This window comes from Paramisgurnus dabryanus, chromosome 1 (genome assembly GCF_030506205.2).
Source record: "Paramisgurnus dabryanus chromosome 1, PD_genome_1.1, whole genome shotgun sequence".
NCBI classification, from domain to species: domain Eukaryota; kingdom Metazoa; phylum Chordata; class Actinopteri; order Cypriniformes; family Cobitidae; genus Paramisgurnus; species Paramisgurnus dabryanus.
In genome coordinates this window covers 18,920,384-19,363,155 of record NC_133337.1, presented here as the reverse complement: position 1 = coordinate 19,363,155, position 442,772 = coordinate 18,920,384, and the positions used below count along the sequence as shown (strand labels likewise).

At 38.3% G+C, this 442,772-nt stretch overlaps 13 protein-coding genes and 1 long non-coding RNA gene across 28 annotated transcripts; 9 read left to right on the top strand and 5 right to left on the bottom strand.

Moving 5' to 3' along the window:
- Window positions 1-834: 834 nt before the first annotated feature.
- On the top strand, window positions 835-21,699 carry aebp2 (AE binding protein 2). 3 transcript variants are annotated; one of them, XM_065273468.1, is made up of 8 exons: window positions 835-1,356; window positions 5,543-5,753; window positions 8,245-8,352; window positions 9,148-9,385; window positions 9,509-9,633; window positions 18,686-18,753; window positions 20,010-20,123; window positions 20,817-21,699. In XM_065273468.1, exons 1-8 carry the CDS (start codon window positions 971-973, stop codon window positions 20,827-20,829), a joined length of 1,263 nt encoding a protein of 420 aa, XP_065129540.1. In that variant the 5' UTR covers window positions 835-970; the 3' UTR covers window positions 20,830-21,699. The 3 variants fall into 3 exon arrangements, with proteins under 3 accessions (XP_065129540.1, XP_065129542.1, XP_065129541.1); XM_065273469.2 differs by having other exon boundaries at window positions 837-1,356; window positions 9,148-9,334; XM_065273470.2 differs by lacking the exon at window positions 20,817-21,699 and having other exon boundaries at window positions 836-1,356; window positions 9,148-9,334; window positions 20,010-20,127.
- A 53,614-nt stretch (window positions 21,700-75,313) lies between these two features.
- On the top strand, window positions 75,314-152,184 carry pde3a (phosphodiesterase 3A, cGMP-inhibited). 2 transcript variants are annotated; one of them, XM_065273353.2, is made up of 16 exons: window positions 75,314-77,220; window positions 112,590-112,640; window positions 127,326-127,589; window positions 134,009-134,166; window positions 136,014-136,126; window positions 136,210-136,441; window positions 139,156-139,229; window positions 139,437-139,579; window positions 140,099-140,236; window positions 140,792-140,903; window positions 141,067-141,180; window positions 141,272-141,471; window positions 141,787-141,990; window positions 142,073-142,234; window positions 145,133-145,388; window positions 145,482-152,184. In XM_065273353.2, the coding sequence occupies exons 1-16, from the start codon at window positions 76,417-76,419 to the stop codon at window positions 145,886-145,888; spliced, it is 3,432 nt and encodes a 1,143-aa protein (XP_065129425.1). In that variant the 5' UTR covers window positions 75,314-76,416; the 3' UTR covers window positions 145,889-152,184. The 2 variants fall into 2 exon arrangements, with proteins under 2 accessions (XP_065129425.1, XP_065129424.1); XM_065273352.2 differs by having other exon boundaries at window positions 75,315-77,220; window positions 136,207-136,441.
- Window positions 152,185-160,940: 8,756 nt separating this feature from the next.
- Window positions 160,941-204,643, top strand: slco1c1 (solute carrier organic anion transporter family, member 1C1). 3 transcript variants are annotated; one of them, XM_065264299.2, is made up of 16 exons: window positions 160,941-161,266; window positions 162,916-162,967; window positions 163,085-163,239; window positions 166,638-166,779; window positions 172,344-172,476; window positions 173,136-173,248; window positions 173,352-173,498; window positions 173,585-173,683; window positions 193,064-193,309; window positions 193,722-193,886; window positions 194,318-194,513; window positions 196,682-196,847; window positions 198,489-198,658; window positions 200,903-200,967; window positions 201,078-201,195; window positions 202,374-204,643. In XM_065264299.2, the coding sequence occupies exons 3-16, from the start codon at window positions 163,153-163,155 to the stop codon at window positions 202,606-202,608; spliced, it is 2,082 nt and encodes a 693-aa protein (XP_065120371.2). In that variant the 5' UTR covers window positions 160,941-161,266; window positions 162,916-162,967; window positions 163,085-163,152; the 3' UTR covers window positions 202,609-204,643. The 3 variants fall into 3 exon arrangements, with proteins under 3 accessions (XP_065120371.2, XP_065120370.2, XP_065129420.1); XM_065264298.2 differs by lacking the exon at window positions 162,916-162,967; XM_065273348.2 differs by lacking the exon at window positions 166,638-166,779.
- Window positions 176,257-189,657, bottom strand: LOC135758723 (uncharacterized). Its single transcript, XR_010536570.2, has 4 exons — window positions 189,346-189,657; window positions 188,192-188,327; window positions 186,660-186,753; window positions 176,257-177,870 (listed from the first exon to the last, which is right to left on the bottom strand). It is a non-coding gene; the product is annotated as an uncharacterized lncRNA (long non-coding RNA).
- Window positions 204,644-210,645: 6,002 nt separating the features above from the next.
- On the bottom strand, window positions 210,646-214,262 carry bcap29 (B cell receptor associated protein 29). 2 transcript variants are annotated; one of them, XM_065264150.2, is made up of 8 exons: window positions 214,165-214,262; window positions 213,480-213,581; window positions 213,298-213,398; window positions 213,041-213,188; window positions 212,816-212,951; window positions 212,580-212,694; window positions 212,390-212,490; window positions 210,646-212,309 (listed from the first exon to the last, which is right to left on the bottom strand). In XM_065264150.2, exons 2-8 carry the CDS (start codon window positions 213,569-213,571, stop codon window positions 212,274-212,276), a joined length of 729 nt encoding a protein of 242 aa, XP_065120222.2. In that variant the 5' UTR covers window positions 213,572-213,581; window positions 214,165-214,262; the 3' UTR covers window positions 210,646-212,273. The 2 variants fall into 2 exon arrangements, with proteins under 2 accessions (XP_065120222.2, XP_065120224.2); XM_065264152.2 differs by having other exon boundaries at window positions 213,480-213,597; window positions 214,165-214,252.
- A 1,273-nt stretch (window positions 214,263-215,535) lies between these two features.
- On the bottom strand, window positions 215,536-218,684 carry dus4l (dihydrouridine synthase 4-like (S. cerevisiae)). Its single transcript, XM_065264149.2, has 6 exons — window positions 218,330-218,684; window positions 218,129-218,250; window positions 217,673-217,790; window positions 217,054-217,176; window positions 215,925-216,151; window positions 215,536-215,847 (listed from the first exon to the last, which is right to left on the bottom strand). The coding sequence occupies exons 1-6, from the start codon at window positions 218,407-218,409 to the stop codon at window positions 215,597-215,599; spliced, it is 921 nt and encodes a 306-aa protein (XP_065120221.2). The 5' UTR covers window positions 218,410-218,684; the 3' UTR covers window positions 215,536-215,596.
- A 245-nt stretch (window positions 218,685-218,929) lies between these two features.
- On the top strand, window positions 218,930-297,521 carry cog5 (component of oligomeric golgi complex 5). The gene is made up of 22 exons (XM_065273373.2): window positions 218,930-218,991; window positions 219,209-219,348; window positions 220,193-220,250; window positions 221,349-221,403; window positions 223,366-223,435; window positions 227,037-227,157; window positions 247,048-247,178; window positions 265,848-266,007; window positions 266,111-266,223; window positions 267,012-267,089; window positions 274,185-274,266; window positions 276,065-276,266; window positions 280,882-281,043; window positions 281,242-281,341; window positions 284,206-284,316; window positions 286,290-286,352; window positions 289,949-290,052; window positions 291,015-291,252; window positions 291,467-291,543; window positions 293,794-293,920; window positions 294,441-294,520; window positions 294,974-297,521. The coding sequence occupies exons 1-22, from the start codon at window positions 218,946-218,948 to the stop codon at window positions 295,083-295,085; spliced, it is 2,430 nt and encodes an 809-aa protein (XP_065129445.1). The 5' UTR covers window positions 218,930-218,945; the 3' UTR covers window positions 295,086-297,521.
- On the bottom strand, window positions 229,209-237,847 carry gpr22a (G protein-coupled receptor 22a). The gene is made up of 3 exons (XM_065264365.2): window positions 237,570-237,847; window positions 235,667-236,633; window positions 229,209-235,417 (listed from the first exon to the last, which is right to left on the bottom strand). The coding sequence occupies exon 3, from the start codon at window positions 235,411-235,413 to the stop codon at window positions 234,121-234,123; it is 1,293 nt and encodes a 430-aa protein (XP_065120437.1). The 5' UTR covers window positions 235,414-235,417; window positions 235,667-236,633; window positions 237,570-237,847; the 3' UTR covers window positions 229,209-234,120.
- A 1,577-nt stretch (window positions 297,522-299,098) lies between the features above and the next one.
- Window positions 299,099-305,542, top strand: e2f7 (E2F transcription factor 7). The gene is made up of 13 exons (XM_065273382.2): window positions 299,099-299,266; window positions 300,084-300,176; window positions 300,278-300,562; window positions 300,824-300,974; window positions 301,059-301,280; window positions 302,449-302,607; window positions 302,720-302,860; window positions 302,944-303,114; window positions 303,194-303,260; window positions 303,360-303,612; window positions 303,694-303,841; window positions 303,926-304,239; window positions 304,333-305,542. Exons 2-13 carry the CDS (start codon window positions 300,084-300,086, stop codon window positions 304,471-304,473), a joined length of 2,145 nt encoding a protein of 714 aa, XP_065129454.1. The 5' UTR covers window positions 299,099-299,266; the 3' UTR covers window positions 304,474-305,542.
- Window positions 305,543-307,299: 1,757 nt separating this feature from the next.
- csrp2 (cysteine and glycine-rich protein 2) lies at window positions 307,300-315,265 on the top strand. The gene is made up of 6 exons (XM_065264105.2): window positions 307,300-307,385; window positions 308,419-308,540; window positions 311,597-311,765; window positions 312,666-312,795; window positions 314,426-314,519; window positions 315,032-315,265. The coding sequence occupies exons 2-6, from the start codon at window positions 308,429-308,431 to the stop codon at window positions 315,106-315,108; spliced, it is 582 nt and encodes a 193-aa protein (XP_065120177.2). The 5' UTR covers window positions 307,300-307,385; window positions 308,419-308,428; the 3' UTR covers window positions 315,109-315,265.
- A 975-nt stretch (window positions 315,266-316,240) lies between these two features.
- zdhhc17 (zDHHC palmitoyltransferase 17) lies at window positions 316,241-337,371 on the bottom strand. Its single transcript, XM_065264104.2, has 17 exons — window positions 337,285-337,371; window positions 328,221-328,324; window positions 327,542-327,664; window positions 327,169-327,246; window positions 326,856-327,000; window positions 326,438-326,502; window positions 326,192-326,354; window positions 325,728-325,853; window positions 324,338-324,480; window positions 324,150-324,250; window positions 322,669-322,793; window positions 321,327-321,389; window positions 321,135-321,228; window positions 319,492-319,575; window positions 319,017-319,174; window positions 318,818-318,912; window positions 316,241-318,728 (listed from the first exon to the last, which is right to left on the bottom strand). Exons 1-17 carry the CDS (start codon window positions 337,345-337,347, stop codon window positions 318,590-318,592), a joined length of 1,869 nt encoding a protein of 622 aa, XP_065120176.1. The 5' UTR covers window positions 337,348-337,371; the 3' UTR covers window positions 316,241-318,589.
- A 1,245-nt stretch (window positions 337,372-338,616) lies between these two features.
- On the top strand, window positions 338,617-401,208 carry osbpl8 (oxysterol binding protein-like 8). Of its 7 annotated transcripts, XM_065273316.1 has the most exons (25): window positions 338,617-338,685; window positions 338,812-338,943; window positions 360,495-360,583; window positions 374,504-374,540; window positions 376,519-376,659; window positions 390,376-390,446; window positions 391,105-391,185; window positions 391,279-391,380; window positions 391,549-391,752; window positions 392,097-392,181; window positions 392,828-392,987; window positions 393,176-393,401; window positions 394,643-394,827; window positions 394,911-394,992; window positions 395,079-395,177; window positions 395,258-395,354; window positions 395,446-395,544; window positions 396,945-397,042; window positions 397,145-397,234; window positions 397,379-397,515; window positions 397,909-398,094; window positions 398,336-398,492; window positions 398,943-399,045; window positions 399,263-399,368; window positions 399,444-401,208. In XM_065273316.1, exons 3-25 carry the CDS (start codon window positions 360,539-360,541, stop codon window positions 399,574-399,576), a joined length of 2,724 nt encoding a protein of 907 aa, XP_065129388.1. In that variant the 5' UTR covers window positions 338,617-338,685; window positions 338,812-338,943; window positions 360,495-360,538; the 3' UTR covers window positions 399,577-401,208. The 7 variants fall into 7 exon arrangements, with proteins under 7 accessions (XP_065129388.1, XP_065129393.1, XP_065129389.1 ...); XM_065273321.1 differs by having other exon boundaries at window positions 338,643-338,943; window positions 374,514-374,540; XM_065273317.1 differs by having other exon boundaries at window positions 338,643-338,943; window positions 398,336-398,423.
- Window positions 401,209-409,238: 8,030 nt separating this feature from the next.
- On the top strand, window positions 409,239-431,966 carry nap1l1 (nucleosome assembly protein 1-like 1). 3 transcript variants are annotated; one of them, XM_065273467.2, is made up of 16 exons: window positions 409,239-409,359; window positions 411,514-411,551; window positions 412,362-412,447; window positions 422,620-422,722; window positions 422,922-423,063; window positions 423,787-423,879; window positions 424,678-424,806; window positions 425,065-425,136; window positions 425,222-425,361; window positions 425,703-425,848; window positions 426,033-426,052; window positions 426,238-426,360; window positions 426,448-426,480; window positions 426,561-426,611; window positions 426,970-427,001; window positions 430,540-431,966. In XM_065273467.2, the coding sequence occupies exons 2-15, from the start codon at window positions 411,535-411,537 to the stop codon at window positions 426,973-426,975; spliced, it is 1,161 nt and encodes a 386-aa protein (XP_065129539.1). In that variant the 5' UTR covers window positions 409,239-409,359; window positions 411,514-411,534; the 3' UTR covers window positions 426,976-427,001; window positions 430,540-431,966. The 3 variants fall into 3 exon arrangements, with proteins under 3 accessions (XP_065129539.1, XP_065129537.1, XP_065129536.1); XM_065273465.2 differs by lacking the exon at window positions 426,970-427,001 and having other exon boundaries at window positions 423,787-423,867; XM_065273464.2 differs by lacking the exon at window positions 426,970-427,001.
- A 2,083-nt stretch (window positions 431,967-434,049) lies between these two features.
- phlda1 (pleckstrin homology-like domain, family A, member 1) lies at window positions 434,050-436,212 on the top strand. The gene has a single exon (XM_065273385.2). The coding sequence runs from the start codon at window positions 434,202-434,204 to the stop codon at window positions 434,679-434,681; it is 480 nt and encodes a 159-aa protein (XP_065129457.1). The 5' UTR covers window positions 434,050-434,201; the 3' UTR covers window positions 434,682-436,212.
- The last annotated feature ends 6,560 nt before the right edge of the window (window positions 436,213-442,772 follow it).

Genomic DNA, 442,772 nt, shown 5'->3' with positions numbered 1-442,772 from the left:
GACCGAGGGCATCCATTATACCAGAAGCTGCCTAACAAACAAGTAAACAATGGCTGAGATTTAATTGGTTCCAATAAAAAAAATCCTCATTTCAAAATATTTTGCATTTCACCCCATATAGTATAAAGTGGGGTGCGTGGAGCACCATCTGCTGGTTTGATGCAGTACTGCAGTGTGTAATGTATCATATTTATGCTGCCCTCTGGTGGTGATGGTGTGTACAACGTGAATGAGTTCTCACTAATGATAAAAAATCCCTTTTTATGTTTAAATTTCATTTCAATATTCTAATATTGTGTTATGGTTTAGTCAAAGAATATAAATTAACATTATAAACGATAAACGTTTCCGTGTGTAAGATCCTATCAACGGGAATATGATGCCATCTGGTGGTGCTTTTTGCAAAGGTCATTTTAAAGAGCAGGATGGTTCATCTGACTCACTTTTATGAGTTTTTTTGTGGTAATGTTGGTAATTATTGTAGCTTTGTAAATTTCCCCACCCCAGATGCACGAGAAAAAAACTTTTTTCAACTTTTAGCCTAAAAATCAGGCCGATTCATGGAAAATGTGCATCAGTAAAACATGCTTTGATCAAACCACATGCATGAAACCCTCAGTTTTAACGTGAGTGACGCAGTTTATTCAAATAATATATATATATGCCTTACATGTTATATTATGCTTGCTATGGTAATTAATACCAAAAGTAATGTATTTCTTATTAAAGCAAAAAAAGTAAACTTTTAAAACGCTGTTTGTGTTTTCTAACGTTGTATATGCATTAATTGTTGCAAGCACGTGGAGGCATTCATAATAAGCGCTGACGTCACGCTCGCTCCTCCCCGCGCGTCCCCGATCAACCTCCAGCAGTTCCACCGCTTACCGTCCGTTCGGCCGAAGTGTCCCCGTTTCCAGCCGCTCATCGCCTGTTAAACTCGCTCAGACCACGCGCACGGGAGCCGAACCCGATGGCCTCGACGACTTCTGATGGCTCCGAGCGAGAGTCGCCGAACCCGAGCGAACAAAACGGCGACGGGAGCGAATCGGGCCTGCGCGGCGCCGACGATCAGGAACCGGCCGTTAAGATGGACGCGATCGGCGAAGAACAAAGCCCGGATGGAGCCACGAGGGGAGACGATGGCGACACGGAAGCAGAGAAGGAGCAGGAAAAGAGTCCCGGGAGCGCGGAAGAGACCGCGGAGCCGCTGAAGACGGAACAAAGGGAGGAGGAGAGCGCGTGCTCCCCCGCGGACAAGAGCGCAAACGGCGGCGGCGCGTTGAAGCGACGCGCGAGTCTGGAGCTGAGCTCGTCCTCCGATGGAGAGCCGCTCAGCCGCATGGACTCTGAGGACAGGTGCGTAAAGACTCCCGAGTTTAATAACATCACATCCATAAACTCAATGAGATAAACACACATACAGTCTTAAGAGTGCAGAATGTAACTCGTTATTAAACTGCACATCCGCACTGTGCGCGTCCTGTTTCACCCTCCCTCTATTTAATTGCTCTTTATTTTACCCAATTGTTATTCTGTGCTTTAATTCATAAACATGACAAGTATTTTAATATTTACTCGTGATGCTTTGTAACAGAAAGCTTACAGATGCTACAGTACTAAGTCTAATAGCTTATACATGCAGGACATCCACACTTACACTCGTGTGCTTTCTACTGCCCCCCCCCCATTTGATTTAGATTTCTTTGTTTTTGTTACAAACAATATATTGTGACAAACATCAGCTTTAAAGATGTTACAGTGTTGAATTTATTCTTTATTATACTTTTTTTTGTCTTTTTTTATTGCTGTTCCTGATTTGAGCTATTGCAGTATGCCTGAGCATACAAAGATTTTGTTGCTGGTTTAAAGCCCGGGATAAACTGCAAGATTTTTGCCATCCTATAACCATCATTATCACATTGTGCGACATGAACCTCATTCACGCAGCACTTTGGTCGCAGAAAATACCCGCAACATTGGCAAAAAGGCTTCTGTGTGAACGCAAACATGTCCCGTAAATGTTTTGGGATCGCTCCCGGAAAGAGGACCTTGTAACATTCCCAGAAAGCATTCTGTGTGAACACGACGCAGAGACAATGCCATAAGGGGCGTGTCGTAGTGAGGATGCCCATGTCATCGAAACATGAAGTTATGGTTCAGCTTTTTAAAATGAGGGGTTACATGCATATTAACATTCACAATGAGAAATGTCTACAAACTGGACTGAAGAAGAGATCATGGAGCCAATTGACAAATATCCACTTAAAAGCTGAGATCATCAGCTTACTAGAACAGCGCGTCACACGCTCCTTTATAGTGTTATCATAAACAAAAATGCACGAGTGGTTTATGAAAATAGAAATAACAGATAACAAGCAAACCTCAAAAATCGCTCCAAAATACGCATTCCAGCAGGTTTTATCGTAGTTTTTGCCAACTCCATTGACTTGTATTAGTTGTGCTGTGAGGTACGGTATTACTCCGCGCCGGGAACTTTGTTTCTATTCTTGCAATTGGCAATGGCGGATTAGCACCACCACCTGGGCTGGAGTGTCTATTATTCAAGCTCTAAGCGGAAGAATATACGTGTGTGAGACGTTTGAAAAAATAGGTCCACAAGTTAACAACGAATGCTGAAACAGCTGTTGGAAAGCATCTTTTGCAGCGATTTTTGTGTGAGCATATCAGTGAACACCCCTGACCACTCGGTGAGTTTCACGTCTTTGTAAACGAAAGTTTAATGCATTTTAGGAAGGATTGTTCCAGTGCACCATTAAACCCATTGTAGAGGTGTGAGGTGAAACACAAACACGCGAAAATTCTCAGGGCAGCCGCAAATGTCGAAATTTCAGTCAAAACCGTTCTATTTCACCATAAACAATCTGAAAACAGGGCTTTAAGTGTAAAATACAGAACTTGTCCTTTAACGCAATGTCATCAGCATGCGCTACTGTTAAACTAATACCGGTGCACAGGTCGTAGCAGCAAACACACTGTGCGTTGATCATGCTGAATTTCTGACACTATCGTGGATGTGAGGAGACTTTTAACTAGTATTAATACAATGTTTCTGGATCAAATCAGATACCCTGCTTTTAAGAGCCACGATCACAGAAATCGTCACGATTGTTTGATGATGCCAATCTTTCGTCTGGGACTATAGTTTCTACAGTATGGAAACAAGACAGACCAATAGAGAATAGGAATGATGTCAAACATGATATCAGTTATGATTCTAGTAACAGAACCATACACACACAGAACAGATAGTGTATGCCAAACTAGTGGTCGACGGATATGGGTTTTAATGGCTGATGGTGGTAACATTGAGAAAGCAATGCGGCCGATATGAGACAGATATAACACGTAGTTATAGTAAATCAAAAGAACATTTGGTAAAACTAAAACATTTGTTATTCATAATATTTATAAATATATAATTTTTAAGCACTTTTACAAAATTTCCAAGATTGCATCTGAAACCTCACAAAACTATTTGAATAAGACTCAAACTGCAGGCTGAGACAACATAACGTCACATTAAAAACCAATCTGAATTAATTTTTTTCACTAGGAACAGCAAATTTAACCAACTGAGATTTATTGGCTAATGCTGATGATAAAAAAATCTAATATTGGCCGATATATCGCACATATTAATATTAGCACACATCAACAGTGCAAGGCAAAACACATTAGTGTATCTCTCTATTACACACTTGAATATGATGAAGCTAAACTGGATGGCTGACACTCAAAGAATAACACTGGTCATAATAATGGCTTGTTTGGCAGAACATCTTGTGTTTGTTATCCATTATATCTTCCACAACATTATTTCAATGATATCAGGTTTAATGATAAGTGATATCGCTGGTAAAGTTTAGAGTGGTTGTGATGTACACAGCAGTTACTCGTCCTTATTCCCTTTAATAACTTGAAATGCATTTTATTTCCTGACCTTACAGTATATATCGGATGAATTGCTTTCAGTTTTGTCATCTAATATGCCGAGACAAAGGTGTGGGTGTGGTGCAGTCATAATGCTGTAGTGTTTCTATTAAAGTATCATTGTGATAATGTGACTTATTAGTCTGAGAACCAGGATTGGTCATGGTCCCGCTGTGTTTGCGAACAGATGGCTTGACTCACACCAAATGTGAAATCTCTATAGACGAAATGGAGTGAACACCGTGTATCAGGTCCGCCCAGGGGTGTAGAGACGACTTCTGCCATGCCAAAGACGGAGACTGCGTTTGTGTTGAACACTTCACAGTGGATGGGAATTTGTGCTTGTTGTTGCTTTGAGGAGCTTTCGGTGGGATAGAGCTGTTAAAATGGGAGGAGAGTCTCCCCGAACACTGCAGGAGGGTTTGAATGTAACACATTTGAGGGGCGAGTGACCCTTACCAGATCTGCTAAGATAAGATGGAGGAGGCTCACAGGGGAAAATGAGTTTGTAGTTTTCATTGCTTTTGGAGGCTTGTTGTTAATGTAAATAAATGCTTTTATTTCATAGTTTGCTAGTGCTTGAAGATTTCCTGTTATTGCAGCTCATTAAACAGTAAATGTGTGACTACTGTTTCACACAATGCATTGGGTGACCCACATGTGTGTTAAGATTGTGATCTCTATACCGTCTGTCAGATAATTGCTGGGATATGAGCAGCACAAATAAACCTGTCTAAGTTATATATGTCTAACATATCAGAAATAAAAAATAAAAAAACTAAGCAGGGATTTTAATTAGTGGTATTTAGCGTCAGTATTATTGGTGTGTCTTTAGGTTAAACATACTTGAAATAATAGATTTAACTCGATATCAGAACCCTGACAGCATAAATGTGAGTTTACACCGTTACTTACAATTTCTCTTGACCTGTAAAGGTTTTTTACACTTTGTAAGTCAGTCAGTGTGCAAGTGAGTGTGTTTGTGTGATTACCCAGAATCCTTTGCTCTGGCACATCCAGGGATTTTGTGTCCGTTGTGGGCAGTCAAGTCTGAAAAGACCCAACAGATGGAACCTCCCTAAACTCCCTCCTCTCCCCTCAGGGGCCATTCAGTCACATTGAATTGAGTTCATGGTGTTTTACTGCGGTATTCTCTCCTATACTACACAGCTGGAGCTCTTAAACTTGTGTTTGTAGCAGTGGCCTCAGTTACTCTTCTTCACGTCATGGACTCATGGTTGTTAATGTGGAATGTAATAAAAAAAGCAATGAATTAAATGGTTGTTTTGAAATTGACAGTTTGCTTTTATAAATGCATTTTATTCCGAGGAAAATAAAATAATCACTAAAACAACACTGATATTATCGCAAACAACATATCTTGCACACCCCTAGCCATTACAATATCATATTTTGGGAAAAAGATTTAAAAATCATGTTGTCCATTCTACTATTGTCAAAAATAATAACCAAATCGAACACCAAATCGATGTAATCACTCATATGTACAGCTTTAAGTGTATAATGCTAGGAGTAAACCACATGTTTGGACTGAACCGCTGGTATTAAAGCAACCATGTGTGTGTTTCAGTATCAGCAGTACTTTAATGGACATGGAGAGCATCGCGTCCAGTGGACGTTCCACTCCAGCGATGATGAACGGTCACGCCGGGGCGTCTTCCTCCTCAGTGAAGGGATCGTCTTACCCCTGCTGCTGGGATCAGTGTCACATGCTGTTCAACACCAGTCCGGACCTGGCAGAACACATCCGCGGAGTACACGTAGATGGCCAGCGTGGAGGGGTCAGTATATTTGTTGGGATATTATAAATAATGGCACATAAGTCATTTTTGCTAGAGAATGACTGCAAATAAGCACAGATGTTAAGTAAAACTTTCTGTTTGATAAACGTATACAGTGTTTCCCACAGATCTGAAATTTACTTGTGGTGGTAGCTGGTGAAAAGGGCAATCATTATTATCCACCGACAAAAAATGGTCTACTATACATGTAACAAAGAACTAATAATGTGTGACACAACACAATACTTTGATTTATAAAACATTCATATTAATTTCACATTATAGTTCATTAATCTAACCACCCCAAACTTTTTTTGCCATAAACAAAGCTGACACTGTTTGTCAAAGCACCACGAAAAAACTTGATGTTTTTGCACTGATATATGAAGCAATTTGATGACCCCTTTTATCAAACTCAATTATATACAATACTATGTATACTATAGCCTATATAGACAGTGCAGGTCTATAGATTATAAATGTGACTGATGTTATAATGGTAATAACTTCTATAGATAGGCACTTTTACTGCTTTCTATTTCTCTTTTGCCGATTAAAAAAAGCTTAATCCACTAATTATTTCAGATTTAAAAGTCTACTTGCTGTGCTGTCCCGATGACAGACTTTACATTACAGCTTTGCGTTTTTTATATCCTGAGTCAGCTAGAACTTTGCTCATTCAATATTAGCACTGCTTTTTGCTACAATCTCTGTGCAAACTGTTTAGATTTTAGTAAAGATATTGTCTATTAATAGTAAGATTATTAAAAAATGGGATAAAGAAAATGAAGCGGCGCGTGGTCGTGACAAGAGCCAGTTGCTATCGCCATAGAAACCGGAGGCACGCTGAAACAGCACTCGAGCTTTAGCGCGGTAGCGCTCATGGCCGTTCTCCGATCGACTCGGGTTTTACACACAATATTAATCATACTTGGGACCCGAAGTAATGAACTAGGACCGACCCGGACCCATCTGACCATTTAAAATATAAACCCGGAACCGTACGGGTCCCGCGTCCTCAGTGAAGAAAGACCTCTAATGGTAAAACTCTGCTCAAGTTCAGAAACATGAAAGGATACAATGTGACACTGAGGTTGCTTCGCGTCGCGCCCAATTCATTGAGAAACAGAGAGCACGTGAACGGACACTCAACCGGAGAGACACAACGTGCTTGCACGCAAAATGAAGCCAACTTATGCTATAAACACATATGCACATAAGCATATGCGACCATTTTGGTCGCAGTGTGTTCCCTCCCTGGCTGCTCCGTATGTGCTGCTGCAGTTGATCCAGTTTGCCGCGCTGGATGATGAGTTGATGACGCGTGCATCATCTTCACGGTCACCCGACCCCCACCTCTCTCTCGCGCTCTCTCTCTCGCGCTCTCTCTCTCTCTCTCTCTCTCTCTCTCTCCAAAACACGGGTCATCCAGTCGAGTTCAGAAATACGTAAATTCGTAAAGTGATTTTTTTTACTTGGGCGGGTCGCAATTTACCTGGGCGCAGCGCCCAAGTAGAGCCTATGTATGGGAAACACTGGTATATATACTAAATGTAATGATACTACACCTGTGTGCATGTTTTTCATACCTCCATTAAAATTTCCTTAAGGGGCACTTTCTTTGAAAATAAGCTCATTTTCCAGCTCCCCTAGAGTTAAACATTTTAATTTAACAATATTGGAATCCATTCAGCAGATCTCTGGGTCTGGCGGTACCACTACCAAAGAGTTTTGATATTTTTCCTATTTAAAAATTGACACTTCTGTAGTTACATTGTGTATTAAGACCGACAGAAAATTAAAAGTTGTGATTTTCTAGGCAGATATGGCAGGAACTATACTCTCATTCTGGTGTAATAATTAAGGACTTTGCTGCCGTAACATGGCTACCACAATAGTTCCTTAGTTACTTTCAATAGCAGGGGACTCTTTTCGGTCACTGCGTAATATCACTGCGCCTTCTTCAGCCATGTTACGGCAGCAAAGTCCTTGATTATTACACCAGAATGAAAGTATAGTTCCTAGCCATATCGACCTAGAAAACCACAACTTTTAATTTTCTGTCTGTCTTAGTACACAATGTAACTATAATAGAGTCAAGTTTTAAATAGAAAAAAATATTGAATCTCTTTGGTTATTTTTTAGTGCGATGCTAATGGTCTAATCAGATTCAATGGATTATGCTCAGCTATGCTAAAAGTGGTACTGCCAGACCCCGAGATCGGCTGAATGGTTCCAAAACTGTAAAAATCAAATGTTTAACTCTAGGGGAGCTGGAAAATGAGCATATTTTCAAAAAAAGTGGAGTGTCCTTTTAACAGTTGGTAAAGTTGTGGCAAACAGAGCAGAACAGAAATGAAATCGGATGTCTAGCATCATTTTTGTGCAGGTGTCACTTGAGAGTTTATCTGATGCAGTCATGTTCAGACATGCAAGTCTTCAGATGTTGTGTTGGTGTATGGTGTTTAATTCTTACGTCTCTCTCCTGTAGGTGTTTGTGTGTCTTTGGAAAGGCTGTAAGGTGTATAACACACCATCCACCAGTCAGAGCTGGCTACAGAGACACATGCTGTCGCACAGCGGAGACAAGCCATTCAAGGTCAGGCTGCTTTTTCACACATGCACACAGTTTACCTGGTCAAGAAGAAAATAAAATAGTTATCTCACATTACAATAATGAGACTTAAGTAGGGATGCACCGATAAGATTTTTTTGGGCCGATACCGATTTAAACAGACAACTTCTGGCCGATGCCGATACCGATATTAAACACTCGTATACAATACTATACAGCTGGTCTATAAGCTAGTTTATTTCTGCATCAAATTATTTTTTCTGAACATGGATTGGATCTAATTTACATTCAACTGACCAACATAATAAGAGAGGTACAAATTAAGCTTAAATTAATAAAACAAATATAATAAGACAGCATGACAACCTTCAAAGGTGGTTTTTGCTATTCAGCATTTATTTTATTAACAACATGAACTCATTTTTTTTTTTTACATATAATAGATTTCTTTATGCAGTTAATTAAAAAACAATCGGTATCGGCCTTTCTCGTGCTATTGCCGATATGCCGATGGTTTCAAATTCATCAAAAATCGGCCGATAAATATCGGCGGCCGATACATCGGTGCATCACTAGACTTAAATGTCATGGTGATGATGGAAAATGTGCTTAAAATGTATTTTTGTGAGATGAGATATGACCTGATTTTATTTTTCAGCTGCAAACTATAGGATTTTGGTTTATGACCAAATCGCCTGTGTAATCGCTACACAGTGATAACACACAGGACTCGTAATTATATCTCCGTGTTGCTACAAATCAATAGGAGCTGTGTTACTTACCGTAATTACTCTCTAACACAAGTCTGTTTCTGTACAGTGTGTGGTAGGCGGCTGCAATGCCACCTTCGCATCACAGGGGGGGCTGGCGCGTCACGTCCCGACCCACTTCAGCTCCCAGAATTCCTCCAAACTCTCCAGTCACGGCAAAGTAAAGGAAGAGTCGCCTTCCAAAGCGGGCATCAACAAACGAAGGAAACTCAAGTACAAACGCAGACGCTCATTGCGTACGTATCAGAGGACTCAATCTGACAGTTTCGGCTGTTCTGTGGTCAGAGGTTAACATGTTTACAATGTTTTTTTATTCAAGTCCATTTTTACAGAAAGTCTATGTGGAGCGTTCACATAAGTCTGTCAAATTTCAAGCTGCTCTTTGAATCCGCCTGTTTCTGTCCCCTCAGCGCGGCCTCACGACTTCTTTGACGCTCAGACCATGGATGCCATTCGTCATCGTGCCATCTGCCTCAATCTGGCAACCCACATTGAGAGTCAGGGCAAGGGACACAGTGTTGTGTTTCACAGTACGGTGAGTGATTTGCAGTTCACTTCCAGCACAACAGAGGGCAGTGTACGCATAGTACCATTTTAATATTGGTATGATATCAAGCAGTATGCATACTGTATGCTAAATATCTGTTTGGGTATAATATCCAAACATGGTATACATTTACGCATTTGGTAGATATTTTCATACAGAGTGACTTGCACTGCATTTAAGATGTACATTTATCAGTATATGTGTCTGTGTTCTGGGATCAAACCCACAACCTTTGGGCAGTTAACGCAATGCTCCCATCTGAGCTACAGAAACACCAATAAAGTATAAGTAAGGGCTATGCGATACTGGATGCGATACTTGCGAAGTAATGCGATATGATATAGCTTAAAGTTTGTCAAAATAATTTACATTATAGTACAATATATCTAACAACTACAGATGCACAGATTGACCATCCAGAGACTGGAATTGGTCGATTTTACCCATGATGTCAATCTCACGACATTCCGATCTGGAGCAATAACATCACAGCCACACGCACACTTGCAGTGAAGCAGCTCCAGTTATCCAACATCTGCATTCATTTAACCTAAAGTTAACATTAAGTTCACTCACCTGTGAGCACTCTTTCTCAAACAACGACATAACCCGCTGCTAAACCACAATACAATGCATAGTTGGAGAAATTAACTAGTGGGAGGTGGAGTACTAATTGGTTCATCGGTTTATTGTCAGATTATTGCTGTAAATAACGTACATTGCATCTAACGACTGCCTTTGTTGTTGTGTTTTAAGTCTTTATTGTTTAATTTCACAATATTTTAAATTTCAAGTTTCTTTCTACATCACTCATCCCAGGGAATCCCCAGGGTCTTAAAGTTCATAGCAAACACATGCAAAGTTTTCAATAAAGCGCTTTAATTCTGTTTACAAAGTAAAAGACATGAAATGGACTTTGTTAGGGCTGGACGATTTAACCTAAAAACAAAACCTCGCTTAATTTAACATTTGACATTAATTACGATTAATGATCGATTATTATTATTATTTTTTTGCCTCATAGTTCACTGTAGGGATGCTCATATCAGTTAATTTTCCCGACCGACAACCGTAGCTTCTAAACCGAACGTTAACCGTTAACTTATAAGATTTTAATATGAAATTGTCATTGAGTAAAAATACAGTTGACGGTTGTCTGTGAACTAGTAAAAACAAAACATTTAATTTGAACGTGCAAACAGCAGCGACAGATCAACAACAGAACCAGGATTCATACATTATCAGATATTCACGCAACATTACCTTATTAAAAAGCACACGATCGGTCCAGAGGATTAATATCCAAAGGGCAGATTGTCTCTGTTCTATCTACCACAGTGGTCATTTCTAAAGCAGGACGCTTTTCAGAAAGTTTTGCTTTTGCGTCGTCTTTCTCCGTTTGTGCAAAAAGAGAGATGTTTATGGTTAGGGTCAGAGGCCATCAGCGAACATCTGTCAGGATTTGCGCGAGACGGACCGCGTCATCTTGCACGGACACGCGCGCGTCTCCGTTCAGCTTCCAAACACGCATCTAAATGATTTCTAATACAAATGATTACTTTATCAGACCGTCAGGGCAGCAATCATTTGTGTCATTTACAGGACATTCACAAATTAAAGATAGAAAAGTGGCGAAATGTCTGTCGGCTCATGACGACACGCACCATATTAAAATTTTTTTTTATTTTAACTGATAATGTTAATCGTTCATAAATTCTTACCTTCGGTTAACGGTTAAACGGTCAATGTGAACATCCCTAGTTCACTGACAAGGTTTGTTCTGTAAATATGCTCAGATATTAAAGGCGGGATATATTTTTCTATTGAAAGGGCAGTTGTTATCTTTGTGATTTTAAAAGAGTTGAGGGAAGAATAAAGTATTAGTTGTTATAGTTATTTATTGAACATTTTGACCCGCGCAGGCGCATCTTCTCATGGTTCTGAGTGAGTTTTGTCATGGGTACCCACACATGTGCAAGTACTTCGTTTTTCTTTGGCACTAGATGATCCTGCTGCTCAGTTAACACAGTGTTTGAGTTTCTTCTCCATGTATCTGTGCTACTGACTGTTCGTGCAGAGCCACGTAACCTCACACGTGGGAGTATGTTTTAAAGGGAAAATATTAACAGGATTAAAAACGGAAATGACATGATAAAACGGGGTCGGTTAGAGTTTCTGAATTTTGGTTTCGATTACTTTTCAATTAATCATCCAGCCCTAGACTTTGTATGTATTTAGAATGACAGCACTGCATGTTGCTTGTTTATTTTGTTCAAAAGCATGATCAATCTAAGTCTTCACATCATACTAACTATGAACTATGCTTCTAACAACAGCTGTCCAACTGATATTTGGACATCTAACATAATGACTTAGTGAGCCTGACTGAGTTTGAGAGCACTTTATTTTGAGATTTGTTCAAATGAGAAAAGATCATGTAATTTAATGCAGTGTGGTTGAAAGGGCAATGTTTAATAATTTATTTTATTATTTTTATTACATTTTTATTTATTTAAGAAAAGTGGATTTTGGTTTGTAGCCTATATGCTGTCAATTATAACTGGAAGGCAGCTCACACCTACAAAAAAAATCAGAATCAGCCAAGAAAATTGCAATCTGTGCATCTCTACTAAAAAAAAAAAAAAAAAATGTATAATTGGCATACATTTTTTGGGGATAAAGCTAGAGCTGCAACTATCGACTATTTTTTCAACCGATTAATTATCGATTATTTTTTCCGATTAATCGAATAGTCTAAGGATTTATAAATGTAAGATCTGCCATTAATGCCAACATTTATTTAAACATTTTCTCAAACAAATACACAAACAAAAGTTTTCAACATGGAAAAATAAAGTGCCAGTCTAACATTAACAGTGCAAAAGGGGCATTATTCTCCTTAAAAAATAAAATGGGCATATATTAGGGATGCACGATTAATTTAAAAATAACCGAAACTGACATTCAGAAACGTTAACCGACCTTATTTTATCATGTCGGTTATTTTTTGTTTTTTAATCCTGTTAATACTTTCCCTTTAAAACATAGTACCGCGTGTGAGGTTACGTGGCTCCGCCCTGTTCAGTCAGTAGCATAGAGACACATGGAGGAGAACTCCAACACTGTGCAGTGTTTCCTCTAGGATTTTTGTTCAGCTGTGGCGGCAGGGGGCGCCCATGAGGATTATAAATGTAAAAAAAAATTTAATGTAGAATATAGGCTACAGTAAACTAACATGTATTTTTTTATAATTTTCACGCTGTCATTTACTTTTCCTTATATTTATAGCATATTGCTTTTCTATGTTTGATCTAAACTGTATTTTCTTAAAAAAACGTTACATAGCTACGTACGTAGTTCGGATATTTCATTGTAGTTTTAATGTAGTGTGCATTGCAAGTTCGTCCTCGTGTTTAGCGTACAGAGCTGTTACAAAGTCATGCAGTCCTGTTTGATCATCCGCATCACTGTGATTGACAGAACAACCGACCAGTTAACCGACATCAGCAGCAATTTTATTTCACACCCGTACCATTTGACATAAAGACTGTGACCCCGAGCCGGTCACACCGCAAATCGCGCAGTTAAATATAAACCTTTACCGGTCTTCAGACAGATCTTAAACACAAATAAGCATGGGACATTTAAAAACGAGTCGAATTTTGGTCTTGGATGTTAGACCCGCATTTTACTCTTGTCTATTGAGTCCCGACCTGCATCTACAACACAAATGACACGCAAATAGCCTATTACACCCGTTAGATCAAATATTATGCGGTTCACCCGCGGGTACCCCGACCCTGCTGTTCCGTCTGATAACAGATAAAACAGTCTCACCGTCTGCCTCAAGTTTCTATTACCAACGTTCTTCTCTTCCACGGGAATAATGTAAGTTTCCTTACAAACAGATTCGACTATTAATGTCTTGCAGTCGCATATAAGTAGTATTCAGTATTTAGCCTTTTGTTTTTGGACAAATATCTTATCATTTAATGTGAAACTTTGTGAGTTTCGATCTAAAGCAGAAGATTGACTGACAGCTGAGCGGTCAGCAGCGCGCTGCGCTTATAGCCTATACTGAATAACTAATGGCCCGATAAGTTAATAATATGAGTACAGTGATTCCAAATGAATGTACAAAAAACTCTTAATATGTTAAATCAAAAGTTTAATAATGTCTTTTCTCGCAGCCCTGCGCTGTGTTGGTGTAGATATGCGCCGGTGAACATCATATGCGTGATGACCTTGCAGCTTAAATTACCCTAAATTTATAGTCATAAAGATAAAAGTAAAACAACATTCGAAACTTCAAATGATGTATTTTTATTTGTGTAAACTCACAATAAGGAGAAAACCTTGTGCTTATTTATAATCATTAAAAACATGACGTGCTTTCTGCTGGTTTGGTTTTAGAGCGAGTCACAAATAAAGAATAGAAACTCAAATACTTTATTATTCGTTTTGTCAATTTAATAATTATTTAAGTGCAACATATTTCGTATAGGCTTATTTATTTTATTATTATTTCTCAAAACAGAAACGTAGCTTAATAATCCTCTGTTGATTTAAATCTATTTGTGCATGAAACTAAACCCATGGAGGAAATTATGATATTTTAGGAGATTTATTTATAAATGAGTGAACAACGCAAATCCAGAAAGGAATTTATTTCTAGACAGCCAGTCTCGCAGAGCGGACATTTCGGTAGCTTTTTTGCGAGCTGCCGCTGTGGGTTTTGTCTAGAAGGGATACAGCAAATGCCGAAAAGTTAAGGATTAGATTTGGAGGTAGGATTATTAGGATGAAAACAGCGGTTCTGGCTAAATTAGATACAAATACATCCTACAATCGTGTGAAATTTTGTGTTTAGAGTTGGGTTTGGTTAAAGGATTAGGATAAAGCAGTGCTCATCCAACGAGATTTCGTTTGCTGTATCCCTTCTATCCACAACCGCAGGCGTGGCGGGGATGTTTTAGGAGTGGCGGGCCGCCACGGTTGAATGTATATAGCGGAAACACTGCTGTGTTAACTGAGCAAATCATCTAGTGCTAAAGAAATACGAAGTAGTCGCGCTTGTGCGGGCCCCCGTGATAAAACTACGGAATGCACGATTGGGTTTTTACAGCAAATTTGCATTGCGCGTAAAAGAGTTGTCACCTTGTGCCCAGTTGAATCTACCGATGAGTCTACACAGCCCGGGTAAAGTCAACACATACCTCAGAACCGCGAGAAGACACGGGCAAGCAGGTTTAATTAGACATGGCAGAGATGAGAGAACGGGAGAACTTATAGTCTACATTAACACCACAAACATTATAGATGATAGAAAAGGTATTGTATAGCAGTGCACAGTTAAGGAAAACATGTGTACAATGTGTATTACCATGCCACTAATCTCATTATCTGGGTATAACTTTTTGTATATGTATGTATCTTATGGCTAGAATTAGTCAAGTGGGTTGTATGAATCTTTGGTTTATAAGTTTCTATTCTGAAATTTTCATCAATTGTGCATAATAACATGTGCAGCAACTGCATATGGTTATGTCTATTTAGTATTTTTCAGTAATGTAGTTATTTTGGGCGAAAGTGTGAATAATTGCATTGCAGGCTGATTTAAGGTGTGCCCTAAATTTTCTGCTTGTGCTCCTAAAATTTTCAGTCAGGGGTACAGTACTCCTAATAACAAAAAAGTTAGTCTGGAACTCTGAATTACTAGACTTAAAAGTTATTTATTCTCTACTTTTTTTTTTAGGAAACTAAAATGTGACTGTTTTTATTTCAAGCAATGTGTGCTTTGATTTCAGTTGAAGTCAAAATGTTTAATAAATAACCTTAACTAATACTTTCCTCTTCACTTAATTCTTTTAAAATCACAAAGATAACAACAAATGCCATTTCAATAGAAAAATATAGCCCACCTTTAATATCTGAGCATATTTAAAATACAAACCTTGCCAGTGAACTATGAGGCAAAAAATAATAATAGTCGCTTATTAATCGTAACCGGTGTCAAATGTTAAATTAACCGAGGTTTTGATTTTAGGTCAAATCGTTCAGCCCTAGCATATATTAATAATTTAAATGAAATGAGTAAAATAAAAATAAATCAAACTGATAACTTATTAATATAAAAACATGTTAACTCTTTATCATTCCAGCCCTAGTACTAATCATAAACTAATGAAGTCATAACTATAAGCTCAACACATGAATTCATTGTTTAATACATGAACTAACAACTAAATAACATGTTGTACTTAATGATGACTCTTCATTAGTTTATGATTAGTACATGCATTAACTCAGCATTAGTTCAGGCTGAAGTAAATAAAAATAAAAATATTTAAATAAATACAAATAAATTATGATTCATGAACCCTTATTATAAAATGTAACCATAATATTATTTCTGCTAATATTATTAGTACAGCAGTCTCATTTAGCATTAACTTTAACACTGAACTTTTCTAAAGTTTAGTTAGTATGATCTTCTAATATTTTATAAACAGCGTTTACGCTGCTGTTACTTTAAATAAATGCATGCCAGGAATACCTAACGAGACGAGCTTCTGTAATATCTGCGCACATATTCGCAAAAAAATAAGCTATGAGAACTCCGCACAGCCAGCTGGCTATAGTGTACGCGGGCACAGGCCAATCAGCTCTCAGTGTGACAGTAACTTATTATTTCATAACTTCTTAATATGAAAACATGTCCTGCTCTTTATTTACTGTTACTGCCCGGACGCGATGCTATGTCGCTTCAGTCGGGCGTCTCGCAGCTCGTATTAAACAAAGATGTAAACACAGCTGTACTAAGCACAATAAATGGCCTGCATTCTATTGTAAGGTAAAAACTGTCTGTATTAGTTCAAATACTTACGTCTCATCATTTTGAGGTCGGAGAGTCACAGGATGTTTTCTCTTGAGATGTTTATGCACAGATGTTGTGCTGCTGTGGTAACGTTATGCCATTTCAGTTTTACAGAGTGTGCAGAGCACCATTTTATTAGGGGTGCACGATTCAGAAAATTTCACGATTCGATCGGATTCCGATTCTTAGGCTCAAGATTCGATTCAAAATCGATTTTCGATTCAAAAACGATTCTTGATTTTAAAAAACGATTCACAGTATGTAAATGTAGTTTACTTCTTCCTATGTGACTGATTATAGGAGATATACAATTTTAAAGAAAAGAAACACAACAAATTAAATGTAGTTTGATATTACTTTATGTCTTTATGCAAAAATAAAAACTGATATGAAGCAATTAGATGACCCCTTTTATCAAACTCTATTAAATACAAATAATATAATATGAATGATAGACAGTGCAGGTCTATAGATTATAAATGTGACTGGTGTTATAATGGTTATTATGTCTATTAGATAGAGCAGAAGCAAGGAAAGTGCCTCTCTATTTCTCTCTTGCCAATTAAAAAAAAGCTAAATCCACTCATTATTTCAGATTCAAAAGTCTACTTGCTGTCCCAGTGATAGGGGACTTTACATTACAGCTTTGCGTTTTGTAAATCTTGAGTCCGCTTGAGCTTTGCTCGTTCAGTGCAATAGATTTTGGAAAAGATATGGTTTATTAATAATGTTAGAAAAGAGCCCGTTTTTATCGCCATAAAAAACGCAGGCACGCTGAAACTGCACGAGAGCTTTAGCACGGTAGCGCTCACGGTCATTCTCCGATCGACTCGGGTTTTACTCGCTAATCAGACTCGGGACCCGAAGTAATTTAACTTTGACTGACCCGGACCTGGCTGACCATTTCAAATACAAACCCGGAACCATACGGTCCGCGGGTGCTCCGTGAAGTCCTCTTATGGTAAAACTCTGCTCAAGTTCAGAAACATGAAGGATACAATGTGACACGAGCTTGTTCGCGTCACATCCCAATTCATTGCGATCAGAGAGCTCGTGAACGGACACCGAGCTCATCATGTCGCACACAAAATGTCATTATTAAAGAGTGTCATCATCACAGAAAAACAAAAAAGACTAAATTTGACGCCAGAAATACTTGGGCACTTGTTAATATAACTAAGCACAGCACCCAAGTAAAGTCAATGTGTGGGAAACACTGTGACGAGTGTGCAGGCGTCAGAGTGAATACGACGCGGCGTCATCTATGGGAATACTGAGATAAACTCATTTCAGGACAATAGTAAAACGGCATTACAAAAAAAATGTATGAATCGATTTTTGGAATTCTATGAATCGATTCAGAATCAGCAAAGCTTGAATCGCGATTCAAATGTGAATCGATTTTTTTGCACACCCCTACATTTTATTTAGTTTCTGCTTTAAGTATTTCCATACTTTTGATCGTGTTTTGGCCATTTGGTATAATGCCTGATTGTAAATCACCCAGAGCTGAAGCCGGCATCGTTTCAAAATGTAAACAGTGCGACGCATCGACGCATTTCCGGCAAATCAATGTAATTACGCAATTACGTAATCGACTAGGTCGACGCGTCGTTCCAGACCTAGATAAAGCATCACTCTCTCGGTCTCGACAGTCTTTCTGCTAGTTGCATCAACCTACGTGTCTTTGAAGTATTAAAATCATAATGCAATCATTTTGATATGTCTTGCAGTGATAGTATGCAACAAAGCACACTGTGCTGCATACTATCAATGACTATGTATTTATTTTTAGCAAAACGTCTATGGTTTCTTTCTGTTGTTAGCTGTGAAATCCTCATGTAGACGTTTCCTTGAAATGACCTGCTTTCATGGGCAGTGAGCGTTTTTTATCTGCCTGCGGTGACGTCAGGCTCCCTTCGGCTCATACGGTCCAGTCATCTGCACTTGTTAGCCGAGTCGGTGCTGTTGTTCCCCTGCGTCTTTAATAAAAGTGTTTAATGAGCTCTCTGCCATGACCAAAGTATCACAAATAACATCCAATTTCAAAAATACACATCAGTTTCTCTACACAAGTCTTTGTAGATTAAAAATTATAGTGAAAAAGTATCAGACGCATTAATGAGTGATCTCATGCATTTCTTGTTTTGTGTGACGGAGCAGGTGATCGCCAGGCGAAAGGAGGATTCTGGGAAGGTGAAGGTGCTTCTTCATTGGATGCCGGAGGACATGTGAGTAGATGAAAGGCACTCGGCTCAGATCCCTGCAACAAATGTCAGCCGTATATGTGATTTAGAGACCACCAGAGACCAGACACACACACCTGACATCTGGCTTATCTTACAGATTCACAGTTCGGAGTTCATTCAAGTCACATTAATTGCCACATTGACTGATTTGTAGTTGACTACAGTATTTATGAGATGTTTAGCGTTTCGTCCTCCACTGTTTTTTTTTTTTTTTTTTGCCAGCATACTGCTCTGTATGTTCTGGATACTGCCTGCTAGTATGCGAGATGGTGCTCTGTGTTTATACCGAACATTTTGGTACATGTAGTCCTGAGTTATCTTGGGTGTCTTGTGTGCACTGAAAACTTTGAAGATGTCTTTTAGAAATGGATTAGACTCACCTGAGTGTGGATGTTCAGATCAGTCTGCACTGCTGGGTTCTCGTTGGTAAACATCCATATTAGTGTCAGATGTGATGAAGAGGCCTGCTGCCTGCGTGTTTTCACCCACCAGCTCTCTTTCATGTGCCTTGATGTTTGTCCAGCGCTATTCCTTTCCCAGATATCCACACTTTCTCAGCATTTCCATTGCAATGATGGTACGACCTTTGAACATGTCACAGTTAATGCTTCTCAGATTGCATTCCCGCTGGATTCATGCCATCATCGTTTGACCATGTTAGCTCTGTAGAGGAACCGCTGTGAAATGTAAACGCTGTTTGCTTTGCCACGGATTTAAATTACGTTTGCCTCAACTCTCATTTGTAGTAAAACGTTATGTCGTTTTGTTAATTTTTTTTATTTTTTTTTAAACTGTGTTGTGAGGTTTGATACACAAGCTCCACACAAGATTACAAGCGTTCGCTGATGCACTGAGCGGCTATTCTGAGGCAGGCATCAATCTGTGCCCGGGAAATGTTTGTCAGCTCAGCGATAACACTGCTGAAGTTGCTTTCCCAGGAGACCACATTTAAAATGGATTTCTGGGTCACCGCAACAAGCCAGATCCAAACATGTCTCCTCCGTGGAATAACGTCAGAGGAAAAAGCAAACCTTCACATTTTTAATCATCTGGTTGTGGAATGTGTGTTGGGGGAGTTGGGAGGAGATGAAGAGCAAGTTTGTCTGTGTGGGAATGTTTACTGTATAAAAATATACTCGTTCGCACAGCATACATACTACCATACTACAGTTTTTTTTTAAAAAATAAATAGGTTAGTGTGTTATTCTTCAAATGGCTTTCTTTGTGATTTTGCACAGACTTCCAGACGCTTGGGTTAGCGAGGGTGATCGTCAACAGCTAAAGACCAAAGTGGTCCATCTTTCTCAGCTTCCTCAGGACACGGCAGAACTGTTGGACCCCAACATCTACAGGTGATGCTTCGACCCGTTCTGTTAGCGACACAAATTTTATCCATAGCATAAGGAATAAAGGAGCCATCTATCTGAACTCGACGACGGCATGGGTTTTGAAGTTCTCAGTAGGAATGGCAGGTTTTTGATTTTGTCTGGGCTACTGAAGACTTAATATGAATTTTTCCAGCAGATGGAGCCAGTGTCGCTGCGTCTAACACCAGTGTTTCCAATCTACCAAATGTACAATGTGCCTGGGAGAATGTGGGAGGGTAATCGCAAACCTTTGATCCGACAGGAGCTGTTATTAAATCAAATCTGACGATACCATCCGCCTGAGTCAGCAGTACTCTTAACTGACCTTTTTTTTCTTTTTTCTTACACTGTCACTTGTTATGGTCGCTATTAATCGATCATGAAACCGCATGATTTGTTTATAAACATCTATGTATCCAAGCTGTTCGTTTTTGACTTGGGAAAGTCAAAAAAGAATGTTTTGTGGGTGGTTATTGACAGCATGGGAACCTACATGCGGCACTTTAAATAACAGGAGCGTGGACAGATGCCCGGGGTCCTCAGGGGTCTAGTGTGTTTCGAAGCATCATTGTGCGTTTAGTATGAAAATCCAGTTGGGGCTGGCGTCGTTCCCTCTGCGTGCATTTCTGTGTGTTTGTGTATGTGTGCCGTACTAAAGCAGGATCTGCTTGTTTTCAGGATGTATTTCTAGAGGACTGGGTGGGAGGGGACACTTCTGACGTATCCAAACCCGAAGTGGACGCGTCCATCTTTTGAGAGAGACTTTTTGCCCCCCCTTCACTTTTTAATGCTCAAAGTCTGCCAAAGCATGCAGTGAAATTTTAATGTGTTTACATCCCTTGAAGAGGAGAAGAGGCACAAAATTGTGAAGTGTGTCGGTGCTGGACTTTTAACGATCTAGGAAGACAAATGTTTTGTGTGCTGCAATTAAATCCATTTAATTTCACTCCTTGCATCCTAAACTGTACTGACAAGCTCTTATAAGTCCCGATCATCTTCATTTTTGTCAGTAAGTGCCCATGTAAATATTCCAGGAGATTTGTAATATATTTTTGTACTGCAAAATTTTACTGTTCTCTGTAGATAGATGTAATATGCCAAGTTGACAGATGATGTAATTGTACAGAATGTGATAGTTGAATAGTTTTAAATAATGTAAATGCTTCCATAGATTTTGTCTTATGTTTTTAGAATTTGAGTGTTTTTCTTTATTGTTTTTTCGTTTGACGGTTAAAATTGAGTGATTTGTTTTGTTCTCCGCACATGCTGCTGATTCCTTCACTGATGATGATGATGATGGTGGTGGTGGAAAGCTGTGGTTTACTGTGTGCGCTGTTGTGTGATATCTCTGTTAAAGCTATACAAATGCCAAGGAGTATATAGACATCTTAATGTTATGGTGCTAAAGCTAACACTAGCGTTTAGGCTAATGCACATAGGAATATTCATAGATCAATACTGATGGTGCTGTTTAGTTCATATAATATGAATAATAATAATTATACCCTGTTCCCCATAGATTATACTTCTGTCTTTGTAGTAAAGCTGAAAATTCAGAAAACGCTTTGTTTGTTTGTTTTGATTCAGTCTAAGAATAGCACTGGAGTTATGTTTAGCCGACTCCGAGTGGATTTGTACCTAACTTTGGTTCCAGCCCATATACATCTTTAGTTTCTTACACAGGGCTCTTGTTTATCAGGTTAGAGGAGGGCTATGGGCTTTTTATTGGGGCAGATTTGCGAGCATTGACATTGGGGGCGTCTGTTAAGGCCCTTAGCTCATTATAAGATGAGTACGGCTGCTGCTTTAGGAAATTGCCGTGGACACCTGACCACTACACGCGAGTGTATATATCTGATCATTTCAAAACAATTCTGCTCACACTGAGTTATGAGCATTTAATTTACATTGATTTTATCTATACCGTCTATTACAAAATGTTGGTTCTGGGTTCATTCTGATGTACATGCAGCATCAACAGCGACTAATGAGAAGACAAATTTTTGATTTAAATATTGGTAAAATTTGTAATGCACCTTAAGGTTTGTGTTTTAATTTCCAAATGTGTTTTATTGTCTTGCCATACCATTGAGTTACAAGCAAAGTCTTAATTACAACTAATATACTACAGCTGCTGTCTGCCATACAAGAATGAGATTATTTGTTTTAAAGAACCTACCGGTATGTAACTCATGAAATACACTCTAAAAACAAATGGTGCTAAATGGCACTAAAAGTGGTTCACTGGCTCGTAATCATAGAGGAGCCATTTTAATTGCCCTATAGCACCTATGTAAAACCATATTGTGCTATATAAAACCATGTCTGGTGCTATATCACCCCCGGTTGGTTCTTCATAGGTGCTTTATAGGTGCTATATGGCACTAAAAATGGTTCCCCTAGTATATCGCGCTTTTAGTTCTATTTAGCACAATTTTTTAGAGTGTATGCTTCCAGGTTTTTCTTTAAGGGTGCCCTTCTACACACACCCAATCTATAATCTACAAAAATATCAAGAGTTATACACTGTGTCCCAATTTGCATACACTCAAAAAAATTGTTTGTTCAATCAACATAATTGAATTAAGGAAAACTTTTCCACGAAATTAGATTAGGCTTGTACAACAAGAATACAATAAGTTAATTTAAACAAATAATCTTTTGTTGCATCAACTTAATAAATATATTTATATTGGTCATAAAAATGTCTTAGTTAAGGAAAACTATTCCACGCAATTATTTCTGGTCTGTTCAACAAAAACAAAACAAGTTAATTCAAGCAAAAAAGTCTAGTTAAACCAATTGTCAGTTTCTATATAATTCTAATTAGCATAAGCACACGTTAGCATGCTAATGACACATTGGATGAACATGTGAAAAGAGACTGATCTTCAAACAGTCATTAACACAGTTAGTGCTTTTTAAAATAAGTACGTATGTCACATCCACAACTTAACCACAAGCGCCACTCTTCTGTACGATGGTAACCAAACAATTCGTAAAAATTTAACACAAAATCTTCTAAATCAATAAGATAAACCCACTATAAAGTGTTTCTCTTTACCTAAAAATGCATAAAATAACACTTTATTTAAAAAATTACTCTCCAAAGGCAGTCGCATGCAAAGCATGCTGGGAAATACAGATTCACGGCCCAGTAAGTAATAGCAACAAAAATCATTAATGTGGTCCCAATATAAAATTATTGAGTTCATGTAATTTTTTTTTATTTAAGCAGATTGAACATTATAAAAATAGGTTGAGACAAAAAATAAAAAAAGTGTTGTATTAACTTGTTTCATTTAAGTCCTAACTTAACCGTTGTGTGAAAGTGCTTTATAAGTAAATAAAATAAAAAAAATTAGACAAGGTGCAAAAATATTTTTTTTGAGTGTACTTGTCCTAAACTTTTTTATAGTCTATGGCAGTGCCTCCCAATCCTGGTCCTTAACCACCCCCTCCCAAAAAGTTGTAACTTATCAGCCTTCTTCCAAACTGGTAAACATGTCTCCTTAACAAGCTGATGAGTTAAATCAGGTGTGTCAAATAAGGAGATATCTTAAACTTTTTGGGAGGGGGTGCTCGAGGAACAGAATTGGGAAGCACTGGTCTATGGGGATGGGAATACCATTTGGTAAAACCATGATTCATTTTCATAAGGGACAGTTTCCGGTGAAAATTTGAAGTGCACTATTATCTGTGCAGTAATATCAGCACACTAATGACTTATATTACCCACAATTCATTGTGAGAGAGAGGTTTTAGTGATGATATGCTGAATAAATTAAACTGGTAAACACTACATAAATAGTGAATGAGAAAAGTTAGTATGTATTGCATGCTCTTTTGTTACACAATCAATAGTATTTTCCCATTATAAAAACAGTACCTACTTTTAGTGCATAAGTAACAGTTCCCTGCTGAAAATAACAGCAAGACCAGCATATGTTGTGTTTTCGTGCTGGTTTGCTGGTAACCACCAGCAAAAGCCACAATCGTTACTGAAACAAGGTTTTGTTTACTGGGAATGTGAGAGGTGAGTCACTTTTCCCACATAATAACTTTATGCTTGAATGTTTACTCTAGTAAGCTGTAGTAAAAGTGCTGCAGTGTTTTAAAAACTTACCAAAGTAAATATTAAAGTTTTTATTACAGTTTATCAATTCACTAAATAAATACTACAGTATGATATAGACTAATTACTATAAAATGCTACATTGTACTATGATTTACTGCACTTCATTATAGTAAATACTAATAAGTGTACTACAGTGTTTTGTTGTGGGTTTGATTGAAAGATTAATTTATTTCAGTCACCCTAAATGAGTTTGCTGATGTTAAGTAAAAAAACAGCCCTCAGAGACAGTTATTGTTTACATTTTTCTTTCAGAAATTAACCAGAATGTTATTTTTTTATCAGATTGCACACGCAGATTCACAGTTTAGCATAATATTGCTGCATTCAGATGCCCATCTTCCAAGCCCTGAAACATCAAGACTCTTTTGTTTTCATGCCGTTATGCCATTACCACTGTAATTCTATCCAGGCCTTTGAAGAGAATGTAAGTATGTGACCTAAATCTCTTTGTACCACAACCGAGACCATATTTCACTCGAGCTCTTGATTCTTCAGTGCAGTTATGGGTCCATTGCCATCCTTTCCATCAGCTGGGCTGCACCGACGACCTGCCCGCACATTTCACATGACTGATGTAGTTATGTGGGTTGTGGCTAGAAGGGATACAGCTACGGCCATTATCTCGTGAAATCTCGCCGTATGAGTTCTGTTTTCATTGTACTGTGACCCTCAAGCCTAACCCAAAACCCAACATTTGATGGGATTTTGGCCTTAGCTGTATCCTATCTAGCCAGAACCACTGTTTTTCATCCTTAACCTAACCCTAAAGCCAACATCTCGTGGGATTTAGCCGTAACTGTATCCCCTCTAGTCAGAACCGGTTATGTGGGCCTTATTTAAACTCTTAGGAAGGATAAAAAGAGAAATATCCTATATCTGATGGATACTGAAAGGAGAACTTTGGATAAGACACTTCTCGATGTAAAAATGATAAAGCTTTGGTAACATTTTGTTTCAAACCCTATTGTGCACGCTTGATATCTAAGGAGGCATCCCAACTGAATAAGATGTTTAGGCTGGTTTGCATTGCCCTTGGGCATTATAGGATTGCCTTTTTGGTAAAAGACACAAGTAATACTGTCTTATTGGTTAAAGGAAGTGTTTTAGATGGCAGAATAATTGTTTTGGTTACAGGAGAGCCCCTAGTATGCCATTATAGTGTTGCCTAGGTATGGTCTAGGTGTGTCTGTCTTATGGAGCATGCACGCTGATAATTTTTTTTATGAGGCGTTCCTAATTGTTGTTGTTGAAGGTTTTTCAACTTTGTTGCATCACAGGACACGCCGATCTCCAACTATCACTGTCGCCGGAAATTGCCAGCGCTCTATTCAAAGGAATGGGATCATGTTGTTTTGGCGCTGGGTGTTGCTTGTAATGTAAACGGGGCAAACCATTTGTAGCAAGTGAGATGGTATAGCTATGTGGATAAAACTCTGGTGTTTACTGGCAGGACATTTTTTGACATACAGAAAACATTGAGAAAACAAATGTTCATAACTGATAGGGTCATAGATACCAAAAACAATGCCAAGAATATAGCACAACTAACCGTGTTATCATAGATTCATAAGAGTTACATAATAGAATAGAATAGGTTTATAGTTACAGTGGTGTGAAAAGTGTTGGCCCCTTCCTGATTTTTTCCCCATGTTTTTCACACTTTAATGTTTCAGATCATCAAACAAATTTAAATATTAAACAAAGATAACACAAGTAAACACACCATGCAGTTTTTAAATTAAGGTTTTTATTATTAACTTTTTCGCCACCAGCATTTTTCATGATTTTAACAAAAGTTTAATGCCTTCCAGAAAATTTTCCTTTTTAAATATATAAACATACAATATATGAAATAAAAGAACAGACCCCCTGCTTTCAAACAAAAAAATTTGTTTCATCCTACCTTCATGTGTTTTGTTTTTATCGCCTCTCAAATAAGTGTAGGTTTCATCAAAAACACCAAATTTTGAGCAAAAAGCTGAGATAATTCCATTTTTGGGAAAGACTTTTGATAGAGATCAGATGCAGAGCGATCTTTAAAACATACACGGACATACAGCTGTTTGCCCTAGGGCAATACTTCTGGGTTTTATAAGTTGCGGAAGAGTGGTGGATAATAGCGGTATTGCAGATTGACAAGATAACTCGTCAATGGCGGGGAAGGAGTAAGGGAAAACTAAATCCAAGCCCACATGGGCCTGTGTGAAAAGTGTTTGGCCCTGCACGACACTGCACGATTATTGGCTGTCCCAGACGAAAGATTGCCATCGTGAAACAATCATCGCGATTTCTGTGATCGTGGCTCTTCATCGGTGGTCCTATGTCATACAATGAGAGAGGTTCAAATACGGCCGTTTTCCCGGTCTTGCGTCCAAAGACAGCCTCACTAGTTTTTTGACAGTGTCTGAAATTGGGCATGATCACCGCACAGTGTGTTTGCTGCTACGACCTGCGCGCCGTTTTTTGTTTACCACCAGCGCATGCTGGTGAAGTTGGTCAACGTGTGAGGCTGCCACCGAAGCTTCCGTGTCATCATCGTACAGTCTACATGCCTCTCGTACCCAAGTTTAAACGATACATGTCGCACAGTGTGATAAGGTAATGATCTTATAGGAGGGCAAAAATCGTGCAGTGTATTCTGGGCTTAAGAAAGAGACTGGGCAAAAATTGCCTGCATGGCAAAGTTCCAAAACGAAAACTGCTTCTCAGTTTTGCCAATCTTTATGATCCCCAAGACTTGGGGAAAGTACTCTTTGGACTGACAAGACAAAAGTTGAACATTTTGGAAGGTGTGTGTCCCATTATGTTTGGTGTAACACAGCATTTCAGAAAAAGAACTTCATACCAACAGTAAAATATGGTGGTGGTAGTGTAATGGTCTGGGGCTGGTTTGCTGCTTCAAGACCTGGAAGACTTGCTGTGATAAATGCAAACACGAATTATGCAGCCTACCAAAAAATCCTGAAGGACAATGTCCAGCCTTCTGTTCGTGAGCTCAAACTAAAAGCTAACTTGGGTTCTGCAGCAAGACAATGATTCAAAACACACCAACAAGTCCACCTCTGAATGGCTGAAGAAAAACACTTTGGAGTGGCCTAGTCAAAGTCCTGACCTCAATCCTGTTGAGATGCTGTGGAATGACCTTAAAAAGGTGGTTCATGCTCGAAAACCCTCCAATGTGGCTGAATTACAACATTTCCGCAAAGATGAGTGGACCAAAATTCCTCCACAGTGCAGTAACAGACTCATTGCAAGTTATCGCAAACGCTTGATTGCAGTTGTTGCTGCTAAGGGTGACTCAACCAGTTTTTAGGTTTGGGGGGCTAGCACTTTTTCACACAGGGCCATGTGTGTTTGGATTTTGATAATGAAGGTTTTGATTTAAAAACTGCATCTTGTGTTAACTCCTTGATTAATATTTAAATTTAAAAAAGTGTGACCAACATGCAAAAAAATTAGGAAGGGGCCAACAGTTTTTCACACGAATGTAACTATAAACCTATCTATTCTATTATGCTACTCTTATGAATCTAGGGCCCATGCATTTTATAATATTATTTTATTTGAATGACATATTTGTTACTTTGGTATTGATTTTAGTGTAATTTGTTAAGAACTTATAGCTTTGTAGATCGTAGTTGCATATCATCATTTTGAAATAATCCTTTAAAGGACATTAAAGCACTCAGTTAATTTACTTTCATGTTGTGATGTTTTATTCGATTATGAATTAGATGATTGAATGCATGGACGCAGCTCTCGTCTGCTGCTATTTTAAGCACCTGACTCACTTAGCTTCTTTGCCAGATGCACGACATCCCGACGGTTTGTTTTATTGTCTGACAATGATAATGCTGCATTAGATTTGCTTTGCTTTTTCTCCTAGCTTCACCTGAAAGAGTCGCCACTAGGATTTATAAAGATCTCTGTGCCAGTCAGATGGAGAATTGGAGATACAGGCCTGCATCTCATGAAGTGGATTGAATTTGATTGTTCAACACTGCAGTGAATTGTGGATTTGGATGCGTTTCTAATCTGTGTGTGAGAAAGTGTGTTTGGCCTGTTTACTGATGTGGGCCGTTCCAAGAACGCCATGTAAGACGCTGACTGATTTATGAAACAAGCACGACTTGTTTTGCTCCGTTTCACCATCAGCTGCTGTACATTTTTCAAGTTCACATAAACAAACCTGTCTTCCATCTCTGTATGTGGGGTAAAAAACAAACAAAGCCATGTATGTCGCCCCCACCCAGGTCAGGAAGCTATTTTTTTTATTCCTGGCAGCGCTTGCTTGCGAACAAGAATTATGATCCATTGAGGCAGAATGGAACGTTGATAACAATTCTGTGACTGTTAAAGTTGATACAAGGCCCTGTAGGATTGAATCAAATTTTTTAAAAGGGGGGCATGTGCGTCATTGTACAACAGATCGCTAAAAAACCCCATGGCTGACCGGGCAAATTATAGCCATCTTCCCCTAATTAGAACAAGAGCAAACGGACTCTCAGGAGGACCACTACGCCTCTAATGACATCACACTTTTCCCACAAATCCCAGAGGCAACTCTGTACTCAGACTATTGAGCTGCAAAAATTTAGGTTTGTGTGTATATAGAGCACCGGCAACCAACCATAAGCAGGTAAAAGATAACAAAGATTAGATTGCAGTTGTTTTGGTGGAGGATGACTCAGTTTTGACCAGTAGGATAATCATTAGATATCAGTCTCTTTTCTCTTCAAACTGATCTTGAGTAATAGTTTTAGTTCCCTGTATGTGTGAGATTATAAGCATATTTGATAATAGATAATTGCTTTCCTGTAACATCTGGTAAAAGTAACTTGAAACAGTTTTTTCCTAAAGATACAGTAAGCTAACTGAAGGTCCACCTTTCACGGCGTCTTTAAACCTAAAAGGTTAATTTAGCTGCTAGCTAATGCTCAGCACTTCTAGGACTTCTGAACATAATAATTTAAAACAAAGAATACTTATCAGTATTAGTTGTGCTGGTCAAACTTTTTTAAGACCAAAAAACTTTCAGGTTTAACACAGATGCTACATATAAAATCATTATAACCCCTCAGCAGCTGCTTCAGTTGTTTCATCAATTACTGTTTTTTAATTCAGTGTTTCTCTATGACTTCATCACAACACCTTCCAGCTGGAAGCTTAGTGTCTGAAACAGAAATCCTGTTCTGTTTTTAATGAAGAGGAGCCCCTATGTCATCCAGTTGTGAAAAATGTACTTTATCATTATAATTCAATTTATTTAAAGGTGTTTTTTTTTACTTACCGCAAGTAGTCCTCCAAATATTAGGGCCGTTAACATTATAACGATAACTATAAAAAATATAGTTTTAAAAAATTGTTTATATTAAAGAGAATAGCAGAGTTCACACCATAACTATAACGATAAAGTTGCAATGAACGATATAGTTGGGATCACTTTCTGAGTCATTTTTTCTAACTGATGAACGATAAACCATTGACAGCCAATCAAATCTATTTGAACTTCAAGTACATTTGAATGACAGTAATTGTAAACATCGAACGCGTTGGGTGCGTGCGCAGCATGGGGTCAGAAAAATGGCGCGGCTAATAAAAACGAATCATACAATACAGGCTTTCTAATTTAATCTAACACGGCTGATAAATGAAGACTTACCTGAAATGAAGTGAGCACTACAAACACAAGCCTATTTGATCTTTGCATTGTCCCAGTCTGCACGTTTTATTGCTTGCAACCACACACGTCGCCTATTTTTTTCTAATGGATGAGATTCTGCAGGAATCTTGAAAAACTTAACTGCAGAGCTGGTGCAATTTTCACAGCCCACGACGCAACAAGTAGGTGACAATACTCTTTGGATTCAACCGAACAATACGCAACTCAACTTGATATAATAGCTGTTTCTCAATATGCGTTCTTCAGCGATCTTGCGTCCTTGTGTCCTCGTTCTACGTCATCATTAACCGGGGAAGTTCAATTCCAATTCTCAAGAACACAACACAAGTACAGATGACGCATGAAAATACACGGATGTGTTCTTTATATCGAGTGTAGACTTGCGCGCTGAAATCTGGGGAGGACAGGTGACCAACAGAAAGATCGCAGTCGCACACAAGTGCGTTTTGTGTTCTCGCGACCTTCTGAGTTCGTTCTTCCAAGGTCGCCTGGCAAGACCAGTCTTCACGAGAATACAAGTCTGTTCTTTGCGTTCTTGGAATTGAGAAACAGACTTTTCTGACCCCGACATGCGTAGTGCGAACCGCGAATTTTCTTATGACGTGAACCGGGAAGGAGGGAAGCTGAGGTCCATTACATAAATTACCTCAGGTATCCAGCGCTGATGCAGTTGTTGTGAAATTGACTACGTAATGCTTTTTATTCTACTTCATTTACTACCCCAAAAGGTAAGATATTAGATTACAAAAACTAGATTATTTGTTTAGAGTTACGCGAAACGCAGTGTGTTGTGGACATCTGCTGGTTACGCTGTGTAAATGCAACAAAACATCATATTTACACATTCAATGACCTGTAAACAATTGCAAAAGTTTTTAATACAGGAAATATGCAAAATGCCATTGAAGAAAACTGATTTGCGCGAGTACCGCGTACGTGAGCGAATATAGTTATCGTCCGGTGGCGTGCACGCTAATATTTATCGTTAAAGTTAACGTTATAATTATCGTTATAATTTGAACGTTCCCTTGCACTGACCCCTAACCCTACCCAATACATATTTTTGCAATCATTAGACTCATAAATTTTTCAAACATTTTCGTCATTTTTATTGAAAAAAAAATGTCTTTTAAATGTTATATGTAATAGGAAAAGGTAGAAGAGCGAGAACCAATCCGAAAGTATTACTACATAAAAATGTAACATTAAACTACATGTTAGAACAGTGGTCTCCAACATGGTGCCCGCACAAAGTCTGTGAGTTGCCCTCCAAAGCACATTCTACTAATAGCCTTAATTTGAATATTTATTTATTACATACATTAGCTTGGCTTCTTATATGTAAGAAGTTAACAAGTTAAAACATATCAACAAATAAAAAAAATTAACAAGTTCAAACAAAAGCGTGTACACTAAAAGTACACTATATCAAAAAAGTAGCCCTCCAGTTTTATCAGTGGTGGTAGCCAGGCCTTGACAATAACTTTTTTGCTCACCAGCCAAAGTGGCTAGTTGTTTTCCAAAGTTACTAGCCACTCAGCACTTTTACTGGCCACAATTTTGTTGTTGATAAAACCCGCATTGTTGTCCAAAGTAACCTACATGAATAAATGAACCCCTCCGCTTGTTTCCCTTGACTTCGGGCAAAACTGGTACGTGTGCATTGATTCAGGTATGAATTCCTCTCCGCTCTTGCCCATAAAGTGTGCACACACTTTAAATCTCTTCAATCACTTCCATGCAATTGTTTTATCTTTCCCAAAGTGTGCATGTATGCGCTCAGACTGCGTCCAGTGCATTCCCAAATCTGCCAAAGTGGTTTGTGGAATTTGCTGTTTTACCCGCCACAGCAGAAATCTACCCACATTTGGTGGGTTGGCGGGTGTTAATGTCAAGCCCTGGTGGTAGCCCTTGCTCACAAAAAGGTTGGAGACCCCTGTTTTAGATAATATATTAAAGTATACTCTATACTGGCATATCAGATGATTCTCACATTTTGTGTGCCGCATTTGCTTAGTAAGATTTGTGCAGGCCATATGTAGCTGTTTAACAGCAAAAAAGACAGACTGTTGGATAAGCTGGGGGATGATAGAAGTAATTATGTGCATAAACTATATGTGTGCAATGTATATCTCATTGAGACTTTCACATTATAGATATGGCATCATGTGCAGTTTGTTCTTTTTGGTTTTAAACCAGGATTTTGATTGACGTTTCTCTCCAACTATTTTCCTTGTGGTGCTCTAATTGCTACTTGAGCATCAATCTGCAACACAAACCGCATCCAGCAGAGAGCAAATGTTTTGCACGTCTGAAATCAGGTCAGAGGATCCTCCGAAGATTCAGACTTCAGTGTGCGATAGAGAATTCAGTGTGTTTTACTCCGCAGCGCTCTGTGTGGTCTGTGATCTCTCTGTTTATCGCGCTCTTACTTATTTCTATCATTGCCATCCATGCTGTTACATATTAAAGCCCGTTGTGTAAGACTTCACACTCAGAGGTGACTACAGATTGATAGATTACCACGGTTGCCCGTGAATCGGTGCTTCTCACGTCAAGTGTTTCTCACATGGTCTTATTTGTTAGAGGGAATTTTTACAGATAAGCACAAACCGAGCCTCATGACTCTAGGAAACAAAGCGTTGCCAATAATTAGACCTGTAGTCACGTCAGTGGCTTGTGGGAAGGAGATTGCATTTGCCAGATAACATAAATATGACTGACTGTTGTGATTGGCATGCTTTAAGATGTATGATGGTCTCTGTGCTGTCAAAATCACTAACTGAATGATTTCAGTGGCTTACAAATGCATCATTCTATGAAAGGAATGCCTTTTCCTTTTTCAAAAAAAAGTTTAGATTTTAAACACTGTTGATATTTTATGATCGACCTCTAATGACTAACAAATCATAAGATAAAGTGATGCATTTTATTGTCCTTGAAGAGTTCACGAGAGGATGAAGTCATGATGTTTTGTATTTTTAGAATAGCCTATTACTTTAAAAAGTGAAAAATATGATTTTTACTGCATACAAGGGACACAAATGGTACCCCATTTTGCAGAATGACCCAAATACTGTAAAGTCTTCATATCATATCGTCTTTTCCTGCTAATCAAAGACTTAATGTTAGACAATGAGGTCTTAAGTGACCTTCATTCATCTGTTTAAATCACATTTCTCCAGAGAGCCGGCTCATCCCAGAAGGAAAAGTTTAACTCTGAGTTATTTACAGCTTAATTATAACTCCACTGTCACAGAAAAGACACATTTTTATAAGCCCAGAGTAATTCATCATGGTTGACATTGTCAAATTGAATCTTTTACATACAATGCTGTATGTAGTTAGCTTGGAAATAGGACAGCGTGTAGGGTCAGGGGTGAAGGTTCAGCTCACGCTAGCTGCCGCTCATTCAGAGCAAATGCTGCGTATGATAATGCGCTTCTGACAAAGACTCGTGCGCCATACGTGATGCTTGCCAATTAATTCACGGTGTTGCGGCATGGTGAATCATCAAGATCTGCTGCTGTTGTTGTACCCGACTTATTGTGTAAGGCTATTACAAAGCATGTCAGCTTTAAACTAATTAATTTCTATCTAGCTATGGTTATATATTCAATTCAATTCAATTTTATTTATATAGCGCTTTTCACAATTGTTAATTGTTGCAAAGCAGCTTTACATGAGTACTTTACATTGTTTGACCTCATTGCAATGATTTCAGATCACCGCAATGATTGCGCTTCTCTTTAAAAAAACATGGGGGAGCTGCAGCGCCTGTATAAACGAGACTGTATCAGATGGCTTTCCTTAACTGACAGTGTAACACGATACAATGCAAAGCCATTCAATATAGTTGGAAAAAACGCATTTAAAGAAATTATGCAAAACTTTATGCAGTATAAACTGCCAGGTAAAACATACATTTCCAAAATGTGTGAAAATTATTTTATAAACAAACAAAAAAATTATGAGAATTAAATGTCAAAGCAAAAAACAGACAATTGTCATAATCTTCAAAGCCCTATACAGGCTCGTCACAATCTACCTGACAATTAACCGTCAGCCAAATTTCATAATCGTGACAGCCATAGTCTCCCGCATATTCATAGCACCTCCCTGATGCCCGCAAATGATGTTAAATATAATTGAAATCAATTATTTGAGAACGCTCGAGTTAGAGAGGTCACTTGCAAATTAATTTTTACAAGGATTAAGTCTGAAGAGACTGACATATAGTGAGGGATATGACAAACTGAGAAAGTGAAAGAGAGAGAGCGAGCGTATCCTGGTCTCTCTTTCTGATAACTAGAACAGTCAGTTTTCGCTGGGCAGGCTTGCAATCGACCTCTTTCTCCCTCTTCAGTTCAGCATAAACTTCTCTCGGTAATACTTTATTTAGAGGTTTGTTCATAAGACTGACATGTCACCTTCGTAGTCATGACATGACACGTGTCATGAACATAAAGGAGATTTTATGCAAGTTTAAGTGTCATTTGTTTAATTATGTCATTTTTATTGCAAAGAGGACATTGTTTGAGATATCGTTATGATAATTTGAGATTAACCAATAATATAACTTGTCATGTCAACATGACCAGTGATACAAATTGAATTTGTCATTTAAATGTCATTAAGTATGAATATTCTTAATTTAATAATGAATATTCTTAATGTAATAATGTTTTTTTAATAAAGTTTTCTCAAGGTGTTACAGAAATAAAATAAATCATCAAATAATAATAATAATAATAATAATTAAAATGCATTTAGAGACTGAATTACCCAAAATTAAATGAAAACAGTACAATAATTGATTAAGCCATGCAGCATTGGGTCCATATTGCTGCAAAAACGAACCCTGAAATCAGTCAGAAATTTCAGAAAGGAAGAACAAGCTCTGTTAGTTTTTTATGTATTGTTCACATACATAAAAGTATAATTAAGTATAATCTTTTGATGTGTCTGTTGCATTTTGTTACGGTATTTAAAATTATTTGACATTGTATTAACACTTAATTATATTTTAATGATAAGTTCAATTTGTAACACTGTAGTTGAGGTCAAGAAAAATATTCATGATGGTGTTATCAAACTATTTGACAGAATATAAACACTTAATGACATTTAAATGACAGTTTAATGTTATGCTAACTTGTAGATTATACAGTATGTACAAGTGTACCGCTGCTTAAAGGGACACCCCACTTTTTTTTGGAAATGTGCTCATTTTCCAGCTCCCCTAGATTATGTAGTGCCCGAAAATAGTCCCCTGTTATTGAAAGATACTAAGGGGACTATTTTCAGGCACTGTGTAATATCATTGAGCCTCCTGCACCCATGTTACGGCAACAAAGTCCTTGATTATTACACCAGAATGAGAGTATAGTTCATAGCCATATCGGCCTAGAAAATTGCTTAAAAACTTTTAGTTTTCTGCCGGTCTTAGTACACGATGACTACAGAAGAGTCAAGTCTTAAATGGGAAAAAAATCGAAACTCTTCGGTTATTTTTGAGCGTGATGCTAATGGTCTAATCAGATTCAATGGGCTGTGCTAAAAGTGGTAACAGTAAGAATCAAATGTTTAACCTTAGGGGAGCAGGAAAATAAACTTATTTTCAAAAAAGTGTCCCTGAGTGTTTTTAGGTGTGAAATTTGTTTTATGGCTGACCAGCTGTTAAAAAGAACTACTGAAGTCACAATATAACATAACATTAAATAATGTTTAAATTATTATAGTTGAGTTTATTTGGTGGGGGGGTCAGTGAGCTACTTCCCTAAGATGAGTTTTTGAATGGTGTGATGTCTACAATGGTTTTTTTAGGAACTTTTGACCAAAAGGTTCTTGTGACCAAAATCATTCTTCTATTCTATTGCTGCAAAGATCCCCCTTTTTTAAGGAGTGTATGTCACAGTTTACCCCAAAATCAAAAGGGAAGAACTATATGAATTACGTGAAAAGGTAAACCTATTTTACAGCGATTTAGAGTTTTGGTATATCAAGAAATACATATAATAATACATATTAAACCTATTAAATAATCAAAACAAGGATCACATTACAGTATTAAGAATGAGAGGTCATTTAAAAAAATAACAAAATAAAAAATGGCTTGATAGGTTCACTTGATTTAAGTTTCTATTAAATAATAATGATTCATTTTTCTCCCTTTTGATTCTGTGCTGAAATGTGACCTGGAAATGTTTTTTTTTACCAGCACAGGTGTTGGATTAACCCAGTAAATTCAGCATGTGGGAGTATTACTCAGTTTTTTGTTGTTGAAGATTCAGTGTACTTTAATTCAAGTCATTTCATAAAAATATTTGTCTTGAAGTCTGTTGATGATTAACAGATAGCACAGTATTGATCTTCTTGCTTTGCCTGTGGTCTTGAGCACACTGTTTTCTCATCACAGAGGAAGTGATGTACGTAAGAGAGGTGGGTCCACATGTGGAAGCCATTTCCTTGTTCCTGTGGCCGCTTTACAGAGCCCAACGGGCTTTAAGACTTTTTAGCCAAAACTAAAGCTCCCACCACAGTCTCAACAGTAAAAAAAATCATACTTATTATTCAACTGGGATGGGTCATGATTGTACTGTAGGCTAATATATATATTTTTAAATGCATACAGTATGCTTTATTTGTTAGATTTAACTTTTACATTCATCAACTTTTTTAAAGCAACATGAACTTAGTCAACTATATGCTCAGACAAGCCCACATTTCTGTTATATAGTTAGTCAAACCTCATCCAAATTCATTCGTACCTGCTGACTGTTTCCCACAAACCGTTTCTGATGTTCTCCCAGGTCTCATCTAAATCCAATGGCTGGTGTGTGGAAGTGTTTATTCTAACAAAGTCTTTGGCAGCGATGGACATTAACACACGCGGCCTATTAATCATCTGATAACCCTGTAAGCTGTCCAGCTGTGTCTTTCTCATCCAACGATTCTTGTTCCTTGGCTCTTTATGCTCTCCCCTTTAAAACATCTTAAATTGATTCGCAGCTGTCTTAGGGACGCAGTGAGAAACTTTTGAGACATAATGTTTAGGTTTTGCGAGACAGACAGACGTGTAATGAAGCATTCCTTCGAGTAGAAACGCTGGAATTTGTGTCTGACAACAAGTCAAATAACTGTATGAGAATGCTGGCCGCGTTTCTTTTCCTGTCAGTTTGTTTTCGTGTCTCTACGAAATGTTTTCGGCCCCTTCACGACTATGTTAACACAACTGTCCAGGACTACTGTCAAATGTATACATTTTTGCGCTAGGATGGAAAGATTTAAACGCACCCACGTATAAATATTAAATTCTAGTTTCGCAACAAAGCTCGCAGACATTAGTGTTGAGACAGCGGCTCACTTTTATCGCTGTTTGAAAGTGTCTGTCAGCCGTTGGTGTTAAGTCATAAATAATGAACGCTCTGCGTTTCTTCTCCATGACAATTTTCCCATTTTTCAGAGCAGCCCATGGCGGGATTTGGAAGGGTTAGCAATGGGGTCGTGTTTATGGGAACCTCTACAATATCTGGAGAATTATGGCTAAATAAGGTCTCATCAAACTGTATGTTTTGTAACAACTTGTCACTTGAAAGCTTCAACACTTAAAGGTGCCCGTTCATCTTTACTTTGTTTTAAACCATTTCTATAAACCACCTCGTGCTTCTGGCAGTTTTTCTAATCCGGTATGACTTAGCATGCATTTCAGCATGAGCTGCGAGTCAAACTGGGTCAGCTCTCCAGACTCATTTGCTACATGCTGGCTAAATTGCTGCAAAGGTAAAAAGGGTTGAGAAAAGGAAAGGCAGAACTGCTGGCTACGATGTAACCCAACAAAAACATCAAACAACAGTGGTAATCTGTTCCAAAGCAGGTTCTGGAAACACATGGGGAACGTGGCTTAGCTCCATTTAGTCCAAACAAGAAACAGGTTTTTATAGGATTTGGGTTGAAATTTAAAGCGTTTTCAGTGCCCTTGCGAACCCAGAAATGCCAAGCAAATAGTCCTGGTTGGATGAGAATATTGGATTGTGCATATTTCAAGTGCCATGGATGAGATTCATGTGCGTAAAGGTGAAAACAACAAGTCAGTCAATCTTGCTCCCTTGCATATGGTGGATGGGAACTGTTTTGTTCTTGGCATCCCAAACATTTTTGGGTTATTGGAAAAGGTGGCTGCCTCTCACAGGTATTTGGTTAAAGCAAGGAGGCTTGTACAGTAAAGTTAAGGCCAATCCATACTGTTGTATGGGCAGACGACTGTCTAAATTCCTTCTCTCTTACTCGGGTTCCTTAGCAAATTACTTCTGGTGATTATGAAAACATAAAAGGATGTTTCTGTTTGTTTTGCCATTTAATTGTTTATCTGACTAAGCATTACTTGCCAAGCATTACACTGTAATAAGTGAAGGTTGGATTAACTTAAAATATTACTTCAATGGATAACATTGTTAGAAATAGAAGTTAGAAAGTTGACGAAACTTAGGGTTAGGGTCATTGTTGTGGGTATCGCATTACAAGTAACACGCATTACGTAATAATATTACTTTTCTGAAGTAACGAGTAAAGTAACGCATTACTTTATAAATGTACACATTAATATTTGAGTTACTTTTTTAAAAAAGTAATGCGAGTTACTTTTCAGTTTAATTAATTCAACAAAAAAAAAATGTACTAAATTAAACTGAACATAGTAACTTAGAATTACGCATTCTGTGCGCATGAGTGGGAACAGTTTGAGTCAGAAACGGGGATGGCAGGCCAGAGCTTGACATTTTTGCGATTATAAAAAACACCTGCAAGGCCTGAAAGAGATCAAGCCTCAGCCAAGTAAGAAAAAGTAACGCAAAAGTAACTTAAAAGTAACGTAAGCATTACTTTCCATGAAAAGTAACTAAGTAACGCAATTAGTTACTTTTTTTGGGAAGTAACTAAATATTGTAATGAATTACTTTTAAAAGTAACTTTCTCCAACACTGGTTAGGGTTAACTTTCACTTTTGACAGTGTTCTTATTGGTTTAGGGTTAGGGTGCTTGAAGATCATTGAACAAATCTTGCTTTTAACCCATCCTAAATGTGACTTTGTACCACAAAATCAGTCATAAGTAGCACAGGCATATTTGTAGCAATAGTCAACAATACATTGTATGGTAGGGTGACCAGGGGCCTCATTTATAAAGCATCCGTATGCACAGATTTGATCTTAGACCCTGCGTACGCTCAAATCCACTCCAACGCTCAGATTTATAAAACTCGTCTTTGACGTGGAAAAGTACTTACCTCCACGTCAGGTTCCGACTTGACGTACGCACGTTTCCTTGTGGCAATATTGCAGTATTGCAGGTAGGCATATTCGAAACTTTTACAGCGTCAGCATCATCTGTATTAGAGCTTATTGGGCCCAAAAAAACGTAACCGAAGCCCCCTGCACATTGTGTCCGAGCCCGGCCCGACTGACTAGAAATTAACTGTAATTATAAGCCCGAGCCCAATTTAAGCCCGACAATGTTTTAATAGTGCGCCATGACGTTCTCAACTACAATTCAGAGTTGTTTGAACTACAGAAATCTGTTCAGAATTATCTTTATGAACTAATGCAACAAGGACGAAGCATGTAAACTGCGCTGTTGGTTTATTCAGAATAGAAACATAATAAAAACATGCAACAATGTTGCACACAGAAAATGAACAAGAAGGAAAGGCATACTAGTCCAAAATAATTAAACAAGGTTTTAGAATATATTTTAAACAAAATATGTTGGCCTATTTTGATATTTTAAAATGTATGGCAATTCCGATGCAAAAATGTGTCCATAGGTTCAGGAAACGATTTTCTAGTTCGTCATCTTTTCAAAACATATAAAACTAATATAGCTAAATTGTTTCGTGGTGTTTAACGCATATGTAAATGTTACAAAATGTGCTTATTAAATAAAAAGTAAAAAGCGAATTCAATGATTAAAAGGACGTGAAAGGAACTACATTTTAAAGCCTCGATGTATCCTACAATAAGGGACATGCGACATTTAAGAGTAATGGGTATTTAAAAAATTCATATAAATTATTCCCACACATCGATTTTAATGTTAAACATCTGTAAATCCAAATGAATTAATATGGAATATATTCAGACAGTTTATGATACGATCTTTGAATTTTAAAGTCGAAAAATCTCTTATTTTTACACCGTCGTGCAGGAGGCATGGCAAACTGAAACAAAACTTTTAAGACACAAATATTACGTTTACGTGTAAAAAATATATTTAAATGGGTAACACTTTACAGTAGCCTAAGGTTTATTAGTTAACTACATTAGTTACCATTAACTAATAATGAACTGCGCTTATACAGAATCTATTAATCTTTGTTAATGTTAATTTTAACAATTACTAATACTTTATTAAAATCTTGTTATCGTTAGTTAATGCAATGTGAATTCGAATTCAATCGTTTTAACATGGACAAACAATTAAACCTTTATTTCTATTAACTAACATTAACAAAGATGAATAAATGTAAGAAATGTATTGCTCATTGTTCATGTTAGTTAATACATGACATTATGTAAACTAATTAACCTTTTTGTACAGTTAAATACAGTAAAACACGTGAATTGAAAGGTCCACTAATAATCGCCTTAACTCGAGTGATATCAATAAAGTTTCCATGTTAGAATTTAGAAATATTAAAAACTTAAGCAATCAACAACAAAGATGTTTTTTTGACCACTGCCATTGTAGCAGTCAGAGAATTTGGCCTTTGATAATTTAATATTTATATGCTAATGAATTAAATTAGGGGCGTTTACAAGGCGGAGTTCTAAGAGCATTCGGCTGCGCACAATTTCAAGATCATTTGTGATTTATAAACTGCACATCTGCAAAAGAGGCTTACGCACGTTTTTTTGTGCATACGCTCCTTTTCTCTGAATCACACGTACGATCATTTCAGAAATTGCCTTTGATGAAATGTAGGATAGTTTCTACGTCGCACTTTTATAAATGAGGCCCCAGATGTCCCTGTTTTCTGGGGATAGTCCCATTTTTTTGGTATTCTGTTCTCCACAAACTCGATAACAACAAAAAGATGAAAGAATTCTGAAAGGCGTTGTCCCCTTTTTTTTAATTCTCAGTCAGTAACAAATAAGATTTTAATGATATTTTGACCATTGAACTAGGAAATTTTCCCGCTTTTCATTTAAAAAATCTGGTCACCTTATTGGTCAACATGTTTTGCCAAAATGATTAGTATATTAAGTAATGTCCCATGGAGATATTTTGTAAATTTCCTACCATAAATATATAATTAGTAATAGGTGTTGCAAAGGACTTGATTTGGACAATTTTAATAGAAATTTTCCCAACATTTAGATTTTTTGCACACTCAGATTCCTGATTTTCAAAAAGTTGTATCTCGGTCAAATATTGCCCAATCTTAACAAACCTACATCAATGGAAAGCTTATTCAGCTTTCAGATGAAGTATGTATTTACCTTTATGAATGTTTTTTTGGCCCAGGGGTCACACATATACTATCTATTTGCAATGACGTAGAGACCCTAGCCACATTAAGAGACCAGAATATCATACAAACTGGGCAGTGGGATCTCTTCCAGAAAGCAATTTTCCAGAGCATGATGCCAGTGTGCTTAAAAACTCATAAACACTTGCAAACACCATGACAACTGTCCACAATACACTTCAATACACCATTGCATCCCATTAGGGTTGGTTGGGACACCATTTTGGATAGATACTGTACATACATTATTCATTTTGGGTGGGGAAACTGAAGTGCATTAGCAGACATCAATAACATTGTGAATTAATTACTTAAACTTCTTTGTTGGGTGAGGAGCAGAAAAGAAAGTGTACTTTTTTTCACAAATATTCGTACTATACCCCTAAATCATATTCAAAACCAGTGAGAGCACTGAACCGCCTGTCAGGTTCCTTCATTTATTCAGACTGTGGTGTTTTTGCGTGTCCTCAGCAGAAAGCTTCTGAAGGTTTCTTTATTGATTTATTAATGCTGTAACCATGGGGGCTTGAGAGATGATTGGACCCAGTTATCAAAAAAGCGGTTATTCGTGCACGCTTCGGTCTGAGAAACATTACGGCTGGAATGTGTGAAGTAAGTGTTCGGATGCTGGCAGGTTGCCGGTCAGAATCTGCAGTGACCACAGATTGATGATATTAATGCGCTCGTCAGATATATACATTTAAATGCGTGTCACTTAAAGTATAGTCTTCACTGCTTACTTTCAGCAGCCCAAAACACAGGCGGTGCAAGGTCAGAGGCGAAACTTTGACACCAGAAGGTGTCTGGTTTTCACGAAAATGGGAAACATATGCAAGCGGCACTGGTTTAAATGTCCATTCCTGCTGTAACTCCTTCCCTGAAGCACTGCTGGGGTGAAGACTAAAACTCAGGCATTACTCAATAATCTGCTTTAAGACATTTCATAATGAACATCTCCAGGTCGCACAACATTGTCCTGATGTTCACATGACTCCTAAACCTATCCTGATTGGTCAGACCAGAGTCGTATTCTATCCAGCCCCTATTTCTTTTTATGTATGTGAGCTTTGAAAACCTATGAAACATTGACTTGCATTAATATTATCTCGTGTGTATGGGCCGACTGGTTTGTTTTGGTAGTTTGTTGTTCAGTTATAGTTTTCTCTATTTTTCTGTTGTTTTTGTCTCATGTCCCCCCAGCAGGCCTGTCATCCACAAGGCCCTGCACTGTGTCTAACATCAAACCTCACGGGTATTCCCAATCCTCTGATCAAATTTGAGAAAATGCCAAATCCATCCACACTGTTGCCCTTTTCCTTCCCCACAGACTTTGACCTTATGACATCACTGTTATTTACATGGATTATAAAAGGATAGTTCTGTTTCTGGATGCTGATTGGTTAAAATAGCGTTGCTTAAAATATATCCAAACTCTTTTAAACTTCTTGTTTACCAGGCTGTTGTGTACATCCCTTCACAACACACAAAGAAGATCTTAATGTTTACATATTCAGGATGGCACTTGATGAAATTTCCTAAATAATGTTTTAATTGACAATGTTTGCCTTTAATGGTTTGGTTAAAGGACATCAATTTTCTATGCCAATATTTGGAGAATAGCACATCTTTTTGGCCTTTACAAAGGTTGGATTGTAAATAGTTGCACTGTTTTAAGGGTTTATATATTTAACACATTTGTCTCATTCCAGACCCAAACAGTTTAAAGCTCATGAAGCCTCTTTGCAGACTGCATGCATCACAGCTGTTCATCGTTTTCCCATGATGTTTTTAAAATGGAAGCACATGTGGCCAATCAGTGACGTGTGATCTAACTGTGGCCTGCTCTGATGTCACAACCCCAGATTGTGTTTGTCTCAGGGCCATGTGATGGACAACAGGCCTCTGCCCTCAGCTGCGGCCATGTCTGTGTATGCAAGTGTATCTGTGTGCTTTCGGTGCCGGCGTGACACAGATGAGGTACAAATATAGCCAAGCTCTTTTGATAATGAATAGACGTACGTGAGCGTTTTTGTCCCGGGAGAACAGACGCTCCCCTGAGGCGGACCTCGCATTATGAAACACATCATCCTCTTGTAGTTTGAAAGTCTGTTTGCCGAGGCCACATCAAAAACTCGCCCGAGTTCAATGTCCAAGTCGTGACATAAAATTCCTTTTATTTTTTGCACTTTAAACATTCTCAACTTCGTGACGCATTTCAGAATACCACAGAGCAGAACCCACCCCCTTAAATTTAAATATCAGTGACAGCGCATTGCATGCGCCGAACGCGTGTTTACTAATGCTGTAAAAAGTAAAACTTGGATCTACTTAAACAAATTATTTAAATTGGTAACACTTAAAAAATCTGCAAAAAAGTCCTCCGATGATGTAATATGACGATTTTTGCATCATCGGAGGACTTTTTTGCAGAACCAAAATGCAGATATCTCTCCTCTCAGGGGGAAATGATGGAGGGAAACATGGTCATTCAGTAATACTGCCGGGTTTCTACAGATACAAAGCTGAATGCTAAATCGGTGAAGTATCCCTTTAAATGCCAAAAGAAAGTAGTATTTTATTGAAAATAACTAGCACATATACTAAAACATGTACTGTTTTGAAATAATTATCCAGAATGCTTGTTTTTTTAAATAAAAAATCTTTCAAGATTTACATCTTATGTGCATCCTATTTTTCTTTAGTTTTCGACATTAATCAAACTGGCCAATAAAATGTCTTGGTCACAACTAATTATGCATTGTAATTTATGCAAGTGTTTTTTTACTTCAAACAAACAATCCACTCACTTGTAACTTTAATAAAACACTGCAATAAATATTGTTTTGTACAGAATAACTTTGTTTTAATAAAATCTAAACATGTTATATTTTGCAACTGCTTAGCTTGTGGCCCATCGGGTTAAAGCAGGCCAAAACTCCAGCTGTAATACAGTGAAACTAAAACTAGCTGTTCTGTCAATCCAATAAAACAGCATTTAATAATCTATCACAAACATGCCTCTCGATACAAACAGTAAAGCACCCCGCTCTGCTCCCATCTATGGCCATGTGTGCCCTCCCAAACGTCAACCAGTGAATTCTTTGAATTATTAATGTCAACAGGAAAGAGCAAGTGACGACAATGGAGAAGGGTGAACCTGTAATTTACTCAACCTCCATCTTTCCAGCAAGAACACAGTTTACGAGCGTGCATGTGCACGGATGTTAAACGCAGAGACCGCAGATGAACTTTGACAAAAGTTTTCTCGCTGTCGGACCGTAACTTCATCCTCTAAACTCATGTGTTTGGTATCTGAGAAATAGGCTGGTGTGGGTTTTGTGCATGAGCTCCTTTTCATTTGTACACACACTCTCTCTCTCTCTCTCTCTCTCTCTCTCTCTCTCTCGCTCTGTCCGAGCGAGGTTATGGTTTTAAGCTCTTGGGTCCTATGGAAAGGTGTTGGGTAGATGTGAAGCAGGCAGTAGTGAAAACAAAAGCAGACTTTGCACTCAGCTAAGCTCAGTTCAGTGCTAACCTGATGACTCCCATATGTTTAATAAAGCTGAACTCTAGAGTTTCCCTCTCTTTATACACACACACACACTTTCCCCACTGCTTCCCTTCAGATGTCGTAAATAACAGGCATCACTTACCAGTCCATGAATGCTGCTTTCATTTAAAATACATTTTCTTCAATTAATGGAGTATTATAATCTGTGCACATATCTCCCTGCAGATTGGTTTGTTTTGCATGCAACAACCCAATAAATTATTTCTCTTTAAAGTTCAACTGGTTTCTTCATTTCAAAAGCTGCTGGACTGTACTTCTGCATATGTTTTATCTCTCTCACATGTTTCTCAGGAAGCTGAGATGGGATGGTCAGAAATGTCCAAAGACAGATTTTAATAGTTTGAAGATTTGCCAGAGATTTGGTATGTTATTATTATTATTATTATTATTTCAAAGTATCGTAAATGTATACAGTAAGTATTATTGGTGAATCTCTTTGAATATAAGATTTTATTTTTATTGTCATCGGCATGCCTGCACAATTTAAGTTTATTTTCTTTCCCATTATTTTCATTCGATTCTCATAACTGTAATGCAGTCATGCAATGACGATAAAATTATTCCAATTTATTATAAAAATTATTTGATTGTTTTAAAAACATATTTAAAGGCTTGGATTGCTTCAATACCAGTGCTGTATTCTTCCCCAAATATAAAGAATATTTAGCATTATGCCAGATTAGTCTTTGGAGTGATGATGTTTTATTTTAAAAAATGAACACATTTTACTAAATAAATATCACATTCCCGCATTGTATAGTACCCATTAAACCACTTTGGTTTCTTACAGCCCTTTGTGTTTTTGTTTGCTCGTAACAAGTGGAGAGTCCGGTTACCACTAGCTTGTAAAAAAGCTCCAGTGTAGATGTTTATCAGATTGTTTCCACTGGATTATCCAGAAATTATTTGCAGTAGGCCGTGGCTTTCCTGCTTATTAAAGTCTAATTGCCTTCATTTTGCTTGTGCTCGATTTCTGCTTGTGTCTGGCTTGCGTTGCTTTTAAAATTATTTTATTGTCTTCATTGTGTTCACAAATTTGACTCTGTGGGCCAGGCGCCTCGTGGACCCTCGTGCCAAATCAAGTTTGGTTTTGTGTATGTAATAGAAAGCCTGCAGATCGCTACACTATCTCAAACTTACAAAATCTCTCTGTATAGCAGGAGTGTAGAAACTGCAAGAGAATGCTTCCCACTGCACTATAACCCTCTGTCCTGGCTGCTGTCCTATTGTCCTGTGCTCACTGTACCCTGAACTTGGCCGTCCGATTTTCCCAGTTACTCTTACCAAATATGTGATTTTTATTTGATATATACATGTGCTTTACACTGTTGGACTTGGAGAAACGTTTGGAGGATTGGCAGCTAGAGTTAAATTACCCAAACCACATTCACACACGCACACATGCTTCCATGCTGAACCCCATCCATTAATACAGAAGAGAGTCCAAAAAACCCTTTTCACAAAGGCACTTTTGTGTTGGTTGACTGTAAAGGGTTTATTTACCCAACTGGAGGCAGAACACCTGCCGGTTTAAGACGACCACACAGACTAACAACAGTGAATCCACATTAAACTTTCGGTTATTGTTGGGTAGCTCTAATAATAAAAAGCAGAAATGTTCTGGCATATTCAAATTTCAACAAAGGTGAAGCCTCTAAGTTAACATCCTAATGATCAAACAGTGAGTCATAAAGAAAGCCAGAGGCGTCATGCCCATTCAAACTAAGGGGGCACGTGCCCCCTTGGTTTTTTGAGCCAATGGATTTTGCATCCAAACTCAAAATCAAATAAGCGTCCATTAATCTGTTATTTGACCTTTAATCTATTTAATATGCACACTATTATACATTCTGTGCTGCATACATGTCACTTTTCGGAGATTTTCGCCGTTTTGATAGTGTTTTGATCATGTTACATTACTTTTATTGTGGCGGCAGCTGGCGCTGCAGTCAACGCAGTCGCAGACGTCATCAGCGTCTGGGCGCGCTCACGAGCTCTCTCCTGTTGCTGGCTTGCTGCTGCATTTTGCTATCTGAGGAATTAAAACGTGTTAGAAACGCCCACAACATTTCCAAACCCCAGTACGGTAATGTGCAGTTAACCTCCTCTGTGTAGAAAATGTATGGTTTTAAATGTGACCGTCTCAACGTTATATTAGTAGAGATTCATCTTCTTGGCACAACGCCAAAGGTCGCCAGAGTTCACGCGGGCGCGGAATCGCACATGCTCACATATGAGGTAAAATTTAATGCAAAAATCCGTTCCTCTTATAATTTTATCTAAACATATTTTTTTAATCATTATTGAACATTAAAATCAATCACGTGGCTATAGCTTATGTCATTTTCGTTGTTTATACTTTATGGATTTAAAATTATATTAATTTTATATGATAATGCAGTTGTTGTGCAAAATGCATTAATGACACAATTAAACAAGCCATTAAGACTTAAATAAATAAAACATGCCGTTTCAGATCTAAATATGATGCAAATGTGTCATTATTCCGATTGAATAGTATTTGATATTAAAGTTAGTCATCACTTTTATTTTGAAGGTTTTTGCATGAAAGCAAAATTAGATTGTTAGAAATGTAAGTGCCATGGAAAAGACTGAAAGCTCTATAATATTTCGTTTGATGTCTATGTATGCACAAATTTCTGTGAGCTGTTGACACTGTGCCCCCTTAAAAAAAATTGGTGCATGACGCCCCTGAAGAAAGCTTACAAATTATGCTGGATATTGCTTTTTCATTTTATGCAATGCGTTCTGGTTGTTTACGGCACACGTACTGCAGATATATTAAGAGTAATAGAGTCATACTCGGTGTTAATGGTTGCTGATTTCTTTCCAGCTGTTACTTTCTAAATATTCCGTAGCTCTGCAACCACCCACCATCTTTTTCTTCCTCCAGCCTATTTGAAATAATGACCGAGAGAATTGCACTGTAAAAAAACACAGGCTTCGCTCCCAGAAGCAAAATTGCTGGGTCAAAATAGTTGAGTCGGCAGAGCAGGAAGAAGGGAGCTGAAAATATGATTGGTTAAAATAAAACTCTGCCCTGTCAAAAAAATCTTTTATTGCGATAACTGATGATTTAGCCTCCAGAAAGGGAGATGACAGCGAGTGAATTATTGTAAATATTCCTTAATCCGGTGGCTGTGCACCTGGGTAAACCCTTTTGTGTGATCTCAGCACGTGCACCGCCATCGTCCATCCGCTGTTTTTCATACCGTTCCATTCTGTGCCGATCCGATAGAATGTACTGTATTACCCAAGTCTTTTTTAAGGAAGTCTTGTCACTGCTCCGCCATATTTGCAACGCCTCCAGGTCTTGCTGAAGAAAGACTTGTCAGATTCTGTGCATGCAAAAAAGTCACTCCCCTGAGAATTTAATTCTTTAACAGTTGACGATTGGCTTTTTTACTGGAAGGCAGGACTAGAACGTCCGTACTGACCGTTGCGATCTCCCCCATTCATATCAGTGCCAGTGACCCATGTTGTTATTATTAGGTATCTTTGATAATACAAACGTATCAGTCATGTCCTTATTAATGCAAAGGTTTACCGATGGTACGCCATGTAAATAGCAAGCACATTATGGAAGATGATCATTTATTTATTTATTTTTTTTGTAGGACTATGTTTTACCTGATCTGGATTTACTTTGCACCAAAAAATTTTTTTACCAGCTATAGACAGAAACTTGTAGCCAGGCAACAGCCAAGTGACCGTTCCTGAGTGGCACGATTTAGTTAGACAATAGAATATGTCGAACGTCACATGACGAAAGCGAAACCCTGGGTTAATCACTTCCACTTACCAGCTTGTTATTGTTATTCGTAGTATTATTATTTGCTTTTTTATTTTAATGTTTGAATGTTTGTGAAAAGACAATGTTTTTTTGTCAAAAGCTATAAAGTATCAAAAAAGTAAGTGGTATGTGTGAATTATAGCCGCAACTAGTGGTCAGATTGGAGATGCAACCACTGATCTATATAAATTAGGGTTATGGTAATTAATCAGGCAACTGCGTGTTTTCTCAATGACTGAAGTTGAATGAATTACGGTGAAATGCCGCCACATCCAAAAGCCAGATGGCGCTTTCGTGCAGAAACTCTATTTGTGGCACAGAAGAAGTATCATTACAAACACTATTCCGGGAAATATCTAGAGGCATATTTATATCGCTGTTCTTTAGATTGTTTCAGGTATTTTCATGATAATAGAGAATATTTTAAATGATTGTGATTTTAGATTGATAAGGACTTCCTACTGATCAAGGAGGTGTAGTACATGCAAGCTGTGCATGAAACACTGAATCGGAGCCTTAGGATTCAGAATCGAGTTTTGGCAGGTATTTTTAATGGGAACGCGATGCATTGAAGCACATCCCTAATATAAATGACTGGATTGCGCTTGACGTCACAATTTGTTAAGCCACCGCACCGCCATATTGGTATGCCCAAGCATTCTATTAAATCAATGGAAGTTATCAGATTTTAATGATAAAACATTACTTAATTAGTCTTCGTTTTAATATCTGACGTCTTCCTGTACATTATTACAACGCAAACGTCCTAGCCATGCACATTGTTATTTACTGAACGTTGTACATTTTGCTTTTTAATCAGTTATTATACATTCATCTTCATTACAGTAACAGATCAGTATATGGTTTTGTAATTATGTTATCTTTACAAGTTACCTAAACTTATTCAGAGAAATAACGCTGACCGTGCAGCTTAATGTCAAAAAACGTTATTTACGTCGGAGCCGATGGTGTAGTGGACGGTGCTCCGACACATGGTGCAGACGCACTTCTGGCGACCCGAGTTCGAATCCCGGCTCGAGGTCCTTTGCCAATCCCATACCCCTCTCTTCACCCTATACTTTCCTGTCGTCTCCTTAATTACTATCCAATAAAGGCAAAAATGGCCCAAAAAATATCTTTAAAAAAAAAAAAAAAAACGTTATTTACAGTATACCCGTGTCATTAACAAAATGCATCAGACACACTCACCTTAACTTTTTTTTAATAAATCCCTTATCCTGCCCGATTAAAACGTTAACATTGTAAGTAACACCAGAAGTAACAATTAGTTTACGTACACATATACTAAAAATGAGTCTTGTGTTACTGATACTGGATTGCGTATAGAACGCTTAAACCGGGTGAATTTACATCAAGATTTTGAATGGAAGTCAATGACGCCCACTGCTGGTTGTACATACCAAGATGGCCGCTCGAACTCTGTGCTGGCTTCACCTCACACTGTTACATATAGCGTTCTATGCGCAGTCCAGTCATTTATATAGATCAGTTGTTGCAACCAACAGCTCACCCCTGAATTTCAAAATGAGGCCAACATGGGGAAAACTCGCTCTGTAAAACAGTTTGTCCATTGAGGGCTACTGTTGAATCATGATGGTGAGTTCTATGTAGGGGTCCCACGTGGAATGGAGATAAAAACGGCTCATTCTAAGCTAATAAAAACAATACAGTTTATTATGTGATCACTGATAATATTGATATGTACTTTATATTGCATTTCTGTCAAGAGATCCTATTAAAAGTTACACAATGCACCTTTAAGTTTTAGATGTTAACAAGCATATCCAATCGTCCAATTATTTATTCTCATCTTTGGTAGCTCCTGAAGCTTTGTGTATGAAAACAGCACCAAGCCAGCATAGAGAATACAAAACCGGAAGTGATGTCCTATGGTTAACAGGAACACGGAAGTAAGTTGCGCATATATGTCCTGTTGTTCTGTACCAAATCAGGCTCAAGTGAAACGTAACTTTAACCGTTCCTTACATTCTTAAATTAGATTAGCCAGTTGATTAAAAAAGCCCTAGGGTATATATGGGATATCAAACTTTCAAATGTGCTTTATCTTGCAATATGGTAACATAACTTTGAACATCAGAAAAAGCCTTCATCCATCTTGACAGAATTTTGTCCGACTGTAGATAGAGGCAGATTTTATATTTCTGTTTTTCGTTCCTACAGTAGTTTGGTACTGTAATGGGGTCCAGTAAGCAATGGCTATACTGCTTAACCCATATTGTACGTTATATACCAGATATGGATAAAGTTACGGATAAATATGTACAACTGTACGCATTTACAAAGCCCTTTGCTATTTCTAGGGGGCATTGCCTTTCCTTAATCTTTTTTTAGACTTCTGTCTAAGTGTATAACAAATTGTCTTTCTATTCTCAGATAAACGTGACCTCCTCTCTTCCTCATTAAATATTTCTCCATGAATTTATGCCTTCTGAGCTCTTTCAGTTCGTGCTCTTATTGCTTTCATGCTCGGCCAGAGAAGCTACAAGCGTAGAATTGACCTGTGATAGCAGATGCATATATTTATGTGAAAGTTAAAGATACACAATAACAAATTCCAACACAGAGCTGCGCCCACGGCAATCACCGCTAAGGAGAAAAACACAGAAATGTCCAAGACCAACTTTTATAAAATGGAAAATAAATTACCATAAAAATAAACTGCACATTGTAAACCAGTCGTATTTTAATGGAAAGATTATTAATCAACCATTCGTGGGATTATCAATCAGCCATCATTTGACAGAAGTGGATAAAGTTCCAGGAACTGTGATACGATTAGCGGTACTAGTTAAACTCTAACCCGCCCGCCAGTTCCTTGTGTTATTTACATTTTTATATTTTGCAGAAACCATAAATTATATACAGTACAGGTCAAGTCTCGTGTAATATTCAAGGGCATGTGTCTTTTCAATGATAAAATAAATAAAAAAATGGATGTAGCCAATGAGTTTCTGCCCCAGTTTCTGATTGAACTTAACTGAGGCAATCATTTTTTTAACAGGGCTAAAATCACATCATGTCTTGTGAAGCAGCACAGATGAAGAGAACGGCCACACGGTAAGACCGTTCGATATCTCTCAAATAAAACACTGAAAAACCAAAACTAAGTCCAAGATTTCTTATCTGACGTCATGTAAGGTTACGTAACTCCTCGTGAATCATTTTATTTCATGGAGCTGAGGGCGACCTTGCTAATGTTTCACAAAATCATCTCTTAAAAGAGGACAAATGAATCTAGTCTCTGAGACCTTCGTCGCTGTCATAAACTTTGTGTCAAGGTTGACCTGACTCTCTGAGCCTGAGGGAACCATTGGTCTCTTTGAACATTACATTACATTGTTAATGAAAATGGGAAAGAGATTAGATTCTCAGACTTCAAAGTGTTCATAAATGTACCGGTCCTAAAATCACCCTTCCTCCAAGTTTTTTTGGACACTTTTTTGACCAAAATAAATGAATCCTAACCAATCATGCTGTTGATTTCAATGAGTTTTGATGGCGTGTATCAAACCTGTAGCCCAGTTTTTATTTATGCTTTTTTATTTAACAATTTTTTTTATTTATGTACCTTTTTTGCTCAGTGTGAAGTCACTATTTCTTTTGATAACAAGTAGGAACAAATGTAATACTATATATTGGAGAACTACTGTATGTGAGGGGCACAGCAGAAGTCGTGGCCGGTTGCTTTAAATGCATCCGATGTGTGAACTCACTTACTCGGGTAACTTTTATATGATGCATGGGTAAATTGGGGAACCTTGTTATGGTGTTTCCCATTGTCTTTGAAGTTTGACAGGCGTGTTCACTTCTGTTATGCGTGTCATTGTATGCAGAGAGCTTTGTGAAGTTTCCCCATTAAAGGGTTCGAAACCACATGATGGGGTGAGTAAAAATGAAAATGACAATTTCACTTCTATGAAGCGCAGTGTTTTCATTATTGATGTCTTAGTCATACCTTTCTTCAGGAAGAATATCTGAATGCCCCTCGGTGGCAATTGCTATTTGCATTATCCCCACCCCTTCAGATGGTCTGTTATTAGTAGTTTATTTCAGAGAGTAGATCAGACTCAGAGAGTGGACCTTTCAGACACTTATATACTCGCAAATCTGTCAAGTCCATCTCCCTGATGTGTCGGATCACAGGAGCAGATGTTGAAACACCTGGAATATTTCTTAATTAGCTGTAATACTTAAACATGTATGATGGAGATATGTTTGCTGTTAATTTATAAAAGTGTATGTCCGTAAAATTTTTACACAAGCAAATTCTTTATTTTCACTTTTGATCCCAAACCATTTTTGTTATCATCAGGTGGAGATTTTCTTGGTGTGTAAAGACTACTGTGACCCCCCCCCCCTTCCTTTTCAGGCTGAGTTTGATTTACATCTGCACATGGCGTAACATTACAGTTAGTTTGCTCCCCAAGGACACAATTGTACACTTCATCACCACGTCTGGCAGGAGCACAGAGAATAACCCTGTTTGAACTGTGTGTTTACTACATTTAGCACAATCAGTCCTGGCTAATTCACCTCCCTGCCTGCGTCACTGCAAACCCTTTAATGGTCTACAGCTCTGCTATCTGTATGTGTGTGTGTGTGCAGGAGATCCAGACATGGTGTCGTCTTTATATGTTCTTTCTAGCTCCCCTTCATACTTCTCTTTTGCATCATTTCCCTGTCATCTTTTTCCTCTCATGAAGAGAAGTCTAAGAAACCTACTTCAAAGAAATTAAATTGCGTAAGTAAAACAAAAAGATATGAAGAGCTCAGATTCAAAAGCCGCTAAATGCCACCTCTGTCAAAAATGAGATGATGATATTGACCGAATGCTTTCAGCAACTATTATACATCTATCAAATGCTTTCACTTCAAATCTGCTTAATCCCGACCTCAAGCCATTCAGAAATCCAGCTTTGTTGGCAGAATCCACAAAACTTCACATCCAAGTCTTCTATGTGCAGGAATGAAGAATTTGATGGGATGCCTACGTTGTATTTCAATTGTCGAGCTGCAAGAGTTTTCTTACCCGGTTAAACAAAGTTTACAAAATATATTATGGGATATTTATTTAATGCTTTTATATATATCCAGAAAGGACTGTAAAGAGTGACTGGATATTTTTTAGAAGTGGAGATTTTTGCATGCAAATAGAGGGTTTTGCCGTGAAAGTCAAATTTGTGTAATACCAGTGAAATGACAAAAGTGTGAAAACAAGGCATTTCAATTACTGGCTGTTAACCTAATTTCAGCTATTGAGGTGAAAGTTTTGAACCTAAACAAAAGAGCCTGATAAAAAATGCTCATTTACAAGAAATCATGTCAGACTTACTTAGTCGACACTCAACTTTTTTGAAAATATGCTCATTTTTCAGCTCCCCTAGAGTTTTGGAATCCATTCAGCCGGTCCTTTGGGTCTGGCGGTACCACTTTTAGCATAGCTTAGCATAATCCATTGAATTTGATTAGACCATTTAGCATCGTGTTGAAAAATAACAAATGAGTTTTGAATTTTCCTATTTAAACATGACTCTTCTTTAGTTTAATCGTGTACTAAGACCAACGGAAAATTTAAAAGTTGCAATTTTCTAGGCCGATATGGCTATAAACTATATTCTCATTCTGGCGTAATAATCAAGGACTTTGCTGCTGTAACATGGCTGCAGGAGGCGCAATGATATCACGTAGTGATATTGTGCAGCGTCTAAAAAAAAATAGTCTACTTGGTAACTTTCAATAGCAGAGGACTACTTTCGGGCAGAAAGTAGTCCTCTGCTATTGAAAGTTACCAAGTAGACTATTTTTTTTTAGACGCTGCATAATATCACTACGCCTGATGGGCCATGTTATGGCAGCAAGTCCTTGATTATTACGCCAGAATGAGATTATAGTTCCTAGCCATATTGGCCTAGAAAATTGCAATTGTTTATTTTCCATCTGTCTTGAATGTAACACAATGTAACTACAGAAGAGTCAAGTTTTAAATAAGAAAAATATCGAAACTCTTTGGTTATTTTTGAGGGTGATAATAATGGTCTTATCAGATTCAATGGATTATGCTAAGCTGTGCTAAAAGTGGTAATGCCAGACCCGGAGATAGGCTGAATGGATTCCAAAATGGTAAAAATCAAATGTTTAACTCGAGGGGAGCTGGAAAATGAGCATATTTTCAAAAAAATTGTGTCCCTTTAAAGGAGCTTTGCATCTGAATTCTTCAAATAGTTGGCATAAATTCTCTAAGAAACATACACAAGTCACATTTCACAGCAAAATTATAAAAATTGTTATATAATAATAATATAATTAATATAATTAATAATCTGCATAATTGTTTTATGCAGAATATTATTTCTTTTGATTTTGAGGATGACATGTGACCTGGATATGGTTTAAAATGAACGTGCTATAGTCAAATCGTTCAAATGCAATGGTGTCATCACAGTACGGATGTGTTTTGGAGAACAGGGTGCAGCTGGGGACAAAAATTTAGCAGCGGGGGCGGTTCAGTAAACGAGGGGGCAACATGGGGACAGGGCTGTCACTAACTGTAACATCAACCTTATAGTTGAGTCACTACGAGCATGCTCCCTTTCAATACACATGAGCATCAAATGAAAGCGTTTAGTGCTGACTGTCTGGTCCGGCAGTAGAACAACCCCCTTGAGAAACGGTGACCTAACGAGAGGTGCTGTGGGAGCGTTTCACTTCTGCTCAGATACGTACCCTCGTATCTGTGCCTTCATGTCCATCTGGCTGGCATGTAGATTTAGGGTTTCTGAAAGTTGCAAGGTCCAAGGATGTTCCTGTTTTTGATTTTTTTATGACCCTATCGTAAACATCCGTCAGTGATATGATGACTTTTGGCTGAGGGATTTGGCCTTCTGAATGATCGTATCTCCATACGTGAGCTTTTGTCTGGACTACCGAAAATTTACAGCGACAGCAAAAGTCAGCTGCGAGACGGTCAGACAGTAAAGCTCGTTTGTGTAGATCTAAGTATAAATCGGAAACATAGACTATAGAGCTCAGCGGCCCGAACACAGAGATTTAATGGTAGATGCTTTTATCGAAGTGAAGTCAACCCATGACCTTTATGTTGCTAGTACGATGCTTAACCAGTTCAGCTACAAGAACAATTGGTTAGCTATCAGATATTTTTATAGAGTTTATTTTGAAATAACACAAAATAACAATAGAATAATAAAGTGTATTTATTCCCATTAGTTTTATTCTGTATAATGTTATATACAGTATATTATATAAAATATATTTATTTAATCTCTATTAATTGTATTTTAAATGTTTTTTTTACTTTCTACTCATTTTAATAAATGTTGCAGATATTAAAATGATTTTTATTTGTATAACATAAACATCACTTTTGAACATTTGTCTCACGTTTTTTGGACCAAAATATGCATAAAAATTGGGCTATTGCAACTGTAAAATTTTCTCATACTAGAACATAATAGCACATTGTTGATAAGCCAGACGGGAAAGATTGATGAGCGCAAGTGTTTATTAACACACTTCACACATTTATTTACCTGATCACCATTCAGATTTGGATCGTAGCTGCAGTTATTGTTCCCAGAATGAATAGTCACATTAATTGTCCCTATCAATCAGGTTAGGGTCCATTCATCAGTCAGCACCATACTGAACAGATTAAAGCGTGCCAGCGGCCTCCGATTTATTATTTCATTAATTAGCCACTAAATCATCAGCCTATCGTGTGGTTGTCAGAAGTGTTTAAGTTGAACAGATCTCTTCAGAGTGGTGGCAGGCGAATACTCGTCACTGATCGTCTTGTGATGGCATTGGGCCAGTGGAGGCACAAAGTCTCCAAGCAGTAAATTATAGCAGGCCGAAATGGCGTCGATGACATAAGTTAAGGGCTGTTGATTTCAGAGTGGACCAACACTACTGATGGCTTTTATGAGGCTGTGTTATAGTATCACATGTCCTAGGCTTGCTCGTGGGAACTCTAGCACGCTTACGGCCGGGGCAAAAGCTTTATTGCTGTCATTTATGTGAAGTGTATTGTTTGATTGATAAGCTCGCTCACAACTTCCTCCTTCGAGTGTTCTTTATTGCATTCTGCTCTTCAGACCCAGAACATATTTTAACACAGTTATTGTAGATTTTGGGGGTTAAGTATGTTGCTCAAGGGCACAGTGGTGATTGTTATAACTTATCTAAGTTTAGGTCACCAAAGTCACGCCTGCAGTGTTGCATTCTGAGTTATTAACTGCCGGGCTATTGCCAGTCTATACTATATATACATTTTATATATCTGTGCTGAATTGGGCGAAGAAACCTTATGTAGAAACTGCTGAGCAAATCCAGGGTTATGAATGGGACATTTGCAGTCAAAACTTGAAATATAAATTCTTAGAGAATGCATTTATTACCAATATATTGAACCATGTGTTTATATCTTTCTAAACCCCTGATAATATGATTTAGACCTAAAAAAAATCTGTCTATTTAAAAGTTTTCTATTTTAGATGAGAGAAACATGCACTTTTTAATATTTATTTTTAAAAAAGTATTTGCATTTATTAGGAAGAAAAGCATTATGGACTTGACATTTCTGTGATACACAGTAAAAAAAATGCAGCGTGAAGTTAAAACAACTTGGTTATGCAGGTCAATTCAACGTACTTTAAGTTTTGACTTGTGATAAGTTGACATAACTTATAAAAACAAGTTGAAGTTGTTTCAATTAATTTGTTAAGTTAAAGTAAAGGGCTCATTATAGTTGCGCATACATCCAATGGCGTAGCCGCGATGGCGTAGGCTATGCATCAATTTTAATAAATACTTTTGTGTCGCTGTCCTCGTTGACGTGCAAACACACATGCAGACGGCTGGTAGGCAGTATCCACGTGTGTAAATACATTAGCTGTACAACCACCAATGAAGCAGCAGCTTGGCCAATGAATCCCATAAACAAAGCAGAAACTTGTTGTGTATGATTTGAGAAGAGCAGTGATGGGGGTAAATAGACAGAAACTTTTGTTGCAGTTTCAGTGAAATCACTCCTCAACTTGGCCCATCTTTTTCTCACAATCACAAACGCATTTTTTTTTTACTTGACTGGAGGGGTTTTAGTGGACCAATCACAGTGCTTGCAGTCTGTGTGGATTGGTTATGCTTTAAAAATTTTGGCAAGATGCGTGTCAGGCTACGCACAGGCTACGGATAGCCTATGGCATAGATACGGCATAGATCTTATGCACGATTATAACTTAAAAATATATGTTGATTTGATATATATTTTTTACAGTGTATGCACGTAAAATTTGCACTTACTTAACTTTGGAAAATAATATAAAAAATGCTCTAAAAACAAGGGCTGTCACAATGATTAAATATTCATCTCATTGCGATTGTTTGACCTCATGATTGCATATCTTTCTAAAAAACACAAGGGGGAATTTGCAGCGCCTGTATAAATGAGACCATATCTAATGGCGCTCCTTGACTGATAGTGTAGCGCGATACATCGCAAAGCCATTTAATACAATAGAAAAACAGCCTTTAAAGAAATGCTGCAAAACGTTGATAAGCAGAATAAACTCCAAATTTCCAATTTCCAAAACAGCAATTACAAATGTAGGGATTTTTTTCAGTTTTGGAAAGATATATTCATTAAATAACTACTTTTAAATATGTGTTATGTGTATGAATATTTACTGCCAGGTAAACCTTGCAATATTTTATTTAAATAATCACAACAGTGTGTAAAATTTATTTCATGAACAAACAAAAAACTTTAACAGAGACTTTGCATAGGTTTTTAAACCACTAAAATGCGAGATATTAGTATGGGTAAAAACTGTAGTTTTCATAATAAGGTTGACATGGAATTCCCCTGCTATTTAAAAAAAAAAACTGAAAAAACATTGTTTTTTAATAAAACACTTCGTTGTCAAAGTTTATTTTGTATTTTTATATAAATAGACAGTTGCATGTGTCATTATATCATTAACAAATTATTTTACGAAAATTAAGCTCAAATGGAGTTTTTTTTCTATTGGCGATATGACTCAACAACCAATACTAGACTAAGATGAATGTATTTGTTTATCTTTATGTCTTTATTTATAAGCTTGCTTCATGGTGGTATAGTTGGTTTATGAAAATACTTTTTTGTGATCTCTTTGTAGTTGAACGGTTGTGTGTGACATCCAGTTAATAAATAGCTGGAATAAATGCCGTTTGACGTCTAAGCTGTGCAGAATCTGCAGATGTTATTGCGGTCTTGTAAAGACTTGTAAAGTTGAGCAATTCAGATGTAAAGGTGGGACAAATGTGAGGGACAAAACCAATAGCTCATAAACAGTGTTTACTAGTGGAGAGTTCACATAAATCTTAGAACAAACTTTGATCAGATGTCAAGATTTTGGGTAACAGGCATTCCTGTCCATAACATAAATGATGCAGAATAAGTTTGGACCCAAGTTTAAATTTAGGGATAAGGATTTAAACTGTCTGAATAATAGTATTAAATTGAGATGTTTTTTAATATTAATATTAAGTTAATTTGCATTTATTTTGCCCACAGAGCTAATAGCTCCAGTACAGACTTATCCATACCGTACGTTTGTTGATTGTAAATGTCTTCGAGTGATGGCTGAATTTTTTCGCTTTTTTTCCCTGAGGATTGCACATTTCTGAAGTGACCGTCTATGTAAAATGTATCCGGGCAGCATGCTAATGTATGCTGGCAAGTTGCAAACACCGACCGGTGGAACAACATGAACTGTCCTGGCCAATATTGGCAAGGAAAAACATATATGTTATCAAAGTGACACAGAGTCAAGATCAAAGCAAGATCAGAGCTGTGTATGTTCAGAGTAATTCCAGAGTGAAGGTCTCAGAACATCAAAAGCTCTTCTATGCTTTTCATAAAGATTGATAAAACAGAAGATGTTCTGGGGAGAAAGTTATCAAATTTATGATTATGGAGTCAGTAATGTGACATATTTGTGTGTGTGCACGTATCTGTTATTGTATTTAAAAATACACAGAGTTAAATACAGATCCTCTGTGATAAGCGTGAGGAAAAACATTAAACAGGAAATGACATCATCACAGTTAAAGACAGTGCTTTCCTTCCTATGGCCTGAGATATGCTACATTAGGCTACACTGTCAAAAATAAAGGTACAAAGCTGTCACTGGGGCAGTTCCCTTTAAACATGGTCTTAATATAAAACCATTTAGGTACAAATATGTATCTTTGAACTGCCAATATGTACATTTGAAGTACTAATATGCACTCTTTAGGTACAAAGGTGTACCTTTTTGAAAGGGTATTGTCCCAGAAACAACGTTTGTACCTTTATTTCTAGGAGAAGTAGTATAGAAGATGGATGAATTTTATTGTGTATAGAAAACATTTTATGAAGTCTTTATTTTTGCTCTCTGATTATTTGTCATGATGCTACAGTATGCTATGCAGTAAGGACAGGTCACGTTTACATGATAAATCACATCAACATTTTAGGGATAAAATGACATTTGAGGTCCTTAATAAAACTGACAGTAGGCGGAGTTTATCCATCCTAAAGGGCTTTTCCGTAAAGCTTTACTGTGGTTTAATTTTGCGTAAAGCCTGTCTGACCTCATTGTGTGTTGCCAATAAAACTGCACGTTTAAACTGTGGGATTTATGTGCTGTTTTATATGTTTGTGCAGCAGTAAACTATCTAAGCCCACAGCTAGATTTAAGATAAAGCAAATACAAATCGAGTTGAGCGAGTGTACATTTTATCATAAAAGCAAAGCCAATGCATCAGCAGCCCTGACCTTATGTGGCTAATCCATTGAGACACAGAAGAGATTAGCATGGACGCTAATCAGAGTCTCAGATTCACAATAGCATCTACGAAACTGAATGTACTTACTGTTAAGTGATAGCAGTAGCTTTTCTTGCCGCACAAACCCCAGAGGGAGAATTGCGTTACATATGCAGAGCCTGGTTATTTTTTCATAACGGTGCATCCGTAATGAGCCAACGAGACCAGTTTAGCATCTTTGCTAAGTTATTTCTCCGTAATGCACTACAGGTTCACGGTCAATGACATCATGTGCCCTGGACACGTACTTATTGGTAGATTTTCTCTTGTGGTTGACGATAACCACCGGTGTCAATAGTCTGAAGGTCATTAACTTCACCACATCACTTTCAAAGACAGGCTTCCTGCCAAATACACAGCCTTGTCCTTCTTAGTCAGATCTCCTACATGTTATGTGTGCACAATCCTCATTATATCCGCTTACAGTAATCAAAATAAAAACCGAGGTGACTCACGGATACATTTTAAGATGGTAAATACATTTAAAATGTTTGCAAAAGTTCCTTTCGGTGTGCATGTGTTAAGACGAGAACGAGACTATACTGTAGGTGAACTGGTTATTATTTACGATGAATAGAAAAGTTCTCCTCGGTTCTGGCTTTGGGTTGTAGCTCATGTCGAAAGGTTGAAATGAAGTCTTTTGGGTTCGTCACATAAAAACAAAGCAAACATACGGTGGGTGAGCCGACAGCCCAACCAAAACAGTCTGGATTAGGTTCTGTTCTCACAACCCTGCCCAGATACACAATTTGTGCTCTCCTATGGGCTGACGCTGTGTGAACACTCGGATATCATGATCACATATGTATCCCCAGAGTAGTTTCTCTTTCCCACAATCCATCACACCTGGCAATGACTTCTTGATTTTTCCTTTAGTTTATTTTGAAAAGCCTTTTATCATGAGATTCCTGAGGGGTCAGTAGCCCCACACTTATCAGGGTGCTGACGCAAAAGCCAACGCTGCTGGAGGAAGGATTGTAGGGCTGTTTGGGTGGAGAAAGAGGAATAACACATTTCAGCTGAATTTCCTGGTCTTGCAGATTAGATTGGGGGAAGAGATTGGGATGTCTGGGTTCGAGCGAGTGAGAGAGCGCTTGGCCGACACTCAGGGTCCAAGTGAGCCAAGTGCTGCAAGAAAGATTTGCGACAGGAAATGAGTGCGATCATAGGAAGTCATTTAGCTTTTCCAGAACTTTAGTGCAGACCATTACGGTGGCTCGGTCTAAAGCTTTGACTTAATAGTCTCTTTACTAAAAAGTACGTTTGTAGTGGATAAACCAGATTCTACATGTGAATATTCCTTATTATTTTTAATATAGCCTAAGGTTTAGTTTGTTGTGATATTCTAGGTTAATACTCTTGTCCAAATGATACAGTCTCTCCTTCAATGCAAATCTATCTGATTTTTCCAAATTTTTGTCATAATTCTATCTAGAAACGTAACCGCTCTTCTTTAAAGGGCACCAATTTTCCAATTCACGATTTAAATTTTTCTTCGGTGTGTAAGGGGCTGTTTACACTTTGTGAGATTGATCGGATCACAAATGGACGAAAGAAACACATCCTGTTTACACCTGGTATTTAAATCCGTCTCTTTTGTCCACTTTTGACCACTTCTGCCCTGTGTACTGAGGGGGTGGTCTGTGGGTAGTCTGGGCGAGTCTCTCTGCTGTCATTGAAACGCTAGTGGGAGTAATGACGGGTTTATATGGACGCAAACTAATATTATGTCAGAGTCCGCTGCTTGTGTTGTTAGTAAACATGCTGCACAGTGTTTTGTACATGTTTTCTCTGATATTTTAGCGCAATTGATGAAATAAATTTCCCGTCCAGGATTTTGTGTTCGTCTTCCGGAAGTCGTATTTGTCGACCGCATACGTCATAGAGAATTATTATTATTATTATTATTACAGAAAAGCAACAATTACATTTTAAGGTAAGAATGAAACTACGATTGTATATCTTATGTTTTTAACTGAATGGCGTATGCCGTCAACAAATACGACTTCCTGAAGACACACCGAAATTCTGGACGGGATGCGTCCGGGAAGAATGGCACGTATGGTCACCCTAACTTTCACCCGCTTCCAAAATGAAACTACGCGGAGATTAGCTGCTTCAGTTTTATCAATGAAAGACTAAAAAACAGCGCTGTTCACCATGTTTTTGCACCAGAAGTAAGAAAAATCGCCGGAGAGAAGGCGATTCATGTGTGGCTGTTCGAACACATTCAACCACATGTGCGTTTACACTACAAAAGCAATCCGATCGAAAGTGTTTTTGACCACCTCTGAATGTGTTCGAACGTGGACGAGCTCAAAACGTTTTAAACACCATTTACACCTGGCATTAACGTTGTCCACTTGTGATCCGATCGACGAAAACGCATGTTAATGCCACGTGTAAACAGCCTCTCAGTGTGTATTAGTACATGTTAATGATATGCAAAAGGTAAAAACTCCAAAGTAAACAAAGACACAAGTTATTGTCTCCAACGTAAATCTCTTTTCTTGGACTACAACAAACACGGATTGTAGGCAACAGTTTACTTCCTGGGATTAGTGATGTAGAGAAGACCGACATTATCATAATTCCTCAGCTTCGGACTCAGCCTGTAAGTGAACTCCTTTTAGCAACCGAATCTTTCAAACATGGTAAGGAGCGTCACATTTCCGGCTGATGTCAGAAGTATTCAGGCCAATCACAACGTACAGATTAGAAAAGCCAATCATAGCTTTTCAAATCAGTCTGTTCCAGGAAGAGAGCTACAAAAATGTATGGTATGTGGAAAATAATGTGTTTTTTCAACCATAAACCATGCAAACACATTGTATTATACCAAATACACAAAAAACTTTGTTTTTAAGCAATGAAATATAGCTGCACTTTAAGCCTTATGATTTAAAGTGGGATTCATATAATCCCAGTAAGGGATGAGTTACACAGTGAAGTTTAATTCTTCATGATACTGTTTTAGAAACTTCAGATTGTGCTTTTGAAGCAGTGTTGTATACTTTATCTTTGTTTATGTTGTAACTGAAGACTGGCAGATAACTGCTTAAAAAGATAATCAAAAGACAACATATAAGGTCATTTGTTATTAATCATAAAAGTGTTTATGACTTTCATTACTGTGCTTCGGCAGGTATTAATGTATTGATTTATGATTTCATCCCTGTCGTGAGGAAGTGTAATCTAGTGATAGAATGGGAGTGTGTGAACACAAACAAGTTTTAGCGTTCCGAGTTTCCCGGAATTCTACCACGATCCACAGGATGTGATGCAAATGTCTAAATAATTTTTCATGGAAGAGCAGCAGGTTGTGGTCAGAATATTTGTGGGGATGGAACCTGAAGTGTTTTCCGTGTGTGTTTTATTGAGTCTTAAACTATGAGTAAAACTTGGATCGGTCTAGAATAGTACACTGCATTTTGAAAGTGTCCCATATAAATTGACACACACACACACAGAGCGCAAGAAGAAGAAAACTTGGAAGAGGTTTTCACGTTTTATTTTTCAACTCCTTTCCCGATTCTCTCTCAGAACAGGTGGCCAAATCCACTTCCTTATTAATGCAAGAGAAAAGAGCAGGAAACGGGACATTTTCCACTCCAGCAAGACACAAACAAGTTCTGTCTCTTCTGGAAACAATTAGGAAGAGCACAGTTGTGCAGCCAAGCATACGATAAAAGAAAAGTAGACGAAATCCACCTTACTCCCTCTCCTGAGAGCGTTAACACGTCCGATCACAGCAGATCTGCTGGACAATAACATCTTCACTCAGGGCAGTGATGCCCTTTAGACTTTATTGTTTACGTGGACACATAATCATTGCAATTAGACTCATGTCAGACTTACTTTTACTCATTGAGCAGTAAAATAGTCAAATTTACTTTGAATGAATGGCATATTGTATGTAGACACAGGAATATCTTAGATGTTGTGGGTGGGCTTTAAGGCTTAGTAAACAACAACGCCTCTAGCGAAATGACTCGGAACAAATTAGCAATTACATAGCAATGCAATAGCAGCCACCAATAAAAATTAGCATTATGGTTGAGAGTTTTGCATGGTAATTGCCATCAATATTGTCCATTTTAAATGTTTCCTGATATGTTCTGTTGACAAAGATGTATGCTGCTTTTGTATCCTCCTCCTCTTGTCTAAAGAAAGACACTTATGGCTCCATAACTAGATATTCAACAAAGGTACCAAGATTGTTTTTTTAAGATGCTTTCGTCATTAGCATGCATTAAAATAGAATAATTATGCTTCTTTGAGTGAGGACAGGCATGAGAGTTACTTGGAAGTGTACTGTCTCTTTGTGGGAGTTATTTTAGGACCCAGGCAAATTTTATCCTACGGTAATTGTGTTACCGGTATTGTCTTCTGAAGAAAGACTGAGAACAGTAAGTGGGTTTGAAAATCTGGGGTATTAAAATGTGCTCTCGGCATAGCATTTCCATCCATCAGCCGGTAGGACACACACAATCAGTTTTAGCAAGAAACTCGGTAACCTAATTACAGTGAGTGAGATCATGATGTCCCTATGAAAACCTAGCGCTCATTAACCGATGAAAGTCATATTTCAGTATTACGGTGGCATCGCACAACCTCCGAATTATTCAGATGAATTTCTCTGTAGGCTTTCTTGTGTTTGGAAAAACTGTGCTTATATGCGAGTACACGTGCTTCTGTTTCTCTGCATGATCATCAAAGACGGTCGCTTTCGTGTTTTGGAGGATGATGAAAGCTGTCCGGCTGTTCCCATATGCTAATGTAAAGTATGAATGGGCAAAGTATCAGATTACTTTTAGCATCTCAGCCACCAATAAAATATGTTAAAAGGAAATTGATTTATTATTAACATCTGGTCTTTTCTGTGACGACTAAATCTTCAGAAGTGATTTCATTTCAGGTGGTCTCACACAGTGACCAAACATCATTTAAAAATAAATAGTGTCAGACCGTAATTGCTTTCTGGATCTGAAGGTTTCAGGGATGTATATTTTAATGTTACCCGGAATGTAGAATGACTGTAAAACCTCTAACATGGCAAGAATTTGGTGTCTGCAGCAATAAAGTGAAAAAAACAATTACACACTATGGTGCAGAATAGTGGTAAAATGTGCATTAATCCAACTGGTTTTAAAAATACACTTTATTTACTTTATGCAAAATATATGTTGTTTGTTTTAATGGTCTTGTGCGATGTTAGAAACAGCCGACACAAAACGAATGATTCCAGACAAACGGGAGGCTGAGCGTTCCTGACTCATGAATCTCTCGAGGTGTGTCATCATCACCCAAGCTTGGGGCCGAGCCGTTATTCAACCGAGCTGAGATATGAATGTGAGCGACGCTAAGGGAAAGATTAACGATGCTTGGATTGTGCTATGTTTTGATTTCATGTCACCCATTTTTTTAGACAAAATGAATCTTTCCCACAATTGCCTCATGCTGTAGATACAGTAGCTAACGTTACATATCATCTTCCCACTCTCAGAAGTAGGCGCGACCTCTCCACACGGCTCTGCGTGCCGTCCCTGATTGGACGATGATAGACTGATGCTCATAAAAAGAGGAAGGGACTTGGGACTGTGACGGCATTCCTGGTGTTTATGAAAACATGTCTGCGAGGCGGGGAAGAGGCTGAAAGTACGCAGTCATCTCTCGGGCCCCGGGCCCCACACCTCCCCCAAGGGCTCGGCTATGTGAAAGCGAACTTTTGTGCTCCCGGTCTCTGTTCCCACTACTGAGGTGGACTTCAGCTGTTTTTCCTGGCAGCCCTTGAACAAACACACACCAATTACGTCGCCAGCTAGCCCCCAGTGTCAAATGCATGACAAATAGTTTCATTTGGCATTATTAGGGAAAGTAAAGGGAGTTAATGAGCATTCGGCTCAGATAGAAGAGGGGGAGTGTTTAGAGAAGTACGCAGGTAAATTGAGTTATAGGGTGAGGCTGATGTGGCTGTAGAGCAAACAAGCTGTTCACGGGTTTATTTGTTAAATCTGCTTTTGCGCCTGCCACTGAGCAAATCAGACTGTGTTTCTAGACTTCTTTATTTATAACAGGGTCAAACTTCTATGTTAAACCAAATGTTTTCTGTTTAACGGACGTAATGTCCAAAATGCTTTCTTGTGCATAACTTGACACATTGACCTTGTTCAAATTATGTAGTGTTTTGGCCATGTTTTTATATGATTGTTATGATAGATTAGCTGAATCTTAATTCAGAGGCTGGATCCTTTGCAAGACTCGGACTTGGATTTCCTAGTTGCGTCACCATCTATTCCCACCTACAGATTATGTTGCCAGTGACAGCAGCCGTCCGTATACAGCAGAGACGACTTTTAAAAGATGGAGCCATAAATTTTGCTGTCATAAAATGGTACACGTTGTTGCAGACTGTATTATCAAATTAACTAACTAACTATAAATATACTGAAATAAAAGCAACATACACAGTAATGCATCACTAATATTAACGCAGTACATCATATATAATAGTAAAACAATGACAGTGACTATTTATCTGCAGAATCTATCCTTCTAGCTTACTAAGGATTTGAATGTTTATTTATTTGAAGCAGTCTTTTAAACAAGGCACTTTTCAAAAAAGCCAGCAGCTGGCGGGTTTTGGCCGCGAGTTTTGGCTGTCGGCGTCTGCCTGGCGTTTTTCAACCGCGTTCAAAAGCTTTGGCGTGGACTTCCCCTTAATCTTTGAAGATATAGATATACAGCCTTTGTATATTTTTTGTATTTGGGGTCACATTTTATAAAGAAATGGTGCTAAATAGCACAAATTGGTTTACTGGCTCATAATCATAGAGGAACCACTTTACGTGCACCAATATAGCACCTATATAGAACCATAAATGTTGTTATAATTATTATAGTAGGTTTGATTGTGTTTATGGGGTACACTGTGACGTGTTTATGCTTCATTTAAAAAAAAAACATTATTTTTATATATTTTACCTTAATTCTGCACTGCTGTTTTCATCCCCATAAAAACAGACTGTTTAGTTCCTGGATCTAAGAAGCACTTCCCTCAGAAATACTTATTATGCTCAGATTGGTTAGCTGTCCCGGTGTGTTGTGATTGGCGGTTTAAAAAAAAAACTTTTCTGTGTGTTCCCAGGGGCAGGGTTTATGTACATTTTGGGAATAGTGATGATGTCACTATGCAAGGAAGAGGCTCAGTTGTAGGCAATCCAGCTGTATTTTTTTAAAAGCCATTTTTGTTAAAGCAATTATCTCCTGTTGCATTAAACTTTGAGCGTTGCAGTTGTTTGTTTATGCACAAACAGCAACATTACACATTTAACTGTAGTTAAAAATATTGTATAAAAATCAACTTATGTTTAATGGTGTGTTAATACCAGACACAAATAAAGCATTAAGTGCGAGTGATTTACATGTTTAGTCAATGCAAAGACGCAATATACTGAATTTGCGCAAATGACGCAATTCGCCCAAATGGTGCGGCACGAATTGAGCATTTCGGACATTTGATGCATTGACAAATCAGAACTTTGGCGCATATTCACACCACGTTGACCAATCAGGAACTTGCTCTAGTAGTGACATAATTAGCGAGCTGAGGCAGAAATATGAAACAACAATGGAGGACAAAATCATTGACACTGTATGTGGACTCACGAAGCTGTACGATACATCTTCGTTATTTTATAGAAACAGGAAAAAAGGATCTTGCTTGGAAGAAAGTGATTGAGGAGGTCGGACAATAAGTTGTAAAAAAACTTAATATACAAAATTTATATACATATTAAGACTACAAGCTAGCTAAAGCCGGCAAATTGAGCGTATTCATGTCTGAACTTCATGCGCGAATGACACAAGTTAACTCAAAATGTTCAAGCAGCCAAGTTACTACACACGAATGGTGCGATTTATTCACTTTATTTGCATCTGGTGTGAACACATTAAAGCAAATATCTCCCGTTGCACTGAACTTTGAGCGTTGCAACTTCGCAGATGTTGTTTATGCACAAATGGCAACATTACAAACTAACTGTAGTTAAAAGGGCACCTATTATGGCCTTTTAACAAGATGTAAAATAATCTCAGGTGTGCCTAGAATATGTCTGTGAAGTTTCCTCTCAAAATACATCACAGCTCATTTATTACAGCATGTCCAAAATCCCCCTATTTGGGTGAGAGCAAAAGTGCGCTGTTTTAATATTTGTACCTTTAAATGCAAATGAGCTACAGCTCCTCACTCCCTTACCAAAAGAGACAGTGAGCACTTTCAGTTAAAATAGATCTAATTAATACAGTCTGAGACAATAGTGTCTAGTGGACAGAGTCAACCCAGTCTCACCCCATGGCGTCAATATTTGACGACACTTGAACATGCGTCAATATGTTGACGCGGAGGGTATACCTTTCGCGTAATTTTTTGACGAACTGGGGACTTCAATACTATTAAGTCCGTTGCATTCTCTTTCCTATTTTCTTACCATTTTCGCGTCGGTTTAGGGTTAGATTTCCATAATGACATCCCTACCCAAACCTAACTCTAACCCCAACGCCAGGTGACAACTGTTTAATTTCGCGTACCTAACTCTAACCCCAACGCCAGGTGACAACTGTTTAATTTTGCGTACACTGTTTAATTTTGCGTAATCTAACCCTAAACCGACGCGAAAATGGTAAGAAAATAGGAAAGAGAATGCAACGGAAGTAATAGTATTGAAGTCCCCAGTTCGTCAAAAAATGACGCGAAAGGTATACCCTTCGCGTCAACATATTGACGCATGGTCAAGTGTCGTCAAATATTGACGCCATGGGGTGAGACTGTGTTAACAGAGTACAACTCGCTGAGGGTGGAAACTATGGTAATGCAGGACTGTTAGTGGGCGGGGCTTTATCAGTGTGACCTCACATTGATAAGAGAATCAAAATGAGACTGCTTTGGTTTAATCTGGATTATTAAACAAGGAGCGGGTGGATTTTTTTCATCGTATGCCGGTTGTGTTCACACACTGCCAACACGCATTATGTCTAAACACCTTGTAAAAGTGAATTTTGCATAATAGGTGCCTTTTAAAGCATTACATTCTGGGGATCATATTGTAGGTCTATGCACATTAAAGATGCTTACGACTCAAACTAAAGCCAGGCATCGTGTTTGTATCTGTCAAGTTGGGAGTTTGTTTATGAGTTGTTAAACTGATTAAAGAACAGTCCAGAATTCCATGTTAATTGAAGAGCTTTCACTCGCCTGCTTCCAACAACAGAGCCACTACACATTCCTGTCATCTGCTCTATCATCAACATCAAAGTCTTTCCATGCAGATTATTAGCATGCGTTCTGAATCAACCAGCTTAAAGCACAAAAATATGATGCCTTTGTCCAGCAGATTCAGGAGGGCTTACTAAAGGAATTAGGGAGGCCATTTCAATTGTTTTCCAATAGTCCCGAACATATTTATCTCTAATATTTGTCCTCAGTTATATTTTCGTGCTAAAGTTAATCCAGAACAAACCGTGTGCAATTCATTGCTGAGGTTTTGTCTCCTATTTAGCAGCTGGTGTCCATGTGGGCTTTTGAATCTTGAGTTCAAAGGTCACTGTGACCCTGACAGAAGGAGCGCACTGATGGGTGACCAGGCTTGTAGTTCATAACTGCTCCACTGCTTTCTTTCAGAGCGCACACACCGGTCACTAACCAGTAATCAGTAATGAGGACCTATTTCAAACTGAACTGCTTATTGACCCTCCATTAGACATTGTTGTGATTATGAATCATGTTAATTAAAGTGAAGTAAAAGCGGAGCTCTTGTATCTTTAGATGACAGAAGTTTTTTGCTCAAATGATTCTGTGCTGTAATTCTACAACCAACTGTTCTTTTCAGAAATGAGAATATTTGGACCCCCATTGAGTCTTTCAAGAAACCTAAGGGCATGTTTTTGGGTCAAATGAGAGCTTGTGTGCCACAACACATGGCAAGTCCTGGTCTATATGCAACCACTAAACTAAACAGACTGTTTGGTTCATAGTGAAAGAGCTCCTGCAGTATTTGTGCTTTATCAAGGACCGCAAAATATTTTGGAAAGATAAAATATTGGTTACTATTACTGAAGTAAACTGGCTGTGCATGTTTCAGGTAAAAAGGGAAAGTTTGTGCTACAATTGTGTTAAAGGTATCACATTTTGAAAAATGCTAACGGTAGCCGCCTAGCAATGAAATCACGACCCCACCCTCCAGTCAAATCGCCATCCAAAGTCACGCCTCTTCCAAAACAGATGAACACGCACAGATCAGACGGTCACATCTCATGTCTCATTCACCAGTGAGAAAACTTTGCAGTACAAAGTGAATAACATTTCCAAAATAACCAACATAAACAACTGGTTTACATCGGAATTAGTTAAAGCACACTTTTGGTTGTGTAGACGTAGTAACTATATTGTTACGCTAATCCGTAAACTAACACAATAAGCAACACAATGTTTCATCAAAGTAGAATATCTGAATCCATCTCAACACAAACATATCGCGTACCTACCTTACCAAAATAAACAGTGCAACGACCCTTTCAGACCCTTTGCCTCCTGCAGCTGTTTTCATCTAGTGGTAAAGCAGTAAAGTTACTGAAGTTAATTTTGTTTTTGCTCATTGCTGATCCAGGCAGTTTTTGCTGTTGTTGTTATAAAAGATGTCTTTCGTTTTGTGGCTCCTGTGCAGGTTGTCAATTCAGCAGAAAAGGTTGCCATTCTCGCTGTTTACAGACAGGAGGTGAGCGCACGTGAACGCGCAATGACGTATGGTGTCTGCGTGGACTCGCTGCGTGGTGGCCATTCAAATTACGCTTACGAATGAGGGACAAAAAAGGCAACGTCCGTTTGGACCGAGATCTATAATTGGTTGAACATTTTCTGGTCCTACACCGTTCACAGATGACATCAATTTCTACAAATACATTTAAACAACTTAACATAGTGATTGCTATCAGGATGTGAGGAGTCTTTTAACCAGCATAACTAAAAATGTTCCAGGATCAAATCTGTTACCCTACCTTTAATAGTAAATGAATGTATTATGCACCACTATTGTAATTGCTTTGGCTAGATTGTTCTTGTCTTTTTTGCCCCCCCCCCCCCCCAAAAAAAATGGCATTATCCATTGGGAATCTGATGGATTGTGACAAATGCATGCCAGAATCAAAGGTGTGTAGCTAAATAGTAGGATAGATTTGTGACTTTATCCAAAAAGAAAATCATAAGGTTGAGGAAAGTATTACTTATATTTTGATAAACAAGTAAACAGACATACTTGGAGCATTTTTGGAATTTGGTGCACAGTTAAAGGGATAGTTCGGCCAAAAACGATATTAAACCCATGATTTACTCACCCCCAAGCTGCGATGGACATATGCAACTCGGACAGCTTGGGGGTGAGTAAATCATGGGTTTAATATAGTTTTTGGCCGAACTATCCCTTTAAATCATGCACATGAACTAGCATTTAGAAAGTAAATAGGGTCAGTTTTGAATTCATGTTAGCTTTAAAAGAAAAACACCACAGTTTTTCAATATTTTACTATGTTCTTACCTCAACTTAGACAAATTAATACATATCTTTTTTCAATGCGTGCACTTAATCTTTGCACAGTACTTCATAAATGTGTTAGCATTTAGCCTAGCCCCATTCATTCCTTAGGATCCAAACAGGGATGAATTAAGAAGCCACCAAACACTTCCATGTTTTCCCTATTTAAAGACTGTTACATGAGTAGTTAAACGAGTAAGTATGTTGGCACAAAATAAAAGGAGTGATGATGTTACTGCGCCAGAGGTTGAAGTGCTGCAAACTAAGTGCTCTTCCGCCATACAATATAGTTCTTATTTTCCCTTAATAGGGAAAACATGGAAGTGTTTGGTGGTTTCTAAGTTCATCCCTGTTTGGATCCTAAGGAATGAATGGGGCTAGGCTAAATGCTAACACATACACGAAGCGCCGTGCAAAGATGAAGTGCACGCATTGATAAAAGACTGTATGTATTAATTCATCTAAGTTGAGGTAAGAACATAGTAAAATATTAATAACGGTGGTGTTTTCCTTTAAGGGTCGAGTCATTTGGTGAAGCATCGAGCAGCAAGTCATTTAATTAAGCACTTTTAGGCGCTCTACTGACCATGTTCAGAAATGATCATGGTATGGAAGGCTGAGACTATAAATTGGTTTGTAGTTCATTGACAGCTCTTCTCTTTAAGGGAGGCCCATAATTTCTGGCCCTCCGTTGGACTTCCCTTTTTCAACTGAATATTAAACCAAGCATATGACACATGGATATAACCCCAGGTAACACTTTTCTATCTTGTGTATATTTTAAATGACTCATGTAAATGACAGACCGTATAAACCATTGGAGTCAGTTTGCGTGGGGACAACATCCCAGAATTCCTCAGCCCATCCCTGCGTTCCAGGAGGGCGGCTCTGCATACAGAAAATACTCTATTCAGCTTGTAGCCACATGAGTGTTCCTTGAGAACAGCATGGCACAAGAATGGTGGAGGTGAAATTATGCTTTTATACTTTTCATCTTGTGGCAAGCTGGGGTTTATACTTGCACTAATGTACAGGGAGGGAAAATTAAATCTTTTTCTAAGCTTAACCCTCCATCACTTCACCTGTAATGCATTTTGCACTCACACATTCGGTTCCCCCACATTCACATGCAAGGTTATATTTTACTTTATATGATGACAGGCATTAGAAAGTCTGACTACTTCTCACAAGGCAGTCGACATCTTTCAGGCAGGCAACGGAAATAGTTTTAAATGTTTTGAGAGTTACAAACAGATTTAAGTGTAAACACGGTGACGTCGGGTCAATGGCTGCATACAATTATTCAATTATAACTTTGACTTGCATGTTTTCTGTGTCTCTCTGATGGAACTGAATGTACAAGAGCGTAAGACCGCTGACGCAGTCATTCTAAAAATAGTCGTTGCATTTTTTATTTAAGCATTTGAAAATCAATCTGGATTTATTGTGAAGGTGAGCAGAAAACATATAGGGGCAGTTTTCCGGACAGGGCTTATCCTAGTCCCAGACTAAAATGCATGTTTGAGCTGCTTTAATTTAAAAACACCTTGTCCTGTTTAATTTTAACATATTTTGTTGACATTGTTTTGTCTTAAGATGCACACCTGTAATGTTTTTTGTAAGCTACAGTATGTTTGTAAAAACTTCTTAAACAACCTAATATTAATAAGGCCTGGTCTTGGATTAACCCAAAACCCAGTCTAGGAAACTGCCCCTTAGACCTTTAGAGGGACTTTTAAAATATTTGGCCAGAATGGAGCCTCAAGGACTTGTGAATAGCACCGTTTAAAGGGGACTCCAGCACATCTCATATTTGCACATACAACAAACATTATGTGTGTTGTATGCAGATTAAACTTTTTTTTTATCATCTTCGCGCCTTGCTTTTCTTTTCTGCGGTCATTCTTGACTGTAAGAAGTTAGAATCGATTGTCATATACAGTATATAAACTCCATAATGCCATAATACTTTTATTTGACTGTCCTCTATGCATTTTCAGGTCTGACATCATTAACCTATGATGACCTATCAATAATATAGGATTAAGACCTTTATTTTCACTGGGGTGTTTTCTCCATTTTGGTTTATGTTTTTACGCCTGCTCCATCATCCACAGAAATGGCTTGATATGTTTCTTCTTTCCCTACAAATTTATCCTTGTCTTTATTTTAGTATTTTGATGCCATGACGCAAGGATGTAATATTAGTTGGCCCTCGACTGACCCATGAACTGAGACCGGAAGACAAAGTTGCCTCTGCAGCTTTCCAAACAAGCACTCCCACATTCCCTGTAACCGTTCTACTCAGGGGGAGGACTGGACAGAAAGACAGGCATCGTAAGATGTTGACGCACAGACGGACATCCATCAGACTGTTAAACTGCTATGCCAACAGAATAAAAGGTCATTTGTTTCTGCGGTTTTCTCCTTTCTGTCGTACCTGTCAGTTTGGCCCATGTTGCCGTGTTTCTTATGAATTGCCAGATAGTGGATGTCAACATGGGGTATTGGTGTTTGATCTTTCTTACATAACCACAGGGAATCACAATTTTCCAGTAAATATTCCTGTAGCTCCTGTTTTCTTATAGCTCCCATGGTATAATACTGCATTAGCATAGCAAAAGTCATGGGTTCAAGCTCAGTCAACACATGCTGATAAAATGTGTAGCTTGAATGCACTGTATGATACAAGTGTCTCACAAATGAATACATTTAATAGAAAATTATATTATTGCAAAATGTTACAATTAGATCATCTCATTTGGATGAAAATGTAATGAATAACAGAAAACTATAAAGTGACTTTTACTGTCTGTATAGGTTTTGTTGGACTTTCCTCATGTATAAACTTATTTATTATGACTTTAACAATTATGATAAAATGTTTATATATATGCTATCCAGGAGAGGGAACAAAAGTCTAATTAATTTGCTAAAATATTACATATTTTAGATTACATAATATTACAGATCTAATAAAATATTTCCCTATAAAAATAACATAAATAGCGAGTTTTAGTATTAATGATTTTCACAATATAAAAAAAAAATATTCAGCAATAGCCCAAAAAAGTAAGAATGTGGTCAACTTTGTTGTAAAAAAAATACATAATAATAATAATAATAAATGGTAGCCTTAAGTTGAATGTTGTAAAATATAAATTAACTGACTTTATTTAATCAAACATACTGTATGAAATATTTTTAAATAATACTGACTTTACATCAGTCCAAGCCAATTCTTAAAGACATTTTCCATTTTAAAATGCACATTAAAAATAACGGTTTTTATATTTAGAATATATAAAGAGGAAAATGCGTTTCGTTGAAACCCTGCAAGCTGTATTACAGATGCGGTTGAGGGAACCCAATACGAGAAAGGGTGTCGATGACGTAGATAGGTGAGTTGTAAAAATAAAATATTAATGAAACCGCATGAACTCGCTGACATCATCATCAGTGCCTCAGGCTGTGAATGAGGCTCCGGGTCGGACATCAGTTATTCAATAAGTCATCTGATCAATGCATTGAATCCGGACTGTTTTTATGGAGCGCAGCTGTACAGTATATGTCTGTGTTGCGTTACGCACCGCCTCAAGAGCAACGGGACAGCGGCCAATAAGATCCAGCGAGTGAAACTCGGGCAAATATTCCAACAGTGAGAGTTTCCACGCGTAAAAATGACCCAAGCGCCAATGCTGTTCGGAGAATGAGGAGAATCCATGAGTCCAAAAGCGCAAGAGACCCGGAGAGTAACTACGACAGAAAGAGAGGCTGAAGGGAGGGAGAAAAGATCTATGATGATGATGATGACCTAGAAACATCAGGAGCTACTCCTCTGGTTCTTGGGATGATGGGGAATTTACGCATCAGTGTTTGTTAATGCTAAAAGAAAGGAAACCATTGATTGTCCGCAAAAGTTTACTTTTGTTTTTACGCAAGGATGATAATAAGACAGTCGGACGCGCGCTCCGCTTCTCCAAAGTCACACCTATGAGAAGGAATAGCGCTTTTACGCATTCATGTGCGTGTGCGCGCGTATGTGTGTGACCGATGGCAGAGAAATCCGAGCGCAACGGCTACGTGCGCGCGTGTGTCACTCCAGTGGATCAAGACTCGTGTCCCTCGTGGCTGACTTTCATTTGGAGCGCGTGGAGCTGTAGGAGTCTCTCTTCCGCCTTGTGCGTCGGCTCGGTGTCCGTGTTCCTCGCTCTGCTCGCGCAGTCCGCGGACTGGGATGCGGAGCGCGCGCACGCACACCCGGGATCTCCTGCGCTTTATTTGGTGACGCTCTTGGAGCTCGCGTGGCAACTGCTCTCTCCGATCTTCACGCTGGTCTGTGCCTTCTTCTGGGTGGGAGTGTATCTTCTCCGCGGCGGGGTGCTCGTACGCACGGCCGTTCTCTTGCTCACCGTGTGCCATCTGGGAGAAGCGGCGGCGCATTCGCTCTTGGATGCGCGTCAGCTATACTCGTTTACGGCTACCGCGCTGGTGCTGCTCGCCTGCCTGGCCGGCGGGGCGCTCATGGTGGTGCGGCTGGGTCAGGGCATCTCCGTCCTCGTCTTCATCAGCATCATCAGGACCCTGTCGCTCCTCTCGCTGCAGAAGGTGCGCGCCAGCTGGAGACCCTACCTGGCGTACTTGCTCGGGGTGCTGGGGGTCCTGTTGGCGAGGTATGCGGACAGACTGCTGCCGGACCAGGGCGCATCGCACCGGGAGGGATCGAGGGGGGATATTCCCGTATTTAAGAGGCGCAGGAGGTCCAGTTCTGTAGTTTCATCGGACATGGATCAGCACGGACAGTCCAGGGGAAAATCCCACAGGAGGACATCTCTCCCCTGCCTACAGAGAGAGCAGGTACAGTTCAGACGCGCATGATGAGAAGTACAGAATGACTCGCGATCACAAAAACAACAGCTAACAAAAAGTGTCAGTAGCCTATTACATTATCCAGCACACTTCTAATTAAACTTAATCCACTTTGCATGATTAATATGTGAAGCTAAATTAATATGATTTTTAATAACAAGAGATGTCAGAGTGCAATTGCCACTGCACTCATATAATAATATTCACAATAACAAACAATACATAATAATATGCCAATTTAAATGTAGTTTCCTTTTGCATCAAAGTTCTGAACACTTAAGAAGTAATAATTCAGCAGCAATAATTTTTCAGCTCTGATTAAATCTTTTATTTAATAGACATTAAGTTATATACTGACATTATGCAGTCGTTTTAGCATACATACTAAAAAGTGCATCTGTTGACATCAAATATGAATCATAAAGAGAAATCTGTTTATCTTTTGGCTGTGCATAGTGTGCTTGCCAATAGATAGCTTGTACATAGATTATTGCAATGGTGTCACTCAAGTATATGCATACTTGTTTGTGTCATAATTTCAGTAAAACTGTACAGGAAAAGCATATGACTTAAGGTGGTAAAGATTGACCTCTTGTCCATAATAGATTTTTATTTCCAGTTAGCTGTTGTGACAGGTCCTGGACTTTGTCCGGACGGCGTGTTGCTTGATGTATGCAAAAAAATATTCATATTGATGATGCACAGGTTTGCGGTGGGGGATTTTGTGTTCAGCACAACTGCTTGGATCACAGTATTGTGTTTATGTGTAAAAATGTTTACACCTAATATGTGGTGTGATGGAAACATGTATTTGTGCTTGTGTTTGTTCACATTTATTTATGTATTGTGACGTACAGAGACAGGTACTGTAAGGTGTGGTTTGCAAAATTTAGCTGATTCATGAGATGGTTTTGGCCAAATATAAAGCAGTCTTATCTGATCAAAAAACATATCAATCATGTTTTGGCCTGCTTCACCTCAGCTCGGTAGATTTTTTGTTTTTGTGAAAGCATTAAATCAACTTTACAGTATTTTTGCACTTCGTATTATTATTAAAGAAGTTTGTTTTAATAACAAAAGTCTACAACACTCTAGCAATGTTTCGACACAAATTACACCATATATTTTGCAGTATTTAAAAAAATATATAAATATATTTTAAAGTCAAAATAAATTGTTAAAACAAATTTGTTTATTTTTAATGAGGAAATTATTGCTTGCTGTATGACAAATCAGACTTGAATGTTAAGGTTTTAGCACATTTTGATTTTGTGTATTTACACACAAAGAAATAAAGTTTTTTATGTAAGTGAAATATGACATATTTCTCCCTCATTTAACAGGGTGTGTTTTGTATGAGTATATATATATATTTTATTATATATCATTTTAAAGATTATTTAGTTGAGTTTTGCTGTGTTTTCTGGAAATCCCATATTTTTGGATTTGGGTCTTTCTGCTCTTTTTTCCTGCCTGCATTTAGTTTACGCCCTCTAGTGACTGCATTATTAATGTATTCGTGGCTTTGTTATTTGGTACGAGACCCTTGAAGGAGATACAGAATTAGTTTTGAATCAATATGTTGTCGGTCTAACACTTTTGGCATGTTTGCTTTTACTGTTAAATGGAAAGGAACATGCACCCCCGACTGTGTTTTCCATGATCTGTCTCTTGCATACAGACATGCGTATGAACATACACCTGGTGCACATGTGTGATGTCTGGAATGACATTAGTTCCTATAGCGGTTTATGGGTAGTTGTTTTATCTGTGTGGCCTGACTGTGTAAGCATACCGAAGCGTGACCTCTGCACTCTTTACGGCCTCCCTCGTCTTCTTCAACAATAACCTGTGTGTGCCTCAATGGATGAAACAGACATCAGGCTCTCTGCATACATCAAGACACCAGTCAGAGATAACAATAAAAAACTCCAAAACTGTAATTTTCATGTGGTGCATGGCACAAGAGATCCATAAAGATCCAATAATGTGAATGTTTTAGTTTTAAGCTATTTTTGTTGCACAGCTGTAAGGCGAACAGGAAGTGATGTCACTATAGATGTTATCTGTTACCCACTGCAGAGTACATGCCCTGGGCATTTTCAGTGATAAAATCATTACTTTTATGAACATCGCTGTGTGCTATGAGTTACGTAAGATGTTTCAAATGTACCTTCAGCCTGAGAATGTGTTATAAAAGCCTTGCTGGCTTTCTCTTCATGTATTGTGGCTTTCCTAAAGACTTGGATACCCCTATGTAAGGTTAGAATTTTATTAATGTGTCTCCATGTAAAATTACTGTTCCTGATACAGTTGAAAGGAGACGTTACTTGGCTCAAGGTCGGCTTTAGAGGAAGGTAAACCCATAATGACTTGCAAATCTTTTTTTTTTTTTGGAGATATTGTGTCCCATATTGGAGGGCATTGTGAGCACAGGCTATGGGTGATACATTTAACCATAGCTCATTGCATTTATTTGGATTTAAGAAGCGGCCTTCAGAGAAATAGGTTCATGGAAAGCCTTGTTTAATGGCATGAGAAGCAGTTTCAAGTCAAACACCTCACTGCGTGGAGAATCTTTAGCAGGTCATTGAATTGTGACTGGGCCAAGGCCTGTCTAGAAGAGCTGTTCGGTGAAAGCCAGAGCCTTTGGGCAGAGCAGGGAAATTTAAAGTGTTTAGATATTTCCTTAAAGGGTGAAGTTTGTTAAAATACCTGCTCAGGTTTAATATGCAGAGACAACTACAAGTAACAGCACTTAATGCAAAATAAATATTTGATTTGCACAGAACAGACTTCACTCTTACAGTTTTATTAGGGTCAACAACTAGTTTTTTTACCACATGATGAAGTCCCTTAGGTTAGAATGAGAAAAACTGTCAGTTTTAGTGTGATAAGAAAGTGTATAATATATTAAATATATAAAGTGGAAGTGTAAATATTTGATAAAATAGAGATAGATTCCAAGAATGTGTTTCTGTGCCATGGCTTTTTTAAGCTTCACTTTCCTAGCCCGTTGAAGATATGAGGTTAGTAGGTGGGACTTTTCTGTCTGCAAGGGTTGATAATAAACCTCTTAAAGCGAATCTCAGCACAGTGATATATAAAAAAAAAAAAGGAAATGGTTTCCTGACTAAACGTAGTCCTTTACCCGCGATTCGGCCCCGACCTGCAGTAGCCGCGCACTTTCCACTCTGAAAGATTTTTAATGTGCACCAGAGCACTCGACACGCTAAGGATTGTTTTCCTTCCTGCTGCTCACATCTTCGGCTTCTTCGCTCCCTCTCGCTCTAATTGGTCTCGTCTGCGTCGCCACTGCGGCACACAGAGAGATCTTTGACGTCGGTCGGTGCCAGCGTGCTGTATTTTGCTTGTAAGAGGCCTCGCGTCCAGCCGGACCGTGCCAGGCCTGGAATGTGTAGCCTCAGCTGTCTTGCCGGAGTGGGCGACTGCCAAAAACCTCATCCATTTTAAAAATGCTAGCAGTTTGACTCTTTCAAAACAACCTCGGAGGAACAAGAGCGAGCCTGCTTACAGGGCGCTCGGCTTTAGTCTATCCGAACCAGGTGTGCAGCTGGCGCAAACAGATGGAACGAAATAACAAAATGACATTAACTGCTCTACATATGTCAATCCAGAAGAACCGCAGCCCGGGCTACCAAGAAAACTGGAGTTGCTGAGGTTGTTTAAAGGTTTTGGGAAATGTCCTGTTTCTTTTCAGAGTTGCCTCCAGTTTCAGTATGTTTAGAAATGAAGGAATTTAGTATCTATCTATCCATCCAGAAAATAAAATTATTTATTGGGTTACAAACACCACACCAGGCTTCTTTACAAAAATAAAAACCTAAGCAGTTTTTAACCTCATCCAAAATCAAAATTTTCTCTTAAAAGTATTTGCATTATTATACTGCATGTACCAACATATAGTAACTTCAAAATGCACATAAAATAGCCTAGAACACTGGGTTACTTTTTTATACTCTATGCCACTATCTTCAAGTTTTTTCGCAAGAAGATGATACAAGTTTGTTAACATTTAAACACAAAAGGCAATGTGTGCTGTTTCAGTCTCAGTCGGGTAGCATCGGGTGATGTCAACAACACCCTGGTGATGACGGCGCAATAAGTGACTCTTCATGTTAGATGTATTGCCTTGAGCATACGGCAATCGCGCTGTCCGAATTGTACAGTTTTGTCCACGTTTTCTTGAGCATTGCTGCTGAATTAGACTTAAATTAAGCTGGCGGTGCCTCTATTAGCGGCTTTTCTCCTTCGCTTGCCATGCTAAACGGTCCCCAACACACACCAACACGTGAGGAGGAACTGTGAGGTTGGAAACAGATTTGCATACTATGAGTTGATTGGACAGGTACTCTCACGTAAACACACACAAAGCGTATTCAGAACCATACATTAGCGGTTTTATGCATGTTTTTTCACCCTACTGTATTAGAAATGCGTGGTCGAATCAAACACGGTGCACCGCGGTGCAGGTGCGTGCCAAACAGTGGGAGCATAATGGGATGGTTTGATTCTTTACCAAGAAACCGTTGCACCTCTACTAATTACCTACCGACAGTATACCCTCATTCACACAACAGTTTGGTCCCAGAAAATACCTGTAAAATGCAAACCTGTCCCGTCAATGTTCTAGGATTGCTCATGGAAAGAGGACTAAGTAACATTCCCGGAAGCCCTCTTTGTGAACAAGATGCAGAAACAATGCCGTAAGGGGCGTGTCGTAGTGAGGACGCGCACACGTGTCATCGCAACAATGAAGTTATGGTTCAGCTCTTTAAAATGAGGGATTTACATGCACATTAACAATCACGATGAGAAATGTCTGCAAACTGGAATGAACCAGAGATGATGTAGCTCATATAAACGTCTTATCATAAACAAAAATGCACGCAAGTGGTTTCTGTAGAGAGAAATAACAAATAATAAGCAAACTCAGATGCTGTGGAGAAAAAACTACCAAGTGCAGGACTTTAAACACATCAAGTGTTTTTATGGGATCCTTACAGTATGTGTGTGAACGCATGCACAGATTCCAGAAAATCATTGGCAGTGTGAATGAACCAAAAATTCCGGACAAATCCCGGATGCATTTTCCGTAATGTCTGTGTAAAAAAGGGCTTATCAGAAACATATCGGGACTGCAGTGGTTTGGTGTGTTTGCCACATGTTTTTCTCAAGCTCTCCAGCCGATGGAAGGCCACTGCTGAGATGGCGCTTGTTATTTTAACCTGGGCTGGCCGAGACCCAGCACACCTCTCTAGAGGAACCCCCTCACCCCCACTGCCTGCATATCTGAGCACCCGGCTCACACAAGGCCTGTCTTGTTAACTCGCTCAATGGCGTGTTTTACTTTCAAAATATGGATGGCAGATGGAGAGGAGATGAGGGGAAGGTTCAGAGTCATCGTCAAACATGACGTCTGTACATCTGTCTGTTTGTTTCTCACTCGTTCTTGGGACGCTTAACGTGTTTGCTCTTTTGAAATATATTTTTTTCTAAGTTGCTCTGGACAGTTTAAAGAACATTTGCTCCCAGAAGATCCACACAAGTTATCAAGTGTGTAAATTTAGCCTTTTGGATTAATAAATTTGGTCTTATACGAAAAAAAATCAGATTTGTAAAATCCTTTATGATGTAGAGACTACAGTAAAATCCTGTATCACAAAAAATTTGCAGATACTTTTTTTCCACATTTTGTTAATTTAACATATCTTGAATGGTTTATTGAACCATTGTAACTCATTTTGTCTAGTCATTATTCATAAATAAGGTCATTGTTTGTATTGCTACTGTAAAAAGTTATTTGATGTCAACAATATGGTGTTTAATGTTTAGCATACAGTATTGCTACTGTAAAAAGTTATTTGATGTCAACAATATGGTGTTTAATGTTTAGCATACAGTAGAGTGGCATCCTTAAATCAGTTTTTATGACAAGAATTAGACAAGAATTACCTGTCCGTGTTTGTTGGCTTTTAGGACGTTAATCTTATCAAAATCTGAATAATGCCTATACAGGTCCCATAATGTCATTGTTGATCTGATCATCTTGTTTGTTTGTTTTACTTTATTATTCAGCTTTTGCTAAAAAAAAATGGTCTAGAGTCCAGTGTGTTCAAGATGATTCGTCGTAGCGCATTGTAGCCTACCGTAACTTTTCTCTTTGTTCGATGTGTGTGAAGGACACACATCAGGGCGGGAACATGCTGTAGCCTGCATCCCTGTTATCACTTCACATTAAAAAACTCCACACATAACGTCAGGGAAACGCAAAGCATTTTGTGAAGTTCAGATAACAGCCGGCGCTGCGTTTACCACCAGCGCTTCCCAGAGAAAACAATGAAACAGCAGCTGGGAGGTTTTAACAGCAGCCAGAAAACACACAAAGTTGCTTAGCTGACGTTTTCTGAAGTTTACACCTTAGCTGCCAACGCACAGCTCTCAATCTTGATGGCTCCGTCTGCGTTCATTTCTCCTATCAGATAATTGCGTTCGCAGTCGGGACCGTGACACAGCTGGAAGTGTTTTCAGCCGTTCGTTAGCCGACAAGCTCGGGTTAAGCGTATAACTTGGCTAATTACGTGAAGCCACGCATTGAACGTTTTACCGCGCTGCTGTGGCAGAGCTCACGTGAGAAATTTACCTCAGGAGCTGATGGGTACTGTGAGAGCCGACATCTAATGCCCACTGGGTGCTTCATTAGTTGTGATCACAAGCTTACTGACCATTGACTAAATCGACCACGGTGAGGTCTTTGTGCAGCAGTTTCGAAGAAGATACTGTAGCTTTTTATGATACAAACTACACTTAAAGTATTAGGCTACAGTGAAGTTATTCTGCTGAATAAGAAAGTTAGCTACTTCACATGCTACTAACAAGATAGATAATTACCAAGAAATTTGAGAAGTTAGATGTGGCCTTTAGCCTCTCCTGGCGGAAGCAGCATTATTGCTCCTTATTACACGGTTCTCTGGAATGCTTGATTCTGATTGGTCAGTTGAGACATTTGCAGGTTCGTTCTTTTCAAATAATAACCGCTCCAAAGTAATAACGCATAGCCGGTCCTACTTGTATGATTAAAATCGCTCCGCGCCAATAAAGAATACTGTTTGGCGCCATCTTGTGACAAACACTGGACAACCACAACATTTTGACATTAATTTTAACATGTACGGAAAAAAACAAAACATTTAAACAGTGGATAGAAGAACGAACAACGATAAGACACAGAGAGCTTACTGAGACTGAACTTGACAAAATAGAGCATGATAGCTACGAAGCCAACACACAAAAAAATACAGAATGGGCATTAAAACTTCTCAAAGACTGGCTAAAACAGAAAAAATGGAGACAGACAAGTATGAAGCAGAGGATCTTATTAGGTATTACGATCATTTTATGCATCTGTGCAAAGTTTCGCGGAAGGATAAACATTTTAATTTAAAACAAATATGCCAATAAAATGTTTCAAATTCATATTCTGCTTCGCGTCGGGTCCTGATCACACTGTCGGGGCTAATCTCCCGATAACTACCGGCTGCCTTTACATTATCCCGCTTATTACACGGCTACTTGCCACATAAGAAAAAAAACTGGACATGAATATGAATTTGAAACATTTTATTGGCATATTTGTTTTAAATTAAAATGTTTATCCTTCCGCGAAACTTTGCACAGATGCATAAAATGATCGTAATACCATATTAAGATCCTCTGCTTCATACTTGTCTACATTATTCCTTACATATATGAGCTTTTTAAAATTGTGCAGCCTGCAAAACATATAAACATACATATGTAAAATATAATAACATATAATACAATTTCAGTTTCCACTCTTTAATTTTTTTTGGGAGGGGGGTAAATTTATATGCACAGTGAGGAGAGTCACTAGCTGCGTTTCCATTACAGATTTGTGCAAAACAATATTTGATAAATGTCAATTAAAAACATTTGTGAGATGACAGAATTTCTACCTACCCATGATGTGCAACTAAATTATAGTTTTTAATTTTGCGATAAGTCACGTCGACTGATGTCACCAAAATTGGCCTATCATTTTTAATCGAAGGAGACATACAGTAGGAGTGTTATTCAAACATTAATACCAATAAAATCCCCTTATATTTAGAAACGGCAACGTATGAGCTGTATCTTGGAGGTAATAGTACATTATTTTAAATCTTAAGAGATGTAGCAAGGAAAGCCTCTTATACTTGTGGGCAGACACGTATTGAGGTGTTTCTGGGAGGTTTTAGTACATACCGCGTCATTTTCAATAATGATTATGTGACTTACGTACATCAGGTGACCTGAAAATTTGAATAAACTGTTTATAATGTTTTTTTTTTTTTTGCGAAATACACCTTTTCTAAATAGCGTGAAAAACCAACTCATGTATGAGTAAACATTTGTTTTCCAATATCCATTGGCCATATTTTTAATAATTTATGGCTCAGATGATTGTTTTAAAAATCTCCCCATGAGCATTTATAAACTTTTTGTTTAAGCACACAGATTTTACCTTAAGGGATGCAAAACTGATTCAATTAAGATGTTTGGTGTGAAATTGGTTTTTGGGATTTTTCATTAGGGGTATAAATCGTACAGTTTATTACGATGCTATACAATAGCGATTTTCTTATGATGGCAACAGTCAAAAGTCTTTCAGTATTTTGTGGCAAAATATGCAATAGTGACAATCACTGAGGTAGTGTTAGACATTTTTTATTAAATTGAAAATGACATTAATATAAAAAAATAAAGCTTGTTAAACTTTTGCTTGTTGAAGCATTTGATCATCAGATCTAACAGTCAAACAAGCAGTGGAGGCCTGTGACCTCTTTTTTTTTGAGGGTGCACAATGCGAAGTTCATCACAACATGTATGTAGCCCATTGTGTGTGTGGTTCGTAATTTCAAAATATGTGTTCAGCATGTGGAGTGAACCTATGTGCATCACGTGTCTTGTCAAAATAAGTGCCTGCTGCAGACACGTCTAAAGAGTTTATGATAAAAGAGACGCTCGCGTTTGCCAGATAATCACAATTTCATGTGTTATCAGAGTTTACTGTTAAAGGAGTGTCCTGCATGTATTTTGTGAATGTGAGCGTCTCTTTTATCATAAACGGTTTTGATGCGTGTGCAACAAACACATATTTTGAAAACACGAGCAACACACGACACTCCGAACACATATTTTGAATTTGCGCCCTTTGGAAGAGCGGTCTTCCTTTGAGAGATTTTAAAAAATCAACTAATCCAGTGGTTCTCAAACTTTTTCTGCGTGCGGCCCCCCTTGTGTACGGCGCATTCCTTCGCGGCCCCCTAAAGAAAATTTATGACAAAAACTGTTCTAAAACTCAACTTTTAATTAAACAAAACATATTAAATGATACAAAGTAGTGCTTTTGGTTAGTAGCCTTATTTTTTTTAGGTTTAATTGCACAGAATTCATGATAAATTAATTTATTTTATAAAATTTCATAAAACTTTTGCTTTTAAACCCTAGGGACATGTCCGTTGTCAGCACTGAAACCACGGCCACTAATGGGAAAGCTGCCACCTCTTTCTTTACGTAAATACAGCTAAAATCTGAATGGATGCAAAACACGAATCCAATTCAGATTACACTGACCAGCTGCCCAAGAGTTTACCTTGTCTTTCTCTGTCCCAACAGAATTGTAATATGCATTTACGTGACAAAGTTAGTTAGTGTTATGGGTGGCACCATGCTTGGTGACTCCAGTGTGTCATCGAGCCATGATTTGAGGCCCGCCCAAAAATCAGAAATGGTAAAAAACTGTATAAACATCTAACTCCACAATTCAGTACTACATAGTTCACAGTCTTTGTAATGTGTTTCTGTGGTACATTTCTAACCCTTTATAGTGTATTTAGAAACAATTCTCTGAAATGCCTTTACACAGACTTCTCAAATTTACAGCACTCTCAGTTTATAGGCTATTAGTGTGTGTGTGTGCACAGATAGTTGTTATTTGCAGAAGCCCATGGAGTGTTTATGTGTTTGTTTATATCGAAGTCATGCTGATGTAACAATTTTATCAGAGGGAATTAAGAGTAAAAGAGATTTTAATGCTTTGCATCCTGTTTTCTCGCTGTGATAGACTAAAGAACAAATAGCAAGAGAAAGAGACAGATCGTTTGCCCTGGACTACAGCAGATCATGTATTGGCTTTGTTTTCCTGAGGCCAAACATCTGTACAGGACCTGAAAGAAACACACTTCCTTCAGCAAAACTTATTTTTTTCAAAAGTTGCTTGACTAGAAAAATAGAAAAAAGTACTTTGGTGGTGACATGGAACAGTGATGGTTATATAATATATACTGTATAGCATATATATTATATATAGTATAAATATAAGAGAAAATGGGTGAGTGGCATTCTGTTAGCTTATAAGACAGCTGCCACATCAACCATGTGATAGTGACCTCAGCTGGCATCCTGGTCTTATTGTTACATAATGGGACGCTGTGGTTGGGAGGGAGAAAGCGGACTGATGGGACAGAGTCAGATCTGTGAGACTGACTTAATCCTAAATCTCAATCATATAGGCAGTACAGACTGGAGCTGTATATTACAAGCATCTGAAAAGCCCCATGCTAACCCTGTTTTAATCATCTGCTTTTTCATGCGGGTCTGATGCAATCTGATATCTCTCTCAGAGCATTGTATCAGAAAGCATTTTACAAACATATCATCCATTTAGGTCATATTTAAAAACAAATGATGCAAAGCTTGCGAGAGCAATGTTTGTGTAATGTAGCAATCTCTTGTCTTTGGTAATGACATTCACTGTGTGTTTTTATTTTCAGATGTCCATGTATACAATAGTTTCCACCAAAATATTGTGATTACTTCAGTTATTGTTACTACATCTGTAGTAGCTTAGTTTTTGCCAAAACTATTATCAAAAGTGCATTCAGTAATTTTTTGTTTATGTTGAGTTGGCCAGTGTCAATATGTCAGCCCCCATGAGGCGATTCACTTCATGTAAAGTAAAACGCCTTTTATCTGGCTACTGATAGAACTGGAGACTTGGTGTTAAACATATTTTTAAGGGATATGCCATTTTAAAAATTACATTTAAATCTATTTTATAGTTTAATAACTGTGGTTATAGTGTCATTGGGGGAAAATATGGGTACTAATAGATACCAATAGATACCAAAAGATACCAAGAGCCAAATTTAAGTGCAAACCATCTTTTAAAAACTACTGTCAGGATTTACTACGTAGTGAACAGGTGTGGACACTGGACACATATATTTTTATTAATGACCTTATTGCGTATGCATTTGTAGAAGTTGCTCTTTCAGGTGCAAAATTTATGGGAGGAGAGTATTTAAATGAATCACAAAACACGATTGTGAAAAGCGCTATATAAATACAGTACAATTGAATCGAAATTGAATAGTCAGTTTAATGGTATTTCCGTCAATATTTAACACCCCAAAAGTCCCCATAAAATGAAAATGAAACTTTTTCCTTTACATACCAATACTTTATGCTTAAAGGATTACTCAATAAAAAAAAATCCAGATAATTTACTCACCCCTATGTCATTCTTTGTTCAGTCAAGAAGAAATACATTTTTTTTTAAGAAAAACATTCCATGATCCAACTTTATTGGACCCCAACAGTTTACAGTTTAAATACAGATAAAATTTGCATTTTCAACGCAGATTCAATAAACAATCCCAAACGAGGCATAAGTGTCTTATCTAGAAAAACGATTGTCATTTTTGGCAATAAAAGTAAAAATAAGCACTTTTAAACCACAACTTCTCATCTTGCACCAGCCGTGTGACACTCCAGCTGCGTTGAAACTGCAAATTTAAACTGCATTAAACTGTGAACTGTTGAGGTCCAATAAAGTGGAGTAATCCTATAAGAATAAATATAAACTGGTATGATCCAAAACACTCTCATACAGAAAATATAAGCATTCAAAACCCTACAGTTTGGAACACGCGCTAAAAATCATCCTACACTTCAACTTCATGTAATTTCCTGTGCTCTTTAGATGCTAAAGTGTCCCGCCCTCTACTAGCTGTGTCCCAATTCGAAGGCTGGATCCTTTGAGGGATGTGTCCTCGAAAGCAAGTACTTGTTCTTTCGAGATAGCACCCTTGGAAGTGCGCGAAGATAACTGAAATGAGACGATCTAGTACGAGGATCCATAAATTGCATCACCTGCTGTGTGACTTTCTGGGATTGGTGATGGACAGCTAGACAAGACCGACATTATCATAATTTCTTCTTGTGCGCGAATCTTTCATACATAATAGGAGCATCACAATTTCAGGCCAATCACAACGTACAGATTAGCTGGCCAATCAGGGACACAGAGCTTTTTAAATCTATGCGTTTCAGGAAGAAAGTGAAATGTACAAAAATGTACGATATGTGGAAAATAATGTGTTTTTTTACCAAAAACCAGGTGAACACATTGTATTATACCAAATACACAAAATAATGATGTTTTTTAGCAGGGAAATAGTTGCTCTTTAAAATATCCAGCCGTTATATTCAGCCGTTACAATAAATCTCTGGAGAGCCTCTGCTGTGAAGGATCCACTCATTCTATCCTTAACAGCATGGAAATATAAGGCCGCATTTTGAGGCTTTATATTGGGAAGCCTTCAAATTGGGACAGCCTTACTAGCCTGCTGTGACACAATCGGTCTTATAATACGTCCTTCGAGGTTCGCAACCTTTGAATTTGGACACTGCTTACTTTTTGTTACAGTACGTCTTGCATTGGTCAGATTTTTGCACCTGTGTTTTTAACATGAAGAAATTTTTACTTCCATCCGCGCTTTTTTGAATCATGCACTTTGGCCTCGTTTATTAAATCTGGCCCCAAGTTGTTTGTACTCATTGGCACACAAATTTGCTCTCAAGCTCCATTCATAATAATTGAAGTGTATCTGTAGCTATCTTGTGTTTTTGGCTAATAGTGAACTATTTCCAGGAGGAAGATTGTACTTGTGTGTTTTTAACAAGAACAAAGCAATATTTTTGACATCTGTATTACTGTAAGCTTTGCACATTCTCTCTACTTCGCCAGTCTATTCGTTGTCTGTCGGGGGGATAAACCCGTCTTTCCCTCCACCCCTCACCCGTGCAACAACACATCTGACATTTCAAACAAACCAGGCAGTTCGTGTGGCTGATGGCTTTGTCAAATAAACAGAGCAGATCCTGCTCGAGCTGGTTCAAGGCTTGAGTTGGAAACGCTCTCTCAGGTTTTGGGCTGTTGATCAACAGATGTGTCCAGGTGTTACTGCTTTCCAGTCGCCACTAATGGCTGTCACAGGACTCTGTGCACGCGTGTCACGTCACGGGGACTAATGGTCTCTCTCTCTCTCTTAGTAAAACAGTGCGGATGAAAAGGGCAGTTGTACTTTATTTTACTTTGCTAATTACTGTAAATACTGTCATAAGCTGTGTTCAAACTGGCATAGTTGAATACTACTTTTCCTCTGCTATGCACTTGTCCTGCTGCTATGCATTTTCTGTATAGATCGAATACCCAGATGACCTACTTACATTTGCCGACATGTGCAGTATGTGACCGGAGCATGCTGCATAGACTGCTAACAAAACAAATGATTATAAATTAATAATAATTCATTCACATAATTATTATTAATAATGCATACAAAAAGGTCTTTAAAATTCCTTTTGTGAATTGTTCAGTTATTCTACTCTCTGGTCTGAAATTCGGATATCATTAGATACGGCATACTGTTTCACATTCAGTTTATTGAAAATCAAAGGCAGACTGCAGTGCTTACTGTACGGCACTCGGCTATTTACCAAACCCGGTAAAAAGTACACTTCCTTCTTTCCTTCTTTCTGTCTCTTTCTATTTTAATGTTTGTTTTCCAGGAGTGTAATCTCTAACAGGGTAACTGTGTATAAACTGTGTATCGGAAAATGGATTTCTGAGGAAGTGCTCATCAGTGTCACCGATGAGAGAATGCAGTAAGCGTGTAAGGCTGGTCAGGCTATTAAAGCAATGGAAACACATGCACCTTGGAGAGCCGCAGTGCTTCTGTTTGGCAGGGTTGGGATCATATCATTAGCTGAGCTCTCAGGGGTACACAAGGGCCTGTGTTAATGTCAGAATGAGCCGGTGGGCATGATATCTCCATTCACTCTCAGGACTGTCCATTCAGCATTACATACACATACAATACTTTCTCCCCGGCACTCCATACTCACAAGTCTTCTCTTATTGGATTAAGTTGTTGTCGTAAAGGAGGGCATTGGATGTGAATTTTACTTGGAAACAGTGATGTTTACAGTTTATTCTAGGAAATGCATGTTATTGTTTTTACACCAGTTTCTCTTTAACTTTATTTTTAGAAGCAGCTTTTTTACAATATTTAGTAATGGCACTTAAAAGTATCAGTGCTTAACCTGCACATTACATACAAACTTTTTTACCTTATTTTTGGCACTATGACTTATTAATACATTTTCATGATGATGTTGATTAATATTTGCATAGTAATTTTCAGTTGTTTTTAGGGCTGGGCAAAAAAATAGATTTTTCGATTAATCGTTTTTTTTACGTGGTCGATTCAGAATCGATTCTCAAATAGCAGAATCAATTTTTTTCCCCCCTGCAAACATTGAACGTAAGATTAACGTTAATCAAATAACTAGTCTTCTTCACTAGATGTCACCCTCTTTTTTGCCTTGCGCGATGTTACCAAGGAGCCTGTCATTCTTTCATTCAGTGCTTAAAATGGCGGTTTCAGCTGCTTCATCGACGTTGATGCCACCTTCACATAAAAAGTAAGAGGTTTGGAACCATTTTAGATTTCGCAAGCAAGACGACAACGTTAGTGTTGTGGCTTTTAATTTCTTTTTATTAATCACCCACTTGTAAACTGCTGTTCACTGCTATTTTTTACTAATATAGTATTTGTATTAAATCTATATTCATTGAGTTGAATCGAGAATCGAGTATAAAAACCGACCCGAGAATCGGAATCGAAATTGAATCGAGAATCGAAATCGAATCGATTTGATAGCTTGTGAATCGAAATTGAATCGATCTGGAACATCTGAATCGATACCCAGCCCTAGTTGTTTTGTATATGTTTCTTGTTACAAAAATAAGGACTGTCAATATACTAATCGGAAATAATTGCACAAAAAAATAAAAGTTTGTTTTTGCACAATATATGTGTGTGCACTGTGTGATTTTTTTTTTGCATATATAAATACAAACACATGCATGTATGTACTCAAGAAACATTTATAACATGTGTAATTACACACAATAGACACACAAATATATTATGCAAACACAAACTTTAATTTTGCATGCAATTAATCGCGATTAATCTTTTGACAGCACTAAAAAAATACCAGAGTGTGTGATGCAACATTTCATTTACGGAGAACCAAAGACTAAAACAGCCACAGTGTCCCTCCATTTTGCATTTTCAACAGGATTTTTGAGAAATTGTCTTTTAATCCTTTTGTTTTAGCTTGTGTAAATTAGCAAGTGTTATTTGCGTCAATGAACGATCTTATGGGAGTCATTACTGTAAAAATGCAAATTCTTGAATGTATTTATTTATCCGTTCATTTCTATCAGAGAAAACAAAACTCATATTAAGATAAATGTCCTTGTCTGTTCTGGATTTTTTCCCCCTGAATTTAATCAGTGTCTGATTCATGAGAATTTATACAATTGTCTTGGCTTGTTACTTCTGCTCGAAGTGCGGCCAAAAATGTGACCCCTCATGATAAATCAGCGTTACATGCTCATTTGTATTCTTCCTCAGAAGCACATGGAAAGTACAGATGTGTGTACACTGTCAGAATGATGACAACAAGAGCGCCGGTCTCTCAGAACAAACCTCACGTGGGTCGGCCGCTCTGCAGTTACGTAGGTTGTTTTTCCTCATGAGACCTGCATAGAAACTGCAATCAAACAGGGAAATACGCTCCTCATAGGCGCTCTTGGACTTGGCCCGTAACGACACAGAACCTCCATTAACCTCCTTCGGGTCCGTTCCACCCGCGGTCTGTGGTTCTGCTTGCCTTTGGCCCTGGAAACTTGCCTGCTTGCTAGCATCTGTAGGATTTAGCCTGGTTTGACCAGGGATTGGCTCATTTCTCACTTCTGTTGTTGCGATGGCAGAGCCGTGGTCCGCCGGGGCCAAGGAAGTTCTGCTCTAAATACACGCTAGCGCTAAAAACATATTGTAATGTAAGTTGAACTTTGTCACGTCGATGGTCGTGGTAACCCCCAGAGCTGATGTGGTCGGAGGCTGGCCACCCTGACCAAATAAAAACATCGACGTTAACCCCTGGGACACAAAATGACACGAAAACTAGTATTTAATGCAATAAGATCCGTCCAGTCAAACATCTAGGTAACGTTGAGTCGTTCTGTGCTCAGGCCGTTTTCATTGAGGGGAAAAGTTGAGCAGTTCACAGCTGGATCTCATCATCACTTCGCCTCCTGGGCTTGCGTCATAGCTCACCAGCTTCAGCAAACTTTAAGTGAGTGAGATAGTCCTTGGAAATCTTCTGGCACTAAGTTTAAAGACCACATGAAATAAGCTGAGAATCGGAAACAAGAAATTTGGAGCCAGACATACAGTACAGTTTTGACAAGTCTCCTTTCCTAATAACCTGTAGCTTTTAGTTTCTTAGTTTCTGAGCCTTTTCACGCAAAGATTCCAGAAAATACAATGATCATGTGTCTCAAGATTTTTAGATTTTCTTGATTTTGTGTGTGTGTGTTCACACAATTCCCCGTAAAGACAGTCAACACGTTGTGACGTTATGTAATTGTAATCGTGCAAAGAAATATTTTTCACAGCATCTTAAATTTGTTTATCATCTGCGATTTCTCTCTCTCACTTGTGCTGTTTTTTTATTCGATTATAAAGTAACGCATCACGTACTGTTCCATTATGCTGGTGAACGATCTCTGCTTCAGCATGGATAGTGAGGAGCTCCCTGATCTCTGCTTCATTCCAGTTTGAATGAACTTTTTTTCATGAACGTTGATCTGCATTTAAAACCCCCAGGAACCGGGCCTTTAAAAAAAATCAAATACATTGTTTTCTATGAGTATATACACACCGGTGCCGACAGGTGGCGCCTGTCCGTTGCGGCCATCTCCGACTCAGGAAGTTGCTCAGATCCCTGCCGCGCCACAGAGCGCCACTCACATAGATTAACATTAAATAACATCATATTTGTCCCAAATCAGTAACGATTAACTTTGGCTGCTATGTATATTTTGCATTTTGAAGTATACGCTATATGACTAAGCTTGCGCTATTTAATAATAATAATAAACTTTATTTTATATAGCGCCTTTAAAGTTGCATATCAACGCGATGTATTGCCATGTATAAACGCGCTTTACAGAATCATAAAATACATTATAATGGACACATACATCAAATTTAAGAACATTTAAAAGAAGATGCATACAAAGAGAATAAAATCACTTATATGCTAACCTAAAAAAATAAGTTTTAAGTGAGGATTTAAAAATACTTCGGCCTGTCGAATCTCAATGGGAAGAGTATTCCAGAGCCTGGGAGCAAACTAAGAAAATGCCCGGTCACCCATAGAACGTAAGCGCGTTTAATGTGTATGATACCTCCGAGTTGTCCTAGATGCGACTCAACACGGCGCTGAGCTGCGCGTCCGGTGTGCAACCCCCTTTACACTCTGAAACAACCCAGCAGTTGGGTAATTTTTAACCCAGCAGTGTGTTCTGTTCAGTACTGACCCAACCCTGGGTTAAATCAACCCACCACTTTTTAGGGTCTTTAGTCGAATTTCAGTCAAATTATTACAGTGATTTTGGTCATTTTTGCCCCCCCAATGTATGCAATGTTAATCTGTGATGTTTATTTACAGTGTATTCGATATGTTTACTTAGGCTCTGAGACATTTCCCTTCGTTTGCGCCCTTCATTTACACACAAACAGAGAATTCGCCTCTGAAACCAATTCTTTCTAAAAACTCCGGCCAGAGGGGAGATTTTGAAAATCTTCGTTTTCACATTTGTATTTAAACTGAGACAAACGGGTGTTTGACGTAGAGCGCCAGAGCTCGCATCTACGTCAAAAGCGCGAACTTGTTCAAAAGAGGAAGAGGAAGTGATTCGTTGCTGATGTTGCTATTTTCGGGATTCTGATTGGCTTACGTGGGCTTGAGCTTCTTGTTACACCACCACCTACAGTTTTGGCATGCTCTTGATGGCATATATACACGGGTATGTGTAAATGAACACTTTACTTAAAACTGAGATGTGTGCACAATGTTATTTTTGAAACCGGAGAGGTTGAAATGTCTGTTTATGAAAATAGCCGTCCATGTGTAAACATAGCCTTAGAGTTAAAAGTACTTACCATGGTAAATGAGAAGAGTCAAACAGTGCATATGCTTTTGTTCAATTTCACAAAAATCTCAATTATATGACATTGATGTCCCTCAGGTGTAGTAGTTTAGATCAGTAAGATGCACTAGAGTCATCTTAACTAATCTATAACACACTACACCAATGGAGCTTAGCCTCATGTCAATCACGGGGCAGACGCTGCTGGGTGCTGCGTTCACGAGTGATGACTGACGCCGGCGATGTGATTCAGTCTGACATTAATGGAGGCAAAAACCATGTGTGTAATTTAACAGCAGTGTGCCGTGAGTGCGGGGTAAAACGCTCCAATTAACAAATTGACTAAAAGAAAAAGAGAGAAAAAGAATGGATAGAGAACAGGAAAGAGAGAGAGAGAGAGATCAGATGTACAAAAGGAGCACATTCACAAGGCCACAGGAATGCTCACTCATCACAGCCTGTGCAAAACCACACTATTTCGGTTTCGGCCAGAGATTGGATACTTTAAAGCAATAGTTCATCCAAAAATGACATTTTTGTCCTCATTTACTAATCCTTATGTCACTCTAAGATTATACAACTTTATTTTCTCGAGGAATTTAAAAAAAAAGTCCTGTTTTTTTCCAAAATGAAATTGAACAAAGACTGTAAGCTCTAAATGACGAAAAACAAAAGGTATCTGTATAAATTGTACATTGAATTTAAAAGACACCTTTGTGTTAGAAGTCCTGCTTTTCGATTTAAAATGAGATTTGACCACAGTGACGTCATGTGTATTTATCTTGTAAGTAAACATTGAGTTCCAACCTGATGCTCTATTGGTCATATATTATGTGTGTGATTTTTAGTAAATAACGAGTAAAAATGTGATATAATCTATGCGTAATGGGCCTTACAATGAGGATTAAAGTACATGGGTCTATGCTTATGTCATTTCAACAGTCCTCCAGTTCACATTAATTTTCATTATGTGTTGAAAACTTCAGCTTTTCTCTTTTTATGGAAGAGAGTAAATCTTTCTGGATGAGATGTTTATGTGAACTATCGGTGAATTAGTGAGTCACGCTGCTCTGATAACTCAGCTCTGCTTCTCATCTCATCCAAAAGTTCTTGAGATCTAAAGGGAGGAGAAAGTGATTGAAGCATCCACCCTGTCCCAGTTTCCCCAATTATCTCTTGTCTCATGGCAGATATGAGCCATAAAAGCGCTGCATCTTTCTTATGCACTTAACGGTTCCGACTGTTTGAGGTCTTTGGTGTAGAAAGGAAATCGTGCGCTGGTGTTAGGACGGAGGAGAACAGTGTGCCTCGGGCGTTAAACTGACTCTCGTACAAGAGGGACTCCTGCTTCGGGAAAAGCGCTGTAATTAGGGGGGGAAATGAACAGTATTTAGAGTAAGATTTTAAATTAAATAAGACGTTGAGTTTGGGAATGGACTGTGAACTGTCAGAAAAAAGCTGTCACTGGATCTTCAAGAAGGTCCTATAATGTACCGTTTAGGTGCATATATGTATACATTTGGTACCAATGTTTACCTCTGAGATACTACTATGAGCTCTTTAGGTGCAAATGTGTACTTTTTGAAAAGGTACTACCCCAGTGCTAGGGATATTTCGCTGCCTAAATTTTTTAAGTCACCATGAAACGGAAGTAGTGATTGTCTTATTTTTTTCCCCTCTTGGTGATTTATATCAGTGTATGGTTTGTGAAACGATAAAAGGTAGGGCTGGATTTGAATTTGTCCATGAAGAGTTGATTGGATCGTTTGAAGTTGGGTCGTGTTGCTAATGCCTAATGGCTAGCACCTTTTCCCAGTCCCCGCCCACTTGCCAAGATTGTAAGTAAAGATGGAATGTTTTCGAAAAGGGGAGGAGATTTAGCAATTTTTTTAAAGATTATTAGGGCACCTGAATTAAAAAAAAATAATGTAGCTTTTTGAGAAGTCATTTGTAAAAATCCCACAATATTCCTAAAAAAAATAGTTTTTCATTTCAATTTCATTTTGACAAAGTACAATTAAATAGGCTTCACAAGTCATTTCAACCGATTATTTTAAATTATGACCAGTGGCGAGTTGCTGTAGAAATTGTTTAACTTATTTTAGTGGGTCAGAGTGTAAAGTAAAAACTAGTATGCACTGATATATCAGCCTATATTTGACATAAAAGTTATTTTTCCAACTATCGGACATTGGCCAAGTGGTTGACAGAGACATTTTGTACACTGCACTTTTAAATCGCAAAACTTAGTATCTATCATTACCGATAGAATTAATTCTAAGTAATCAAATATTGGCACAAAAATGTATTTTTGGTGCATCACTAGTAAAAGCTTTTAAGAATTTTAAATGTAAAATAAAATAACTTGAACAGCCAGTTTGATGGCACTAAAAATTTATATCAGCAAAAATATTTTTGATAACAAATGGATCAGCATTAAACATACCTCAGAATCTGGCTGAAAGCTATTTTCTAATCATGTGAGGTAAAGGATTCTCATGTCAACCTTTAAATATATTATTGAGATTAAAATGTTTAATAAAAAAATAAAGTAATTGAAATCAAACCAAAATAATAATCTTTTTTGAAAATGCATGATTTTTAATATATAAAGACTGTAACAAAAAGTTACAGTTATATATATATATATATATATATATATATATATATATATATATATATATATATATATATATATATATATATATATATATATATATATATATATATATATATATATATATATATATATATAGGTCAAAGTAAAAAATATACATAAAAGGTAAAAATAGGGGTAAATATTTTACCCGCATTATATTTACAGTTTTAAAATCTGGCCATTAAAAAGGAGTAGTTTAAAAAAAACCTGCAGTACAGTGTTGTCTCTCAGATTGCTGCCAGCCATTGCTGCTTTTAGACAAATCACTACCTCAAACCCCTCTGTTCTTCGTCATGGTTATGGCTGACTGGCAATAGAAAACTAGAAGTACCTTCACAAGCTCCATGCACACAAAGCTACTGTTGTTTCAATGTCCCATTACACCCTGCTTCAATAAAGCTGACGCAAGCAATACTCTTTTGCTGTTCTTACCTCATTAGCATGTATTTGGGATTAGTGTTTTATGAAGGTTATGTTGGGAAGGGCATACTGCCTACTGGGTACAGTAGTATGCGTATGGATAGTTGACATTTCCATGATTTTTTTTTAATAAACGTCATTACCATTCATTCATCATTTTCATTACCATTTACCATTTTTCTGCACAGACAAGTCGATTTTCTGAAAGTCTCTTAATAAATATATGAGCTCATAAGAGCTGAATACATACTGTTTATCATCGCAAAATAATTTATTTTCTGTACACAGAAAATATATATGCAGTAAACAGTATGGCGTTATTCAGCTGAGAACATAAGTGTCCATAAGTTGTTTAAACATAGCTAAACGTCATTAGGCAGTTTACAGTATTCAGCATCTCACTGACACCAAATGGACTTTGCCCGTTGAATACTCTGGATGGAGTCAGCTCCATCATGCATGGCACCAGTAAGAACCACGCTTTCTCTGATTCATTAAACATCAGATTCAAGCTCCTTAGCCTTTTATCCAGGCTTCAGAGAAAGCCGTCTGCTGTAAATACAACCCTTAGCCGATAATGAAGCCTGTGTCCTGACCGCTGAGCGATTCTTGGAGAGTTTGTGTCATTTCACTCATTTTATAAGTCAGATTGTGTCGTTCTTGCTTTCATTTATGTTGTCTGTAATAATCGGATCATTTGAAGCAAAGTTAATTATTGATTTTCTAAGAAGAATTTAATTCCAGGGTTCAGAATCTTAATAAATGCATAGCCGTCAGGTGTATTATTTAAGTTTTAAAGAACTTTCAGTTGAGTTACAAATCTTTTAATATTCCATAATTAACGGAACACGCTCAGATTTTGGGAATTTAGCTTATTCACCGTATTCTGCGTCAGACAGGGTTACACCACGCACGGAGATGAGAAAGGTATGTATGGACATATCTAACTCTGGGGGATACGGTGAATAAGCTAAATTCGCAAAATCTGGGCGTGTTCCTTTAATAGATAAACTAAACCTGTAATATACACTAACTAAATAAATCTCTAAATCCAAGTCAGATTTATTTGTGTAGTGATGTGTACATAAAATAAAATAGCAGATAAAACACAGTCAAGAGGAAGGTAAACCTTTAGAGGAACTGGATTCCCCCAATTTTGACTCCATTGATCAAATATAGTCAAATATATTTAAATATACTCGACCAGGATTATAAAGGCATTGTGCCCATTATAGATCATGTTCCATACAGAGAACAGGAAGTTTATGTGAGTATATATGTGTGTGTGTGTGTGTGTGTGTGTGTGTGTGTGTGTGTGTTGTATGCCTCTCTCTCGGGTTTCTGGTTGCTTTTATTACTCTGATTTGGGACACCAGACACGTCCTCATTAGTATTATGAATGTAATCAGTAGTGTAGCTGTGTGTTAGGTTAATGCAGTCCCTCTATAGACTGAGCCATTAGAGCCAGCTAACCCAATCACAGCCTGGCCAGAGCCCCCACGCTGCCCTGCGTTGATGTCACCCGTGCTAAAGTGAGTGGAAAAACAGCACATCACCTTATTGGCACAGCTCAACATGGCCTCAAAGGACAGGAGAGACATCAGATTTCTACCTTGATCTAACGCAACTTTCATTTGTGCATCATTATGGGCTATTTCGGTCCTGTCTGTGCGTCCCGTGAGAGAGATGCGTAACTTCAGCGAGCGATGCCGAATTTCTTTTAGTTTGAAGCGCCGTTTAGATGCTATTTTAAAAATGTCTTTGATTGTTGCTCAGTCATATTGTAATCAGTTAAATCAGGGTAAAGCGAGGTAAACTTTAGACTTGCTAGAGGTAAAACAATGCAGACTTTGCTTCCCCGGAGCAACTGTTCTGAGCAAAATGGTCTTGGCTTCGAGTTGGCATTTTGGGTAGTTGTAGTCTGTGTCTTGCCTGGTTCTTATTAGTCTAATACGCAATTTGTAATAAAAAGTGCAAATTTCCCATATGGAGTAAAACAGTCTTGACTCTGGGCCCAGATTTGTGTGCTTCAGGGTGGCTTCTGGCTGTACAGTGAAAGCATGGCCCAGTTTTCTGCTTTTATTTAAGAGGGCAGATTCTAGCTTTGTTGTTAGCGAACGCCAAACACTACTATGTCTTTTTTGCTTTAAAGTAAGCAGGTATTTGTGAATGATCAAAACAATACTGTTATTGACAGAAGAATAATACTGTCATTCTAAAATCCAGTTTATTGTATAAATACATACTGGAAAATAATAATTTAGCTTCATGATTGTGTCTGTTTGATAAATATACATAATGGTCTGATTGTTTTTGCAGTACTGCTAATGTATGCATATTTTGTTATAATATCATATAGCCTACAGTATATATTTTCACCAGCATTTGCTTGTACTACTCTGTATTTATTGTAAAGCTGCTTTGCAAATATTGTAATACATTTGAATCGACCTGGGTCACAGTTCCTGACCAACAAGCTTACATTTTCTTTCTTTACCAGCTGGCTTTGCTGTTTATTTGGGGGTTTTTTTGCATAAAAAAATAAAGCAATCTTTTAATGTCCTTCCCAACAATAATCCTCACCTGTCCCTCGCTGAAGTTCTGAATGGCCGCTGGTCTGTGGGGGCTGGCGTGACGCAAGAGGTAAATCAAATCAATAAGTAATCAGGTACCGACTGTTGTGCAGATCGACAGGCGTCCTGCCCAGCAGATTTGGGCCTAATACGCATCGATGAGCATGACTGATGGGATTTGCCCCATCGATGGGTTGCGTGAGTCATCGGCCCTCCATGACACAAACTCCCATCAACTGATAACAGGTCAGGGGGATTCCTCAGATCAGAGCAGGCTGAGAGTCGGCAGGTGTGAAGATTTGTGCCGAGATGAGAGGCAGGGCTGGAAAGTTAAGTACCTTTTTTAAGCGAGAGAAAACAAATCTGAGAGGGATTAGCGAACATTCAGGATGGATTTATAGTGCTTTGGGGTGCGCGACGCAGTCAGCGCGTGCAAGATGCAGACGGTCGGTGCGTGGCAAAGTAAAGCCGTTCACGTGCTTCGTGAAATAAATAAATGGTCTAAAATTTGAATGTGTTTCTTTTTGAGCTCTGGCTGTCACTTTCTAATGCATTTTCCTGGTGCACTCGAGGGTTCTGTCTTCCGCCCTTGCAGAGCCCACTGTAATCTTATCTCATTTTGACGTAAGTGCCTCTGTATCGCACTTGACATTTAGAGCTGCAGTGAGTCGCTGTACGTCTCCTTTTTATTGAAGGGAAACAGCATGCTAGCTTCACGTGCACAGCTGCGCTCGCGACTGCCGGTGGCTGAGCCTCACGAGCAGCGGCCTGTGCCCGCTTTCCTCCTGGGAACGCAGGAGAATTCCCTTAGTGGCACTTACTCACGCCGGGCCCGGCTGACACTGCCAAGCCAAATATTTACCCTCCAGTCAAATGAATAGGTACACACACGCAACACCAGATAATGCTCAACGCATCAGAGGAGAAACGCTCTCCATGCAGGGTAGCTCGAGTGATCAGTGTATTTTCTGCGTGAACGGGGATTTTCCCGCACTAAGTTTTACCTACGGGGGGGATTTGTTGCGAAATAGTCCGTTGACAGTCTAAACAGCATTGCGCCTCGTGAAACTTGGGTGATTCGAAACAGATGCTTCGATGAGCCTCGTTGCGCATATCTCATCATGCAAATGAGGACAGGACCGGGGGTCACGCGGCACTGGAGTGGAGATGTCGTGAGCCAAAAGCGTCATGCCTACCGCGTGCCTTGGCTGCTTAGGAAAACCGCGCTCTTGAGGTCACTGGCTGTTCTTCCTAGGCCATTGTGCGCCTGGCAGCCTCCTTTCCAGTGCTTTTATTCCATACAAGGGCCTGCCAGAAGCGGTGCGCGCACAGCGGGAGATCTCTGCGCACGTCACTATCCCTCGCTGCCCTAAAACATCACGGTGAGCGGCAGACAGCACTGAGAGAGAGCAAAACAGAGAGGCTTTTAATTGGCCAGGAGGAGTTTTGACCGAACGCAATGTTCTTGCTGGGCCTGTTGTTGAACAAAGAACAGATCTGTCACTTCGCTCCCCTGGCCACCTCTGCACGCGACTGAAATGTGAAGCTTACGTGTGATACTGTCTTTAGACAGAGAGCAGGTTGAAGAGACTGTGGTTGTTTGGATTAGAGAGTCATAAAGAAACACACGGCGAGAATCAAGGCGCCGACCGTCACCTTTTGAAGAGCAGGGGGGTTCGTCACTGACGTCGGATGCTGTATTTATGTGCTGCAACTCACAGCGGTGAGCATATACAATGCTGGGTGGTCCAGCGTGACCACCATCTTGAGGAGAAATCTTTATGATGAATGAATCTTTATGTGTGTGTTTGTTAGGTCCCGGACATGTGTCTTCTGTGGAACACAAAAGGAGAAATGGAAAAGATTGTTCACAATGTGACCACAGTAATAGACAAACTGACACCGTAAAAGCGGTTTATAACATTTGTGAGCCATATATGTTTGTCGGATCATATATGATAGGTTTCCACTGCTTTTATTCTCGTATGCTCTTAGGTCTATAAGTAATTGATCATTAAAAAAGTTATGACCAGTAGGAAAAAGTTAGATGACTAACTGGTAAAACTAGTCTAAGCAGTTTATGTTACCGGCCACAGCTCTCAAATCTCATTTGCATTTAAGTGATATAATCTATTAAATGATTATTAGTGAATTTTGACTTGCAGAATAAAACATGTTGTTTTGGTGTCAAGTACTTGCAGAAATCTGTTCTGGTGCATTACCCGAATTTTGCATTCTGCTCAGCGCTTGACATTTAACAATATGATGACACATGAATGAAATGAAGAAGAACAATTTACAATCTCTGTCATCCTCTATCGCCTCCTATAACTGTGGTGGTAATGATGTTGGCACATACACAATATCTTTCACACCCTCTCTTTTACTCATTCATTTGGCACTGTGTACTGTGCAAGTTCGTGTAAGCCAACAGATTTCATGTAAACACTTGTGATTAGCATATAAAAACAGACACATCTGTTTTTTTTCTCAGCATTTGAACATATCTATTAAGTCCCAAACAGGGGTTGATAACAAATTTACTTTATCTACTGTATGCAGTGACTTACCTAATAATCTGGTTGATTTTTTCAGACGCTGTTTTGGCTAGTAGGTCTGTGTATGCTAAAGTGGCTGGTGCATTAAAAGCAGGGGTGTAACAATACTGTACATTAATATGGATTGATGCAACGATCAAATGTCTGATGATATGATGCATCAATTCCACACTTAAAATATCAATATTACGTACATTTATTTTGACACTTTGCTCACACTGTTAACCTAGCTATTGTCTTTTTTTTTTTTTTTTATGTAAACATTACTAAATATTTTGAGTTTTGGACATATACTTTAAAAATCTTAGTTTGTTTAACTTTTAACCGTATAAAATTAACTAAACTAAAACATTTAAATAAATGAATTTAAAATTATCAGTGCATGTCATAAGGAATACCCATAATCCCATAATGTTTGTTGTAAGTAAATTATAATTTTGTGAAGGCACTGTTCAGGTAACAGTGTTTACTTACATGAACCCGGTTCAGCATATTTTATTGTAGTGGAGTGCAATAATTTTTTTTTACTTTATCAAAATAAAGTGACTTATAATCAGTCGTGAGTTTTGTGTTATAATACCATTTTAACACTAAAAGTTAAATAATTATAAATGAATTAAAGGGGACATTTCACAAGACTTGTTTAAGATGCCAAATAAATCTTTTGTGTCCCCAGAGTACATAGGTAAAGTTTAAGCCCAAAAATACGATATAGATAATTTATTAGCATGTTAAAATTGCCACTTTGTAGGTGAGCAAAAATGTGCAGTTTTGGGTAATTTCAATTATCTATTTTTTCACATGCTTGCAAATAATGGTTAAAAAACTAAGTTACTGGGTTGATATTTTTACATTTTCTAGGTTGATAGAAGCACTGGGGACCCAATTACTTAAACACGGAAAAAGTCAGATTTTCATGTCCCATTTAAAATAAGAAAATCTTTAAACTCGGTTAACTAAGTGGAGATGTTGAACAGAGCAATTAATTTTAAAAATTAATTCAAGTTTAATCAACTTAAAATTAAGTTTAACAAACTTGCTGAATTATATGGAAATAACTTGAAATTTTAAGTTAAATGTACTCTTGTTTTAGTTCACATTACTTAGTTTTTTAGGGCAACAACTTTCCTCCATTTTTTTAAGTAAATTTAACTTGTCCGGGTTTGCAGTGCATGTTCACCTAACGTCCATCTAGGCATTTTGGGCTGTGCATCAGATTGCAACAAAAAGAAGCATACATTTAATATCGGCAAACATGTATTACTAGCTGGGAGAATCGATATCATATCATGACGAGATGTCCGATTTACGCCCCTATTTAAAGTTAATTTATAACAGTTCATCTTAAGTCTTCAAGTCACTGATGCTATGCAAACACTCAGTGTCCATCAATCACATATGATTTCATTTGGGTGTGGAGTTAAATTCATTTTAAGTATCAGTTTGTAGAATTGCCAGTGCACTTTATTTATTATAAATCTGCTCCCATCATCCCCAATAAAGACAACTAACTTATTGTGCAAGAAACTGTAATATGGCCTCTGATGCCTTTACCTGATGGTTTTTCCGGCCTGTGAGTATATTAGAGGCTTTGAGCAGACTTAAGTCATACTAACAAACTGTGCAGAAGTAAAAACCAAAGGGTCAGCTGAAACAGTGAATGTGTGTGCAAGACTGCAGCGTGTGTCTTTTGTGAGGTTTTATGGCTGGGTGCATGTGGCGCTGTTAGCTGCGGCTGTTCCATTGCTCATGCTGTGTAACATGTAATGATATGGTGTTAACGCTGTTGTGACAGCGTGCAGTTCGGAGCAGCGAAAAAACAGAGGAGTCTCTGGGAGCAATTTGTTGCTCTTGCCGGTTTGACTGGCACAGAGAGGGTTACAGCCGGAGCCGTTGTGGTACTGAAGGATACATTTCAGCAGTCATACTTTTGGCGTCACGAAAAGTGTACGCAGCAGTCCAAACTCGCCCTGGTTTCTTGTGCGAGGCTGCACGCAAACTGCAAACGCTCTGGAATGTGTTGACTTTTTTTACAACGCAGGTTTGGCCATACAAGCTCTGTGCTAATAGCCAACCGACTGACTTGTTTCGCAACAGAGCTCGGTCAAAGAAAACTTTCTTTACAGACGCAAGCAGCTACGATCCAGGTCAACGTTTAAAGACATCCTGCTGTCTTGTTTTTGTAAGGGCTGGTATTGCTTTTCATGAACTAGGGTTTTCCTCTATGCTAAGCAGTTGGCGAGCTCCTGATGCGTATTGACACGAACAGTAAATTTCACTTTCCTCGGGAGTGACGCAAGTGTGACCGAGAGAAATTTGGCTGGGGTTGCGGTTGAGCTCAGCCGAACAGTAAATGCAGTATGTGATTTATCTTTGTCATCCAAACGCACTCCATCTGATAAACATTGTAAATAATGGTTTTAAAAGTTATCGTGAACGTCAGATGAAAATGAGATGGAAATCTGTTTGTCACCTACACATGTTGCGCTGAGCTCTTAAAACTCAGTGATTCGGGACTTTTACAGGAGCATGAAATCTGGTTCGTCTGGCCAATGCTTTTTCCTGGAAGCCTAACTTTTTTCTCCAGGGTCTTTTGGCTCTTTAACCAACACCCCTTAAACGAACCACTGGGAGCCAGTCGGAGTCAGGTCAGAGGTTGAGGTCTCAGGGGAGGACAAGCATTTCCTCTTCAGCTTCAGTTTTCATCTTTGGATCAGGATATTTGTGCAGACAGAATGCACAGAGAGGCAGGCAGGATTGACCGTAGCTGACAGGAGAAACGTTTCACAAGCACACCATCAGCACAAACTCTGAACATGTGGACATTTGTTAAACGCAATCCTCATTTAACTCATTTGTCGTGGTTTTCAACACTGATTTTGACCAATGGGAATTTAACCAATGGAAACTAATCTTAGAGATTGCTTATGGTGACATAAGTTAATGTATTGGCTAACATGAACTAACAAAGACTTCTTTAGCATTTATTAGTTTTAATTCATGTGGTAATTTTAGCATTTGCTAATATATTCATAAAATCAAAAGTTGTAATTGTTAACACGAGTTAATGCACAAAGAACTAACATGAGTGAATTTATTGGCATTAATAAATGCTGGAAAACTATATTGCTCATTGTTAGTTTATGTTAGCTAATGCATTTACTAAACTAGTTAATGCATTAGCTAATGCATTTACTGTTTAACTTTGCTGAAGCCTGTTATAATTGTTTAACTGTATATAAACGCTGTCTATTTGCATGCATTTTTAAAGCATTGGTTTCCAAACTGTGCCACCTTGCCATAAAATACATTACTTTATCAAAATCAAACCTCAGAAAAATATAGCTACCAACCAACAGCAATACATTCTTTAAATCTTTAAAATATGTTTTATTTAATTTAGATTCGTTAGAGAATGTTTTATGTTATGAATTTTCTTTGGAGGGGCTATAAGGCATGCACCCTACACAAATGTTGTATTTTAAAACGTTTGAGAAACATTGTGGTAAAGTATTCCTGCAGTTTAGTAATGTTTTGTCTCCATTTTACAGTATTGTTGCTGTGATTCTATCAGGATTTCATTTACTGCGCCACCTGCAGGCCGTACTGCGCTTAATTCATAAGAAAGAGAATTATTAAACAAATACCAGTCTTACAGAAATATGAGAAAGATATACAATGAAAAAAAAAACATATATAAAACAAATACTGTGGACTTGTACATCAGAACCTTTTTTTTTGGGGGGGGGGGGGGTGTTTTTGTGTAGATGCAATGTATCTTGTCATTTAAAATGCTGTTGTAAATGCACTTACTGTAATGCAAGACATTAAATTGTTATATAATATTATTATTCACATGTGGAGCGAGGTTTGCAATAGTTTAAGGCTTTTCTGTTCGTTTTTAACAACACAATCAATGCAAACGGATATTTAGTTTCGCAGATCTACAAATAACGACTGTATTTACATCTTCTAAACAATTCAGTGTTGTTTGCACAGTGCTTGAAAAATGGCCCACTCACATGTATTTAAATGAAGCAATTCAGCGCACATAAGTGCGTGTGGAGTATCCGGTGAACACAGCACTGGATATTAATGAATCATTGTGAAGTAAGCGAGCAGTAATGTAGTGCACGGCTGCAGCAGGCCTGCGTGATTTCTAGCTCACCCGAAGTCTCTACATTATTAAAAGCGCATTAGAGGCGTAATGGCTGAGAGATGCGTCTCGGGCGCCGCTTTTGGCTGCGACTGCCGCACCTGAGGGAGGTCACGTTACCCGCTGATGCTCTGTTGGATTTGCATGGTGAGGTGACAAAACTTTTTAAATAAAAATTAAGAATAAAATACACAGTATGTGCAACTATGCTGTGTGCAATTATAAATGTTTAAACATATTATTGCATGGCCTACACTGCATGTTTAATTCATTGAATTATCATCTACATACGTGATGGATTATTCATCACTTTTAAAAACGGAAGATCAAAGCAAGCATATTGAAATGTGTGAAGAATGCTGTGTTATATACTGCACATGTTGGCAAATGCAGCAGGTTATGGAGGTATGCAAAGGACATAAGAATATTGATGTGTAGGCTACTCTATACAGCAGATGCAATAGTAAGACTTTAATAGGAAGGAGTCGGGAAAAAGCAAAAGAGAAGCAAAAAGACCGTCGGCTGCAGCTCGTTCATGCAATATTAAAGCGATGCTGCATCATGCACCTTATTATAAGTATTGCTCATCTGTCACTTAAGCCACTGAGAGCTGCACTGTTCTGTCACGACTTGTTCTCCTACATTCTCCCCTTTCACTTAGAAAATGGAGAGCTCGCTTATTAATGGAAGATTATTGTCTGTCCTCGCTACAATGATGTCTGAATAAAGAGAAATCTCATTAGCATGGCCTGTTAGCGTCGCTCCCTTGAGAAATCCGCTCTAGGGAGGATTGCTTTTGTATCGGGGTAGATAAATATTTGTAAAGACGCTGTTAAATCCATTTTTAGGTGCCCATTTGTGCTTGAAAATATCTCTATTTTCCTTTCAAATGGAGGGCATTTACTTGCACGCCCACAGTAATGGCGCAATTGTGTGTAAATGTAGACTGATTTGATTGAGTGACATCGTGGCCGCCGTTTGCAGGAAATCCTTTGAAATACCTTGGAAAATCTTTTTATGAATAGTTTAATGATTTTAACAGTGGCGAATCTACGTCAGGCTCTGTTATTAATATACTGAAGCGGCTTAATGCCACAATGCCGTTTCGATGAAATGAACCACCGACCGGAGACCTGGCAGCTTTGCCTGTGCTCTCACAGTAAAAGCACCTGCTTTTAAGGACATTTTAGATATTTAGATACATTACACAAATGTTCTCCATTTCTAGTTTAATAGGCAGAGACAACTGTGAGAAAGCTTAAAATCTTGTGGTGTATGGCTGCTGCTGCCGTAACGTCTGTGAAAGCTTTTCTTTGCCAGCAGGTGATTCAATGATGATGGTACAGACCTGAATGACTGTCAGTGGATGCGGTTACCTAAAGCCTCGGTTAAAGACGGTGCTTGACCTCCAGCCGAAGAGCCTTTACATAACATTACGTAACCTGTGGAGGTCAATGACAGCCTGCAAAAAGTGTTATTTTGTAGAAAGAACAGTGATGATGTCAGATGCTATGCTGTACCCTACACTTCCTCTCAGAAAAAAGGTACAAAAGCTGTCACTGGGACGGTAGCTTTTCAAAAGTATTTATTTACTGTATATTAGTATGCTGTAAAAATGATATCTAATCAACAAATAATTTTTGTAACTTTAACTTAACAAATTAAGATAAACTATTTCAACTTGTTTTTCTATGTTTTGTAAACTTTAAAAGTAGGTTGAATTGATTTGCATAATGAAGTTGTTGTTGATGTTGCTAAACTTACTGCTGCATGTTTTTACAGTGTACCTTAAAGGGACATATTGGTACCTCACAGGGACATACATGTATTGTATCTGTACCCACATGGTATGTATTAGGACCTTTTTAAAGGGTACCGTCCAAGTGACAGCTTTTGTACCTATCGTGCCTTGGCTGATACATGGTTTTTATACATGGCTGATACATGGCCAACACATTTAAAATGTTTAAAAACCTATTTGAGGGAATTTCTTTAATATAGTTAATAAGGATCCCAGCATGCAGATCTGTAAAAAAGAAGGCTGCTCTAAAGATGCTAAAATTATTAATTTACTTATTATGCTTAATTTATTTCAATAAATAATCTCACTTTTATGGCTAAATGGTTCCAAAAAGAACCTTTAAATGGATAGTTTGGCCAAAAATGATATTAAACTCATGATTTACTCACCCCCAAGCTGTCCGAGTTGCATATGTCCATCGTTTTTCAGACAAACACATTTTCGGATATTTTAGAAAATGTTTTAGATCTTTCAGTTGATTAAATGTAATGTTACGGGGTCCACGACCTTCAAGTCCAAAAAAAATGCGTCCATCCTTCACAAAATAAATCCAAACGGCTCCATAAACAAAGGTCTTCTGAGGGTAATCCGCGCGGTGTTGTCGTAGAAATATCCATATTTAAAACTTTATTAACGTAAATAACTAGCACCGCCATCTTAGTCGTGTCCGCATTCAAGATGAGGGCTTACGCAGCCTACGGAGGTTTCTCTGCTGCTGCTCTGTGCCCCCGCCCTCCGAATTTGTCATACGTCACTAAGAAAAGTGCGTACACTACGCTAATACTCTCTCCTGAATACAGAGGAGTCTAAGATGGCGGCACTACCCGAAGGTAGTTATTTACGTTAATAAAGTTTTAAATATGGATATTTCTACAAAAACACTGTGCGGATTACCCTCAGAAGACCTTTGTTTATCATCCTGGAGCCGTTTGGATTTATTTTGTGAAGGATGGACGCCCTTTTTTTGGACTTGAAGGTCGTGGACCCCGTAACATTACATTTAATCAACTGAAAGATCTAAAACATTTTCTAAAATATCCGAAAATGTGTTTGTCTGAAAAACGATGGACATATGCAACTCGGACAGCTTGGGGGTGAGTAAATCATGGTTTTAATATCATTTTTGGCCGAACTATCCCTTTAAAGGGGTCATATTATGAGATTTTTTTTATGTAAAATAAGTCTTTGGTGTTCCCAGAGTGCATATGTGAAGTTTGAGCTCAAAATGCATAACAGATCATTTGTATAGCATGTTAAAATTGCTACTTTTTAGGTGCATTTAAAAATGTGTCCTTTAAAATGCAAATGAGCTGATGAAATGCAAACACTGATCGCAATGATGGTGGTTTGTTGAAATTGAAACTCAGTTGTCAATTATCTTTTTATTTCTCTTCCTCTCTGCACAAAATGGCAGTGCCATGGTTGGATAGTGTGCAGATTAATTAGACTCGATACCTATGTCACAAAACAGGTGAAATCTGAATGATCTCATTTTTCACATGCTTGCAGAGAATGGTTTATCAAAACTAAGTTACTGGGTTGATCTTTTTCACATTTTCTAGGTTGATAGAAGCACTGGGGACCCAATTATTACAATAAAAAAAAAGTCAGATTTTCATGACCCCTTTAGCAACCTTTCTATTTCACTTTAGATTATAAAAATGTATAAAAGAAATGGTTCTTCTATTGCACTGCAGTGAAGAACCTTTAAAGCACTTTATTTTTAACAGTGCAGTGAACCTTTAGGTTCTCCGATGTTAAAGGTTCTTTATGGAATACAGCATGCTTATTTTTTGTGTTCTTGTAAGACATCATATTTCTTGCTTGGGTTTGTTCACCCATTGTGCACGTATCCTTCAGTCCACGTGAACGTGAATTTTCCGTAACCGTTCCTCATAATACGAAAAACATATTCAAATTTAATATGTCATGTTCCGCCTGCGAATAATGTGATGGTTGCAACGTGTCCCGTGGGTCCGCTTGTCTTACAGTGCCATTTGGATGCACAGTTTACATGTCGTGCCAGGTCACATAGTGTACTTAGGACTTGACAGGCCTGAGGGTGGCCGGTATGGATGCAAGTACCCTGATTTACTGCCTGTATACAATAAACTCAGCCAGAATGCCATTTGTTTGGCTTCCTCTCCCTTCAAACCGAAGGAAAATATTCATCTTGTACTGTAAGTAGCTGAGTTTTATTAATAAACGTCCACTTTCCCATGCTTAAGTCTTGAGTTGACCAGAGGCCATTCCAGCGAGGTTGAAAGTGTCCAGTGTTGCTCGTGAGAGGAACTCACTTTTCTTTTTTTTTAAGGTGATATTTAATTTCAAAAGATGTGTTTCAATGCGACGACGCGGCCTGTTCCTCGCTTCCTGCTGGAACCTCCTACTGTCTGTTAATGAGAGTGCGTAAAGTTTACAGCCATTGAGATGCGGTTAAGCGGTGAGGAGCGACGAGTAAAGACTGCCTGAGTGTGAAATTGAATTATGAACGTGTGTCACTGAACAAAATAGGACGCGTGTGAGCAGGAGAAAGAAAAAGACAACCCTAGAGCTCTCTCTCTCTTTCTCTTTCTCTCTCTCTCTCTCTCTCTCTCTCTCTCTCTCTCTCTCCCCCTCTCTCCCCTTTCTGTGTATTTTTAGTGAGTGAGGTAGAGCGTACGTAGGCTCACTAGATTGTGAATGGTGAATGGATTATGTGCTGCACTCTTTAGCGAGTGTGAGTCTAAAATTTTGTGCTTTTCTCTGCAGATGCTCCCTCAACAGGAATGGGACCACAAAAGAGGCGCCCGCGGATCTCAGGTCAGTTTAAGTTTGTTTGTCTCCATGCTATGAAGCTAGTGAACCTCTGTCAACAAACTGTATGTCTGAGTCATTTGGAACCTAAACAGTTGATGCACTGTTACATTATTTCAATGACATATAAGCACGCGTAAGTACTGCATTAAAAAGTTTTTTTTTTTTCAGAAATAAGAATCTAATTTATTAAAATCACCAGTGAGATTTACTAGAATTACAAACCAAATTCTAAAGTAAAACATTCGGATGCATATCAGTAATGAGAATCAGGGGAGGAAATGTGCTTAATCGTCATGAAAATAACGGCACAGTGCCAAGCATCTTAATGGTTGTGAAACACAGGCTTAATTTTCTTTATGCAAATTTCTTTTACTTCTGGGGTAAAATGTGACTTGGACATTATTTATGATTGTTTGTTTTGTTGAAAGTTGCTCTTTGAATTAATCATTATGAGCAGAATGTAAATGTGTATGAGAGTTAATGCTCTGTATCAGACCCTGCGCTTGTAACTGGTATATAAGCTTGTTTGATCTTCTTTTAAACATCCTAGTGACATCATCACATTTGGCATGAGGAGGGTCATTCCTGTTACGCAGTTTCTCTGTAACGTTTACTGGAAAAATTAATATTATGTGTGGTAATGTAAGGATGCATGTCTATAAATGGTTATACCTGACATTCAGAAATATGCACTTTTTACCTCAGCCGTTATATTAATTTATAAACTGGTTTATTGACATAATGGCAAACAATCCATAACAAATTCTTTAATTTTTTCAAACTGGGTAGATTTTATTCTTTTAAGACGAACCACAAAACATGACATTTATGCATTTAGCAGTCACTTTTATCCAAAGTTAGCCAAATTAGTAAAGAAAAATTACTTACCAATGAATTCACCAATTCATTTATGTTTATATAATTGGGATGGTTATTTTTGAGCGTGATGCTAATGGTCTAATCAAATTCAATGGATTGTGCTAAGCTATGCTAAAAGTGGTACCACCAGACCCGGAGATCGGCTGAATGGATTCCAAAACGGTAAAAATTAAATGTTTAACTCTGGGGAGCTGGAAAATAAGAATATTTTCAAAAAAAGTGGAGTATCCCTTTAACTTTGTAATCTAAAGTCTCCTGTTTAAGTGTATATGTGCACATATATGTTCATGTGTTGATATGTTTGTTCTTTGTAGCACCAAGCGAAGACTATGTCTTATCTGATGTGTTTTTCAACTCTATGCCCTTACATTTCTACTAATGATATTTTATTCAAACCAAGCAGTTTAACCTTCACCTGTTTTTGTGGCATGAAATCTCCAATAGAAATGTATCTCCTGTGCTGGGTTAAATCGGTTCAGCCTGGCATTTAGTGATATGGGACAATAATTCCATCTTTAGTGAAATTGTCACGTGTTAACTGTTGAAGGGGATTTGTATTAAACCTAGACAGCTGACAACAACTTAAGGCTATTATATCGCTGACAGAGACGTACCATAATGCATGTTAGGGCTTACTGTACATGAGCCAGCGCCACAATGGTAAAGCGTGTGCAAGGCCAGCAAGGGCACGTCCCAAAATGCACCGGGCCTTGAGAGTGAGGCCATGAGCTGATTGCAGTAACAATGCACTTGAGAAGGAAAAGCATACATGTGCGTAATCATTGTTCTGTATGGTAGTGAGCTGTATTGAGCGCGCGTGTGTGTGTTTGTGTGTGTGTATGCAAACAGCAAAAATGCTCAAGTACGCAAAAGCAGGCGTGAGTGCTTGACTAATACAATGTAAGTGCTTCATTCCATTTTATTGTTCATACTTGTATTTTTAAGATACTGTGTCAGCTTACATTTCATTTTAATGCCCGTCTCAGCACACCTACTGTAGCATCAGCGCTGGGAATTTAAAGCATAAATTGTACTCGGGCACAGTGCAGAAAGCGACTGTGTTGTCCCTGCTAAAAAACACTAGAAACCATCCCAGAAATTTTTATGGATTAAGTTGGAAGTTTATTGGTTGCAATGGAAACTATGGGAGCCTCTGTGGGTTTCTACTGGTATGTGTTGGGTTCGGTTGGTGGGACCATTAAATTCTACTGGTATAAAAGGAATTTTTTAATGGTTTTAATAGGAAAATCGAATGGTATTTTGAATTTCTTTGATGGTTTCTATAGTTTTTTTCAGCAGGGGTGTCGAAGGTGTCTGCATTGTTGTGTTAAGCGTGTTCAGGCCAGTGAAAGTGAACAGAGGTGTAGAGAGGTGAAGTCTATAAGTCTGTGTGTGTGTGTGTGTTTGTGTATGAACCCTCTTATCAGAAGGATATCCTTCCCTGAGGATCGATGCCTCTCTTTCTGGTTAAGAGTCGTATTTAAAACAAACAAGAAGCAGAGACCTGTGTCTGTGTGTGTCGCAGCTAACACAGTTTGCTCTTTTTTCCAATTACAGAGTTGTTTAATAATTTGTCAATTAGAAGATGTTGTTTGCTTTCATCCCTGTATACGAAACGCACATTAACACTTCAAAGTTACCACAAGCTTTTAAACAACAATGCTGTGTCAAGCATTTGTTTTCCCACTATTGATTGGTGGAAAACTGCCATCTCCAGGTTCCAGTACCTGATAATGTTGTGCAGTAGTGCTGGCTAAAATTCGAACATGTGACCAACTGGATACAGATTTTAAAAATCACACTTTTGGGATGTTCTGCTGTTGCAAAAAAAGTAATACTGTTTCTCCATGCTTTATAGTAGCACATGCATCACATCATACCTGTAAAATTATCAATGCATGAATTAAAATGACTTGGCAATTCAACAATTTCTTGCACACACATACTTTTTATCTGAAATCACTGCCAAAACAAACATGAACTTGTGATAATATGTGTTCAACTTCAGATTTAAACATTAAAATGTGTTCTGATTGGCAGCGAGTCTGTCATGTGACAAGTAGGTTTGTGTTAAGTATGCACAGGTCAATTGCTCATCACCTGAAACTTGCATCGTGCCCGGTCAAGCAGTGTTAGAATAAGTGGAAAAAGTGCCAAAGCTTCTGTGTCATAAAAAAGTGTGAAGATGGGGGACGCCATTTTTGTTGAGACTAATTTAGCCCAAACAGCTATTTATTGTGTGGGCCCTGAGGTAACACTCTTTGCCCCGCTGTCACTTAGCAACAGGCTATTTTCATTATAAATGCTTCCTGTGTTGTGTGGAGCACCTATGGCCATGTTTCAAACCCAAAGCGGGTAGTTGGGCATATGGGGGTGTTTTGCTGTCTGACGTGACTGCAGGAGAGTTTGTGTGAGGTGAGATCAAACCAGATTCTCCAGTGACAAAAGTAAGTAGGCAGATGTGGGGAAACATGAGGAATAGGTGTGGCACCAGCGGGCATGGCCTGCTTTGCTCTTATCCTGTGCTCCAGGTGGGAGAAACAGTGCAAGTTGTATTATTCCTGTATCTTGTAAAGCTCAGTGGTAGAGCGTTGCATTATCAGCGCAAAATGTCATGAGTTCGAACCCAGGGAACGTACATACTGATACTTTGTACTGTTACAAACTGTTACTTTGTATAAAAGCATCTACCAAATACATAAACGTATTGTTTCAATTTTATCTGTGCATTTACAGTCAAAGGTTTGGGTTACAGTTTATTTCGATAGTCCCCTTTAGACATTCTACTAACTATACAGTAAGTAACTGTGCAATTACATGTCAACTAATTCTCATTAATGTTTAAATACATGCCAGCTTACTCTCATTAGAGTATTAGTTGATGTCTGTTGCGGGATCATCACAATAAAGGGTTAATAGAAAATTAAGCAGACGGTCTGCTAATACTGTATTGACTGATAGTTGACTATTTTATTGTGTAAATTCTTCAAATACGTATGAGTTTTATTTTAAATTATGCTTTTTTGAATGGATTAGGTTTGAGATGGGCAAAGTCTATTGTCAAAGTCTATAAACGTCCCAATATGCCCATCATATTATGATGAAAGGATAGACAATGGGTGGCTACAAAAGGTGCAAAAGTTGTCACTGGATGGTAACTGTTAAAAAGTTCTAAATATGTACCATTTCTGGTACAGATATATACCAGTAAAGCGTCATGAAACACCACTGTTTCAGCTCCGGTCGACATCGCTGTCATTGAAAAAAATGCTACTTAAATGGGTGGGGACGCTGTGAGAAGAACGGCGGGGCAACTGATATAAGCTAAGATTTACTAAGAATAGTAGTATTACAGAAATAATTAAACTGAATATAATATTTAATTTAACTCTTTCACCGCCAGCGTTTTTAAAAAAAGTTGCCAGCCAGCGCCAGCGTTTTTCATGATTTTCACCAAAGTTTAATGCCTTCCAGAAAATGTTCTTCTTTAAATATATAAACATACAATATACCAAATGAAAGAACAGACCCTCTGCTTTCAAACAAAAAAAACCGTTTCATCCTACCTTTAGTGGTTCTTTTGCAATCAGCTTTTAAATATGGGTAGGTTTTTGCAAAAACACCATATTTTGAGCAAAAAGCAAAAATAATTCCATATTTGTGACGGACTTTTCATAGAGATCCCATTCAGAGCGATCTTTAAAACAGACACGGACATGCAGCAGCTTGCCATAGGGCAATACTTCCGGTTTTAAAAAGTTGCGGAATTTAAAGGAATTGCGGAAAGACGGAAAATCTCGTCATTGGCGGGGAAGCGTTTTCTCTTAATTGACGAGATATCTCGTCAATGGCGGGGAAAGAGTTAAACAAAGGTCAAGTAAAACTCTTATAGTCGAAATAATAGCGTGTTTGAAGATAATGAAAAGTCCTCAGGACATGGTACCTCAGAACAGATCAAAGTCCACCTGCCTCCAGTAGCTTTCCCGAGCAAATTCAGTTGATGGTGAGTCTAGTCCTGAGAGCATCGCAGGGAAAATTATATTATATATTTACAGTGCGTAATGGCGTTCGTGACGCTTTAAGGTAAAGGTACCAGTATGCTTTTTTAAGAAAGCCACCGCCCCAGTGACAACTTTTGTCTCTTTTTGTACCTTTTTTCAGATGAGTGCTTAATGAAGCTTGGATTTTTTTTAACTAAACTTTTAGCTTGGATTACTTAACCTTTTAATAGTAATTATAAAGAAATTATATAGTATCACCAAAAAAAAACTGTTGACACAGGAGTGTTTTTTTTTTTTAAACAATCCTTACAAAATGCTTAAAGGTGACATAGAATGATTGAACGGAGTATTTATCCCTGTTCTGTGATGTGACATGTAGACAAAAATGTTTTTGTTTGGGTCTGTAATGCCTTAGAAGCTTCCTAAAAACCTCTCTCAGATAGCTCTATTAGGGTGGGGGATTTTAAACAAGTGGTTTTGCACCTATTTGGCTCCCCCTACTGGCTTAACTTGCAATCTCATTACTGATTGGCTGACTTTGCTGTCACTCAAAAAATGTAGCTAATTATTTTAAAGTGGAGGGACAGTTAGATGCCTGTGATGTCATAAGCATCAGTTTTTCAGATTGGGCCGTTTTCTGGCTGACATTTCTAAAAGAGGAATTTCTATGAGACTGAGATGTTTAGCATGTTTAGCACTTTTTGTATGTTTGTGAATGTGGGTAGACTACCATTATTCAACAAAGACAAGGTAAAAATGTTTTTTCATTCTCTGTCCCCTTTAAAAAGGCACTCGCTTCAGCTCCTCCTTTATCTGAATCCACTGGATGTTTATCATTGTCGTATGGTGTTTCCTGTGAATTATTTCGTGTGTTTTTTAAGATTGTGAGATTTGTGGTATGCCATGGGGCTCAGAGTTTGTGCAACTCAGTAGCTCACTTAGGAATCAGTCACTTTCCCAGCCAACTCGCTCCATGCCACACGTCGCCTTTAAGCTTGTATATTACAAAGACAAACTTTGAAAAGAGTAGGGCTGTGACGCTTAATCGTGCAAATGAGTGTTTTCTCAATGAATTAATTTTAATGAATTAAGATGAAAACCTGGCACATCCAAAAGGCAGAGGGCGTTCTCATGCAAAAAACTCCAATTGTGCCACAGAAGAAGTACCATTACAAACACTATTCCAGGAAATGTATGGCCCTGTCCCAAATGGCACACTCCGGACTTGTGGTCCTCCTCAGAGTCCACACTTTGATGACATCATGTAGTGCAGAGTTTAGGGATCGTTGATGCGAGTCCACGTGGGTGCACTGTAGTTGTATTTTGGGACAGACTCGAGCCTCACGCCGGAAATACGAAGAGAAGTTGCATACAGTGTGAACTCCTCCCTTCCATCGTCTGATTGGTCTGATTAGTCTTTTGCAAGGACTTCTGGGTTGGTAAAGTCTGCGAAGCCTGCTGCAGTGCGGGGTTCGCCGAAGACCGCATCAAGGGGGCACTGATGAGCACACTTCGAAGCGCAAAAATGACAGATGGGACACCCTACGGACTCATAGACTAAGCGAGCACGCGCAATTTAAGGCCACGAGACAGAAAGTCCACATGAAGTACGCCACTTTCGCTTTCACGTGCGCGCACAATAGTTTTTAGGTGAGCACGTGATAGTTTCACGTGAACACACGAAACTAAACTTTAAAAAAAAAAATCTGCACAAGAAACTAAACTTTATTAAATTTTTGCTCCATGTCCCCTTAGGGGCTCTGTAGAAAGTAGACCATTTCACAGTACAATCAATAAAGTCACACAGGTGTAAGGGTTTATGATGAATCTATGCGACAGCTGTCTGACGGTATATATGTCTGTGTCCGAAATCGCTCATTCATTTTCATTTGCCTCTTCCCCATAGTGGACTTAATTGTCATTCCCTATATAGGGAATAGAACGAAGAAGCGGTTTCAGACACAGCATATAAGAATATTTATATTGCCGTTCTTCAAATTGGTTCAGGTATTTTCATGATAATAAATAATATTTTGAATGATTTTGTTTAACAAGTGTTGCTTTTTAAAATGCATTTTATAAACGACTCCAACTCATTATGATTTCAGATTGACAAGCTGTGCATGAAACACAGCGATTCAGAAACGAATTTAGACAGGTCTTTTTAACGGGACACTTGATTTATCGTCACAGCCCTAGAAAAGAGAGCAGTCACCACCATCACTACCATCAGTTTGGGTCAAGAATGAAGTCGTCTTTCAAATCACCACCACATCAAACGTCAGAGAACAAGAGCTGAGCTTTACACCAGTATCCTCAAGTAACCCTCATAAAAAACAAATGAATACTGCACAATAATGAAGGAGATGATAGTCTAGTTTCTAGTACATATAAAGAAGAGGTAACTCTTGATCCTTGGTTAATGTGACAAACATAATTCATGACTCCTGTGTGTCTCGTACAAAGAGTTATAGTCTTAGAAGTCAGGAAAGGTCAAGTAAAAAGCCTTTAAAGCTCTTTCCACATACATCTATTAACATACCTGTGTTAGGACCACAGGCAGTTTATTCACACATTAAAGTCAAATTTTTAAGACACGTTATTTATTTACGTTTTGTATTGCACTGTGCTTTAAAGGGATAGTTCACCCCGAAATGAAAATTCTCTCCTCGTTTACTCACACTCATGTTTTTACAAACCTGTATACATTTCTTTATTCTGATGAACACGAAGGAAGATATTTTGGGGAATGTTTGTAACTAGTGATAGACCGATATATCGGCCGGCCGATATATCGGGCCGATATTTGCGAGTTTTACTGTATGTGTATCGGCATCGGCCGATATGTGGCTGCCGTGTTCGCCGATTTTTTCCCAGCATTATTTACAGACAGTGTGCTGGAAGCCGCAAGCGATTGCAGGTCACTAAAAACAACCAACCTTTCCATGACAACATCAAAAGATGGTTCCATAGCACCCTCACCTTTTTTTACTATTTGTTAAATATAGTTTTTTTTAAGTTCTATAAATGTTACTTTTTTAAAATTGAGACTTGTAACATTTGGCATCATCATTGTGTCATTTTTATGATGTCAATTGAGTGAGCAAAAGCAGTATCGGCTCTAAATACAAGACAATCGGCAGCCTGTATCGGTCATCGGCTAAGGCTGATTAAACAAAAATCGGGGCTCATGATTGGTTTAGTAACAAATATTCCTCAAAATATCTTCCTTCATGTTCAAAAGAACAAATACATTTATACCATTTTTTAATTTTTTGGGTTAACTATCCCTTTAGAACTGGCTAGAAATGCACAGTCAATACTGTCAGAGGGAGATGTAGATTAGTGGGAACAACATTGAACGGCAGTGTATTTGTTGTTAATCGTGCAGAAGTATTGATGTACTGCTCACCTATGAATCTTATGAGCTGGTTCGTGTTGGAGTTAGAAAATAAACTGTGCGATCACTGTACTCAAACCCTGCGTTGCTGAATAAGATTTACATATACGGCATAGACAGAATTTTGACCTATTTAATGATGACTGACAGATGAGTCATCCGGGAACAACAAAGTTGCTCTTTGCCATCTCTGGCATTTTTGCTGATTAAATAATGTGACTTGCTGTGCTTCCTAAAACCCAGAGGAGCTTCATAATGAGAAAATGAATTTGCCTATTAAGTGCCATCATGTGACGATGTAAATTGTGAGCCATTTGGCTAAGCCAAATTGGCTTTGATGTGGAAACACATGCATGCACACACATTTTCTGACCCATAGCTCGCTGTCTTTAATGATGAAGTGCATTCACATCTCATCGTGCGATGAATGCATATGCAGTAAGAATAGTGTGACTCAGCACGTATCTGTGCTACTGCACTTGTCTAGTATACAAACTGTAGTTCACGGCGATCAATGAGGTGCTATTAGACGGCTTTTCTCTCCCGGCAGTCCCGTCCATGTGTACCGCTGCCCGATCCGTGTGGACAGATCAATACCGTTTCCACCGGCAACCTCCGTTTTGTTCCCTGGATATGTTGTTGATATCACCTAAAGCCAATATACACACACACACGTACACAGACACGATGACACTAATTCAAGGACATTAGCTGTTGAGAGAGTCCATTTCAGCCAGGTAATGGGCAAATTTCGCTATCACAGGATGTCATAAAGGTTGGGCTGAAGAGCAGGATAATGTGTTTTTTTTTTTAAGGCTGGGCTCTCTGGGTTCCCTCAGAAGAGAGCTGGCATGTGTCTGAAGCTCTTGAAGCGAAAAGCCTTGAGAACTTTCCCAGAAACACCTTCCTGTTTTAGTTAGTGATAAACCGCAAACACACATGTGCTAAGGTTCGAGCCAAAGTTGATTTTGCGGCTCGTTGTTTGGACAAAACGTCTTCTTACGAAAGACTTGTTTGACAGTCGCATCGGTGACTCACGTCTCTCGAAAGCTGGCGTGGCGGACGCTGTTTTCATATCAGATCAAGGTTGTAGATGGAAGAGAAAGAAAATATAATGAAAGGAAGAAGCGGAAAGACACCCACGCAAGGAGGGATGTCTCCGTACACTTAACCTCTCTTTCCTATGTTCTATATTTAATCATTCTGTTATGATTCCTGGCAGTCCACGTGTGACTCCAGTGAAAGTTCAGGGTAGCACATGGAAAGGCATTTTCCCGTTTTCCACAGCATTCAGGAGGAGTTCTTGTCCGTAAACAGACATCCACGTGGGTGAATTTTACGAAACCTGTCATAATACATACATATAAGCAAACACAATTGGAGCAACGTTTTTTAACCAGTAGGGATGTAACGATTCAACCGTGTGTCCCATTAAAAATGCCTGTCTGAATTCGATTCTGAATCGCAAGGCTGCGATTCTTTGTTTCATGCACAGCTTGTGCGTGTACTATGGCATTTGTTCAGTAAGAAGTCCTTATCAATCTAAAATCATTATGAGTCGGAGTCGTTTATAACGTGCATTAAAAAAAGCAACACTCGTTAAACAAAATCATTTAAAATATTCTTTATTATCATGAAAATACCTGAAACAATTTGAAGAACAGTGATATAAACATTCCTGTAGACATTTCCTGGAATAGCAATCGTAATGCTACTTCTTCTGTGGCACAAAGGGAGTTTCTGCACGGGAGCGCCCCCGGTGTTCGGATGTGCCTGGATTTCACCGTAATTCAATCAAATTCATTCATTGAGAAAACGCGCATTTGCACGGTTAATCGTTACACCCCTATTAACCAGTGACTTGTAAAGACAGTTGCGCATATTTGTAATAGATTTGCTTATAATGCAGAGAAATTTTATTTACATTATGTCAGTTTTATTGATTTTAGTTATTATGTGAAAGGAAAAAATCGTTAAAGGTACAATAGGTAGGATTTTCCCCATCTAGTGGTGAAATTGTATTTTGCACGAATAGTGGTCTCTAGCGCCTCGCTTTTCCAAATGCGTGTTGCAACTAAGCTAGCCGTTATTAACTCACTGATCTCCTTGTCCGTTTCAGCTGGTTCACGTGTTCTGAATGAAAACGTGTTGTGGAAACGCAAGGGCTTTTTGTCCCTCTGTGCTATTATTGTTTTTCAATATTGCAAAACGACATGGATGCCTTCTAGGACTTACCCGTTCAATGTAAGTAAAGAGAAGAAATGCTAAGATTACAAAGAAAAGTAATTTCATTGGCAGAGGTCATTTGACACCAATGAGGACATATTTATGAAGAAAGACATTGATTTTGACTTATAAAATACCTAAAAAGCGACACATATTGTCCCTTTAACCAAATGTTCGGATGCATTACAGAGGCATTTAAATGTTCAAAAATTCCCCAAATCGCTATGTTCCTATAATAAAATGTATTTTCTTTTTTCATTCTAGTTATAATAATTTCTTTAGCTTGATTCTGGCCAATGTGACCTGCAACATTTTTGTTAGATTTACCCAAACACGTAAATCCAGCACAGGAATGCTGTGTTTTTCCACACCTGGTCACTGGCTTACCCCTCACTGTGGGTCGTAAGGTTGCGACCCGTCGTTGCAGGAGGAGAGATTACAGGTCACAAGGTCGGCATACTTTCCTCTGACATGCAGCAGTGGTTAAAAATCAAACCAACCCGTACTTGTAATTTTTGACTTGTTTCAACTCAGTGAGTGAGCAACTCATTTCTGACGGTTAAAACTAAATCCAACAGGATGCAAATATGCACATTGGTGGAAGTTTGCTATGTTTACATACAGTTCAAGTATTCTGCAGAAGCTCTCAGTTTGAGATCCCTCGGAACGTTTTTTGTCCCAAAGGAGAATCAAGTTTCAGCATATGTAGCGTAAGTTGCGCATATTCTACTTCCACGTGCGCTTGTTGTAGCTTAAGTGATTCATGGCAAGTTGACGGATGTCAACAGAGTCCCTGAATGCTTTTTCTGTCATGCTTGAATCTGAGCGTGTGTGGTTTTAGTTTGTCATTCCAGGCGAGCTTTCACTTTGCCCTGAGCACAGTGTTTAATTACCACACCTCACTTCAAGGCTGTTCAGTCAACACCGCATTAAATCACTGCGACTCTGAGATACTGTACTGTATTAGTGTTAAAGAAACCTGAGCATGGCATTCAGTTTTTAAAATGAGATTCTTAAAAAAATATTAAAAGCCTTTATTAGGTACATATGCAAGTCTTTCTGATAAATTAACACCGGCCAACTTGTGTTTAATGGCGGGGTGCATGATTTTTGAAAAACGCTTTCAAAGAGAGTCGGGCTGAGTACCAAAACACACTTGTAGCCAATCAGCAGTAAGGGGGAAGGCTACCAACCGACATCGCTGGCTGGGTTGCGTACTGTATGTGTCTATAAAAAGAAGGTCCAGATTCTATTAGGGTTTGTTAAGGTGATTTCAAATATCAACATTTGCTTTCAAAGATCATGCACCCTGCCTTTAACAAGTACCAAATGGAAAGTAAATCACACCAAGGTACTTGCTAACTTGTCATTTATTAAAAAATTGCAACGTAGGATTACATTACTTCAAGAGAAATTGCAAGATCAATAATTTGACCTTACTGATGTATCACAAGCAATTGAAATATGTTAATATTGTACAAAAGGAAAACATGGAAAAAATTTTCACTTTAATTTATAACAAATGCTTACTTAAATGCTCTTAAATTAAGATATAGTTTTTGTTTCACATAAATATTTTAGGTATCAAGTGACACAATCAGTGGCGTAGCAAGTCAGTCGCGGGCCCATATGCAAAAAAAATTACGGGCCCCCTTAAGCCAAAGCCCCCCCCCCCCAAACTTGCCCATTTGCACTGTTAACCGTGGCACGCAGGTCTGTTAACAACATATACTTTTAATAAGGTAGTCAAATATTTTTACTTTACTTTTTTACTTTAAAGGGTAGATTTTAATAAAGAAAAAATAAATGTTTTGGGTAGTTTTTGACTCGTGACTAACTTCTCCACCTTCTCTTTTCTCTTTAAGAAGAAACAAGAAATGATAGAGAAATTAGACATTATGGAGAAATAAGAAGTCACTACACATTATATGCATACAAAAATATATTTATTGCGGCCACAAATAAAAATTAAATTGAAAAAAATTTAAAAAGCTGGGGCAGGCCCAGGGCTGGGCCCCCTATTGGCCCGGGCCCATTTGCACGTGCATACCCTGCATGCCCAGACGCTACGCCACTGGACACAATGAACTGTGCAGTATAACATGAGCAGCCAACACATCTTTAATGTTTTTTATGTCATTTGCATTAGCTACAAGCTCAAAATAGCCACGTATGTTTAATAATTTATACCTTACAGATCAAACTGATGACAGCTTCCTTCCAATATTTTTGATGTAAAATTGGAGTAAAAGTAAAGGTTAGTTTTCTGTGTGATGTGTTTCTAGAGGTCTGTGTTACTGAGAACATTTGATACAGTAAGACAAGACCGAGCACTCAATACACGTGTGTTTTGTACACAAGCACAGAAAGTGCAGTACAAACCCGAGCCTTTGACGCGAACATGTTACCGTAGTAACCACTCATCCATCAGCCTCACGTGTGTGGTGCTGTCAGTAGCACTCGGATCAGATAAATAAAGGAGTTTTGTTATAAGGAAACAAAGGCGCTGCTTCTTGGTAGACCCTGGTTAGTTAGTGGTGTTGGGTTATTTAGTTTGCTTGGTTAGGTTAGTGGTGCCTTTATAACTGGCTTTGGCTTGATTTTAAAGTTTTAGTTTTAGATGATAGGTTGCTACTTTAAAGTAAAGCAAAACTGATTGTTGTCTGAGATGTAAATTGATGATTTATTCAAATCCTTAAACCAAAGCGAGAACAGGAGTGGTAATACTATAAGAAATCATACTAATGATAATCTCCCAAAAAATAAGAGACAGCACAGTATTTTAAGTGGTCTCAAACACTTAAATGCTCACTAGACCCAGTAGCTAAAAATCCTCTCACGCAGAGGGATGGCAACCGAATATTGCCAGGATCACACAGTGACATAGTGCAACTCTTTGACCGGGGGGCTTTAATGCAGATTAGTTCATATTGAGAAAATGTTTGCAAACTGGAATAAAACAGAAACCAGCAAGCTCCTCACTATCCGCACTGAAACTGAGACCATTCAGCAGCTTAATTTAAAAATATGCAATGTGCTAGTTTATAATCAAATCATAAAGTGTGGTTTCTCGAGAGAGAAATCGCAGATCATAAGCAAACTAAAAACGCTGCAGAAATATTCCACCAAGTGCACGATTACATTACATTACACCCTAATATCATGTGTCTTTATGGGATCTTTACGGGATGTTTGTAAATACACGCACAGGTTTCAGAAAATCAATGGCAGTGTGGATCAATGAACGAACCAAAATGAAATGATCCCGAGACACATTATGAATGTATTTTCCAGGATCTCTAAGTGAAAAGGGCTTAACTCTTTTTTCTTTTCAATATGGGTAGCGAGGATGGTTTTATGTGAGCATGCACCAGTCTCTGAACATACGCCCCGGCAGATGTTGCCTGTCCTGAAAATGTTCAGAGTTAATGTTCAGAGTGTCTCTCTCTCTCTCTCTCTCTCTCTCTCTCTCTCTCTCTCTCTCTCTCTCTCTCTCTCTCTCTCTCTCTCTCTCTCTCTCTCTCTCTCTCTCTCTCTCTCTCTCTCTCTCTCTCTCTCTCTCTCTCTCTCTCTCTCTCTCTCTCAAACAATGAACGACTGTGTCCCAATACAAGCAGCAATCAGGTTTAATGCAAGTCGGTTTTCTCCGTTTTCCATTAATTATTCTCTGTATGCATTATTCTGCTTTTGATGTCTCTCTATCTGTCTCTCTCATTGTGTTTATCTAAATATTGTATTGTGTCATAATGTTTCTGAAGGCTAATGTGTGTGTGTGTGTGTGTGTGTGTGTGTGTGTGTGTGTGTGTGTGTGTGTGTGTGTGTGTGTGTGTGTGTGTGTGTGTGCATGCGCGTGCGTGTATGTGTGTAAGCAGCATCAGAGATTGAAAGCGTGTGAGATGTCCTCTTTCTGTCTTTCTCCTGGTTTCTCCTTTACTTCTCGTGACCTCCTTCTCTCCAAATCTCTCTCTTTCTTTCTCTCTCTCTCCCTCTCTCCGTATCTGGTTCCCTCGTGAGTAGCAGCTCAGCGTCACTCTTTGCGTCAGTGTATAATTACGTCAGCCCTGCATCGCGTCACTGCTGAGGTGCAGATGAGCTAACGTTGCTTTTTTGTCTCCTCTCCCCACCATCTTTCTCTCTCCCTCTTATGCCAACTTTCTGTCTCTCTGCCTTTCTTTCCTGCAGTCTTCGGGCACCAGCGTGACGGTGGACATTGCGGTGATGGGCGAGGCCCACGGGCTGATCTCAGATCTGCTGGCCGACCCCTCCCTCCCCCCCAACACCTGCAGCACCCTGCGGGCTGTAAGCAACCTGCTCAGCACCCAACTCACCTTCCAACCGCTGCACCACCGGCCGCGTCTGAGCCCTCTGCTGGCCTTCAGCGATGGTCACGCCTGCTCCGACTCCGAAGAGGCGGCCGAGAGAGGAGAGAAGCTGGCCATCCCTAAGGTAAGGCCACACCCTCTCCGGTACCAGGATGATGGAAGGAGGGTTTTTTTCAGCTGTATAGATTCAGTCTTGGCTAAGTCACGGCTTAAAACTGTCCTGACCAATCCTACCTCAACGAACACCCACTTTTTCAGTGGCCTTTCAAAAATTCAATTTTAAGGGATTAAAAAAAATCTTCAGTAGTTTTAAATCAAAGCTACCAACTCTGAGAATGACCACAACATTACAATATTTGATTTGAACCACATAAGCATTGACAAAATGAGGAACTTGTTACGAGAGAGCCAGCTCGTCCCAAGAAGTGTTTTCATTGATGCAATAGTACAATATTGACTTGCAGACAAATATATAAATACTGAGATTGTAGAAAGACTCATTTTCATTATCTACTTTGGTTTTGGGGAGTAGCCGCTGCGATACTGAACCCTCCTGACATGATTTCTGTTGCCATGGCAACAGCAACTTCTCTAATTGGTGGATCTTTTCAGAATTGTAGGCAGTGTAGTTCTTTACCAACACAAAATTTGATCAACTTTATCCCACATTTTTTTCTGTTTGTGTTTTTTGTATTGCATCCTCCCATCGCTGCAGTTTTGTATATAAATGGCTTATGTTATGAACCAGTAAAGATACTAAGACAAATGAAAAGGACTCTATTGTGTTTAATGGTTTACTACTTTGGCCAGCGTTATCCATCTTTCATCACACACACGTTCCTCTCATTCACGCCAGCATGGCAGCTCACTAATGTAGCGGACAATGACGCACATTCTCACTAAAGTCTTTTAATGTTTAACCAGCACAGCAGTTAAATATGCATGCCGACACTTAAAGGGTAGGTGAGGCAAAAGTCAGTATCCGTACCAACACTATTCATACCAACACACAACCCTTTTCCCATACTGCGGTACTTGGCTAACAGCACTAAGAGATGTTTATTAAACCCATTCATTACGCACGGCCCACATGTAGGTCAAACAGCACAGGACAGCACTGATATCGAGTTCTGCTAGTCATATGGATGTCCGCTCCGGTCTGGGATTTTTTCACAGCATATATAATGTGATATTTTGGCAGTCGGATTGAAGAAAAACAGAGGGAGTCTGGTTCCGTTTTATCTGTCAGTTCCGCAGCTGTGTCAACAGCAAAAATATTGACGTGAAACGTAAGAAACGATTTTCAGTTCCAAAGACGGTGACACGATTTGTAGAGGGTCAAAACTACTGGCTTAGAAGAAGTTGTGACCTGTCTGTGTGTCCAAATTGGCAGCGGTTGGCGGTACCCTTGACAGGAAACAGGGCTTTTTTCACGTACAGTAAATCCCAAATCACTTTTCTTGTATATTTTAGCTGAAAGAAAGAAAAACACTTTCCCAAACAGTCTGAGGTGTTACATTCCAGCATACCTGCATATTGCGGCACAGGTGATTGGATTTCTATTTCTCTTGAGTGCTCATACAGCTGGTAAACAACAGACATTATTGTAGGTAAAAAAAATCGCACAACCCACTTCAGAAAGTGCTATTAAGATTAAAGGAGGATTTTGCATGTATTTTCTTATATTAGGACGTAGAGCTGAGTGCATATCTTTTTCCCAGAAGTTTAAAATGTTAATCTATTTGAGACCTAATAGAAGGAAATGATGCTGAAGTGATGGATCATTGCTCTCTCTAGAATATTCCCTGGACGTTTCGTTTTATATAACAGTTTATACAAGTGCTGGCCGATATGACTGTAAACAAAATCTAATGTTGTCAAAATCCAATTTTTCACGATACTATCTGATAGATCATAGAAATATTTGAACCACTGTACATATACACCAATTTATACCAATGCTTTATTCAGATTTGCTGAGAAATGCTCTATGGAAGGGGTTTTCAACCTTTTTGTGTGTGCAGACCACTATTTGTAATCAAGAATTTTCACGGACCACCTCATACTCATAATAAAATATGTCTACACAAAGTCCGGAATTTATCTGCACCTCTAAATAGGCTTACTAGCACTAAAACTATAGTGGCCCGTTGCATAAAACTTTAAGACTAGTCTTAAGTTAGTCATGATTTTTTTTCTTCAAGACTGATTTTAAGCATGTCACATAGAAAGGTAGATTAGTCTAATTTAAATCCAAATAATAAGACTGATTAGTCCTAACTAACTGCTAGTTAGTCAGAATCATTCTTAAGACGCAGTCTTAACATCACGGCTATGTTTATGCAACTCGCCAGAGGTCATCATATCAGTACAACAGATTCTTAAAACATATTCTTAAAAAAATATATTTTTCTTAAAAAAAAATATTATTTTATAAATTTTTTTGCCTTTACACGGACCACCTGCAGTACCCTCACGGACCACTAGTGGTCCGCGGACCACAATTTGGGAATGGCCGCTCTATGGTATGCATTATTTTTCGATAAATGCACCCCTGACCCGTCAAATGTCTTAAAATAACCAGTAATCGTGGTGTAAGTGGAATAATTGACTCCAGTTCTTTTGAATTATTGGAAAATGATGCACACCCGCAATGTAACCTTGGGTGTGCATTATTTTCAAATAATTCAATGGCCCTTTGTCAATTACTCTTTATGTAACCGAGTAGATAAAGAAACGTTTAACGTAAAAACTGAAATGGCATAAGATATAATCAATGCATGTTTGGTACTCATTGTCATGGATAACAAGATGTTACAGGCAATAACAATATAATATTATTTGTAAAAGTGTCTCATAAAGCTGAAAATAATGATTTTCTAAATTAGTCAATGTCTCTCTATTCTGTTACTGTTACGGTACATTCACACGGGAGAAAGCGATAACACTTGGCGGAAGGCTTGTCTGAAGCGTGGCCAACAGCTAATCACAGTGGGTGCAACACATGCTCTGGTCTTGCAGAAAGTTATTGGTTGACTCGCACTATTAGTATAAGGCAATATGATTGGCTTACACATGCATTGACGCTTGAAAATTTTCAACTTCTGTCGTGAGCAACAGCAGTGACGCGACGTTGACTGATCCACAATTCAGTTCGGCAATGCATGATGTCACAAATTAAAAGTAAATGAGAAGTGTTAATGCTTTCGTCCAGTGTAAATGTACCGTAAAACTCTGTTCCCAAGGTAGAGTAACAGTGTTGACAGTCATGCATGTATGCGTGTATGTGTGTGTGTGTGCGTGCGTGCGTGCGTGTGTTTGTGTGTGTGTGTGTGTGTGTGTGTGCGCGCGTGCGCGTGCGTGTGTGTGTGTGTGTGTGTGTGTGAGAGAGAGAGAGAGAGAGTTTATCTGTGTATGACTTACAGCTCTGTTACATGGCTGTCGAAAAGCCCGCCTCTCCCCTCATTCGATAGGACAATGGTAAGACGCAAATGACGTTGGGTGCTTTTTTGCTTGTGTGCTCCTTCAAAAACGCATGCTGCTGCAGGCGGCAAAAAACATAGATATGTATAAAGGCTAGATGTCTTATGGCGGAGTCTCTAACGTCATCACCTGGCGGCCATCTTACCTCAGACACTCGTAGCATTGAGTTTAAAGGTGCAGGTACTTTTAAATGACCATAACTTGCTCAATTTTCTACCGATTTTCAAACGGTTTGGTTTTTTACAAACGTTATTAATGTGGCTATAATTCTGGATGCTTTAACATGTTTCATGAATTTTTTTATTTATTTTTAGTATAAGTATGCAGTGTCATAGGTACATCTTTGACTTTTACTGTATAACAAACCAAACCGTTTGAAAATCGGTAAAAAATTAAGCAAGTTATGGTCATTTAAAAGTACCTACATCATTCGAACTCAATGCTACGAGTGAGCGAGCGCCCTGTGGTAAGATGGCCGCAAAAATGCGGACGTTCCACTCAATTGGCCAGTAGCACGGGCGAGACATCTAGCCTTTATATATATCTACAGTATGGCAAAAAATGCTCACTGCCATAAAGAAATCATTTATACTGCCAGCAACTGCCATGAACATGTGTGGTTAGGAATCTCTTGTTTACACTTTTAAAGGGGATATTTCTCAAGACTTTTTAAGATGTCAAATAAGTCTTTGCTGTCCCAGGAGTACGTATGTGAAGTTTTAGCTCATAATACCATATGGATAATTTATTATATCATGTTAAAATCGACCACTTTGTACTGTAGGTGTGAGCAAAAATGTGTGTTTTGGGTGTCCTATTAAATGCAAATGAGCTTTTCTCTGCACTAAATGGCAGTGCCGTAGTTGGATAGTACAGATTAAGGGGCTTTATTATCCCCTTCTGACATCACAGGGGAGCCAAATTTCAATGACCTATTATTTCACATGCTTGCAGAGATGTGCAGAGGGCACAATTATAGCACTTAAACGTCAGAAAAAGTCAGATTTTCATGATATGTCCCCTTTAAACCATTATTCATGTTTACGCAATATCATTAATCACATTTGTAGAGATTCAACATAGGTTTGAGTTGAACTTCCTTAGTAGCTACTGAAGCATAAAGTCAAATTATTTGTCGATTGTAGAAGTTTTTATGTACAAAAAAATGTGTACAGATATTTTTGACAGGAGTAATTCAACATATCTTCCATTCTCTGGTATTTTTACAAGTAATGATTAACCATGGATAGTTTTCATGCTGTGACCTGTAGTTGGGGGTGTAAGTCGAGTTCCCAACAGGAGGCTAATTTGGACAAAAATGCCTGCGTAAATTGCGGCTGGAAAATTTGACTCGCGCACCCTGATTTTAATGTTTATTTGGTTGGCTCTGGCTTTCAGTTGTCCATAGAGAATTTGAAATGTGTAACATGTCATTATAATGGAAGACTGTGAGGCTCTTTATGTAACACCGATGGCCTTTTTCTATGATGCTCTGAATTGGTCCTGATTAGATGAATGTAAACACTGTTAATGCTGTCTCAATAAATCTCACGAAATCTGTCAGGAACACATCCGGGTCGTATTTCACTCACAGCAAAACCCAGTTCACAAGTTTGCATTAACTTGTAATTTAAATATGGAATAAGTCATATTTGGTGTATTGGGCTCGGAATATTAGCCCAAAAACATAGTAGGCTACTCCCTCCTACTTAACTGGGTGCAGGAGGGATGCTGCAGAAGTGAGGGACGGCCATATATAGAGGCCTCTTTGATTGGTGAAATCACATGACCATGCTCCTCCGAACTGATAATAAACTTCATTTAAAATGTGTTTACCATACTGTATGTTCTTGCCAGGTTTGTAAGATACATGAACATACCAGGCTGTCCCACCAGGAACAGAAAACAGTTCTATCCCACAATACTGAACCCTGATCGGACCAGACGCGGCATACAGCCGTCTCAATGTTAAATCTCACACACACTGACGGTCAGAGAAAGAGAGACAGAGACATCGAAAGCTCTCCACAGCAGGAGAACAGACACATGTCCCGAGCACCTTTCCCAACATGAAGTCCTGTTATACTCACTCAGACGTGTTCCTCCCAACTCGACAACCGTTCTGGCTGAATTAATATCACACGCCCGTATCAGAGATGTTTTCTATGTTTGCGACTGTAGCTTGATGAAAGAGAAATTTGTGTGAGCTAAAAATAGAAGCGATCTTTGGCTTCTGACCCCAGCACTCACCCCATCTGTCTCCTGTAATGGAAAGGTGGGGGCGACTGTTTACCAGAATGCCCGGGGCATGTACTGATGATGGTGAGGGCGGTAAAAAGTTTGGGTTGGGGGGCATGCAGACATGCCCTCTGATTCGCTACATGGGTAAAAAGCATCTGAAATATTCATGTAGCCGTCAGGACAGTTTCTTCCCCTGCCTGACTTTTAGGGTAATGCAGTTTTTAAACTTTTCATGCACCGTTGTGCATTTTTTTTAAAGACTTTAAATATGCAAACATGGAGAGCTTGGCGGAAATGTGTAATTATTGTCCATTGTTATGTTCCTCTTATGGTGAGGAAGGATGTTGTATGTAAAAAGATTTATTATATTTGAGTACACAAACTGCATACTGTCAGTGTCATCTCACTTTGTTGAACCAATTACCTGAGCCACAACACTCACAAACCTCATTTTGCATTTACCCATGCCAAATTACGATTGCAGCATTTGATGTAAGCAGAGAGAGCAAGGATTTCTCCAGGGCCCATCCATCTGTTCTGTTCCCAGTTGTCTGTGGATTCGAGCTTTAGTCATCTGTCACCTTCAGATGTTTCTCTTGATACACTTTCACCACATTTTCCAAGACTTACATCATTTAAAGTCTATCACCCACTTTGTGTAACGACTGCAATGCCAAAAGCATCAATTTAGTACTCTGGTTGTCTTTGTATTACACTTTAGTTTTGATTCTGTCTGGGTCAATGTTTTGATTACTATTTGACTTCACAGTCAACACAACTTTCGTCTAAAAACTGATGTTTGTTCTCTTTAAATACCAGCGTTTGAGACGGAGTTTGCCTCCAGCGCTTTTGAGGCGGATTTCTTCCACATGGACCACCACCACCTCAGCCACAGGCCTGCCCACCCTTGAACCCGCGCCGGTCAGGCGAGACCGCAGTGCCAGTATCAAAGCGCCTCACGATGGCCCTTCCAGCAGGTCACAGTCTTTTATTCTTATTAAGATAAACTCACTCACAACAAATCATATATATATATAACCAGCACCACATTGTCATGTCAGTGGTTCTCAAACTTTTTCGGCGTGTGGTCCCCCTTGTGTACGTTGCATCCCTTCTTGGGACCCTCAAAGAAAATTATGACATAAAACATTACAAAAATTAAAATGGACTTCTCACAAGACTTTTTTAAGATTTGGTGTCTCCAGAGTACGTATGTAAAGTTTTAGCTCATAATACCATATAAATAATTTATTATAACATGTTAAAATTGCCACTATGTAGGTGTGAGCAAAAATTTGCCGTTTTGGATATGTCCTTTAAAATGCAAATGAGCTTATCTCTGCGCTAAATTGCAGTGTCGTGGTTGTATAGTGCAGATTAATGGGTGGTGTTATCCCCTTCTGACATCACAAGGGTTTTTTCACGTGCTTGCAGTGATTGGTTTACCAAAACTAAGTTAACTGGGTTGGTCTTTTTCACATTTTATAGGTTGATAGAAACAATGGGCACCCAATTATAACAAATAAATATGGAATAAAATTAAGATTTTCATGATATGTCCCCTTTAAAATTTTAATTAAACAAAACATTAAATTATACAGTGTAGTTTTGTTGGTTAGTAGCCTTGAATTTCTGAGGTTTCATTACACAGAATTGATGATAAATTAATGTATATTATACAATTTCATTAAACTGGGGCCCCCGTCACCATCCTAGGGCCCCTCGTTTAAAAATCACTTATCTAAGTCATCTAGTCTCCATATACTGGTTAATGTTAACAAATTGTCACATTTTGCCTTAGTTTGTTACTGTTGAAGACAATGTGGCACTAAATGTCATTGCATGAGGTTAGAAGTAAAAGTGGTTTTATTGGATGCATTAAATCCACTGATGGAGGTCATGTCGTTAACCTGTTAACCTCTTTAAACATTTAAACAATCATCTTATATTAATTATTATCTTCACTAAATCAATTATTAACACATCTAATACAGATACTTTAACACATTTACATAGTCTACAAATGTTTTCTGTATCCACTGAATGTGACTTACGATGTATCATTCTGAAAGTGTTTTGTCTGCTAGCACAGCTGTTTCACGTTGAGCGTTTGAACTTTCTAGGGCCTTCTGCTGTGTCTTACTCACGCTTTGCAATGTTTGATTCAAATTTTATGATGTCCATCTTTGGGCATTCTCCACCTCTATATCTCTTATTTCAGCTTGGGTTCAATGGCCCGACTAAAGTTCAGCACATTAATACTGATGTCCAGATTGCCGTCTGCTCTGTGTAGACAGAGACTTTAAAAAGGTTTTCTGGAGACACTAGAACCACGGCTGTGTTTAGGGCCTGTCGAAATAAAAGCCCGAGTGAAAAATGGATGCTTGTGCATTGAAGGAGTTGCTTGCATTTACATGTTCAAGCGTTTTTTTTTAAATGGCAGGTCTAAATGGTAAAGTTTTCCCACAGCAGGAGACCCTTCTGATGCATTCTTTATACTGTAGTTGGCATGAAAGTCTAAACATACAATCAAACCAAAAATACGGCACTTGAACTTTTTTAGCTATGGAAAGTTTATTGTGAACATTGTTCCTCCTGGGGTTAGATTAGCGATGGGATGTGGCGTGTTATGGTGAAGTTATACTGTAATGTTTCTCAATAATGAAGATCAAAATATCTTGTTTAGTGGATTACAGTATTTCTTTATGTATACGGTATGTTTACTGTTTCCTGTGATTTTTCTTTTTTGTAAAGCTCCTTTGAACCAATGCAACATTGTAATAAAACACTACATAAATAAATTTGAATTGAATCTTGTTTGCAGTTTGCTGAACAGTGATTCAGGGAACAACTCTGTAATGCTCAACATGTCCAAGAGCAGATCCATGTCTGCGTCATACACTGCCTCCAACCACATCTATAGCAAGAACCGAAGAGGTAAAGACCTGTGTGTGTGTCGAGTGTGAGTATGTATATTTTCTTTCACAGACACTTTAATTTTTACGTTTCGTCTTTAGCAGGTTTCCCTTCTTCCAACATCTCGCCTCTGGCATCACCCTGCCATTCTCCTCCAGTCCAGGGCACTCCAGTGAACAGTCCCACAACAAAGACTCCTTCAGTTGAGCTACCTGACACAGAGCTTCCACAGGGAGACGGACCGTTGACGCGGAGCCCACATGAGGCCTTAACCCACAGTCAGAGCGCTCCCGGCTCCGGTAGCACACACTGGAGTCAGACTCCACTCTGTAGCAGGTCAGAGCTTTTCATCATTTACATACAAGAAAAAGTCAATGTGAGAATTTTATTCTGACACTTCGTTTTGGGCTCATGTCTAATATGGGTCCATGTTCCCATACGGTAATACTAATACTTTACAATAAGATTGTTTAATTTAGTTAATGTATAAGCTAACATAAACTAATAATGAACAATACATATACAATAACAGCATTTACTAATGTTTTTCTTTTTTTTAAAGCACAATGAACTAACATGAAAAAGTCCTGTTGTTAACAAATATGAATTAATACTGAAAAAACTGTATTCATTGTTAGCTCCTTGTTAGTTAGTTACTAGTATTAATGTTAATAAATATAAAAGCAATGCCCATATAATTTTGTGCGCTGATTTTGAGAATGAATTGTGGTCAGATGTGTAAAACAGCCCTACTTTCCAATTGGTAGCTGAAAGCATTAGTAACACTTTAAAGTTAGGTTGTATTTGTTAACAATTAATGTACAGTATTAGCTAACATAAACGAACAATGAACAATACTTCTACAGCATTTATTAATCTTCGTTCATATTCATTTCTGCATTTAATAAAACACTTATAAAATCAAGCTTTGAAACTGTTAACATTAATTCATGTGCCATGAACCTATATTAATAATTGTATTGACATATAATATATATACATTACTGTGCAACAGTCTTAGGCCACCATGCCAGAATTACATTAGTTGTTTTTGCAATGTTATAGTGATCATATATAATTGTTTCTCAGTTTCTTCAATAAAATACAACCAGAAATACAGGAAATGTGTATATAGTAGACTCTACAAAATTTGTTGTGTTAAATAGCACTAAAAGCTCATAATCATAGGGGAACCATTTTTAGTGCTATATAGAACATAAAGCACCTATGAAGAACCATCCGGGGGTGATATAGCACCAGATATGGTTCTATATAGCACAATAGGGTTCTACAGGTGCTAAACAGGTACTACATAGGTGCTATACAGTATAGCACAAAAAATGGTTCCTCTATAATTACGAGTAAGTGAACCACTTTTATTGCTATTTAGCATGGTTTGGTATTACAGTGTATTAAAAACTGTATAAAAATGTAAACTAATGTGTCAAGTATTTAAGGTAAACTCCCCTTCCACTTGAGCAATAGCAGGAAACTGCGGGATGTCTTAAACCTAAATAAAATTAAATCCTATTTTCTAATTTTAAATTTAAATTAAATTTTAAAGTCTTTTAGTCTTTTTACTTAATTCTGCTAAAAAATGCTTAAGATGTGTTTAGTGCCAAGAGAGGTTAATTTTTAATTTAGGTTTTTAATTTTTTGCACATATTTCCTGTATTTTCTGTTTCTTAATAAAATAGATTGAAAAATAAATATGGATGGACATTAAAACTTCTAAAACAACAAGTCTGGTGGTGGTGGAAGAGTTTCGTTGCAAAACGAGATATTTAACATTTTTGTCAAAACATGTATATTATTATGTTATCATGTTATTATTTTGTTTTATGGTGTTACTTAACTTTGCTGTACTTTATCAAGTTATGAAGGTTTAAATCAAAACAAACCACCTGCAGTTGAATTGATATTAATTGGGAGCCACAACCAATAAACAAGATTTCTGAAAAATAAAAAAACGGAGTTATCTTGTTTTGCAACAAAAAACTCTTCATATGTAAAATAACTAAATAAACTTATTGTAAAGTTTTACCAAAGCATTGTGAAATTGAAATATTTATTGTACTGTAGTACAGTAGTTGCACCTACAGAATACCAGTACTGTATAATAAAATTCATAATGTATCATTTTAGTGTTACACATTTCCAATTTGCATAACAATTTTGTGTCACTCTTTAATAATTATTTTTATAAAAAAATATATAATTTGTTTTAAATTCATTGCTTGTGAAATGTGAAACAGCTGTCTCAAATACCATGTTTAACTACAGCTGGTTTAGCAATAAAATTATGTGCCAAACCTTTCATTAAATTGCCCAAAAAAGTTGTGCTTTTTGCCACTAAAAAGTCCCTTTTACATTAATTTAAAGGGTGTGACGCAGAGAAACTCTCTCACATTTTGTGACTGACGAATACAGAAATTTGCAGAGCTGCAAATCAGTCATTTTAATAGTAGAAAATGAGTTAATATTCATTTTGATCACAATTCCTCCTAAAGCTAAAACTGCAGGGTTGCTGTCTGATGTGAACAACGCTTAATGATGTTCTACAAGAGCGACTGCTGGTTCAGCCCATTACATCTGGTTACTAAACAACCACTGATTCATTAGCTGTGAAAAATTACCAGCATTGTGTTTAAATATTAACCGAACAATGTGAACGCTCGCATCTCTGTTACACTCGCTGGCTCCTCTTTTTTGGCTGTCTCTCGGTTTCACTCACCGATGTCCTGACAGTGAGAAAAAGTCATCGGTCTCTTGGCCTGTAATGAATGCTGGTCACAGAAAGACAGTTTGATTGGGTTCTGTCTGGACCTGCTAAACTAAACAACAGTGACAGTGTTCAGTCCAGAGCTCATGCAGCGGATATCATCACGGGTTTAGTCACCCGAAGAGGACACCGCTCAATTACGATGCAAAATATTAAAATATGCATTAAATGAAATGTCTAAGCAGCCGTTTCCTTAAACAGATTATAATAATAAATGTTTTTACATGTGATCGATGGATGTGAAATGTCTGGATGTTGTTTTGTGCAGCTGTGGTAGACCGTACAGTAAGCTGAGACATAGTGATGGATCAATAGATGGTGGAGAAAGACCCCAACAGTCAGGTGAAGCTTCTCTCCTCTCTCTCTCTCTCTCTCTCTCTCTCTCTTGCAATTAGCATTTAGATGCATTTCAGTTATTGAACATTTTGCTGTTGTGATCTGACATGTTACTGCTGGATTAAATTTATGAATTAATGTGAAAAGTTATACGTTCACCCATCGGTCTGATGATGAGCTGTTAAATATTAAATATAATTAAAAACCTTTCAGATGAAGCAGTGATAATATTATCAGACTATGACATCACCTATGAGACCAACCACAGTGACACCAGCAACTTTGCACAGAATGATGAAGACGAGGAAGGTCGCAGGAAACTCTTCAATGCCCCGTCCACGCTTATACCACCAGAGGTAAACAATTTTTTTTTTTATTATATTTAGGCAGTGTGACTAAAAGTAAAAGGTGAAAGACAATCAACTGCATTTGGCAGATGTTTTATCCACTTCACAGTTCAATTGGATAAACAATGGGTCTCTTTCACTAAGCCTGCCTATGTACAAATTTGTTCGTAAAATGTGCGTATGGACATTATAACTTACATATCATGATTCAACAAAAACTTTCGTACTAAAATTTATTTTAAATGTATGCAAAAACGTAAGAACAACTTAGACCACACGTACGCAATAATCATGAACAAGGAAAAAAATATATAATATATATATAACACGGATATATATTATAGGGTTCTTATGTATGTATGTTTTTTTAAAAGTAGTTTTTGTTGAATCATGATTTGTAAGTTAAAACGTCCGTACGCACATTTTACGAACAAATTTGTACGTACACATGCTTAGTGAATGAGACCCATTGAGTCTATGCATTAGCTTGAAATGTGATTGCATGATTTGAAATAATTATTGCTGCAGGATAAACCCATTCTGGCTCCGGACCCCCTTGTGATGGAGGGACTCGAACCCCTCATGAACCAAATCAACAACTGGAACTTCCCCATCTTCAGTCTGGTGGAGAAAACCGATGGCAAATGTGGCTGCATTCTAAGCCAGGTGAGACACTGACATCTAGTGGTGCTCATAAGCAAAGACACCACATTCATGTAGACCTACAGTACTGTACTGAAATATTTGTAAGGTACTGTATATGTGGTACTAACCAATCTGATAATGTCTGCATAAAGACTAGAGGCCAAAGATCTTAAATAACATGGGTTTTTTGAGATTTAGAATTTTTTTGTGTTTATTATTTTATTTCTTAAACAATGGCAAATTGATGACAATAAACATTTTAAACATTGCTTTCTTTGAAGTACACACAATGCTTAATGAACCATTCAGATTGTGCTGGTCTAACCTGAACCATCGAGATTTGTAGAGTCTATGCCAGAATGCCACTGTTATTAAAGCAAAAACATACCAAATACTACACTTATTTATATTGAAAAATGGCTACAGGAAATTATGAAAACAAGCACTTTTATTAGCAGTATAAGACTTTTTACCGATCTGTATAAAAGCATATAATAAACACATCTATTTACATTAGCATATACTCCCTTGTAGTCAAAATATTTATCAAATCTAAAACCATTTCCTCTGTTACAGGTGTCCTACCGACTGTTTGTTGATACAGGACTGTTCGAAACATTCAAGATTCCAGTGAGAGAGTTCATGAATTATTTCCACGCTTTGGAGAATGGATACAGGGACATCCCATGTGAGAAAAATATTAAATATTAGTTCATCTACACATGTAATGCTGAGAAAGACTTACTACAGTTAGATGTACTGTATGTGTGTATAGATAACATTCAACAATAAATGTTTTGTATCTCCCTCTAGTGGAAGTATACAACATCAATTCTTCTCTTTCTGTGTAGATCATAACAGGATTCACGCAACAGACGTCCTCCACGCAGTTTGGTATCTCTCTACCCAGCCTGTGCCTGGTTTACCCACCCTGACCCGCATCCAGGGATCATGCAGTGATTCGGGTGAGATTTACACTAAAGTGAATCAAAATCTTGAATTCTTTAAAATGTATGTACAGTATGTATGATAAAAAACCTTCTTGTGTGTCTTTAGACTGTGACAGCGGCCTCGCTCATGGCCACACAAACTACCTGATGTCCAAGACGTATCCTGTAGAGGAGGTGGGCTACGGCTGTTTGTCTGGACTCATCCCTGCCCTTGAACTCATGGCTCTATATGTAGCTGCGGCCATGCATGATTACGACCACCCTGGGCGGACCAATGCCTTCCTGGTGGCCACCAGCGCTCCACAGGTAGCAGACGTCACAATGTATTAAGCATTATTAGATTAAGAAATGTGTATGGTACTTGACACAGGTTCGAAATATGTGGTTTAATCACATTAAGATCAAGCACTTAAGCAAGTCACTTCGTAAGGTAAAGTAAATGAGACATTGCATGAAAGTCTTAGTTATTAGATGCATTAGATGTAATATTGCACGTAACTTGTGCATCACTGGATGCAATGTGATGTTGAATTACAGTATGCTTTTGATTATGATCACAACGTTCCTGGGTCTTGTAATAAATCTACAAGTAAAATTGAAATATTTTGTGTGTCTTTAAAGGCTGTGCTTTATAACGATCGCTCAGTGTTGGAGAACCATCACGCCGCCTCCGCCTGGAATCTCTTCATGTCACGGCCCGAGTACAATTTCTTGGTCAGCCTGGATCACATGGATTTCAAGCGTTTTCGCTTTCTGGTCATCGAGGCCATTCTCGCTACCGATCTGAAGAAGCACTTTGACTTCCTGGCTGAATTTAATGCCAAGGTAAGCACGTCTGATGATAGCTCAGTCTAAGGATAAGAACGCATTGTGAAAATGTTGAATGTGCGTTTTATTGTTTTGCCAGGTAGGAGATGACGGTTGCTCAGGTATCGATTGGACTAATGAGAACGACCGACTCCTGGTGTGTCAGATGTGCATTAAGCTAGCGGACATAAACGGACCCTTGAAAAGCAAAGAACTTCATCTGCGGTGGACGGAGGGCATTGTGAACGAGTTTTACGAGCAGGTCCGTACAAAGAAGAGCATCTGCTCTGTCATTGTATGTTTGAAGTGATGCTTTTCAAGCACATCCTCGTCTGAAACAGACAGGGGGCTTTTGCGGTGATTAAGTAAGTGAAGTGCCTGGCAACAGCGTTGAGAATTTGTAGTAATAGTGTCTATTATAGAGGTGATCCAACGGATAAGTAACCTCACACCAACTCTGTATCATTCACATTGAGTGGTTGAAGAGGATGGCATGGATACGCTGTTGCCTGGCAACCAGCTGCATCCTCCCCAAGCGCCGCCATTGGTGACACGCTAACAGCTGTAATGAGATCAGGACGGTGGCAGTCAAAACATTACCCGACTAAAAGAAGGAAAAGTTTACTGTCACTCAGACACACTGTGCAGAGAAAGTTTTTCTGGATACAAGCGTGAAATACAGTAAACTGTAAACATTTCTGGTTTTGTTGTGACTGAATGGTAATGGGGTTGCATGCTGTTCTGAATTATTTTTAAGCTTCACAATATGCCAGGTTAGTTCTCTCTCAGTAATATTTGACATGTATTTACACTATGTAAGAAAATTTTATGTAGAAAAAATATTGGGTTTTTAGTAAGTCACAATTGGAGATTATTTGGTGTTACGTATATACTATATCCGCATCACCAAAATTCAAATAGTCAATTTATCAGCCATTGAAAATGATATAGCAGTGCTCGCTGTAACCGTACACATTCGATCGATTGGCTTGTTTGGATGCCAGCGATGAGGCATAAAGCACCTCGTCTATTATTGTGAGGAACACGGAGTGAAGATGACCCAGTTGTGTCAGGACCTCGTCACCGAGCTACAAAGCATCATCTGACCACCCCTGGCCATATTCAGAGCATTTCAAAAGAGAACAGGAATTATCTGCTTCAAAGGAGCTGTTTTTTTCCCTTCCCGTTTCGTTTCGTGAATGATTCATTTCTCCAGAGTAGCACCTGACAGAACACGGCACACATACAATACTGCCCTCTGACGTCATCGCCTGCGCGGTTGCTATGGCAACATGAGACCTTGCCCGTTGTTATCCGGTTCTCATTGTTAATTTCCAGCTACCGTGAAGCATAAGTTTCCAGCGCACTATAAGGTCCGCCATCCAATTACTGATCACAACGGATTGTAATACCGTAATCTGATGTGTATAAAACCAGAACCGGTGCGGCTGGTTATTTTTCCCCCATCGTCCGCAGGAAGGTTGACCTAGTTTTACAGCGCTAGAATGTCTGTAAAGTGTGTTCCTCTCCTGAACTGGAAAAATCCAATCAAGTGTGTGACTCTGTGTCCTGAGCATTGAGTTGGCTCTTCAGCGAGATGAGTAAATACTACAGAAATATCATCGGGTTAGTTAAGTAGGGATGAGTATATAATAACCATTTAGCAGAGATACATAATTATAAAGTCTGGATTTGTCTGCAGGATTTTGCAGATCTGATCAGTGCTATCTGAAGCATTTTTTGTTTTTATTTCTTTTTGGATGAATTTTATAGATGTCATGCGATGCAGCTAGACTGAAACGTAGTAGATTAGACTCCCAAACATCCCATCATGATTCTGCTGATGTCACCTGCCATCATCTCTTTATCTATCTATGTGTGGACATGACGTTGTCAATGCATTAAGATACACTGAGCATTTTTTCATGTCTGACACTTTTTCTGATTGTTTACACAATTTATTTATTATAACTGAATAATGCTCATAAACAAGTCTTTTAAAATGATGAACACTTGCATATGATTTTTCTGAGAATATCCCATATATATATATATATATATATATATATATATATATATATATATATACATTTATAATTTGGAAATACACATTTCTTATTATAATACAATAGTTTAAATATTACATACTTTGATATTTCATATTAACTTATATATTTTTTTTAATCTTTTTAAACATTTTCTTGAATTTACAAAGCGATGTTCACATTTTTATCCTCGTCACAATTATTCCATACGTTTACCCCTTTGGCAGATATACTTCTACTTTTTATATTAGTTTTTGCCCTTATTTTATTAAACATACATAATCCTCGTTATTTATACTGACTTTCTCTTATTGTGAACAGCCTCTGGATACAATTTGGAAGTAAATTATTATATACCTTGTACATTACCTGTGCAGTATAAAAATATCCACCTAATCAATAAATTCTAAAGCCTGTAATTTAATGATATATTAATGAAATATAATGATTTGTCATTCAAAATATGTGTTGTTCTATTTAATATTGCAATTGATTTTGACATTTTCCTTTAACATTACTAATATGTGATTTCCAACATAATTTATTATCTATTATAACACCTAAAAATGTATTTTCATATGCTCTTTTAATTTCCTCTTTATTAATCCTAATTTTAGCTTCATTACAATATCTACTGTATTCATAAGCTGTTCCAGATTTTTCACTGAACAATATAGATTTGTTTTATCAGAAAACAAAACCATTTTTAATAATTTAGACACTTTACAAATATAATTTATATAGTATACAGTACAAACAATTCGGGACCTAACACAGAGCCTTGTGGAACACCACAAGTGACTTTCATTAGATCTGATATAACATAGTTTTTTTTCTACATATTGATATCTATCATCAATGTAACTTTTAAACCAGGATAAAGCTATTCCTCTCATTCAATATCTTTCAATTTTTTGCATTAATAAGCCATCCTCAATAGTGTCAAAAGCCTTTTTTAAATTTAAGAACACCCCCACTGTATATTCATTATTCTCCATTAAAGTACATTACAATCTCATGGGGTCGAGGGAGTGTAATGTAGTATTTATATCAGTAAAAATACTTTATTAGTGCTTTATATTTTATAGTGTTTTCTGTTGATTCTGGACTTTTAGGGTGATGAAGAGTCCAGCCTGGGTCTTCCCATCAGTCCCTTTATGGATCGCTCAGCACCCCAGCTGGCCAAACTTCAGGAGTCCTTCATCACACACATTGTAGGTCCCCTGTGCAGCTCTTACGACTCTGCTGCCCTCATGCCCGGGCACTGGGTCGACCCCATTCCCAAAGAGGGTGAGGATGCTGAAGAAGAGACTGATGAAGAGGATGAGGACACACCGGAGGAAGATTCCTCCACCAGCTCCGAACTGTCCGGTGAGTTCAGATTTATTCCTACTGTTGTTAAAGAACAGCTACAATACTTTTTAAGGTAAATAAATTGTTTTATGTTTACTGTGTTAATCACAGAGAAACCAGCACCCAAGAAACGACGAAAAGTTTTCTGCCAGATCACCCACCACCTGCTTGAGAACCATGAAATGTGGAAGAAGGTTATTGCTGAAGAGTCTCAATGCCAAACAGAAGAGGAGGGATCCACATGCCTCAGTAACACCCCTGAGCCAATCGATGAAGAAGAGGAGGAGCCAGGGAGCAAGGAGGAGCCAATAAATGACCAGGAGGTGGAACATGAGGAGGAGCCGGAAGAGGAGGAAAGTCCTTTACCTGAAGAGACACATGAAAATGAAGGACAGGTGGAAGAAGCAGATGCTGAGTTTGTAAAGGGAGTGAATTCAGACTCAGCAACTGTACAACATCTAATGGGAAAACAGGAGGAAACAAATGAAGAAACACAGACGAAGAACCAGAATGAATGACTCGCCATTTTAAGAACAGAACATTGTCTTAAAACTTTTATTGGCGAGCAAAACTCCTAAGAAATGGTTGCCAGCACATCACTTAGACACAACACTGTAGATGCTTGGGGAACATGTGCCTAAAGGAAACAGGGTGGGGTGGTTTGGGACTCAACAGATGAAGAGTTTTTAATAAAAGTGGAAGGATATACAGTGCGCCTCCAACAAAGTAGACATTGAAGAAGTTGCCAGGACTTTCTCTGGTGTTTTAGAGGTTTCCTATATTTTTATCAACAATGCATCGGTCAGTCATGGTTTCTACAAGTTCCTCTTTGCGATACTCTCAGCTGCACCTTAATAAAGAACCAACACCCCCCAAACTATGACAGGGGTCCCAATGACCTGCGACCACACAAGTTTTGCAGGCTTGACCGTCCTCCTCATTCTGAGGAACGTAGCATTGACTTGGAGAACAAGAAATGATCCATCATGATTCTCGTTTGCTCACGTGATAGTCTCCTAGAGGGCATTTCACACATCCGCAATGAACGTGAAGAAACGTTCGGAAACAGCATGCATTTTTGAAGACAAACCACATTCATAACACTACATTCCTTTCTATTGTCCTGCCATTCCCCTTCTTTACTTTTTAAGAGGCTCATTGTGCAACTCTTCAAGGTCACGTGCCACAACGTCCATGCTGCAAATGTCTTTGTACTTTTTCTGAAGGCATCAAATCAAAAACCCATCATTCTCTCCCCTCACCTGAACATTTTGTTTCTCCAATTGCATTCCATTCATCCACGGACTGAGATTTTCTGTTTCTCAGGATCAGACTGTTCAACTGATAACTTTAAAAGGAGGTCATTGGTTTTTACCGACTTTCTTGCAACTTTATAATCTTTTGAATCTTGGTTTGTGACAAAAAGAAAAAGGGAATCTTTGATTCTTTTTTAACTTGTAATTTCGAAAAAACATCAAAGGCCTTTTTTAACATAATAGTCCAATCATTGTTTTACAAATCAAAGTGATTTGCTATCTATATATATAACTATACACACACATCACTGTTACTTTAGTTTAATTTAAGTGTATTGCCTGACCATTTTTATGTAGTGAAGAGGCATGCAATAGTACATTATTTCATCCTTCTTGACATGTACCCATAACATCCGTTATAATGTACCTAACAAATGTTTTTGTACTATCTCTCTCTCCCCCCCTCTCTCACTCTCGCTCTCCAAGCCTCTGTTCCTACATTTACATTTAAGCTTCTTAGTAAACTGCTTCGGCAAATTTCGATGATCAAAGGCACGGGCTGGAGCGCCTGGCCTGTAGGCTTTCAGAGAGCCTCCAGCATCCAAATTCCCTGCAGTCGCATGTTCTCGGTCTGAACAAGGCAGTAGCAATGCTTCAGTAGAACTGCCGCAGTCGTGCAGATGGGGTGCAAGCTCCTCACGCCCTCAGCCCAAACGGATGAGGCGCGAACGCCGTCCCTCTCACATGGCGAACCCGAACGCCATGTGCCGCACATGAGATACGGGCACCAGTCGACACGGCTGTCCGCTCTCGCCTTTGATGTGTTGAAAGAGGCTGTTTGCTTGTGATGGTAGTTTAGTCAGAGGCTGGCGAGATGAAATACTTCTGCAGGCTTAATCACCTCGTAATCAGCCCGAGTCCGATGCCTTGGGTCTCCGTATCATCACTTTGAAGGAGAGCCAATTAAAAATGCCTAGGTAGGAGGTGACCGGTCATGTCAGCATTCATCTTTAAAAAATGTCCCCTCCAATCGCGATCCAGTCTAAGCCTTAATATTTTCAGGCATGGTGGTGCAATGTAGTTCAGCTAATTATTTAAGCAATACTGACCCTATCTGTAGATTGGTAGCGTTTTCAATGCACTTTCTCTATTTTGTTGCTGTGTAATCTCACACAGCTGAACTGTGTGTGCCAAATATAACTTTAAAACCATTCTTGAACTTCCCCCAAATGTGTAACACCGTTGTTTAGTGCGAGCCAACGAGTAACTGATCTCAGTGGTGGGAAGAGAATGCAAGAGCCAAGCTATTGTGTATGTGGTTGTGTGGAAATGCGGTATGAATGTGTTTTACCAGTATTTTACCTCTATTGCTACTACATGGCCACATTTGCAAAAGACATCAGGCCATAGATTTGTAACCCTATAGCCAGAATATAATATGCTATTTCAGAAACATTATTAACTGTTTTATAGACCACACGTCACATGAAGGAGGTTTATTAAAGTCATGCTCTTCAAAATGTAATCGAACCTGATTATTTTCTAAGTACACATTACTGAAAATACGGGGGGCGATCCATGGTATTTTAAAGAGGAAAAAAAATTGTCTTTTGCAGTCTTTTGCTGGATAATGTCATTTATGACTCTGTTTCTTATTCGCCATTCTATCTGGTTGTTAAGTCTGACGTCAGGCGCCGCTTCCGGGTCCAACCTCTCACAGAGAAAATAACAAAAAAATCACAGCTATAATACACTTGTATCATAATGAAAAACTATCAAAAAAACACCCGATTCTAATTTTTATCCCCATAACAAAATCCGAGATGACCAGACATGGATTTATGGACGTGGAGGGTTTTTATGATTCATAAATTTATTGCTGTCTTTGATTCTGGGAGCCTGAGACCGCCGTTTTACACGCGAGTTTATAATATTTTCGCTTAAATGTGTGCTATGAATAAATAGTGCTCATAAATGGCTGTTTAAATGTGATGGCTTGGAGCTGGAAACTTATTCCTTACATCATGACTTAACAACCGGATATAGACTCCCCAGCCCGATCTTGAATTAGCCCTTGTTGGTTAATTCATATACATTCATAGAAATACAGTGAATCATACAGAAACATAGTGAGTAGCAATTTTAAAATACGATTATCATAAAAAAATAATAATGAAATCCCACCCTTACATCACTGAGGCGAAAGCAAATTGAACAGAAATGTACAAACGTAGTCGTGCAAATAAAGTCAAATTACCTCGTAAACTAGGGGAGAGTGGGGCACAACCTAACACTTTTTGGTTTTGCCTCAATCATTCAAAAAGTATTTGAGTTTGATTAATTATATTTTTAAACAAGCAACACACACATCTCTGCTACAAATGAACATTTGAAGTTTGTTTCTATTACTTACCATTCTTGGATAATTACGCAAAACATGACAGAAGTGCAAACGTTACAACTTACCCCATAGGGTGGGTTAATTGTAACAGGCTAAACAGGTTAGTTGTAACACTTGCTAAAAATTAAGTTTGCAGGCAAATATTTCAATACTATTTTGTCTATATACTGTCACGACAGGGTTGTAAGGACAGGACGCAAACGCAAGGTTCAAAATAAATAACATTTAATAATAAAAACACGAAGGCAGACTTGGTGAATGCAGGAACACAGGAACATTAACACAGGAAACAGACAGGTTATCAATGACAATAATCCGGTCACAGGTGTGAAACAGACAGCAGTATAAATACACAACACTTAACAAGGAACAGGTGTGATGAGGAATCAGTCCGTGAATTGTCCAGGTGACGTAATCGGAGACACAAACAAAACATGACACGGACTAGCCGTGACATATACTTGAAGTGGATATTGTTTATATATCTGTCTATAATAGACAGCTATCCACATTGTATTCATTCACCTTTTCTAACAATAGTTCAAATATAAATGGATAAAAATGTCAAATTCTGGGATAATGAGCATCAATGTCAGATTTTAGCCATTTATTTCATTATGATTTCAATCTTTGACGTAATCTTATTCAATCAATATTAAAGTTATGAACAAAAATAAAATTGACACACAATTTTTGATAAGACAGGCAAATTTATTTTGTTGGCAGCCAGCAATCATTTGTGTGTAGTCTATTTAAAACAACAGCAAGAATTATGCTAACGTTAGCGGTTTTCATATAGTAAGTGAGAGGGGTTAGTTGTAACACAGCGTTACAATTAACCCCGCTGGGTCAGAATATTTTCAATCCCACCAAAAAAGTTGCTAAGAGCTGCAGACATATTTCAAGACGATGCTATGTTTTAGTCAACAAGACACTGATTAATAGATATTAATATCTATTACAAAGCATTGGATTTGGTATCTTACACACCCAACTTAGAAAAAAAAACATATGATGAAAAAATGTACTTACATGCCACCAAAACACTCATTCATCAATAACTCTCTGGAAAACCATTATAAATTTCCAATAATTTGCGGGAGATCGTCTTTTGGCAGCATGAAAAAAATACCGGAAAAACAAAATGCTCAACCTTGTGCAACAATGTAATCAGTCCGTGTTACAACTAACCCCGCGTTAGTTTTTGCCCCGCGCACCCCTACATATAATTGAGATTGCATTGGACTCCCCGTCCTATGAGTCATATACAAATGTTTCTATTATCCATATAATCAAATCCTACTCTATACACTCTAAAAAAACAAACGGTGCTATATAGCACCAAAACTGTTGCTTTGGATCGTAACCATAGAAGAACCATTTTTAGTGCCATATAGCACCGGTGAAGCACCTGTGTAGCACCTGTGTAGAACCATATAGGGGCCATATAGCACCACTATAGCACCACATATGGTTCTACAAAGCAGTATATGGTTCTACACAGGTGCTTCACCTGTGGTATATGGCACTAAAAATGGTTCTTCTATGATTACGAGCAAAGAACCACTTTTGGTGCTATATAGCACCGTTTGTTTTTAGAGTGGGAAAAACCTAATTTCACTATATGATCTAAAGCAGTGGTTCTCAATTCCAGTCCTCGGGCCCCCCTCCCAGAACATTTTAGATGTCTCCATAAATAAAACACCTGATTCAGTTAATATTGTGTTAATTAAGGAGCCTAATGAGTGAAATCAGTTGTTTCATATAAGGAGATATCTAAAACATTAAGGGTGGGGGGAGCCGAGGACTGGAATTGAGAACCACTGAGCTAAAGTACTTCGGGAAACAGTCTCTGAGATTACTTTTCAACTTTAGCACAACTTATGTTACTATTTAGTGATAACTATGAAGCAGTTGAGACATTCGATTACTTGTAGGGTGAAAGGTCACTGATGAGTGTAGTGTTATTGAGTTTTACTCATCACCTTCACACTTCTGTATTCAATTACTCAGAGAGACCTTCACTGTAGAATTAGCCCATGATTCTTTCTTTAATAAATTGATTAAGGCACAGGAATATTGATTTTCTGCTTTGTGTGATTATTGGATGTGTATGTGATTGTGTGTACTGTATGTTGTCATGGCAGCAGTTTCTCTATCCTCCACTGTGACTCTCATTGGTCGCTCCATACGTGCACTCTGATATTTTTCTGATCCCGTTACGATAACGTCTCAAATCAGTATGAGTGACACAAGCCTCACATTTAAATAACATTATATACTTCACACTTCACTAATTCTGTCTGTTTCTTATATATCTCATACCTAAATACATTACAGTGCGTACAGTTCATCTGAGAAACCTGAAGGGTTTTCTAGAAATGCATTATGGTGAAGTGTAAAGTACATTGTGATGTGCCCGATTCATTCATCCAAGGTTTTCATTTACTTTCACACTATAGTCTGTTTGACTTGCACGTCAGTTTCAAGGGGATGTGGGCACAAGGTTTCACCTCATCTAAGATTTGTATTATATATATTTCCTTTGTATTTTCTGTTCTTTTGTCTTCAGCTGTAGGCGTTTGATAGCTGTGTTCATCGGGGCACTCGTTTCATTCACCTTGGGAACCAAACAAGCTTTACTCCTCTCTGATAAAGAGATACCGGACTTGTACTTTTTTATATAGTTGGCACTTCACTGACGAAATAATTATTTTTCTTCTCACTTGTATCTTGCACTTAACACATGTAGCAATACATATAGAACGGGGAACTGTGTCAATCACCAGTATTCGTAAAGTGAAATATTCAGTTAAATGCTGATTGTTGTTCCATTTTGTACAAAAAAACAAACAAAACAATATTGTGTACAGTTTAAACATGAAACGAGACAGAAACAATGCCAAAAAAAAAAGGGACGGAAAAGATGAAAATGACAACTGAAGTCTTTTAGATAAACATTATTTATTTTTACTGTTTTGTAATTTAGACACTATACTGTAGCTCCTCTATTGCCAGGCTTACTGGAAGTGCCTCTTGGTATAATGTAACATACAGAAAATATATATATTGAGATTATTAGAATCTGTCACAAGATGAACATTGTGGATGTTGTAATGTGAATACAGTTTAATAATACGAGTGAATTACTGTGGTATTGAATGTGTCTGGCTTCCTTATTTATTTCTTTTTTTACCAAATCTGATCAGAACGTTTTTTTTAACTTGACAAAGGTTTGTTGAAGGTCGAAAAAGGTCAGATTCCTTTTAAATTAGACACACTGCCATAGAAGAACCTTTTTTGGTTCCTTAAAGAACCATTTAGTCAAAGGTTCTTTAAAGAATCATTTCTTTTATACGTGTTTATAATCTAAAGATCCTTTTTTTTACCTTAACGAACCTTTTGTGAAATAGAAAGGTGCTACAGGGGTTAAAGGTGCTTTAAAGAACCATTTAGACGGTTCTTCTATAGCATTGTGAAGCACATTTTTTAAGAGTGCAGAAACATGCATGAAATCTCTCATTCTGAGGGGAAAAAAATTTTTATATACACACCCTATTATTTTTAGATGCATGCCAACTTTATGTTGAACTAATGCTATGAAACATAAACACAATTTTTGTTTGTATTCAGTATGAAGTATTACAGCTGTAAGGTGTATTTGGGAGAATATAAAGAAAGGACGTTTATATAATTGGATTATGAATTGAGGGACGTGTTCCTTTAACTCATTAGCAGCAGATTTGTCTAAAACCATAGATTTCTTATACTGACAGCCATAACTATTCTGAATCAGCTTTTTAGACATAGAATGAGATTACAGTAACTGTGTTCCTGGCATTCACATGCTGAAGCTTATGTGTAATTCATACTTGGAGACCTTAAAGAACCTGGCCTTGTGTGACCTTCAAGTACCAAATATCTCCTGAGTGGTCAAAGGATATATTGTTAAATCACCCCTAAACCCAGCATTGGGTTAAACAAGGATACACGTTATTTAACCTATGCTGGATTGTCCCGTTTTGATCCAACGCTGTGTTGAAAATAACCCAGAGTTGAATAAATGCAGATTTAATGCAGGCCATGTTATAACTAATTAATAAGAGAAGTCACTGATTTACTGTAGGCTATTATAACAGGCAGGATGAACTACCCTTACACGTTAAAAATGTTGGGTTTTATTTGGGTAAATATTGGACAGGATCAACCTTTGGGTTATAAATAAACCCATGCTGAGTTTTTTTCAGCCCAAATTCTGGGTTGTTTAAACCCATGGTCGGGTAACAACCACACAGCATAACTCATTGCTTGGTTCTGTCCACACTCTAAAAAGTGCTGGGTTGTTTTAACCCATTTTTGGGTCAAGTATAGACATTTTCTGGGTTATTTTTAGGGATGTACCCTATCTAGGATTTGGATTCGGACGAATACTGGGCTTTTTGACGGGGTTCGGCCGAATCATAGATTTTTTTCCACCTAACCCTAGGCTTGCACTACTGTACGCTGGTCGATATCACGCGGCCGTTGATTACACACATCGGGTGCTGAAGTGGAAATAAGCATTTTTTTTCAGTGAGCCTTAGGGGCGATTCACATTTCGTGGATGCACCTGGAAAAAACTAGCGCATCACACCGCATCGCTTTAATTATGCATAGGCTTATGGTAATTGTCAAAATAGTTTTTCCCACTTTTTTTACATTTAAGATCAAATAAAATGAAAAATACACTGCTGTGGACGTTGTTTACTTCATTAATGTGTTTTACTGTGTTAATGGAATAAGGATGCGAGTAGGATTCGGTATTCGGATTCATATTTGGCCGAACGCAAAAAATCTGGATTCGGTGCATACTTAGTTATTTTAATATATTTATAGAGGGTTTTCACGACGCGTCATCAGAGTGGAGGTCGCCATATTGGAGGCACTCCGCATCACAACAGAGCACAGGCACTGATGTATATCCGAACGTTGTGAGGGGAAAATGGTTGATTATTGCCGTGTTTGAGGTTGTACCAACAGGACAGAGCGAGAAAAAACATTTGGAATATTAGCGTATTTCAAAAGTTATTAAAAACCAGGGAAAGGAATGCAAGAAATTATCAGAGGAGGCGCTTGTGGTTGGCAAAGCTCAGGAAAAATATTGTATTAGAAATATGATTGACGTACATAAAGTATAAAACAAGTATGCTTCTACTTGTTGTGCTTTATTTAAAGAGTATTTAATATGTACTTTTTAAAAGTATACTTTTAGTGTATGCACAAAATGTACTTAAGCACAACTGAAATTTGCGCTGCAATGGCTTAATACCACTGTGTTTAATTGCTTATAACAAGTTTCTATTGTAATAATATTTTTAATAGTAAATGGTAAAAACAATTATTGCTTTTATTGTGTGCTTTTTTATTGTAAAGCACTTTGGTAGGACACTGGCTATTTTAAATTTGCTATATAAATAAAGCTGACACTTTGGGCTCGGCGTGATGCAAGTGAAGGAAGAATCGCCGGGTCTTCACGAATCCAAGAAGAGGGAGCTAACTCGTAGGGATCTGCACCGCCTATAAATTGTAATTTCTCGAAATACAAGTCCTTCTCTATATGCCTTTGCATCTTAGATGCGTTTTCTGTTGTTTAGACATGTCTAAATTCACTTGAAGTATCCAAAGCGCACAATATTCCATTGTACTCCATTCAGTTCTTTACACCGAGTGCCTCCACAATGGCCGCGCATCCGGGTTACCGCCCAGAACGTGACGTCGGTGAAAACCCTCTATATCAAAATAACCCAGAATTTTTAGAGTGCAATATTTACCCAACCATGTGTTATAACAACCCAACATTTTTAGATTGTATTGACATGACAAGGTTTGGTTTATGTGTGATTCCTTTAACATCTCCTAAACTGGTTATAAGCTTTTCTCATCCCAACCGAAATTCTGGAAGGTGAATTGTGGATTGGTAACTGGACTGAGCGTGTGCAGAAACATCAGACACGTCCTCTAGCCCATGGAGAACATCTCAGCATTTTGACTAATGGAAGCACCTGTTTAATCCACCTCCGACTTTATAGATCAATAAAGGAGTTGGTCCTCCCGTGACAACATTCATTATTAATGAACATCACAGCTGTGGAAACAACCCCGCATGACCTCACTGTGGATCCTCTGAGGTAAAACTACATTTTTTGTGGTAAACATCATTGTTTAGTTCAGAAGGTACTGAACTTGTCTAATCCATCCTATACTGTTTGTACAACGAACATGAGTGATGTGTTCATTTGGCTTGTTAAGTATACTGTTACTATTGTAAATTATGGTTTGTTGCGATATTAACTGTGATATATTACATACTTAGATTTTCATCTGGTGGATCCTCTGTAAAAAACAACATTATGGTTTGGTGAAGAAAAAGCTGAGATTACTAAAAAAAGAGTTTTAAATAGTATGGCCGCTTAACATTTAAAGAAAGAAAACTCAAAGCTCTAGGTTTGTCCTTAAAATAGCAAACAATAGATTCAAGTTAAAAAGGTATAGAATGATTTCAAATTGATTTAAATTGCTTTTTTTGTATTTGGTTCTTGCATGTTAATTATAATACATGCAGCAAATGAGATTTTTTTTGAGTGGAATACAAAATGATCAAAATCCAATTTTTGTTATACTTTTGAATGTGCTATTTTGCAGAATAAAGAAAAACTTTCTTTAAATCGCATGTCAACAATGCAGTTTTATGTATAATTATGTGGAATTTATTTAATGATTGACAGAACCTATTCTTATATGGGAAAGTTATATTACTATTTAATACACTGGGCCGGTTTCCCGGACAGGGTTTAGATTAATCCAGGACTAGGCCATAGTTATATTGGGACATTTAAGTAGTTTTTACAAAAAACCTTACAGGTGTGAATCTTGAGACAAAACAGTAGCACTGATATATGTTAAGATATGTCAGCACAAGTTGTTTTTAAAGGGATATTTCATCTGTAGAAACGTTAATTTTTATTGAAAGTGGGTCATATTTGTAGTCGAAATGTAACAGAAATTAAGAATTTGGTGCCTATTTGACCGAGAAAAGACAGAACGTCACTTTAGGCCGCATTTGTATGGGAAACTACAACTCCCACAATGCACGGCTCTGCAAGCCACCACCACTAATCCAGAACACCGCTCGCTCAGATATGCTATTGTGTATATACATGCAACGTTAGTATAAGAAAGAAAATACAAACACTCACTTTATAATCAGACGTCTGTTTATCCCAGCAGGCTTTGGCTGTCGCTTCCAGTTTAGGATTCTAAAATATGTATCCAGGATGCTGGTGTCCATATACAAGTACGAAGCTTGGGTGGTTGGTTCACCACACAAACAAATTGTGTCATAGGAAATTATTTATTTTTGAGAGTGCTTGGCCAAACGTGTAAATAATCTTAAAGAAGAAAGTGCTGCACACAAACGCGTAAACAGCACAATACGTTTACTTCGCAGATGCACGGGCTCAGAGCTTGTGCTTGTGAGACGAAATCCGTCTATGAAACAAACACACCAAAACGCAAGTAGTAGTACCTCTCTTCCACAAACCATTCACCACACAAACGTCCATGTCCTGATCTGATGCAAAAATTTTGTACAGAAGGCACACAGCGAGAGTACAGGCACTACTAGTCCATCCAAGCTCGCGCCAGTCCGGGCTCCCTCCGCTTCTTTGTTTTGTGTACCTCCATCTGCCTCAGCTCTTCGCTGTATTGTGGCTTATAAAGGTAGCCACGAATATACAATTCCCTCAACAGCTCTTCGAAATCCCCTTCTGCCATTTCAACCTCAACACTACCTTCCGCCATTGTTATTCAAACTTTCTCCAGGGAGGAATAGCCTGTTAGCTTAGCTTCTAAAGATGGCTGACACTATCTTAACATTCTGTAAGTGAGATCCCACCCCATATGGACGTGGTGAAAAAATGCGGAACTAGCTACTAATACTGGCTGTAGTTTTAAGCCTCTGGCCAAAAAATCCTCCGAAGACACAAAATGACGATTTTGCGTCATCTGAGGATTTTTTCCAGGCTAAAAATACACTAATCTCTCATCTCCGGGCGATATGAAGGGGAGAGACACAGTAATTTAAAAATATTACTGGTTTTCTACACTGAAAAAAAATGATTCATTCAATTTACTACATTTTTTTAAGGTAAAGGGCGATTTATAGTCGTGCGTAGGTCCTACGGCGTAGCAGCTACGGCGTAGGTTCCGCGTCGGTTTTCATTTATACTTGTGCGTCGCCGTCCGCGTCGACGTGCAAACACACGCGAAACCGCTGGTTGGCAGTAATCACGCGTGTAACCACAGTAGCAGCAGAAGTCGTCAGAGAAGAAGAAGCTAAGCAAGTTAACCCACAAACGAAGAAGAAATAGCAACTTGTTGTGTATAATTTGAGAAGACCAGCAATGATGGAAGTAAATAAACAGCGACTTATGTTGCAGTTTGAGTTAAATCACTCCTCAACTTGGCTCATCTTTGTTTTCACCGTCTCAACCGGAAATACCTATGACGCAGTTTTTTTACCTGACGGGAGGGGTTCTGGTGGACCAATCACAGAGCTTGCGGTCCGCGTAGAGCCGACGTGCTGTTAGGAATTTTGTGAGGTGCGCGTCAGGCTACGCAGAGCTACGCACAGGCTACGGATAGCCTACGCCGTAGCTACGGCGTAGCACCTACGCACGACTATAAATCGCCCTTAAGTGGTTGCAATCAATTTATTTAAGCTACATTTTAGCAAAGAAAATTAGAAAGGCAAAACAAAACAAAAAAGCTTAAATAAATTGATTGCAACCACTTCCCTTAAAAAAATTGAGTAAATTAAATGAATATATTTTTTCAGTGTACTGATACTACTTGATGCTAAATGCTGGCGTATCCCTTTAACTTAACCCAGCTTAAACATTCATTTTAGTCTGGGACTTGAATAAGCCTTCTCCAGGAAACCACCCTATATGAACCAAAGTAAATAAATGAAAAATTTATGTGAACTAAAATATGTAAGGCATATAGGCAGCCGATAAATAAGCCCCGACAGTCTTGCTTTACTCTTGTATTAGGCCGCCTGTACATTATCCCACTTATTACACAGCTATTTACCTCATAAGTTAGATAAGGAACACTAAATATTGAGAAAACCCATTTACTTTGGATTTTAAGATAAGAGAAGACATGTCCTAAAAACACTATTTCGTTGAATCATTTTTATATATAAAGTTATAAATGTTATTACAAGACATATTTAAACCTGTTAATGTTTTGACTGGCCAATCAGAATTGAGCATTCCAATGTTATAAAGCTTTGCAGCCAGTTGCTTTATTTCTTTAAATTGAATCGACTTTATTACAGTGCATAAAGCCAACAAAATCTCCACTGAAAAAACATCCTGATACGAACCAGGTTCTTTTTACCAGGCCCAAGTAACCCGTCCAACACTATAGTGACCAAGTAAAAACTATCCCCAATTATATGATGATTATATATATTTAACTAAAATTTCTATCAGCGAAACTATTCTGGGTCACCTGTCTATTTAAAACAGTTTCTTTCACGTTTAAAACATTTAGGGAAAGCAGTCTCCTGTTCATTCATTTTATTATATGAGATATTCACAGATGTGATGACCTTAAATGGCCCATTCTGCTTTATATTTATGTTTTCTCATACATTAATACATCTCTCAGAAATCAAGAAAACATATCATCTAATTTAACAACCACTCTGCACAAATTTGCCTGTGCAGAAAATGTAGGTCTCCCTTGTCTGAGAGAGAGAAAGAGAGAGAGAGGGGGGAAGAAAGAATTGTGGTGATTATGTGAATAATGAGTCACAGGCCTTGGCGTTACACCCTCTCCATTGAGGTCATTAGTGTTGTAGACGATGCATAAAACAACCCCAGAGCATCAGACAGGTATCCACAGGCAGAAATGTTTTCTTATAGAACGGGAACTGCTGAAATCTGTTATCAGGAACATCTGAGGTTATGTTAAACCACTGGCAGATGTTAAGATGAATCTTTAGCACATAATGTCTATGACGTTGTATGTGGCCCTCAGATGTATACAAAACATTGTGTCTTTCTAGAAATGAAATCATTTCAAGGACTTTTTTTGTTCTGCTGATATCACACACATCTAAATGTCCCAGAATAACCCATTATGTATATGCTTCATTGACTTTTCTCTGATGCAAGAGAAGTCATTCAGCTCACTATCCATAAACACAGCTATATTTATTATTCTAAGTCCTGCACTTGTTTCGTCATAAGTTATAAAAGACTAAATTAAAATAGCCGTTTGTTCGACCGACCGCTGCATCGGGCATGCAGGAATGGATTAACAAAATCCTATTACAAATAGCTGGCCAAGAATTCTGCCATACAACCACAAACAACAAGAGATTACTAATGCCAAAAACACATTTAAAGCCAAGCGTGTACTTAAAAAATGGACTAAAGTGTGTGGCAACAACTAAAAAACAGCAGTTTGTATATCATGTCTGTATAAAGACAATTTGGAATCGAGTGCTGATGTCCATTTGTCTTATTTTAGCTCAGTTATACCCGTGACACCTATACATAAACAGATGTCAATTACACCCTGAATCAGTCACTCAAATTTCTGTTTGATAGAGAAATGAAATAGCACTGGTGCGGGGAGATGAAGATTTGTCCTGTGAAAATAAATATGAGGGGGATTTTATATGTCCATTAATGTAAGTAATAATGGCATCCAATGTAAATGAAAGTTATTTACTCTGTAAATTAGTCCATGCACTGACTGTGTTGTAACGATATGTTCTGTAAATATAGATATGCCCCAGTCTATTGGATGCTCTGGGTATTGAATTCTTCTTAACTTATCATTTTCAATTATTAGAAGTATTGGTACAATTTATTCACAATAGTATCAGTTTGGAGATATAGAGCAGTTCACACTTTATGGGTACCTTCCATGAACATTATCATAAAGAATAGACTGCGTGTAATCCACAGTCAGAAGGTTATAACAACTGTCATATTGTGGCTTGGTCATCTCCATGGAAACAAGGTAATGTGCATTGCCTTGTTTCCACCCTACCTTTATATTTGAGGACTTCATTGACAATAAAATTTTACACATATCCTATTAAAAAGATTGTCTTCTATGAAATATAGTTGTGGGTGTTAGATAAATATGATCTGTGACATTTGGTCTTGGCATTGAGTGAATTTATTTTTCATTTACTTCGTTTTGATGTACAGCTCCAGTTTTTCTTGCTGGCACAGTTTTCCCTCAGGCAAGTAACTTATCTTTATAATCAAAGGACTCCTGAATGCTGATAAGTGATAATGTATAGTTTTACTTTATTCTTGTGTTAGCCTATACAGACTAAACTATATAAACTTAACTGAAACATATTAAATGTATAATAAAAGTTCCTTTTTGTAATCTGTTAGTCCGTTTTTCATAAACATTGTCAGGTAAAATACGAACCATTAGATGTGTATATCAGTTTACATTCAACAATCATAAAAACGCAAATGTTTAGCCTATATATGAGAACATTGAAATAAATAGACTAAATTTAAACTATAAAGCAATTATGAAATACTAAGTGTTGGAAATAAACATACAAAACCACTGCTGGTGAAAACAAGGTTTAATGCGAAACTTAACTGAACCCAGTTACAACTTGCTTTGGTCTCTTTATTTATTACGGATCAGAAATGATCTGTAAAGACTTTATTAAATTGTATTTAAATAAAGAAATTATGAGCTGTTATCGTCTCGTTAAAATAAACGTTCACAAAGTGCGATCAGATGATGCGCGCGCGCATTTTCTCAGGATCTGATCAATCCATAGACGCGCTTCGCGCTCGTCACGTGTTTCAGCTCAATCAATCCAGCAGCAGAAGAACTGTTTCAGTTCTCAGCAAAGGCTCGTGGAAACCTACAGGATTGACGTCAAAAAGATCAAACTACGTGAAAACATCGAGCCGAAAGCGAAAAGACGAGTGGATACGAGTGGGAGTGTTAGAAAACACCTCGCGACCAAGTGCCTTTCCTCTTCTTCAGCAACCCGTGGGAACTTTATTTCCCATGAAAACCAGACACATCTGCTCGATACACACTCATACTGGACCGCAGGAGACACTTACATATCCATAGATTGTATAACAGCCAGGAGACGCAGACGCACAGCAGTGGATCTCTTTAAGGGTTCGGTGAGTCTATCATAATTGTTCTTCTGTCTATACCAATACAGACAGACAGGCACGAGACATTTTGACCTGATTCATCTCGCGCTTTGCTTACAAATTATGGATATGCATTGCGTGCGCGCATGACATGATTTAAAAATCTCTTTGACAGTGCGCAAAGACGCGTGTGTGCGTTGGAGGAGCGATTAAAGATCATCTCGTTAAAAGTAGGTCTGCATGAGAGCTGATATTTGTTTGTGCTGTTCACTGGAGTAGGCTAGTTGTGAGAACTGAGGCATAATCATAGCGCAAAGAACACGAGGAAAACAATAATACAAATATTATGTTAAGTGATGCATGCGCGGGGATTGTAGCACGTTTTCATGCAGCACCACATTAGTCTGTGCAATGCCGTTTATAAATGCACTTGTGTAAGGATGTCTGTGAGATGTTGTTCCGTGGATTAGTCACTCAGTCACGGGTTTTGCGTGAATTCATATGCGCTGCTGGTTAATTAGTCGCACTTGAGAACTGGTTGTCATGACCACTCATCCACATCAGTTCACAAGACCTTCATTTCTTTGATTAGCCACTGCATCAATTTTCAAAAAAGTTTTAAGGTTTTAGCCACTAGTGGTTAAATATTTGGGCATGCAAATGAAAGGTTGGAGGTTCGAACCTGATCAATGGGCTGGAGATGGGCTGATGCAGATCATTTGTTTCATTATTTGCATAAATCAAACTACAATAAGTAATTTACTTATTTAAAAAACAAAAACTTATATTGCTATTATCTATTGTCTTATGTTTTACAGTGTTGTGTAGTCACAAAATCATCTTTGTTTTAACCTTTGACTGAATGTTGTTTCCTGTTGATTGCGTTGTCTTTTAATATTTGAAAAGCCACTAAATTGTTTCATTTTTACAGATCCAGTATTAAAAATGTGAACAGGTTTAGGTATATTAGTCCAATGATCAGTCTCTACAAAGGGCTGAATAATGAATTACAGGATTATATATGTGAACAAAACGCCAGACCTCAGGTTACTCAATGGGGAAAGCCCCTAGCAAGAAATGCAATAAAAAATGGCTAAACAAATAATTAGTAAATATGGCAACTTGAATGTGGCTGTAAAGGCCACAGCAATATTTCTAAACAAGGTTGCATGCTTTTCATGTTTATGAATTCAAGGCAGCCTCTGGTATTTATAGTTCAGTTAATATTTCTTTGACTGATGTGTCTGCCCTCAGACGCTCATCAGGTTCAATCAGAATACACAATCAGTGCTTGAATTGCTAAATGAACAGTCTTTATGGGACAGTCTCATATACAATCAATAGCTGGAGTGTCTAATAAATGTTTAATACAAAGGACTTGAGGTCAAGTTCACTGCCAGAAAAATGGTCAAAAATGGTTCCAAGCTATTACTGGGGCAGAACCCCTTAAAACAGATACATATATGTATACATTTGTTACCAGTATGGGAAGTAATAGATATTCTGACCATTTATTTTTTGTTATGATGTCTATTATGACAATTATTATTTTACATATCTGAAACTTTAACCAGAGTGTTGTAAGAGATGAAAAAACGCTCTTGTTACAAATAGATGCACATTTCTCCTTGGTACCTTTACTTTTATCTTCTTCTTTTTTTTGCTTCTATTTTTAGACTTGTCACTTCAAAGAATTGCAGGAATATCATTCACCCACGATCTACCATTGTACGATTTCTCAACTTCTTTCTTTAAACCTTTTTAAAGAACCCCACATTTCTGTTAAAATCAGTCGTTGGAAGTGAAATGTGGTTCACTTATTGTGATATATTGTGTCTCTTGCAGGGGTGATACATGCCAAGATATATCACGGATACGTCACCCAAAGAAACAAAAGTTTTTTTGTTTGAAGGATGGACCTGCCAAACAAGGAGAGACCATCACCGGAAAACGGGCCGAAATCTGCGAGAGGAGGGAGACAATGTTGCTCAAGTCTAAAGGTAAAATCAACTGTGTTCAACTGGTGAGAAGGAACTTGTGTATTTGTACACCTGCAAGCCCAGTGGTTTATAGATAACATGAACTTGTTAAAATGTGACATCATTGAGCCAAAACAAGATTTAACTTCAGTTTGGAGTAAAATCTTCAGAGCCAGAGAACGTTTTAAAACGTTGTTCCTCTTGAGATGAATATAACTAATGATGTAAATATGTGCAGGTCGAGCTTACTAATGCTTACTACAGTTATGTCATGAACACTTGACTGTTGTCCCATGAGAGCAGCCACAGAAGATCCATTCAGCTATGTAAACTCCCTTTATAGACTCACTGTCATGTGCACCATTGCAAGTATTATAAACATAAACAAGCGGCTTTTGTGCACCAAACTTAACTTCCGGAAGACTAGATAACAGCAAAGTCTTTTTAGAGTATGTTATTTCCGATAACAAGCAAAATAGCTAACCAGTAAATCACCTTACTTCAAATTATAGCTGAAGCATATCAACTTTTACACTGAGCTAACGTTACTGTGTAAAAATAATGCATTCAATGTTAGATAAAAATCCTCAAATTCTTTCCTGACTGCCAAATACAAACAGCAGTGATCCATGCTCACCGTCTCCCCTCATCTTTTGGAAACTGAAACATTTTCCAAAAAGTATTTGTTTCAGAGATTTGTTAAGTCGCTAGCCATATTATTAAGTCGTATTAATTCATACGACCACATTCGTTGCCTTGACCCCTGTGACATTGGGGTTAGGTGCAGAGTTGGGGGGTTCAGTTTCGTTGTTGTTTTTTCATGAGAATCGTACGATTTTGTGCGATGAAACCATCTATATAATGAAGAGGTTCACTCAAGAACGCTGGGTCAAAAAGGCATGAACCCAACCCTTTGGTTTGTAATTTAACCTACTGTATGCTGGGTTGTTTCAACCCAAAATGCCGTTGTTGGGTTAAATATAATTGTTTTTATTATTAATTCAACCTAATTTCTGGGTTTGTCCCTTTTTGACCCAGCCCTGGGTTAAAAATAACCAAGCATTTTTTGAGTGTGTTGGTCTTGTTTAAAAACATGATTTTCATGTTTTATGAATTTTGTTCTGATTATTTACTAACTTACACTTTAGACATAATACATCAGTTTTATCATTAAATTATAGCAAACAGTAATTACAGTGGTGTGTGAAACCGCAGAAAGATAATCTTTACATAGTCACACATGATGATAGATATACAAAGGCGTAGTCACAACAGTTAGGGGATTGACAACCAGGGGTTAAATAAAGAGCAAAAGCTGAAGACATTATCAGCTGACTTGCATTTAAAATCAATCCCCAAACACTCTGGGCCTTACAATGTGATTGACACCGCATGACAGACTTAGTGGCATTAAATATCTTTCTACACGTTAAGATTCAGCTTTTATTTAAGAATATATTTGAATAAGACCGCTTAGAATAAAATTATTCAGAATAAAAGGAAAAACACAAACAAAGGGTCTTTGAGAGCATGCAGGGGTGCGGAGAATTACTCTTAGATGTGTCCTGATCATAATCTCCCAATAAATGCTAACAGGGGTGACTTCTGATTTCCAAATTCTTCGCTTTGGCCCGAGGTTTGATCTTGAATGATCTGCACGCTTGAGAAATTCAAGCTGATGAATAAAGGTATTGTATTTACACGCATAGAGACCCTCATAGCAAAGCCGATTAGAATTTCCAATGGTGTTTTAGCTGTACAGTTTGCTTTCTTTCCAATGAGATGAGAAATTAAAACTTTGGAAACATTTTAGGTCAGACATTGCCAAAAAAAGAGGCTAAACCTTTGTCAACTAATGAATAAAAACTGTCAATAAACTGTCTGGGTTATATTTCACCCAACAATCGAAAGATTGTATTTTGTTCTTTTCCTTTTCTTAAAAACAACCCTGACATTTCAATGTGAGATTTGGTGTAATTTACCTTTCTAAGGAACACCAAATACTGTATGAAATAAGAAATCAAAATAGTTGCTTTAGACGCATAATCTTCTTGAGTTTTACTTGCTATTATCAACCTGCAAAGACATCTGTTGGTCCTCTATCACAAAATAATGTAGCCATGCGTCAGTCCTGTTGACCGATGGAGCACATGCTTGGGAAATCCATAAGTGTGTGAAGCGATCCATGTGCTCCAGAAGAAATCTCTTGACTGTTGTAAAAGCTGAAAATTAGCCAAAGGCCTCTGCGTGCACGTGTTGCTGTTGGCTGCCGGTCATGTTATTTGGACCACGTGTCATATGATCCAAGTTGCGACCCAAGGAGATGAGAGACGTTCCAGTGCATTGACAGTGCTTTTATAAATTTGTCAGTGATGTTATCTAGGACATCAGAGTACCTCCCCCCAATGTTCGGTGTGAATCTGTGGCTTTATGTGTTCATTTATATAGGGTGAAGGTTTGTGTTTAAAGCAGAACAGTGATTGTCAACAATTTCATCCCGAGGATTTTAATGGTCAGAATTTGCTCTTTCATAGTTCAGGAGACATGAAGGACTTTTGAGTGGACTAAGAGGATTAATCCTGGCAAATCTAAGTAGATTCTCATTAGAAACATCTGAGACAACAGAGAATAAAGCAAAAGTCTCTCCACTTAATCTCATTGCTGTTTTTAATAAGCTACCTAGATCATATTTGTAATCTATTTGCCCACAGGTGATGGATGAATATGAATCTGAATAATGTTTCCATTTGTTTAGGTTATGTGTCTTATTCATGTGTGTCTGTAATAAAAAATATTTTTACGGTGGATTTATGTTGCCATGGGAAACCACAGAGCATCAATACAATGATGCTTTTATCAAAACTTTTATTCTGCTCCATAAAGTGATTTAGCTTTACACTGAGAAAATACACAAAGCAGAATGTTTTACAATTTTTTTCCACCTCTTATTCATATGAATGCAGAAGATGTGCATACAAGTAACCCCACAATAGTAAAGAGTGAAAAACACACTGTGAATGCTGATGTTGTGGACCAACAGAAGTCATGAAAGTCTCACCGTTTGATCATCAGAAGCAAACAGCTCATTTCTCCTGATGTTTTGCACATACGGAAGCTTAAGTCATCGTGGTTGAATGCAGCAGCGTCGCTCAAGAGCATGACATAAGCTCCCTTAATCCGCTTTTTGTACCCACAATGCAGCGCGGCTCGAGAAATGCGGCCCCCTGCCTAACCATCCCCCTACCCACCGTCTCCAACCACCTCCCTGTTTTTATCCCCTACGATTTTAAATGCATATTAATGACGAGATGCTCGCATGGCTGAAAATAGGTTAATGAGGTAGAGTGTGAGATGTGCACGCAGCATTGAAAAAAAAAACGTGAAAAGTGAATAAAACTTGTCTTTCTGTCTCATTACAGAAGTTCCTCATGGCCTTGTCTTTTGCCTATTTCGCCAAGGCATTATCCGGGAGCTATATGAAAAGCACAATAACTCAGCTGGAAAGACGCTTCGACATCCCCAGTTACTTAATAGGTGTCATTGATGGCAGCTTTGAAATAGGTAAGAACCGGATGTTAATGCGTCAACGGACCCTCTGCATCATTTCCCGACGTTTGGATCACATAACCTGCAGTTGCCGGGGTTGTTGTCCTCACACTGCTCTCCGTGCTGTGTTAACACCAGTAAAATTATACTGAGACGCACCATGCGTGCTGAAATTTACAACTCTGTGTCATCCTGCACGCAGTGCGGTGGTCCGACAGATCAAAGTTACACAACATGAACATCAGACAGGTTTCAAGCAGATGTAATGAGTTCTGCTGCGCATATTAACAAATGCAAATTTATTTAAAAGTTTTCACTTTATAATAACTCTCATGTGTGTTGTAATAGTGACTGGAGGTTTTTTTTTTTACACATTTTTTGTATACATTTAGAATTATTAATTTCACTATAGAGTAAAAACAAATATTATCTTTATATACTAATTATTGTACTGTAGACAATTTACATGTGTATATGTTTACATTATTTCATGTTACTTACAGGAAAAATTCCATGAAATTACCATCATGGTAGTGCACAAAAATTCATGGGGGTGGTTTCCCGGACAGGGATTAGACTAGTGCTTGCTTGCACTGACATATCTAAAAAATACATAAGTGCCCTTTTTTTGCCTCAAAATGCACACAAGTTATGTTTTTAGTAAGGCATGTTTGTGCAAACTCGTTATATATCCTAATAAAACTAAGGTCTTGTCTTGCCTCATGCTAATCTCTGTCTGGGAAACCACCAGGTTCAGGGTAGATTAGGTTAAAGATCATCATTGTGATCTAGTGCAGCGAAACGGAGATACACTGCCGCATCCATCAGCCTAGCAACTAGTGTTTCCATAGGAGCGTTGCCATGGAAACGGGACGAGAAGCGCAGCCTCACAGAGATCATGTGTCAGCATCACACACTCGGCTGTCTTCCGTCCCGTTATCAAAAAGTGTTAACTGGTGTCTCAAAGTGTCGAATAAAGGCTACTATGTGTTTACAAATGCTCTGTAAATGTTTCGCTTTGGTTAGATGGACCTCCGCATAAAATGAACACTGATCTGGATTTCTTAGAATCCCATCCTGTTAAATCCATGAAATATCCTCTATTATTGTAAACTATGCTGTGTGCACAAAGACCTCTCTTCATGGATGCGTGAACTATTGAACAGATGCAAAATTAGCCTCTCCGAAAGTTTCTACATGTGAGTTTAACTTTTGTTACCATGATGCGACGAGGCATTGGCATATTTATTTCTCGTATACTTGCAGACTACTGGAAACTCAGAAAATCAGAGGTTAAAGGGACACTCCTCCTCATTTTTCAGCTCCCTAGAGTTAAAAATTTGATTTTTACCTTTTTGGAATCCATTCAGCCTATTTTCGTGTCTGGCGCTACCGCTTTTAGCATATCTTAGCATAATCCATTGAATCTGATTAGGCCATTACCATCGCGCTTAAACATGACCAAAGAGTTTCGATATTTTTCCTATTTAAAACTTGACTGTTCTGTAGTTACACCGTGTACAAAGACAGATGGAAAAAAATCGCAACTTTTAGTTTGCCGTCAGTATTAGTACGTGATGTAACTACAGAAGAGTCAAGTTTTAATAAGGATTTTTTTTAACTATTTGTTTTTTTTTGTGATGCTAATGGTCTAATCAGATTCAATAGATTGTGCTAAGCTATGCTAAAAGTGATACACCCAGACCCAGAGATCAGCTGAATGGATTCCACACTCAAAAAAATATTTAGGCCTAATTCATAAGATTTATGTATTTTGATTACATGTAACATTTCCATCCATTTGGATTACATACTTCTAATCTAAAAAAAACAAATAAACTTTATATGATAGATATTTTTTAGATATATGTAAATGAAACCAGTAAAATTTATGTAATAGTTTTACTTAATCCAATGTGTTTTAAATGCATTAAAAAAATGGATTATGTATTCTTTATTAATAAACCCAATTCACTTAAAATGCATTACATTTAAGTATCTTACTAATAAACAATTTATACATTTATATGTTCCTCCTCCATTCACCCTAAATCACAATATGCTATAACAAAAAAACACAAAAAAGAAGAAGAGCCAGACCACTTGGTTTTGCATTCAATCAATTTATTTAATACTTCAAGGCATTACTCATAAGGCAGCAAAAAAGAGCAGCTAACAACTAGCATGACAGCCATGGCTTATACACCTCGTATTGTGTGCAAAAATAAATAAGTGTGTTTCAGACATTTCAGCCACAATCAACCTCATTCCACAAATAAGTGCAAACATTTTGAGCAAACAAGCTGCAGAAATACAAAAAACCCTGTAAAACCTGATGTAGACATAAATCAGTGACAACAACATTACTTTAACATTTTCAGAAATCTGTGACATGATGTAATAATAATAATTTAGAATGATTGGGTGGTAAGAAAAAAAAATGTCACATGGCTTAGTGTTTTGAGTGGCTGTGTGCCATTAACAATTTTCATGCATCTCTAATTACATGTTTGATATACATCAATTACATTTTTCAAAAAAAAATTCAACTTTTAAAATTGTTAAAGCAATATTCCAATTTAATAAAACAAAAATCCCGATAATTTTCTAACCCCATATGTTTATGTTTTTCTTTGTTCAGTCAAGAAGAAATAAAGTTTGAGTTAAAGATTCCAGGATTTTTCTCAATTTAAGACTTTATTCGACCTCATGTTTACAGTTTCAATGCAGATTTAAAAGGGCTCTAAATTATCCCAAATAAGGGTCTTATCTAGCTAAACGATTGTCATTTTCAAAAATAAAAATAAAAGAGGACTTTTAAATCACAACGTTTTGCACTAGCTGTGTGACACACTAGCATGACATAACTGAAACTACCGCTCCAGTGTTTACAAGCGAGGAGAAAGAGGAGCGTTCAGATGTTGTTGTATGCGAAATGATACTAATTAATGTCTTTGGGTCCGTTTATTATTTAAAATGGTCCACAAATGTGCGTTTCACATTTGTGATGTGTAAACATTTATTACGTAGTACACAATGTCGCACTGTGTGTCACATGGATAATGCAAGACAAGTTGTTGTGTTTTAAAAGTTTTCTTGCCAAAAATGATAATCTTTTGGATAGATAAAACCCTTATGCCTCGGTTGGGATTGTTTAGAGCCCTTTAAAGCTGCTTTGAAACTTAACTGTTGAGGTCCAATAAGGTTTATTAAATTAAGAAAAATCCTGGAATGTTTTTCTCAAAAAACATAATTTCTTCTCGACTGAACAAAAAAAGACAAGCATCTTGGATGACAGACAGTAAATTATCAGTATTTTTGTTTAATGAAAGTGCAATATTCCTTTAATGTTAAAAAGTTCACTTGTAAATGTACAAAAATGTACCCACTTTGAGGGGGATGTATCAGCGTGTCTGAAGCATCTTTCAGTGATTGCTTGGTTGTATCAAGTCCAGTTCCATTAGGATTTTTTGAAAGGTCAAAGGTGCACCTGAGGTTCTTCTGGTAGTTCAGTTTAAGTGCATAAATGAGTCCAAAAAGTAATTTCACACCCATGTGTGACACCAAGTAGGTTTTGCAAAACTTCCACTGTCTGTGCAATCCCCAACTCACCAATTTCACAATTCTGGAGAAGAACAACAAAAAAATCAGTCCCAATAGCAGTCAAAGTGAAATTTTCAAAAATGTGCAGGCAAATTGTTTTACAAACTCTGATATTTAAAATATGTAGACTGATTCAAATGTGTAAAATAATAGAACATTAGTCACAAATCCATCAAAAGACCTGAAAACAGATAATCACCTTGTTTAAACATCTAGTTATCCATAAGATATTTATATACACACACATACATATAAATAGATAGATATAAAAATAGAGTAGGTTGACATACACTTACCACATATTCTTTAATGTGTCTCTCCATGCCTTCTTTGAGGTAGATACAGATGTCTTCAACTAGAACAAGACAAAAAAACACAATATTTAATGATTTTCTTTAACAATATTTTATGTAGATAATAGTTTATAGAGACAGATAAAGATTTTGTGAGACGAAGAGTATGTTTTTTCTGTTTCAGAAATATTGTGTCCCAGCATGTGTGTACACTACCGGTGAAATGTTTGGAATGAAGTCTCTTATGCTTATCATGACTGCATTTATTGGAAAAAAAACACCTGTTTCCAATATTGACAATAAATCATCATATTAAAATGATTTCTAAATGATCATGTGACACTGCAATGATGAAAATCCAGCTTTGCATCAGAAATCAATATCTTTGTAGCATAACTTACATACCCTGTCTAGCAGGTTGTCCCACCATATAGACGATGAAATGATGCTGTATCTGTAAAATAAAGTTTTAGTTAGACACACACAATGCACTCAACAACATAGTATAATTGTAACATTCTTTTGTTAATAAAGTCACAGAGATTATATGATTATTTTATTCTGATAAGTCTCCAGTAGCCTATGACTTTATTTATTTCTTAGGTTTCAAACATTAAACCACAAAAAATAACCAATAAAAGCAACAGACACTGCAGGGTAACTTACATTCCAAGAGACCATCTGTGTAGTGAGGTGTATTTTACTCTGAAACATGCAACGCGTCACACATGTAATTAAACAACAGACAATTATATTTTAGATAATCACATCAAACTTGTTAACTTTACTCACCTACAATTTGGCGATCGTAAACTAGTGAGATGACGATCCAGTCCAATGCAAAATGGCGAAGTCCATGTGCTGTAGCGTTTGTTTTTGATTTTGGCGCCACCTCCTGACTGGAGTGTGAATAGACGTCATTTCCGCTTCTGCTAAAGTCAGTTTCCTGACACTTGTATGTAAATCAATCTCATAGAATTTATCCGGTTTGTTTCACGGCTAGATTTATTTAATTCATATTCATACATTTTAACTGATTAAATCTAATAGTTTTTAAATTGAACAGATTTATATATATTCTAATAAATCGGATTACATATATTTTAAAAATCGAGTATTTAAATAAAATCTAAATGATCCAAATACTTAAAAGTAAATATTGCCAGGAATCGTTTTTTTGAGTGCAAAACAGTAACAATCAAATGTTTAACTCTAGGGGAGCTGGAAAATGAGTCTATTTAAAAAAAAAAGAGGAGTGTCCCTTGAAAAGCTAGATTTTCCACTCATAAATAAAACATTTTAATAGTGTTCATGTGCACATCTCACATGCAATCCATTAAATTCCTCAAGTTCACAGTTCACAACAGACAAAAGCGGTCAATCATGTAGAAATCAGTTGTTTGTTGGAAACGTTGAATGAGAGTTTGTGAAGCGTATATGTGCATTCATGAGTGAATCTGAGTTTATTAAAAAGACTGGAGTCGAAGCCAAAACATCCTCCATACAATAACGTACAAATCTAAACATTGCAATCCTTTGTGGGCCTCTCAATAAACAACATAAGCTAAGATTAGCATTTAGTTTACGCTTTTTTAACAGAGCCATTGTAACCGTGTCACAGTCTTTCGCATGAAAGTACTCAATATGTTTATCTGAATGATTCCTTCCTGTCTTTGCTCTTAGGTAACTTGTTGGTGATCGCCTTTGTGAGTTACTTTGGTGCCAAACTTCACCGTCCGAAGATCATTGCCATTGGCTGCCTGCTGATGTCAATAGGAACTTTTCTAATCGCCTTGCCCCATTTCCTTATTGGACGGTAAGACGAAACATTTTCAGTAACTCTAAAAATACCCAGAGATGTTTGATGAAAAGCATACCGGCAGATCGGACAACATTGACTCATTCTGTTTTTCTGTTAATAAGCGGAGCGGTCTTCGAGGGTCACATGGATTCAGTTTGATCTTGTTAAAGTCACAAACACCATTCGTTGTGTTTGCTCTGTATACCATGTTTCAGTCTCAGATATTATCTTGATGAAGTCAAGAATTTTACACAACCTTGCTCTTTTGACTGATCCCTACAGCACCTCTTTTGTAAATCGACAAGCGTTTATAACCCTGAGAGTGTGCCAGCTTTGCGTTTACATGCACTCTAAAAATGGCTTGGTTATTTTTGACCCATAATGGGTAAATATTTAAAACCGCTGGGTTAAATTGACCCAATGCTAGGTTGTTTTAACCCAAATGCTGGGTTATTATACCCCATGGTTGCATAACAACAACCCAATATTGGGTCATTTTTGACCCAGCATGGGGTAATTTTTAACCCAGCATGTGTTCTGTCCAATATTTACCCATTATGGGTCAAAAATAACCCAGCCATTTTTAGAGTGTGCTATTCTGAATACATTTGTTCTGTTTTCATTTGATGTGGTCTTCTTGAGATTCAGTGGTTGCATTGGTTTTGTGTATGCAGATACAAGTTTGAAACATCAATTAGATCATCAGTGAACTCGAGCAGTTATCTGTCTCCATGTCCTGCCGGCGATCTGTCCACAGGTCCCAGCACCTCTTCAATACCCAACCCAGGTATCAAATGACTGACTGAGAAAATGAAAACATACTGATTTAAACATATGAGCTTTAAATCAGTATACATACTTATGAAAGAGATTCTCCACGTTCTCTCCAGGTTGCGAACACGAGTCCAGGTTATCCATGTGGATATATGTTTTTCTGGGGAATATCTTACGTGGAATTGGTGAGACCCCAGTGCAACCTCTGGGAATTTCGTACATCGATGACTACGCTCTGGAAGAAAATGCAGCTTTCTACATCGGTACATCTACATTTTTGTTTACAGTATGTATACTTTCTTGGGAGACTATACGTGACACTAATCAGTTCATCTATCGTTTGTATCAGGATGTGTCCAGACGATATCGGTCATTGGTCCGGTGTTTGGGTATCTACTGGGGTCTGTATGTGCCAAGATATATGTCGACATTGGATTTGTCAACATGGGTGAGTTAAACATGTGGTTGTATGAATGTCATGTGATGATGCCTCAAGTGGTTCAGTTAATATTTTTAGAAGAGTCATTGAGTTTGATTTCTAAAATGGGTAACGCTTTAGATTACAGCCCGGAAAGTACTGCGTAAGTACAGCGAATTTACAGCGTATGTTTCTGTAACTATAGTGTACTTATGAAGTAGGTATGTGTAATTATAAGGGAACAATTTATAATATTGGGGAATAAAGGGGTAACAACCAGGATATATGCAGTAAAGTACTGCGTAAGTACAGCGAATTTACAGCATACATTTCTGTAATTATAGTTTACTTATGAAGTACATACGTGTAATTATAAGGGATCAATTTATAATATTTTTGGAATAAAAGGGGTAACAACCAGGATATATGCAGTAAAGTACTGCGTAAGTACAGCGAATTTACTGGGTAAGTTTCTGTAATTATAGTTTACTTATGAAGTACGTACGTGTAATTATAAGGGAACAATTTATAATATTCGGGGAATAAAGGGGTAACAACCAGGATATATGCAGTAAAGTACTGCGTAAGTTCAGCGAATTTACAGCATACATTTCTGTAATTATAGTATACTTATAAAGTACATACGTGTAATTTTAAAAGAACAATTTATAATATTTGGGGAACAAAGGGGTAACAACCAGGAAAAATACAAATAATATATGCAGTATGTTATAACTAAGGGCTAATTATTTTAATATTACATGGCATTATGTAATATTACATATTATGCTAAAGACGTGGGAAATTACAAATTATTTATACAGTAAGTAACCTCTGGCTAACGATTCAAATATTAGGCCTACGTGATATGGTGTAGGCTACATGCAAAACAATTTTATGTTTGAGAGTAATTTAGCGAGAAAACACATTCACTGAATTGGCTCGATCATACTCTTTTCCACATATAGCTGGTGCGTGGTGATCACACTGGCGTCATTTGCTTTCACATGGATTCCACAAACTGCGCTGATTCAGAAGAGACCTCTGAGATGGTTGTAACGTACGCTGGGTCTTCATTCAATCATAGTCATACACCACATATATTTTTGAAATAATATAGGTATAAAATATATTTAGGCCAAGTATTTTTTTAACCACGGGGTACCATATTTTTTCATTTCATGATGCATGTGATGGAGATTACTGAACAACAAAACTTGAAATTCAGTTAATGTGTTTATGCTATTTATTAGTACGATACAATTTATTTAGAATTTTCAATAAAGGTGTAAGGGTGGATTCACTACAGTGGTTCAGTCTGTAGGAATGCCAAAATGACTGAGAAATGTTAACAGCATGATATTATAAAACTGTGTAGTTCTGGTCAATTATCACCCTTCTGCAACCTACTAACGACGGAAATAAGTGCAGTTATAATAGCAAGATATGTGGGAGAGCATTGCTAGAATATAAATATATAAATTGGAATATCTAGCGTTTAAGTATTAACACTAAATCAAAACTTAACAACAGATTTGTAAATGAAAAGGTTTAGTAACAGTACTGACTTAAAGTAACAATTGAAATGATTACACTATAAATGCATGAAAGGGTACTTAATACAAACAATTAACTGTTTCCAATGTATGTGAGATATTACCTGATAAGATAGAGAACAGAGAAAGAAAGAAAGTTTAGATGAAAGAGAATCACCATTTAGAACTGGAATCTTAATGGCCTAAACCCAAGAACTCAGGTAAAGAAGAAAAGCAGAGGGAAGCAAGCAAAAGGCAAATGCCAAAAGGCAAAAGCCCAGAGCTCATGAAAACCAAGACCTTTATTCTCTATCCCTTGACCATGTGACTAAACCTAAAATGATACATTTAAACTGACCAATCAGAAGACCACACCTTTAACCCCCACTGTATTGAATAAACAGCTGTGACAATAGTCTGCGATCACTATCAGTAAGCACAGGAATGCAGATGGTAGAGTATGGAAATGGGGATTGTGACGAAGTTATAAATTCCTATATTTTTAATATTACAAAGGTTACTTACCTTAAGAAAAAGAGTACAGGAATTTTTTGGGTCATCAAGCAAAATTAAAAATAGGCAAGGCAACTATAGTGAAAGCAAAGCAAGCAAAACTAGAACTATTTTCTGTAGTTACTGTGTAAATATACAATATTTTGTGTTGTTACAGTCTAAGTCAAACTTGTTACCCCCTTGTTTCATGTAGTTACATAGTAAATACGGCATCTGCGGGCTGTAAATTAAAGTGGCACTTGTTACCCCTTTGTTTCACGTAGTTACAGAGTAAGTACAGCATCTGCGGGCTGTAAATTAAAGTGGCACTTGTTACACCTTTGTTTCCTGTAGTTACAGAGTAAGTACAGCATCTGCGGGCTGTAAATTAAAGTGGCACTTGTTACCCCTTTGTTTCATGTAGTTACAGAGTAAGTACAGCATCTGCGGGCTGTAAATTAAAGTGGCTCTTGTTACACCTTTGTTTCCTGTAGTTACAGAGTAAGTACAGCATCTGCGGGCTGTAAATTAAAGTGGCACTTGTTACACCTTTGTTTCAGGTAGTTACAGAGTAAGTACGACAACTGCGGGCTGTAAATTAAAGTGCCACTTGTTACACCTTTGTTTCACGTAGTTACAGAGTAAGTATGACAACTGCGGGCTGTAAATTAAAGTGGCACTTGTTACACCTTTGTTTCACGTAGTTACAGAGTAAGTACGACATCTGCGGGCTGTAAATTAAAGTGGCACTTGTTACCCCCTTGTTCTGTGTAGTTATAGGGTAAATTCAATACTAGAGTACTGGTGTAGATAAACCTAATTTCAGCCAAAGTTATCAACAAAAAACTAAATTACAAATTTAAAAGCATAGTAGAAACACCTTAATTTAACCCAAAACAAGTTTATTTAAAACAAAAATATTTATCCAAACTATAACATATTAAATACTAACAATTTTAAAAGAATAACAAGAAACTGTCAAAACAACTAACGATGAATGAACAATTTAACAAAAGAACATCAATTTAATTATTTGAAAATAATTAACCCCTAAATTTGTTTTTTTATAGGCAACCGCTTGTTTCCTGCCTTCATTTTTTCAATTTTCGATTTCAGCTGGGGGCAGGATGAAAGAAATTTCAGCAAATCCTTTGCATATGACTGCAAGGTTGTCCCTGCAGTATAGATAGATTTCAGTCATGTGACCTTTTACGTCATGCCGCCATCTTGAGGACCTACCGAGTACCAGTAGGCTATTGACAAGCATTGGCTACCTTGCTACGACTTACGGATTTCTTATCTTTTACTGTCTATGATTCTTATGGATACAGTAAAAAGCTACGAAAGACAACATGTCGCATCTTGACTGTCATGAAAATAAACGCTACTTTAAAAAAATATATCTTGGTTAGGGTGTTATGCCTTCTCGATCCCTGATGCGTTCTTCCAGCCGCTGTCCGCTGCTACCGAACTACCACTATTTTACAACATAAGAAGGCGCGACACAACATGAAACTTTGCTCGAAGTATCACCTGGATCTCTACACATGAACGCGGGCATTGAGAACATTGTTTTTGTACACAGAGTTTACTAAAAAGAAAGGTTTTGTACAACTGACTTTGGCTGTTATGGTGTCCGCTCGTCATCTCTGCCAGACGTAAATAATCGATTTCCGAATGCGAATGAATGAATCTCATATAAGGCTCCTTTTTCAACTAGAAGGTCATTATTGTTTTTCACTTGCAACAAAACAACGACTTATCCGTGCATTTTTAAGGAACTATGCTTTAGGAGATATCATCTTTACTCTCCTCCCTCCTTACGTCGCAATTGGAGATCGATACATCTTGACTGGGAAGAAAGCGGCGAGCGGACGCCAAATCATCCAAAGTGAGTTGTTCAAAACCTTCTTTTTAGTTAACTCTGTGTTCACAAACAATGTTCTCAATGCTCGAGTTCACGTGTAGAGACATAGGCGATACTTCGAGCAAAATATCATGTTGTGTTGAGCCTTCTTAGTGTTGTTAAAATAGCGATTTTGATGCTCACAGCATATTGAAGGCATAGCTTCTAGTTCTTTTGCGACCACTTCAGGTCCTCAAAATGGCGGAAGACAAGTGATTGACGTCAGCTGACATCCATGTATAGGGAGGCACTGTGAAGTCTTCTCCCTCTGATGCAATTGCCACCTGTAATCACACAAGTAGAGAAATATTTATATATTTAGCAGAATGTCAAAAAAGAAAAAACTTGTTACACTAGTACAATAATAGGAAATGAATGGGAAAATATGAAAAAAAAAAATGTTTTTGTGTGTGTACAATTTACAAATCAGCCACGATATAAAAAAGTGCACAGCATGAATGAATGGGTGAAACTCTAAAGCATCAAGAGTGCAAGACAGACAGACAGACAGACACACCAACCCTATATCACGAAATTACGTGACTATTTCACGCATGGAGCAGCGTGAAAATGTCATGCTTTGCCGTGTTTGAGCAAGAGCATGTCACGCTTTTCTGTTTGTGTCACTGTCACGTATTGGTTACTCAACTTTTTTGTCCTATTTTCAAACCATTGTCGCTTTGGTTTAGGGTTAGATTTGGTGCTTGTGTTATATGTCACTTTAAGTATTTGTCACTTTAAGTATTGGTTTATAAAAAAAAAGATACAAGGCTTATTCTTTTATATTTTCTAAACTTTAACCAGATTTCACCTGTTGGGGTTAGAGTTTGTTTAGGTAAGGATGTAATTTTATGTAAATCTAACCCTAAACCGAAGCGACAATGGTTAGAAATTAGGACAAAAAAGTTGAGTAACCAATACGTGACAGTCACACAAACAGAAAGCGTGACATGCTCACCCTCTGCACGCGACCCTCTGCACGCGCTTCTCCCGGCTTCACTCTTCACAAGCACCTGCCTGCTCTTGTGCTCAGCGCGAACTCAAGTCATTTAAAAAAAAAATTACCTCATAGAATAACATTGTTTTAGCGTTTCTTTTTTCTTTCTTCAGGTAGTAACTTAAATATATGAGAAGGAAAATATATTTGAGTGATTTCCGATCGATTTGACACGTCTATGCTATTAAGAGAATATAATGTTAGAAGCTTTTGATAGGTGACTAAACAGCATTTACATTACATTTACCTAAAGCGAATTGAATGTGTGTTTGTCATTTCGTTTTACCTCAGAGTCTAACATTATTCTAGTGAAAATAAACGGCTATGGTAAGATCTGTTAACCTAAAGGGAATTAAATGTTTATTCTTTTTTAATAAATATCTGTTTTAAGTCTTCTATATTGTGTTAAAGTCACTGGTTGTTTATATATTTGATAAAATACCATGTTATCTAAATATGTGTTGAGGTATTTTATTATATTAAATTAAATTAAAAATAACCTGTGTTATAATACATTCATATAATATAACATTCAGTAATATAACATTCAATTATTCTAACGTTAGGGGAATGTTAAAATAACCTAAAAATAACAGTAGGGGAATGTTTATTTTCTTTAAGAAAACATTCCTTGCTATTAAACAAAAACCTTGGAAAATAACATTCTAGAAACCAAAAACTAATGTTAGGGGAACGTTTGGGGTACCAAATTGTTAGCTGGGGATGGGCAGAAATAGTTGGCTTACATGGAAATCCAGGATTTATCAATATTCTACATTAAACAGTGTATTTTTTATTCGGGCTACTTGAATTCATTTCGGGCTACCAAAAATGAAAGAGTGCCTGCCCGAAGGGCTATCAGGGATTAAAAAATTTTGCAAGCCCTGGTATCTCTATGGCAAACGTGCGGGGGAGGGCTGAGCCCACTCGGAACTACGGGAGCACAGAGGGGAGTGTTAGCGGATGTTAAAGAGGAAACCGATTTAATTCAAACAAATCGATGTTAAACTACACATTCGAGTTAATCGATAAAATCGATTTATCGCCCAGCCCTATCTGATTGTGTAGTTTGTTTAGTGTGTTGTGATTCGATAGCAGCATAGCTTGCCGTTAGCTAAGCAGATGACTGACGTATTCCTGTGGGCGGAGTTTAGTAAAAAAAAAATTCTACTGAGGTCATTAAAGCGGGAAGTAGAGGGCTAAAGTCCAAACCGGCCGTTCGCTGTAGGCTTTGAGGTATTCAGAGGAATTCTGTTAAAGAAAATATATCACCTGGGAGTGAACTTTGAGCTTCATCATTTTACAAGTATTATTAATGCTATTATAGCAGGGCTCGAAATTGCGACTATTTTGGTCGCATATGCGACCGAAATTTAATCTGTGCCACCTTAAAATATATTTGGGAGCATTTGTGCGACTGCCCATTTTGTTGTGTGGTGCGACTTGATTTAGATTGTGATGCTGCGTGCTGCTGTTCCAGGTTCAGTGTTCTCCAACGTTACTAACCAATCAAATTTCACCATTAAGTTCTTGCGTTTAATGAAGACCGCAGATTGGCTAAAAATAGGCGTCAGTCATTCCTTGTTGCCGTGCTACGTTGGTACGTGAAGCGCGAAAATGTGAAAGACGAACCGTCCGCGAGCGTGACGAGAACGAGCCGACTACAGCCAATGTTACTACTGTAATTAATGACGACGATCCGGATTCAAATGCGACTCCACCACCGGAAGATAAGACTTGCCGTTAAACCTTTCAGAGAAAGTGGCTTCAAGATTACGAGTGGCTCCGCTATGAGAATGGCTCGATGTAACTTAACGTTACTGTGTTTACTGTAAATCCTTTAAAACGGCGTTGGTGGCGGAATCAAAACATTTTAAGCGCCTAACCTTGCTTAAACATGGCGAAAGTGCCAAAAACACAAGTAGTGTCATGACAAATGTGTTCATTATTGATGGAGACACCGACCTGTCTGTCAAAGAGTGTTTGATTGTGTATGTGCGCATGCGCTGGTGAATGGACATCCGACATACATCCTTGTGGTCCATGTTGATGTGGAACACGACAATGTTGATGGTATGTTTTTATAGTATTTTTTAAAACATTGCCTATTTAGTAGTAATAGCATCCTGGTATTGCAGTTATCAATACCAATATATATATATTAGCCTTCTTTATTAAGGTCACTTTTGTAATGTCCCAATTAATCAGTGTTTTACGTGTTTGCTAGATTTTCTATTGTAATCTTAATCATTTTACCTGTAATTGTTAAATTATTATTGCTATACTATTTCAACAACATTTGGGTATTAATTTTGGAATCTATGCAGCAAAAAATAAAATGAAATAAAATAAATAGAAGACCAAATTTTAAATGCTGGCCATGGTGGCGTTTTATTTTTTATAAAATAAATCTATTAACATATACATTGTAGTTTTGGTGCCTTTAATTTTTGGATGGATGCGCCTAAATTTTTGCTGGTGCTCCTAACTCTTTAAAGTTGGGAGCACCAGTGCTACCAAATAAAAAAGTTAATTTTGAGCCCTGTATAGCAACATTACAAACTAACTAGGGTTTAAAAAAAGGGATATAGAAGAACGTGACCTTTAACTAAAGGTGGCATAGGTATAACAGATTTCACACTTTTAAAACCTGTGCTTTTAATATTGTCTGAACATTTGTAGATAAATAACATATATAACATATTTTGAGTTTATGCATGAGAGCGCCCTCTGGCTTTTGGATGTGGCAGCATTTGACCATAACTTATTGAGAAACGCTTAGGTTACTCACGTAACCCCGGTTTCCTGAAATAACGGGAACGAAGCATGGCGTCAATTTAGCTGACGCTATGGGGGGAAACTCCTGTTTACTCCGTGACTGAAGCCTATTGGTTAACGTCTGTACAAAGTACAGACCAATGACGTTTGAACCCGCGCGCGGGATGCACACGTCCTTATATAAGCGCGGTTCAATCGTTATTATTATTCGACTGAAGCGCGCAGCCGAATAACACTCGCTGAGTAGACGTTTGTAGCACGGCAAGAGACGCAATGCTTCGTTCCCGTTATTTCAGGGAACCGGGGTTACGTGAGTAACCTAAGCGTTCCCTTTCAATATGGTTCACTTCGCATTGCGTCAGTTTAGCTGACGCTATGGGGGAACGTAATCCCATCACGCCGTGCATACACAACGTACTGAAGTGCCTTACCGGAGAGACACTGCGTGTGGCCCTATACCCGGCATATTCACCGCTTTAAAGCAAATGTGTAAGCACCATATAAATTGTTGACGCGCACACAGTGGGGTTTTAAACGCACCGGGGGCACATAACATAGCACAAGACGGCGAGGTACCGAGCGCGCCGAGGCTGTGCGAGATAAGTAAATTCAGAGTCACGTTGGTGAGCTCGCTAAGCGCACCGTGGTGTACACATAAAACGCATGAGCGTGCATGATTGAGCCGAGAGAACCTGCGCTCGTAGGGCAGGGACGTCTAAGCTGTACAATCTGACAACGTAGACGGCGAAGACCAGCCGGCCGCATAGCAGATATCAAATATAGATACCCCTGTAGACCAAGTTCATGAAGAAGCCAAACTCGCACAGAGTGGGCTCTATATAGGACATAGCTCATAGAGGGGCGTGAGCCAGTGCGATGGTTTCAACGATACATCTAAATAACCACTGTTAGCAACAGACATACGTGTAGTGAGTGATCTGCGAAGCTCACGAACGGCCGATCGGACTATAATATGCGGCAGAACGGTTCGTAGCGTTGGATTATACAGATACCACAATAGTGTGAACCCAGGTGCGCCCTCGAGCGCATCGGGATGCATATAGGTAGTATTATAGTGCACAGATCGGTGAGCTTTCCAAGCGCGCCGTAAATGTGTATTGACTATAAATTGCACGGGCACAGGTGAACACTTGAATACATCGTGAATGCATATAGATGAATCAGAGTGTTATAATGCACAGGCCGGCAAGATTCTCGAGCGTGCCGTCATGTGTTCTGATAATAAATTGTGCGCACACGGGTGAAGTCTTCAGTGCACCGTGAATGCGTATAGATAAATCAGTGCACAGAACGCGCCGTGAATGTGTACAGATATGATTGATGAACGTAACGGTGGGCACCCAACGCTTTTCCAAGCGCATCTTATTGTATACCAAAATGTTATAGCGTGTACATGTGAGCTTCTCTAAGCACACAGTGGACGCATATAACTAAAAACCATATCGTGCATACAGGTGAGCTAATGGGCGCACCTTTAATGCAACAAACCTCAGTAGTGCGCGAAGCAGGGATGTCGAAGCTGTAAACTGACAACGTGGACGGCGGGGACCAGCCGGCCATGTCACAATTGTCAAATGAGAAACCTCTAAGACCATGCCCATGCTCTAAGACAAGTGAGCATAATTGTCACGGAGGTGATAACGTCAAAGATCCATAAATAACCTGTATTGACAGGTGCTCTAGTGAGTGATCTGTGACGCAGATGAACAGCTGATCGTCTGATGTACGTCAGACGTATCTGTCATACAGGACCTTGGACAGTTCCAGAGCGCTGTGCCTCGGGCACCGTCCGCATCTGAGAAATGACAGGCTTATGAATAAAGTGAATGGCCAGCCGTAAAAGCATGGTTCGCTGTTACCGCCGCCGTCCGCATCTGAGAGATGACAGGCTTGTGAATTAAATGAATGGTCGGTCGTAAAAGCGTGGTTCGCTGTTATCACGGCCACATAGATATAGGTAGGGCAGAGAGCCGCCGTGCCTCTGTAGTGAGGAGAAAAGTGTTCCACCCACGATTCGCGGGGGGTTTAGACTTTCAATGTCACTAGACAGAATGAATCAGACTTTGCATAAGGACGCCTCGTGAAAGGGGTCCTAGCAGCTTGCGTCAATGTGTCATAAGGCAGGTTAATATTTTGAATCTTGGTAGTTTAAGCATGAGATGCGTATCACTCTGATTGAACATAGCTTATAAAGCGATGCAATGAGTTTATAAAGGAGATGACTCGTCAGCTTGTTCAGGGGGCGAGATCTCAGTCTGGTTCGGTAAATAATGAAACCACCGTAGTTGCCCGACCGCATTATCACAATAACACGGTCGAGAGTGCTGCAGTGCTAAATCATCCCCTTAATGTACCGTATTCGCAGTACAAGGTGATTGATATGAGACAAACGGCGTTCCACGCGCCGAAGGCTGATTGCCGTCGTAAAGCGTGTTCAACCCACAGCAGATGCTGGGCTAGCTCGTAATGACAGCACTTCATGCAGCCGTGTGTAACTTAAGCATAAGCGTCCCGGCCGTCAGCTCGGGGCGGGACCTTTGCTTAGTCAAACTGAAGTGGACTTATGAACAGAATGCCACGATATTCAGCTTTCTGAGGCTCGTTAGAGGGGTACGTGTGTCCGTCCTAAACGAGATGCTGCGCGCGTCTGACTGTGCGCACGCTTTGAGCTTTGAAACTTATTGTGGCGGGTAGCAAGCTCACTTGAGGTTGATATTACCCTTAATATCTCCGAGTATTGGAGCGGAGGTGTGAGCGTCTTCGGATCCGCTAATATAAATCAGCTATATGGCCGAAAAACGTCATAAACCGCTTGGCTGTAAGCCTTTGAGTGGCCGTCCGGAGAGGGCGCGATTCAAACGCTTGGAGCCATGCAAAAGTCTGAGGCTGTCGTCTCTCTAGGAAGAGAGAATAACAGCCGTAAGACTGAGGCGGGCGAAACTGAGGCGGGCTGCGAGCGAAATTGGCAGAAAGGTGTTAGAGACACCGTACAGTCATGGGGTGTCAATACACAGTATATGGCCAAACCGGGGTTTTTCGGCTGCGAACGAATTTGGCAGAAAGGTGTTAGAGACACCGAACAGTCGTGGGGTGTCAATACACAGTATATGGGCAATCCGGGGGTTTTTCGGCAAGCGTCGATAGAATTATGGACAGCGGGCCATGTGTGCGTATTACTGATTGCTTGTCAGTAAGGCGATAAAGTGTTTAGAGACACCGTACAACCGTGGGTGTCAATACACAGTATACTAAGCACGGAAATTACTCTTTTTAGAGGAATTAAATACCGTTCGCCACTATAGTGAGGTCGCATAACCGACAGTATTACACAGTATGTTTTGATAAACAGCACACAGAAAACATTTCAGGGCAGTCCAGCCTTGGCGCGACTTAACCCTTTCTCCCAGACAGTTTCGTTCTCTGTTGATGCAGCTGTGCTGCGGAGACCAGAGCTCACCCGTTCAGGTGCACAAGCCTCAGTAGTGACGGTGACCGAACGGCTCACGGAGCAGAGCAGTATGTCTAGGTGGTTTAATGTCAGACTGAACCCATCGCAGAGAGGAAGTCTGCCGTGAGGCCCGCGGTTTTGCCGTTTATTAAAAGGGCAGAAAAACCGGGTATATAAGAATGTACTAATATTCAGCGCACTGATATAGGACGGGACTGAATAAAGGGAGGTATTCAGGCCTCAGTATATTATAAACAAATTCGTTCTGCCTCTGATTCCGTCTAAACCAGAGAGAAATGACCGGGCAGACGAACAGTGAGCTATCCGAAGTGAGACAGACTCAGGCCAGTAAAGCTCTATAATAAGTGTTTTAGCGCTCCAATAGAGGCGTGTCCGCCTTATCGAGCAGACGAATGAGATTGTGCCGCTCCAGGAGGGGAGGGGCATGAAGCTCTCTTATAATAAGTGTTCTTGGTGCTCCAATAGCGGCGAATCCGCCCTATCGAGCAGACGAATGAGATCGCGCCGCTCCAGGAGGGGAGGGGCATGAAGCTCTGTAATCGTTGAACACTAGACAGCTGCATTTAGAGGCAGTGAGCCGTAATAACGCGTGCTAACTAAGCCGTTAAGAGACCTCACCACTGTGGGGAAAGGGGCGAGGGACTCCGCGAGCGTGGAGCACGAGTGGCTGTGCTATGACAGAGAACAGGGGCAGACCGCCCGTGTATGCTTGTCGTATGCATCCAGTTCTACGGTTCCCCGCTTGTTCATCTCAACAAGAGAGGAACGGCAGAGGGGAGCAGCAACACAGACAGAATAGCCATGCGTCGTATGAACGGTATCACCCGATGCACTCGGGGGATTAATATATGTGCCAGAGATCTCGCCACTGAATCTGAGAGGAGCGAAGGGACTCTGTAAGCATGAACGGTTGCGGTGTGACAGAACACAGGGGGGTTAGTCCGTGTGTGCTTGTCTATGCATCCATCTAGTCTCATGGCTCGCCGTGTGTTCATCTCGGCGAGAGAGGAACAGCAAGGGGAGCACGAAACATGGATAAGACAACCAAAGCATAAGCGCGGTCCTGGCGTGGGAGGTGCCAGACCGGTAACGCGCTCGGAGGAAATTCATAGCAGAGAGGCTCACCGAGCCGCTGTGCTGGACGCTATTACAACAGCGCCTGCTCTTTTAGCTTATAGCTTTATATTAAAAATATTGATCTTACCGGGCGGCCGCAGGGGAGACCTCGTCAGGTATGTGTCCGCTGCACAGGGCTTGTACCACGGCAAGCAAAGGCTATCTTCGGTTCTCGGCCGGAAAGCGGCAGGGGAAGACGCTAGACCTGGACTCTGCTATCTTCGGTTCTCAGCCGGAAAACGGCAGGGGAAGATGCTAGGCCTGGACTCCGCTGCAGGGCTTTTGTCAACGGCGAGGTAAGGCTTCTTCTTTTCTTTGGAGCAGCGAGAGGTTCGCGCTGAAGGAGAAAATAATGAGCTCCTGACGATTGAACCGCGCTTATATAAGGACGTGTGCATCCCGCGCGCGGGTTCAAACGTCATTGGTCTGTACTTTGCACAGACGTTAACCAATAGGCTTCAGTCACGGAGTAAACAGGAGTTTCCCCCCCATAGCGTCAGCTAAACTGACGCAATGCGAAGTGAACCGTATTGAAAGGGAACTGGGCATAATAATTGTACAATTAATTATTACACCCCTACAGTATAGCCACTGTCCATCTGTGATGGATAAAAGTCTGCCGCACAATGGGTAACACTGAATAGACACACAACAGTACATCATCTAATCATACAAAAGAAGTAATGTAGTACCTATTATAACACAACATAGCCGTGTTTTTTAAAGGCCTTCTTCACCCCTGAACCATCCATGTACATTGTTGCCATCAATCTGTTTGTAAGAACTCTGATAAAAGAAAAAAGACAACCAATTATATACATGATAACAGTAATCGTATTTATGTGTTTGGTGAGGGGAAAGATGTGGAGCTAGGGCTGTCGTGGTGAAGGAATTTCCCTTGCAGTGATTTTGCGTGGCTCACTAGCGCGCTATGCGGTTTTAAATGTCTTTCCGTTATGAGAAAAAGATTAACAAGCTATACTATTATATAAATATATTTTTTGAAAAAACTAAAATAAATTGAAGAACAATTTCTTAACAAGAAGTTTTTTTAAGTGCAAATTTACATAGCATCGGCAAATACAAAACAAAGCAGTGTCTTAAAAATACATGTAAATTAGACCGTATTTATGCACCTGTAAATGTACAAAACGAATGCAATATAGAAGGCAATGAATATTTATTTTTGGCAATTTCAATAGTATATTAGTAGATAAATTAACTTGTATCTATTAAGTATGAAAACGAATAAATCATTGTTTTGGCTAATTTAATCTGGATAGATCATTTTTAGACTGATTTGTCATAATTTCAGATCAAGCTTAAATGCTATCTATAACAACTTAAATTATATTCCGAGTGTAACTTGGTCGAAAATATGTAGAAATATAGCCTATGCGAGAACAAATTACAGAACAAAAATGTTTAGCTCACGCGGACTGAACGAAAAGCCGTTAATTAAGCGAACTCTCTGTAAAATAGAGGACGTGCAGAAACAATCAGGTCGGCAGATGATCATCAATGTTTCTAATGTTTCAGGCAGAGACTGGTGACAAAAAACTTTAATATCTAAATGTCCAGGTAAGAGTCAAGTGTTCAGTCAGTTAATAATAAAGCAACCGGCATTAATGGCTGCAGTTTCCTCATCCACGGAGCGGACGCTGTAGATACACAAAGAAAAAAACTAAATGATTTATTTTAAGTGGTTTTAATGCTGGTAAGCAATCAGTTATATTATGGTGCTTTGTATTTGTGTTGATCAGTTAAATTAAAGTAATTTTAATCTTTATAACTGCATCTAGATGCAGACGACGCAGCTATTCTGTCATCTTAGTTTCACTTCTTTCACACATTCACTGTATGATTTAACGAAATATGAATAGTATAGTATTACATTTTGAATTGAAATTTACGAAAAACAAGTTACTCTCTTAACTCTTGACAATCTATTTGGCCTTTATTATACATGTATGATGTGAAAAACAAGAAGGGCATAGCTATATATGAATTTAATGTGAAAAGCGCGGTTGTTGCGGTTACGTGTCATTCATGCGGTTAAGCTTCTCAGCAGTGCGGAAATACAGGATTGCGGTTACCGCGACAGCCCTATGTGGAACTCGGTCCATTGTTACACCAAACAGCACATATAGGCTAACAACATACAAGGAGAGGAAAAAACCCTGGATAAGCAAATCACAGGGAGAGATTCAGAGCACCCACTCACCCTCGGGCCCCGGACAACATCACACGGTGAAAGATGCAAGAGTCACAACACTGGCACGGACAATCCGGATAGTAGTCTCTGGAGGAGCATGAAGGAACACAATGGCTGGAACAAACAGAGACTCCAAACAAACGATCTGACAAAGACAAGAGAGACAGGGTGTTAAATATCAGGTGGAATGAGCAGCAGCTTACATCTCCTAAAACTGACCTTAGACGAGTCATTTTACATTCATAAGGTTTATTTTCAGGGTTTTTCGTGGCATAAAACTAGGCGGAGGTGGTGTCATCCTGATCTTAACTTGTACACACACGTAGGCCTACCGTACCTTTAAGTGGCTTACCCAAAGTGACTTCAACTTATTATTTCTAATAAAATTTGATTAAAATGACAATTATTAAGTAAAAATGTATATAAAACATTAATAATTTTACCAAACAGGAATGTTTTTAATAAAATAAAGCTTTTTATCACCTTTAACTAACTTTTTAGCCCACAATGGCCAACTGAATTAACCAGTTTTACTAAATGATCAAAGCTCATTCACATCTTGCAATCTCTGTGGTTTATTTTAAATGATTCAATCAGGGTATATTCAGGAATCATAGAGATGAATTTACTACCTTTTTCACCACCTTCACAAGATTTTTTACTACCAACACGACATATGACTGAAAAGTTCAATAGCTTAAATGAAGCGGTTCAAATGTCATTCGTGTGCGAGAACGTCGTACTGGGGAACTCGCTGTGTACAGTTACAGTATAGCCTAACTTACCGATTCAACGATCCAACTGCACTGATAAAGCAAAACAATGATGTTGCCTACGCTACGTCATATTAATTTCGCATCCAACTTTAGTGGACAATTTTTTGAATCACTTTTATTACGAACAAAAACTGTAAAACTAACATTCCTCGCGACATTTCAAAATCGTAGACATTTAAAAAAAACAAGTTATCTGCTTAATGGATCTAACTCTGTTAAATTACCTCAGAATCCTTCACAGTAATGTTACATTAACTAACGGGTAATTTCAATTCACAAAAAGAACAAATTAATCATTGCAACGTCAAATATTTAATCAAAACACAATCTTCTAAGTTTTTAAAGTCACCAAATTATGTTTTATTTCATGAGATGTTTATTACTCACCTGATAAAAGCGCCAACTTTCTCGACCTGCTTCGACTTCCCTCCCTCACAGCTGGCCTGACGTGATGACGTGCGTTTCAACGGTCATCAACGTCATAAATCTTCCAAATATTTTTTATTTTATGTTTTTCCGTGTATACATGTATAACATTGTCATCCTAGGTTTGCATCAATTTACACACAAAAATAAATAAATAAATTGTTGAAGTCCATTCTTTAGCTGCAGAGAAACCCAAGAATGTCCAAAAGCTATGGCGCCATCTACAGGTGGTATTAGGAATAGAGAATATAAATAGGCATTGTAGGTCCTACATTTTTCATAATTAAAATAATTTTTTTTTAAACAAATATGATTTTTTTTAAGAACCCTAGCATTGCATCTATCAGTTAAAGACAAGAAAATTTAAATAATTTAAAAATATGTAGCATTTTCACTAACTAATGTAAATTTTCCATAAATTACCATGTAGTTGTAATACTTTATATGCTTACATTATAGGGTATTACAATTTCATTATCAATTACAGCAAATGTATTTTAATTTTAAAGTATATAATATCACTAAAAAAAAAAATGATAAAAAAAAAATAAGTACTTCATGTGGGGTTACAGCAAAAATGCTGCCCTTTTTTGTCAAATATAATAATTACTGTTCGCTTAATTATTTCATTAACAGTAATTCACATAAATAGTTTTTTTTTGTTTGTTATTTGTTTTACCCACAGAAGTTGCAGAAGTCCACTTTTATGCAGAATTCCAACAACATATGATTCAAAACATATGTGCCAAATGGATGCATTTTAAGGCCCCAGTTAATTATTTTATTATTTTAAATTTACATTGATATCAATTTGATGTCAATTTGACATCAACTGAACGCCTAACATGACGTTGATTTGACGTCAACTCAATGTCAAACATGTTGGCCCGTATACTTACATAATCAATTTCAGTATGGAATAAAACTCATATTTTCACAAATTAACCACCAGAAGGACTTAATGTATAATCTAACTTTGAAATGATGCTTTGCAGCATCTTGATCAAATCTTGCCTAATATTTGACGTCAAATTGACATCAAGGTTCCCGCTGGGAAGTATACTATAATTACAGAAATGTATGCTGTAAATTCGCTGAACTTACGCAGTACTTTACTGCATATATCCTGGTTGTTACCCCTTTATTTCCCAAATATTATAAATTGTTCCCTTATAAATACACGTACGTACTTCATAAGTATACTATAATTACAGAAACTTACGCTGTAAATTCACTGCACTTACGCAGTACTTTACTGCATATATCCTGGTTGTTACCCCTTTATTCCCCAAATATTATAAATTGTTCCCTTATAAATACACGTACGTACTTCATAAGTATACTATAATTACAGAAACTTGCGCTGTAAATTCACTGCATTTACGCAGTACTTTACTGCATATATCCTGGTTGTTACCCCTTTATTCCCCAAATATTATAAATTGTTCCCTTATAAATACACGTACGTACTTCATAAGTATACTATAATTACAGAAACTTGCGCTGTAAATTCACTGCACTTACGCAGTACTTTACTGCATATATCCTGGTTGTTACCCCTTTATTCCACCAATATTATAAATTGTTCCCTTATAATTACACGTACCTACTTCATAAGTACACTATAATTACAGAAACATACGCTGTAAATTCGCTGTACTTACGCAGTACTTTCCGGGCTGTAATCTAAAGCGTTACCCTATAATGAAATCCTGAAAAATAAGACGTTGTTTTAGACAAAGTGCTGATGTTTGTGCTCATGGCACAAAGTAACATGATCACTCCTGACTACTCCATCTCTCGCTCAAACTTCCGTCAATATTACTGCGCCCGAGGTCGAAGTGCTGCAAACTAAGTGCTCTTCCGCCATACAACATAGTTTTCATTTTTTATGCAGTTAAAAAATGCCACATTTTGTTTTGTGACACCATACTTACTGATGTAACTACTTTACATAGGGAAAACATGGAAGTGTTTGGTGTCTTCTAAATTCACCCGTGTTTGGATCCTAAGAAATGAATGTGGCTAGGCTAAATGCTAACACATTCACAACGCGCTGTATAAAGATTAAGTGCACTATTTGAATAAAGATATTTATGTATTCATTCATCTGAGTTGAGGTAAGAAGATAGTAAAATATTGAAAAATTTTGTTTTTTTTCCTTTAAATAAAATGATAAAAAAGGTTTTGGCTACTATTAAAAGGCTTTTGAAGAGAAATTCATTTTTTAAAGGCTTGAAATCTGGAAGAAAATTCAGTTAATTCAAAACTGTACCTTTTTTGTCGCTGGGGTGGTACCCAAGGGTACCGTTTTGTACCTTTACAGGTATATAATACAATGTTGTACCTTTTGGGGTACATTACTGTTCCTTAAGGATCGCTTGTGTACCTTCAAAGGTACAGTTAACTGTTTTGTACCCCTAAAATTGAACTGGTACAAAATTGTTCCTTAAGGTACACATTTGGTCCTTAGGGTATAACATTGTACCCCATAAGGTACAACATTTTAATGTGTTGTATATCCATAAAGGTACAAAAAAAGTACCTTTTAGCTTTAGGATACCACCCCAGTGACAGAAAAAGGAACAACTTTGTACCTTTTTTTTGACAGTGTATTTTTCTTAATTTATTTGTATCTCAAATACAAGCCAAAGGAAACAACTTTATTGTTCTAGTTTGAAAGCCATGGAGACTGTATTTGTTAGATCCAAGTGGGCTTTTGGCATTTAAACATGCTTTTTATTCAACCAGGGATGAAGGAAGATTCAGAAATGTAAAGTTAAGATTTTGCCAACAGCTGTTTTGGATGATATGTTTCATGATTCAATCCATTAAGTTGGATGTAAGGGTTAAAGGGCACATAAGCTTAAATATGTAATATCCATAAATTGCAGTCAGTATTACAGTTGTTTGCATGGTGGGAATCATTAAATCACATTGTGTGCCTTGCAGAAATGTTCGTCTGGCAAGAACTGCGTGTGTATATTAATGTAAATTGAACACAAACCCCATCTGTAGTCCAAACCCAAGACAATATAGCAAGATAACAAAAACATAAAGCAAACGTTGTACTCTGAACATCCAGCCAATATCAACTAAAGCCCAGACCTTAATACGCTGTGATCAAATGTTTGGCATTAAATGTACATAAACAAAACTTTGAAACATAAACTTCTCTTATCACACAAATAAATCAATGGAAGAAGATTATTTAAGATATTTCAACTCAAACTGATGCTTAGATGTGCTAATAAAGATACAGAGACATACTTATATAAGCATCACATTAACATAATTTGTTGATGCTGTTTGAAAAGCTTCTCAGTTTGAAGGTAACCCATATATTATGAAAGCATGAGGAAATGAGACGATCTTGTGTTTCATGATTTTCACCAATGCACATTTTTATCTGAAAAGCCACATCAAACATTTCAAGTTACCGGCACATTTTAAACACAAAATGTCTTGCGATCTGAATATATGCGCTAAGCCAAGAATGTTTCTAAGGTTGCAGAGCGAGAAAGAGAGAGAGAGAGACATCTAAGACTGTCTGTGGATCATACTGTGTGCTTATTCCCACACTATCTGCTTCATCCGTCTGCTTGGCCCAAATATTCTGAACATGTGACTCGTGTAGCATCTATTCCTGACATGTGTATGTGTTTATATCTTCTCATAGAGAGCATTAGCATCACTCCAGGAGATGCACGCTGGGTAGGCGCCTGGTGGTTGGGATATCTTATCGCAGGACTCATCACCCTCTTCTCAGCCGTGCCGTTCTGGTTCCTACCCAAATCTTTACCCATGCCAGAGAGACCGCTTCCCAAGTATTCTCCTGAGAGGACCAGCTTCATCAAAAACTCAAAACTGATGGAGCACAAGTACCAGGCAGATGAACCCACAAACTTCCTGGAAATGGCCAAAGGTAAACATGGAATCTGTTTGAAATAGTCTAAACATCCATTTTGGTCCAGGCTAATTCTGCACAGATGAAGTCATGAACCGCCATTGTTTACAAATACAACACTGAGAGTTTAGAGGTAACCTCCGCTTTCTCACCGAGTTTATCTGTGTTTTGGTACTGATGTCTAAATGATATCTTACTCATTAAAAGACGCAAAAACATCACTACGTGTGTGCGAACAGCACATTTTTGTATTTACTGGTTAATTCATTCTGGTAAATTCATGGTAATTTCCAGAGATTACTGTGTGAAAGAGGCTATTGTCTGAGTATACTGTTCAGCGGGGCAGATTAGCAACCCTTGCCTTTCTATTAACCTTTTAACGTTATGATCTGACATGATTCTGTAAACATTATGCATTTGTGTTTTTCAGACTTTCTGCCAACGCTGAGATCCCTGTTGGGGAACCCGGTTTATTTTTTATATCTGTGTGTCACTATCATCCAGTTCAACTCTTTGATCGGCATGGTGACATACAAGCCAAAATACATAGAGCAGCACTACGCACAGTCAGCATCTAAAGCGAATTTCCTCATGGGTATGTCTTCTAGCAGTTAACCGGGCTGTGACCCGTGAGTTTCAATGTTCTTATGTTTTGATTCATTACGCTTCTTATTCATATGTGGTAAATATTAGTCTTGGTTCTTATATGAAATCTTAGAGGTTTATGGACTTCGGTCGAATCTCTGCAGGACATGAATCATTATTGCATATGAAAGAGAATTAAATCCAAAAATAATAAAACCTATGGTTGGATAAAACATATGCATAAACTTAAGCTTATTGTGCATTTTGGAAACAGCAACAGCCTTTGAATATAAGACAGGAGGGAAAACAAATAACTCGTAACCTTTGAACCCCAAGGCGAGCAGCGTTTGAAGAAATGACTCATCATGGATTATCTATGTCTTAAATCTGTGACACTGGTCCCTTGATCTTGATTTTCCCAATGCAATCTGTTTTTTTCAGGAGCGATTAATATCCCAGCTGTAGCATTGGGAATGTTCTCAGGTGGAGTGATCATGAAGAAGTTCAAGCTGAGCATCATGGGAGCGGCCAAGTTTGCACTGGGAACGTCTCTCTTGGGTTATTTCCTGTCGCTTTTCTTTTTCGCTATGGGGTGTGAGAATGCCAGTGTGGCCGGAATCACCGTGTCATACAACGGGTAGGAATATTACAGCTCAGTTTTGCTGAATATGTCTATTGTGGCTCATGTAAATATGTTGCCGATAGCTTTGAACAGTTACTTTTATCCTTATTAGAGGTGCCAGTATTACAAAGTATTCTTCACAATGTTCAGCACTGTTTAAGTTTATTTGAAATGTCTAGAGATGCATGTTTCTTTGGACAAATGTGACCCGTCACGGAAACCAGTGACACAAGTCGGCAGCACAAGTTTTGAGAAAATGAGAAACAACAGGTTTTTTTTCAAAATTTGTGATTTTCGTTGCAGAATCTGTTAGTTGAAATCTTGAAGAAGCCTCTCCATGTTTGAGATAGCAGTTTTTATATATTTAAAAGCGTACATTTTGCGGTTGAAATCGGCTTGTTTTTCCGAAAATTCTAGCGTGCAGCGGGGGGCGTCATTGTCTGTGTGTACATTTACATACTGTATAAGCTTGTGTTTTCGCCTCCGCCCCCAAAGGGAACAGCCTTGCTCCTGAATAGGGATAGTTCGCCCAAAAATGAAAATAATATAATTAATGACTCACCCATATGTCGTTCTAAACTCGGAAGACCTCCGTTCATCTTCAGAACACAGTTTAAGATGTTTTAACACTAGATTTAATCCGAGAGCTTTAAGTCTCCTCCATTGAAAATCTATGTATGGTTTCCATGTCCAGAAAGGTAATAAAAACATCATCAAAGTAGTCCATGTGACATCAGTGGGTCAGTAAGAATGTGTTGAAGCATCGAAAATACATTTTGGTCCAAAAATAGTAAGAATTACGACTTTATTCTTTCTTCTCTGTCAGTTCTGTTGTGAACCACGTAAAGTCACGTGACTGTAGTGACGCGGCTGTTCCTCAGACATGTTTGCTAAGTTTTTTTTATAGCGTGCGTCTTCCCAGACTGTAAACAAAGCTCGGGCGCACAAAACAAAAGAAAAATAAAAGAAGCTGGGGGGCGGAACTCTTTATATAATTGGCTACATGTTTTGTTTATCAATATTTTCAATGAAGTCATTGGCTGATGGAGGAATGAGCAAGCTATTGGTAACATCTCTAAAGGACGTCACGTTTTCGACGGCACTGTTTGGATTATCTATTTTACTACCGCCCTATTTTAAATACAAACTTTGAAGGCGGGTTCACGTGTTTAACGGAACGTAATCTCATATACCCTTACATGTTACGATGAAAATAGTCCTCAGATTGTATATTATATTCTATTACCAGACGGTCATGTGATATCCGATGTAAACAACAGACTACATTTATATTTCACGGATTATACGCATTTGTAAATATACTGGATTCGACTTGTCATTCCCTCAAAGGTAAAAAGTCCTGTTTATTTTTGTATGTTGTCACCCGGACTTCTTTCACAAAACACTACATATGATGCTAGAACATCTCAAAACGGCTTTACAGGGGGTATGGCTTAACTAAATGAGATGTAAATGAGCCCTATTGTCTCTACCGGCAGTATATCTTTCTTTCTCTATTTTCTCGGCTTTCTCGTTTTTGAATGTGTTACATTCAAATGGCCACAACTTCTCCAAATCTTATCAGATGTCCATGTGTTACACATCGTTGGAAAGCTTAGAAACTGCACTTTCAGAATAACTCAAAATGCCCAAGATCCGACTTGTGTCACTTCTTTCCGTGACTGGTCACAAATGGGTAAAAATGCGTCTCCAACCCAAACGTCATGGGTTCCATCCCTGGGGGACATGCATGCTAATGAAAAAATGTATAGACTGAATGCTGTGTAAATCACTTCGGATGAAAGTGTTTGCTAAATGAGTGAATGTAAATGGCCCAAAAACTTTTGGTTTGGGGAAGTAAGCAGTTACCAAATAGCAGTAAATTGTAGCCGAAATTACATTTACATTCATGCATTTGGCAGACCATTTAATACAAAACCAAAACAACTTACAGTGCATACTGTAATCTATAGGCTACATTTCATCAGTATGGGTGTTCCCTGTAATAATAATAATACATTATTGTATTGTTGATAAATTATTAGCTTTGACTTGTGATTTACCTGCTAAATAATATCTTTAGAAAGTCACACACGATCAAATGCTTCACAAGATGAAAGTCAAAAATTCAATATAAAAAAAATGTGCAGTTATATTCTGCTTCTATTTGTCTATGTGTACAGGACAGACCGTCTTTACAAAGAAGATGCTTCTCTGTTTGCACGCTGTAATGCTAACTGTCAGTGTCCTGAAACACATTGGGACCCTGTGTGTGGTGAGAACGGCCTTACGTACGTCTCGCCCTGTTTGGCTGGATGCCGGGCGTCCCGCGGATCTGGAATGGACACGGTAAGCGCAGAGAACATGATTTTGAAAACAATAGTGTGTTTGTTATCCTGTGTCTTCAAAGAAATTGAGCGACAATGTGTTGTGATTCTGTTGTGCCTTGAAGTCTGGTTTTCCCAGCGCTCTTCGAAGGGTGTGCACAACCTGTTTGTCTTCGACTCAAAGGCTGTTTCCTAAGTTTGTTCCTTCCCTTTTCTGTTTTTCTGGGTGTAAGATTTGCCAAAATCTTTCTAAATACTGTGAAGTTTCAATTTATCTAACAGACTGTTTGACTCATAACTTCAGTCTCTAGACAGAGTTTTTCCTCTTTAACATCCTCTGTCTCCTGTATTCCAAGTGTTTTGCCCCCTATTTCGAAATTGTTGCCAAACAAAAGGAATTGTGTAATTTAAAACATTTGTTCGAGCAGGACCAGTGATGTGAGACAAAGAACTCATTGTGATGATCGGTTTATTCAGCACATCAGCTGTTGACAGCTAATATAGACAGAAACTTTTTTCAAGTTTAAATCTAGTGGAGTCCTAACGTTTCCAAAGAAGAGATCACATTTGTTTAATTCAAGTCTGGAAATATATAAATTTTTCAGAAAATCATATGTCATTACTAAAACATAAGGTGAACAAAAAGTAAGATTTCCATGATTACACAAGCTCTTCTGGAAAGTTCTCAGATTTTGCTGGTTTTACTCAAAGCTTTGGAATTCATGCCCAAGCAAACATGGCATATATAGCTCATACCAAGCAAGTTATGAAATTAATATAAACTTATAGTGCATAATTTAATTTGTAAACTGAACTTTTTATTTCAATGTAAAAAAGCACTTTTACCAGTGGTATTAGTCTATCAGACCCCATTGTTTTAATGGGAAATGGATTTTTTGATGATATAAGGTTAATTGAAGACCATTTTTCCCCATTGTTTAAACAAATGACTTTTCTAAATGGAAATTTTATGTAATCTCTCAATTAATATGAGGTCAAACAAACAGCATGAATAATAATTAAAATTATTTAGCATTCATAAAAATAGTTTGCATTGACCGCATAACATCACTGTCCATTTACCACAATCTGTAACTCATATATGTTAAAAATGAATGACGTCTGGTTATTTTGTTGTAACAATTATTTGTCAGTATGAAGTCTTAAAAATTTATTAAACATTTAAGTTTCCCTGTAGCTGATAATTTTATCACTTAATGTCATCTCTGAGCTTCATTATAGCATATGTACAAGTTTTTCCTGTCACAGTAATGCTTTAAAACTGCTTGAATGTAATTCAGTCATTTATACGCAGATCTATGATTATGTGAATTAGTCTCCTCCTTGACTCGCACTACCCAAACCATACATATGAATATGCAGATTAGTTCCTGCCTCCATCCTTTCATATTTGTAAATGATGCAAATTTTGGATGCTTTGTCCATTTTCACAATGCATACGTGAACTGTGCTTTTGTCAACTAACTGTTTTAGCACTGATGTTAGCAGGTTAGACATTTAAACTACTTCACATGAGTTCAGCACGTGTAAGTTCAAATGTGATTGGTTACGTTTGTGAGATGTTGCAAACCGCGGGAATGAGATGTCTTTGGAAAACTCAAATATTATGGATAATATTATGTGTCCCTGTTTGTGTGTGCAGGTGTTTCAGCAGTGCAGTTGTATAACAGTCGGGAATCAAACAGCCAGCGCCGGTCAATGTAATAACAGAGATAGCTGCCAGCGAGTCTTCCCATACTTCCTGGCCCTGTCCGTCATCACTTCCTTTATCATCTCACTGGGCGGAACGCCAGGATACATGCTGCTCATCAGGTAAATATCTCACTGTGATTGGTCAGATGGGTTTTAGGTGTTGTTTCATGTTAATTGCTTATTTTTGACTTTCATTTTACTTGAATTTTTAACATGTAAAGTCAATCAAGTCACTTCGTATTTAGTAAGATAAAGAGAGTATAAGAAACAGGCTGGTACGTCATGATTTTGTATTTCTCAGATGTAAACAGACAGCATGTACCAGCTTTGCTAATGTCAATCAATTATCCTCTCTATTCTGCATCTTAGATTTGGGGCGCGTGCCGGTCAAATACATCTTTTAACTGAATCCAGAATCAGTCGAGACGGGGTTCTGGTCACTTGTAAAGTTAAGCTATCAGGCTTTTGTGTTTAAAGTGCCAGACAGGTCCAATTTCTTAGCTTTCTAATATTGTTTAGGAGTCCCCAACAACAGGTTTAAATGCATGCAAGTATGCATTTATATTTTCTCAAAATATAAATGTAATATTAACCCGTTTCTTAGAGATCCCTAAATGATTTGTGCAAAGCCGTTCAAAGATTGAGTCTGCCTTAACCCCTGTTTTGATTGGTCAATTGACACAGTCTCCACACAGTCCAACAATAGTGCAACATGGATTGACCTAGTGCTAACGTGGCTTACTGACAAGACATTATGAGTTTAAACGTTTTACATTTAAATGGACATCAATACACATCATTCATTATGAATCCAAGGAATAAAAACACTCATGTAAGCAAGTATGTAAGCTAACCTGGCGACAGCAAAACAGCAAACAACTGCAACATACGTTGCTAGCGTGACTTACTGATAAGACATCACAGCAGTAAAGAGAATACAGAGAAAACAGAAAATACAGGAAAATGTACAAAAAATTATAATTTTTAGGACTTCTTTAGGTATTGTCTGTGTTTAGTGTGACCTCTCTGGGCACTTAACACATCTTAAGTGTTTTTGAGCAGAATGAAGTTAAAATTTTATTTAGGTTTAAGAGATCCTGCCGTTTCCTGCTATTGCTAAAATGGAACGGGAGTTTACGAGTACGAGTCGAAACAGAGTCAAAATGCTCACGAGTCCATGACAACACCAAGACCATTAAAATATGGTCTGAGACCGATTCCGAGTCTCGAGTACTACAACACTGCTTTGGTCCTTGTTAGTTGAGTTTACTCAACAATGTGTGTGCGATAAGTTGCCTTTAAAATGTTAACTTTACTCAACTTTTTTTACAGTGGACAATGGGCCTGTTAAATGCTTTATTCTGATTGGTTGAGAAATGTTCCAACCGCGAGAGTCCGCTCTGTGCTGCTCCTGTATTTCTGTAATTCAATAGATTCAGTGATGTGGAATGACTTCGGGACCTTTTTGAACTTAATTTGGCTTGTCGTGTTAATTTTGCCTATTCAGCCTCCCAGGTTGTGTATCGTGTAAATAACTGTTTATGTTACTTTAACATGTACGGACATCTATTTAGCCTGCTGTCCTTTGTGCTATTGTTTAGTTGAATAACTTGCCTTTCCAGATTAAATGTCTGTTCTTCGGCTTAGATTTTGTGAAATCATTTTCTGAATAAACGGGACGTATAGTCTAGTGCGACCTATATATGTTTTTTCCTCTTCAAAACGCATTTTGGATTGATGCAACTTATACTCCGGAGCGACTTATAGTCCAGCAAATGCAGTCATTTTTCTGTAAACTGCACACCTAACCTGTCATATGTCTTAAAATAACCACCAGAGCAATGTTTGTGGTAACCATGGTTTAAGCGAAATAATTGACTCCAGTCCTTTGAATTATTTGAAAATAATGCGCACTCGTGTTGTGCCTTATTTTTAAATAATTCAACAGCCCGTCGTCAATTATTCCTTACATATTTGCTTTTGCTCTAGAATAATTAATGTAAATTGTTGCCCCAAATAAAATGGCATGATTTAGATAGAAAATGTAAAATGTTTAGTACAAAACAGTAAAAACATTCATAACTGATTACCACTAACTTTTTATTTAATTATAATACGTAATGTTGCTTGAGGTGATAAAACAGATACTTGTTGTGAGACATAATGGGGAAATAAAATTGCTTTATGGTGGTGCCCTCTTTAGCACAATAATCTACATTTTTAACCATTTTTAATCTTCAGCAGTTATCGTAATAATATCTCAAAAACTATAAATATATCACCCAGCCCTAGCAGATGCATGTCCGGAGTGAGTCTGCTTTCATATTGCTGTATGAAGATAATAAACCTCTTTTTCCATCACAGATGCATCAAGCCCCAGCTGAAGTCTTTAGCTTTAGGTTTTCACACATTGGCAACAAGAACTCTGGGTAAGAGAAGCAGTTTAATTCTGTAGTCTCAACAGTAATGATAAAGAATGATTGAACTGATGTGAATTGTCTGTTAATTTTGTGTGTCAATGCATGTTTGTGTCTCACAGCTGGAATTCCAGCACCTATATACTTTGGAGCCCTCATAGACACCACCTGTCTGAAATGGGGTCACAAGAAATGTGGAGGTAGAGGAGCCTGTCGAATCTACAACACTACGGCCTACAGGTAACACATCAAGTGGTTTAAGAAGTTGCGTTGGGAAGATGTTTACTAACAGACGCTAAAGATGCTTAATCCCATTTTAACTCTTTCCCCGCCAGTGTCTTTAAAAAAAGTTGCAAGCCACTGCCAGCATTTTTCATGATTTTCACAAAAGTTTAATGCCTTCCAGAAAATGTTCTTCTTTACATATATTAACAAACAATATATTAAATGAAAGAACAGACCCTCTGCTTTCAAAAAAATCATCATCATCAGTTCTCTTTTTATCACCTCTCAAATATGGGTAGGTTTCTTCAAAAACACCCAATTTTGAGCAAAAAGCTGAGATAATTAAATTTTTGTGAAGGACTTTTGGTAACACTTTATTTCGATAGTCTACTTTAGACATTTTACTAACTATAAGTAACTTTGTAACTTCTTATCAACTACCAACCTTTAGAGAATTAGTAGACTGTCTGCTATATATCTACTAACACTTTATTTTGATGATATCTCAACAGACATTCAACTGACTATAAGTATCTTTGCTTGTGCATGTCAACTTATTCCACTAACCCAAACCTCTTCCCTAACCCCAACCCTTACAGTCTACTAATGACAGTCAGTTGACGTATAGTTGCAAATTATTGACAGTTAGTTGACATGTAGTCGCAAAATTAGTTATAGTTAGTAGTATGTCTAAAGTGGACTATCAAAATAAAGTGGAACCGGACTTTTGATAGAGATCAGATGCAGAGCGATCTTTAAAACATGCATGGAGTTCTTTCTCTTTCACGTGAGCCGTTACTTCCAGGGTGTATAAGTTGCGGAAGTGGATAATACCTGGTGGAGAATAGCGGTATTGTGGAAAGCCAGAAATTCTCGTCACTGGCAGGGAAGCGTTTTCTCTTAATTGACGAGTTAACTCGTCAATGGTGGGAAAAGAGTTAGTGGTGTAACAATAGCTGCACTTTTTCTTAACAATTTTTTATTGATAAAACCATTCAAATGCCTTGTTCAATGCTCCTGTATAGCTTAGTGGTAGAGAATTGCATTAGCAGCACAAAATGTCATGAGTTCAAACCCAAGCAACACATATGGATAAAACATTGTATACCTTGTGATGCACTATGGATAAAAGCGTCTGCCAAATGCAAAAATGTAATAATGAATTGTTGGCCTGTATTTCCAATCTCACACAGGATAGCATATCTGGGTCTGACGTTTGGGTTACGGACCGCTTCCTTCTTTCTCTGTGTGTTGGGTCTGGTGGTGTTGCAACGACACGTTCAGAAGCAAGAGCGCAGCACGCTCACAAACGGAGGAACAGTCGCTGTGGCCGGTGAATTGCAGGCTCTTAGGAAAGACGAAAGCAACGGATCGAACTCGGACCCCCAAACGTTAGATTACGACCCAGAACGGGAAACACGTCTGTAATGTAGCACACACATGCACTAAATGCACACGTATGCCCGTGCAGGGAGCAACAGGGTTGTCAGCCAGCGTCTGTCCGACTAGTGACTTTCATCTTTCTACCATGTAAATGTTGTGAAATCTGTTGTTTTGATATAGTAGATTTATTTCTTGAATGTACACGTTTTTCAAAAAAAAAAGAAAAGAATGTCTTTAAAACTAACTAACTTGTTTGGTTAAGATACAAAAGTATCATAACTACAGACAACATCGCTGGATTTGCTGTCGTGATGAGTACAGGCCCTGAGAATGACAGGATTATACATCAGTCGTACTTTCTCTAATGCCATACACACTGATAGATGCCTGAAGCAGTTGACCAAGACACTGTGTGCTTATTATAGCGAGGCCTTGCCGCACGAGCTGCAGGTTGACTTTGTTGGGGGAAAATCCTCAAAATGAATTCCTTTCTAAGCATAGTCGGCATCGTTCGCTCAACATTGATTGAGAAACGGCCCTTCTCCATTTCACCTGACAGTTCTTCTCTCACTTAAGGAAAATTTTGAGAAACGGTCGAGCGGTACTGTGGGTTCTGGTGTGGTGTGTGACGTCATGGATGTGTAAGTAATTGTCTTCATGATTGATGTTGTACAATATGTGTGTATATCACTGTGAGACACTGTGTGTTGTGTGTGCGATCGGGTGCATTCCTGTGCCAAAAAGTGCAAGAAAGAAAAGTCAACGTGGTCTATTCTCAGGTTGTTAATTAATTGTTCCTGAAATTTGCAAATAATTATTCTTTTATATATTTGTATAAAATCATTGTATGGTATTGGCTGGTGGAAACGTTCCTTTTTCTTTGGCACTAAAGGTCGGCTTTACTGGTAAATTTTACCAGAAACAACCAAGGAAAGGGGTTTTTTTGTGACTTGTAAAGCGAACTGAAAAAGTGGCATTTATTACTTGCTTTTACATCAGACAGTACATCATTTTATTTGTTGATGTTTTTGTATACTTACCGTAAGTAACTATATCCGGATGTGTAAAGAAATGCATTTAAGTGAAAGATTAGATACGTTCTTATAAAAATAAAATAATTTACTACAAACGCTTAGTATGTTAAGAAAAATCCACAATTCAATGGCAGCAGTATAATTTTAATTGTGACGAACGTTGTAAATACAATCATAAACAACTCGCCATTCATATTGAGGTACCCATAAAATAACCCTCACATTTTATTTTCGGGCAATGTTACAATATACAGAAAAGACAAACATTCCCCTATTTGTTTTAAGACACATTTCAAAGTAAACATTATCAACTTATTAGACAACTTATGAGTCTTAAACTAACATAAAGTTGCATAGCAATGACAATAAACAGTAAATCTGCCATCTCTTCTTAAGTGCGGCTCAGTTCAGACTATCAGAGGGTTTTTCGTGTCGTCTGATAGACAGATGAAGAAGAGGAAGAGGGTGTGGAAGAGTCTTAAATAGATCAGAATATTGAAACGCTGCAGACAGCATTGTTCTGATAAACAACAACACAGTGGGTTTTCGACTTATTCTTAACGTACAAAAATAAATCCTGCATTTCCACAGACAGATAAACATTATATCTGCCCTACATGTCGAGTCTTAATCTTTTTGTAAGTCAAATTTGAATCGCTTGTCATGTGTTTTTGTTTCTTGTCAATGACTTGGCATTTTAATGAGTGAAATATCCAGTCCTAACCGTCCACATAACACCCCAAAAACGAAGAAAAAAAAGGATCACTGTGATTTTTTTTCACGACAACCACATTAAGCAATGTTTGTTATGGGAAAAACAATGCAAAAATTCTGAATATTTCTAAACGTCATATTTTTTTGTTTTGTGTTTGTTTGGGGGTAAAATCTGATACAGGCATGTTTCTTTGACGGTGTTCATAAGATTCATACAACAATGTTGTCCTCAGGTGGAAGTTCATGGATCAATAGCACAGAGATAGAGCTACCTCAAATGATCTTACACAGAAAGAAACTGTCATGTGTTTAATAAATCTCACTGTATTGGACAGTTCTGGTGTCAGAATTTGTTTACAACAGTATTTGAACTCAGGTGTCATCCATCTACCTCTGCAGTATAACTTACTGTCGTACAGCTCAAAAGAGTCTCAATGTGATGTGTTTATCTTCAGTATTACCTATTGTTTATCTGTTTTCTCAATTAAAATGGCTCAAATGACTGATGTAGCTTGTATGTGATCTTAAATTCCTTATGCAACCAAATGGATTACATAAGAACAGTTATAAAACGGTTAGTTCCAATCCTTGATTCTGATTGGTCAATAGGTGTGCTTTATTCATGATAAAACACGGCTATGACCGCTTTACCCAGGGGACGGTTCTGTTGATCACTGCGCTCTTAGCAACCACACGTATTGGTTTGTTGTTTTTATTTGAGCTTTCATGCATTTTACACATTGGAACACATTTTTGTTCATGGTCAGGGACTATTTTTTTTCTAGCGGAAGGAATGCTTTTTATTGATTTAACTTCATGAAAGTTGGACTAATATTTTTATATTTAATTATATATAATTATATTTTTTTACTTTAATATTGTAGTAACAATGTGCCACTAACAATGCCCTTCAGCCGTTACTTATTCACGATACAGCACAGCCTCTCGTACCTTAAGAGATCTTTCTTTGGAAAGGAGATATGAATAGAAATTATATAGTTTAAATATAGTAAAAGTCCTTTACAACGCAGTATTGTACAATATTGTAAGACAAAAAAGCAGTATCGATAGGAGAATATTGACTTTGGCACTTTACTGTACAGCACTTACTGTACAGTAATGGTGAACAGTCGACTGGTCTAGTAATCTTTTTTGTCTCCGCTGTCCAACTGTTTCTAGTGGAAAAATACACATAGATGTGTATACAAGAACTGGATATTTCTATTGGTTCAAATTATTACCAAAACAACATTTCTGTGCCATACGATATTCGATTACTTAGAATGATATCAATACCTAATACCAATGAATTCAAATCAAAAGATATCAATAGTTTTGCTTTTTACTCTTTGTTTCAAACTATTATGTTGTGAAATGCATAGCATAAAAACTGCAAAACTCTTGTCCTTTCACACATACAGTCTTTACTGGTAATTTACTGGTAAATTGCAGTTAACATGTCATGTGTGAACAGAACCTTTCCGGTAAATCAGTGCTCCCAATTTACCAGTAAGACAGGTTGTAAGATTAACGGTAATTTGCCGGTAAGCGCTGTGTGTGAACGAAAAATATAGCATTACCGGCATTTAGATGACGTCAGACCGCGCTGACAGATCGGGCGGGCCAATCAGAAAGTTTTTTATACAGGTGACGCAGACTGTTTACGGACGTTTCCACACACATGTTGCTTAAAAGTCGAGCACACCTGAAGTTAACATCCACATTTCTTCACCAAAGTTGTTTAAAACAGCTTACCATCTAATTGCCAAATTGCCGACGCCCTAGCACATCATCTGTGAAGCCTAATGTGCAAACGCGCAGGTTCCGTTTGACGCCACCTAACGCAATGCTGTTTGGTCACGAGCAACTTCGCGACTGTTTGCCACAGATGTGAAAACAACACAATACGGACCGTGGATATTAAGTCATAACTCGCCGTTTACAAATACGACACGGACGAAGCTCGCCGGCCGCGCGCCACAGGTAACTTCCGCTTTCTCTCCGAGTTTACCGGTATTTTGATACTGATGTGTGAATGATGTCTTACTGGTAAAAAGACGGAACGTCACTGCATGTGTGAACAGCACATTTTTGTATTTACTGGTAAATTCATTCTGGTAAATTCATGGTAATTTACCAGAATTACTGTGTGAAAGAGGCTATTGTCACCCAACACTCTTGTCATGTGTTCCCTCCATTTGATTGCTATATAATATGCCCTGATCAACAGCTGTTGACAACTGGCTGATGTCCCATATATATATATATATATATATATATATATATATATATATATATATATATATATATATATATATATGGTTGTCATTGTATGAACAATTCAACTTTTGTTTCATTAGTCCATAAAATATTTACCCAGTAGCAGTGGGGTTTGCCAAGGTTGCAAACTTCCTCTGTGGTGTTTACCATAGTGCCTGTGCAAAGACTTACGTATGGTAGACTCATAAACAGAGATGTGTGCCAATTGTCTTCAAGCTTTTGGCTGTTACTCATGGGTTCTTCTTTACTTCATTGGTTATTCTGTGTTGCGCCTTAGGAGTCATCTTGGCTGTGCCCCCACTTCTAGAAAGGATAGCTAGCTACAGTATTACATTGTCTCCATTTATAGATAATTTGTCTAATTGTAGACTGATGGATGTCTAAACATTTAGTTGCACTAAACCACACCATGACCATTGACATCTTATTTGAAACAGAAAACATTCTGCCATAAATTCGACTCCTATTTTCTATTTTGTGCACTTTAGTTTCCATCTTTTTCTATTCTTTCGTATTTTAGTATCATTTAGTAGTGTTTTTAGTCTTCTTTCTTGTTTTGTTTTGTTTTTTTGTTAATAAATTCCATTTTATTACAACTGTGTCTTCCTTCTATGATAATAAAGACTAAGGTTCTACAAGTTAGCCAGAATCTCACAAAATCAGTTAGATAAATTAGGTGACACAATCCCTCCTATTAACATATTTTCTTATTTGTTGAATAATCTATTTAGATCATTTTTTATTGTTGAAATTAAAATTCATGGGCTGGTGCCTCGAGGTAAAGGGGGAGGGGTCATCTGACACACACACACACACATTCTGGTTTCCATGTTTTGTGGGGACATTCCATAGACGTAATGCATTTTATACCATACAAACTGTATATTCTATTCCCCTTACCTACCCCATTCCCAAATCCCAACCATCACAGAAACCTTTCTGCTACTTCACATTTTCAAGAAACATCATTCTGTTTGATTTATAAGCTTGTTTACTCATGGGGACATCAAAATGTCCCCACAAGGTCACAAAAACACTGGTATTCCTATCTTTGTGGGGACAATTGGTCCCCACAACGTGATAATTACCAGGTACACACACACACACACACACACACATATATACACTCAAGGTGAAACTCTCCTCTGTGTCCTCTGTATGACATACTATCCAATTAGTGTCCGTGTGAAAATCACTACATTAATTGATGCCTGTGTCAAAATCGCAGTTGATGGTACCCATTGACTTCCATAGTAGAAAAACAAATACTATATAGAAGCCAGTGGGTACCTTCAACTGTGTGCTTGCCATCATTTGTCAAAATAATTTATTTTGTGTTCAACAGAATAAAGACACTCATACAGGTTTAGAACAACATGAGGGTGAGTTAAAAATGACAGAAGTTTCATTTTTGGGTGAACTATCCCTTTTATAACAAAAATAGCAATGTTTACCATCTGCAGCTGTTCTGTCAGGTAAGTCAGCTCTGTCTCCATGGCTTTAGTCTCTTTTGAGTCTTCTTTCTTACCTCCTGCATTTCCATTCGCTTCTACAAGAGCCTGTGAACATTTTATCCCATTTCTAAAGACAGATCTCAATTGGTCTCTTAAGATCTAAAGGCATATCAGATTATAACTTAGATAATTCTTGAGAGCTGAATAAGCCACCACAGGTTATACAACTGTGTGAGCAGCTCATTATCTTCCATGTATTTCTTGGCAGCCTTCTTTGTATTTTCAATCTGCTGCTGCTCTCAGTCATGGTCAGCTGGTTAACAAGTTATAACTTCCCTCAAGACACTGAGAAGAAAGAATGGACATCCCATTTCACAAGACAAGAGATACAGCTACAGTAACGTTAACAGATATCCATAAACTTTAATAGAGCCCCTGCTTTCTATGTCACAAACTTGTAACCAATAATGTTAAGGTATACAAAAGCTGTTTTTCCAACACCGTTTTCATTATGTAACCATTTCATTCTGTGCCGATCCAACCGAACCTTTTTATCTTTTCCTGCTCCAATAACACTTCTTTCCCAGCTACAGCGAGAAATCTGTAGTCAGGCAATAGACAAGTGATCAATCTTGAGTGGCGACGTCACTTCCCTATAAAAAAACTTTGTGCAGAATGTGCAGGTGCAGAACAGTCATTGTTTGCTTGATGTGTCAGGGCAAACTTACTTTCTGGGCTTTTCCACTGGATGCAGTATACGTAGTACCTGATTTTTTTAGTACCACCTCGGTTGGGGTACCAAGCGACCTGAGCTGATACTAACATGTCAGAAAAAAACACTGTAGATCACTGATTGGTCTGAGAGAATCATAAATCCTGTATGATTTCTATGATTTATATAGCAGTCAATACTTATTTTCCTCACTATATATATATATATATATATATATATATATATATATATATGAGTGTCTTTATATATGTATATATATATATATATATATATATATATGTGTGTATATATATATATATATGTGTGTATATATATATATATATATATATATATATATATATATATATATATATATATATATATATATATATATATAGTGAGGAAGATAAGTATTTACTGCTATTTTGCAAGTTCTCCCACTTACAAATCATGGAGGAATCTGAAATTGTCATCGTAGGTGCATGTCCACTGTGAGAGACATAATCTAAAAAAACAATCCAGAAATCACAACTATTATACAACAACTTTTAACTATTTATTTGTATGATACCGTAGAAAAGTGATATAGCTGCAAATAAGTATTTGAACACCTGTCTATCAGTTAGAATTCTGACCCTCAAAGACCTATAAGTCTGCCTTTAAAATATCCACCTCCACTCCATTTATTATCCTAAATTAGATGCACATCTTTGAGGTTGTTAGCTGCATAAAGACAACTGCCCACCCCATACAATCAGTAAGAATCCAGCTACTAACATGGCCAAGACCAAAGAGCTGTCCAAAGACACTAGAGACAAAATTGTACACCTCCACAAGGCTGGAAAGGGGAAATTGCCAAGCAGCATGGTGAAAAAAGGTCCACTGTTGGAGCAATCATTAGAAAATGGAAGAGGCTAAACATGACTGTCAATCTCGCTCAGACTGGGGCTCCATACAAGATCTCACCTTGTGGGTTCTCAATGATCCTAAGAAAGGTTAAAAATCAGCCCAGAACTACACAGGAGGAGCTGGTCAATGACCTGAAAAGAGCTGGGACCACCGTTTCCAAGGTTACTGTTGGTAATACACTAAGACGTCATGGTAAAAATCATGCATGGCACGGAAGGTTCCCCTGCTTAAACCAGCACATGTCCAGGCCCGTCTTAAGTATGCCAGTGACCATTTGGATGATCCAGAGGAGTCATGGGAGAAAGTCATGTGGCCAGATGAGACCAAAATAGAACTTTTAAGGCACGTTTCATTTATTGTCAATTATATTAATACCCCAGGCTCAGTGTTGTTTTCTCTTTGTTGTTAATAACATCTGATGATAGATGCCATCTTCGTCACTTTCAATTATTATGAACCCCTGACCCTGAACATATTAATATATGAATTTTGTTAATACAAGTTATTAATAAATGATTGCATTTAAAAAAAAAACATTTAATTGAAATATTGAGAAATAATCCACTACAAATGCATTTATAAACAAAGTGATTTGATTCAAAAAGTTAAACTTTCATCAAGTTCATCACATTCAGTCTTTCTGTTGCAGCTCTATGGAGCTGACAGTAACTTCCGGGAACTATTGAGAGGCTTCATGATCCCCCATTGCTTCTCTTCCTAAAGGGCTTGGAGTGAATCAAACTGAGTAAACCTATCTGTGCATTAAAGGATTTTATGGCAGACCTTCCAGTCAGTCAGAATCAAGAATTCCAACAGACCATGGAATAAATCATTTTATTTGCTTATATGTTCTTATATTTACTCAGTGAATATCCTGATAAAGAAATTCATTTGTGAAATATTAGATACATTCTTATAAAATAAAATGATTTTACTTACTACAAACGCTTAGTATTTTAAGAAAGATCCACAATTCAAATGGCAGCAGTATAATTTTAATTGTGAAAACAAAGTGACAAACAATCACAGCTTAACATAAACAACTTGCCGTTCATCTGAGGCACTTAAAACAGGGAACGCTTCACACCCATAAAATAACCCTCATCACATTTCATTTTCGGTCAATGTCACAAAATACAGGAAAGACAAACATTCCCCTCTTTATTGTTTTAAGACAATTCAGAACATTTCAAAGTAAACATTATCAACTTATTAGAAATTAGCTAATGAAAGATTTTACTGTATAACTAACAAAGTTGCATAGCAATGGCAAGAGAGTCAATATAATTTTAACTTTTCATTTTTCTTCATCATTTTCCCACCTCTTCTGCTATTAAGTGCTGTTCAGTTCAGACTATCAGACTATTTTATGTTGTCTGATAGACAGATGAAGAAGAGGAAGAGGGTGTAGAAGGAGTTTTAAATAGATCAAAATATTAAAACGCTGCAGACAGCTGGTTATGGCTTATTCTTAGCATACGAAAATAAATCCTGCATTTCCTTAGACAGATAAACAACCCCACAGCACAGGTCGAATCTTTTAATCTTTCTGTAAGCCTAATCTTTGTCATACGTTTTGTGACTTATCAGTGACTTGTCAAATAAAATATCCAGCAGCACGGTGGAGGTCAGAAAAACCTGTCCACATTACACCCCAAAATGATTTTTTTTAAGACAATTGTTTCCTTTTCACTGTGGATCACTGTGATTTTTTCACAACAACCACATTAAGCAATGTTTGTTATGGGAAAAACAATGCAATAATTCTGAAGATTTTATGAAGATTTTTTTTGTTTTGGGGTGAAATCTGATACATGCATGTTTCCTTGACACACAACAATGTTGTCCTCAGGTGGAAGTTTATGGATCAATAGCACAGAGATAGAGCTACCTCAAATGATCTTAAAGTAAGAAACTATCATGTGTTTAATAAATTTTACTCAAAAGAGTCTCAATGTGATGTGTTTATCTACATTATTACCTATTGTTTTTCTGTTTTCTCAATAAAAATGACTCAACTGACTTGTATGTATGTGATCTTAGATTCCTTATGCAACCAGATGGATTATATAAGAACAGATGTGCATCAAAGATCTTTCTTTGGAAAGAAGATATGAATAAAAAATGATATAGTTTAAATATAGTAAAAGTTCTTCATGGTATAAAGCAATATCACACAGCTACAAGTGTTACTCTGACTTAAGTTTGTGTGTTGTGTTTCTAAATGGCGTTTGCTGTTCACCAAACAGATAAAAGAATCATTCACAGAAAGAAAAATGACACAAGTTATATCAATGCAGCATGCAAGCATAATTCAATAACCTAAAACCATCATGAACCCAAATTACATTCACTCTGAGCAGATGCTGTACGGTTATTTTACAAGCTTAACTCCTTATCTCAAAAGCAGTTCTGCATAACCAGACCCAAAGAAAAATATATATATTTATAAAAGCCAGGAAAATACAAGTGAGCAGGAAGTGATGTCACGAAGGATTCAGACCTGAGAACTCATAACATAACCTGTGTTGTCATTGCATGTAAATGCAGGATACGCCGTTCATCCAGCACTTTTCTGTACAGGTGAGTATTGGTGGGTCGACTGGTTTAGTTATCTTTTTTCTCTCCACTGTCCAACTGATTCTAGGGAAAAAATACATGATACATGAAATGTTTTTATCAGTGCATATTCTTACTTTGTCAAGTAATCTAAAGGGCGTTACCTGAAGTTTTTGATGTTCCAATAGCAGCCGGTCATATTCTTTGGAGACTCCTTCAGTTTGTTTTCTCATGGCATCTAATTCTGACTCTGATTTCTTCAGGGCTTTGAAGACAAACAGGTTTAACTTTTAGAGTTGTTGTATTCCAGATCGCGTGTCAATCTGATTCTAACACAATCATAGCAATGTTTACCATCTGTGCAGATCTGCAGCTGTCCTGTCAGATTATTCACCTCGGTCTCCAGGGCTTTAGTCTCTTCTGAGTCTCCTGTCTTTCCTTTTCCTTCACCTTCTGCTTCTTTAAGTGCCTGTGAACCACAACGTTTTGTCTCATCACTGAAGTTTCTCAGTTGGTCTGTCAATGTCTAAATGCATATAATTTATAACTTGAATAATTCTTGAGAGCTGAATTAACCACATGTTACAAACCTGTTTGAGCAGCTCATTATCCTCCATGTATTTCTTGGCAGCCTGGTTTACATTTTCAACCTGAGTCTGAAGGGCGGTGCTGGTGCCCTCGGCCGAAGCCAACTGGTTGATAAGAGTTGTAACACGCCTCAGGACACTGAGAAGAAGGAATAAGGAGAAAGAAATCAAATTTCACAGGGAAAATATGCATATACTCGGCATAAATTGACAATGATTGGTCCTTACAGCCACAGGAAAAGTGAGAAACCAGAGATGTAAAGATTCCTCTGTGATCGGAAGAGCTTCATGTGCACGTGATCAAAGGTGTTTGGGTGCATTTTGGCATCTTTGGTCTGGTCAGGACTAGAATATTTTCTCACCTCTCGAAGGGCATCTAGAACGCAGTCATTCACAAACATCTTAGGATATGAAAATAATACCACCAACATAAACCATTAGATGGTTCTCCAGAGTACAGCTAAAAGCTCAAACAAATCACATACCGAGAAAAAGAACAACGAGGATTATCATCATGGCGAGAAATCCTTTATTTGCGTATTGGGAAAGACAATTCCAGATGTTCCACCTGAAAATCCTCTGCCATCTGTAAACACAGAAGAATAAAGTCACTACATAGGCACACAAGACTGCTGTTACCACCAACAAACAGATGGAGACCATTTACCTTCGAGGAGAGATGAAGGGCAAACAGAAGATGATTAAAACAGCAATCTCAACATAGAGGAAAGAAGCGACAGCAGTCCACTGCAATGTCATCTTGTCTTAGCTGTGACACAAAAAAGCTTTAAAGAAACACACAAATTCACAAAAGCATAATTTCTTCAGGAATCAAGGCTGTCTCAGAGCAAATCCACTTAAGGCTTTACACTCAGACAAAGGCATTCAATGAATTCAAAGATTTCGGTGAAATGCCACCAAGGGTTCAACACTTTAACTCGAGAATAACTAACAACCAGGAAGCAACTACGTCCTAGTTTAACAGTCAAAACAAAACTTGCAACAGATATGATTAGGTATTAATAATACTAATGTGAAGTAATTTCCTGTATCAGTCAAAGTCCACGATACGTGCCATTTAACGTTATATATGCACTGCAACAGACAACTTTACAAGATTTTAATTTAACATGCAGTCGGCAAAGCTGAGGTGCAGATGTAATGTCACCTTAATATTGGTAAGCATGCATTAATGTTATTAAAGGCCGAATATTACAAATAAGATAAACAGGAAATCAGCAAAAAAAGATGTAAAAACAAACTTGCATAAATAAACAAAAACACGTGGTATGCTCATAAGTACAATGTCTGCAACATCAAATAGAAACGCAATATGGCTAAATGTCACTTACTTGTAATAAACGATCGATGCAGTTTAAGAAAACTTATTCAAATATGCGGATGAACGCAGAGCTGTGGCTGCCGTCGCACTCTGATGACGTCATTAAACCGCTCCGCAGCTAACGCTTGTCGGATTAAAATCTATCTAAAAAACAAACAAATGTTAAGTTTGTTAAAAAGTGGAGTTTATGAAATTTAACTGTAGCCTAGTAAGCCTACTGAACTTTTAAAATATTTACTTGTTTAATTATTATTGATTTACTAAATGCATTGTTTATACAGTATTGCTCTGTCGTGCAGTTTGTGATCTTTTAAATATATTATTATACATTTATAAAATAATTATTAAAAAAACAATCATTTTAGGAGGGGACTGAACCACAGATCATAGGCTGAACGCTGCCCTCCTGTTGTCATTTATGTGTATTACATGGCAACCTATTTTGCCATATATGGACAGTGCACACCTAAAACAATATAATAAAGTATTTAATATAGTAAATAATAAACAATTCATTTATTTATACTTTTTTATATTCAGTAAGAACAATATGCTATGTAATCATAATAGGCTTTATGCCCAGCTGCACTACTTCCTGAACTTCAGCCAGCTCCTTGTTTCCTGTCTGCCATTATTGGACAAACTGATAAATCCAGGTGTGCCTGACCTCAGTAGTCACAACAACAATAATCAGGCACACCTGGATTAATCAGTTTGTCCAATAATGGCAGACAGGAAACAAGGAGCTGGCTGAGGTTCAGGAAGTAGTGCAGCTGGGCATAAAGCCTATTAAATTAATTTTATAATTTATTTTTAAATAAAAAGGAGATTTGCTGGATATTTTTTGTTGCTGATAAATCAGTAATTCATAAAAAAAAAAAATCTACTGCCTCAATCAGTACAATCGACGACAATCCATATACACATAGATATTTTCTTATTGTTCATAATGTTATCATGTAAAAAAACATTGTTGTGATATTGTATATTTCCTGTCAATATCTGTCATTATAATGCTTTGCCGTATAACAAAACACAATCATTAGTGTAATCACATATATCACCACAGGAGGGCGCGCCACAGTAAAATATATTTAACAGCTGTCAGTGTCAGTGCTGTAACGAGAGCAGTATGCAAAAAAAAAGATCAATAAAAACATTTAAAAAATCAATGGTAAAATAATTTTAAACAATTGTGAAACAATTTAATACCCGTTTAAGATAAGTTGAAGATCATAAATATACCATTAGATAAAGAGTAGCCTATTGCTTTTTGTTTTAGTCACAACATCATTACTATAATTAGGTTTGTGTTAATCCACAGTTTGAAAGAGTTTATGATTATTTTACAATGTGGAAATAAATACAGGCACCCTTAAAGAAAAGCATTAAAACATCTGTGACTTTATTTCAGGTTAAAATCTATACATTGATTAAAAACATCATAAGGAGCCATAGGTATTGTGGAGGTAGTCAATGACAGCAGAAGTACTTGATAAATTATTGAACACTCTTCTCTCAGGCTGAGAGGCGATGCGCTCCAACATGTAAATCAGGTGATGATGGAAACAGATGAACGGGGTCCCGTGCTCCAACGCAATATTTATCCAGTCCCAAACACACTGAAGCGGAGTCTCATCAAACCCTGCAAACATGGCAGGATTGCCCAGCAATCCACGAGCGGCCATCACACCTGAAAGAACACAAACAGAAGCAGATCAGATAAGAGGATCACACAAGCGTCTAGATCAGACATTAACACACACGCACCATCCACGCCTGTGAGGTCACGGATGGACTCCACGTCCTGAATGTTCTTGATGTCACCGTTGGCGATGACTGGAATGGACAGACTGCTCTTGATGGTCTTTATGGCATCATAGTGAACGGGTTGGTGTCTCTCGTCAGCTGTACGACCGTGGACCGTAATCCATGATACACCTGCTGCCTCCACCTTCTGACAGAGATCCACTGTCTTCCTGAGATCTTTATGTATTCTGAAGAATACCAACAAATCAACCCTGGTCACAAATATGACACAAAGACCTCTTGTACACATAAGACTTAGGGTTTATATTATGAAATTGATGATAAGTACTATATTAAGGGCTGTCAGTATTATACAATCTGTAAGGGAAGCTTTAATGATTTTGTACAGAGGGATTAAAATTACAGAGGCATAAATGTATGCCGTGATTCAAATGTAAAGAGGAAAAGTGTTAGCAAAGACAAGGAAAAACTGAACATCAAAAAACCTGGTGGAACCTCAAGAGGAACAATCTTTAACAAAAATGTATGATCTGACTGCTTTAAAGGGGTCATATCATAAAAATCTTATTTTTCCACGTTTAAGTACTATAATTGGGTCCCCAGTGCTTGTATCAACCTAGAAAATGTGAAAAAGACCAACCCAGTAACTTAGTTTTGGTAAACCATTCCCTGCAAGCATGTGAAAAAACAGGTTGTTCCGATTTTGCCTGTTTTGTGACGTAGGTAGCAAGTCTTATTACAATAATACCACCCCTTAATCTGCAATATCCAACTACAGCACTACTTAGGCAATACTTCCGGGTTTTATAAATTGGCCACCTGCTGGATAATAGCGGAAACATGTATTGCCGGAAAAACTCGTCATTGGCAGGGAAGCGTTTTCTCTTATTTGATGAGTTTCAATTTCAACAAACCACCATCATGGTGATCAGTGTTTGCATTTCAAAGGACACACCCAAAAACAGCACATTTTTGATCACACCTATAAGGTGCCAATTTTAAGATGCTATAATAAATTATCTGTGGGGTATTTTAAACTAAAAGTTCACACCAAAGACTTATTATATGTTCTTTAAAAAAATCTCATAATATGACCCCTTTAAAATGTCTTCAACTTCTTATTTCTCACCTTATTTTAATCGATACTGAATAGTTGGGATTGTCTATTTGGTTTCGTACATGTCGCACCATATCTCTGACAAGCTCAGGTTTGTTGATCAGACACGCTCCGTAACCTTCAGATACAGCCCACCTACAACAAACACATCAACACCACTGCTATCAAAATTTTTGAAAATCTACAGATATTTCTAAGAAACAATTAAAAAAGCCAAAAATTAATCTATGAAACTAACTGTGACATAAACGCTCAATGAATTTAAAATGTATGAGGAAAAATGTCCCTATAGTAAATAATGTAACCTCTGTTCTCATTAGTTTGATGTATCCCTTTTGGAACTTTGGATAAACACTTTTTGGATATACATTCATATTTAAGCATTTAGGAGATATTCCTATCCAACAAGATCTTTTAAATTACTTGAGATTTAGTTTTTACTTGAGATTACATAAGGATTTGTCATTCATTTTGTTAGATATACAATATGTTAGGTCCTTGTAGAAGTGAAAAATAATACTGTCCCAAAACAGAAGGTAATTTCAGATGCTGCTAATATAAGCATAATTTTAAAACAGCATGTTATCTGTCATGGGGTATATTGTGTTTTCTGTGTATTAGATCACTGTACCTTTGTGGGCAGCCACAGTTGAGATCTACTCCGTCTGAGAAAGGCGACACCACGCACGCCGCGTCTGCCAGTGTTTGTGCATTCTTGGCAGCAAACTGAACAATTAAGGGTCGATCATCTGAAAACAAATTTGATCAATTCATAAGTAGGCATTATGCAAAAGCTTTTATCCAAAGCAACTTAGCACTTATTACAAGAACCTAAGAGAGTGGAGGAAGATGTGTTGATGGTTAAATTGTGGCATCCAATAACCCAATGTATGAGAAAATATTAACAGTATTAATAATTGTCTGTGAGTAATAGGTGCACATCATAAAAGTGCTTAAGAGCATTTCAATAGACTAAACTGTGTACACATCATTGCATAACGATGAATTTAAATTTTTGTATCAATCTATGCTTAATCTGCAGAAATTTTAAAGCGCTGTTGGTTAGTGTTATGATCTCTGTTCTTACTCTTGTTGGTGGTAAATTCACTGTCTCTGGCTTTCGCAGAACGCATGAAGTCCTCCGCAATGATCATGGGGGTGAAACATATATCACAGTCATATTTCCTCACCAAAGACCTAAAAGCCAACCTGCATAAAAATGACATGATGATAAGACTTCAGGACATCATTCAGTCTCTATAAAACATTGAAATGTTGTTAGACTCACTTTGAGTAGCGGACCATAGGAGCACAAACTTTCACTGTCGTTCCTCGATTAAACAAGTCCATGACATTTTCACTATGCATGATTATTTCATATTATATAACGTTAAATCTGTCAACAATTCCGAGTCAGGCATTCAAGACATGATGTTAGGATGTCTTGGAAAGGCGCGATCCAATGCTCAACATAAATCTCCCTATTGTAGCTTTAAATAAGGAATAAAGTTCATTACGAACAATACACATACTTTTCTCTTACAACATTAAATACATTTAGTTAAAATACACTAAAACACGCGTTTCGACACGTTCAAGTTTCGCATTCCGGTTTGTCAGTGGGAGTGTTTAACCTTTGAACTCTATTCCATAAGAAACGCTATAAATATTATTTCTAATTAAATTTGTAATTGTTTTGTTAATATGTACGGACAGAGTCGATTTAAAAAATATATTATTTCAAAGAAAATACAATATTCTGATAAAAAAGCATCCGCTCGCATATTTACTAGCTTGTTTACTAAGAAACGTCAGCGCAGATGTTCAATATTAATGAGCTAACCCTTTGCAATTGGCGGAGTACTGTGACGCAGGAATAGTACGTCACTGATGAAGTGGCAACGATGGAGGCGAGTCAGGAACTAGCAGCGAATTCAATCCTGCAAGATGGTAAAACATTTGTAAAACCCATATTCTCTTTCAGATGTCTTTATAAAAAACTTACGCGAGGGTTAATGGGTAGTCAGCATATAAAAATCCCGTTCAAAACCTTTAACAATCAATAATATCACAGCAACACTGGTCATGTACTGTTTATAATGTACGTGGATCAATGGATGTGATCGGCTTTTATATGTTCACTCTGTGTTGATCGTTGATCTTTCAGAGTGCTATGGTGATTTCCTGAAAGAGGATTTCGATGTGAAAACATACACAGCTCAGGCCATTCATCATGCAATCATCGCAGAGCAGTTGGCAAAGCTGGCAGAGGGCATCAGTCAGCTGGATAAAGAGCTGCACTGTCAGGTGAGTCCCAGCTGTCAAAGCAAACATCCGTGTTTCAATACAATTCTGTGTTAGGATGCTGGAATGATGTACAACATCCTTTCAAGTGTGTGATACAGTTTGGAAACTTACCTGTACATTATGGATCTTTGTAGATACTAAAGTTGGTCTTCTACAGTATTTTTGTAACTCATTAGTGCATATTTCAAGTTTACATTACATCAAGTTAAGTTCACTTTGATTGGAAAGTGAAATTGGACATTGCTATTTTATTAATGGTTTAAAGTTAAGTGTTTCTAGCTCAACTGGTGGCTCAGGGGTTTAATACCCAGGGAACACGCATGCTGACAAAATGTATAGCTTATATGCACTGTAAATTGTTTTGAATTAAAGCAGCTGTCAAATGCACATTTTAAATTGCAGGTACATTTTGGTGTCCGTTTTTATTTTTCAAATAGTTACATTTTTAATTATTTTAATACTTTTGCACTTATTGCCAAGGATCAATATGTTCCAGACTATAAATATTGAATATTTTCTGTAAAAACTGCCTTTTATATAGCTGACAATCATGATTTCCTGTAATCTAAAATAGTACACCCAGGTAAAGTAACAGTGTTGATAGAATGTAACACAACTGTAAGTCACACATATAAACACACTCTCCCTCTCTCTAACACACACACACACACACACACACACACACACACACACACACACACACACACACACACACACACACACACACACACACACGACTGTCAACACTGTTAACACTGTTACTCTACATTGGTAACAGAATTGAGATGTGTGAAGTCTCAATTTAGCAGAACCTACTAAACAAATGTGCTGTTTGTAAATGCAGGTAGTGGCCAGACATGAAGATCTACTGGCTCAGGCAACAGGAATTGAGTCTCTCGAAGGTAATTTTTTCATTCCCTACTTCACATTTGCATCATTGCAATGTTTTGTTTTTGGTTCATATGTGTAAGTAATGTGTAATTGAAGAGCTTAGATGCAATTGCAAAAGCCGTTAAATGTCACCTCCATCAAAAATAAGATAATGATATTAACCAAACGTTTTCAGCACATATTATACGTTTACATGCTTTCACTTCAAATCCATTTAATTCTAGTCTCAAGCCATTCAAAAAATGCTGCTTTGCTGACAGAATCTGTTAAAAGGCACATAAATTTTTCAGCAAAGTCCTCAAAGTACACGGAAGTGTGGATCACATTCGAATTTGGGTCCCTTGTGAGTACTTGGACCTGAATACAACTCGAATGTGGCAGATACATGCATCACAGCTCCTTCTAATGTGTGGTTTATCTGTTTTAACCGTATGAGTTTTAACTTTCATCATTTGCAATGTTTCTTGTTGCATATTTAGTGATTTTGCAACTCACTAAAACTTACATAGCAGTTGCAAACAGAACTCTTGTGTCTTGTCCAACGAAGTGTTTTTTCTTAGAAGTGGATGTTTTGCCAAAAAAGCTTGTATGCACTTAGAGGGTTATGCAGTAAAAGACAGTCTAATTTGTTAAATACCATTGAAATTACTTGAGTAACATTTAAAAAACGGTATTTCGATTACTGGCTAATAACCTTTTCATTGCCATAAAAGTGAAATTACTGAACCTAAACAATACCCTGATAAAAATGCTCATTTATAAGAAATGTGTGAGACGCTCTTAGAGGGTTTTGCGTCTAAACTCTTCAATTGCATTAATGTGGGTTACATGAAATAACAGTTTTTGCAATCTGTTTTTTTTGCAATCAAATTCTGTTCTTTATAATGGTTGTCTTGCTTCATACCTAACCCATTGCTGTATATTATATTATAGTTACTTGAGGCTTGTAAACCGCAAGCTTTAAACATTTATGATTTTAAAAGTGTATGCAATTTTACAGCTCCCCAGTAGGGGGATGCCTCGCCACATCTATTATTCTACCCCAGTGCAAGTCTTTCTCTTGTGATACATGAGTAAAAGATGTGTTTTATTTTTTTGTTTACACACAGGTGTCTTACAAATGATGCAGACTAGAATTGCAGCTCTGCAGAGTGCTGTAGACAGGTAAATAGGTCCATTAATATGGTATAGTTTTTATGAGAAAGCAGACTGGATGATTTTTTTCCCAATTGGTTTGTTCTGAACAGAAACAGTATTTTAACGTTTCCGGTTCAACCCTAAAATTGACGTTCCTGAACCGGTTAAAACAAAAAAATTAAGTTCCCAGACCGGTTAATAACGGTCCATGTCAGCTGTGGGACATGCAAATAAGTAGGCTGATCATTAGGACTTAAACTTAAATTATTAGTCTACATAATATTCCTTAAGTCTCTATCTTCATCAAACATTTAAAAAGATTATGTAACTGGCACAACTGTAATTCTGACATGCCTACATCTGTTTCAGCATTATACTTGAATTAAGACAAGGACAATTTCTGCCATTTCGTTTATTGGTAAACAACTTAAATAAAAGTTTTTGTTAGAAGAAGAATACTGTGCTTTTTCGAGATTATTTTGTTTGTATGTGTCCTGTCAAGAACAGAAAGATTGTTTGTTTGCTTTTTGAAACGCATCTCTCTGTGTATGCACTTTTGAGTGCACTTAAACACGCGCACAAACACAGATGGAGGACGAATTCCAACGGCACTTCGTAAAGAAGATGTAGCATAAACAATCGCTCCACATAAAATGAAAATTACGTTGTTTTTCATTGCTTTATTCGCAAAATGTATTTAAATGGACTACATCAAGAGTTCTGATCTTTGAAGGGCATAGGGATAATCACGTTTGATTGGAGTTGGACTGGACACATTCAACCGCATGAGTCTGTGCGTACAGAAAATGCTCACTTTAGCACATTTTTGCGATTAAATTGTTTAAAATCACTTAAGTGTACTTACCTATTTAACCTATTTAAATTTGCGCATTGATCCATGAATTGTATGTGAGCCGTACCGTGGGTCGTGATATGTATGGATCACGAATCAACTGCGATCCATTACACCACTAATTAGTATAAAAAAACAAACATCTTGAGATACTTGGTTACCTCTTATGATTGAGCATTAGAGACTTGGACTTGAGTAGGCTTCTTGCTGGTGGCAAGCTTCTCATTTCTCCGATAAGTCAACGATGACCGGAAGTAAACTTCACTGAGTTATATTGCACAGAAATCTTGTCAAAGAACAAAAAAATAACGGTATTAACCGGTTACCATTATTTTAAATAAACAATTCTGTTCCGGAACATATATTTTTTCGAAAATTTCTGGTTTCGTTTCTGTACCTTGCAAAACATCAAAAGTTTCTGGTTTTCGTTCTATGAACCGGTTAAAGCCTTGGTTAAAAGTAGTGATAGACCGGCCAGCCGATTTATCGGGCTGATATTTGCGAGTTTTATTTGTATCGGCATCGGCCAATACGTGGCTGCCGTGTTCGCCGTTTTTTCCTGCATTATTTACAGACAGAGTGCTTGAAGCCGCATGCGATTGCAGGTCATGTGACTAAAAACAACCAACCTTTCCATGACAACATCGAAAGATGGATCCATAGCACCCTCACCTGTTTTTACTATTTGTTAAATATAGTTTTTTTTAAGTTCAATAAATGTTACTTTTTTAAAATTGAGACTTGTAACATTTGGCATCATGATTGTGTAATTTTTATGATGTAAATTGAGTGACCAAAAGCAGTATCGGCTCCAAATATCGGCTCAAGAAAATCGGCAGCCTGTATCGGTCATCGGCTAAGGCTGATGAAACAAAAATCGGCATCTGCACTGAAAAATCCATATCGGTCGATCCCTAGTTAAAAGTCTGTGAAGACACAGATGTTGTCAGATCTAGCAACTAGATTCTTTCCTTGCAACCATCATTGCATTGATCTAAACACTGATTTACAGTGTAATCCGCATAGTACATTTACGGCAATGTAAGCTGCTTTGAAAAAGTCTGCAAATAACGATTAATATTAATAAATGTATAACATCTCTAATATATCCTTACACAACTGTCTTCCTTTTTCAGGATAAGGACCAAAATAGTTGACCCTTACAATAAGATTGTGGCACGGACATCCCAGCTCGCCCGCTTACAGGTATCTTTTTGAATGCTGTTATATAAATGCTTTCTGCCCTGTTTATATCTGCAGTATCCCTGGATATTTCCGCAGATAGATTGGCTTTTCTTTTACTTTTTGGTTGTTCTCTTTTACAAACCCAGGGACTTGATTTCCATGTTAATTGCATCGACATCTGAAATAAATAGAGCTTTGCCTTCATCTTTGTAGATTTACTAATGCACCCAAGATGAAAAGATAGAAACGCACACGCAAAATCATCTCGGCAGTTAAGTTTGTCAAATCGAACCGAAATAAATTAGTTCCCAGAACACTGTGAGAGTGAAATTAGTTAGTATAAAGAAACCAATCTGTTGCGGGTTTTACGTTAGGTCCCAGTCTGCCTGTATCTCTGTAAACTGCACCTGTGGGGTAACAATACCTGCATTGTGCTTCTCTGTTATTATGTGAGTGCTGCATTAGGGCCACTGAAGCAAGTAAAATGCGGCTTTTACAATGTTCACATCCTGACTCGGGTTCACGTGATGTCATCATGAGTAAAGCTTCAAGCCTGCAGAAAAAATCAATAAAAGTCAATCTGGCCCAGTGAGGACGAGCCTGTCTCTCTTACTCCGTCAGTCAGGTGAATTGTAGTGGCTGGCACGACACTTCCTGTAGATTAACAGGTTATCTGGTCCCTATTATTTCTGGCTTTGGGGAACTGTTATTACATATAAACGAAACACAGCCACGGAAAGGTCAGTGGTTTCGAAATCACCTTTGAAGTAACACCTTTCAATTAATCCCATTGTTGTCCTGGATGGCTTCATTTTTTATTAGAAACACATTTGCCTATTCACATTTGTTTATCAAACACACCATCACATAGGATGCTCTGTCAGTGGTTTGCATGCAGTGGTCGAGAATACATTTGTAGGGGTAGACGGAGGCTATTTGTCACATGTTTTTTTAACACAAGAGAAACATGAGTAATTGGACGTCGGGCTGAAAATCGTATAGTTGCTAAGAATACAGCCTCAGGCTCCCTTACTGATTATATTGTTTATATTTGTGTTTGACTATATTTGATGTTCTTTCAGAAGCCTTTAAATCATCTTATGTTCTCCGGGTCTTTCTCATATACGTCCTTGCCCTTAGCAACACATTTTAATATCTTGTTATTCCCTGTAAGAATAAGAGCAGCGCTGACGACAAGATCCCATCTGATTCCTTTTCTATGTTCATTTGGAAATGTTTCTGTCACACTATCTGACGTTGTGTCACCTTAGGAAAGAGCCATCAGTCTCACACACACAGGCACAGATGCACCAATTCACTGAAACCCTAAAAAAGACTGACCTCTCTCGAGTCCTTCATGCGGCTGTTGTCTGGCCACAGGCTTTCATTGCCACAATATACTATAACTGTAGGACAGAACACATTTCTGGGTTAAAATGACCCAAATAATGGGTTGTTTTTATCAAACTGCTGGGTTATAGTTAATCAACCATGTTGAAACAACCCAGCAGTTGCGTTAAAACAACCCATTATTTGGGTCATTTTAACCCAGAAATGTGTTATGTCTTATAGTTACCCAGCCCTGGGTTAAAAACAGCCCAATATTTTTTAGAGTGTGAAATGCCTTGAGAGTTTTCAATTTATTACTATGTTCTTACCTCAACTTAGACAAACTAATACATCCCTATCTTTTTTCAATGCGTGCACTTAATCATTGTACAGCGTGCCGTGAATGTGTTAGCATTTAGCCTAGCCCCATTCATTCCTTAGGATCCAAACAGGCATACATTTAGAAGCCATCAAACACTTCCATGTTTCCCTATTTAAAGACTGGTACATGAGTAGTTACACGAGTAAGTATGGTGGGACAAAATAAATAAAGTGGTGATTTTTGAGCAGATAAAAAATGAGAACTATATTGTATGGTGGAAGAGACATCATCACTCCCGACTACTCCCCCTTTCACTCAAACTTACTGCGCCCGAGGTCGAAGTGCTGCAAAGTAAGTGCTCTAAATTAAGTGCTCTGGCTTCTAAATTGTGAAATGATTCTGTTAAGGCATGAAAATTGTAACATAAAACAGACTACATTTACAATTGCTACTATTATTATTTCTGATATTAATATGTATTATATACTATTATAAAATGGTTAGTTCCAATCCTTGATTCTGATTGGTCAATAGCTGTGCTTTATTCACGATAAAACACGGCTATGACCGCTTCACCCAACTCCGCTTTGCATCGTGCTTAACAACGCCCTTCAGCCGTTACTTATTCACAATACAGCACAGCCTCTCGTACCTTATTGCTTACTTATACCATAGACTGTAAAAAAAGATGGACGTAGTGTCCGTGACATCACCCATGGGTTTCTGAGCATCGTTTTTGAAGCTTAAAGGTTACATAGAATGATTGAACTGGGTATTTATCCTTGTTCTGTGATGTGACATGTAGACAAAAATGTTTTTGTTTGGGTCTGTAATGCCTTAGAAGCTTCTTAAAAACCTCTCTCAGATAGCTCTATTAGGGTGGGGGATTTTAAACAAGTGGTTTTGCACCTATTTGGCTCCCTCTACTGGCTTAACTTGCAATCACATTCTGATTGGCTGACTTTGCTGCCACTCAAAAAATGTAGCCAATTATTTTAAAGTGGAGGGGCAGTTAGATGCCTGTGATGTCATAAGCATCAGTTTTTCAGATTGGGCCGTTTTCTGGCTGATATTTCTGAAAGAGGAATTTCTATGAGACTGAGATGTTTAGCATGTTTAGCACTTTTTGTATGTTCGTGAATGTGGGTAGACTACCATTATTCAACAAAGACAAAGTAAAAATGGTTTTTCATTTTCTGTCCCCTTTAAAGTAGGCAGTGTCTTCCATTGCTATCTTAGCCGTGCGTCACCGCGCATCACTCACGGATGTCCAAACATGGGTAAAGAGGCGGGACGTGGGTGAAGCTGAGGTGACTGGTTGATGAAACCACACCTGCCTAGTTCGACTTCAGTGACAGCAGTGGCTGTCCAACCGTCACTCAAGTGGCCACGCCCTTAATTATGCAGAACTTTAAGCCTTAATATAATTTAAACGGATGAGTTACAAAAATATTCACCCCCCTCACAGTTGTCATAAAGGGCAAAATTAGCTATACAGATCAAAAACACTTTTTGTACCAGGCTGTTAACATATTATTTTCTACTGTAAAGTTGGCCTTTTTAACATGGAGGTCTATGGGAATTGACTCCCTTTTGGAGCCTGCCTCTAGCGGCCAGTCAATGAATTGCAGTTTAAATCACTTCCGTATTGGCTTCATCAGAGAGATCGGAAGGTTGCCCCTCGTATTATTATACAGTGGTTTTCAAGAAAATGTGCGTAATGCATATGTTGGGTTTTGGTGTTTGAGCTAGGGTCATTGGTCAGTTTAGATTGGCCATTAGATAAAAAATGTATGCAGACCTGGCAACCCTAATACTATGGTTGAATTTGTATCTGTACTGCCTATTTTATGCTTTCTGTACTGCAGTAAAAATGCTATACAGCAGTACTGGGAATTTGAAATGTTAATGTCATAGTAATGTTAGAAAGCAACTTTTTATTTTTGACAAGCATCTTATTCTCTTTGTTAGGTGGCATGTGACTTGCTGAGAAGGATCATTCGAATCTTGTACCTGAGCAAACGATTACAGGGGCAACTGCAGGGGGGCAGTAGAGAGATCACCAAAGCTGCCCAGAGTCTCAATGAGTTGGGTGAGTGACCGATCACAAGCAGCCTCCACTTCAGCCGACTCTCCCATACTTTAAAAACATTTAATCGCAGTGAAGCACTACTCACGAGTGCTTGCACTTCACTATCTTTCAGCTCTTTGGGTTATATCCCTCACAGCCAATCAAAACTCAAGCTGGTGTTACATTTCATTCACGTACCACACTGTGGCAATGCTGCATTTTTTTAGGCACTATAAATGTTTATCTTCTATGTGAAGTGTGCATACGTGCGCTGTTAGTACATTCTTTGCACCATTTCCAGGTCAGCCTCATTCATTCATGTGGCCTTAATGTTTTTGCTGAGTTTTTAAGCAGGTGTGAGGACTGTGGGAAACTGAAATAATCTGCCCTGCTTTGGAGATATTTTAGGTCGTGTCTGACCTGAATAACAATTAATAAGTAGCCTCAGTACCAGTAGCAACCATTTTAATCTCTGATCAAATCAGCATCTTCAGTAAGTGTTGCTTCACCTTCAGAATGACTCGGGTGGTTGCTCTCTTATTTTTTAACTCCTACAACCGTCATATAGAAACGTTAATTTAAGAAATTTAATTCCAGTCTCCCTTCTATTATTAAATATCCTATTTGGCTCTAAGATTTGTCAAACGGACAAAATGTGTGGCAAGCAATGTTTGATATTGACTCTAATGGAGTTGTACTAAACATTGCCCTGTAATCTTAGAGCAATACTATAATACTGTCTGGATTTCATGAGGTTGTGGACATTAACTGAAATGCAAAACTTTTTCAGTTCTGGCATTAATGGCTGTAAGATTAGATTCATATTGACCCATACTCTGTTGACCTCAGTGATTTAAATTTGTTCAGATGTCATGTGGACAGATAAACAACACAATGCAAATTCAAGGCACTCTTTTCCACTGCATGTTTGCCTGATGATTTCCGATGCCCTGTAGGACAGATTCCAGCGAATATCAGCGAGGTGCCTTTTCCAGTTTTTATATTTGCATAAAAGTGAAGCTGAATTGATGCAGACAGACGGTAATTTTGTGAATTTGGGAAGGCGAGATGATTTCTGCATTCACCACATGCATCTTTCTATTTCTATTCATTTATCACTTCCAAATGGATTCCATTTCGGCTTGGACGCGGTCTTAAAAGCCAGCAGCCTATGTAGGCAGTAGACAGCAAGGCAGCCAGGTTTTACAGCAGGTTCTTTGTGATCTGCTATGATTCAAGAAAATGTTTCCCTTACCTATTGAATTATTTATCATGTCAAAGTGAGGGAGATTTGCTAATGGGTTGCAGACATCTCTGCATTAGCATCAACAACCAAGACAATCTTTTTTTCATGAGTGTCTCGACTTTTATGCCTTAACGCCACGTGTTGATGCATAACACAAACTGTTGGAGTTTGATGTGTGCTTGTACCTCTCAATGGCTTTCTGCCATACAGCATGGAAGCTGTCTAACAGATTTGTGAATGCCTACTGCCTTTTTTGAACTCTGCTGTCATTGCAAAACATTCAAGATTTTGTCTGTCTGTAGATTTTGACTGAATATTTTACACTACATGCAAGATTTTCAGATAAAGCAGCCCTGAAACTGTAGAAGCAATTAAATGGTACGCTGCTGTCTCTCTCTCTCTCTGTCTGTCTCTATTTAGTATACACTGTTACAGGAAACTGACATCAGTTTGGATGAAGTGCAGTTGGACAGTGATTTGAAGGAACCCGACTGTCTCTAGAACCGCTGATAGCATCAGGTTATTGGATTGTAAACAAGGCAATCAGTAAATGATAATGGACGCTTGAAGATTTAATTGGCACTTTCCTGTTTACAATGCAGCATTGCTGTATGGGGCGTTAGCTGCATCACCATTGTTTCAGTATAGAGTCGAGTCATTTTACCACCAAAGTTATAACAATGCTGTGTTTGCATACTTGGGTAAAACTGCTTTTGGGTGAAATATTGCAATTTATTGTTATAATAACATATGAATCAGTAGTTTTTGACATCCAGCTAGATATTGGAGAAAAACGTGCACAAAGATGAATTTCAACAGGCTTTAATATCCACAAAGTCAATTCTAAAACAGGAGTAACAATTAAACACAGCATAATGACATAGACCAGACAACAATAGGGAAAACGGATCGATCTTACTGTATGGAATGGAGGACATGAGGTAGATCGCAGACAGGTGTGGGTTATGATATAATAGAGACAGGTGAGAATCATGGGAAATGAGGAAATTTGATGATGGAGGGAGTAAACAGAGTAACAAACTGGGGAACAGACTGGGATTGTGACACTAGAAAAAAAAGTGCTACTGTGATATACAATTTTGGTAACACTTTATAAAAAGGTTGTAATTGATAACATATAACTTTAATTATCATGAACAAATCTTCTTCAGCATTTATTAGTCTTAATTCATGTTGATGAAAATGTTCAGCATTAATTAATACATTTAAAAAATTAAAAAATCAAAAGTTGTAACTGTTAACATTCGTTAATAATTGTTAACATTCGCACAATAAACTAACATGAAAAAAGAATAATAAATGCTCTATTGATCATTGTTAATTCATTTTACCAAATGCATTTAATAATGCTAAAGAGCACCAATGGTCTGATTCACAATTTTAAATTTCCTTTGGTGTGTGCGAGTGTGTATTAGTAGATGTTAACGATATGCAAAAGGTACAAACCCCAAAGTAAACGATGAAGCGAGTTATCGTCTCCAGCGTAAATCTCTTTTCTTGGACTAAAACAAACACATGAATTGTAGGCAACAGTTTCCTTCCTAGGATCGGTGATGTAGAAAAGACCGACAGTATCATAATTTCTCCCGCTTGGAGAAATTCACAGCCTGTGAGCTAACTCCTGTTAGCATTGCATTGTAACCAAATCTTTTAAACATGGTAAGGAGCGTCACATTTCCTGCTGACATCAGAGGTATTCAGGCCGATCACAACGTACAGATAAGCTGGCCAATCAGGGACAGTTTTGTACAAACTCTGTGCGTTTCAGGTAGACATAATCTGAAGCTACAAAAATGTACAGTATGTGGAAAATAATGTGTTGTTTAACCATAAACCACGTGAACACATTGTATTATACCAAATACACATAATAACGTTGTTTTTAAATAGATGCTCTTTATTAAATGTTTGATGAACAAAAAATATCAAACATATTGTAAAGTGTCACTAAGATTTCTTTAAAACACACTTGTAATCTTGCAGGCCATTTGTTATTTTCTTAATTCACTTCTCTGTATACACACAACATCTGCCCAGAGGAATTCTGAATTACAATGTTCCTAACACGATAGCCGCAAGGTTTATGAATCCTTCCTCTGTGATTCCACTGCTCATGCAAGCACAAAAAATGTGAGGTACCAATGGATAGACAGGTGAATGGATGGACAGTTAGAGGAGACCTGGATATGGCTTATGAGAGGATTGACTCGGATATTGGAGGGAGGTGAAGGTGTTTTGTAAGGCAGAGGGCATCCGTGTAACTGCTGTCAGCCGTAATGTGATGATTGGAGTAACATGAACGAACGGAGGATGCCGTAATTGAGGAGAGGAATTCAATGTCAGATAAATGTCAACTGAGGATTTAAGTGCACCAGGATAAGGAAGAGAAGGTGGAGAAGAGGAAATTATAGGGTTGGACCCTGTAGTGTCCTGTTTTGAAACAATCATGGAGAATATAAGGGATTTTAAGTCAGAATAGTTATCGGCCAGGTATTATTGGTGTATATCACCATTTATCATCGCATCCCTAATTGAAATAATGTTCTCTGATACCTATATAGAAGGGATGTGGCTTTATTAAGTGCAAAGATTATCCAGAAGCAGTTTTACATGTCCATTACAACCCTTGGATTTGCCTTTAGAATGAAATGGTCTATTATTACCTTATTTGAAAGGGTCATGAATAATAATGTTGGGCTTTGCTCTGATTGGCTGTTTCAAAGAGCAGCTCTTTCAGTAGCTCTGTGCGTGTAAACAGACCTTATGTTTGAGCCTGTATCAGATGAAGATACTGAATTTGAGGAATAATCAAATGTTTGGAGATTTTTAATGGATGTTTCAGAGTGGATTTTTTTTTGTTTGGACCTGCAAAACGTAACTGTAACTCACGAGTACTCCAGCCTAAATGATAGCATATAGCATTAACTAGCATATAGCGCTAACTCAGGAGTCACAACTTTGTTATAGCATTGTGACAACATTGTAATTTATTGAATGTCCTGGCAGAACATTATTTTATTTTTATTTATTTTTTGTTTGTTTGTTTTTTGGTCAATGAATTGTACTCAAAAGTCAAGAGCAGGGAGCCAGAAAGTTTGCGCCTCTTTATGCAAAATTTACAATGGCTGCTGAATTATTTACAGTATTATAATATGTATTGCTATTACCAAAGTTTATTGTAAATACCGGTATTTGTGAGACCCCTATTTCATATTAGTCGACTTGAAATTAAACCGAACATGCAGTGGTTTATGCCCTGTTTGCTGCATCACTTGACCTGCACCTGTCTGTCAAATGGAGAAGAACTGTCAATCATAGAATTTAGCTTTTTGTGGCATGTTCCTCTGGGACCGAATGAGTGACATGTGGATGTCAAGAGAAGTAGAAACCTAAGCGATAAGAGAGATGGATGAGGTTATTGGATTCAGACAGTGGAGAGGTAAGAAGTCTCAAATTAACCAGCGATTAAACACAGAGGTGATAAAATCCTGTATGTGGTCTAATACGGTGTTAATTACATGCAGTGTATATGGAGGCAGGTTGAGGGTACATTAGTCTCCTGAGGTCTGCTCAAGGTTTGAAAATCTTCTGTAAGAGGATTAAGATTGTATTTGGCATTGTGAAAAAGTCCTACAAATTGTGCTATACATATAGTTCTAGCAACATCTTTTAATACTTTTTTAACCTTATTCACTTTTTATTAAATATTAGTGTTTTAAATAATATTCACTGTGCTGTATTTGTTCCCACGCAAACTTTGTATGCTTTCATACACCCTTGACACCTGTAAGCAGAATCTTAACAATTTTGGTGACCCATTTCACTGGCACGGGCCCTATCAATCAGGTGCAAGAGAAATCTGCACAGCTTATTTACAACAAAAACAATAAAGCCTCCGTTCATAAGCAACCTTGTATCACTCGATCATTTCATCAACAGCTGTGTGATCCGTTACGTATGAGGATATTGTCGCCTTGCAGCACTTTATGGTTTGCCACATGAGTTGTTTGCATGGTGCTCTATAGACGGTTTCATCAGACTCACTCGCGTTGTCGCAGTTACGTGCCTGAACCGAAGTGTACTTCCGTTCTGTATTTGTTTATCGGCCTGGCTACTGGCTGAACTAATACCTTTTAATGTTTTGGTTTTCTAAAGACAACTGTGTAGAGAGGTTTGGCAGTCAGGCAAGATCTAAGGACGTGTAGCTAACATTACATACATTCATTTACATCTTACGTGTTCATGGTGTTTTGTGCAAATTTGTCTCTGTGTGGTTTTTACTAGAGTAGCTCATCATTGTGAAAGCCTGTGAGTTGATAAAAGATCTTATCACTTAAAAACTCTGACTTGCTCTTGTTCGGCATAATGTGCTCTCATTATAGATCAACAGAGATGGCTTTTTTGCCCGTTATCTGTAGATAAACCCTAGAAAATATTTCATAATTCACTTGCTCATTGAATCAGATGAGTTTTCAATTAAGTTTAAATACTTTCCATCAAGCTGTGTTTTGAATAAATTTGATCAACATTTACTGACCTTGGATGCTTTTTGCTTGCATCATGTGCAAGCATTAAATCATTTTTGGCAATGTTACATCTAAAATACCAAGATGAAAAGTGAGTGATTAAAACCCTTTAAATGAGAGATATCATGGAACTGAATTGCATGTTTAATTAGAAAGCTGTCATCTGTTGTTGAATTTCACCAACCATTTTACCATCTTGAATCTGAGGAAATTAACCAACCAGCTCAAAAATCAAAGCTTTTCTTTTTATTCTTTATTTTCTGTATGCAATAAATTGACTTGTCTTTGATCGGTGTGACCTACCATTGTTGCAGTGCAAGGGCTGATTTATTTTTTTGTAGCTTACCACATGGTACAGTTATCTTCCTAAAAGTCAGCCTTCATAATCAACACTACTAACTCATTGAGTCTCACAAGGTCAAGTATTTAGAGTCAACACCCTTTCATTTGCAGTCCCCAACCACTTCAGACCCCAGCTGCGTTATTGGACCACATGTACCATGCCCCTCACCCCGTTTAAAAGATATGATTATTTTGGCTAGTGCCTGTGAGTGTGATGTTGAAGGGAACCAGATCTGATTTCATTAACTCTGCCTTGTGATTTGTTGACCTGAGTAGTAATGAAGCTATCCTGTACCTTCTGTTTCAGGGTAAAGGGCAGATAGTAGATATCTACCAAATAGGTCACACTTGAATTTTAAACATTGCATTGACCTTATGTTTTTGTCAGTAAAAGGTGAGGTGACAAACTCCATGATGAACAAAGACATAACCCGTGTTCAGAGAAAGAAAGAAATGGGGCTCACAGCTGGAAATTGGCCAAGCAATATCATTAAGCAATTGTGCCTGGGTCATTTTGACCATAAAAGAGCTCTTTAGTCATTTCAAGGGTATTTAATAGAAACGAACAAAACCAGGAACATCGGTTTCTAGTTCTGTACATTTGAGGTTTATACTTTACTCCGAGATGTATGTACAATGTCCAAGACTACTTCAACAAAACACATGCAGTATTTACAACTTACCATCTACAACACCGAATCACCGTCACAATAAATGGTAATAAATTATTTATCTTCACATACTGTACAATTAATACACTTAAATTCGTTACTGCTTTGGATTAGTGGTTTCCCTTTTTAATGATTTTGTACCTGATGAGGACATTTGCCGTACGTCGGCCAAAGCAGTTCATTCCACATCCTCTGAAGAGAGGCATTTTTGCCTGACTTCGGTCTCCTCGAACGTCACCTTTTTGTTCCTTTTTGGGTCAATCCATGAGTTGTGGATGACCACATTATTAGGCATAGGGTCAGCCTCTACCACAGACACGACACGCTTCTTCATTTTGCTCTTGAGGACCTTCTGAAACTTCTGTCGAGTGAAGGCATAAAGCAGTGGGTGAAAAATTGTGGTACCGTAAGCCATGACCAGAAAGCCAAGCCTGAGGCGTGCGGTGAAGTTACTTGGCCCTGCGCTCAGGATGACCGTGTTAAGCACAGTGATGGGTGTCCAGCAAAGCAGGAAGGTGGAGATGATAAGAAGAGACATGCGGAAGACCCTCTTTTGTCGTTCGCGGCGTTCCCTGTGCCGTTTAACCGCCCGTCGGAGGGCGATGATCACCGACACGGAGGTACGCATGGCCAGCGGTGGATTGCGGCCTGCGCTGCTCTGTGAGGCGTCGGTGGACTCTGGCTGAGTGGAAGTCATGGAGATGGTCTTTTTCTTTCTAGGCTTTTTTTTAGGTGCCGCATGGAAACGAGTACCGATCCGGATGTTGAGCGCCTGCAGAATCTTATAGTAGGTCACCAGCATGACCACGGCGGTAAAGAAGAAGATTGGAATCTGTGCCAGCAGGTGATAGTAGAGGCCCAGTTCAGTGTAATATTGGTTTAAAGGTTCTTCACCCTCTGTCTGGTTCCTGTCGGTACCTGTCTGGCTAAAGAAACCCTCCTCTATGAAGGGAACCAGAAAGCTTAGGAACGATAGAGCCCAAATAGACCCAAGCATGGCAACCGCTCGGCCCATCGTGAGTACTCGATTTGCGGGCCGCACTGAGATGTCATAGCGATCTAGAGTGATGGCCAGGACGTTGGCAGCGGTGGCCACACTAGCAAAAGACACACAGGCCTCATGGAAGCAGCAGATAAGTGTATTGTTGCCTTCCTGCGGCAATAACACCACAACGATCGTCAGCGGGATGCAGCCCACACACACCAACACGTCCAACACGTGCAGGTTCATGGTTACGATGTTGCTGACGGAGCTCACCAGGTTGGACTTCATGCAATATAGTGCCAACACGGTCAGGTTACTGCTGAGACCCAACACAATCTCCAACATGAGGAAACCTGTCAAAGACACCTGGAAACTGACAGGATAAGGTGATTCCAGGTCCATATCGGAGTCAAAGGGTTCTACGTTATCTAGGACAGTGACGTTGCTCATGATGGCCTGGAATCCCAGAACAGGAGGGGTATGCATTCTCCTACACCGAACAAACAACATTGTTACTATTGATTTACCTTGAATGGTAAATGTATTGTTCATACAACAAGCTTAGATCAATGGTTTAAATGCTAAATATTTTCATAAGACGTATCTTTATGGCCTGTTACTGGAAATATGATGCTAGTTTTGCTAATTTGTAAAAAAAATAAACTGTTAAGAACGAACCTATCCAAAGATAATACATTTACATGCATATAAATTCTTTGTATTGACGAATGAAACTCACCCCTCCCTTGTATTCACCGTCTTCGTTTGGAGCTCCTTTAGCAACTGCGACCGAATCGCTGTTGTGTTGGCAGGATTTCATACGCGCCAACCATATTCCAACACCTTTTTGTCTCACTAGTGTCCTTTACCCCTTTGTGCACATTCTGTTATGTATCTACTCCGTTGTTGGTTTTGTCATTAGTTTATTTAATTTTCAAGTTTGAAATGACCTAAGAGTGAATAATTGCATAAGCTAAGACCTCAGCTCTCCTCAACCCCGGCATGGTGCAGTCCAGTAAGCAAGTATACCCCAGTTTCACCTCTCCGTAGGGTTGATTAAACACCGTCCAAGCAGCTCATAACTCATACCCTCGCATCCTCAGATTTCAGTGGGAGGTTGTGGGAGATGGAAACGCTCTCTACTCTTCCTTTTCAGAGCGTGGGAAGGGTTTGTGCATTGTAACATCCACGTGGTCCTGACATGAAAGCTGTGTTGTATTCAAGCTTGTATTTAGCCTTTTGTCCTTTGTGTTGGCCAAACTGATCTCGCAAAATCAGTCAGGGACAGCGGCACGTCCCATCCTCGCAAGTGTCCGCACTCTTCACCATGTATTCCAAGACGTGACAAACAAGCAGAAATGTATTTCCCTTAGCATGACGGGTCAAGTGCGACATTCTCTTGTCGTCAGCAGCTGCCATTGAACCCTCCTAAAGAGGACCCGTAATATTGCTTCCCCTTGTATTCCACCCGAGTAAATCGCACTCCCACCTGCTGCGGTCACAGGACAGCTCCAGGAGATCAGGCAGGTAGACCGAAGTGCACAGTAATCACAACAAGGTCACAGGTTTCCAGAGGGAAGGCGGTGGTCAGGCCGGTAGATGTTGGCCGTCTGTGCACTGCGTGGTATATTTTTACCTTCTTTTATTCGCAATGCTTGTGTGGGAACCAGAACAGGAGCTCCATTCTCAGTAGTTTCTCAACCTGCCTGTTGAAGGAGAAGTACAAGAAATTCAGAGTTGAAATAATATTCCTTGAGGAATATGTAAGCTACATAAATATTTTAAGCAGTCCTATGTCCTTTGCATTCATATGAGTTATGCTATTAAAAATAAAGGTGCTTCACGGTGCCATAGAATAATCAATTTTGTCTGAATGGTTTTTACCTTCTGAGGTTCTTCAGATTATAAAAAGGTATGAAAGAAGTAATTTTGACTAAATGGTTCTTTGAGGGCACTTGCTTTTTATTTTAATGGTCACTAATGGTTTCTGGTTGCTCAGAGAACGTGTGGCTGGCGTAATTTGTTTGTCGAAAAGCCGAAAGTCTGATAACAACTCATTAAACTAATGTTCCTTTGCTTTAATGGATTCCTACAGCGATCGTGAGTGTTGGTTTGCAGAACAGGTTTTTCTTTACTCCCACACCGCACTTGTGAACTACACGGGCTGTATAGCAGAAATAGATCTGCACTCTTTCTGTCTGTTTTCTGAGCGAAGTAACAGAATTCAGCACTAGCCAGAAGCAGTAATAGGGGCGAGGGTGCTCGCATCATTTTCCTTTTAAGAGGATAATGGATGGATTTCGATTACCTAGTTTTGCTCTTTCAACAAATATTAATCAAGTTATCCATTGATTGCTTGCCACTGGAGAAACCCGCACAAAATATAGCATCTTTTCCACTATGCATTTAAAAAAAAAACCTTTGAAACAATAATGAAGAAATTGTTCAATAATTGCAACCTTCTGTCTGCAGTGCAAATGTAACCTGCTTGCTCTAAACGTATTTGAATAATCGCGGTTGCATGCATTTCCTAAGTTTGTCAGTTTCGTTCAAATGACAGCATGCATGAAATAGCATGCGTTCTACTGAACAGATGCTGCAGTTGTCTCTGTGCCACAGAGCAGAAACCTGAAGCTTTTTACCTCGGAGTGCAGCCGTATGAGTAAGTGACCTGGAAGCCCATATATTTCCCAGTTTGAGTAGAGCCATGCCAGGACAGGTCACAGAAGACATGCTGTGTGGATGGATAAGTCCACCGGCTGTCCTCTCTCCTTTGCTTGTCAAGTGGGCAGTGAAGTCAGATATTGTAGGGTGTAGTGCCGTGCATCTTCTTTAAACACTGCTCATCTCTTCTTTCCTATTCTTTTCCTCTATCTTCTCTCACCATCCATACGCTCAGTGCTTTCAAAATGCCCTACCTACTCATCTCTCTCCTCCTCCTCTCTCTTTCTCTCTCTCTCACTCACTCTCTCTCCCTCCCACCTTCCCTCTAACACTATCGCTCGCCCTCCCCCTTCCTCCCTCTCTCCGCTGTGGTTTATAACACTCCCCTGGTTACTGATTGGTAACCCTTTCTTGTGCTTTTGCTCAAACAGAGCCATCCTCCACAGGTACATTTGATATTAGAATATTTTCAATCCTTTGGTACCTTTTAATATTTATAAAAAATATCACTAAAGCAACAGTTTGGAGACGAGGAATTATTGGAATATTGGAACACTTCATCCGTATCTTCGTAATGCAAACATGGCATATCTTGCATGAAGCATGATTTACTGTAGGTTTGGTCTTTTCTGCTGTACATGTGTGGGTGTTTAGCACACTGATGCAGGAGAGAAAGACATGGCTAATTATGGAGCATCACATTTTTCTTCAAATTCAAAAATCCATCCTTGTTAAACACATATAATGTGAAAAAGCTTGACATTAACTTGTTGCATATTAAAATGTCACCATTAATCAGTATTGGTGATTATCAAAATCAATTATGTTTCTCTAATGGTGAATCTAGAAGTATGTGTAAGCCCTTTTAGTCACAGTAGTATTTTTAATTCTAAAATATACATTTACAGTTTTCAGGGTTCCCATGGGTCCTTGAAATCCTTGGAAGTTTGTGAATCTGTGGGAAAAAATTCAACGCCCCGGGAGGTTTTTGAAAATATACATACATAGATACAGGTCATTGAAAGTGCTTGAATTAATTTTATGCTAGAAGTTTTCTGGAAAAAAAATCCATATTATTCCCTGTGCAGTGTAGGATAATATCATAAAAATTCTAGACTTTTTAATCACACGTGCTAAATTGTTCACTTTAAATGCTTATATCTTCTGTATGCGAATGTTGATTCATACCAAAATGCTTTTTTGCATAGTTGTGTTTGACACATGAAAATGTTTCTGGTTATGTATGTAACAGTTGTTCCCTGAGGAGGGAACGAGACGTTGCGTCTCCATTGCCATACTTCATGCGTCCCTGTAACGCCGTCTTTGGCAATATTTTAGATAGCGATATACTTCCTGGCTCCCGCGTCACCCTGTCTTTGTTGTTAAGCCTCACCATTGGTTGAATTTGATATACACATTCAGACGCACCAAAGGGTCACCGCAGTGACGCAGCACGAGTTCCCTCGAAAGGGAACTGTACCAATGTATCTTAAAAGGTAACACGATGTAACCTTGCTCTCACTTGAAATGTGTCCCCACATTTAGTCCTTGAACTTGAGGGTATTGGACCTGGAAAGTCCTTGAATTTGAAGTTGACTAAGATAAACGTCAGAAATAGTAAAATAGTGAAGCACTTTATTATAATTTTTTATTCCGATGCCCAATTACAATTATTTACATGCAGTCCATATTTGAAAAATGTGTTTTAAAGGGACACTCCACTTTTTTAGGAAAATATGCTTATAAATATGCTATAAATTAGCATAGCGCTAAAATAACCAAAGAGTTACGATATGTATAAAACTTGACTCTTCTGTAGTTTCATTGTGTACTAAGACCGACAGAATATGAAAAGTTGTGATTTTCAAGTCCAATATGGCGGGGAATTATACTCTCATTCTGGTGTAATAATCCTGAAAATAGTACTATTTAAAGTAACTATAGGGGACTATTTTCAGGCAGTGCGTAATATGACTACACTTGCTGCAACCATGTTTACATTTACATTTAGTGATTTAGTCCAAAGCAACTTACAAATAAGGTAAACGATAAAAGCAATTATAGCAACACAAGAACAGCAATACATAGGTGTACTGGAAATAGTCTCATCAAGTCGAACACAGTATGTTACAGCAGCAAAGTCTGTAAATGAGCATAAGTGAAATGAGCATATTTAAAAAAAAATTATCGAATACTAAGCTTGACTCATTGCTGACTTATAAGATAAGTTGAATGTGCTGGCTCAAATTTGGGTTTAAAAACGTGGATTTAATGTGACTCCTTCGTTCAAAGTGATACATTTTTAGACAGTTAAAAAAAAGAAAATTCAACTGTGAAATGGAAAAAGTCCACTTCACAATGCTGGTTGGTCTTTGAGGCACATAGACAGGTAGACTAAAATATTTATAAAGTACTGTATATAATACACAGTGCCCTACATAACTATTGGGACAATAATGTTGCTCTATCTCCTGTGGAATTGAAATGTCTTAGCATTTAATGTTGCATATGAGACCGTACAAAATATTTCTCACCTGTATTATATGTACAATTGACCAACTCAACAGAACAGCACGTTTATTTGAGACCACTGTCTGACAAGTGTTCAGTGTTATAGTGTGACCGACATCTCTGTCTTTAATACCCGCTCTCATTATGTCATTATCACTCCCGCTCTATCATTTGTCACATTGAGCGTGTTTGTGGACTGCTAGGTTGATAATGCCGCTGTGATTGTTGCTCACTGAGTGGAAGCAGAACTTCAGTGTCCCTTTGTGAATTAATGCGTGCTTAGCAACCACAGCTTTCGAGACCGGAAGGTAAGAAGCCAGGTGCCGGCTCGCAGGAAGAGCCGTGAGGGATCGAGGGAGTCGTTGTGGAAAATCTGCACCTGTGGTCTTCAGAGTAACCTCTGAGAAGTGAGCATCCCCGCTGGGTCTGAGGTGTGATGCCTCGGGGATCTGGCCTTGCAGTTTGTCACTTACGGATCCTATCGTTCTGTCTGACAGTCTCTCCATGGTTTTCATTTCTCCCGTTTAATTTGTTGCCTTACATTCTTGTCTTTTATAAGTTATGTACTTAAGCAGAGGTTCTGCTTTACATGGATTTTACCATGGTTAAGGGGTTTTGTGTATATCGCTTCACCAGAGTTCTGTGAGACACATCCTCAAGTAGCTTATTGCTTTTTAAAGACAACAGCAATATTATAAAATACACAGATGAATAATTTTCAAGACATTTTTATGTATTATTCACCAATTAAAATTTCATTACCATGAACATTTCCATCAATGTTAATGCTTCTATTGCAATTTGGTGCATGTTTTATGTGCATATATTGGCTTATTCATTGTATTTTTATGGTATTTTTTACAACACCTTCAGCTGTAGAGCCAGGGGATGTAAGACTCTCATTTCAAATCTATCTTCTCTCTGGTACTGTTGCATCTCATCCGGAGCCATGTGCCAGGTAGGACAGGCCTTGCAGGTTTATCAGAAAGCGATTTGCTATCCCTAGGCAGTTCTCCAATTACTGCCAGTACATGTGGAGATACTGTTCCTATTTTATTGTTACATGCAGCTAACCTAGTTTTGTGTGTTTGACCAGACTATAAAAAGGCTGTATCCAAACAGGAAATTTTGTCTGGCCTGTAGTGTTATGTTTAGTTGGCTATCTTCCATTCGGAGACACTGGACAGCATGGAAGTTAGAAGGAGCTGTTCTTGTTCACGTTCCCAGTGTCCCAAAGGACTCTCTTGCATGTGGACGAGAGACGGACCGAGAGCAGATGACAGAGCCAGTGGTCATAGGTTACCTCTGGCACTTTAAAGTCCCAAAAGTCCTACAGCTGTTGCACCATGCCTCTGCTTTATAACTTTTCAATCTGTGAAGAGCCTGAAGATGTGCATCTAAGTGGGAGCGGACCTGATTAACACCTCACTTCAGAATGTGTTACCATGACTGAACTGACATTGGAGGGGTTCATCTTGGCAGATTAATTGCATGTGACATTTACATGCTTTGAATATGATGCAAGCAGATTTGATTCTTGCTTTAAACAGCTTTCTCAACAGTTGGTTCAATTTAAAACAGTTCAGTCACCAATATCAAAATCATTACAAACAGTGCAAAGCTGGGGTGATGCTCGTTGTGGGAAATAAAAGTAGCCCGTATCGAGCAGATTCCAGAGGCTTTAGTTGTATAAACAGTGTCACATCCCGTCAGCCTCCGTTGGGCTAACACGTCAAACCGTGACGTGCGGTTACTCTGTTAATGTGAGTTGGGATTCCACATATAGCTGGAGATTAGCGAGGACACCCCGATGTTGAACTTTGCTCGCTGCGTATGTTGGTCCAGCTTTGCATAACTGTCCCAATGGGATTCAGACTGATTCCAGCAAAGCCTTCTAAGGTTTAACCACTTCCTGTTGTGGTCCAGAGGCCAGTGATGTTACGTGTTTCAATGGACAGGGGGAGGAAAGGCATGGGAAAAAGCCGTCTGTTATGAGAAGGGATGACCTTCAGAAAGCTCATCGCCGCCCTGTTTCTTACAATCTGCTGTGATTCAAGGACAGGATCCCTTTTTTCTGCTGCTACTGAAGCAAATCTCATTCAATTGATGCAAGTATTGTTATTGTTATAGATGCACCTGCCAAATGCATTAATGTAAATATAAAATATTTAAAGATTTGCAGCCTAGTAGAGTAACCTTAAGGCTCTTTTGTATTCTTTGGTTAACTAGTTTTCTTGCAGCTTATAAAGCCCAATGTAAGAGGTTATTCCTCCATCCAGTCTTTGATCTATGGATGTGTCTTCAGTGTATGGGCAATACATTAAGTCATTTTTTACACTGCAGTTGTATTCACTGTCTTGTCAGTTCTGACCAGCCACATTGTTTGCTTTTCTTTTACCCGTCACATATCGTGTCGGTGAAGCATGAAGGTCAAAGGAGACGTCTGATCTGGGGAATAATCTAAGTTTGCTTTGAAGCCGAAGAATGTGAATTACATGTGACATCAGATATCTTGTCATATGCTGAGTTGGTACATCTGTAAGGTCACACATTATTTGCAGTTTTCTCAGATGAGATGTTCCTGAGAGGTACAATTTCTTTAAAAAATAGTAACCATAAGACAACATTTCATGCACTTAGTGAGATTTTCCAAATATTTCAGATCTTCTAATGTTGTTTTCCCCATATTTTTTAATGATTGGTCAGTTTTGAAGATGGATGTTGCTGATGAATTCTTGAATTTAAATAATTTTTAAACTTTTTAAATATAATTCTTTTGTAAGACCCAGTTCTTCCTCGTCATTTCAGGGACGATTCTGTCTGCACCGACAGCAATTACCTTTTTCTGGGTTTCGTTTTAATCTCAAACGAATTGAGTGCCTCGCTTGGCGGGAATCGCTTTTTCAATTCTCTCGGTTTCTCTTCAGACAAACCCCATATTGAATTTGCACTAATGTTTCTTATCGCTCTCCTCTTTTTTTTTCTTCATCGTAATGGGAAAAAATGGCATTTCCAAGGTCACAGTTAGAATCGTTTTACTCTATATTGCACACAGCACCTTGTCTCTGTGGAGTGGCTGCTGTGCTTGTTTCAGATAAATGCAGGTAATACCTGTGATTGATGCCCGGCAAACTATCCTCTAGTGCCTCGACAAATAAGATGGACCCGCGAAGGTAGCTAACACACCGTCATTTAAGCGTTCCTTTTTATTTTGTAAGTTTCAAGAAGTTACTGAAAGAGCACATGTGTCTATCCACTAGGCGTGCCCTCTCATCTCTATGACCCTAGCATGATTTGCTGATGGAGAGAGGATCTGCGTCCGTGTTTGAAATAAAATGTTGTCATATGTGTTGTATACTGCCTAAACATACAGTAACATCATACAGAGATTGTGATTCATGACATCAGAATCCAAGTTTTATGACTTTTAGTTTTAATGTGAATAATGTTAGCATTAAAGGAAACTAGTGTGCTAGAAAATGTTGACCAAATTCGCATTTCTATGTAAACATTCAAAACTTACGATTTCTGTCTTTTAATACGCATCAATGATTATAACATCATTCTGCATTTCAGCTTCACATCAGAGTCAATGCTGTGATGTAAACTAAACACTATTGGCTATACAAGGGGAGGAGCCACTCATTATGCCCCGCCTTAAAGTGACACTCCACTTTTTTGAAAATATGCTCATTTTCCAGCTCCCCTACAGTTAAACATTTGATTTTTACCGTTTTGGAATCCATTCAGCCGATTTTCGGGTCTGGCGCTAGCACTTTTAGCATAGCTTAGCATAATTCATTGAATCTAATTAGACCATTTAGCATCGCGCACAAAAAATAATAAGAGTTTAAATATTTTTCCTATTTAAAACTTGTCTCTTCTGTAGTTACATTGTGTACTAAGACAGACAAAAAAATTAAAAGTTGCAATTTTCTAGGTCGATTGATAATCAGTGACTTTGCTGCCGTACCATGGCTGTGTTACAGCCATGTTACAGCAGCACAGTCCTTGATTATTACGCCAGAATGAGAGTATAGTTCCTAGCCATATCGGCCTAGAAAATCACAACTTTAAATTTTTCGTCAGTCTTAGTACACAATGTAACTACAGAAGAGTCAAGTTTTAAATAGGAAAAATATTGAAACTCTTTGGTAATTTTTGAACGTGATGCTAATGGTTTAATCAGATTCAATGGATTATGCAAAGCTATGCTAAAAGTGGTACCGCCAAACCCGGAGATTGGCTAAATGGATTCCAAAAATGGTAAAAATGACATTTTTAACTCTAGGGGAGCTGGAAAATGAGCATATTTACAAAGAAAAAATGGAGTGTCCCTTTAACTTCCTGTTTCTGTTGAAATTTTGTCAATGCATTGAGCAAAGCTGCACATCTTAAGATACTTCATTGTGTCTTTAGCACATTAAGTTATCTTACAATCTGATTTATTTCGAATCTAGTCATCTGTGAATTACAGTATTGTGGTCATCCAGTAAGACAATATAATTCTTGCCTTGGCAGAGCAAAGCAGAAAATGTTAAGAGGGTAAAAAATGGGGTTCTGGCAGGGATTGTGGATTTCACTTTGGCTTTGGGCCTACCTGTATCAACAGGAGCCAGACGAATCCTCCCCACCCCACCATGCCTGTGTAAAGGCCACCTGTTCTTAATTCTCAACCTTTGGTGTTTTTGGACCACAAACTCAAGGTCGCATCTGAGCATCTGGATGATGCTACAGTATGGAGTCATTTTCCCCATGAGATATGTGACCCCTATCTAATGAGGCATCTTTCTGATATCTTTGTTAGCATTCAGCGAATGGAGTCATGTAGTCGTCAGCTGTCGTGTGTTCCCTCAGAAGGCGCTAATGAATGCATCTATGTAGTGACATTGTTCTGCTTAGTGCAACTGTATCTGACTCATGTGCGGTCTGTTCAGAGGCCTGTTCAATATGGCATCCTGTGTTTTAGAGACTCTTTTTCAGGCACTCTCATTTACTTTTTAACCCGTATGAGGTTACCTCATAGGGATCCACAAAACTTTGTGTCTGATGTATAAAGGGGTGAAAATAGGCACAATATGTAAGCTTGTTTCTTTAAATTATCTAAAAATCACTAGCACTGTGTTATATATTTTGTTCACATGTATACCTACAATATCCAAAATGTTTACTTGTGATATACCAATCGATCTGCTCAGCACTGTGTGCAGAAGTAGTATTCCAAGTGCAAACATGCCACTTTGTTGTTGCTTACTTTGTTATATTGTAACAGTTATCAGACATCATTTTTTATTACATCATCCATAAACATATTTTGGGAGTCCTGTTGAATCAATTCCTAGTTACAGTGAAGGAAAAATTATTACAACACCCATAATTCCATGTTTTTCACAGCATCATCCAACTACGCCATTGTTGTTGTTGTTTAAGGTCCTCTACCGGTGAAAATGACATAGTGTGCCTTTATAGCATAGCTGAGAATCCTTCATCTGTATCCGACATTGTCCGATCAGCTGTGGTCCTTCTCTTTTATATAGGGTGGAAAGAAAAAGTATGTAAAACTTTTTGGAATTTCATATTTTCTGAATAAATCGGTCATAAAATGTGATCTGATCTTCATATAATGCTGGGTACACACCAAAAGATTTTTTACATCTTACAAGATTTTCAAAATGTGATAAACCACAAACATGAGGATAAAAAATCCTAGATTGAATCGTTTTGTAACTATAGTGGTGTGCTATGACGTGTCAAAGACAGCACACCACACACAAACAAATTTTAACCAGAGTCTCAACTGTGAACACAGGAAATCTCGCAAAATCTCACGAGACTTCAGAATAAGCATGGCAGACGATATGCAGGAAGAAATTTCAATGTTAGTGTTTAGAATGATTTTCAAAGAAATTTAAGGGAATAAAGAAAATGGTTTGAGTGAAGTCGTTGAGACAGCGGGAACATGGTCTGTACAAGTTCACTTTGCATCAACTTCACTTTGTGCTGCGCCAATACTGCTTCCATTTTCCATCATCTTGCTTTCTGATTGGTTATCGTTTAGCTTCACGTGATAATCACAAGAGCGTGCGCGCGTTTGTCCTCGGGGTTCCCCCCACATATCAGGAGTTCTGTTGTAAATGTTAAACATGTTTAATATTTACGATTCGCGATCGGGGCGGCTCCGATGTTCTTCCGATCAAGTTCGGATACTCTTAACACATCTCACACCAGGGGAAAATCTGATAAGATAATCTGTAGAACCATCAAGAGCATTAGTCAAAGGTATTGACAAATATAATATGCCTAAAAATAATTACACAAAAAATTATGATCTTTCATGTCTTTATTGAACACACTCATTCAACATTCAAAATGATGTTTTTTTTTTTTGTTCTCAAAATAGACATAAAAGATCAGATTTTTTTGTGTAATTATTTTTAGACACATTATGTTTGTCAATACCCTTGACTTAGACAAAGACCAGATCAAATTTTATGACACAATTATTTAGAAAACTATGAAATTCCAAAAGGTTCACATACTTTTTCTTGCCAATGTTTTCTTTTTTCAACATAGTAGTGCTATATTTAAAAAGTTTAATTACCTTAAAGCAAGTTGAAAGCTGCTAAAATTAGGATCGTCTGCTTTTCTGCTCATCACTCCAGATTTTGTTTGACATAAATGAAGTAACATTTCCACAACCTGTTGTAATGAAGGTCCAGAGCCCGCCTGCTTGGTGCCAGCAATTGTGAAGAAGACAGTTTGCTATTTTCAGTTTCTGGCGGTGTGCGGACGCCAACATGCCTGTTGCGTCTGTCTGAATTGTGCTGTTCCTGTTGCCTGTAGAAAAAACATATTTTTAAATAAATAAAGATTTCTTTGACTCCTCTGTGCTCAAAACTTAAGAGCAGACTTTGTAAAAGATGCATTTTGTCCCATCTCTTATAGATTACTTGTCCCAAGGTGTGGATCTGTCTGGTATTGATGTCATAGAGAATGACTTGCTGTTTATCAGTCGAGCGCGTTTGGAGGTGGAGAACCAAGCCAAACGGTTACTGGAACAGGGCATGGAAATTCAGGTAAGCACACACACTCATACAGCAAACACTGCAAGGATATACAGTACAGTCGACGTTTATTTTTTCGTTTAGCAGATTGAAACATACATGACCTATGGTGTTCACTGGATGAATGCAGTGCCAAAATACATTGTCTTCTTTCTCCATCTCTCTTTTCTTCATTTCTTTCTCAGCATCCTTCCTCTGTAACACACAGCAGATGGGATGCACTGTCCTTTTCTCCCATCTCTCTCTAGATATACTAAACTGTTCGCTCACATTTCAGAAATTCATCTGCTGCACAAAGCCGTCTCGGGGGCAAAAAATATTCCATATTGTAATAAATGACCGTTTGCAATGCTACGCCTTAAGTGATATTTCAGATATCATTATAGGAACGTTGGTGTCATGGCACCTTTTACGTTTGGCTCACTGCATCGCCGAATATGTTTTTCGTTTGATTGACAGTTTAATTTTTCTGCACACTTTTTGGAGCAAATCGATGTCGGGCATCAGTTGATGATGGCCGCATAGTTGAAATACAGACGGCGAGGTTAATAATTGATTGCTTCATACCGGGGATTTCTCATGGGCAATCAGGTGTCTTTGAAGCTTGAGCGTTTAGAGAGGCGAGAAGCTCTTCGCTTGAGGTCATCCCCTGTCAGGTGTGGTTAGGGGAGAGCTGTCACTGTTTGGTCAAGGTTTGGACAGCTTTTTAAAACAAACCTTCTAAATGTCTGGTTATGTTGTTTTAAAGCACACATTTTTTGAAGTGTTGATTGGTCAGCCTTCCCTAACGCTCGCATTTCTCAAGGTTACTGGCTGCAGGAGATGTAATGATATTGAACATTTTTCAATATCATAACCACTGATAGTCAGCCATGGTGTGGGTTATTTTAAATTATTTATTTTAGTTTGCAAAGGCGAGCAGCTTTATTACTGTTGTTTGTGTTTAATCAAATGAAAAAATAAATGCGGATGCAAATGATTTGTTAAGGAGAGGCTGTTGCTTTTCCGAATCATTGAACCTAAGCCATGTTTAAAGACCAAAACATCAGAGAGTGCCTATTTGCCTTAAACCACTAAGACCTCCCAGAACACCGTATCAAGCACACAGCAACACGCTAAACCCTCCAACCACCTTAGAAACTGCATAGTAACCACCCATAACCCCCAAGCATCATAGCAATGAGTTTGCACTGGCAAACTATTTTTTATACAATGCAAGAATCTAGAATCTTCTAACTTGAATGTGACGGGTGCAAATTCCCCGTCTGCCATCCCTGTTCTTGGTTTATTAGCATGTCATTATAAAAGTAAACGATGCAGGAGCCCCTGACCTCTGCCCGTGTGTTTGTTGTTCTCAATCTTATCATGGAGTTCAGTCCACTCCTCCACGGTCAGCATCAATATATTTAGAATCATGTGGGTTACATAAGGTACTGAGATTATGCGGATAGATGTCTCTCTTCATTTCATTCTTTTATTCTGAGGAAGAATGAATACATTTTAATGAGGATTGAGAAATGTTCACCCCAAATGATTGAATATCTTAATCTTTTTATCATTTAGCATCTGTGATAATCTGTTCATTACCACACATTCAATAATTTTGTCTTCCTCGGGTTGCATAAATGAGCGAAAAACGTTTATAGATCCCTTCTATGCAAAAGCATTGCAGATGTGTGCTGCTTATAATTTTTGTTGGAGCTTTAGTAAAAATTGACATAATGTTTAGTAAAAATTGACATAATGTTATTATAAAGCCTATATAGCTGTTTTTCCAGCCTTACTAATGGTTTATAAAGACCAGGGTCATTTTTTAATGTAAAAAAACCCCTCAATAGACATGACAGGTTCACATGCTGTTTATAATTGTTTTTCATATTTTGAAAATGTCTGTAAATGTCATTAAAATCATATTGAGCACTGTTCCAGCATGTTCCTGCTATGAAAGCATCAGATGTCCGATGCTCTATGTTGTCAGAAGGGCACTTGAAAAGATAAAGTGTGTTTGAAGGTCAAAATTAGACATTGGCAGATGGGTGAGGGGAAACAAAACTGTAGCCCATATCAGCACATCTATTTCAGATGGGGTAGGCGAGGAGGGAACGTCTCCTAAATTTTAATTCGCATTGTTTTATTTAAAGGCTGTTTTAATTCTCTGCTAGCTCATACATTTATATCAGCTGCTTAAGTGAGGCGGTGGTTGAATAAGAAATAATGTTATTCTTTCTATTTTTATGTTTGAGGTCAGCAGATGCTGGTTGAAGGTCATACATTGAGATGATATCAAATACACGGATCTCTCAATGTGAACTCAAAATTGACTCTTTGAAGAAGATGAACTGGATTTTGTAAATACATTTATACTAATAAGGGACTGCTGTTGTCTTCAGCCTTTGTCTGACCTAGAAATGGTGAGCACTTGTGGGACCAGTGTCCTGTTACACATGCTTTTTGGATAGTGGACAGTAATGCAGGCTTCTCGCTTACAGAAAAGAGGGCAGCATAGCATACCCTTAACAGTGTATGAATGTAAGTGCATTAAATAGCAGAATATCAAATTCATCAAGTGCCATTTATTTGAAAGACAAACATTATTTAAAATGAAGTTAATGAAATCCAGCCATCCATTCTAAGTGGCCGATAACACCAAACGCGTTTATGGTAGTTGCAAGGGCCTTTTTTAAATGATTTTGTATGGGAGTGAGCATTATGCGCGCTCTTTATGCATGCCGAACGGCTTGCGTTTTTTGCCGCCTGTCGCTGCACGCGCTTTTGAAGAAGTGGAAAAGTGCCCAATGTCTTTCGCATCTTTCCATTATCCAATCAAAATAGTGGAGAGGCGGGCCTTTCGTTGCGGTGACAGTTTACAGTTGTTTGAAACAACGGACTCCACTCTCTCCTGGGTGTTTGTGCACCTCACACACTCGATCAAGGTCAGAGCAAGCGTCCTCTTTTAAAAGTTTTTGTTAATGTGACAGTAAAATGCATAAGAGCGCTCATGCTTCAATATTTGATTGACAAGAGTGCTGACTCTGTGGCCTTGCGTTTCCAAGCATTTAAAACATGTATGGTGTGATTGGCCCCTAACTCTCCGCAGCATGTTTATCAGAGATTATCAGCTTCATCTAATTTGTGAGTGCATCAGTCAAGTCAGATCTGTTAAAGTCCTTCTGTATTCGATACTTATCACTTTAAACTCCTTTTTGAGCATCATACTGTAATAGCATATACAAAAGTTTTTCCTGTAACAGTTATTTCTTCATGCTTTAAAACAGCTTGAATGCAACCATACACCTTTGACTCATTTGCTATACACAGATCTATCAATATATGCCATTTAGCCCTAGCCGTCCACTCTTTCACACCACCTCAGACCATAGATATATATGTAACTAGATCCAACATTTGGCAGTTTTAGACATAAAACTGCTAAGTCATGAAGCAGCTGTACAGCATCCATATTTAATATTGATGACTCAAACTACTGATCAGCTTGTTGAGCTGCCTTGATCTGAATGGTTACATGTTTGTGGCATAGGAAAGTATGGTGTTTATTCAGTCTCAAAAGCAAGTGTGCAAAATAATATCTCGGCGGAAAAGCGTTCTTGCGAGCATGCAGTACCTTATCTGCGAGTGAAAATAGTCCTCACAAGAGTTCTCGGATCATAGACTGTAAAAAAGATGGATGCCGCGATGTTGCCTCCTTCCATTGTATTGAATATCGTTAATGTATCGTGGGCTTCCCCATGTTATGTAAAAACGTCAGTTTGGAGCCAAGGCATGCGCGTATAGCTGCGGTATCAAACGTCCCAATTCAACCACGGCAATATATAAAAAAATTACGACACGCCCGTTTCTATAGCATCTAATTAGTATCTAAAATAAAACTCACAAAAATTAACAATTGAACATAAATCAGTGTGATAACAACTACCTTAAAGGACCAAAAACCATCTTTTGGAAAATTCCTGGATGGGTTTTGGGTCTGATAAATGGGCCGGGTCGGTGCTCGTTTGCATTTATTAGCTCTGGAATTGCCAGAGTTATCCAAGTACGAGTGGAGCTATCAAAGGAACCATAACTGATTTAATGAGCCATTCGCAGTTTCACTGTACTGGCTGTGTGCACTTAGACCTGCATGGCTTAATCTTTGAGACAAGCATATGTTACTGGCAGGTTCAACCAGGTAGTAGCCGTAGGAGAGCCTCTTTAGTTCGGGCGATCTAGGTTCCTACGACGTGGGTCCCCCTGTGGGGGCATGGAGCCACTCTCATGTTCGCATTGGGGGCTCTCCCCTCGGGGCGGCCCGGAGGCCTTAACCAAGGAAAGGTGTGTTTCGTGGGGCCGGGTGGCCATGGCTGGGTGAGGGTGTCTCCGCCCTCGGTAAGAGCAGAGTCCCATTCGTTTGCATGGAGGGTGGGGTTTATGACTTGTACTGCAGTCAGCCAACACTGGGCAATCAAAGAGCCAGAGGCTTCACTTTTCATGACATATGAGGCACACCCGGCTCGGAAAAATGCTGTCTCATGAGCAAGATCTGGGATGAGCGCACACTCACCTCTCTTAACACTTTGGGGGTGGAACAATGACTGATGTCTTTACACCTGTGAACAGTGGTTTGATTTGATCAGTGAAAGGATGTAATGTCCACAACACTGCTATTTACTCCCATATTTAATTATTTTCACTTTAATAGTTCTCTTCTTGTTCAGCACCTGCCAGAAGGTGGGATGTGCGCACTTTAAATCTTTTATGCATATTGATTTGATCAGTGACACACAGATAATCTTTGGTTACACAATCCGTGTCCAGTTTAGGTTTTATAGGCAGCAACGGCCCATTGTTAATACATATAAGCTGAAGTCGTAAGTGTTTCACTATGCTACGTGCAGGTAGTCCATTATGAGTACATTTTGGTCATGCATACTACAGTATTCTATAATCTACAGGATAAAGTGTAGTACACTCACTGATAAACTTAATATTATGTAGTATACTTAAATATTTTCTATAGTAAGGTGTAAAAAAACACTAGACTATCTAGGAATTTTACTAAAGGTTACTGAAGTAAATACACACTGAAGTATAACATGAAGAAGACTGATATTGTTTTTAGTTCAGCGTTCAATGTCATAATCCAGTCACAGCATGGTTTTTTTATCATTTTGGGACAGCCCGGGTCATTAAAATATTAAAAAACTAAGATTGATCTCATTAGTTTCTGTTGACCACAAAGTTTTGCATTGGTGAAGCACAAGATGCACAATGCCTGATATGTAGTTTTGATTACAGCATTTTTACATTTCTATTTTTTTTTTTGCTTTAGCTCTGTGCCTGATGATAACTGTCCTCATAAACCTAGCAATCAATTTTAAATGTCTTTAAATTAGGCTTCAACTATCTGAAATGGCATTCTGGCACCACTGATTTGAAAAAGACAAAATAGTTGCCGGTTTGGGTCTGTTAATATAAATTTAACCATTTCATGTGAGCACATTTTGTGACTAGCCATCAGAAGAGATTCTTACATTTGCAAATGTGCATCTGTGTGATATTTTTATTGTGCTTTTTCACCAGTTTGAGGACACATTCATTACGAGACAAAAGGAAATGTGTAACTCATTTTATCCTCCTGTTGCCAACCTAGTTTAGATTGTGTGTGTGTGTGTGTGTGTGTGTGTGTGTGTGTGTGTGTGTGTGTGTGTGTGTGTGTGTGTGTGTGTGTGTGTGTGTGTGTGTGTGTGTGTGTGTGTGTGTTCTGAATGATCTGATCTGTCTAATATTGTGCTGGTAACGGCAGGAAGCTCTGTATTGTTATCTGGCAGATGGTTCTTGATCCTGTGAACATAGTGATCTATCAGCTCATGCGTGTCTATTAGTGTTGGTTTATATGACAGACTCCTGCTGATTCAGAGTTCAAGTTTAAATACCGTTTTGCAAAACTGTAGACATGTTTCTAGATTTGAACTGTTCATTGAAATGCTGCTTAAAGAAGTTTGTGCTTGTATCTTATCATATTTATAAATTTAAAATTTAATTTTATTCTCCATGGTGCAAGAATTTGATATGAAGACAGGGGTGTCAGGTGTGCACATCCTAGCTTGCTTTCTTGCTGTAAACTTGTGGATGAAGGGTACAGTAAACAAGTTTTTATTTGCTCTGAATGAAGATATCCTCGTGTGTTCAAAACAGTTCTGGTCACTTAAGGTTACCCCGACATCCCCTGATATTCACGGTTCATTCGTTTTTATAAACGTGTTCGAGTAACCTTTACATCAAAAGAAACGTCTTTCAATAGTCTCTCGGGCTGCTGAGGAACTCAACGCTTTTGTGTTCTTCCCAAGTCTTCTTTATAATTCCACCTTTTCATAGGCTTTGTGTCCTCTATTCCTTTACCGTCTTGCTTTTTTTCAGACGTTAGGTCTCTGTTGCTCTCTCACAGTCTATCTTGTGAAGACAGAATACAGATGAGCCGCACCTTCACTTTTAAATTAAAGGTGCTTCATAATGCCATGGAAATACCTCTTCTGTCTGAATGGTTTCATAATGAACTTTTAACATCCGAAGATCCTTTTTGTTTCCCAAAAGGTCTTTGTGGTGAATAAAAAGTATAAAACCATACTATATCTGTTTTTTTTTTTTTTATAGATACGCTAAACAATTTGACAACTTACAGGGCTGCAACTTCTAAAATATGCAGTATACAGTCGAATACACTTGATGGATTACCATTTTCCACAATGCAGTGTCATTTCGGTGATGAAAATGAAATGCTGCTATTTCAAAATAGTTTGAAGCATTTGCCATTTCATATTTGTCTGTATTTTACTTATTTATCTTATGTAAAATATGTTGAATGATCATTTTACCCACCTCCCATCGTTCTTATTTGCCCTTTTCTCTTTCTCTCTTTTTGCACTAACATTGAATAGCAAGTCAAATATATTAGTTACAAGATAGCCACTGTATAAATAAAGCAATACATTTTCATGCGTCTTCCAACTTATTTTTTTTGTGCTGTCCCAAATAATTGACAATCTTTTTATTATTGGTGTCTCTGTAAAATAACATGACTGTGTGTCTCGGACATGGGTCGGGTACACTGATCTATATAAATGACTGAATTGCGCATGACGTCACAATTGTGAAGCCACTGCACCGCCATATTGGTATGCCCAAACATTCTATTAAATCAATGGACGTTATCAGATGTTAAGATTTTTTTTTTAAATCCATTATCATGCCCGATTAAAACATAAACATTGCAAATAACACCATAAATAACAATTAATTTATGTACACATATCCTAAAAATGTATCTTGTGTGACTGATACGCTGTAATGTGGGTAAATTAAGATCATGACTTTGAATGGAAGTCAATGACTCCCTCTGCTGGTTGGGTATACCAAGATGGTCGCTTGAACTCTGCGCTGGCTTCACCTCACGCTGTTACGTTAAGCGTTTATGCGCAATCCAGTCATTTATATAGATCAGTGGTCGGATATAATATTAGCGGCATCGGGTCCTGCACTCAAAACATTTTTGTTCATTCAACATAATTGAATTAAGGAAAACTTTTCCACGAAATTAGTTTAGGCTTGTACAACAAGAATACAATAAGTTAATTTAAACAAATAATCTTTTGTTGCACCAACTTAATAAATATATTTTCATTGGTCATAAAAATATCTTGTTCAATAAACTTAATTCAGTCAAGGAAAACTTTTCCACGCAATAAATTCTGGTCTGTTCAACAAAGACAAAACAAGTTAACCAATTGTCAGTTTCTATAATACTAATTAGCATAAGCACACGTTAGCATGCTAATGACACATTGGATGAACATGTGAGAAGAAACTGATCTTCAAACAGGCATTAACACAGTTAGTGCTCTTTGAAAGAAGTACGTACGTCACATCCACAACTTAACCACAAGCACCACTCTTCTGCACGATGGTAACCAAACAATTCGTAAAAATATAACACAAACTCTTCTAAATCAACAAGATAAACAAACATTAAACACAATAAATTCTTTCGCTTTACCTAAAAATGCATAAAATAACACTTAATTTAAAAAATTACTTTCCAGAGGCAGTTGCATGCAAAGAATGCTGGGAAATACAGATTCACGGCCCAGTAAGTAATAGCAACAAAAATCATTATTGTGGTCCCAATATAAAATGATTGAGTTCATGTAATTTTTTTTATTTTAAGCAGATTGAACATTATAAAAATAGGTTGAGACAATAAAAAATTAAAATTGTGTTGTATTAACTTGTTTCATTTAAGTAAAATAGACAAGGGGCAAAATATTTTTTTTTAAAGTGTGTGTAACTGAAATTGGGGGTTTAACGCAATTCGGGTTTATAAGGAAAGCATCGGTACAGCTGATATGTCTTTTATAAATCTCATTAAACTAAAGACTCTTCGGAGATGAAGGATGTAAAACTACTCTATTGGTACTCAAGATTAACATGAGATAGGGAGAAAACGCATGTGTTATGGAAGCTTTAAAATTAATGTTTTTTGCCTAACGGACCCTAGACCCAAACTATGTTATGTGTGTACATCGAGTCCTTTTCCAATCCCTCCTCTGTTTGCCAAGAGCACTTGCGACATTGTGCGGCTGGTGGAAGGTTAATGAGCCAGACCTGTCAATCAATTTTGAATGCACATTTTCACGGTTACCACGGTGTCATCGTCAGAAAACAAAATTATAATTTTTTCTTTCTGTGGGGCTGCAGACTGCACACACACTGGAACCATTTACAGTCGGGTTGGGTCTTTTAAAATAAAAATAATATATGCACCTCGGGTTCGGGTAAAAAGTGATTTCAGTCATTTTGGGTCTGGTACATTTCTTTGGACCCGAGAAGACCTCTAATGCCGCCTTTTCACTGCACACGACATAACGACACGATTGTAAGACTTTGCCCCCTAGTGGCAGTCGTAATGAAGTTTCAGTTTAATTGTAACATGGGAGAGAAGCTCATTCCAGCGCAAAAGCCTTCATTTCCAATATTTACCATAGTGGAATAAATAAATGAAGGCAAATGAATGAAACAAAAACAGCTATGCATATATGAACAAAGAATGCCAATATTTTTTTGGGAGAGAACATATGGAGACAAGATTAAAATAACGTATGCATATTAAATTAATAATTGATTACTTAGCAGTAATCAATAGTTTTGTTTTAAGGATTGAAATGTTAAAAGAAAGTTAAACAAAAAGGATTAATAATTTTCATCTCACACACAGTTTTTGATTGGAATACACTGAAACACATCACTTCCGGTCAGAATATCACATGCGGTGTAGTCGCAGAAGTTAAAAAATTTTACGGATCCAACGCTCAAAACTGTCCCAAAATGACACATTCGCAGATGGTCGGCACCTCACACAGCCCCTTTGTGACTCTCCATAGGAATGAATGACTTCCGGTTTATCAGCCGTCATTTGTCGTGTGCAGTGGAAAGGCGGTTTTACAGAATACTGTAGTATGCATTAACAAAATGTAGTAATTAATACAGTATGGTACTATATTACAATATACTTAACACTAAAGTATACTACAAAATTATGTTCAGTTATCTACAGTTATGTACAGTTTACAGAATACTGTAGTATGCATTAACAAAATGTGATTTGCGCTCACACTATCTGTTTCACACCTGAGTTCAAGTGAACTGAGCAACCGCACCAGGGCACTGTATAGAGCGATCACACTAATCAAACAAACCAGGTTTTGGTTGTCAAACATGCTTGGACGCGGTTAGGTTTGTATAGTGTGTAGTGCGCCCTTATTTATATTGAGATGAACATTTTATTTATAGATAGACGCAGTACATTGTGGAGCAGATGTGTGGTATGAACCGACTGTCAAGCGTAATGTGTTTTTAAATACTGTATGTTGCATTGTAACTGTGTTAGTCTCTCCAGTGTACTGATTAACACTCTCATACATCGACTCTCACCCTGTACTCATCTGTGACACGTTACTCTCAAGCACCTATGTGACAAATTACTGTTACCATGGAGACCATATGCTTTTAACATCCCTGCTTACTGATGTCAAGTCTTTAGAAGTCAAGTAGAGGTGAAAAGCACAGTGTTACAGCTTTTTTGGTGCTTTGTCTGTTACCATACTGTTGTTTCAGTAGTATATCAGATGGTAATATGTAGCTAATTTTTTTACAGCAATATTGTAATACAATATTACTTTAACCATACAGATAGTTGTGCGACAGAACCTCTTTCTTTTCTAATCTCTCCCTCTCTCGATCTAAAATCAATCAGCAATTGAGGTTTTATGATTTGTCTCATACCCTAGCATTATAGGATGATCACATGATTAAAGAAGCATGTGACCTCAAGTCTCGAATAAATTGATTTCTGTTATTTCCATTTAAATGCAAGTACAAATCAAAATGTCTCGACTGGAGAGCTTCTCTCATTAGATATGCCGAGCACAGCTCACCTCTCACCTTTCTCCTCTCCATCCTCATCACTTTTCCCCCAAATTGAGTTCATCTTTGTCTGTCATTACATTGACATTTACTGAGCGTGTCTTAAAAGACTTTTAATCGGCCTTTCTCATGTTTGTTTTTGAGTTGCTGTGGAAACACGACACATAAATGAAGGTCTAAGTGATCCATCATCTTTTCACTCTTTCACACTCACAGTCTCACTTTAGTCTCACTTTCACCCTCTCAGTTGTTCAGCAATACACTCGCATGGCCACGACACTTCACTGTTTAATATGTATGAGCAAACTGACTCTCCATGTTCTCACTGTTGAGTACAGGACGTGTTTGCTGTTGTTTTTGTTGTGGCACCATAACTCGACCCAAAAAAAATCTTATTGCTCTACAACCATAAAAAACTTTGTTTTTGCATTATTCATGAACCCCATTCACACAGACCTTTGGTCCCAGAATTTGCCAGACAAGCTTCTGTATGAACGCAAATCTTCTGGGATCGTTGCCGGAAAGAGGACCTAGTAAGATACACAGAAAACCCTCTGTGTGAACAAGATGCTGAAACAATGCCGTAATGGACGTGTCGTAGTGAGGACGTGCGCGTCATCACAACAAAAGTTATGGTTCAGCTTTTTAAAATGAGAGATTTACATGCTGATCAACATTCACCACGAGAAATGTCGCAAACTAGACTGAAGCAGTTATCAGGAAATGCTAAATGAGATGCATAAACAATGCTGGGCATGCCGTAGTGAGGATGCGCATGTCATGGCAACATGAAGTTGGTTTAACTCTTTAAAATGAGGAATTTACATGCAGATCAACATTCAAGATAAGAAGTGGAAGTGGAGATCATTCAGCAGCATAAAAGAATATAGCGTCACACTCGTCAAACATAATCGTTATACATATTTTTTTAATCATAAAAAATACCTGAAAAGGTTTGAAGAACAGCAATATAAATATATCCTTAAGCCAATTTCCTGGAGCTGCGTGTCATAGCTGTGTGTGTATGGTTCTTCGTCTATAGTGCATATTGAGTTTCTGCATGAGAGCGCCCCCTGGCTTTTGGATGTACTGGCATTTCACCGTAATTCATTGAGAAGCATAGCAAGCATCATCGGCTTGCACACGGATTGTAGGCAACAGTTGACTTCCTGGGATTGGTGATGTAGACAAGGCCAACATTCTCATAATTCCTCATAATTCAAAAGCCTGTAAGTTAACTCCTGTTAGCATTGCATTGCGCACGAATCTTTCAAACATGGTAAGGAGCATCACAATTCCGGTTTATGTCAAGGGTATTCAGGCCAATTACAATGTACAGATTAGCTAGCGAATCAGGGACACAGAGCTTTTCAGATAAGCAGGTACGTTTACATGCAACCAAATAATCTGTTTGTAATCGTATTGAGAAGCCTTAATGTAAACACCTTAATCAATACAATTGAGGATGATCGGATGCAAATTTGGATCGTATTGAAGGGGTGATGTACTTTGATCTGTGATCCGATCAGCAGAAGAATAGTACGTATGTACACGCGTGAATCGTAGTATTTTCTCAGTCGGATGGAAAAATACATTGTGCACATGCGCAGAACAATTGTGCTCAAGTTCACGTCTTATATTTACATCATATTTACATATCACGTTTCATTACCTATATCTGAAAATGTCTTAAGAACAACTTTCTCCAACTCAATTTTGACTTTTATCCAAAGATAAAGCGTGAACTCGACGAGAGATACTGCCCACAGCGTAGCATTTCCAAGTCCTCTGCTTTTTATAGAGTTTAGATTTGGTCTACTGTTTAAACGGTTTCTACCAGTTGATTTTTTCTGTGGGTTAAAGATTAAATGATTTTGTTGATTAAGTCATTGGGATGCTTTTGGGCTAGTTTTGAATGTGCATTCGGATGGTTTTGATACGAGAATCTGGCATCCCTGGCTGTGTGCTTGCGCAGACGTTTGGTTCGGATTCTATAGAATGTACATGTAAACCAACATTTAAATCAGATTGCAATGTTTAGGGTGCATAAACAGTGTTGTCGTAACCTTCAAGCCTATCAAGTTCAGTCGGATTGACAAAATGTTGTGCATGTAAACATAGCCAATGAGTTTTGTTCAAAATCAATGCGTTTGAGGAAAGCAGTACAACAAAAATGTACTTTATGTGGAAAATAATGTGTTTTTTAACCATAAACCACACGAACACATTGTATTATACCAAATACACAAAATAATGTTGTTTTTAGCAATGAAATAGAATTATTTTTGCATAGACATTTGGGCAGCATTATGCTAATATTCCTACATCATGACGTGGCCATTTGGGGGCGTGTCTATTGAGCAGTTTAAGTAGGTCTGGATTAGCATAATTTTTTTAGATAAAAGAAATTGTTTGGTTTGAGACTTAAAACACTAAAGAAGAAGGGAACCATGAAATTGCATCTTTAAATGAATGGGACTTTGTGATTAAAAACAAAATTTCCAAAACACAATGATTATAGATTTTTAATTTGGCATGAAAACATAATAAGAAACACATCTAGAAACTGCATATTCAGTGACATAAAATCACCTGTCTATTGAATTGCTGTGATCTAAATCGTGTGGTGTCAATCTTTAAAATGTAGATAAAATATAGCAGGAATGATTTGAGTACAGTATGTGGGCAGCAACCTCTGGTATCATCTATTGGTTGGTTTGGCAGATATCCGAGTCTCCCATATGGTGACAAGCACACGGGCAGAAGTTAATGTTACAGGCGTGGTGACCAGGTGGTTTTATGAGAGGAAGCAATTGGCTGGAAATGACAGCGTTGTTATTCTCTGAGTCCCTGTATGATGGGAAAACTAAATGTGTTCCTCTCAAGGTGACACATTAGATATAATTGATACTGTATTTTATCAATCGTGATTTCTTTTGTAAATTGTATCAGTTTTTTTAGAACAAGATTGTCTGAATTGAATTTTACAAAGCAGGAGAGAATTTAATCAAACCCCCACACAGCATCTGTAGTGCGGTCGATCCCGTCAGAGTGATGTAACCATCACAGACCAACACAAGGGTTACGGACTGAGACGACCAGAACTGTTAGAGTTACCAAGTGTTGGTTGTCAACTAATTTTGCTTCATCACCTAGATTTGTTCAAACGATAACATAAGCTTAAAAAGTGTCTGTTTTTGTGATTAGGGATGTGAATGTTATCACTGCCATCATGGAGCAAAATGCAGACAGCATTAAGATGCATTTCACATGCTTTTGTCTCCTACGTTCCCCTGGAGAAACACGCCTTACTCTTTAGATGACAAAAATAGCATTGGCTCGTCTCAAACCGTGTACATATGATCTATAGGATTTGCCTTAAGTATTCCCCAGCCGTGCCGTGTGCCTTTAGCAGTTATTTAAGGATATTTTGGGTTACAGTGAAGCGTGTTCTTCGCTGAACTTGGCTGTTTCAGACTTGAGGTGTTATCTGATAGAAACATATTCATTCCTTTGTGAAAGACAGTTTTCCAAGAAATACCGAAAAGGACTTACCACAAGTTTATATGATCTATTGAACAGAATAAATTTCATATCTCACAGGCAGCATTCGCAAAGACAGGCTCGCAGACACTGTATAATATTTCCTTCACTTTGCAACAATAGCCTGCAACTCGCAAGTCAATCTAATCAACATGTAGTCAGGCTTTTTTTAGATGCATTCACCTTGCACCTCTTTTTTCCCTTTTTAAACTTGCCTCTTCCAAAGTTTAAGCCTAAAAGCATTAGTCCAAATATGTTTATTTCCCTCTTTGCCAGGAAGGAAAGCGATCGTTGACCACCTGTTCTAGCTAAGTGCTAATTCTGGGAACAAAAGAGTATTGCTTGCCTGGATGAGAGTACAATGAAAACACCTCATTCTCAAGGGTTGGCGGTTAGCCATCTTGGGTCAGTGGCTTGCACTGAGCAGATCAAATCCATCTCCACGGTGACTGTTAGCATCTTCCTGCTAAACCATTATCCCTCCCAACCTCAGGGTAAATAAGGGCTCGCGCAAGCAAGCCGCAAGCAATTAGCTCTGTCTCAGCTCTTTGTTTTTCTGTGCCAGTGATTCACATCTGTTCTTTGACAGCTATGCCCAACTGTTGCATAAGCGACAACCCAACGCTTCCGATGCTGGGTCACGTATACAATCATTGTAAAAAGCTTAGTGTGTGAATGCTTTGATGAAATAGGACTGCACTGCACTGCACTGTAAAACAATTAAAAGTTTAAAACTGCCAAGTTTTGCCCTACTATATATAAAAGTCCACTAAACCTTTTGCTTTAGGTTAAACCAACTATTCAAGAACAAGAGGTTGGTCCACCAATACTTATATATTTTAGTTAACTTAACATAGGGCTTATGTTGACTGAACTTAAGTTGGTAAATTAATTTACTTTGGTTTTTATATAGCAAATTAAAGGGGACATATCATGACAATCTGACTTTTTTCATGTTTAAGTGCTATAATTGGGTACCCAGTGCTTGTTTCAACCTAGAAAATGTGAAAAAGATCAACCCAGTAACTTTTTAAGTTTTGGTAAACCATTCTCTTCCGGCATGTGAAAAAAATAGTTCACTGTAGAAAATAAAAAGTTGACTTAACATAAATTTTCAAGGCAACTTGCTGCACAGCTTTTTTGAGTTTACTCAACTTTTGGATGATGTAGTTCACCTAACTCAATTTACTAATGTCAACTTAAACCAACAGGTTGAACCAACTTAAACTGATTAGGTAATAAGCAAATTTCTATGTTTACTCAACTAGTGACTAAGTTGGGTAAAGAGTAATTTAGTATATCCAAATTCAACTAATCTACATGTTTTGGACTATGGGAGTGTACACAGAAAGGTCTCATAAACAAAGTCTTTGTCTGACTTAGCCCTTGCTTAAACCAGAGACCTTTTTGCTGTGAGGAAACAATGATGCGCACTAACTCACTGTGCTGCCCTCTACACTGAACACACACTTCTCAATCATGGTAACAATGAACAAACATAATTCTTTCAAAATTACTCTAAATACAACATATAACTAACATTAACAACATAAATAAAGCCAGCAAACATTAAAGCAGTCATCTTTTTTAGTAAATATTAACCAAAGAAGTGAACATGTGCCAATGCATGCTTGGAACCATTCCGACCATTGTTTTTTTTTTTATTGCTTGTTCAGATTACTCAGTTTGGCAAGTTGGGTGAACGAATTGGACAAAAACGTATAGTCCAGTCAACAAAATAATATTTGTTAGCCGAATGATTATGCTTTTTTCATTCAGTGAAAACAAAATAATGAATTGACACCCTTCAACAAAGAAATCTTTGTTCAAGTTACTTAATTTTCTTTGTTGAATGAACATTTTAAAGTTGGATTTTTTTACAGTGTTCATCGAAATTTGGCTCTCCTAGTGATGTCAGAAGAGGATAATACCACCCCTTAATCTGCAGTACCCAACCACGGCATTGCCATTTAGTTTATAGATCAGCTCATTTGCATTTAAAAGGACAAACCCAAAACGGCACATTTTTGCTCACACCTACAAAGTGGCAATTTTAACATGCTATAATAAATTATCTATATGGTATTTTGAGCTAAAACTTCACATACGTACTCTGGGGACACCAAAGATTTATTTGACATTTTAAAAAAGTAGTTTGAAATGTCCCCTTTATTAAAATAATTAATTTTTTATTATAATTATTATAACTTATTATAATTCAACTTTTATAAAGTTTGGGGTTCTCTCCTTAAATATATGGAAACGTATACTCCCTGCATACGTGGTAGATAGCTAATTGTTGCATTTTTTTTTTAAGTCATGTTTTTGGGCTGTTTTTGCCTTTATCAGATAGATAGTACTGTATGATAGGAGAGGTCAGGAAAGTATAGGGTGGAGTGAGGGGTACGGGATCGGCAAAGGACCTCGAACCGGGATTCAAACTCGGGTCGCCGAAAGTGCGTCTGTCTGCACCATATGTCGGAGCACTGCCCACTACACCATCGGCTCCGACATTGTTGCATTTTTCGGTACTGTGTAACTGCTTCTGTAATAAGAGATTTGTTTGTTGTTTAAGCAATTGTTTTGGTTGCCGCAAGTCCCCCTTTTTTTTCTTTTCTTTTCTTGAGTGAGTTGGGGCGTGTTTGATATTTTGTAATTTGTGGAAAAAACTATAAATAAAGTGAAGGAAAACAATAATATTATATTTCAGACAATGCAATGAATTTGACTCTGTCAGTCAATATGAATAAACTTGGTTCTCCACAAAAATGCACTCGAAACTGCATTGTTGACATGCATCTTAATAATTCAAATCAAATCAATTTTATTTATATAGAGCTTTTCACAATTGGTAATTGTTTCAAAGCAGCTTTACATTAATAGATGTAGGGGAAGACACGGAATAATCTGTAGATAATATAAGAAGAAGAATACAGCGGCTAAGAATAAACCGTACAAGCGAGCGTAGTAATAATGTAATGTATACAGTAAAGTGCTAAGTTAAGCCAATGTTGGCTGACTCTCCCAGGGATGAAAAAAAACCCTAGGAGAAAAACCCTGTGGGAAAACTCCTAGAAGGACAAAAACCCTTGATAGAGATTAATATATATTTATATATAGAAACACGATAAGGATAGGAAATGGGTAAGCGGATTAAACTGGTTCAGCCGGTAGTTGTTGGTTGCGTATCGGCTGGGCATCACGTTGAAGGACAGCCAGTAGATCAGTGGTGTGATGATCTTCACAGCAGCAAGAACTGGGTCTGTTTGTGAACAGAAATGTCTTTTAAAATGGTTCATGTTTACCTAAATGGTAACTTTACAGAACACTATAATTTACAACAAAATAACATCAGTTAAGCTAAAAAGAGCTTAAAGCACTATTACTTCCTAATTTAAAACTATTTAGACACGGTATTAGTTCTTATTCTTTGATAAAACATATTTTGAGGTGCAAGGGATTATGGGTATTCCTTAGAACATTCTGAACTTACAATTTTAAATTCAGTAAACTTGAAAGATTATGTGTATGGATTTGTATGTCAAAAAGTTACATAAACTAAGCTTTTGATATATGGGTCACAAAAACTGGAATGTGATCCTGTTTTATTCCACTCAGATGAAAAAATCAAAGACTCCCAAGGGTTTTTCATGTCACAGTGACTCTGAGGTGTTACCATGCAGGTCTGTAAAAAGTGACATTTCTCTTAACATACTACACATACTACCCATTTAATTGCACAATTACAATCTGTACCTATCTTTTTGTGAGCCGTTTAGTTTTTGAAACAAGAGGAAACTGGAAGACGGTGCAGAGTAGAGTAGATCACCACCCTCAGTTTTGGCCTTTAACTTCAAGTGTGTTTGAAGAGAGAGAGAGAGAGAGAGAGAGAATGAAGTGTCCTTCCATCATTAATGTGATTAGAGCTGGAAATCTCTGATTGCCAGCAAGTACTTATCCACAACCAATGGCTTTTAAACTACGACTCCTTCCTATTAGAGTCAATCTGTGTACCATTATTCAAGCACACAGAGAGAAAAGGGTGGATTATCACTTTCTGACATCTGCCTTTTTGGTTTCCATTTTGTTTTGGGGTAACCTTTAAACGCACATCCATTCACCTTCAGTTTTACACTACGGCAGGGCCTGATCTTCTTTGATCCCGCGAGATTAGATTGAAGTTGAAGCGGGTCTTGAAGCGGTTGTAACGCTTGCCGCTTTCATCCCGGGAGATTAAATTAAAGGCAGGGCTGTCTGGTAGAAGCCGCTTTGCATGCGGCTTTGGTTTTTTGCTTATTTAAACGCCGATGTCCCATAGTCATAGCTAAGCTCAGACAGTTGAATTTGAAGAATCTGAATTTGACCTACTTCTGTAACATGCACTGTGCCGTTGACGTCAATGGACTGCTTTTGCTGTAAGCGTTCTGCACGTTCTGTGTTCTCCTCCATATTGGTCTCAGGTGTAAATGTAATGGAACCAAAGACCCAGTTGTTATGAGTTTAATAGGTCAGACATCATTCAAGTATTTATATGTGACCTTATCCAAAGAAGTTAATGCGAACAGTCTGCTATAAATGAGCTGGGTGGCATCAGAGACTATGGGAAATGGCAAAATACAGCTGACAGATTTTTATGTACATTTTTTTTATTGGTTTATCCACCAGAATCCATCTCAGGTGGGAACGGCCCTACAGGTTTTCTACAACCTCGGCAGTCTGAGAGAGACCATCAGAAATGTGGTGGATGGATACAGGGCGTCTGTGCAGGAGAATGTTATCAATGCCCTTGATATTAAAGTCCTCACTCAACCAGCCAACACCAGAGGTTTGTGCTTTAGTGTCAGTCTAAAGTGTGCTTTAGCATGAATCAATGAGTGTCCATATGTGTTTTAGCATGCATGTGTGTTGTTTGTGTTAACTGCATTTAGGTGCTCCTGGCAGAGCTGTCATGCCCACTCCCGGAAACACAGCCGCGTTTCGTGCTGCTCTCTGGACAAATTTAGAGAAGCTTATGGACCAGATATGTGCCGCTTGTGGTCAGGTAAGCAAAAGAATTAGCAAACAGAGATCATGCAACAAATAAAGCCCTTAATGTCATTGGGCAGAGCATCTACCGTTCACATAGGTGCTGTGAAGTCGTTACACATTCTGTCTGGAGTCTCATAAGAAAAATCTCATTCTCATTTTTAGTGCTTTTTTAGTGGTCACTCCACTTTTTTTGAAAATAGGCTAATTTTCCAGCCCCCATAGAGTTAAATATTAAATTTTTACCGTTTATTACATAGGGGCTGAAAATAGTCCCCTTGGTAACTTTCAATAACAGTGGACTATTTTCGGGCACTAGGTAATATCATTGCGCCTGCTACAGCCAGTATGAGAGTAAAGTTCCTAGTCATATCTGCCTAGAAAATCACAACTTTTTATTTTCTGTCGGTCTTAGTACACGATCTAACTACAGAAGAGTCAAGTTTTAAATAGGAAAAATATCAAAACTCTTTGGTTGTTTTTTTTTTTAGTTCGATGCTAATGGTCTAATCAGTTTCAATGGATTGTGCTAAGCTATGCCAAAAGTGGTACCGCCAGACCCAGAGATCAGCTGAATGGATTCCAAAACAGTAAAAGTCAAATGTTTAACTCTAGAGGAGCTGGAAAATGAGTGTCCCTTTAAGTCTTATGTGTCTGAAATATTTTTATGGTGAAAAGATCACGTTTAAATCTGGCAAATCAGACATTACTATTTGTTTTACATATACTGTATCTAATTTAACTAGAAATATTTAGCTCATAATTGAATATTTCAGCTAAGCTCTCTGTATGTTTTCTGTATAGGTGCAACACCTGCAAAAGGTTTTAACTAAAAAGAGAGACCCTGTGACCCATGTGTGCTTTATTGACGACATCATCAAGGTGAGACGAAGCAACAGATCATTACAGTTACAGTTTATTTCCGCTCTGATTGTGGAATACGTGTGTAATAGAGGTCTGCACACATCAGATTTTTCCAGAAGTTTAATTTGTTCCCAGCTCAGTGGTAAATTATTGTGTTACCAATACAAAAGTTCATTGGTTTGAACCACTGATCTATATAAATGACTGGATTGCGCATAGAACGCTTGACGTAACTGCGTGAGGTGAAGCCAGAGCAGAGTTCGAGCGGCCATCTTGGTATAACCAACCGGCAGAGAGCGTCATTGACTTCCATTCAAAATCATGATCAAAATTTACCCCCTTTACAGCGTATTGGTTACACAAGGTTAATTTTTAGGATATGTGTACGTTATTATTTGTTAATTCTGGTGTTATTTGCAATGATTATGTTTTAATCGGGCAGGATAATGGATTTATAAAAAAACGTTAAGGTGAGTGTGTCTGTTGCATTTGTTAATGACACGGGTATAAATAAAGTTTTTTTTGACATTCAGCTACACTGTGACGGTCAGCGTTATTTCTCTAAATATGTTTAGGTAACTTGTAAGTTTAGATAACATAATTACAAAACATAACGGTACAAAGCATGATTATTTATTTAGATTTCAGAATGAGCACATTTATTGTCATTAATACTAAATATGCTGCGGTCTGTCTGCTAATCTAATACTGTAATAAAGATGAATGTATATTAACTGATTAAAACGTAAAATGTACAACTTTCAGTAAATAACTATTTACATGCTTTGGACGTTTGTGTTGTAATAATGTACAGGGTAACTTCACATATAAAAACGAAGACGAGTAAAGTGATGTTTTATCATTAAAATCTGATAACGTCCATTGATTTAATAGAACGTTTGGGTATACCAACATGGCGGCGCGGTGGCTTCACAAGTGTGACGTCATGCGCAATCCAGTCATTTATATAGATCAGTGGTTTGAACCCAGGGAAATCAAATAACCTCATTCACACAGCACTTTGGTCCCAGAAAATCCCAGAGACCTAGTAATATTGCCAAACAAGAGGCAGAAACAATGCAGTAAGTGTCATCGCAACAATGACACAGAGATTTAAATGCAGATAAACATTCACGACAAGAAATGTCCGCAAACTGGACTGAAGCAGAGATCAGGGAGCTTCTCACTATTCGCGCAAAAACTGAGATCGATCATCAGCATGAAAGCGCAGCGGATCACGCACTCCTTATGATTTTATCATAAACTAAAATGCATGTGGTTTCTCTCGAGAGAAATCATGTATAATTAGCAAACACCAAACGCTGTTCAAAAAACCTACCAAGTGCAGGACTTTAAATACGTCACGTGTCTATACGGGATCTTTACGGTATGTGGGTGAATGCATGCACAGCTTCCAGAAAAATCATTGGCATTGTGAAGTAACCGGATGCATTTTTTGTGTATTTTGTGTAATCTCTGTGTAAAAAGGGCTTTACTGTATACTTTGTAATGCACTGTAAGTCACTTTTTATTACAACGTCTTTCAAATGCATAAATGTGAATGCAGTTAGGTCATGCAGTCTTTACTGCTCAAAGGAAAATGTAAAAGTCGCAGATTGGAAATAAAAAATACCAGTAGCCTTACCTAAATGGTATTTTACTGTATTACTTTAATACAGCGTTGGAACCATTCATATACAACACCTTTGTGCTCGCACTTGTAAGAATAATGGTCCCATGTGTATAGAGTTTGTCCTTGATATGTTGTGATTTGTGTGTGATTTTGTTCTTGCCTTTGGTTGGCCTGCATGTACGGCCCCTGCTGGTTCACTCGCTGGCGGCACATTAGCAGTAAATGACATTCTAATTGGTGTCTGCAGGTGGCTGCCCCTCTGTGACAAGGTTATCAAACACACACACATACAGCGTATATGCAGTGTCAAGCGTTTCATCCCGACAGTGATGAAACACTTTATCTGCACCGGGTGAGATGGTGAACATGCAGGAGTGTGTCGGGCTTGTGACATGGACATTATTTGCAAAGACACATGGGATGCGTTTCACTTCTTGGTATCTGTCGCTCTCTGTTCCTTCGAAGGTGAATTTGGCTAATTGCAGATGGTGATATTGTGCTTAATAAAAGGCCAAGCATTTTAAAGAGAACATATGCAATAATACTTGGAATTGAAGCATCGGTTAGTCCGTGACTAAGGGCCACTGAATAACCGATGGGAGTGGAAATTTCTGCGGGTGACTTACTAATGAGGCACACGTTGAAAACGCAGGCGCAACTCATTTCCATAAAAAACAATGCAATTTAAGACATGCTTTTTTGGACGTTAAATTATCACCACTTGCACACTTGAGCATGCATACTACTCGTCTAAACATTTAGCCCTACTTAATGCATACTATTTCGCAATCGGTTTTTAAAAAGCACTAGATAGCACATACTGTGCAGTATGCAGAAGCGTATAGTCATGCATATGTATGTGTGTCTGACACTGTCATGAAACCTACAATCATACTCTGTAAACATATTCGGTTGAGATGAGTTGAGTGACCTCTAATCACCTCTTGGAAATCAAGATTTTCGGTCAGAAATTGAGGTCTGCACGGGTGGTGGGGGGTGATGGGCGTTTCCATGGCAACTCCTTTTTCCACTCTTCTGCGCACCTTTTTTTTCTCTTTGTTAAAAAGCAGAAGACATAGAAGTTAGATTTGAGGATAAGGGTGGTATTGCGAAATGGGTCGCTACTCTTATGCAAAAGTCATGAAGATTTCGGTATGTAAGGATAAATCTTTTAAGCGTGACAGGGAGAATAAAGTAAATGATGATGAAATAGTGTCCCATTATAAATGTGTAAATTTAGTTCTTTTGAAACTGTAATATCAATGGAGACTTGTAGACTCTCACATCATGTCTGAGTGGATCCAGTATTGAGTTTTAAATTGACTCCATCCTGAATGATTGACAGCGTTGGGAAGTCTGTAATTTTAAGCATCTAAAAAAGCGTCACGGGATGAGAATTTCTCTTTCAAAGTCTTTTTAAAATCCCATAGTGCTGAGCTTTGGGTTTACGAATGATTGGATGTGCACAACATAGGAAAACATGGACGGGAACACTGTGCAGGAGTCAGTGCAAAGCTTAACAAAGCTGCTGTCGAGTTCCCCGGAGATCGGAGAAGGTGGGTGAGAGGCGTGTTTTTTGTTTTCTTTGCCTCCTCTTCCAAAGCTGTTATCAAACTCCCACAACCTCACACCTTTATTTGTGGTATAAAACACTCCCCACACGCACCCATCAAAAAGTGAAAGTGCCACATTTAACAGTCACACAAGTAAAACAGACCTTCCCGCTCCATTCCCAACTGCTTTCATGAAACAAACAAGCCTTTGGGCTATTTGGCACGAGTGCGTCTTTACACGTGGCCCCCTTGTGTGCTTCAGATGTCAGAGATGTGAAATGGAAATCCAGAGGAGAAAACACCTGACATTCAGGAGTATATGTAAAACTTACGTGTTTTATTTGAGCCAGAAAAGAGAAGCAGAGAGTGGGTTTATTAGAAATCATATGCATATACTCTTAAGCAGGGGTCTCTAACCTTTTGGTGAGCAAGGGCTACCACAATGGATAAAACAATCTGAAGGGCAACTTTTTTGATATAGTCTACTCAAAACCTTTTCTGTATTATTAATATGTAATAAATAAATATTCAAATTGAGGCTATTGAATGTGCTTTGGCGGCAACTCACAGACTCTGTGGGAGCAATCTGGTGCCCGCTGACACCATGTTGGAGGCTGTTTACACTTGGCATTAACATGCGTTTTCGTCGATCGGATCACAAGTGGACGACGTTAATGCCAGGTGTAAACGGTGTTCAAAACGTTTTGAACGCGTCCACTTTCGACCACTTTCAGCCACATCCGGAGGTAGTCGAAACCACTTTCGATCGGCTCGCTTTGGAGTTGCGGAACGCAAATGTGGTTGAATGTGTTCGAACAGCCACACGCGACCGCCTTCTCTCCACCCATTTATCTAATCTGAGGTATTAAACACAAGTTTTACGTCTTTTTTGACTTCTGGCGTGAACATACGGTGAACAGCGCTATTTTTAGCCTTTCATTGATAAAACTACTGCGGGTGTTCTCCGTAGTTTCGTTTTGAAAGCGTGAAAGTTGCGCGATCCTATTTCATCAATTGCGCTGAAAATTCAGAGAAAGCTCCCAACATATAAACGTACAAACACTGTGTAGCATGTTTACTTGCTAAACAAGCAGTGGACTCCGACATAATATAGTTTGCGTCCATATAAACTCATAATTACTCCCACTCGGGTTTGAATGACAGCAGAGAGACTTGCCCACCGTCTCACAGGCCGTCCCCTCACAGTATTCAGGACAGAAGCGGTCGAAAGTGGACAAAAGAGACGGATTTAAATACCAGGTGTAAACGTAATGTGTCTCTCTCGTCCACTTGTGATTCGATCGATGAAAACACATCTTAATACCAAGTGAAAACAGCCCCTTGGAGACCACTACTCTAAAAAATGCTTGGTTATTTCAATCCAAAATGCTGTTTTAACCCATTGTTTGGTCAAACATAAACATTTTCTGGGTTAATTTACCGAGATGTTACCCAAAGCTGGGTTGAAAAAAAAACGCATTTCTTACAAGTGTAACTGTGTTGATTTGAAAGGCATATTTGACTCAGAAAGGTGTGAAACAGTAAAACCATAGTAACCATAGTAAAAATAGTTGAGTAAAAATGGGAAAAAGTGGGTTACAAAATGATTTTGGGTGCCAAAAGTCAACTTGTGATTAACTTTAGACTAGAGGTTTGAGTGGAATCTGGTGGTCCGTGTGTAGCAAATCAGACTTTTGTACTAAAACGTTAACATGCTTAATGTCACATTTGTTTTTTTTAAAAACAGGTCCTAAAATTTTGTTTATTTCCAAGTTTAAAGAACACGACATATAAAAAAATCAGACTTTTAAGTGCTATAATCGGGTCGCCAGTGCATCTGTCAACCTAGAAATGTGATAAAGATCAACCCCGTAACTTAGTTTTGGTAAACCATTCTCTGCAAGCATGTAAAAAAAATTAGGTCATTGAAATTTGGCTCCCTTTGTGATGTCAGAAGGGGATCTTATTATGATAATAACGCCCCTTAGGGCACACTCTCATTGTCCAAACCAAGCCCCAGCGCTATTGTCACCCCTACCTATTCCCCCAAATGATCGCACTCACACTGTACTTTTATCGATCCGAGCCCAGGCGCGCTTTCGTCATTAAGATGAGATTGTTTTGAAAAAAGCAGGAAGTAAAACGCTCTCTTAACACTGGAACCCACCGTAATGATAAGTCTGTGTTTTTTATTCGGAGTCGTTTGGTGCGCGATTACATGTCATGATATTGCTTAGTTGATCTGTCACGTGTGCAGCTCAGACATTCACGTAAACCGCTGCGCGCATCAAAAGGTTTTTACGGAGGCAGATGAAGGTAAGTGGTCGCAGAACTGACGTCTTCACCTTTTGATTCGCGCTCAGGCGTGATTGCGCTCACACCACAGCCTTCCACGCCTGAGCCCAAGTGAACCGCGCTCCGGCCCACCTCTGCAACCCGGCCGCGGCGCGATTAACCAATCCGCTCCCGGGCGCGGTACAGAGCGATCAGACTAGTCAAACGAACCAGGCTTTGGGGGCTTTGGTTTGGATCGTGTGAGTACACACTTAATCTGCACTATCCAACCATGGCACTGCCATTTAGTGCAGAGATCAGCTCATTTGCATTTTAAAGGACACACCCAAAAGCGGCACATTTTTGCTCACACCTACAAAGTGGCAATTTTAACATGCTATAATAAATGATCTAGATGGTATTTTGTGCTAGGACTTCACATACGTACTCTGAGAACACCAAAGATTTATTTTACATCTTAAAAAAAGTCCATCTCTTTATCTCCGTGGTGTAAAAGGTGTGTGACTCATAGACGAGAGTCATTATATCACTGGAAAAAACCCTTAGGCTGATGTATGCAGAGCCTTTAGAGGGATACAGGGCAGGTGATTTGTGACACAGGCAGTGGCCGCTGTGTTTGATGGGTCCTTCAACAACACTGGTGCTTATTCATCTACCTAACAATACTGTTCATGTGATGCGATGAGGAGAAGCAGAGAGTGAAGTTTAATGTGCCGGCTCTCACCTGCCACTCTGTTATCAAAGACAGCTTTGATGCAGCTTTGGGATTGGCGTGTTACATCAGTTTCCCCAAAATAAACAAACTATATCATATAAATTCACCCTCATGTTCTTTCAATACCCTTGTGACCTTTTTATTGGGGTTATTGCATAGACTGTATAGACGTCGCCTCCCACCATTGTAATGAATTGAAGCCAAAAATGTCAGACCACGGTCGCCGCCATGTTACGTAAAAACGTCAGTTTGGAGCCAAGGCATGCGCAGAAGGAATCGTCCGTGGAGCCAGAGGCGGAGCTGCAGTATCAAACTTCCGCCCAATCGCTTGAGCGACCAATCATAACGTCACGCCCCGTTTCTATTGCATCAAATTACAAGCTTAAATTAAACTTACCACAATAATGAAGACTTGAACATATATCAGCGTGATAACAACTACTTGAAAGGACCAAAACCATCTTTCGGAAACTTTTATTGGAAGTGTAAATATTTTTTTTATTTAGAGCAGAGTCCCATTCGTTTGAATGGAGAGGGCGGGGTTTATGACTTGTACTGCAGCCAGCCACCAGGGGGCGATCAAAGAGCCAGAGGCTTCACTTTTTAAGGCTTATGAGGCACACCCGGGTTATTGTCTTTAAACATGATTGTGTCACACACAAAAAGTCACATCAACTTAATCAATGCTTTAATTACTTGGTCAAGTTTGGTTTAAATAATTTTGTCATTTCTCATTTTGTTTGCAATCAATTTTGGGATGAAATGTGACCTGGGAATGTTATTATAATGTTTAACCCAGTCTTGTGGTATGACTGCTGTTAGTCACCTTAGCTTTTTTGCCCAATGTGTTGTTCTCACTATCATGTGTCTTGTCATTGACTCCTGTCACTCATTTGTGTAATGATGTGTCTCCTCAGGATGGACAGCCTGACATCTTGCACACCTTTTGGAGTTCAGTCACTCAGACGCTCTCCGAGGAGCTTCAGAAAGCCACAGCCGGTGAGTCTCAGTCTGAGGTTTTTGTTTAAGACGATGCCCCGTCATGCATCTCAAAAGCTCATTCTGTGTGCTAGCGAGTTACACAACCTTCCCTCCTGCGCCTTTCTCCTCCGCTCTTACATTCAAACTCTATTACCCACGTAAGGCTATTCTGGATTTGCTTTTGAGAGAGATCTTTTAACCCTTTCTTCACCGACCCAGTCTGTTAGCTCTATTAGAGGTCATCCCTTGAGAAACAATTCTTTGCTCTCCAGTCCTGGATGAGGAAGAAATCACCCTGAATCATGATGGTGACCAGTGTCCATCTTAATTAAAGATCTGGAACGGCACGTCATTAATGCAGTTATTTAGATCTCGGTCCTGAAAGCAAAACTCTCTATTGATCCCTGCTTGTGTTATCACGAGCTAATAATGCTGTGTGCTTCACTCCTCGTGATCAATAGAAAGCAAACAGGACCTTCTGCATCGCTATCATTACCCGAATGCTTGCGCATCACTCCCCTCTTCTAAGCCTTTATCGGTCCTGATTTGAGAACCCTCAATCTTCGGCTGACCCTAGGGGTCTTATTTATGCACATCTGTTGAGGGACGTTTGCCAAAATATGCTCATGAAATGAGAACATTAGAGCTGTAGATGCACTTAAGATGCAAACCTTTCCTAAAGGCCATGGGGGAACGGATTTCGTTCGATTCTTATGGATGCTGTCTTGATACATCGATGCACCTCAGGCCTTCAAGGAAAGATGCATTTATAAATGATTTATCTCTCCCTCTTTGTCCTAAAATACTTGTGTGACTTCTGAGAGCTTCCGTGCCTCTTCCCAGAATTCCATGCTGAACTGTTTTCCTTTTAAAGAGCAGGGCACTGTGTCTCTGTGGAGTTGCAGGATCGCTTCGGTTGGACCCGTGGGACCCATATGAATAAAATAACTAACAGTCAAAGCAATGGTCGAGGGATAGTTTGCCCTGTTTTCATTAATGTAATTATCATAAGACCTTTGATTGACATTTTCATCCCAAGCGCAGCTCTGTTAACACGTTACCATCTGTACCTGTGTTATTCGTTCATCGTGTATGCACCTCACCTTCTTCCCAGAGGAAAGATTTTCTCACTGTCGGTGCTCGTGTTTGAACAAGGCTGTTTTCGTATTTGATGCACGGCAGTTTTATGAAATGAATAAATGTGCGGATCGCCAATCGCCAGCAGCAGTGATTGCAGTTCAGTGCAATGTTCAGCTGATGGCAAAACAAAGGTTGAAAGTGATTTTAAAAGTCTTGTGCCACCAAACTACTTCATTATACATTCATCAAATCAATCTGGGTAGGTAAGGATCTGCATAATATTTTCTAATGAGCATTTAATCACCTGTAAAGTTGAGTTATTACCATATTAATGAAGATTCATTTATATTCACTCTCTCCCATTTGAAAGGATTTGTCCTTTTTAAGCTCAATGAGGGGAAAAGATAGGATTTGACGTTGGGTTTCTATTGTCATGGCTCACATGCTCAGTGCTTAAATATACAATAGTGTGCTTTTATTAAAATCAGCCTTGCAATAAGATGATGATAATAGACATTGCTAGTGTTGTTGTTTGTTATTCATCACAGTATGCTTTTGTGAAGAATAAATGTTTTATCAAAGTGTATCTCTCTTCACCTCTCACACTACATTTTCAGACAAAATCACAAAGTTCATTCACAAATGTTAAAAGACTGTAATGTTACTATACACCCTAAAGTGAAGACATTTTTGCTGTTCATCTCTCAATCACAGTCTTCGTTTCATGTCTTTTCAGCGTCGACCTTCCTCAAGCAGGCTCTGGAGGGCGAGTATCCCAAACTCCTGAGGCTTTACAATGAGCTGTGGAAGCGTCTGCAGCAATACAGTGCAAGTATACAGGGGGTGCTAGTGAGCAGTGCTGCAGGTATGGACATGGAGCTGTCAACGTCAGAACATGATACTGAAGATCTGTTCACCCGCACTAAACCAGACTATGAGTGAGTATCATGACATGCATGCATACGATTAGAGGAACCTAGTAAATGTTGTCGTGCATATGTTCAAGTGATGTACTCCTCTCCACAAATTTTATGTTTTGGTTTATGGACCATTTTAGTCATATATTATTATATTTATTGTAGTATTTTCAGATTTACAGACAGATAAACAATGCAATCACATGACAGAAACAAACACAACTAAGCAAAAACCCACAGACACAGAGAAAAAGACTCCTTCAGTTAGATTCATGTTCGCAGTTGTTGACAGAGCCAAAACACAGGTATGGGAAGTCAAAACAGATTTTTACTCAGCAAGGAATGGATGGATAGGGGTCAAACTGAAGATGAAAATGACAATAAAATGGAAATGAAAAAAACTTTAATATTAAGTCATTGCATCATTGTTTTTGACAGGTGATTGAAAAGAGACCTCCAGGAAGCTTCAAATTTCTATTTTCTATTTTATTTGTGTAAAACATTACATTTTGATGTGACATGTTTTTGAGATATTCGCTTGGTTGCGATATTCGCTTGGTTGCATGTATTTATCTTGTTGCTTGCATTCTGATAAGGTCGAAGGTCTTGCTGATGGTTTGTTTTTAAAAGTAAACTAACCCTGAAATTAGAAACAACTTCCAACCAGTTAACGCTACATATATTAATATGTTATGTTATGTCATGCCAAAATCATTCAATATGAGACAGTGATGGAGTAAACTATTTTTCCCTCTTGCAGAGTATTCATAAACTCACAGATTGTTTTTGTGACCCATTAACCTATTCCACAAATCCCCATAATTTACTCACACCCATGTCATGCAAAATGTTGATGTCTTTCTTTGTTTAAGTCGAGAAGAAATTAAGGTTTTTAAGAAAAAAATTCCATAATGTTTTTCATTTTAATAGACTTTATTGGACCTCAACAGTTTACAGTTTAAATGCAGTTTAAACGCAACTTCAAATGTCTTTAATGATCCCAACCGAGGCATAAGGGTCTTATCTAGCAAAACAATTGTCTTTTTCAGCAAGAAAAATTAAAAATATGCACTTTCAAACCCCAACTTCTCGTCTTGCACCAGCAGTATAGCGTGCCAACGCGACCTTACTTTATACGTAAGCACGTTGATAGGTCACGCATGACGTATGCAAAACTACCACCCAAGTGTTTACATGTGTGGAGAAAGAGGACCGATCCAACGTTGTTGTATGTGGACTGATACTAATAAATGTCTTTGTGTCAATTTATTGTTAAAAAGTGTTCGTTTCACATGTGACGCATGACCTTTTGACGTGTTTGCCCATTATGTGAGGTCGCGCTGGCGTGTCACACGGCTGGTGCAAGACGAGAAGTTGTGGTTTAAAAGTACTTTTTTATTTCACACATGGGGTGAATAAATTATTAGGATTTTTTTAAAGTCTTGTCGCGTATCTATTTTGTAGAAACACATGCAATTAATCTGACTTTTAATTAATCAATTGGTTTCAGAAATAGCTCATATGAAAAGCTAAAACCCTCCCAAATGATGTTTAATGCACTGAAATTAATTCGTTTCACTGAAAAAATATTTATCAGTTAATCAAGACAAAAAGGTCAAATTTTGGCAAGACAAAAGTTTTGTCGCCTATACTGAAATTGAACAAATTTACTGCAAATACAAAAATATGTCAGCAAATGAAGTAGTGGTGCTGTGAGATCCAAAAGTAATATCTTGTATGACTTCCATGAGCTTGAAGGACTGCATCCATGCAGTCTGGCAAGGATTCATACAATGTATAGATGAAGTCATCAGGAATAGCAAAGAAAGCAGTCTTGCATGCCCCCCAGAGTTCATCAATATTCTTTGGTTTCGTTCTCCATGCTTCCTCTGTCATTCTACCCCACAAATGCTCAATGATGTTCATGTCTGGTGACTGGGCTGGCCAATCCTGGAGCATCTTAATCTTCTTCGCCTTGAGGAACTTTGATGTGGAGATTGAAATATGCGATGGAGCACCATTCTGTTGCAGAATTTGGCCTATTTAATGGTTGGGAATATAAGAGGTAGCTAAGATTTCTTGGTATTTTAGACTATTGATGTTGCCTTACACCATGCAGATTTTTCCGCCACCAAACGTCACTGTTTTCTGGCTGAATCTCGAATCCATGCGGGCTCCAGTAGGTCTCCTGCAATATTTGAGGTGACTGTGGTGTAATTCAACTGAAGATTCATCTGAAAAATCAACCTTCTGCTTTTCCAGCGTCCATCCTTTTGGCAGGCTGTGGGCCTTGGCAAATGCCACATGGTTTTTCAATTGTCTTTTGTTAACTTATGGCTTCTGGTCACTGATTCGACCATGGAGGCCATTATGAGACAGAATCCGACAAACTGTTCTGGTTGACACAGGGATTTCAGGTGACCAGGTCTCGTGGAGCTCTGCTGCAGTGGAAAATGGTCTGGCTTTGGATTTTTGAGCCAACAAACAGTCCTCTCGAGCAGTTGCCTTCCGGGGTCTGCCTGACCTGGGATGTCAAAAATGTCTACAGTCTCTTCAAATCTTTTTTTTATCCTCTGTACTTGACGCTGAGACACATTGAAGGTGTCTGCCACATCAACAGTGGATCTGGTCTTCAGCCCCTTGATAATCAAAATTTTAGTCTCAGGGTGAATCTTAGGCATGTTTGCAGAGGTCTAGTTGCAGTTGAGGTGAAGGTCTAGTGTACTGGGGAACTTTTTATACACACCTGAGACCTAATTGATCTATTATTAGTCACAGATGAAGCTCATATGACAAGGCGACAACACTTATGTCTTTGCAAAAATTGACTCAATGGACTTTACCAAGCTGTGAATATTAGAGTACTTTTTGACAGTTTCATTCTGCACTAAAACATTATTTCAAAAGCTGTTGGGATTAAAATGAGCCATTTCTCGAAAACAAATCTTGATTAGAAATATATTTTAGCAGCACTTCAGGTCAATTCGTACACAAGCGACAAGACTTTTGTCAGGGAGTGTAGTGGGCAAATTGTATTTTGCATTCAAACGAATAGTGCTCACTTGCGCCTCGCTTTTCCAAATGCGTGTTGCAACTACGGTATCTGTTATGTACTCACTGATTTCCTTGTCCGTTTGGAAGGTTAATGCTTTTTGTCCCTCTCTGCTATTATAGTTAATCAATTCATGCGGAACGACATGGAACCCTCCTTGGCCTTACCCGTTCAATGTAAATAAAGAAATGCTAAGCTTACAAAGAAAAATCTGATCATTGGCAGAGGTCATTTGACACCAATGAGGACATATTTACATGATTTTGACTAATAAAATACTTAAAATCCTACTTACAGTCCCCTTAAAGAAAGTGAAGTAATCCTTTAATAATTAGGGTCGGTGCTGGTGGCTAAAACTGTCAGTCCATTTCAGACCATAAGCCAAAGCAAATTTTGCTTTTGAGAAGAAAAGATGACCTGAAGGTCCAATCAAGCAAATGACCTTCTCACGCTTAAATTCAGCCTTTAGGAATGAGAGACAACGCCCAGAAAGACATATCGCCCCGAGATCTACACAGTTTCAATCAAAGATGACATTAGGGGTAATTTGATTGTGGTCAGATAGTAACAAACCAGATATTACATGTGTTCATTTAATAGGGTCAAACATTGTATTTCTCAGCTCTGGTTTTACATTTACATTTAGCAGACGCTTTTATCCAAATCGGCGTACAAAGATTAGAACTAGGGGTCCACTGATAAATTTCAATATACGTGGTCGATAACTATTCTGAATTATTCACAGCTATTTCATGTACTACAGCTTTTGATCAGCAACTAAGTTACAACTTTTCCCTATTCAAAACAATACCTATTGAGAAAACTAAAATTAGGGGGTTTTTTTACTGAAAAGAGAGAAGAGATAGAAATGCAGTCAATATCTATGTCAAGTATTTGTGAAACAGATTTTTTTAAATGTTGGAAGAGATGTGGCTGACCGGATTGCAATATGAAGGTCATTTCACCAGCAGGGAGAATGATGGGAATACTTTAAAACCGAATGATTATTGTAAATGCAAAAGCTAATTTCAGACACTTGAGCTGGACGTCCTACAGAGATGTGTACTCTATGTAGGCTACTGTTACCCACTGTGCGTTTCGCTCACACTTTCAATTTAGTTCTTATTTAGTAATGGTTGCGTCTGATTAAAGTGAGCGATTTAGGTCAGTGAATTATTAGACACACACAGCATGTCTTTTAAAATGAAACTCTGTACTTTTGGGAGTACATGAAGTCTGATGACAAACAATTGACAAAACGGATATGGGATCATAGTTATCTCGCGTTGATGCAATACTTTTTTACTTTATTGGGGTAACACTTTATTTTACGATGTCTTTGTTACACGTTACATATGTTGCCATCATAATAATAACGAAGTAAATTTTGCATAATTATATTCAACTAACCTTAAACCAAAGCATAACCTACAGTAAGTAAATGATTTGCATCATTATTTCTGAGTACCTAATTACACAAGGAAACAGTAAAACAGTGTAACCATTTATTCATTTACCGTATATACAGTCCGGTTAGGAATCCAATAACAGGGATATAACTTTTTTGTTTGTGTTTCCATACAGTCCAGAGAAGGATCTGAAGTGCTCACTGCAACCATACGAAGCCGCTTACCTGTCCAAGTCCCTCTCTCGTCTCTTTGACCCCATCAACCTGGTGTTTCCTCAGGGAGGGCGAAATCCACCATCCAACGATGAGCTGGACAGCATCATAAAGACCATAGCCAGGTAAAAATCTCTTATATCCTAGTGAGCTTTTTAACCACTAGTCAGCATTCATCGTAAACATTCTCATTACTCATTGGCTGTTGCAAAGGGTAGACAGGAAAAATATGTATTTATCTATATAGTGTTTTTTTACTAAAAAGATTTGGAGACGAAAAATTGCCTTAATTATCTGTGTGTGTGTTTCGTGTCGCCTGTCAGCGAGCTGAACGTTGCATCAGTGGACCCGGACCTGACGGTCGCAGTAGGCAAGAACGCAGCCAAGACGGTGCAGCTCTTCTGCGTCAAATCGGAGCAATTGGTAAGGCACACACGGCGATAATGAGGCGGGTTGAGCGCGAGGCTGTCTGCTCTCATGGCCTTCAGCCCTGTTGCGACGGTGACACACGGCCAAAGACTGAGCTCATTAAAAGAGCAGGGGACGGACGGCGGTCGTCTCCGCGAACGTCAACCCAAGCACCTGCTGAGAACTGTGACCTGAACAAGAGGAAGGAGGAACCAGATCTACCTAGTTAGAGTTGCTAGTTCATTTTGACTAAAAATAGCATCGCTACCAATCAGGAAAAGCGAGGTTTGCTTGAGATGTGGGGTGCGCTCGGTAGCTAATGAGTAGTTGGCAAAATGGTTTACTGTAAATGACATCTAACAAGCGTTTTCTGTGTTATTATTATTAAAGAGCACCTATTTCATTGCTAAAAACAATTTTATTTTGTGTATTTGGTATAATACAATGTGTTCGCGTGTTTAAAAAACATTATTTTCCATATAACGTACATTTTTGTAGCTCTAGATTTCACTCTCTTACTGAAACGCATATATTTGAAAAGCTCTGTGTGCCTGATTGACCAGCTAATCTGTACGTTGTGATTGGCCTGAATACCTCTGATGTCAGCAGGAAATGTGACGCTCCTTACCATGTTTGAAAGATTCGGTTGATAACAGGAGTTAACTTACAGCCGGCAAATCCCAAGTGGGAGGAATTATGATAATGTCGGTCTTGTCTACATCACCAATCCCAGGAAGTAAACTGTTGCCTACAATCCGTGTGTTTGTTGTAGTCCAAGAAAAGAGATTTACGTTGGAGACGATAACTCGCGTTATCGTTTACTTTGGGGTAGGAAATTTAAAAACGTGAATCGGACAATAGGTGCTCTTTAAGGTTTGAAGAGTTCAGAATGGCTCATGTGACCGTCTCATCATCAAAAGCGATTGTTCCTCCGATGATCCACCTTAAGTTACATGAAAATAACAGCGTGACAAACTGTACAACATTATACTTAATCAATAAACCGGTAGATCTGTTTCAGATTGGGTTCAAGTGCAGCACAAAGTCGATCTTGCTCTCCTAGTGTCTGCTTAATTTTTTTTCTGTTGCCATATCCAAGGCCATGTGTCCAAAAACAGCATATCCAATACAATTATCTCCGTTTATATAAAATCAAGTCTCATCCTAGATTTTACTCTAAGCGTTATTGAGTAAATAAGTGCATTTGTTTTGTTTGTATGTATGTTTAGTGCTTCGTTTCAGTTGTTCAGCCAGTGACGTTTAGTTGACTCCACGGTGGATGGATGATGGGCGGCCGGTGAAGTTGTGATTGGATTAGTACAGGGTCTGACTCTACCTGTCTTATGTCAGCGAGCGGATGAGTTACGAGGATCTGCTTTTCTTTATTCCTGCTGTACAATTGTTTTTGTGAACTCGATTCAGGGTCAAACCTTTATATCTCTGGCCTTGCTTTAGGGCATGATGATATCATTGCAACATATTGCATCTCTTAAGCTGTCACACACTCACCAATATATTGTTTGATTGTTTTTCATTAAGCTCAGCTTCATTTCTTTACACGGGTAGACCTCTACCAGTTAATAGAGAGATGTAAATGAAAGCAAACTCTATTGATCTTTCATATCTGTTCGGTTCTGATAAGATGCTGACCTCATTCCGTGATGACCTCGTTGTGTGATGACCTCATTTTGCGATGACCTCATTCTGTGTCTCAGAAGTTCTCCGCACAGTTCGTCATCCCTATTGGTGTACATCATTACGATTATTAATGCCAGCTACATTTTAATAGCATCCTAAAAATGTGTTTCTAGTAAAAGATGATGTTATATAATTAAATGTGACCTTGTCTGTAAAATCCTGGTTCTAATAATCTAATAAAAAGATTAGGCACAAGTTTAATTCAATAATTGCTTTCAGTCTTTGACGTTAAGGATTTTTTTTTCACAGAATGTTCTTCACATTATCTAGGATGAATGTGACAAAATAAAGTGACTTCAGCTGGATTTGCACAGACTGAGTCACTTATAGTATATTCAGACACATCTTGACACAAATGTTTAGCTTCGGTGCTGGGTAACCTGTAGTGAGACACGCTGCTTACATTAAAGTGTCATAAGTATGTTTTTATCCTCAGGCAGGTTTACAGCAGAAATCATTGTGGTTCTTAGCTGTATAAGCAGAATCAGATATGCACTGGAGGCTATGCTTTATTTAACCATTGGGTGTGAAGGAGCAACCCACCTCCAAGCAGATTGAGCCTCACTAGCGTTACTGCACCTCGCTCGGCATCTCCACACCTGCCACACGAAACGTTAATTAACTGTTGCTTTGCCATTTTTAGACCGTTGCCATGGCATCCCAGCTGCCACTATCATAGGTGGCTTTTCCTCGCAGACAGTGTCATTTTCATCCCCCCGTCTTTGAACAGAGGTGTGATCTCTTGGTTTTATTTTTTGGGCTCGAGGTTCCTGTTCGTAGCAGCGGTGTTTAGTGTAGGTTTGTTTACATCGGTGTTTGTCCGCGCGTGACGGCGACAGCCCTCCGCTTGTTAGTTCCTGTGGTTTGGCACCGAGCTGGGCAAATCCTTTTCGTTTTATCCTCCCCACTGCTCGCCCACCTACCTACAATGCCAGCTGCCATCTCTGTCCGAGCTCCATGGCGACGGCCGCGTCCCATCACGTCGACCGCTGTGCCACCGCCAAGCAAAGCGCTTGTGACCTCAGTCGAACGCCGGGAACTCTGGGAATATAAGCGGCAGCCTCGGTTCAAACGCCGGCTTCTTGATTATCTACTTAAGCCTTGTGTTTTGTTTCTGTGTGTTTTTTATTCTCACTCCTTATTGTCTCCTTTCCCTCATCCGTCTCTCTCTCTCTCTCAAGCTGTGTACGCAGGGTGATGCCAGTCAAGTGATCGGACCCCTGACAGAAGGCCAGAGGAGGAATATCGCCGTTGTAAACTCTCTTTTCCGCTTACAGCAAGCTGTTGCTAAAGTAAGACTGCCACTTGTTATTCTCAAACTGGGGGCCCTGAGATGGTGCCAGGGGGCACCAGTTTAATTACATTTTATGAAATACATTCATTTATCATATGTATAATTTAATATCTTTTGTTGAATTCAAATTTCAAGTTTAAGTGTTTTATTTAATAAATTGTCTTGGGGGCATGAAGGGATGCACCGTTCTCAAGCAGGAGTATGCTAAAATAGTTAGAGAACCACAGATTTAAGACATTATAACCCCTTTCACACATCGGGTTAATATTGGAAAATTGCCATAAAAGTGCCTTCTGCAAGTCGCTTTTGGCATTTGCCAAATGCATAGATGTAAATTTTTTCTATATGTACCACAAAAGCAAAGTTGGGCTGAATGTCACAGGTGCATATTTTTATATAATGAAAGGCAGAAATTACTATAAAACTACCATAAATTAGTTAATTTGACTGTATTATTTTTGGGACTTTAACTTATTCAGTGTATCCCCCAGAGTTAGATAAGTCATACATACCCTTTTCATCTCTGTATGTGCCGTAACTCTGTCTGATGCACCCACTGCTAGCATAGCTTAGTGCAAAGACTAGAAGTAAATGGCTCCAGCTAGCATACTGCTCCCAATAAGTGACAAAATAATGTCCACATTTTCCTATTCATATGTTGTGATTTGTTTAGTCACAGTGTTTACAAATAACAAGGTCATGTGATGGTTTTGCATTGCATATTACCGCACTGTTTGGTTTGGGTCAGGTCGGGTCGGCTCACCTCAATTTGGCTTGGTAAGCCTTTCCATCAAGTTTAGTAACACTTCGGAGTGAAAGGGATTATAGGTGTGTCGTTATATTTGTGCTGCCTACTACTTTGACATCATACATGATCAGTCGAAGCGCTCCGCTGAGCCTCATTTAAGTTGCATTTAAGCATAAATGCGGCCGTGTGCATCGCGAATGTGCCATCACAAACTGCAAGTCTGGAAAAATTTCCTGATTCTTAACCTTTCATTGCTAAAAGGGAGTTTGGGAACTTACAACAAAGCGCAGATGACAACAGGTTTACTCGAGACAGCGCAAGCCAGCATAGGTAAAGTTAATCTTTTACATTATAGCGATCACACTGGTAGTGATGATTCCCTCAGATCAATCAATGATCTACAGTGATTTCGCATCACGTTTTGGTATCAGCTCGGGTTACTTGGAACCCCGACCGAGGTGGTACTAAAAAAAGTATCGGGTACTATGTACTGCACCCAGTGGAAAAGCTCCCAAAAGTATGCTGACCTGACCCAAACTAAACCGTGGGGTACCATTCAATGGAAAAGCGCCATAAGACACAGCCATCTATTAACCATATACATACTGGGAACTATATTCTCAGAAGGCGAAGCTAGCTGGATGCTAGTGTGCTAGCTGGAGCCATTTACATCAGTCTTTGTGCTAAGCTAGGCCTAGCGGTGGGTGCGTCAGACAGAGTTACGGGACGCACGGAGATGAAAAGCATATGTATGCACTTATCTAACGGCGGGATAAGCTAAAGTCCCAAAAAGTTTGCGTGTTCCTTTAAATCTCTGCTGAGTCTTGTAGTGTTATAAAACGTCGAGATCAGTGTGTCTATAAACAGCCGACGTATGTCTGGGAAATCCGCAGACTCATCACAGTCTATACTGTACAATATGAGCAGCCATATTTCACGATGGCTTTTTTAGCACCCCTTGATATAGTTCCCAATCTCCCCTATTAAAAAAAAACATACCAGCCACGGCTAATGCTTTCTCTTCTCTTGCTTGTGTGATTTATAGGGTAATAAAATGAGATTGCTCTATGATTAAATATTTAAACTGGAGGTGATGAAAGTTTTACTGGTGGTGCTTGTTTCAGTGCAATCATTTATTCAAAATCCAGAAGTGTGAAGGACAGGAGTTATTGTTGTAAATGTTGGATGAGTGGGTGTTGATTTTGAGCCATTTGTGTTTTCAGGTCATTTCTGGGATGGGCTCCGTCCCGCCGGCAGCAGAACAAGCCCTCGCCGCATCTTTAGAGGTAAAACGCACTTTACCACAAACAACTATAAATGCATTAAATATTATATCACAGTGCGAGTCATTTTGTATCATGCTAACAGTATAAATCATGACGTACAGTAATTTATTACCAGTTCTTGACTTATTTGTGGATGCATTACTGCTTTGGCACGCCAATGTCTCCGGCTTCACCGTGCATCTACGTGGAAACACACTTTAAGTTTGAGCTCACAGCAGGACAGTAATGTCCTTTATATTTATAAGTGTCTGTGATGGTCAGGGTTTAACAGGGGGGGCACATGGGACGTCAAACAGATGGTTAGAGTTTTGATAGAGGTGCCGGCGAGTCGCATGCAGGTGTTTTTAGAAAGTAATTGGGTAAACATCGAGCTGCTCTGAATTCAGCTCTCACTCGTTTCAGTTAAATTGGCTATCAGATGAGTAAACTGGTCATTCTGTTTTTCTCTTTAGCTTTTAACAAAACCGGTCGGCCGCACAGAGGCGCACTCATTTTAACCCCTGGTTTTTAGGTGTAAACACAACAACTCAAGGTGAAAACACAGTCTAACATTTTACCACTCACTGTTTTTAGTGCGAAGCTGGTGTTCCCGATACACGTAGGAGATAAATCTGTCCGATGTGCACATACGGTCTTGTGGTCATATCCAGAAATATTTCATTTTCGAGTAATTTAACTCTGAAGAAGTTTTGTTTTGTTGTTGTTGTGAAACGGTGTGCATTATGGTTCAAATTATTTAATCATTTGGTCAACTGTTAATTGGTAATCTTCTAGGTGCTTGTAGGTGATATTTTGAACTAGAAAGCAAAACAAGACACAAAAACGGTTTACACCATGAGCAGTAATGGGACGTTGAGTCTGCAGACCAGGTGAAGGTTAACTTTATTGTGTGGGAGTTTAGGAGGAAGCGATGAGCAACGAGATTTGCTCTTTATCGGGCGCCTGCAGGGAGTCGGCAATGACTGGTCAGAGGAACCTGTTGCGTTTACATCGATGTCACTCACAGATGAAGAGCCAGATTAAAGGCTCGTACGCAGAGGGAGAGGGCCGAAACACATAATGGTCAGACTGATGTCCCATCAGGAAATGTCAGCCAATCACCTGGGAGAAGAGAGAGCAGATGTTAGCATCATGTGACTTGAGACTTTAAAGAAAACCTCAAGAGGGCAACTTTTTAAAACACAGATACAATAATGTTTCTACTGTAAAGTTTATAAAATTGCTAAATGTGATTTTGATAAGCCATCATTATTGTAAAATAGCCATAGACTCCATAGATAAGATGTACTTGTCAGATTAATTAATTTAGATTATTATGGAATATGTTTTTATTTATAGCTCCCGTTCTGTCTGTGATTTTGAAGCTTTGATTGTGTTTATAGTGGGCAATATAACATGTGTTCATGTTTCACACAATTGACTTATCTGTATAGCGCTGTTTTTACTGTCCTCAAAACAGGCTGATGTCTTCCTTGTTCAGAAATAGTCCCTCCTTCAGAAATACATAACAAGTTCTGATTGTGTAGTTTGTTTAGTGTGTTGTGATTCGATAGCAGCTTAGCTTAGCAGAGCCGTTTGAGCCAAAGCTGGTGACTGACGTATTCATGTGGGCGGAGTTTAGTCAACGAACTGTTTTACTGACGTCATTAAAGCAGGAAATAGAGGGCTGTAGTCCAAACTGGCCATTCGTTGTTGGCTTTTAAAGAGGAATTATTTTGAAGAAAATATATCGCCTGGCAGTGAACTTTGAGCTTTATCATTTTACAGGTATTATTTATGCTATTATAGCAACATTATACACTATCTAGGGTTTAGAAAATGGTATCAGGAAGAACGTGACCTTTAATATTTTAACTTTGACTGTATTGCTGTTGCCACTTGCGACTATATGTTATGTTCAGTCAGACCGTTATCATCGCAATATAAATCCAGACAAGACTGATCTGAATCTGAGGGTTCTTGTATCACCCTATGGGTTTTATTTATGATAACATTCAGCTTGCTGTACATTATTCCGCTTATTACATGGGTACACAGATTATGCAAAAGCAGCTAAACACCACCTCTGTCAAAAATAAGATGATATTGACAGAATGCTCTCGGCACATATTATACGTTCATGTTCATTTCAAATACGCTTAAAACTGACCTCAGGCCATTCATAAATATTGTTTTGTTGGCAGAATCTTTTCTTTAGCAGAGTCCTCTAAGTGCATAGAAGACAACTTGGATAAAGGACAGTGCGTGTATGTCGGATTTCAGTTTTTACCTGATTAAAAGAGGTTTACTGAATATATTAGCATATTGACAGAATTTTTTTGCATTTTACCTTTTCTCAGAAAAGACAATAAGAGCGACTGGAGACATTTGCCAAAAAACCTCAAGTCAACTTTTTTATTCGTCATTAAGGTCAAAATTGTTAAATAACATAAGTGACTTAAGTGACATTTGTAAAAAAATACCTTTCAGTTAATGACTGTTAACCCCTACATTCCCATTAAATTGCCATTTTTTAAAATAGGCTCATTTTCCAGCTCCCCTAGAGTTAAACATTTGATTTTTACCGTTTTGGAATCCATTCAGCTGATCACCGGGTCTGGCGGTACCACTTTTAGCATAGCTTAGCATAATCCATTGAATCTGATTAGACCATTAGCATTGCGCTCAAAAATAACCATAGAGTTTTGATATTTTTCCTATGTAAAACTTGACTCTTCTGTAGTTACATCGTGTACTAAGACCGATGGAGTTTCGATTTTCTAGGCAGATATGGCTAGGATCTATAATCTCATTCTTGTATAATAATCAAGGACTTTGCTGCCGTAACATGGCTGCAGCAGGTGCAATTATATTATGCAGCAGCCAAAAATAGTCCCCTTGGTTACTTTTAATAGCGGTAAAAATCAAATGTTTAACTCTAGGGGAACTGGAAAATGTGCCTATTTTCAAAAAAGTCCATTTAAATTGAAATGACTAAACCTTAACATAAGAGCCAGATAAAAAATGCTAATTTACAAGAAAACATGTCAGATGCATTTCAAGGGTTTTGTTCAATTGGTTTTTAATTATGCATATTTATATTACATTTATTCATAAGTATTAAACTGAACCCATAACCCGCAGTACCTAGATGGCTGTGCATTATTAGTTTTAAATGGTCAGTCAGGAAAAAATTGACCTTGGAGTGTCGCCACTGGCCATTCAGTAGAGCTGGGCGATATTGACCCAAATTCATGGCGAGTCAAACCCTCATGTGATAATCATATTTATTGAAACGGGGCATTATTAAAAAAACATTCAAATGCAGCTGAACACCATGCGAGGAAAAGCTGCTTTGAATGGTTGGAAATGTTTGGAAAGCTTGTTTTTGACCTCAGTGTACATTTCTGGCAAATCTTCTGTTGCAAGGGAGGAGGATCATATAATCAGCCCATACCGATGGCATTGTCTCATCCCGTATATCCCACTGGGAAAAAATACAAATATGAACTTGATTTACCGCCCAGCCCTAGCAATCAGAATCGAGCATTCCTTAATGTCATGCAATAACATTGGTTAATCACTGTGATGCATGCGTGTGTTTGTGTCTCTTGTAGTCGGTTCAAGCTCTGATGACTGCTGCCGTTCAGCCGCTTCTCAGCTCTGTCACCGATTCTGTTGAAGCAATACTCATCACAATGCATCAGGAGGATTTCTCCAGGTATTCACTGCTGTATGAAATGATAAACATGTTAATGTGGTAGCATGACATCACTGTTGCATGTAAAATTCAGTAATTAAATCACAGTTGTTTCATCAAGCTGAAAATGTAAGGTCAAATCAGTGTTGCATGTCATTGGGTGGGCTAGAAACCCTCTCAAAACACCTGCATAACAAGACCGTGTAATATGGAAGCTATTACAATGAAAAACAATCTGGCATTTAGTGAATAACAATATCTATATACACAGACAGGACAGCGAAGTACTACTGTTTATTCCCCTTTTGTTTTTGTATGTTTCAAACATTTTGTTTTTGACTGTCATAAATGAAACTTTTTCCCAAAAGTCTCTGTTCTGTATTCAGCGCTCTCCCTCTCTGTCAGACGGGTGGTCCGGTGAATACAGAAGAGAGGGATGTGCCAGCGTTTGATAACATTTAAACCGTCCTCGCTGCGATTCAAGCACAGCTTTCATTGTCCGGATCTCTCTTATTCCCCTCAGGACCACCGCTTGTCTGTGGGTTTCGTCGGTCTGTTTTATTTCTGCCTCTGCTGTTGGGCACTCCTGAGGGAGGACGGGGGAGAAATAAACATGGTATAGAGCTGGTTTTATTAAGAAACGCCGCTTTCACCCGATCAACAACAACCACATATACATGCAAGAATATCTCACAAAGCCAATGAAAATGTGTCATGAATTCCATCGAAATAAAAAAATGAATGAAATGGGAAATTATACTCGGGGTTAAAATAAAGAAAGAAATCTGTAGGATGATTAAAAGGTTTTGCCTGCTTTTTTTAATAGTAAAAGTTCTTAGCAAAGCCTTCAATTACTCTAACATTGTGTATATTTGCAGTTACACTAGCTGTACTGTGACACTGCTTATGTGACAAGCAAATCAATGATGTTGTTTGTATCTATGCTAACATTACAAAATTAAAATTCATGTGTCTGTGTGCAGTCCTCTCCCTGCGGGCGGTCGCCCAGACGTGCCGTGTTCTCTGTACATGCGTGAGCTGCAGGGCTTCATCACACGCGTGATGAACGATTATTTCCGCCCTCTTCAGTGTCTGGACTTCCTGTACGACAGCACAGAGGACATCGCCCAGCGCGCCATCACCCTCTTCATCCGTCACGCCTCACTCCTGCGGCCGCTCGGGGAAGGAGGCAAGATGAGGTTGGCGGCCGACTTTGCTCAGGTGAGGAAGAGGAGGGTGTTTAAAGTTTCACGCCTGTCAGTCGCCCGCATGTCACTGCAAACCTGTGTGACTTTCTTCAAGGTGTTACTTCAAGATGATCCTGACTGCATATAATGAAAGCAAATGAGGAATGGTGCTGTCTGTCTTTGTCACCTCGTGTAGTATCATACATCCAGCAGTTCTGATACGAGCGTGTTGTGTTTTGTGTGTTCAGATGGAGTTAGCCGTGGCTCCTCTTTGCAGGCGGGTGTCAGATCTGGGGAAGGCGTACCGTCTGCTACGATCTTTCAGGTGAGTTTGACCCCGAGTGACTGCGCAGGCCTCATGATGTCACAGATTTGTGTGAGGGTCTGTCACACAGACTCTTGATTTGTGTTATCTTCTGTTCTCATCCTGCTCCCGCTGAGACAAAGAGGTCGCCTGGAGCGCTCCTGCTGAAAATTGCTGTTAATTAAGGGCGAGAGAGAAAAGAAGGTTATTAATGGAGATGTCTGTCTGATTAGCTGGGGAGAACTCTGTGTTACAGTTTCTGTCCTCATAATATTCAACTTGTGTTCTGTTGCTGTTTCTCAGTGGACTTGGGAGTGATAGCTAATGAATAACAAATCCGATCTTATTTAAAATCTTTTAGCTTTGTGTCAGTTATTGGAAAGTTATATCATGTTTGTCATTTTATCCTCTGCAGTTTAATTGCATTACTCATTCAGTTGATTAGCTGTTTTCCATATTCATAAAGGTGTTTGTTTAAATATATATACTCATTACATCTTAAAAAAAGCCTTAAGAAATGTCCCCTTTAAATGAATGCTTCATTATTGGGAGAATAAAAGCCCACCCTACACGACCCCTAGCCCTACAAAATAAATACTTTTATTTTTAATAAACACTCTTTAGGCACTTTATTTCCACTTTTCTAACATTTTCTTAATTGTTATTGTAAATAAATGCCTTTTTGATGTGATGTGTGATGGGAAACAAGCAAAGTCGGCAAAAGCCGGATTCGAAGCAGGGACATCAAGTTTAAAAAAAAGTTTCTCAAGCCATAGGCTTGCTCTACTGCAGTGGTTCCCAAACTTTTGCAGCTTGTGGCCCCCCTTGTGTACGGTGCATTCCTTTGCGGCCCCCCAAAGAAAATTTGTGACAAAAAACTGTTCTAAAACTCAACATTTTAATAAAAAAAAACATTAAATTATACAAAAAAGTAGTGCTTTTGGTTAGTAGCCTTATTTTTTTTAGGTTTAATTACACAGAATTCATGATAAATTAACGTATTTCATAAAATGTCATAAAACTGGGGTCCCCCTGGCACCACCTCGCGGCCCCCCTGGGGGCCCTGGCCCCCAGTTTGAAAACCACTGCTCTACTGCATAAGCTACTGAAAACGTTGAGTTTTACATGTCTGTTTGCCAATAAAAGGAAAGCTATTTGTACCGTATGAATAAGTATAATGAAATGACTGTGTTGTATTTACAGTCCTGTGAAATTAGGGGGTACTACAGCACCCCTACTTCCCACGCACCTGTTAGAAATGCACCGATGCACTGAAATCGGTATCGGCATATAAAAACTATTTTTCCCACTATTTATCAATTGTTTAAAAACTACTAAGGTCAGGGCAAATTATATCCTGGCAATAAAAAGAGGTGGAAAATGCATCAGAACTCATACTACTCATACTGATTATTTTTTATTGGGTGACAATGACAACAAAGTTCTCTAGGATTTCACAACATAATAATTTAATATAATGAGTATAAACTAAAACTATTGGTGTCAGTATCGGTAGATGTCATTTTAAATATATATCGTATGGACACATAAAGACTGTATCAGTACATTCTGTAATTTTTAAGAATTTGAAACTCACAAAGCTAATATTACACAAGAGTATGTGTCTGTAATAAATATGAGCGATTCATTTCACATAAGTTGTATTAAAGGGGACACTTCACAAGACGTTTTTAAATATGTCAAATAAAACTTTGGCGTCCCCAGAGTACATATGTTAAGTTTTTTTTTTTAGCTCAGAATACCATATAGATATTTTATTATAACATGTTCAAATTGCCACTTTTTAGGTGTGAGCAAAAATGTGCCATTTTGGGTGTGTCCTTTAAAATGCAAATGAGCTGATCTCTGCACTAAATGGCAGTATTATTCCCTTCTGACTTCACAATAGGAGCCAAATTTTAATTACCTATTTTGTTCTCATGCTTGCAGAGAACCAAAACTAAGTTACTAAGTTGATCTTTTTCACATTTTCTAGCACTGGGGACATAATTATAGCACTTAAATATGGAAAAAGTCAGATTTTTATAATATATGCCCTTTGAATCGTCTAGACCTCTGATTTGACTGAAACAGGTCAGTTTTGTGCAGAGTGAATACATCAGAAGTTTCAGATTATCATTCAGAAACAGTGGTTGTATTATTATCATAGGCTTTCTCAAAATCATCCACCTTCCGCATCTTCCTGACTTACACCCGGATGATGATTTCTATTGAATTGAATATGGATGCGTTTTTCTTTGTCTGTTTCAGACCCCTGCTGTTCCAGACGAGCGAACACATCGCTAGCAGTCAGACGCTGGGAGATTTGATCCCATACAGCACCATATTGCATTTCCTATTCACCCGTGCACCCGCCGAACTCAAATCCCCACACCAGGTACACACACACACAGAAATGCAGAGAGATGGACACCGCTTGGTTATAGAGCTTTGTGCATTGAGGTTTTGGCTGTGTGAAAGCAAAAGGGGTTTGAAGGTCACGGTCTGTTTATTATGCCCTTGAGCGGCGCAATTCACCTCAGCTTCCCCATCCCGACTCTCTTGTGATTGACCTACTGTAAGCTGCTGGAGATAAAAGCATCCCCTAAATTAAACACTTTTCATTTCCAGTGCTCAAACAGGAAAAGATATACCAGGACATATTTATGAAATGAGTCTTCTCTGAAATAGATTTAGTGTGGATGGATTTAAAGCACTAATGTAGATTTTTATTGAAACCTATCAAGCCTGTCCAGGACAGGTCATATTTCATTTCATAATTGAATAAAAGAAACTTAAAATTACTTTTTTTTGTAATAGTCATACCTGCCCCATGTCACTGCAATGCCAAATGTTAATTCATTTTTGACCATGTTTCATTTTTGAAGTTTGTCCTAATATTTTCTCTATAAACACAGAGAGCGGAGTGGTCAATCTCACGTTATTCTCAGTGGTTGGATGACCACCCATCAGAGAAGGACCGTCTGACGCTCATCAGGTCAGATTTGACTTAAACTGTTTACTAATTTATTTGGTTTAGTTTTCTTTTTCCTCTGTGTCATCTGTGTAGCACATATATATGGAATGAAATTTCAAAAACATGGAATGCCCGGAATATAAGGAAATTATGCTTTCTGTTTTCTTTTTCTATATTTTCTAAAGACGTTCATTAACTAGATATATTGTGAGTGCTACAAATCCTTTTAAATATCCTTAGTCAGTAATTGCAAAGGACTTAAGATGCCATGAGAATGTCAAGATGATTCATTGGTCATTATGTGAGGAAAGCCTGCAGCACAGGTAGCTGCGACTGTCATTTAGTACACAGATGTAAAATAAAATTTCTCAATACAACATCAGCGCTCTCTAGAGGTGCATTACGGACAAAACAGCTACAGGTACTTTTATGTGGTGTGCCAAACCTAATGTGTGTATCTGACCTGTGTTGCAGGGGTGCACTGGAGGCGTACGTGCAGTCGGTTCGAACCCGACAGGGGAAGGAGTTTGCTCCGGTCTATCCCATCATGCTACAGCTTCTGCAGAAGGCCACCAGCGCATTATAGGACTTAACAATTATACAATACACACTCATTTTCAACAAAACAATTGTGAATTATTCCGATTATTTTCTTACAGTCATAAATTAATTTTGTTCACGGATGTGTTTTTTATGGGTTGTTTGGTTATTATCGACACTAGTATGGCTTTCATAAGGATTTCTTTCTTTATAATGTATCTATAGATTTTCTTTCTATTTTTTTCTTTAGTGCTAGACCAAAATAATCATAACATGATGTAAATGTTGATTAAAAATGTGATAATCCTTTATTTAAAGGGGACAGAGAATGAAAAAACATTTTTACCTTGTCTCTGTTGAATAATGGTAGTCTACCCGCATTCACAAACATAGAAAAAGTTCTAGACATGCTAAACATCTCAGTCTCATAGAAATTCCTCTTTTAGAAATGTCAGCCAGAAAACGGCCCAATCTGAAAAACTGATGCTTATGACATCACAGGCATCTAACTGCCCCTCCACTTTAAAATAATTGGCTACATTTTTTGAGTGGCAACAAAGTCAGCAAATCAGTAATGAGATTGCAATTTAAGCCAGTAGGGGGGGGCAAATAGGTGCAAAACCACTTGTTTAAAATCCCCCACCCTAATAGAGCTATCTGAGAGAGGTTTTTAGGAAGCTTCTAAGGCATTACAGACCCAAACAAAAACATTTTTGTCTACATGTCACATCACAGAACAAGGATACTCCGTTCAATCATTCTATGTCACCTGGCTTTAAGATGTGAGGTGTTGTTATGTTGAGCTTTTCGGTACAGATTTTGGAAATATATAATACTATATATTGGCCCTTGTAGAGAATTCCTATTATATTCTATTATATTATATTCCTATAATTTCTGGGAGGATAAATATTGATTAGTGTCTGATTAATAAGGATTTAAAAATCACTCCAAAGTAGGGATGCACCGATACCGATACTGGTATCGGGTATCGGCCTCGATACCAAATTTTTTTTAAAGTACTTGTTAAAAGTCCCCTGATAAAGGAGATCGATACCACGGTCTGAGAAATGTCTATGTTTGAGCGGCGTGTAAGGGGTTAATGCCTCTTGTGTGGTCCAAAGAGGCAGAGTTTACAACAAACTGGAAAATTAGTCCCTTGTTTTTTTTTTTGTTAAATTATATGACTAAAGCTGTTACCTGTAAATTTAAATCATGTTTTTTTAAGTACGGTATCGGTATCGGCAAGTACTGAAATGCAAGTACTCGTACTTGTACTCTTATTCAAAAAAAGTGGTATCGGTGCATCCCTACTCCAAAGGATATAATGAAGATAAGGCGGACCCCTTTACCCTAAAAAATTGTCTTGGCACTTATGGCAGTGTATGAATGTCATTTCATTACATAACAATAGCAAATTAATTGATTAATAGCAATGTCTAGCTGTCAAATGATTACAAAAATCACCAGCAAGTCTTAGCAAAAATTGATGGTTGATGTAGAAGTGGCTTTATATTCAGCTCAGGTTCTAGCTGAGGTTCCTGTTCATCTCCTTGAAACTCAAACTCGTGCTGTCTCCACCTGAACCACCAGAGACGTTCAGATGATCTTCAGAGACATGACACACTTGTTTCATCTGTCTCCAGCGAGCACAACTTTCACACTGACTTTTCCCTGAATTGGCACTGAATTCTTATATGTGTTGTGTACAAACTGCCAGTTACTGTGCTTCTCTCTCTCTTTCTCTCACAGTCTCTCTCTCTCATTTTTGCATAATTATGTAAATGTGATTCATCCATTATTACTAACTGTTCCTTGAACAATTATGCATTTGAATGAGTTTTGTTTATGCATCTAAGAGAGGCAGTTACTCTAAAAAATTTCACGCTGTCTTAGTCAGCAGGGTCTATCTGTACTTGTCTGCATAATCTGGACATACAAATAACTATAAATGAATTATTATGTATAACATGAGTCCTAAAAATGCAGATATCCCCTTGTTTTGCATACAGATATTTAAGAATATGAAGTAGATAAAAAAAAACATTGGCCCCCAAAAAAACTTTTGCCAGAAGTATTGTGTAAACAAATGAGCAGAATTTATTTGAGACTTTTTTCTTTTAACAAACTGTTGTCAAGGTCTTTATTTAAACTGATCCCTGTTTTTACCTTTAATGAAACATCATATGGTCAGTGTATGTCTGGACAGAAAAGAAAAAGGCAAAGTTAAGATACGCAAGTTAGAACATTCCTAAAGGTCCTATCATCTGGTTTCAAATCTCAATTCTCTTGAATATAAGAGGATACAGCCCTAAAATATGGCAAACATAAATGAAAACAAGAAGCTTTAAAGTATTGTTGTATTGTTACAATTACCTAATAATTGTGAACTCCTACAGTGTAAACAAAATGCAGCATTTTTGTCAAATCAAATATTTTTTTACTTTAACTTAAAAAATTAAGTTAAACCTCACTTATCCTAGTCTCAGACTAAAATGCATGTTTGACCTGCCTTAACTTAAAACCGTATTGCACTGACATTGTTTTGTCTTAAAGGGATAGTTGAACCATAAATTAAATTCTGTCATCATTTACTCACTCGCACATTGTTACAAACCTGCATACATTTCTTTGATCTGATGAACACAAAGAAAGATATTTTTAGAAATGTTTGTAACCATTCGCGGACCCCATTCACTTCCATAGTAGGAAAAAGATGACTATGGAAAGTAAATGGGGTCCATGAATGATTTGGTTAGAGACATTTCTAAAAATATCTTCCTTTGTGTTTATCAGAATAAAGAAATGTTTGCATGTTTGTAACAACATGAGAAAGAGTAAATTATGACTGAATTTGTAAAAACTACTTCGAATGGCCTAATATAACATTATGGGGTGGTTTTCTGGACAAAGATTAGCTTAAACCAGGACTAGGCCTTAGTTTAAATATAACTTGTTTTAAAGGGAATATATCATAAAATCTAGACTTTTTTCATGTTTAATTGTTATAATTGGTTTCCCAGTGCTTGTATTAACCTAGAAAATGTGAAAAAGATCAACCCAGTAACTTAGTTTTGGTAAACCATTCTCTGCAAACATGTGAAAAATGGGTAATTGAAATTTGGCTCCCCCTGTGATGTCAGAAGGGGATAACAGGGGGAAGCTTTCATAGATCATGCACCCCACGTTTAAAAAAAGACTTTACTGGTGTGTATCTTGAGACAAATCAATGGCACTAGCATATTTTAAAATCTGTCATTGCAAGTTATTTTCAGTTGAGATAGCTCCAACATTTTAGTCTGCCTTATCTGTAAAACCAAGGGATTGAGTTCAGAGAATCATGTAACGGATAAATAATTTTTATTCATAATATATTCATATATTCTATATTTTCTACATTTTAAGACCTTTCCTGTCCATGCATAATCGTTCCTAAACAAATATAAAACTGGCTTTACTTTATTCTGACTTATAAACTGATTTTTATCCCATGGCATGCATACATATTAATGTAATAACGTGGTTGCATTTAGTGGTTAAATAGTAATATAGGACAATATTTAGTCTGCCCTGCTCTGGGGTAGGTTTGTGGGTTTCGGGCATCCTGTGTGTAAATCCTTAAACCAACTTCTCATGTTACACTCCTTCCCGCGAGAAAACCCCCAGTCGCGCCAAAACCCCACCTGTGTTCCCACCTTTACCTTGCCTGCCTGAGCTTGTCAACATAAACAGCCTCGAGGCATCTGTGCCTTTTATGAGGTAAATTAATGACGTATGATTAATATTATTCATTAATTCCCCACAGAGAAACACCGGCATCTTTAAGACCTCTGACGCGCCACAGATCACAAGCAGCGCGCCCACCTACCCGCCAACAAACCCTTCAGAGGCGTGGCCAAACCATTTTCTGATTGGGTGCTGCAAACGCTCTGAGGAAGTTCCTGTACGTTCAGCCAATCACAGTCGATGTATTTGCATAACGCCGTCCTGATTGGCTGAGCGAGTGTGAGATTCGTGAGAGCGCCAGAAAACAAGCTTTAGCGGGTGATTCATATGAAACTCAGCAGTAAGGCGGCTATGAGCAGTAGAAATAAGAAGAATTTCAAGACATATCTACTTATATAAAGATAAAATGATGCTATTTTAGACAGAAACGTACACGGATCAGCACACGAAGGATTTATAAACCGATTTGAGTGTTTTTTATTCCACGAACAGGAGTTTCAGGTAAGGCTATCTCTGTCTGTATGACTCACCCTGTGATACTGTTTAATCTACTTAGTTTTTAAAATGTGTTTTAATTGAACAGATTTTTCAAACCAATATCAAGACCATCAGAAAATTATCTTAACAGAGGGTTTATATAATTTAACTAGTATTTAGTATAGCTACTACTGCTACTGTTTTCCTGCTAACCTACTACTTTGTAATATAAAATAATATTTTTGTAATTTATATACGAGATAATTTAATGGATTAACGAAAAAGTAGTTTAACGGAAGTGTTTGTTCATGTAAAAATATGAATGGTTTGGTTTCCAGGCAACTGGTCAAGATCTTTGCGCCAAAACTTTCCCACCACATCATGTCACTGTTTAAAACTTTACATTATTAGTATCGTATTACTATTTAAACTTTATATTATTATCTTCTTATCATTATATAAAACTTTAACGTTACGCTATTATCATTATCACTCTTTAAAACTTTACATTAAGTTACCCTATGACTGTTTATAACTTTACATTATTATAAACTTACCCATAACTGTTTCAAACTTTACATTATTATTAACTTACCCTATGACTTTTTAAAACTTTATATTATTATGATCATCCTATTTTATCGAATGTATTAAGATAATGTATTAGTACATTGTAACGTTAGTATTACTGATTGGACAAATAACTTTGATACGTTTGTTAATATATTCAAACGCAAAGTAATAATACATATCTATATACCTAAAGTAAAAGTTTTATATATAGTATTAGTTTATAAGTTTAAATAAAGTAAATTTGATTAATTTATGTCTCTTTTTTTAGATGGAGATAAAGTGTTTATCTTTAAAGGATTTGGTTGGTGTAAGGAAGATTATAACAGGCTCAGATGATACTGACAACATGAATGAACATAAAGTAAGATCATCTAATTGTTATTACATGAAACTATTTGACATACAATAACATAAATGCATTTACAGCCCCATCAGATGTTTAACTAACTCTGTGATTTTCAGGAGAACATTTGTATGGAGAGGAGAATAATGACGCCGTTGAAGTCTGAATCTGTGACTGCACACAGCAGGAGAGTTTCAAGCCCAGACATCACACACATAACACCCATCAAACAGTCGGACAGAGCCCACGCGGACCCCTGGACCCCCACGGCAAACCTGAAGATGCTGATCAGCGCGGCCAGCCCAGATATCCGGGACAGAGAGCTGAAGAAGACGCTCTTCAGACCCATTGAGAATGAGGAGAAGGTTACAGAAGAGGACGAGGACCTTGAAGACTCGTGTCAGGTACAGCGTTTGATAAATCGCGTGTGTCCAGTGACCTGTCGAGGACTAACATTTACAATGGTTGGAAAAGCAAACTCAGCCTTCACAAAAGTTATTATTATTTTCTATAGATCTAAAAACAGGAACAAGTTACTATGACACATTTCAGTGCCTTCCCAGCTGTGAACGTTGCATAAAAACGATATAGGATATTCATGATTAACATATCATCAAAGTTTGGTATTATCTATAGTGTCTATAATCTTTATTTATTTTTTTCAGTTTGAAATATTAGATGATTCTGAAAGGAGGCCGAGTCGCAAACAGAAGAGTCTGGGGCTTCTGTGTCAAAAGTTTCTGGCTTTGTATCCTGATTATCCAGAAACCTCTGAGCGCATCAACATCTCTCTGGATGAAGTGGCCACGTGTTTAGGTGAGAAATAAACTTCACGACTACCTGCTTAACTCTTATACGCGACATGCGATTTACACGTAATGCTGACTGTGTGTTTCGCAGGCGTGGAGAGGCGGCGTATCTATGACATTGTGAATGTGCTGGAGTCTCTGATGCTGGTGAGCCGAATGGCCAAGAATTTGTATGTTTGGCACGGGCGATCACTGCTTCCGCAGACCCTTCAGGAGCTCCAGCGAGCGGGCCGAGAGCAGGGCTATCATCTGCAAATGGACCAGAAAGACGGAAATGGCCCCCATGCCGCCCAGCAAACCCAAAACACACAAGGTACGGATTTAAACGTGTATCCTATAAGTACCAATACAAGATAATGAAGCAGTCCGAGATTACACACATTGACCGTTCACATACTGTAATTTAAAGTTTTTTTGTTAAACCCATAGTGACGGTTTCCTCGTTAACAGAACCATTAGCCTCTCGCCCCATAAAGCCATGTGCTTCATTAATAGGTCACCAGTTAATGGCATCTGAAGCGCAACACTGGTAACCAGGTCTGTGGTTGCTGGCCTTTGTGTTGATCACGGGTAATCCCATCACAACACATGACCCTTTGTGTTAATGGTGCCAAGCTCGTTATCACAGGTTCAGACATGTTTAGATCATTGATTCAATCATGTCACCTAATTACCTTCTTTGAAGAAATTACATTTCTATTTTGTGACTGGCTACCATAGTTCCTTGAGAAAGGATATTTATTTATATAATATTAGGAGCACAGCTGTAACAGGACTTCAATGGTACCCACGAATTAATAGTGATACAATTATTAAATGTCACACAACTGTCATTATGCTTAAGGCAGGGATAGTCTCTCGTCTCGCATAAACAAATAATTTAAACTCAAACTCACTTTATTTTCATTTATTTCTTTTGTTAGTAGCCGTATTAGGTTAAACGTACATTTGATGTGAGTTTATCTGCCGAGTTTGTTGACCTGATGATGATCTGATGAATGTTTGCGTCATGCTGTCCTCATCTCAATCCACTCAATCACTCGCATCTTTTCCCATGTGGCCACTGTCACTAAGCAACAGCTTCGCGTCCTAATAAAAGCTTATTACTGCCCTGCGTGGAGGACAAGAATCACTCCACAAGCCGATTTTAAGCACTCATTCTCATTTACTGCTTCCACATTTATTAATTTTCTGATGTTTATCGCCGTACCACATTTCTAATCAAACCTCAGAATGATAGCGCATCTCTTTTTTTTTTATAATCCGTCAATACAAAAACAAAACACTGGATGACCACGACACTCTTTTTCATTTTGGTCTTCATTATTTCATAGATACATGCAAAAAGTTGTAAAATTATAAATTTGTTTAGTTTTTTCTGTCTTGGCTGTCTCTCTGCTATATGCATCAACCTAAAACTTTAACTATACATACATATATATGAATCAGCATTACAAATAGTTTGTTTCCCTCTTGTACAGCTCCTTCCAGTCGGAGAAAAGATAAATCACTGCGGATCATGAGTCAGAAGTTTGTCATGTTGTTCCTGGTGTCCAAAACACGGACCGTCACGCTGGATACGGCTGCTAAGATTCTTATCGAGGAGGGTCAGGATGATTCCAGTCACAGCAAATATAAAAGTAAGACCCTTGTTATCATTCAAAAGTGGAAGTTTCTTTTTTTTACAGCATTAATGATCCTTTCATGAATTAAACTCTGCTAACAGTCTGTTCTGTTCTTTGTTTCATTTAGCTAAAGTACGGCGCTTGTATGATATCGCAAACGTCCTCACCAGCCTTAATCTGATAAAGAAACTCCACGTGCGAGAAGAAAAGAGCCGGAAACCCGTCTTTAAATGGATCGGACCTGCTGATTTCCCGAGCGACAACAGTGGTACGTCAGAAACCGCATGTCTCTTTAGTTTCATTGCTGTATTATTGTGATTTAATTGTTTCAAAACCATTTATTACCTAAAGATTCAGAGACTTTGGAAGTGTCACAAATTCAGATGACCACCACGGTCGTGGGAACAGGAGAACGACGGGAAAAGATGGCTCGTCATTCCTCTTTTCAGATCGTTCACACCCCTCCTGTCAATATGAGGCTGATAAGCTCCGCCCCCAGCACACCTCACAGAGGTGCCACAGGTAAGAGCCAATCAGAACACTGCCGTATCGTGACTTACATTTATAGTGTGAAGTTTAACACCGGTTTTATTGTTCCCAGATGAGCCGGTGGATTTCTCCAGGAAAGGTGTTAATAGTGCAGCGTGTCGACTGCAGTTCGGAGACAGGTGAGATTCACATTCTCGCATTTTATAGATGTTTCTAAGTTCTGATTCATCTACATGAAATGAACGTACCTAACACTCCTATGCTGTGTGATGTTTCAGTGGAAGTCCTGGAGCGCCCTCTGTTGTGCCCCCCCAGCCTGAGACTCCATATGCAGCCCGGTTCAACCCGCAGACATTGACGTACCTGCCTCAGACCCCCCTGCTCATGCTGTACAGCAGCCCCGTCCCCGAGCGTAACGCGCACGGTCAGAGTTCACCCGTCTCAGGAGATCAGAAAAAGAGAGAGAGGGAGGATGACAAAGATCAGGCTGCTAAAAGAAACAAATGCTGTGCGTCTTCAGAAAGTGACACGGTGTGTATTATGAGCTTATATCTATTAAATCTCAAAAGTTTGGACACATTTCACTTAATTTTTCCCTACCGTTTTAAACAGGGTGAGAGTGAGTGTCTCACAAAGTCTCCGCTCAGCTCCAGAGAAGGTTCCCCCGGGAGTGGATCCCTGAATGATGAAGCCACGGGAAAACGCAGTCATACAGATCCCCTACTTTCTTCTCAATACCTATATGTTCCAAACACAGCAGGTATTTCAAACACCTTGTCTTGATGCGTTTGGCAGACTTTTATCCAATATACTTATTCTAACTCTTTGTTTTGCTCGTCTGTAGGACTGAACGGTCTGAATTTCCTCATGCCGGCAGGTCAAACGCAGGGCGGCGTGCCGGCGGTAGCCGTGCCATATTTCCTGCTACCATCATCGCTCATAGCAGGTGCAGTGCCTGCGTCCGGTGTGGAAGGAGCTGCCAAAACCGGTTTGAGTTTTCGTGTGCCCACTGTACTGTCACCCACCCGCTTTGTAATGGCAGGCGGGGCGTTTGGTGTGCCTGAAAAGGAGAACGGCACTGAGCATCATGGGTACAAAGCACCGGGCTTCTTGCTGTCACCACAGGTGCACAGAAAACCGAGCCCTCAAACAGCACAGGTCAGTGATGAGGATGTTTTATTAAAATGTTTTCACCTTTCTGTACCTTCAAAACATCTAAATGTTTGGGTTTCTCTTCCATCACAATTTCAGACTCCATCAACACCAAAGGAAGTAGAAATGGGGTCCAAAGCTTTCTTTCAGACACCCGGATCACTAACATACCTACAAGCGACACGCAAAAGAGGCTCTGCCATAAGGAAGCTGGACATCGAACACACCTCAGCCAATTAAATTCACAGCGTCATACGTCATCATTCATGCTTCTATGGTGCTGCCAAAGAAAAACACGGCATTACACGGTAAAGACTGGCTTGAATAACTGTATTATCAGTGACGATTTCACGTTTACTGACAGTATCAGATCATTACAGGTATTAAAACTCTAACTCAGGGTTCATCTGTGCACGTCTATGAGTTGGAGGTGTTATGTGCCCTCTTTAGGCATTATTTTTATTTCCCCCATCTAAGAGTATTTTGAATATCAACCCAGCATATTGATAGTATTTCCTTTCCAGTATCATTTCTATCTGATATTGTTCATTTCAGGGGCTGTAATCAATAAACCAGCCAGTCTAGCACTACATTATTTAAAAATGTAAATCGAATTGAGGCCTGCACACATACTCTACTTGTTGTACATAAACCTGCATTAGTATTTTACACTTTAACATCCATCCGTCTGAACTGAAGCCAGCATGCCTTAGAAATCGCAGTCTTTGTGACAGAATGATACTTGACTGCGTTGACCTGATACAGTAATTATGAAGAAACCCTCTTCAGTCTTTATAAGATTTAAAGTCAAATTTGATGTACATTGAACAAAATGAATGTTACAGGAAAATGTTTTTGGGGATTTAGTAATAATAACAAATAATGGTTGTGATTGTTGACATTTTTGTTGAGTTTTGAGGTGTTACGTCTGTGGAACAAATAGGAAACGTATACAAATACTGAGACATACTTGAAATCCCAGTGAATTTGATCTATGATCACTGGATTTACTATCACAGTACTGTATCACTTGAAACAAAGTATGTTTATCTATTCAATGTTTAAGATTAGTCATAAATTATTTTTTTAAATTCGAGTTAAATGTGGATCGAATTTTACACCACAGTGTGTATTCTTTACTGTACAGAGTTATTTGACCTGAAATCAGCATTGAATATTTTTGTATATGTGTTTATTTCTGTACATGTCACTGTTGAAAGATCTTTGCTGGATGTTTAGAGATGTTTCAGCTTTTTAAGGAGGGCACTGCTGAACCTCTAAGGTGCTTTTGTGTGTCTGTGTGTGTGTGTCTGACAATGCTTTAAATGATTATTTTGTGTTGTAATACATGTGTCATGTTTAGATTTGCTAAATAAATTAAATACATTTAAAATATGTTAGTCTGTACCTGATTCAAGTCTTTGTGTTAGAAAAGATACTTACATCTGCTCTCTTGTGTAACCACTAGATGGCAGCACATGCACAGTTTGCTGCTCTATGATGTTGGTTAACCCATAATGGTGAATAAACCCCACCATCATAATGCTGAGTATGCTCGTATAAATGTTAAACCTATAACTTATAGTTTTTCTTGAATGTGCTAAACCACCTCTTGTAAGTGTATTGTTGTTTTGGACTGTTTTCAATTTAAATTAAGAATGGAGACCACCTCATCCTGAATCTTAATAGTAAATTAAAATTGTGTGTGGTCTGTATTAAAGCTTTCATTAATGATACTTAATTTAGTCCAACACAGCAAGATCCTTTATAGTTCATCATTTAAACAAAATCTTCTGGCAGCTGTTTTAATTTGCACAATAAAACTATTTAAGAATGACTTTACTTCTAACAGAGGCCAGAGGAAAGTTTGAAACATTCACGTGGTCTCTGCAATAGTAGGTGTGACAAATGGACTAAAGCTTCGTGAATAAATATACTAAGGAAGTTGAAGGAATGGAAATTTCACAGAGCCGAAATAATGGTGCAGTCCTGGAGATTCTTTATGGGTACAAGGAGCACACATCAAAAATATCCACATCTATGGAAACCTAAATACACAGATCATATGTTTAATTTCTCACACACGTGACATTCTTCATCCAGTTCATTTGACCATATAAGGAGGAGCATGAGACTTTCTTCATCTGTTTTCCATTCGGTCCGTCAGTCTTCTGCTGTTATAGATACATTCCTTCTGAAGCACGTTTGGTGTCGTTTGACTTCCAGCCGAAATCCAAACGGTGGAAGAACTGACAGCTTGTGCGCTTATTCCACATAAAAACACCAAGTAGTGGGTTTGAATGTTTAGAACAAATATGCATTTACAGAGGCCCTCAAAACTATTTAGACACATGTTTTGAATTGGTGTGTAGTAAAGTCTAGATATTTTAAGTATGGTCCATTTGGGTGGAACTGTAAGCAAGAGATGCTTTAACTGGAAGTTGATCAGCTCCCATTCAGACTCCCATACAAATGGTTTTACTTGTGAATGCTACAGGTGTGGCTGATAATAGTCTTATGTTTGCTGGGTTATTACAAGATATGTATTTTTAAATGTCTTTAATGAGTCACATATTGCCACACCTCACACGTTCAAACAACATTACACTTCACAGAGACACTAAACTAATAATGCTCAGTGAATAAGTATAGTTTTATCTGTAATTACAAACATTGTCAGATAGACACCAAATGGCAGAAAAATATTTAGCTTAGGAAATAAAATAAAATAATATAATATAATATCATAGCATTGATTATAATAATTTATGTAAATTAATTTGAATATATGTGGCATTGTGTCATGTCATAGCGGACAATATAACATACATATTCAACATAGCAACATAATAACAACGATATACATTGGGGTAGCTTGATACAAGCCTACAATAAAATACAAAAAAAAAAAATGCAAATTTTAATAGTATTTTAGTATTTAATGAATTAATAAAAAATACAATAAAAGAACCAATATACTGTTCAATTTCTTCTTCTTTTTTTAAACAAAACAAAATTTTTGGTAACGTGACAATTGTTGCGTAATGGTTCAATCGTTGCGGGTTACGCCCCTTTCCATCATATCTGCAGTGATATTCAGACACACACGCGCTCTCTCACTGCGGTACCAGTAAACAAACCTGAACACGCAGGTAAGAAGACATCTAAAATGCTGCTGCTTACAAATATAAAAGTCATGTGTCTGTCGGTTTGTAATGTATTGAGCGAAAACCCGAATAATGATTATAATTCCAAAGAGTTTTAATGTTTATGTAGCCTACTGATGTGTCGTATTGGCGTGATTCATTTAGTTATTGACGACTGTTATGCAATTCCTTTAGTGTAATGCGTTCACACGTTTTACGAGTTTGACTGACAACATGTTAAAAACATATATTTACAAACTCTTTAACAGAAACTTTATCGAAAATACTGAGTTGAATGGGCAAATGTGTATGAAAGATGTGCTTTATTATGGTCTTCCTTTGACAAAGCTTAATTTAACAGCGCAAGTCATGGTAATATCATGGTATTTTAAAAAGTTATGTCCAGTTAAGTCTAGTTTTACTGATATTATAAGTGGATATAAATATTTACTTGCATGTCCAGGTTGCATTCATTCATATATGATGCTGGTTTGAATTTAAATTTTTATCACATGCTCAGTCTGTAGCCTAATCTTTATTTATTTACATTTATATTCAGAATGACTGTGTTATCCTGGACTGATAAAATCTTTGTGCATTTAACAAACATTTTTGGTCTCTGCTGTATTAGTCTTCAAAGACGAGCCAGTGTGTGTGCGTGTTTGAATCTATTTACAGACTATTGTTACCGTTAACTATAAATATCATTTGAACAATGTGTGGGTTTAGAGGAATAATTTGGCTCCGTTTGACTCTTCATTGTCTGAGGGATCCTGGTGGTCGTGTTGTGTTTAAGTCTTTAGGCGTCTACAGGCTGTTTATTGTCTGTAGTTTATCATTATTATGCCAGACACATGCATGCAGTAGCCTGTCAAAGGGTCATTTAACTCCTGAGCATGTCAAAACAAGAAACAAAGACATTTTGTATATGAATAAAATTTTATAATTCAGGTGAATTCCCAGTTGTGTTTGACAAAAAGTTTCCAGCAGCTGTACTGTAGGATGAATGTGTTGACTGTCTCATTGTTTCTCTTCACAGTCTGTTCATAATGCCAAACTGGGGTGGAGGAAACAAATGTGGGGCTTGTCATGGGACGGTCTACCACGCTGAAGAGGTCCAATGTGATGGAAGAAGTTTCCACAAGTGCTGCTTCCTCTGTAGTAAGAGAGCACAGAAAATAGATACAACATATATATTTCCTTACACAGTATTGAGAGCATTAAGACCAGATGAATTAGCTTTGAGATGTTTTTGCGAGATCTTGAATGAGATACACTATACGCACATGCTTCTTATTAACACTTCACTACTATTTTGGCAAGAAGAATCCGTTTCACATGAGGAGAGGTTTATTTTCTGTAGCCTTGAGCTGATGTTGAGTGAAACGTCTCTTTCAATGTGTTTTCTCCTCCTGACTCTTTAATTGAATCTCGATGTTTACTGCATATTTGTGCTGCACACTGACAACTGTGGAGAGTTGTGATGCGTTCAGGTCCTTCTTGGTTGTTTATTTTTTCAGTGCAGTAAGTCGTAATTATATCTTCAAGTCACTTTTGTTGGAAACAAGATGTCTTCTTTTAATAAATTGCATGATAATACAGCGAGGATTGCTAAATAATTGAACAGCAAGCAATAGTTCGTCATTTCATCATCTAGGTTAACCATAGACCCGATAGTCCTGCTATGATTAACCCACTTCTAGCCAAAAAGTGTATGCGTCCGTACTGTGACGTCATCTGTTTTCTAATGTTTTTCCTCAAGACAGTGTGCCGTTCTGAGTTGACAGCAACTAACAGAGATGAATATAGAGCCCAGAATCACATGATCAACATTCTTACATCAAAGCCTGTGATTATAATGGAGTTTGGGGGTTTTGGCAACAGCATTCATGCTTATTAAACTTGGGCTTGTAAACAATCGTCAGTGTTTGACTGTGAATAATCCTCAAATCATGAGGCTTTTCGAGAAGAGACATGCTGTTACATTACAATGATTGCCTGGTGGAAAATAACAGATGGAGTTAGAGTCTAGTTTTAGTCAAGTCAAATGTATTTTTATAGGTTTTTTTTTACAATATTGTTTCAAAGCAGCTTTACATGGAAGATGAGGGAAAAGAACGGGGGAATATATAGTATACTAAACATAATGTATGGTATTATTGCAAATTTAATTATCTTCATAGATAGATTGTAATCTAATAAATCTCTGTAAGTATATACTTTTCCTTAGACTACCAGATATTTAGTGGATTCATTTGATAAACAAGTGTCACATTACACTAGACATACCTTTACATCTTGCATTAAAAAGTTTTATATTACAATAACGGATTACAATACAATGAGTAATACAATGAAGAGCAGTGTATGAAACATAGAGAAATTGTATCAAAATCAAAAGTGTGTCCCAGCACCACACACACCTTCAAAACTGAAACAGTGACGTCTTTAAGATTGTAGTTGGACCATTTCAATAAAAGCTATATTAACTCTTTCTTTGCCAGCGTTTAAAAAAAAAGTTGCCAGTGAGCGCCAGCGTTTTTTTTAAATCATTTTCACAAACGTTTAATGCCTTCACGAAAATGTTCTTCTTTAAATGTATAAACATTGTATATATCAAATGAAAGAACAGACCCTCTTCTTTCAAACAAAAAAGTACCTTCATTTGTTCTCTTTTTATTACCTCTCAAATAAATTTTGAGCAAAAAGCTGGGATAATTGTACTTTTATGAAGGACATTTGATATAGACCAGATTCAGAGCGATGATACACAGAGTTTGAACTGTTTGCCCTGATTGGGTTGCTTCCGGGTATTAAAAATTGGGTATGCGCGCCACCTGGTGGATAACAGCAGAATTATGGATTGCCGGAAAAACTCGTCATTGGCAGGGAAGCATTTTCTCTAAATTGACGAGTTAACTTGTTAAAGGTGGGGTGCATGATCTCTGAAAGCCAATGTTGACATTTGAAATCAGCTAAACAAACACGCCCCTACCCCAATAGAATCTGGACCTTCTTTAGATAGACCCAACCCGCACATACGGAACCCAGGCAAACGATGTCGGTAAGTATGATCCTTACTGCTGATTGGCTACAAGTGTGTTTTGGCCCCAACTCCCTTTTCCAAAGAGTTTCTTAAAAATCGTGCACCTTGCCTTTAAAGGCACACCATGGAACTTTTTGGCCATTAGGGGGTGCTAAACATGTATTTTTCAAGTCTAGTGCCCCTAGAGGCCACAAGCGCTGCAGCACTGTCGCAAAGGAAAAGAAGACAACTCTTTAGGTCACAAAGTGTGCCTTCCAGCATGTCATGTGTCATATAATATAATTTCACGGGTTTTATTTTCATCAAACGCCAAAAAAATCGCGTAGCTCACGTTTACAAGCCAGTTGTAATGGTGGTTGCTTGGTTAAAGTTTATATAAAAAAATTGCCCTAAATGGGAATCAAACCCAGATCGCCCGTGTCGTAGGTCCATGACGCTGCCATGGCACCACAATGTCACGTGATATAAGTCTCTCTCTAAACTCTCCAAGTAGCCTCCAGTTAAATTTACATAAAAAAATAGTGTTTGGGCGCCAGACAGGACTTATACAGTATATGCAAGCATTATAATATTACTTACTAGTACAAAAGCATTACGGCCAAGTCAGTATCTGTCAGAAAGCCCTCCTCCTTCTTTAGTTCACACCAGCGAGCGAATGCTGATCCAATATAATTGATCCTCATCCTTCTTTTTATTCTGTCACTCTCCCCTTTTCTCTTTCTGGTCTCCTCCGACAAAACCTTGGGTTTCTTTTTCTTAGTTGCTGCTTCGGCCATGACAAAAACATCAGGAAAATAAATGGTTGCGCTCTCACGTCCAAACTTGAGAAAGTGCGTAAAGCAGATTTTTGAATTTTTTTGTTTTGTGCTCGGGTTACTACCCGAAACCCCAAGTTTAAAAGTACGAGGAAAAGTGATACAGACCCCATCAGGCTATGATGGACATGTCATTGAACCTATTTTAAGTCGATCTACCATCACAAGGGTCTTGAAAATATATTATGAAGGTTGAAAAACTACAAAGTGTCACTTTAATGGTGGGAAAGAGCTAATGTGAGCCAACAGGGTGAAAACGTCAAGGAAACAAAACTTCACTCAGTTTTACATGGACAAGCACCACTCACATATTCTTAAGTAAATGTAAATCTAGTTTGTGTGTTATTTTTCCTCAGTGGTCTGCAGGAAAGGTTTAGACAGCACTACGCTGGCCAGCCACGAGCAGGAAATCTACTGCAAATCCTGTTATGGTAAAAAGTACGGCCCGAAAGGATACGGGTACGGCCAGGGGGCAGGAACGCTCAACATGGACCGCGGCGAGAGGCTGGGCATCAAACCGGAGGAGTGAGTGTTTATGTCTTCAACAGAGTTCAGTAATGCTCAGTGTTGGGCAAAGTTACTTTTAAAAGTAATGCATTACAATATTAAGTTACTCCCAAAAAAGTAACTAATTGTGTAACTTAGTTACTTTTCATGGAGAGTAATGCTTACGTTACTTTTTGGTTACTTTTGCATTACTTTTTCTTGGCTGAGGCTTGATCTCTTTCAGGCCTTGCAGGTGTTTTTATGACTGAAAAGTTGCATTCAAAAATTGCATATTTCATCCCAAAAATGTCGAGCTCTGGCCTGCCATCTCAGTTTCTGACCCAAACTGTTCACACACAGGCTTGTAAGCATAGAGTTCAAAACGTGACAACGTTTAGTTTAATTCAGTACATAATTTTTTTTATCAAATTTATTAAACTAAAAAAGTAACTTGCATTAGTTTTTTTGAAAAAGTAACTTAAAAAATATTAATGTGTACATTTAAAAGTAATGCGTTTCTTTACTCGTTACTTTAGAAAAGTAATATTATTATGTAATGCACAATACTTGTAATGCGTTACCCCCAACACTGGTAATGCTAAAGGTGTTGATTTGCCAGTTTACCATAAATTCGCTATATTCAAGTAAATTAAGAAATATGTTTATGTGTCATATGATGCCCAATATCTGTGCTGTAGAGTCTACGTGTAAGATTTGCAGTGGGTTTTGTAGTAACACTGCCCACTCTGCAGTGTTGGGGCTCTGTGTCAGATGATCATTGTTATGAAAGCGTGTATTATGTAAGCAGAGCTCCTGTATAGCCGAACAGACCTCAGGCGCCCTCAACTCAACAAAGACCCTCATTCAAGCCCCCGGGACATGTGTTGCTTCATTAGACTGCTGAGAAAAAGATTCTGACTCAACTCTGTTTTTACCCAGGACCCAAACTCATCGGCCCACCACCAACCCGAATCCATCGAAGTTTGCTCAAAAATTTGGAGGCGCAGAGAAGTGTGCGCGCTGTGGGGAGTCTGTGTATGCTGCAGAGAAGGTGAAGGGCGCTGGAAAGGTGAGTCAAGTATGCAAGAAATCACAGTAATCACATCAAAACATGAGGACATATTTTAAATCATAGGTAGATATTATTAAAAAATAACTTATTCAGACTACTCTATGTAAGATGTTTTTATATTAAAATAGCTCATCTACTAGCATAGAGTACTTATATTTGAACTTACATTGTCTGAGTTATCCTCGGGTTTTTGCTTTTACTGCCACACACTGATCGGCCTATGACATCACATTTACAATTACATTAATGGATTTGGCAGATGTGTTTATCCAAAGCACCTTACAGTATGTGCGTTTCCTTGGGTTTTGAACTCGTGACCTTTTGTGCTGCTCTACTAACCACTGAGCTATCCACCTTATTTTTGACATTAATGTGGGTGCCGCCATCTTTAAGCTCCTTTGTGGAAGACTTCCGGTGAGCCACTAAAGCTAATGGTAGTCGTATTGCAAGGGACACGGGTGTGCCGTTTTGACTGGCTTTTTAATGTTTATTATGAAATCCAATAGGACCGGCATCATTTGTGCAGTTAGGGGTTCTCATGATAACTGGTACAAATGCAGTAAATCTCTACAAAACATTTGTTTTAACCATAATACACGCACAAGGGCCGAATTTGTATGTGGTGCATGTGCACCCATGATCTGTATTCACACATCCATCCAGCAAACCTTTCATAGACACTGCCAATAAACAATAAATACATTAATTGTTTAAAAACAACAAATTTTAGCCTGGTTACTTTTTTCTGCTACTATATATATTATTAAAAAAATGTGATTACAGTACACATTATATATTCAACATTATCGGCTTATGTTTTAAATAGAAAAGCAAATAATTTGCAAAAATAGGAGGACATCAAAGTATTGTGAGAGCAATTTGAAAGCATTTTTTACATATGGACATAGGAGGTATTAACATTAAGCACACAAAATGCTTTGTTGTTGCTTCTATCAAGCCACACTATGGACTTACATTATAATATAATGGTTTAAAACTTTATTTCAATACATCATCTATGAACATGATTTGTGAGTCCTGTTAGATTGATTCTTATTGAAGGTAAAAACAACTCCCATCAGTCTACACTCTTTCACAGCGTCATCAAGCTGCACCATTGTTGTTGTTTAGCGACCTCTAGTGATGAAAATGACATGTTGTGCCTTTAATGAAATATTATTTAAAATTGTAAAACAGGGGGCCCACCGTGGTGCCCGCGGGCATCAGGTAGCCCGAACAAAGTTTGTGAGGTCCCCGCCAAAGCACATTCTATTAATAGTCTCAATTGTTATATTTATTTATTTATTTATATTACCTTAGTTTACGTTTATTATGTAACAGTTTAATACTAAAACATATCAACAAGTAAAATAAAAAAGTTTTGAGTAGACTATATCAAAAAGTAGCCCTCCAGATTGTTTTATCCATTGTGGTAGCCCTCGCTCACAAAAAGGTTGGAGACCCCATATGTAGAAAATTAAGAGAGCTTTATTTTGACATGAATGATCCATTGACTGCTTTTTATGAGTTTCTCATGAGGGTTTGCAGATGTTTTTAGAAATCTGATGTCAAACTGAACAAAGGTGTTATGAGCACAAGATGACCTGCAACTTTATCTCTCTTACAGCCGTGGCACAAGAACTGCTTTCGCTGTGCCAAGTGTGGGAAGAGTTTGGAGTCGACCACTCAGACAGAAAAAGATGGCGAAATCTACTGCAAAGGTGAGTCATTGTCTGATCACACATCATCTTAACATTTCTTCACCCAACACATTATACAGCTCTTTGCTAGGAATATAACATTTAGTAAAACATTACTATTTAGCTATTTAAAAAATCTGTGCAAAATACTTGACACACGGTCATTAGCCACATAAAATAATTAGACTCACTTAAGTTAACACAGTTTGAAAAGCTATCTTGAAATGGATCAGATTCTGGATGGGACATAGTTTTTGTCAGATCAGCTCTGTGAGAACAGAAAATTACATCAGAGCTAAAGACGAACAACTAGATAAACATGAAAATCTTGAAAAACCTCCTTACGACCAAAAGTTACAATTCTGTCATAACTTGTGTATCTTACGCTAAACTTTCTGACCTCTTTAAGGTCTACATAGATTTTTGTTAAAGCTGATAAGAAGCCTCATCAATCCTTTGGGTTAACTCCTCAAAACTTTAGTTCACTTATTAACTACATTTGACTAATTGCGGTTCTCTCTTCTTTCTTTTAGCGTGTTACGCAAAGAACTTTGGACCCAAAGGATGTGGATATGGTCAGGGAGCAGGGGCTCTGGTCCACGCTCAATAACAGTCATGACTTCTTTACCATTATCTAAACTTACTATTAATTTAAAAAAAACTTAAAAGGGTTATATTGGTGCAAAGAAAAGTCAATTTCATAAGCATCTACTTTTATGAATAAAATATATGTATGCAATAAAAACTGAAGAGAAGCACACAATCTATTTTACTGATATAAATGTCACTTATTTTTTAATGAGACCAATAGGAATTGACCGGATCGTAAAAAGTGATTGTTGGAAACAGAAAATGTTAGGAGGGGAAGATTGAAAAAAGTCCTAATTTGATGAATGATTATATACAGAAACATTTCCTTGGGAATAAAGTGCACTATTGGATCATGCACCACAAGATTACATTTAATCTCACATTGGCCTTAAAGAGACACTCCACTTTTTTGAAAATATGCAAATTTTCCAGCTCCCCTAGAGTGAAACATTTGATTTTTACCGTTTTGGAATCCATTCAGCCGATCTCCGGGTCTGGCGGTACCACTTTTAGCATAGCTTAGCATAATCCATTGAATGTGATTAGACCATTAGCATCACGCTAAAAAAATAACCAAAGAGTTTTGATATTTTTCCTATTTAAAACTTGACTCTTCTGTAGTTACATCGTGTACTTATCATACGTAATTATCAAGGACTTTGCTGCTGTAACATGGCTGCAGGAGGCGCAATGATATTACGCAGCGCCTGAAAATAGTCCCCTGCTATTGAAAGTAACCAAGGGGACTACTTTCGGGCATGTTACAGCAGCAAAGTCCTAGATTATTACGCCAGAATGAGAGTATAGTTCCTAGCCATATCAGCCTAGAAGCAAAGTCCTAGATTATTACGCCAGAATGAGAGTATAGTTCCTAGCCATATCAGCCTAGAAAAGCGCAACTAAAAAACTTGGTTATTTTTAGCACGATGCTAATGGTCTAATCAAATTCAATGGATTATGCTAAGCTATGCTAAAACCCAGAGATCGGCTGAATGGATTCCAAAACTGTAAAAATCAAGTTTTTTTAACTCAAGGGAGCTGGTAAATGAGCATATTTTCAAAAAAATGTTGTCCCTTTAAACTTGAGCTGTTCATGTGCATAACCCTTTGTATCGTAAAGCAGTTATATTAAAAAACTAATGCACAGGACGTTCACCTTTGAATGTTTTATTAATAAAGCCATTAAAATTGAACCATGCCCAATAAGTTTACATGTGAAGCAGAGTAAGGTGATGTCCTGATCTCAGCTGAGGCACTGGAGATGAGCATGTGCTTTTCACATGGTGGGAAAACAGCCGGCAAAACCTTAAAGGCATAGGAAACACCAGAGTGGATATCTATGTACGGTCTAAAAACAGTGTCACGCGTATCTGCTTCCTCACGAATAAAGGTTACTTTGCCTAATTAAGGTATTACAGTACGGGGCTCGTCGATCTGTCCATTAGTGATGATGCGTCGTGTCCACTTCCGATGATGTCATCGTTAGAGTTCTGCATTTCTTGTGTCTACTTTCCAGCCATTTGCTTTACAATTTGTAAATCCAGCAAAGAAACATACAAAAAAACTCTGTAGACTGAATATTAATCAATGAGAATGGAAACATTCAGATATAATACAACATCTGCAGGGCATCCACAGACCGAGGGACGCGCAACAACAGTACACACGTTTGATTTAAAACAAATAAAGAAATTAATAAAAAAAATACACTTGCAAATACTGAACATTCACTATTTACAGATGTCTCTGGGGTGGGAGGGAGGGATGGTCCTTATGGTAAGAGCCGCAGGTCCAGGCTTTACACATGCAGTGGAGACTTGCAGGGTAAAAGGTCTATACACAGCAGTGCCAGACGTCACTAAAAGCTACAGTCATAAACTTGGTTAATAGTTGGATTTTTTTGTCGCTTTCCATAAGATTATAAAAACGGGGAGCAGCTTCAACTAACACGGACAAAATAAGAACGAACAAAAGTCACCCACGGAAATAATTTTAGTCGGTTTATGTACAGATGCACATTCTTTACATGAGTTTATCCCATCAGCTGCTGCTATGACAACACCACACAGGAAGAGGAAATGCAGGAGAGGAAAAGGGGAGGAGCTTCTTCTCTCAAATCTGACGATCTTGGAGAGTCGGTAGGAAATTGAGCGCAATTCTTGATCGACAACAAAAAATCAGTGCATTGGCAAAGTTGCCACCAAAAAAAAAAAAAAAATCTTTCCTCAAGTTAATCACCTACCAGATTGAACTAATGGCTTTCAAATGTAGACACTTCCTAAAACTACACATACATAATAATAAATATATAGTTTCACATACGGGTGTGTTTTTCCATTCAATTCTGAATCTCGCATATCATCTGTAAAGAACAAGATGTGGTGCAAATTTTACCCCAAAATTAAAATATTAGTGCATAGGGACAATTGTGCCCCCCATTGCCCTTACTGAGTTTATGCTAACTTCCTCATTACAATTACACTTAAATGTAACTCTCATGAATGTAATACAGTAATTATTTAAATTGGCAAGATAATGATGCACAACGCGAAACAAACAAGATTGTGTTGTGATAATATTAATGCAAATAGGCACAAAGACTACATACAATTTTGGGGTGAAATATGAGCCAGACCGGTGTTCATGACATTCAGCTACCTAAACTAAGTACACATGCTGCAAATGTACATATATATATGCAGAAATGTAAAAATTGAAATGAAAACGTAAGTAAAACCACCACATGGTACCATAATTACTCTTTGAAAAATACTCTATAAATAGGTTAAAATAAATATGTTTATGTCACATTATTTAAAAGGGCACCTCTAGTCATGTAAACACGGGTCTATATGATTTGCGTTTTGAGTTGAGCGCGTATGAAAACATACATCATATAGAATCATGATCAGATGAACTCAAGAAAGAGGTCATCTAAAAATAAAAACTCTGTCACTCTTCATTTATAATGTTTGAAAAACAGATGAAATTTTAAAGAACGTTTACACTTTTGTAAATGACAGAATTTTTATTTTTAAGTGAACTATCTCTCTTTAACATCACCGGTATGCGCTATGCAAAATTTCAGTCTTATGACAGTCCAAGTTGAACCAGAACTTTAAAAATGTAACAGAAAAGATTCACAGGAAGAAAGAAGGTAAAAAAACATAACCGAAAAGCACTCGATGTGCAAAAAAACAAAACCGTTTCCTTTCGTCCAAGGGAGGAGAGTTACTGCCGTTTGTAGTGCTGCGTACGTCGTGTGCCTCTGATGTCATTGAACTCCTCCTCTTCCTGTTCCTCTTTCTCTCGACCCTGCGTCTCATAGTGCCGTCTATGGCAGGGGGAGTGGGGCTGGTCGCAGTGGGCAGGTGGTGATGGTGGTAACCAATAACAGCATGCGTATCCTGACGGGATGAGGTTTGGAGTCTCTCTGTGAGGGAGAAGCATTATAGGAAAATCTCTCCCCTTTTCTCTCTCCCTCACACTCCTTCATGACGCTACACCAGCTGGTATCCCGACCCGGACGTCTGGTCGTACTCTATTGTGTACTGCGAGGTCCAGTCTATCGCCACGGGCCGAAGCAAACCGCAGCACCTCAGATCAAAGAAATCGATGAGGTTCCTCATACAGCCGTGACTGCACACAAAACACGAGCAGCACGATTAAACATTCAAACTGACCACAAGCCCTGCCTAAAAATTCAATGTATTTAATGAAAGACTCACTTGAATGGGCTCTCGATGGACGTGGCGGTAACTTTAAAGTGCTTGTATCGCCTGGCATTCATTCTCTCATTTGTAGTGATACCCAGAACAGCGATCTATGAAAAAACCTCAGATTAGTCTATAGAGTATTAACATTAGCCATCATGGCAGAATTTTTTTCTTATTTATTAAAATGGGACGCAAACGTAATGTGTCTCACCTGATACAGCTGGCACATGATGAGCACAGCGACCCACATGAAGTGAAACACACTGTTGAGAAACATCCAGAACATCCACGGCGAGCAGGTGGCGATCTGGGTGATGTACATCCAAAAGCCGTCTTTAGCGTAACTCGTAGCACAATGAATCCTCCAATCTGAGAAACACAACAAACACGCACCCAAATCAACAGCAGCACTAAAACAACAACTACTGCCAGAGAAAACCCAGCTAAAGTCATTTATTATAATCTACTGTTATTCTGTGAAAATATAGCCTTTGATATCTTTAATATTGACTATTGAGTGAGGTCATGTCAAAGATTGATATCAATGAGTGATAACAAACTTTGATTGCACCAAATCTCATCATTAGATTATGAAATTTAGCTTGGATTTCACAGTCAGGGTCACAAATATAATCAAATATAAAAAAACTCAACATGAAAAGTGTTTGTATGTGTGAGTAACTCACAGGAAATACAGCCGTATATCATCCAACAGATCATACATAAGAGGAAGAATAGGTAGCCCATAAAGTAACGATGGTTTCCACTTCCTGTCCAGACAATGAAAAGAAAGAGAAATGAGTCAACAACCGGACTCAAACCAGTCCAGAGAACAAGACAAAGAAAGAAATTATATTATTTCAAAGACATTATACAAAGGCACTCTTAGACAAGACTTGGCTAGTATACAGATTGTTCAAGAGCAGGTGTGGGTTTATCTGGATGAAATCACTTTTCAATGTCTTAAGTGCCAAGCTTTTAGTTTGCTACTGGGATAAATTTCAGGGTTTCTTTGTCCTAGCCCTCATGATTTTCTCTTTACATTATTGTATAAGCTTTAAAAGCTTTTTTGTCTTAGTCTTGAAGTGAAAAGAAAGTGCCTAGTGAGTCATTTCTATGCTACATTAACATTTAGCAGTAGAGGTTGAGCGATATGTGTTTTTCAGGGCCGATGTCCAAACAGATTATTACAGATCGAGTAGACCGATTACCGATATTTTGAACCGATATGTCTTGTGTAAAAATAAAAATGAATGTCAAAATTAAGACACTTTCTCTGACAAAAACTTCCAGTGCTGTGAATTTTTTTTCAATTTTTTATTTAAAATGGTAAGGTGTACAGCTAACAAGCCAAAAAAAAAACAGAAATAAGTTTTTATAAGCTGTCGACTTCAAAAAACGAGCGTTTAAAGACACAAAAGTGGAAACAGGCAACTTTTCATAGTACTCATATTAGTAGAACTGCATCCACTAGGAGGAAACTTAGTCGGCGATCCACTATTTTCTCCTTAAAGGCTGGGTTTTACGTCTCGACAGCTTATAAAAACATATTTCTGGGTTCTTTGGCGTGTTAGCTGTACATATTGTCACACAGCAGCTTTTAGGCATTATTCTGTTTTTTGTTATAAGCCAGAAATGAAAAGGAGGCGGCCTCTCGCAATACAAAGTCAATGGAGACGGTTGGATTGTTTCCCCCCCGGTTGGCGTGTTTTTCAAATTTGCATAACTGCGCTCTGTCTCTATGGCTCTCACTAAATCCTTGGCTGCATCAAAGCCAAAAGAGCGCATTTCAAAATTATATTACTTTATCTGTAAATCGACTTTTAAAATGGGCGATGTCGATGATTGGCGAAATGCTTAATATCGACGTCGATAATCGGCCAGATCGATAATCGGTCAACCCCTATTAAGTAGACACAAAGCCACTTTCGGCAATGAGTAAAACATAATATCAAATATACTGCTCAGTATTTCTGATTTATGTATTTTCTATTAGCAAATATCAGTCTGTCATGTCGTCACCCATCTCTAGGGCTGCATGATTTCGCATAAATTACATCACAACTGTTATAATGCTAGTTTCTTTTCAAATAATTTTGGCCTCAGGCTATTCAGAAAAACTGGTTTGTTGGCAGAATCCAATAATGCTCATTTACAAAAAAAAAAAAAAACATGTCAGAGGATTTTGCATCTTCATACGTTTACTTTATTACAGGTTACGGATGCACACGTTATGATGTTGACACTAAAAGTATATACATTGTACAACCCCACCCATCTCAGTGCAGTGACGGTGCTGGAATACAACACGACTCTTTTGGTAACTCACCCACACAGTTGCCCACCCATGGGCAGTGATGATCAAACTTTGCAATGCATCGATTGCACACAGCGCAGTGTTTTGATCTGATTGGCTTTCGTATCTGTGGGAAACAAACAATTAATGTGAGATGCAAATAATAATGTAATGGGACTGTTCTGTGATACTGCGCTCAACGTGCTTCAAATGAGTCATAATTACCAAACAGGTGCTGCAGAATATGCTGAGATCCAGACTGCCTGTTTCTGCCAACTCAACTATAGTCTAAAGAGAAAACACAAGGCTTAAGATAAGGAAATAAAGGCATATCTACATAATTCATCAACAAAAACCAGCTGTTGAGTTTTCCTGTGAGGAATGTTGACCCAGTTTTGCGATGGTACAAATCAAAACAGATGCAGGCAGTATTATGAGATACTACAGTGAACATGTTTGCCTGTATAAAAAGGGCTACCACTAATTCACATTCATCATTAGCATCTCGGAGACCTTTAAACATGGCTGTCCATTCATATGCATTGTTTCCCATATATTCAATTATTTGTGGCGGCCCGTGACTCATCCATGGCGACAGTCGCTCTGCTGTGATTTTGAAGCCTGGTTTGGTGTGCAAGACCCCATTTGGCATGGCGGCCCTCACAGGATTTACTTTGTGCGGACACATCAAATATAGACTTAGCGTGCAGCTGTGCATCTAAAAATTATCGACCTGAACCCATCCAGCCTGCCGCAGGGATGCCGTACTTTTGTAGGCTAACCCGGAAGTTAGCGGGATGCTGGTCCACTTGTAAAAAAGCCTATTCATTTTTCCTATAGACTTTTGAATTATCGCAAAAAATAAAATCTGTGTTTAACAAAAGTTTGGCACTTGCACAGTTTGTCAAACAAGATAATCTTCACTTTAAAGGAACACGCCCAGATTTTGGGAATTTAGCTTATTCATCCTATCCCCCAGAGTTAGATAAGTCCATACATACTGGAAGTGAAGAGCCACAACACATAAATAGGAAAATGTTCGCGTTATTTTTTTTACTTATTGGGAGCAGTATGCTAGCTGAGGCCATTCACTTCCAGTCTTTGTGCTAAGCTAAGCTAGCGGGGGCTGCGTCAGATAGAGTTACAGCACGCACGGAGATGAGAAAGGTATGTATGGGCTTATCTAACTCTGGGGGATACGGTGAATAAGCTAAATTCCCAAAATCTGGGCGTGTTCCTTTAATAACTTTCCAAGTTCGTTTTTTATATATAAACTCATTTACAATTCGAAATTCAGAAAATTGGTATTCATCTGTGAAGATTAACTTGTTGGACAATACATGCAAGTGTCTTCAACTTTTTACGATAATTCAAGTCTATATGAAAAATTAATGGGTTTTCTGGCGAGAGAACCAGTGTCCCGCTAACTTCCAGGTTGGCCTACAAAAATACGTCATCCCTGCAGCAAACTATTAGTTACCCATTTTTCACCCCTCCCCCTGACGGCCTGTAAGTCTGTGGGAAACACTGATAGGGTCAGTTTACTGTGCTGAATTACAGATGTTACCTTCTTCTTCTGCTCCTCAGAGGCTTTGATGATGCCAGGGTCAGATTTCCAGGACTTCCCAAAGTTGTAGAAGAGACCCAGACTGTTGAGCAGGAAGGGCAGGTGGATGGTGACGAATGGCAAATGTGTGAAGAGTTAAAGAAACTTGCTTACATTCAAAATACATTTAGTGCAAAACAACGTTTCAAAAACTTTGTAAACTTTTCCGCCGCGGATAAAAACCCCGGTTTTTCCAAGATCACAGTGAATCAATCTTAGAGAAAGAGTTCTACAGTGTTTGCCATGATCAGGAAATGAAACCCAACTGTGATCATCGTTTGACTAAAATGTATCGCTGACTTTCATACAATAGTTTGTATTACATCACATTTAATGGCCTTTAGTAAATATGTGAATAAGGTATCGACATATAAACAATATCTAATACATGAAATCCATCTAGGACATTGCAAACTAAATTCAGCAGGAAAGAAATGCCTTGATCTCAAAGACAATGTTTGTGTCTATTCCTGCAGAGTCAAACTGTCATGCACGGATGTTTGCAAAGACAAAGCATCTGAAACTTGCGTCTCACACACGGCAGGATAAATGTAGGAAACTGACTTGAGGGAAATATACGTTCTTCCTGCTGAAATCCAAATGACTTCCTAAACTAAGACAGGCAGTCTTGCATTTAATAAAATACTTCTGGATTAACGTAAAAAAGCCCAAATATTTCCCACTATAATTTGTGGCAACCACAGACCTGAACTCTGTGCTTTTTCATGCAGAGACAATTAAAGGCCAAGCTATGTCTACAAAAATGTCTATAAACATGAGGAATTTGTGCGTCTTTAAGTGGGTCAGTGGTTTGGCTGGCATCAGACTTATACCACAACTGCACAACAATTATAGCGCTGCTAAAACAGGACCTAAATCCTCAGAGGAGATGCTGTACTGCTGGATGATGAAGTCGAGAGGAAACCCAGAGAAGTTTTTAAAGAGAGAGCTACACCTGAACACACTAGCCATCACTTTACAACCTTCAATAAAAGCGGATCAACACGAAACATGTGACAGCAGCCTCACCCAGAGACAGATCCAGACACGAGTCACATCTGTGTATTAAACAAGAAACAAAATACTTAAGCTTAAAATGCCACGTGTGATGTGAAGCGAGAAATATCTTATGTTTGTTTTTGTATGCTCACACAATTTCCAAAAATGTTTAAATCACTCCTGGAAAAATATAAAGTCCATATACAAAAGCCATGTCATGTTTATACCTGAATACATCTGCTTTGAAATACAGAAGTATCTATGTTACGTTAATGAGGCAAAGCCACCAGATATAAAACTGCTCACGCTGACCTCTGAACCACCTAACTTTGAGCTCTAAAGATGTAGATATTGCCATATACGGTTTGAGCCGGTGCATCTGACCCACTTTGAAACAAGAGGAGGGTGGGTAACAGAGTAAGTGAAAATCTTGAAAAGGATATCATTCCAAAACCAATAAAACCAGGTGATGTACATCCAGAACTTAGTGGCCAGATATATGCCCAGAGGAAGAGCACTATGCATGGAGTGATCAAAAAAAGCCCTACGGAGAAAAAAATGACATTTTTAGTGATGGAGGTCCACATAAAAAGTGAATAACATTGAAAATGTTACAGAGTGCGTAACTTACTTGGACAGGAACTGTACAATGAGCCACATGGCCACGTACATCACACCCTTTATGAGCCACGAGTCAATGTCCAGATCAGCGATGAATCCCACCAACCAAATCACGAGGAATGGAGTTCCCAACATCACCTTCTGTCTGAACTCCTGTGAGCGCACACACACACACACACACACACACACACACACACACGCACACACACACACACACATATATGCCATATTTAAAGGTGGGGTGCATGATTTTTGAAAAAAACAACAACCTTGGAATAGGGAGTCGGTGCAGAGTACCAAAACACACTTGTAGCCTATTAGCAATAAGGGGCGTGTCTACTAAACAACATCGTTGCCTGGGTTGCGTATGTGTGGTGCGGGTCTATCAAAAAAGGTCCAGATTCTATTGGGGAATGGGGTGTGTTTGTTTAGCTGATTTCAGGTTTCCCACACCTTAGTTAACTTCAAATTCAAGGACCTTTCAGGGACTTTCCAGGTCCAATACCCTCAAATTCAAGGACTAAATGTGGGGACACATTTCAAGTGAGAGCAAGGTTACATCGCATTACCTTTTAAGATACATTGTTACAGTTCCCTTTCGAGGGAACTAGCGCTGCGTCACTGTGGTGACACTTTTGAGACGCGTCCATTGATAAGTGCGTCTGAATGTTTATATCAAATTCAACCAATGGTCAGGCCTAACGACAAAGACAGGGTGACGCGGGAGCCAGGAATTATATCGCTATCTAAAATATTGCCAAAGACTGCATTACAGGGACGCAGGAAGTATGGCAAGGGAGACGCAGCGTCTCGTTCCCTTCTCAGGGAACAACATTTACATACGTAACCCAAGATGCTTTCATGTGTGAAACACAACTATGCAGAAATGCATTTTGGTATGAATCAACATTCGCATACAGACTATAGAAGCATTTAAAGCGAACAGTTTAAAAAGCGTAGAATTTTTTTGATATTATCCTACACTACACAGGGAATAATATGTATATAATATAATAACCTTTTTGCATAAAATAGATTCAAGCACTTTCAATGACTTGTATCTATGCATGTATATTTTCAAAAACTTCCCACGGCCTTGAATTGTTTCCCCCAGATTCACAAACTTTAAGGTTTTCAAGGACCCATGGGAACCCTGTGATTTCAGATATCAACATTGGCGTTTAGAGATCACGCACCCCGCCTTTAACTCTGGCTCAGAAATACATGACATAACCAATCTCAATTTTTTTCCCTTTCAAATGAATGATTATTGACACACACAGCTATGGATGTTTATTTTCCTCAGCAGTCAGTTCTGGCTTCTTTATAATCTCTTCAGATAGCAGATAAATTCTTGTCTCTGTTATATTTCTGCATTTAGCAGGAATGCATCCGTGTACCTTGTCCATTTTGAGTCGTTTCAGATACGACGGGCTGTCGTAACCTTTCGCCTGTCTGGCCTCCTGTAGGTGATTTATCATCCAGACGTTTTTCCTCTGTTTGGCCAAATCCAGTGGTGTCTCCCCCTGACGTGACCCAAACAGAGATTTAAATAACATAGAATATGTATATATTGCATGAATATAGCTGTATATTTATATAGACCAGTGGTTCCCCCGCCAAGTACATATATGAGTCCCCATAACCTCTACTTCGATCTTTTAGTGTAATTTTGCTGTTATGTTGAAAAGCAATTTGAGATGGCACAAGCAAAATGTAAACAATTATTTTTACAAAAGAGAATAATTTGACTACCTTTGCATTGTAATCATACGATTTAAATGTTTATTTTTTAAATCAAATTATTAGTGAACTCCATGTTGGGAACCACTGATATAAACAATAGAGTCGTCCGTGACTGTACCTTGATGTTTTGTGCATCTACATTAGCGTTTGCGTCCAGCAGCAGGCTGATGACGGTGGTGTTTCCTGCCAGTACGGCCCAATGCAGAGCTGTGTTCTTATGATATTTATCACCCAGATTCACCGACACATTAAACGTTAGCAACAGCCGCGTCGGGTCAACGCTGCAGTACAACACAAGAGATTGCATTTATCAGCTTTCATTTCCTTACTGCAAGTATTCAATCCCAAAACCACACACGCATACCTGTGTGTCCGATACGCTGCCCACATCAGAGGGGTCATTCCATTCTGATCCATCATATCCACATCCTAATGGATGAAACATTCAACGTTAAACTGTGACATCATAGACCAAGCTTCTCTACTGCCCCCTGCAGACTGAAACCTCTTAAAACATGACAAAAGCAACTAGATCAAGATAACATTCAATCATTTCATAGCTGCACTTTCCAGGGTATTCAAGCTATGTAGTTTATAAGTATTTGTGATCCCTGGGAATCAAACTCAATTGACCAGTCGAGCTACAAAGATTAGTATCGGTTTTATGAAAAAGTCTTTATAAAGACTACAATTTCCTGAAACAGCGTCATCACACCAATAACAGAATCAAATCTACAATAAAAAAGCTTTAAAAGAGATTTATTTAAGCTGTATAACTGTACCTGTCCCTTTGCAATGAGGTAGGCCACAATAGAGGTGTGTCCAAACTGAGCAGCCAGGTGCACACAGCTACAGCCCTCCCCGTCAATCAGAGACGGATCCGCCCCATATTTCATTAACTGCACCACCATGGACAGATGGCCCTGTCTGAAAACAAGAAAAAAGATGAGATCCTCACCAAAACCAATGTCCAAAACACAGACCAGGCCACTTTCTAATTTAAAAAGGACATAGAGGCAGATAAATACAGTTTGAACCATTTAATGTGACATATTGTTTTATGTAATACACCTTAACAGCCATGCAAACAATCACCTCGTAGCCCAGTGCAACGGTGTCGAGTTCAGATCTCCTCCAAGCTGATCCACGATGGCTCCTTTAGATATGTAATATCTACAAACACACAAAAGCCCACTCAGTATTCAGAAACACAATGAAACATGTTGACATCTGATCTGACCACACTTTAACTACAAAAGCACAAACAGGTCAAACAGGTGCTCAGTCTGTGCTGTCTGGTTGGGTCTCTTTGCAGCTGATGGAGTTACAGCTGTATCTAGGCGTGTTAATTGTAAGTAAACATAAATTAATGAAGGTGAATTCAGGTTGACTGGGGTCATCTAAATGTGGAAAATTGTCCTAATATAAATGAATTCACCCTACATGAGGGTGAGAGAAAGAGACGTACTTGACCAGGTCTACGCGGTTGTTGATGGCCGCCCAGTGCAGAAGCGTGACGTTTTCTTTATCCGGTTGACGCACGTCATATCCGGCCTCCACCAGCTCGCGACATCGCTCGAAAATCCCATACCTATAAAAACACACAAAGTTCAAATTACACAGTAAAATCCTGAACATCTGGGTCGTATACATTTGTGTATGGAAATGGAGGCGTCACAAAAGATAGAAGACATTGAGTTTGACGTGTTGTGTGTTTAGCATGTGAAAGCTGGTCATGGGTACACCTAAAACTGTATATTTAATGTTCTGATGACAGGTGGGTCATAAAGAGTCACAAGAAAGATGCACAATACGCTGTGTGTGGGGATGAAAATGGGCAATTAATGGCATAGCATTGTTAATGTAACGTCCCCTTAGATCAGGGATGGGCAACTTTGGTCCTGGAGGGCCGGCGTCCTGCAGAGTTTAGCTCCAACTTGCCTCAGCACCTCTGCCTAAAAGTTTCTAGTATGCCTAGTAAGACCTTAATTGGCTGCTTCAGGTGTGTTTAATTATGGTTGGAGCTTAAATCTGCAGGACACCGGCCCTCCAGGACCGAAGTTGCCCATCCCTGCCTTAGATGGTGGTGATGTTTTCTGTAGATAACCTATGCATTGTTTCTTGTTTTAAGTTTCCTGTTCACTCACTGGGTGGCTTTGACGATGTCCCAAGTGCTGTAGTCGTCCACATGACTCTTGCGGCTGACGCTCTCGCTGTAGCCATGGTTATAGTGACTCTGGGGTTTAATTTCCTGCAGGAGAGAGAGAGCGAGACAGTCAGTTTATTTCTGTAGAGATTGATGGGTGAATGGACAAGTCGAAACAAAGGCTCAGCGTGTCACTGTCTCTCCATTATGACAAACGCACACACATTTAAGAGAAACTGCTAAACTGTTTAAAGGGAAAATGGGATATTATCATAAAGGAAAACACCATCGTTTTTCAATATTTTACTATGTTCTTACCTCAACTTAGATAAATTAATACATAACCATCTTTTTTCAATGCATGCACTTAATCTTTGTACAGCCCGTTGTGAATTTGTTAGCATTTAGTCTAGCCCCATTCATTCCTTAGGATCCAAACAGAAGAAGGATGAATTTAGAAGCCACCAAACACTTCCATGTTTTCCCTATTTAAAGACTGTTACATGAGTAGTTACACGAGTAAGTATGGTGGGACAAAATAAAAGTGGCGATTTTTTAAGAGGATGAGAAAAAAATGAGAACTATATTGTATGGCGGAAGAGCACTTAGTTTGCAGCACTTTGACCTCAGTGCGCAGTCACATCATCACTCCTGACTTCGGAAGTTTAAGCAAGAGGTGTATTTGTGTAACTACTCATGTAACAGTCTTTAAATAGGGAAAACATGGAAGTGTTTGGTGGCTTCTAAATTCATCCCTGTTTGGATCCTAAGGAATGAATGGGGCTAAATGAATGCTAAATGCTAACACATTCATGACACGCTGTACAAAGATTAAGTGCATGCATTGAAAAAAGATAGGCATGTATTAATTCGAATAAGCTGAGATAAGAACATAGTGAAATATTGAATTGAAACACGATGGTGTTTTCCTTTAAAATATGAGTTTGACGTATTATGCAGACATGCTCTAGGTCCTTCCATCCAGATGGTTTATTGAACATTCGGTGTATGAGACCTTAACCAAGAGAGATGAAAAACTCTTCATGTGGTCCTGATGCTGATCATCACAGGTCGGGGAAGGGAGGAGGGGAGGGAGGATGTGTGTGGTGACTCTATTGATTGGAGAGGAGGGTCTGTGTCTATTAAATTAAAGGCTCAATGCTCAGGGGATGCCCATGTCCAGTATAATCCCTAAAAAGCCTGAACCTCCATCTGAACTTTCATAGCAACTTTTCCTGACATATTTGGAAACTCTATTTCACCAAAATGAAAACACTTGACAGAATTGGAGCACTGTCCGGGTTATCCTCGTTGTTTGCTTTTGCCACCATAAAACAAATGTAACTTTTCCCTTTCCATCACCATGACCAGTTTAGAGATGCTTCAGTGTTAAACACAATTTATGGTTCCACATAGGACCTACGGCATAGGCTATACGTACGTAGCTTATCTAAAGAAATAACAACTTGTCTGTTCTACGCGTACCACAAGCGCTGTGATTGGTCCTCTAGAACTCCTCCCATTAGATTAAAAAATTTGCTTTGCATTCCATCATATGCATTTCTGTTTGGCACGATAACAACAAAAATAGTCCAAGTTGAGGAGTGATACCTCCATCACTGCTGATGGTTCTCCGACATCAAGCTGTTCTTCTATGGCTTTGCCTTGATACCGTGTATACACCATGACATGCCTGCTGTAGACATTGTTTACTAGTTAAAGTGCACGTCGACGCGAAGTATGAATGAAAACCGATGCGTAGATCGATTCAGCATTAAGGCTCCACCGTAGGTCCTACGCATGAATTATGAGGACATAGGACCTAAATGAAAGTATAAAGGGCCCTTTACTTTTTAACACCCTGTGGAGTGGACCCAAATAGACACTGAGCAGTGTAAATTTAACACTGGGGATTTTGCTGTGGGACAAGTGGAAAAAACCCTGTACTGAGCCGCACCGGGACGTACTATGCAATGGGAACAGTAAAGTGTTTAGGTAAGAACAGCTAAATATGAAACCCTTTCACTCCATGACATTAATTATTACCTTGCTTGGTGAATACACCCAACATTTTCAGTCTCCGTGTTGATGACGACTGATCTGTCTAGACACTTATTGTCAACACACAGTTTCAGCAGGTGGCTACACGTGGAACAGAAAACTGTCATAAACATAATATGACATGGTACATTTTAGACCAGTCGTCCTTGAAATTTTTTTATATTTGCAAATGAGCAAAAAGTAATATGTTCTTCTTAATTCCTCATTAGATTAGCTTGTTTTAAAACAGATGGGGTTAAACTGAACACATATTAAACAGAATCGTAGGCAGAATGCAGTATTTAATATGAAGTATGCTGTAATAATGCCAGGATTACATTCTGAACACAGCAGGCCGGACTGAACTGCAGGAGATTCTGCAGCTCTATGGTAGCAGATGCCCACTTAGCCCAAAACACAGCAAGTCATACACACAGCATTAGTGTTAATGCAGAAATTATCTCAGCGCTTAGAGAAACTGACTGCATCTGTAGTCCCTACACAACCCACAACCCTCCAAATTCGTGTTGATGAATCTAAAAACACATTCAGAAGCGTTGCTGCATGCATAATAAATATCATTATGCAAGACTTGGTACAAGTCTGAGAATCTGGAAAATTCACAATCACAATTTTGCTCTCCATCTATCTTTACTGCAGGTCTGGACAGACCATCAACTTGCAAATCATCACTTGTGAAACGACTAAACCAAAACGTTTCTCTAAATACAAGGACAGAGACAGACTGTCATACCAGACAGCCAGGCCAGTTCATTGGCAGAGCTTTTTTCATTTTGACTAGTAAAAGACCAATATATTGCAATTGTCGAAATATATATTTTAATCAACCAATAAATCCTTCTGCTCCTAAAACGAGCTGTTCCTAATGAAATAACACTTAGATGTTCCTAAAGCCAATGCCTAACACAGACAGTAAAATGATCAATCATTATTCACTTTTTATGTGACATAAGGTTGTTCACATTATAACAATAACTTTAAAAATATAGTTTTGAAAATAATTTTATATTAAAGAGAATAGCAGAGTTCACTTCACACCACAACTATAATGATAAAGACCAATGACAGCCAATCAAATCTATTTGAATTTCAATGACAGTAGAGAAGCTCATTGCTGAGGTCCATAACATAAAATTAGGTATCCAGCACTGATGCAGTTGCTGTGAAATTGATAAACGTTTTGCTTTTTCCCTTCCACATTGACTGCAACAAAAGGTAAGATATTAGAATACACAAACTACTAGATTCACTTATTAGAATTACGCGAAATGCAGCATGTTGAGAACATCTGCTGGTTACCCGCTGTGTAAATGCAACAAGAACAGCATATTTACGTATTTAGTGAGTGACATTGCAAAAGTTTTTATTACAAGAAATATGCAATATTAGTTTAAGCATGTGATTTGCACGAGTGCCATACGTGTGAGCGAATTAGCATACATTTATTGTTCTCATCCGGTGATATTGGCACCTATATAGTTATCGCTATAGTTAACATTATAATGTGAACAGCCCTTTAGACACAACAACACTCAATACTGTGAGGTGTCAGATCCGCAGTACATCTGTCTTGGTAATATAGGTACTTCATAAATATTATATTATGCAATAATTATGCATAAATGTATATGTAATTTAAGCAGTTTTTGCTTTGTTACTCATTTACTGTAATTACATTTATATTATATGAGCCTCAGATTGGCCAACTGGCCACACTGCTTTCTCAATATCGGCATTAAAAATGTCAGTTTCTCAAAACTCATATTGGTCAACCAGTAAACTAGCATCATCAGCATTGTCCAATATATAAAAAAATGATATATTATAATCACTACTAAAGTAAAATAGGTATAATAACAGAGTGATGAGAGGCATGCAACAAGCATGTTTATTAGTAGGGTCGTTAACAAAAAAATTCTAATGGACTAGTTGACTAGTCTAAAAGATAAAATGCCCCTGAAGACAGTCCAAAAACATGTTTAACGTGTGTCTTATGAATACTGTACCATTTAGTCGACTAGTATCACACATCCCTATTTAATAGGGGTGCAAAAAAAAATCTAACTGTGAGTAAGGTGTGGGCGATCTTATATCACGGTAGAATTCATTTCATATCATGATAACAATATGTATTATCACGGTAGAGTTTTCTTTTTCTTTTAATAAGGTTTCTATGTTATTAAAATCTTTAATGCCATAATTTTCACAAAAACTTATACAAGCATAAAAAGGAAGACAAAAATAATCTTAATAAAGGTAGAAAAGTGATTTAGTCAAGAGCAGGCAAGGCTCAACACTGCACGGTGGCCGGGGCAAGCGTGAGAGACTTTCGTGCCAGTAAAAAGTATTGTCACTTGCCCGATCGGCCCAGTGCTTCACCCTCAGTCACTGAAATATATTTTCATCAATGTATATTATTTAACATCTTGGAAGCAGACATTTACTTGGGACATTTACTTGGGCCAGTTAAAATTTTGGCAGGGCAAGTGAAAACCTGAACCACTGGCCCGACCGGTCCAGTAAAAAAAATCTTTTGTGTTGAGCCCCGAGCAGTGAGAGATTTTCTCTTAATGCTGGTTGATTAACATGAGATACCAACAGGAGTAAAATAAGGTAACTTCCTCTTTAAGACCAAAGTCACTCCGGACCCAGTATCCACCTTATTTCAAACGCAGAAGTATTTCCCTTCTTTGTGTGAGACGTCCATTTCAATAGACAGCCGGTAGAAAACATGCCGTGGGAGCGCGCATAAAACATGATTTAAACATTTATGTTAAATATTTACTACACCTGCCATGTATGGACCAGCGTGAGGATGAAATTAAGAAGTGGCCTGATATATCATACATTCAATTATTTTGAGGCAAATATAAAAGCACAGAGACTTATCAGTATCTTTACAATGCGAAAGTCTGTCTAGTGTTTTTACATGAAATAGACCAAGACTTGGTGCTTTAACCTTTTCAGGTGAATGTTTAAAACGTCCCTCTGGTGTCAGGTTTTTTTAAACAACAATTTTTAATCGACTTGTTTGAGTTTTTTTGACGACACATCAAGCTTCATACTGTCCGACAGTCAGCAGCATCTTTATCAACACATTGTAGGTAATTTGAATAAACCATATAAGCATAATAAACTAATACATGTATTCAGTATTGTTTTCGTTTTATGAAAATGTTATTATTCAGTAGATAAGACATGTGCTTTTAAATCAAAAGTACGTGCAAACACATTAAGAACTGTTATAAACATTAACTAATAAGCAGTTTATGTTGTATATATTCTGTACTGTAATCGCATTTTTGTAATAATAAATAAAAATAAATAAACCATGGGTGCAAGAGCGCACATACCAGGGCTCCAGACAAACTTTTTTCACTAGGAGCACAGTGACCCCAAATGAAAATTTTAGGAGCGCAACCAGAAAATTTAGGGGCACACACTGTAAATCAACATGCTAACCAAATATTCGAATTTCTACTAATTTCCACTGTATTACTAATAAATACTTTAATGATAGATGCAGAAAGAACAATGTCCTGTTTTAAATTCAGTGTCACATCACAAAAAAAAGGTCAAATTTACTGGTTGCACATGTGCAACTGGATGTAAAATTCAGTGGCACACTCTCAAATTTTTGTGGCAAAATGCCACCAATTGGTGTCAGTCTGGAGCGCTGGTCAAAACAAATGTTTTGTAGCGATTTACTGCTTTGGAACAGCTATTATGGCAACCCCTAACTGCACAAATGATGCCGGTCTTCCTGGATTTCATAATAAACATTAAACAGCCGGTCAAAACTGCACACTCGTGTCCCTCACAATACAACTACCATTAGCTGTAGTGGCTCACCGGAAGTTTTACACAAAGGAGCTCAAAGATGGCGTACTTACGCGACTTGGCGTAAGGTGGATACTTTTACACGTGCGTCTGCTTTTTCAACAGTTTAATTTCTCTTAAGACCTAAATCGTCGTGTTTATGAAGATACTTTTTGACACATATGTGTATTTAAGGCCAATAAGGTGGTAAACATTCTCCCTACCGGGAGTATCATCACATGTTGGGCAATACTGTATCAATTCTGATATTAAACAGTGACAGGAAGTCCTGGGGTACATCACAAATTTTTGCTAAGGTTTGCATATGTTGGTGGGTTCTTAATGACAGCTTTCCTCAAATTATATTCTATTATATTCCTAAAATAGAAAAAAACACAATATAGCACATCACTTGACTTTACAGTATCACAATGTATCTAAACTTGGCAACCCTGTACCGTGGTATGTATCACAAGATACTTGCTGATACACAGTCCTTTTACAGTAATTTATTACTAATAAAAAGGAAAAAAAATGACAAGTAAATTACCTTCACATATTGTATCTAGCCAATATCAACTATTAGACTGAGCAAGCATTACTCTATAAATGTATCTATACAATGTAAGCTACAGGTCCTTGAAATTTTGCCTGGCTGCCAAACCTCTCAACCTCTCCAGTTGTGATTCGTGATTGCCGTCTCTCCTTGTCTTTAGCAAACTGAAACATTTTATTTTCCACAAAGAATTTGTTTCAGAGATTGGTTTAGCTACTAGCTAGACCAATAAATAAATATAGACCGGAAGGCCACTTTGGTTTACTAGGCGAGTAACCGCTACAACACGCTTGCGTCCGATGAAACCATCTACAGGAAATTAGGTAAGCCAGTCAGATCAACAGTTTAAAAATGTTAAACACAGAATGCTCCATGTCGGATAGAAACCCCCCAAACCATAAACACAAAGACATTTACTGGTGAAGGAAGTCACACCCACAGGCTACACAGAAACAGGAAACACAAACATGATGTCTAAAAGCAAATCTTATGCAAATACGATCTTTTCTCCAACGGATCAAGACAATGTTGGCTCCATCTTGGAAAGCACAGTGATGGTTAAAACTTTAAAACCCTTCTTTAGAGCTACAGACACATTTCGTTCACCTCTGAGTATTAATCCATGAAAAAGATGAACAGATAGTCCTGATCTCATTGGTATTGGTGTAGAGCAGATGGCTGGATCTTTACTGTGATTGTGTGACCCCCAAATCTGCTCCCACCGAGACAAAAGAGAAGAGCAGGCAACTAGATATCGTCGACTCCCTCCTAGTTAACAGTATTGATTAGGCCTAACTAAGAAAAAATGAACAGATTGTTCGACAGAGAATGGTTACCTTCTGTTGTTTTAAGAAATCAAAAGCATGCGTCTCCTCTGTTCATCTGTTCAGTTTAGAAGAAACACTGACCTATTTGTTTATAAACACTTCAATGCAGGTTTACGTCTGCTTAAATTAGACTTGCCGATCTGATTATGCATTACAATCCAAACTAGATAAATGATTTGCCTATCAGTGAGTTCATGCAAAAAACAAAGAGCCAGTCCCTTTACAATCGACATAAAGGACAGCAAGCTTATAACAGGCATTTACATAAGATAACGGCACAAAAAAAGTTCTGGAACAACAAGACTTGGGCTAAATAAAAAAAACAGGTATTATTAGTGATAGACTGATGATTTTTGGTCATTTTAAGATAAGAATAAGATCAACATCTGCTGGTAATACTCTACAAAGCCTATTACAAGGGATATTTTCGCTTGTGTCTGTTTCATACTTTATCAACAGATTTGTCAATAAAATATTTCTGTAAACAGTGCAAAATAAGTGTCCATATAACCTCAGAAATGTGCTGTTTAAGTCTTTCCCTGCTATTAAATTTACTTGAATATACGTGACCCTATCTGTGAAATTCAGGCTAAAGTCTCATAATCTAATGATGAGATGAGTAGCATCAAAGTTTCATTTCTATAATTGATTTGACTTTATTTTTAATCTCTGGCATAACTTTAGTCAATATTAAAGATTTCAAGGTTATATTTTCACATAATGTTATTTACGTATATCTGTAATATTAGAATAACCATTGCTCATTGTACAACCCACATTGAATAACTATTGATGTTACTAACCTATAATAACTATAAACGAAATTGCAATAACAACATGCTAATAATTGCATTAAGGTCACAAAATTCAATTCACAAAATATTAAAAAAATGCAGTTCAGCCAGCAGAATCTAAGCAAGTCTCGCTTTGGGCTTCATAAAACAGGCCTGTTGGATACCGGTACCTTATGTAGCCCAAATGGTCACTGTGTGTCATCCTGACCATAAGCCAAAGGTGACAGCTTTCATTCAGACTACACATGTTGGACCGCTTATACAATCAGCCAGCATGAGCATGAATAATTTATTATAGCATGATGAAAATGCTTTCTCACTACACTTAACATAAATTCTGCATTTACATGAAAAGAATGAATGAAGCAAATATTTATAACCAGATATTGAAAGAACGACCGTGTAAACACTAATTTTACTGAAGCCACCTGATTTGTTAAATGCCAGCTGGATAATGTTAAACGGAAAATCATGCATTACATACCATATCATAATGTATACAATGAATATAAAATCAGAAGATGAATCCTGCAGATGACTTATAACGGACAAATCAGATCAGACAGACTTTTTCTAGCCACATTACTGAACAACAAGCCACAATTAATCTTCATATCGGACTGTAAATGATATCAATTGTAAGTGAATGGGTGACTGTCACTTGCTTCCAAAGGCAGCACAACACACTATGAACACCTTTATAATAACTATAATTTCACGTTTGTCAACGCAACACATGTCATAAAAACATGACCCAGACCTAAAATATCTACTTATACGTGCGATTAAACGCAAAACAAGGATCCCATTAATGTATATAAAAAGCTAGCGTTAGCATCAATGCTATTACGCAGCAGTGGGGGGGATTCATCCCCTCTCCATCATTATGAGAATTTATCAGCAAAAGAAAAGCGTGTGCGAGATTTAAAATCACTTCAAAGCATCGTTCGGCTTAGTTTATGATCGTTGCTGCGATGCAGAAACGTAAAGGCTGTATTTTTCCTCTACCTCGGGATGAAGAATCGGGACGCATCCAGCTTCTTTCTCAAATTCATCCAGCGCGTCCGCCATCTTGCTGCTCGACCGCGCGGAGCATCACGGGAAAAACATCCAGGGGGAGATAAACAGGACGCGCGTGCACGAGACAGATAGCGGTGCCCGTGTGATTGTTTCATTTCGGTATGATTAGAATAACATTTAGGGGTCAGATAATAATCTAGCATGGCCATTCACTATGTAATAGTGTCAAATCATCAAAAGAGCGTTTACGGTGACAAATATTCATGCAATTCTTTAATAGCTTTTTCGTAACTTTATTAGAACGTTATTCGTTATGCTTACTACATTTTTCATGGTCTGAAATCCATCGTTCATTCATTATTATATTGTGTCCAGTCATTGTGTGACATTATTTAATACTAAAACTAAAATGTGAGTAACTTATAGAGCTGCAAGTACAAGTGCATCGGAATATAAAACATTGATTAATTGCACATATTTGTTTAAGGTATTTCAAACAATGAAAAAATCTTTCACATTTTTGTCAGCATAAATGTAAATGAACAAAATAATGTTGTAACCTTTTGCATATTACAGGACAAATTGTCTCTGTTGATGCATTACGTCATCGACCTACTTTTATTAATATACTGGTCTGGATATAGATTTGTTCTTTAGGTTTGCCTCTATTTTTATCTATGCAGTAAAGAAATCTTATGTTTTTGTGAATAAATACTTTCCTGTTCATTAGCTATGAAAACTCATACTAATGTCATTGCGCGAATACTGACCTGTCATCAATTGATTGAAGCTAAAACTTGGACAGCTAGTTACCACTAGGTGGCGACCTTGGTTTACTTATATTCTTCTAGAATCTAAACGCTAGATCTAGATGTTTTTTTTATCAAAATAAATATTAGTGTGGTATTATAAATTATTTATTCATAGCTTATTATAAATTCAAAATAAAGTAATATATTGCTAATTGTAATGCAAGATATTAAGTGGCTTTGTATATTTCACTAATAATTGTCTCTGTGTTTCTGTATATATTAAAAATTGTATTTAGCTGTTTTGCATGTGTTTTTGTGGCGATTGCTAAATTCTTTCACAACGTTGACCTTATAACCTTTTAAAGGCTCTCTTGAATACGTAACGGACTCTGACTGCCGCCTGTTCTGGAGTGTACTGATCTGAGATCTGCCTAACTTTTACACAACTGTCTCAATCAAATGGTCCCAATGGCATATTTTGTCCAAACCATCTGACCTCAGACCTGCTCTGAAAGCGCCAGACATCACTTTCGATCGCAGAGAGAAACAGTCGAGCTTGCGGCAGACATCACTTCCGATTGCCGAGAGAAACAATCGAGCAGAGGAAGGAAGGGAGACGTGCGTGCGACGGAGGGCGGTAATATCGCAATTCAGCTCTATAATATTGAAGATATTAACTGTAGAGTCCACATTTAAAGCGTTTAAGATTTAAAGCTTTCATATTCAGGTCTATGGGTTTATTAGCATTACAATACATTTTTAGTGTTAACCCTTTCGCGATGGACTGACAGGCGGATTCTCCTCGGACGACGCAATCTACATATTTACGTTTCACACCGGTTTCAAAGTTAAAGACTTTTTGGTCACCAGGAGGACTTCAAAGTGGATCATTAAGGTTTGTCTCGATGTTTCATAATGCCATGTTTCCATAACAATAACGCGTAAACCAGCACTCCGCTGGCCGTGTCCCAAAACCTTGCGAGTTGCCTATGTAGACAACATATTTAGAGATTGCCTCGTTTTTGGGCGGCAATCATTGTGCTATAGGACCTTTTTAAGCACCTAATCATAGTATCTTATGCTTAACAAAACTAAGCTGCCTACCTGCATCGCATTTTGAGCACCGTGAGGATGTGCACTTACTGTACATAATATACCATTTAAAAACCTTAGTAATACTAACACTATTTGTAGTGGAGTACAAAAAAACACACCCAAAAATGCTGTCTACATGTGCAGCTCAAAATGTTGTGAGACACAGCCTGCATGTTGCAGATACAGTTTATGTACATGTGCATGGATGGATCATTCTTCATCATTTTAGGTCAGCCATATATATTCATTTAATTCAGGGGTTCAATGCAGCGAGTGTTTGCAGTGTTTTGTAAGTGCTGATATGATGCACACTGATTACAGTTTCTGTAAAACTAGCACATTTATTACATGTGTAACAAACACATGAATACCATGTTTTTAGGACATTGCTGTGATGGTAATAATATTCTATTCTTTATAATGGAAACTTACAGTGCCATTTGAATGCATACATTACATTTATGCATTTGGCAGACCCTTTTATCCAAAGCGACACAGTGCATTACAAGCTCTGCTTTTTCTCTGTATGTGTGTTCCCTTGGATTGACCTATTGGGCTGATAACGAAATGCTCTACCAACTTAGCCACAGGAACACAATATACAAATGTACAATATGCACAATATACAAATGGTAAAAAATACTTTTATGGTATATTACAAAGGACCTAATACCATCACTGAACCATAGTAGATTCATATTAGAAACCTACGACCATATGCAGTCTGTTTCAGTATAATAAAGTAATACTCTGTCTCTGTGTTTATGCAAGTACTCTGTAACAAACCCATTCATATAAGGTGTGAGGTAAAAGCATCAGTCAGCTGTAGTAATGGGATTGGGCTATGAGTGTTACTGTTTATGTTTGTTTTTTTATTTACAAATCATTTTGTTGAATGTTATATTAACATTTATTTGGTTTATTTTTAAGTCATAAAATCAAAAGCAAAGGATACACCACGAGGCCTCGTTCATCCTTTATTGTTGTTTCAGGCTTGTAAGAATAGACGGAAACTGGTACACAACTCCACTAGCTTTTTGCAGTGACACAGATAACAGACTAATATTTTATGGAAGTATGTATGTTTGACCTTTGCATGAAGACTTATGTTACCACTTTCTCTGAAACCTGAGTGCTAACTTCCACATGACTTCCTGTCACAGTGTTAGTGTGAGATTGCGAGATGTTATGTGTAGCAGATGCTATCATTTCCTAAGATATGATGAGCGTTATTCAGCAATGACAGTATAATTAACTGATCTATAATTAATATAATACAAAGCTTGTTGAAAATATTATTATTAGATCTTGTATCTGTGACACCTTTTAAGACTTATCTAGAATGTAGAAAATGATTTCAGAGGGATGATTTGTGTAAAAGTAAAACGTTTTCATGTAGACAATGATAGGATAGTAAGTGTCTCCATTAACAGATGTTGTGCAACTAAAATGTAATTTTTTTCTCTTGCGATAGATCATTTAAAAAAAAACATGGGGACGGATGTTGTTAGGTCTCTGTACATAGATGCCACAACATTAGCGTTTATTTTTAATTGAAGGAGATGCAGAAATGTTATCCAAACATTAATGGCAAGGAAAACCCCTTATACCTGGGAGTCAGGTAACCTGTAAATGGGAAAAAAACATTTCCATTGGAGTTTTGCAATATATTCCTTTTTTGAATTGCCTTACAAAAAGTCCTCATGCAATGTATGGGAGAGTATGTGAATTTGACGTGCTTCCATGGGGCCTATTTTAATTTTTTTATTTAAAATGTTAAGAATAAAGGAATCGCAATGCTGATCACCACATTTTTTTCCAGCAGTTTCTCAGTAGATTCTTTACTTCGAAGAATAAAGTCAAGTGCATGTTTGCTACTCAAACAAAGCATTGTGAGACAGACAGTGATCGTCATTTGCCTGTCAAATAAAGTTTCCATTCCCATTTTGTTCTGTTACTAAAGCTGAAGGTGTATTTGTCAGCGCATTTTGCATAGTATTGGCACTTGAAGCACAAAGAAAGAAAAGAATACAAATGGAGTTGGCCATTGTTTGCCTTTTCTTATCTCAGTACATAATAATACAATATTTAATTTGTGTAATTTACTTGTACCATACATTTTAGAAGGCTCATCAGAACCCCTTTCTATTTTATGGCTGCTAAAACTAAAGTAAACTTAAAAAAAAAGAATGATTAATCGGTCTGTTTTGTTACTGTGTAACCTGTATTGTAAAACTGAAACTCTGTATTAACCAATCAACATCCAGAATCAGCACAATGTAATTAATTTCTTTGCTAAATGCTACATTTCTGTCCGTTTACCTGGTCAGCAGAGTTTTATGAAGACACCCAGACACGGTCATTTTAGGTTGTATAACGATTATCAACTTCTGTACCAGATGGTCACAGACAGTGTACTAAATCTGTTTTTCCATGTTTGTAAAACCTGCTCAGGTGCAAAACCTCAGCACTCCAACCGAGTCTTACTCTAAACCATTCATTTATATTAATGACCCATCCCGCTGGTATGAAAGACCTAAGGCAACGGATTTAATCTCTTGACTCTGCCTGAGTTTTTCCTGACTTCCAAATCAAAATGAGTTTTAATCCTAATTAAATTCAGCACTTTTATTATGACCTGTTTCACTTCTTTACTTTATAAGAATGTAAATTACCAACTTTTGACAGCTTTCTGTAGTTATCTCAGTAGTGTCTCAACTTGGCTTGGAGAATATTAAGCTAAAAACTTAGCGTTGTTGTTATTGAGATGATCCTTTAGTGTAGCATAATGTGTGTTATCACATACTGGGCATGTTTTCACGAATGTTTTGCTGTAACAGCTCAGATTTGTTAGCAGGGTTTATTGCTCTGGTTGTCATAACTTGCCCAACCTTTAATAGGTTATGATAAATGACTGTGAGGTTTCTGCTTTAATGGATATCTAAAGCTCATTTAAGCTCATTAAATCTTAATTGTAAATTCTAGTGTAAACAATGTTGCCAGTTTATCTCACAGCGTTTTTATAAGAGCCTGCAGCAGTAAATTTAACAGCTGAAAGTTGATATATCCTGTAGGTTTAAGTACTTGTTTTAAAACCCAACACTGACCCTTTGCAGAATTGATGCTGGCGAAAATTCATCCTATTACTCTGGCCATGGAGGACTATATGGAGGTCTAAATTTTTGACGACCAGAAAGTGTTAAAATAATTGTGTCTTATTATTGAACCATTTTTCTGTTCATACAAAGTATACTTTGTTTTGTTCTTTTGGGTGCAAGCAAGTCTGTGTATGTCTGAGTGTCTCCTGCACAGACTTGCAGAGCACATTTCTCTTACCTTTCGGCGGTTCAGGTGTTTCATTATTCATTTAAAAATGATGAAGTAACAGCTGCACTTAATGTGTGAGTAGTAAAGATAGATGATGGTTAGGTTGATATGGCATTATGACTGGTTGTTAGGGTGATGCATCTGGTTGTTAAGGTGTTGTAGCTATTTGTTAGGTTCATGGCATTATGACTGGTTGTTAGGGGGCGTGCACACCAAAGCTTTTTTACGCGGCTGGACGCCAACTGGCAGCTTTATTTCAGCTGACTGCCGGCTTTCTTCAGCTGAGCGCTTTGGTTGATATGATACTTCTGCTTTGTTTATCAGTCATGGAACGATGTGCCGGGTTGGTTGTTGTGATATTTGATATTTGGCTGAGCGCAAAAAAAAATCTAGCTGCTGGCTTTTTTGAAAAACGCAGCGCTTCCATTGGAAACAATTGAAAACTTACGCCGGCCGCAGGCGTAAAAGCTTAAGGTGCATGCCCCCTTAGGGTGTTACGTCTGATTGTTAGGTTGATAGTGAAATATGGATTATTTTTAAGGTGTTAGTTGTTATGGAGTTGCGGCTGGTTGTTAGGTTGAGAAGGCATTATAGCTGTTTAAGGTGTTGTTAGGGAGTTGCAACTAGCTTTTAGGTTGATAAGGCATTATAGCTGGTTGTAAGGGTGTTGCATCTGGTTGTTAGGTATAAGCCATTATAGCTGATTGTAAGGCATTATAGCTGCTTGTAAGCATTATAGCTAGTTTAAAGGTGCCAAAGAATGCATTGAAATAGTATGTTAAGTTTTTCTTTGATATTTACATAGCATTTACCGGTATGTGACTTTATTAGGGTGATTCTCACGAAAACTTGGTTGTAAATATGTCAAGCATGAAAATGTAAAAATTGCTTAAATTTACTTTTTTTTCCACCAGACATTAGAAACAAAGTCTGAAGTATATGGGGACATTAATTTAAAAACTTTTACTTATCATTTAACACTTTTTGTAACATAATTTCAAAAATAAGTCCTAAAAAATCTCATTACCGCAACAGTCAGAAAACATCAACACTGTTAGAAAAGCTAATATATTTTCACATTTTTAAAAATTGATTATTAATAGTCATGCACAGTAAATTGAAATTCTGAAATAATATTTATTTTAAATGTAACATTTTTTTATTTTGTTTTATTTAGCTCATATACTGCAACACCTTCCACAATTTACAACTATTTTTTTTATATATTTCGAAGAAACCTGACACATTTTCAAAATGACATGACAAACCTGAAAGAACATAATTTGGAGATTCTGCACATGCATTTAAAATCAAAGTATTATGCTTCTATTAATGAAATTAACATTTAATAAGCATCTGTTGCGGTAATGATACATAGGTTTCGGAAATGAGGTTAATTAATTCGGTAATGAGAATACGTATACTAGCCTGAGATTTTGTTAAAAACAAATTTTAAAGTAGAAAGTCTGATAATATTTACAGCATCATGCGTTCAAGTTCAAAACTGTTTTATTGTGTAGTCTTTGAAAAAAATATTAAAGAAAAAACATGAGAACAGGAAGGCTTATATTAATATTCCTTTGTGTCATATTTAAGTCCCCATTTATGCATTTAACATACTGAAATAAGATGGTCTTGATGACATATGCTGCCTACAAATGCGAGCTCTGAAGGCTGCAGCCATCGGATTGAGAAATGGCCAGCTAATGTCAGCTGGATATCACAAAACATTTGTGTAAATAAGATGAAAAATATTTCCTTGCTGGATATGATTTGGTCTTCTGACCTTTTACCATTCTGTATCTGTTTCGATTAGAGAGAGAGAGAGAGAGAGGGAGAGGAGAGAGAGAGAGAGAGAGAGAGAGAGAGAGAGAGAGAGAGAGAGAGAGAGAGAGAGAGAGAGAGAGAGGCTGTATCCGAAAGTTTAGACAGCTGACTTGTTCCCTCGCTGCCTTATGAGACAATGACTTTGGCTGCATAATGGCAGCTCCGAGAAATGCTTTAGGACAGACTTCATAGGCAGCAAAATTGAATTCAGGTTGAAATGTAAGCAGCCCTCTCTGTGTTCCGGGATGTCGCAAATCTGCTTGTGGTGCGGAGGTCTGATCGACCCACCCAATTCACACGAGCTCTGTGTGCTCCACCCAAAGGCGGCAATTGTTGGCTCAGGGTGTCCCTTATTGTGAGGATCTCCCGATGAAGGTGCTCAGGACCCGGCTCAACATCGCCCTTGGAGGTTTCTTACTGCAGTGTCCCACTGCCAGCAAAGAGCCACTGGTGGTCGTCCTCCCCTCGCTCAACCGGTTCAGTTTGTCGCCGAGAGCCTGTGTCCTGAACCGGGAGCCGCCAGGTCTGTTTCCTTTGGGTTTCTGGCGGAGGAAGATGAGATGTCTCTGACAGCGTTGGATGGAGACTGGGACCAGGCTCCACGTGGTGCATCAGACACACAGCCATCCTTCTAAAAGGAACTGGTGCGCATTCTCTTCAAAGCCGTGCAGGACTTGGAGATTGAGTGGAGCACCCCACAAGAACCCCAGAGAAGCAAGCTTCACTTTTGTTTTCTTCACTCAGGCCGCCCCGCTGATGCTCGGAGGAAAGTCACCAAAGCGTGGGCTACCCCTCCCCCCATTTTTTTTCTTAGGTAGGCTACCTGTGTATTCCCCCCATCAAGGACGCTGTGGCTGCTCACCTCTGCCCCTTGTCCACTTCCTTGGATGGTGTGGCGCAGCTTTGAGGGTAGTGAAGCCTCATGACAGCACACCTGTCCGAAAAAGCATACCCGCGCCGAGAGAGGCTCTGTCTGCATTGCACACTATGGCGGTCCTACAGATCTTTTAGGCGCAGGTGCTTAAGGCTCTGGATGAGGGCAGCACGGATCTAAATACCTTCAGGGATCTGAGAATGGTTACGGATTTCACGCTAAGGGCCACGAAGACCACTCATGGTGGCCATGCACAGTCACGCCTGTTTCTCCATCCGGCCTGTTTGGTGACACGGTGGGCACAATCACGGAGCATTTCTCGGAAGCGGTGAAGAGCTAGGAAGGCTATGAGCCACTTCATACCTCACCACCCTGTGTCTCATGGACCAGAACCGGTGGTGCATCACAAGAGTCCCTGGCACAAATCCTCGAGTATATGATGCAAGAAACTGGGTCCTGGGGGACTGCCGTCCGGAACGAAGCCGCTCAAAAACAGAGCATTTTTCTCCTCAGTTGGTTTTGTGTTTCTCGCCCCAGGGCCCGTCCTCACATAAGCGTCTACAACACGCCCCCCCCACTCTCGAACACGACCCACATGCTGCGAAGACAGCAGAGGCGGAAAGGGTTAACGCACAGTCCTAATGAATTGCGCAGCAACCCGCTTTCTGTCACAGCGCCGGACGCTTTTAGGCCATCCTCTCTGGTGTCTGTGACTCACGCACTGCGCAGAAAGGAGGTAGTCTCCCTTTGTCCCTCGCCCCCATGGCAATCTGGGATCCAACTTTGTGGATCTTGTGAACCAACTGCTGTTGCAGCGCCTAGACGCGTGGCGTGCCATCGCTAGGTTGTTTTTGATACCTGAAAGTGGAAAGAAAGCATTACATTAAATTATCATGTCTCACAACATTGGAACAAAATTTTTGTGTTAATTTGTTTAAATTACAACATAACGCATGTTCAAACATAGCCGGACGCATTGCGGTAATGAGAATTTAAGCAGAAAATTAGATAAAATTGACAAATTATAAATTCTTATGTTAAAATCACACATTGTGCAAGGTAGAACACAGTATTGTGTTAATTCTGATGCTTTTTAATATTACTATATTACACATTTTATAGCTAAAATCCTTAGTGCCGTGGTGTTTCAATGGTTTCGTGAGAATCACCCATTAGGTGCAAAAATTATCCAGAAACAACCCTAGGATTCGTCCTTTGAATGAAATGGTCTATTTTTCCCTTATTTGGAAAGGCCATGAATAATACTGTTGAGCTCTGCTCTGAATGGCTCTGCGGCTCATGTGAGTAGCTCGCATTAGTAAACATTTTAACGTCTTTAATTAAATGTGTAATTTAATGTTGGGGCGTACATCTCGACTATCACATCACAGTGTTTTGTTGAGATTGACCTGTTTCTCAGCAGTCTTTTGCGTGCACAAGGTTTACATAAAATTAGGAAACAATTGTGTTTAAAGCTCACGATATGTCATTACCACATATAGAGCTCTTATTATTCATCTATGCCTAGGTAAATACAGTTTTTTTTAAATTCTATGGCACCTTTAGGTGTTGCGGCTACTTTTTAGGGTGTTGCTTTTGGTTGTTAGGGAATTATGGGTGGTTGGTTTCAAGTTGGTTGTCTACTAGCCAAAGTTAAAAGAGCCCACTGTTAATTTCTATAATACATTTTAAGACTTGTGCACACCTGTAAGCAGTTTTCCTCTATAAATCACTGATCACATTCAAGTGTGCGTACTTGAATCTGCCTAATATTTCACCCTGTACAAGCATATTTTAACCATAAATAGTAAATCCCAAGTACCTCATGAATACTGATCCATATATTAATGAGCCATGCATGCAACTGTTCTTTCATAAAATGGTCCTTCAACAGAGCTATTATGCAGCATTGTGCATGGGGGTCATGCAACATTTATATGTTTACAGCAATCAGACTGATCATTAACACCTTGCCAAAATCAATGCATGGATTAGTGGTATCCTCCACGTGAGATAAAATTTGATGACAAAAAATGTAAAAGGCAAACTCATGTTTCTAAATACTGGTTTTGTTATAAACACCATTATAGTTAGGATTAAAACAGAAAACATAGGAAAGAGGACATAGCGAATGTGCAAGAGCTATTTCCAGACTTTTCCATTTGATGGTATGCACAGTATTTAGAGAAAATATTTAGTTATTAACACTGTGTTGTGCAGTTGTCTAATGGTAGGGTATTTGATTCTATCCTGTTTTCCATGCATGCAACTTTTGCGTTTCCAGTTCTGAGTGAATGAGACCCCTGCTCCCTAGGTGTGGCTTGCCCCCCTTTTAATCTTTTTTTGCCCTTTTTATTCTCTGCTAAATCAAAATTACCTCAACATATCACTTTTTTTGAGGTCTAATTCATGTTTGTATCATGTATGTCTGTTTAGTGTTCACAGATCATATCCACCTGTAATTCTTGCCTGTTTTTGTCCGTGTCAGCATGCCATTTATCCACATATGTTGGAGGCAAATTATTGAAAAATGTTTGCATGTCTGAACAGCATGATATAAAACCAGTAAATGTGACCTTTAGAGTACTTTCATTTTTGTTTGAGGATTCTCTGGTTTTCTCCGCTGTGGTTCAGGGTCTTCTGATTTGTCATGTTAATGAAATTTCTTTGACTGAAGGAATCCTGTTCATCCACATGAGACAGATTCCCAACTGAGAGCTGTTGTTATGGGTTCCTGGATCTGTTCTGAGGGGCCGAACTAAAAATAGATCACTCACAGAGGTGAATGGTAGGGAACACAGCCAGCTGTGAGGAGAGATGCAGATTGAGAAGAGGGGGTGGTGGTTAGCAGCACAGTGCTCAATGGTGGTTAAGGAAAGGCTTTCTAAAAAGATGAACATCTTTCAAACTAAACTTTAAATTTGCTTTTCTGGATGAATAAGTCAAGGCTGCAAATAGATTTGCATTTAAAAGTAAGGCAAATTTCAGATATTTTATTGAGAGGGTGTGAAAAAAAATTGTTCCCCCGAATACATTATTTTGGGTGTGAGTGGTCTTTGATGTCTGCTTGGTAAAGCTGCTTCTCCACCAACCCTGAGGCAGAGAATAAATGTGTTGTGTGTCTTTTTAAAGAAGCCGTGGACAGCCGGCACATACGAATAGTCAGCTAATGGTTGCCATTCGTCCTTATTTAGTCTAATTGTAAGGTTATTGCTTTGCCTCAAGCAGGGTTTTAAGTTCTGTTTAATTGTGTCAAGACTGTCTTACATGGTGATGTGCATTTCTTCACTAATTGAATATAAAAGGATAAAGAGATTGTTCACCACTGGTGCCCTGGGGTGCAGGACGTGTAACACTTTGGCTAGTTTTGTTTGACTGTTATGTATTATATAATTCAATTTTCCGCTCTGGTATTAAATGAGATCAAGCTATGTTGTTGCTCATAAAAGCGTCATATGAAAATGTCACAACCCTCACTGTGTCAGTGTAGGTGATTTGCATTATATGTACTTTAAAAATGTATTGGTTGCATAGCTTAATGCTGTGGTCTGGTGAAGTTTTCTGCTCTCGGGCGTACCTGAAAAATGGTGGTATTTGTAAAAAAATCTAATTTCCAACTGTCGGTATATTTGACATGCTATAATTTTGAAGTTCCTTCTCTGACGGCCGAGTATAATTGTCATTGTTTGTCATAATTGTTTTTTCTCTTCCTCACTTTAGGTTTCAGTTCTACCTGAGGTTTATTGTCTTTATGTTATGCGACTAGGTGGAATCGTATCTGGAGACTAGGATATTGTAGAAACTTAAACAAGTGGTCTGTTTCGGCCAGCAAGCAAACAAGCAGGAGACCTTATAACAGCATCAGTTTTGATTTAATCTTTGTTTGAATTAGTCAGCTGTGTCTCAGAACAGACTCTGTAGAAAGTATAAGATTTTAAGCCACTTAAAGTCATATGTTGTCTAGTGGTACGTGTTCTTTACAAGATTGAATGAGATTTAGCCAACACTTGTTTGTCTTGCAGCTTAATGGTGTTTGTCTATAAATGCTTTAGGGATGCTTATTTTTAAAGAGCAATTTATGGTAAACAATCAAGGTGTCTGACTGATGAGGTTGCGTCATGGAAAGCCGATGGGATGTGGACAGAGACTCTTTCTGTGGACTGACCCACTAATCTGTCTAAGCCCTGGTGCTGAAATGAAAGGGAGATGGAAAGATGAAGAAACAGAAAGAGGGATTATCTGTCTGTCCATCCATCCGTCTGTTTGCCTGTCTATCTGTCCATACTTTCTTCTACATGTCCATCTGCCCACGGTTTGGTTCGTATCACGGTTTTCAGTTCTGTTCGGTTCTTTTAATCGTTAACACTCCAGAAATTTACGTCAGCATATGATATATAGCTTAAAGGAACAGTATGTAAGAAATTTATATCAATTAATCATAAAATGGCCCTGATATGTCACTAGACATTAAGAAATCATTTTCGTTTCAAATACTTATATCACTGACAACAGTGGTCTGGCCAGGATATTGTCATTTTAAAGTGGAGTTGCAGCCCTCAACTGATGTTTATGTTGTCATTTTGTGTATTGGCCACCAGTTGTGTCATTGTAGTACCAGTTTTGGCCACAAGTTTTGTGGTTGCAGTACCAGTTTTGGCCACAATCCTACATACTGTTCCTTTAATTATACACAATTTAGGATACAGTATTAACTAGTCCTGCACAATTAATCGCAATCACGATGGTCAGCCTGTGCGATTATATGACAGCAAAATGTTGCAATTATATTAAATAAATAAATGTGTGGACTTGTTAACACAAACTTTCTGATAACAGTTTGATGATTTTCCTTTCTGTTTAAAAAAAGAAAGAAAAACGAACAAAAAAGGTAGTGCACGTGTGGCATGCACGTGTGTGGCGTGCGTCGTCACTTGTGTGTGCGCAGCGCGGAAATACCTGAGCGAAGATGGATGCAGAGGAGATTGACAGTGATCTGGTAGCTAAAAAATATATGTCTGTTGTATGGCGGTATTTTGGAGTTAGGATTACTGACACTGAGCAGTTGCTACATCACCTGGCAATACGAAAACATTTCTAGTTTTACAAATACACATTTTAGCATTATCCTTAAACTGTGTGTGGATTTTCCTTAAAACCCATCAAGTTGACTCATGATACCATTTATTATAATTGCAACGGCACACCGCAATATTAGCATCAATAACCGCAATGGGAAAAATTACCCAAATCGTGCAGCCCTGGTATTAACAAAATTGGTATATCATGTTATCATGCACAAACTGAATTTGACTTGACTTTAAGCACTTTATTGGGACCATCTCTGAGGAAAGCTAGGTGAGATTTTTTTAAACAGCAAGATAAAAGACATTATTGACATGCTTAATTTACTTGGCAAAAACGGCAAAATGACGTCAACGCGGAGTGGGCGGTAGTGCGCCTTGAGTGTGTGAGACCCCATTTCGCTTGCCGGTGTGTAGGGATGGGACGGTTAGAAAATTTCATATCATGATTATAGTGACCAAAGTTATCACGGTTATCAATATTATCATGGTTTTCTTAAAATGAGATGGAAATGTTCAAAAAGAACTGATACACACACTGAAAACATTTTAACAAGTTTTATTTTTAAAAATCAGCAAACAACAAATACAATTAACAGCTATATGCACTTTTTTAAGCATAAACATTAAATCAGGGGTGTCCAGACTTTTTTGTGTGGCAATCTAATCTACTTTTAAAATGATAAAGCCGACAAGACCTACCTGCTAAAAAACATTTTTTAACAAAACACGGATACATTTTTTAATAACACTTTAAATGCGTGTAAGGACTATATTGCATATATATCTACGTTGAATTTAGGGCTGTCACCATTACTCCATTCTTTTTGAGGAGTTAAAAAAAATCATTGAGTACATGCCGAGTACTCTTTATAGCGGAATAGCGGAGATGCGGTTTTGATGAAATAAACTAGAAAATGACAACATGATTAGGGCTGGGGCGGTTTGGATTTTTTCTTACCGCGGTCGGTAATCAACAAATTCCCGCGGTTTTGCGGTTTATTCGCAAGACAACCAGTTAAATAACATGCATGATTTATTTATCTTCAATACAAAACATGTGCAAATTACATAAGGAACATGTAAAGTGAATATTATTTCCTTCCACATTTCTTTAATTTCAACATTCAACAACATGAACAATTAATATTATCAGTTTAAAAAAAAAATGTTAACGCATTGCACGTGTCTAAACGTGCCTACAGACATTTCGCCACCTTTCTATCCTTAATTTATGAATGGCATGTAAATGACGCAAATTATTGCTGCCCTGACGGTCTGGTAAAGTAACCATTTGTATGAGAACTCATTTGTACTGCATATGTGTCCGTGCCTGAGTATAGCTTTGAAGCTGCCCGGGCAGTCCGCGTCTGTCTCGCGCGCGCCCGGGCAGTCCGCGTCTGTCCTACCATAAACATCTGTCTTTTTTCCACAAACGGAGAAAGACGCAAAAGCAAAACTTTTTGAAATGTGTCCTGCTTTAGAAATGGCCACTGTGGTATAGGCTAGATGAAAAAGAGACAATCTAACCTCTTTGGATGTCAATCCTCGGACTGATCGCGTGCTCTATGTTGCGTGACAATTTAATAATGTATGAAACCTGATTCTGTTGTTGATCTGTTGCGGCTGAATGACAAATTAATATTAAAAATCATATCAGGTTAATGTTCAGTTAACAAGCTGCATGTATAACTTCCCCACATATACACACAAGTGCAAGCCAATGTTTCAAGTGTTATTTTTTTTTTTGCGGTTATGACGGTAAGGAGCTCAGACCCGCGGCATGGGTCACGTGACCGCGGTATGGCGGTAATTCGGTTACCGCCCCAGGCCTAAACATGATCAAAAGCATCTCTCTCTCTCTCTCTCGTTCGGTCGGTCGATCGATCGCGCGCACATACACCGTGCGTGTGGATCAACTCCTCCAAATTTCGGAAGTTAGACGACTCCGCTGCAGCGGGCAGGCATAAGGTTTATAAAAACACACTTATGAAGAAATGCGCAGCACCTCAAAAGACTTGTTTCCAAGACCATAATGCCAATTTGGCGCTTTGTTTTCCAAAGCTCGTGGAGATGTGGAGCAGCATACACAGTTATTAACTTATGTGCGATCTACCGGCATTGCATGTGCGATCCACTGGTCGTATTGGACACCCCTGCATTAAATGAACATTAACATGGAGCCCTGAGATGTATGAACCTGTTTTAATGAACAGTACCTTAAATAATAACATCAAATGCACACATTAGCAACACATTTAAACACAGTGCATTGCGCATGCGTCGAAACGTGCAAAACACACACCCTCCGAACCGAGACAAGCAAACCAAACAGCTCTGATGTTTTTTCATGTACCATGCCACCCCTACTGTCCGTCCATCTGTCAATCTATCCATCTATCAATCCATCCATCAATCCATCCATTCATCTGTCTGTATATCTGTCTGCCCATCCGTCTGTCTGTTCGCCTGTCTGTGTGTCCACCTGTTCATAGGGCTGGACGATAGAGCTAAAAATGTTTATCGTCGATATAATGTGTTAAAATTTTTCTTGTCGTCTGTCTATCCATTTATCTGTTTATCCATCCATCTGTCTTTGTATCGGTCTATCTAACTATCAGTCTGTCTGTCTGTTTATGTGTATATCCATTTATCTGTCTATCCATCCATTTATCTGTCTATCCATCCATCTGTCTATCCATCTATCCGTCTATCCATCCATCTGTCTATCCATCCATCTATCCATCAATCCATCTGTCTATCCATCCACCCGTCTATCTTTCAGACTGTTTGTCCACCTGTTCATCTATATGTCTGGCCATTTGTGTGTCTTTCTTGTCGTCTATCTGTCTGTCTATCCATTTATCTGTTTGTCCATCCATCTGTCTTTGTATCTGTCTATCTAACTATCAGTCCGTCTGTCTGTTTGTGTGTCTATCCATTTATCTGTCTATTCATGCATTTATCCGTCTATCCATCCATCCGTCTATCCATCTATCCATCTGTCTATCCATCCATCTATCCATCCATCCATCTGTCTATCCATCCACCCGTCTATCTTTCAGACTGTTTGTCCACCTGTTCATCTATATGTCTGGCCATATGTTTGTCTTTCTTGTCGTCTATCTGTCTGTCTATCCATTTATCTGTTTGTCCATCTGTCTTTGTATCTGTCTATCTAACTATCTGTCTGTCTGTCTGTCTGTTTGTGTGTCTATCCATTTATCTGTCTGTCCATCCCATGTATCCATCCATCTATCCACCCATCATTCTGTCTATCTATCCATCTGTCTGTTTTTCTGCCCGACTATCCGTCTGTCTATCCATCCATCTATCCATTTATCCATCCATCTATCTATCCATCTGTCCATTCATCCGTCTATCTTTCAGACTGTTTGTCCACCCATTTGTCTATATGTTTGCCCATCTGTCTGTCTTTTTTGGCCATTTATCTGTTTGTCTATCCATTTTTCTGTTTCTATCTATCTTGTCTATCTGTCCATTTGTCTATCTTCCTGTCTGTGTGTGTGTGTCTGTCTGTCTGTCTATCTGTCTATCCGTCTCTCTGTGTATATCTGTCTATTTTTTTTCCATCCATCCATCTGTCTAACTTTCTGTCTGTCTGTATATCTGTCTGTCTATCTATCTGTAAGTATGAAGGTGGTGTTATTAAATAAATATACACATTAAAGAAATATTGCATGTATTTATGCATCCAGTGTGATTACATGACTTAATACAAAACAGTAGATGATATATGAGCTGTTTTGTTTAGTGTCTGGTCGGAAGTTTGGAGAAGAAGTGTGAAAAGATTGTGCTATATTTTTACTGGAGCAGACCACATTATCTGCCAAACAGACAAACACACAGGCACAATTATGCCTGAATGTCACAGAAATTCAAGAAGCATGTGACACCGGACACAACAATTCTTTCTCTATACGATAGAAATGCTAAGGAACAGAACAGACATTAAAATCAGCAGGCATCCACCTGCAGCTGAAAACATGCCTTTCACAAGCACATAGTCAATTAAAAGGCATTTTTGTTTCAGACTTTTACCCAGACGTTTGACAGCAGGGTAAACTAAACTCCATTCAGCTGCTTTGTTCGGACTCAACACAACAGTCTCTGGAGAAGGTGTTGAAGAAGACAGCCTCCAGCTTAAGAGAAAGTGGGTCATGCCGGTTGAATGAAAAAATAAAGCAACATAAATGAATTTGTAAATGTGCTGTTGTTGCTGCGATTGGTTGAATGTGTGTTTCTGAAGAACCACACTGATCTGTGTTTGCTCACAGATGTTGCTTTCAGTGATCTCTCAAGACGTGTGTTTGATATTGTTACAGTACTATAAGGGAAGCCTCTTAAATTCACTTTAACTGATCATACTGAATTTTTAGTTTTTACTATAATGATGTCACAGATCACAGTTTGGAAGGACATCAAGACTAAACTGTTTTTTGCATAGGTAATTATACGTCAGTAGGAGGAAGTGAGCTTATAGAACAGTTTCTAAAGAAGTAACACCATAAACACCTAAAATTAAACCACAGCCTCTCATCCGCACCTGCTTTCTGTTTCACTGGATGTATTGAAGTTCCTTAATAATGGGCCTTGAACTGTTGACTGTGTATTGTGTGTACAGTGTAAAAAGAATACTGTGAAATCTAGAGCAACTTGCTGGAAGCAATTGGAAAGTAAAATGTTGTCTACTTTACAGTAAACTTAATGTAAAATTAATCACAGTAAAAGTCTATAGGGCAGAGCGGGGCACAACCTAACACATTTTTGTTTTGGCTCAATCGTTAAATAATATTTGAGTTTGAGTAATTATTTTACACAAGCGACACACATCTCTGATACAAATGACCATTTGAAGTTTGTTTCTATTACTTACCATTCTTGGACAATTACACCTAACATGACAGAAGTGCAAACGCTACAATTTACCCCATAGGTCTGGGTTAATTGTAACAAGCAGGGGGTTAGTTGTAAAACTTGCTAAAAATTAAGTTTGCAGTCAAATATTTCAATACTATTTTGTCTAAATACTAAAGTCTAAAAATCAATTTCTGAGATAATGAAAATCAAAGTCTGATTTTAGCCATTCATTTCATTATCATTATTATTTAATCTTTGACATGACCTTATTGAATCAATATTAAAGATATACAAATTTTGACACACAATTTTGAAAAAGACAGGCACATTTATTTTGTTGGTAGGCAGAAATCATTAGTGTGTAGCCTATTTAAAGCAACGGCAAGAATTATGCTAACGTTAGTTGTTTTCATATGGTTAGTGCTGAGGGTTTAGTTGTAAAACAGCTAGTTGTAACAACCCCGCTGTGTGAAATTTTTTTCAAGCTTACCAAAAAAGTTGCTAAGAGCTGCAGACATATTTCAAAATGATGCTATGTTTTAGTCAACAAGACACTGATTAGGATGACATAACATTGGTTGTGTTATCTTGCACACCCAACTCAGAAACCAAAAAAAAACATATGATAAAAAAATTTACTTACAAGCCACCAAAACACTCTTTCATCAATAACTCTATGGAAAAACATTAAAACTTTACATTAATTTGTGGGAGATCATCTTTTGGCAGCATGAAAACAATACCGGAAAAACAAATACTTCAAACCTGTGCAACAATGTAAACGCTCCGTGTTACAACTAACCCTGCGTTTGTTTGTGCCTTGCGCACCCCTACTGTAATTTTATATTTACAGTACTGTAATTGCATATAGAGTAATAAAATGCTGTTTTTTAAGTAAAAAAAATGTTTTCTACTTTAATGAGCATTACTGGTTTATTGTGTATACTGTAAAAGGAAAACCATCCTTTTTTTGTCACAAAATAACATGTATTGACATTAAAATGTAAAAATACATAAAAATGGCATACAAAAATTTGCTTTTCAGTCTATAAAAATATATATGTTTTTTGTGACCAACTTTTCACTCGCAGTTACATACCTCAACTATTACGGGGGTAACGATCCATCCTGCAGTTGTGCTTGCTATGCTTCTCAATAGGCTTTATGTTATGCCCAGCTGCACTACTTCCTGAACTTCAGCCAGCTTCTTGTTTCCTGTCTGTCATTATTGGACAAACTAATTAATCCAGGTGTGCCTGACCTCAGTACTCACAAACAAACTGATCAATCCAGGTGTGCCTGACCTCAGTAGTCACAACAACAATAATCAGACACACCTGGATTAATCAGTTTGTCCAATAAAGGCAGACAGGAAACAAGGAGCTGGCTGAAGTTCAGGAAGTAGTGCAGCTGGGCATAAAGCCTATGGCTGCGTCCGAAACCGCATACTGTATAGTAGGTACTGAATTAGATGAAGTACCTACTTACTTGGCGTTAAAACGGTAGGTACTGTATAGTATGAATCCTGGTAGTATGAATGAGATTCGGACGTACTACATCCGCCATGTTGCTACATCACGTGACATACGTCGTCATCACGTCATGTCATTTCAGCGCGAAAACAGCCGCGTGCCTCTTCTTCTTCTTTGGATAACTCCTCGTCCGGGGCATCATGGGATAGTGAAGCGTCCATCGTATGCACACTGCAAAATCTAACCGGAAGTAGTAGGTCATCCGGGAACTTTTCGCATACTGTTTTTCGAATACTATGTATTCGGACATACTACTCGCCTCGCCTACTGCTTTTCGCGTACTATATAGTATGTAGTAGGCGGTTTCGGACGCAGCATATTACTTATGGTAAAATGGCGTTACATCCAAATGCTCTCGTGCAAAAACTCAATATGCGCTGCAGAAGAAGTACCATTACACAGGCAGCTCCAGGAAATATATCAGCATATTTATATTATATTTATTTTTATATTAGCAAATTTATATTTCTTCAAAGCTTTTTACATATTTTCATGATAATAAAGAATATGTAAGATTATGTTTAACAAGTGTTGCTTTTTCAAATGCATTTTATAAAAGACTAAATGATTTTAGATTGGTAAGGACTTCTTACTGATCAAAAAGCCGTAGTACATGAAAGAGCTGTGAATAGTATGGCCTCTGTGACTCAGAATTGATATAGTTTCTAGGTATTATTAGTGTGTATCGCAAATTATCGTCACATCCCTATCAACTACCCATAAAAACTTTCCATTTACATAAATATATATGTTTCTTTTTACAGCAATACGAGCAGTTAAGAAATGAGCGTACATGCCACACCAAACATTATGATGCCACACCAATCAAGAACATGCTATTAGCATGAATTAAGGCAGGAAACAGGCATGCTTTAAAGAGAAAAAACTCCAAATAAAAATGACTGAATTATAATTCTTAGTATAAATGTATTTACATAACTGTATGTAGAATCTACAGCATTAACTGTAAGATAAGGATCTTTTCCAGGCAGTTCTTATTTACATTCAGGAACCTTTGGCTTTATTGACCATATTTGACTAGAAACATAATTAAATGTTTTGTGTCTGGGTGTGTTTTACTGACAGAGTCTCTCTAGAAGTCACACACATGCTGTGTTGACTAGTCAGCCAGCTGTGACACCACAACCGTTTCACTCTCTGGTCTGCATTGAGATACTGGAAGCCCACAAGTGTGCTGATAAGTAGTTGTACACTTGTCTTTAACAAGCCAGATAATACGAGCTTTACTTCATGTCTGCAGCAGAAACAGTGATGATGGGTCTTACTTAATTCTTTGAACCCTAAGTATTAGCATTAGTAACAGCTTGCAATTAAAAATACAGTATAGGTAAAACACTGTATACGGACTACCGGCACATCCGGGAACTTGACTGTAAATTTCGTCACCGCCCCTTTTTGGGGGGAAACAAACTAGACTTCCCATTGACTTCCATACAAAATAGCGGATCAAAGCAACGTTCGTAGTACACACCTGGCAGGCGTAAATAACTGAAGAAATCATTCATATTAAACATGTTGAGTAATTCCCCCAAAAGTGGGCGTGAACCACGGTCTATGACGTTGCGCCGGTTGTGCGTATACTCATTAAAAGGGCAAGAAGAGATTAGGGCAGTAAATCGAGCCCATGTCACGCCACGCTGTTATACACTGCTATTTCACAGCTTGTAAAGTCTCCTGGACCATCTTTACTTTCTCTGTTTTCTTTCCACTTCATGACCTACTTGGTTAATTTTAGATCAGAAGTTTCCTTCAGTGAGCATTTGGTCTGAGCATTCATCGGGTGATGCAATAAATCAAGGTTTGTGTGGCATCTGAGGACTCTTATGGCGTTTATTTATACTCGCTGAATGTGGGCTGCTTGATGGAGACAAAAATTGAGCACAGAAATGAATTATCTGAAGCTGATGTTAATCTTCGAGCTCCAAATGAATGCGTGTGTGTCAAAACGGCACAGATATTATCCTGAATGACAAATGTGTTGGTAATTGTCTGCGGCAGTTTTGTACACTTGCATTTAAATATGTGATGGAATAGAGGAAACTTGCTTTGCATTTATGGCGCATGTGAATTACAAATAATATGTATATTTTATGGCATGATGGATGTATAGTTTGTTCTTAAAGGGCCTCTAAGCGAATCTGTGTGACGTCACTTCTTGTTGACGTTCAAACTGTTGTCAAACAAAGGGAGCGTAGCTAACTCCTCCCTCTCTCTCACTCTCCCCCTTGCCCCTCCCTCTCCCTTCCGTGCTTCCTCACACGCACTAACCCCCCCAAACCCCACCCCAAAATCCTTCTTGTTGTTTTTTGGCTGGAACATGTTTGTTATGTTTCGTGGTTGTAGGCTGCGCCACTTTGTTTTTGTTGCCATTTGTGGAGCCTGTGCTGTCTACAGAGACTGTGTTTTTTTAAGGGTGTTCAGGGGACAGGCAGCTAGCACATAGAGAGGAGATGTTTGCTGTATGTACCCAAAAAATTTTTATGGCCTAAAACGTGTGAATTCACTTAGAGAGCCTTTAAGGTACACTTGCAGAACACTTACTAGGTACGTTTACATGCAACCAAATAATCGGTTTGTAATCGTATTGCTGGCTCAATCGTATTGAAAAGCCTTCATGTAAACACATTAATCAATACGATTGAGGTCAATCGGATGCAAATTTGGATCGTATTGAGTACGTTTTATAAGGGTGTGAATCATAGTATTTTCTCAGTCGGATGCAAAAATACCTTTTGCAGAACAATTGTGCTCAAGTTCACGTCTTGTATTTAGCTCATATTTACGTCTCATTGTATAATTCCTGTCACAGAAACATGCAATAGCAAGGGGGTCAAGTGCTGTACACTGACACTCTGCAGCGTTCATGTGTATTTTCATGACATTAGGCTACATAAAGCAATAAAAATGGCGTCATGCCTTTTGAAAAATGTGTTTTGATTGCCTATATCTGAAAACTTTATAAGAACAACTTTATCCAACTCAGTTTTGTACATTTATCCAAATTTATCCAGTGCGCTGGGTGGCGTTGCCAAGTCATCTGCTTTTTAAGTTTAGTTTTGGGCTACTGTTTAAACTGTCTCCACCAGTTGTTTTTTTCTGTGGGTTAAAGATTTAATGATTTAGTTGATTAGTTATTGATATTTGGGCTGTGGACAGTCATTGGGATTCTTTTGGGCTAGTTTTAAATATCCATTTGGATGGTTTTGATACACGAAGCTGACAACCCTGGCTGTGCGCTTGCGCAGACATTCGGTTTGGATTATATAAAATGTACATGTAAACGAACATTTAAATCAGATTGCAATGGGTGCATGTAAACATTATGTCGTAACCTTCAATCGTATTGATTTCGGTAGGATTGAAAAAATGTTGTGCATGTAACATAGCCACTGTCAGAGATATATGGCACAATATTTGCAGGAGCGTGCTGACATCTCCAGCATCTTTGGTATGATCAGTATGGTCGGCCTTGCATAACTTGTTTGAGGCACTTAGTAGAGAAGAAAGTAGATGTCCTCAAGCAGACTCGTTTTTTCCACTTTGTATGTGGTGAATGTCTGAAAAGTAATCTGTACAGATTGTATTTTTGTGCCTATTATTGTGTTTTGTTTTTTTTTTTTTGGGGGGGGGGGGGGGTCATGTGCTACAAATAGTTGACTATCCCAGTAATGAATGATTAAACATTTCCTGCCTATGTTTTTCTGCCTTTTTAATAGTGATTCAGTAGAAAAAGTAAATATAATTTTAAACAGACCTGTAAGTTTATTGTATGTTAACACTGATTGTAAATGTGTTTGTATCTCCACAGACATGCGGAGCTCTGGACAGCATTGACCGGCGGTCTCTACGAACATGGAGCCTTGTGCCGAGTCTCAGGGTGATCCTGAGAGAGCTCTGGTGAGTGCAAACAAACACCAAAATCAAAGAGAAAAATGAGTTACATTTGACAAAAATGACATCTGCTTTTTAAGACAATTAAGCTTTACATGACTCATTATAGTTATGTGAATGGTAGTATTTTTATACTGCAAGTTATTCTACTTAAAGAATAATGGGGGGACATACATGAAAATCTGACTTTTTTGATGTTTAAGTGCTATAATTGGCTCTCTAGTGCTTCTTTTAACCTAGAAAATGTGAAAAAGACCAACCCAGTAACTTAGTTCTGGTAAACCATTCTCTGCAAGCATGTGAAAAAAGGTCATTGAAATTTGGCTCCCCTTGTGATGTCAGAATAGGATAATAGTGCCCCTTAATCTGCACTATCTAACCACAGCGCTGCCATTTAGTGCAGAGATCAGCTCATTTGCATTTACAGTGAAACAGCATATTTTTACTCACACCTACAAAGTGGGCATTTTATATGTTATAATAATTTATCTATATGGTATTTTGAGCTAGAACTTCACATACACTCTCTGGGGACACCAAATACTTCAAAAATGACATCTCAAAAAAGTCTTGTGAAAAGTCCCCTTTAAAATAGAAAAAAAATTATGCAAAGGTGAAATGCTTGGATGCACTACAGTAATGTTAATTTAGATATTTTTAAGATATAAAAAATATAAAATATTTATCCCAACATGCATCACTGCTATTCCTTTGAATGGGGGAGATGGCACTGGCCATATGGCCGCTCTAGCAATGGAAGTCCTGCCAAAATGCGACAAAACATGTATGTGTATACACTCTAAAAAAACAAACGGTGCTATATAGCACCAAAACAATTGCTTTGGATCGTAACGATAGAAGAACCATTTAGTGCCATATAGCACCGGTGAAGAACCAGTGAAGCACCAGTGAAGCACCAGTGAAGCACCAGTGAAGCACCAGTGTAGAACCATATAGGGGCCATATAGCACCACATATGGTTCTACATAGCACTATATGGTTCTACACAGGTGCTTCACTGGTGCTTCACTGGTTCTTCACCGGTGCTATATGGCACTAAAAATGGTTCTTCTATCGTTACGATCCAAAGCAATTGTTTTGGTGCTATATAGCACCGTTTGTTTTTTAGAGTGTATGTATATATATATATATATATATATATATATATATATATATATATATATATATATATATATATATATATATATATATATATATATATATATATATATATATATATATATATATATATATACATACATACATACATACATACATACATACATACACATATATATATATATATATATATATATATATATATATATATATATATATATATTATCTTTTCAAGTTGGGATAAAATACGACCGTCACCCTTTTCTAAACATTTTATTATATCATTTATATATCAAACGTTTGCGTTGATCGTTTCCTAGTGTACATTTTTCAGTGAAGTGAGTCATCTCATTCACATATACACACAGTCTGGGAGCAAAACCTCAGGTGTTATTCAGCACACAAACAAACAAACAAACAAACAAACAAACACCCTCTCTCTTTATTTAGATTCAGATATCGAGCTGTTGAGGCAGACTTGTTAGGCATTGACAAGTGTTTACCTTCAATAAAGGCGTTTACAGAAAAAGCTATGGGTGGGTGTTTGTGTTTGTTTTATTTCAGAAAATCATGCTTTATTTTTGCCGGATCTATTCTCTATCAGTTCCAATTTCTTCACCTATACGTCAGAAAAAAATAAAGCTTTTTTTAAAAGGTTAGTAGTTACAGTGATATAAAATCTGTGGCTCTTCAGAGTTGTTGAAAGATGTCGCTGTATGCCAGACTCTCTTTGGCCTATAGTTAGCTGTGGTTGGTTGGCATGTCATTGTATCACTGTACACCCTTTATTCAAAGAAGCATCTGCATTGGGTTATTTGCCTTCTAAATGTCTCAACGGCTCCCCCTACATCTGCAACACATCTATATATGTAATATTTGTATCATTAAGCTAAAAATCTAAACAAAAACAGCCATTTAATTCACATCCATGTTATGAATTTAAATTAGATAATGTTACAGTATACTTCTTCTTAACTGTCCTGAAAATTGCTTCATTTTTTATGTCGTTGAGGTCCATTTTAATTTGCCCTTATTCTGTGAAGAAATCTGAGGGCAGTTATCATACACTTTTCTTCAGCATACTCTCTAAAACTGTAATTTCTCATCCATGATGCCTAAATCAGTTTAGAAATACAAATTGACTGATGGTAATACTGCTCCCAGAGAATGAATTCACCTCACACCCTTCCTGTGTGAGTCATCCGAATGAAGAGATGGGGACAGAGGAGGTGTAGTAATGTGACAATATACGCAGTACATATACTGTAGTTTATGAAGTTTGCTCTATAAATCCATAAACCCTGACCAGAGAGTCGAGACTTCATGCGTCATAGTCTGTCCCACGATGCACCACCATAATTTAGTGGAGCTCAGAGATCAGCGCACATGAGAAGTGGTCCACATTTCTTTTGGTACTTCTGAAGTACTTTTTTTTCTTATTCAGTTGCATATAATATTTGTAGTACCTTTGATTTGTGTAAACAATGATGATATTGCTTTGGGGGAAATTCTGTCCATAAAGAAAAGGCCATAACGCTGTGCCATTCATCATAGATGTCTGTTATCAGGTTATAACTCAACACTTAAACCTCACAAAAAGATTTGTAATGTAAATATGTTTAAAACCATCCGTGTTGTGGCTGTTCAAGCGGAAAAAGTCATTTGAAGAGTGATGAACGGCTGTTCAAGCTGATAAAGTCATTTGAAGAGTGATGAGAGTCTTAATCTTTAACTGTAATGGTAGAATTTGGCATCAGATTGACCCCAGCAACTCCTCTGTGTTTATGTACGTACAGTACTTATAAGAAGATAATTTTACGGTTGGAGGAAAGAGATATAAAGTTATTTTGACAGGAAACCTCTGACACTGTTTCCTGTATTTGGAGGTGGGTAGACAACACAGATTAGTATCTGACAGCTGATGTTTACCATGTGGCCATGAACAGGATGTCTCTACTAAGTATGGTACAGAGAGCTAAAACGGATACAAATGTTGTGATGGGAAATGTTTGATTTAGTTTTGTATCTGGCTTAGGAACGTACTTTCATTTAATGTGACCTCCCTTAAACATCTCATGTATATGTTAAGCAATTAGTGTTTCATATGCATTTGGTTTGTAAGTTAGTATTCAAACTCATGTTTCAGAGATTTCAAGGACCACAGAATTTCACAAATACATTCTAGATGCCTTTGGTTTGGCTCATTACAGTGTTAAAATGTCGGCGTTTGGTTTCACCAGTATGCCATTCGAGTATGCATCTGTTTATTTAATGTAGGAAATGCAGTGCTTTTATTTGAAGTATTTATATCTACATTCATTGAACACTTTTTTATGCTTTGTGCATTGTTTATTTCCATCTTTTGTTTACAGAAAGGTAAATGAGTGATGAATGGATCATGGAAGGGTTGATGGTTAATATCAAGATGTTGACGTGGTTCTTGACTTTTATAGCACTTTTGATAACACTGTAAATTCAAATATGAAGATTATGAATATGAGGTGGTTTTTGGGTTGAGTGAACTGTAGCATGAGTGTCTCACAGTCTCAGTAAAGTTTACCGGTTGACCAGCTATAAGAACACAGTGAGAAAGAGAGGAGCAAACAGAGAGATCATCTAAAGAGAGAGAGAGAGAGAGAGAGAGAGAGAGAGAGAGAGAGAGAGAGAGAGAGAGTTATTCTAGTACTGTGTGAGTGTGAAAGGAAAGATCTGTGCTTTCCTGCACGCTCTCTCTGTGTGTGTTTTCAGTGTCACAGACAGTTCTGCTACACTGACCAGCAGCACACGAGCGGTAGGATATTTCTCCATTTCTCTCTGTTTCTTTCTTATAAATCCAGATCGATGAATGATGGGTGGGGAGGGAGCATTGAGTCTCTTGTGCTGTTAGGTGGTGTGTTGTATAGGATCTTATTATACCTGTGGGGGTGGTGGCCACATTATAGATGTGTTAGTGTGTTTGTAGGTCAGGAATCATTACTATTGCTTATCGTATGATTGGGAATTTAAATAAACTTCTAAGACTAAGTATTAAATAGGGATGAACCAATATAAAATTTCTGTGGTGATACCGGTATCCAATTACTTAGAATGACGTCTAATGATAGATACCGACAGTTTTGCTTTTTGTTCCTTGTTTTACAAGTACAGAGCGTACAAAGTGCGTTTTTCTGCCCCTTTTAATTGCCAGAATATAATCGGCCCTGTTCATCAGACGATGTCCAATTGCTTTTATTAGCCGATACCAATCAGGGCTCAAAATTAACTTTTTGGCAGATAGCACTGGCGCTCCCAATTTAAAAGTTAGGAGCACCAGCAAAAATTGAGGAGCATGAGCATGACACAGTGTAAAGTCTCATTGGTCTCTATAAAAAAGTTAGCTTATTATTTCACAGTATATGTAAAGAAATTAAAACAGTTCGCACCACAACAAATCATTTGCATTCGCACAAACGCTCCCACATATATTTAGAGGTCGCAGCAATTACATTTCAGGAGCATATGCAAATAAAATGGTCGCAGTTTTGAGCCCTGCCAATTATAAGCCAATATGTTGCATCCCTAGTATTTAGGAGTGGGGGGGTCAGTGGTATTTCATGCATTCTGACTTATTAACACAGTTTAAGAGTTGTTTCCTCATGCTAAACATAGGCAAAGTGTCAAAAAAGCAGTTGGAGTATTTCAGTGACGAATGCACTCCGACAGGGTTCGTACAAGTTTCGGAAAGTTTTTTTCGAATACGGGTCTAGCTGACGTATAATTAACGTATCATTTATTTTTATGGGCACATCCCCCGGAAAAGCACACCCACTCGTCAATCAGCGGTAGGGCTGGGTATTGGCAAAGGCCTCATGATACGCTACATGTCACGATACGTGGCCCATGCTACAGTGTGTCGCGATACTGTACAATACGCTACATGTTGCGATACATTGCAATACTTTTTTCTTTTCTTTTCTTTTTTATATCAAAAATGCAAAAAAATAGAGCTAACTTTTTTTTAACTTTTTTTTAAAGCCGAAGTGCTTCCACACGTCAACTTTGAAAAGCTGCAGGTGTTTTTTTTTCTGCCATTTTCTCACTCCCGCTTACTTCTGAGACATTGGCTGAATGGCTGTATATGACAGACAACTGGACAGCGACAACTTCAGCGGCGGAAGAGGAGGTTGTTTGATGCACACAGAGGGAATTTTATGTTTTTTTTTTTTTAAATATCGATAGTAGAGACTGAAATATTGATACACTATCATGGAAAAATTTATCTATATTTTAGCAAAGCCCTAATCAGCGGGGATGCTAGAAGTCAGTCATCAATTTTTTTATATCTATTTTTTGGATGAAAGGAGAAATAAGCCAGCCTTATGGAAACAATGGATATAGTTTGTTTATTTGGGGTAGCCACAGAGTTTTACGTATGTGTTTGATGGCTGGATTTTGTTGAAAAGTCCCAAACGGGTCATAAGTTGCATGCGGTAAGTAAGACTTCTGTGTTATGTTGGAAATCAGTGGATATTATATAAACGACACGAACATGTAGTGAATCATAAGTTGTTTTGTATACAGTGTTGCATGGCTCGCTCCTCCCGTAGCCTGTGACTCCTTTTTCCAAATTTTTTCGTACGTTATCGGAAAGAATCGCTAGAGCCAATCTATCTTTTATAAATCTGATAAAACTAAAGAATCTTTGGAGATATAAAGGATGTAGTACTATTCTATAGGTATTCTAGATTATGGGAGCTTTAATTTTGTAATGTAAAGCATGCCTAAGAATATCGTAAAGTCATGAAGTGAACTAGAGGGATGTTCACAACCCTTTTACTACCAATGCCCTGGCATTCAGCCGCAGCACCCTGGCATCATTTTTTACAGTTTAAAAATGAATTGGATAAGCTGGTTATTTTGCACCTTTACACACCAGAATATAGTTGAGAAAGAGGTTTGCATGCAAGGAAGCGCGTGTATGTGAGTCAGTGTATTGTGACATCGCTAAACCTGAAACAGCTGTTGGCTAATCTGTGCAAGTAATTTACCAGCGGACAGTCGGCTGATGCATAATCACTTTGTTCAGAAAGCAGGCCTTCGTCCATTTACAATGTGTTTGTGTCATTATAAGGACATCTTCGCTGTGGAAAGTCCCTGTCTTATTATGTCACAGTTAACCCGGTTCTACAGACCATCTGTTAATACAACATCAGAAAGTTAAAAGATCAAGTGACACTAACTTTTTCATGAATGTTTCATTATGCTTTAGGGAGCTGGCCTTCTGTGCTGAAATTTTTCTTTAGAAAAGAAATCTTTTTTCTTTATAAATGTTTTTATAAACACTGAGCTGCTGAGTATTCCCACGCCAGCTGAGGTAAATGCAAAACTGCATTTGTTTATTTTCCATAGTCATACGTATTTGTTTGTATTGCAGTTTCTTTGTTGAAGAAACATCACTTCTGCTCCTTTCGCTCTGCCCTAAAGTCGTGTTTGCTCTCTCTTTCACACGTCACCATCATCTGCATTTTTCATATCCTGAGCTCTCCCTCGTGTGCAATCATTAAACAAGTTCTTGCTAAATCCTAACAAACCATCAGCTGGTCTCATTTCTGCATGAATTTGTTTTTCCATTCACATTTTCATAACCCAGCAGTAGCAGTTTAGACCATGACATTGCTCTTCTCTCGAAAAGAACACGATTTAAAAAACATTTGATGCGGAAAAATAGTTTGCAACGGGTGTTTTAAATAAGCAGGACCACATGTAAACAGATACCTTCTCTGGAGCAAACCATCTTATACCCCTTCACCAGTCGAATTCATCTCATCCCCTGTAGAGCTGAATGCATCCCACTGATGGATTGATACTCTATACACGCGCTTTACCTCTCTGTAACCTCTTTATCCATCAATCCTTTTTCAGGCTGTGATATATAATTTCTCTTAAAGGATACGTTTAGTTAATATGAATAGTGTCATAGCTCATTATTCTAAAACAATTTTCTGAAGGGTTCAATTCCCATTGAACACACATACTTTTTATTAAATATATACCTTAAATGCAGTGTAAGTCGCTTTGGATAAACACATTTGCCAAATGCATAAATGTATATATCCAAATAGCAAGAATGCAACTACATGATGACTAACTTTTTTTGGCGCCAATTTGTGATGCAACAATACACTTAGTTCACGGTTCAATACATATTTCGGTTCTTGTTCACGGTTTACGGTTCGGTCTCGGTTCTGATGCCTTGGCCTATTAAAGTGTTTTTAATTATTCTATGCTTAGGTAACAGGAACATTGAGATGTTAAGAAGAAAAAAATACTGGTTTTAATTGCAGTTCTCTTTATTTTATGTAAATGCAAAAATCATCTTACATATTTCTAGTGTACTGATACAATAATATAAGATATAATTAAATAAAGACATATAAAAATAATATCCTATTCAAACTGGGGAACATGTGAATTCATTATATTACATAAATTGGCCAATTTATATACCAGTACTTAGTAAATTAAACTTTACATTGTAAATGAAGGCTATACCTTACTGCACTACTGTTAAATTCAACATCATGCTGTCTGTGTAGAAACCAAAAATGCGTTCCTCAATCAACATTACTGGTGGGATTTATTTTAGCATCAGGCGCATTCTCCTCTTGAGTTAAACTTTTTCAACTTGCGCAGAAGACGTGTTTGAGGCAAATAACGCGCGTTTGCATCAATAACAAGCCCAATTTGCGTCATTCGCATTGCCCGACGCGAATTTGCATCTTTACATTGATGTTGTATGTAATCTACACGCGCAAATAATTAATCCACACCTCAGATTTAAAAGACAGTCGTGCTGCTTCTTTTTGTTGTTGTACTTCTGTTGGGTGTGTGTGCATGCGAATGAAATCTGACACCAGCATTGCAAGCAGAGTTCAAGCAGAGTTTAACGCAGCTAGCGCACAGTGACTGGATATCAACTCGCTGTGGCGTTTATAAGCGTGCAGATCACGCACATGCGCACATTAACAAAAGTGCAGGGAATATAAAACTGACAGATTTGGATGGATAAACCGAAAAACCGCAATTCACCTGCGCGTATTGGACCGTGGGGGTCGAACCGAACGGTTCAATAATGTATTGAGAATTGTGGCATCCCTAGCGCCAATACATTTAACATGACCACACTGAATTTTTTTAGTATTAGACTCATGACAGGGCTGATTATGTGCATTAATACCATCACATATTGGCTGTCAGCAGCTTCTGCATTGGTGACTGAATCTGAATTCAATTCATGAAGGATTTGACTCATCAAAATTTTTTCAAACACTCATTATTTTCCCCCTAGGGTCATTACAGGACTGTGAATTTGAAAGGTGGTTAAGCAAATGTTGGCAGCTGGGGCTAAATATTAAACAAATGGTGTTGAAACCACTTTCAGGGTTATATATTTAATGTGAAACATTGCCTAACTCGAAAAGCTTGTAAACTCAAGGTTAACTGTTGCTTAAAACACAGTAGGTTCTGTTGGGTTGGGCGATAGTCAGACATATGGCCAACAGCAGGCCTTCATGCTGATTGTTTGCATGTTTGCCCATTATAGTTTTAAATTATTATTATCATCATCAGTTTCACATTAACACACGCATTGTGTGCTTTTCTTCGCATGAGAGGGCTTGTGGGTTTTTCTATGCTAGAGACCTTCACCCTCGGTCACTAAAATATGTTAACTTCTCAGCAATGTCATGAGGTTTTTTCTACCTTACTGGTTGTTGTGGACACTGTTGCATGTGTTGGTTGTTACATTAGGTCCCCTCTAATTACGAAGCCAAACGAAAATTTAATTATTTAACATCTTAAAACAGAAATTGACTTGGGTAAAACACGACAAAAGAAACAATGCAATGTTTTTCACAGTTTGCCGTCAGTTTCCAAGTAAAGCAAACAAGTCTGGAGCCTTTTTTATTGAAACAAGCAATTACTGTAAACAAAACCTTGAAGCTCATGAGAAAAGCAGACAGCATAAAGCGTGAACAGTGACTAAAAAGGTTGCCAATAACCCTTCATCTGGTCCACTGAACTTAGTCTCGAGACGTATGAATGTAGAGAGCTAACATAACATAAACACAGCATATTAGTAACACTAAAATGCAAACTTCTTGGCTCATCTGAATAGCTCCTCCTGTTCTGGGTTTGCTGTCTCTACGGCAAGTCAAAGGTTAGCATTCAGTTTAACCACGTGAGCAAGATGGCACGCGGATAATTTATTTTACATTGTAAATATGTGACCCAGAATTTGAAATCCCAGCTAAAGTCATTTTATTTATGATTTACTGTTTTCTATAAATTTACTGATTTACTGTGCATAACGTAAAGGAACATAATCTAGTTCAGTGGTTCTTAAACTGGGCGTCCTGAGATGGTGCCAGGGGGCACCAGTTTAATGACATTTAATAAAAAATTAATAAATTTAGCATAAATTCTGTTTAATTAATGAACGAAGACAAAACTGATGATGCATTTATTTATATTTTGAAGGGAGGGTCCGAAATTAACTTTTTGGCTCACCTGCCATGGGGACTGGTAGATGGAAAAAATCCACCAGCCAAGAATATTTTTACCGGCCAGAATAATAAACCACCTTTTTTTGTCACCTATACATTCATTTCATTTTCTGTTTGACAAATGAGTTGTTTCTGAGACTCGGCACATAGAGACGTTCTGTGGCTAGCTCACCTCGTCCCCAGATTAGTTACTGCAAACACATTATATTGCATTACTATTTTGGTATGAAAATCACCCGCCAGTGTGGCGGATAGCCTTTTGAATTTAGTCGCCAAACAGAAAATCTACCCGCATTTGGCGCTTGGCGGGTGTTAATTTCGGACCCTGTTTTAAGGTAAAATGTAAGGCAACATTTGTTTAATTATTCCTCATAACATTGTACAGGGCTCCAGACTAACTTTTTTCACTAGGAGCACAGTGGCCCCCAACTGAAAATTTTAAGGGCGCAACCAGAAAATTTAGGGGCACACACCGTAAATCAACATGCTAACCAAATATTCACATTTCTACTAATTTCCACTGTATTACTAATAAATACTTTAATGATAGATGCAGAAAGTACAATGTGCTGTTTCAAATTCAGTGTCACATTTTATTGTGCACTTTTGGAAAGAAAGGTCAAATTTACTGGTTGCACATGTGCGACTGGATATAAAATTCAGTGGCACACTCTCAAATTTTAGGGGCAAAATGCCACCATTTGGGGGCAGTCTGGAGCCCTGTTGTTAAGCCACAATCTACAGAACATCACACAAAAAAAATGTTGATAACTAAACCTAAAAAATAAGAAAGGTGATCCTGCCTTGGAAACCCTGGCTACAATTCAGTGTTTATATTTAATTTGGAGATTTAGCGCGTCAAAAGCAGTCATGACCAAAAAAACAAAAAAAAAGAGCGACAAGATTCAAAACTATCTTCCTTGCCCTGGCTGAGAGACCGAAGCATGGATAGACCCTGATATATACACACAATGATTTACAGTTTTAAAAATATCTGTTTTGGCAAGAATTAAGAATGAAGGAAACACAGGTCTATTTATAGATACACTGTTTTGGAAATACCCCCCCCCCCCAAAAGCAACCAAGTCTTTTCATTACTTGTGATAACAGTTCTGCCCCCTCATGAATTCTTTCCTTCAAATTTTATCCACAATATAAACACATTCCTACTTTATTTGCTGTAAACATCTAGGCCTGTATTTATCAAGCTTCTGAGAATTACTTAAATAACACTGCTAAGAATTGACTTAAAAAAAAACATGCTTGGCTCAAAGCTGCGCTTAAAAGTTAGTTATCAAGCATAGGGATGCTAAACAATTAATCGTGATTAATTGTTAGCAGAATAAAAGTTTTTGTTTACATCACATATGTGTGTAAACTGTGTATAATAAATTATATATATAAATATGAACACATTCATGTATAATTTTAAGATTTTTTTTATATATTAAGTATATTTATATATAATATAAATTATACATAAATATACAAATTTATATACACATGTAAACATTTCTAAAATATACATGCATGTGTGTACATTTATTTATACAAAATTATTATACAGAGTTCACACACATATATGATGTAAATAAAAACTTTTATTCTGCTAACGATTAATCACGATTAATTGTTAAGCATCCCTAAGTCGTAGAGATGATTTATGACACTTTGCTGTGCCACAACACAGGCATGGACCAATCACTGACTGGAGCTCATAAAGCGAATGTAGGGCTTTCCCCTGGACAGCACGCAGTTATTTTTTTATTCAAAGCATAATAAACATGTTAACCAATTGCATTTATTCAGTTTTATTTTGTTTTATGTTACATATATTTGTTAATAAATTTGTTATATTATGAACTGTAATTTTGTTTTTGTTTTTTAAACATTTTTGTAATAATAATAGCAGAAATTATACAAATAGGCTACATACAAAAAACCTAAATCCGCATTTCACTGTAATATTATTATATTTTTTATTACATTATTATTTTTTGTTAACTTGCAGTTGCTTTGAAATATTTAACTCGTTTTACCATTGTTTTCCCATGGTGCCTTGCGATGGAAGATTGTGTTCGGATATGTTGGCATTCCTTGATAGAGTTTATGAACTTTGGTTGTTAGTAACCTAAAATAAGCATATCATGTGGCTGAAACACACTTTAATTAAGTATTTTTTATGAATGAATGACAGCCGCTTCTCGAGTGCATGGATTTGCGCACGTCTTTGTCTCATCATCGCTATCACAACCCTCTGCTGGCACCTCCTAACCACTTGAGAGACCTCTCCAGCTGTCTTAAATAATTTAGAGAAAGTAAGAGTGATTCTCAGCTTGAAGAAATTTGATAACTTGCTTTTATAATTAAGTTTGAAGTAGGAGTAAATTTCATGAATTCTAAGCACTTAAGACTAAGTTACCATTTAAGAAGCTTTTAACTACAGGCCCTGTTTTTCTATTTGCTTGAATGACAGTTAGTGCAGCAATAGCGTTACATGGCACATAATGTAAGTTTCATTTTTAATTAAAAACTGCAATTCACACTTTCTCAGACGTGTAAATCGATTGGCTGGGAGTCGTTCGCGGTAAACAGAAACTCCCACCGTATTTAATTTTGATTTGTTGCCAGCAGTCCTTAGAGTAAATAAGCTTCTGTTTTCAGGGGTTTGTCATAAATGAGTAAAAATGAACAAATAAATAAATGAGTAAATGTTCTCACTATGGGTCATGTCCTGCAACACTAGTAGTAGGTCTCGCATCTGTGGACCTAAGCATATTTTGCATTTATTTACATTGGTGTAAATTCATGCCATCTAAATCCAGGAACACTTTTTGAAACATTTTCCACCATGAAACAGGAAAAAATGTTGTTTAACAGGAAACTATATGGACAATAATAATACCACAGATGCTGGGAGCAGAGGATAAGAGGAAATAAAGTGACATTTAGTGGAATTATATAACACTATATAAACCACACAATCTGATAGGCTAACCAGGAGAGGGAAGGTTTACACTAACTAACTGCTGTTGAGATAAATGGTGGACAGACACCCTATAAATAAATGCCCAATTACTGCCCAGTTATAAAAAAATTGGGGGGGGGGTATACTTTATCCCAGAATGCAATTTGTTGAAAGGGGGAGGAGGCTTATTTGATTGATTGGGTTGAACATGTTTGTTTTAGTTTTTTTATTTAATCCCAATAATGCTAAACGCAGCTTTGATACCATCACAAGTACACAAACATCACAAATCCTTTTCAATCTTCGGGACTATTACATTTTGACAGAGGTTATTATTTATTTATTAGATTTATCATAACTTCACACAAACTGACGTAATTAAACTGCATTCGTGTTTATGCTTAGCGTGCATTATTGTAGACTTAACAAGCAAATGTGATGTTATTTGAAAGCTAAATGCTAAAAGTTTATATCCTTTGAGTCAGGGTTTTCTAATATAAAAGGCTTTTCCTGACAAATCCCACTTATTTTTTATCTTATAGAGACCAGACACAAATGTTTGTAGGATTATATATATACAGACGTTGGCTGGAGCACTGAAAGATTTCAAACCTTATGTGTGTTATTAGATCGAGCTGTTGTTAGAGTGGTTAAATAAAATGTATTTGTTTCAACATGCGATTGACACATCTGTAGACCAATCAGATTCACAGATACAGTCTCTCACAGCCAATCACTATAGTGCTTTGTATTGTCTTGGCTTTGTTAGAGTGCCATCCCTGTCACTGTAATCTTTGCTAATCCACATTGTCTGGGCTGTCTTATGTTTGTGTGTTTGGATCATCTAACTCTTTTGCTCTCGTCGGTTTTTAGTTGCCTATGTGGCTTCTGTCATTGTGTCTGTTGTTGTTAACTAATGGTGCATTTCTTTTTTCCCTGTTTGTCTTGTGTTTTCTCTTCATGCGGTCTGTCTGTCTGCTGGCAACCTGTCCCACCAACACTAAAATCAACTCTGCCTGATGGACCCTCTGTATGTGATGTCTGTGTGTGTGTGTGTGTGTGTGTGTGTGTGTGTGTGTGTGCACACGCGCTCGTGTCTCTGTCTGTGACATTTGTGTTTGTGTCTGTTTGTGTGTGTGTGTGTGTGTGTGTGTGTGACTGTTTGTGATGTGTATGTCTGTCTGTCTGTCTGTCTGTCTGTGATGTGTGTTTGTGTCTGTCTGTTGTGTGATGTCTCTGTCTGTCTATCTGTGGTGTTGTGTGATTTTGTGTGTGTGTGTGTTTGTGTGTGCACAGCATCATGCAGAGAACAGAGAACACCATGCTGCTCCAGGTAAGAGGCTGACATTTACGTGTGTGTGTGTGTGTGTGTCTGTCTGTCTGTCTGGTGTGTCCGTGCGTGTCTGTCTGTCTGTCTGTCTCTCTGTCTGTGTCTGGTGTGTGTGTGTGTGTGTGTGTGTGTGTGTGTGTGTGTGTGTGTGTGTGTGTGTGTGTGTGTGTGTGTGTGTGTGTGTGTGTGTGTGTGTCTGTATGTGTGGGGTGTGTGTATGTCTGTCTGTCCGTCTGTGTCTTTGTGTCTGTTTGCCTGTCTGTCTCTCTGTCTGCTGTGTGTCTGTCTCTGTGTGTGTGTGTGTGTGTGTGTGTCTGTCTGTCTGTCTGTCTGTCTGTCTCTGTCTGTTTGTCCATCTGTATTTTCTGGGGTGTGTCTGTCTGTCTGGGGTGTGTGGTTGTTACTTTTGTCCCCATGTGTCAGGGTGTGCTTTGGTATCAAAAGCTTGAATATGGCTGTGTTCATAATGACATCATCTTTTTGGGTCATATACTGTATATATTGCACAGTATATACAATATAATGCATGCATTTGTTCAGTACACACACATACACACCAATGAACAATTAAATTAGTAGTACGACATGACCAGGTGACAGGTGACATGCCCTCAACTTTGTTACATTGAGACAACAGGCTTGTTCATGCGGCACCGTTAGAACTGACAGGCGGATGACATCAAAGTGACATCAAATTACACTTTGTATGATTTCTAGAATTGTTTTCACGTTACTTTGACGTCATCTGGCTGTCGGTTCTTGCAGCGCCGCATGAAGTCGAACAAGCCTATTGTCTGTGTGTCACCTTGGACATAACATCGGATTAGAAATGCGAATGTAGTACAAATGTTTTACTCTTGTAAGTCAAAAAGAGCCATAAAATCAGATTCAGAGAAGTGGTTGCGTTTGGCCCAAGTTATAATCTAGATAATCCTTGTCAAAAATTTTACATCATTGTCTATAACCAGCTGTTAGTTTTTCTTTTCTCATTTATCGATTCTGGCCTGACGGCATAAAAGCATTCATTATGGCTTTAATATCTGACAAACACTTTCATAAGCTAACACAATGAAACATATTTATCTACACAATCTTTTATGCTTGTGTGCTATGCAAACCTACAAATACCCATATGTAAAGACAGGAAAAAGTGTAGATGTAATAAGGAAATATATACAGTAGTATAAGACTGTGATTAACACATTTCAGATTTGTAAAGTAACACTGGCTCTGCTGATATTAGCATTCACACCAGAGATGTAGTTTCTCTGTAATAATAACGTGTCTGCTTTGCTGATTGTCTCATTAGTTATTAGCTTATCTGCTGTGGTTGTGTGAGTAAAATATTCAGATTGAATCTCAAGCAAGATTCTCTAATTAATGATTCAGATCTGTCCGTTTAACATCTCCTTGCTTTGATTTATCACATTATGTTAGACAAATTGTAAACAAACACACAAATTTACTAGAAACTAGTTTTGCCCCATACATCTTCCAGGCATTGTTTTGTGCAAATGTTGACATTTGAATATTCATTTGTGCATTTATTATTCTCATCTGAAAACATTTATGCATACACAGATCAGGTTAATTTATGCAGAGTTTCCAGCGCAAAAACACAAAGACAAAGCTTTGAAAGATATAATTGAATAGAAATTGTGAGTAAAAATGTCTATTCAATAAACCTGAAATCTGATGGAAATTGATTGTTTAAAAGAGCAGGAACCTTGTTTCTTGTAATGTTTTATTGAAATGGTTTAAGATATTATTTAAAACTTGGTGCCATACTCTTGTTATTTCACCCTATGTGAAGAAAATAAAGCAGTATCATACTCTGAACTGTCTTCTTGTTGTTTGTTATGCATGGTTTAGCCACTAGAGGGCGCACTGCACAGCCTAATCTTGTGGTTCATGTGAACTTGGTGGTGGATGTTCTTCATTGATTTAATATTCTCTTTTTTCCTATCTTATATTGCCATAGCTGCTCTGATGCCTAGTGATGATGCAGCTCTTTTGACCCCGGGAAGGATGAGTCAGCGTGGGAAGGAGGCGGGCCTGCACACACCCAGTAAAGACCTGCTCTCAAGCCCCTCCCTCAGCCCGGGTGTCAGCTACAGTCACGGTAGGAAAACAGCAGTCACATGGTTTGCAGGCACATGAATTTTTCCCAAAAATGTTGTGATAATGTGGTGACTGTAACACTGCAAATGGCAAATTTGCATGGAGGTTTAAGAAATCTGATCCCAGACCAGAACAGACATCACTTTTGGTTATGCAATGTTTTTCCGTTACAAAATAATTTGTGCTCTTATGTTTCTTTGGTATAGTGGCATTTTTATATGTTGTGCAATATGACCCGAGATATTTATATTCATAAGAACATGATGAATATGGGCAGAATGATTTCAGGTTGCCCTTTACCCTTTTTATTTTTTATTTGTAGTTTTGATGTTTACCACCAGAGGTCCCTACAGTCTAAACAGATCTGATTAATGTATGTATGTGATGCTCCGAGATTATACTGTGTGATGCTCAGGGTTTATAGTATGTGATGTACTGCATATTTATGCTATGTAATCTGCAGTTGAGTTGTGCACAATTTATTAATGATCTGTTCATCTTTCAAAATAACATACACACTTATCTTGAGTACCAGACTGATGCTTCATCCTCATATTATTTGAGACCATAGTTCACAGTATGTCACCTACCTCACATTAGACATCTTGTTATATCGATTGTTCCTCTCTCAAACCTGTGGTCACCTGTGATATCAACAGAGCAGATTTATATTACTTGAGTGCAGTTATTTTTAATGTTGTTCAAGGATTTAGCTTTTATAATAATGAGAAGGATTATAAAACTGCTTTTTAATCCAAATAAGCACATGATGAAGCTGGGGTTACATGCATTCTTTTACGAGTGACAGACTCATGATCTTACAATGTGCACAATAAATGCAAAAAAAACAGCAGCAGTCAAAACCTTTTAAAGTCTGTGAACCTGCGGGTCACCATAGCAACAGCATTTGCCCCATCATAAGGCTTGGAGGGGCTTGTTTTCTTTTATAAAGCCTATTCACATTTCATTCAACCTTACATGCTCTCAAATGAATCAGACGTATTTGTGTTTGTAATAATAGACCTCCTATTTGATTCAACCTAATCACAAGACTGAAGTTTCTCCACCCGGAATAACATCAGCCGGTGGATAGATCTCAGTTTGTGGTCTTCTCTCCATCTGAGATAGAGCAGGTGCACTTGACCTGGATTTAATGGATTACGTCCCTTTAGTAAATAGGGTTAAAATGTAAAGCATGCATCTCAACCAATCAGCTTTACGTACATCATCTCATTTTGACCAATCGAGAGCAGGGTGCTTTACATATGGTTGGCTGGGTCTGAGCAAGCTTTACATAGTAACCATCGCCTGGGAATATTATGGCTGTTCTTTGAGCCCGAATGGGTTTGATGTAACATCTGGGTGCGTGCCTGTTTTTTTAATGCACAAGAGTTGCTATTCCTGCGGCTGTTGGTTGATTAAGCAACTGGTGTATCAATCTTTCTGCATATAGGCAAGTATTGTGGTTAGTTGCGTGCTGTAGTGTGTATGTGTGTGTGTTTTAAATGAGACGTACTCATTCAGCATCACCTGCGACGGTATCTGGTGAGAACAGCAGGCAGGGGTTTATATGTACAAATTCAAAGTGTAAAGTGTACAGTTCATGAGTGCTGGTGTACGTAAGATGCTGGTTTATCAGTAGAATAATTGTGATGTAAAGTAGTTGATTTAGGTTTTAAGCATAAGATAAAGGACATTGATTTCTTCAGAGTACTGATTATTTAGTGAAGTTAAAGGTGTTCTGAGGTTTGCCCTGAAAGCTTATTTGTCAGACTGGTAATCCAGGTTGTATAAGGTTCTAGTGGCTTTCACAGAGCAAATAAATACTGGGCCTGAAACACTCTTAAAAATAAAAAAATAAGGTTCTTGGGTACAATGCAATAGAAAAATCCTTGCTCATTCTTTAAAGAACCATTCAGTCCAAAGCCGCTTTTAGACCATTTAGTTCTGATACCAATTACAGGAATAAGTACTGGGACACTTTTCAAAGTGCTAAATATTCCCCAGTACTATTTTCCTGGTTGCATTCGCACTGCTAGTCGGGACTCCGAAGTTATATAATATTCATACCGATGGCCTCGCCACCTCACCGGCATCTATGCCGTCCCCTCAGATCACCATTAATGTTGAATGGGATTTCATTCCCATTCAATGAATGGCGCCGACACTGAGAAAACAACATGTTTATGTATGTTTGTTTATGTCTTGTAACATGTTGATAGAGCAATAATAATAATACGATAATAATGTGCATGATTATGAATGCCTTATAAGTGAGTAGCAAGATCTTAAAATCAACTCGATTCTTTACCAGAACCCAGTGCAATTGCTGGAGAACTGAAAAGATGTGCTCAGTAGAGGGCATTCGAGAAAGAACACGAGCTGCCCAATTTTGAACCAACTAGATCTTAGCTCTTTCCCCGCCTTTAACGAGATATCTCGTCATTTAAGAGAAAACGCTTCCCCGCCAATGACGAGATTTTCCGTCTTTCCGCAATACCGCTATTATCCACCAGGTGGCGCCCTTCCGCAACTTTTTAAACCCGGAAGTATTGCCCTATGGCAAGCGGCTGCATGTCCGTGTCTGTTTTAAAGATCGCTCTGAATGGGATCTCTATAAAAAGTCCGTCACAAAAATGGAATTATCTCTGCTTTTTGCTCAAAATGTGGTGTTTTTGCAGAAACCTACCCATATTCAAAAGCTGATTACAAAAGAACCACTAAGGGTAGGATGAAACGTTTTTTTTTGTTTGAAAGCAGAGGGTCTGTTCTTTCATTTGGTATATTGTATGTTTATATATTTAAAGAAGAACATTTTCTGGAAGGCATTAAACTTTGGTGAAAATCATGAAAAACGCTGGCGCTGGCTGGCAACTTTTTTTAAAAACGCTGGCGGTGAAAGAGTTAAGTAGTAATTTAGAAGGAAGAAGTGCATTAAAATAGTCAATATGTGAAGTGACTAAAGCATGAATAAGAATTGCTGTACTATTGGTTGAGAGGGAGGAATGGAGACAGTTTATATTACGCAAATAAAAAATATGCAGTCCACGTGATTATTAATTTGAGTTTCAAAAGACAATGTGCTATTCAAGATAACACCCAAACTTTTAACCTGAGAAGATGGACAGATTACACTATTGTCAATAGACAAGGAAAAACAACTATGTTTCTTAGAATTTAACTTTAAATAATTTGCTGAAAACCAGTCCTTAATTTCATCCAGACAGTTGGACAGAGATGGTGGAGTTAAAGAACCAGATGGTTTGGCCAACAGGTAAAGCTGAGTGTCATCCACATAACAATGGAAATGAATACCATGTTTTCTAAAATATAAAATATAAATAAGAGGAAGTATAAATTATAAAAAGTAGCGGGCCCAAAACAGAACCCTGAGGAACACCAGTGGAAACTATGGATATTCTTGTTTGTAATTTTTTAATTGAAAATGCTAAGTTCACCCAGAAAGATACAACCTAAACCAAGATAGGGAAATACCAGTAATGCCAATAGAAGTACAAGAAGTAACTTATGTGAGACAGTATCAAAGGCAGCGCTCAAATCAAGAATGACAAGTATAGATAAAAAGATAGATAAAAGCCCAGAGTCAGCTGCCAACAACAGATCATTGATTATTCTGACAAGAGAAGTCTCAGTACTATGATGGGAAAAAAGCCAGACTGAAATTCTTCATACAAATTATTATCAGAAAGGTATTCATGAATTTGAATTTCTTTTTTTTTTTACTTTATTGTGAATACACACAAAGGGAAGGGAGAAAAGAGGAGAAAGAAGAAAATAATAATAATAATAATAAATTTTTTTTAATAAATAATAAAAATAAAGACAAACAAGACAAACAAAAACAAAATATTAACATTGTCCTGAAATTGGGCTTCATACTTTATATACAATCAAAAAACATATACGGTTTAATGCAGAGGCTTATGTCCTATTTCAGAAAGTTAATAACTGGATCCCATCTTCTTTCAAAGGCTGGGGTTTTTAATTGCACATGTGCTGTTAGCCGTTCCATTAAATATACTTGTCTTATCTTTTGTGTCCATTGCACAATGGTAGGTGGTTCAGGCTTTAACCAACATATCGTTATCATTTTCCTTGCCATCATTAAGAGGAAATGGAGAATAAACGCTTGATCTTGAGAGAGATTGTCTGGGAAGATATCCAGTAAAAACGTTTGGGAGTCCAAAGAAATGTTCACTTTTAATAGATCTTCCAAAATGCCCTTAACATCCTTCCAGAAGCCATGTATGTTGGGACAGTCCCAAAAGATGTGAGTTTGATCACCGATGAATTTGAATTTCAATACACTTTTACGTATTTTCGAGATAAACGATACATTTGAAATTGGACGAAAATTATCAAAGTTGAGCGGATCAGCCCCTGGCTTTTTAAGTATTGAAGTAATAATAGCACATTCAAGGGATGGAGGCATAAAACCATAAAACAAGTGAGGCATTAACTATTTAAACAATCAATAGCAACAGGGCTGGTAAACAAGCTTTCAATAAAGGAGTTGGTAGAGGGTCTAACAAACAAGTTTAAGATTTGGATTTATCTCAGAAGTGGTTGGTAGTAAAAAATTTGAAAAAAAAAAAGGTTGAGGACGTATTTGCAATATATGTTGAAAAGAGTCATATTGAAAGTGTTATTAGGTAATTGTTGATGTACATTTTTAACCTTAGACTCAAAAAAGTCATAAGACAAATACTGTAGTTTGTGGTGTGCAGTTTAGACCCTGCTGTGAAAAAGGAGGTAATTTAGACCCATCAAAATGCATTCTTGAACTAAAGTCATTCCCTGTTCTTGTGGTGCGAACCTGATAAAAAGCAGCTACTTCATGTAAATAGTCCCATAACTACAAAAAAATTTAGTTCTGACGGTGTGGAAGTGCCTAAAGGTTCTTAAAGGTATCATTTCATTTTTACCTTTTTATAATCTGAAGAACCTTTTTCACCACAAAGAACCTTTTATGAAACAGTAAAGTTCTTTGGATGTAAATGGTTCTTTTATGGCATCATAAGGCACCTTTATTTTTAAGAGTGTTGCAGCACATAAAGTCTGAAATCATTGCTGATGTTTATTATGCCATTTGTTTAATGTCTTGATTGCTTGATTCATCAGGCTGGTTGACAATCGACCAAATTTACAGCATGTAAGTTTGCAAGTAATGACAAATATTGATTTTTTTTTGTTATCTGTTGTGCACTTTTGAACTTTATCAAGCTATCTACTGTTATAAATCTCTCTCTTCACACTCGCTGCAGAACTCTTGTTGACAGTAAAGTTATTTGGATTAATAACTTCTTGACTGTCACTACACTAGTTGGATTTAACCTGCCGGGTTACTCATGCTGCTTGTTGGGAAACTATTTAAAGCAACTTGGGTTTTCTTAACAGAGATTAAGTTTCGAGGGATGCCCGTACTTATACTCTCGCACATATATAGAAAAGGTTGGTTACAGGTATAGAAACAGTTTCTTCCATGCCATCTGCTTCACAGGAGAGCCGCTTGATCGATGAAATTGCTGGGCTGCGCATTGCATTTACCCTTGGGCAAATAAATGTGTCTTTAGATATATTTTTCCCACAAGAGTTCAGTGATGATGCTAATGCAAGGAAGTTGTTTGTTTCAAAGTTGTTTGTGTTGTCTGATCCTCTCCACCCCCAGAGGAATTTCTCAGAATCGATATCTGTATCGTTGAGGGTATAGCTCAAAGCTTTACAGGCTGTGTTTTCACCTCCCTCTGGCTAAAGAGACATCATCTACCGTGTTTGTCGTTGCGTTCAGTGGCTTTACAGATTACTGGCAATCACTTAATTTAGCGGAGATGTGTTGTTATTGTTGACTTGCCTCTCTGACCTGCTTCTATCGTTCAATTAAGAGTGCCAAAAAGGACTCTCTAATAGGCAGAGTTCCAGATGGATAATGCGCTTTCGTAAATGTTTTGAGATCCTTGCTGTACCTTTATCTGACCTGAATCACAGACAGATTGATGGCAGGCAGACTGGCTTGTCAATAGATAGAAACTTTCACATACAGACTGTTCTCTTGCTTGTTCATTAGCAATATAAGCATCAACTTGAATGTTCCTTCAAGATACTCTCTGTAAAAAATCTGATCAAACCAGCAGTATTTATTCTTTGGTCTTAATGCTCAAACTGGTTTTGGCTTCTTTAAATGGTGGTTTTGGGTGAAATGTCCATTATGGGGAGAATAACTTGGAGCAGTCGAGTTTGAGTTCAGCATTCACTGGAGCATCTTAATTGGCTTCATTAGGCCATCATGCACAGTCATCCTTCAGTCGCATCTGTTTGCCATCTCCTGTCTCTTTTTTGTGAGGATGTTGCCTAGCAACATTACATTGACAAAGGCAGACTCAAGGATGGATGCAGAAGCATGCTCTGTTTTGATTGGCTAGCAGGATTATAGATAAGCCTAATGGTTTCAATGCACAGGTATTTGGGATGGAGTTGCAAGGAAATACCTGTAGTGACGATTAACTGTGCGATTTTGCTTGTTATGCTTCTCAATGAATTACGGTGAAATGCCGCTACAGAGGGCGCTCTCGTGCAGAAACTCAATATGCGTCGCAGAAGAAATAGGCTACCATTTACACAAGTAGCTCTATAAAATGCCTAAGTATATATTTATATTGCTGTTCATCAAACCTTTTCGGATATTTTCATGATAATAAAGTATATTTATAATGATTATGTTTGACGAGTGTTAATTTATGTTAAAAACTCATACATGAAATACATGAAAGAGCTGTGCATAATATCACCTTTGCAATTCAGAATCGATATCAGACATTAGTATTAATCATCCTATAGGGTTATTTGTAGTATTTAATGAGCGCTGTACCTATTACAGTATAACTCCAGTTCTTTAGTAAATGAAGCTGTACCCAGAATGCACCAGCATTTCACTTGAAGTCCCAGCGGTGTTCACTGCCTCCTCCTGTGAGGTGCTTGTTGACATTTCAGTCCTGGCTCATAAATTAATTTGTATAAAATCTGTTTTCCCCTCCGGATTCTGCTGTGATTAAATAACTTCTTGGAAGCTTGTTGCGTGTCAGTGATGCTTATGAAGATAAACATCATTTGCAGTTTGATTACATTTGTCTCAATGCTTCATGTCCTATTAGACTTTACATCTTTATGAGACTAAAACTTCCTCTATAAAGCTAGTTTGCATTGTCAGATTTGAGGGCGTATGGGTAATCATAAGGCCCTGTTTGGAGATGCTGATTGGCTGATAGTCGATGGCTTGATTCTGTTCTCACCAGAACTGTCAACAGAGACTTTGTTTGAGAAAGAGGTGTGTTACTGTGTATGTCAATGAGTCTCTACATTTACATTAGAAATTCGGAGAGCTGTGACTGAGAAAGAGAGATAATCTAAAAAAATGATAAACAAAATATAAATAGATTGATACACAAACAGTTATAGAAGAAAGAATTCAAGAAATGTAAACTTGTAAGTCAAAACAAGCAAGAATGATGCACAGATGTTTGAGACGGTCAGTGGCATTGAAGTGTCTCCCACTCTCTCTCTCACTTTCTTCACACACAGTCACGCTTGAGCGAGAGAGAGAGAGAGAGAGAGAGAGAGAGGGAGGGAGGGAGGGAGGGAGGGCGAGCTGCAGTGAGTAACTGAGGGAGAGCGCGTGAGTGTGTTTTCAGAGCACATTCGGTCAGCAGGAGTACTAGAGGCAGTAGAGTATGTCTGTAGAGGAGATCTGAGGCAGCGTCCCGTCAGTTTGTTGCTAATCTTCACCTTCTTCAGGGTGAGGCTTCCCCACGCCCGCCCTCATGATGAAGCAAGAGGGAATTCTGGGGCGCCGCCGTTTCTCCACCTGTGGCGGAGTCGTCTCGGCCCGGCCGCCCCATCCCGACGGACGCAAACTCATACGCAACGCCTCATTCGGGGGGTACAACGAGCTTTCCGTCTGTTTGCCAGGTGGGTGCATTGCTGATGTCCACTGCTGCTTCCTGTATAAAGGTTCAGTGCATATGGGAGCGTTTCATATGTCAGATTTGTTAATACTGAGCAAATAATAGTATATCTATGTATATATGCAACTCAAGTCCTTTTACGTTTTATTGCTTGACAGCTTGTGGATAAAATGATGTGACTCTGTCTGTGAAATCCATGAGATTAGGAGCATCGAAGTTTGAATCAATGTTTGACATGACCTTAGTCAGTCAATAATATTAAAGATATCAAAGGTTAAATCTTCTTTACATTATGTAGGATGATTTTTTGTAGAAAACAGTAAATCACAAATAAATGACTTTATTTGGGTTTTTACAGACTGCATCACGTACTTGCATCGAGTTTGTTGCAACTTTAAAACTTAGAGACATGTAATGATTTGGGTTTCCCTTACATTTTCATCAGAACAAAATACAATCCACGAGTGAATCATTATATTGAGTTGAATTGAGACTGATTTGGATAAGTCGATAATTCATATTTTCTTATTTGTTCAAGGACTCTAGACAGAGCTTTTTTGTTGCAGTTATTGAATAGCTGCAGCTTTCTTTGGCATTGGTGGTGATTCTGACTCATCTGTATGTATTGTGTGTCCTCTTCTTAATTGATTCCTGGTGATTAAGATTGGGAGAGGATAAATTCAATTGTTTTATTTATGCACGTGGGACGGTTGCTGTTTTCTGGTGGTACCCAAGCATGGCATATGCTAGTTTAACATGGCCCAGGGTATTATTTTAATAATCACATTTTCATTATCCCCATCTTTTTTTTAGATTTTAATAAAGGAATAGAGACGGTAATGGCCTGAGTGTGTCTTGTGAGTCACTTTTACCTGTGTAATACTTAAAAAGGTTTATACTAACTGTAATACTGTTTCATTTCAAGTAAAATTGAAGAATGGGGCCAGATTTTAGTGACCTGAGGTCTGAAAGTAATTTTGGATAGTTTAGTACTCAGGTTAAAATCACTCAGACGCAAACGTATATCATCGTCTAACCTTAGAGCTCATGGTAGGTCTATGTGTTATGAGATCTGTTAGACTGTGAAGATTTTAAAGGGTAGACAATCATCTTTGCTCTGAGGGTCACCTGCACTTTTTTGCATTAGGGGTTAGCACCGGTGTGTGACTGTTAACGGACCATCTGTACCAAAGCACAGGTCAACTTAACATCTTTCTGCCAAATCAAAATGCCTTTCGCACAACGCTCAAAAGAAGACATCACAAACCTACGATCTAAGGGTTTAATTAAATCCTCTGTGCCCTCTGTACATGATGTTATATGTGTATTGTGCTTTAGTTATGTGGTACAGTCTGTATAAATGGATCTGCAGGTTTTACATGTATGGTTTTTGTTATTAATGACATGCAAGAGTTAAACTGATAGTTTGTCCCTTTGTCTCAGGACGATGCTCTTTGCCCTTCAGGACCTCTGTCAGGGTGGAATTACACTTAGTGTTGTTTCGCTGTAGTCAAGGACACTTAAAGAGTGTAGGGATATCAGAGACGTCCTGCATCACAGACGACACAAATACACACGTAAACATGCTTTCTCTCTCTCGCTGTCTCTCTCTCTATTCGGGTCTTACTATAGTATATTTACATGTTTGTGTGAACTCTAATGTAAACATTGATTTTTTTTCGATGTTAAAATGCTGTCTACTACTTTAGTAGAGACAATTATGGTATGTAAGGGTGCTTTTGGTCAAACTGCATCCACCATGTTTACATTACTTGTATGTATTGTAACCTATAACGTAAATACTTCAACCGCGATCATAATTTACATATGCGTTGTTTAAAAAGTACAATTAAATCATGAAAAATACACTCCTTGCTACCTGAATCAATTAAAGAGCTGCCCACAGATTTTCTGTGTTTTTAATTATATTTACTTTTTATTATTTGGCAGCTCTTTCGCTTGTGTGTTCTCATGGGATAGCAAAGTGGCCACTGAGTGCACACTAAGGGCATTTTCACATTAGCACTTTTGGTGCGCACCCGGGTTCGATTGACATCAGAGTTCGGTACATTTGGATGATGTGAACGCTGTCTTCCGAACTCGGGTGCGCACCCGCGAAATGTACTCAAGTCCGCTTAAAAAGGGTGGTCTGGGGTACGGTTCATGTGAACTCCAGATCAGTTCGCTGCTAATGTGAGCGCAATCGTACCAAATCGCGGAAGTGAACCACTGTTAATTACGTATTATATGGAATGTCCCACCAAAACAGACGTGTGTGTTTGTGTGTGTGCACTTACCTTGACAACAAAATGCATAGAATGCTTGCTTGACTTTTAACATATATAAGTCGCACTGGACTATAAGTCACATTTGTTTAGAAAATGATTTATAGGCTACAGGAGCAGCGCCCTCTCGCGGCTGTAGACAGTAATGTTTTCTCTTGGTTCATGTTAGTCAGTATGAATTCATGTTGACATATAAGTCGCACCTGACTATAAGTCGCAGGACCAGCCAAACAATTAAATAAAAGTGCGGATAATACTGTATATGGTTAAAAATGGGTGATTTCGAATGCAGCAAGTGTTATATGTTTGTCAGACTAAAAAAATTATTATCAGCAAGACTTTAACTCTTTCCCCGCCATTGACGAGATATCTCGTCAATTAAGAGAAAACGCTTCCCCGCCAATGACGAGATTTTCCGTCTTTCCGCAATACCACTATTATCCACCAGGTGGCGCCCTTCCGCAACTTTTTAAAACCGGAAGTATTGCCCTATGGCAAGCTGCTGCATGTCCGTGTCTGTTTTAAAGATCGCTCTGAATGGGATCTCTATGAAAAGTCCGTCACAAAAATGGAATTATCTCTGCTTTTTGCTCAAAATATGGTGTTTTTGCAAAAACCTACCCATATTCAAAAGCTGATTGCAAAAGAACCACTAAAGGTAGGATGAAACGTTTTTTTTTTGTTTGAAAGCAGAGGGTCTGTTCTTTCATTTGGTATATTGTATGTTTATATATTTAAAGAAGAACATTTTCTGGAAGGCATTAAACTTTGGTGAAAATCATGAAAAACGCTGGCGCTGGCTGGCAACTTTTTTTTAAACGCTGGCGGTGAAAGAGTTAAGGTAAAATCGAACAGAAGCACACATTTACAGAAAATAGTTTCTAGTCCAGTTCGTTGCCTCGTAGATTTCTCCCTTATAGGGTTGTGCCGATAGACGATAGTATCGTGTATGGGCGATCGTCAGACATATCGCTAACAGCGGGGTTTCAGGCCGACAGCTGCCAATAGTTGTTATTATTATCATCATCATAGATTTACATTAACATGTGCATTGCATGCTTTTCCTTGCATGAGAGTGTTTGTGGGCTTTACTTTGTGCAAGAGAGTTTGTAATGCACACGGATTTCTTCTCGAATGCACGTGGACTCAATGCGCATGTCTTGGACTCTTGCTCGGACCTGAATGCGTTCGGCATGGAGTCCTTCTAGCACCTGAACTTGTAAAACGCGCAGCTCTGACAGATGCACTAGAGATGTTATAAGGCGCGCAAAAAAGTTAAAACCAGTGAGTTTGTTGTTCCCACTCCCTGGCACGCAGGAAATTTGAAAGGAAATTGATTAATGGCATCAGTTTTAAGAAGGTTGCAGTTATGACAGTCTTGCCCCTTGCTGCTTTTTTATCCACCAATCAGGCAACTTGTCATTAAAAAGTAAAAAATGAACAAATAAATAAATGAGCAAACTACCCCCCCCCCATACTATCATGTATCGCCGATGTTACAGGCTGAAGATAGGACGATCTCAAAATGGGACATATCGCCCAACACTACTCCCTTACTGTGGGTTCACACCAGAAGCGAGTCCTCGTGTGAGGCGATGCGAATGACACGATATTTGCTGCGAAAACACCTCCATTCGCCTCAAACGCATCTTCCCCCAAGTTGAAAACATTAAACTCGAGCGAAAAATTTGCATGACACAAAGTTAAATCCCGCGAGAAATCTAGAACGAGTAACGCGATGCCCACGTTTGGTGTGTACGTAGCCTTAGACTTTCAATATAGCTACACTTTTCTGTATTTGACATATGAGTTTTAGCAACCAGGATTCTTGGTTTATCTGTTATTAGAATTAATCCAGTGATGAAAACTTGACACCAAAGAAAAGCTCATTCGCGTTTATTTTTTGGGTAAGGACAGACTTCAAGCACAATTATTGCAAAGAAACTGTATGTGTTTCTTTCCAATTGACTGATTTTTTTATAAAATAATGCAGATGAATGAAATGTTGTAGTTCCTGTTGAATTTTTAAGTACAAACGCTGAATAAATCAACAGCACATGTAGATCCACGTGAAGAGTGTTTAATGCAGATTTATGCATTGACAAAATTGCTTGCTATGCTAATCTGCTAACAGATGAGTTGTGGTAATGGTTAAGAAGGTTTCTGTTTGTCATTATCATTCTGAAGGGCTCTCAGAGAGGTTTGTTTTTCGGATATTCAATGGTTCTTCACTAACAAGACAAGAGATGAGATGCAGAACACAACAGAACTGATTACCCAGTGGATGGCTCATTTACATCTTGTCCACTGTGTTTTCAGATCAATTTGTGAATATGATTTAACACTGAACTCAGGTCAGACTGATATCTTTGTTCTACCCTGATGTGTTTGATAGATGCCGGAATGGCTTGGAAACAGGAAATGGGTAGCGTCTTGCACTCTTAATTAAAGCGGCTTGCAAACGTGATTCATCCTTCACGAAAAGCTTCTTCTCAGGGGAAACCTTTGAGACGCTCATGGATCGACTGAAAAACCTTTCGTTTGTCTTGGATGTTGATCATGTGAAATGTCAAACCCTTGAGCTGCTGTCGCGGATTACAGTATTTCATGGACCTCAAATTTACAAACTATGATTTTCTTTTATGAAAATAATTGTGTCGGAATATACTAAAAACATCTGTTGACACTATTGGCTCTTATACAGTATGCCTTGTAGCTGAATGCTACAATATTTATTACCTATATTTATTATACTTGTTGTAATTATCTAAATGTATTTATTTTTTGGAAATAAACTGTATATATTTACCAGTTTATCCTGTATACACCGAGACAATGAATCCATCAAGCAAATATATTATCTAATGTGACATGAATGTGCTGTGCGTGGGTAAGAAACTAACTTGCCCTGACAGTTTTGACATAGACAAATTGTCCATGGTTTTAGATAATGAATGTGCTTTACTGTCTTGTGTGATGAAGGGCTGTCTTCTCCTCAGGCCTTTAGTTATGGGGCGTTCCTCTCTCAATAATGAAACACAATCTGTGTGCAATATCCATAATGATATATTTGAAACCAAAAACGTTCTGTTGAAATGTCTTTGTTTTTCTGGTGATATTCATGTGTCTGATGTGTTCATGCTGTCAGTATTGTCTTATTGTGAAGTGTGTTGTCCTGCAGGTGTTGCTCAGTGTGATGATGCAGCTGTCAAATGTAGACATTGTTGATGTTTATTGAAGTTGCAGGCATGCAATATTCACAAATTTCTTACTTTCACCTGGTTTGGGATCAGATTCTGCACCTCATTGAAGTTTTAACTAAACCAGCAAGTAAAATGAAGTCACATATTTAGGATGTTCTGTGCTGTTGAATATTATTACTAATATTAATGTGTCCATGGTCAAATTTTTTATTAGATTTAATGATAATGTCGACATTTTTCATTTTTGCAGGTTTTGATCGTAGCAAAGAGGAAATTGTGCCTCTTAAAGAGGACTCCTTGCACTCCATATCCAAGAGCAAGGTGAACACACACACACAGTCTTTAATTTCTTTTTACTACCCATCATCCTTTGGGAGCAGAAATGGATTGATTCAGGTTAGCGGATCCTCCAGCCATCTTCAGTCCATGGTTTACATATTATATATAGTCAAGTACATCTTAAAGCTGATAGGAGTTCAGACAGCATCAGACATATCCCTAGTGAGAGGAAGATTTGCTTATCATCTCACCTTCATTAATAACATCCCATTTATAGCATGAACAAACTCATTTAAAACCAGATCAGACCACCCAACACAAACGCATGTTCTCAGACTTTCTCTGTCGATCAGATTTATATGTCTGAGTTCAGCCAGGCTTGTGTAAGTCACTCTCAACAAGCTTTAGATGTTGTAGATGTACTGCTACATTTAGACAGACCATCACCTCGAGAGACATCAACTACAAACAGACCACTGATGCCTTTAAGCTCAAGAAACTATTTTTCTTCATCACATATTTTTCAAATGCTTTCCATGGGCTTGCAGAGCAAATTGACCGTTGTTTGCTTAAAGATATTTCATTGAATCTGCTTTCACATCCAAACACTTTTAATACACTAATGAATCTATAGCATAACTTTAGCATTAAGCCTGGCTTACATGAATTGTGTTTTTTATTGTGCGTGATGTTTTTGCAGTCGGAAACCAAACTCTATAATGGCTCAGATAAAGATGTTTCAACTTCTGGAATCAAACTCACCAAGAAAGAGTCACTTAAGGTAAACGAATAGGAACGTAATAGAAAATTGCAGTGTTTTTTGTGTATATCAATTAGATGTCATGATAAAGGCGCTGTGTGATGGTTCATTTAGGTGCAGAAGAAGAACTACAGGGAAGAGAAGAAACGAGCCACTAAAGAACTTCTCAGTACCATCACAGATCCGTCCGTCATTGTCATGGCCGACTGGCTGAAGGTGCTTTCACTCTTACCTCCTTCTAGATTCTGAGTACAGCCAAAATCAAGCAACTAATATTAGTTTAACTGTGGTACAGCTGATACAATGGCAGGCCAAGGGGTCAAACCCAATGTTGTTTGGTCTGTAACCATAACAAGACTTGTGTAAACCGGTTTGTTCTCTCAGATTCGTGGGACGTTGAAGAGCTGGACCAAATTGTGGTGCGTGCTGAAGCCAGGGGTTCTGCTCATCTACAAAACCAATAAGAACGGTCAGTGGGTCGGTACCGTGCTGCTCAACGCCTGTGAGCTCATCGAGAGACCCTCCAAGAAGGATGGCTTCTGTTTCAAACTCTTTCACCCGCTAGAACAGTCAATATGGGCTGTCAAGGTACCAATGAAGCACATTTAATCCCTTGAACTCTGCGGACCCGTCGTCGGGTCCAAAACTGCATCATCAAATTTATTTAAAAAATATATAAGTTGTAAAGTTTTCTGTAAAATAAGACAGTTTTTATCAATTTACTCCAAATTTAGTCGGTAGATGACTCTTTTAAATTCATGCATGCCTAATTTTGCAAAAATTAAAATTATACTGCAGAAAGGATCACATTTTACATATAAACCTGCTTTTTTAATCCGTTTACTCTACTGTGATGAAGCATAATCATAGTAGCTTTTAATAAAACTTCTCTTTTGATAAATTAAGTCTTTTTGTGCATGTGTTTGATTCAGGGTCCAAAAGGAGAAGCTGTAGGGTCCATCACTCAGCCGTTACCCAGCAGTCACCTGATCTTCAGAGCGGCTTCTGAATCTGATGGTGAGACACAAAAACACATCATGCATCAAATGTGCATCTGTATAACTACTGCAGCATCAATGTTTACTGTATATTATATATTGGCTGAGAAATGTCCTGTGGGTTTTGATTATGTAAGGAATAATTGACGATGGGCCGTTGAATTATTCGAAAATAATGCACACCCATGGTACTAATGCGGCATGATGCAAAGAGGTTGTTCCTTATTTTCAATTATGCGACGGGTTTGTTGAATGCTGTAGTTTGATTGGCTGAGAAATGTTTAATGGGTGTTGATTGTGTAAGGAATAATTGACGATGGGCCATTTAATTATTAGAAAATAATGCACACCCAACGTGCTGTTACACCGTCAATTATTCCTCTTATACCACGGTTACCACAAACATAGCTCTGGTGCTTATTTTTAAGACATTTGTCAAGTTAGGTGTGCGGTTTACAGAAAAAGAATCAACACTAATGAAAAATTTTTCAACCACATTACCACCTTGGGCGTGCATTATTTTTTAATAATTCAACGGCCCGTCGTCATTTATTCCTTACATAATGCACGCTTCACGTTGTGCCATATTACCACCTTGGGTATGCATTATTTTCTAATAAAATAAACGTCCTGTCATCAATATTCCTTACTAAAACTGTGTGCAGGTCGCTGTTGGATGGACGCTCTTGAATTGGCCCTGAAATGTTCGAGTTTGTTGAAGAGAACCATGATAAGAGAGGGCAAAGAGGACATGGGACCGACCGCCGAACACCCCCACATGAACTTCTACAATCTGCTGCGAGCACACAACTTACAGGGATTTCAGTAAGAACACGCAAACATCTTACGCTCAAGACGTGTCTAGTATTCATTATTCACAGCATTATGATGATGTTTTTATCTTAAGGAAGGTGATTAAGTAGTCGTAAGTTTACTGTTAGTATGACACATCCTTTCACACAGCCTGGTCATCTGGGTTTGTGCACTGACTGAGACTTTGTCTGATGTTTCAGGTTCAACGACAGCGATCAGTTTAAAGATCCCGACCTGTACTCGGATAAGTCAGACCGAGAGAATGAGCAGGAGCAGGAAGAGTGGGAGAACGAAGGGATGGAAAAGAGTGAGGAGTCGGACAGCGACACATCGGAGCGGCAGGAAGACTCGTACGTCGACATCGACTCCAATGAGACTCTGCAGGAAACAACGTACATGGAACAGAGTGATGAGGAGCTCGGAGAGGTGTGTGTTTTATTTGTTTAATATTAAATCGAGGCGAATTGAGACATACAAAACAATCCTTCATTTGACCTGCGATATGAAATTCATGTAAGCAATATATAAATAAACGATTGAAGTTCTCTCTGCAACAGAGGTTGCATTAGACTTTTTTTATTCTCCGTCATTTTGACGGACAGGGTCGCATAAATTGCGTCATAATTATTATATGTCATTTTAATGATAATAATGAATATCTTTTGTTTTCGTTCACATGTTACGAACTTACAAGACCAGTATAAAAGGTAAAATATGTTCATTAATAAACAGATGAACAGCAACCGTGTGTCGTTTTACATGTTCAACATCACGTAAAACAGATAAGTGAAACAAGCAACCTTTGTGCCTGAACAAGCAAATATAAACAAATCAAATTACGAAATGCTTCTGCGATTAAAATATCAACAAAAATCTGAATTGAACTTAACTCAAATGATTTTCTTTATGACACTGTGCTGTAGCTATCTGAAACCATCTTGTGCTCGTCTCTGTGTAATAAAAGCATCAAGGCAGATTAATGAAGACTTATTAGATTGTATTGTCTTTACCTCAGACAGATGAATTCTTGTTGCAGTTTTATTTTGCTAATTAAATTGATCTCATGCTCTTTCATCTCACTGGAATGATCTGCGCAGATCTATCAGCGAATGACATCAAAGTATCGTGAAAGAGTTTAGAGACCAATGCTTATTATTCACTCTCTCACAGAAGTTCATGTAGATCTGTCTGCACTGCCTTAAGTCAAATACACACCTGCCACCAACTGGACAGAACTAGGTATTATATTTACAAGTTGTAAAGGGCTCATTATAGTTGTGCGTATGTCCTACGGCGAAGCCTGGTCGACGTAGGTTATGAAAAATGTAAAAATTTGGCAAAGTGCATGTCAGGCTACAAGCGTAGCAAGCTACAACGTAGAACTTACGCACGACTATAACATGGGCTTAAGTGTAATCTGTCAAAAAGTTAGATGGCTTTCAGATTTTTCTGTCATGGCTTAAAATATTCTGTTAAAGACGGAAAGGTTTTGGATAATGCGACTTCTACTTTGCAAACACATTTGGCTGTCGTGAAACATTATTGACGCACAAACGCTAAAACAATTTTCAGACGTCTATTTTCACTGCAGACAGCTGAAGAGATGAGTGTGCATGAAGACTGACGGATATCACACAATCTGTTCATTCAATCTGTATGTGTTTCAGGCTGGTGAGGCATCACAGACAGAGACGGTATCAGAAGAGAATAAATCTCTTATCTGGACTCTGCTGAAACAGGTCCGGCCTGGCATGGATCTGTCCAAAGTCGTCTTGCCAACCTTCATCCTGGAACCACGATCCTTTCTGGACAAACTGTCTGATTATTATTACCACGCTGATTTTCTCTCAGAGTAAGAGACACAAATACACACTACTGAGTCGAAGTGATCTGATTGTCTGGGTTTGTTTTAATTGTTGTATTTTATCTGACCAGAGCGGCTTTTGAAGAAAATGCCTACGATCGTATGAAGAAAGTAGTCAAATGGTACATTTCTGGATTCTACAAGAAGCCAAAGGTAGCTTTTTCTCATCTTAAAAGTAAATGATTCAAGACATGTCAGTTAGGCGGGACTCAAATTCTTTGATTGTACCTCATTAACAGGGTTTGAAGAAACCATACAACCCCATTCTTGGAGAAACATTTCGTTGTCTGTGGCTTCACGGCAAGACAAACAGCAAAACCTTCTACATCGCTGAGCAGGTAACAGTAACAGCCATTTGCTTTATGAGCGTCACGTAGTGAGAGATAGTGGCTTTAATCTGACTTGTGTTTTTCTTCAGGTGTCCCATCATCCTCCAGTGTCAGCTTTCTATGTCAGTAACAGGAAGGATGGCTTTTGCCTCAGCGGCAGCATTCTGGCTAAGTCCAAGTTTTATGGTGAGACAATATATAAAATGCTTATTTTTGTTAAACATCAGTTGACACACGGGCGGACTGATCGTGATGTGTGTCCGTGTGTATTTCTCAGGGAATTCGTTATCGGCCATCTTGGATGGTGAAGCCAGACTGTCGTTTCTGAACAGAGGAGAGGACTATGTGATGAATATGCCGTATGCCCACTGCAAAGGTCTGTCCACATTCACACACACACACACACACACACACACAGACACAAACTCCTAACACACATTACTCACACACAATACTCGCACACTCGTACTCCGTGACTAACTTACTTTCATCATTGTCTCCTGTAGGGACTCACCTAGGTACGTTTGCATTTGTGCAGTCATTTAGGGACTAGATACATCTGCTGTAGTATATAGTTAGGATCTAGTTTTGGTACACTTTATGGGGGATTTCCCGGAAAGGGTTTGTATTAATTTAGGACTAGTTATACATTTAAGAAGTTTCACAAACACCTTATAAAAACACTGCTGGTGTGCATCTTGACGCAAAACAATGACACTGATAAATTAGCTTATAAGTTAAGACAGCTCAAGTATTTTAGTCTGGGACTTGGCTTAAGCCCTGTCCAGGAAACCACCCCTATATATGCATTTTATAGACGAAACATAAAAAAGATAGTTATGAAATTATAAATAACAAAAGATTATAATCACTATAAACTTCTAAAAAATACATCTGTTAAGCTAATCTTTGTTGATTTCTTATTGTAAATATAAAGTGTCACCAAAGACCCTTGGCAAGGAGTTTATAGCCAGTTTATAGTGACCTCACCTGTCTGTCTTGTCATGTCATCAGTGTCTGTTCATCTACTATGATAGTTAATTTAAATGGCTATGCATGCACACACAGGTGTTTTTAAGTAACAACCACACATATGCGATTCACTTAAAGGAACACTCGACTTTTTGGGACTTTAGCCTGTTCACCATATCCCCCACAGTTAGATAATCCATACATACTTTTTTCATCTCTGCGCTTGCCATAACTCTGTCGGACTGGATGTTAATGGCTCCAGCTAGCATACTGCTTCTAATAAGTGACAAAATATGCCAACATTTTCCTATTTATATGTTGTGATTTGTATAGTCACAGCGTGTACAAATAACAAGGTCATATGAGACTTAACCATATACATACTGGGAACTATATTCTCAGAAGGTCAAGCACTGCTACTTATAAATAGGAAAATGTTTGCGTAATTTTGTCACTTATTTGGGAGCAGCATGCTAGCTGGAGCCATTTACTTCTAGTCTTTGTGCTACGCTAAGACAGAGTTACAGGATGCACGGATATGAAAGGGGATTTATGGACTTATCTAACTCTGGGGGATACAGTGAATAAGCTAAAGTCCCAAAAAGTTGGCGTGTTTCTTAAAACATGTAAATTCAATTTAATTAAGTGTGCTTTTTTGGCATGACAAAGACTGTACATTTGTAGAGCCAAAGCATTGGCAGCTGGCTGCGTACAAATAGTGCAAAAAAAAGTAAAAATAAAAGTATAAAGGATATGATGTATACTATAAAGTCTCTCTCGCTCTCTCTCTATCTCTCTCTGCAGGTATTCTGTATGGTACTATGACTCTGGAACTGGGCGGTCAGATCACTGTCACCTGTGAGAAAACAGGCTACAGCGCTCAGCTCGAGTTCAAACTCAAGGTTTGTGTGTGTGTTTTTGCTTGTATGATTTGTATCATGATAAAAGGCATTGTATAATAGTATGGATGTAGTAGTATAATTGTAATATTTTTTTATTCTCAGCCGTTTCTTGGCAGTAGCGATAATGTGAATCAGATCTTTGGGAAGATCAAACTTGGAAAGGAGGTTCTTGCAACGCTGGAAGGCCACTGGGTAAGTGTGTGTGTGTGTGTGTGCGTGTGTGTGTGCGCGTGTTCACAGATGGTGGTTTTATTCATAACTTTCAATCTTGAATATGTTTTAATGTTCTTGAATAGACAATAAAAAAAACTATTTTGCCATGTGTGTTTCATACAGGACAGCGAGGTCTTCATCAACGATAAGAAGACAGGCGAGGTGGAGACATTCTGGAACCCAACATCTGAGTTGAGACAGAGCAGATTGATCCGCTGCACGGTACCTTCTGAAGAACAGGGCGAGTTTGAGTCTGAGAGGTACGTAACACACATGATCTTATTTGATAATATCTAAAGACCAAGCTCTAATTCATCTCCAGTAAGGAAAAGTCAAAGGATAGTTCACCCCAAAATGAAAATTCTGTCATCATTTACTTACCCTCATGTAGTTGATGCGAGCCATTGGCTTTTATAGTAGGAAAAACAAATACTGTGGTAGTCATTCATTTATCAAAATATCTTCTTTTGTGTTCAACAGAATAAAAAAATGAATGAAGGTGAGTAAATGATGACAGAATTGTAATTTTTGGGTAATATATAGTTTATAGTTTTATTCACAGTCTCACAGATTGATGTCAGATTCATTTTAAAAACGACTTGACAAATGATGCAAGCAACAAACAACGTGACATTTTCTCTATAAATCTTAAGGTTGTGGCAACACGTAACACGGGCCATAATTAACAAGGACCAGACAGAAGCGACCAACGAGAAGTATATCTTGGAGGAGGCTCAGAGGAAGGCCGCACGTGAGCGCAAGGCAAAGTGTGAGGACTGGATGCCCGTTCTGTTTGATCAAGACCCCGCCACAGGAGAGTGGCATTACCGATACGCAGAGTAAGTCCAAACGTGATGAGAAGACGTCCTGTGAGTTTAAAGCTACACGGGTCCGTGTAAATGGAGAGATTCATCACAGCAGCACTTATTTGTTCTATGACATTGCATTCATCTCATTTTACCTGGTTACAAGGGTTTATTGATTTGTAAAAACTAATTCAGCGTAGCCTTTATATGAAAGTTTTATGACCATCTGCCATCAAAGTGCATTCTGCCACGTTTACTGTTCTTTGTCTCCCAGCACTCGTCCGTGGGACCCGCTCAACGATCTGATTCAGTTCGAGAAAGACGGCTGTATTCAGACTAAAGTGCGCCACAGGACGCCTATGGTACGTTCAGCCAGTGTAGTTAGTCTCAGTACCCAGCAGGGCACCCGGAGAGACAATTACCTGATCCAGGTACGTCCTTCTGCCCCGACACTTCCTCATGAACCCCCCTCTCCTACCCACAATCCCCTTCTCTGCTTCCGTCTCATCATCGCCGCCTGCGCTTTGTCCATTCTCCAATCGACCAACCATCACTCAGCAAACCAACCAATCACGTGGCTGCCTGAAATGGTCACGTGATCGCTCTGCCTCATCTTCAGCTTGATGAAGTTTTACAGCCTTGTGCACCACCAAGGCTACAATTTGTTTGTTGTTGTTTTTTTAGATAAAAATGTTTTTGTTTTTTTTCTTTATTTTGTTCCCCTGCGATGCATCCTTTCACACCTGCAACTGGCACGCTTGCATGCCTCTGTGTGTGTGTGTTTTTCATTAAGTTGCATTTTTGCAACCTTTCAAAAATAATAATTATTATTCTTAAGGTGGATGTTTAATGGATTTCCCACTTTTTTTGTCTGTTTTTAGGTTACAGGAGCAAAACGAAAACACAAGAGTGACAAACCCAAGAGTCCAGAAAGCGGCTGCTCGTCTCCAGAACCGGACCAGCAGGACTCATCAGGCAGCGAGAGTATGAGACACACACACACACTTGCCCACTTTGACCTAGCTAGTGGTGTTTGCCAGGGCATACGTTTGCCACAAACTCCAACAATGAAAATGAAACTGGCAGCACAAATCCTGTTGCCTGTTGAGGAGGCTTTTAGTTTTTCAAGCCACCAGACTTTTTCCTGATTTCTGCAGACTATTGAGGAACAAATTAATTGAATTCACCATTTTTTTTTCAGGGCACAAAAACAAACACAGCAGCCGCATCAGGAAGAAGGGAACAGATCTGAGTGAACTCCAAAGTGCCATCGAGTCCATCCGGCAAACCCAGGAAGACATTAACAGGTTTGAAACACATCTTACAAAATGTGAATGCGCTTCTATCGCAATGAGATTTTAAACATCTGTCTGCACATGCAGGACCGTCAACGCCCTGAGGAGTCGAGTGGCGAGTCAGCCGGCGACGGAGAGCTCGTTCCTCACTCAAAGAGACTTCTCCATCATCCTCTTCCTCATCTTCCTCCAGGTTATCCTCAACTATCTGTTTAAGTAACACCACCTACTGCCAGGACCTTCATAAGCCGTCTCAGCTTGAAAGAGGATGGTGCCGGGAACAGAAACGTCACTCCATGCCGTCATCGCCACCCCTATCTATCACTCGATGTAATCTCACAACACATTGGCCTTTTACCTGATTGGGTTTTTATATGAATTCGTGTTGTGATGGCCATTTTAACCCTACTACCTTCTCTTGAGGAGAAGCGTTTTGTGGGATGTTTTAGAAACAGTTTACTTTTATTCAACTAAATAGAGGACGACTCCTGCAACCCTACAATATCCAGACTGCAGTTTAAATACATTACATACATTTGAACTTTACATGAACGCACCCAGCGTAATTGAGGATGAGTTAATCTCACCTGTTAGGCTCATATATCACGTCATGATCCAGAAAAAGAAATAAGAAATTTCATAATTGAATTAAATACTTAATTCATTTTCTTTACTCAAAATCTAATTTATTTTAGTTTTTTGACATCGTCATACTTTTGAGAGATTAACTCGAATGTAAAACTTAAAGGGTTATACTAAGATTTTATTACAGTTTTATTAAGCGAATGAAGGAAATGAATGACGTTGCGAGTTGAGGTCAATTTTGTATTATTTAAAACCGTTTCGGGAGCAAATTCACGAATACTCGGTAATACCAGGATGTAAATTCTGCGTTTCGTACGTTCGAGCTGCGTGTCGACGGTAATCGTTTTATTTATATGAACTGTTTCTGAATGATACTGAAGCGTGTACAGTATACAGAGCATCACATTAACAGTCGCATTTAATATTAATATGAGAAAACAGTAGATTTAGGCGTAGTACTCCTGTAGCAGGACGTAATGTACTGTTGCGTACTCTCGTAGTTGCCACTGTTACATCATCTGACTTGATGTACTTAAGCCAAATAGTCAGCGAGTAGTTTAGAGGTGTTAACATGATCTGTATATAGTAAATAATCCAATTCACTTTTTTATTTCTAGAGAAATATGTGTATTAGCCAGAAATGTGTATCTTGCACAGTCACCTGTAGCCCACGTGTCTTTGTTCTGTGTTCGTTCGGTCACCTGATCACTTGCACAGCGCCCAATCAGATGTTTGAATGTGCTCATGTCAATAATAACTATTAAAAATCGATGTGCCTTTACAAGCAGGTCTTGAATTGAAGATGGGCCAGACTGAGTTTAATGGACGAGCCCGACTGTTTATTTCATACATTCTCTCTCTCTTTCCTCGGATGAATGTGCCATATTTAATTTTAGGGATACTTGTTTCAAGCCTAGCGTATCAAACTGTCGCCCACTGTGAATTTTTGTTTTTGAGCTAAAACCTGCCATAGACTTTTATTCTAGCCCTCTTTGTATTCACAAGGCACCAATCCAGGGATCAAACTGTACAATCCATCTCTCTTATGTTCATTCACACCGTGCACTCTTTAGGCTTCTAGTTTGTTTACTTATGTTTTTTTATTAAACAGTTTTTACTCCAGGTGATCCATGATTGCATTCTGGTTAAACAGTCACTCGAGAACATTTCGTCTGTGCACAGATGATGCTTTATTTGTATTACAGAATAACTTCCTGTAAGTTCACTGTCACCTGTGACATCTCACCAAATAAATGGAAAGATCGTATTGATGGCTTGTCTTTCCTTTTTTGATGGCATATTCATTTAATTATATTATCTATTATATGTGTTTAGCTTCCACAGAATTTACTAGAAGATTGAAATACATTCAGCATTAATGGTTATTTTAAGATGCATTTAGCGCAATAACCAGAGGAGGGCACCAAGAATATACAATTTAAATTCAGTGTGTCAAGCAAACATAAAAATCTCAAATACGCGAGCGCTAGAGTTTCACAGAGCTCAGACCTGAAAGTTAATCTTCACTCAATTATTCATAGCAAGAGGAGAAATGCACTTCACTAGATCAAAGCTTGGTGTGATACCAAACCATGCGCTTTCCTAATCGTGCTGCTAGTCGAAAAATGGATTTCCTCCAAGTCCATACTCATCGTCTCCGGTGCCACCGTTGCTAAGATACCTTCTCTGCTGGCACCTTGAGATGTTTGGGCTTTTGTCTAAATCTGGAGGACATATGGAGATGTGAAACGGACAAACCGCACACTGATCACGGCTGAGGACCGTCTGCACGTGCTGAAGCTGTGGGGAAACATGAGCAGAGATGTGGGGATGGGGATTGGCGGCCTGATTATTATATAATCGCATCACATGCACACAAGCAGCATCCACTGCAGCAAATATGCAAGTTTTGTCACATCGTGTCATACTGCACATCTTACACATTCAATTCAACATCAGTACAAAAATACCCTGGACCACAAAACTTAGTCTTAAGTAGCACGGGTGTATTTGTAGCAGTGGGCAATACAATACATTATGTGTCAAAATGATCAGTTTCTCTTTTATTGCAAAAAGTATCAGTTCCCTGAAGATATTTTGTTAAATTTCAACCATATCAAAATGTATTTTTGTGAGTGGATGCTATTGCTAAGGAGTTCATTTGGACAACTTCAAAGGCATTTTTCGGAATATTCAGCCTGATCTCACAAGAATTTGTATATATTTTACGAGTTGGTTAATTCGTACGAAGTTAATCGTGCAAAAAACATACTATCATAAAAAACAATAATGAAACCCTTTTCCCCAGACCCCGTTCACCTGCCATACACCATGACCGTAAGTAAATAGAGATCATTTTGATTGTTTGATTAAAGGTACAGTATAGTTCACTTTAAAATGAAAATTCTGTCATAATTTACTCATCCTCATGTTGTTCTAAACCTGTATGAATTTATTTTTTCTAATGAACATAAAAGAAGATATTTTGATAAATGATGGTAAACACACAGCAGATATGACTAGGGTGGCCATTCGGGCCAGTTTCGCCGGACACGTCCCGAACATGTTTTCGGGTTCGTTCTCCAGAAGTCGCGTTGATCGAGAGCATATGTCATCGAGGTTCTCACATTTCAGTTAAAATACATTAGAAAATTAAGATTTATTTCTTTTAAGACATACAATCATTGTAGTTTCATTCGTACCTTGAAATGTAGCGGTTGCTTTTCTGAAATGAAACTCGAAATATTAAACCTTGATGACGTATGCGGTCGACCAACGCGACTTCTGGAGAACGAACCCGAAAACATGTTCGGGATGTGTCCGGCGGAATGGCACGAATGGCCACCCTAGATATGACCATAGACTTCCATAGTAGGAATAAAAAATATGATTAAATTTAATGGGTACCATCAACTGTGTGCTTACCATCATTTATTAAAATATTTTCTACATAATTTCCCATAATACTTCCAAATGTTTTTCCTACTATGGAAGTCAATGGTCACTTTTTACCATCATTTCTCCAAATATCTTCTTTTGTGTTCATCAGAAAAATAAATTCATACAGGTTTAGAACAACATGAGGATGAGTAAATGATGACAGAATTTTTATTTTAAAGTAAACTATCCCTTTAAATAATATCTGTTAAATAATAAAGCAAAAAGTAATTTGTAAAAATATAACAAAAAATTTTAATTTTCATTTAAATTTCATTGTGACTTTAAAAGTTAAAAACAAACCTGTTAATGTTGTTACAAGTGCTGTAACTTTCACTGCAGCAAACGTGCAGATCCGTGCAACACAGATAAGTGCTGATGTTTGTCTTACAATCTGTGAATAATGCACAGATTTAACCTCCGCACCTCATGCATTCTGTTGTTTTTACATCTGACATGAATGCAAACCTTTAAAAAGGCAAGTGTACCCTCAACAAAGACCATGGGGTGAGAGTGAACCATGCTGTATTTTCAGTGGATGTGTAGATCGCTGCTGGTTCAGCAGTTTCAGCACATAAAAGAAATGCTGCTGTCGAGATCTCTTAGTTCAGGGATTAAAACTGCTTTACTTCACACACACACACACACACACACACACACAACGTGTTTCAGTGACATCACTTTATTTTGCTCAATAGTTTTTATTTAAAACTCATTCTAAATGCTCTGTTAAACTGAGGTCTTGTGATAGTTATAAGTAGGGCTTGAGATGTAAATGTAGGTTCAGTCCACAGTTTTGAGTTTGTTTGATGTGTGGGTTCTGGCGTCAAAATCCAAATGTAGGCTGTATGCAAGTGGATTCTGCAAACTGACAACATAAAATTTTTTTTTTAAAATTCGGTGGATTTTCATTATGAAATATTAGCTTTCAATCTATTGGGTTTTTGCAGGCCTTAAAAAGTCTTCAATCAGAGCAGCAAGTCTTAATTTCTTATAATCATGGCATTAAATTGCATAAGTTATTGTTTATTCCTTGCGTTTCAGTATAGAGTGAAGAGAAGGTGTACTTTGTGGTTAAGATGAGATTACTAAACACTTATTGAACAGTGCGCACTTGATGGTGCTGTGTGCTGTTTTAAAGTTTGACGTCTGCCACAATTGTGGGTCTTTATGTCAGATCAACGTTGGATCTTGATGTCTGATCAACGTTGGATTTTGATGTTGGATTGGATCAATGTTGGGTTTTGACGTTGGATCAATGTTGGATGTTGACGTCGGATCAACGTTGGATCTTGCCGTCGGATCAACGTTGGATTTTAAGTCATTTAAATGTTTGATTTTCATGTCAAGCCAAAGTTGGGGCTTGACATCAGGCCAAGGGTCTTGCCAACTTCGATCAGATGTCAAGACCCAATAGTGACCTTGCGTCAAGACATAATGTTGTTCTGACTAGGGCTCGAATTAAAGTCTTATGGGGTGTCCCCACCATAACATAGCAGCAAACCCAAAATGGCAACACATTACTACCTTTAAACACAAATGTATAATTTATGTAATAATTCCCAAAATATTTTTGTATAAAGACTGGAAACTACTTTATTAATCTTATCAAAATATAAAGTTTGACTTGAAAGAATGTTATTGTGTTAGGTCTATAAGTGATGTTTAAGTTAAGTCCAGGATGGCTTACATTAGGTGGGGCAAGTTGCTTTCTTTATAAGTCACGACAGTTTAAATAGACACAACATTTAATACTGTAAGTAATTCATTCACAGTATTTACTACATCCTAACGGGTTTGTCAGCATTATCTTTACTAAAATAAAATTATCTGACGGACCCCCACTTAAGTATAATTTTGACTTCTTAGGTGGTCCCGAATCCCTTATGGAGGGTCCCGGACCCCTTCAGCCCCCTCCCCTCAATTCGAGCACTGGCAGGTATGTCACCCACTGTCCTAAAATTTTATCCTGAAGTCAACAATCTTAAAAATAAAGATGCGTCACGATGTCATAGAAGAACTAGTTAAAGATGCTTTCTGTTTCAAAAAAGGTTATCAGAAAATATATTGTAATAAATATATAAGTTTGTTTTTCAAATAAAATGAAGATTTTTTTGAGTCTTAACATGAGGCAGAGTGACTGTCCTCTTTTAGCCTCTCTCAGAAATAATGGTGGTGACTTGGTCTTTCAAACCATTCTGACATGCTGAGTTCTGCAAAGGGATCAGGACAGAGACTCACTGTACCTTCAGAAATGCTGTTATGAGAAAGAGTCGCTCGTTTCTTCTGTGTCACCTCTATTCTGTTTCTCCCCCGCCTTTCACTTGGCAATATAAGAGCACTTTGAGAGTGGGTGAGTGAGAGAGACAATAAGAACGAGAGATGTACCAAAGCCACAAAAGCGAATTTGTGATCATAATACATACAATAGTTCAAACTTTACCCTTATAAACCAGCAACACTAGCGTCCATCCTCATTCTCTCTCTATTAACTTAATAAAGGAGTTTTGTCCTTGTCATGATGTTATTTGGCTTATAGGAGCTTAAGCTTTTCCAAGGATAAAACATATTTAAATCAACACATATATAACGGTTAAATGTATAGACACTGCATGTCCACAAACCCAGGGTCAACAGCACAGCCACAGTAATCGAACGCAACACAAACTGAATATACGCAGCTGCTAAGAAAGAGATTTGAATATATCCAAATGAAAGAAAGGTCAACAAAAGTCAAACAAAAATAAGTGCATCCAAATTTTTGTCATATGCAGATGTGAAATCTTTGCTTATAGTTTTAATATTTTGTGCAATATGTATATAAGCAATCATTCAAGTTAGGGATTATCTTTATAAGCCAAATCTTCTGTATTGAACAAATGGCTTTTTGATTCTGTGGTGTGTTGCTTGATGTTAAATGAAAAGCTAAATCAGATGAGAAGCTCTGATTTGAATTTGCTCTTCTCCCAGTTACCCCAGCACAGTTTGGCATTAACATGCTGTGCTGTAAACCACTGTTTGTCCATTAATTAGTTTATAATTAACATAACGCTGATGTGTTGATTCAGTGACATATGGACTTTGGGCTAAATGAATAATGTATGGTGAGTAAAACACACACACACAACAGCAGCAGTGCATTTACCATGCAGCCTTCATCCTGATCCTAAAAATTTTTCTTTCCCGAGAGGCTCCATATGACATCTTTGATGCTTCGTATCGAACATATTTTAAGTTGTTTTAAGTGTTTCACTTTAATTTTTTTAGTAAGCAACTTAAAATGACCTCTTAGACGTGAACCTTGTGCTACTCTGGCTGCTGGTGTACGTAGAATGAGAGGAAATGTAAACTTCAGAGACCAAAGATGTGAGTTGAAGGTCAATTCCCAACATGAAGACTTGATGTGATGACCTGCAGCCTGAAGTGAGGGAGTGAGAGTGCAAGATCGACAACTTGATGAATAAATCATGAGGTCTCGACCGGTGAACGGGGGTTTGATCTCACAGCATCTGCAGGGGAAACACCATCTGATACAGCAGAAATATCACCGAAAAAACAACACCCACCCATTACTCAATATACTAACATGAGTCTGTTTAATTCAGGGACAAATCTTTCTAAATATAATCTTTCAGATTCTCCTGTAATGGTGATGGCACGCGTCCTTGTTTTGTCTCTCTGTCCTCCATCTCAATAGCATGTTGCCATGGAGATATCGCAGTACCACTCCGCCGGTCCCATCTTCTATGGTGGGGGGGAATTGTGTTGAAACTCTAGATCTGCTGAGGTCATGGTAGTCTGTCCATGCTATTGTGCACAATTGTAGCTAATAGTGGACTTACAAATAAGCTTTACACAAAATATATATTCTTATTTTAGGCAGAAAAGATATGATCTGGATAGGTTCTTTACATGTTAGGCTGTAGGTGTCAAAAAGCTATCGCTGTGAATAAGGGGAAATCACAGTGGTCAATAATGCTGCTCTACCAAAGGAAGTCCCGCCTTCTAGTGAAAAGAGCCGATCGTCAACCTTTAAAGAATTTGTCTGCTGTCGACTTCCCTAAAAAGACTTTAGTAGGTGTTTTATTTTCACACCTCCTACCTGTCCACCTGCATTACAAGAACTTCAAATTTTTTATGGTGACGTTGCGCTTTCTCAGTGGGCGTCCTGCCACTTAATGTTTGGGTGTTTTGGTTGAGGTGACAGACACTGAGCGGGGATTGTTCTGTAGGGAGACATGAATTGTGTTTTGTTAAGTCATAAAATCAAATGACATTGAAAACTCAAATACTGGGGTTCTGGTGAGTCTCTAAGTATAGTTGCAAGGGGTTACAAATATTCAGAAATACCCATAAGTATCTCATTTGAAATGTTGTGCTCAATCAGATCAGGTGGTTTTTTTTAGGTCTATGAGGTTTGTGAACATGTAAACATCTGCTTCGGTCTCCATGGCCTGCTGTTCATGATGTCATCCGGTCACTTAGATACAGCGCCAGTGAAGGGTTAACTGTAAGACATTCATTTTTAAACACGTTGGGCATCTATATGTCAGATAGTCAGCAGTCAGCCGAGGGCAGGGTTGACATCTCAGCAACAAATGATAGTGAAACAGTTTCACATGCACACAAGTGTTAGATTTTGTTTTTGGCATCAGTAAAGATTCATTTGTTGAAGTCCTGGTTTTCCAGAGATGTTCCCTCTTCCGGCAGGATGTGCAGTGAATAATAAATCCTTATTTAAAGGTCATGGATGAGTTATTAAATATCAGCATCATTCATACTGTGTGATACGCTTTCATGTCACCATCATGAAGAAAAAAGGAGTAAATACTAAATAAATGAAGCGCTTTGTAGCCCAGTGTCACAATTTAGGCAAAATTATTCCTAGCAACAATAATTAAACATCGGTCTCTGACTCAACATCGTAAATGTCTCTAATCTAAGACTCTAGCCTCATTTGCATATCATGAACAGATTAAAACAACTAACAAATGTTGATAAAAGCTAACCAAAAGATTATAAATTAGATACCGCTGTTAATCTCTAACATCATCTTCCTGTCTGACTTCCTTTCTTTGAACGTTGTGACATGATTATTTCTTTTTACTGAGTTTATTTTTCTCAGAGGCTTTATAACTATTAAAGCTGAATGATTTTTATGTATATTAGTTTTATTATGTAAAAAATCTTCTCTTGCAGATTAAAGGGAAAGTTCACCCCCAAAAAAGCCAAATATTTTATATTTTATCTGAACAACATAAGGGTGAGAAAATGATGACAGAAGTTGTATTTTCAAGTGAACTATCCCTTTAATATTAATGGACTTCTGTCTATAAGGCCAACATTTGAGGCGGGCAGGACTATTTGTTTGTTCAACCACAGTCAGATTTAGGAATTTTGAAAGAGCCAAGAATCACAAAAAACAACAATAGTTGAAAATCAGAGGTCAATGTGGCCAAGCGAGGTGAGAACAAAATGGTTTTGTAAGAACTCCAAAAAAGCTCAAAGCACAGCTTTAATCATTGAATCAACCTTAATTGCTTTTGTACTCGCCTTATCCAACAATGTCTAACAATGTATAATCCAACAAAAAGAAGGATTAAACAGCATTATCACTGCTTTATCACTGTCGATCAAATATCATTTTTGCCTGGGATTAAATGTTAAATGTTTGCCTGCGATTAAAAATGACCCAGGGTTAATCCAATAAATTTAAACCTATAAAAGTGCATGACAGCTTACACAGTCGTGGGAGTGAATCCTCTAATTTATTATTCCAGTCGATAAAGAGGATAGATAGACAGATAGACAGACAGTTACAGACAGACAGCTATACAGACAGAAAAACAGGCAAGTAGACAGAGAGATAGTTAGATAGACAGGCAGACAGACAGACAGAGACACATATAGACAGATTTGGCAGACGCATCTATAAAAATTTTTACAACTGGTTGATATAATTGTAAATATTTCAGTTCTTTGGCGGGAACCTCCACCTCAGCCCATTCTGGAACAATGGTATACAATTCTTCACCCTGAACTATTTCCGTCAGCCCCTCCCTTGCAGTTGCAGTTTTTACGAATCCTACTATGGCAAATGCCTTGCTTATGAATATAAAATAGCTTGTGCTGACGTTGCCTGGTAACCTTTCCGCAGCGTAAAGACGCCTAACCTAATTAATATTCAAAAGCCAAGCTTACGCTTCAATATGATTCGTCAAGTGGCCCAGCGCCAATTTACCAACGTGTCTGTTATCCAATCACACAGCGATACAATACTAAGCGTATTAATATTCATAAGACGGGCCTTCAACGTAGTAGAAGTTGTCAAAGCGCGTCCCGGGTTACGTGATGACGCCAGATGTATATGAGCGCACGCGGCGGGATCTCTTTCCCTTTTAGCGCCATCAGAGCGGGAGCCTCGCGCTGTTCACTGCGCAGTAGCACCGCCGCCTCACGCACAGACACGCATCCTATCTCGGTAAGTCGGATTTGAGCTTATAAACCGCTTTCTGCGGCTCTATAAATTCGCTTGCATGTTTCTGAGTTAAATGTTGATGGTTTTCGACGTCAGGATCAGACATTTAGCACGCAAGCTAACCGTTAGTCTGTCTGTCAGTCAGTCAGTGAGCAGCCATTGAAGCTCATTCCACCATGATGGAGATGAAAATGGCTGTTCTTGTTTAAAATAACACGTACTGTATGATTTATCCGCCCAATGAACTAACCAAACTAAACTAGTCGGTTTTTGTTAACTGGTTTGGGCGGTTAGGGTATTTCTGTCAGCATGTGTATGTCTCACGTTGGGAGGATGGTGATTCTCTGGCGGGTAAGTTTTTTTTTTCGGTGGGTGTCTGATCACGTTGTCGGATAGATATTGAAATTATCCCGGATGATTTAACTAGTTGGGTTATTTTAACGAGAACAGCTCTTGTGATCTGACCGTGTAAATGTGTATTGACGTATAAAACATCACACCATTTAATCTTTTACATATGTATACCCCGGTCGGATAGTTTAAAAGCAGTTTTGACTAAATGTTAATTTTTTTAAAGAAGGCTGGTAAGCTATGTTAGCTCATTTGCTTGTTTTAAACTGCGCATGCTTTTACTATTTTTTTCTAAATTCAAAAGTGAACGCTTACCCGTGTATTTAATAGTATCTAAATTTGTCTTAAATGCAAGTTATCAGATCATCATCGTGCATGAGCTTTACAATGCAGAAATGTGTTGTCATTAGCCAGTTTGGTTTAGCATAGGTAGCAGAGATGCCTGTGCCAGTCTGATCACTGTGCACGTGTCCAGTGTTTAAAACCACGGATTTTTTTCATATAAACATCTGAATCTGATGCACTGGAGTGGTCTGATCACACCAAGTATTGTCTCGTGTGTGTGCTATACGGATACTGTCCAGCTAACGGCATTAGCCTGTGCATCTGTGGAGGAAACACGTGTTAGTGCAGGGCCGGGCCTGGTGGGAACTGATCTCTGCACTGTCCTGTGGATCAGATCCCACACAAAACCATTAACCCAGTTAAAGTCTTAACAGAAGTTACAAATACTGAGATGGGGAATTCTACACATGGCTTAACAAAGACATTTTGTGTGATGTTTAGTTTTCCAGATCTGTATAGGATGAGCCTGTGCCACTCATTAACAAAGCTGTGTAGTCATTAATGTTTTATTATCAGCATTATGTTTGTTTATTTTGTCTGGGGTTTTATTTTGATTGTCTTAAAGGGGTGTCCCCATGGTTCATGCAAATTTAAATGGGGTGGGGTGAATTTACATTCTGCTGTTTATAGGTTCCTTTAAACTTTTTTGATTTTTTTTCTGTTCACAGTGATGGACAGCGTTTGTTTGGGATAGATAAGTGCACAGAAACTTTGGCTTACTGGGTTCATAGATTATAGATTACCATCATCTTTCACTACTAAAGAATTGTTATCATCGAGTTTAGAGACTGTAGGTGGTGTGCCAGCATTTTTGACTGTGCTGTGATGTTAAAGCTCTTATTTGATTTCAGTTATTTCTCACAAACTCATACAATATGCTCTTATTAGCTTTCAAAGAGCCTATCCATGGGCTTGACATGGAGAGAAGGAGGAGATGAGCCCTAAAATGTGCCAAGAATTGATGCTGCCAGGGTGGCATTGAATTATTGATCTAAAGAAGTACTGAGTAGGACGAGAACATCCTGTCTATAGCGAACGCATCTTGAATGAAGTTGGTCAGTCTCTGCGCTGTAAGTCTCTGTAGATGTCTGAGACTACGACTGCGGCTTGGAGGCTTTGGTGCGGTCTTGTCTATGAGTTGTAAGGACTGATCTGACAGATGGATCCAGTGAGATTCAGAGCTGGAGATTGTGGATTCGCACCTTTGATGTTTGTAGCAAATGTTGTGTCGCATAAACCCCAGGGATTGGATTTTCTAGCATGGTAGCTGAATGGCAGATTGCAGGGAGATGTGCATGCTTTGGTTGTTGGTCTCACATAATTGATCCGGATGCTGTATGTGGACAGTTAAACTTGAATCACTTGCATGAATTAACATCAGCGACTGTGTTTGCTTGAGGCTGTTTAGGATGTTGTTCATAATGGAAAACATTAACATTCTCTTCTGTCCTTTGTTTCCAGGAAATAACACGGTGAAACAGCATGGCAGATCCTGACAAGTAAGTACTGTCGTCTTTGTTAAAGACCGTATATAGTTGTTTTGTTGTCTGTATGATTTGATCCTATATTATTTCCCAGTTAGGCAGTTTATATTGATGATATCCTTGTACCCTGGAGACTGTTCATCATATCTTTTATCTGTGCAATAAACAGTCTACAACCACCTCTCGGTTGGCTTTAATATGATCCCTTTTATCTCTTAAAAACCTGATGTGCTGGCCTTGTGTTTGACCCCTTTTTCTCTCCGTGAGGTCTCATGTCTGATCTGTAGCCACTAACACTCCTCTGTTTAGTGTCATGCTCGGTGTGGCATCCTAAACTTTTCTGACATGCTAAACATGTGTTTGCAACTCTTCATGCCAGGTTTCAGTCACTCAGCACCTCTCTGAATCAAGCTGTTGGGTCATCCATACACCTGTTGGTTACCACAGGCTCTTCCTGTTTCCTTCGCTTTTACACTGCTATCAAAATGATGTTTCCTATGATGTGATGACAATTAGATGGGTTTAGATCATGTGCAGTTTGATGGTTCCTAATGGCTCCTCTCAGTTTGAATGACAGCACCAGTTCAACTTGTAATTTGATAGAAAGCAGCTTTAACAGAGCATTTCAATGGTGAATAATGTGACCCAAGTTGAACATTAAAACAAACCCACATAAATGAGCCCTTTAATGTCCCCCCTGAGGTACACAGACCCCCCTTACCTAAAATAGCTTTACTTATAAGTACCTAATACAGCTTTGTCGAGCATTGGGTGTGTATACTTTTATGTTTGTGATTGTTGGAGTGACTCTGTGTGCGTTTGCAGTAAAGAGCAGACTGAAATGGACCCGGCCGATATGGAGGATGTTGAAGAAGTGGAGGAGGAGGAGACTGCTGAGGACAACAGTAAAGGTATCGTCTATGAATTCATTACACGCTCCATCCATTCTTGCTGGTATTGACCAAAAATTAAAACTCGCAGGTTAAAGAGAAGGGTTTTTAAGATTCTAAAGCTGTTTCTCACTAGAGTGTCTCTTTGCCATCAGTTCGCTTTAAATAGACCTCCTCTATGTGGATTGTGATCAGTTTGACTTCTGTAAATTTGATGTAAGGGAAATTGAAATGCTGTCTGTCGTGCACTCGAATGGCTGACACACACTGACACTGGATCACATTCATTAGAAAGAGATGTGTGTGCATGTTTGTTCTGGCACATTCTTGTGTTGGGTAACGTGATATCAGTCAGTGACCTCTCTGGCCTTAGTTTTGCTTAGCGGCTGGACCGAGCCAGAGATCCATCAGTAAATGTTAGTGCTAGTGAAAATGTGTTTAATATTGAATACAGGCATTACTGCCTTGACTAAATGTGCCTTGCTCTGATTGCTGTAGTAACACAACTCACCTCCTTGTTTTATTTTTGGGTTAAAGAGCATTTTTATCTTTGACCCTTAATTAGGGGTGCCCCGATCAATGGCGATATCCACAAAAAATATGCGTCTGAGCACTATTCTAAATCAGATCGATATTATTCACAGCTATTTCATGTACTACAGCTTTTGATCAGTAAGTCTGTATCTATCTGAAATCGCTGTTAGTTTAATCGTTTATAACATGCATTTGAAAAATACATATTATACATACATGTATACATATTCTTTATTATCATTTAAATACCTGAAAAGGTTTGAAGAACAGCAATATAAATATATCCTTAAGCCACTTCCTGGAGCTGCGTGTCATAGCTGTATGTGTAGGGTTCTTCGCCTGCACCACATATTGAGTTTCTGCAAGGGAGCGCCCTCTGGCTTTTGGATGTAGCGGCATTTCACCTTAATTCATTGAGACGCGTAGCAAGCATCATCGGCCGATCGATCGGAGCATCCCTACCCTTAATGCAAAAGGTGCTCTTAATTTGAATCTCTTTGACCTTGTTCACATTGTCAGTCCAAATCTGATTTCGGTGCATATCTGATTGGAATCCAATCATATTTAGAACGTGTGAATGGCCAAAAACCACATGAAATCCATTTTTTCCTAATCTGTTTTTAGGCACACCGCATCATAGGGAAACTTGCCTTGTTAACCTTTGTTTAGTCATGATAAACTAAATAAGTCGTCTTCTCTGTGAGTAACATCCGTGACTGATGACATTTACGTGAAAAAGAAAGTCTACGGAGAAACGGACATTAAAGCACTGCCACCTTTTCACTGTCACGAGAGAGACACGCGCTGTCGAAGCGCTTCACACAGCGCGAGAGAGAGGGGCGTGCCGAGCGCTCGCAACAATGAATTCAAGCCGTTTTAAACAGTAAAATATACATGTAAATGGGAATCATGGAAGATCTATTCGTGGTGGCCAGTGTTGATTCCGTGACTGGTGCCGCCATGTTAAATGAGATCACGCGAGGGGAGGGGGAACAGAAGCAAGGAGGTGGGGGCGAGCACAGCACATAGAGAAGGCAAAGAAGCAAAGTTGCGAAATCAGAATTTAATACAACATTATATCAATATGTCAAAATCCATTTTGAGTTTAAAAAAAAAAAAATTACCGTTATAGTTTGTATATCGAGATATCATCCAAGAGGTGGTTTGAAATCCTTTTCAAATTGCAATTCCGCTCTGATCGCATTTGTGTACACGGCAGACGTCGATGCATATTGTTGTTCCAGCACAACATCATTGTCGTGGAAAGAGTACAGATCATCCGGAAATCGGCAGGACGCACACATCGGATCTAAACAGTTGTGATACACAATGTGGACAGTGAGTCTGTTAGGGCTGGGTTTCGATTCAAATTTTAAGGATCGATTCTGAAGATCTTGAATCGATAAACATTATTAGATTCCATCTGATCCGATCTTTGAGATTTAGATTATTGTTTTTGAAAAAAGCTTTTTTTCCAGCTGTTACCTGAATTACAGGACTGTAGTTATGCAACATATTGATACTATTTGCATTTCTGGAGTTTTCAAAACAACCGCTTGCTTAACATTCCTAACCGCCATGTTTATTGTTTTAATGTCATTCCACCTCACGCACATGCATGAATTCAATCTAGGGTTGCTGCGGTGACAGAATTTTCCCACCGGTGGGCTTATAAATGCGCATGTAGACGTGCATATTTTGCTTTCACTTTTGAATTACGCAACTGTTTGAATGCAGCGCTTGCGTAAGCTGCATTAAATCACGTATGAATTTGCGTGCAATGCGAGTGCAACAGCTGGTTTAATTAAGTGCTTGAGTCAATGTGCGCAGGTAATTCGCACAGAACCCGCCAGTCCCAAGCAGAGCAACCGGCAACTTCTCCATAAAGCGCTGCTTGAATGATGGGTTTGTTTTTCTTGATGATAAACACAACAACAAAACGATCTCGCTTGTATTAAAAATCATATATGTATATTATAACAAAAACGAGTAACAACGCGGCTTCTGCTGTCGTCTGGTCAGTCAGCCTTCCTCGCGCACTGACAGAAATAAATGAAATCTGACACCTGCTGCTCTGTGATGTGACGCGAGTTCAGCTCTGCTGAATTCAGGCAGCAGACACATTCAGTTCTTAGTGTTTGCTCTCTCTAATGAAACTAAATTATTTAATTACAAGAGAATAGTGCTGCACAATTAATCGCATCGCAATCGCGATGTCAGCCTGTGCAATTATATGACAGCAAAATGTTGCAATTATATTAAATAAGTAAATGTGTGGACTTGTTAACACAAACTTTCTAAAAAACAGTTTTACTGATTTTCCTTGCTGTTTAAAAAAAGAAAGAAAAATGAAAAAAAAACTGCAGTGCACGTGTGGCATGCACGTGTGTGGTGTGCTTCGTCACTTATACCAGAGCGAAGATGGATGCAGAGGAGGTTGACAGTGATCTGGTAGCTAAAAAAAAACTATGTCTGTTGTATGGCGGTATTTTGGATTTAGGATTACTGACACTGAGCAGTTGCTACATCACGTGGCAATACGAAAACATTTCTAGTTTTACAAATACAAATTTTAGCTAAACTGTGTGTGGATTTTCTTTAAAACCCATCAAGTTGACTCATGATACCATTTAGTATAATCGCAATCGCACATTGCAATTTTAGCATCAATAACCGCAATGGGAAAAATTACCCAAATCGTGCAGCCCTACTAGAGAATATTAAAACGACGGGGAAAGCAGTGTCGCGGTGGGCAAGTGATCTAATCGCGGCAAGCCTATTTCATTGACGCGGCAAGTTTAAGTTATTAATTAATAAATCGATCCTCTGAGTTACGGATCGATCTTTAGAAAAAAATATGAAAATTGATTCAGAATCTGTGAATCGATTTTTTTCAAAACAGCCCTAGAGTCTGTCAAATTGGATATTCACCAAAATTGAATTTGGACCGACAGTATGAACAAGGTCTTAGACTCTCACAGCTTAACTGATCCCATGAGCCAGATGGTTTGAGTAATTTGTTGTTTTTGGCAAAAACGTCCACTGATTTAGAGGTGGACGGTATGAGCAAAAATCCATTTCATGGAATGGGTAATCTTATTTTATAGTAACAGTATATTTCATGTATACATGTTTTTCAGTTTCTATTGTATTTGGAATATAAAAATTTACAGAAATTTGCCACTCACTATAACTAAATGCTTACCACAGTTTTAAAATATGGGCTAGTTAAAGTTAGTGTTGGAGTGAAAATGCCCAGAAGATATCAACAGATTAAGTCTTGATAGACAGAATCTTGTTTTTAAATCCGTTATTAATGTTATAGACCATCAAAGCTATGGTATGCATTGTATTTTGTAATTATGTATACGGTTCATTAAAAATAGGCAATATGTGAAATGAAAAGTGTAATATATATATGCACAAACCTTAATACCTGTATTATGAGAGATGGATCTCTAGATATTGATATTATAAATATGACAGGTGCTATGAGGTGATGACCATGAGTCCGTTTTAAGGTCTTGATGCTCTTTACTTTTTGTTAGACTTAAATGTTGCATCCCTTTCTGATCCAATAAGTTTGTACTATAAGCAAATGCTGTATCAAAATATAGCTGCAAGCAGCGATACGGGGTCAAGCACCTTCAGCGCAATGAGCACCCAAAGCACAGCAAAAACGGCACGACGCAGCAAATGCGCAAAGCGCAGAAAGCGCGCAATACAGAGCCCGAACCCGAAGCAAAGCAAATGCAGAGCAGAACCACTGCAGTGCGGAGCAACAACAGTAAAGATGGCAAAAATATAACACGTGTGGAAAACCAGACAGGTCGAGAAGAACGTGTTAAAGGGAACACAAAAGGAAATCTCAATAGGTGAAAGTAAGAGCTGGGATTCGAACCAAAGACCTCAGGTTCCCAAAGCAACGCACTAACCGCATGCGCCACTGAGTAAACGATTAAACCACTGAGTTGGTGTGTCCAAGCTATAGAATAGAGATTTAGAGCTGTAAACATTGATATCCAGCAATTACCAAACGTGCAGAAATGACAACAGAGAGCACAAATAACTGAAATACAATGTATAGTATGAAAATCACAAAACTTAAGTGAGAAAAAAGTTAAGACAAAATATCACAGCCCATGGGATTCAAACCCATGACCTCAGAATCTCATGGCATGTGGTCAACCAGATGCGCAACTCAGTTAACACAGCTCAAAGGGCAGCAAAAAACAGCTTAGGTGCTGCAAGGATTGACATATGCCAATCAACACAGATGCAGAACTGACAGTGCAGAGCAGAAATCACAGAAATACAATGTATATGAGAATCAAAAAGCTCAAGTGAGATTGAAGACAAGAAGATCATTCTGTATAGTGATGCTATACAATGTAATATACAGTCACATTAATTTACCATGACAAATAGACAACGTCACAGGCATGGTCAACTTTGGAGTGGTATTTCTAAGAAAAAAACAGAATATCAAAAATCTGTTCAGTCATTTCTGTGCGGATTGCTCCAAACATTATACGAGCAGTACCTGGCATAAAATAAACAAAATTTGTAAAAGGAGTAGCGAAAAAATCATCTACCATATGCTTTACAATAACACATGAACAAAATGTTGGAAAATGACAAACGAGGTATTGTTGCAATCGGCATAAACCAGTGAATACAATTTCACAAAGAAAAAATTAATATCAGACAAAGTATTCAGAAGTTATAAGCAGTTCCATAAGAACTGTTATAGTTTATAACCCCTAGGTGGCGCTGTACTCTGACTTCCCAGGTACCTTCAGGACATCATGTCGAAGCTCCTTACTAATTTTTGCGCGGATATGTTCAATAGTTCAAAAAATATAACAAATTATGTGAAATTTCAAAATGGCGGACAGGCGGTTCAGTCAAACCCGGCATAATACACATCGACAGATGCGGCATGAGGTAAGCAATCCATAGACATCAAGATCATAATTTTCTGACAAACAGTTCAGAAGTTATGGGCAAAAATAGCCTATTTTCATATCTCATGACCCATAGGTGGCGCTGTCACCAAATTTGGCATGGACCCCCAGTTCATGGTCGACATGAAGTGTACCAAATTTCATTTCAATTGATCAAAGAATGACTGAGCTACAGCTTCAGAACCATTTTTGCTTCAACCTCGTTAAGTTTGCGCATTTATTACTTTTGAACAAAGATAAATATCAAAATTCTGTTCAGTCATTTCTATGCGGCTTACTCCAAAGATCATCTGTGCCAAATCTCATAAGAATTGAACCACATTTGAAGGAGGAGTAGCGAAAAAATGGAATACTGTACATTTCAAAATGGCCGCTACTGTAATGGGTGGAGTTTTACTGTAAGGTATTAAAAACAACAAGCATGAGGAGAGCAATCACGTGTACTAAGTAGAATTTTCATAGATCAAGCGGATCAGAAGTTATAACCCTTTGAACATTGAATTTTTGCACTGCTGGTGGCGCTATAGAGTTAGTACTAGAGACCCCATTTTTGGTCACATGACTTTTTAAGACCACCACTACAACTGTGCCAAATTTCATCATTTTCCTATGTACGGTTCATAGGGCTGCCATAGACGCCTATGGCTAAGAAGAAGAAGAAGAAGCAGAATAATAATAATACTAACAATTCCAATAGGTGTCACAGCACCTTCGGTGCTTGACCCCTAACTACATCGCTCCGGCAGCGCACGTGTCACTGATATAAACAAAAGTTTTGTCTTGGTTTGCTTAAAGCTCAGAAAACTTTACAAATATTAGTATTATGTGCAGTGCCGGTCCTAGATGCTGGGGGGCCCTAAGCAAAGCTTTGTGAGGGGCCCTCTGTCAGTGCATTCAGACCCTTATAGCATAGCACACATACATCTCGGAGACGTCTATTTGATGTCTGCGTTTACATCTGCAAGATGTCTTATTTAAATTGTTTTCTCATCTGCAATACGTCTGTGAGACGTCTCCTAAAAGATGTCATATAGACATATTGAAGATGTCTGCAAGACGTTTTTGATTTAGAATGTATGTAAAGCAGCTCTTTTCCTTTATAAGATGTTTTTACACACCAGATGTATTCCAGATCTCCAGATCTTCACCAGACATCTCACAGACGTACCTGTGCTATCTGGGTAAAACCCAGTCAATGTTGCTGTTAGTTAGTTGTTAACTAACCACATAGTGTATTATCTTATAGCTGTATAATATTCCCATATGCACATTACTTTGAAACCCTGACCGATAAACTTGCTGATTATAACATGAAACATGTATTTGCTGATAAGTTGTTTTGATTTAAAATGTGTTGTGAGAAGCACTACAAAATTTACCTGATCTAAATGAATGTAATGAATCAAATTAAATTACATATAAATACATACTGTTAATACACAGGGGTTAAATTGGGATTTGTTATGTGGGGGGGGGCTCTGTGGGGAGGGGTACTTCGAGGGGTAACATGTTTAATACTGATGACAGCAAAGCCACTGGTGTGTTTCAATGACATTCTGGACCTCTGATAGGATTTGATAAGTTTCAGCTTTAAAAGAGCATTTCACCCGTAGAAACATTAATCTTTATTGAAAGTGTTATATTTGTAGTCGAAATGTAACATACATTTAGAATTTGGTGCCTATTTTACAGAGAAAAGGGGTGTTTGTAGTCTCATTCCCTCAACAAAGACATTGCACTTCCTTCTTTCAATGATGCAAAATGAGTCTTCTATTAAGTTTTCTCGACGTGGGCACCATTCTTACCTCTCTCTCTCTCTCTCTCTCTCTCTCTCTCTCTCTCTCTCTCTCTCTCTCTCTCTCTCTCTCTCTCTCTCTCTCTCTCTCTGTCTCTCTCTGTCTCTCTGTCTCTCTGTCTCTCTGTCTCTCTGTCTCTCTGTCTCTCTGTCTCTCTGTCTCTCTGTCTCTCTGTCTCTCTGTCTCTCTGTCTCTCTCTGTCTCTCTCTGTCTCTCTCTGTCTCTCTCTGTCTCTCTCTGTCTCTCTCTGTCTCTCTCTGTCTCTCTCTGTCTCTCTCTGTCTCTCTCTGTCTCTCTCTGTCTCTCTCTGTCTCTCTCTGTCTCTCTCTGTCTCTCTCTGTCTCTCTCTGTCTCTCTGTCTCTCTCTGTCTCTCTCTGTCTCTCTCTGTCTCTCTCTGTCTCTCTCTGTCTCTCTCTGTCTCTCTCTGTCTCTCTCTGTCTCTCTCTGTCTCTCTCTGTCTCTCTCTGTCTCTCTCTGTCTCTCTCTGTCTCTCTCTGTCTCTCTCTGTCTCTCTCTGTCTCTCTCTGTCTCTCTCTGTCTCTCTCTGTCTCTCTCTGTCTCTCTCTGTCTCTCTCTGTCTCTCTCTCTCTCTCTGTCTCTCTGTCTCTCTCTCTCTGTCTCTCTCTCTCTGTCTCTCTGTCTCTCTCTCTCTGTCTCTCTGTCTCTCTCTCTCTGTCTCTCTCTCTCTGTCTCTCTCTCTCTGTCTCTCTCTCTCTGTCTCTCTCTCTCTGTCTCTCTCTCTCTGTCTCTCTCTCTCTGTCTCTCTCTGTCTCTCTCTGTCTCTCTCTGTCTCTCTCTGTCTCTCTCTGTCTCTCTCTGTCTCTCTCTGTCTCTCTCTGTCTCTCTCTGTCTCTCTCTGTCTCTCTCTGTCTCTCTCTGTCTCTCTCTGTCTCTCTCTGTCTCTCTCTCTGTCTCTCTCTCTCTCTCTCGTCAAATTATCCTGCACGAGAGCGCGTTCTTGAAGTTCAAAGGAAAAAGCGCGTGTTTTCGCTGCAATTGTGTCACCCAATTCGCGTCACTTGAATCGCCCCATGCTAAGACGCGTGTCTTTACATTGACTTAATCTGCTCGCGCAAATCCTTTATCTTGTTCCCTTGCTTCACGTTTTTTTCCCTTTATTCTGCTCCAGACGGATAGCTTTGTCTTTGTTTTAAATCAATGGTGGGCATATAATATGCGCATCGTTACCAAATCACTCTTCTGCGTCATGCACGCGGCCGTTTCTAAATTTGAAGGCTGCAACCTACGGATCATGTCGCATATGCGCGCTGCATACGTCATCAAGCCTGATTTATATAAGTTAAATAAGCATTTCATTTGCAAGTCATAAGCATAATATAACAATTAACCATTAACTAAGAATAATAGTCAACATTATAATTGTTAATATTCTAAAATACGTTTTTATGACGCATATGCAGCCTACAAATGTGACCTCCGAAGGCTGCAGCCTTCGGATTGAGAAACTGCCTGCATGTTGTCCGAGTACATATCAGTGATTTAAGAAATCATTAAGTATTTTTAAAAACCCGCACAAATTCGGAAGTTTGCAAATTATTTAAATTATAGCGTCTTGTTTTCATTAAAAATAATAATAATTTTTCTTTGATAATGGTTTTAAATAATTCTGAGATCAAGGGGGCCCTCTAGTGGTGCGGGGCCCTATGCAAATTGCGTACTTTGCGTATAGGAAAGACCGGCACTGATTATGTGCAAGAAGTGCTTTCTTTATTTGGTGACGCAGCTTTTTGTGCATGCCTCGAGATACCTCACCCAAGAGACCTGCTGCTGCATGAGCATAAAGAGAGAGTAAGAGACCGCAGTGGATTCACTGGGGCTTATGACATTATGGAATTTATGCTTTAATTTGTTATAAATGGATTATTTTACTTTATTTACTTTATTTTGAGTTAATGGAATATACCGTTATACCGTTATACCGCCCAGCCCTACAGTCTTTTATTTTTGGTTATTCCAATAAAATACTATACAGATAAAATCTGCTTCCAAATTTGGATTTAGTTGATTGACACAAAGCAAAATATTATTTTGATGATAAATGTAATAATGTAAAAGGCTACTTAAAAAACATGTTAAAGCCACCGTGCATGGCCCCGCCCCTAACATGTAAGCATCCATTCAGGTTGTAGCTGTATTTAAAAGTTGAGCGATAACGGGTGTGTTCGACTTCATGCCGCGCTGCACAGACCGATCGGCGACTGACTTGAAGAATTGCATGCCAGTTAGTAATTTTGTCCGACTTCAGGTGGCGCTGAAGGCACGTGACACTGTCATATGGTTTTAAAGTACCACAAGAGCGTTTATATTTTATAGAAAATAAAAATACCAAACTAATTCACTTCATTCGCAATAAAAAGAAAAAGGAATCATGGTGCACACGTCACTACGGCAAGCAGCAGGTGTTCGGCTTGACGGCTTCATCTTCAGCTCCTCCCTCGACTGCAAGTGGCAAACCTCGCTGGTCTGCGCAGTGCTGGAAGATCTCGAACACACCTACTAGCTTTCCTGTGAGTGGGCGTGGCTTCATCAGTTAGTGGACACGCCCCCAGCATTTGACTGGAGAGAATGTTGCCTGTTTTTCCAAAATTGATACATTTGCCTGTTGTTTTTCCATAATTCAAATTTAATGGGGTGGTTAATAACATCTTTCTGTGGTTAGAACCCACACGATCATTATTTTCATGATCGATGGTCAATGTCACCGAGTACTCTCGTGCACATCCCTAAAATAAGAGTTGAAAAGCAGAACCCATCCTGATCGTTGTTTGTAAATGGTAGATTACTAGCCGGTGGTAAGTGTGGTTTGTAATGTGTTTTTTCTGTGTAAGCATCATTGATATCTGACACGTTTCGATTCTCTTTGCTCTGTTTTAGCACGTCAGCTGACCATGCAGATGATGCAGAATCCACAGATTCTTGCGGCACTGCAGGAGAGGTTGGATGGGCTTGTGGGGTCTCCCTCAGGGTATATGGAGAGGTAAAAGCAATTTGTATTGACCTTTTTAATGATGCAATCTATGCCACCCAGATGTGTTGACATAAACTGCCCATTAGTTAAATTTGGAAAGACTTCTGTAAACCAGACATGGCGTCAGTGTCATGAGTCATCTGTAGTCCTGGGATCTTTCATTGTGCTGTGGTGTTTATAATGCCTTGTGTTTTTGGTCTCTGTTCAGTTTACCAAAGGTGGTGAAGAGACGCGTCAATGCCCTCAAGAACCTGCAGGTCAAATGTGCCCACATTGAAGCCAAGTTCTACGAAGAAGTTCATGAACTGGAGCGCAAATACGCTGCTCTGTACCAGCCTCTCTTTGACAAGGTCACTATCTAAAACTTCACACATTAGTATAATTTTTAAGGTGGTTTGGTTTTAAATACAACCATATGAAACAACAATTACAAAGTGAACACACATTATGCTGAAGAAGCAGTTTCCATCTGCACTAGACTTCAGTTTTGTCCACTGCTTGAAAGCTTGGTGTTTGTCTGCAACGCAGAGAGAACTGAACGTTTGACAAAAAATAAACTTTGAGGTGTGGCTGTTTATCCTCCCTCAGTCCTCTTTCCGTCTCCCAGTGGAAAACCACTCCTGCTGTGGCGTCTGACAGACAAATGTCAGAGAAATTTATTTATGTACACAAGGTTTTCACCTTTTAGATGGCAATAACTTGTAACCTTAATAGACCCTGGTCTTAGACCAAAATGTATGTGTGGCAAAGCCCTTTAGCCTACTGTGTGGTGTATATTGCAAATTAGTCTTTCTGAGTAATCTAATATTTCCTTTCATTCTTACTAAATGTTTAAAAAGTTTTATTAAAAGATTCTGTCATGAACCTCAGCAGCCTAATTAAAAACCATTATGGTGAAGCCATCCAATAAGATTGGTACTGTTAATTTTGACCAGCTTTTACTATTATAGACATATTGTGACTAATACAGATGTGCCTTATGTGATTTAAAAGGGAACAAAAGAATAATGTTGTAAAGAAGTTTGGCTTTCTAAACATGTCTAAAGATGTTAACCCTGTTTGTATCTGTTTAGCGGAGTGAGATCGTGAGAGCAGCATATGAACCCACAGATGAGGAGTGCGAGTGGAAACAAGATGAAGAGGAAGAGTTGACAGTAAGTAAGCAGGTACAGGTGATCCATACCTGCATGCTCTTAAAAAAATACCATTCAGGTACTATAGGGATGCATGGGTCAGGTTTTTCTTTGTGAAATTATTTGGCTGCACCGCACCACTGTATTTATTTTTACAACCCGCACCTGCAGTCATTTAATAGATATAATAGGCATTCTAATTCAAGCTGAAATGAAGCCTGCTTTCATTTACAAGTGCTTTAAAAACAGCCATTGGATTACATCGCCCTGTAAACTGGCAACAACATGCGCTTATAAATCATAAATACCAGCAAGGTCATTTATAACACGATGGGATAATGTTAAACATTTTCAACATTTACAAAGCAGCATATTCATCTATTTCTAAATTCACAAACTTAATTTCTCCCACACCTCATCTTTCATTTTATTTGACTTTTACATGACGTGAGGCCAAAAGTTTGTGGACATCATGCAAGTTGCGTTGCTACGTAGGCCAACGTATTTTACCTTAGCAAGCATCACTAACGTACACCAACAGTCAAACCATTGGATACATTTGCTTATTTGTAAGCTTAATTGATATTCAAATCTGTTTTTCTTTACAAAAGTTATCCCAAAATTGAATTGGGAGCAGTAAACAAAAACTAAGCGTCTGGGATATATGTGTACCCCTTCAATGACCAATGTGCAGAGTTGTGTAAAAAGATCCATATTTTATTTAGAAAAAAGTAAATTGGTGATATATTAAATAAAAAGTTGAACCAAGCGTTTGAATGGTCTTGTGATGTTTTGTGGGGGTATAACTGTGCTCTGTTTTCGTCTGGTCAGGAGGAGATGAAGGAGAAGGCTAAAGTGGAAGAGGAGAAGAAAGATGAGGAGAAAGAAGACCCTAAAGGAATCCCAGAATTCTGGCTCACAGTTTTCAAGAATGTGGATCTTCTCAGTGAAATGTTGCAGGTAAGGAGAGGTGATGACATGCATGTTTAGAAGTAGTGCTGGTTTGTGCTGCCACCTAGTGTTGATAAAGAGAGCACCTTATTGAATTGAGGTTTTAGACTGGTCAGTGGGCTTATATATTCTCAAAGGGTCACTGATGGCATTTTACAGACAGCATGCAGAAATGCCTCCTATAGAGGTGTCCCATAAAAAAGTCACTTGTTTTGCATCAAGGACATTTAGTTTCCTCATGCATTCTTCTTTCCGCCTTCTGTCCAGGAACATGATGAACCAATCCTCAAACACTTACAAGATATTAAAGTCAAATTCTCTGACGCAGGCCAGCCAATGGTAAGTCTGACGGTCGTTAATCTGTCTGGTGATCTGTTAGCATTTTAATTTTTTCTCACCACTGTGCGTCTGTGTCTCCTCCCAGAGCTTCACATTAGAATTTCACTTTGAACCCAACGATTTCTTCACAAACACAATCCTGACAAAAACCTACAAAATGAGGTCTGAACCGGACGAGTCTGATCCATTCTCTTTTGACGGACCAGAGATCATGGGCTGCACAGGGTACAGTTCAACATTTCTATACACCTCAATGATTACAGTTTTTCATTTCAAATTCTTAATAAAATGAGCGGATAGATCAGATTGTCAGACAACAAGTAATATAAAGGCTTTGTTAAACTCTTGTAAGCAGTCTGTAACTTTATTAATTCTTTGTATGCGATGGAGAGTCATAGCTCATGTAAAGCATATGAGAGGTTTCATTACGCTCCAGTAGTCAGTCACTAAAAGTGTATTGTTGTGGGTGCAAGGTATAGTGGGATAGACTCATGCCTTATGCGGGCATCTCAGTAAGTTTTGTAATGTGACTGAATGTGACTCTGTGTGCTCGACTGTTTGTTCAGGTGTACGATCGACTGGAGTAAGGGAAAAAATGTCACATTGAAAACCATCAAAAAGAAGCAGAAACATAAGGGGCGTGGCACAGTGAGGACGGTCACAAAGACAGTCCCCAATGATTCCTTTTTTAATTTCTTCTCTCCACCTGAAGGTAGAAAACCCTCTTTCTCCAAAGCACTGACTAATGTTTATTGTTTAAACACTTAACTTTTATGTTAACCTAACATACACATTTATGCAGTTATGTAAAAACAACCATATCTTGCTTTTTAGTTGATCGTGTGTGAGATTATGTGACCACTAAGATGATTTTCTTTTTTCTTTTGCTCTTTCAGTTCCAGAAAGCGGTGAACTGGTGAGTTCTGGCATTACTGGCATTTGCAAACTTTGCTAACGTGCACTAGTGTTAACTGTTATCATATCTTGCATTTTATTGGTTCCTTTTCCATTTAATCACCCATATCAGTCAACCACAGATGGCTTGTGCCCTAAAGGCTCTGTGTGTTAGTGATGAGTATCTGATGGTTTATTTGTGGTCAGGATGAGGACTCTGAAGCAGTGTTAGCAGCAGACTTTGAGATCGGACACTTCATCCGTGAGCGTATCGTGCCCAGGGCGGTGCTCTATTTCACTGGCGAGGCCATTGAAGATGACGATGATGATGTGAGTGAAAGGCAACACATCCTCTAATATAGTTAGCAGTCACTTATTTCCAAAGGTCTGATGCATGTTTGTGCTTTGGTTTTACAGTATGATGAAGAGGGAGAGGAAGCGGATGATGAGGTGAGTCGGTGTCTAGTTACTTTTTCTCTGATGTCGATGCCCCTGTCTGTTTTCTAAATGATGTGTTTGTGATTTGACAGGAGGGGGAAGAGGAGGCAGATGAAGAAAACGATCCAGACTATGAACCCAAGGTAGGACAGACCTCTTATCAGTGTTTCTCAGTCAGTCTGATGTAGAGATCTCAACATACAGGACACATACTGTCACCTCGGCTCATGCATCTCTCTTTCTTTCAAATTCTTATCATTGCACCAGCCCACACAAACTCCTTGTGCTTTCCTCAGTTTAAATAAACATCTTCAGCATGCCAGTGTTTCAGCTTTTCTTAATGCATGCAGAAAAGTAATCGATTAGGGCAAGGCTAGTTTAGGTCAGGGTAGGCACAATCTGCCTTTTGCGTTTTATTTGTGCAGTCAACAGCATAATTAAATGTGAAGTTACAAGCACTCCCGACACCTTGTGAGTTCTCTCTAAATTTCTCCTCGCTAGGTGTAAATGATGTCTGTAGTAACCCTGTTCTGGTAGGTAATGCTCGAGTGAATCTATCCCTTTTTAACCCTCATGTATTCACGCTTGAGTTTTTAACCTTAACCAATCCTCTCACACATTAATAACTAACATACCCGGCTGTGTATTTTGAGTTCCACTTTAACCATAGCGTGTTTTCATTACCCTCTGTATTGTGTCTGTATGTTGAAGCATCTGTTTTGCTCTTAAATGAAACTCTGGTCGAATCGCAACACCCTAAACAAGCTATGCAATCAGAACTTGTTACGTATTTCTGAAGGAGGGACTTCATAGTACAAGGAAGACATCAGCCTGTTTTTAGGACCGTGAAAACAGCGGTATACTGATAAGTAAATTGTGTGAGAAATGCCGCGTTTTTCTTTACATGTGAAACATGAACACGTTATATTGCACACTGTAAACAAAGTTTCAAAATCACAGGAAGAATGGGACCTTTAAAAAAAAATACGAGGCCATAACTAAACCAAGACTAATAAAACCCCATATCGGGCTATTAATTCCCAAACACTTGATTTAAGAGTAAAAATAAGTATCACAATGTTATCACTTGCTCGCTTGTTTCTGAGGAGGAGGGTGTCGAGTAAAGGAGTAGTATGAAGCCTAGACCGGCATCAGGGAGATTGTCATGATGTAGTCTCGTTTCCATTTCCCCTTCTCCTGTACTGGTTTTTGATGACGCTCCATGGTAATTTGTAGTGTTAAGCCCACTGGTCAGGGGTGGGAATCTGGTTCTTGTAAGCAGGCATGAAAATCCCTTACCTTTCAGCGAAATTCACCGTTTTGAGGCCAAAAAAGTTGACCCACGTGAATCGTGTAGATTCGATGAGAAAAAACATTTGGGGGGGAGAGGCGATATACGCGCGTTGTTTGTAGATGGCGCGCCCTTCGCCATCATTCAACATGTATCCCAGACATTAGATTAGGTTTGTGTGAGCTCATGCTGCGCTGCAAAAACCGACAGGCAGGCGACATCAAAGTATCACGAGAGTGAATCGAGAAGTCATAAGGAAGTCTGCTTTCGAACGGCTCTCGCGCTACTGTGATGTCATCCGCATTTCTGTGTTCTTCGTCATACACGCTTTTTGAAGATGCGTAGAGGGACTGCCTTCGGGACTTAAAGTCAACAGAAAACGCTGTAAAACTATAACTGTAGAATTCTAATGTGTCAATCAATTAAAACAACATACAGAATGTACACAGACTGACATTGCAAAGTGACCTAATATATCTTTTGTTGGAATGGATTGGAACGAATGATGGACATATTCCTCGCTTGTAAGTCACATTGGTCTACTAGTCCAGTGGTTCCCAAACTTTTTCAGCGTGTGGCCCCCCTTGAGTACGGTGCATTCCTTCGCGGCCCCCCAAAGAAAATTTGTGACAAAAAACTGTTCTAAAACTCAACATTTTAATAAAAAAACCATTAAATTAAACAAAAAAGTACTGCTTTTGGTTAGTAGCCTTATTTTTTTTTAGGTTTAATTACACAGAATTCATGATAAATTAATGTATTTCATAAAATGTCATAAAATTGGGGCCCCCCTGGCACCATCTCGTGGCCCCCAGTTTGAAAACCACTGTACTAGTCTACCGTTGTAAGTACTTAAACTGCAAAATTGCATGAAATGCTGTAATAAGAACATACTGTTACTAATATTGTTAATGAGAAAGTTTATCGTTTACAGTAACATTTTAAGCAATTTTAGACTATTTGACAAAGATGCTAAAGTGAACTGTTTTAAACTCCAAAGCCCATGCACTGAAACGCTTTTCAAAAATCACGCAAACACATAATTTCTTTAGGCTTGACAGGAGATATACAAACTATATTGTAATACCACAGTCTCTGCAAGTATTCTCATAAAAACAGTTTATTATAAGTGAGCAGTTGATCATATGTGTCAGTGTATAGATCTACGCTTCTCCACCGGTGTTAAGAAATGCTTATGTTTGAGTCATTATGTTAATCAAATTACAGAAGACAAAAGGAAAATCACTTTTATAGCTTTAAAAAGGTAAATTATATTAATTTATATAATAAAAACAGTTATATTAATTTGATACGGTTTCTCTACCTAATCAACACTGCTACTTTGTTCTTTTCGATTTTATATGCTTGTAATGTCTTGATTTGTTATTTTATTTTCCCACATCACTTTTTTGCTTATCTGAAAATTATTTAACCCATGACTCAAAAACCATAATGTAATTCATTTAACCAGTACTATATTGTAAAATTAAGTCATTTTAAAGTAGATGTAGACCTCAGGTCCATCCTATTCCAAGGCCAACTTAAAATTGTATGACCTTGCGACTGATGGTCAGATTATGGCGAAATAAAATTATTGCAGATGTAAAATAGCAAGGGAATGCTACTTGTTACAGCTTTCCACATTTATCAACCTATTTAATTAAACATGGTCGACCTTTTTTTTTTTTTGACCAATACTGAAAAAGCAATGTGGCTGATATAAACGAATGTAATTACAGTGAGTGGGAGTTTGAGCAGAAAATTGAATAAACTAAATATTTATTGTGCAGAATATATTTATTAAAGGTCCACTGTGTAGGTTTTAGCAGCATCTAGTGGTGAGATTGTGAATTGCAACCAATGGATCAGTCCACAGCCTCAGTCTATTACTAGTCTTGAGTAGCCTTGCTAACACCAGACCAGTCTCATAGAAAAGGACATGTGGTCTGGAAACCACATGCTCATTTTCTCGTATTTGAGGCGGGGTTTACAAATGCCCAGAGCCGTTTATTGGATGCTACGAACGTCTATCTATATGTAGCGTCTGTACGAAGCTCATAGCCAATCGTTTCAATTATACCAGATGACATAAGAGCGACATAAATTCAAGCGTCAGAAACTTTTATCAGGTACGTGTGCACACAGCTGAAAGCTATGCAACTAAACCGGTAGCTGCATATTGATATTGAAAAGCAATATTGAAAAGCAATTATTTTTTTTTAAATAAACTTGCGTTCAAACTGCTTCGAACACTTAGGCTCCATCGAAAAGTAACTTTGTGTCTGCTGTCGTGTTGGATAAACAAAACCGCATCGGTGTGTCGCATAGACGTCGTCATCGTCTTGCTGCCCCCTCCCCGTTTTGTGATTGGTTCCCTATTTCAGTGGAAAAAATGGTCCATGGTTTCCATGCTACACTTGCAGTGTGAATACATTTGCACGCAAGGCAGCATGGGGAAACCCAGGCTAAGTCTTGAGGCTTTCAAACTATATATATCAATCATTTAAATGCAAGTTGCGATTGTAGCAAAATTTTATAGATGTTGTGCTCATCATAAGTCTCATCAAAGTTAAGATGTGTATGAAAAGTGAAAAGTATTTTATTGGTGTATCCCTAAATATCATATCCAATCAAATCTTGACGTATCTTCTGCTGAAAAGTAGAAAGCTAAATGGACTGTGTAGTATATAATGCTAAAGCGGTAAATAATCTGGGGTTTATCTTCATTTGGTTCCCGTATATTTAATACATAACTGGCATTTCTCTTTGGTGTTTTACAGAAGGATGCCAACCCCCCAGAAGAGTGCAAACAGCAGTGATGGCGCGCCCACTTCTGTCAGGATCCTCTACACTGTAACGGCTTCAAACAAACATAGTTACTTACCGCCTTACAATGTTTTGTATTTTTCTTGGTAGAAATAATTGAAAAAATTAAATTTAAGGATTTCAAGATTTTGTTACAAAGAAACAACTCTTATTGGGAGCCGCGGCTCATGGCGCATAGTATTTTACTAGACCGGTTTCTTTTTCTTTTCACTGTATAAATAGTTAGTATGCAGAATATCCCTCACAGCATGACACTTGTTTCTTCACTGCTAAACTAGTCGGGTTCTTGTGAAGTCTATTGTATTGCTCTTAGACAACAGCTGTGGTTAGACTGTCCGGAGGTGACGTTTACGTAACGTGAGTGATCGTGGTTCCTTTACGCTCTGAGCAACCAAAGCAGCGACGTCTCTGGTATCGTATAGACCGGCGTCTCAGCAGGGCGGCACAAAGGTGCTTTTCTTTGTTTAAATCCATAACTGTCCCCCAATATAGCACTGAATGTTTGTAATTCGGTCCAACTTGAGTCCCATTTAATACATTCCACCGTTTCCTTCAGAAAAACAATTCTTCAATTCTGCGTCGGTCTATATTAGAGCGAATAATCACCATCCGTCAGCTCTGTTGCGTTTATTTCTGACAGGAAACTGATGGTGGCATCGGTGCATTCCACATTCATAACGGCGGTTTGTCCCTGTTGTAGTAGACGCTCTGATGCATGACTTCCTTTTTTATTTTCTATGAGCACTTTGTATTTTCGTCATGCATCGGTAGCGTACGTTCCGCACAGATTTGTTCCACAAAATTGACCAGTCTTTGCTCTTATGATAACCAGACTCCGTATTGGTTACGTCAATACGCACTTTTCGAACAAACCAACTTCCTGAAGTGACCCCCAAACAACCTCATTGGAGAATCAGGCTCGGTATTCGAGAATCTGATCGGTGGAGCCGGTTACGTGTGATGGCCCTGAGTGATGTTTGTTGAGGAGTTTGCGGTGTCCCGGCACCCTCTGTTTGGCAGGCCTATCACTGTGAAGGGGTGTGTCTGAATGAGCGTGCGTGCGTGTGTACATTCGGAGGCAGGTCTTCGAGTCCTCCTCTTCCCTTGTAGCCCAGTCCAGCAGGTCTGAAGCAGAAAGCAATATTTCCACCCAGTAAGCCCAAACCCTGCAGTATTCCTGTGTCTTGCAGCGCAGATCTGTGCACGTGTGTAGCGCAGACCGTCTTGTAGTTTAGTTGTCTGTCGGGCGGTTGATTCAGCAGGGATCTGTGCGGTCCCTCTCAGCAGCTGTTGTCAAAGCAAAATGCCATGCTACAAAATACTAATGTACTCAATAACTGTACGTGGATGTATATTCATGAAATAAATTGATAAAATGTGACGCTGTGTTATTATTTCGGTGGTGGGAAAACATCTGATATGCAGAATACCGGCTTTATATTTTATTGAAATGCATGATTTATTAATCTACCTTGAATTAAAAGCTGAACTATAAATGGTTTCTATTAAATATTTAAAAGTATTTTGTTTGGTGCTTTGGTTTGTCATTTCCATGTCAGTAATAAAGTGGCCGATTATTGACTTTGAATCAATACCATGGATGTCCATTAGGAGGCGGTGTTGGACAAGTTGCTTGCAACATAGAAATGATTACGCTGATCAATATCTTTATATATAATGTTAAACAAATACAACCAATATCTAATAAACATGCTGGTACTTTAATAAACACTTTAGCTGATTGTGTGCAGCTTTAATACTTTTTAAAGGTTGAATTATTTTAATAGGTGGCCTTGTAATGTAGATAATGCAAATTGCAGATGTGTTCCGATAGAAAACCTAATGACTGCTTACAGACAGGTATGCTTTAAAGCAGCTGAATTAATCAAATTGCATGTGATTCCTAAAGTTGAACGTGTAGGACTGTCTTACAGAAAATATTTTGAGAATCATTTATAATCTTGTCATGGTCATACCTTAATCCGGTGTTGTGATTGGCTTTGTTACCTACCTCACAAAACAAGCGAAATCTGAACGACCTAATTTTTCACATGTTGCAAAGAATGGCTTATCAAAACTAAGTTACTGGGTTGTTCATTTTCACATTTTCTAGGTTGATAGAAGCAATGGGGACCCAATTATAACACTTAAACATGGAAAAGTCAGATTTTCACAATATAACCCATTTAATGTATACTTTACACTTTAAAAAATGCAGCATGAAGTTGAAACAAATTGGTTTTGCAAGTCAAAAAGTTGACATCTCTAAAAACAAACGGTGCTTTATAGCACCAAAATGGGTTCTTTGCCCGTAATCATAGAAGAACCATTTTTAGTGCCATATAGCACCTGTGTAGAACCATATAGGGGCCATATAGCACCACATATGGTTCTACATGGCACTATATGGTTCTACAGGTGCTTCACCGGTGCTATATGGCACTAAAAATGGTTCTTCTATGATAACAAGCAAAGAACCAATTTTGGTGCTATATAGCACCCTTTGTTTTTAGAGTGTAACACTAAATTAAACAATTTCAACTTGTTTAAATAAGTTAAGTTAAAGTAGGCTAACATAAAAATATATGTTTATTTGATGTAATTCTTTGCAGTATAATATTATGTAGAGAATTTATAGTACATACTGTAGTATGCCTAGATTTTATTATTTATTTACTATGGTTTCGTGGACAGGACTAGAACTTACACTCCAAAAAAACAGTGCTATATAGCACCAAAAGTGGTTCTTTGCTTGTAATCATAGAAGAACCGCTTTTAATGCCACATAGCACCGGTGAAGCAGCAGTGAAGAACCATATGGGGGCCATATAGCACCACTATAGCACCACATATGGTTCTACATACATAGCACTATGTGGTTCTACACAGGTGCTTCACCGGTGCTATATGGCACTAAAAACGGTTCTTCTATGATTACGAGCAAAGAACCACTTTTGGTGCTATATAGCGCCGTTTGTTTATAGAGTGTAGATTAATTAAGAAATATAAGTTTAAGAAACATGCCTTACTAAAAACATTATTTCTCTGCATTTTCAATCAAAACAAAGGGCACTTATGTATTTTAAGATATGTCCGTGCCAAATGTTTTCAGTTTGGACAGCTCTTAAATTTATTTTAGTCTTGGACTAGTCTAATCCCTGTCCGGAAACCGCCCCTTCAGGTTAAAAAAACTACACTGAAATTAACCAAAATTTATTTCTTCATGTGATATGTTAGTAAACAATATAAGGACATTTAATAAATTAAATAAAAAGATTTATTTACGTTATAATCCTTCATGTAACGTCCCGATCATTTGTAGTTTCATTTATGTTTTATTAAAAAAAAACATTTCCAGTGGTCGATGTTATGATATGATATTATATTACTACTTCGAGGAGTATCCAAAAATGTCTTCTATGTAGGCAGCTCGGTAGGTTTTGTGACGCGGCCGCTGATGTTCGGCGAGTTCAGCGCGCGTGCGGTAGGAGGTGCGCGCGTGTGAGAAACTCCCCCCACTGCCCACCCCTCGCGCGGACAATCCCGCTCGTCACATCGCTCGTAGAGACCGCACGGGACAGACGCGTCCATCCACCCGTCCAGTCACCCGGGCTCAATGCGCGATCCTCACCCGTGCGCGGCTTCCGCGGCCATGCTGGAGTCAGGCGTGAAGGTGCTGAAGGAGGGCGTGCTGGAGAAGCGCAGCGACGGGCTGCTGCAGCTGTGGAAGAAGAAGCGTTGCGTGCTCACCGAGGACGGATTGATGCTTCACCCACCCAAACATCACCACGACCACCATCAGCAGCAGCAGCAGCACCACGACACGGGCTGCAGGGCGAAGGAGCTCCACTTCGCCAACATGAAGACCGTGGACTGCGTGGAGAGGAAGGGCAAGTACGTGTACTTCACCGTGGTGATGTCGGAGGGCAAGGAGATCGACTTCAGGTGTCCACAGGACGAGGGCTGGAACGCGGAGATCACTTTACAGATGGTCCAGTATAAGAACCGACAGGCGATACTGGCCGTCAAATCCAGCCGCCAAAAGCAGCAGCTGCTCGTGGTCTCTGCGCAAAAGATGGTCCGGAACGCGCAGTAGAGGCTTCGAGCCTGAGATCAAGGAATTTCCCTTGCTTAAAAAAGATGCTGGATGCGCAAACCTGTGATACCTCATGAGGTTGTGGATGTTTGTGTCACCTTGTGCGCGTTGACGCGCCCGGAGCGCACAGATGCATGCACTTCATGCGTTTAACAGACGTCATTGCTGAAGCCACCATGCAAGCGAGGAATTTCTTCTTAAAGACTATAAAGCACATCGGGGCAGGTTGTCACAGGGATGATTTCTCAGTGTCAGGTTTAATTGCGTAATGTTCATTTGTTTCTTTTTTATTTTATACAGCTACACAGATTTTTTTGTTTAGTTTCGCACTGGTTTGTGAACAAAACTTTGAAAGTTAAACTATTCATTTCACATTTCAAAGCCAAGGTTTTCTTCATTGTCAAACAACAGGTTTCCAATGTGACAACTTGCCCCATACATTGCCACATGCAATGCATACGCACGCGTGCGTGTTAATGAGCTGTATCTTTTGCTGCCCAATTACTTCCAGTATATGACAGATATATTTAAGTGTAAAAACTGGCCCGGTGTCCTCTCTGTGTGTCTGTGTTAAAATGCCATGCGTCTCATTATTTCTCTGACTGCTGCAACAGAAAGCCTCTGTTCATTTTCCATTTCAGTGCACTTGCATTTGTCAGTTCTGTGTGACCCCCAGACACATAATCAATATCTTCTGGTGGCATGTGTTACGCTCCATATCGAGATTCGAAGAGACCACCTGAGCGGGACCCCTGACTGATGTGTGTCAGTGCCATATATTCTGTCTGCAGGTTAAATAGACATTTGCTGGATAATCAGATCTTTGCAGACTCTTTAAAAACTCATATGGATCTCGACAGCTTCATTTACCCTCAGAGCTGGAGTTCATATTTTGTTCATTTTCATATTTGAGGAGCGACAAGAAAAATTGCCAAGTGATTCAGATGTGCTGTCCATGCAATGTTTTAATTTTTTGATTATTAATTTATTTGTATATATTTTTTAAGTGGTCATTACATTTCAACGTTGAATTATGTCTCTGAAATGACTGTTGAATTTTATTGTTATGAAAATGCTTCTGTAATCTTTTGTTTGATTCATGTAACCGGTTTCTAAGATTTGCTTTTGACCAACAATGGTTTTCAGGTTTTTCTTTTGGTGCAAATAATTAATTGTTTATTTAATTACATTATTTTTTGTTTAAGCCAAAGAGTATATTTCATCTTTGTCAAACCCATGCAAATTTTATTTAATGAAGCAAATATTTGGAATAATTTTTATTACATTACTGCCTTATCAATCACACATTAAATATGGTATCTGATGTTGATCGATGTATTTTGATCAATATTACATCAGACTAAACTTCTCAGTTAAATGCATGGTGAAAAATACCAACACAAGTGAGCAAGCTGTCAGTTTTTTGTGTGACATGAATTGTATTTTGTTTTTTGAAGGACTGGAGTCATTTGTTAAGCTGATGTGAATGCTACTTTAATATCTTTGAAATATACATTCCATTTAAAATGAACATGACATTGTCTTGGTTTGATTCTTGAATGTTTTATTAATGTTAGGATTAGGTAACAAACCTCAGTATTGAATCTACACCTTCAAGCGTTTGTGCCAAGGTGACATTTTTTCACGCGAGCATATTTTATGAAATTGCTGAGCAAGATTTCTGCTTCAGGTCATCAGTTGATATGGCTGTGAATGGAGTCCCGCTGTAGTGAGAATGTGACACATTTGTGTGCTCTGGACACCTTCTGCTACACAACACTGTGTGTCTTGGCGTGTGTGACCACGGTGTGCGTTTCTGCTCTTGTCTTTCACTCTTCCGCTGGCGAGCGTTCGGTCCGTGATCTGCTCACCCGTCTTCCTGAGCTATAAGTAGAAGTTGTTTCCTAGAATAATCTGTCACTGTCAGAGCGGTCACAGAGACACATCAACGTTTATGAACAGACTCAGAGTCAGCTAACTTAATTAAAACCCAGACGCTAAATCAAATGAACATCTAATGCAAGACCACCATGTAGGATGTGTGTTACTGGACACATACACGTGACCTTTATACATGCAGACAGCTTCATTACATCTGACTTCTATTGTGGTTATGTTTTTAGGGCGATTTTGCAAAAAAAAGCAGTTTGGAAAGACGTGATGGTAATATTTGTTTGTGTACTGTTCCTTTAAGGGCTTTGAGGTTGAGTTGGTTTGTGATGTGATCATTGTGTGTGTGGCCATGCGCTGGAGGGTTAGTAGAAACATATGAAGTCATGTTGACAGATGCAACTGTGTGTGTGTGTGTGTGTGTGTGTGTGTGTGTGTGTGTGTGTGTGTGTGTGTGTGTTGCAGTGTACAGTGACACACATCAGTAGCTCAGATTCATTTTCAAGGGCCTGGTGTTGCATTATGGGTAACAGCATGTAAAAACGGCAGGCTGACTCACTCTCTTGCCCATCGCTATACAGACACACCCTGGTGATCTATTTTCTGTCGGCACACACACACACCTTATCCCCTCTTCCTGTGTGTAATTGAATGTCTTTGCCAGGACTGTAACTCTTATAGCTGCTGATCTCATATGTTTACTAACCTCAACGGTTTGTCACACAACTGCAGGATGGAGTCACAAGATTTTGTGGCAATTTTTGCACCTTCATTACTATTATTTATGCTACAACCCAATTCTAAAGTTTTTTAAACTGGTCTTTAGCGCTGACATTTTGCAATGTATGATTCTCATAAAGAAAGGGTAAGAAATGGTTGTTTTTGGCAAAATGAATAAAAAGGTCTTTCGGGAAACAAAAATGGTTCATCGCTGTGAGAAACACTTTAAGAGTGTAAGGACGTAAGTTTTCATACCTATATCGTCTGAGCCCTCCATGCGCTGTCGGAGCAGGTAAGCTTATATGTGAACAAATCCAATGATCTTAGACTTTCCTAAAAGGACCTAAAAGTGAACCGTACTTAGACCACATTCAGAGGTGGTCTGAGTACCGTTTGCTTTTGGATTCTTTGTGGTTTGATTTCTTTTTGACATGTGAAAGCAATGAAGTCCCGGTCAGGTATCAAAATCAACTGCTGCACAGAAAGCTGGGGTCTTGAGTTCTTATTAGGTTGTGATGTGAAGAAGAAAGGGACTGAGATCACTTCAGTTCTGAAGAGAACCAAAACAAAAAGAACTGGGTCATCTTTTGAGTCCACTGTATTGTGAACACCAAAAGGACTGGGGTCACATTCGGCTAGTTCCTTTTCTGGTTCATTTTAAAGGAACTGGGTTTGGTTCTTTAATGAACTATATGTGAAAACACCCACAATGTTAGCTGTTCTGGATGTAAACATGTTAAATGAAGTGAAAAGGTGAACTCAGACCCGTGTGTCTTGTACCTATTCAGTTATTTTAAAAGATCTTGCTGTATAAGAGCACAAAAGCGTGATTGCTCATCTGAAACAGATGCTGAAGGTTACCTGGCTCTCTGCCCTTTATATATTATGGCTCATTTTCAGCGTTTCTCTCTATCTTATATCTACTGGTCTGGTAACAACCTTTAGTTAAATTCTACACCACTGCTGGTGAGTCAATGATCACACAGATTAACCAGCAATTAGAAAATTACAGTGATTGTACAGCCTGTATGGCATCGTTAAAAGCATGTAAGTGGCTATCCACACTTAATATATAACAACTTACCCCACAATACATCTGTGAGAGAAAACTATATTTTTTAGCATGTTTAGGAATGGATACGTCACATGCCTGCTCCACATCGATGGTTCTTGCATACCTTGTGACAGCATGTTTTGTCATGATGCATATCTCTCGAGTACCAATGATCATCTTGCGTATTAACGTGGAGCCGGCGTGCCACCAGTTTTTATTCAATCATAAGCTGGGTTTCCATTAAAGATTTGCAGAAAACTTTATGAATGATGTCATGCTAGTAAAAATAATGTAGTTGTCTCGTGATAATTCATCCAAAAAACCAGGCGACAGGTGTGTTCAACTTAGACTGATTCTACGGAAAGTCGTGTTATAGTCACGGAAAATCACTTTCTGTTACATTTTTAGACATCCTTACCCAAACCCTAACTCCAGGCAAGAATAGTTTTAAAAGCGGAAGAAAAACATGTAGAAACCAATACATAAAAGTACATCCTAACCCAACAGCCTGATCTCACAAAATACGTGAAATAGTTTTGCGTGACATTGTCACGTATTTCCACCATTTACGTGCCCCTGCCACGACTTTTTTTTCTGTGACAGTTTCACGTATTGGTTACTCAACTGTTTTTCCTATTTTCTTACAATCGTCGCTTCGGTTTGGGGTTAGAACAACTTTCTGTTTCATAAAATGACATCCTTACCCAAACCCAACTCTAACCCTAACGTCAGGCGACGATGGTTTAAAAAGCATACGAAAAAATTGTATAAACCTATACTTTAAGTGACATCCTAATGCAAACAGCAAATCTAACCCCAAACCGAAGCGACAATTGCTTAAAAATAGGAAAAACAGTTGAGTAACCAATACGTGAAACTGTCACGGAAAAGAAAGTCGTGGCAGGGGCACGTAATATGGTGGAAATACGTGACAATGTCACGCAAAACAGAGCAAAATAATGCGTGACTATTTCACGGAAATTTGTGAGATCAGGTTGTAACCCAAACCCCAAATCTAACCCCAAGCCACAATGATTTAAAAATAGGGGGGGGGGATTAGAAAATAATACATACAATGACACAAAAAAAGTTATGCCATGGACACGAAAAACTATTAATAAAAATTTGTGTGAAAAATACGAAAAATACATTTGAGCTTAAAGCACGGAAAAAGCTGAATTTTGTGCCATGGACACGAATAAATTAATCAAATTTCTTTTCTTGTGATATCATGTTGGTTCAACTTCATATGGTACCACGCAGACTGATGTGCAAATGATATCAAAATACCACAAGATTGGCTTGAAATCATAAAGAGCTGTCGAATCGCGAATCAATCTCACGGTATTTAAATGTCATGTAGTTGATGGTTCTTGTGATGTCACAAGACACCTCTACTGTCTTGTCCTCCTACCAAACATCCACCTCACCTGGGCATAAAAACATGGCTATATCCCTGCTGAAAAAACCAGCATACCAGCAAGACCAGCATATATTGTGTTTTGGTGCTGGATTTCTAGTGAACACCAGCTAAACCAGCATTAGCACCAGCTAAACCAGCACCAAACCAGCATTAGCACCAGCATCCCATGCTGGTCATACCAGCATATGTTGTGTTTTGGTGCTGGTATGCTGTGACCACCAGCTAAACCAGCATAGACCAGCATAGTTCCCATGCTGGTCCATGCTGGTTTGATGCTGGTTTTTTCAGCAGGGATATGGGACAGTGGAGGCCGGCGATTTCTTTTTCGATGGCGCACGATGTGAATCTCGTCACAACATGTATTTAGCCCGTCATGTGTGTGGTTCATCATTTCAAAATGTGTGTTCGGTGCGTCATATGAACCATGTGCATCATCTGCCTTGTCTGCTGAACAAGGGTTTATGATAAAAGTGACACTTGCGTTTGCCAGATACCTTGCTTAATCTCATGTGTAATCAGAGATTACTGTTAATTGAATGTTATGCGAGTATTTTGTGGACGTGAGCGTCTCTTTTATCATAAACCTTCGAAGCGTGTGCAACAGGCACTTATTTTGACAATACACATAATGCACATGGTTCACATGACGCAACAAACACATATTTTGAATTTGCGCCCCTCAGCAGAAAAGTCACCAGCCGCCACTGATATGGGAGTTGCCGTGTTTCCAGAGGCCGCATTTTCAAATTGCGCAATTTGAAGGGTAATGGAAACGCAGCCACAAATGTATCAGTACCGGTTCATCATATCAATCCACTGGAGTTGTATGGATGGGGTTAAGGTTAAGATGGCTTGAGGGTGAGTAAAATATGGGCTAACGTTCAATCTATTCCTTTAAAATAATGCACAAAGAATAAAATGTGCAAAATAATGATCACAGAAGATGCTTAGAAGTTATCATGATTATTTATTTTCTTGTGTCTCGCCTATAATCTCTAAACAGCACACTGCTGTACAGGCATCTGGAGGATTCTTGATGACAAGCTGTTACTAATGATATAATGATTTGTCATATTAACCAATAAAAATATCCAGCTGGATATCTGGTCAAATATTTTCCAGTGCGGTTGTGTAAGGATATTTGTCATTAACTTGATTGCTGATGAAAGCGCTGATGCAGACACATCATGTATGGTCTCTCTCTGTCCTTATAGGAGGTCAGCTGCCGGTCAGATGGACCATGAACACAATCTGTTATCTGTTAACTCTACAAACAAAACAACAAAGAGGGTGAGAGAGGGTTTACCACTAAATGTCCTGAAACTTGACTTTGCCATGGGATCAGCACTACTGTCTGCTATGGTTGAATGATCCTGCTCTCTCTCTCGTTCTCTCATTTGTGTGTCTCTCGTCCCGGTCTGCACCTGTTCCAGCAGCTCACCCTTGAGTGGGTCACACCAGTCTTCATTAGCACAGCTGCTGTTGTCTCTCAGCCCACACTAAAGGAAGTCAGATTAGATATGAATGTCACCTTGTTCATATCAAACACTGGCAGTCAGAATAAGACACATCATACTTCTCATTTACACTGAGTAAACATTGGAAACATTCTTATCTCAACCACAAAAATACATATCCATTAAATACACTTTGTACTTTGAGTTTTTGTATACATGTTTAGTGTAAAATGCTCAGAATTTAATGTTTCTTTGCTTATGAGACTAAATGTTTTAAATGTATTTATTAAGGAATAATGCTATTTTGTTTCATACTACTCCATGTATGACTGGACATGGAAAATGATCTTATTATAGAGGTTTTATACCTGAAATAAAGTAAGGGATTGAAAACATGAGGCTATTATAAGCATAGTTCTCCTTTATGGATTCATTTTGCAAGTTAAATCCACTAAAACACCCAACATAAGCGTCTGCTTTTTATGTAGTTTGGGTGGTTGTCTGCAGGACTGTTTTTGTATTTCTTTTGTGAAGCGATTGTGTGTGTTTATTATCAGTGTTTTCACACACCCACACAGTGCAGGTGTTACCGGTAATCCTGCTCATTTCAGTCGTGGTGGATGTGTCTGTTATATTTCACGGCAAACAGCTCAAGGTCGTAGATAAGGAGAGTCCGCGTGAGTCCCGGATACAAAACGGCTGAAGAAAAATCAACTCTCTTCCCAAAGCAAACATGACAAACAATCAGCACCCACTTGCTTATCTATTCATATTTTAAACCTGAAATAACCAAATAAGCCCAACGGATGTAATGGGTCAGCCTTACAAAAGCTAGTTCACATCTGAGTAACTGAATGCATCAGAAAGCTTGACATTTCACGAATATTACTCGTGTTAAATTTCTCTCTGCCTATAGGGTTTCTGGGTAATTAAAATAACTCCCAAACATACCCATACAAATTATCTTTTGACATTTAAATCAGTCGAGGTCGATCCCTTGCTACCAGCGTACTGATTTGAATAACAGACTTAAAAATCGTTGAGAGCTGTTGAGAGTTTATTTGTGTATTTAAGTGGAAAATTTTTGCATCAACCATAAGGTTTTGATTAAAAATACAGTTTATTATTTATAACCATCTTTCTTTTGTCTTTCATAGATTAGCCTTCATTTTGTATTTTACTTTTTTGACCAATTACAGTCTTAAAAATAAAGGTGCTCAAAAGTCTCTTCACAGCAATGCTCAAACCGCAAAAAATTACTTTCTTACTATTTTTGTCTTGTTTTCAGTAGAAATATTAAAAATGTTAGAATAAGAGTTAGAATAAGTAGTTTCTTGATGAGTGCGTAAAGCACCTACGAAAAAATAGTTTTTAGATAAGAAATATACAATTTAATTGAATTTGTGCTTAAAACAAGCAAAAATAGTGGGGTGAGAACATTTTTTCTTGAATTGAATGTTTAAGAAAAAAGTAAACTTATTTAAAATTAGTATATTAAAGTTTTTTAATCACCCCATTGGCAGATATTTTTGCTTATTTTAAGCACA

Excerpts from the sequence above, each read along its gene's own strand:
- pde3a (XM_065273352.2), top strand. The coding sequence starts at position 76,417 with ATGGCAGAGAAATCCGAGCGCAACGGCTACGTGCGCGCGTGTGTCACT. Across the intron at positions 127,590-134,008 it reads AGAAGCTGGCCATCCCTAAG|CGTTTGAGACGGAGTTTGCC; the intron begins GTAAGGCCACAC and ends TTTAAATACCAG. Across the intron at positions 140,904-141,066 it reads TGGATACAGGGACATCCCAT|ATCATAACAGGATTCACGCA; the intron begins GTGAGAAAAATA and ends CTTTCTGTGTAG.
- phlda1 (XM_065273385.2), top strand. The coding sequence starts at position 434,202 with ATGCGCGATCCTCACCCGTGCGCGGCTTCCGCGGCCATGCTGGAGTCA.
- bcap29 (XM_065264150.2), bottom strand. The coding sequence starts at position 213,571 with ATGACATTGCAGTGGACTGCTGTCGCTTCTTTCCTCTATGTTGAGATT. Across the intron at positions 213,189-213,297 it reads CCTCGTTGTTCTTTTTCTCG|ATGCCCTTCGAGAGGTGAGA; the intron begins GTATGTGATTTG and ends ACTGCGTTCTAG. Across the intron at positions 212,695-212,815 it reads ATAATGAGCTGCTCAAACAG|GCACTTAAAGAAGCAGAAGG; the intron begins GTTTGTAACATG and ends TGTGGTTCACAG.
- gpr22a (XM_065264365.2), bottom strand. The coding sequence starts at position 235,413 with ATGCATACCCCTCCTGTTCTGGGATTCCAGGCCATCATGAGCAACGTC.
- zdhhc17 (XM_065264104.2), bottom strand. The coding sequence starts at position 337,347 with ATGGCGGACGCGCTGGATGAATTTGAGAAAGAAGCTGGATGCGTCCCG. Across the intron at positions 322,794-324,149 it reads GTTTTATTGGTTTTGGAATG|ATTTGCCATTCGTCACCATC; the intron begins ATATCCTTTTCA and ends AACTCTTCACAC. Across the intron at positions 318,729-318,817 it reads TCCATCGAGAGCCCATTCAA|TCACGGCTGTATGAGGAACC; the intron begins GTGAGTCTTTCA and ends TTTTGTGTGCAG.
- dus4l (XM_065264149.2), bottom strand. The coding sequence starts at position 218,409 with ATGCATAGTGAAAATGTCATGGACTTGTTTAATCGAGGAACGACAGTG. Across the intron at positions 218,251-218,329 it reads CCTATGGTCCGCTACTCAAA|GTTGGCTTTTAGGTCTTTGG; the intron begins GTGAGTCTAACA and ends ATTTTTATGCAG. Across the intron at positions 216,152-217,053 it reads TCAGTATCGATTAAAATAAG|AATACATAAAGATCTCAGGA; the intron begins GTGAGAAATAAG and ends GGTATTCTTCAG.
- slco1c1 (XM_065264298.2), top strand. The coding sequence starts at position 163,153 with ATGGACCTGCCAAACAAGGAGAGACCATCACCGGAAAACGGGCCGAAA. Across the intron at positions 193,310-193,721 it reads CTTCCTGGAAATGGCCAAAG|ACTTTCTGCCAACGCTGAGA; the intron begins GTAAACATGGAA and ends TGTGTTTTTCAG. Across the intron at positions 200,968-201,077 it reads ATTGGCAACAAGAACTCTGG|CTGGAATTCCAGCACCTATA; the intron begins GTAAGAGAAGCA and ends TGTGTCTCACAG.
- csrp2 (XM_065264105.2), top strand. The coding sequence starts at position 308,429 with ATGCCAAACTGGGGTGGAGGAAACAAATGTGGGGCTTGTCATGGGACG. Across the intron at positions 308,541-311,596 it reads CAAGTGCTGCTTCCTCTGTA|TGGTCTGCAGGAAAGGTTTA; the intron begins GTAAGAGAGCAC and ends ATTTTTCCTCAG. Across the intron at positions 311,766-312,665 it reads CTGGGCATCAAACCGGAGGA|GACCCAAACTCATCGGCCCA; the intron begins GTGAGTGTTTAT and ends GTTTTTACCCAG.
- e2f7 (XM_065273382.2), top strand. The coding sequence starts at position 300,084 with ATGGAGATAAAGTGTTTATCTTTAAAGGATTTGGTTGGTGTAAGGAAG. Across the intron at positions 300,177-300,277 it reads ACAACATGAATGAACATAAA|GAGAACATTTGTATGGAGAG; the intron begins GTAAGATCATCT and ends TGTGATTTTCAG. Across the intron at positions 300,975-301,058 it reads TGAAGTGGCCACGTGTTTAG|GCGTGGAGAGGCGGCGTATC; the intron begins GTGAGAAATAAA and ends TGTGTTTCGCAG.
- osbpl8 (XM_065273316.1), top strand. The coding sequence starts at position 360,539 with ATGGAGCCTTGTGCCGAGTCTCAGGGTGATCCTGAGAGAGCTCTG. Across the intron at positions 374,541-376,518 it reads AGAACACCATGCTGCTCCAG|CTGCTCTGATGCCTAGTGAT; the intron begins GTAAGAGGCTGA and ends ATATTGCCATAG. Across the intron at positions 398,095-398,335 it reads TGGCATTACCGATACGCAGA|CACTCGTCCGTGGGACCCGC; the intron begins GTAAGTCCAAAC and ends TTTGTCTCCCAG.
- cog5 (XM_065273373.2), top strand. The coding sequence starts at position 218,946 with ATGGAGGCGAGTCAGGAACTAGCAGCGAATTCAATCCTGCAAGATG. Across the intron at positions 267,090-274,184 it reads TTATTGACGACATCATCAAG|GATGGACAGCCTGACATCTT; the intron begins GTGAGACGAAGC and ends GTGTCTCCTCAG. Across the intron at positions 291,253-291,466 it reads TGGCGGCCGACTTTGCTCAG|ATGGAGTTAGCCGTGGCTCC; the intron begins GTGAGGAAGAGG and ends TTGTGTGTTCAG.
- nap1l1 (XM_065273464.2), top strand. Across the intron at positions 426,481-426,560 it reads GAGAGGAAGCGGATGATGAG|GAGGGGGAAGAGGAGGCAGA; the intron begins GTGAGTCGGTGT and ends GTGATTTGACAG. Across the intron at positions 426,612-430,539 it reads ATCCAGACTATGAACCCAAG|AAGGATGCCAACCCCCCAGA; the intron begins GTAGGACAGACC and ends GGTGTTTTACAG.
- aebp2 (XM_065273468.1), top strand. The coding sequence starts at position 971 with ATGGCCTCGACGACTTCTGATGGCTCCGAGCGAGAGTCGCCGAACCCG. Across the intron at positions 5,754-8,244 it reads TAGATGGCCAGCGTGGAGGG|GTGTTTGTGTGTCTTTGGAA; the intron begins GTCAGTATATTT and ends TCTCTCCTGTAG. Across the intron at positions 9,634-18,685 it reads GTGTTGTGTTTCACAGTACG|GTGATCGCCAGGCGAAAGGA; the intron begins GTGAGTGATTTG and ends GTGACGGAGCAG.